The following is a 576,716-nucleotide window of genomic DNA, read 5'->3' on the forward strand; positions in this document are numbered from 1 at the left end:
CTGCTGTGTTTCTGTCTGAAGTGAGTTTCTTTCTCTATTGCTCTATTTTGGTGGCCTCCTGACAGTGGGTTCTTTAGAAGGTTCTAGTTCTGTGATTGGTTTTTTTTATCTTCCCCTTGAAAGCAGCCCTTCTTTCTTTGGTTGACATCACATAATTGGACAAGTCTGGAATTACAGTCTTGCTGATCTGTCAGCCTGGAAGTTAATTCCTTGCAAACTGAGCAGTTTTGTCAACCACCGTGGTGAGATGACACACACTTTGCCTTAAAAATAAGTTATTTAGGCTTGAAAACAATTTTGTCTCCCTTTTGTCTTTGGAGGAAATGAAGTTGCAACCTGCCCTCTTCCCTTCACATAATGCATGTGTTTAGAAAAGTAGGCATCAATCTAGTTGCATTTTAAAATCCTCTGCACAACCTAGCAAGGAACCCTAAAATTTTTTCATTGATAAGGGAATGGATCTTTTCTAAGTAAATTATAGTGACAAGTAAAGTATTTGATCATGTATATATTAGAGAAATATGCTAATTAAACAGGTCGACGGGACAGGAGGAGGTTGCGCGTGCAGCGTCAGGGGCGGCGGCAGGGGCCTCCTCGTGCCTGCGCTGGGGAAGGGCCTGATCAGCAGCAGCTGCAGCTGCTTCAAGGGCCGAGGGGGAGGCAGGGCCACACTGGGGACTCGAGGGTGGACGGCACCATGCGATTTCGAATCGCACGCTGGGCTCCTAGTATACTGTAATTGACAGTGTTAGAGAGAGGGCATTCTCGACCACAGTAGGAGTATACTGGTATATTATTGGAGAGAATGTAAAATGGTGAAGCTACAATGGAAAACAATGGGGGCATTTCTCAAATAATTAAAAATAGAAGTACCATATGATCCAGCAATCCCATTTCTGGGTATGTATTCAAAAGAACTGAAAGCAGGATATCAAAGAGATATTTGCATACCCAATGTTCATAGCAGCATTATTCATGATAGCCAAGAGATGGAAGCAACTCTAGGGTCCGTTGACAGATGAATAGGTAAACAAAACTTGTTATATACAGAAAGTGGGATAGTATTCAGCCTTAAAAAGAAAGTAAATTCTGACACATGTTACACATCGATGAACCTTGAGGACATTATGCTAAGTGAAATAAGCCAGACACAAGAAGACAACTACTGTATGATCAATTTATATGAGGTACATAGAATAGGCAAATTAATAGAATGAGAAAGTAGAATGGATGTTGTTGGGGGGGTGGCAAATGGGGCAAATGAGTTGTTTAATGGTACAGAGTTTCGGTTTTGCAAGATGAAGTTCTGGAGATTGGTTGCATAACAATGTGAAGGTATTTAACAGTAATGGACTGCACATTTAATTAAAATAGTTAAGATTGTTAAGCTTTATGTCATGTCTTATTTACCACAAAATTTTAAGATTTGAAAACAGAGTAGAATTGTAAACTGATACAACTTCTGTGGTACATCTACACGGTGGAATACTATGCTGCTCTAAAAAGGAAGGAACTCTTACCATTTGCAACGGCATGGATGGAACTGGAGAGCATTATGCTAAGTGAAATAAGCCAGTCAATAAAGGGAAAATACCACATGATCTCACTCATTCATGGACAATAGAGACCATTATAAACTTTTGAACAATAATAGATACAGAGGCAGAGCTGCCTCAAACAGATTGTCAAACTGCAGCGGGAAGGCCGGGGAGGGTTGGGGGGCAGGAGGTAGGGGGGTAAGAGATCAACTAAAGGACTTGTATGCATGCATATAAGCATAACCAATGGACATAAGACACTGGGGGATAGGGAAGGCTAGGGGACTGTCTAGGGCGGGGGGATAAAATGGACACATATGTAATACCCTTTGTAATACTTTAAGCAATAAATAAAAAAAATCGATGCTTACATAAAAAAAAAAAGAAAAAGTGACTAAATATCCATTTATGGATATAAAATATAAATTTTTATTTATAAATATAATAAAACAGATATATAAATTTATTTTTATATAATCATATTTTAAATATATAATATATTATTTTTATATTTATTTATAATCTATATATATAAAAGCCTAAGCAATCGTTCGACCATTCAACCATTCGACTGTTTGACTGGTAGCTATGACACAGACTGACCACCAGGGGGCAGGCACTCAATGCACAGGCATGGAAACATGGAACAGACTGATGAATCTCAGAGGGAAGGGTGGAGGGGGGAAGGGCGGGAAGAGATTAACCAAAGATCTTATATGCATACTAGAGGCCTGGTGCATAGATTTGTGCACCAGTGGGGTCCCTCAGCTTGGCCTGCAAGGATCAGGCCGAAACCAGCAGTCCGGCATCCGCTGAGAGGTCTCTGATTGTGAGAGGGCGCAGGCCAGGCCAAAGGACCCCACCGGTGCACGAATCCATGCACCAGGCCTCTAGTTTATTAATATTTATAAATATATAACACCTGCAAAAGTTTAAATTTACATATCCTCTGACTCAGCAAGTCCACTTATAGAAATTAAAACTACAATTATATTCACATATGCAAATTTAGGTACCTAAAAGGTACCTAGTTGCAGCATTGTTTAACACAGCAAAAGACTAGAAACCACTTAAGAAGTCACCCATGCATCCTTTAAATAATAAATTCAATGAATTTCTTTACATAACATATCTTTGAAATTATTCTCCACTAATTTATATAAACTGTGGTAGATCCATAGAATGTTGAAAGAAAAAAGAGGCAGCTCTATATGAAGTTTTATGGAATAATACAATTTACATTGTTTAAAAAATAAAAAGCAAGGGCTGGTGTTTTCAGAATACTACAGTATTTGGGAGAAAATGAAGACATAGTTATATCTTCCTCTATGCACATATCTATCAAGATACACAAGAAACTGATAACAGAGTGCCAGTCCAGGCATTAGAGGAAGATACACTTTTCATTGTGTCTTTTTATGTACCTCTTTAATTGTTGTTTTTTTTTCAATCCTCACCTCAAGTCATTTTTCCATTGATTTTTAGAGAGAGAGGAAGGAAGGAGGAGACACACAGAGAGAGAAATATCAATGTGAGAGAGACACATCCCATGGGGCCTGGGATGAGCCTGCAATCAAGGTGCGTGCCCTTGACCCAAATTGAACCCGGGACCCTTCAGTTCATGGACTGACACTCCATTCACTGAGCCAAACCAACCAGGGCTGTACATCTTTAATTTTTTATCATGTATTTTGAATTTGTACCATAATAAGTCATTGGGCCCCAAATATCCTAATCCTAAGAAAAGTTTGCTGTCCTAGGTGGTTACTTTTGTCTTCCTTCCTTCCCTGCTAACTCCCTACCTGTCTTTCAGCCTCATCCCTCCCAGACATAGTCTTGTCTCCCCAAGTCTCAGCAGTTTGCCCATCCATTTTGTTCCTCTCCAGAAAAAGGTGTGTCCTGTTCAGTGGTAACTGGCTTAAATTAAGCACCCAATAATAAGGGGTCAGGTAAAGGCTAGACTCTCAGATTAACACTAACATGCTCTAATACCTTAACCCCTTGTAACAGGGATAAAAGAATATACACTAAGTTATAAGTGTTCATAATAAAAAATATGTTTTTAAAATATTCTGTTTTAACATTTTCACAAGAATCTGTAGTGAGGATTTTAATTGCTTTAAAATTATTTTGGGTGAAGAATGAATATTTCTTGAATGCAGCACAGTGAGGTAGGACAGGAGGGCATTAGGCTTTATATGGGTTACATGCATAAATATTACATTCTCTGATACACCTGTAATCTCATGAGAGGGGATGGTTAACAGCCAGCCAACTTGTCATCAACGCAATCTCCTTTCCATCAAAAACTTAGTTAATATACCAATTTACATTTAAAAGTTAACAATAAATAGATAATTAAGTATAATTTTCAAAATTATAATGATTGCTAAAAGAAGAAAAATGATAATGTAACTATCAAATACTGGGAAGAAGAAATTAGTAAAACTTAGGTAAGTTCTAAATTTTCACAAAAGAAAGTCAATAATATTGTCTAATATTATAAATCAAGAAATAACTTTGTAAGCAGATAATGTAGACTATGGATGTGGAGAGAACTAAATGGAACTATTGGTGGGAACTGGTGATGAGAAGTGAAGCAAGAGTGCTGCTTTCTATCCTGAGTTCTTCTTTACTATTTGATATATTATCAGGTGCACACTTTCCTTTGATAAATACTTTGAAGCAGTCAATAACTTCTTATTGACAAAAAAAAAAGAGTCTATATAAGCCTACAACTAAATCAAGTGTAAGGATAGCCCCACACTTGATAAATAAGTAAAATTAATTTAAATTTTAAAAATCTGAGACATGGGCTCTATCCTCAGAAAGACAACAGTATTTGAATACAGGTGAACACACACACACACACACACACACACACACATATGTATAATGTATACAGGTACACAGCTGAATGTGTGTGTGACCATACAGAAGAATAAAAATGGAATGTTGCTTAGGGGAAGAGGAGACCCAGAGAGTGGAAGTCCAGGGGACTTCACTGAACAGCTTGGCCCTGCAGACTCTTAACAGGAAGAGGAGTGGAGGACAGTTATTCTGGGCAGGGAGTCGTGGTGCAAAGGAAGGAATGGGCCTTACATGTTTGTGGGACACGGAGAAGACCAATCTGACTAGAACTAGAAAGTAGGATTGGTGGAGTGGCCTGGAAGCGGGGAGGGGTGGAGGACAGGATTATAGCGGCCTGTGAGGTCCAGACAGAGGCCTTGAGGTTTTGTGGAGTAGGATTTGATGGTGAGCTGTTGAAGTGCCTGGGTAGGGAGTGCCACTGGTCTCACAGTGCGGAGGGGATGTGCCCACTGAGAGAGGAGCGTCCAGGGTGTCATGGAGAAGTAGATGTGAGGTGATGATGCTCCCATATAAGAGAGGAGGAGGAGAAGTGAAAATACTCCCCTTTACTCCATGACCCTGGTGGTCAATAGACCCCAGATGACAGCTCAGACTTCCCTACTTTTTTCTAACTAAATTTCAGGGGTTCTGATACCAGCAAGGTCCTATTCCCACCCTTCCTACAGACAGATGCCTCCGTGTCATCCTGGACAGAACTACATTTCTTTAAAAAAAAATAATAAAGTGGGGAAATGGCAAATAGCCGAGGAGGGTTTGGTTAGATGGGCTGGGCTTTACATGTTGGTTAGATGCATAAAGAGTGTTAGCAGGGTCTATAGGCACAGGTTCAAACCCCAGCCCATCTGGCATTTATCACCACAAGTCACTTCATCTCTCTAAGTCACAGTGCCCTCATTTACAAAATGGTGGGAATAACAACTTCCTCACAGGAAGGATGGAAGGTTTGCTTGAGAAAACGTGAACGAAGATCCTAGCATGTGGGGGTTCCCTTCTCTGGTGCCCATTGCTGCCCAGCATCCATTCAGGCTGTCTGCTCCCAGTCCTTATGCTTCACTGGATGTGCTCCACCCCAACTCCAGGCAGCCTCGTGGCCCAGGCCTAAGCCAATCAGTGCATGACCCGGATGAGCACATGATCCAATTCAGGCCAAGGAAAATTAGAACGAAAGTTGTTTTTGTCAACTGTTGGAGCAAAATAAGCTATTTAACCAGCAGACAGTAGTCTGAAAGGATCCTGGCCTGGAGGTGCAAGCAGCTATTGTACAAGCATGCAGAGCTCAAGAGCGAAGTGACAGGGAAGAGAGTCGAATGGAGAGAGAGAAGATCTGCACCTATTCCTGAGGCCCTGGATCCAGCTGTCCCTATGGCCAGGCTGCCCTGGACCTTTCTAGAAGGGAACCTAAAGTTCCTTTTATAAAGCCTGTTGGGTTGGTTTTCTCTGGCACTTGCAACTCATTGAGCCCTGATACATCTCTGTCCCATCTCCTGCCCCTTGGTGACTGCAGGTTACCAAATTGAAGTTCTTCTGCGGGAAAAGAAAAGGAGTTTTTCCTTTGCTTCCCTCTTCCCACCAATAGAGCAACACGTAAACAGCTTGCCAGTGGCTCCGATTTTCCTTCCCAAATGAGCACCCCTAGGTCACTGGAAGCAGGTCCTTCTAGAGTCAAAAAGAACCACCTGCTTTTCTCTTCATCATCTTGGAAGGAGTAGGCACATTTCTCATTCTTTTCTCATCACGTCTTTTCTTTGCAGCCCTCCCCCTCCGGTTTCCCAGTCAATGAATGTCCCATATGGACACACTGATTTTAACACCGTCCTTGGTCTGCAGTCTTTTCGTACCGCAGTCTACGGCCTCAGTTGCTACTGCCATACGTTTCCTCTCCTCCTCCATATTTCAGGGCAGGAAAACGCTTGTTAAACATTTGCTCCGAACACCTACCAGTAGACTTCTTTTATGAAAGAGGGAGCTCTGTGTGGTGGTGAGATGGTTTCAGTCAACCTTGAGTTTATAAATAGCTAACACTCCAATTGGTTGCAAGTCTGGCAGAACGGGGAACATATGCATGCCCCCCATTTGAGTGGGCCCAGCTTATGTTATGTTGAGCAATTTTTTTCTAGAAATGAATAAAAATTAAATTACGACAAAATGCCTTAATTCCCTATTATTTATCTCAGATGCTAGCTTGTACTCGTGCATTCTATACCTTTCATCAATAGCCCCATCATCTGAAGGCAAATAGCTAGGCTCTTTCCATGGAAGGAAGCTTCGAAATATATGTGTGAGCCCTCTAATTGTTTACAACACATGAAAATTGCAGTTTGGGTTTGCTTTCCCCAAAAAAACACTGAAATAAAAACAAAATGACAAAACATAAAGCAAAATGAATCCTCGAGAACTGAGGATAGTTTTACAAATTTATTGTCTCTTTTATTTCCTTAAAAATATCTAAATCCTTGGAAAGTCCAGCCAACCTGGCTGGAATCTCTGGCCATTTGAAACAGAAAGAAACTGAACAAAGATTCACCAATCTATCTCATCTTACCTGTCAGTTTTAACCTCTCAGGTAAAAAACTCACAACTTCTAGCAGTAGCCAAACTGACTCACGTTGGTTATTTTTCTCTACTTTCAGCCCCTTTGCATCGTGGGGAAGTGGTAACATCAGAGAAGCACAGCACCGGCAAGAGCGAGTGAAGGAGTTATGACTACAGGCCCAGGAAACCTGCCACGTCTCCAAACCGAAACATTGGTACCCAGACAAGGGGCCTGGCTCCACTGAGGTGAATCAGCCCAAAGAAGGACACACCTGCAGACCAGTGAGAAGGCACCAGCAGAGGCAAAACTCACCACTGAGGAGAGAAATTTCTCTTAAAACAAAAACAGTTGCTCTCCCTGAGACCCACAGAGTATTTGTATAACGACCTGAAAGCTAGCTGTTCCTATAGTCATGGAATGCTCACCGCCTGGAGTCGCCCAGCTGGCCAGTGACCACACTGAGACAGGGTCTAGCCTCCTGACCTCGTGGGAGGGCGCCTCCCATGACCCTGCTGTTCCGATAACACATTTGCAATGAACCCAGAGATCCTGTCTTGGGTGGTGTGCCCTTGACAGTCAAAAGCCTCTCTTTCACAGGAGCCCTAGAATTTCGTTAGAATGAAAAAGGGAGGAAAATTGATCTCCTGGACAGAGCACTGGCTCAGGAGTCCTCAGTGGTGGTCCTGCAAGGCTGGCTGAGCATCACCTCCTCCTCGTGGATTTGCTTGGCTTCAACATCGGGATTCCACCCTCTCTTCTCTATCTGACAGGATGGCCTAAGGTGAAGGACACAACCTTTCAGAGCATTCCCCAAAGCATTCTTTTATTATTGTTGTTGTTGTAATTATTATTATTGAGATATACTAGACATATAACATTATAGTAGTGTTAGGTGTACAACATAATGATTTGATGTATGTGCACATTGCAAAATGATTACTATAATAAATTTTCATTAACATTCATCACCACCATAATTACAATATTTTTTTCATGTGATGAGAACTTTGAAGATCTATTCTCTTAACCACCTTTAAACATGCCAAACAGTGTTAACTACAGTCACCATGCTTAACTATAGCCGGTACATCCCCAGGACTTATCTTATAACTGGAAGTTTGCACCCAAAGCCATTCTTTGATTATTATTAAATTTATGGTTTTGCAGCTGGAGACTCAAACCAAAGGACCATCTTTACACGTAAGAGCATAAAAACAGTTCAAATATTAAAGTTCGTAGTAGAACTACTCCAAGAAGGTATAACCGTAGGTCCTCCAACTCTCAAGACAAAGCCATATTTTTGGTTCATAAGTTTCAATGCTAAAACCCATCAACGTCCAAGCAGGTGAGATATTTTCCAGTTATTCTTAACTGGACTTCTGTTTATCTCTGTTCTCATTACTACTCGTTTGCTTCGTTAAGGCTCCCATCTCAGAAGTTTGAGCATAAATGCAAAAATCTGTGACACTGAAATACAGTCAGGTGCTATAATCACTCAACTATGGCCAAATGAAAAAGATTCTCAATTAGCTTTCAAAATAGTCATGTTTTTTAAAAATATGTACTGAGATGCAATTTGTAAATGTGCCAGGTTGTAAAACTCAGTGACATTCAGCCCATAAATAAAATTTTAAGAAATTAAGACAGCAAATTTAAACTATTTCAACCCCATTTTAGAAATAAGCAGACTATGAATAAATGCATAGAATATACATAATGTATTAAAACTGATTCTGTTCTGGAGTTCCCCATTTCTGTCGGATTTTTATTTCCATCTGTTCCTGCCCCCCAGTTGGTGTGTCCTCCCTCACCGCCCCCGCCTCCGTCCTCTTCACCTTCACCTCCGAGGGGTGTGCCGCAGTGCCGCTCGGTGTGGATTCTGGAGTCAAACTGCACAAGTTCAGACTCCAGCTCTGCCTCGTACTATTGACTTGGTCGAGTTGCATAACCTTTCCAAGTCTCCCTTTCCTGACCTATGCAGTGGCGATAATGACAGTGTCTATCTCATAGGATCATTATAAACAAAACTGTGGATCACAGCCCCTGATACAGAAAAAAGATCCAAGCCATTCTAATTAGTGTGGTGGTGCTGGTTCCTGCCTAGACTCCTCCCTGGCATGTGTCTCTTCAGCCTCTGTCTGTTCCCATCCCTATGGGGCATTTTTGCCAGACTCTCTTTCTTACCAAAGCCGTGTGGCTTAGCCCACTGAGCAGGTGGCCGCAGGGACAAGAGGGGGCCCATCTGGGTCATCTTTGGGCCATCTCATCTCTCAGGAGACACAGGCAATGAATCACAGAGGACCTCAAGCGGCCAGAGAACACTGGGGTAAAAGCTGCCAGTGCAGAACTGAGCAGCAAGGGCAGCTGAGCCACTGCCTGCGCCCCCAGCGCCCCCTGCCGTGTGCTTCTCCTGCCCTATCGCGCAGGGGTCCTTGCACAGGCTGGCTTCCCAGCAGTCAGCCCAGCCTGTCACACCACTTTGCTAACTTGCTATTAGAAGAAAAGAGCTCCTCAATAGTCATTTTAGAACTGGATTGGAATATGAGCAACTCTAATCCCAGTGCATATCCCAGCCCCTCTGGAGTAAGGTTTCTTCTACCTGTTATCCTATGCTTCGAAAATAAGCCATTTCCCCCAAAAGACAGTGTCACAATTCACAGCCAAAACACACGTGCAGGAGCAACTTTCTCTTTTTAAACAGGATGGGACTCGGGAGCATAAGGCTGAGAGTCTCCAGGGGTCATGGTGGCCGGGCTCAGGGGAAGCCCATTTTGATCGTCCTTTGTGGGAAACTGATATAGGGTTGAGCCTCGGACTGACCTGCTGGCAAAGTCACAAACAAGTCCCAGCTTAGAGTGTTCAGGCCTCTTAGCATAATTAGGCTTGACCTTATAACTCCCCAGATCTTACCTGGGAAGCTAATGGGCTGAGGGAAGTGCAGGGAGTGTAAACATGATCAAAACACGTGAAACTCACAAGAACTGTAACTATGGTAACCACTGCATTGTTTACCTCAGACTATAAAAGGTTGGTGCGGCCTGAGCACGGGTGGAAGTCCTTCCTCTTGAGTTGGACTTACCCGCCTGGCCCCCCAATATTCCCAAATTATCTCTTGTCTCTTCTATTTCATTTGTGTGCGGCTCCTCTTCCAGATAGTGAACCCTGAACCACGCGGGACGTGGGAGGAAACATTTACGACAGTCCTTCACAGACATGTATCTTCCATGTTGGCTGATGCCCAGGGAGTGGGTGTCTCAAAAACTCTCATCACTTGTATAGCATAGTAATTACAGAATAATTAACTTTAGCCCTCTCTTCAGTTTTCTTGGGGTTTTTATTTTGTTTTGTTTTGTTTTGCAAATAAGCTTACAGGGTCTTGCAGATACTCCAAAGTTATACTTACTGGTCAGTGTAGCATTTTTCTATTATTGTTCCTTTTTCAAACATTTTTATTCAACTTATAATTATTTTGCCTTGTAACTACGTACATTAAAATACTTTTTAAATAAGCTTCATGTATTTTTGGCGCAGGAAGCTATTCATACTACATTGCTGAGTGAAAAGTTTACAAAATATCACTTGATCTCACAGTCACTCTCTTTTGCACATTATAAAACCTGGAAGCTGGCCGTTAGAATGCCAATAGTAGTTATTTCTAGGAAGGTAAAATTACAGGGGCTTTTCTTTTCTCTTTTTTTCCCCTAATAATTTTATGCATATTGTTCAATCACATATAATTGAATACATTTTTATTTTCAATTTTCAATGAACACAAAAAGCATATTCCTAAAGCATGTTTCACATCACTACTCCCTTGTTAATTTCTCCATAAAGTTTGGAAGTATGAGTTGTACCCACTCCACGAAAGCTCTCTGGAAACTTGCTGATGACAAGGAATCTGGGATAAAATCCTGCCACTGAGGACACCACCTTCCTTTCAAGTCCCTTAAAATGAAGCTGGTCCTGCATTTGTCTGACTTAGTCACTTCAGGCCTCCTGCTGGTAGGCTCTACCTGCACTGCCTTTCCTGAAGAAGCAACGATTTTCTGACTGTAATTGGCAGTGATTGCTTACTCACCCTGCAGGGTCCGCCCTCCGACCCTGCCGCTGCACTGGGCCCCAGCAGAATTCATCACTCTCCTCTGCACTCCTTCCCGCCTCTGATGACATATTGAGCACAACTTGCTTGTCCGTCCTCCCTCTGTTTAAACTGAAACTCCTTGAGGACAAGACCCGGCCCGGGCACTTGGGTTGAGTTGCTTTGTGCCCTCCCTCCCAGCACAGCGTGTGGCCGTGACACCAGCACAGTACCCGCTGGCTAACTGAACGCACTAGATTAATGAATCCCTCCAGCAGACCCTTCTCAGCTCCTCCAAGTGAAGCCAGTTTCAGCTGAGTGACATCTGGGAGGGGGAAAGGGTTAGAGTATAAGGCTAACATCACAAATAGTCACTTTAACATCACCTGTCAAAATCTTCCAATTGCCCATGACATTGAGTAACACGTTGGGAGGAAAACCCACTTTTATAATACAAGGGTATAAATTTATAATATATATATAAGAACATACAGTACATAATAGAATACATATGAGAGTATAGTTGTCCAATATATTTAAGAGAGAGAAAGCAGACCACGCATGGTTTGACTTATGAAAGTTAAATATGACTCCAATGTCTGGGTCCCCGTGTACTTGTAGCATTTTGAGCCTTCAATTATGACATGCATCACACTGTCTTATAACTGTCTACATGTGTGTCACCCCATGTGATTTGGTGAAAGGACCATGCTTTCCTTTTTTTGTCCTTCAAGAGCTTAGCACAGAGACCCAGTAAATTTACCTAAAGCTTATTAAGCACTTAATGTGTGTCAGGCACTATACTAGGTGTTTACACATTATCTCATGTTATACTCAACAACACCAACAGAACTATTCTCCTAATTTTATAAGGTGACCCAGCTAATCTGAGAAAAGCCAGGTTTCAAACACAGGTCTTATCTGCCTCCAAACCCCATTCTCATTACATGGCACTACTCTGTCTCTCCATTATAAAGAATGTGATTTGATGAACATTTAATGAACATATATTAATTTGTAATTACTTAACAGAGAGACTTGGAGTGGGGACATGGCTAGAAAAATTATTAACAAAGGTGATTGACTTGACTACAATAAGAAGACATTAAAGTCCAATCAGAATTAAGAATATCAGAAAATAGCTCTGGCCAGTGTGGCTCAGTTGGTTGGGTGTCATCCTGTGCACCGAGAGATTGACACTTCGATTCCTGGTCAGGGCACATGTCTGGGCTGTGGGCTCAATCCCCTGTAGGGGGTGTGTCGGAAGTAGCCATTGATGTTTCACTCTCACATCAATGTTTTTCTCTTTCTCTCCCTCTCCCTTTCTCTCTCTCTAAAAATTAAGTAAAATATTTTTTTAAAAAAGAATATCAGAAAATATAATTCAGGAAGAATAGCCTATTTGGAGAATCTGATTGCCCACAATCCTTTCAAAATGCATCCACTAGTTACAACAGCTACTGTATGAAAAAAACATAAATCCAAGTGGATATAAGATACTAGAGTATAATGGGAATTGCTGACTGTTGTAGGTATACTTTATTGTCCCACCATGATAGGGAAATGGTAGGGAGCATCAATCACGATACATTATTAATGTATTTTATTTTCAGACAGGGAAGGACCCAGCTAGGAATTAGAAGTCAGAACCCCAGAGCCCTTTCTGTCTCTAACGCAGTTAACTCCATGACCTTGGGCACATCCCAGAAGTTTGGGTTACCCATCTGTGAACTTGGGATAAATTAAAAGGTGCAGGGGGGTTTGTCGACAGCCATATGCTTCTTTTCTCATGGGCATCTCCAATGGCCCTGTCACAGGAGCCACGGTCCATGGCAGAGCGCGGTGGAAGGCAGCCCAGCTGCCCGGGACGCAGCTCACCTGCACGAAATGGATGAAGACATAACTGAGTTTCCCCACAATGGGACGTTAGCGAAGTGCTCGCTAATGTGACTCAGACGCAAAGCATGGTGCGTGTGTGAGCAAGCAAAAGTGAGGATTCACTAAAACAAGTATTCATATACGACCTGTGCCTTTGCCTCACTTATTCAATACGTATGAAAGATATAATATAGCTCACACCCCTCAGTGCTCTGGTGCAGGGAAAATCCACAGCTTCTTGTATTTCATACTCTATGCTCGGGTGAATTGGCTAAACACAGAAAATGTTCAAAAATAGCTTCTGGATCCAGTTGAAAGGCACCAGAACTTTCTACTTGCCCGGGGCAGTGACTAGAATGCAGAAGCCTGCTAAGGGAAGAGCAGGTTGGGGAGTAGCCTGGAGGGGGAAGGCCCCCTGGGCTCCAGGGCCTCACACCAGCACTGAGAACCCAACACTGAGAACCCAGCTGTCCCTTTGCCTCTGTCCCTTTCCCATCTGCAGCCTCTGCTGTACCCACTGGACCCCTCAGCACGGCAGGAAGAGGGAAAGGAAAGAAATTGAAAACCACATCGATCCGTGCTGCTTCTTGTTAGCAGTTGTGAGAAAATATTTAAGAGGGGGGAAAAGAAGTTGAAAGTTCTAAATATAAAAGTACTTACAGATGGTTGGAGAGCTGGGTACCTAGGCTGCCCTTGGCACAGTCGGCCCGGACTCTGCATTGCAAAATGGTACCTGAACCGATCAGGACCGCGGCCTCCTGCGTCAGCGGGGTTCAGAGGTGTGTGTTGGTTTAATGCCACCTCTTTGAGGCAGCCTGTACATCAGTTCCCCAGCATGGCAGGTATTTGAAAACACCTGACAGTCAACAATGTTTGTGAATGGGAAGTGCAGCTGAATGAATAGATCTAAACTAGCAATTCTGCAGATGTGCTCCTGCCTGGGAACTGGACTCAACTCTATCTCTGTGGATGCATCCATCATTCATTCATTCATTCATTCAGCTCATCATCATTTACCGAGCACGCACACTGCACCAGTGTGTCTCCACCACACAGCAGCTTCCACACCCCTCTCGTCAGAGAGGTGCTTCCGAGGAGCCTAGAAACCCAGGGACTGTCAAAGGTGGGCAGGAAACTCGCTCCACCAAAGCTCCAAAAAGAGATAATAAAGTGGAAGCCAGCAGCTTGGATGCAGAGGGTGTGGGATTTGTGGACTGAGCCGTCCCCCGGCACCACCAGTTCACGGGAGCCTTGAGCAAGTTAAGCTGCCTTTCCTCCTTCCCTTCTTTATCTGTAAAATCAGAGGGTTCATTTTACATACTTTACTTTTACTAGTTATTCACCCTACACTTAGTAAGAACAATGTTCTGTGTTCGTGGGAAGCAGACATAATATAAAACGTATGCGGAAGCACCCAGGAAAGTATAGGAAGGCACTGTTGTTATTGTTAAATGTATGTTGACCTTTCATGTTTGTAGAACATTCTAATAAATCGGAACACAAAAAAAAACAGACTCCATGTGGCAGTGGAGAATGTGGTGTCAGAGCAGAGAATCAGTGAAAACCCTGGGGAGTTTTCCTGGGGGTGATGACAGAGGGGACACCGAGGTGTCTCAGCTGGGAACACAGATCGGGTGGGAAAGGAGAAAAGGGTGATGTGTAGAGGCTGGTAAAGGAAACTAGAAATTTCAACAGAAGAGTCTGAAGCAGTTTCAACACTTTCCTGAAATTTCACAGAAGCTTTTAAGGGCTGGAAGAAAGTTTGAGTTTTCCAATAGTCCATCTCTCTCACTTACTAGATGAGGAAACGGTGACTCACCCTGGGACAGTCTGGTTTCCTGCCTCCCGGGCATCTTCTCCCCAACCTGCAATAAAAGCTTCACACTTCTACAGAAATGGTTATCATATAATTATACATTGCTGAGCTATGATTATTGCCTCACCCAAGAAGACGGTTATTTTTAAGTTTAAAAAACAGAGAGAACAAATTCTCAAAACTATGGGTAAAGCCCTACAAATTGTACAGTAGATGACTAAAGAAAAGTTTTAAACCATGGAGGCCTCTAAAAAAATCACTTCGATGAAAAACAGGAGCTTTCTAGAAAGCTTTTTGGCAGTAGGGAAACACTGGTATTCTTTCTGTTATAAAAGCTACCGTTCCAATTAAAAAAAAATCAGACAACAAATCTGGAGGTTGGAAGACTATGCTTCAAGTTTTCTAATCTGCCACTCGTCGCTTACCACGCACCTGGGGTAAACCTCAGTCACTACAACCAAACTACAGACAGGGGGAAGCTAGTCAAATGCTCAAGGGAACCTAGAAGGTAAACCCAGGGCCCTTGGGGAAGGTGAGGGAGAAAGGAGCAGACTGACAGCATGCGGGCCTTGTTAATGGCCCCTCCGCCTGCCGGCCCAGCCACCAGGAAGAGCAGACCCCTCCGGAGCATCCCAGGAGTCACTGTAGGGTCCTCCTCTGAGAAGTAGATCAAACACAGGCTGCCATGTTCCAGTCCCAGCTCTGCCACTTAAGCTGTGTGACGAAGCAAATTATCTCCATTTCTCAAATGGAATGAAGATAATACTGCCTACATCATACAATTGATATTAGGAATTTTTTCAGTTAATGTGCATAAAGCACATAGAACAGGACTTGGCTTATGGAAAACAATCAACGGTAACTACAATTATTAGCTATTTGCCAGTTTTGAGCATTTCTGCTCCAACAATAACCGGTTACAGTTCTGAAGTTGGACTTTAATTGAATTCCGCAAAGAGGATACAACCACGGCTAAACTGTATGTAGTAGTGAAACTGAACAATGAATTGCAGGGTTCTCTACACAAAATTACAGACTTACGAGCTGTAACTGTGAGTCCTGATTCCAAAGAGGAGTCGCTCACCTCACACCATTGGCCCAGTGCACATGCTTGGGCCTCCTCGTGGGCTCCGTGGGCAGGCTGCTGAGGAGGATATCCTAGTCCCTGTGCTCCTGGACAAAACTCTCCATCCCCAACCACTGGCACCTACTGCCCTTCATGTAAATGTTTATAACCTCGCGCCTGCTGCTTTCTACTGGTCCTCACCCTCCCTCATGCTGCTGCTGCGGCCACCCCAACAGCCATGCCCAAAAAAAATTGTTTCTAAGCATCAACCTGGCCCAGCCTAAGACAGAGAACCCTAGGAAGAGAGGGAAGGCCTTTTCCTGCTTGTGTCTGCTGCACATTAGCCTCCTTGGATTCCCAAATGCCTGGGGTCCCCCATGCACATTAGAATTCAGTGGTTCTCAACCTGTGGGTCGCGACCCCTTTGGCAGTCGAACGGCCCTTTCACAGGGGTCGCCTAAGACCATCCTGCATATCAGATATTTCCATTACAATTCATAACAGTAGCAACATTACAGTTATGAAGTAGCACCGAAAATAAAATTATGGTTGGGGTCACAACATGAGGAACTGTATTTAAAGGGCCAGAAGGTTGAGAACCACTGCTTTAGATACAGGGTCCTGGGGTCCACAACACAGGCCCACTCCTTGCCCTCCAGGAGCTTACAGTCTAGTTGGGTGTATAGACAAGTATGCAGGCAATTACAGTGGCGTCCTGAGTCTCACAGTGGTCTCGGGGAGAACAGGACTCAGGAAGGCTTCCGGGAGGAGGTGATCGCTAAGCTGAGATTGAATTAGCCAGCCCATCATTTTCTGTCCATCTCTTTCTGGCTTTTTGCATACCCCAGACTCAGTGCATGATATCTGGGCAGAAAAGAGGTGGCAGGGAGAGTGCCACTAAAAGGCACTTCACTGGGGAAGGAGGGTTCAGGGGACACCCTTGGCTGTTTATCATTTCTCTCTGTCCCTTGCTAAAACAAAGCAGCGGAATCTCACAGCTGAGACCAGAGAGTGGGCTCGGTGCTTCTTTCTCACCCAAGACTGTCCTTTCCATGTGCACTAGAGAGGCAGGGTCACTTGGCAAAAGCCTATTTGACCTCGTTTGGAAAGCAGTCGGATAAGGCTCAGTTCCTCTTATGGTCACCATGTGGTTACCTGTGCCTCGTGCAGCCAACCAGCCCTCTGTGGGCGCTCACCAGACAGTCCCACCTCTCCCACTGGGGCTGCAGATGTGGCCGTTCTGTTTCAGACCGCACACGAGGAAGTGGGTTGGCACAAATGGCCCTCCCATTTCACGGGACAGCTCTGGGGCCTCAGCTGCCTCTGCCCCTTGCCTCAGGCTTTCGGTTGGAGTCCTCACAACTCATTTTTTGCTTGTATGTTTGCTTGTTTTCACTTGTTTTTCCCTTTTTTAATTCTTTTAAAAGTATATTTATTTGGGTGACATTGGTTAATAAGATCATGTGAGTTTCAAGTGTGCAATTCTATAATACATCATCTGCATATTAAATTGTGTGCTCATCACCCAAAGTCAAATCACCCTCTGTCACCATATGTTTCACCTCTTTACCCTTTACTACCCCTTCCATCCTCCTTCCCTCTGATAACCACCATACTGTTGCCTGTGTCTATGAGTTTTGTTTATTTTTGTTTGTTCATTTGTTGTTTTCAGTTTTATATCTCACATATGAGTGAAATCATATGGTTCTTGACTTTTTCTGTCTGACTTATTTCTCTTAGCATGGTGTTCTCAAGATCCATCCGTATTGTCGCAAATGGCAATATTTCATCTATGGCTGAGTAGTCTTCCATTGTACATAAGTACCACGCCTCTTTAAGCACTTTACAGTGTATGAGGCACAGATGGCTCTTGCTCTCTTGCAGACTGAAAATTTATTGGGGTGACATTGGTTAGTAAGGTTATATAGGTTTCAAGTGTACCTTCCTATGATACATTATCTGTATGTTGCATGATGTGCCCATTACCCAAAATCATGGCTTTGAGACCCTGGTGTGAACTGTCAAAGGTAGCACAGCATGTCAGAGACAATCTGGAGTGAACCCAGCTCTCTCCCACTTTGGTCCAAGCAGAATGCACAGCTCCTGGCAGAACCAAAGAGTATGTGCTTTAGTGATCCCTTTAAAGGAAGAAACTTTAGCCCAGCCAGTGTTGCTCAAGGTTGAGTGTTGACCTATGAACCAGGAGGTCATGGTTTAACTCACTGTCAGGGCACATGCCCAGGTTACAGGCTTGATCCCCAGTGGGGTGGTGTGCAGGAGGCAGCCAATCAATGACTCTCACATCATTGATGCTTCTATCTCTCTCTCCCTCTCCCTTCCTCTCTGAAATCAGTAAAACTATCTTTTAAAAAATAATAAATAAATAAAGGAAGAAACTTTTAAAGGCCATGGTTTCTAAAATCAAAGATGGTATGTATACACACTCAATTATGAGAGCAACTATAATTTTTTCAAATCCTTAGGAGTTGGGGGGATAGAGAAGATAACAGATAAATAGAGAATGGTAAGAAAGAGAACATTTAACACTTGTTTGATTCTCAAGGAGAGCAATATCACCACCCCCATGCTTGACACATCATTGACACTCAATAAATATTTGTTGAATGAATACATCCATTACACATATGCCACATATAGTAGTAGAATTAGTGTATGGATATTTTGGCTGAGGCTTGACTATTAGGTAATGTTGACAACAAGAAAAACTGAACAAACTCATGAAGTAACTCGCTACTTCCATTTTCCTAGTTCAGTTTCAAAAATAGTATATATATATATACACTTTCTTCTAATGCAGTTCAAATTTGAAAGTACCAGCTGGGCTAGGCTTCCCAGTTGTATATGACCCAAGAAATCAAATATTCTTCCCGATTACTCATGTGTTTTTACACTTAGAGGTCACTTTTGGTCTGTAATCAATATAGAACTTGTTAGCTAAACAAAAAGTTATCTCCTGCGCTTTAAGCATAAGCTAATAAATCAATTTATTATTTGTTCTCCCTGCTGTCAGCATTTGGTCTCTAGCTCTGATCTATATTAAAATCTATTGTGTGAACCGTATGTGAGTGTGTGAATATAGACAGCTCTTATATTGATTATAGAGACATATGCAAATGCATGTGGCATATTTCTGATTCCTGGGACCAGTATAGTAACATATTCTTATGCAGCTATTGAGATGAAACACACACACACACACCCTCAAATTTGTACAGCTTCTCAGTGGGGGGAAGCTCCAGGCACAGCACGAAGAGTCACACCAGCTGCTGAAGAGGAAGCTGTCTGGGCTTTGAAATACTGCCGCAACTGGGCTAATGTCTCTGATACTGTGTCATTAATAAAAATCTATCATCCCATCCTGGTGTATCTGACTCTCATTTTTAAAATGTGCTTTTAATTTTTGTCCCCGAACTCATCTGCATCTCCCAGGTCTTGCTGAATTCTGTGCGGAAAGGGGAGAAGAGGCAGGCCACGGGCCCACGGGCCTGGAACACTTAGCCATTTTGTCTGGGTAAGAACGCAGGCCTCAGAGCTACCTAAAGAAAAGCTACCTAAGGAAAAGATCATCACAAATGAGAGCACATTAAAAAAGAAGAAGAAACCGAAAAACCAAAAGATGTAATCAGACCAGCCTGTGATGTGTGCAGTTTATTTCCATTGGCAGCTAGAACTCATCTTGTATTTAAGAACATTTTGAAATTTGTCCCCGTAATGTTTTCAATTAGAAGCTTTCTTGCATGGGATGCATCAAGGGAGAAACAACACTTCGAGTTAGAACAAAGGTACTCCCAGAGACAAGTATGATTAATGGGATAATCTTGTAGATTACAATAGTTAGAGGCAGTTCCTGCCATTCCCCGCTCTCCAAGGACTGGGACAACTCACTCCCTTACAAACAGCTGCACATTCCTCAATACCATTATTATCCAACACAAGGCGCGTGCGCATGTTCAAATTCCGACAGTCTCCACATTTGGCAATTTCCTATTGTGCAACTTCAGTTTCAGAAGTTAAAGCCTCGAGTTCCGTGTGATTACTTGATAGAGTTTACACACAGAATTGCTTTTCTAGAGCGTCATTAAAGGTTGCTCTGTGAGAAACCAGACAAATGAGTGTCCTGACCAGCAAGGCAGCTTTTGTGTGGCCCGTTGGAAACAGAAAGGGCAGCCCTGTCATCTGCCAGTCGGTCCCCCAGAGTCCCCCAGAGAGGCAGGTGAATGTTTTTATTCCTGGTTTACAGGGAAGAAACAGGCCAAGAGAAGTGAAGAGACTCACGCCGGGCTTGGCAGAACTGCTGGTGGAGTTAGAATTAAGAATGCCAGTTTCCCTGTCTCCGTTGTCCAGGCTCTGCCCACCAAGCCAGCCATCTCCTCCTAAGACAATTGCTCAGCTCTCAATGAGACCCAGTGGGAAAAAGATAAACTCCCCTATGTAATAGCCAATGCAAGTGACCGGGATATTGGTGGAAATGTGATTACATACCTGGGAGATACTTTGGGTTTGGCTCCACACCAATGCAATAAAGAGAATATCACAATAAAGTGAGTCCCGCACATTTTTCTGGGTTTCCCAGTGCATCTAAAAGTTATGCTTACGCTATATTGTAGTCTATTAAGTGTGCGGCAGCATGTAATAACAATGTACACACCTTAATTTGAAAAAGACGTCATTGCTAAAGGATGCTATCCATCGTTTGACTCTTCAGTGAGTCGTAATGTTTTTGCTGGTGGAGGGTGTTGCCTCAATGTTGATGAAAACACAACACTTGCGAGGTATGCCTGCAGAGGCTTTTTCTTTCTATGGTGGAAGTGAAGCTTTCAGAGACTCCTTAGTAAGCTTCTGGACCGACAATATTTCCCCCTTCCATTTGTCCCACTCCATTTCCATGTTCGGTTCTCTTCCTCATTATAAAATTTGAGGGACACACTGACTAATCTTCACTTTTCCAACTCTAAGCAAATCTCTTCCTGGTTTAGTATGTTGGATCCTTCAATATTTTTTCTATTTGCCCAGGAGTTTTTAGCCTCTTGACATTCCTCTGAAAATCTTCTCAGATGAACAAGACATAAAGTTCACGCTGAATAAAATTATAACTCAAAGGAAGTTTTTACTCAGTGCCCTGCTCCCTCCTGGCTGCACTATTTTCCTCTCAAAGGCTGGGGCATCCCTCCCCACCTGAAGGTCAGCATCTTGAGTCCGTTTCTCTAGTAAAAACAGAAAAATATGAAACTGTTCAGAGAAGATGTAAATAACTGATGACAGCTTAAAGTGCTCGTAGGCATTTGCATCTTGCAGGATCCAAAGCTTTAAACTAAGAGAAGATGTTAGTCTGATGAAGATTCAGGTGTGCCACAGGTGGAGGGAGGTTGACATGGTGTGGCGTGAAGGGGGCCATGGGGGAGTTCTCACAGTTCCTGAAATCATCATGTGTACCAGTGGTTCCTAAACTGGAGTGTTTATTGGGATCACCTGGACAGCTTATTAAACTACAGAGTGCTGGCCCTATCCCCAGAGCTGCTGACTTAGTGGGTATGGGATGGAGGCCAAGAATTTGCATATTTAACAAACTCCCAGATGTGGCTGCTGGTTGGTGGTCCATGCTCTGAGTAGCACTGACGTCACTGATGCCAATACTGTGTGCTCCAAGGACTCTGGGAAACAGCCCCAGCAAGAACTATTCTTGATGCCCAGAATCAAATAAATTAAGCTCTAAAGAATGGGTTAGTAGCCAACCTGAGGAGGTAAAATGACCTAAGAGAAGCCAGGTGGTTGGAATGGAGATTTTGGCTGTGGCCTTGATTTGCAATTCTTTCTGACCCGGGCCATCCAGGAAGGGAGCCTCTAGAGCTGAGGGTACGTTATCAAGGACAGCTTTTCAGGGTGTTTACAGGTGGTGATTGTTAGCCAGGACTGTAATTGACCTCAGCTGTCACAATCGTATACAAAGAGATGTAGCTTGGTACCCAGGGAGCAACCATCAGGGGTTTATAGATCAATATCCACACCTTGAACTGCTCTTGAAAGCAAATTAAAAGCCAGCGCTGACTGCACAGAGTACAGGCCAAGGTGTAAGCAGTGATTTGCAAAAGTTCTTTCATTAGAGTCAATAAGAAATGTCTCTTGCTTTTTTTCTTCCATTCCACCTAGCTTGCTAGTGATCTCATTTTTCTTCAGATGTCACAGATGTTGTTTAGGGGGATGGTGCAACACTGACAAGCTAACATCCTGAACTTTTATAAATGTATACTAATTGAAACCTATTACCATATCGTATATGTGAGTCAACTTATGTACTACAGAAAACAGTTACTAAAATCCTACCTGGTGTTAGTGATGTCACTCAACTTTCATATTAAGAAGGTCTTAATAAAAGGAGAGAGGAAATACATATGCAGGCTACCTCATTCCTCCTCCACCTGTGGAAAAATAAAGAATGCGTTGCTCCCATAGTGTACAATGAGAAAATAAAGAAGAAATGTGAGATGAATTATCAATGTCTATAGCATGCCCTTTGGCAAGTACATCTAAATTACAGTTTTGTCTCCATGGAGTTGGAGAACACGCCATACATCCTTTAGATGGAGAGGAACATAGCTTCTCCCTGTTCCTCTCCCTTCAACAGAAAACTTCCTAAGGAACCTGAAAGGCAGGCTCGGCTGCAAGCTCTGTTTAAATACACACGGCAGACTTTTGAATGAATATAAACATCTTCATTACATTCTGCTTCCCTCTTTTATTCTCGTTTACGTCTTCTGTGGTTTCAAACTTCTCAATGCCAAGTTGTGGGCAATCATTTTCTAAGTCAGTTAAAAGGCCTTTAGGTTAAGCAGTAATTTAGACTATAATAATCTGTGGTGGTTTCCCAATACAATCCTGTAGAAGGAAGAAAACATGTCAGTTCTCTAAAAGTTGGCTTCTCTTTTTCCAGAGCTCAAGTGTATTTGAGGTGCCTTAAAACATGACTATCTCAGAATTATACAATTAGATGGAAAATTAGATCTGTTCCTTTTTTATATATTGTTCACATTTTGGAAAATAAATAACTTCTCTTTTCTAAGCTGGAAAGTATATAAAAATGAATTGATACATCAATGTGTTTGGGGCTAGAGTGTTTGTTTCCTGAGTCTATTCAGATGTGCAAATAAGAGTCAAGATCATCACCATCAATTCACTCTTGTAAAATATCTTTACATGGAACCTTCTCTTCCTCACTGGCTTCCCTAGTCTAATGTTTGTTTCCTTTTGGGAGGGGTGGGGAAGGAAATTGAGAAGACTTAAAATTCTAGTCTCCCAGAAAAGGTCATGTAGTAGTTTAATAGCATTCAGGAAACCCAATCCACTTCACCAAACAATTCATTGAAGACCCATTGCATGCCCCAAACTGGGTTAGGTAGTGTGGGAAATTCAAAGCATTTAAAGAGACAAGATGAACACAAATGCAAATACTGGAGAATAATGAAAGGTGGCATTTGACTATGCACTGCATTATGACATGTTGGTTATAAGGAAGAACATGAGTGTTGAACCTTAGAAAATTCTGGATTCTGTATCTAGTATCCTGGGGTGGGATTCTTCTGTGACTTGGCTGAGAATAAATGGAGAGAAGAGCTGCAGGTGAGAAGGAGGCAGGTTTGACACCACAGGCACTAGGTGTGTGACCTCTGTGGAATTCCCTCTCTTCTCTAAGCCTCAGTATTTTGTCCCATAAAGCAGAGGTCATAATACCGACCTCAGAGTGGAATGAGGATTAAAGCCCATAGTGTGGCGCTCATAACAGAAAGTAAAGTGGTAGCTGTTGTCATTACTAGAATGTGATCCAATCCTTCTCATCGTTTGGCCTATTTGCTTTGGGCAAAGAATAACTTACCTCCCCAGGCACAGCTGTGGAGTCAGAAAACAAACCTTCAACACCCTCTTCTCCTACCTGACCCCTGTGTGGGACTTCACAGACCCAGCATGCCATGTCCCTATTCCCTCCTCCTTTGCATCTGTCTCTCTCGGCACTAGACTCAGAAGTTCTCATTAGTCTCTTTAGAATGAACACTAAATCTTGGGAAGGAGAATAGCCTCCTACATTTGAATGGGATGTAAAATTCCTTGAAGTGTTCATACGTCTTGTATCATTTTACTCTTACAAAACCTTGTGAAAGAATTAAGCCCAGCATCAGTGTTCTCATTTATAAAGTGGGGACAGCAAGGCACAGAGAAGTTATGTCCAAAGTCACAAGATGAGCCTGGCTGAATAACCCAGTGCTTCTCAGCCAGTTCTGCCTGCTTTCCAATAAAATGTGGCACCTAGAGCTTACTGCAGTATCTCACTACTTTGCCTGGAAACCCTGGAGATCATAGCCTAATGTGGAACGGGATATAGTGAGATGGCTTGTGTTCGTTCATGTAGTCCCTCAATAAATATGTATTGAGTGCTAACTATGGGCCAAGCATTCTTCTAGGCACTAAACACCACAGTAAACAATTATTCCTAGCCTCTTGAAGTTTACATTCTCTTGGGGGAGAGAGGCAATAAACAAGTAAAATATTTGGCTTCTTAGATATTGATAAGGAGAAAAACAAAGCAGGGAAAGGGGGTGGAAAGTGGGAGAATTGGTGTCGATGAGTTCCCAATGGGAAGAGGGGTGTTACATTTTAGACAGGGTGGCCAGGGAGAGGTCAGTCAGCAGGTGGCATGTGGACCTGGGCTTGGAGCTTCCTGGGAGAAGGGAGTTCTAGAGTCCGAGGGACAGCTAGCATAGAGGCCCAGAGTTGGAACTGTTGCTGCCATGATGGAGAAACAGCAGGTCCACCAGTGTGACTGACTCAACCCAGTGAGTTGAGCTGAAGAAAGGAGTGGGAGACAAAGTCAGAGGAATAAGGGGGTAGGCAGGGCAGGAGTAAGAGCCAGAGTGGAGAGGGGTGAGGAGCTGTGAGTCATTGTTAGGACTTTGGTTTAGCTCACGTAAAATGAGAAGGCACTTCAGGGTTTGGAGCATTGGACTGTTAAATGGCATTAACAGCTGCTCCATTGAACATAGACTCAAGGGCAATGGGGCAGGGTGGAAGCAGGGGGACAGTGAGGAGCCATTGCAATAATCCAGGTGCAAGATGACAGTGGCTTAGTTTGTGCTCTCACCTCACAGTTATTATCCCATGAGGACCCCTGGGTGACTCAGAGAACAGTGTTGATGGAGTCAAGGCCAAGGAATCTTGTGAGTACCCTGAGCCTCCAGGCCTTTAGGTCCTCAGCTGGTTTCTACATTTCAATGCCCCTAAAGGAGATCATTCGGAAGGTTGCTCAGGCTGAAACACCGAGTTTATTCACAGTGGGCTGGGTGTACATTATTGTGGCCTTTTATGCTGGTCAGAAGGTCAATGCCTGTCTTTAAGCTTTTTTAATAGGAAAATAAATGCATACTTAACAAATGGGGTTTGTTTTGTAGGCCTAAGTTTTCAAAGCTTGGGGCCAACTATGGAGGGCAGTAAATATATTCATTCCTTGGTGATAAAATACAAAGGACCAGTAAAGTAGATGATGGCAATCCACCCTATTTCCACTCCCACCCAGGCAGCTTTGTTCTGGATTCCCTAAGGGACAGATGGAAGGGGGAGGGGGCGGCGATGTCAACGCCAATGTCTCTCTGTGCTTCCAGCACTCACCCTCTGGGAAGGAGACTGTGGAGGGACAGTGAGCTTCTGGTCCGAACAAGTCCCCCTGGGCCTCACTTCTCTCATCTGCGGAATTAAGAGGTTGGGCTGCATTACTCCTGTGGCCCACCCCAGCTCTAACTACCTGTGATACTGTGGATGGTTTTTGTCCATGGAGAATAGAAGAGAAAGGATTTCATTTAATATCTGGCCAAGAATCCAGGTAAACAGTCCAGCACTTAACTTCTGCACGCCTAGACAATGTGAGCATGCGTAAATCTTTTTCACTTTCTGTATAAGAAGGAAATTATAAATCCATGAGATATTTTACCAAGCTCTGGGTTTAGAAAGATGTTATAAGACCTGGCATTTATTGGGTGTATTTGGGTTTTTTTTTAATATATTTTATTGATTTTTTACAGAGAGGAAGGGAGAGAGAGATAGAGAGTTAGAAACATCGATCAGCTGCCTCCTGCACATCTCCCACTGGAGATGTGCCCGCAACCCAGGTACATGCCCTTGACCAGAATCGAACCTGGGACCTTTCAGTCCACAGGCCGACGCTCTATCCACTGAGCCAAACCGGTTTCGGCATATTGGGTGTATTTGGATAGACTATCAAGTCATGCTCTGATACATGCTGGGGTAATGCACTATACCTCAAGATCTCTATGACTATTCCTTAAGTCATAGCTCGACTGTAGTTTGTTTGTTTGTTTGTTTGTGAACAAAGAATATGTGGAAATATTTTGTTTTGTTTTTATCAATCCCTGGAGTTCATGTGACATTCACTTCAGAGACCATCCATACTCTGGGGCTTATTGTCTTGGCAGGAAATGCAAATATTAAGAGGTCAAGCAAGGGCCCATTTCGTCCCCTAAAGGCCAGCCAAGACCTACCATTCCCAGGTCTTTCCTTTAGCCTGAGGCATTGTCCCCTAACAGAATGCAACACATGGACAAGATTGTCACTTAAGTTACTCACAGATTTACTTTGTAAAGGTTGAGTCAAGATCGAGTTTGGGTTAGCAGAAGTTTTAGTGCCCTGGGGAGAGAAGACCTGAGTCCCTGGGATGGAGGCAATTCAGAAACCAGAGTCTGGAAGTGCCAACGTCCCATGCGCCTTCTTAGCAGTTTTTCCCAGGCAGAGTCCCACCAACCAGCACGCCTCCCTCCCCCCTCCCCCCGCCCCCCTGAAGCTTCAGGAACTTGATTGTCCTTGGTTAAGTAAACCAAATAGTTACTTGTATTTACCTAAGCCCACTTCCTCAACTCTTTTCTTGCCGCCTTCCTGGCTGTTGAGTAATCGTCATCACTAAGTGTAGACTCATGGATCTGAGGATCTTACAGGTCACTTAGCCCCACTTCCCACCTCACATAGAGTTTCTCTCTGGCCCCCCGAGGGCCATTCTGTTGGTTCTTAACTATTTCCAGTGGTAATTGCTGCTTCATAAGGTGCAGAATTTAAATGATGGGCTATTTCATTTTCAGGATGTTCTTCTTTACATTGAATCAAATTCTCACTCTCTAAATAAACGTCAGTCTATTACTTCCAGTCCTGCAGAATGACTTTGATTAGTGGATCTCAAATTCGAATGCAAACTCTCACCTGATCATCAAGCTCCTTTCACTGGCCTAATTTTATGAGCAATCCTAGGAAGTCTTGCTGACTGCACAGCTGGCAAACCCAGGTCTGTTTCAGAAAGAAAGGAAGGCGTGGGGGTCCTGAGCTAACCGGGTGCAGCTTAGCATCCACATGCACATGCTGTTCTCCCTGGAGATGTTCCCCAGGCTTTAATAAGTTCATTTCCCTGCATTGGATAAACGGTCACATTTTCTAATAGTTTCTAATATCTTACTTAAAATTAATCCACGGTGACTATTTTGACACAGAACCCAAAGGAAATTGCTTCCTATCCAAATTAGCTACAAAATCAGGAAAAACTTTAAAAGGTTCTGCAACAGACTATTCAGGAAGACTGCCTACTGCATTTCACCGGGCTCCTCCTGACATCTAGTGGTGAAGTCTGGAAGAGTTTCCAGTACTCTGAAAGCAACTCAGAAAGGGGGGGCGCTGGGAGGGGGGGGGGAAATGGATGTAATCTTATTTAATATTTGCTCTTTGAATATTTCATTCTGTGAAGTTGTAAACTGGATTCATTTCGCAATCCATGATAATGATATACTCCTCTTTATTTCCGGCATCTTTGCTGCTGTATACCTTTTATATCTGAGCTTGCTTTGAAATCAATCAAATCTATTTTTTTTTTTTCACAGATGCCAGAAAAACACACCATCCTCCTTTAGGGGTTAAAAAAAAAAAAGACATTTTGGATAAGCACAAATAACTATATTTTGATTTATAAGCATACTACAAAAATGTTTTTGCATAAATATATTCATCTTCAAATGTAGTTTCAGGGCGTTGGATTCCTGTGAAATGGGAGTCATTTATAGCTAACCTTGAATGCATTGTTATTCGCAATTAGAAGTAGATACATTTCACAGGCAGAGAAGCTGACAAGTCTTTAAGACTTCACACTTAGTTTTGCAGTAAGAGCTGAAGTTAATTAGAAGCGATTATACATATATCGTGTGTGTGTGTGTGTGTGTGTGTGTGTGCGTGTGTGTGTGTGTGTGTGTGTGTGTGTGTGTTGTTGCACACACACACCACAAAGGCCTTGGGAAGGTTGCTTTTTTTAATTTTTTTTTTTACGTTTTAAAAATAAACATAATCTCCTTCCCATGTGTTGCCATAAGCCCAGTAAATCTAGGAAGCTCAGCAGGATTGAACAAGGTCATTGCTTGTCAGGACTCCAAGGGGGAGCAGGAAGCAACCCTGGGCATCAGAAGCTGGCATTCTAATCCCCGCTCAGCACGGGCTTCCCAGGCGCGGGGGCGCATCGTGCCAGCGACGACACGCAGGCAGACTGAGGCTTTGCCGCCAGCAGGATGGGTATCAGGAATGTGGCTCTCTACCTACGGTGCCCCTTGTGAAATGGAAATATATCCTCACCCTGGTAATAGAGGCAAGATTCCAACCGCGTTTGCTCACTTCTTGGTTCTGGTAAACAGGAAAGTAATCATGAAAAGGCATATCTCATCACTACCTCAAAATCAAAGAGGCTTTATTGATTTTTCCAGGGTTTGTTGAATTTAAATATACAGATTACATATATTTTTTAATTATATATTATATATTTAACGCAGGAGCTAGCCTTTCACCAGCCAGCTCATCCAGAGACTCTGGGTGGGTCAGCAGGTGTGGTCCCCGCAGGCTCATCGCTAGAGTCCTCGAGCGCAGGTCTGGTGCCTGAGTCAGCGGATGAGAGGCTGATGCCTGAGGAGACAAGGGCCAGCCTGGTGCCTGATCCACGGGGCAGGCCTAGAGCCTGGGTCCACTAGGTTGGACCTGATGGACCTGAGACCTGGGTCTGTGTGGGTGGGCCTAGAACCTGGGCCCACAGGAGCCAACCAGGCCCTGGGACCACTGGGATAGACCCAGTGGTTCAGTGGCTGGGGGCCAGACCAGTACTGAGGGGGCCTGGATCCTGGTTTCATGGGAGCCTTCCTGAGGCGTGGGACACAGAGGCCAGCCTGCCACCAGGATAAGCCTAGATCCTGGGGCCCAGGGAGCTGGCCTGTAACCCGGGGCCTCAGGGGCCAGCCTAGATTTGAGACTTCGAGGGCAGCTCTGGCAGTGGGACTGCCCAGGAGCCTGGGTTCCTGGGAGTTGGCCTCGAGGCTGGGGCAGGCCTGGTGCAGGGCCAGCCAGGAGCCTGGGTCTATAGGATCCTGTCTGTAGTCCCTGGTGGCTGAACTGGCCCTGGGTGGGCTGGGAATCTGAGCTCATGGGGAGCCAGCCTAGTGCTGTGGGGGGTGAGGGGGACAAAGCCTGGGTCCCTGGTAGTCAGCCTGGTGCTTGGCCTGGCCAAGACCTGGGTTCACAGATGTCCACCTGAAACCTGGGTTTGCAGGAGCCCACTGGGAGCCCGGGGCCATATGAATTACCAGGGCAGCTGGAGCTGGAAGGTACCATGGTGAGTGAGCCAGGGGCCTGGGTTCACTAAAGCCAGGAGTCAGCCTGGTGGTGGGGCACAGTGCTTACATCATTCTCCTTCCATTGAAAAACTGTCCCTCTCCATGCTGGGCTACCCAGGCTTGGGGGTGGGGGGCGTGAGGGAGTAGCATGAGTCTATCTCTCCTACCCTCCTCAGTGCATCTTTTCTTCTGTCTGTGCTTCACTCAGGTGCTATAATCCCTCACCTGGAATCCTTAGCTCTTGTAAAGGTATTTTTGAGTGTGGAGAGTTATTCATATTGATGTTTGAGGGTGGGGGATGAACATGAGAAATTCCTATGCCACCACTTTGTTAACATCACTCTAGCTCCTGTTAAGAACTCTTACAACTCAGTAATAAAAATACGAACAACTTAATTTTTTTACTGGGCAAAAAAATCTTATACTAAAGACATTTTTGTCAATGAACTGGCTAATAATCACATTAGTAGATGCTAGACATCATGAGTCATAAGAGAAATGCAAATCAAAACCATGACGACATATCATTTCACAGCTACTAGGATAACTAGAATCAACAAGTGATATAATAAAAGTTTTGGTGAGGATATGGAGAAACAAGAGCCCTCATACACTGCTGGCAAGGATGTAAAATGATGCAGCCACTTAGGAAAAGAGTCTGGAATGTCTCAAATGGTTAAACAGAGAATTACCATATGAACCAGCAATTCCACTTCTAGGTGTATGCCCAAGAGAAATGAAAATATGTCCACACAAAAACTTGTATATGAATGTTTACTTATAGCAGCATATTTATAATGGCCAAAGATAGAAACAACCCAAATAACCATCAGCTAATTAATGCATAAATGAAGGTGGAATCATCCGTACAATAGAGTATTATTCAGCCATAAAAGAGAGTACTGATACATTTGGATGCACCCTGAAGAGCTGCTAAGTGAAAGAAGCCAGTCACAAAGACCACACATCATATGAACTGTCCACACTAGGGAAATAGAAACAGAAAGTAAATTAGTAGTTATGTAGGGGTGGATAGGAGGTTCATAGGTACTGTAAAGGGGATGGGGTTTCTTTTTGAGATGATGAAAATGTTCTAATATTGACCATGATGATGCTGCACAGCTTTGTGACTATACTAAAGACCTTCAAAGTATACACTTTAAATGAATTAATTGTATGGTATATGAATTATATCTCAATAAAGCTTTTTTTAAGTATCTTTAAAAGTTTCTCCTATCCTAATTCATTTTGTCTCTAAATAACATGTATCGTTCTTATTTGAATATTTACGTTTTAATGTAATACTTTAAAGCCTTATTTTTCATGAACACACACACTTTTATCAATCCAAATGATGGTTAAGGTGTAGCTGGTATAGAGGGACTTGGCTTTAGACTCAAAATTATTTCTTACCATAGACTAAACAATTTTAGGAAGTCTATCAATAAAAGTGACTCGATTCAAAACTTCTACTTTCTGTTAAGACACCCTAGATAAATCAGACTAGCCAACAACTAAAAATTCTAGACACATTTTTAAATTTTTTCTTGAAAGTATCCAAGAGATTAGCCCTAAAAAAACAAACAAGACAATTTTGCCTTGAGGGCATATGCCAACCCTGGGGGAAGAAGCTATAAAGTTTGGAGCACATCAAGGGGATGAATAAAGAAAAACTATCCCTGAACCTGAGCAGGAATCACCAAAGATGAGGCTCTTGGGAAAGAAGAAGGAAAAGGGCATGAAATAGAAATAAACCTACCCCAGCCAAAGGAAAGCAAATACACTATAGTTAAAATAGACACACTAGACTTTGAGGCAAAAAGCATGACGAGAAATTAAATTCACTTCTTAAATATAAAAGTTGAACTTACTAGGAAGAGAAGGCAGTTTTAAACCTATGTGTCTAATAACATGATATCAAAACTAGAAATTAAAAACTGACAGAACTTCAAAAAAAAGCCCATAAACTTAATCTAATAGACATGTAACATACAAATTTAATCTAATACACATGTAAACTGTATCCACCAATTAACAAATACACATTCATTTTAAGCTTATTTCCAAAAAACAAATTTAGAAAACATTTATATTAACATATAATAATATTATACTGATACTATTAATTAATTTAAATACATTAATTATATTAAAACTAGAGGCCCATTGCATGAAGAGATTCATGCAATAAGGCCTTCCCTTCCCCTGGCTGGCAGCACCGGTTTTCCTCCGGCACCCGGGACCCAGGCCTTCACTCCGGATGGAGCCTTCAGTCTTCGCTACGCCGCTTCGCCCCTACGTATGCAAATTAACCGCCGTCTTTGTTGGGTTAATTTGCATACTTTCCTGATTGGCTGGTGAGCGTAGCGGAGGGACGGTTACTTTACATGTTTGTCTATTATTAAGTAAGATGTACATATTACAACACATTCCTCAGATCATATCTACAGTTTTAACAGATTTCAATAGTTAAATCATATACAATGGGTTTTCTAACCTCAATGTAATTAAGCTAGAAATTGAAAAAATTCCCATTTATTTGAAAATTAATGTATATACTTCTAAATAGCTCATGGGTCAAAGAAAAAACATAGAAAACATTTTGATCTAGGCAACTATGAATCTGTGGAATGTAGTTAAACTAGTTCTTAAACATATATAGTTTTAAAGTATATATTATAAAAATATCACTGAGGATTAATCAGGTAAATCTCTACTAAAAGTAGGGAAAAAGGTAAAATAATTGTAAATAACTCTATAAGAAAGGAAATAAAGATAAACCTAAATTAATGAATCAGGAAAAACACACAACATACAGAGATTCAATAAAACCCAAGTTGTTCCACTAAGGCATCTAATAAAATTGATAAATTTTTAGTGAGACTGATTAATCTCACCCAAATTTTTATCAACAGATGAGTGAAACAATAAATTTTGGTATATATAATAGAATACTACTCAGCAATTCAAACGAATAAACTATAAATATACATAACAACATGGATGAATCTGAAAATAATTAGGTTGAATAAAAGAAGTAAAATTATGGGTTATACTGCATAATATTATTTACATAAAATTTTGAAAAATGCAAATTAATCTGTAGTGGTAGAAAGTTGATTGGGGTATGGCTGAGGAGAAAAGCAGCATGGGTTATGAAAGGCAAAAACAAACTATTAGGCCCGTCCAGCATGGCTCAGTGGTTGAGGGGTCAACCTATGAACCAGGAGGTCATGGTTCAATCTCTGGTCAGGGCACATGCCCGGGTTGTGGGCTTGATCCCCCCAGTATGGGGCATACAGGAGGCAGCTGATCAATCTCTCTCTCTCATCAATGTTTCTAACTCTCCTTCTCCCTTCTTCACTTTCTAAAAAACACTAAAAACATATTTTTTAAAAATACTAAACTTGACAACTGCACAATATTATTTCTTTTGAATGCCCATGAACACTCATCAAGACAGACTATTATGCTGTTCTCAAAAAAGTCCACAAGATTAAAATCTTAGAGCATGCGCTCTTACAGAAATGGAATTAAGTTAAAAATCAACAAAAATAAGATACCTAAAAAGATATCCAATTCATGAACATAGGTTGTTTTATCATTTATTTATATCTTTCAATGTTTTGTAATTTTCAAAGTATACATTTTATGCTTCTATTGTTAAATTTATTCCTATATATTTTGTTCTTTTGATGCTACTGTGAATGGAATTGTTTCCTTAATTTTATTTTTGGATTATTTATTGCAAGTGGATGTATAGAAATACAATGGTCTTTTAATATTGATCTTGTATCCTCCAATTTTGCTGAATTCTTTTATTAGTTCAAATAGTTTTCTAGTGGAGTCCTTTAAAATTTTCTACATACAAGGTCATGTCATCTGCATATATAGATCTACTCTCCCCCTACCCCAAATCTGGGTGATTTTTATTTCTTTTTCTTGCTTTATTAACCTCACTAGAATCTTGTCTTGTTTCTGATCTTAAGGCTTTGACCCGTATGTTAATTGTGGGGTTTTCATAAATGCCCTTCATCAGATTGATGAAGTTCTTTTCTATTCCTCATTTATTTAATGTTTTGTCATGAAAGAGTTTTGGTTTCCTATTGTTTTGTGTTGTGTGTGTGTGTGCATGTATACAATTTAAATAATTTTTGACTTGTACTATACAGAGGTAATTAATAATCTGTGGTTTTTATCTAACAACTAGAGGCCCAGTGCACAGATTCGTGCACCGGTGAGGTCCCTTGGCCTGGCCTGCAGGGATCGAGCTAAAACTGGCTCTCTGACATCTCCCAAGGGGTCCCAGATTGCAAGAGGGCAGTTCTTGGGTGACACACCCCAGAATCAGGCTCCTCACCTGAGAAACACAGCTGCCAAGTCACTGCAGCTTGGCAGCTCCTACGCTGAGCATCTGCCCCCTGGTGGTCAGTACACCTCATAGCTCCCAGTTGGATGGTTGGACGGTCACTTAGGTTTTATATATATATAGACTAGAGGCCCGGTGCACAAAAATCGTGCACTTGGTGGGGGGGATCGCTCAGCCCAGTCTGCACCCTCTCATAGTCTGGGACCCCTCAGGGATGCCTGCCTGCCAGCTGATATCCTAAGCAGGCAGTCAGACATTCCTCTCACAGTCCAGGGCTCTCGAAGTCCAGGACCCCTCGATCCTTACCACCTGCCAGCAGCCAAGGTGGGAGAGCCTCCCGCCACCACTGCTGCTCTCACTGTGCTCACCAGCCATGAGCCTGGCTTCTGGCTAAGTGGCACTCTCTCCATGGGAGCATACTGACCACCAGGGGGCAGCTCCTGCAAGGGGCCGAGGAGAGATGTGGGAGGTTGACCAGCCAGGGAGGTACCATCGGAGGGCTCCAGGGTGTGTCCGGCCCATCTCGCTCAGTCTCGATCAGCCAGACCCCAGCAACAAGCTCACCTATCAGTCGGAGCATCTGCCCCCTGGTGGTCATAGCAAGGGGTTGAGCGGCCTTAGCATATCATTAGCATATTATGTTTTGATTGGTTGAATGGCTAACTGGACAACCAGACACTTAGCATATTAGGCTTTTACTATATAGGACTAGAGGCCTGGTGTGCGAAATTTGTGCACTGGGGGGGTGGGATTGTCCCTCAGCCCAGCCTGCACCCTCTCCAATCTGGGACCCCTCAAGGGGTGTCCGACTGCTCGTTTAGGCCCAAAACCGGGCAGTCGGACATCCCTCTCACAATCCAGGACTGCTGGCTCCTAACCGCTTGCCTACCTGCCTGCCTGATTGCCCCTAACCGCTTCTGCCTGCCAGCCTGGTCACCCCCTAACTGCTCCCCTGCCAGCCTGATCGACGCCTAACTGCTCCCCTGCCAGCCCAATCGCCCCCAACTGCCCTTCCCTGCCATCCTGGTCTCCCCCAACTACCCTCCCCTACAGGTCTGGTGCCCCCCAACTGCCTTCCCCTGCCGGCCATCTTATGATGACATGAGGGTGGCCATCTTGTGATGTGAGGGTGTGAGGGTCAATTTGCATATTGCTTCTTTATTATATAGGATGGGTAGAACAAAAGTAGGTTTATAGTTCTGAGAATGGGAAACACAGAGTTTATTCTTGTATTATTTTTGGTTAATTATTATTGTATTATTTTTATACAGACAACTATAAACCTATTTTTGCGCCACCCTGTATATCTGTATGAGAACTACTATAAATAGAGAAAGGTCAGTAAACCATCTAAAAAAGGCCTATCCCATTCCATCAAGGAGGTCACCAGCTTTATAATAAAGTTATAGATCTGTAAAACAGTTAATTCCAGAAATGGCACACATATATTAGAGAGAGTCCTGATAACAACTGCATTAGGGCACTCAAAAAGTGAGTATGGTGGATCAATTCCCCAAATTCAATGGATTCGATATTTTCATGAGTTGTGGCTTAAGCATTTTCCAATTCCAAGAAACATTTTAAAAATTAAAAGTTAACCCAAAATGTAAACACCCAAAGAGCATCCCCTTACAGTTGCTAGATTCAAATAAAAAAGCAGATGAAGGGGCAACCTATTCACCGCACCTCTTAATAGGCTCCCATTCACTTCGGTACAAGCCCATCCTGTGGTTTGTGTTGCCTATGTGCCCAAGCTCAGATCCCTGCCATTGTCCTTTTTGAGTTAAATGCCCATTTTTAAAATTAAAAGTCACCTCAAGGCTAAATCCGTGCAGAGCATTCCTGATGCTGTCAATGTGTTGACTCCTTTGAGAGAATCCTGCAGCCAGGAAGTGAAAGGGCACCACTATTTTACAGGGACCCAGGAAAGGAGGGTCCAGTTACAGTGGCCCCTTGTCCACGGGGGAAACGTTCCAAGGCCAGTGGAGGTTTAAAACCATGGATAGTACTAAAGCCTCTTTACACTATGCTTTTTCCAATACCTACATACCTATGATAAAGTTTAATTTATAAATTGGCACAGTAAGAGATTAACAACAATAATAAGAACAGTTATAACAATATACTGTAATAAAAGTTATGTGAATGTGGTCTCTTTCTCTCTCTCAAAATAATCTCATGGTACTATACTCACCCTTCTTGTGATGAGATGAGATGATAAAGTTCCTAGATGATGCAATGAAGTGAGTGACCTAGGCATTGTGATGTAACATCAGGCTACTACTGACCTGACATACGAACAAGTACTTTCAGCTTCTCTGTGGCATACCCGAACTGCCAGCATTGATGAGGAAAATAAGACATTTGGGAGGGTGGGGTGTATGTTAGCAGCCTGACTCTGTATCCCTAATGCACATTCCTGTTAGCCTATAATCTGATTCTAGTCACTGCCCCTTCCTTAATTATCTGGTCTTGCAAGACCTGTTTACTTAAATACTCCCATTTTACAGAGGGCATAAACCACGAACCATACACAACTCCTAGAGGGGGTTATCAGCGCTGGCACCAGGCCAGGCCTTTAGGTGTGGTCTCATGGCCCCCATCCCAACACACGGGGCTTTTTGCAAAGCCCGCGAAAGGTCCGGGAGTCCCATCCATATCTGGGGGACAAAGAAACCAAAGGGTATAAAGGGAGAGCTTCCTCCATATTGGTTTGCTCAGGATTTGCAGAGAAACAGTCTCCCCTGAGTCACTACTAGTATATGTGAAACATCTAAAAATAAATGGGTTTTCCTGTATCTCCAAGTACTCCTGTGTATTTTTCGGTCGCCTGGCAAATTCTGTAACAGCATCACGATTCTTGCACTTTGGGTCATTTATTAAGTAAAATAAGGGTTATTGAACACCAGCACTGCAATACCACTACTAAGTAACCAAAGAGAAGCATCTACACTGGTTCTCAACCTTCTGGCCCTTTAAATACAGTTCCTCATGTTATGACCCAACCATAAAATTATTTTCATTGCTACTTCATAACTGTAATGTTGCTACTGTTATGAATCGTCATGTAAATATCTGATATGCAGGATGGTCTTAGGCGACCCCTGTGAAAGGGTCGTTCGACCGCCAAAGGGGTCGCGACCCACAGGTTGAGAACCGCTGATCTATAGTGTGGAGATGGACAAAGGGATGAGTCACCTCCGGGCCTCAGGAGATTTCATCAGGGCTTCTGAGAGCAGCGCACAATTTAAGATGCATGAAGTGTTTATTTCTGTCTTTTTCCACTTGATATTTTTGAACCACAGTTAACTGTGGGCAACTGAAACTGTGGAATGTGAAACTGTGGTTGAGGGGTGGGAGGCAACTCCTGTACTCGAAAACCCAGAAAAGCAAGTTTTAACAACTTACATATTCAGTCCTCCCCTACAAAACTAGAAATCGTACTACCAAGGAACCTAACGCCCCATCAAGAACTCGGACAGAGGAATCATCTTTGTGAAATTAAAAACTTTTAAGAGAATAAAAGCAGTCAACTAGAGAATTTCTTAGAATGACAGATGAAACAAAATTTATAATTACCAACAAAATACAGGAGAAAAAGCACTGATTATAAGGAAAGACTATAGCCTCTAAGGACAACTTCAAAGCAGTGTTTCATATTCTCTTATGGAATACTGCCTCCAGTTTCCATGCCTTGTTGATAGTATGTAAAACTGTGTTCAATGGTAGACTACAGAAAGCCTCTACATTTCTTTGCCAGAGTGGTTTCAGAATCATTGTCTGCGGAGTCCCCCTTCAACCAAAAGAATTAATGTAATCAATGATTATCATTGAAGACTACAGATTGTTTCCACAGCTTGAAGGACTGACAATTGGATAGCCCTACTAAGTTCAACATTTCTACGTTTGGTAATTATTCCCTCTGGAATGCCTTTCCCACTTTACCAACTCCTCCTGTTTTTTCTTCTCTATTTGTGCTCAATTAAACTCTGCTTTCCAGGCCTTTCTTCTTCTAATTCCTTAATATTTATTAGTATTCCCTATTATGTGTGTCTTCGTTTCCTCCCCCCCTTTATATTCTCACCTATTTCGACTTACATCTCCTAAATGACTCCTAGTTTCCCACTTGTAGCCCTAAACTCTAAAATTACATTCCTGTGTACCTACATTTCCATCTGAAAGCCAAGCATTTCAGATACATTGTTCAAAGAAATGTATCTAAAACCATAGTCAACTTCTCCTAATGTACTGATTTTCCTACGACTTAACATATTTACATCCAATGGTGAAACCCTTGAGCAATTAGATTCTCCTCCCATAAACTAAGGAAAGGCTGATTGTTTTTCTCATGGCAAGAGGATCTTCATGATATGGTTTCTATTTGCCTTGCCAGCTTTGTCTCCTCCCCCGATCTGAGAAATCTCTTCAATTCTCATTCTATGTACATACCATGCACTTTTCCTTTACTACTGCTAAATTCTCTTCCTTACCTTGCTCAATTGCAAAATTCTACACTCCCAGACTTAAGCATCTCCGCTTAGAACCTGAAAATGTGTTCAATATTGTGTTTAGTGATGATAAAAATCCAAGTAACTTTGTTTTGGTACTATGGACAAATCATTACTGTTCATAAACTGGTAGAGCAAATAAGATTACAAATAGCCCCAGCAGTTTTGGCTCAGTGGATAGAGCGTCCGCCTGCGGACTGAAGGGTCCCGGGTTCAATTCCAATCAAGGCCACATGCCTGGGTTGCAAGCTCGATCCCCAGTAGGGGGTGTGCAGGAGGGAGCCAATCAATGATTCTCTCTCATCATTGATGTTTCTCTCTCTCTGCCTTTCCCTTACTTTCTGAAACCAATTTTTAAAAAACTACAAATAATTACAATGTAGTTTTCTAAGTACCAGAATGAAATAACCACAGTGCGCTATGGCAACAGAGAAGGCAGACACAATCATTATGCCTTCTCTCTACCAGTTTTGCTTGGATTGAGCCTTGTATATGTGTATTTGTCAGGGGGACAAGGTAGATGGGAGGAAGGTATCAAGTTACCAGGATACGTTCTGGCAACAGCTAGTACAGTGCAGCACACAAGGGAATAGAGAGGGAGGGATCAGATTATGAAGACCCAGAAAAGGAAAAAGAACTAGGAGCCATGGGAGGCCACATTAGAGACCAGGTGAGAGGAAATGAGACAATTAGGAGGGTAGTACATTATAATAAACAACAAATGATAGACTAAAAAACAATGGCAGCGAGATGGGACCGCAGGGTACAGAGGGAAAGTACTTATCCTTGTTTTTAAACACGAAGTTATGAACACTTAATCTTCACAAGCCTAAGAGGCATGTTCCTATTTTGACCAAGTCAAGTTTCTAAGAATGTCACTTGCTCAAAGTGACACAGCTTACAAGCAGAAACAGAGATTCAAACTTCAAAGATCCTACTACTAAGTAGCATAATTTAAATAAAACTTCTCATAGAGCATAGCAAGTGTAGAGGAAGGAGAAATATTCTCTAGCAGGTTTAGGGTTACATATAAGATTTTAATATTATTGCAAGCTGTGTAGTTTTAGTTGCATATCCAAATTTTAAGTTATTGTATGGGCATAATTTACACATTCTCCAATTAATAATTTTGCATGGGCCATAAAGTTTAAATGTAGTATTACTAGCCTGGAATATCTGCACTCTGCCCACTTATTCTTATATTGCTGGGCATATATTTTTTTTAAGTATTGATCTAAAAATAAAACCCAATGTGAAAATATGCTTAATATGACATCAATATATCTCCTTATGCAAGTGGCTTAATTGGGAAATGAAATATTCAATATCTTAAAATTCATTTACCTAAGAAACATGCTATATGTATATTCTAAAACATACATAAACTGTTTGGAAATCTTGGTAAAATGCAGAATAACACCTCTAATAATGAAGTATTAAAGCTGTGTGAACACACATTTTTCCAAGTTTTCCTTTAAAAGGCATTCAATGAATTTTCTTATTGGTAGTTTTCCTTAAAAGAAAAAATGGTTTAAGGTTAGAAATGCCCAATTCCAGAAGAAATGTATACCTTCACAAAGCTTGGTCCATCAAACTGAACTATATAAATACAAGCAATGTGGGTAAGCCCTAACTTTATTTCATTCTTTAAAACTTAACAGATAGGGTGTAAGTTGACTAATTTTCTAAATTCCAATGTTTTATTCTTATTCCTGTATTAAGACTTATTTGACATTAAGAATAACATGGGGAGAGCTAATCTTTTTTAGGTAAAAAAGCCCGTCAAGTGTATTAAAGGCAGCCATACATAAAATGCTGAGGTGTACAATTAACAGCAGACCTATAAATGCTGCAAAGTATTAGTATACATCCTCAAGCCTTGAGACAAAGATGACAGATAGGTTTCAAGTCACATGTCAACTCCAACAAATTAAGTGGCTACCTCCATGACCCTGGGGGACAATTTGGGCAAAATAAATCATAAATGCCTGCCATAGGAATGAGTGTGGCAGGCTGTGGGCTAGTCTTGCCGTCAGCCTTTTGCTGGCAAAGACTCTGTACTGAAATAGTTCTATTATGGACAGGATATTTCATTATTGCTTTATCAGATATGCATCCTGATGTGAAATAACAAAATACGCAAAATCAAGGGAAAAGTTTTGAGAATTTTTTGGCCCAAGTCTAACAGAACAAACAATAACCCTACTAGTTTTCTATAAAACATCTAATGGATAGCTTCAGTTAAAATAACTAGGATTACACCTTTCAAATGCTCTTCTTAATCAGGAAAATTCAGTGTAAAATACGTTATATCTATGTGTATGTGTATATATATATACACACATACTATTTTAGGAGAAAACATCAGCATTTCAGCTTGATAATTTAAATAATGTCAACTAAGCATGTTTATTTGTAAAACTTCCCATAGTGAAACATGTTACAGTTGCCTATAAACATTCATTTTTCCCTATTTACAACTTGAATTATGGAATGGTTGTATAAGGCAACCAATTGAGTTATAGAAAAGTCACATAAACAATATAAATCTGATGCCCAATCCTTTACAAATATGAAATTACTTTCATTGAGTTTTCAAATTGGCAAGTATAAATAGAGGTCAGCAATACTTCAGATAGGCACTTTAACAATTCAAAAAGGTGAAGTGTACAAAGGGTAGAACAAATTTCAATATTAATCTAATCCTTAACTTCAAATGTGATTAATCTGAGATAGTCTATATTAAAGAGTGTTATAAACTTTTATTTCTTGCCCTACGGCCTCCACTTGACCCAAGGCAACATAAAAATGAAATACATAGATATAGACATTACCACAGACCAGTTAATGTGCTGACATTAGAAGGAACTAAACAGTATCTAATGGCCCTGGGGTTTCAAAAAGTGACTATTTTAACACAAAAACTGATACATACTTCTTTTCAGAAACATGTATAAACACATTGGTCTCACAAAGACAAAATGGTACCTCTACCATATTCCTAGACAAAAATGTCTTTAAATGTACTATTTAATTAATTGAATTAAAACTATTAGTGTGGCTCAGTGGTTGAGCATCAGCCCATGCACTGAGAGGTGGCTGGTTCGGTTCTCAGTCAAGGCACATGCCTTGCAGGCTCAATCCCCAATATGGGGTGCGGGGGACAACTGATCAATATCTCTCTCATCATCGATGTTTTTCTTTCTCCCTCTCCCTTCCTCTCTCTGAAATCACTAAAAACATAAAAAAATTTAAAAAAACTATTAGTCTTAGGTACTCTTTTCAAACACTGAATTTTTTAAGTATTTAGAGAAATTAAAATATTACATTTTAATTTTAAAAATAGAGAAATTGAAAAATTATATTTACCAATACTTTATAGTTTTAAGGTTTAAATAATAAGGAACAGATGTTTTGTTTTGCCAGCTTTTTGTGAAAGACCTTTTAAACATATACCTTTGGCCAACTCATTTTCAACCTTAAACCAAGTCTTCTGAATATTTACACTGTGTCTTTTGGTAGTTAAAATAATACTTCACTAAAAGATAATAATTCACGTTGCTTCATGAATTCTGAGTTCTGTATTTTCTCTACTGCCAAATTACAATATACCTCTATTAGCAAAGGAAATGGCTAAGTCAAATTTTTAAAGTTTACCCAGGAAGGGTTAAAATATGAGGTTTCATTAACTAAAAATTTTAGGTGAGAACAGTTAAATTCATTAAATTTGTTGTATTTCTGGTATTTTATAATTTGAGTAATTTCTATAGCCCAGGTACCCAAATGTAGTTTAATAAACATGAGTTTTTACTCATTAGAACATGGTTAGCTGTTTCAAGTGCATTTATCAAAATCACCTGCTGTGTATGTCTGTATATGAGGGCACATGTATTTCTTAATTCCCCCAAACAGTTGTGCTCCTTTAAAAGGAGAAACTGGCTTTAGTTTAATATGCTACCTGACACCTAAGTCTCTTCTAAAATCCAAAGTCAGCCAATTTTCAAATAAGTGGAAAGTGAAAATACTTATTTAGAATGACAAAAATTAAGCTTGGCAAAAGTAGTGACTTTTATTTACAATTGCATGTATCAAGATTACAATAGAAACACTAGTGATATCATCGGAACAAAAGCAATGATTTATTGGTAATGGCAATGAATGGAATAGTGACAGTCTGGCGAGAATCAAGCAGTCATCCAGGAGCTGTAGGTCTGATTGCAATGTAGTCTTCCCGTGTCTTTTGTATCTTAGTGACTTTCTCCTTTTTTGCCAACTACCTAGAAAAATAAAAATAACTTCATATGTACATTTTATTTAGAAATGTGGGTTATTTTCAAAATAATATTTAAAAACAATATTAATTGATAATCATATCTAAAACCTGGTATTAATTTTTATCCCTGAATTTTGTTTGGCATGCAGTATATTTCCATTGTTGAAACACACTGTGACCCTCCTTCCCTTCCAGCCTCAAGGAATTAAAAATAAACCACATGCAGGCTATTTTTGGTTTCCAACACCGTTTTAAGAAAAAGTAATGCAATTTTTCAAAACAAGGTTGACAGTTTAGAGAAGTTAATAAATAAAAAATGCTATATGAGTGAAACATATTTGGCATACTATTTTTAGACAATTAGAAGTCAAACACAAATAATCTAAAATTTAAAGAGTATGCTAAACTGGTCTTCATGTCCAAAATGACAGATTTCTACACATTTCTCTCAATATGTAGACATATAACAAAACACTAAAAATGACTAATTTTGTCTAGTTCTATTTTTCAGAAACCCTGGTGGCTATAAATGTACTATTAAAAAATGTAAAGAATATCTTGGTTGGTCTGGCTCAGTGGTTGATCGTCAACGTATGACTCAGGAGGTCGAGTTTTGATTCCCAATCAGGGCATATGCCCGAGTTGCAGGCTTGATCCCAGTAGGGGATGTGCAGGAGACAACTGATCAATGATTCTCTCTCATCACTGATGTCTCTGTCTCCCCCCCCACCCCTCCCCCGAAATCAATAAAATATATATTTTTAAATGTACAGAATAAGTCTTGTTTCTATCAATGATTAGAAAAATTGTCCATTAGAGAGGTGTTTAAATGTCCTAGTTGCTATAAATGTGGCAGCATAAAAATACAAAGAATAAACTTGCTTCCTATCAACGGTTCTTTTTCTTTGTGTGTTTCTTTTTCTTCTTATACTACCAACAGTTCTACAAAACAAATTCTCTGTGGGAAAGTTCTAAAACTATGTTCTAATTGAATAATATACTTCAAACCTAAAGTTTATCATTAAATAATGTAGTGTCATAGTAGAAATACCTCTAAAGAAATCTACTTGCAAGCTATTAAATATGTATTTTTATACAAAAATATTTCTATATACATTTGTAAAAGTAAATTTCATATTTAAATTGACTCTCTTCCAAATGGTAGCATCTGAATCAAGGAAAACTCAAAAAGTTCTTCAGTACCTGTCTGGTCTAAAAATAAAACATGGCTGGGTCAATGTCTTTCATGAGAGAAGACTATAAAACCCCTTCCACTGAATATCCAATCACTTAATGCTAAACTGCTGTTTTCCCCACTTCAAATAAAATCACTTTTATCACTTGAAAGGAATTCCTCTCTGATCCAAGGAAACAATGTGACAGCAAGTCCAAAAAGCCAGACAGATGCTAAAGAGATAGTTTCAGAAAAGAATATGTGGATGGGAATAAGGAATTCAGGTTTAAGACCCAAGAGGAAACTTCTTAAAAAAGGAGAATGGAACTATTTGTATCACAAATGAATACAAGCAGATAGACACTGAAAGCATTATTGATCACTGTTATCACTTGGGAACAAACAAAACACAGAGCTATTAGATTAAGCAAAAAAAAAAAAAAAAAAAAAAAAAGGATATTAAAAATTAACATTTTAGCAGATGTGATACAGAAGACACAAATCTGCATACTGTTTCACAGGTTGATAGCTCTCAACTTGCCAATGTGTATTCTCTGCAAAAAAAGAGAAACGCAACATTCCAATATGGATTTTCTTACCCAAACGTAAAGTTCTTTTATTTCTTTTTAAGTCTTTATGTTAACACCTCACAGAAACAAAAGTCTAGGTACATTAAAATTAGGTATCCATAGTATTTATTCAGTAAAGAGTCCACTTTTCTTCCATATTAATATTTTAAACCAGCCTAATATTCAGTTCATAAGTCTTTCGACTGGCCTTGAGTTTGCTTGGGCAGGCAAAGCATAGGATACACCCACAATTAATAAGCAAAATGACTTCTGTGCCACAGTTTCAATGAGATAAAAAAGAAGAAAACCACATCTCTTAACTACAGCCTGATCAATATATTACACTAGTACTTGTATAAAAGAACTTGATGAAACTGTTTATATTTGGTTTCCAAAATGATTTTATAGTTCCTAAAAAATCAAATTTAAACTTCAGATTGGATTAAAAACATTATCCAACAACTAGTTAAATTTGAAACTACAACAATGTATATTTTATTGCAATATTATTTCGCAAAGATAGTACAAAATTAAATATGAGACAGGAGAATGTAAAACAACAACAAAAATTCGGGGGAACAAGATAATATGGTAATAAAATAAAAGCACCTAGTTGCAAGCCCAAAACAAAAACCAAAACAAAATGAAAAGCCAGTGGGGAAACATGACTAGAATGAGATTGAGGAACGAGATAGCTGAGGAAATTTAGGTAACAGTAAGGCTGATCCAGATGACAGAAGCTGTAGACATCCTGCACCAACAATGATGAGAACATGGGAAGGGTGAGAGCAGACAGGTGCAAGATGAGCAGAGAAGCAAGAAGGGGAGTGGAGTGAGATAAGGTCAATCTTTGTATTACTTCATTTTTAAAAAATCTTCTGGTTTTAGTTCATTTGAGTTGGATTAAAAAAGCTGAAAAATAAACAGACAGAAAAGTTACAAAAATAGCTGATATGGTGAATGGCCAGTTTAGAAAAGTCTTTTTTTATAACAGAGATAGAAAACCTGCTCTGCTTTGTGCATGCACCTCATTCCCTAAGAAGCACAAGCCCCTTCAATTGTGCTCATTTCTGTAATTATGTCTTATTACTTTTGTATTAAAATAAAGCAATTGGTGTAAAGAGCATTGTTTTAGCAAAGAAAACATCTACTTCCAATTAGGATGGCAAGCTTTTCATGCTGCAACACACAGAATCCATTTACAACAGCAAACAGCATAAGTGTATATTAAAATCTGATGCACAATGCCTATAAGAGCCAAAAACAGATAAATGGAAGGTGTGTTCAAGTCTACTAAATCTTAAAGGTACAACCTCATGAAGCTGTAATAGCATGCAAGGTGGTGTAAGATTTCTACTCACATCTAAGGTTCATTAGCGTTACCTTAGCTTCTGTCATCTAAGTGACTGACCATAGGGAGAAGTTCAATGACATTCTGAAAACTAAAATTACCTAGGAACAACTCATACAACATAAAAATTAAACCGAAAATGCTAAATAATTTCATTTTATCATGCATATCATATTTCATGATTCTTTCCTACACAGAGGTATCAAAATTTTCTTCTCTGTGCTTAAAAATGTGTACCACATCAATTTTGAAATTTTAAATTCTAATTATTATGCATAATCCCTTTAAAATCCAGACTGACTAAAAAAGGGAATGAAGGGCCATACCTGACTGGTCCTAGAATGAATCTGCTCCTTCCCACTTTGATGCCAAATTCCTATTTTTCATTCTACCTAGAGTGCCACTGCTGTTTTCTCCTCCATCCATTTCTACTACTAAAGTTTAATTCAAGGCCCTCTTCCTTCACAAAATACTCTCATCCTCTCCCAGCAATCATTGTAAAGTATAAGGATACTCCGTGGAGGAAGAGAGCCTTGAGCTAAGCTTTGAGACACCTGATTGACTTTCCAGATGTTATGTATTATCTAGGTACAGGGATGACTGTACCTAGCACAGTACTCAAAAACAACAAATACCATACCACATGTCAATTAGCTCCCTCACTAGGAACCAAAATCATTTTTAATAGGCAACTCTATACAAGGACCAAACTGGCCGATTTCAGTTAGTATACAGACATTAATTCTATTATAATTTTCCTACACTGAAGTTGTTGACTTACCATAATATATTTTTAAAAAAATAAAATTAGCTTACTTTTGAGAAATAACCCTATACAATAACTATACAAACACATCTCACTCAGAAATTATTAAAAGAAAACATAATGTAATATTAATATACAAAAGAAAACCATTCAACCAATTAAAATGTATTAAACATTAAAGGCCAGGGAGAAAGAAGTCCAGAACACCAAGAAGGAAGTCCATTCGTTATACTAATAAATTATTCTCACAGCAGTTCTCAGAGTGGTCCAGGCTGGAGGTTCCTGAGACCCTCTCAGGGAGTCTTCAAATTAAAAACTATTCTCATTGCTACATTGTTATCTGCATTTTTAACTCTCATTGTTTCACAAGTGTACACAAATGGAGTTCCCGAGAGGATATATAACCTGTGATAGCAAAAGTGAGTGAATGCAGAAACAGATGAGAGAATTCTACCAAGCTTAACAGTAAAAAATTTTATAAAAGTGAAAACAATACACTTCCTCTCACTAAGCTGGTTTTTGTTTTGGAAAATATACTTTGATTTTAAAATATTATTTTTGCTAATGTACAATGTATTTGTAAATAAATATTTTTAAAATTTCTCAGTTTTAATTTCTTAAATGGTAACTATTAGATAAGTATAGCACACAGAAGTAAAAAGTCTTATTGGTCCTCAAGAATATTTAATAGAGTAAAAGCATCCTTGAGTCCAAAAAGTTTGAGAACTACTTCTCAATAATAATTTTAAAAAAGGTAAAAAGGTATTTAGTTAAATGAACACATAGCCAAATTATAAAACAAACACAAATACTCTCAAGAATAGTCTACCCCCTTTGTTACCACAAAAGGTAGTCTGGTAGTCAAAAACAGAAAAAGTAGTCTAAAAGAGATGGGATGGGGGATGTTAAAAACAAAGAGGTAGAGACAGATTCTTAGGTGGACAACTGATAATGCACATTAGAAAAACTAATGAATGGCAGGCTAATAAGAAGATAGACAATATTAAAGTAGTGGTTACTGAGAGTAAAAACGAACTCCAATAGCATAAGCTAAGGTGAGAAGCAGGAAATATATAGCTGAATTAATAGTAAGGGAAAATAAGAAAACAGAGTAATAGATCTTATGAAAATATTAAGCTAAAAACAAACTACGTAGGAAACAGTTAAAGCTAAATCCATTGGCATTTAATTCAAACAGGCAAAGTTACAAAGCAGGCAGCCAAAATGTCTTTGATGCTCACACATTTTCCCAGTACAGTACATTTCATATCATAAATATGTAGATGTTTAATCTCTGCTTCTTCTGACCTGCCATTATACATGTCAAACATTTAACATGACCGATCTAAGTACATGACTGTTCATACAGCTCCCAAAAATTAATTATACTGTGAGACAGGAAGATTATACTTGTAAAATGACCAGTTAAACTATCTATTGTCAAAGTTATAAATTTTGTAAAAACAGCTAAAATTTTATAACTTTATAAGGGGATCCAATGTTATACAATTTTTTGAAATTTTCTGTAACTGAATTAAAATTAGATTTGTGGCCGAAACCGGTTTGGCTCAGTGGATAGAGCGTCGGCGTGCGGACTGGGGGGTCCCGGGTTCGATTCTGGTTGGGGGCATGTACCTGGGTTGCAGGCATATCCCCAGTGGGAGATGTGCAGGGGGCAGCTGATTGGTGTCTCTCTCTCATCGATGTTTCTAACTCTCTGTCTCTCCCCCTTCCTCTCTGTAAAAAAATCAATAAAATGTATTTAAAAATAAATAAATAAAATAAAATTAGATTTGTGGATACCATTAAATAAATAAATAAATAAATAAATAGCTTTCAGGATGTTCTACAGCTCCAATGCCACCCAAACAGTGGTCAAACTGTTAGGCTGGGTGCCTCTTCCTCGAAGCATTGGCAACCCTAGAAAAACTCTTCCTCTTTCATAATCATCTCAAGTTCTAGACTGCCTGCCAGATGCAGCCACCAGGAATACGACGATAACTACATCTCCTATGCTGCTGCACATTTAATCTGTGCACAGCACCTGTTTTCTGTACTGATAAAACTCTTGGTGGCAATTCTTTAACACTGTATTTTTACTTCCCCTAAATATAATTTCAACAAACTTACTCGTTTGAAGTCATTCATATTTGTTGCCTGGACTGGAGTACCAATGAAAGTAAAATATGAAATTCTTGTTGTTTCTTCTTCACCTTGATTGGACTGAACAAATATCTACCAAAAAATAATAATAATAATAATTTTTACAGTAATGATTGCAATCCTTTCATAAAAATGCCTCAGTTTCATCAATTTCCTTAGGTTACTAACAAATTTACCTTCCACTCTTTGTAAGGATTAATCCAAATTGCATTTAGACTAGTACTTCTACAGGACCATTAATTCCACTGTTTGCCCTGCTATTCTCATATATTCCAGGAATGTCATGGCAAGACACCCACATATACAAGTTCTTGATAATTTAGTGTGATGGCATGGAGGGGTCAAAATTAAAGCCTTTCATAATGAATGTTGAAAGACTATAAAATTCACAATTACAACAGGCAGAGTGCTGTTGAAATTTTATAAAAAATTATAGTAGTTCACTGAGGAGTACTTCTGCCGTTATAGTCTTTCTGATATTCATTCATTCAATTTTCTAGACTACTAAAAGAAAAAAACTGTACTGGAAATCATCAGTCAGTTTTTGTTGTTTGAATAGGCAACCACATTTTCATCTCAAACTGAGTTGATCAATGGAAAACCCCAAGTCTATAATTAGTAGACTACTAAATCAGCTCTCCATTTATTTGTAATGCTCTATGAATCTAGCACAAATGTTTTTATATTTACTGCTTTTAAAATTCATCCACTGACTTTGATTAGACTTTCTGATCAAAAATGTCATTTCAATTTCAATTTTATCAAAAAAAGTGACAGACATGCTTTCTGTGTCTTAACTGAAATTCTGACTGAGATAGGACACAGTACATAAAGACTTGAGCCCATCACGAAATAACTGTGTTCATGATTCTAATGACAGAGGAGAAAGCATCGGGATCTCTGCATTGAAAGGGCTTTCCCAATAAACAGCTGTCTTCCTCTCATCACTAATAAAGCAAAAGGTGATATCATGAACATGTGCTACAGCATTCTTCTAACTTACCCAAACCAGAATCGTTCCACTAAAACAAAGAAATCACATTAGTTTGGCATAACCTGTTCTCAGTAACTGTGCTGATTCCCAACTCTCTTTCTAAGTGTTCTATTCTACTCTAACCCTCTGTCCCCTCCTCTGAAGGACAGAGCTAGGGTGGAGAGCATATGGTGGGTTTTAATACCCAAATTCACAAAGGAGTTAATAACTGCTAACAAACAGCATACTTTTTCAATACAAATTAAGATAAAATTATATTTTTAGGTCATTTTTGCTGAGATCATGATCACTACGTTATTAAAAACTCAGTATTCTAGAAAAGTACACTGAATTTTACAAATGCATCATTCATTACCAGGTATGAATAATAAAGCACAAATATACTCAGTTAAATATAAATGTTATATAATAAACTTTTAATAACAGTTGCCAAATACGTATCAGATAAGTAAACTGACAATCCACAAAATTTAAAAATATCAACCTGTCCTTCCCTTAGGACAGTGGTCGGCAAACTGCGGCTTGCGAGCCACATGCGGCTCTTTGGCCCCTTGAGTGTGGCTCTTCCACAAAATACCACGTGTGGGCGCGCACGTACAGTGCGATTGAAACTTTGTGGCCCATGCGCAGAAGTTGGTATTTTGTGGAAGAGCCACACTCAAGTGGCCAAAGAGCAGCATGTGGCTCACGAGCCACAGTTTGCCGACCACTGCCTTAGGACACACAGATAAATTAAGAAGAAAATTTAAGCCTTGGCCGGTTTGGCTCAGTGGATAGAGCGTCGGCCTGCAGACTGAAGGGTCCCAGGTTCAATTCCAGTCAAGGGCACAGGCCCAGGTTGCGGGCTCAATCCCCAGTGGGGGGCGTGCAGGAGGCAGCCAGTCAACGATTCTCTCACATCATTGATATTTCTCTCTCTCTTTCTCTCTCCCTCTCCCTTCCTCTCTGAAATCAATAAAAATATATTTTTTTAAAAAGAAGAAAATTTAATTAGCTCATCATATATTTTTACTCATTTCAAACCAAGTAGACGAATTACTTTAAAGGATAATATCTTAATGAAATACTACTTACAGTTACACTGTTAACATTCTGAAACTTAACATAGCGAAGTGGAACAATGCCATCTTCTTTAATATCATCCTCTGTTAGTTCCAGAGCTTGAGTTGGTTCACTTCTTTCTGCTTCTTCAAAATCCATAGATCGGGGCAGATTGATAAAAATTTTTACGTATTTAGGACCTTGACCTATAAAATGGTAGAACAAAATGCTACAAATCAAACATATATTTTCTTCCCTTTATTATTTCATTCATACTATAAAGACACAAACAAACATATGCACATATCTACATACATCTTTCGGAATTCTAGGAAAGTCAGAGTATTTTCACAGCCACTTCTTGGCCTGCTAGCACTATACTCCAGGAATCCTAGATCAAACCACATACATATATATGTACCCACATAAACACAGTTCTTGCCCTCAACTAAAAGATGTACTATGTAAATGTAATACTACTAGTGAGGAGGTAAAGGGAAAATAGCAATGGAGTCTGACAGTATATGCTGGTTAACAAGTTTCATAAAAGAAACATTTGATCAGGGTCTTAGTTGCCAATAACTGGTACATTTTGTTAAGAGGGAAGCTTTAGTGATATGATTAGTCAAAAGGAGGTTAATTATATAAATTGCCAAATTTCATCTTGGGAATTAGGATGTGCTCAGTGGTAAAATCACATTCATAGAGTGTCTTAGTTCCTTTAACTCCAAGGTACAATTTAAACCCATATTTTCTAGCTGATTAAAGAATCTTAAAATATTCACATTGCTTAAATACTCATTTCTACAGCATTTGTTTTTACAAATACTTTGGATTTTCAGAATAAAGACACAGTTGAATTAATAAAAATTAAATACATAAAATTTTAGAATAATCAATGAGAAGGAAATGCTATGTGGTACACAGGGTACTGGCTGTTTCTTCTAAGTAATTAAAAAACAAAACAAAACCAAGAAATCTACTCTCTCCTCCGTCCCGGCACTCCAGCCCACCCCAACAACAACAAAACTTCCACAGACACAGAAAAAGGAGGAAAGGAGGGCAGGAAGAGTGAATAAGGAAAGTTCTTTATTTAATACAAATAGAAATGCCTAGTCTGTGCAATCATGTTTACAGCATCATATCTATAAATATGAATCTATTAATACGGCACAAATAAGACAATCTTGAACCTTAGTTTTATCATCTGTAATAGGAGTTTGAAAGAAATCAATTATACCCAGTTTTGATCCTTAACAATAACTATTTCAAACCTAGAGTTTTAGAGTCATAGTTGGAAGAAAGGGTTCACTTGCTTTCAGATTAAGAGGAAACTAAAATTGTAAAATTAAAAATTTTAGAAATAAATCTCACATTGTTTGCCCATTCATTTATATCCTTGCTTTGTTCCAAAAACAATTTCACTCTTTCTTCAAACAAGGAATATCTACCTTTATTGAAAAAATAGAGGCAGACCTTCTGACAGGTCTACAGATCAGAAAGTTAGTTTAGAGAAAAATTGTCCATTACTTACCATTATCTGGCCCTTGAAATTTCATTGAATAAAGCTTCACAGGTTGATTAAATGCCACAGTAATAAGCAGCTGTGAAGGAAATAATTGTTTAACTTTAAAAGGGCTCTTGAACACCTTGAGCACACACAACAGCTAAGTAGAATTAATTCAGAGACAAAATTTTTTTATCTAATAAAACTAATGTAATATGTAAAATCAGTAAGTTGAAAGTAACTTGATTAGACTGACATCTGAAAAATACAATTATCTATTATTCATATAAGAGAATGACAACAAAAAGTTTAATGGAATAATTAACTATAATTATGCATAAGAACATAAGGTCTTGTGACCTATAAACTGGCAAACCATCTGCTTTCTAAAAACTCAAAACAAAATTCCCCAATTAAATTAAAATTTATACTATTTATGCTAACATATAAGCTTACTGTTTTCCAGGATGGTTTGTCAAGCACCTACCTATGTTACTTGATAACTTGGAGATAATGCACAGGTTATGTGGAAAGACTAACCCTCAAATGGGCCCTACTTGATCTAAAACTCCAGAGAAGAGGATTCCTACAGCTCTACAGTCGTCTCCAAACCTCCATCCTTAACGTATTTGACTAACTTAATCTGGAAGGCCACATAAGAAAACCGATACAAAATACTGTCACAATGCCTGTCTCTCAGAAACTTGGATTCAATCGCTTTATCTTCTTCTCAGCCAAAATTGTGTCTAATGTAGGTGCCCATGCTTCTATCCTGACAGGAAGATTTTAGGAAAGTTGTAGCCAGGCTGCTGATATGTACCATCAAATTATATTCAGAGCACCATTTACGAGGAACACAGTATGAACAATTTTCTCAAAGTTGTATGTTAAGGTAGATCTGGTTGGAGCATAGAAAATGGGGTTTAGATTTATGGTTTTAGAATCATTATGGTATGTCTGCCTAAGATTATACCTAGATTATATCCTTTAATTATATAAGTACTTTTTATACTTGATCTCTAATAGTGTCAAAAAATAATAAGCACATGTTTAGGGACCTGAACCACAGGTGAAAGGAGATGAGAGTAAAAGCTAAAACAGATCAAGTCAGCAAGAATGTGACACTCCAAGCCAATGAAGAATCATTTAACTCTTAAGAAAGAAGCATGACTAGATTTATATTTAGAAAAAACAATAGCTTTAGTGAACATGTAGAAGATGAACTGGAATGGGGACAAAGCAGAGTCAGTGGAATACAAAGTAAATTAAGGAAAATAACAGTCAAGATGAAAGATGGCTGATCAAGGCAGTACGACACTACTTCCTCTGTGACAACAATGCAGGGAAGTACAACACAGGTTTACTTCTGGGAGTGAGGATTAGATATATAGGGAGTGCTCATTTTTGGTGAATAAAATGTATGAAAGTCAGGTCAAGAATGAACAAAAGGACTAAAGAGTTCCACGATTCTCCCTAGTGCACTTGGCAGCTCACACAGAAAGAGAAAAAAAGAGATGGGTCTGCATTGGTCAAGGGACAGGGGTCAAAGAAAATCAAAGTTTTAAAAAGAAAAGGAATAGTGGTCAACTGGGAAAGAGAGACATAAAACCATGAGATGGAAACATGATAAAGAAACAAGAGCAGGCATAAATACTGATAATCCCTGTGCCTTAACTCAGATATCCAATTACCTGTTCATCACAATCAGACTCCAAGAAGGTCATGTCTTTTCGTAAACAGTTGTCAAATCCATGCTCATCACTTTCATTAAGACATTCACAGCCAGCTTTGTTAATAAAAGGCATTAAATCCATCTGAAAAAATTAAATTAAGATTTTAGGCAAAGCATTTGGATTTGGTTTAAAAATCTTAGTAAAAAATTTATATAACTTTCTCTACATTAGGCAATTTTAGAGAAAATATCTATCGCTTTAAAAATAGTGATTAGCTATAGCTGGCTTGGCTCAGTGGAGAGTGGGCCTGCAGACTGAAGGGTTCCAGGTTCGATTCTGGTCAAGGGCACATGCCCGGGTTGCAGGCTTGATCCCCAGTTAGGGATGTGCAGGAGGCAGCCGATCAATGATTCTCTCTCATCATTGATGTTTCTCTCTCTCTCTCCCTTCCTCTCTGAAATCAATGAAAATATATTTTAAAAATAATAATAGTGATTAAACGTTAATAATACTTTCATTTGATTTCTGACTGAGATCTATCTCTAATTATTAAAGCCAAATCTAAGCTTAGCCCATTTAATAAGGTATCAGAAACCAAGTCCTTAACACTAAGATTATAAAATATTGACTGATATTTTAATATTGGTATTTAACAGTGGAAAGTATGCAAATTAAAATATCTATAAAATTTGAAGCCTTCCTCCCTCTTCATATGGCCATGAACTCTTTAAACCTGTGTCCTTGAAGACCTTACATTAAAGATGACTAGTACTCCAGGTATCCACCTCCCAGCTACAATAAACATCAATTCATGACCACTCCTATTTCATCTTTACCCTGCAACCAGTCCTCAACCTTTCCCGATTATTTTCATGTAAATCTTAGATTTTTTTAAATTTCACTCAAACATTTCAGTGTGCATTTCTAAGTGATAAGAACTCATTTTTTAAAATCATCAATATCATTATCACAACTAAAACAAAAAAATACTATTTAAAAAATCATCAAATATCAGTGTTTAAATTTCCTCAATTGTCTGAAAAAGGTGAAGGGATAAAAAAAAAAAAAAAGTCCTTAATTGTCTCACAAATGTTTTATAGTTGTACTAGTGGTCCGATGCACGAAATTCATGCATGGGTGCGGTCCCTAGGCCTAGCCGGCAATCGAAGCATGAGCATCTGGAGTAGAAGGGCAGGTCCCAGCTGATCTCTGACCTCTGGACAGCGCCTGGGCCTCTGAGGCCTCCCCACATATTCCCTTCCGCTTAAATCACTGCGCCCGAGTCCCCACGGGAAGATGCAGTGAGCACGGCAGGATGCTGCGGGCCAGGGCGCAGCGTGGGCCTCTGGGTCGCCCAGCGGAGCTGCATGGAAGCAGGGTGAGCAGCATGCTCTCTCCCGGCCAGCCTCGCAGACCGGCTCCTGCGTGAACCCATGGGGAGCCTGACCAGCCCCTGCTGTCCCAGCGGCTGCGGCCCGGCTCACCGGAGGATGCTGTGCTGGTGCAGGGCGGGCTCCTCGCAGGCCTGGTACCTAAGACCAGGGAAGGGTAGCAGGGGGAGTGAGAGTGAGCGTGGTGGACACCCTGCATTCTCACCGCACCTCTGTCCCCGTCACCCACGCCCCCAGGTAGCTGGCAAGAGGTTGCAGCCCGTTGCCTACGCCCGCCATGTTCCGGGCCCTCCCTGGTGGTCAGCGCATGTCATAGCAAGCAGCTGAACTCCCGGTGGAGGGATATTTCTTCTATTTCCTCTACAGTGACCGGTCCATTTAAGCATTCTGATTTTGAAAGAGTTCATTTTGATAAACTGTATTTTTCTATAAAATTATCAATTTCATCCACTAAACAAGGCCAATTTTTAAAGCTTACCAAATATTACAGATTATCAGTTACATGTTCACCTTTCTATCAAAGAGTATTACATATTTTTTTTATCCAGAGAAATTAAGGCAGGCATAAATAGTTCTGAAAGACTAAAGGAAACTTTTTATATGTCAAATAATTATCAATATGGCAAGAATCCATTAGAATAGACCCTAATTATTCTTGTGGTAGCCTAAATGTTTTTAAAGCCAACATGTTATTTTCTATTACATTAAATATGACATTACATTAAATGTTAAATATATTACTCAGTATAACATATAGTAGTCAACTCAAAAAGAGGGGGGGAGGTTAAAAAAAAAAAAAAGAAGCACTATAGAGCAAAGTGTTAGAGAAGTATGCTGAACTTCATGAGTATTTGCCTTGAAAGGGTGTTTTAACAAAATCTTTTAAATGCTTAGTTCTTCCATCCTACTGAGGTGCAGCTTCAATACTACATCTCAGATTAAGATCCCAGGCATGAAGACAACATTGTAGTCATACTTCCAATACCTTAATGATGAAAATAAACCAAATAGATTAATTATCTTAAATAGATTTTAGATTTATATATCGTGGGGCACACAAAACGAGAATTACATTCAAACAGTTGCATTAAAGTGCTTTGTATATCTCAAATAAATAGGCGTTATATTATACATTTTACATAACTGCCAACTGACATATTCTGACAATATGCAGGGGGAAATAAATATCACCTGTCTATGTAACAACTTGCCAATAATAAGGAAAGAGTCACAAGAAATAAACAGACAAGTCCAGATTGTGGGACAGTCTATAAGACAGATGGTCTAGACCTGAGCTGTATAATAAGATAGCCATTAGCCACATGTGGCAATTTAAAATTAAATTAATTAAAAGTAGATAAAATTAAATTTTCATTTCCTCAGTTGCCCTAGTCATATAACAAATGCTTAATAGCCACTTGCACCTAGTGGCTATTGTTTTAGACTGGTGCTGGTTAAACTTTCAAAAAAGGCAGTCATGAAAGGAAAAAAAGGCAGAGAAGTTTCTAGACTAAATAACACGAGAGAACTGACAACTTAAATACAATGCACGGTCCTTGATTTGATCCTGCATGGAAAAGAAAACAACTATAAAGTAAACAACTATAAAGTACATTTTGAAGATAATTAAGGAAATTTGAATGTAGGCTGTACATTAGAGATAGTGTAGCAATATTAAATTTCTTAGGAGTGATAATGGTATCATGGTTATGCAGAAGAACATCCTTATTCTTCAGAGCTACATGCTAAAACACTGAGAGATGATCCATTATGTCTATAACTCACTTTTAAATGCTTTTGCAAAAATTAAACATAGAAAGATACCAAAATGGAGAAAAATCCTTAAAATATCTACAACTGATGAATATAGGTGAAGGGTATAGGTGTTTGTAGTATTACTGTTAACTGCTTTGTTTTTTAATAAGTTTCACTTTGTTTTTCCTTTTTTGTTGTTTTTTTTGAGGGGGTAATCCAACATGAGAGACACAGAAAATTACAAAAACCTTTCCATTCTTCAAGTTTTTGATTAAAGAAATATCTACTAACTATACAAATTAGGGTCATTTAATGTCTGGTTTTTGATAAATGATCACAAATTTGTAGACCAAAACTTAAAGTTCTGAGGTCGAAATACTTGAATATACTAACAAGCCTCAAGATTTAGAACATGTGCAAGTTCAATTCCAGAATGCCTCACATTCAAACTTTGGGAAAGAGTTGATTTAGAAGGCATGAGGGGAGCTATTTGAATCTATACTATGTACTCTTAGCAAATTATGGGACAGAAAAGATATGTTTTAAATTTTCCCAACTTCAATAAACATTTACAAAAATTAAATACGTATGCTCACAACAACGCCCTCTTACTTCTGAATAAGAATCTGTTATGAACCCTAACCTTTTGAGTAACTTTAGCAGTATCTCAAACTCCCCTAAAAGATACATGTATGTATTACTCTAGCTCCAGTCAAATTAGGAGTTTCAAAACTATGGCATGTGTAAGATAAATAATTGTATAGCCTCTTAGTATTAAAACATAATGACTAAAAGTCTTTATTCCAAGAAACCAAAAATTGTTTTTTAAAATTGTTGATACATTTTTATGCTTATATTTAAATCTACTTAAGACACTGGTTTTCATTCAATGTTTCTTACTCCATTTAGTTTCTATTTGTGTTGTGGGACAAATGTTTTATGGAAACACATTACCAATATTAAATATTTAACAACCCTTTTAAGATGTACATAGTTCAAAACTTTTCATGTCTTGATTGACATCAGATGGGAAAAATGAAAATATTTTAATAGCTCTTCACAGTATATTAATAACATTTGCATGAAAATTAATTGTTTTATTTCTTAAAACTTTATTTTTCCTGCTTATTTTCCTACCCGAGGCCAAAACGCTGATATCACACTAAGCTGATATGTAAAAAAGCATCCCTGTAGCTAAGGAGCAGGACTATTGTGCTCTTAAGATATTTTCTTGCCAACACCCTTAGTAATAAAAGGTAAAAAATACAAAGATGTGAACATAACTTACAAGTTAAATGATTTTCAAAATTTTCCAAAAGGTGTCACAACCCTAACTTACACATGTTCAAACTTTCTAACCAGATATTACTATTTCAAATAACTATATAACAGTTCTATTTAAAATAAATATTAATTGCACATCCCTAACTAAAAATAATTAATGTCAGTACAACATGTTAAAGATACAACCCCACCACACCTCCACACAGAGAGAGAATCTCTCATATTTCCCTGACTATAGATTCTCCTTATTAGCAAGAATTTAAGGATTTACATAAAGGACTTGTAGCCCCATAATACAGATCTGCTTTAATGTATTCACTATACATGCTTTCATATATTAATTTTAATTTGAGGTAACACTTTTAAAAAAATCATTTTTTGATCCGCCAAAACAATAACTTTACCGATTTGCATACGCAAATCAGCTACCATAAAGTGCTACTTCTGAATTTTATTTACTTCCTAAATAGCTCTCAAAATATAAAGATACTGCATTATTAACTATTTGTATTAATTTTCAATATATTCTTAAGCTCTTAAGTCTTCAAGTTATTATTTAGAATAACAATTTACCCTTAAAACTAGAAAAACAATACTCAAGTCATATTTGGTTCTACAGCAAAATCAATTAACTAGCACATTACTTTTTGAGGGAAAAATGTATTTTTAAGTCTTAAAATGGCTATTAAAATAGTTCAGAAAGCAGATTTTAAGTCACTAAGAAATTAAGTCAGGAGAAATTCAGGAAAAGTTTATGATGGGAAATAGGTTATAACACACATATAGACAAATCCCAATAGTCAGCCAGTAAGTTTACTTTTAAAGTTCTTATTTGGAGCATCCAAGAAGCAACAAGTTTCTAAATGCAGCTCAAAGATCACTCTGGGAGGATATAAAGGGAAATGCTCTTCAGATATTTATAAACTGTATTAAAAGTTAATATAAAAAATAAAATAAAGTTCTTATTTGAAAGTACTTCAAGCAAGTAAAAGATAAACATGAAAACAAAGTCAATTTTACTTTTACCAAATAATGGCAAATGGAAGGTATATCAATGATTTCACTAGTAAGTCTACATACATAGCCTTTTGGAATATCTGTGTCCTCATTACTTCCAGGGTCATTTTCTAAGTGCTGCTTGATTTTTTCTTCTAGTCCCACAGCATCTGCTCCTTGATATTGATCAATCCTCACTTTGTTTCGAAAAAACAAAAACGTAGGTGTTGCTGATATGTTGTTGGTGGCAGCTGTTCCCTAGAAGTGGCAAGTTAAATAGCATTATGAATTAAATCACTTTGAATATTTACTCTGTATCCCTATGGAAGTTAAATATCATGGACTAAAGACATGTAAAATAATTTATTCCTAATAGCTACTTAAGAAAAAGCAGGCCTATTCCCTAAACTACATTACCAACTGGGGCACAACTACATTACATTATTAGTTTTATATACACAATGAAGAACAGCCCTATATTTTTATCAGTTTTAGCATTAAACACTTCACATAGTAAAACAAGTTAGCTGCTTTATAGAAACTGCTTTACAATGCCAGATAGCTCTCTCATAACTACATACTGTTTCCCAAATGAGTATTGATGTCAGCACAAACCACTGGTGCTAGGAAAAAATACACATATGAAAAACAGTAGCCCATCTGACCATGAAACTTAGGTAACATCTTTTGCATTGTAATCCTCACCCAGTTCTACTCTTATAGAAATGCCTTCTGATCTTTTTAAATTCTGTTCCAACGCCACAATTTTTACAAGATAACTAGTGAATGGAAATTAGTTAATAAATACTGATTCATGAGAATTATAAAGGAAACAGTAAAGCAAGTGTGTCACCTTACATATTCAAATACTATGAACATGCATCATCATATCGTCTAAAGAAAAGGCATCAAGTTTACATAAAGATATCTTCTCTAAACCTCATAAAAGACAGATCTTTTAGAACAGTGCTGTCCAAAAGAAACATAACGTAAGACATGAATGTGAGCTGCATATGTAATTTAAAATTTTCTAATATCCACTATAAAAGAGTAGAGAAAGAAGTGAAATCTGTAACTACAAGAGAGCATAACTCCAGAAGTGCGAAGAAAGCACTTCCAGGTCAGAGATGGTGAATGCTTAAAATAAGAGCCAAGCTGGGCTGGTGTGGCTCAGTGTTGAGCATCAACCTATGAACCAGAAGGTCACGGTTCGCTTCCCAGTCAGGCAGGGCACATGCCCCGGCTGCAGGCTCGATCCCCAGTGTGGGGCGTGCAGGAGGCAACTGATCAATGATTCTTTCTCATCATTGATGTTTCTATCTCTCTCTCCCTCTCCCTTCCTCTCTGAAATCAATAAAAATTTATTTAAAATAAAAATAAAAAGTAATAGCTAATATTACAGTCTGGTAGTATGTGACATAGGCACTAAATAATGAATGTTAATATAGGGTTTACACTAACCAAATCCCCAAACTACTAACTACAAACTAAACAACATTCTAAAACATTTCCACACTCAGAAATGTAACAAAGCCTCACACACACACACACACACACACAGAGTAGCTACAGTGCTATCCCTTAGAGCTAAAGACTGTATTTTTAGTGCTGGAAGGAGCAACTCCTCCATATTTCTACATATGAAAATGCAGAACTATCACACAGCCATTCCAATTAAGTAATCAGGACAATCTATCTACAACAGTGGTTCAATCAAAAGTAACCAACATTTTAAAATTTCTGGCCCTAACCGGTTTGGCTCAGCGGATAGAGCGTCGGCCTGCGGACTCAAGGGTCCCAGGTTCGATTCTGGTCAAGGGCATGTACCTTGGTTGCGGGCACAACCCCAGTAGGGGGCGTGCAAGAGGCAGCTGATCAATGTTTCTCTCTCATCGATGTTTCTAACTCTCTATCCCTCTCCCCTCCTCTCTGTAAAAAAGTCAATAAAATATATTTTAAAAAAATAAAAATAAAAAATAAAATAAAATAAAATTTCTGCTTAGTATGCAGCTTTGGAGCTAAGATCACAAACTGATCAATGCAAATCAAACTACAGGGTAGAACAAAAATAGGTAGGTAGGTTTACAGTTGTTCGCATGGAAAATAATACAGTAAAATAATAATACAAGAATAAACTGTTTCGCATACTCACAAGTGTAAACCTACTTTTGCCACATCCTGTATAATCAAGAATTTTCTGCTACAGCTTTCTAATCAGCCAATGCCTCTGTAGAAGATATAATTCTAGATTTGCAAAAAATAAAGAAATGTAAAAAAATACAGAACTGGAAGGTGACCTATTAGTTTAACAACATAATATTAGTTTTTATATCAGAAAGCTACTAATACAAACAAACTTAGAAGCAATTAATATAACTGAACTACCCTTCTTAACTAATGCAGCCATAATGGGCATTTATAATAATCATTATCAACATAACATTTTCTTATCTTTAAAGGAGTAAGTACTATATACACAAAAGGATCAACGATGATATTAATGTTGAAATTTCAAACAGATTTGTAAACAATTTTTTTTAAAGGGCTCCTTTCCCTTACCTGACACTGGTGTACATCTACTTCCAAGAAAACTGCCTGTGGATACTTATTACTCATAGTACTGAATGCTGGGGCAATCCTTAAACATGGTCCACACCTGTGAGAAAGGTAAGGAGATACTGGTAAAATAACACCAAAGATTGTACTACTTTATACTCTGAAGAACTTGTGTCAATTAAAACATAAAATAAGATAAAACAAATTCTGATCATCCTGGGTTTAGACTTCTAGTCCTTTCCACTGGACTAGTTAGATATACTTGCATCAATACCACATTGCCTTTTATTTAGAAAGGGAGGGGAGAAGGAGGGAGAGAGGGCAACCCCATTAGCTTTCTGGAATTCATTAAGAACCAAACCCGGAGAACCAAGATGGCGGCATAGGTTAACGCCGGAGTTTGCTGCTTTGAACAACTACTTCAAAAGTGAAACCAAAAAACGGAAGGGACATCACCCAGAACCACAGGGGCGCTGGCTGAGTGGAAGTCCTACAACTAGGAGGAAAGAGAAACGCATACGGACACTCAGAGGAGGCGCAGTGCTGAAGTCAAATTCTGAGATGCAGAGTGCGCGGAGCGGGCTAGCGGCGGAGGGCGCGGTTGTTGTTTTCAATCGGGAGGGAGTCGCAGACTCTGAGCTCCAGATCCGGGCGAGTCTTTAGGGACCCAGACTCAGGCGGGAGAAGCGGGACTGTCTGGCTTCGGTCAGAGCCAGTGCAGCTTTCTCTCCGAGCTTTGCAGCGGGTGCTGGGACTCAGAGAGGCAGAGCCCCTGGGGACAGGACTGAGAGCCGCCATAACTGCTCTCTCCGGCCCACCCTGTTGATCCTGTGCGACCCGCCCTGCCCAAGCCCTGCACAGAGGCATTTGCCGGATAGCCTCAGGCAAAGGCTAGATTAGCACCTCCCTAGAGGACAGAAGTTCTCTCACCGCTGACACAGCTGAATCTCATAGCCACTTGGCCTGGAGGTCAAACCCTCCCTGGAATTAGCTACAACAAAGATTTATCTATAAGACTGCGAACAAAGACCACTAGGGGGTGCACCAAGGAAGCATAACAAAATGCGGAGACAAAGAAACAGGACAAAATTGTCAATGGAAGAAATAGAGTTCAGAACCACACTTTTAAGGTCTCTCAAGAACTGTTTAGAAGCTGCCGATAAACTTAATGAGATCTACGCGAAAACTAATAAGACCCTCGATCTTATATTGGGGAACCAACTAGAAATTAAGCACACACGGACTGAAATAACGAATATTATACAGACGCCCGACAGCAGACCAGAGGAGCGCAAGAATCAAGTCAATGATTTGAAATGCGAGGAAGCAAAAAACATCCAACCGGAAAAGCAAAATGAAAAAAGAATCCAAAAATGCGAGGATAGTGTAAGGAGCCTCTGGGACAGCTTCAAGCGTACCAACATCAGAATTATAGGGGTGCCAGAAGATGAGAGAGAGCAAGATATTGAAAACCTATTTGAAGAAATAATGACAGAAAACTTCCCCCACCTGGTGAAAGAAATGGACTTACAGGTCCAAGAAGCGCGGAGAACCCCAAACAAAAGGAATCCAAAGAGGACCACACCAAGACACATCATAATTAAAATGCCAAGAGCAAAAGATAAAGAGAGAATCTTAAAAACAGCAAGAGAAAGAAACTCAGTTACCTACAAGGGAATACCCATACGACTGTCAGCTGATTTCTCAACAGAAACTTTGCAGGCCAGAAGGGAGTGGCAAGAAATATTCAAAGTGATGAATACCAAGAACCTACAACCAAGATTACTTTACCCAGCAAAGCTATCATTCAGAATTGAAGGTCAGATAAAGAGCTTCACAGATAAGGAAAAGCTAAAGGAGTTCATCACCACCAAACCAGGATTATATGAAATGCTGAAAGGTATCCTTTAAGAAGAGGAAGAGGAAGAAAAAGGTAAAGATACAAATTATGAACAACAAATATGCATCTATCAACAAGTGAATCTAAGAATCAAGTGAATAAATAATCTGATGAACAGAATGAACTGTTGATTATAATAGAATCAGGGACATAGAAAGGGAATGGACTGACTATTCTTGGGGGGGAAAGGGGTGTGGGAGATGTGGGAAGAGACTGGACAAAAATCGTGCACCTATGGATGAGGACAGTGGGTGGGGAGTGAGGGCGGAGGGTAGGGCGGGAACTGGGAGGAGGGGAGTTATGGGGGGGAAAAAAAAGGAACAAATGTAATAATCTGAACAATAAAGATTTAATTAAAAAAAAAAAAAAAAAAAAGAACCAAACCCTCACAATTAAAACTTTTAAGTTGACCTAACCTAACACAATTATTTGGTGAGAACTAAAGACCAGAAAGTTTAATGATTTGTTCAAGATCAACCACTCTAGTTGATGTCAGGACCACAACTAGAATAGTCAACTCCTAAATCCAGTCCAAAGTGAGCTTTCCCTGAAGAGTAATTGTGCTAAGAGTAATAAGCTAGAAACAAAAGAACAAATATTATGATTCCACTTATATGAAGTACCAAGAAGAGGTAAATTCAAATACAGAAAGTAGAAGAGAAGCTACCAGAACTGGAGGTGTTTGTGTGCGAGGGGGGTGAGGGGAGATTGAGAGTTACTGTTTAAAGGGTAGAGTTTCCATCTGAGATGATGAAAACATTCTAGGGAATATATAGTGGTGATGGTAGTACACTGTGAATGTACTTAATGCCACTGAATTGTATACTTAAAAATGGTTAACGCCGAAACCGGTTTGGCTCAGTGGATAGAGCATCGGCCTGCGGACTGAAAGGTCCCAGGTTCGATTCTGGTCAAGGGCATGTACCTGGGTTGCGGGCATATCCCCAGTAGATGTGCAGGAGGCGGCTGATCGATGTTTCTCTCTCATCGATGTTTCTAACTCTCTCTCTCTCTCCCTTCCTCTCTGTAAAAAATCAATAAAATATATTTTAAAAAATGGTTAAAATAGTAAAATTTATGTTATATATATTTTACTACCTATAAAAAATGAGAAAAAAAACTAGAGAGCCATTGAAGATTCTTAAATGGAAGAGTGACAATCTGTGTAGTGTTTTAATAAAATTAGTAGACAGGATAGCTAAAGCATGGGAATGATAAATAAGGAATAAAGGTTTTAAAGTAGGGTTGGAAAGGAAATGAAGTAGGTGCTGCAGGAAACTATGTTCTTGACCTAAAATGGGACATTAACTTTGATCTAAGAGGTTTCTTACATGATTTAACTTGATATATTTCCATGTTTGAGGGTCTAATACTGATGCCAATATATGTAAATCTGGAGTCACAATGGCACAGAGTTGGTGTAGAAATGTATTAATGGCCAAAATGTTAAAAGAACTTTAAAGGCAAATACAATGTTATCAGATTTGTAAATATTAACTAATACTTTTGAATTTAAAAGTTATCCAAATTCAACTATTTTACCTGCTCTCAGTTTTTACAAAGAAAACAAAATTTTCATCCCATCAAAATACTCTTTTTAAAGTAAATAAGAGCCCTGGCCGTGTTTCTCAGTGGTCAGAACATCAACCCTTGGACCAAAGGGTTGTGGGTTTGACTCCCAGTCAAGGTCAGGGTGGGTGAAGGTGGAGTGCTGCAAGCAACCAATCTCTCTGGCATGATGTTTCTTTCTTTCTCTTTCTCTCTCCCTCCTTTCATCCCTTCCACTCTCTAAAAAAAAAAAAAAAAAAAAATCAAAGGAAACATTCTCAGGTGACGGTAAACAAATAAAATAAATTACTCTTTTAAAAAGTAAATAACTGCTTTTGATTGGTAACCAATCAATGTCTACAGTTATGTTTACTAGTATGGTTAAATGATAATATATTACTGAAGGAGGTGTTTCCTTAATAGCAACATTTCCCCACTTTTCTCACTTCAATTAATAACTTATTGCTCTGTCATCTCTCCCTTTGCTATGGTAAGGGGATGGAGGAAAAAAGACTCCATCATTGAGGGATAAAAGTATAAGTGCTGCCACTGACTAGAATTAGGAAAGTGAACTAAAAATGAGATTCACTGCTAAAATCAACTCTTCCCACCTGGCTGGCATGGCTCAGTGGTTGAGTGAGTGTAGACGTATGAACCCAGAAGTTACGGTTTGATTCCATCAGGGTACGGGCTTGAACCCCAGTGTGGGACATGCAGGAGGCAACCAATCAATGATTCGCTCTCATCACTGATGTTTCTGTCTCTCTCTCCAACTTCCTCTCTGAAATCAATAAAAATATATTAAAAATAAAAAGTAAATAAAATCATCTTTTCTCTTTTCCAACTCTGGCTTAAGTCCTTAACAAATGTATAAGTATTCCCCCATAGTAAGAGCATAGACATTACAAAATTGCTAAATCTGGGAAGGCACATTTGTAGAACTCTGACCTTCCTCTTAGATATGTCTTTATAAACAAAATCTTCATCTTCTTCAATATAATAAATATCGAAGTCCACATGTCAAACGCATATTCTATTCCACCATATAAAATTCAATGTACTGCCCTTTTTCAATTCTGTATAAGAGACACTGGTCCAAAAATAAGTCCTAACTGGTTTTCATCTCTATCTGCAATTTTCCATCCCCTAAAACTATCTAACCCTAACGTCATTTCTTCTATACTCAACATTTATTGAATCTTGTTCAGTAGATGTGAAACACTTTTTGCTCTGGGATTCAAAATATTGCCTTGTTTATATAGTTAGTTGGGCAATAAAATGCATCACATAAACAGCGACAGCCACAGTAGATTTCTCCAAGTTAGCACCTAAGTGTAAATAATGTCAGGGGGTGAAGATAAATCAAGTGGATACCTCTAAGCCTTATACCACCAGTGGTGGCGAACCTTTTGAGCTCGGCGTGTCAGCATTTTGAAAAACCCTAAGTTAACTCTGGTGCCGTGTCACATATAGAAATTCTTTTATATTTGCAACCATAGTAAAACAAAGATTTATATTTTTGATATTTATTTTATATATTTACATGCCATTTAACAAAGAAAAATCAACCAAAAAAATGAGTGTGCGTGTCACCTCTGACACGCGTGTCATAGGTTCGCCATCACTGATAGATACTGACATACACAAGGGGTGTTCAGCAAATAGACACACTCGCTCAAACCTTGGTTCTGAATGCCTAGTTCCAACATGTCCCTCTCACACAGGAACACCGCACACCCAACCAATATGGAAGATCCACCTGCTCCCAGACCCATAAATCATGTTAAGAGCTACCAAGGCCAGTGAGCAGCTTATCAAGATCCTTGCCCTAGCCGGTCTTGCTCAGTGGATAGAGTGTCAGCCTGTGGACTGAAGGGTCCTGGGTTCGATTCCGGCCAAGGGCACAGGCCTAGGTTAAGGGCTCGATCCCCAGTAGGGGGCTTGCAGGAGGCAGCCCAGGAGACAACCGATGATTCTCTCTCATCATTGCTGTTTCACTCTTTCCCTCTACCTTCCTCTCTGATATCAATAAATAAATATATATTTTTAAAAGATCCCTGTCCTCTTAAATCATTGGGTAAAAGAAAAAAGAATGCAATCTATATGATCAAACCCAAACGTCTGGACACCTATCTACCTGTATTATACACACCTACTATAATTTTTGTGTTCACACATGAAATCACATACACAGGGGCGCCTAAGTTACAAAGCTACTAACCAAACAAGTAACAAAAACGTTAAGTAATTAAAAAGCACCCTGACCCAACATTAACTTAATTTAAAATGCATTCGCTGAGCCTTTGGGTTAAGCACTACGCGGATCCGTTGGATAGCCCCACGGGAAGCTTCCAAAGGCGAAATGCAGGTGGTGCAGAGTATCAACGTGTGCGGTAAATTGAGATTTCAGGGTTTCTAAGATGCAAGTGACAGCTGGCTCCCTAGAAAGAGAGGAAGAGACGCGAGCAGGGGCGGATGTCGGAGGCTCCGGACCAGAGAGAACGGAGGCGGGCCACCTCGAGAGCAGGGCTCGTCTGAGTATTCAAACTGAGCTGGCGGGCATCTCCGGGGCTGGGGAAGCGGGCAGTCTGGCTTCCGTGCCCGCTAGAGACTCCCCGGTGCGCAAATGGGGACCAGACCCAAGAGCTGAGGCCTAACTGAGCAGCGGCCTGAGGCTGCGGTCAGAGCCAGACATTCCAGAGCAGGACCAGACCACCGGGGAGCCGGGACCCGGAACGGGTGAAAGGCAAGCACCGGCGGACAGAAGGGCCCACGCGGCTCGGGCCTGGCCTCACCCTCGCATGGTGAACTTGACCACGGCGAGTCTGGAGCCGGCGCCGCTCAGCTCCGGCTGGAAATCCGGGTCGCTCCCGACCGGCTTCACTCCCACCATTCTCGGGGCCCGGAAGGGAGGCCGCGACGCCACCCGCTGCGAAACTGAAGGAGAAGACGACCGGGAGCGGAAGCGGGGATGCTCGGAAGGCCGAGGCCTGGACAGAGGCGGCGGCGGTGGCGGAGCGGCTCCCGGGGCGCTCAGTGCCGAGTCACGCCAGGAGCCGAGCGGCGAGGGGGCGGGAACGCGAGAGAGAGGGAGGGAGGAGGCAAAGGGAGGTAAGGCGTGCAGCTCCCAGCAGCCACCGCGCGGCAAGGCCGCCGGCGCTTGCGCAGTTTGACGTCATCTCCGCGTCGTCTGTTTTGGCTCCCGCCGCCCAATCCAGATACGCGCTCCGTGGCCCCATTCCACTGAGGAGCCTCTCACTGGCCGGAGCTGCGCAGGCGCAGACGAGCAGCGGTCACACGCTCAGGTGCAGAGTACGACGCAAGAACTCCTGTGTTCCTCCGCGGTCAGTGAGACCGCGCCTTTTCTCCTGGAGTTTCTCGGGGCGGGAAGGTGAAAAAGGAGCCCCTTTCCCCGGGGTTCAAGGGTACAGTTATTTACGGATCTCATCATACGTGGGCGCTCTCTGTGCAATCATCCAGAAAAAATAGTATGCATTTGTCTTTAAGTTGTGTCAAAAAAAGAAAGACTAGAAAACACTGTCCGTCTTTTAGGGACTCCCACTTTAGTGACAGACGCAAACAGTAGTTACGGAACAGAGACGTTTGCAAAGGAAACGGGGGAAACGAATGAAATAGGAGGATGAGGCAGGGAAAACTTTCCAGATGTGACCCCTGAACTGAGTCTTTTATTTTTTAATTCTCATTCGAGGATTTTTTTTTCCATTGATTTTTTTTAGAGCGTGAAGGGGAGGGAGGAGGAGGGCAGAGAGAGAGAGAGAAACATCTATTGCTTGCCCCCTGCATGCGCCCCAACCGGGGCTGGGGGTGGAGCCTATGACAAAGGTACATGCTCTTGACCAGAAATCGAACCCACTACCCTTCAGCAGAGGGCCAACACTCTTAACTGCTGAGAAACCAGCCAGGGCTGAACTGAATCTTTTTTTATTATTATTTCTTTATTGATTAAGGTATTACATATGTGTCCTTATCCCCCTATTGTCCCCCCAACTCCCCCCTCCTCATGCCCTCACTCCCTTGTTGTCTGTGTGTTATAATGTACCCCACCAATCACAGAAGGACGCCTCAAGAAGTCGAATTAAAGAGTCACATTTATTGCAGTCCGAGACTATGAGGGGCCATTCCCCAAATCTCATAGCGATCAGATGGTCGTAACTTCAGGTTTATATAGGCAAAAATTACAAAGGTATTGATTAATCCCAGGGTTTGGAATGAGGAACCTGGTTCGCAAAAAAGCAGTTTACAGAAGCAGAATTAAGTATGTTAATTACAGTTTTGGGTCTCGGGGTCACTGAATTGACAGAAACACCTTATCTAGAGCCCTCAGGTCTTGAGACCACTGGGTTGCCAGGAACTCATTATCTAGAGCCATCAAGGTAATTTAGAGTAATTGTGCTGTCCTGGTCTTGGGACCACTGAGTCAATCAACTAGAATGCATTATCTGTGGCCACTAAAACAATTTAGGATAATTGTGCTGTCCTTCCCAGGTGAAGGAAAAATGTGCTTTCTAAGACCAGTATGACCACAATGGGATAGTCACGTTACAATCAATAAGGCATTCACTCGAATGGGATGACTTATACAATTTAGAAAATCAAAGTATCCTGTCCATTGTTAAACAAAGCAAATAGGTACCATACTTCATGTGTCCATTGGTTGGGCTTATATGCATGCATACAAGTCCTTTGGGTGATCTCTCCCCCTTACCCCCACCCTCCCCTACCTTCCCTCTGAGGTTTGACGGTCTGATGGATGCTTCTCTGTCTCTGGATCTGTTTTTGTTCATCAGTTTATGCTGTTTGTTATATTCCATAAATGAGTGAGATCTGAACTGAATCTTGATAAAAAAGAAAGAATAGCCAGACGGTGAGAGGTGAGGGGTATTCCAGGCAGAGGGACCAGCGGTGCAAATGCATGGGTTGAGAGGGCTGATGATAATAGTACCTAATATGTAACAACTTATGTGTCGGATACGATACAAACTCATTGTGTGTATTAGCTCATTTAAATCTTACAACCACCCTGTGAAGTGGGTTGTAGTATTCATCTTTAGACTAATTTTCCCAAGTTCACACACCTAGCAAGAAGTCAAGTTTGCATTCACGTTAAGGCTGTCTAACACTAGGGTGCTGAGTGACAAGTCGAATGATTTGCTTTTGGATTTAGCTGGGGAGATGAAATTGAAGAGGGAGGCAGTAGTCAGATCATAACTAGTTGAGAAATGTGTATCTTTACATGAATGTAATGAAGTAATCACTTCGTGGCAATTTTGTGATTACAAGTGTCTTTAGATAAAGCCTTGAGGCAGTTGTGAGGAGGATGGAAGGCAGTGAGACCAGTTTAGGAGGTTATTAAAGTAATCCAAGAACTTAGTTGAGAGCAGCTGCAGTGGAAATGTGGAGGTAATGATATATTTGAGAAACAATGAGAAGATAAGAGCCACCGGATTTGGTGACCAGTGTGGACCCAATTAGTGAGATGACAGAGGGAGGAATCTAGAATAATGCAAATATTTCAATCTGTGCTCTTTACTGAGTTAAGATGCCTGAGGATACCCAGATGAGGCATACAGTAGGTGGTAGGAAGGATGAGTCCGAAACTAAAGAAAAGGGAGTAGGTTACACTTACAGATTTGAGAGTCATTAGTTTGGGTGATAATTGAAGCCCAAGAAATATGAAAAGAGAAGGCTAAGCATGCTTCAGAAACAAAATAATTATCCCTAACTGAACCCAGCCAGAGCGGAGCCGTAGTAACTGCATTCCTTTCTCGAGATATCAGCACAGTTTAATGGCTTTAGAGCCAAATAGACAGAAGTTCCAATAACAAATCTCTGCTGCTTATTCTTTTGTGGTCATGAATAAGTCACTAACCTCTCAGAACCTCAGCTTTCTTGACTGTGAGAACAGGTTTTATAATATCTACTTTCTAGGATTGTGAGGATTAAGTATAATAGTATATGATAATATGTGAAATGAATGAGAAAATAAGGTACTCAGTAAAAGATGTTTAGAAGCAATGGCATATTAGCTAGCCTGCCTATCAGAATACTGATGCCTGAGTGGCTTACACAAAATAAATTTAATTCTCAGAATTCTTGAGACTAGAATTCCAAGAGCAAGGTACCTACCATGGTTGGTTTCTCCTGAGGCCGCTCTCCTTGTTTTGTAAATAGCCTCCTTCTTGCTGTGTCCTCACATGGACTTTTCTCTGTGCAAGCATGTGCACATACACACATGCAAGCACACATACTCTTGGGTCTCTTCCTCTTCTTGTAAGGACACCTGTCCTATTACATTAGGGCCCCACCCTACAACCTCATTTAATCTTAATTACCTCCTTAAAGAGGCCCCATCTCCAAATACAGTCACATTGGGAGTTAGGGCTTCAACCCATGAGTTTGTGTTTTTTTTTGGGGGGGGGGGGTGGCTCACAGCTCAGTACATAACAGGTGGATTATTATTATCCCCAATGGTCCTCCCAGTTTTGCCTTAAAAGCAAACAGAGCCAGGCAGTCATGGCTCAGTAGTTGAATGTTGACCTATGAACCAGGAGGTCACAATTCGATTCCCCGTCAGGGCATATAACCAGGTTGCGGGCTTGATTCCCAGTGTGGGGTGTGCAGGAGGCAGCTGACCAATGATTATCTCTCCCTTTCCCTTCCTCTCTGAAATCAATAAAAGTATATATTTAAAGCAAACAGAGTCTCTACTAAGACAGCTATAGTAAATATTAAGGGGTGATATGTGAAAGCAAGACCTTAGAAATCTATAGATTCCTGAGAGGCAAGATAGAGGCATTGTAAAAATTAGACCTGATAGGGGCATTTTGTTGTTTATTTTCCTTGTGTTCCTTCAACTTTCCTTTACCCTGCTCTTAGCTCTATAAAGCTGACCCATATAGACTACATCAATAGTATGCTTCGTTGGAGATTCTTTTTGGAGATTGAAGGGTAAACAAGAGTGAAATCCAGTTATTGATTCTGTCAGCACCCATCCTGCTGTGTTTCCACAGATTAATTGTGTCAAAGGCTCTTCATATCCTTTTGAATTCCTAGAACCACAATTTTCCCTTGTCCCTTCAACCCTGAAAATAGGAATCACTCCTGGCTGTTGGTAGTACATGTCACATAATCAACAAAAACACTGGCCACCGAAATCCCAAATCTAGGCCCTCTCATGGGAAGCAGAGATACCTGGAAGCCATAATTCGTAGATGGGCTTCCCATGCTTTATGGCAGGAACCACCTCCAGTCACCAACCAAGCTCTTACGGAGCTAGTAAGCTCAGGTATTATGAGCGCACCAGCAACACTCAGGGATTTCACTCTCCTAATGCAAATAGAGGTCTTCTGGTTTGAAAAGAATTATTATCTTTCTCCTCCCTAATGGTGTGGTGACCCAATACCCCTCCTTATAGTGAAACTTTCCTACTCACCACTCATTCTTGATGTTTTTGTCTTTAATTTCTCCTTAATGACACCATCCTGTTTTTTATTCTCCCAAAACCTGTCGATAGCTTTAATACTTTCCTTCCTAAATTCTCCTCAGTTACCCCCTTCTAATATGTCATCTTTTGTTGTGACCCCGACTGAAATAAAAAACAACTAAACACCAGGGAAATTGGAGCCTGGAAGATTAATAAAGCAAGCTGCAGGTAAATTTTTGAGAGTTGGCAGCATAAAAGTCATAGTTTTCTGCTGTGACTCCATGAGTTCATCAGGAATGACACAGAAAAGAAGGGGTTAGAACAGAAATTGAAGGACAAGCACAAGTGGGGAGTAAAATGAGAAAAGGGGGTTTGCAAGAGAGCAGAGAGGCAGGCGGAAGATCACAAAAGTCAGGGTCAAAGACCAAAAGGATGGAACCCGAGGGACATCTTTGATAGTAAGCGGTTCATTGGCTATCATCCAGAGAGCCAGTGCAGCTCAGTGAATTAAGATTGGAATCAGCTCACAAACCGTCCATGGCCTCTAGTGTGCCAGGCACTGTGCTAGATCCTCAGCAGTTAAACATGAGTCCTACACCGTCCTGGCCTTGATGAGTCACTCTTGTGAGAGATTCTCCCACAATTCAGAGATGCAGGCCAGGTGGCAGTTGTCCCGGTTCTACTGACGACAAGACTCCCTTTCAGAGAAGTGTGTAACTTAATTATGCAGCTGCTTAGCTCTGTCCAGGCTGCACTCAAAATTACATAGAAACAGACTTTACAAATGTGCCTGGATACTTTTAGCAGATTTTATTGCAGAGTGATGCTTTTTGGGTTATTTTTTTCCCTTCATCTACAGTTTCTAAATTTCTTCAGTAATTATAAATAGTATATATGATAATAATAATAAAGAAAGAAGGCACAGCTGGAAAATAAAGTCCTACTCAGGAATTCAACAAAGAAGATCCTTTCTTCTAATAGTAATAACTAAAAGTAATAATATTCATAGTTAATTGGTCTCCCTGTGTCATGTACCTAATGCTTAATTTTGTTAATTAAAATAAGCTTTTGGTAGATGGAATTTTTCCAAAAAGATGTTATTATTTTTCTCTAAATTTGTACAAGCCACCCTAAAAACTTCATTTCCTGGAATTTCCATGAAAATTTTAGGAAAAATATATAGACCCTAATACCTCTGCAAGGGTAACTTGTGATTGTTCTTAAGATGAATGGTACCCTCTCTCCCTCTCTGAGATTAACATTCGGAAATGCCAAATAGCTGTATATAAACTCTCCCCACTCTGTGCCACACTTGGCCATGGCAGGCATCACTATTAGAGGCCATGGTTTCCCAGAGTCTATCTAGATTCAGCCTGAGAATTCCATTCAGCAGCACCCACCACCAGTCAGCACTCAAGATGAGCCTATTTTCCACCCCACATTTTCCTCTATCACACCCTGAAATTCACAGTTCTCGGACTGTAGTGAGTTCATTAAAATGTGGGTTCTCAATTTCACACCCAGAGTTTTCAATTCAGTGAGCTGGAGGATGGCCCAGAAATCTGAAATTTTAACAAGCACCCAGTGTAGCTGATGCAAAGGGTCCATATTTTGAGAAACATCATTTGATGATACTTTGCCTACTATTATGTTACATTTACTATGCACTTAATATGTACAAGGTACTGTGATAATGCTTTGAAATGCCTCTATTAAGAGGGAGATAAGGCACTTCTACAAAGTTTACTATACAAGTTAAAATGTGGTAAGTGCCATAGCAGAATATAGATGGCATACCACAGTGGCTCAGAAAAAGGAGAGAAGTTTTCCAGCTGGAATGAGCAAAGAATGTTATTTGAAGGAACATGTTCCACTATTCAGGCCTAGATAAATATAGAAAGGAAATGGATAAACGTCTCCACTTCATAGCAATGACTCCTGACTTTCCTCTTAACTCATCAAGAATATAATTTGTTTCAGACTCATCCATTCTTACCAAGTTCAGCCAGTAACTAGAGGAAGGCTTTCTATCATGACTCGTAGCTGCCATGGGTTCACGTTGCTGATTTTACAAGTAGATATGTTAGAAATATGGGTTTATTCTCCCAGTTGTCATTTGCACATAGTAGGTACAAAATAAGTAATGGTTGAGTAAATGAATGGAAAGGAAGCATAATGGGTGTGAATCTCAGTACACAAAATCAGGTGTACAAGAAATACTATTTTGTGTTGTAAACAATTTCATTTTCAGTCTGAATCCCCACCCTCCTGCTACATCCACTTAAAACAAAATCTTAACCTTATCTCCTCTGTGTCTGCCTTAGAAACCGTATCAAATTTCTGGGTTTTGGGTAGGGTTGGGGCTTTGGAGTGCAAATCTCTGGGTGTCTCTGTCTACACACCCTCTTCAAGTGGAGCCCTCTCTGCCTCATATGACTACTTTAGGGAATGGGGCCCTTTGTTTAAGGTTGCCTGTGGACCATCTGCCTTGATGCACTAGTCTGCCATTTCTTCCTGGGTTTCTACTTCTCTCCACTTCAAGGGACCAAGACCTCAAGGCTCTACAAGGGAATCTATCTTTAGTGCAGGGAAACCCCTCTGACTGCATGTTCATAGGTATTTTGTCTACACTTATAATCCTCTTTCCTCAAGGAAGACACTAGAAACGGCAGCCAGAGCTGAGCCAGCCTACAGTTATGTTTCCTTTGGCTGCACCCTTGTGTGTATGTGTATGTGTGGTATATACACATACAAATAACTGCTGCTTACTAGGATGTTTTTACCTTATTTCTGAAGAAGTAGAGAACTTAGAATATTTTCTATTATACCAATTTAACTTTGCTTATCGACTGGGTAGTTTATTTCACATGATAATCTTTGCCTTACACTTAAAGTTTTCAGGGGAAAATGTGTAATATAAATATTAAATAGAAAATAAATCCTGCTTCATAATTTCCCAACCCTTTTTAGCAATATGCTGCTGGATTTGAAAACGGAATACCATTTCTCATAATTGTCTCTAGATGGCGCAATATCTTTTCAGTCAAAGGGGTGTGATTTTCCCTAAGATAACAAGTGCTTCTTTAAATAATGCCATTTAAAGTCACCAGATGGACCACTGTCCCACTGTAGTATATATTCTTTAGTTTTGGACAGTAGGCAGTATCTTGGAGTAGATGGTTTCCTAGGAAGTAGTATAGTGATCTGTAACTGTCCTGAATATTTTTTTTCTACTGGAAAAAACTGAAGAACCTTGCTGACAATTCTAAGCATCAGTTTTGGGAGTTCCCCAGAAATATTAAATAGCTTATTCTTTTGGAATAATATATCTAAGGTCAGAATTCATTAAGCTGCCTAGAGTCTCTATTAAGAAAACTAGATATTTAGACAAATATTTCCATCACCTCAGCCTCTGAAATTAAAATCCATATTTTAATTTTTTAAAGAGTCTATTGGGAGTTGGAATTAACCCTTTGGAAGGGAAAAACTACACATAAATATATATAACTATATTTTTGCTTGTAAAGAGAGTTCTCTCTTGCTTGTGGTACTGTAGTAGACATTGTCTGGCTTGAATGTACAGATAGGGAAGAAATGATAAGACTCTTAAGAGAGGCTTCCACTATATTCACAGCTTGCTCTCTCAGGCGTGTCCTCCAGCAGACACATACATATATCAGTCAATCCATTCTTTTTTAAATATTTTTAAAATTTATTTCAGAGAGGGAGAAGGAGATAGAAACAACAATTCATATGTAATACCCTTTGTAATACTTTAAGCAATACAAAAAATAAAAATAAAAATAATAAATTAAAAAAAAAAAAGAACAACAATGATTAGAATCATTGATCAGCTGCCTCCTGCACGCCCTCTATTGGGAGATCAAGCCCGCAACCTGGGTATGTGCCCTTAACCTGAATTGAACCAGAGACCCTTCAGTCCACAGGCCAACGCTCTTATCCACTGAGCCTAACAAGCTAGGGCAGTCAATCCATTCTTGAGTGCCAATATTTGCAGACTTTGAATACATCTGAGGACCAGGCACCGAAGACATTCAGAAAAATAAAATGTATGTTAGTGAATTCTTTACAAGGAAGTGGCTACGTATACAATGTTAAAAACAATGTTTTCCAAATGGTGATGGGGAAAAAAACAAGTTTAAAAACACACAGTGTTTTCCACCAAAACTCAGCATATTAAAATAAAACGAAAGGAGGAGGATCAGACCCACTGCAAGTGGCAGAAAGTGCCACCACACATCACTTCTCACACTGTGCTCACGGTAGATGTAACTGTCTTCTCGCCAGACTGTAAGCAACGTGCCCACAGAACCAGCTCTCTGCATTACCTGCATGCCCAGCTCAGTACAGTATCCAGCACTGGGTGCTGAATAAATGATGCTGTTCCACTTTGGACATCTGAAAGAAAGCACAGTGCTATTTCATGAAAAGGAAAGTAAAGTACTCATAGCCACTGTTTAATCTTTATTTTTTTTGAAATATTTTTTATTTGAAAAAATTTAAGTGGTTAGAAGAAGGAGGAGGAGAGGAGAAAGAAAAGGAGAAGATGGAGAAGAAGAGAAGGAAAAGGGAGAAGAAGGTGGTATAGTGAGAAGAAGGGTACGCCTTCTTGATAGTCATCGACTGGGGGTCTTTCCAAGAAGAGTGTGCTCTTAACTTTGTATTACTCAAGCATTTGCCAGAGGTTATGCCAAGAATAGGTAACCCCAGCTGGACAGCTGAGGCAACCTTGAAGAAGCTAATAGCAGGAGCAGTGCACAAACCACTCTCCATAGAGCTGGGAAGTGTTTTTTCCTGGAAGGGGAATCTGGGTAGTACACCTTTGTGTCTTCCACAGTCCACGATTTTTAGCACGTGGATCCTCTTCTTCACACAGGTGCAAAGAGTAACTCTTCCAGGGCGTTGGTGATCCTCTCATCCTGATAGGAAACAGAAGAGGGAGGTTAGTAGGACAAACTACAGCCCCTGGGGACAGGGCCACAAGTGACACTCATCACCTTCCTTACTGCCCTAACTTCCCCCTGCTGATCTTGGTAGCTTGGTGAGGGGCCCCTAAACACTCACTTAGGAGGAGCTTGAGCATCCCAATCTTATCACCTTCACTCCTCCCTAGAATATGGAGTAAATAGAGATACTTCTTTAAAAAGACGTTCTGTTACTTAGAAAGAAATGGTTTAATTCAGTGGAAGTCATGAGATAGGAAAAACAGAGAAGTCTCAAAACAGTAGACGTTCATGTCATGTGAAAGAGTGCAAAAGGAAGCCCTTAAGTAGTTTTAATCATTAAACCATTCTGCGTGAGTTTCTCAGTGCTATTGTGAAACCCTCAATCATGACATGACTTTTAGGGGAATGGGTCCACTAAGGAAAGAACAGAATTAGCCAAGTACTAGGCACTGTGGGGGAGCACCAAACAACACATTTACAAATGAGGAAAAAAATAACCACACAGGAAACAATCCAAAATGATGGTGATAATGTGGTCTCCGTGTAGAGCACTGGGCAGCGTGATAACCTCCCTTTTTTGAAATTTGTAAAATGGAGGAATAATTCTTGCCTTTTAGAGAACTAACTTGGAATTTAGGAAGTCCAGGAAGTGTTGGTGTGTCGTATAGGGTAATTGCTACTAAATTCTAAAGCCTTATCCCATGGGTTCCATTTTATGATTCTGTTCTGGTGACAACTACACATTTTATGGCTAAAACAACAGCAATGACAACTTATCACCTTGCCTCTCTGTCTTTCCCACCTAATTTTCATGATGCCTTTCTGCCAGATTAATATTTGTGACTGACACTCTCTCCTTGAGTGCAGGTGAAACCTGTGACTTGCTTTAAACCAATAACATATGGCAAAGGTGATGGGCTGTCACTCCCTTGACAAGTTTATTATCTATAGTTTTATCTCTAGCTATTTGTATTATTTATATTGATAGCTATGTGATTTCTGCTTTCCTGTGCTCAGCAGAGAAATTCCCTTTGCTAGCTCTGAAGAAGTGAGCTGCCATGTTGAGAGAGAACCTTTGGGAAGGCCCGTGTCGCACAGAACTGTGGGTAGCCTGCGGGACCTGAGGTCCAAGCTCTTCCTCACACAGCCACAGGAAATGAATGAGCCTCAGTGAGTTTGGAATCAGATTCTCCCCCAGTCAGCCTCCAGCTGAGAATGCAGTCTGGCTGACATCTCAGTGGTAGCCTATTGATCATGAGCAGAGAACTCAGTTAAGCTGTGCCTGAACTCCTTTCCCCTGGAAACTGTGAGGCAATAAGTGCATGCTGCTTTAAGATACCGAATTTGTGGTAATTTGTTATACAGCAGTATAAACAAATACAATACTGATAGGAAAAGCACCACTCTATGTATTGGTCAGAAGTCGTCAATGGCTTTTCATTGCCTTTGGAATAAAGTCTAAAAAAAGCTTACGAGGACATTCAAGACCTCTCATAATCTCACCTTATCCAGGGCAGTCTGATATGGACTGTATCGCCTGGCCAGCGTGGCTCAGTGGTTGAGCATTGACCTCCAAACCAGTAGGTCACTGTTTGATTCCCTGTCAGGGCACATACTCCGACTGTGGGCTCCATCCCCAGTGGGGGGGCATGCGGGAGGCAGCCAATCGATGATTCTCATCATTGATGTTTCTATCTCTCTTTCCTTCTCCCTTTTTTTCTGAAATCAATAAAAAGATTATTTTTTTAAAAAGACTGTATCAACCATTCATTCAACAAATATTTGGGAGGAAGGTAGACAACATAGTCAGTAATTAACATTTGTTTAATCTCCAGACACCCATGAGGTTATGATGCCTATTTTGTATATGGGGACATATGGGGGGGGGGGGGGGGGATGAAGAGAAGCCGCTTGTGCATCCCTTCTCTCTCCTCTGCGGGAATGTGGCGCAAGGTCAGACTTCCTCTAGTCAAGTAGTTGGGCTCTCCCCCTGGCCCTCTGTGTGAGCGACCGCTGAATTCGGGGGTAAAAGGAAAACAGTATCCAAGTGCCGGAGCAAACACTCGCCAGGCTCTTGGGCCGAGGCGCGGGGGCAGAAAAATAAACTTGCAACAGCCTGATCACGAGGAGCAAACACCGACACTTGGCATTTCACGCTTCCCTCCACCTTGGGCATTGGAGGCGAGAAGAGAGCCTAGACCAGACTTCCCATAACCAAAATGGCAGCCGTGCACTCCTTGCCCACACTCACCCCTTCCCCTCCGTTCCGCCTCCCGGCGTGTTTGCAGACGGCGTGCATTTCCCTCCCCCTCGTCTTCTTTTGCGACAGTTGCAGCAGAAGTCACAGCAGTGGAGGCCGGTGTCAGCTGATTCACCGCAGCGGCGGCGGCGGTAGCGACACCCTGCAGCCCCGGCGGGGAGGCGGCGGCTGGGCTGGGGGTTGCCGTCCCTTAGGTTTCCCCACCCACAGGCTTCTTAGAGACGCCCTGGCCTGGCGCTCCTTCGCCCAGGCATCTACGGGTGGTCAGACAGACAACACCAGGGCGTGAGATGAAGCTGTGACAGGTAGGGAGCCGGCTTTCGAGCCTCCCCATGGGGGATCTCCACGGCGGGCTGCACCCAAACGTGCAGATCGTGGGCTCCCGGGGTCGGGGGTGGCGGCGCCAGCTGTCAGCTCCGCTGCTGGGAGCTCGGTGCTGTGCTGCGCCCGAGGTGCAGGCCCACAACGGTGCGCCTTTGCCGGGTCGTGGGTCTAGCAGCTAGAGGGGGGCGGGGGTGTCTTTGGGGGCTCCCTGGACTGGTAAGTGACATTTGCTTCTGGTGACACTGGCTTTGGTCTTGAGATGGGACCCTCTGTTCTCAGTGGCAATCTAAACGGGGCGAGGTGCTTTGTGATGATGGGTGGGTGGCTATTGACAGTGTTTTCCGGCAACGTGTTTGTTTTGGGGGTGCCATGGTCTCCTTACCCGCAGGTACTCCTCCTTAGTTTGCCCTTGCCTAAGGTATCGAGGCGTCTGTTAGAGTCTCATCTGTGAGAGGCCACCTGCCCGCTCTCAACCCTTTCAGTGGTTCTCAACCTTCTGGCCCTTTAAATACAGTTCCTCATGTTGTGGTGACCCCCAACCATAAAATTATTTTCGTTGCTACTTCATAACTGTAATGTTGCTGCTGTTATGAATCGTCATGTAAATATCTGATATGCAGGATGGTCTTAGGCGACCCCTGTGAAAGGGTCGTTCGACCGCCAAAGGGGTCGCGACCCACAGGTTGAGAACCACTGCTAGGACTTGGTCTAAGAGGGTACCTGCTACTCCCTCTCACCAGTGGGACGCAGCGTTCTGAAGCGATGTGTTTGGAGTCAGCACTACCCTGCCTCTGATTCAAATATTGCGTTTTAAGTTTTGATTCACTTGCTATGTCAATTTCTCAAACGCTGGGCAGAATTTGCTGGTTACTTATAATTTGCAACAATAGTAGGAGTTACAGTTCCACCGCAGGCTGCGTTGGTATTGTTGATGCTGTTGATTTTAGGATTTAATGTGAGCTACAGCCTGCATTCACAGTACCATTTGCCAGGAATCAGGAAAGACAAGCTATGACTCTTTCTGATGTTAATTGCTTAGGATTTCATGGACAAGGTGGCAAGAATCACCAGCTGGATGAGAAATTGACTGAGTTTTTGTAATTTTGTTACATAGACAAACATTTTCTTACTTCACAACGTTTTATGTCTACTCTCCATTTGTGGATACCCACATTTACCTTCATTTTCCTACCACTATAGACAATACAATGATAAATATACTTTTAGACCTCTATGATGCTTTCTTTGAGGTTTATATCCAGGAATGTGATTTATGGATCCTGGGACATTTATGTACATATTTTATGGAAAGACTGCCAGACTGTGATCCAACAAGCTGCAATGGTCTGCACTCCTGCAGGCAGTTCAAGAGCTTCTATCTCTTTATAGCCCCATCAGACTAATAGATAACAAAGTAAAAACTCATTTAAAATTACATTTCACTATGCCTAATGAGATGGAACATTTCTTCATGTGCATTTTATCTTTTTGGGTTTTCCCTTGTATAAAATTGCCTGTCCATTCCTTTCCCCTTTTTTAATTTGAGGTTTCAGCTCTTGTTGATCTGAAGTTCCTTGTATTTCCTAGATACTGGTCCTTTAAATATTACAAGTACATCTGTTCCTATTCTGTCATTTGTCTATAACTTTTTTATGATGCCCTTTATTGAACAGAAATCTTTAATTATCATTAAAGAAAATTAACATATGGTTTTTGTTTTGGGGGGTTTGTTATCAGCCCTGGCCTGCAGACTGAAAAATCTTGGTCAAGGGCATGTACTTTGGTTGCAGGCTGGATCCTTAATCAATGTCTCTCTCTCACATCAATGTTTTTCTTTCTGTCTCTCCCACTCCCTTCCACTCTCTAAAAGTCAATGGAAAAATATCCTTGGATGAGGATTAACAACAACAAAAAAAGTCAGAAAATTACTCTTCTATTTTATGTATTAACTTCATAGTTTTCTTTTAAACTTACAGGTCTTCAAAACATCTAGAGTCTATATCTTTATAGTCATGCATGGTGAAGCAATGTTTCAGTTAGCGGACCATGCATATAATGATAGTCCCATAAGATTACAATGCAAGGGAGAAATTCCTATTGCCTAATGATGTCATCGGTAACACAATGTCCTAGGGCAAGGCATCACATAAATACTTCCCATGGTGTCATAGTTACTTTCAGGATTCAGTACAGTGACATGTTGTGTAGGTTTGTAGAGCTGTAAGGGAACAGAATTTCTCACCCCCAAATGTCTCTTTGACATAAGGATTATTTTAGGCCGGCTAGTTTTAAGAAACAACAGATAGGGGAGAAGTTCTGAAAACCAGGTAGAAGTTATTCTGAGACATTGACATCTGTAAGGGTTTCTCCCTTGCTGCAAGCTAGGCATGACCTTCCCTATAGAAACTCTTATCAATGCGGAAGACAGTGTTGTTAGACCTGGACCACAGCCTTAACCTTGTTTACTGTCATTTCCTTGTGACTTCTCATAACTGGCTCCCTGCCCTCGCTGTCTTTTCTGCTGAAGGTTTTGGGGAGTTACAGTTCATGAGTCTCTTTCATGTATACAGGAGGTATATTTATTACCAAACTTGTGTTTCTTTTTCTCCTGCTAATCTGTCTTTTAGTACAGGGATGTCTCAGCCAAGCGCTCTGAAGGATAGAGGGAAATTATTTTTCCTCCCCTGCAGAACAATAAACTGTACCATGCAGCCTCGGTGTGTAGTAGGCCATCCCATCTATCTATGCCTGTGTAAGTGCACTCTCTGATGTTCACACAGTGATGAAATCGCCTAAGGACTGTCAACCCATGGTCATTGCTGCCAAGGGGAGTCTCCAATGTGGGGTGTGGTGAAGAAGGAAACTTTATTCAGTGCGAACAGCTCAGGTTTGATACAGCACAGTTGTGGACCAGTTCAGTCCTGTTACAGCTCAAGTGAGAATCCTCAGGGCTGTGAGGCAGCCCCAGGGCAAGGCAGCTCTTTGGGAAGACTTTTTTGGTATCTCAGCTCCAGCTGGGAAACACAGCCTACAGCCTTCAGCTTCTGGAGCAGCGGTTCTCAACCTGTGGGTCTCGACCCTGTTGGGGGTCAAACGATCCTTTCACAGGGGTCGCCTAAGACCGTCGGAAAACACATATATAATTACATATTGTTTTTGTGATTAATCACTATGCTTTAATTATGTTCAATTTGTAACAATGAAATTGAGGGTTGCCACAACATGAGGAACTGTATTAAAGGGTTGCGGCATTAGGAAGGTTGAGAACCACTGCTCTGGAGGAAAGGAAAAGTGCCCTCCCCAAACCAGCGGGGAGCTGACTTACAGAGATAAGTCCCGCCCCTGGTCCCTGATGGTCTGTCCTCATGCAAAGATCAAAATTGGTAGTAGAAGTCTTGAAATCATCTTAGTGCTTGTAGAGTTAGGCCTGGAACTAGGTAGTGACTTTATTCCTGGGTTTATCTGTTACATTTATTTCTCTGTGACACTTGCTTTATTTGTTGGGACAGATAAACTTGATGATTAGAGTATGGGGTCAGTGAGGTTTGTAAGTTCGGTTCCCGTTTTGTGCATCTGATTGTAGCACTTTATAAAGAGTTAGTAATCTTACATACAGGGGTGGGCAAAAGTAGATTTACAGTTGCAATACAAATAATACAATAATTAATAAATACAAGAGTAAACTGTTTCACATACTCACAGCTGTAAACCTACTTTGCCCACCCTGTAATGCAGGGGTCCTCAAACTACGGCTCGCGGGCCACATGCAAATACAAATATTGTATTTGTTCCCGTTTTGTTTTTTTACTTCAAAATAAGATATGTGCAGTGTGCATAGGAATTTGTTCATAGTTTTTTTTTAAACTATAGTCCGGCCCTCCAACGGTCTGAGGGACAGTGAACTGGCCCCCTGTTTAAAAAATTTGAGGACCCCTGCTGTAATGCATGCTATTGATCATCAGCAGAACTCACTGAAGGTTTATGTGTGACTTAATGAAATCCTATCATCAATAAGCAGATACCTGTTTTTTAAAAATATATTTTTATTGACTTCAGAGAGGAAGAGAGAGGGAGAGAGAGCTAGGAACTTCAGTGATGAGAGAGAATCATTGATCGGCTGCCTCCTGCACACCCCACACTGGGGATAGAGCCCACAACCTGGGCATGTGCGCTGACCGGGAATTGAACTGTGACCTCCTGGTTTATAAGTTGATGTTCAACCACTGAGCCATGCAGTACATGTTGACATCTGTAGATGATATCTGAGACTTGGTGAGGTCATTAAGAAAGAGAGGGAGGGAGGAGGGTTGCCAGAGAAGAGAAGTCCAACATTTAAAGATAAAAAAACAAAACAACAACAAAAAGAACCAACAACCAACACAGAAAAGTGGTGACGAGACTAAAGCCAGAGAGATAGCAGGAAAGTGTGAAGACATGGAGGCCAAGCGGAGAAGTGTTTTGAGAAAGATGACGTATGAACTATGCCAAATGCTGCTGGTAGGTCTAGAAAGACGTGGATTAGGATTTGACATTGGCGTTACTAGTGGGGATGTTTTTGGTGACCTTGTCAGCAGCAGTTTCTAATGGGCAGAACATTTTCCTTTAGGTTATTTATGAGGGGGAGGGGAATGCTGCAAACGAAGATACTCTGACTTGGAAAGAGGTTATGCATTTCCTCAAGATTTACAGCTAATCATGGGAAGGCATTATTGTCTCTGCTTCTGGGCAGTGTAATTTGTGAACAAGGAGAAACTTCAGTGCTCACTTTAGAATTTTGATGGCCTTGTGAAGGGAAGAAGTAGGAATGATGGACATGCAGTGAGGATAGCGGTGGGTGGGGGCATAAAGTTGAAGCTGCTCTCCCTGAAATGTAGGGCCTTAGTGGGCATAGTTTGCTTTTAGCTTAGTAATTCTTATTTATTTATTTTTACATGTGTCTCCTTTCCACCCCCCCCCCCCCCTTGACCCCTTCCAGCCCGCCCATGCCCTCTGCCCAGGCCCTCACCGCCCCATTGTCTGTGTCCATAGGCTATGCATATATGCATACATATCAGTACAAGGTTAAAGGGTGATTCTTGAAATTGAGGCAGGTTGGTGATAAGAAGAGTTCAGACATCCTAATGGCAGATGCAGGAATTTTAAACATGATTCATTTTGCCTCAAAATCTATGAATCTTTTAAAAATCTCTGATTTATTTTTGACCAGATAGCTCTTCAGTGCTTCAAAACCTGACTTCCATGTGCTCAGGGCTGGCTTAGCAATAAGAAATAATCGTAGTCTTCTGTTGCCATCTGCTCATTCCACATGTCCTTTAGAAACAAGACTGGAATTTCCTTTTACAAAATTAGTCCTAACATGTCAGGTTCATTGGGAGTAGATTTCTTGCCACCTAAATAAGAAAGTATAATCTTGTCAAGTTAGTGACAAGTTTCATGTTCATAAGGTTGTGTCCCTCACAACTCTTTAATTCCAGAAACCCTTGTTTTTAGGAAGCACCTCAGTAATTTCTTTAGGACATTTTATGACCTAGTTGTGTCATTGCATTCTAATAAAGAGTTTTCATGATCTGATTCCATTTTCTCCAAGTCTTCAATAAAATGGTAGCAAGAGCACCAGCTAGCCCTGCTGGCATGGCTCAGTGGTTGAGTGTTGACCTATGAACCAGGATGTTGCAGGTCCAATTCCCAGTCAGGGCACATGCCTGGGATGTGGGCTCCATCCCCAGTAGGGAGCGTGCAGTACGCAGCCGATTGATGGTTATCTCTCATCATTGATGCTTTTCTCTCTCTCCCTTCCATAAAAATATGTTTTTTAAAAAAGCACAAGCTCAAAGAAAATTTGTTATCTTAATGATCATTTCCTTCATCACATCATACTGTGAATTTGACTTGAACACTCTTTTTTTTTAAATATAAGTACATTTGTATTGATTTCAGAGAGGAAGGGAGAGGGAGAGAGAGAGAGAAACATCAATGATGAGAGAGAATCATTGATCAGCTGCCTCCTGCAAGCCCCTACTGGGGATGGAGCCCGCAATGTGGGCATGTGCCCTTGACTGGAATCGAACCCGGGACCCTTCAGTTTGCAGGCCCACGCTCTCTCCACTGAGCCAAACCAGCTAGGGCTTGAACACACTCTTTTGACAAATGATGTTGCAATGTTCTCTGAGAGTTTGAATAAACGTTTAAAATAGTTTTTTTTTCTTCTTTCATTGCAGCTACAGCAAGTATATTTAGCTGTGTAGTGTGTAGTCCCTGCTTCTCATATTCCCTGTTGGTAGACGGGTAGTGTAGGTTCACTCTTCTTCTTCTTTTTTTTTTTTAAAATATATTTTATTGATTTTTTACAGAGAGGAAGGGAGAGAGATAGAGTTAGAAACATCGATCAGCTGTCTTCTGCACACCCCCTACTGGTGATGTGCTCGCAACCAAGGTACATGCCCTTGACCAGAATCGAACTTGTGGCCCTTTAGTCCGCAGGCCGATGCTCTATCCACCGAGCCAAATCGGCTAGCGCGGTCCACTCTTCTTCATGTGTGGCCATTATCATGAGGGAGAATTTGAATTTGTTTTTGTCTGTTAGTCTCAGGAGGCTTGCCTAGGACACAGAAAATACACAGACCAAGACGATATTGACTCTCCTTTGAAAATGCCTGTGTTCTGGGATAGAAATGCATCTTGCTTTTGCATTTGAGAGTTAGAAAAGCAATATAGAGAAATTAACATTGATCCGATGCTAGATTTTTCAAATGTCATCTTAACTGTTTTATAACTTTTAAAAATTGCATAGGATACTGTTATGCCCAGATTTCAAGATCCCCAAAGAACCACCAGGGAGCGCGGAGTCCTAGGCAAAAGCATAGAGCCTTTATTCAAGCCCGGGCTTGGTCCCTCTGCCTCCTTTACCGGCACAGCGGCAGGATGCGAGAGAGCCCTGAGTCCCAAGAGAACAAAGAATTTATAGGGCTTGGGGTGGGGGTGGGGGGATGGGGGGTGGAGGCACACTCAGACTACTGATTTGGCTGATTCCAGTTGTTTGAGTGAGGGCCGGAGGCTAGTGACGCAAGGGCAGGGTGCAGGTAGGGTCTGGTTACACAGAGACAGGGGGGTGGTCAGCATACTTTTGGCCTTGGGTTTGTTTTCCTTGCATTCCCATTGGCTGAGATAAGGGCAGGCTGAGTAACTGATACATTCTGTGGCTTTTTCTTGGAAGAGGAGTTAGGGACACAGCTATCAGTCCCGTTCTGTCCTTTCAATACCAGTATCACATGGGATAGTGCAGAACAGGGTAGGCTTATCAGAGTATCACTCCATAGGTTGGTGATAGTTTTACAGGGGAACAAACAGTGATGGTGGAATAGCTGGTAGTCATGACCTTAAGCAAGTGGTGTAGGACCATGTGACATTCGCATGCCTGCTGTGGTGGTGCAGTGTGATGTGTGCATCATCTATGAAATATTCTTGCCAAAAATGTTTCACCCAAACCTATTGATGCCTTTAGATCCTACTTCCACTATAGATATGTATAGATACATATATAGCCTCCCCCCTTTTAAAAATATATTTTTATTGGTTTTTAGAGAGAGAGTGGGGAAAGGAGAGGGAGGGAGGAAGGGAGAAATAGAGAGAGAGAAACATCGATGTGAGAGATCAGCTGCCTCCCTTATGCACCCCAACAGGTGATGGAACCCTAACCTGGGTATGTGCCCTGACTGGGAATCAAACCAGCAACCATTCAGTACACAGGATGACTCTCAACCAACTTAGTCCCACCATCCAGGTTCTTCCCCACCTTTTCCACCCAAAATGGGAATGTATTTTACACACTGTACTGCATCTTTCTCTCCCACTATGTATTTTGGAGATCATTTCGTATCTTACAGAGCAGTTTTCCGTTGTAAGGCTCTGTCATAATTTATTTTACCAATCCCTGATTGATGGACATGAAAGTTCTTTTCATGTACCTTTTAACAATTAGGGAAATTTTCAAACATGTAAAAATATGTAGTGAATATTCTTGTACTAAAAAAGCTTTATCATTTATTTTTACAGTTTGGATTCCCTGGTGAGCAGACTGTGAGATGGAGATTAGTACTCAGGTTTATTGGGTTGTGCTCTTAATATCAAGACCAGGGAAAGGAAGGAAAGGAGGCAGGTTTGGCTTGAAAGAGAAGGTGAGCTGTGATGTCTCAGTGTATTTCAGTGGGCTCTGGGGGCAGTTCCTAGATGGAATGAATGACCCTTCCGGAGCTATCCTGAAGTGATATGAGGGGGCCTAGCTTTTATACCCCCCGAATTGACCAGGTGTTGGGTATGGGCTTTCCCACTGGAAGGTAGCAAGGGCTTGGGTAAGGCACCTCCCTTTGCCTGGGGCAGTCCTTCGTGTCTATCACACTTATCCTGCTTCACCTTCATCCCTTCCAAAACCTCTTACCCCCATTTCCCTCTGCCCTCCTCCAAGTGCCACTGAGCCCAGGCAGCGTATCATTTTATCCAGAAATACTACACTTCTACTTTCCTTTGAGTAATGTGTGTTAGTAAAATCTTGATCAGCCAGATCGACTAGGGAATAAAGTTTTCTGGTAAAAGGAATTTGTGGCAAATGAAGATAATATAGAATAGTGACAAATATTTATTCATTGGGAATCAGGAGGTCTGCATATGCCTCTCAGCTCTGAGATCAGTTTACAGTGTGATCTTGAGAGAGTTGCTAATGGATCTGAATAGCCACCAAAATAAATATCTATAAGATGATAATGAGATATACGCTCTCCGTTACTAGGTTAGGAGGTGGTATTATTTTTTGTCAATTACAAAAGCCTTTCTTTTAACACAGCTGCTTAAATGTAAAAAGAGAAGCAAAACAGCAGGAGGTAGACCCATATTTCACCAACGTTTGCAATGACTTGGCTTACTGATATAGGCAAAGGATGATTGAATTTTTGCCGTTCATGGGGAGCACCTTTTGTTGAATTCTCTGGTGCCATTTTATGAAAATACTAGGGGCCCGGTGCACGAAATTCGTGCACTGGGTGTGTGTGTGGGCGGGGGCGGGGGAGTGTCCCTCAGCCCAGCCTGCCCCCTCTCACATACTGGGACCCCCATCACCCTCCAATCGTAGGATCGGCCCCTTGCCCAGGCCTGACGCCTCTGACAGAGGTGTCAGGCCTGGGCAGGAGACCCTCATTTCCCCCCATCACTGGTTCTGCCCCCAGCCCAGGCCTGATGCCTCAGCCAGAGGCATAGACCCCCATCACCCTCCGATCACCAATCACCGGATCGGCCCCTTGACCAGGCCTGAGGCCTCCGGCAGAGGTGTCAGGCCTGGGCAGGGGACCCCCAGCTCCCCGCGGTTGCAGGCTCCGCCCCTGCCCAGGCCTAACGCCTCTGGCCTAGGCGTCCGGCCTGGGCAGCGGGGACCCGCAGCTGCAGCGGCCCCGCGATCGTGGGCTCCGCTTTAGGCCCAGGCAAGGGACTTCTGGCTCCCGGGACTGCCAGCTTCGACCGTGCCCAGCTCCCATCGCTGGCTCCACCCCTACTTCCTGCTATCACTGGCCAGGGTGGAAAAGGCACCTGATTCTCCGATCATCGCTGGGGGGCAGGGCAAAGGCGGCCCCAGGGCCGCCTTTGCCCTGCCCCCCAGCTCTTAGCTCCCCCCTGGGTTTCTGATCACTGTCAGTGGCAGGGGGCTTCTTCCTGCTTTCCCTTTTGCCTCCCTGCATTGTGCCTACATATGCAAATTAACCGCCATCTTGTTGGCAGTTAACTGCCAATCTTATTTGGCAGTTAATTTGCATATAGCCCTGATTAGCCAATGAAAAGGGTATCGTCGTACGCCAATTACCATTTTTCTCTTTTATTAGATAGGATGTCCTGAGTTGTCACCCCTATGAGACTAGATCATGCCTCTGTTCTTCTTTTGACTCATTTATGTTCTCACTTTCCTTCCTCCTTCCCCTCATGCTTGCTTCCTCTCTCTCTTCTTATTACTCTGGGTAGTAATAGTCAGATTGGAAACACTTGACCAGTTTCTCACTGCTGTCAGGTTGAACTCCAAATTCTTTAGGATGGCTTACCAAGTTCTTTGCAGTTGGTGCATGCTGACCTGTGGGTTCCTGTCTTGTCATTCTGCCTTTTCCCCCAAATGCCCGCCCTACTAGTTTCATTGTGCAGAAAGAACTGATGTGTCTTACCTCTGGGACCTAGAACATGTGATTCCATGTGCCCCTTCCTTGGTTAGTTCCTACTCATTCTCACACACCATTTCTTCCAAGACTCCTTTCTGGACCCATTGGAGTCAGGTTAGGATGTTCATCTTTTCTGGCTTTACCTATAACTTGATCGTCTTGAGATTTCTCCTGTATCACACTCTGTGGTAATTGTTTGCATGTGTATAAGCCAGCCCTGGGCAAACTACGGCCCGCGGGCAGGATCCGGCCTGTTTGAAATGAATAAAACTAAAAAAAAAAAGACCGTACCCTTTTATGTAATGATGTTTACTTTGAATTTATATTAGTTCACACAAACACTCCATCCATGCTTTTGTTCCGGCCCTCTGGTCCAGTTTAAGAACCCATTGTGGCCCTTGAGTCAGAAAGTTTGCCCACCCCTGGTATAAGCTCTACTGGATGGTTGAATTGTGTTTGTTTTATCTATCATTGTAATACCATGGCATAGGCACAAAATGGACACTTGGAAAATCTCCAAAATGTATAGTGATGATTGTTATTATGAAATCAGAATTTAATTTGAAAGCTATCTTAGTATTGGGAAGAGAGTTTGTAGTGTAATTTTTGATAAAGTGATGCAGAACTGAATGGTCATATATGGAGATAATAGAATTGTCTTTGACAAACATACACAGTGGTGCTTTTCTATTGTGGCAGAAAGTCAATGAAAGATATTAACTAGTTGAAAAGTCCAACTTTATTAAATATTAAGTTGCAATGCTGAGAGAAACTAGTAGATATGGAAGCAGAATGTGAAGTAGCAAGATCTATGTGTTTTTAAAATTAATATTTACTGAGTGTCTGCCATGTGCTGGGTATTTTACTAGCTGCTTTACATGTTTGGTTTCTTTTCATCTTTATGACAGCTTTCTGAAAGGGTGTTATTGTCCATCTTTTACAGATGGGGACGCTGAGACCCAGAGGGATAACTTTTTCAAGATTGCACAGAAGGGCCAGGACTTGAGTGCAGTTCTTCTGATTGTGAGTTCAGTGTTCTTTCAATTGTTACTTTAAAAAAATACATTTTTATTGATTTCAGAAAGGAAGGGAGAGGGAGAGAGAGAAAGAAACATCAATGATGAGAGAGAATCATTGATTGGCTGCTTCCTGCATGCCCCACATGGAGGATTGAGCCCGCAACCTGGGCATGTGCCCTGACCAGGAATTGAACTGTGACCTTCTGGTTCATAGGTGGACGCTCAACCACTGAACCACGTCAGCCGAGCTCAATTGTTACTTTAATTGTTGTTGACTGAAGTGAAAAAGCCAAACATGCTACTTTGGCCTTAAATCCCTTTAAGACATGTCCTTGGATTTAGAATGCACTTTTGCCCTGGTGATATTTCATCAAATCTTGAGGAGCCAGGGCTCTCCAAACTGATCTATGAATTTGATGCAGCTCCAGTTGTAATCGCAGCAGGATTTTCTGCAGAAATTTACAGGCTGACTTCAAAATTTGTACAGAAATTAAGATGACCTAGGATATCGAAGGAATCTTGAAAATAAGAACTAGCATATTGCCACCTGGAAGAAAATGTCACTGTATTCCTTTGGGTGTAAATTTCTTTAATTCTCTTATAGGCTAGGCAAGGCTAGCTGTTATATACTGGACTTGTATAAAATTTAATTATACACACATTATATTGTGCATATCAACCATCTAAGTCAAATTCATCTTTCACATGTGGGCTGACCATGGATATACTTTATTAATTAATTAATTAATTTATTTAAAAAATATATTTATTGATTTTTTACAGTGAGGAAGGGAGAGGGATAGAGAATTAGAAACATCGATGAGAGAAACATCGATCAGCTGCCTCCTGCACACTCTCTACTGGGGATATACCCACAACCAAGGTACATGCCCTTGACCGGAATCGAACCTGAGACCCTTCAGTACGCAGGCCGACGCTCTACCCACTGAGCCAAACCGGTTAGGGCGTGGATACACTTTAATTACCTTCAGCCAGAGTGAAGGGGCCTGGGCACAGGAGGATGGTGGTATTTGTTTCCCTGTCCTCTCCTCACCCCCAGCCAAGCTCCCCTTCTTACTTGTAGGGGCCTTAGGCTTTTTCCTTTACTGTAATTTCTTATTATTCTTCTTACCACTTCATTTAGGCCACAGATATTTTTCTTGCAAACTTTGGGTGTGTAATGTGTTTGAACATGCAGTTAGGAATATTGTACATTTATATGTAACAAAACTCAAACACCATGACCTTAAACAAGTAGGAAGTTTATTTGTCCTGTTAACAAAACATCTAGGGTCAGAGGAGTTTTTATGAAGGCCAAGCTCTCCTATTTTTAAAAAATATATATTTTATTGATTTTTTACAGAGAGGGAGGGAGAGTGATAGAGAGCTAGAAACATCGATGAGAGAGAAACATTGATCAGCTGCCTCCTGCACATCCCCTATGGGGATGTGCCCGCAACCAAGGTACATGCCCCGACAGGAATCGAACCTGGGACCCTTCAGTCTGCAGGCCGATGCTCTATCCACTGAGCCAAACTGGTCAGGGCAAAGCTCTCCTATTTTTGAACTCATGCAGCATCTTAGCAAGGACACATCCTTTTCCGAGGAGAGATGGCAGAGCCAGTGCCCAAATGTTCTCGACAGTTTTCTCTGCCTTCAACAGCATTCTCCAAAACCCATTCCCCACAGCCTGCCCCCAACTTGGATTTAATATCCTGTTGTCTAGGAGGTTTTAATATCAAGTTCTGAGACCTAGGAGCACAAATCCATTTCTCCACGTGAGTCCCGAGAACAAGACTCTCTGTTCCCCTCACTGGCCAGGACCTGAAGCCTATTCTCCTCTGTCTTCCAATCCCATCTTCCAGGCCCTTTGGATTCATTATTATTTATTTAGAAGTTGTTAGTTTCTTCTGTATTTCACTGAAATTACCCTCATCCCAGCAGTCAGACATCAATATCAGCTACTGATTGTGATTTCTACTGCAGCTTCATTTCAGGTATCCTTTATGGTTATTTCTCTCTCAAATGTCTCACCTAACAGACACTTTCTATGTAGAGATCTTATTAAAGTATACCAGCCAAGAAACAGCCTTGTGCATAGGACAGGATTAGTTTTTGCAATCTAATTTCTTTGGAAATACAGCAGTGAATTTTGGATTCTGGTCCCCCTTCTTCCCTCTCCCTTCCCCCCACACACAACGTAAGGTGGTAACTCCTTACCTTGGTTGTACAGGACTTTTTACCTTAATCCTCAGATAAGCAGTTAACTGTGATTCCTTGGAAAAGATATAGTTAAGTTCTTTACATTAGTTCCTTAGGGGGATTGCTTTTTGATAATTAAGTAATTTTAGGTTATGTTCTTTTAAAAGGATATATTCCTGTTATGGGTTGAATTGTTTTCCCCTAAAATCCACATGTTCTTTTGTTTTGTTTGTTTTTTTAAATATATTTTTATTGATTTTGGAGAGGAAGAGAGCAATAGAAACATCAATGACGAAGAGAGAATCACTGATCGGCTGCCTCCTGCACGCCCCCTACTAGGGATCGGGCATATGCCCTTGACCAGAATTGAACTCAGGACCCTTCAGTCCCCAGGCCAGTGCTCTATCCAGTGAGCCAAACTGGCCAGGGCAGAATCTACATGTTGAAGTCCTATCCTCCAGTACCTCAGAATGTGACCTTTATAGTGATAATCAAGTTTAAATGAGGTCATCAGGTGGGTCCTAATTCAATATGATTGATATCCTTATTTAAAAAGGGGGGAATTTGGAGACATGAACACAGGGCGAATGCCAAATGAGCATGAAGGTGGCCTTTTATAAGTCAAGGAGAGAGACCTGGAACAGATCCTCCATTCACAGCCCTCAGATGAAACCAGCCCTACCTACACCTTGAGTTTGGACTTCTAGCCTCAAGATCTGAGAGACAATAAATTCTGTTGTTTAAGCCACTCAGTTTGTGGTCACATCAGTTCTAGGAAACTAATCCAATCCCATATGAAGTTTCTTAATTGCCCGAATGAGATCTTTTGGATTCTGGTTAACTCTTAGTTCTTGATTTTATGTTTTTCCCCCCTAAATCTTTGTAATTATTTTAGCTTCTGGAAAAGCTTAGTTAGAGATTGATGTGTATTTTAATGACGTAAGCTATACCTTTATCATGTTATGGATGATTATTTTCACTGTTTTAAGGACCATGCAATGCATTCTTCGCCCGGGTCTTCTTGAGTTGCTTTGTCACTTGAATACCAGAATGTCCTTTCCTGTTGCATCAGAGCAGGCACATCTCTCTTAGCACACACATTCCTTAGTTCTGAATCTGTGTATTTGCATTCTCCTTAAGCCAGGCAGTGTGCATTGAATATGAGTCCTCAAATAGATAGAGAAATTGTGTTCTTTCAGATCTCACCATACTGCATTTGATGCTGTGAGCTTGTTTAATTGAGAGAAATCTTTGGGTGCTGTAGTTTAAAATTGAGTGTTGTCACCATGGAAAAATGAACTCCTTCCAGATTCTCATTTTGAGAAAAATCATGGTTAGATATGTTATTCAGCCAGGAACATGCTGTACCAAGTTTATTAAATTGGTTCAGTGCTTTTTAAAAATTTTCTGATATCAAATAGGGATATGGAGATAATAGTGTCATGGTAGCTTATGAGATGGTGAATATGATACATATAGGGTTTTATTAATAGAAATAAACTTGGAATGTTTTTCTTTAAATGTATACCTGATATAGCAAAAAGATGAAGTTTTGGGAGGAAAAAAAAACTAATGAAAGCCATGTATTATAACAAAAAGTAAAGGACATAATATAGATTGTTTTTAGTAAACATTCCAATGTCAATCATAATTTTTTACTTCCCTGATTTTCTAGTGACTATTCATTTTATAAAGAGATTTTAGTTTTTTGTTTTTGTTTAAGGTGTGTAGGTGGTAGTTTAAAGAAGAGACTTTTGCTAAAAGCAATTAGCAATGAGACAATGGCTATCAAACCAGTTTCTTTTATAGAAAATACCTATAACTTTGAATATTCCTGAAAATTTCTTAGGACAGCCTTAGCATCCTAAAGAGTCTAGAGTTATATACGTATTTCTGTTGTCACTTAAATATCTGGGGTAGAAAAAAAATAACTACAGTGACATTTCTTTTCATTGACCATCTATCAGGCCTCTAGGTGACCTCCTATTGTCTTATGAGACCCGACAGTCTTCTGTTTTCTGTGGAGGCCTCTTTGATTATCCCAGTCTTTATTTCTCTCTAACTTCTCTGAACTAGTATTTAGGTTTTTAACCACACAGTTAATGACACTTAAATCTAGTACATTCCTTATATGTGTGTAAGAGGAGTATTCCAGTATACACTGGTTAGTTGGTCATTCATCTTAAAAATAAAAAAAACTTTTTATTATGCAGAAAGGAGTTTAAAGAGAAATTCTTTTTCCCTCAAGTTTCACAAAAGACAGTCATGGCCTTGAGACATAATAGGCTTGTGGTAAATATGGTTGAATGAGTTTCTCACTGAACTTACTTTTTTTAATGTGTAGAACTGTGAAACACTGAGTTTTTCTTGGGCATTGATGTTTATTACTGGTTCGTAGACTTAAAAAGATTTTTTTATTTTATTTTGTTTTTTTTATTTTTGTTTTATTGCTTAAAATATTACAAAGAGTAGTACATATGTCTCCCCCCCAACCCCCCTTGGCCTTCCCCCGGCCTCCCCTACCCCCCAGTGTCTTGTGTCCATTGGTTTTGCTTATATGCATGCATACAAGTCCTTTGGTTGATCTCCACGCCCCCACCCCCCCCAACCCTCCCCGGCCCGGAGACCTCACTGGTCATTGGCAACACAGCAGCAGAAGAACACAGCGTCTGAAGTAGCTGCCTGGGTTCTGATTGGAGCTTCTTTCCTTCACGTTCTCTTTGCAACTCTATGACTCACTGTCTTTATTTGTGAAAGAGGAGTGGCAGTAGGACTTACTGCATGATTTGTTGTGAAGATTAATTGAGATTTTACATCTAAAAGGAGATTTTATGTATTTGTATTTGTGTCTATTATGTGTAATGTTTAGAAGAATTCTGAGGCTTAGGAAATTCATGATGGCATCATAAGAAAAATGTATAATATGTTTTAGAAGGAAATATTGTAATATTTGACATTATTCTGATAACATTTCCAGGTTTGAAAACACAATGGCAGGAAACAGCCTTGTTCTACCCATCGTTCTTTGGGGTCGCAAAGCACCTACACATTGCATCTCAGCAGTACTTTTAACAGATGACGGGGCCACAATCGTAACCGGGTGCCATGATGGACAGATATGCCTCTGGGATCTTTCAGTAGAATTGGAAGTGAGTATTTGAAATGCCTATTGTGCTTTTTAAATATAGGAAACTACTTGGTAGAGAAAAACACAGATCAAGAATAGCACTTGACCTCATCATATATTTCTGTGAAATACATTTTGAATAGAATTGGTATTATGCAGACTGATTATTTATATTATTTATTCATCAGAGTTGATTTTTGCTGGCTTTTGGCTATTTTCAAATATAATATCTATCCTAAGTGCCATAACACATTACATTTATAATTTGTCAAAATTTTTTTACCCATTTTGAAGGAGGCTTCCAAAAGTTAACAATTTAAAGTGTACATTTTGTTGTATTTATTTTGAAAATTCACTCTGTATTTATTGCCATTCTTTACTACTGATATGCGTGTGCAGTGTGCTCTACAGCTGGAACCTCTCAGTGGACAGACTTGGAAAATAGGAGCTGGGGACACACACACATGCACATACATGACGTTCACTTGCTACCTGCAATTCAAGTATTACATTGCAGTGTTTATTCTGCTTTTCTCTTTTTCCATTTTTTAAATCTCCCTTCTCTGGCAGCTCTCTCCAGGAGAGTTTTTGTATAGGGAACCAGAGAAAATGAGGTGACTGCTAGCCTGGAATTCGTGGCAAGATAGGTGACTTTTTAAGTAATTGTTTTATGGTAATAGTCTTATTGAGATAAGATTTGCCTACCATAGACTTTACTCATTTAAAGTGTACAATTTAATGATTTAGAGAGTTGTACAACCATTATCATAGTCACTTTTAGAACATTTTCATTACTTCAAAACCAAACCTGTACTCTTTAGCTGTCATTTCCAATAAACCATTTCCCCCTAAGCAACCACTAATCTATTTTTTATCTTTATAGATTTGCCTATTTTGGACATTTCATATAAATGGAATTATGTAACATGTATGGGTTTTTTGTAACTGGCTTTTTTCACTAGCATAATATTTCAAGGTTTATCCATGTTATAGCACATGTCAGTACTTCATTTCTTTTCATTGCCAAATATATTGCACTAGAGCAGTGATGGCGAACCTTTTGAGCTTGGCGTGTCAGCATTTTGAAAAACCCTAACTTAACTCTGGTGCCGTGTCACATATAGAAATTTTTTGATATTTGCAACCATAGTAAAACAAAGACTTATATTTTTGATATTTATTTTATACTAGGGGCCCGGTGCACGAAATTCGTGCACTGGGTGTGGGGAGGGGGGGGAGTGTCCCTCAGCCCAGCCTGCCCCCTCTCACATACTGGGAGCCCTCAGGCGTTGACCCCCATCACCCTCCAATCACAGGATCGGCCCCTTGCCCAGGCCTGACGCCTCTGGCTGAGGCGTCCAGCCCGGGCAGCGGGGACCCACAGCTGCAGCGGCCCCGCGATCGTGGGCTCCGCTTTAGGCCCAGGCAAGGGACCCCTAGCTCCTGGGACTGCCAGCTTCGACCGTGCCCAGCTCCCATCGCTGGCTCCATCCCTACTTCCTGCTATCACTGGCCAGGGAGGAAAAGGCACCTGATTCTCCGATCATGGCTGCCCCCCAGGTCTTAGCTCCCCCCTGGGTTTCCGATCACTGTCAGTGGCAGGGGGCTTCTTCCTGCTTTCCCTTTCGCCTCCCTGCATTGTGCCTACATATGCAAATTAACCGCCATCTTGTTGGCAGTTAACTGCCAATCTTAGTTGGCAGTTAATTTGCATAAAGCCCTGATTAGCCAATGAAAAGGGTAGCTCGTACGCCAATTACCATTTTTCTCTTTTATTAGTGTAGATATTTAAATGCCATTTAACAAACAAAAACCAACCAAAGAAATGAGTTCGGGTGTCACCTCTGAGTTCTCATGTCATAGGTTTGCATGTCATAGGTTCGCCATCACTGCACTAGAGGCCCAGTGCACGAAATTCATGCACGGGTGGGGTCATTAGGCCTGGCCGGCCTGGGGGCCTACCGGCTGCCAGATGGGGCCTGTCGGACAGGGCCTGCTGGGCGGGGGGAGGGATCGCGGGAGGTTTGCTGGGCAGGTGGGTGGGAGGAGGTTGGCTGGCTGGCCATGGGAGGTTGGCTATGGGAGCACACTGACCACCAGGGGGCAGCTCCTGCATTTAGTGTCTGCCCCCTGGTGGTCAGTGCACATCATAGCGACTGGCTGATCTGTCGTTTCAGTCATTCAGTTGTAACGCTCGCTTAGGCTATGGTATACTACATTTTATTTGTCTTTTTATCAGTTGGTAGATATTTGGGTTGTTTCCACTTTGGCTGTACTGAATAATGCTGCTGTGAACATTTGTGTATGAGTTTTTGTGTGGACATCTTTCCATTGCTGTTAGGTATACACCTAGGGGTGAAATTGCTAAACCTGGAAAAATGATCCACACACGTAAAGGCTAGCTGGGTTAAGAGGTTGCAAAGTAACTGGAAATGAATGCTGTAGAATGTGATATGCCTTCAGGCCTGATCGAAAACTAAATATGAATCAGCAATGCAGTGATGAGAAAAAATATCACACCACGTTTTACTGGAATGATTATAAGCAGCTAAGATTTAACTTGTGAGATCTTAGAAACAATTCTTTTACTGCATGGATTTCACTAGAATGTTATATGTATTTAAATTCAAGGGATAAAAGTGACTGAGGAGGTGTGAGATGTGGGGAGGAGGCAGCTAGGAGAGAAATATTAAAGGAATTGGACTATTTATCCGGGGGAAAGAAGGTGAAGTAAGAGGTGGCTTGGTTGTTGTCTTTCGATATATATGGAGGGTCTTCTTAACTGTTATACTTTCTATCAACTATTTATGCCAACTGCTAAGGACCAGTAAGAAGAAATGCAACATTCAGAGGGAAGGCACAAAGTGCCTCCTTTAGAGGTCATGGTACCTTCTTTTGCTAGGAAAGGATTCAAAACTGTAGCTACAACTTTTGCCATCCATGTCTTCGTCTCCATTTACCTCTAAAAAGGGCATCCTGGCCTAACACAGTGGCAATAAAATGTCAGAGAAATTGCAGAAGCAATAGTTTAGTGAGTACCTATAGAGATGACATTAGTAAAAGGAGGATACTCTAAATGTACTTTTAGATCAGTAAAGCTATTATTTATTTTAAAAATTTTTTAAAAAATATATTTTTTATTGATTTTTTACAGAGAGGAAGGGAGAGGGATAGAGAGTTAGAAACACTGATGAGAGAGAAACATCGATCAGCTGCCTCCTGCACACTCCCCACCGGGGATGTGCCCGAAACCAAGGTACATGCCCTTGACCGGAATTGAACCTGGGACCCTTAAGTCCACAGGCCGATGCTCTATCCATTGAGCCAAACCAGTTAGGGCAAATCACAATCTTTATAATGGAGAGACAGAGTAGTGCCAAGTAATGAGAATGGGGTTTGGAGGCAGATAAGACCTGAGTAATGTCATCTTGTGGTGTTCCAATTTCAACCTCAGAAATGCTTGGTAGGATTATTGGGAACATTGAATAGGTAGGAGTCACTTTTATTATTTATTATTTTTAGTTTTTGGTATTCTAAGAAATCTTCTCAAATCTACATTTTTAAAATAAATATATTTTTAATGATTTCAGAAAGGAAGGGAGAGGGAGAGAGAGCTAGAAATATCAATGATAAGAGAGAATCATTGATCAGCTGCCTCCTGCATGCCCCACACTGGGGATCAAGCCTGCAACCTGGACATATGTCCTTGATCGGAATCGAACTCAGGACCTTTCAGTCTGTCTGACACTCTATCCACTGAGCCAAATTGTCTAGGGTTCAAATCTACATCTTTCTATTTATATGAATATTTAACAGGATTCCTAAAAAATATTAGTTTTAAAAAATTTGGTACTCATATCAACATATTTGTGTATTTCTAGGTTAATCCACGGGCACTGTTGTTTGGTCATACAGCTTCAATCACCTGTTTGTCTAAAGCTTGTGCTTCTAGTGACAAACAGTATATTGTGAGTGCATCTGAATGTGGGTAAGCATTTTCTTATTCACTATTTTCCTCATGAGACTTTATTGCAAACAGTACCAGTGTATTCGTAACTAGGGAACGTTTTTTTTTTTTCTTTTTTTGTAGTATCTTTTAAATAAATGTTCCAATTATCTAAATTTAAAGATATTTAAACATGTAGTTTTAAAATGTGCATTTTAATCTTTTTTTTTGTTTTAAGTATATTTTTATTGATTTCAGAGAGGAAGGGAGAAGGAGAGAGAGAGAGAGATAGAAACATCAGTGACGAGAGAGAATCATTGGTTGGCTGCTTCCTGCACACCCCACACTGGGGATCGAGCCGTGACCTCCTGGTTCATAGGTTGATGCTCAACCTTGAGCCACTCCGGCCGGGTGCATTTCATCTTTATTAATGACTTTTCTAATACTTCTATTATAATTTATTATTATGTTTTTGAAATATAGGAAAGGGCATTTCAAAGAAAACCCTAATAATATCAGGATCGTTGCATTTTATTAATGTTCTTTCCTGTTAAATAAATCGTAAGTTTATTTCTTTAAAAGATAAGGCATTGACATTTTTTATTTTGAATGTTGTATCTTTTAGTTTGACATATGCTTTTCTGTTTGTATTTATTCAATATAACTTCTGTAATAAATACAGAATCAAAACTGGAATATTACATTTAATTTGAAAAGGTTTGGAATTCAGTTAACGTTTTTATTTGTTTTTCTGCAGTGCTAAATTTTCTAGCTGTGTTTATAACCATCTCAGTGATGTAAACTAGAAGGTTATTTCTTGTTTTTTGTCACTTGCCCCTCATATATCCCTTGGGGCTCTGCTCTGCTTTGTTATTATCCTAACTCTGAGGTTGAGGTTGAGGGAGCAACCACTGTCTGAAGCAGCCAGAGGAGAAAAGAGTTCTGGAGGGCTTTGCATGGGTTCTGGCCAGAGCTACTCACAGTGCTCCACCAACCAAAGGGAGCCGGGCGGTGCAGTAGTTCTACCATCTGCCCAGAAAGAATGTGGATGAAGGTGAGGGTGGGCAAGCTGGAAAGGAGGTTGGGATGGTGAGTGGGAGGAACAGGGTTTTTGATGAAGAGCAATAATGACTGTACACTACTTTTTCTGAACTAGACCAGTTTTAATGGGAGGTGAGTTTTAAACCACGGTGACAAAGCCGAACGGAGCTTTTACAAATCCAATTAACGTTTGCTATGATTTTGTCTTATAGAGAGATGTGTCTCTGGGATGTGAGTGATGGCAGATGTATTGAATTTACAAAATTAGCCTGCACACATACTGGCATACAGGTGAGTATCTATTTCTGAAAACTGCCTAAGTCAGCACAGTTATTACAGGCATACAATTATAAATGTTCTTTAAACATTGACCTATATCTTTATATGAAAAATGGGTGGAGATGACAGGAAGACTGGGATTTGTAAAATTGTTCCTATGTGATGGTATAGTGGGGGAGAGAATTAAGTAGAGGAGACTAATGGGGAAAGGTGTAAACCAGCGGTTCGCAACCTGTGGGTCGCGAACAATGAAAATACATCCTGCATGTCAGATATTTACATGACGATTCATAACAGTAGCAAAATTACAGTTATGAAGTAGCAACGAAAATAATTTTATGGTTGGGGGTCACCACAACATGAGGAACTGTATTAAAGGGTAGCGGCATTAGGGAGGTTGAGAACCACTGGCACTGTAAACTAAGCCGATTGGCACTACTGCTCTGCTCCTTCTGGCTCTCCTGGCCACCCGAGTGGGAGCTGGACGGGTAGTATGTTCTCTAGATCCTAAATAAGGGAATTCGTTCTTGCTGAAGCCTTTATGTTTCCATTCATGATTGACACAAATTGACCCACTTTACGGGCCATATAATTTTCATTGTTTGTGTAGCTGGTCCTTAGTACGTTTTTTGACTTTCCAGTTCTGTAGAGGAAATGACCATTTCGTATCCCTGGCTTACACAGGAATGTACTGTTCCCAACCTACAATCCTAGTATTCTTTCTTACTGTTTCGTAATTGTCAGCTTCTTTGTGCTTCTACTTACTCATTATTTACTGTGTTGGGAAAATTACAAATATATAGAAAATATGATTTATATTCTCAAGGGGGAAGGAGAGGGAAGAGAACTCATATTTATTGAGCAAATGTTGTATAAGCATTTCTTTTTTTCCCTTTTAAATATATTTTTATTGATTAAGATATTACATATGTGCCCTTATCCCCACGTTACCCCCTACCCCCCCCCCCCCCCCGCTCATGCCCTCACCCCCCAGCCCCCCCGTTGTCCGTGTCCATTGGTTAGGCCTATATGCTTGCATATAAGTCCTTTGGTTAATCTTTCCCCCTTACCCCCACCCTCCCCTACTGTCCCTCCAAGGCCCGACAGTCCAATCAATGCCTCTCTGGCTCTGGATCAGTCCTTGTTCATCAGTTTATGTTGTTCATTATATTCCACAAATGAGTGAGATCACGTGGTATTTATCCGCTCTCCAGTTCCATCCATGCTGTGGCAAATGGTAAGAGTTCCTTTTTCTTCTTCCTCTTCTTAAAGAATACCTTTCAGCATTTCATATAATGAACTCCTTTAGCTTTTACTTATCTGTGAAGCTCTTTAGCTGACCTTCTATTCTGAATGATAGCTTTGCTGGATAAAGTAATCTTGGTTGTAGGTTCTTGCTATTCATCACTTTGAATATTTCTTGCGACTCTCTTCTGGCCTGCATGGTTTCTGTTGAGAAATCAGCTGACAATCGTATGGGTACTCTCTTGTAGGTAACTGAGTTTCTTTCTCTTGCTGCTTTTAAGATTCTCTCTTTGTCTTTTGCTCTTGGCATTTTAATTATGATGTGTCTTGGTGTGGTCCTCTTTGGGTTCCTTTTGTTTGGGGTTCTCTGCGCTTCCTGGACTTGTAAGTCTATTTCTTTCACCAGGTGGGGGAAGTTTTCTGTCATTATTTCTTCAAATAGGTTTTCAATATCTTGCCCTCTCTCTTCTTCTGGTATCCCTATAATTCTGATGTTGGTACGCTTGAAGTTGTCCCAGAGGCTCCTTACACTATCTTCATATTTTTGGAATCTTTTTTTTTTCTTTTTCGGTTGGGTATTTTTTGTTTCTTTGTATTTCAAATCTTTGACTTGATTCTTGGGATCCTCTTGTCTGCTGTTGGATCTCTGTATATTATTCTTTATTTCAGTCAGTGTATGCTTAATTTCTAGTTGGTCCTTTTTCATATCCTCGAGGGTCTCACTAGATTTCTTGAGGGTCTTACTAATTTTATCGGCGGTTTCCATAAAATTCTTGAAAAACCTTATAAACGTGGTTTTGAACTCTATATCCAGTTGTTTGCTTTCCTCCATTTCTGTCATTTGTGACCTGTTTCTTTGTCTCCGCATTTTTTATGCTTCCCTGTGTTGGTAGAGTGGTTTTGTGTGCTAGGTGTCCTATAGGGCCCAGTGGCTCAGCCTCCCCAATTACCTGAGGTGGACACTCTTGGTGCACCCCCTTGTGGGCTTTGTGCACAGTCTTGTTGTAGTTATGCCTTGATTGTTGTAGGATCACTGGGAGGAGTTGACCTCCAGGCCAATTGGCAGTGAGAATTGGCTGTGTCTGCAGTGGGAGAACTTCTGTGCTGAAGACAACCTTCTAGGGCAAGACTTGCTTCAGTGGGGCTTTGGTGCTCACTGAGTCTGCCCCCTGGGTGTGTCCCTTATGGATCTGAGGAGTTGTAATCCGGATGGTCCCCCTGTGACCACTGGGTACACTGGCTCTTGGAGGTTACCCAGCAGGAGCTATGAAGAGAACTGAAGATTCCCCTTCCTTTTTTGGAGTTTGGAGGTGCCCTGATGAGGCCCAGCTGTGAAGCAATGCAAGCTGCTGTGGGGCCTTGGGCCTTCTCTTGGAAGTTCTGGGTCTGTGGCCCAGCTGCAGTTTGTTAGGTAATTTTCAGGTTGCAAAGGGCCAGGGCATTCATATGCAAAAGCCTCTGCCACAGCCTGGGTGGGGCGGGGTCTCAGGGAATCAAAGGGTGGAGCAAGGAACTATGGCAGATTCTCACCCCTGCCCTAAGGGGCCGCGCGCATCTCAGTGTCCTGATAATTTAATTGCTGCAAGCACCTCTGAGGGAAAGCCGCCCTCGAGTTCCGAGTTTTGCCTGCTGCCAGACAGTCCAGTTTCTCCCCGTATGAGTCCTGGGTCCCCAGAGACTTCCCGGAACCGGAGTTCAGAGCAGTCGGGAGCTTGTGACTCCCTCCCGATTCAAAAAGACAGCTGCGTCCTCAGGTACCAGCCCCTTTCCGAGCACCCTCGAGCCTCCGTACCTTTGCACTTTACTTCCGCAGCTCCTGACCCTCAGTGTGCTTTTCTCTTTCCTTCTAGTTGTAGAATTTCCACTCTGCCAGCCTTCCTGTAAGTTCTGGATGATGTCCGTTTTGTCTTTTTATTGTGTTTTGAAGTTGCTGTAGGAGGCAGCAATTTCGGTGTTTCCCTATGCTGCCATCTTAGTTTCTCCTATAAGCATTTCTTGTATGGCGTTCTATTTAGTCCTTCCCACATCCTTATGAACTAAATAGGAGTGTATAATTTCACATGTAAGGAAACTGAGACCCATATTAATTAAATGACTTGCCTTAGTCTCACAGTGAGTCATTCCTGGTGCCAAATCAGGTTTATCTGACTCTAGGGACAAAAACAAACAAATAAAAAACACGATAATTTGTTGCAGGAATACAACTGAAATTTGAAAATGTTTGTGGGGAGGCTGGTGAATAGTGTGATAAAGGTCTGTTGTGTGATTTCTTGCCCTGGCAAAGGCCTTTGAAAAATATCTTTTTCAACACTGTTAGAGTATATGCTTTTTTATTTAAAGGCCATCTATTATGTATTTTTTGTCATGTGAAGAGCCATCAAGGTTTATAGAGAGAAAAGGGGTAATAAAATGATGTAGTCCTTGACTTTATAGATTAATTGAAAAATTACATATAAATGTCTTGAAGTCATTGGATATAAGTATTTTCACTATTGCATAATTTTATGATTTAAAAACTTTTGGTTTACATTTTAGGAAAAATTACCTTTATTTACTCAACATTTGTTCAGTGCCTACTTTCTCAGATCTCGTATTAGGCCTCCTGCATTTGAACTGGCAGCCATTTTATCAGTAGAAGGTGCTTTTTGGCAGGTTCACCAGTGTGTGACAATTGTTTCCTGTGTGATCGTCACCTCTCAGGTCCAGAAGCGAGTTGTTTTTTATATACATAGAAGTGGTAAACCTTGATGACACTGGCACTTAGAAACCACAAGGAAATGACAACTTAGGAAATTATCACGTGGGGGCATCCCTTTTTAATATGTGGAAAATTTGTTTCTCCATTAAGGACACTTTCTTTGCCAGTATCAAGTGTCTAAGGAGCCAAATTAGTGTTGAAAAGATTATTTGGGAGTATAACTTTAAAGCCAGAGGCGAGAGGCATTAGTTAGGCAGGTGATGCAATTCCCCTGCCCTCAGGAGAGAGCTCTTTCCAGTGACTGCCATGCGCATCGCTCTCCTGGCTGCTGTGGGGATGAACAATGACAGAGTTTGCTTCTCTGCACCCATCCTTTGCTCCTTGACATGCCCTCCCCTCATGTGGGTCAAGGTTACCTATGGTCACATTATATGTGAGTGCCTGGCAGGCCCTAGGACCTCCAGGTTGTGTCATGTTTTGAATCAACATTCTGAGGTCTAGAGGTATCCCTTTCAATAATCTGCATTTTATTACATCCTCTCTTATAGTTTTAGTGTTACTGCCTTGCATTAACTTAATGTGCTCCTTGATCTGATCAATGCTTATGTTTAAGCAGTTGTAGTCCTTCTTGTACTCCACATTCTTCACATGCAGTGTTGAGCTCTGAGAACAGGGCTTATGGGTATGGGAGCAGATTGGACCCAGGCTCCTTAATGATGTCCCAGGTGTGGAGTGCTTACAGCATTGCCCTTTGTGCTGTGTCTAGCTTGTCCTCATTTATTTGAATAAGGTCCAATCCTTGGGAAGTAGCACTTGAAATTAGATGTCTTTACCTCCTAAAAATCCTCTAAGGAAATCATTCTACGAAGAGAATCACGATTTTTTTGAGGCTAAGGGATGACAGGTCCTTGGATAAGTTGTTGGTCTTGTTTTGAAAGTTATTCTTCCTCTGCTCTTTGGTTGATGGAAACCAACCTTATCCTTTGGAGTTATTCTTGGCATGAGTGACATGTAGATCGTGATTGTATTGGTTCTTCTATTTTTCTCCCACAAAGTGTAAATGTGTACTATGCGACTGGTTAACAAAATTGTCTCATACTCTAGTCTGAAATAACACACTTATATTAATCAGAATTTACTTCTGATTATAATAGTTTGAATAGCAGTCATTTTTACTTCTAAATTTCATTTGGTCATATCTAGTTATTATAATCCTATATCCATATATTCCCCATTCATCTAAAATTTATATTATTTTTGTGACCCACCTAAGTTTTTCTTTTGCTTTGATTTGAGAAGCTGATTTTTTTAAAATATATATTTTTTATTGATTTCAGAGAGGAAGGGGGAGGGAGAGAGAGATAGAAACATCAATGATGAGAGAGAATCATTGATTGGCTGCCTCCTGCACACCTCACACTGGAGATCGAGCCTGCAACCCAGGCATGTGCCCTGACCGGGAATTGAACCATCACCTTCAGGTTCATAAGTCGATGCTCACCTACCGAGCCACGCTGGCTGGGCAATGTCAAGCTGATTTTACTCAGGTGTTTTATTACTTCATTCAACAGTCCTGTTTTCGATGTTGCAGGAAGATAAAAAAGAATCATTATGCCCTAACCCAGTGGTCGGCAAACTCATTAGTCAACAGAGCCAAATATCAACAGTACTTCTTCAAAATAGACTCGCCCAGGCCGTAAACCGACTTCTGTGCATGGGCCACGAAGTTTCAATTGCACTGTCTGTGCGCCCGCACGTGGTATTTTGTGGAAGAGCCACACTCAAGGGGCCAAAAAGCCGCATGTGGCTCGCGAGCCACAGTTTGTTGACCACGTCCTTAACCGGTTTGGCTCAGTGGATAGCACGTCGGCCTGCAGACTGAAGGGTCCCAGGTTCGATTCCGGTCAAGGGCATGTACCTTGGTTGTGGGCACATCCCCAGTGGGGGGTGTGCAGGAGGCAGCTGATCGATGTTTCTCTCTCATCGATGTTTCTGGCTCTCTATCCCTCTCCCTTCCTCTCTGTAAAAAATCAATAAAATATATTTTTTTTAAAAAAAGAATCATTATGAATTCTCCAAAGTAGTTCAAAGGGGAGAATAGGATGTTAGGAAAATAATAATATTTAGTAGATATTTTGAAAATATTAACATAACTTGATGTGTGTATGTGTATACATAGGAATGTAATATATATATGTTATATTACATGTAATATGCCATATATTATATATCTGGAAGTATTACTGAAGAAATTGAGCCTCATAATAAGCTTGATGAATGCACGTGAATCTTTTTCCTTATAGTTCTATCAGTTCTCTGTTGGAAATCAGAGAGAAGGAAGGCTTTTATGCCATGGCCATTATCCTGAAATCCTTGTTGTGGATGCCACCAGCCTTGAGGTGTTATACTCCTTAGTATCAAAGATATCTCCTGACTGGATTAGCTCCATGAGTATTATTCCATCCCACCGAACACAAGGTCAGTGTATGGTGCCCTGTAAGGACTTCAGCTCCGTGATGTAATGGCTAATTTACTATAGAGTTCATTATGTATCATATATTAATGTATTTGGTTATATTCTTCTATTTAAGAAATAGCTAATAATTTATGGTCTTTCTCTCCTTTCAGAAAGGAATCTTTGATTGGATCAAGGCTTAAAGTGTTAGATTATCTCCATTCCATGGAATAGATCACTAGCTTTTGGCAATCTTAATGTGTGGGGGTGATTTTCTGAAAGGGAGGACGAATAGCAGAACCCCTTGCAGGAATGGTGGGAGGAACCATAGTTTCACCTGTGTGTTTCTTGGGCCTGGTTTTGTCGCTTTCTTATGAGGCATAGAAAGTGTTTTTATTTTATGTGAAGATAATGAAAAGGAAGGGAATTATACATAGTTAAATTTAATGAAAGTTCCTGGTATGTTTGCTCCCTTACCCAAAGCTTATGAATTTAGGTTTTATATCATGTGTTTCTTTTGATCATGATCATTGGAGGGTGTAATGTGCAATAAAATGTCTGGAAAAAGAATGTCAAACTCACAGGCGGCGAGCCACCCACTGGCCACGAGTTTGATATGCTTGGTCTAGAACAGGGGTGGGCAAACTTTTTGACTCGAGGTCCACAATGGGTTCTTAAACTGGACCGGAGGGCCGGAACAAAAGCATGGACGGAGTGTTTGTGTGAACTAATATAAATTCAAAGTAAACATCATTACATAAAAGGGTACGGTCTTTTTTTTTTTTAGTTTTATTCATTTCAAACGGGCAGGATCTGGCCCGCGGGCCGTAGTTTGCCCACGGCTGGTCTAGAAGGTAGGCAAGGTAGGTGGGAAAGTGGGTAAACAAGTGTCTTGAAGATAAAGTGGGTCAGCTCATTCATGATAAATAAAAATTATGAATTTTGAAGATAAAAGCTCTTTGTTAACACAGTGATCAAGAACATTTGAAATTATTAAAATCTTGATTACAAATCTATATATATAAAAGCCTAAGTGACCGAATGACCAAATGACTGTCGACTGGTTGCTATGACATGCATTGACCACCAGGGAGAAAATGCTCAATGCAGGATTTGCCCCTTGGTGGTCAGTGCACTCCCACAGCCAACTTCCCATGGCCAGCCAACCTCCCACAGCCCCGCCCCCCTGCCAATTCCGATTGGCCCCTATCACTGACCAGGCGGAGGGACCCCACCCGTGCACGAATTCGTGCACTGGGCCTCTAGTAAAAAATTATTTCAAGTAGCTAGAAAAAAATTCTTCCCTGAATTCCAAATTTTTGGACATCTCTATTATGCTTCAAAATATGATTTCTGTTATTTTATGAAATATAGAATTATGTTTTTATGCCAATTGTAAACATATTGTTACTTAATTAAAGCAAACCCTGTTCCATATTACTATTGTGACCATGTTACTGTTTAGAAACAGTGTATTTTGTTAATCCTCACCCGAGGATATTTTTCCATTGATTTTAGGGAGAGTGGAAGGGAGGGAGAGAGGGAGAAAAGCATCGATGTGAGAGAGAGACAGTGTATTGTATTGTAACCTTGACTTTTTGTTCCTTCTTGGCTTAGAGGACACTGTGGTAGCACTCTCGGTGACGGGCATCTTGAAGGTGTGGATTGTTACCTCTGAAATAAGTGGCATGCAGGTGAGACAAATGAGACTGGATTAATTTCTCTGTTTTTCTTCTCATGGAGTCTTAAATTTTAGTAATGATATGTGCCTTCTTTTCTTAAAGGAGAAGGGAAAGCTAATCTTTTTTAATAGTCTTATTTACATGGTATAGAAGATCCCCTACAATGCGGTCTCTGCAAGGGAATTATGTTTTTCACTTTTCATGGTACACATTTGCCATATCAAGGATAGAATTAGAGAAACATATTGCACAGGATAGGATGCAGAGAAATGTGTAGAAGCGGTAGGACTTTCCTCAATTGCTTCTATTTAAGTTAAAAGTTAAAGGTAGTTTGCTCTAGGGAAAAAAAATAAAGCCAACCATTACAAAAATATATAAAGTCTCCCCCCCCCCCCCAATTTTAGTCCCCTCTCTGTTCTTTGGGCTTGATTTCCTTGTTATACTTCTTATCAGAAAGGAGATTAATTTTCTGACAATAATTGATGCTAGTCTCTTCAGCTAGGGAATTTTTAGACATTGAATCTGTAGGAAACTGGAGGAATTGATCAGTTTTGTTTGTTTGTTTTTTTACGTAAAAAGCACATATAGCTACAAAAATTAGGGTTCACTCAAAACTTTTATCATCTGTTATTGTGATAGTATTCTGATTCTCATCAGTATTTTAATCATGAGTACCTTTGTAGCAGAGATGTCATGCCCAGATGTTTTTATAATGCATTTGTGTTGCTTTTTACTGCTGTGGTTCTCACATAAGGGGTTAAAATCATGACCATCACGTGATGTCTTTAGTTCATTTGTTTTCTTTATCATTGTTTGATAATTTTAATTGACAACCAAGCCATTCCTAAAATTTTGGAAATCTTTCTGTTTTCAGGATACTGAGCCAGTATTTGAGGAGGAATCCAAACCAATTTATTGTCAGAATTGCCAGAGCATCTCCTTTTGTGCATTCACACAGAGGTCACTTTTGGTTGTGTGCTCCAAATACTGGCGGGTAAGATCATTGCATAAGTAAGAAGTTGCAGTTTTACCCTGTTGGTTTATCAGACTCCCAAAGAGAAATGTCAGGAAAAGTTTGGTGCAAGAATAGGTTAACCATTTGGTATTCATGTGTGATTTTGATATTATATTTTGAGGTGTTGGGATAGTTGTCTTTTTTGTATGTTTGTTTATAGAATGATTCAGTTAATGATTATTATTCTATTGATTTTAATTTCTACTTTTGCTGCTGTTTTAGTCGTGATCTTTGTCAGTATAACATAAGCAGTGGCAGCGAGTTTTCTGCGTTTGACATATCTGCATCTTGTTATTATTCTCAGTTGCCATTCTGTCCTAACTTCTTGGAGTCAGGAAGGTCTTTCTTTATCATTTCAGAGCTGCTGAAGGAGTATATTGCTTCCACATTGCTAAACTTGAACATTTCCCTCTTTTTTTTAAAAAAAAAAATGTATTTTTATTGATTTCAGAGGGGAAGGGAGAAGGAGAGAGAGATAGAAACATCAATGATGAGACAGAATCATTGATCAGGTGCATGTGCCCTAATGGAGATGGAGCCTGTAACCCAGGCATGTGTTCTGACTGGGAATTGAACTGTGACCTCCTGGTTCATAGGTCGATGTTCAACTACTGAACCACACTGGCCGGGCTGACTTTAATATTTTCATAATACAAAAGGTGTCAGCATGCTTTGATTGCTTGTACCAAAGATTTCCCTATATTACTTCTTATAATCCTTTCAACTCAGAGGGAATATGCATTAGTTATGTAATCCTGCATAACAAAAATCATTCCAAACTAGACCACAGACATGTATCATCACCCATCTAAAGCATGTATCACCACGCCACCTGTCGGTGAGGAATCCGGGCACCGCTTAGCTGGCTACCTGCTCAGGGTTTCTCACCCACTACAATCAAGTGTTAGCAAGGACTACTGTCTCATCATAAGGCTCACCTTGAGCGGGTTTGCTTCAAAGATTACTCACATGGTGGTGGGCAGGCCTCAGATCCTCCTGACAATTGGCTGGACACTTTTCTTCCTTGTCATGTGGGCCTCTCCAAGGAGAGGTTACAGCATGGGTGCTGTCTCCCCTCAGAGTGAGTGCACAAGAGAAAGCGTAGCGAAGACCCACCTAACCTTGGAACTGAGATCCCATCCCATCTGCCACATTCAACTGTCTAGAAGCAGTCACAAAATCCAGCCCACACTCGGGCGGGGTTTACACAAGGACCTCAATACCAGGAGTCGGGATCAGGGCAGCAGTCCCAGAGGCTGCCGACCGCAGTAGGAATTGTTACTTTCCACGTTTTGTAGATAAGGCATCTGAGGCATAGGGGGTGATAAATAGCTTGACTAAGGCTCTAAAGTGGCAGTGGAATTGTTGGATTACAGCTTAGGTAGTCTGCCTCCAACAGCTCTATTACCACCAGGCAATTTACAGCACAGACTAGATTGCAAATTTCTTCTTCCTTGTAGGTATTTGATGCTGGAGACTACTCCCTGTTGTGTTCAGGCCCCAGTGAAAATGGACAGGCATGGACTGGAGGTGACTTTGTATCAGCAGATAAAGTAATCGTTTGGACTGAAAATGGGCAAAGTTATATTTACAAACTACCTGCCAGGTATTCAATAAATGATAACATAGGACTTTAATCAAAAGCAAAAGATTCTGAATTTGGGGTATAACCTGGACGTATGAAAATGCATATAGTATAAATATTTAATATGGGGGAAAAAATTTTAAATGGGTTAAAGAAGTCACCTAGAACTTCTTAAGTTAAATAAGTAATTCCAGTTTAACTTCTAAGTACAACATAGGGGTATTTTATTTGAAATAGGATATTTTAATGGTGTTCATTATTTAATGCTAAGTTAATTTAACTATAATTTAAAAACTCATTTTTCATTCATGTCAAAACCATCATATGACCTGACAAAATGTTTAATGTCAATATTTTAATTGAATGATATATTTTTCTCATTTTCAGTTGCCTTCCAGCTAGTGATTCATTCCGCAGCGATGTGGGGAAAGCAGTTGAAAGTTTAATCCCTCCTGTACAACATCGCCTCTTGGATCGAACAGATAAAGAGGTAAACATTTTCAGATATCATTTATAATTGATAGTTATGTTGAAATATTTTCATAACGATATATTTTGGTGTATTTTGGTAGCAAATCATTTGAAAGGTTCAATATAATTCAAGACACTATGTTAGACATTGTGAAATACTTTACATGGTCAGTTGTAAGCACGATTTTAATATTTGCATATCTTATACATAGTATGACTATAATATAGCATTCACCGTTCTCTGAGAATACAAATGAGTTAATGCTGATTACATACTGGAAATGACTTTTTGATAAAGTTCATGTTGATGGTGCAAATTTATTTCATGCTATTATGCAGCTATGAACACAGTAACAGATGGAATGCCCTTTTATTTTTTTTTATTTTTTTATTTTTTAAATATATTTTATTGATTTTTTACAGAGAGGAAGGGAGAGAGATAGAGAGTTAGAAACATCGATGAGAGAGAAACATCGATCAGCTGCCTCCTGCACATCTCCTACTGGGGATGTGCCCGCAACCCAGGTACATGCCCTTGACCGGAATCGAACCCGGGACCTTTCAGTCCGCAGGCCGACGCTCTATCCACTGAGCCAAACCGGTTTCGGCTGGAATGCCCTTTTAGAAGGGCAAGATCATCATGTAATAATGCTCATTAATAACAGTTCCTTATTTGAACAAGGCATTGCGGTATCTCCCAAAAACCATGGAGTGATTTAAATCATTAGGCTTTAGAAATGAATAATAAAAGAAAATTTTCTCTATAAAAAAAGTTTATTATGATTTCTTAACATTTACAACAGCACTAAGTAATAGGTTTCCAATTCTTAGTACTGGGTTTTCACTAGTAAGAAAGAAGCTTTGCTTTTGGAAATATAGTTTCCTTTATTTCTAGGTTTCCACAGTTTTTTCGTTCTGAGAATTTCGTTCCATCTTTATGTGGAGAGATGATGAGGGAAAGGGAATCATTATTTACCATGAATATTTTGAATATATAGAATTTATATGTGCATGTATAACTAAGATCTTCTATAACCTATCCTTTTCTCTTGACTTACACTTCTACTTACTGCTCTTTTTTTTTTTTTTAATATATTTTATTGATTTTTTACAGAGAGGAAGGGAGAGGGATAGAGTTAGAAACATTGATGAGAGAGAAGCATCGATCAGCTGCCTCCTGCACACCACCCACTGGGGATGTGCCTGCAGCCAAGGTACATGCCCTTTGACCGGAATTGAACCTGGGACCCTTGAGTCCGCAGGCCGACGCTCTATCCACTGAGCCAAACCAGCTAGGGCTACTTACTGCTCTTTAACCTAGACCCGTGGTCGGCAAACTGTGGCTCGCGAGCCACATGCGGCTTTTTGGCCCCTTGAGTGTGGCTCTTCCTAAGCCTTAAGAGTACCCTAATTAAGTTAATAACAATGTACCTACCTATATAGTTTAAGTTTAAAAAATTTGGCTCTCAAAAGAAATTTCTATCATTGTACTGTTGATATTTGGCTCTGTTGACGAATGAGTTTGCCAACCACTGACATCAGTTCCAGTAAAATAAAAGGATAATGATTTTTAAAAAAGGTACACAAAACAAAACAAAATAAACACATTCCATTTTTTAAAAATATCAACGCCCCAGTACATTTTAAATCAAAATATATTATTATTTGGTGTTAGATACCCATGTGGTGAAATATAGAATATTGGTTATTACAGCTGCTGTAGCAACTTCTCCTTGTTCAGCATGTTATCGATGAAAACTTTTAGTAATTTTCAGAATTGATTATGCATAATATATATATTTCTGCAGGGTAGTGCTTTCTAGGAAAATAGTTAATACCAAATACAGTAATTAGATTATTTGACTATAATTGCCAAGACTGAAGTCTGTTTATTACTGTTTTTTATGATAATGTTCTATGTTTTAACATTCAAGTATCTGTGAATGAATACTCCAAACAGGATTCTACCGCTGTTTAAATTTTTCAAATAAGTGATCTCACTGAAGACACAGGATCTTAAGCATAAAAATAATTTGTTTTAAAATGAAAGTATATACAAGACCCTAATAAATATATTTTGTTCCTAGTAGTTTATAGCTAGCATATCAGGCTGTGTTCGAATTGATTATGTAAATGTGATCAAATGAAATGTTACACTGTTGGCTGAAGAATATACTCATTTTTAAAAAAATGGAGTCCTCCAGTTGCACAGCTTGGTAGTTTAATTTTGCTGCTCTTACTAGTGACTAATCAGGAATGGGCGAAAGGTTAGGATTAGCCAGTTCTCCCTTTCTGACCTTCGAGTGGAGACTTTGCATTCTGGTAAAGAATATCATGTTTTATATTAACTATGTAATAACAGACAGTTAAGTAAGTTGTATTGTTGTGGTGACTAATCAGTTTTTATAAAACACAAAAATATAAAAATATAATTCTATAGAGAGGCTATATAATTTTTATTTCTTTGTGTTAGGCTGGATTTGAATGTTAATTGACATGTACGTCAATGCTACAAAATTACATTAAAATATTGTTGGGTGTGATAAACACTTTTTCTTACTCTGGTACTGAGGCAAAGTACTTAACATTCTTATCTGAAAAAAATGTTAATGTGTGAAATATTTTGATTTAAAAAACTAAAGATATTTGAACAATTTTTTTCCAGTTGCTCATTTGTCCTCCTGTTACTCGGTTCTTCTATGGAGCCAGGGAATACTTCCATAAATTATTAATTCAGGGGGACTCTTCTGGAAGATTGAATATTTGGAAAATCTCAGACACACCTGAGAAGCAGGAAGGCGAAGAAGCAAATAGTAAATCAGGTACAGCAATTTCTTAATTTCACAGCCTAAATACTAACCACTGAACAACAAATTCATTATGTCATATTTCATTTTCTTCTTAGAATCATGTTTGATGACAGTTATTCTTTGGTATATTACTAAATCAACTATAAGCATGCTTATTTTAATATTTAAATTTTTTTTTCTAACATGCTCAATGTTTTTCTTTTATGCAAAACCAAACTTCCACAGGGTTGGAAATCACAACTTCTGTTAGTTTGCAAGAAGCATTTGATAAGCTCAATCCTTATCCAGCTGGGATTATAGATCAGCTGAGCGTGATCCCCAATAGTGATGAACCTCTTAAAGTAACCGCAAGTGTGTACATACCAGTACATGGACGACTTGTTTGTGGCCGCGAAGATGGGAGCATCATTATTGTACCTGCCACGCAGACAGCCATTGTACAGCTGCTGCAAGGGGAACACATGCTCCGAAGAGGTATACTGACGACCTTCCAGTGTCTAAAGCATCCGGAGCGCTCTGTACCGTGATAGCGACCATGTTGGCAGGCTTTGTTTTTAACATATACAATGAATCAGTGTAGTTGTTAGTGTGCTATGTGGCTGATAGAGTTTAATGTGCAGATAATAAAATACTCAGTGCCTGTTCTTGGGATTAATACCACCTAATGACTGTGAATAAAGAAGTATCCAATTTTATCTCTTGGAGGTATATTAAGAGTTCCATTTATTAATAGTTAACCTCTATGGTTTACTAAATAATGAAATTTATTGTTATTAATACTGATAATCTTTTAGAACAGTACTGTCCAGTGGAAATATATATATGTAACAATGTATGTAATTTTCTAATATCCACATTAAAAATTTGAAAATGGAGCAGGTAAAATTAATTTTAATAATATATTTTATTTAATTCAATATAGCAAAACTATGTTTACTTCAGTGAGATACTTAACATTATTATTTGTTGTCCTAAGTCTTTGCAATCTCATGTGTATTTTACATTTACAGCACACGTGAGTCTGGACTAGCCACATTTCACGCCCTCAATGGTCTCATGTGGCTAGTAACTACTGTATTGGACAGAGCAGTTTTAGGAGATAAAACCAGAAGCCTTTTCTTTGATAAAATTTATAGCTATTTTGACAATTCATGTTTACTTTTATTTGTTGGAACTTTGTACGACTTTTATTTTCCCATTTTAAATCCAAACCCTCATTCACAGGTTGGCCACCTCACAGAACACTCCGTGGTCATCGGAACAAAGTCACATGTTTGCTATATCCTCATCAGGTCTCAACTCGTTATGATCAAAGATATCTGGTATCTGGAGGTGTGGATTTTTCGGTGATAATTTGGGACATATTTTCTGGAGAAATGAAACATATCTTCTGTGTGCATGGTGGCGAGATTACTCAACTCCTGGTTCCACCTGAAAACTGTAGTGTAAGTTGGTCAAAAATGATTGCTTTACTGTGGTAGAGCTGTGTCCTGTGGTTATCAGGCTTAATATGAGTGGAGCCTAGAGTCATTTAAAGACCATATGACAAGAGAATTAAAACCTTTTTTATTTTAAAACTAAATGATGGTAACATGGAAGGTTTAGGCAAAGTTATGATTCTGTACTATTGGGTACATAGAAATAGAAGATGCACATAGTTTTCAGAAAGTAAAACAATAACCCTAGTGACCCGATGGTGTCGTTCTTCACTGTAGAGTTGTATTGATACCTTTACGCGGAGCTCTCCACAGTTCCTCAGTCAGTTTGCGCCACAGGTGGCTGCATGTAGAAGTATGGCCTGTGACACGGAACATTTGTGTGTGATGCAGTATGATACTGCTATTTACATTTTAAAAACAGACAAATCCATTCTTTTTATTCCTGGATACATGTTCAGGTAGTGAGAGCATTAAAATTGAACTGGAAAGATAAGGACCGAAATCAGATTCCACTTTGCTTTTGGGAGTGAGAAGAATGAGTTTCCAGAACAAAAAAATGCAACTTCTTTAAGTTCCATTTTTTATTTACTTAAAAAAAATTATTATTGATTTCAGAGAAGAAGGGAGAGGGAGAGAGAGATAGAAACATCAGTGGTGAGAGCCAGTCATCGATCAGCTGCCGCCTGCAGGCCCCCCACTGGGGATCGAGCCCGCAGCCCCGGCGTGTGCCCTGACCAGCAGTCAAATTGTGACCACCAGGTTCATAGGTTGATGATCAACCACTGAGTCATGTGGCCGGGCTCTTTTATTTACTTTTAATAACTATTTAATATTTATTTTCTTCTCTCATTGGCATGGATGATCGAACTATCAGAGCTTTTTGCTGCTGCTAGAACTTTATTCAGGACAATTTTTGGGAAATGTTTCAAAATGAGTTATTTAGTACAGATAACATATATGTTTCTCTTGTGTAAGCATATAGGTTAAGTCCTTTAATAGATTAGTTTGAAAAAGTGATTATTTTTCATTTACATCTTATTAAACTTTTAAGGTCACATAATTTCCCAAAGTATCCAGAAGAGGGCAGCATGGGCTTGTGAAACAGGAGTGCCAGGTATCCAACCTGAATATTGGAGTTTGTGCCTTCATTTGAAGTATTAGATCCTTAGCTCTTACAGACAGAGATATAATATGAATGGTATACGTGACTATATGTGTGCAATGCGGCTGACGTTCACAGCTGGTAAGAGCAATTAACAAATGAGGTTTTTCTTATAATATACTGTACTTTTCAGTCTGAAAATGTACCTAAAGCTTTTGCCTGAATTAGCTCTTATCTTACTTTTGAATTTGGACTTTTGTTATTATTTTAACTTGAATATTACATTTAAAAAGCAATGTCTATCATTATACCATAATCTCTAAAGCCAAGCAGGGCACATTTTGGAATGTAAATTAAGCAAATGCAAGAAATAGACCTATCATTAATTTTCTGCAATATAGCACAGTAGACACAATGTTCTGTAACATTCTCATTTCCCCGTAACACTTGCTTCTCTTAGATTTTGACATCAGATATTTTGATGCAGTCAGTACTTTTTGAAATGAATTTTTATTTGTTTTAAATTAAATAATACATTGTTTAATACATGTAAGATACAGATATTTTCTATGTCACTAAGTATATTCTAATATCATTTTAAATGTTATTCTGTAGTTTATTGAAATTTATCAGAAAATTTAGAATGTTGCTTTATTTTTTTTTTGTCAGTTTTTTTTTTTATTGCTTAAAGTATTACAAAGGGTATTACATATGTGTTCTTTACGCCCCCCCACCCGCCCTTGACAGTCCCCTAGCCTCCCCTACCCCAGAATGTTGCTTTATTAAACATTTTTTCTCTTATCAAGAGTGGGGGTGAAAATTAGTATAGCTAAGTATGTTTGTACATCTGGAATGATTTTTTAGGATAAATTGTTAAATGTGGAATTGCTGTATAAAAAGGCATATTAGTTTTTAAAAGCTTTTGAATAGGTATTGCCAAGTTGTCCTTCAATTGAACTTAGGAATAGGTTTATATAACCATCATTTTACCCCCTTCATTTTACATTATCCTGCCTATAATTGTTTAAGTCTTGCTAATTTTCTAGGCTTGTAAGTAGGTGTATGTAGCATATGTGCAAGTGTATAGTACTCGTTTTCATTTTGAAAGCACAGATGTGTTTATATACCAATACTATATGGATTGTCCATTCATACTGGTTTATATTTTATTCTTTTATATTTGTATTTTTTTATTTTTATTTATTTTTTAATTCTTTATTAGTTAAGGTATTACAAATGTGTCCTCATCCCCCCCATTAAACCCCCACCCTCCTACCCCACTCATGCTCTCATCCCTATATTTTATTCTTTATAATTTTAGGTTTCCTAGATTTTTACCACTATCATATTACTATTGTATTGAAGATAAAAAAATATAAAAATATTCTTGCTGTGGATACCACCTATGTATTCAAATATTGTAATAAGCCCTGTCTCTTACGTAGGAAGCTGAAAATATCAGTGATGCACTGAGAGTGTCAGTGAGGGGTCCTTTCAACAGTAATGAGAAGGACCACATCCTTATTATGGCTGTGCTGATATCGTGCCAAACATTTTAGAAATTTAGAAATTCCTCTATTTTGGAAAAGTTTCTTTAGATCTTAAGTAACACCCTTAGTAGTGGAGAAGATGGCATTGGAATACATTTATTCTTGGTAATAGTCAGAAATGATTAAATGCTGAACTTTGTGAATGAAGTGGTTATTTTGATTTTTTATTTGGGGCTGAAAAGATAGTAGGACACAGGGCAAAGACCACTTTTTGTTGAGTAACTTGATCATAAAACGGTTTCAAAATGAGTTAAAATTTCTCTTAAAATGGCAGAAATTATTAGAAAAAAACGAATGACCTTTAAGGTGGCTATGATTAGGTATAACATAAATTTGATAGTAGTTTATTTAGCAAATATCTGAGTGCCTGTCATATTCCATGTACTTTCAAGGACCAGATATATTATAGTGGACTAGAGGCCCAGTGCACAAAATTTGTGCACCGGAGGGGGGGTGGAGCGGGGAGGGGAGAGGGGGTTCCTTAGCCTGGCCTGCGCCCTCTCACAGTCCAGGACCCCTCGGGGGATGTCCATTTGCAGGGGATCGGGCCTAAGCCGGCAGTCAGACATCCCTCTCTCAGTCTGGGGTTCTTGCATTCTGGGACCCCTTGCTCCTTACCGCCACCACTGCTGCGCTCGCCAGCCATGAGCCCTGCTTCTGGTTGAGCGGCGCTCCCCCAGTGGGAGCACACTGACCACCAGGAGGCAGCTCCTGTGTTGAGCATCTGCCCCCTGGTGGTCAGTACATGTCATAGCGACCAGTCGACTTGCATATTAGGGTTTTATTATATAGGACTAGGGGCCCAGGGCATGAATTCGTGCACCTTGAAAGGAACTGTGGGCTGTGAGGCTGTGGTGGGCACAGGGGCGGGTCTCAACCCATCCTCCATGCCCCCTCCTGGCCCCTCCTGCCACAGCTCCGGTCCCTTGTCTGCCTGCAGCCCCACTCCTGCCACCACCCCTCCCATGTGCTGGTGGCGCCAGCCCTGCTCGCACCCACTGATGTCATGGAGCCCTCAGGAGCAGGGGTGGTGGAGAAGCCCTCAGGGGCGATTGGAGCCGGCACCACTGCTCGCACCCGCTGATGGTGCCAAGCGATTGGGACTGGCACTGGGTGCCGGCAGTGGGTTCGAGTGGCAATTCTGGCACCAGCTGCGGGTACAATCGGGGCTATCGCCGGCAGTGGGTGCAAGCGGTGGTTCTGGCGCCGGCAGCAGGTGCAAGCAGGGCTGTTGCCAGCAGCGGATGTGAGAAGCAGCTGCCCTGATCTCCCCTCAGGAGCAGGGGCGGTGGAGAAGCCCTGAGGGGCGATCGGGGCCAGCAGCTGCTGCTTGCACCTGCTGATGGCACTGAGTGATCAGGGCTGGTGCCGGGCGCTGGCAGTGGGTGCAAGTGCCCGGCGGGACCACAGCGCATGAGTGCAAAGAATTTTCAGTAACCACCAGAGCTTGCCCCGATGACAGCGACTGGTGCTCTGCTTTGGTCTGGTGCCCCTGCTCACCTGCTCCACCATCCTGCCATGGACGATGCCTGCCATGTTCTGCCGTTTGGTCTATTTGCATATTAGGGTTTTATATATATAGATAAGGCATAGTGCCTGTCTGATAGAATTTCATCTAACAAGGGAGCCAGAATAGAAAACAAGCAATTATTATGCAGCATGATAAATACTTTGAAGTACCTGTTCTGTGACCTCCCTGAGTGCAAGGCCCTCAGGAAGATGCTAGTCGGGGTACTTCATAAACTTCGGGGTTTTGGGAAGATTTCCAAGAAGGATGATATCTACTTGAATTTATTAGTTTTTTAAATGTATTTATTTGAGTGCAATCAGGTGTACTGAATGTGTTTTGAAAGTATATACATGTCTTAGTTTTGTGAGGGGTATGAAATCGTACATACATGAACAGCCTCTGTTTGCAGAGGTACTTAGTGCGTGATGGGGAGTAGTCTGGAGCATGTGAGAAGTTGTTGTGACTAGTGCCTGATGGATCTAATATCACAAACACTGACAGGAATTAACTTATTTGTACATTACTTTGAAAAGAATGACCAAGAAATCAGAGTAATGGTTTTGTATGTGCTGCGGGCTAGTTGTAGGTGAGACCATTAGGGCACATTGTTTCATTCTATGTAGGAAAAGTATTTGAAAGAAAAAAGTGAAGATGATAAAAATATGAAACCCTGCTCAAAAGTAAAATATGCAAGCTATTCTTCCAAACAAAGATTTGGCAGGAGAGTAAAGTGAAATATGTATTAAAAACAACAGAAATGCCAGTTATTCTATAGTGATTTTTTTGGAGTCATAATCAGTGGTTTTTCTTAGACGTTGGCGAAAACTCTCCAAAGGAGTTGTAGACAACTTTCTGCTTTAAGGAGTGGATCCTACACTAAAGAGCTGCCAGTTGGTCACGTCAGTGAGAACAGGGCTTTAGAACCAAACAGACCTAACTATTTCTTCATAGTTATCGTTTGTATGTAGTAAATGCATGATGTTTAAAATCGTCCCTAAAAGTCTTAATTTTCATACAGAACATAAATATCCAGTTAGATGGTTTGTCAGTATTTTTGTTGGATCACATGGTCTTATTTTCTAAAATAGCTGTTAAAAAAACATCAGCTCTCTCCTTTTTTAAATAGAAGGATGGGCTATGGATTTCTGAAGAAAAATCTATCTCGTTTTGTGAGAGTGTGGAAATGAAATTAACATTCATAGGCTCTTATTTTCCCTTTAGGTAGAATATTTAAAAGTGATAAATGATGCAATTTAAATACACATTTATGTTCCAGAGAAAGAGTTCTGGGAAGTATAAGAGATAATGATTAAGAGAATAGTGGGATTGATTTATGAGTGAAAGAAGCTGGTCATTTATAGCTTGTCTCAGGATGGACATATTTATAAAGGAGAGACAGGAGTTAGTGTTCAAATATTTAAAGAATATTCAGACAAAGAGGACAATTGTTTGGGGGCAGCCAGGAGATTGCTTCTGAAATGATAGGAAGAAAAAGAATAATTTAGTTTAGCAAACAAATTAGCAAAACCAGAAAAAAAAAGTGTAATTGACATGGGGAACTGTTGGAAAGCAAGTCACCTCCCCAGGGAGCTGGTGGATGGGATAAACTGGCTGTCTCTGACTTCTGTAACTCATGGCAGATGCTGAGGAACAGGTTACATAAGAGGTTTCTGGGAATGGTTTAAATGAAGTCTAGTAAAATGCTAAGGTCAGGCCGGATGACCTAGGTGGTGTGTTCTCACTCTCTCAGATTCTGTGATAGCTTGTGGCATTCTGCTGCTCAGCGCTAATGTACCGTGGAGATTATATACTGGAAGATTCGATGAGACTTTGTTTGGTTTAGAATCAAAATTCTTTGAACAATAATCATTAACCTTGGAATAAACTTGTTTTAACCGGTATCTTCCTCCCTGTCGTTGCCCCAGCAATCTTACTTTTTCCACCAAAAAATAGAGTTTTTACTTGGTTAAATGTTCTATTGCTTATTGTTAGCCTTGCTTTTAATTAGCTTTTGATGTGATTGGTGCATATTGCTTCCAGGGCAGAGTTAATAGTGTTTGGAACATGGATTTGGGTGATTTTCACCTATAAAATATGAGCCAACTTGATAGGATGCTTAGTCTGTGCTGTACAAGTTCTATTCCATAACAATAAAAATAATTAAGTGGTATTGAGGCGCCAGTTGGTACCAGTGGTTGCTAAAGTGGAATATTAGTGAGATAGTTAGTTGGGGTATGGGAATAAATCATTAGTTATGGGTGTTGTTGTTTTTTTGTGGTGTGTGTGTGTGTGTGTGTGTGTGTGTGTGTGTGTGTGTGTGTGTTGTTAATCCTTACCCAGGGATATTTTCCCACTGATTTTTAGGAAGAGTGGGAGAGAAAGGGAAAGACAGAGAGAAACATCGATGTGTGAGAGAAACACATAGATTGGTTGCCTCTTGCACCAGCCCAGACCAGGGCCCATGCTGGGGAGGAACCTCAACCAAGGTACGTGCCCTTGACTGGAATCAAACCTGGGACCCTTTGGTCCGCAGGCCGATGCTCTATCCACTGAGCAAACCGGCTATGGCTAGGGCTAGAGCTTTTATTTATGTCATTTTTTTTAACATTAAAGATTTAGCGTCTAAACATTTTCTAGATGGAAGGACATTGGTGCCTCTCTTGTTTCATATATCAGGTGGGCACGTGCCACTGCAGGAAGAGTGACAGTATTGCTCTGACTGGGTGTGCTTCCAGTTAAAATGTATTTATTTGCTCAAGGGAATTTCAGATTATATTGCATAGCTCTTAACCTAGCCATCTCAAAATGGGCAGAGAAAATAAAGGTGAAAGATATTTCCAATTAAAATTAAATCTTTTCAGCAGCCACATTATGATGTTCAAGCAATGATAATTTTTTAAAAATTTTTATTTATTATTTATTTATAATTCCTTATTGTTGAAAGCATTACATATGCCTCTTTTTCCCCACTGTTGACCCCCTCCTGTCCACTATCCCTTCCCCCCTCCCCCCGCCCCCGGGACCTCACTGTCCCATTGTCTGTATCCATGGGCCATGCATGTATGCATACAAGGTCCTTGGTTGATTACCCCCCACCAGCCCACCCTCCCCTGTCTCCCCTGTCTTCTGCACTCTCTTCCATCAAGCAATGATCATTTGATCAATCTGGCAGGAAGGTATAAAAAAATCATAATTATATAAAATATGTATTTGCATCTACTACAACAATAAAACCTTTCTATCCTGTATAATAAAAGGCTAATATGCAAATTGACTGAACAGTGGAACAACCGGTCACTGTGATGCGCACTGACCACCAGGGGCAGATGCTCAATGCAGGAGCTACCTCCTGGTGGTCAGTTTGCTCCCATGGGGGAGCACCGCTCAGCCAGAAGCCTGGCTGACGGCTGGCAAGTGCAGCAGTGGTGGCGGGAGCGTCTCCCACCTCCGCGGAAGTGCTAAGGATGTCTGACCAAAGCCATCAGTCCGATATCCCCTGAGGGCTCCTGGACTATGAGAGGGCACAGGAGGCCGGGCTGAGGGACGCCCCCTCCCTGAGTGCATGAATTTCGTGCACCAGGCCTCTAGTGCTAATATAAAGTTAAAGTTGTTAGCAAGACCTTTATGACAATTTTCACTTCATCTTAAATATGTTTATTTAAACTTTGAGTCATCCTTTTGAAATATATATTTTTGTTCATGGTTTACAGCATACATGATATATTGGCACAGTACATATGTAATTTATAAATATATGTATAATGGGAATACATTGCAAACTTTTTTAATGAATGGGTGTGTGATCAAAAAAAGTTCTGAGAATAAATGCTTTGCAATTAATTTAAAGATATAAGGTTCCCATTTTTTAGTAGTTGTGTTATTATTTTAATTACACAATTTAAATGTCTTAAGACACATTCTCATTTTAATGCCCTGATGTTAACTAATGTTTTAGGTGACTTTTCCAGTTGAAATGAAAAAAATATTAAATAGAATGAAATTAATCAAATTATAGAACAAATCACTGTTGGTGAAGAAAATATTCAATAACCAAGATCTCCGGAATTTAATAATAATAATAATTCAGCTCATTTGTGGGGAAGCCAGGTCTAAATCAAAGAGAGATAGGGGCTATAATATATTCTTTAAGAAGTGCTTCTTTAATACTTTTGAGGATAGATAAGAATAAACCAAGTTAATTGTGTTTTAGCAAATCTTTTAAGGGCCTTCATTTAGCAGATAGCTGAGAATTATTTATTGTTACGCTGTCCATTGTTGAATTAAAATTAATACCAAAGTGGTGCTTCAGAGTGGTCTTTTTCCATTTTCCATTTAAATAGGCTCAACGTTTGCTTTGTTTATACCATTAATTTGTTTTCACACAGCCTGCAAAGGTAACCACCTCAGAATTAATTAGTGGAATCAAAATTAATGAGGTTTTACTGTACTGGGCCATTTCCACTGTAGGCCAGTTTTCTTCACGAGTTGGACTAGCATTTTCTTGAAAGAAGAAAAATTAGATTTATTTTAATCCATATTTAAAAAGCAAAGAACCATCTTTTCTGGTGAGTTAAGTACCTCTAATAACTATGCTTTCTTGGACTTAGTAATATTGATTTTTTTGTTTTTTTTTGTTTTTAGTCTTGATTATTTTGGCTATTTCCAGACTGTTGCTTATTACAATAAAGCCAGAGTTAACTCTTTAGCTGCTTATTTGTCCTTATAGGAACAATGTGTCATTTTTATTTTGGATCATTTTTGTGTGTGGATGGAGCGTGTCATTTGCCAATTTTCATCATTTTTGCACTCTATGAAAGAACAGATCTATTCTTTAAAACATATTGATGTAAATGTATGTGTTAGAATCCATTATGTGGAAACAAAAAGCTAGAATTTTTGGAATTATAGTTCTTTGTTTCCCTTCAGAAAATTGTATCCTATAATCTTTTTATTTAAAGCAGATCCAGTGGTATTATTTAATATTTGGCCTGTATGTCCTTTATTTTTACTAATAGAGTGATAACATGAACTAGAGCTTTTAAATCTTTATATGAGGATGGATTGCATTTTCTTGAAGTTTTGAAATTGTCCACCTGCATATAAGTGGGGAGGGTGAGCGTTCTGACGGTGAATTTCTCATGAGGGGTTGATGCCGAAGGGGTGGCCTTTTTGTTTGTTTGCCTAATGTCTGCAATTATTAACTACAGTAAGAGGTATTTGGTGGAGAGAGGGAGAGGGAGAGAGGATGTGTAGTTAAGTGGTTGTCAGTTTTCTGTGATCTCAGATGTTGCCATCTACCAATAGACCATAATTTGAGGAACACCGAACACAGTAAACAATATTAGTAAAAATTCACCATTTTTTTTAAGGTAAAATAAATGTCACCCAGGCTCATGCCTCATTTTTTTCTACTCTTTGAAAAGAATGACAAGAGGTTTGTGAATATTATTGAAATGACAGTGAACTTGGGGCTAACAAGTAGGCTAGTTTAGGAGTATGCCTTTAATTAAGAATTAACTCATTCTAAAGATGATTTTGGAGAGTTTGTGAGTCGAAGTAGCAGAATCAAAAGTTGTGACAGGTGTTTTTCATACTGTGGCAGATCTGTGCTTGATTAAAAGACATGAATAGATGAAAAGTATGCTGTTTAGGAATTTTTATTTAAAAAATTTAAAAATTTTCCAATTATAGTTGACATACATTAATATATTAGTTGCAGGTGTACAGCATAGTGATTAGACATTTATATAACTTTTGCAGTGATCACCCCGGTAAGTCTAGAACCCATCTGACACCATACATAGTTATAATATTACTGACTATAGGAATTAAAAAAAAATCTGTTAGATGTATTTTCTCTAATGAGAGAAATACATAAATAACCACTTTTTTGCCAATTGATGTTGCAAAATAGGAAATAGAAGTTAACCATTTATGTAGCAAACATCTCTTTTTGTAAGTTGAATGATGGTTATATTTGATAAATACAAAGTCAGCACTAATGGTAATCTGTAGAAATGTAAAGCCTCCATTGTATTATCTTCAGTTACTGATACATGTCTGGTGAAACTCACAAGTATATCATGTAGTGTGAAATAACTGAAAATAAAGCCATATATGTTTATGTTTTTTACCCTGTTTTATTTTAACATTGCCTATATTTAAATGAATTTTTTTGTAGTTTGCCACTTTATTTTGATTTACTGCTTAATTATAAAGCTAATTTTTATGAGCCATAAGTCAACTTACCCCCCCATTACTCAATATGTTTTTGTAAAGAAAGAAATCATGATTTATGTCTCAATTGAATGCTTATCAAGAAACATGAAATAAGTAAGCTTGGCAAATGCTTGTTTGAGAAACTTCTATATGATGTTTTAATAAAGGTTTTTAACATGATTTTTCTGAACTTAGTTTTAAAATTAGTAAACTCAGGCTGCATTTATTATAGTATTTAAAACATTCATAAAACAAAAAGTACAAATAAAGCTAACACAGAATAAAAGAATGAAACACCCAAATCTAAGAAAAAAGTAGTTAAATCTTAGTACCTACGTTTTATTAATCTTCTGTTTCATTCAAAAATAGATTTTAGGTTCTTTAAAAAAAACCCCATTATTGACCTACCTGTTTGGCTCAGTGGATAGAGTATCAGCCTGCAGACAGTAGGGTCTCGGGTTTGATCCCGTTCAAGGGCATGCACCTTGGTTGCAGGCTCCTACCTGGCTCAGGCCCTGGTTGGGGCACGTGCAAAAGGCAACCAATCAATGTGTTTCTCTCACATCGATATTTCTTCCTGTCTTTCCCTCTCTCTTATACTCTCTTTCAATATCAATGGAAAAATTAATAATGATAATTTAAGGATTAAAATAATAATAATAAGATAAACATTCAGTAGGATTAAAAATAAATAAAGCTAATCATGGTGAAGGAAAAATGAGAGCAGAAAGTAGATGAGACCAGTGAGACTCCACATTCAGGAATGTGTGCCCAAGGTCTTGCACTGTTATGGCCAGAAAATTGAGACCCGAGTTTCTTAGTAGCCAAAACATAAAAGGAACCAGTTAAAGCAGTTCCCCCCAATCTGTGTTCCTCAAAAACTAGCTTACCATAGTCACATAAACTTATAGATGAGTGATATTGTGTTAAAGGTTGTTAAACGTTCTTGGAAGTTCTGTGGATAAAAGCAGTTGCAACTTGTGTTCCCCATGTACATTTGGTGTCCCACACCCTCCCTTTTTAAAGAAATTTGATACATGTCAGCATTTTTCACTCAATGAGATAGACCAATCAGTGAGCTATTGTTCTTTAGCTAAGCACAGGCTATTTTACTTAAGCGAAGGCCAGCAGGGTGAAGTGGGAGAGCTTTCCCCTTTGGGTGCATTGAAGGGATAGTGTATATGTAGTGCATTGGGCCTCATCTGGAATAAGTAGCCTCAGTATATACAATCATGAGTTTCAGACGGCTGTTTTTATATGGTTCCTTCTTAGCATGCGCTAAAAGCATAATCTACTGAGTCACTAAAAAAGTTAATTAAGTTTTAAAATTGCTTAGAAATTATCTCAAAAAGTATAAAGACTCATTTTTAATTTTCCAGGTCATGGATTGTGTTCTCTGTTGCTAGTGAAAAATCTTTACCATCTTTGTTCGATTATTTATATTGCATCTTGTGCTAAAAAGAAATTGAAGGGCAAAACCCGGAGACGAACAGAAAATGCGCAGCCGAATGTTTAATTGGCTATTGTGTGTGGGTGAGGTGGTGTGATCCCTGACATTATAGACAGAAGCTGTGAAGCACATCCACAGATAATACAGACTATCCATGGCTCCTCAGAAATGATTGTGGCAGAGGGACCAGGAGGGCATTGTTTTTGAGCAGAGGAGCAGGGAAGAGCATGGGTCTAAATGAGAGTCACAAGCAGAAAGCAGCACCACGGAGAGCAGCCCTGGCAGCTAACAAAGGGAAGTTCACACTGTGGAGAGAGAACACATAATAACAGATCAATGTTCCCCCAGCTCTGCCTGCTCATATAGAGCAATCATTTTAGTAAGGCCATCTTCACATGTGAACAGCAGATTTTTCCAACGCATCTTTTCCAGCCTTAATCAAGGCTTAAGTGTGTGTGAGTGTGTGTGTGTGGTGATGACTGAAGTGGGTGTTTTATGTATAATGTAAAGGACCATATTTTCAGCACAACCAAATATTATGGATGGTTTTTCAGGAGTCATGATGGCCTAATTCGGTGTGGTATACCTTATGGAGGATAGGATCCATTTTACTCTGAATTTAATCTAAATGTAATTAAGGTTTGTTCTTCTTTTCAGGCAAGAGTGCAGCACTGCGTCTGCTCTGTAGCCAGTGACCACTCAGTAGGACTCCTAAGTTTGCGAGAGAAAAAATGCATTATGCTGGCATCTCGTCATCTTTTCCCCATTCAAGTGATTAAGTGGAGGCCTTCTGATGATTACCTAGTAGTGGGGTGTTCAGATGGCTCTGTGTACGTCTGGCAGATGGATACTGGTAAGAACTAGTGTTAAGAGATATATTCGAGCCCTAGCCGGTTTGGCTCAGTGGATAGGCTGTGAGCCTGCGGACTGACAGGTCCTGGGTTCAATTCTGGTCAGGGGCACATGCCCAGGTTGTGGGCTCAATCCCCAGTAGGGGGCGTGCAGGAGGCAGCTGATCAATGATTCTCTCTCATCATTGATGTTTCAATCTCCCTCTCCCTTCCTCTCTGAAATCAATAAAAATAATATTTTTAAAAAAGAGAGACAGACACGAAAATTAAATGGGTACATTTGATTTCCTAGAAATTAAAAATCTTTTATAAGAGAAAAAAGCCTTGAAATGTAATAAGATTGCTACTTTTATTTTTGATCGCTGCTCTTTCTAAGTGTTGTACTATGCTAAATACTTGTAGTTGGCCAATTTTTAAAGGAATGTAATTGAAGACAATATACACATCAAGACAGACATATAGATTACAGACCCAAAATTCAGTGATCTGTATAATTCATGAGGCAAAATATGAGCAAGATGAAGAAATCACTTTTGTCTCAGATTCAGAAACAGTGGAAATAGAGAAAACCCTCTTTTATTTGAACAGCAGAAAAGCAATACAGGGCAGTTAATTGTAGGAGGTGATTGAAATGAAAGTTTCAAGTTCTAGAGAGAACATTTAAAGTTTCACTTCCAAAGATTTTATGTTTAAGGCATAATATAGAGCAAGTAATGCTTAGCTTAAAAGTAAAGGCAGTGATCTATCATGTTTAATATAGACTCCTTTAGTTTTCTCTGGGAAATCTCTAAGTATGTAATTGAATGTGTTCATTAGTTTAGGCTTTAAAAACACATTTTATTCTACTTTTACTCATTTAAGTAATCATGTACCAGTGATTAAAACTTCTTTTTACATCTCTAGTTGTATTGTACTATATTGTATTTCTACCAAATTTTTCCCCTTTACTTCATCTTTTTTGTTTGTTGGTTTTAAATAGTCCTTTTTTGAAATCAGAATATCTATCTATCTATTTATTTATTTATTTATTTATTTATTTATTTATTATATTTTTGCCTGCACTGTGGTGCAGTAGGAGTTCTCATATATATTTTTGGAACAGATAGCCATACTGTCAGCAATCCTTTTCTTTTTTTTTAGAGCTCTTATCTTAACAGATAATATAACAACAGTCTTGTCAAAAGGAAGCATTCTCAGAAACGGTTTTTGCATTTATCTTTTCCTTTTTTTTGTCTAATAGTATAAGAGGTTCATACCTTTTGTCAAATTTTAAAAGCACAAAAGTATTAGAAAAGGTAAACCCAGGTTGCTAAATGCTAACATTGTAACATGTTTTTTTATAGGCTTGTTTCTGTCCATGTTTTTGTTTTAATATATTTTTATTGATTTCAGAGCAGAAGGGAGGAGAGATAGAAACATCAGTGATGAGAGAGAATCATTGAATCATTGATCAGCTGCCTCCTGCACACCCCACACTGGGGATGGATCCCACAACCCCAGGCATGTGCCCTGACTGGGAATCGAACCCCAACCTCCTGGTTCATAGGTCGACGCTCAACCAGTGAGCCACACCAGCTGGGCATCTGTCCATTTTTAAAACCAGAATTGCTGTCATACTATATATGCAATTTTGTATGCATAAAAATCTTACTTTTGTGTCCTTTTGGTCACCATTGTATCTGTTGCGCAGCAGTTTTGTGTTTGCTGATTTGGTCCGCTCCGCCAACTAATTATACAGTTTGTCTTGGGTTCTGGAGTCAGAACGTTTGGTTTGAATTTAGAACCGACCACTTACTAGCACTGTGACCTACAGCATGTCACTGGGCTTTTGTCCTTCAATTTTCTCCATAATATGAAGATAATAATAGTTCCTATTTTATAAGGTTAATGGGAGAATAAAATGACATAGTTACTTGGTGAGTATCAGACATAATGTATGTCTATATGTGTGTTTGTGTACAAGTAAGTTTCTCTGTGTGTGTACATGCGTGTGTGTTATTATACATGGTGCTTAATCTGTTGCTTCGTTGAACTTGGGAATATGACCTTATATTTAGAAGTATGTTTTTTTGGGAATTGAAGGATGTTTTTATAGCAATAATGACATTCATAAAATGCTCTTTTAAATTAACAATTAATACATTTTAAATTCAAAACTATGATGAACTTGTATAGGACTTTAAAAAATGAAATAAATATGATAAAAGAAGGTAGTATAATTTTCCTGAATTTTTCAGATACATACTTAAATAATGATACTTGAATATTTCAGATACTTTAAATTTTATATTTTTGACAAATGCAACCTTATTGAAAGACAAAGTTACTTTTCCAGTAACTTCCATAGAAGGAAATGACAAATGGCCCCTAACTATAGATATGCTGGAGGATGTTATTCTTATAACCAGTTTAGTATTATTAAGCCCATTTTAGTGTAAACCATACATAACACAGAATTCACAATTCTGACCTTCAGGAGGATTTTTGGTAAACTATTAGTCAACATGGCAGTCTTTAATTGAGATAAATATGAAGAAGCAGAATTTATTTTGGATATCAACCACAACAGGGAGTATACATTATTTCCCCCTGCTGTTCAGGCTTTAACTAATGATGTAAAGGTCTCTGGGGAGTTAGTTAAGCACATCCTGAAGGTATTGACATTATTTATTTATTAAATTTATTTATTTATTAAATAAATAAATAATGAAGCTAAATAAGTCAGTTTCAGTCAAAGTTTGATGTACGAAATGTATTTAAACTCTGAGGAGATACTTCATCCCTCTTAGTGTTCTGGGAATGTATTTTTACAAATGAAGCCATATCACACTAAAAGTACACATGCGTATGGTATAATTTTCTGTTTGCTATTGAATTGCTTTACAGGAAGGAGTTTGCACCTTCACTTAGACAATAAATGTATAGATGGAGTTAAATGGACAGTATGGCCCAGTGAAGAAGCGTTGAAGTGGCTTCAAGCTGAAGTAGTACCGGAAGACATTCCACTGGGTGTTAAGAATAAGAGTCAAGAAATTTGCAGATAGACTGAGAAGTTATAATCCACCCCCCCCCCGCCCCCCGTTTAGTGGAGATTTCCTAGAGAAAGAAAAGCTTCAGGAATTGTTCAAGTAGAATAAACTGGAAAAATAGCAAACTTCGTGGGTTTTTTTTTTGTTGTTGTTGTTATTTAGAGGAAGGTGAAGTCATGGGCCTTGATGTTCGTAGTAGAGTAATGGTGTGGATTGATCCAGGAGACCATTTTGGAAGAGTAGAGAACGTGGAAAAGCCTGGGGGAGGTCGTTAAAATCTTGGCTCTGAACTTGCCTTTGTTGGGAAGTTGTGGTAGGGGCCTTACGGGAAGGGACACAATAAAGGTAATGCTACATGGGAGATCATTAGAGGAAGGAAATACAAGAAAATGTTTCCGGAGGCACTGTTAAAACATATTTCCACATAAAAAAGTCCCTGCTTTTTTTTTTTTTTTTTTTTTTTTTTTGGTCTTAAACTATTTAAAATTGTATGGTGTGTGTAATATGTGTAATATGTCTTGCAGGTGCGTTGGATCGTTGTGTGATGGGGATAACGGCCGTAGAGATACTGAATGCCTGTGATGAAGCGGTTCCTGCTGCAGTTGATTCGCTTAGTCATCCGGCAGTCAACCTGAAACAAGCCGTGACAAGACGCAGCCTTGCTGCTCTGAAGAATATGGCCCATCATAAGCTACAGACCCTTGCAACTAACCTCTTGGCTTCTGAGGCATCTGACAAGGTAAGTTTTGGATGTGGGCTCGTGTGTTTGCCCACTTTAGCTTCATTTAGTAACACAGCTTTGGCATATCTCAGGGAATAATTTTGTGAGAGGAGCTGGTGAAAAATAATTTTCTGATTGAAATTTAGGCTTAGCCAACATAGTTTTAGAGCATTATGAGCATTTGGCATTTTGAAAAGTAAATTATTCTTACCATTAAAAATATTTTAAAATGGTTGCTACTGAATTCAGTGATTTCAGTTCCTAAAGTTAGAGGATATTTTTATTTTTATTTTTTATTTATTTATTGTTTTTACAGAGAGGAAGAGAGAGGGATAGAGAGTTAGAAATATCGATGAGAGAGAAACATTGATCAGCTGCCTCCTGCACACTCCCTACTGGGTATGTGCCCACAACCAAGGTACATGCCCTTGACTGGAATCGAACCTGGGACCCTTGAGTCCACAGGCCGATGCTCTATCCATTGAGCCAAACCAGTTATGGCTAGAGTATATTTTTATTTAAAATATATTTTTATTGATTTTAGAGAGGAAGGAAGAGGGAGAGAGAGATAGAAACATCCATGATGAGAGAGAATCATGGATTGGCTGCCTCCTGCAAGTCCTCCACTGGGGATCAAGCCTACAACCTGGGCATGTGCCCCTGACCGGAATCGAACCCAGGACCCTTTAGTTCTCAGACTGATGCTCTATCCACTGAGCCAAACCGGCCAGGGCTAGAGGAAATGTTTTATATATCATATATTTTCTTGGCTTCTGACAGTTTTCCTTTTGAAGGATTGAGCACTAGCTAATATCTCTAGGAGAAAACATAATAATTTAGGTACAAAATTAAGATGTCTGTAATTGAAGCTTATCATCGTGTTTTAAAAGTAGGATTTGATTTTAGTGAAGTTGGGCCATTACTTCTAAGGGACACCAACAAGAAAAAGGGACTGAAGAAAATACTTGAGACTAGGTACAGCAGACTTGCACAAGTGATGGCATTTTAATGTCTGACCCTAGCTCAGTCACACGTTCTTGCTGACACTTAAGATCAAAGCATCTGTTTCTTTTTCAGTTAAAAGAAAATGATCCCACTAAAAGAAGAAACAATCCCAGTTCATTAATTGGTTACTTATCTTTAATTTTGTTGGGGCTAGCCACTATTTGGTGTGTGGTATTTGCGTTCTCTCATATTATTAGAACTAGTTTGTCTCTGGTAATGGGATAATGAAACTTAGAGACAATCCCAATATTTCATCTGAGTCGGAACTTAAAATTCCATCTTTTTTTTTTTTAAAAAAAATATATATCTTTAATGGGTTTCAGAGAGGAAGGGAGAGGGAGAGAGGGATAGGAACATCAATGATGAGAGAGAATCATTGATCGGCTGCCTCCCGCACGCCCCACACTGGGGAGCGAGCCTGTAACCCACGCATATGCCCTGACTGGGAATTGAACTGTGACCTCCTGGTTCATGGTTTGATGCTCAACCACTGAGCCACGACAGCCAGGGCACTGCATAAAATTTCTAATTCCATCTAAGTATTCATTAGAATTATTAATGGGTAACACAAATACTTCTATTTTTATTCTCTCTTATTCATGATTTTTCTTATTTTAAATGGATTGACATATGAATAAATAGTGAAGACATTGCCGAAACCGGTTTGGCTCAGTGGATAGAGCGTCGGCCTGCGGACTGAAAGGTCCCAGGTTCGATTCCGGTCAAGGGCATGTACCTGGGTTGCGGGCATATCCCCAGTGGCAGATGTGCAGGAGGCAGCCGGTCGATGTGTCTCTCTCATCGATGTTTCTAACTCTCTCTCTCTCTCCCTTTCTCTCTGTAAAAAAAAAAAATCAATAAAATATATATATAAAAAAAATAGTGAAGACATTGAAATGCTGACCTGGAAACTTGAAAATTTGCCCATGAATTAGTGCTAATGACATATGAAATACTATAGGCAGATCCAGTGACCCATGTCCTCCAGTAATTGGCAGTAATATTTGATCATTCTGGATTTTTACAGATATAAATGCTTTATTGGCTTTATTATATTGTATATTTCATAGATTAGAATTATGAAATCCTTCTGTGCTTATTTTCATGTCTTCAGTCCCATGCGTTAAGTTTGAATAGAAATCACAGCCTAAGTACATTTGCCAGGCCTATAATTTTTTTCAAGGGACCATGTAAATGTTCCTAGGAATTCAGTGTTCATAGCACATTAATGTTCTATATCATTTTAATTGTGAGCAAATTTACAAAACAGTATATTCAAGGGCAAGCATGTATATGTAATTTCCAAATATATTATTTTTCTTGCTGGTATCCCTTAGAAGTAAGAATTTGGAAACATAACTATATATCTGGAAAATTAAAGAAATAGAAATGGTATGGTAACATTTATGAATGGCTTTTGTAAGTGGTCATGGTCCATTATGTGATTTTTACAATCTTGTTTGTCCCTGTTTTAATAGCGCATTTTATAGTGCAATTAGTGATAAAAGCACCAGATATCAGAGACACTACACTTATGTATTGTAAAATATATTGCTTGTGAACCTCCTCAGTCTTGTAGCAGTGGTAATTGTTGCCTGGCCTACAAGGAAAACAATTATAGGAGGGGGGAAGGCTTAGGAAGCTGAGGCTGCAGGAAGATAATCACTTTATGAAAAATGTATGTTGGCTGGACCATTAGGGATTTCTCTAACTATTTTCTCATGTTGAATTTGAGGCCCCTCAGAGGTTATTTCTAATCTTAGGAGAAATAAATTCCACCCAAAGTTAAAAAAACAAACAACTAAGTTCTTAATGCAGGACTTTCTCTAGGATATGGGAACTAACTTTTTCATGGGTCCCTCAACAGAAAGTCAGATCTCTGCAGGGACACTCTATAGAAGGATCCTGCTTTATCCTTGGTAGGTTGTTGTTAGCAATTGGGCTATTTGGAAGTAAACATATTTTGTATTGCTAATTATGTTTATTATGGCTTTGCAAACAAAAACGGAGAATTCACTGTCCTATGACTTTTTTCTTTCACTGGAAGATCAAGAAGATACTAAGTAGAATTATCCTTTCTTCCTACATTGAATCTTAGCAAGATGTGTGTATTTGAATCCCAGTGCGTTTCTCTTAGGACATGTGTCTTATTTTCCCTTTTATTATAATAACTTATGTACTTATCTAATTCTTCCCACTGAAATACAGCCTCCTCGCAGGCGTGGATTGTGATTTATTTATCTCTGTGTTTCCCCCGGGACATCTGGTACCCGCTGTGTAGTGAACATGCCTTGAATCGGATGATGTGTAACAGGAAGTGTTGCCGGCTTCTGCGTTAGCCTCTTTGTCCCCATCTTCTCCATCTCCTCACAGTTGATGGTCTTGACTTGACAATCAAATCTGTCTCTGTTCGTGAGCAGGAGATGTGGATCATTTGTTAATAGCTTTGCTCTCTGTTCGGTTTTGCTTTCTCCTCTTTGGTTTTTTTGAGCAAGGTTGTCCAGGCATAACTCATTCTCCTTCCTTGCCATCACTGTATCGTCAGTGTTCCAACTGGAGTTATCTCAGCTATACCCCCTCTTTAATTCCTGTTCCTTGTGGCGCTGGACCAGGGTTGCTCAACCTCAGAACTGCATTGGCATTTTGCATTTTTGATGGGATCCTTCGTTGTTTTGTGTGTGTGTGTGTGGTTTTTTTTTGGAGGGGGGAGTTGTCCTGTGTAAGGTAGAATGTCTTCTATCCACTGCTTGACAGTAATATCCCTTCTCCCCAGTGTGACAGTCAGAAATTTTTTCTTATGTTGCCCTGGGGGTCCAAATTGTCTCTAGTTTAAAACCACTGCTTTGGGTGGGGGGAGGTTGATAAATGGTAGGGATTCTATATCTTTTACCTTTATTCCCCCCCCCCCTCTTGCTTCTTTAATCCCTTTCCTCTTGGACAATAGTGAAGCCATTCCAACTCTTATTCCCTCAGCCCCCTGTGGCAGCATCAGTTCTCTTGCATTCTCTTTGTGCTCACACCTTCCTGTTAGACCTTTTCTAAAACACCTCATTTTTATGGGGTATTTCTTCTTTTCTTGATGTCTGTCTTCCCTCTTAGATTCTGAGCTTCTTGAGGATAGGAGATGAATTCCTCACCTTTTTATTTCTAGTGCTCAATTTAGTATGTGAAGCATAGTAAGTACCCAAGAAATTTAGTGCAAAGTTAGTTTGGAGGTATACATTGGATTCATTGTCTGATCAGCTTGAATGCAAAGCTGAGGACTTAACTCAGTGAATAGTGATGCAATATTGAATAGTCTTTTTTTTTCTTCATCAAAGATGCCATTATATAAAAGTGAGCCACAGCCTGGTTAAAAAATAATAATACATATGTCTGATGAATATTAATCATAAATATATAAACCAGTAATTAAAAGATGAACAACCCAATACTTCAGGTTTTCAAAAACCATAAATTTCCACTTCAGAAAAGATGATCAAATGGCCAATAAGCACATGAAAAAAACATTCAATATCATTAGACATCAGGAAAATGCACATTAAAACCATAATGAGATGTCATTTCAAACCTAGTAGAATAACTATTGAATAGCATTTTTAAAAGGATATTTTTGTTTAAGAAGTATTTTGCCATATCTGACATTTGTATGCAGGACACGTAAATATTGATGTAGGAAATGAATTGTGAAACTACTGGGATGATATCGTGAGGGGTACTGGGGACTGGACTAGGATTAGGCAGTGGAAATGTAGAAGAGGGGATGGCTTGTAAGCTACTGTGCAGGTGGAATGAACAGGACTTCACAAATGAGCAAGAGACCCTAGCTGGTTTGGCTCAGTGGATACAGCATTGGCCTGCAGACTGAAGGGTCCCAGGCTCGATTCCGGTCGAAGGCACATGCGCAGGTTGCAGGCTCGGTCCCCAGTGGAGGTTGTGCAGGAGGCAGCCAATCAGTGATTCTCTCTCATCATTGATGTTTCTATCTCTCTCTTCCTTTTTTTTCCCTCTCTGAAATCAATAAAAATATATTTAAAAAACAAAACAAAACAGAAAACCAAATGAGCAAGAGAAGAGAGGAGACATACAAGATGATTTCAGACATCAAAGTCTGGTTGGAGGGAGAATGGTGGAGCTGTTAACAGAAATGAGCAACTCCTGGAATAGGCTTTGAGGCTGATTATAATAGGAGATGTTTGCCTCTTCTTTGCTGTATTGGGAGATGGGGGAGAAAAATCCTCCAAGAAAGAAGTGACATGATGGTGAGCGAGATTAGGGATGTGATTTTTCCCCTACGCAAATGCTGGGGTGTGGAGCCTTATTAGACTGCAGTTCACATTTTGTGATGCCTGCTATCATTAGATTATTCCAGATATGCTGTCTTCCTTAATTCTCCTTGCAGATACATGAGTTAGTTATTAGTGTCCTCCAATTTGCAAATGACGAACCTAAAAACCAGTTGGTTAGCATAGGGATTGGAAAACATATTGTAGAAAGTGCTTGATAGTAAAAATTCAGGCTTTGTCGACTGTACAGTCTCTTTCTTCCGGATTCAACTCTGCCATTAGAGTGTGACAGGATCCCCAGATGACATGTCAGTGAATGAGTGTGACTGGCTCCCGGTGAAACTTTATTTATGAAAATAGGCAACGGGCTGGATTTGGCCCCTGGTCATGGTTTACTGGCCCCTGCAACAGAAGATGGCATTATTGACAGGAAGGTTGTGGGTACAGTTCCTCCATGGAATAGCCTTTGCTTTATTCTTGAAAAGCAGTTCAAAGGAGTGGTTAAGAGCCTGGGTTCTGGTGACAAGTATATTTGTGTACATCTCTGTAAATGGCTTCCTGTGGGTGACCTTGGGCAAGGAACCTCCAATGGCCTAGGTCACATTTATAATTGAAAATAAATAGTAAAGGAAGCAAAAGTCCAGAGCTGATCAGAGAAATGAAATGACATTAAGACTTGGGGAAGTGAAAAGAGTGTTTGAAGTTAGTCATTGGGGAAGTCAGTGGCCATCATTAGTAAGAGCTTCTGTGGATGTTGGGTTGGAACTCAGCCTCTGATGAGCTAGAAATGAGTAGGAGATGAAGTGGAGGTAGAGAGGGTGGAGGAAGTTTCCCTGGGAGAAAAGAAGAGTGGTAGCTTCCATGGCTGTAGGGTGAAGAGCAGCTTTTACACTGCAGGTAGGAGCTCTCTGGTATTTTTGTTGGTGGAGGGGGTAACTGGTGGAGTCACGTGAGAGGACGTGGTATTGAGAATAGAGTTGGAGAACTCATCCTTACCAGCCATTGTCTCCTTATCATCCATAATTCTGAAAGAGAGGGAGGTGAATATAACCAATTTGTTTGCCATGGGGAGAGGGGAAAAGTAGGCTGTAATATCTCTTAAAAGGGAAGAAGTTGTTTTAATCCCTTGAAGGTAGAGTCATCTTTTTTTAATCCTTTTTAACACCCAGTGTAAGTAGTGTACTGATTAGGAGTTAGAAGATTTGTAATACATAAATAATTAGTGAATCATAGATAGTATGTGGTGGTGTTTGATGAAGGCATCAATGAACGTGTTAAGATGGTCTGAGCATATCAGGGGATCTTTGTGACCCGTTTTTTATAAAATACTTGCCATAAACACTGGTTCTTGGTGAGGAGATCTTTGGGGACGCCAATGGGATTATATTAGTGAAGCTGGGAAGACATTTCTTAGGCCTGGTGTGTGTACTTTTCTCTTCAGTACCTATATCTTAGGCATTGTTATAGCAATCAGAATCACCCTGTTATATATTGAAAAATCACCAGGTGGAAGAAATTGAAAAATGACCAGCATGATTTATCTTTCACCTTACCTCTCTGTTGTCTAATTAGTCAAAAGTCTAAAAACTTGAATGAGCAGTATTTGCAAAGGTCAGTAGCTTTGTATTCTGTGTAACTAGGTAAGAGAATGGAATTTAGAAGTCAAACATAAGCTACTCTGTGTTTTTTGCTTACAAAAGTCGCTCTGAAAAAAAATTGGATTGATTGGATTGACTTTATGATTCATTGCAAAAAGGGCACTGTGAAGAAGAGACAGGGACAAGCCAAATGATGTTATATACAGAATACTGGGCCTTGTCTGGTGAGCTCTTTTTGGCTGTAGAAAAATTCCTATGATATGTATGACCTTTGAAGAATCAATTAAACTCGCTTAACATTCTACCCCAAAACTGGAATGAATTTTAATACAAAATATGAATATGCTGATATATATTTATTATATTTATAAGTGTGTATATAAATTTACTTTTTGCTTCCTCTAAATGGTTATTAGGATAAAAACTTTATAGCATGCTACCTGTTGTCTAGTCTTGAATAAATAAAGTTAGGAAGCCTTAGTTAAGCTGGCAAATCTTAAGAAAAATTAAAAAAAGGAATAAATTGTGACTATAGGAGGAAAATGAACTTTTTTTTTTTTTTTGCTGTTGTTTTTTTTTTTGCTGTTGTTTTGTTTTGTTTGTTTATTTGTTTTTCACAGCCAAAAAAGTAAAGGCTGATTAGTTGAAGAATGTCTCCAAGGAGAATGAACTTTTATTGAGTGCCTATGTGATTCCCTGTAATGGCGGATAATAATTAGAAACCACAGCTGGATGCTTCGTGCGCTCATTGCTCCTAGATGTTACAGGAGCTCTTGGTTGCATCAATGTAAAGCTGGCCTACTTGCTGAACCTGTAGCCAAACCCAGTTTGTTCAGTTCTTGAAATTTCCAGAGAACTGTGTTTAAGGATGTCTGTTGCATACCCCAGAGCATAAGATGGGCTCAGGTGGAAATGGTCCCAGTCCCAGACACAACCAGGGCCCCTCTTGCATTCAATAGGCTCCTTTCCATGTCTGTTTAGACTAAGTATCCGCAGTGAGGTTTGGGTTTTCTTGGGGGTTGAGGGGGTTGTTATTGTTTACTGAGTCCTCTAAATGTTGACCATTTAAGTTGTTTTTAATTTTTTGCTACTCTAAGTCATTCAAGCTAGTCAAGATATATCTTTGAACAAAGCTGCGAATGTTTCCATGAGATGAATCCTTAGAAATGGAATTTCAGGGTATGATGTATTCAAGTCTTGGATCACTCTGTCCCTCTGGTCTAGACGCCAGCCCCCCTTGTCCTCCTGAGCCGTTCCAAAACATCACTTCCTGTGAGAAGCCTTCAGTCCCCTCCCCAGCACAGTCAGCTGCTTTCACCACTGGGTCCCTATGCTCTGCTGTCTCCTTTGCCCAAGGTGTGGCTTGTGCCTCCTCCTCTGCAAAGAAGTCATCAGCTGCTCAGCAACCAGGGGATCCTCGGCCCTCATCAGAATGTTATAGTCCTTGAAAACAAGCAATTAGGTCCTTTTCTTTTTTTCATTCTTTGGTCAATTTAAAGACTTATTTTTTAGAGTACAAGTTTTTATAGTATTTATTTTTTAGTGTATGTTTGTAGTAGAAAACTTGGAAGAGAATAATAATGAAAATCACTTAGCCCAGCTGGCGTGATGCAGTGGTTGAGCGTCAACCTATGAACCAAGAGGTCACAGTTCCATTCCTGGTCAAGGCACATGCCCAGGCCCCAGTGTGGGGTGTGCAGGAGGCAGCTGATCAGTGATTCTCATCATTGATGTTTCTATCTTTCTCTCCCTCTCCATTCCTCTCGGAAATCAATAAAAATATGTTTTTCTAAAACAAAACAAAAAAAATAATAAAATCACTTACAATCCTTGCCTAACATGATTATTCTGTGATGACTGGTTTAGAAACTGCTTTCTTTTCTCCTCTTTACTCTATATTGTAAGCTTTTCTCCTATGTGATTAGATAGTATGAGAAGGATAGGTTTTTATTGGCTACCTAGTATTCATGGGATGGATGTACCATCATTTATTTTATTAAGCTCCTATTGTTGCACACTAATGAACTTTTAACCAGTGTAGAGTTGCTTTGGTGGTGGAATTAACCACAAGAAAGGGATCCAAAGGACTTTATAATTTACATCAAAGGGAGAGGAAAAGCATACCTCTCCAAGTTGTGTTGCCACTGGAGGGACCTACAGTAACTTTTTTCAAAGCACCAATAAGGACAAAGGGTATTTTTGTTGTTTTTAACCCCAAGGAAATCCTTGAAAGCCTGACCTTCCGGTGGCTGATCTCCTGTCTTGCACTGGACTGCCACCTTTAACCCTTTCCTCTTCAGCAGAGGCTCCGTTCATAGCTTGGAGAAGCAGTCATTGTAGGGCCATCTTTCTTCTCCTCCCCAGTCATATGTGATGCTGGCTTAGGCTAACATTCATCATAGCCAGTTAGTCAGCTCCATTCAGCAAATATCTATTCTGTTGCAAGAGTGGACCTAGCTCTGTGCTGAATGTTAGAAAACATTAAAAAAGCAAAAACAAACTTCAGACCTTTCAGGAATTTTTCTGCCAGAAAATTAAAACTTGTAAGCAATTGGAGAGTTGGACCTTTCTACCTTTCTTATGTCACTTAGTAAGAAACAATCATGTGTATACCATAAATATGAGCATAGAAAATATATTACCACATGGGGGTTGGGGAGACTGGGAATAAATACAAAAACACATGAAAAATATTAACTTGGTTGCCTTTGAGTGTTAAAAATGAATATTGCCTTTTTATGTGGGATTTAGAGAAATAAAATAACTGTGCTGCCATGATCTTGCCAGAATTCCTTTAAGTTTCTATATTCTTTTTTAGAGGTTTTTTTTTAAAATTAAATCTTTATTGTTCAGATTATTACAGTTGTTCCTCTCCTCCCCGCCATAGCTCCCCTCCTCCCAGTTCCCACCCCACCCTCTGCCCTTACCCCCCACTGTCCTCATCCATAGGTGTACGATTTTTGTCCATTATCTTCCCGCACCCCCCACACCCCTCCCCCCCCCCGAGAATAGTCAGTTCACTCCCTTTCTATGCTCCTGATTCTATTATATTCACCAGTTTATTTTGTTCATCAGATTATTTATTCACTTGATTTTTAGATTCACTTGTTGATAGATGTGTATTTGTTGTTCATAATTTTTATCTTTACCTTTTTCTTCTTCTTCCTCTTCTTAAAGGATACCTTTCAGCATTTCATATAATACTGGTTTGGTGCTGATGAACTCCTTTAGCTTTTTCTTATCTGTGAAGCTCTTTATCTGACCTTCAATTCTGAATGATAGCTTTGCTGGGTAAAGTAATTTTGTTTGTAGGTCTTGCTGTTCATCACTTTGAATATTTCTTGCCACTCTCTTCTGGCCTGCATAGTATCTGTTGAGAAATCAGCTGACAGTTGTATGGGTACTCCCTTGTGGGTAACTGACTGTTTTTCTCTTGCTGCTTTTAAGCTTCTCTCTTTGTCTTTTGCTCTTGGCATTTTAATTATGATGTGTCTTGGTGTGGTCCTCTTTGGACTCCTTTTGTTTGGGGTTCTCTGCGCTTCCTGGACCTGTAAGTCTATTTCTTTCACCAGGTAGGGGAAGTTTTCTGTCATTATTTCTTCAAATAGGTTTTCACTATCTTGCTCTCTCTCTTCTTCTGGCACCCCCATAATTCGGATGTTGGTACGCTTGAAGTTGTCCCAGAGGCTCCTTACACTATCTTCATATTTTTGGATTCTCTTTTCTTTTTGTTTTTCCAGTTGGTGATTTTTGCTTCTTCGTATTTCAAATCTTTGACTTGATTCTTGCGATCCTCTAGTCTGCTGTTGGGAGTCTGTATAATATTCTTTATTTCAGTCCGTGTATGCTTAATTTCTAGTTGGTCCTTTTTCATATCCTCGAGGGTCTCACTAGATTTATTGAGGGTCTCACTAAATTTATCGGCGGTTTCTAGAAAATTCTTGAAAAACCTTATAAGTGTGGTTTTAAACTCTATATCCAGTAGTTTGCTTTCCTCCATTTTTGTCATTTGTGACCTGTTTCTTTGTCTCTGCATTTTTTATGCTTCCCTGTGTTGATAGAGTGGCTTTCTGTGCTAGGTGTCCTATAGGGCCCAGTGGCTCAGCCTCCCCAATTACCTGAGGTAGACACTCTTGGTGCACCCCTTTGTGGGCTTTGTGCACAGTCTTGTTGTAGTTAAGCCTTGATTGTTGTAGGTATCACTGGGAGGAATTGACCTCCAGGTCAATTGGCTGTGAGAATCAGCTGTGTCTACAGTGGGAGAACTTCTGTGCTGGAGACACCCTTCTGGGGCAAGACTTGCTTCAGTGGGGCTTTGGTGCTCACTGAGTCTGCCCCCTGAGTGCATCCCTTATGGATCTGAGGAGTTGTAATCTGGATGGTCCCACTCTGACCACTGGGTACACTGGCTCTTGGATCTCTAAGGAGGTGCTAATTTAGCCTCTTCCTGAGATTACCCAGCAGGAGCTATGGAGAGATCTGCAGATTCCTCTTCTTTGTTTGGGATTTGGAGGTGCCCAGATGAGGCCCAGCTGTGAGGCAATGCAAGCTGCTGAGGGGCCTTGGGCCTTCTTTTGGAAGTTCTGGGTCTCTCTGACCCAGCTGCAGTTTGTTAGGTAATTTTCAGATTGCAAAGGGCCAGGGCTTTCATATGCAAAAACCTCTGCACACAGCTTGGGTGGGGTGGGGTCTCAGAGAATCAACAGGGCAGAGCAAACAGCTATGGCTGATCCTCAGTCCTACCCTAAGGGGCCCCGCGTCTCAGTGTCCCTGTAATCGCTGCAAGCACCTCTGAGAGAAAGCCGCCCTCGAGTTCCGACTGATGCCAGACAGTCCAGTTTCTCCCCGTATGAGTCTGGGTCCCCAGAGACTCGCCCGGAACTGGAGTTCAGAGCAGTTGGGAGCTTGAGACTCCCTCCCGATTGAAAAAGACAACCATGTCCTCATATTGCCAGCCCTTTCCGCGTGCGCCTCCGTACCTCTGCACTTTACTTCCGCACCTCCTCTGAGTCTCAGTGTGCTTCTCTCTTTCCTTCTAGTTGTAGAATTTCCACTCAGCCAGCCTTCCTGTGGTTCTGGATGATGTCCGTTTTGTCTTTTAGTTGTATTTTTGAAGTGGTTGTGCCAGGCAGTAATTTCAGGTGCTTACTTATGCTGCCATCTTGGTTTCTCTCCAAGTTTCTATATTCTTGATGTTAAGTTTAAATTCAGTGAAATGAATTAGTTAAGGAGAAATAGTATTAAACATTCATTTTCTTTTTTTTTTTTTTAAATATATTTTATTGATTTTTTACAGAGAGGAAGGGAGGGGGATAGAGAGTCAGAAACATCGATGAGAGAGAAACATCGATCAGCTGCCTCCTGCACATCTCCCACTGGGGATGTGCCTGCAACCCAGGTACATGCCCTTGACCGGAATCGAACCTGGGACCTTTCAGTCCGCAGGCCGACGCTCTATCCGCTGAGCCAAACCGGTTTCGGCCATTTTCTTTTTGTTAATATATTTTTTTTGATTTCAGAGAGGAAGGGAGAGGGAGATAGAAACACCAATGATGAGAGAGAATCATTGATCAGCTGCCTCCTGCAACTAAACTCTCAAAACTAACTACATATTTAATCATATTTAATTGGCATTTATTAAATTTTTTGGTGATTACAGGGTTTTTGATTTTCTTCCATTTTTTAGGATCTTTGGATTAGACACCAAGGGTTTTTCATAGTCATTGCGTAACACTATCTATAATGATGTATGCAAGGGAAGTCCTCTTCCTAAAACTTAACTAACCTTATTGGACCTGTGTCTTGCACATAATAGGTGTTAAATGGATTTATGAGTGGAATTTATAGTTCACATTAAATAAATTTCTTTTTAAATTTATTTTTGTTGTGTCCATTTGCTATGCATATATGCATATAAATTCCCAAGTTAATCTCTCCCCTCCCACCTTCCCACCCCAGCCTTCCCTCCAAAATTCCAGTCTGTTCCATGCTTCCATATCTCTAGGTCTATTTTATTCATCATTTTATTTTGTTCATTAGATTCCACATATGAGTGAGATCATGTGATACTTATCTTTTCTGACTGGCTTATTTGGCTAGCATAATACTTTCCAGGTCCCTCTATGCCAGTGGTTCTCAACCTTCCTAATGCCACGACCCTTTAATACAGTTCCTCATGTTGTGGTGACACCCAACCATAAAATTATTTTCGTTGCTACTTCATAACTGTAATTTTGCTACTGTTATGAATCATAATGTAAATATCTGATATGCAGGATGTATTTTCATTGTTACAAATTGAACATAATTAAAGCATAGTGATTAATCACAAAAACAATATGTAATTATATATGTGTTTTCTGATGGTCTTAGGCGACCCCTGTGAAAGGGTCATTCGACCCCCTAAGGTAGCCGTGGGCAAACTACAACCCGCGGGCCAGATCCGGCCCGTTTGAAATGAATAAAACTAAAAAAAAAAAAAAAAAAAAAAGACCGTACCCTTTTATGTAATGATGTTTACTTTGAATTTATATTAGTTCACACAAACACTCCATCCATGCTTTTGTTCTGGCCCTCCGGTCCAGTTTAAGAACCCATTGTGGCCCTTGAGTCAAAAAGTTTGCCCACTCCTGCCCTAAGGGGTCGCGACCCACAGGTTGAGAGCCGCTGCTCTATGCTGTCTCAAATGGTAAGAGATCCTTCTTTTTTACAGCTACATAATATTCCATGGTGTAAATGTACCACAGCTTTTTTATCCACTCATCTACTGATGGGTACTTGGGCTGTTTCTAGAAACTTAGCTATTGTAAATTGCACCACTGTGAATACAGGGGTGTGCATATTCTTTCTGATTGGTGTTTCAGATTTCTTAGGCTATATCCTTTAAATATAATTCTCAACCAAGAAAAGGCGGTCTTATTCTAAGATGGTTTTAAATTCAGGATAGTTTTGTTTTTCCTTGGCAATAGATTAATGCACGATATTACCTGACGAGAAATTTAGATTGTTGTGCAACTTATGTGAGATACAGCAAAGGAGAAATTACTTTTACCATCTCACATAATAAATCAAATGGCAGATTGCTGAGAGAATAGGAACACTAGATAGATTAAGCCCTACGCCCTCCTCAGCAGTCAGATCTTTCCAGCCCTTGTGTATGACACTTTCTATTTAACTCTTAATTGGAAACTTGAAGGCATTGTGGAGTAAATTTGGTAGAAGTATAAAGATTTGTGGCTAAATATAAATATGTTGGTACTTTAGGTAAGAAGTAATTTCTTTTGTTTTAATGTGCTTGAAATTATTGGGGGTTTTTTTTGTTAGACTATATAAGAGATTTTCAAACTTCTCAACTTTTATAAGCTCTAAGCTCTGTTAGAGAATTGAATCAGTCTAGTTCAGTAAACATTTGTTGGCTACTAGGTACTGTGTTAGGCCCTGGAGAACCAAAATGAATAAGACATGATATTTACCCCTGAGAAATATAAACAGGTAAATACAATGCAGTGTAGTAAGTGAGATGGCTGAGGAATGCAGAAAGTATTGCAGAAATCTGCCCTAGCCTGAGGTGATCAGGGCTGGCTTCTTGGAGGAGGGGACATTAAAGAAAGGAGAATATACTCAAGTGATGGCTGGAGATGGGCTGTGATGAAAGTCAAAAAACTGTGGTCATATGCCAAGTTAAAATTATAAATAGCAAAATATAGAAATAGCAACCTGCAGCATAATTAGCACATGTGACCTTAATAGCTCGATAAATGACCCTGGGTTTAACATTGCCATTTGACTTCCAACTTTGAATGGTTTTATATCCATAAGGGAGCCCTGCGGCCACCCAGGGCTGCAGACCATACGTTGGAAATCACTGACCTAGATAGGTGGTGAAATCTCCCAGAATGATGGATGGCAAACCAGGCTGCGAGCCAGTGACAATGATTTTGAGGCTTTACAAATTTTCAGATGTGAAATTCATATCATAAGATGATTTATGTGACGTGGTATTGCAGGCCCTAAAATTAACTTCAGGCGGACACATATTCATTAGTCAGTCTTCTGAGGGAGGCAGTTTTACTGCAGTGTCCAAGAAGTATATGTGTTTTGTAGTGGTTGAAGTTGGAATTCTTTGCAGTGCTCTCAGTAAACTGGAAGAGGCAAAGTATATCCAAAGATCCTCTGGTAATGTCTTCGGCACATCTCCCTCTCCTGAGTTTGTATAAAGATACCGCTTTTCCTTCATCACAGTCACACCTCAATCACAATCACACCTGGCAGCAATCCGCCTTGGTGGAAGTGCTATTTTCTAGGGCAGCGGTTCTCAACCTGTGGGTCGCGACCCCTTTGGCGGTCGAACGACCCTTTCACAGGGGTCGCCTAAGACCATCCTGCATATCAGATATTTACATTACGATTCATAACAGTAGCAACATTACAGTTATGAGGTAGAAACGAAAATAATTTTATGGTTGGGTCACAACATGAGGAATTATATTTAAAGGGCCAGAAGGTGAGAACCACTGTTCTAGGGGAATAGATGGGTGTAAAGGAAGAGGGAGATGAAAGAAAGGCAGAGACGAAAGAAGGGGATCTGTCGGTATCAGTCAGGATTTTAGTTCTTCACAGGGCACTGTAACTTGGTGTCCCAGTCTCCTTCACCTGCGTTCAGTAAACAGAGCACTCGCTATCTGCTGTGCCTGCAGTGCCCCTGTCTCCCCACTTCCTCTGGCTAACTTCCACTCATCTCATGAGCCTCAGTTCTATGACCACCGTCTCTGCAAAGGCCCCTGAATGTTCTAGGTAATGCTGCCGAGTCTAGTAGAGTCAGTGATATCTTCTCTGATGCCCTGGCGTTTGTTTTATGTTTCCAGCCCAGTGCTTATTCTCTGTGTGGAAGCGAGGAGATATCTTTGTTTACATGTCTATTTCTCTGTATCAGGGTTTTTAAACTCCAGCACTACTGCCAATTTTGGGCTGGACAGTTCTCTGTTCTGGGGGCGTCCTGCGCATTGCAGCATGTGTAGTGGCTGCCCTGGTCTCTACCCACTAGATGTCATCAGCACCCTCTCCCAGTTGAGACTAACAGAGATGTCTCCAGACATCGCCAGGTGCCCCTTGGGGCTCGGGGGGGGGGGGGCGGGGGACGGGGCGCGGCGCGGCGCGGAGGAGGGAAGGGAACCTCACGCCCAGCTGAGAACTACGGCTGTATACCAGACTAGGGGCTCCTCAAAGGGCCTTTGGTATTCCTCCTTGTATGTCCAGTGCCCAGCACCAAGTGTCCCATGAATCTCTGTGAATGGCCCAGAATGTGAGGGTTGATTTATGTGAGGTGGACATACTCTCCCCTCACCTCATCTCTAGAATCTCTGCAGCACTACTTCTGAGAACCTCTTGAATTAAAATGTCAGGCAGATACAGGAGGACCCTGACTTCCTCTTATATCCTAACTGTTGACCCTAACTATTGATTAATGCTATGTAATATGTGCGACAGACTGACTGACCTCTTAGCTCCATTTGTTCTTAGCTTTAAAGTGGAGGTAATAAGGTTGTAAAATGGGTAGCATGTTTAAAAATATCAATCACGATGGGTAGTCAACACACATTAGTTTACTAGTATTGATCGGTTGATTCATTCATTCATTCATTCATTCACTCACTCAGCACATACTGAGTGCAGATATAGCTAGGCCCCGAGCTGGAGCGGTTGGAGAGGGTGCACCCTGGCACTGGGAGCTCCTGCTCTGCTGTGGGAAACTGTGCAGCTCATGGTGGCGAGTTTATACTATGGAAGGCATGAGCTAAGTGGGAGAGAGCCCACAGGAGATGAGCCGACCTGAAGAGTTGTTGGGAAGGCTTTTCTAAAGAGACTAATTTGTGTAGAGGTTTAACATCAGAAAAAACAGTGGGGAAGACTATTCCAACAAAGGGAACTGTGCAGACGTGGAGGGGATGGTGAACGGGCAAAGTGAGAACAGTGCGAAGTGGGCTGAGGCCAGCAGCGATGAGAGAGAGAGGGTTAAAAACAGGTTAGAACCGACTGGGTGTAAGTATTTCTGAAGTTAGAGATCACTCACCACAACGACCCAAGGTGGAGCGGATCAGTTTTCTTTTCTCCTTCTCGTTTTGCATTATTCTGACCCTTTCGTTACCAGGTTGGCTTCAGAGACTCTCCCCTCTGTCCATTTTTCATTCATAATATATCAAGGGAGCATAGGTTATAATAGGAGCACTTTTTTTAAACAGTTTTTTTTTTTACTTCAGTTGGTTTAAACTATATATTCATATGTGTTTTTAATGCATTAGTTTGAGGTAAAATAAGCTAGGTGTTATTAGCTCTGTTTTACCAGAGAAAGGAATCCTGCTTGTGTTAATCTGTTAGCTGTTCATAGCATCACTCTGGAGTAGGTAGTCTCTTTATTTGGAAGAGAGATGAGGTGATGCCAGGAAAGTGAACTGATCCACAGGCAGGCCTGTCTATGGAGGCGTGGGGATGCCCAGACCTCCAAGGCTCTTTGTCTTGTTACTTTGATAACTTGGCCCTTTGGGAGGAGGTGCAAGGCAATCTCTTTGGTGTTGCAGTGTGAAAGCCTGATATATGAATGTCCTGGTCTTTTAATATATTAATGCCATTTGGATATTATTATCGAGTAAGACATGGCCTGTAGAAATACCTTTGGAAGACATTTTCTTTATCAAAGGTGTGATCTAAGCATTTATACTTAATGCTTATAATTTACTTTTGAGTACTTCACATTTTATTTATATTATATGAAATAGATTATAGTTCAGTACCAAATATCAAAACTTAAAATCTTTTTTAATGCTTATTAGTATACTAGTTAATGAAAGCACAAAAGGAAGTGAAATAACATTGTAATTGATATCTAATCATAAAATCTTGTCCTATCCAAAACCAAATATTTAAGATAAGTAAATTGTCTAATTTCAGTTTAAATGGATTTTCTAAAAAAGAACTCATGTCATCCTAACCATTCATATTAAGTAACAGCAATACAACAGCAGAGGGCACCAAATAGCCATTCCAGGAACATTTTCTCATCTCGTTTTTGTTTCCCCTTGCACCTCCCACCTCTTTTTTTCCTCCTCCTTCCCTTTCTTCTTTTTTCCTAGTACTTAAAATCACTAACATTAAAACCATATTTTAAAAATAGTGGATGGTGGAATTTTCCCTTAGCTAATTTTTTAGAAAAATTTAAAAGTACATTAAGACATCAATGTGATTTATTTAGTGAACCTTTTGCATTTAACATTATGCATCAGAATTTCAGTTCTTTTAAAGCTCTTTATTCAGTAAAATATCCATGATCAAGAATAAATTTCTTTTTTATTTATTTTTCCTACCAAAATATTCTTAGGTAATAAGCCAGTTTTTCTACCATGTTTAGCAAATTAAAAATTATTTAAACCATGCATTATGAGTATACATATATAATTCATAAAATATTATATTAATATTTTAAATACATATATGTTCTTGGATTCTATTTTATTGTTTCAGGATTGATATTTATAGAAGTGTGTGTGTGTGTGTGTGTGTGTGTGTGTGTGTGTGTGCGCGCTAGATATATAACATTTCCTAGTTTTATTCTTAGTATCGTAGATCCCTGGTTCCAAAGCAGATTCAGATAAAAAAAAAATGATCCACTCTTCTGATTTGCACTTTAGAATAAAAATCGGCTTATGTTTAATGCTCACTGGCACGAACCAACTCTGTGTTTAGGTAGAAATCTGAACCATTTGATGTTATTCTTATAGATTTGACTTAGTGCTTTTTCAGGAAAAATAATAAATTATTTTACTAGTTAACTTTAAAAGAGCCTCAAAAAACTATGGTGTTAAAAAACGATTCAGAAATAAGTAAACTTTTAAATGAGGACCATTGATGTGAGGGGTGGTCAGCACCAGGGCAGAGGGTCTTAGTGTATGCAGCTGTTCCTGAGGCCAGGCAAGGTGTTGCTTGTAAATTACTGCCAATGTTTTAGATTTCTCTATGTCAGTGGATAAAATGAAATAAACTTAAAATATCATTATAACATTGGTCTTAGGGGACAGAGCTATTGGTGTTTCAGCAGATGCGATTTAACCTAGCATATTACAATTTTATAGTGACGATAAATGTTATAAAAAGGATGCATTAATATTTTCTTCTCTGTAGATTGTAAGTTTTTGTTGTTGTTAATGGGGGCTGCTGTTATAATATGTATGTCTGTGCTGAAAAACTACCCATGCTTGAGTAAGGAATTAATCTCATGATTGTCATTCTGTCATTTTCCTTGGGTTTTCACTTGAGACAATTTTACCTGCTACTCTTTTTTGTTGTTAATCCTCACCTGAGGATATTTTCCCATTGATTTTTAGAGAGAGTGAAAGGGAGGGGGAGAGACACACAGAGAGAGAAACATTGATGTGAAAGAGACACATCAGTTGGTTCCCTCCCGCACACATCCAAGATATGTGCCCTTGACCAGAATCGAACCCAGGACCCTTCGGTCTGTGAGCTGAAGCTCTATCCCACTGAGCCAAACCAGCTTGGGCATTACCTGCTACTCTGTGATTGTCACAAGTTCACTTTCAGCGGTGAGCAAGCAGTTCAATAATGTTTTCCTATTGTTGCATTTCAGTTATATTTTAAGTCAGGTTTCTTATGTAGTACTTGAAATGGCCAAATCTGTATTTTCCCCTATACAGGTAATATAAAGTTATAATAGGCTTAGTATTTATAATGAAAATGTCAAATACATGCCTTACTAGCTTTTAAAGTGAGTGTGTATATATATATGTGTGTGTGTTGGTGGTGAAGTGGCACCAGATGTTAGACCAGTAGAGTCAGACTGGACCTTGCTTCAGCAACCTTGGTACTTGAGTTCTGGCTAAGAAAGAATTCAGAGTCAAGACTACAAGAGAAAGTTAGTTTAGAAAGTAACAGAGGTAGAAGAAGTGAGCAGGAGAAGAAATGTACCCAGGAAACAAGCTACAGAGGAAACGAAGGGTCCTTAGAGCTTAGGAGAAAGAGGGAGGCAAGGAAAACGTGCCTGGGAGTTGGGGGTGAGAAAAGGGAAAGGTGAGGGCCTGCGAGAGAGAGAGAGAGAGAGAGAGAGAGAGAGAGAGAGAGAGAGAGCCCCGCTGGGTCCATGCCCAGAGGTTGTTTATCTGGAGGTCTCAGGGGAGGGTCTCAATAGAATATTCAGCAGCTTTCCAGGCCTGTCCTTTCAGGGTCCTGGTCTCTACCAATTGGTCAGCACCAGGGCAGAGGGTCTTAGTGTATGCAGCTGTTCCTGAGGCCAGGCAAGGTGTTGCTTGTCTGGTTTTGCTGCTTTTCTGGGCCTGGAGCTGAAACACAACTGAGGCTTAGATGTATTTGATGGGTCAGAATCTCATTGTCCTGGGGGCTTAATGCTTAAGGGCTGTTCTCCACTCCCGTTTGTCCTCCCGCTAAGAGGGTCTAACCAACATGACTAGCAGCATGTCGGGAGAGGAAAGGCCTGGGAGGATCTGAACCCCATGGCTCATGACATACAGGGGAGGGAGGGTTATCCTGAGGGCGAGGTCCTTGTATTCCTAGTTTTGCCCATTGCTAGGCACCCAGGGCGTTCTGTCCTGGTGACCTTCTCTACCTGGACCATCGTCCTGGCTCTGCTCATGCCTGTCTGACTCTCTACCACATTTGTATTTTGCATTTACCATTGGGTTTACCAATAAATTTGAGACCATTTCATTTATATATACCTTTCGATTTAGCTTTTCTTGTTGGTCTTTTTTTTCTAGTAAGTTTTTAAATTATTGCCGTAAGTACAGAGGTTTTATTTTCTCCCACGCATCTTGCACATAATAGGCACTCCACAAATATTTGTCAAGCTGAATTTAATCTTCCTCCATGGTAATGAAAAAGTGAGTTTGTGAGCACACATTTCAGCTGCTCTTAATAAAGGTGGCTGAGCAAGCGTACTAACCTTCCCGTGGAAGAATTCCCAGGTCAGAGGGCCTGCATTTGACATTGTTAAGAATATATGGTGATTTGAATGAGTTAGTTTGCTCTAGATATGTATATCTGATGATTAAGCCAATGGTCCCTTGGAGTTTGATAAATGTTTTTATTCATTTTTCCTTTAGTTAATCTTAGTGTGACATATTTGAATATCAAACATGTGGTGATTAATTCTGCCATCTCCATGCATTTAGCTGAAATCTTACCCTCTCATCTTTGCTGGTTATCTATGTTTTGTAGTAATAAGACTGTATATGTTAAGTCTATGAAATCCATTGTCAGGCATTACAAGTTATATGCAAGACTTGGTGATATCAGCAATTAGAGTTCATCTACAGGACTTGGGGATGAGTCATTTTCTCTCCTTTCCTGCAGTCTCCCTCCATTCTCTTCTCATTTGCTTTTATTGTTTTGTTTTTTCCTTTTGTTACCCTCTTTTTCTGACTGGATTGCTATTAGTGAAGCCTTTGCATTGGTGACACAATCAGTAGCAGGGTATGAGCCGTCGTGATAAGAGGAGTCACATACAATCACATCCAGATATCATGGTACTAGACAGGAGATAACCTTTCTGTGTCCAAGCACATGAGCAATCTGTTGGCATACCTTCCAACAGAGACAGAAAATCTGGGCAGATCTGAGGGTGCTGAAAGGGGCACATATGTGGCTGACATCAGAAGAAAGAGCTTGAAAGTAGACCTTGTGTCCTCACGCTTGCCTTCTTTTTTCTTCAAGCCACTCTTGCTGCTTCAGTAATTTATTTACCAAACATGTTTGATTTTATGTTCTTTGGTGGAAATGGCCTCTCTTTCTCTTAAGAAAACTTTGTAGATCTTTACTGGAAAGACAATAACTGCTAAAGTACTCAAGGCTCTATTTTTTATCTAATATTGCTATTACCTATTCCCTCATACCTAGTATCACATCTGTCTACCTAATATTGATATTAGATGATATTTTACCTTTTGCTGTGACATAACCAACCCTGATGCCTAGTTTAATGCCTGCACCATAGCAGCAGCTTAGTATGTGATGGCTATCATTATTAATAACACTTTTCACGTCAATAATGTTATATTAGTTATAATTATTATTAATATATAATTTTATGTATCATTCAGTAAAATTAGTGTCAGTAGGTACAAAGCATTAAGTATAATTGTGACATTACATATTCAGTGTTTGAAAAAGCAATTATAAAACACAATGCTGTTAGAAATAAAAGGATATTGTACAGAAATAAAAGGGTGATGTACAGAAATAAAGGGTAATGTACATATTCTTCATTCTATCCCGTCTTCTACATTTTCAGGACTATTGCATACTTTTATCTTCCCCACCTGGATGGCTTCTGTTTCTTCCCAATTTATATTCATGACTCTCATATAATTTCTTTTCAGCCAACATTGTTGGTGGATAAAGATGTATAAAATTAAATTTGATCATGTCAGTCACCTCATTCAAGTCTTTAGACAGAAGGTCTCAAACTTTACAGCACAAAGTTATCTGGGGTAAGCATTAGACAGATTTTCACCCATTCCCAGGGACAGATTCAGGCCAGCCGTCAGGCCCGGGAATCGGTGTTTAAGAAGCACCCTGGTCCTAGCTGGTTTGGCTCAATGGATAGAGTGTCGGCCTGTGAACCAAAGGGTCCTGGGTTCGATTCCGGTCAAGGGTGTGTACCTTAGTTGCAGGCTCCTCCCTGGCCTTGGCCCTGTTTGGGGCTCATGCAGGAGGCAGCCAATCAATGTGTTTCTCTCACATTGATGTTTCTCTCTGTCTTTCCTTTCTTCCACTCTCCCTAAAAATCAGTGGAAAAATATCCTCAAATGAGGATTAAAAAAAGAAAAGAAAAAAAAGAAGCACCTTTGATGATTCTGAGAAGCACCGTGTTAGTGGCCCGAGCCCGCAGGACACAGTCCTGACTGTGTGAACGGACCTTCATGCTCTCTAGGAGCACCCAAGCATCCGTTGCATTCTTCATCACGGCTGTGGTTTCATTACCATCCATACTGTGATGCTTCCTGCCTTTATCTTTTTTCACGTCTTGCTAACTTTCTGCCAGGAGTGCCTTTTCATTGCTCAAGTTCCTCTTGTGCGAGGATCTCCCTGGTCACCCAAGGTGGAGTTGGCACTTTCTGGTTGTGTCCTTAGCTTGCAGTCCCATTTATTTATACAACTATTCACACCACATTGTAATAACATCTTCGCGTGTCACTATTTAACTGTCACTTCTGAGTTCCGTGACTAGAAAAACCTTCTTATTTATCTTTGTATCTCCAGTGTCTTGCAGAAACATAAGTGAATGCGTTATGAGTGAATTCAATACAGGAATGAATTTCAAAGTCTTGACTTTTTTTACTTTGTGTTTTATGTAGTGTAAATTTATCTATTGCTTATGTACCTAAGGTTCTTTAGCTGTTGAATGGAAATAGTATTTATTTTCTACCTTCCTTTAAACATCATTCATTGATTTATACAAAGGAAGCAGAATTAGTGACAATTCTGGAAATAATTTTTGGAAGAGCAGCCATTTGAGATCCTTATTGAAGGATGGGTAGAAGCATGACTTGAGTGGCAGTAGGGAGATTGAGAAGGGAGCTTCATGCTGGCATAAATGCTGCAAAGGTACAAATGTCTGGCTCTTGTAAACTGTGGAATTTGGTTGCAGTAGAAGATGTAAGGGTTGTGGTTAGAGATGAATTTGGAGGAGTAGGCAGCAGTCTATTTTGGAGGATGTCTTGTGCTTTGCAAAGATTTTTTCATTGGTTTATAAAATGTAATTGAAATCTCTTAAACTAGAAAGAAACACTTCTAGATGGGAGGAGAATTTGAGAAAGAAAAGACAAGTTAAGGGGATTTTGAAATTTTATGATAGAAGAATTGATTAGCAATTAAAAATAATTTCATAACGATTTTTATAATGTTCTTTGTTCATTCTGCCAAGTACTCTGATAGGTTTAGATTTATATAAGATGAGTAAGGCATAGTACCCATACAGCACACAAAAATACAAATAACATAAATTAACTAATCATGTAAATATAGCTAAGACATACAAATCCATGTTGTATAGTAGATATAAAATGTTATGGAGGCTGGATTTATTGTGGACTAACTTTCCTGGGAGGACTAGGGTCTTGATGGAAGAGAAGGGACTGGAGTAGAGCAAAGAAAAATATTTTTGGCAAAGGAATACATAAAAGAGTTACTGGGCCTTGCTGGAGTGGTTCAATTGGTTGAGCATGGTCCCATGCTCCAGGAGGTTGCCAGTATGATTCCTCGTCAGGGCACATTCCCAGGTTGATCCCCAGTAAGAAGCGTGCAGGAGGCAGCCGATCTACGCTTCTCTCTCCTCGATGTTTCTATCTCTGTCTCTCTCCCTTTCTCACTCTCAAATCAATAAAAACATATTTTTTTAGAAAAGAGTTAATGAGAGAGGAACTGTGGTTTGGTGCTAGAATCTGTTTGTTAAAGCTGGAAAGTATTTGGGCCTTGAATGTTGTGCTGAAGGATTTTGCATTTTATCTTAGAGCTTTCCTTTCTAACTATGAAAATAGTATATATTGATTATGTGTAATAAATATGAAGAAAATCTTTTATAATTTCAATACAAAATGTAATTAATATTAACATTTTCATCTATTTTCAGTGTTTTTCACCATGTTCATATATGTACTTACATATGAAATAAATGAAGTCAGAACCACTGTGTGTGTGTGTATGCACACATATCTGTAATTTTTTTCTCACTTAAAATTAGAATGTTGCCATTTTGCCATGTAGTTAAATGTGCCCAGAAAGCATGATTTGTAGTGATTGCAATATTTACTCTATTATATGGCTATTCTTAAATTCTTAAATTATTTACCTCTTTTCTTATTTTTAGATTATATAAGTTGTTTTCAGTTTTAAAGTAATGAATACTGTTTCACTGAACATCTTTGTACATAAATCTTGTCTGCATTTCTGATTACTTAGGATGGGGTTCTAGAAATAAATATTCTGGATCAAATAATCTCACGGGTTCAGAATATATTTTGTCCAATTACTCTGCCAAAAGTTGCAATTTAAAGTCATACCTACTCGCTTTGACTTTCATTGTACTCCTGGCTCAGTATTTTTTAGTGTATACTGCTTGCTAATTTTGTAAATGATATCTTGTGGTTATTTTAATCGTTATTCCTTGACCACTACATTGAGCAAGTTTTTCCTTACATTTATAGACTATCTATGTTTCTTTTATTGTGAATTGTCCTTGATTTTTATGGTATTTTTTTCCCTTTTATTTTTTCTTTTGATTTAAATTGTTATATAGATTATAATTTATCAGTCCTATTTCTGTCACATTTTATTCCAGTTTCTTACTTGCCTTTCAGTGCTTTTATAGTGGTGAATTTTAAATTTAACTATGTTTGGAAAGTTTGTTCTCACAGATATAGCCACCTATATTTTGATTTAGTTTTTAATACTTTTGTACTTTCTTTTTCTTTCAATAACCCATGCTAAAGGCAGTTCTTTGGCAGAAGACTGACATAATTAGATTTGTGCTTCAGAAAGAAGTCTGTGGCTCTGTGGACAACGGGTTGGAGTAGGGAGAGACTAGGGTAGGGGTAGTGGAACCTGTTTAGGGGAAAGATGAGGGTCTGAATGTGGTGATAGTGACAGAGGGGATAAAATGGAATATGGGCAGGTTTTGTGGGAGTGGAGATCAGGACATACGGAACATGAGGTACTCTGGGACATCTAAGTCCAAGTGGAAATACAGAATTGAACCTTCTTCAGGAGGCTGGTCTGGCTGCTGATGGATTTAGGGAGCTGCCTACTCGTAGATGGTGGTTCTAATGTGGGAAGATTCAGTTTCAGGGTAGCTGACTGAGAAGGGTGGTCAGAATTAGAAGTCTCACCAGGAAGGTGTTCTTTGGGAAGCTGGTCTTACCAAAACAATGTCAGACACTACAAAGAGCCATATAGGAGAAGGGGCATGGTCAGAGGATAACACTGCTTTATAGAATCTAAGTAGACTTGAACATGTTCTCTGTTGAGGGAAAGGAATCTCTGAACAGGGAGAGATGGACGGTGAAGTAGAAAAAAGAGGGATTTGATGGTGCAGCAACTTAAAAGCATGAGAAGCCGAGATAAATGCATTATTCTCTTGGCTGGAACCATAGTTCATTCTCAGAGATAGAATTTACATAGGAGTTATTGCAACAAATTTTAATTTGTTCTATGAGTAAAAAGACTCCTGTCTTCAATAATAAGCTTTTATTTCCTTCTTAAAAATGAATGGACAATTTTATTATTATTTCAGCATAAAGTTCTGATCGTATAAGTTCATATTCTGTACATGCTGCTGATTGGCAAAGTTAGTGAGTTACTCTTAATGGTACAGATACTTAAAAAGACAGCTTAACAAGTGTTTAAATGCCTTTGACTATTTAGTGTTTCATTAATGAATATATGAAATTAAACACTTTTAATTATAACCATCTTTTAAAAATATTCATTGCAGGGAAATTTGCCTAAATATTCTCATAACTCCCTGATGGTTCAAGCAATAAAGACAAACCTAACAGACCCGGACATACATGTGCTTTTCTTTGATGTGGAAGCGCTGATTATTCAACTCCTGACTGAGGAAGCCTCTAGGCCGAACACGGCGCTTATTTCCCCTGAGAATCTGCAGAAAGCATCTGGCAGGGCAGACAAAGGGGGCTCTTTTCTAACTGGAAAACGAGCAGCGGTTCTCTTCCAACAAGTGAAAGAAACCATCAAAGAGAACATAAAGGAGCACCTCCTTGACGAGGAAGAGGAGGACGAGGAGACCATGAGGCAGAGAAGGGAGGAGAGCGATCCTGAATATCGGGCCAGCAAGTCGAAGCCACTGACCCTGTTAGAATATAATTTGACTATGGACACTGCCAAGTTGTTCATGTCCTGCCTTCATGCCTGGGGCTTGAACGAAGTTCTGGACGAAGTTTGTCTCGATCGCCTTGGAATGCTGAAGCCCCACTGCCCAGTGTCGTTCGGCCTCTTATCGAGAGGAGGTCATATGTCACTGATGCTTCCTGGTTATAATCGGGCCGCCTGTGCGCTGCCACACAGGAAAGCGGAAGAAGAAAGGAAGCTTCCAGCAACGGAGGGAGTAGGCAAGGGCACGTACGGGGTGTCTCGAGCCGTCACCACACAGCATCTCCTGTCCGTCATCTCTTTGGCAAATACCTTGATGAGTATGACCAATGCAACTTTCATTGGTGATCACATGAAGAAGGCCCCTACCAGGTGTGACCATGATAGTTTTGATTTCATTCTTTTGTTTCAAGAAAAAGAAACCTGTTTCATGTTTGTCACTGTTTATAACCCCCCCCCCCTTTTTTTGGTTCTACCCACTGTAGTATTTTTGGGGCATCTCAGTATTTCTCCCCTTTTAAATTATATGTATGGTTTAAAACCGGATAAAATTATATAGTTTCATTTATACTCAGACATACTGTCTAGCTATTTTTAAAAAATTTGCAGTGAGGGAGTAGGTTACAGTTCAGCTTTAATAAACGAATTATAGAGTAGCATTTCAGAAAATATAATCTTAGAATTATATCCAACTAACGTTTGCACCAACACTTCATTCAAAATGTACGTTTAGTTAAATGCTTCTCTACATTGTGACCCATATGTAAGGAATAATATGTGTTGAGCGATTGTTTTAAGAATATCTGACGAGTATAGTCAGAATACTTAACCTGAATTACTATTTCCTGTTTTCCAGAAGTCATGAAGGCTACTTTTTAAACTGTGGTTTTATTATACTTTAGGGCAAGTTGACAATGTTCAGATTTTTTTTTTTTAAATCTAACAAACACTTAAGTAGCACTTACCTTATGTCTGGCTCTATTGTAAACACTGTACAGATACTTTCTCAATAAGGCTCTTAACCCTATAAGGTAGGTATTTTTATTATATTTTATTACAGGTAAGAAAACTGAGACACAGAGAGGTTAAGTAACTTGTCCAAGGTCACACAGGCAGTAAGTGGTGGAGCCAGAATTCAAAATGAGATAGTTTGCCTCTAGTGTCCAAGCTTTTTTAATGCCTTATTACTTTTTTCAGATTTTAAGGCTGAAGTCCTTTAAACTCAATGTGTTGTTCCGTGAACTCATTTAGACCAATGATGTGGGATGGACTGTGATCTCAGCATGCTACTAGTGGACAGTGAAGAGCTAATCATGATATTTATGTCACTGACAGTATGTGGAAGTGTTCATAAATATTTCGTAAGCTAGAGTCACTGATAATATCTTGAATTGTTCATATTTTTAAGCTAGAATAAAGCATAAGTTGTAGATGTGAAATTCTTACTTGCTATATGCTAATTATTTAATTTACTATATTAAAATTTGAAATGGGAAATATTAATAGGTACAAAACAAGCAAAAATCCCCATCTTCTTGGGACAGTAAATTGAAAATGTATGTGTAATTCTTTTGTAATTAATTTGTAATTAGAAAGTGTAATATTTTAAATTGTTCTGGAAATATAAAAATATGAATACATATATACCAGTACATGTCTTTTCTTCTTTAAAGAAAAATTTTTTTTCTTTCTTTTTTTTTTTTTTTTTGAAAGGCCACCTAGACCAAGCACCCCAGACCTTTCTAAGGCCCGGGGTTCCCCTCCAACTTCCAGAAATATTGTGCAAGGACAAATTAAACAAGGTAAAATGAAATCTTATTTAGTAATTGACATGCATCTTAGCTGTAGAAACTGAGGAGGCACAGCTAATGTATAATCATAACATTTTGTTTGTCTCAGATTGTTAAGAGAGAGAAAAGTTGTTATATTCCAGATGTAAATATAGATAATTAAGATGTCAGTTAAAAATAAATCAGATTTATTTAGAAATTGATAAATGAGCATATTTCACATAATTTTATTGTACTGCCTTTGGCCTTATTTTTATGCATTAAGGGCACCTTAACTTGACACATTGGTGCCTTATTTATGTGCATCTTGACTTTAAAACTTATATCTGTTGTTTAACTACATTTTAAAATGTTAAGTTTATATTTCTATATTCTAGCTATTCTTCTTCCATTTGCCAGTAGTTCATGCATTGCAAACCACAAGTGAAAATTCTTTCTTTTTATTTAAATCATTAGATTTTTACTTTTATCTGTAGCTTTTTCATTAGGCGATAGAAGAAGAAAGGTTGAGTTTCTCTTTATTATCTTTTATACTCATTTTAAGGCTGACAAGTGAGCTCAGCAGAGAGTTGGAGGTGGGGCAGGGTCACTTCCACTTTGTGAGAGCGTTCCTTCCAGCTGAGAGTTGTGACTCACAAGATGTGGTAGAAGTAAGAGAGGATGATGAAGGCTCTGCTTGTAAATGATGACATTTTAGAGTGTTCTTTTTTTCCTTTTAGATTTAAAATTATGCAGTTTTAAACCTCTTTAGGTTTTAAAGAGTCAGTGATTTGCTAGGTAAACAGCAGGTCTCTAACTTCATGTCTACAATTTTCCCCTTCCCTGGGACAAGGACTTTTCTCTCTCTTAGCTGATTATTTGGCATGTATTTTAATGCCTTAAGTGGGATGCTTGATTTTAGTTTTGGGTACTGTCTGTTGGCTTCTCATTATGGAAGACCAGCTCTCACAGTCTCTGCACCACTCCCATCCTTCATTCCAACTCCACATGGTCGGTCACCCCTCTTGTTTATCAGTTTTCGCATTAAGCGTGTATGTTATTTTATGGTTTATATTAGATTATATAAAAGTTAATAGTTTGGGTTTTATAACTCTTTATACTTGTATCCTGTATATAAAATGTAATATACATCTAGAAAAGTGCACAGAACAGATCTGTATTTCAGTGACGTGTGCAAGCTAAACACTTTGTCACCACGGCCTTGGGCAGGAAACAACAGTGCAGTGTTCCCAGAGCGTCCTTCAGATTCCCTCCCAGCCAGACCTTCCCCTGCCAGAGGCAACCATCCTGACTTTCAAGAAATCACTTTCTTTCTTTCCTTTGTAGTTGCACCCCCTAAGTTTAAATTCCTAAACATAGTTTGCCCGTGTTTTGAATTTTATATGAATTCAATCAGTCATGGAGGATGTATTCTTTTGTATTTGGCTTCTTTTGTGAGATTTATCAATATTGTTGCATCAGACTGTGGCTTGTTCACTTTCATTGTTCATTTTTATTACTGTATAGTGTTCTGTTGAATGAATAGACCACAGTTTATTCATCCATTCATCCTGTCAATAGACATTTGCATTATTTCCAGTGTTTGGTTTTCATAAATAATTCTGCTATGGACATTCTTGTATTTGAATCTTAGTATACATTATAAGCATTTCTGTTGTGTGTGTAACTCAAAGTGGAATTTCTGCATATATTTATCTTCAGCTTTAGCAGCTAACGTTAATGTGTTTTTCTAAGTGAGAGATGAGTATACATCCGTCAAAATGGCTAAAGGGAAAAAGATGGAAAATATTGTTGTGCTTTTATGACGTGTTGAATGTGATTGGAGCAGTGCTATATGTCTAAAGCTAGCTGTTTCCCATCGCCAACACAAGCCTTTCCTGAGTACTTTATCTAGTGCTCCGTGAATTAGGGATTTTCCAGTCAGGCTGCTAGGAGCAGGCACTGTCTCTGGCCCTTTGGTAGGTTCTTTCCCAGCCTGGAGTTGTTTCCTAACACACATGTACTCATCAGTACGCTGCTGAGTATCTGAAGAACCGTGATCTTCGTAGCTTTCTTGTCTCTGTCCTGTGAGTTCTAGCTGCCCAGTTTCCTGAGACTCAGCTGTCTTCCCAACTCAGGGAAACTGCTGGGCTCTTCCTCAGTTCCCCTCCCTCCCTTCTTGCATCTTGTCCTAGAACCCCCCCCCCCCTCACACACACACACACACAAGGCAGTCACCTTAGGTGTTCATAGGGTCATTTTGTCTTCCTGACTCTCAGTCCCTCTTGATGTCCTGAGGCCTGGAACCATTGCTTTATGTATTTTGCTTTGCTTTTTTATGGTTGCATCCTGGCCAAAAATAGAATTTCTTCTTTTCACATGTAAAATGTTCTGACTATACTATTATCTTATAAAGTAAAAATTCTTTATTTTGTATAGTTTTCACATTTTTAGAGCATTATTTCAGAGAGAAATGGAAACAGACCCACACAGGTATGACATAAAGTATAGATATTGTGATTAGAACACAAGCAGCCCCTTTTAGCTCTAGATCTAAATTCATTGACAGCATCTTTCAGATTATACAGTACAAATCAGTGGCAGGGCTCCCCTACATTTAGTTTAAAGCTTCATTTAAAATCTGTTCTTGTTAGAGATATTACTTGTCATCATCATTATCTTCATTATCATTCTTTTCTGTTGATGTTTCTTCTTGGATTACATTTTTGTCCCTCTGTAATTATAGCGGATGCAAGCATTTGATTTCTTAAAACAGAAAAGCTGCCGTGCCAACTACCAACATGCTTCTCTTCCTAAGGATTAGTGAAACACCAGGCAAAATTGTTTCAGCACAGCCTCACATGGGGATAGACTGGCACAGGTCTATTGTTCAGTTCTAGACGTAACTTTTTCAGCTGTATTATTTTTCATTAAATCTTGAGCTTTTTATTTTGGAAGTGGTACTTTTTCTTATTTCTATTGCTGATTTTTTTCTGTATGTGAAAAATGTATTTAAGAGCTATAGGGTTAAAAGCTCTAGGAGCATTTAATTTCAATATTCTCAATTAATTATGAAAGTAGTTTCAGTTATGACATAGACTGATTAAAGTACTGTAAATAGCTTTTTCTTTATGAGATGTCTATTTAAACAGGACTCCAGAAATATAATACCCAGAATCTGTTTATTTTTATCATTAAAAATAAAGATACTTATATTGAACACTGTTTTGTTAAGACACATTATTCTATCAGCTTTGTCAGTAGCATTTCTAGTTTCCTTTAGACTTGTGACTTAGAGAAAACATTCTACTTTAATCCCACTATTTGACCCATGTAAGATAATGATTGTTTAGCCCTACACTTTTATTTACTTACTAGAGGCCCAGTGCACAGATTTGTGCACTGGTGGGGTCCCTTGACCTGGTTGTGGGCATGGGGCCAAAACTGGCTTTCTGACATCCCCCGAGGGGTTCTGGATTGTGAGAGGGCGGTTCTCGGGTGACACACCGTGGAATCAGGCTCCCTCCCCTCTGGTTCTGGGTGTGTCACCCTACAACTGCAGCAGCCAAGTCGCTGCAGTTCCTGCATTGAGCGTCTGCCCCCTGGTGGTCATTGTGCATCATAGCTACCGGCCAGTTAGCTGGTTATATATATATAATTTCATTATCCTCTCCTTCTAGTGTCCTTTCAGAATTAAGGGTAAAATTAGATAGCATTAATAATCTCTACTGGGATCATAACAATTTCTCACTTTTTAAAAAATGGGAAATTGCAGGAGTGTCCCTGCTGTTGGAAATCACCAGAGGAGATTTCTCAACAGTTTTGTTAACATGAAAGCTAAAACCTGAAACTTTACTCCTTGCCACTAAAGTTTACCAACTTTTTGCATGAGGCAATGAATACTTTATAGGCTCTAATAACTGAATTTGTAATTAAGCAGGATTTAAAATGGACAATAAAATTATTCAATGGAATATAGAAATTTTGGGGATTTCTTTGCAAGATTATTTTGCAATGTTATTATTAGATCTTATGAAATATACAATTAAGAACAGCCCTATTCCTTTTATAAGCATAGCATCATACACTAATTAAAATTTCATAAGGACCAAAAGCAGTCTGTTATACTAAAAAATAACTTCCCAGATGAAACTTTTTGTGTGTGCAAGATCTGCTCTTAGGGTTCATGGAGTTGGATTTTTGGTTTCTTACTCATGTTGATGTACTTCTTTTAGTTCTGTTGTTTCCCTCACACGTGCCTGATTGACATTATGATGCATTGGTGTGGGAATTATGAAAAGTTGTTTTCCTGCAGCTGGCCCATGGTTACAAAAGAACTTCACTGCATGAAAAGCAAACATATCACTCAGCAGACAATGCTTAAACTGTGCAGGAGCCCAAACCTATTGCTGTTCAGTGGCAGAAGAAAGGAGAGGGATTAATTTGAAGATGCTTGTGCATGACATATGGTAATTTCTCCATAGGAAGGAAGTGTCAAATGGTGACCTCTAAATCTTAACATTGAACCCCAGTTGTAGAATGTGTGTGCCATACGGTCCTTTTTGCCTTTTCATATGATAATTTAAGCTGAACCATTTTCCTGGCAGCATAACTTTTGAAAGAGGATTTTATAAAGACTATAATATTCACAACAATTACTCTTAGAATATAAAGCTTTTGTATAGTAAAAATAGTTTTTTTTGAACTCCAAAGAATGAACCTATGTCAGGATTCTCCTAATAAGAATATATAGTACATATCTTCTTTATAAGTTGGCATATTTTAAATGGAGTTTTGATCATACAAGGGTGGGAAATTGAAATTATTTCAGTGGATATTGGTTTGAAAGATTAGAAAATAATTTATACATAATGTTAGAAAATCATTAGAAAAAACGCAAGACCAATATGAACTTTACATTATGTTATACATTTTCAAAATTGAGTTACACTTTGCTAATTTTTAATGTGTTGACATTTTTTCATGGTTGCCTTACTTTGTTTTAGAACTGTTTCTATATTAGCTGATACATCATTCAATCTAATATTAAAGAGATCTTGGTTTTAAGAGGAATTTGAACTACACTGTGATTGCTATTCAATAAAATATATCATTTCCATGCTGTGATCTTTAATGACCATGCCCGTCTGATTAAAACATCATTTTTTAGTTCTACATTTACTATATTTTGCCAACTTTGTTTTCATTCTTCACTAATACTGAGCTTTTTTTCAGAAACTGCTGTACCTCAATTCTCTCTTTTTTTATTTCTCCTCTTTTCCTCTGCAAGTTCCTGCACCTGTCATTTCCGCTCGGTCTGATGCTGATCACTCTGGCTCTGACCCCACTTCTACTCCTGCTTTCCATTCCTGTTTCTTAGTAAATGAAGGTATTCTCTCTCAACTTCTACCAACTTTCTTTCAATCTGTGCTTTATTCTAATTTGACATGTTCTTTTTTTAATCTAATTTATACACTTATCTGCTTTGGTATGTATGAGATGGTAAAGTTTCCATGTTCTAACTTTATTTGCTAATGTCATTGATAAGGGCCAATTATAAACATGTAATGTTATGCCAGGCTGGAATAAGCCATGTTTCCTGTATCTAGAATGCTGTTAAAGAGTGGCCCAGATGCTAATCTTCGATGTGAAGTGGGTGTTGAGAGGTGCATGGTTTTCATGATAATGCTTGCCATGGGAACCCTGGTGTTGGAGCTGCCAGTTTATTTTTACCTGTAGCTTACCTGTGAGAGACACACCTTACTCTCTTTACACACCATGTGCCCTGCTTAGAGGGGGATGTCACAGCTCCCTTAATTTACGTTTTCATTTGAAAAGTCTTCACAATGATGATTAGCAGCAGTGATTATAAACTGATGGGAAGTCACCTATTTTATCTTACTTACTATTTCTCTTTCTGGCCGAGTCAAGAATGGGTCCTTTCAGTTTTTAAGATGTAGTTAAGCTATCATATTATCCCTGTGGAGTTACACTAGTGGGAAGTCTTTTTGAAATGGAACCTACAAATCTTTATACCCCACTGGGATTATTGATACTGCCTGGAAGCTTAATGGAACTTGTGAGCTCTTGGCTATATTCACTCTCTTCATTGTGGGTTCAGTCTTCACCAGTTTGGTGAAGATATAAATATCTGATTCACTTTCTAAGAAAAGGGATCAATCAGAACTTTAATATATATCCCTCTGTTGAAAATAATTTATTATCTAAAAAGTACATACTCATCACCTTAATTAATGTAATTGTATATTCTCAATTGAAGAAAATTTCCCTACTGATAGGATGGATCTTTAGATAGATGGCTTGTCCCTCTCTTGTCCCTCACTCACACGTTCTCTTTTAACAATCCCAATAATCATTTTGAAGTAGGGTTTTTGTCATTGTTAGTTTAGATTATTTTAAAATGTTGATTGGCTGAAATTCTGTGATCACAGATAACTCACCTTGTAATGATGGTAGTAAACAAGTGTTTTTGCACTTATTCTTGATTATTTGTCTTTAAATGCTACCCTAGGAGGTAATGGTAGTTACTATGCATTCATAGTAGCTTTATATTTAATTTGGAAAGAATGTAGCATTTATTGTATATATATTTTTCAGTCGCCTTTGAAATAGGGTTGACATGATTACTTGAGAATGTCTAGATACTGGTACTTCAAAATACTGTGGTGGTTTACGGTGTTTGTCTTCTTCATATAATCAGGTTCCATATTGTGGATTAGAATTTTGGAAAAAGTAACATTTATTCCAAATAATGATGCTTATTTGTTATTAATGCTTAAGATTATGTAAATTTCAGATGATAAATTTACTATATAGTGAAATGTCTGAATTCACCTACCTCTCAAAATTAGTGTATGTTACTTATTTCAGCTCTGATTGTGATTAAATATCTGATTCACTTTCTAAGAAGAGGGATCAATAAGGACCTTAATTAAAGGCCCTGTGACAGAGAAGGGGACATCTCTGTTGACTGACATGATGGTAATAGAGAGAGGGCCTGGCCTCATGATGGACATGGCCTGTCTTTGGATATCTGTGTGAATGTCCTCGTAACTGAAAGTGGCTTCAAGTCTGTGGCTCTGGAACCTGTTTATTTCTATGCTTTTCCATCCTTGAATATGTACTTGATTTTAGAGGGACTATTTAGAAATGTGTTTTTCATGTAGAATTTGCACATACTTCGCACGGAGTGTTTCTGTGTTTTCTGTTTCTGGTATACGTACATAAAGAAAAACCTTTGAATTAGGGAAGGCCAGAATGTTTACAGTATTTTTAATATGTTACATTTTAATAGGCTGGAGTCAGCTGGCTGCGATGCATTGTGTGATGCTGCCAGATCTGCTGGGACTGGACAAGTTTCGGCCTCCACTTCTAGAGATGCTTGCTCGGAGATGGCAGGATCGATGCTTGGAGGTAATGTCGAGGTGACATGGACAGAAAACAAAATCATTTACAAGGCATTGGACAAGTGTAAATGTTAAACAAGATGGCTAATGTTTGTCTAATTTCTTATCACCTATTTATTATGTGATAGGAAATATGGATTCATGATTTTTTTTCAGTTTATATACTAAACAGCAGTGTTTGCTTGCATATTTGTTTACTTTTTTAACTAGTAAGTATTTGATAAAAAGTTTCATATACTTTATGGAACTGGTTCTTAAATATTGCTTTCTATAGATTGTGCACATGTGTTCACACACACATGCAATACACCCATGACCCCCAAAACCGCATGCTCAGGTATAATCTCACCAGTCAAATTCTAACAGAATAGCTTTTGTCCAATAGAAGGGACTGCGCTATAATAAAAGGAGAAGGTCTTTGGACTAGAAGAGACCTGGATTTAAATATCAGTCCTGCCAATTATTAACTCTGTGACCCTGGGCAATTTACTTAACCTATTTGAAGCTCATTTGTAAAGTGGGGATAATAATATATTACTCATGGGATTGCTGTCAGGGTCAAATAAGGTAATGCAAGTAAAATAGTTAGTGCAGCATCTGACACGCTGTAGGAGCTCAATAAATGATAGCTATTATTTTGTGCTAATGGACTATGCTGTATTAGATATTGCTTAGCATATAATATCACCAGGGACTTGGAAACATTTTAAAGAGATTTTCCTTATTATGGTATTTGACCTATATAGCTGTAACAGTTTGTATCATTCAAAATTTTTAACTTACCAAATAGAATTAACATATTTGCTCCTTTTCTTGTCTTTCCTCCCTCTATTCCAAGTGGAATTGCAGCATACTAAAATTTTCATGGTTTTGCCTTGAATACTATTTTAATTCACTTTAAAGTCAATTATAAGTAAAAGCATTTTTTATTCAGACTCGTATCAGATGCTGCTGTTACCTTTTCCATTATAAATGTTAATTGATTGGTACATCACTGGACAATTGACTAGCTTCTTTAACTCATGCCTGTGGCACTTTTGCCAAAATAAAAAATAAACTAAAACTGCAAAATAAAAGTTGTTGAAATAAAAATAAAAATAATATAATTGTGAAAACTAGTGTTCTTCTGTAGAACTCATTACAAGGGAATATATCTGTTGAAAACACGTTGTTTAAGCATCTCGTAGGTATATATGAATGTGTGAATTAATACATGCATGGTGTGTAAACAATACCTATGTAGTATATATATATATGTATATTACAAAAATTCACTAGCTAAGATTAAATTTCTTCATGCTAAAAGAGAAGACAAATTTAATAGTTCTAACGACTTTTGACAATATTTATATAGAAATTTTGAAATTGAATGTGTAAAATTAACATACAAGACTCTTTTAAAAGCTTTTGGAAAAAAGAAAATTTAAACCCAGAGCTGATTAAATGTACAAACACAATTCAGTCTATTAGTGTTAAAATATTTTTCAATGAAAACAGTAATTAAAATGTCTTTGATTTACAGGCATCCAATTTATTCCACTTAAAAGTCCTTAATTTCCTGTTTGGTTAGTAGTTTTTGTCATGTGGATAAATGTGGTTTATATAGTCTCATTCTGACTTCCTAGTTTTAAACAGCTCACCCGCTGATCTGCTTTTCTCACATTGGGATCTGTGGTCTCAGGTCAGAGAAGCCGCGCAGGCCCTGCTTCTGGCCGAGCTGCGAAGGATTGAGCAGGCGGGCCGGAAGGAAGCCATCGATGCCTGGGCTCCGTATTTACCTCAGTACATGGACCACGTCATGTCACGTAAGAGATCTTATGCGTTTCCACAAAGCTTTCCATGCTCATTAGAAAAGTACCAAAACAAAAGTGAGTCATTTACCTTCCAGTGAAAACAAGGGCCTCAAATTCACTCATTCATTTTCTGAAATCCCTAGGGATTGGAGCTTGGTTGGGAAACAACAAAACAAAACAAAAAGCAAAAGTTATATAAATATCAAGATATTCACTAATGGATTGACCCCTTATAAAATTAATCCCCCCCCCCCAATCCTATCCTATTTAACACTAGTCTCTGTGTCTGCCCATTGCATTATGTTTAACAAGTGCCAACTTGTTAGATATTGATATATGATATGCAAGTACAAACACAGGCAGATGCTTTCTAAGTTGAAGTTAGGATTGTGAATCCTTCAAAAATAAAGATCTGGTAGACTAGTGTACTATTGAAAAAGGGAAAATTAGCAAGGGTTTGACTAATGAATTTTTCAAATGAGTACAATTTGAAGGGATTGGGAAAGACCTTGGGAAAAAATTATTGAAATTATATATATATATATATATATATATGTATATATATTATGAATCCTCCCCAGAGGATATTTTTCCAATGCTTTTCAGAGAAAGTGGAAGGAAGGATGGGAAGGAGGGAGGGAGGGAGAGGGAGAGAGACAGAGAGAGAGAGAGACAGAGAGAGAGAGAGAGACAGAGAGAGAGAGAGACAGAGAGAGAGAGAGAGAAACATCGATGTGAGAGTGACACATCGATTGGTTGCCTCCCGCACGTGTCCTGATCAGGGGGTAGGGGATGAATCCGCAGTCCAAGTAAGTGCTCTTGCCTGTGAATTGAACCATGACCTTTTGGTGCGAGTTTGGGGATGGGGCATGCTCTAACCACTGAGAAATACCGGCCAGGGCAAAATATTTTTTGCGTAATGAAACCTTTGTACTCATGCTGCTAGGTCAAATGTGTACTGAGGAAAAGTTGTATTTGGGCATTCATAATTTTTTTTTCATTTTGGAAAAGGTATGCTTCATCCCAGTTCAGCATTTGAGTCATTCTTTATTTTCCTAAAGAATAATTCAGAATTAAAATTTTAATCTGTTATGAGTATAAGATAAATAAATCCATTTTAGCTGTTTTGTTTTTTTAAAGATAAAGTCTCAATGAAACTTTATAACAACATTTTACTCTGAAAATTTGGCCTGGCTTTTAGGTGGATTCAATTTAAATGACCTTTTGCCAATACCAGTTATTCCCGTTAATGAGATACTCATTACATATGTCAAGAGAGACAATGCATGATTGTAGAAGAAGGAAATGAAAACCAGATTCAAACAGGATTACAATTGTTATAACTGGTATAACTCTACCAGATGTTTGCCAGTGGTGACTATAGTGGTTGTTTACTAGGTATGTGACCTTGGACACTTAACCTTTCTCAGTCCAGTTTTGTCACAGATGAAATGAAGATAGTGAGACATTATAGGATTATTCTGAGGATAGAACGAGTTAATCTTTATTAAGCACGTCAAACCATGCGTAGGCCATGGTAAGCACTATATATTTATTTATTTTTAAAAATATATTTTACTGATTTTTTACAGAGAGGAAGGGAGAGGGATAGAGAGTTAGAATCATCGAAGAGAAAGAAACATCGATCAGCTGCCTCCTGAACGCCCCCTTACTGGGGATGTGCCCGCAACCCAGGTACATGCTTTTGATAGGAATCGAACGGGGACCCTTCAGTCCGCAGGCCGACGCTCTATCCACTGAGCCAAACTGGCTAGGGCTATTTATTAAATAAGTGCATTAACGCCCTAACCGGTTTGGCTCAGTGGACAGAGCGCCGGCCTGCAGACTCAAGGGTCCCCGTTCGATTCCAGTCAAGGGCATGTACCTTGGTTGCGGGCATATCCCCAGTGGGGAGTGTGCAGGAGGCAGCTGATTGATGTTTCTCTCTCATCGATGTTTCTAACTCTCTATCCCTCTCCCTTCTTCTCTGTAAAAAATCAATAAAATATATTTTTTAAAAAAGTGCATTCATAATCAGTAAGTGCAAATATATTTTGCACATATAATTAAAACATCACAAATTAACTATTCCAATTAAAATTCTTTAATCTGTTTAGGGAAGACTATTTACTGAGAGAATATTATTTTTTATTTGCTTACTGGGAATTTTTTCATTTTAATTAAAGGAAGTTAAGTTAAAAAACAGAGTTTTTAGACATTAAAAAGACTATGTAAGTTATTAGGCTTAAAGCTCTTACATAAATATTTATAGGTTTATACTTTTTGTTGAATATAAAAAAGTTTAAAAAAATAAGATGGGATGAAAATGCTCTGTTTTTGCATATTTGCAACTTTGGAACAGTGCTCTTTGTTCAGTAGCATGTGGCATTAAGTTTACAGTCTTCCAGACAATAGAATGATCTCATCAGCTCATCATAAACCTTATTGAATAAAAGATCCCCCAACTTAAGGACCAACTATGAGTTTAGTACTATAGAGCAGATTGAAGGTGGAACTAAATAGCAAATCACTAGCGATTCTTTTAAACGGAGAACAACTTGGCCCACGTGGCTCAGTGGTTGAGCATCTACCTATGAATCTGGAGGTTACAGTTCGATTCCTGGTCAGGGCAAGTACCCAATCCCCGTGTGGAGCCTGCAGAAGACAGCTGATCAATGATTCTCTCTTATCATTGATATTTGTCTCTCTTTCCCCTCTCCCTTGCTCTCTGAAATCTATAAAAATGTATATTAAAAAAATAAAACAAAAGGAGAACACTATTATGAAAATAATGAGAATCATTTTAAAGACATTTTATTTAGAATGGACTAGTGTAGAGTGGGAAAATGGATTAAAGTAGAATAAATAGCTGGGAGGCTGTTACAGAAGGGAATGGGGACCCAGACCTAAATACAGAAGGGGTAGAATAGGAGATAATTCTGAATCTTGATTACAGATTGCATATAAAGGTCTAAGAAAAACACCAAAGATTAGCACAGCCTTGTATTCTTGACAGTTTGGGAAGAGAGATGCCATTAGCAATGGTGGTAGATTCCATTTTATATTTTTCTTGGAAAGAAGAGAATGAGTTAGGTACAACATAAAGGCATACATGATCACAGACTACTCCCTGAAGCAATGATAAACATGTGTATGTTGCTAGGTGAAATGTCTGTTAGAGTCCAGAGTGGGTACAATACAAATAAAATAATGGTAACATCTACCACTTTCTCTGTCAGGCTTTTGCTACCTACTTGGTCTGTATTATTTCACCAAACTATTGCAGTAACCCTGTTAAGTAGGCACTATTGTCACTGTCACCCCTATTTCCTCCCCCCCAAATGAGTTAATTGAGGCCATGAGAGATTAAAGCTCTTTCTGAAGGTCCCTCAGTGACTAAGTAGTTGTCAGACTACAAAGCTCATGATTTTAACCACTGTTTATTGTCTTCTTCCTCCAGCATCCTTAGATTTTAAATAGAATTGGAAGTGGAAGAATGAATGGATATTTGGCTTAAATAATCTTGCTTTTAGACAATGTCATCTTAGCTTTATTAAATTTAACAACCCCAAAATGGAGCACAAACATAACTGTAAAAAATTACTCATAATGGTTCGCATCATTATTTAAAGAAGCATAAACTAGATTGTTTTTGGTTAAATGTAAACCTTTCCATGAATGTAAATTAAAGTCCTTGGTATTTAGTTATTATATCCTGGAGTATTTTATAAATTAACTGAATGCTGGCTTATGTAAAATTTTAATCTTATCACTTACTGCAATTGTATTTTTTAGTAAAACAGGCATTGTACATATAACTAAAACATCTTACTCCAACAGCTCTTGCTATAATATATTAATCTATTCTGGAACTTTTATATCGACTTGGTGTAAAATTAGTTTTAATTTGCTTTGCCGGGAGCTTTCTAGTTTAATAAAAGGATGTCAAGCTAAGGAGCAGGGGTTCTGAATGTGTGAAAGGAGAAGAAAGCATACAGCAAATGAGGAAGGACCACGTAGGGCTGCTGAACAGATTTGCTGTCCGAAGGGTTCAAAGGGCATGGAGCCAGCTGGTGGGCAGCCCACACCTGCCATCAACATGCTTGCAGTGAAGCCGCTTCTGCCATTGTCATTCATGTTTGAGGAGATGGTGATTGTAGCGAGTTGCAGCATGAAGCAATCTTTTAGAAACTTAAAAGTTCTTCTAGCCTAGGAATCTTCTTAATCACTAAAGTAGGTAAAATATGAAGCAATATATCTGGTAAATACACTCATCTGATATTTTCTTATACTTTAATCATCCTAAGCACTTAAAAATATGCAATAGTTGCCTAAGCAATATTGGCAGCTCCTAACTTATCACGGAGCTTGATCTAAGAGTCCCTTGGTTAGTTATTTGAAACTCAGAAAATGTTTTTACCTGAAGAGCAGGGTGTCGTACTGGGCTGGTGGACTGTGGTGGCCATTTGTCTTAGAGATGCGGAGTGAAGTTGCAGGTGTCTAGCAACTTTCTCTGGCTTCACAATCAATAAGTGAGTGAGCTGGGATGACCAGTCAACTGGCCATATTGACTGGGGTCTTCTGGAATTCTAGGTGCATTATGCAATACGAGCCTTTTGTAGGTTTGTCTGAGAACGTAAGGAAAGCAGCGGGCCAGAAGCCAGTTGCTTTTCTTAGGTCTATTGAGAGCTCTGAACGAGAAGCTTTGGACAGCATCCAGCCCAGTATATACACAACACAGGCAGGGAATGCTGGCTGGCCATCCCCTTTCTTTCCTGTGCCGTTCTCCTAACTGTCACTGTCTCAGAATTGACCTTTCTTTATATTGCCCAGGGATTCTGGCAGTGGACCAGAAGTCACTGGGGAGGCAAAGCAGCAATAGTCCACCTTAACTGAATAGCCAGTTCACAAATTTTCACTAAAACCAAGTCTTAATTGAGTGATATAAGACTTCTATTTCAGGTAATGGAGCTCTGTCCCTGAACCTGTTAGGAAACATTCTCTCCCTTACATATATAGTCAGTATGTGTGCTTTTAATGCCTAATTTCTGGTAGAAAATTAGAGGTTAAGTGCATTGTGATTCTTCCTCTCATAGTAACAGGACTGGAGTGATAAATAGTAGATACATTTTAAAGTGACATAAGTGTTGTAAATATTTTCTGAGTTATCACTCTTTAGCATTTATATGCAATCACTTTTATACTACAAAACACTTAAAATTTTATTGATTATTCTTAATAAGGAAGGATTAATGCTGTTTTCTGCTGTCATATTATAATTCAGATGAAGATAAAATATTATAAGTTGTCTCAGATTTATTTTGAAGTGAAGATATTTTGCATAATCTGATTTTATGTATTTCTTATTTGTGACATTCTACATGTAGCATTTTGATAATTGACTTTTTTATGAGGTCAAGCACCTGCTAGTTTATGAAATATACCCACACTTGCCCTTCATTCCAGGCAGTGACTACTGTGAGGTAAATGTTGACGGTTCCTGATTTCCTTTGGCCTGAGATGCAGAGTGACCTGACAGGGCATGAGGTCACAAGTGTAATTATTTCTTGTACGTTGTATTCTGCTTGCTCACAGTGGCTCATCTCCTTTAATTTCAGAGACATTAAACACATAAAAGATACTACCATTATATAAATCAAAATCTCTTCTAAAGAGGGTGCTATGGTAATTTTATGCAGTTATGGCCGATGTAGTATTAATTTGCAAATTTATCATCTCAGATATTGATAGAAGGATGTGTACCACATCGTGTTTAATACGTATTGATGTCATCAGAAAGAACAATCCTTTGTTCCTATCGAGTCCCTGCCTTTTTAGCTTCCTTTTGTGTTAAGGTTACCAGGGTTAGGCTCGTCTTTTTATCCCCTTTGGAAACAGAATAGGATTTCTTTGTTCAATGAGAGACACTCCTAGTCAGTGTTTTGGGTTTGACTTTCAGCAAGCCACACTGTAGTACCTGGAATTGAAGTCACTTTTCTGATGATTATAAAGTAGTGATCATTCTGAGCACAAATGTGGATGGACCAACAATATATAAGAAGGTAAGATGGAACTATATATTTTAGTAGGACAGTATATTGTAGCTGGTGAAAATAATGTAAATGTTAGTGCATTCTTTGGTAGGCATCTGTTTTCCAGGTTTGCTGGGAGAGAGAGGATGGGGAAAGGATAGGAAGGGGTTTTGATAAATATCATTTAAGAGAGTCCTCCTGTACCCTCTTTTAAAAGGCCTTAAACTACATAGCATTCCTTCCTCCTTTCTTTGTATATATGCCTCAGTCACTTGGAAGTCTCTAACAGTCTTCTTAAGAATGATTTTCTAGATAACTGAGGGTTTAAACATCACTAGATGCTCAAAATTAAAAAAGATTAATTCTTTTTGTTGTAATATTTCAAAACATCTCAGTTGCAAGAGTTGTTTTGACCCTTGATGTAAAATTATCACCACTGCTTATTGAAGAGAGTGGACCTTTTTTATCTGAACTAAAAGTACCCGGATTGGAATATCTCTTGCATTTCATCTTCTGTTTTTAAAAAATAATTTTTCTTTCTCGAAACTCTTTGTATTGTCTAGTAATTGCTACCAATGTCTGCTCTTGGGCTGTTTTTTCTCACTCCTAGGAGCGTCTGCCCTGTTTCCAGGGTTCTGGGAGTGTGGAAGACAGGTAACCAAACATATGTGAGATAAATATAAAATACAAGTAAACTAGCTAAGACTAGGCCTCCCTGATGAAAAGAACCCCCAGCCTCAGTGTACGTGCTCTGTGGCCTCCCTGTTGGCTCCTCACATTCTGCTTACTTGGCTGTTTTTTACAGGTCTTTTGTTGCATTCTGGGTGTAGCTTTCTTTTGGTGAAAAATATTCTAAATTAAAATTGGGAAAGGAAGGGAAAATCATTTGGTTGCTCATGAAGAACCAATAATTCTAAAATACCCCTTGTGGAATGAATGCCTGTTTTGTGAATTAGCTGGAATTAAAAGACGAGGTTTCCTCAGAAATATCTAGTAGTTGTCTTACAGTGCTCACAAAGCCCCTGGAGAGGATTATGCATTGTGATTAGAAAGGGAAAGGAAATTATGACTAAGTGATCTATCTAAAAAGTACTTCATGTTCTGTGGAATTTTTATATTGGGAGGCAGCAAGGGTTTGTCTGGAGATAAACTGTATTATGCAAAGCACACTGTATCTGTATTGTATCTGTTTGCAGTGTTTCATCGGGACCTAAGGGATTTGTTCCTCTTTTTTCTTCCAGAATGTCAGAGCTGTTGAGCTTAATTTTAAGCACTCTAGACTGATCATGTATTTAACAGCATTAAACTGTTCTTCTTATCTACATTTGGCTACTAACCCAATGGAATAACAATGAAATTTCTCTTTCCTTGGTCACAGCTATCTAAAGGAAAATCTTTTACTTCCACATGGCTTGAGTTCTTGGAGGTGATATTTAATATTCTTGTAATTTTCTTTATACCCTTTTTACACATCTTAGGAATGAGAAGTGGTAAATTAAAAATGAAAGCATTAAAAAAAAAAATGAAAGCATTACCGCATCAATCGGTTAGACTTTCTAAGTAATAAACAGAGAAGTCTGTCATCACGTAATTCTGCAGGTTAGGGCCCCGCAGGATTAAGTAACTTCATGCTTCTAGGAAAGGCGCCCGTAGCAGAGGTGCTACAACAGAAGCCAGCAGCCTGTTGTCAGGTTGCCGGTAGGAGCCCCATGACAGTGCTCCCTTCTGTGGAGCAAGGCAAGGAGTGGAGCCCAAGGAAATTCAGTAACTTGTTCCTTGAATGACTGTGCGGGCTTGGGATTCCATCAAGTGTGGCTCCTTGCCGGCTTCTTCCCTCTCATCCCACTTAGGGAACACTGGCTGTCAGTTGTCACCGTGGAAAAACTTCTGGCACAGAAAGGATGTGGAATAATGTGTTACTTTCTCATCCCCCTTTCTTTTTCTCTTTCACACGTCTGTCTCCCTTCAGGGCAGAAATCGGTTCCCTCTTCTAGAGTTGTAGTTGGTGGCGAGGCCCGTAGGCGGCATGGCTGGCTTTCTTTGCGTGTTCGTGCCCTTATCGCCTGCTTTAAGACGTTGAAGGCACTGGAGCCACTGAGGACTATTTTATAAAAGAAAAACTCATTCCACCTGTGACACACTGTGTGTTTTTTGAAACTGGTGTTCCAATAGAAATGCCTGGTCTACCTTTAGCTGAGGTTCTAGTGGCCTTTGCTATAATAAATGTCCTAATAGTAGTTGGTCTGAAGAGTAGGATATTGATTTGTGCCATCAGTCTCTTGCTGATTTGCTGAAGAACAAAAATGTATAATGCTAATGGAAATAAAGCACTTTACAAAACACTGCACACAAATACCGGAACATGTCTGTAATAGAACCAGTGTCTTAGGAAGCTTTTAAATATAAATTTTCCTTCTTCTAGTACAATTATTCCAGTTCAGGAACTCAGAGTTCTGCTCAACTTGCTGTTATAGAATAGAAAGCTGATTGATCATCTTACGATGTTTTAAATCTTAGACACTGAATGTGCACGAATGAATCCAGTTTTCATTAAAAGTGAGACATTTATAATTTTATGCCGTATTTCTAATTTTATTATCTCTTTCTATTGACTAGATATTATATATAATTGCATTGTTTTAATATTTTAGTTTGAAGTCTCGTGATATGCATGTGACAGTAGATCTTAGAGTTTGGAAGGAAAACAGTAATTTAAAGCTATAGCGAGAAAATTGTATGAACCTATACATTATCTGTAGTATTTTGATTATAATAGTTATTGTTAGATTTTGTTGTAGTGTTATTTATACGTTCTGGGATTAAAGTGATGAAATTATACCAACATATCTTTGCTTAATTCATTCTCCCTTCCTCTTTATGATTTTTTTTGAGGAAGTATGATATGTTATATTTAATTTTTCCTTAGTAAAATTGTCATGATGATTTATTACATCTGCTATCTATTTTTATTAAGCAGATTTTGATACAAATAAGTATTTTAAATGTGTCTTAATATTTATAAATGGTTTCATTGTGCATGACATTTTCAGACTTGGTTAATATTTTAGCACTTCTGGTCCACAAACATGAAGAAAAAAAATTTGTTTTATTGGTTTGAGCACCCGAATTGACCCCAGCAAGATTGAGATTGATCTGGTTTCTTTCAGCCTGTTAAATGCCAATCCAGTCATCTGTAACGGTACTTAGTATTTTTGTAATTTTTCTGTACATACTTTCTGTGTTTGTTCTATAAATCTTACCCATCACTTGAAAAGACGTTCCTTGCTTGATTTAGAGATGAAAGAAAACAACCACAACCACCTATTTTAAGGCTGTCGCTTGAAAAAATTGTGTCTGCAGTTAATGTCAGTGCGATAATCACAGTTCTTTTTTGTAATTCTTACAAAAGGACCTTACATTTGACTAGGAAAAGACGATGAGCCTTACATTTGAAATGTGTACTTGGACTAAGGAGCATTCAGCTTTGGGAAAGGACCTGGAAAAGGGGGGAGTCTTTAATACATGGACATTCCCGCGGATTTTGAAGACATGTAATGACATTACATTCCTCTGATAATGAGACATTGTTAAACAAGTCTGGCATAACTTGTGAATACAAAGACATGAATTCCGTCTTTTGAGTTACTTTTGTATCTCAGGCATGACGTGAAGAAGGCTTCTTCTTTACTGTCTGCTGCGGGGTGGCTAGTAGATCTTGCACTCAGGTGTGGTTTGGTTTTGCCCTTTGCTTCCCCCCTACCCCCAAAACAAGGGTCAGACTTGAAAACATTCTTTGAAAGTCAGAGGAACTAAACCTGAAGTGAATTTCTGAGATCTGGATGAGGGTTGGGGATGGGACATTTGTAGTCTTTACAGTGTCATGATGCTTTACATAAAATATTCTCATGGGGTTTGAAGTGACCACATCATCCCGGACGTGACCTATTATTTTAAGATGTGATCCGGAATCTGAGACAGCCCAAGCTTGTCCTCTATAGAAGTTGGGTGGGTACTTGGGCCGGAAGCCTTTCCCGTTCCATTTCCGCACTGCTCACACTTACGGAGATGAGATTCGAGCATAATGATTCTCAAAGGGTGAGAGGCAGGAGGGATGAATTCAAAAGGTCGTTCTCCTAAACGTTACTCCCTCCTTGATCAAGGATCTCTATTCATTCATTTCATAATTTTCCAATTAAATCCGATAAGCAGCGAGAAAAATAGTTTTCCCCCCAAAGGATTTTCCTAAGCATGGATAAACAACTAGTTTACTGACCCAGATTACTGGTCGGAAGTCGAGTGGAAAGAGGGTATCATAAGATCTGGCAGCTTGCCCTGCTTCAGCACGTGGTAGCTGTAACCCCAGAGAACTCACAAGGGTGCATTTCCTTATCTGTTTCACGGTTTCTTTCTGGGTAAAAGGAGGGGAATAAACAAACGCATGTATTTCAGACATTTTTGGTAGTAAATTTCTATGTAAAATCTTAACCAGAATTCCAGTATATAAAACAGATTTTTAAAAATTGAAGACTTTCTGTAGGCAGTTTGAACCTTTTTTTTTTTTTTAGTGAAAAAAAACTTTAATTCTTGTACATGAAAAGCCTCAAGCTCTTCTTTTGTCTTCTGAAGTTCGATGTAGCACAGTTAAAAACTAGTTCAGTATCTGCTCCCTAAATGACTCTTGCTCTAACAAATGATCCACGATTCCCGCCCCACCCTCCCAAAACAAACAGTGGTACAGGGCAGAGTTACAAACTTTGCCTTATATACAGCCATTTCTAAAAATTTGTCCTGCTGGAGAACTTCCAGTGTCTGTGTAACCCTTATGGTTTTGGATAGCAGCTGACAGATACATTCTTGCCACTTCTCCAGCAGATGCTGTGTTTTTAATGGAGCTTCAGTAGCTTGCACCTAGTCAGGTGTGGCCCTGTGTGTGCTTTAGAATACCCTCTGAAATAGTTGTCTCCTGGAAGCACAGAGACACTTTTGAATACACTATATAATGTTTAAAACATTATTATTTTGATTTAAAATGTGCTAACCCTTTAAATATGATTGGCCAACTAGTTTTAGAACTTATTCTTAAGTAACTATAGTTGTATAATGTGAATATAGATCCATATATATTCAGTCATCTTTTAATAGCCATAATCCACTTGATAGGCCACTGTAATAATCACTTTTTGTCTTTGTATCTTAATAAATCATCATCGGATAAGGTTCAATCAGTTAGTTTATATATTCTTCCCCATCCTCCCTACACAAGGCATAGTAAGTGCAGTCATGTTTCTGTGATGTATTCTATGTGGATTCAGTACATTTATTTGTATACCTTCTCAAGAAGCTTGTTACTTGAGTTTTGATATATATATATATATATATATATATATATATATATATATATATAATTTTTTTTTTGCACTGGATATTTAAAGGCTCATTTGGCAAGAGATTTTGTTTTAGATTAAATTTTTGTTTTAGACAAATTTTTTTTTAGTAATTCTTATGTAATTCTGCACATAGTTGCTTCTTCTTGGCCTTGGACTCGTGGTATGCATGAGATGATCATGATGCACAACAGAGATATCTGTTCTTGAAGTGGACCAGGCTACATGACACATGAACAGGGTAACATAGATGAGGGGTTTTTTTTGTTTTGTTTTGCCTTTGACCAAAATATATTTAAATGCTTCTTATAAAAATATGCTTACCTCTTTCCTTTCTATTAATTATGTGCCGAACAGTCTCAGTAATGATTATTAGGTGGGTAGGGATTTGGGGGGGAAATACATCAAATAAGGACTATTTCAAAGGAATTGTATTAACCTTTACTACTAATCAGTAAATCTTGATTTCCTTATTCCTCTTGGAATTGCTGCATAGAGATATCGGGATGGTTTGTGAAATGATCTATCTGAATGTCAAATATAACTTTATAGACTAGTTTTGGATAAAAGATAAATGTGTCCTCCTATTCAGTTTTTAAAACTTTTCGTTTTGGAGTATTTTGAACATATGTAGAAGTAATATAATGAATCTCCATGTTCCTATTGCCTAACTATAACAGTTACTAACTCATAGGCAGTCTTACTTTATGTAACCCCCTCTAAACACCTCTCCCCACCTTATTTGGAAGCAATTCTTAGATACCACATCACCTTTTCTATAAATATCCCAGTTTTTATTTGAAAAGATAATACATTTTAATATAAAACTCTTAATACCATTAGAATGCCAAAACCTCTAATGTTTAAATATTATTTAACAACTCAGTGTTTATATTTCCCCAATAGTCTCATAATTTTTTAATTTGTTTATTCAATATGGTTTCAAAAATTCATGTATTGCAGTTGATTTATATGTCTCTTACATTTCTTTTAATATATTGTATTTCAATCAATCAGTCAATCATCTATCTACTTGTCTGTAGCCTCCTCTCCCCTCTTCTTTTCTTCATCCCTTTTGTTTGTTTGTTTGCGGAATAAATTAGGCAGCTTGTACTGTAGTGATTCATGCAATGTAGTAGGTACTTTTGCACTTCTTTATTTAATTGCATTTATTGGGATGACATTGGTTAATAAAACCATACAAGTTTCACGTGTACAATAAAACATCATCTGCATACTGCATCTTGTGCTCATTGCCCGAAGTAAAGTCTTTTTAGATTAGAAATGTTCTAATGAGTGATCTAGAAGGAAACACATGGAACAGAAAGAAATGAAAAGGAAAGGTAAAAAAAATTAAGATCATCTCCAAATTTCCTACTGTAGTTCTTAAAGAAGTTTGAAATGTGTTTTATGTTGTGTGTGTGCATGTGTGTGTGTATGTGTGTGTTTTAAATTATATAAAGAGGAAACAAATTAAACTGTAACTGTAGTCCTAAGGATTAAAGATATTTTCCTTTGTTTGATCCTTAGTAGTGGAATCTTAAGTGCAGAAGAAGAAATCTCCTTCTAATAGATTATTGAAAATAAATGGAAATTTTAAGGACTCATTCTCTGATTGGTGATTAATTAGTTCCACACAGTTTTTAAAATATAATTGCCAGGGAGCATTATCCCAATACATTGAGCTTTTGCTTCCTTGCAATTGTCAACAATTTGGTTCAAATAAACTCACACAAAAAAAATCCTATATAATAAAAGGGTAACATGCAAATTGACCCTAATGGCCGGGAACGACCGGTCGCTATGATGCTCACTGACCACCAGGGGGCAGATGCTCAACGCAGGAGCTGCCCTCTGGTGGTCAGTGGGCTCCCACAGGGGGAGCGCCGCTCAACCAGAAGCCGGGCTCATGGCTGGCGAGGGCAGTGGTGGTGGCTAGAGTCTCTCTTGCCTCCGTGGTAGCGCTAAGGACCCCTCAGGGGATGTCTGCCTGTGGGGAGCCGGCCTAAGCTGGCAGGTGGACATCCCCCGAGGGGTCCCAGATTGCGAGAGTGTGCAGGTCGGGCTGAGTGACCTCCCACCCCCAGTGCACGAATGTCATGCACCGGGCCTCTAGTATATATATAATTGCCATAAAACAGATATAAATAAGATACACAGCCCAGCCTGTGTGGCTCAGTGGTTGAGCATCAACCTGTGAACCAGGAGGTCGCAGTTTAATTCCAAATCAAGGACACATACCCAGGTTGTGGGCTTGATCCTCAGTGTGGGGCATGCAGGAGGCAGCTGATCAATAATTCTCTCTCATCATTGATGTTTCTATCTCTCCTTCTCCCTTCTTCTCTGAAGTCATTTAAAAAAAAAAAAGATACACAGGAAAAAGGGAAGAAGCAATTAATTCTTCTTTGAAGACTAAACTCATTAATGTATTCCAGCTTCACAGTTCTTTACCTGGTTGGTGATCATTCTCAGAGTACTATACTATATCTCTTTATTGTAGATTTCCCCCATTCCCAAGGCAACAATCCCATCTGGTGGATTCATCAGAATAAAAGTTTATGTCTGTCTAAAAATATGCCAGCTAAATCGTGAAGTGGCATTAAGTCATTTGACAAAATGGTGTGTGCACATACTCAGAGCATGATATTGTAGTAGATGCTGGGTAGTTTTTTAAAAAGGAGATCCCATTTAATTCAATTTCTCTATCTCCACTTGGATATTTATAGCCACTTGAAACCTATCTTTATAAATTTTTCCTTTTCTATCTTTTCTACCAGTTTTTGGCACTGTTGTCACTTTTTATTTGTATGTCCTAGAGAAATATACACTAATTTTGGAAATGTTTCTATAACCTATATGGTTGATGAGTTATTAATGGATCAAAGATGATAATATTTCCCTGCTTAAAAGTATTAAGATGTCACAATTTCACTTTAGTGTTATAGAAAATTTAATCATAATTAGATAACAGTCACTGGAGAAAAAAATCTCAATCAGCCTTGGTGGGACAATGCATTTCTGTTAATAATAGTGGTTATAGGGTGGGGGCAGGGAGAGTTGACATTGATAAGAGCCTTTTGAATAAAATATATACCACTTCACCTGACTTGGAGGTTTTGAGCTTAGAGAATCATTAGTCAGAGCAGTGCTTCTTAAGCCAGAGCAATTTTGCACACTCCCCATCCCTACATTTGGCAACACTTGGGGACGTCTTTATCACAACCAGGGGAGGGTGTGATACTGTCATCTAGTGGCTAGAGACCAGAAATGCTGCTAAACAGAAGCCCCTTCTAATCCCTCCACCCCCCAAGAATTATTTAATGCAAAGTATTAGTAGTGATGAGGTTAAGAAACCCTGGGCTAGAGTAATTAAGTTAATTTTCTAAGGGATAGCACACATATGCTTAAGTGGTAGAGGATGATATAGCACTTGAGTAGATGGTATTTTTCAATGGTATTTATATAAAACTAGGGGCCCGGTGCACGAAATTTGTGCACTGGGTGTTGGGGGGGGGGGTGTCCCTTAGCCCAGCCTGCCCCCTCTCACATACTGGGAGCCCTCAGGTGTTGACCCCCATCACCCTCCAATCGCAGGATCGGCCCCTTGCCCAGGCCTGACGCCTTTGACAGAGGCGTCAGGCCTGGGCAGGGGACCCTCATTTCCCCCCATCACTGGCTCTGGCCCCCACCCAGGCCTGAGGCCTCTGGCCCAGGAATCATGCCTGGGCAGGGGACCCCCATCTCCCTCTGATCGCTTGCTCCACCCCCCGCCCAAGCCTGACGCCTCTGACCCAGGCTTCAGGCCTGGGCAAGGGGACCATCATATCCCCCCAATCCCTGGCTCCGCCCCCCACCCAGGCCTGATGCCTCGGCCAGAGGAGTTGACCCTCATCACCCTCCGATCACCAATCACCGGATCGGCCCCTTGACCAGGCCTGAGGCCTCCGGCAGAGGTGTCAGGCCTGGGCAGGGGACCCCCAGCTCCCCACGGTTGCAGGCTCCGCCCCTGCCCAGGCCTAACGCCTCTGGCCTAGGCGTCCGGCCCGGGCAGCGGGGACCCGCAGCTGCAGCGGCCCCGCGATCGTGGGCTCCGCTTTAGGCCCAGGCAAGGGACCCCTAGCTCCCGGGACTGCCAGCTTCGACCATGTCCAGCTCCCATCGCTGGCTCCACCCCTACTTCCTGCTATCACTGGCCAGGGCGGAAAAGGCGCCTGATTCTCTGATCATGGCTGGGGGGCAGGGCAAAGGCGGTCCCAGGGCCGCCTTTGCCCTGCCCCCCAGCTCTTAGCTCCCCCCTGGGTTTCTGATCACTGTCAGTGGCAGGGGGCTTCTTCCTGCTTTCCCTTTCACCTCCCTGCATTGTGGCTACATATGCAAATTAACCGCCATCTTGTTGGCAGTTAACTGCCAATCTTAGTTGGCAGTTAATTTGCATATAGCCCTGATTAGCCAATGAAAAGGGTAGCTCGTACGCCAATTACCATTTTTCTCTTTTATTAGTGTTGATTAATACGTAGTTTATTTTCTTTTAGTTTAGTATTTTCTGTTTCTTTTAAGAAAAACAGTTTTCTTTTTTTTTTTTTATTGCTTAAAGTATTACAAAGGGTATTACATATGTGTCCTTTTTTTTCCCCTGCCCTTGACAATCCCCTGGCCTCCCCTACCCCCCAGTGTCTTATGTCCATTGCTTATGCTTATATGCATGCATACAAGTCCTTCGGTTGATCTCTTACCCCCCTCCCTCCTGCCCCCCATCCCTCCCTGGCCTTCCCGCTGCAGTTGGACAATCTGTTTGAGGCAGTTCTGCCTCTGTATCTATTATTGTTCAAAAGTTTATAATGGTCTCTATTATCCATGAATGAGTGAGATCATGTGGTATTTTTCCTTCATTGACTGGCTTATTTCACTTAGCATAATGCTCTCCAGTTCCATCCATGCCGTTGCAAATGGTAAGAGTTCCTTCTTTTTTATAGCAGTATAGTATTCCATTGTGTAGATGTTCCACTTCTAGGAATATATCCCAAGAAACCAGAAACACCAATCAGAAAGGATATATGCACCTATATGTTCATAGCAGCACAATTCACCATAGCTAAGATCTGGAAACAGCCTAAGTGCCCATCAGTAGATGAATGGATTAGAAAAACAGTTTTCTTAATACTGCATTTTATAACTTCTATCATAGACTTTTTGATTGCTAATAAGAATGTATGAAACAGATATACACTGGGGTATATGCTGAAACTTCATTTATGAATGATCTGCATTTTTTTATCTCATCTTTTTATTTATTTTTTTAATTTTTTTGAGGGTAGTTTATTTCATTTTTATTTATTTATTTATTTATTTAATTGTTTTATTGCTTAAAGTATTACAAAGAGTATTATATATATGATCTGCATATTTACTTGTAGAATTGCTTTCATAAATAATAAAAGACTAAAAACAACTTTAAGTAAATGTCCTCATCAATACATACATCAGAACATATTCTTGATCTTTCCCTCCCTATTCCAGCAGCTATCTATTAAGTACTGAACGTAGCTGTGGGCACCGGGGAACATAATGATGCACGGGCTTGTCATGTCCCTGTCTTCATGGAGCTTGTTTTCTATGAGGAAGGCAGGTGATCAGATGAGCAATGAGACAGTGTGGTGAGAGCTATATTGTAGAGACCTTACCAAACAGTGGGAGTGTCAGCGAGCTGAGGGCAAAGATGTAAACATGGAAATTAATCATGGTATTTGGAAGTGCCAGGGCTTAATGTAAAAAATGTATTTGGGAGAAATACTAATAAAACTTTTTTAAAGGTTAAAATAATTTTAACTATATAAATATATTTAACTTTATGTAAATTTAGACTATTTTTGCAATGTAATTAAGAGTAAATGGAGCAGGGTGATGTTACTTCAGTTAAATATTGCAGTCACATATTTGTGTCCTTTATGTAAAATTTTGGTTCTGCTTTTTTATTCATCAGAATTGTGATTACTGAATAGTTGTTACAAATATACAATTAAAAAAGCGGTGGGACATTTACAGTGGAATACTATGCAGCTATAAAAAGGGATCTCTTACCCTTTGGGACAGCATGGAAGGACTATTAATGCTAAGTGAAATAAGCCAGAAAAAGACAATTGTCGCATGATCTCACTTACTTGTGGAATCTAATGAACAAAATGAGTTGACCAACAAAATAAGACCTGAAGCATGGAGGGGTGGAACAGACTGACATATCTTGATGTGGGGGTGGGGGCACAAGGAGAGATCAACCAAAGAACTTATATACTATTATGCATAGACCAGGGACACAGGCAGTAGGCTGGTGAAGACCTAGGGTGGGTGGGGGCTGGGGTGAGAGAAATAAAGTGGGGGGGGGGCAAATGGGAGACATCTGTATACTATCATCAATAAAATGAAATAAATTATGATAGTATTGTTGGCAATATGTCAGGTCCTGTGGAGGTCATAAAAGAGTTGGGAACACTGAGATATCATGTAGCTGTACATGTGTTCCATAGAACATTTACCGAAGCATTAATAATAAGTAAAGCACTGCTTAGAACAGTGCTTCGGACATACCAACATTTCATACTTTTATATACTGGCCTCTATTATTTCATTTTCTTCATCATTATCATCATAAGTAAAGAGTATTTGAAAAGAATGTGTGAGCCAGCCTGATAAAACGTGGATACGTACTACTTATGCTCAAAGAACTAGTGAAGTTTTAAGATGTGCTGTGAGACACTCCAATAGACATTAATGGTGGGGGTGGAGTGTTTGCAATATCAGATACCATGGATTCCCATGACATCAGGTAGATCAGAGGCATTCGGTTAACCTCGTTAAAGTATAGTTCTTTATTGTTGGCTTCTCAGTAAGACTAAGTCTTTTCAAGTTTCTTTAATCATAGTTTACTTTTAGTGATCCTATATTTCCTTTGCTGGTACTTCCCACCCCCCACCTGCTCCCTGTCACCAGACTAGTGGAAAAATGAGTTCTAATCTAAGAATGGCCACCTAATTTAAAAACATATTTTCTGTTTTATTTTTATTTGTGGCTTTGGGTTCAAAAAAGAAATTTATATTCTCTGCACATTGTAGTACCCACTATCTTAGTACTCATCTGACTCATTTTTCATTCTTTTTATAACTTTGATTGCAAGTTAATTCTTTAAAAGCTCTGCCAGAAGCAGTGATTGGTGTTCCCTTAGTTAATTCGGCTTTCCACCCTCCTCTAAATCATTGGTTAGATATGAATAGCCTTTACAATGGATTGTGAGGTTTAATCAGTGTAATGTGGAATAATGATATGCTTCTATGGATGCTGTATGATCATTACAGTGTACAAATGTTTAGATGTTCAGCAGTTTGATGCCATTTTGTCGTGTTTCCAGGCTGAAGTAAACATATTTCATACACCTGCTTACTTCGTTTTATTTGAGGTTTACCATTTTACTTCTTCCTTCATGTTTATTGAGACATCATTTGTAGTTCCTTATGATAATGGAGCTATACACTCTTCATAAAAATTAATATATTTAGTGAGCACTGCATTGAGATCTTCTTGGGGCCAAGGTCCAGGACCTTATGTTTGGTCCTCAAATGACCCAGTACCAGGTCCTTAGCAGAATTGACTGAGGACTAGACCTTTTGTAATGCCAACTTGTTGCTCAAATTATTTCAGCATTGTCCATAGGGAACTCTTACATTGGTTCCAGTAGCATTTTGATATGATCCCATCTTTCTTTCTTTCTTTCTTTCTTTCTTTCTTTCTTTCTTTCTTTCTTTCTTTCTTTCTTTCTTTCTTTCTTTCTTTCTTTCTTTCTTTTTAAAGTATATATTATTGATTTTAGAGAGGAAGGGAGAGGGGGAGAGATAGAAACATCAATAATGAGAGGGAATCATTGATCGGCTGCCTCCTGCATGCCCCACACTGGGGATTGAGCCCGCCATCTGGGCATGTGCCCTGACTGGGGATCAAACTGTGAACTCCTGGTTCATAGGTTGATGCCCAACCACTGAACCATGCTGGATGATCTTTCTTAAAAGCACTTCCTTGTTTTCTGACACAGAAGATGCTTTCCATCACCTTGTATTCCCTCTGCCTACATCCTAGAATCATTCATTTCCCAAGGTCCCCTGGTTCCTTCTAATGGCGATATTAGGCATTAAGATTTGGGTGCTGGGTGGGCTTGTTTTTACTGGGAATTCACCACTTCTAGGCCCTCTCACTGGACAGACTGGGAAATATGTAGGTACATACTAACACATCTATCTCTACATATCTATAATTATTTCTACATCTAGCTCTCCATACATGTTAACATAGATACATATTCATATCACATCTCCCACTTTAGCCCACCAGCACAGATTCCTCTTTTGCTTATTTGTGATTTTTTTTCCTGAGTGTAGGAAACCCGACTCTCATTATCTGTAATAGATTTACTTGTTTTTTCAACCTTCCTAGACATAAACAGTAATTTAGAATTGCTAACCCGTATCTCCGTGAAAAATCAGTTTACCAACTAGAATACAGTATTTGTGTACAGTTCTTTCTGTCTTTAGCTTTGCAATAAGCAGCGTTGAGCCTTTTTTCCCCAGTTATGTAGGTCAGTTCCCTCTTTCTTTACAGTGGGGTTATGCCATCCATTTATAATATAGTTAAATTCATTTGTCACGGGCTGCAGTTCATCCTGGGTTCCCTGGCATCCTGGTGAGTTCTTTTTTTTAAAAGATCTGTGTGTAGTCAAGTTTATTCTTTGGGCATATAGGCCTTTGAGTTTTGACAAGTGACTGGAGTGAGATATCTACCATCATGGTACCATTCAGAACATTTCCAACCCCTTGGGAAGTTCCTGTGTAGCCTCTGTATATCAACCCCACCCCTAGCTCACCAGTCCTTAGCAACCACTGATCTGTTTTACATCCTTATAGTTTTGCCTTTTCCAACATTCAGTCATTTTAAGTTCATGCTTTAGTACAGTTGTGTGTCAAGCCAGATTTGCCTTTGTTTCTCAACACGTTGTAGGCTGAACAATAAATCTTTGTTGTATTGTGTCTTCTGAAACCAACATTGGTGTTGAGTTAGCTCGTAGCCAGCAAAGCAAAAAGAAATCTTTGAAAAAGTACATGCAGTGAATTAAACGTATTAGGTGCGATTTTTACCATGGAACATTTCAGGTCCTGTTGGGAAAGAGGAATAATAAGAAAGCCTTATACTTTTACATTAACATTCTGTTGATGCAGCACAGTTCCTGTCTTTTTTATTCTTTGTGAATTTTTCAGTAAATATATTTCTTTTGTTGTTTTCAGAATTGCTGATAATTACATTTTATGTGAGAGCAGTTTTCTTAAAAAAAAACACACTAAATGCTATTTAGGAAAAAACGTATTTTATTTCCTTAAAAATAAGTATCAAAGCATATTACTAAGGGATTATTATATTTTTGTTCAGGCTTGAAGACATTTTGCTTATTTTTAACTGTATTTTTTATTTTTCTACTTGGTTTGTAGCCTTTAGTAAAGTAACTTCTTTTTGATCAATTGAAATTATCTCTATTTAGAATAAGGGATAAATAAAACATTTTGTACAGAAAGATTTTTCTCTGAGACATCTGTGCTGTTATATTTTATATTTTTGATGGTGTTGCCGAAGGAAAAGTGGATACTGTGTCTTTAATGGAAAGCAAAAGGTTATCTTTCTCTGGCCTTTGTGTGCTGATGTGGTGTAGGCAGCCAGACAGGCAATGTGTGCAGAGAGACCGGGGAACCGGCTGCGGATCGATAGGAGTGGTGTGAAGTGAATTAATGCGAGGCAGGCCGTCTGTCTGTCATAAGGATTGCGGGGAATGTGGGGCAGTGTGGTCAGTGACTGCAGGGATCTGCTTCCAATAAATTCAAACCTCTGCCTGAGAAGAAACTCCCTTCTTTTTGTTAAATTTTACTTTATTCAAAGTAAATGTTCATATCAAATTATTGCCTCTTGTTTATTTTTATTGGACCACTAGAAAACTGTAGTTGTGAGAAACTGATGAAATAAAAATACCTGCTTTTATTTTAGATCCATTTTTTTAAACTCAGTAGAAATCTATATTATGGAATGAGAAATATAATTGTGGTTAATATTTATAAATATTTTGGTATATATTTTTCTTTCTGAGTTCTAACAATATGGTTTATCGCTTCCATCTAATCTTTAATGAAATAATAAAATTATAATGAACTCAGCTGATTTTATATTCCAATATTGGTTACAGTGCTATATTTTAAATGTTACTCTATTAAACTTTAGTATTTAATCTTTGATTATTAAGTTAATCACATGACACTGAAGTCTTTTGAGTTCAAATAATTTATCATTACTCAGTTATTATTAACCAGCAGGAGAAAAATGATTATAAAGGCAATTTACACACTTTGGAAAGATAAATTTTAGAATAATATTTTACTGGTGGGGAGAGACAAGTACAGTTTTATAACATTGAAAGTCTAGATGGCATGAAGATATCACCATGGAAGTTACTTTAGGCATTGAACTTTCCAGCAACTGCATATATAGTATCTTTCAAAATATTTAAAAAACCAAAAGCCACAAATATTCAAGGATTTCTCTTCTTCCAACATATATTAACTTAAACATGTCTGTGTGATATTCACCCTTGCTGCCTCGGGCTTATGACAGGCACCTACAGAAGGAATCTGAGTCATTAGCCACCAAGAACGGTCCAGGACTAGACATAGCAGTGGCAGCTCCAAGGTCTAACTACTTAAATTTGGGGAACAGAACATACCATGTTAGTGCCACTACTTTGTACAGAACTGCTGCAGTGGAAAAATTAACAGTGCTGTATCAATGGCCCCTGATGAATTCACAATGACAAAGCCATTCCTTTGTAAAATCACTTTGTGGTTGATTTTTCAGATAAAATTTTAAAATAAAGAAGGGGAATTACTAGAAAATTAGTAATAAGTTCATTAAAAATAGCTATTCTATATAATAAAAGCCTAATATGCTAAGTGTCTGGTCATTTGTTCAACCAATCAAAGGATAATATGCTAATGATATGCTAAGACTGCCCAACCGCTCGCCATGACATGCACTAACCACCAGGGGGCAGACGTGCCAACCTGTAGGTTAGCTTTCTGCTGGGGTTCGGCCAATCGGGACTAAGCGAGATGGGCTGGAGCCCTCCTCAGGTGGCCAACCTCCCGCTTCCCTCTCTGGCCCTGATTGTGCACCAGTGGGGTCCCTTGGCCTGGCCTGTGCCCTCTTGCAATACAGGACCCCTCAGGGGATGTTAGAGAGCGGGGATGTCAGAGAGCTGGTTTCAGCTGGATCCTGCAGGCCAGGCTGAAGGGCCCTCCTCTCCCCACCGAGTGCATGAATTTTGTGCACCAGGCCTCTAGTCTAAAATAATCACAAAGAGAAGCTAAGAAGGTAAATGGCACATTCCTATATAAAGGCTTATTGCTTAAATACAAAATCATAGATTGTTTCAGATTATTAAATTAAAATGTAATTTGAGACTAAGAGATTTCTTAGTCTCATTTCTTGCTTAATCCTTGATAATTTTTAAAATGATTAGAGAAATAAGGAAAAGATATTAAGGAGCAGTTTAGATAATAACAATCATTTCTTAGTAGTATTTTCCTTTTCTGTAAAAATTAAAAGTTTCTATGAAAATAAAGCTGGCATTTATATGTAAGAAGTTTACAAATCCATTTAAATTGATCTCATTTAATCAGAGAGGTTAAGTAATTGCTCAACAAAACACAGCTGCTAAATTCAGGAACAGTATTAAACATGTAGATCTTTTGATTTCAAACTCCAATATCCTTTACTACCAAGACCTTCCAGGGGCTGAGTTTCAGGACAGGAGGTATGACAGAACACATCACAACCATGAGAAATCATGGAATAAAATGATACTGAGTGTAAATACTGTCCAGCCCTTCATGGTGTTCTTAGGCTATACCAGGTAACTGTTCAAATGAGACCATTCAATGTTTTGGGAGAAGGCTTAAGGAGCAAAATTGTATATCTCAGAGTAGTCAAAGCTGAAAGACCAAGTAAGTGTGCTGAAACTGGTAAGGGATATAAAATCCCTTATCTCTTAGCAGATAAAAGAAAATGCAAAGAATAGGCTAAAACTACAAACCAATGTCTCTAATTAATATAGTCTCAAAAACCCTTAACAAAATATAAGCAAATAGAATTTAGCAACATATAAAAAGAATTATACAGCATTACCAAGTGAGGTTTATTCTAAGAATGTAAGTATAGTTATATTAAAAAAACAATCAAGCCCTAACCAGTTTGGCTCAGTGGATAGAGAGCTGGCCTGGGGACTGAAGGGTCCCTGGTTTGATTCTTGTCAAGGGCACATGTCTGGGTTGCAGGCTTGATCCCAGTAAAGGGTGTTCAGGAGTCAGCCAATCAATGATTCTCTGTCATCATTGATGCTTCTATGTCTCCCTCCCCTTCCTATCTGAAATCAATAAAAATAGATATTAAAAAAAAAAGAAAAAAACACCCTAACCGGTTGACTCAGTGGATAGAGCGTCGGCCTGTGAACCGAAATTCCCAGGTTCAATTCTGGTCAGGGGCAAGTACCTTGGTTGCAGGCACATGCCCAGTAGGGGGTGTGCAGGAGGCAGCTGATCGATGTTTCTCTCTCATCGATGTTTCTTACTCTCTCTTTCCCTCTCCCTTTCTCTCTGTAAAAGGTCAATAAAAAATAGCTTTTAAAATAAAGAAAGAAAAAAGCAATCAATATAATGTAAAATATTAACAAGCTAAAGAAAAAAATCATATGGTCATAGTAATCATTTAACACCATTCAACATCAAGTAATGATTTTTAAGACTCAGAAAACTAAGAAATAAAGAGGAACTTCCTCAACTTAATAAAAAAGAATATCTACTAAAAATGTATAGCTAACATTATAGTTAATAGTAAAAGACTGAATGCTTCTCTCCTATCACAGGAATGAAGCAAAGATATCTACACTGGCCACATACTTGTATTTAACACAGCATCAGAAGTTCTAGCCAGTATAATAAAGCAAGAAAAAACAGCAACAACCATACAACCGTACAATTTGGAAAGGTTGAGATCAATTGTCCTTATTAAAGGATCTAATAACTGCCCATTTGGAAAAACCAAAGGATTCTTAAAAAAAAAAAAAAATTAAAATAAACTAATAAATGAGTACAGCAAGGCTACAGAATACAAGAATTTTTTTTTTAAATCAATCACATTTCTGTATGCTAGCAATGAACATGTGGAAGCCTAAATTTAAAAAATACTATTAATAATGGTTAAAAAAACTGATATACTTAGAAGTAAGTCTAAAAAGCATATACAGGACTTGTGTGCTGACACCTATAAGACACAGATGAAAGAAATCAAAGAAGATCTAAATAATGAAACAGAGACATATAAGGGTGAGGTGAAGTAGATTTACAGTTGTGAGTACATAAGGGTTTATTCTTATCTTATTATTAATTGTATTACTTTCCATATGAACAACTGTACACATACTTTTGCCCTTCCCTGTACTGTTCATGGGTTTGTAGGTTCATGTAGAAGATTCAACATAGTAAAGATGTTGATTCTCTATAAATTGATATATAGGTTTAACATAATCCCAGCATAATTTTTTGTAGGTATACAAAAAATTATTCTAAAATTATGTAAAGACAAAGGAGTTAGCTAAAAGAGTTTTGGAGGAAAAAAAGTAATCTAGGAAAAATTCGTCTGCCTCATTTCAAGACATCATCTAATGTTATTAAAACTACTAGAGGCCCGGTGCACGAATTCATGCATGGGTGGGATCCCTCAGCCTGGCCAGTGATTGGGGCCAATCAGGAGGGCCGGCTGGCCAGGGGGAGGTTCCATTGGTGGGGGGAGGGACTGTGGAAGATTGGCTGGCTGGCTGAGGGGAGGGACCATGGGATGTTGTCTGGCTGCCCACCGATTGGGGCCAAAGGGATAACTGGCCGGCCAGGGGGAGGTACTGCAGGAGGTTGGCCAGCCTCCCGCAGGAGCATTTGTGGGCGGTTGGTTGTGCAAGCGCACTGACCACCAAGAGGCAGCTTCTGCATTGAGTGTCTGCCCCCTGGTGGTCAGTGCCTGTCATAGCGACCAGTTGTTCAGTTGACTGGTCGTTCAGTTGCTTAAGCTTTTATATATATAGACTAGAGGCCCGGTGCACAAAAATTTGTGCACTCGGGGTGTGTGTGTGTGTGTGTGTGTGTGTGTGTCCCTCAGCCCGGCCTGTGCCCTCTCGCAGTCTGGAACCCCTCAGGGGATGACCACTTCCTGGCTTAGGCCTGCTCCCCGGGGGGATTGGGCCTAAGATGGCAATCAGACATCCCTCTGGCAGCCCGGCAGCCCTCAGGGGATGTCCACTTGCCAGTGGGGAGCAGACTTAAGCTGCAGTCGGACATCCTTAGTGCTGCTGAGAAGGCAGGAGGCTCCCACCACCACCGCTGTACTGGCAGCCATTAGCCTGGCTTGTGGCTGAGCAGAGCTCCCCCATGTGGGAGCGCCCTGACCACCAGAGGGCAGCTCCTGCATTGAGTGTCTGTCCCCTGGTGGTCAGTGTGTGTCATAGTGACCAGTCATTCCCAGTCCTTCTGCTGTTAGGGTCAGTTTGTATATTACCCTTTTGCTATATATGATAGAGGCCTGGTGCACGGGTGGGGGCCAGCTGGTTTGCACAGAAGGGTGTCCCGGATCAGAGTGGGGATCCCGCTTGGGTGCCTGGCCAGCCTGGATGAGGGGATGATGGCTGTTTGCAGCTGGTCACACCCCCTTCAGGATGGGGGTCCCCACTAGGGTGCCTGGCCAGTCTGGGTGAGGGGCTGAGGGCCGTTTTCAGGCTGGTGGGAGACTGAAGCTCCCAACCTCTCCTTTTTTTTCTTTTTTTTTTTATTCTGGGATTTATTTACCTTCTATGGCTGTCACTGGAGCTGAGAGCCGGCTTTAGCTCTGAGGCCCTGCTCCAGCTTGAGGCCTCGGCTGCTGAAAGCAGGTATCTGGGGTTTGTTTGGCTTCTATAATTGCAACATTGTTTCTTAGAGTGCAGCTCAGAGTCCAGCCGCGGCAGGCGGGGAACCTTGGCTTCCTCCATCACTGGAGCAAGCAAGCCTCCTGTTCGTTTCAGCTGCCTGGCTGCTGGTCGCCATCTTGGTTGGCAGTTAATTTGCATATCACCCTAATTAGCCAATGGGAAGCGTGTTGGAGGTACGGTTAATTACCCTATTTGTCTTTTATTAGATTAGCTGTGGCTTTAGGCTAATAGAATAGAGAACCCATAAAAGATTCATACAAATACGCCCAATTGGTATCGGATAGTTGTAAAAACAATTCAATGGAGGAAAGACAGTCTCCTCAACAAATGGCCTACTGTAACTGGACATTTGTAGACAAAAATCCCAACCTTGTCCTAAGGTTCACACCTTATAAAAAAATTAATTCAAAATGAATCATGGACTTAAATGTAGATCAAAGAAGTATAAAACTTTTAGATAAAAAAAAAATCTTTTGAGATCTACGGTTAGACTTGACACCAAAACCACAATCTATAAGTGAAAACTTGCTAAAGTAGACTTCATCAAAATTAAAAACCCTATTAAGAGGCTTAAAAAGGCAAGCTACAGACTGGGAGAAAGATTCACAAATCACATATCCAACAAAGGACTAATACCTAGACTATTTAAGGCACTCTCAAAACTCAACAGTAAATAATCAGGCAGTTCCTCTCAAGGTTAAACATGGAGTTATCATATGACCTAGCAATTCCACTCCCAGGGAATGAAACATGTCCACATAAAGACCTGTATGTGAGTGTTCACAGCAGCATTATTCATAAAAGCCAAAGAGTTTTTAAAATATGAATGCTCACCAACTGATGAATGAATACATGAATCTATTACAATTTATTGATGAAAAAATAATGGTGATACATTCATACAATGGAATATTAATCAGTATTACAAGGGAATGAAGGTACTAAGTAAACGCAGCCAGTTACAAAACACCACCTGCTGAAATGTCCAGAACAGGCAAGTCTAGAGACAGAAGAACATTTGTGGTTGCTTAGGTCTGCATAGACTGGGGGAAGAGAGGAGTGACATGGGTGGGGTTTCTTTTTGGGTGATGAAAATGCTCTGAAATGGATTGTGGTGACAGCTGTACAACTCTGTGAATATGCTAAAAACCACTGAATTATACATTTTAAAGACAAATTTTATGGCATGCAAATTATATTGTAATGAAGCTGTTTTTAAAAGTTGTCTTTCTAACAATTCCAGATTAACCAAGGAATTCATACCACTTCTGTATATTCCCTTGGTACCTTTTCTGTAGCGGAAGGAAACAAAACATCTAGCCAGCAGTATAGTTAATGGTAAAAGACTGCATGCTTCTCTCCTATCATCAGGAATGAAGCAAACATGTCTACACTGGCCACTTGTATTTAACACAGCAGCTTGATCTAATTCACTGTCTGCTTTCAATTAGGTTCCTTTCAATGTGATAATTATCTGACCTCATATCTAATTCCTTCATAGACAGAGATGTTATACACTTTCGGGGCAATGCATTTCAAGTCCTTTACATTGATCCAGAGACAAATCCCTCTTTTGTCATCATTCTTCTGCCCACCGCCAAATTTTAAGCAAGCTAATATTAAAGATAAATAAATCTAATTTTTTAAATAGCCCTCACTTTCTAGGTACTTTTCCTCTTTTAGCATAATAATGTCTAAATCAGCTAAAGCAAGAACGTTGAAAGGGTACAGTAAAAATGTAATTTACTTCAGCTTTATTTTTTTGTTTTTCCCAGATCTTAGTGAAAAAGTCAATATATTTTGTATCCATGTATGTACACACACACATAAAGAAATAGAGCCCATATTAATGTTTGTTTTGGTACTTTGCGTCTCTTCCTAATTTTGGTGGATGTACAGGGGTGAGTAAACGTAGTTTTACAGTTGTGAGTATGCAAAACAGAATTTATTCTTGTATTATTATTTATTAATTGTATTATTTTCCATGAAAACAACTGTAAACTTATTCTTGCTCACCCCTGTATTGCATTTTTTTAAATGTATTTTGGTTGCATCCGTAAGTTAAAAAGATTTAAGAGTCTTGATCTACCTTTCTTTTAGTTCTTAAAAACGGAACCTTGTGATTCCCATTTGTTCTAGCCGGGGTCTCAGCGGAAGCCATGCAGACCATCACCACTGCTCCCGACACCGCCTCAGGGCCCGAAGCCAGAGTCCAGGAGGAAGAGCATGACCTTGCAGAAGATGACATCACAACTGGTAGGGAGACGTCTTTAACATAATCTGGACGAGCCTTGTCCAGTATTGGAAAGTGCTTGTCTTTCGTTTATAGTGGGACTAAGTATGTTGATGGAGAGGATGGAAACTGGTATTGATGGAGTGTTTGGCTTTACAAGACTCTTTAGTGTCCTTTTTGATCTTGAAGTGGAAAGAAGTGGAACCATTTATGTGGTCTGTGTTTGCTCATTGTTGCTCTAACAATGAACCTGCTAGCTGTGCATTTGATTTTCTGGGGACCTTCTAATTCAGAGGCGAGGCTCATTTCTAAAGCCTTGGAACATGGAGAGGAATACACCTATTATGTTATGAAAGGTTTTGCAATTATAGGGTAAACTGAAGCTATTGAAGTTGTAATAGCAATATATGCAATATGGACTGCATAAGGAAACTTACAGATACTCTTTTTTATGTATACTACAGAAATAAATGCTGCTTTTAAAAGTTATTTACATTCTTATCTGTATTATTTATCACCTTACCAGGCATAAAGTAAAATTTAGAAAAGCTATATAGCACATATTTTCAGCCTGTCTTTTTATAGATTTAAACGGTTCCAATTACTGGATCTTCAAATGCATTCAACTCAATTTTTTTTTTAATGCACAGAGGATAAAAAACAATCTAGTATAGATATTTTTATTGGTATTAAGAATGATAAACTTTTGTTTTTGGTGTGGATGGTTAAAATGTAAAATCTGACGACATATGTCTATAATTATCGTGAAGCAACAAATATTAACTCAATAGTAATCAATAATTTGAGAAGAAGCATGCCCAGAAAATATCAGTAAACTTTCCAACAGAAATTAAAGGGAGAAAGGAACAAAGGGGAGGTTTATTTTGTTTTTCTTTTAAAGCTCTGAGTGGCAGTTTCCTTACTGTTAGCACCTGAATGCCTTTAAAATTGCTTCACTGGGAAGAAGGTGAGGGAGCCTAATGATCTCCCTTGAAAATTTACAAAGCCTGTATTACCTTAAAAACCCATGTTTGTGTCACTGCTGCAAATAAGGAGTTGGCTAAGTTGGTGAGCATCTGGTTTTCAGTAAAAATGAGAGGATGGTGGTGGTTCTTTTTGCTTCTTACTTTTTAATGTTACTAATTCATTGATATTTTAAAAATCATCTACCTTAAATATAAATTATTTTAGAAACTTTCACCTCTTCTGAAAGTCATTTGCACTTCACAAGTATGAAATTTGTTTCAGTAGCTACTAAAGGAAATTGTTTCATTTGCAAGTTTTTAAAATCATTTTTTATTTTATTCCATTTTTATTGCTTTTAAAAATGCTGTTAGAAATGTTTTGTTATATATTAATTCCTATAAATTTTAAAGGCCTTCTTCTATAAAAAAAAGTAGTGGTTTAATTCACAGGAAAAAAGAAGAGGTTACCTTTGCAATAGTAGAATAATTCAGTTTGCACTCTGAATAAAAGGTCAAATTTTGAGCACTCAAACAATACTAAATCAATACATTGAAATTTTGAATTATGCACTACCAAAGTCATGATTGCATTATAACACGTGACTGTTTTTGTCTGATTGCTGAAACAAATCAAAAAGCTTAAAAATAAAAGTCTAGTGTTGGAGAGTAAATTAATGCTACACGAACTGTCTTTGAACCTGTCTGAAGTTCAGTTAAACATGTGTGATGAATGGCTTCTATCAGTTGATTTATTCATTTCATGCCATGGGTACTAGAACAAGAATGTTCAAAATCCAGAGAATTTAAATAACTGAAAAAGGGTTCCCTTACCATGTTGTCAAAGCAACTAGTATGCTGCAGTCTGCAGATCGTGCAGGTTAGATTGTGTGACTTGATTAAGATGTGGTATAGATTTTTATGAAGGTTTAGAAGAAAACCATATTTCTTTTTATTGACTAGAGTCCTATATAAATTGCATTATGAAAAATATGGTAGATGCATCAAGAGAAAACTGTTCTAAGCATAATAATCTTATTTGGGGATAACCAGCATTGTAGAGCACAAATATAAAAGGGAAAACTGGTCAGCTTAGTCATTCATGTTGAAAAATCTGATTGCTTTTTCAGTTATTTAAAAGAAATTGCTCTAATAATATCGTCTCATGAAATAAATAGAAATTATATCATGACAGAGATCTTTGCCTGTATTTTGAATGGATTCTTATTCGGAGACTACGGTTAAGCTAATATGTATTATTGTATTAATTATATATTTGTAGTAATCTGGAACTTAATTTTTCAGTTAACTTAATTAAACAACTGACCAATATATCAATTAAAATATGAAGTATAACTAGTGCTTTTGCTATAGGAAGAATAGTCATTTTTGAAATTTTTCTTTTGGATGAGGAATTGAAGGAAGTATGAATGTGGTCTTGTGACACTGGGATCTGGGTCTAGCAGTCTTTGTGTTGCTTATAAAAATAAAGATCCATGGATAAAACTGTGTAAGTGTTAGCTGTAGTCAATTGGAACTAATTAAATTTATTTGAAATGAAGAATCTTAACTGGAAGAGGACAGCTGGAAAAACTGGGAAGAAAAAATTGAGTCTTGATTGAGACAATTTAAACCTTCTCGCTGTCATTTAAAGAATATGCTGCAGCTCCTTTCTATATCTTTTTTTAAAGCTAATATCTATTGATCGGCTCTACAAAGTAATGCCACAGTGCACCTCGGTCAACACATACACTCGGCTTTTCTTAGCATTCTATCTGAGGATCATCAAGTTCCTTCTTTTAACCACATGTCTTAATAACACATCAAAGCTATACTAGTTATTTTTCCAGATTAATATTGTTTTTAATGTAGAAAGATATTAAAACTTCTTCCATTCTTTATATTGTATAGTATGCATGGTAATGTACTTTCTTTTTCAATGAAATTGCTTCAGGTTTTACACTACTTTATGTAAAATCAGTTTTAACAATAATAGTATTTTCTTTAAAATTAAATGAATGGCATTAAGATTGTTTCTAGATTATTTCAGAGTCACAAGACTATTACTCTAAACCTATGGTGTTTTTTTTCATATGAATACTTTTATTTTTAGAATTGTAATTGAAATGTTTCTATAGAATAACCTATCATCAATATTTGTAAATAATATGTTCTTATTTTCACTACAATATTAATAGGTTATAATTATATTAGTGGGATAAATCTCACTAAAAACTGACTTACATAGAAAAAAATTTAGATAAATCATAATCTATCTTTTTAAGGTAGACCTTTTAGGTAACTTTGTTAATTATCCTTACGTATTTTTCATCATTGTAAAGGATGGCATTCTGTGTAAGGATGAAGCTGTACATCACTAAATGTTGCGTTTTAAAACAACCTCCCCCTAAGTGCAGGTTAAAAGAAGGGTTTCATTCACAAACCTGTGTGGGTCCATTTAAGAAAGTCACTCTATTTTTCTGAGGGTCATACTGCAGTGTCTTGCCTCTTGTTCAATGTTGCAAGGACACAAACTGACCATATAACAGTGATAAAGGGTCAGGAGTCACTGACATTGTCAAATAGAGACAACTTGATAGCAAATGACCAGCACAGTTGATAGATTCAACTGTTTACAACAAAAGCAGATATGGATCTTGATATGGGTCTGTTGTATTTTTTGTAACATTTAAATTTATTATTTTAAAAGGTGAGAAGTGCTATGGATAAAAGAAAAAATAGGAAAGGTTAAGAGAAATGGAAAGTTACATCTATTGATAATTTACAAAATCCAAGCACTTTACACTCGACTTGACAGCATTTCTCTAAAGTGGATACCTGTATTTTCCCAGCTATGTAGGTGAGGAAACCAGCCTGGAGGGGTCACTTTTATAAGGTCCAATACTTAATAAGTGATAGATCTGGGACTTCAAATGAGTCCTGCCTGATTCCAAAGCTTATGTGTGGTCTTAAGCACCACCCCACCCTGCCTCACATTCTTAAACTCCTTTGACTTTGGCAGATTTTCATTTTCTTTTGAAATGTAAGGTGATGCCAGAGTCTACCTTTATTGTTATGACATCAGGCATAAGCCTGGAATTTGCTGGATATCTTATCTTAATATTTAAAATGCAAACTTGTTATTTAAATGTAGACCACAGATTATCTTCTTTAGAGACAAAAAAAATCTCACATATTTGTTCCTTAAATTTTTAGCCATTATTTCAGACTACTGTGATATAAAACTATAATATAAGTAGTGTTTATTACTAAACAGTTATTTTATTGCATACATATAAAGTGAAATATTTATTGTTCTGTCTAGGTTTTGAAGTCATCATTATAAAACAGACATCTTAACATATATTCATAACTAAAAGTCAACATCTTTAATATGTTAAGATTGAGCTGACAAGGACATCTAGTCTGAGACTGAGTATTGATTTGTACATTTTACCATTTACTAAAAGCTTTATTCATAAAATGTTTATACATTTGTTTTGGCTGAAAGATAGGAAACTCATTCTGTTAAAGTACATATAAGTTTCAAAGAGCAAAATTTATGACATTATGTATTCAGAAATCAGAAGTAATTTCTAAGCAGCCTTTCCCTTTCTCACTCTTTAATTTATAATTAACAGCCTAAAATTTAATCTAAATAACTCACAGTTAGATCTATGTGAGTTTTGAATTGTGATCACTCCCCTTACTTTTGCCTTCAGAATATTAGCTACTACAAGATATAAATTTACTATATTAAGGTTTTTGGATAATTACAAATCATGAACACTGGTTTATGTTCCATGTGGTTTTCATGAACAAAGATATTAAGAAAAATAAAAGTGTGGATTTTATAGTTTTCTGGGTGAAACATATCTGGCTGTGGGAGCACACTGACCACCAGGGGGCAGCTCCTGCATTGAGCATCTGCCCCCTGGTGGTCAGTGTGTGTTATAGCAACTGGTCGACCGGTTGTTCTGGTCATTCTGGTTGTTCGGTCCTAAGGGTCACTTAGGCTTTTATATATATACTAGGGGCCCGGTGCACGAAATTCGTGCACTGGGTGTGTGTGTGTGGGGGGGAGTGTCCCTCAGCCCAGCCTGCCCTCTCTCACATACTGGGAGCCCTCAGGCGTTGACCCCCATCACCCTCCAATCGCAGGATCGGCCCCTTGCCCAGGCCTGACGCCTCTGACAGAGGCGTCAGGCCTGGGCAGGGGACCCTCATTTCCCCTCATCACTGGTTCTGCCCCCAGCCCCCTCCGATTGCTGGCTCTGCCCCTTGCCCAGGCCTGATGCCTCGGTCAGAGGCGTAGACCCCCATCACCCTCCGATCGCCTGATCGGCCCCTTGCCCAGGCCTGACGCCTCCGCCAGAGGTGTCAGGCTTGGACAGGGGACTCCCATCTCCCCCCGATCACTGGCTCTGGCCCCCGCCCAGGCCTGAGGCCTCTGGCCCAGGAATGATGCTTGGGCAGGGGACCCCCATCTCCCTCTGATCGCTTGCTCCACCCCCCGCCCAAGCCTGACGCCTCTGACCCAGGCTTCAGGCCTGGGCAAGGGGACCATCATATCCCCCCAATCCCTGGCTCAGCCCCCCGCCCAGGCCTGATGCCTCGGCCAGAGGAGTTGACCCTCATCACCCTCCGATCACCAATCACCGGATCGGCCCCTTGACCAGGCCTGAGGCCTCCGGCAGAGGTGTCAGGCCTGGGCAGGGGACCCCCAGCTCCCCGCGGTTGCAGGCTCAGCCCCTGCCCAGGCCTAATGCCTCTGGCTGAGACGTCCGGCTCGGGCAGCGGGGACCCGCAGCTGCAGTGGCCCCGCGATCGTGGGCTCCGCTTTAGGCCCAGGCAAGGGACCCCTAGCTCCCGGGACTGCCAGCTTCGACCATGTCCAGCTCCCATCGCTGGCTCCACCCCTACTTCCTGCTATCACTGGCCAGGGCGGAAAAGGCACCTGATTCTCTGATCATGGCTGGGGGCCGCCTTTGCCCTGCCCCCCAGCTCTTAGCTCCCCCCTGGGTTTCTGATCACTGTCAGTGGCAGGGGGCTTCTTCCTGCTTTCCCTTTCGCCTCCCTGCATTGTGCCTACATATGCAAATTAACCGCCATCTTGTTGGCAGTTAACTGCCAATTTTAATTGGCAGTTAACTGCCAATCATAGTTGGCAGTTAATTTGCATATAGCCCTGATTAGCCAATGAAAAGGGTATCGTCGTACGCCAATTACCATTTTTCTCTTTTATTAGTGTTGATAGACCTCATTGAAAGCCATCACTAATTTACCTTTTTATACCTTTTTCAATCTGGGGTAAGACAATGTATATTAAAATAATTTTTTGTTTAGTGTTTGACTCTTGGTTCTAGTTGTATGTTGACAAGCTGTTAAGTAGAATATTTCTGCATATGATATTTGGGGTTTCCTGACAGGAATACAACCAAGTTATGAGTTTTAGTCACTTTTTTTTTTTCACATTGACCCTCTGGGTGACTGACCTTCTCTTTTCTTTGGTTTCGACTACCACTTGCATGCTAATGATGAACCATTATGTGTCTGTAACCTAGGCTTTTCTTCTGAGAATCAGGTTCATATGTACTCTTGCCTCAGTGTTCCACAGATGCCTGAATTCCAAGTCCAGAATAAGCTCATATTTCTTCCTAGAACTCATTTCCTTTTATATTTATACTAGAGGCCTGGTGCACAAATTTGTGCATGGGTGGGGTCTGTAGACCTGGCTGGTGATCAGGGCCGATTGGGGCCATCTTGCCCAGTCCCAATTGGGGCTGGGCCAATCGGTCCTGCTGGGCGGGGGGTGGGGTGGGGTGGGGGAACGAGAGGGGGAGGGGCCGCAGGAGGTTGGCTGGCTGCGAGAGGTTGGCTGTGGGAGCACACTGACCACCAGGGGGCAGCTCCTGCATTGAGCATCTGTCCCCTGGTGGTCAGTGTGTGTTATAGCAACTGGTCGACTGGTTGTTCTGGTCATTCTGGTTGTTCGGTCCTAAGGGTCACTTAGGCTTTTATATATATATATCTCATTGAAAGCCATCACTAAGGGTGGGTACCATTAGCCACCCAAAATCCCAACTGAGACACCAGAAATAAACTGGCTTCCCCTCTTCTCTGCCTTGTCCACACGGAGTTGGTGCCAGTTCTTGTAAAGGTGCATGTTAAATAGCTCCTGATGAGCTTTCTGTTTGCCATGTCCACAGAGAATACCTAGGTCCACATGTTCAGTTTTTTCTACTTTGGAGTATATATTATTATATTCTTCTGTTTCCAGCTCCCTTTCTTCATTCCCTTATCCTTCTCCAGCTCATATTTTCCGTCACTCTGAGAGTTTTAGAAGCCAGTTCATCTCCCTTCACCCTCTTTAATTGCTGCTTAATGGCTTCCCATTGATTATAGCACAAAATCCGAACACCTTAGCCAGATATAGAGAGCCCTTTGAAGACTGACCCCTAGCTTTACCAGCTGCTAAGCAATATGGAACTTTTCCCCAGAGTCTCCTATTTCATGACTCATACTTTGCATGCGCCTCTCCGTCTAGCTGGGATATTCTCATCTCTCTTAGCCTTGTGGTTAAGTTCTCTGGGTTCCCTTCAAACCCAGTTTGGGTGACACTGTCTTCCCGAATTCCTCGAACCCTCTTATGTAGGATCTCCCTGTTGGCTGTGTGCACTTCTGCTGTGATACTGTTGGTTGACTATTTCACTGCCCCTGTCCTTGTCATGTGTAGGCATGTGACTTTTGCCTCTTTATATTCCTAGCTTTAAAATAGTACCCAGTACATAGCATTTTCTCAATTAATGCTGGTTGAACAAATGATTGAGTTAGTGGAACCATAACATAACTCATATCTCAAATAGCATTTCTTATGTACTATAGACTACATGTTTACTTACATATATTTACTATTTAGTTATATATATATATATCCTATTCTTATATAACATATATCGGTGTGTGTGTGTGTGTGTGTGTACACATCTTTAACCTTCCCCCTTCTTAGTGGATATTTAATGGCTCAAAAAGCAACAGATTAGTGAAGGAATAGACTTATTTCCAGATAAACTGTGGTCTTGATATTGTGAAAATGAGACTTGGAACAGATCTAAGAGCAGGATTAGGTCTACTGATTAGTCACTGTTGATTCCCATTTAAAAGTCTTTTTCTTTTGAAAAATAAAAATTAGGGAAAGAGGTGACCCATAGCATTTGGGTGAGAAAAATAGGAAAAAATACCCGGGGCAAACGTGTTTGGTAACTGATATCTTTCTTTTTTTTTTTTTTTAATTGGTTTCAGGGAGGAAAGGAGAGGGAGAGGGCAAGAGAGATAGAAACATCAGTGATGAGAGAGAATCATTGATTGGCTGCCTCCTGCACGCCCTCTATTGGGGATCAAGCCTGCAACCCAGGCATGTGTCCTTGACCAGAATCGAACCCGGGATCCCCCAGTCCGCAGGCCATGCTCTGTTCAATGAGCCAAACTGGCTAGGGCTGCAATCTTAGTTAGAGGGTAGAAGGTGGGAGGTGCAACTGTGGGATGCGCAATCGGAGGAACGGCTCTCAGAACTCCTGTAGAGGCCCCGGTCTGTGGTCCATGCTGACCAGGCAGTGGAGATGTGCTGATGTAAGTCTGTGAACCCCTATTTTGGTTGCTCTCTTTTTATCCATGCTTTCCTTCCTTCTTTGCATGTCTTTCTCATTGCCCTGGGGATTGTGCCACCTCTTTTCTAGGCCCCCCACCTCTGTCAATGAAAACCCCAAATCGTGTGGTTTCCCAGGAGCTAGTGATACCAGGTTAGCTGTTCTCCACGAGACTGCTCTGGGGCTTGGTGGCCCACTGCAGGAGCAGCAAGGGGGCCAGTGTCGGGGGTGGAAAGAGGAGAAGGGGGAGATGCCCACAGGAAGGGGAGGAAGGCAGGGTTTTTCCAGGAGGCTTGACATTTAAACACACTCCACTGAAGAATGAGAGTGGAGTCCTGCAGTGTGGTGGTGTACGTGGTGTGTCTGTGGCATTCCTCTGGGTGCCTGCAATCAGTTATTTAGCACCAAGAAGACTTGCTTTTTACCGTCTGTTGAAAATTGCAAGTCACACACTCCAATTTAATGTGTTCAGGCTGATGGTTAAAGGCTTGGCCTGGGGTGACTTGCCTAAGAAAAAGCACAAAGGGAAAAGAGGCAAGAGAGCAAGGACAAAGCACGGCTAATAAACACCTTTTGAATGTTCAGTTTCTGTTTAAAAAGTTTTAGACTTTTACAAATGGAAAATATACTTCACATCAGTGTATTTTGACCAAGAAAGTGTTTGTGTATTTAAATGAAGTAAATATTGTCCATAACATACATTAATCAACTGTTGCCTTGGCACTGAGTCTTGCATAATGATATTTTCCAATAATAGCACTTGTATTTTTTAATGTGTGTATATGTAGTCTGTTTGCATATAACACTTCTGCAAGAGGTTGGCCAAATAATCATTGACATTATCTTAGCAAACTCATCTAAAAATCAGGGACTTAAACTATTAACTCTCACAATAACTCATCAGCATCTATTGAGTACTTAATGTGTGTCAGGTTGTGCTCTAGGCTCTTTTTACTCATAGCAACTCATTGTAATAGAGCCTCATTCTCACTTCCATTTTACAAGAGAGGAAAATGAGGCACAGAATGGTTAGGTCACCTTCCAAGTCAAGGCCACAGACAGTCTGGAATGGCAGAGTCAGGATTTGAATCCAGGTCATCTATCTTTAGATCTTGTGCTCTTAAATGGAAGTCATTTGTTCAAGTCCATGTGATTTAAAAAACCTTATAAGAAAACTGAGAAACAAATATATTCATTTTGACATATTGTTTTCTCTGTGTGTTACAGAAACTTCTATTTTAATTTTTAATATAGTTATAAATTGTTGTTGTTGTTAATCCTCACCCAAGGATATTTTTCCATTGATTTTTTTAGAGAGAGTGGAAAGGAGGGAGAGAGTCCAAGAGAGAATCATCCATGTGAGAGAGACACATTGATTGGTTGCTTCCCACGTGAGCCTGGATTGGGGCCGGGGATTAAGCCTGCAACCGAGGTACGAGGTATGTACCCTCGACCGGAATCGAATTGGGGACCCTTCAGTCCATGGGCTGATGCTCTATCTACTGAGCCAAATCAGCTAGGGCTAGTGATAGTTTTTTATGTAGTACCCGGAAATACTTACAATGTAGGGAAAAGACTTTCTGTTTCCTTTAAAAAGAAACATAGATAATTAGTACAGGAAGTAATTTTACATATTTCCTAGATAAAATTATTTTATGTTCATATAAAATTACACACATAAATATACCGGCACATATATAATACTCAATCGCAAAAGCTTAAAGTTTGGTTTTCAGATTTAAAAAAATATATATTTATTATTGAAAGTAAATAATCATTGACATTATCTTAGCAAATGCATCTAAAAATCAGGGACTTAAAATAATAACTCTTACAATAACTCATCAGCATCTATTGAGTACTTAATATGTGTCAGGTTGTGCTCTGGGCTCTTTTTACTCCTCACAGCAACTCATTGTAATAGAGCCTCAAAAGCACAAAATATATAAAGGTTATATATTCTTTTTTGATAAATTTAGACAAAATATGAAAAAGCAGGAATACTTAGATAGGAATGCAGGGGCTGTTAAAAAAAAAGCCTTTCTTATGAGTGGATAACCTTCAGGATGAACTTAAAGTTTGGCCTTTTGTGAGCTATATAATAACACCTAATGGATAAGAATGAGTTGCATTAGATTGTGGGACACTATTGTATATCTGTATATTACATGAATTGCCTTTATAATTGATAACAAACCCATATGACCAAAAGTTGTAATTCACAAAAGTAATGACAACAATGTCTCATAACTCACAGACTTGATGTCACACCTGTGAATGATTACTTTTACTGTGCAAGCCATGTTAAAAAGGAAGAACAGGTTTTAAAACGGATGTGGCATTTTGAAGAGTTCTTTCCGTTATTTTATGGTCACTTTTAATACACAAAAAGATAATCAAATTGACTAGCATGCTTGAATAATTTCCCCATGATTTCTTAGATTAAAATTAATTGTCAAACATAAAGGCTTTTTTATTTTTAATTTGAAATTTGTAATATGTTTTTATTGATTTTAGAGAGAGAGGAAAGGAGAGGGAGACAGAGATCAAGCCCACCAGCTGGGCATGTGCCCTGACCAGGAATCAAACCAGCGATCTTTTAGTGCATGGGATGACGCTCAACCAATGAGCCACACCGGCCAGTGCAATTTGAAATTTTTAAGCACAAATGAAAGTTAACCTTTACTTGAGGTGAAGACAGTCAGGAACCTGAATGTATTTTCTCCTCATGTGATATACCAGAAAGAGGGGTTCTCCCTCATAAAGAGGATAAAAATCAAGTACGAATACATACCCATCTCTTCATTTTTATAACTATATGCCCTAAATATAGAGGGGTGACTTAAATGAAGTAAACCTAATTTCAAAGGATTCAGGGAAACTGAATCAGCTACTCTCCCTTTGTCCTTTTTGTATACATTTTTCAATGTCTTTGGTACTGGTAAAAGAAGTGTAAGGATTGTTTCATTTAATTCAACAAGAACATTAACATGCGCCTTGTATTTTTTTTTATCAGCGCATGCCAGGGAGGATTTAATACATCTACCAGTTAGTTGAGAAGGTGAGGTCTGATTTTAGAGGCTGTGTGTTGTCACATAGCTGTGTGCACACACATACACAACATAAATGTATATATGATAGGCTTTTGATGAGAATTCCAAGAGCTATGGATGAGTTAAGGGTAGGAATTTTATGAATGAGGTAAGCCTGCATTTGGGACAGAGGTGGACAGACTGGGCAAAGCTTTTGAGCCGAACTGTTAGTTTAGAGACTTTGAAGTGAAGGCTGTGGAGAGTTGAGAAGAAGAATGGCTGCCTGTGGCTGAAGCACTGCAGTGCCATCCAGGCACGAGGCTCCGCTATCAGGTCAGACATGTTCCTTGGGAACATACCAGGTTTTGCATCGTGTGCTATATGTTACTTGAAAGCAGGGTTTATTATTAAACAGGTATGTAAAGGATTTAAAATGTTGATGAAAGTATTGACTTCATGCCCAATGTGCTTAATTCTACCTTCACGGCCTTTTTTTTTTTTTTATTCAACAGGTATTTGTGAGTACCTACTAGGTACTGTGCTCTTAACAGACACTGAGTAGAGGGTGGAGTTTTTGCTCCTAAGGGCAGACTGATGACTGATCCTGTTTATTATTTGTGGGAAATTTTTACCTTAATAACAGTTATTCCTGAAGGTTTAATAACTCATGCTACTGTGATGTAAAATTTAAATTTCATGTGTATGTCTAAAAGCGAATCCATAGATTTCATAGAAATGGAAAAACAAAATGAAGCAGTAAAATCAGCTAGATGAAAAGCTGGTCTGCAATAGGAAATATATAGTTTGAATATTTAAAATATATACTGTTGCAGCAGAGGCTCCAGTGTCTCTTGTGCTCAAATCTCAGCTTCCCTGCTTATGTGCAAGTTACTTGCCCACGCCAAGCCTCAGTTTTCTCACCTGCAATGTGAGGGTAGTAAGGTTGCATGGAGGATTGAATGAGATGGCACATGCCCTCTTAGTAGAGGAACTGGCACCTAAGTGCTCAAGTAATGTTACGTGCCTTTCTTTCTTCCCTCATTGCCATCGATAAGTGATTTGCTTTAATAAACAGAATAAATGGTTTGTAACTAACTTAAGTCAGTTCTTCTAGATGACTTGATGTTTATTTTAAGTAGTTTGATCATCACTCCTAGGAATATAAATTTATGAGACATATTTATATTTTATTGATAGAGAAATAAGCTACATTCAAAGTTCCATGCAAATCTTCAGAAATTTCTAAAAGCTGGCTCATGAAATGTAGATGAGTTATATCTTCTTAAATACTTTTATGTTGGCTTCTCTTTGCCACATCACTTGTCTGAGTTGAATCTGAACAAGAAGAGTGAATTGTTTGGTGAAGTGGAAATAAAGACAGCCTTAAGAGAAGATACTTCCTTACACTTACGGCAGCCAGAGGAGAGTTCATTTACATTTTGAGACCCGGGTTTGGCCAGTGGTGACCAGTGAGGAACGGGAGGGAGAGAATGATGCAGGTAAGATTTCTGCAGGTCCTGATAGGACCATGTAGTTGAGTCACTGCTAGACTTAGGAAAGCATTTTTTTTTTTTTATATTTTATTGATTTTTCACAGAGAGGAAGGGAGAGAGATAGAGAGTCAGAAACATCGATGAGAGAGAAACATCGATCAGCCGCCTCCTGCACATCTCCCACTGGAGATGTGCCCGCAACCCAGATACATGCCCTTGACCGGAATCGAACCTGGGACCTTTCAGTCCGCAAGCCGACGCTCTATCCACTGAGCCAAACCGGTTTTGGCTAGGAAAGCATTTTTAGAAGACGATAAAGTCTGAAGAATAAAAGCAAATCTTCAACACACTATTAGTAACAGCCTTCCCGAGGAAGAAAGGTGAGAAATCTTGAATGGAGCTCTCATCCTTGCAGATGGCTTACTTATTAGCTCAGTTCTTTTTTTTTTTCTTTAATATATTTTATTAATTTTTTACAGAGAGGAAGGGAGAGAGATAGAGAGTTAGAAACATCAATGAGAGAGAAACATCGATCAGCCGCCTCCTGCACACTCCCCGCTGGGGATGTGCCCGCAACCAAGGTACATGCCCTTGACCGGAATCGAACCTGGGACCTTTCAGTCCGCAGGCCGACGCTCTATCCACTGAGCCAAACCGGTTTCGGCTTATTAGCTCAGTTCTTAAAAGCATACGTTCAAAAGTAGAATAAGGTATACCATAGAGAGGAAGGGAGAGAGATAGAGAGTTAGAAACATCAATGAGAGAGAAACATCGATCAGCCGCCTCCTGCACACTCCCCGCTGGGGATGTGCCCGCAACCGAGGTACGTGCCCTTGACCGGAATTGAACCTGGGACCCTTCAGTCTGCAGGCTGACGCTCTATCCACTGAGCCATACCGGTTTGGCATGATTATGATACAGTTTTAATAGCTATGATATAGTGAATTGGGAGGCAGAGGAAGAAGACCGAAGACAGTGTGTGAATGTGGTATGTATGTGTGTGCATGAGACATGTAAGTTGTGCATATGTGATGGAGAACCCAGTTTCCATAGTGGGGAATTATAAGCCTAAAGATAAGGTAAGCCTAAAACCGAAAAATTAGAAAGTAGCAACACAGGATTATCTGAAAGAGCCAAAGGTGGTTTTTGCAGAGGGAATAGTGGGGTGGGTTTGAGGGACTGCTGCTTTTTTATACTTACTTATAGAACTGTTTCAGTCTTTAAACAGTGTACAATTTTATAAATTAAAACTAAATACAAGTGAGCACCTACTAAAGGTGATAGTGAAAGGCGACATAAAAAATGTCACCAAGTCCAAGCCAGAATGAACTAGAAGCAAGTGGTGAGTTCCTGCCCACCCTCTTCCCATCTTTTTTCCTGGCTGTGCTCCAAAGAAGACCAAGAAGAGAGAGCTCCCGTGCGGTTCGAGAAGCGTAGGATAGAAAGACGGGGAGAGGCGTTAAACGCGCTTAGTAGACATGGGTAGAAGAGTGAAGGGGACTCAGCTATATATTTTTTCTTTTTTTTATATATATTTTATTGATTTTTTACAGAGAGGAAGGGAGAGAGATAGAGTTAGAAACATGGATGAGAGAGAAACATCGATCAGCTGCCTCCTGCAATATTTTTTCTTTTAATCTTTATTGTTGAAAGTATTACAAAGGTCTTCTTTTTCCCCCCATTAACCTCTTCCAGCCTGCCCCTGTCCTCCCCCCACCCTCACGGACTCGGATATTTTAAAGTTATTTTTTTCATGATCTAGTGAACTGCATCGAAGGTTTATAAAAACTTGCTGCAGTGATAACAGAATCACTCTTAGTTAATTGTGAAAGAGAAAATGTGAAGGGTGAAAATAAAAATCTGCAGATGGATAAAAGTATTTTTAAAAAACAGAGATAAATGGATCTAAGACACTCTAAACTGGTTAGTGTACTGTTCAGCTTTACTGGAAATCTGCAGTAGATTTTAAAATACGATTTGGGAGCACCTAGAAGAAACAGTGAGAATCCGTACAGGTGCCCTGAGCCTTCCCACACCTGAATTTCATCACAGTGTTTCAGTTACCATCTATCACCTAAAATAATTTTGATGTTTTGGTGCAAGATGTGTAAGATTTATCATAAAATGACATTTATACTCTTCTGTGGTTTTCACTGTATACAGTACACTATGGACTGGGCCATTCTCCTGATCATGGAAAGCTATTTCTCATGATCAATTTGGATGTTTTATAATTTGGTTTGTCATCGCATTATAGCCATTACCTACCTGCACATGTATTGCTAACGCCTTACTCCTTATTTCCTCATGATGAATTTATCCACCAACTTAGAGATTAGGGAAGAGAATTGAAGAACAGGAAGCAGCATATTAAGAAAATTCTAGCATTACAGCTCAAGAATTATCAAGACAACAAACAAACCCGTCAGTAGTAGTAATCACTGCTACAGCGCCACCTCCAGGTTATCTCTGGGCACAGCACCTGCTGCCTTGGCTACTTGTGATGCTAAGGTGTGTGTCTGACTGAATTACATATTTTCACGTGGAAGTTTTGTTTTTGTGTTTTTTTAAAAAATAAATCTTTATTGTTCAGATTATTACAGTTGTTCCTCTTTTCCCCCCGTTAGCTCCCCTCCACCCGATTCCCACCCCACCTCCTGCCCTTACCCCCTTTCCCCCCCCCCCCCCACACACACACTGTCCTCATCCATAGGTGTACGATTTTTGTTCAGTCTCTTCCTGCACACCCCCACACCTCCTTCCCCCTGAGAATTGTCAGTCCACTCCCTTTCTATGCCCCTGATTCTATTCTATTCACCAGTTTATTCTGTTCATCAGATTTTTTATTCACTTGATTTCTAGATTCACTTGTTGATACATATGTATTTGCTGTCACTTTGTTGTTCATAATTTTTATCTTTATCTTTTTCTTCTTCCTCTTCTTAAATAATACCCTTTGGCATTTCATATAATACTGGTTTGGCAGTGATGAACTCCTTTAGCTTTTTCTTATCTGTGAAGCTCTTTATCTGACCTTCAATTCTGAATGATAGCTTTGCAGGGTAGAGTAATCTTGGTTGTAGGTTCTTGCTATTCATCACTTTGAATATTTCTCGCTACTCCCTTCTGGCCTGCCTGGTTTCTGTTGAGAAATCAGCTGACAGTCGTATGGGTACTCCCTTGTAGGTAACTAACTGTTTTTCTCTTGCTGCTTTTAATATTCTCTCTTTGTCTTTTGCCCTTGGCATTTTAATTATGATGTGTCTTGGTGTGGTCCTCTTTGGATTCCTTTTGTTTGGGGTTCTCTGTGCTTCCTGGACTTGTAAGTCTATTTCTTTCACTAGGTAGGGAAAGTTTTCTGTCCTGATTTCTTCAAATAGGTTTTCAATATCTTGCTCTCTTCTTCTGGCACCCCTATAATTCTGATGTTGGTACGCTTGAAGTTGTCCCAGAGGCTCCTTGCACTATCTTCATATTTTTGTATTCTTTTTTCCTTTTGCTTTTCTGGTTGGGTGTTTTTTGCTTCTTATTATTTCAAATCTTTGACTTGATTCTTGTGATCCTCTAGTCTGCTGTTGGATCTCTGTATATTATTCTTTATTTCAGTCAGTGTATTCTTAATTGCTAATTGGTCCTTTTTCATATCCTTGAGGGTCTCACTATATTTCCCAGAGGTTTCTAGAAGTTTCTTGAGTAACCTTATAACCATGGTTTTGGACTCTATATCCAGTAGTTTGCTTTCCACCATTTCTTTCATTTATGACATGTTTCTTTGTCTCTGCATTTTGGCTGCTTCCCAAAATGTTGATAGAGTGGCTTTGTGTGCTAGGGGTCCTATAGGGCCCAGTGGCTCAGCCTCCCTAATTACCTGAGGTGGACATTCTTGGTGCACCCCTTTGTGGGCTGTGTGCACAGTCTTTTTGTAGTTAAGCCTTGATTGCTGTTGGTATCACTGGGAGGAATTGACCTCCAGGCCAATTGGCTGTGAGGACCAGCTGTGTCTACAATGGAAGAGCTGTTGTGCAGGAGACACCCTTATGGGGCAGGACTTGCTTCAGTGGGGCTTTGGCACTCAATTGAGTTTGCCCCCTGAGTGTGTTTCTTATGGATGTGAAGAGTTGTAATCTGTATGGTCTCACTCTGACCACTGGGTAGACTGGCTCTTGGGTCTCCAAGGAGGTGCAAAGTCACACACTGCCTGAGGCCACCCAGCAGAAGCTACAGAGAGATCTGCAGATTCCTCCTCTCTGTTTGAGATGCTCAGATGAGGCACTGCTGTGAAGTAATGCAGGCTGCTGATGAGCCTGAGGCCTTCTTTTGGAAGCTCTGGGGTTCTCTGACCCAGCTACAGTTTGACAGGTTTTTAGGTGGAGAAAGGTCAGGCCATTCGTATGCAAAAGCCTCTGCACAGCTTGGGTGGGGTTGTAAATTGGGTGGGGCAGGTCTCATGGAATCACCAGGACAGAGCAAACCACAATGTCTGCCAGTCTGCTCTGCCTCTGTGAGGTCCCGGGGTCTGTGAACCGTGGCCCTGTGCAGGAACAATGAATGCTGCAAGCACCTCTGCGAGAAAGCCGCCCTCACGTTCCGGCCCAATGCCAGATAGTATAGTTTCTCTCTGTATGAGTCTGGGTCCCCAAATTCTCACCTGGAAGTGGAGTTCGGAGCAGTCGGGAGCTTGTATATCCCTCCCGATTGAGAAAGACAACAGCGTACCCAGCTGCCAGCCCCTTTCACATGTGCCTCCATACCTCTATACTTCCACACCTCTGCACCTCCTACCAGACTCTGTGCTTTTCTCTTTCCTTCTAGTTGTAGTATTTCCACTCAGCCAGCCTTCCCATGGTTTTGGATGATATTTGTTTTGTCTTTTAGTTGTAGTTTTAATGTGGTTGTGCGCAGCAGCAAGTTCAGGTGTTTACCTATGCCGCCATCTTGGTTGTCCCTCTTCACGTGGAAGTTTTTGCCCCTTCCAGTAAATAGATGATCTTCTAGAGGATCCTGCTGATGTCACAGCACACTTTTTACTGTTTAACGTGCAGTATTCACTCCTGCCAGCACTGCGGTGCATCTGGCAGATATCTGCCCCTGCAGAAGCATGTTCCTAGTGTAGCCAGACAGGCCTGGGAGGTCCTGTGGGGGCTCACAACACACTAGTTGAGCATCACTGAACTCGAGGGAATTAGCCAGGCAAAAACGACAGAGGGGAACGCTTTCCAAGCTGGTGTCAAGGTTTGGGAGGGACAGAGCAAGAAGTGATATGGTATTTGGGGGGAAGTGTAAGTGGTTCACTATGAATGTGTACAGAGCGGGGTGGGGGTGGGATGGATAAGAGATGATACTGAATGAGGCCCAATGATGAAAGGCTTTGTTGGGCAGGCTGAGCTGCTTTATCCTTATTCAGGGGATAGTCAGAAACCATTGAAGACTTTTAAGCCAGGTAAATGTGATTTTCCGTTAGTGAAAACACACTGGCTATACTGCTGAATATATTGGGGCTCATTGTGGTTGGGGGTCCACAGTTAAGGGAGGCAGGGGAAGCAGTTAGGAGGGTGCTGCAGTGCAGCTGAGGAGGGCCTGAACTAAGGCAGTGCCAGGAGAGCTCAATAGATGGATACACAGATAGCTAAGAGCTAAGTAATACTCTAAATTTTCTTAGAGTGGTATTTGCTTAATTGTATTTAAAGCATTCTAATTATTTGAAGTTCTCTAAGTTTACAATGAAAATAAGCTAATTATTACCTAATCTATAATAATAAAAACGTAATATGCTAATTAGACTGGTCATCCTTTCGGACAAAGCTATTCCTACGAGGGAAGCCCAGGTCCCAGATGCCAGAGGGAAGCCGGTGCTGGCTGCCTGGGGAAGGAAAGCCTACTCTTGTACGAATTTCGTGCATTGGGTCTGTAGTGTTTTATAAAACATTCCAATATAAATGCTTAAATTCACAAATATCAATTGAAGTAAAATGATGTATTTTGTTGTAGAAGTGCTTTATTATAGGACTGTTACTTTCCTTTATCTGAATTCCATAATTCTAAAATTAATTTGTTTTTTTACGAAGCATCCCACATTTTTGACTATTACTAAATATGAAATCACCTAAACCCCATTTTTATAAGTAGTGCAGGTTTGAATTTCAATCTCTCTACTCCCCCCTCTTTCTCTTTCTCCTCCTGTCCCCCACACACCCATTCCACTCTCTGAAAAATCAATGGAAAATATATCCTCAGTGAGGATTAACAAAAAAAATAACACAAAAAGAAACAGGGCTTGATATTTATGTTTTTTCATTTTTGTCTTGTTGGCTTCAGCCCATCATTGAGACTAGGGATCTTCTCTCTGCTCTCCAGTGAGTCCGTCATTCCTTCAGCCTTGGGTCCTCCCTGAAGGTGATAAACAGCCTTCTATGTGTTGTATGCTAACTAGCCCATTGTGGACCAGCCCCAACAGAGACTCCTGTAGCACATGGCTGGGAGCTGCTCCACCTCATCACCAGCACTGACATTACCATGTAGGTTTAGTTTTCCAACTCAGTGTGAACCAGCCCTCTGCAGTGTCCTCCGGCTCAGATTTCCCCATCCTGTTCATACAAATACTCCAAGAGATTTCTTCAGTTGCCTTGCTGAAATCAGAATACATTGCATGTGTGGACAGTATAGATTTAAGATAAGGAGTTTTAAATTTGTGATACTGAGCCTAACCTACAAGCATTGAAAAGAGTCTTAAGTCATTCTTGAAATGCATTGAGTTGCAGTGGTATTGGAAATACGTAACTTCTTAATTAGTAAACAACAGCAGTAATCATCTTCCGGGTTTTCAGGGGTCACCTCAAACATTATCAACTGGATGATTGTCATGTGATAGAGCAGATATAACAATTTGCCCATGGGCATCAGAAAGTTATATATGCACATATATATCTCAACAATATATAAAAATTTCTATTTATGACTGCCTATGTTGTGATTTTTGTGACAAATATTTATTGATGGAGTATTTATAAGAATGTACAAATGCTTGACTTAAAACTTAGGTATTGTGTTACTATGGTTTAGCAAAAGGATAGTAGATCAAGTATGTATAAGATTATTTATGCATCATATTATTGTAAAATACCACTTTAAGAAAATTTAGTTTGGGATAGAAAAATAAGAATCCAAGCCCTGCTGGTATTGATATTTTGATTATTTTTGATATTTGGATATTTGCAGTTGACCATATGATTTGTGAACTATGTAAAGGACCTTACCTATTTATAAATATGCTGTGTATTTTTTAGAATAATTTCTTTAACTATTGGGTGTATTTTTTAAAGCTTCATGAATTTAATTTTAAAGAAAAGAAGAAAATGTGAAGACTAATAGATGTGTATAATCATGTAAAAGTAGTCAAATAGCCAGCCTACTCGTAATGTTTTATTGACCAGCTAAAGCCAAATTTAACAGATTTTTCCTTATTCTTTTCCAACTGGAGTCGGTTCTTTTTGAAGTAAAAGCAACAGGTGCAGTAACAGTACGTTCCTCTCATCTCTGGCCAAGATTCACCTAAATTTTGGTGAAGGGTGAAAATGTAGAACAAATGAAACCATCTGCCACTCCTGACCAGCTAGCCCCTAAGCCGCTGATGGGCACAATGCTGGTGCCACAGGCGTCAGCCCCTGGACAGCGCTCCTGCTGGGCTTCATTTCAGAGGTTAGGGCCCATCCTGTCAGCACACATTTTGGGATGCAGTTCCCTCACCAGACAGCCTTACGGAGATCAAAGAAGCTTTTAATATGCGTTTAATTACTCCTTGAGAAGCCATCCACCAGCTTCAGCAATAGCTATTGAATAAAAAACAACCACATAAGTATGTCCTTTTTTTTGAAATCTGAAATAGACTTAATCTCTTCGAATGCTAAATATGAATATATTAATTCTTTCTTGCCTCTCTTTTAATTTTTCTCACAAACTATTAGTAAAAGAAGATAATATGAACAGAAAGAATTATTTTGTTTTAGTGATTTATGCTTTTTAATAATTTTCATTTCTTTGAAAGTAACCTTTCAAATAAAACTTCTAAAAGATAGTTTAACCCATTGGTCAATGGGAAATTTTATACCAACATATAACTTCAAATTAGAGTAAATTGACACTCCTTTCCTGAGATTATTTTATTAGACTTAATAGGATTATACTTTTTATTTGTATATTTATCCTCTTGTGAATATTTAGAGTTTAACCCCCCCCCCCAAAAAAAAAATCACTCGGTATCTTGTAGCAAAGGTGACTACTCAGAGCTGTGACCGATAAACATCTGTCACACAACAAATTTGCATAAACAACTTGTCCTTTGTCAGATTCATGAGTGGACATCTGTTGAGTGACCGATGTCATTGCAGCCAAGTGTAATTTAATTTGGGGATGTTACTTTAAAAGAGGCCCACTTTTTAGTCATTTGCATGAAGTGAACTTGGCCGTTGCTATTGAGATGATTGGCTCCTTCCCTGATGAAGAAGCATGAACACACCATGCCAGGAACTGTTTGGATTAAGCTTTTTAGGGGTATGACCTGCAAAGGGATCTCAGAGTCAGTCATTGTGACCACTTTGTGAGCCATTGTGACCAGTCAGGGAAGGCTATCGATTAGCGATGGCTGACATTTCAAAATGGCCGTGTGGAAAAATGTTATTGGATTTATTAATGTTTCTCATCAACTGTAATCACCAGCAAATTTAAGTAAAAATGTCACAAGCTGAATCCGTTTAACAATTTGCTATTGTGAAATTTTAAACAAGTTTTATAACCTCTCATTTTGATTAGTATATTAAAAAATGCCACTTTATCAAATCATTACTAGTGGACTTAAGAAAAAAATATATGGAAAAATAAGTGAAAAAATGGCTTTAGAATTAGGTTTATATATTGAAAGATTTTGATTTTTTATTGAGGTGAAATTCATGTGACATACATTTAACCACTTTAAGTGAGCACTTTGATTTGTTTTATAAAACAGACATTAAGAGCTGACATACTTCTATTGTATGACAGAGATGGCTATATAGTGATGTAAAATGAAGAAATTAGAACATTTCTATTCAGGCAAAATTCTAAGAGTTATTTAACAATTTGCCTCTTAACCAGCTTATTAATTTAATAATTTTTTTCTTAGGGCACACCCAGCATTGTGGACATCAGAATTGTCTCCATAGAAAAAGCTTTAAAAGAAAGTTTCACTGATTCAGTTATTTGGCACTAATTTTAATTTTGGTGCATGTATTTAAAACTGGAAAAAGATGACACAGGCTGTGTTTTAAAGTCAGACACACAGGTTCTCATGAATTAGAATTAGAACTGAGTGATGTTTACATAGTCTCCATTTTAAGGAATTTAAGCCAAATGTGATGGGAAATGTTTTGTATATTTAGTGTGTAGTACATGTTAACCATAAGCATCACTATAATGATTTGGTATTTTATTAGCTTGAATTTTTTGACATTTTATAGTGATATACTAGGTTAAGTGAAAAGGTTAGAAATATATAAAATATGAAATATTTTAAAGCAAGACTTTCATTACTTTTAAGCAAAGATTATGCATATGCTTATGTTAAAAGTTATAAAGTTTCTCTGTAATTGTTCACATGAAAACCTAGACTTATTGACCTTTCCCCATTTTGTTCAAACTCTATGCTTATTTAATAAATCTAAACACACCAAGAGACCCAGTTTAATTCAGCATCATTTTTTTATCCTTTCACCTTAGGGTATGTTTATTGATGAGAGAGAGAGAGAGAGAGAGAGAGAGAGAGAGAGAAACATTGGTCGGAGAGAAATATCGATCGATTGCCTCTGTTGGGTGGTTGGGTGCAGAAAGGCTGGAATCCAAATTTGGTGTGATAATGCCAAAGCTTGGACTCTTTCTAGTATGCCACACTGCCTCATATGTGCAAGATACCTAGTGTAATGCCTGAGATGTGATACCTATTCAAAAAGAGCTGTCTTCCTAACCAGCAATGGTGGGGAAACAGGGATAGATTCTCATACAAATGTATAGTCCTGTACCTGTAGGTAACTGTGGGATGGCCCAGAACTATTTTCTGGGTAGTTGAGCCTTCAGCTGGCAAAAGAGCCGGAACTAGAAGTTACTTATAATTCATCAATTCATTGATTGTGTCCCGTAAGAAAGCATCTAGGGTACATCCTTTCTAGTAAATAACAATTCTATCTGTTTTAATGGCCATCTTAGAAATTTACTGTATTTTCATATTTACCCAAGTATCAAGAGGTTAACATTAATTTTAATTTTGCAGAAGAACACATTGATGTAAAGGCTTACACAAGTATATTACAAATATACATGTTCATGTGTGAAAGACACACACATAATACTTACACATATACGGGTATATGGACTACAATATTTAGAATCCTGAGTACCTGTGGATATTTATATCTATTCATTCACAATTAAAAAATGCAGATATTTTTGCTGCTGAACTTAATGGCTTCAACTAAATAAGTACTGCAGCATAATTTTTAAAAACATTTCTTACATGTTGAATTATACTGAGAGTTGACATATTGGCAGGTTCTAACATTAAGTTAACATGTTTATCCTATGTAAATATACAAATAGGCATAAACTCATTGAATTATTGGTAAACTTGTAAACATTAGTTATTGGTTTATAGGGAAATGAAGAGCTTAGGCAAAATATGAAAATTTCCTAAAAGATTATTTTCCTTTGTATGTATGAAGTTCTAAATACTTTTTAACATTATAAGAGTAATGTAAATTCCCTTGCAGAAATGTTAGAATAAAGAAAAGGTAAATAAATATGGACTACTACCGCCCCACCACAGTAACTGTTAACATAGTGATGCTTTTTTTTTGGTCTTCATTTCTATGAATTTTTAAAGTTATTATAGGGAACACACAATTTTATATCCTAATGTTTTCTCCCTTGCTTAGCCTTATATCAGAAGCATTATTCTTAACCTCAGATTTAATAGTTTAAAAGTTTGCATAAGGTATATACAAATAATGTGCCTTTTCATTTCTGCTTTCGTTCAAGATGTATCCCCTCTTTAACATAGGCAGAAAACCAAACATACACAAAGCAATCCTCGTTGATCCATTAAATTAAATTATCTGTTTTATTTGATTTAATCAATTTAAAATATATTTTATATAATCAATTAACTGACTTTAGTTACTATATAACACTTGAACCCACCACACCATCTAAACCAAGAACTATAATATTGCTAATCATTTATATCTACATGTGTGTTCTTCCCTTTTCCATCCTCCTGCCTGCTCTTAGAGACAACCACTCTTTGGAATTTTATCTATTGTCTTTTTGCTTTGTGTTTATTTGTTTTGTCTCAAGAATATATTGCTTAGTTTCACTGTTTTAAACTTCATAAAAAGCTGTCACAGTATATACAATCATTTTGTACTTGAGTTTTTCACTAGTATTTTTATAATAGTTTGTATTATAAAGATCCATTTATGTTGCATGTAGCTATAGTTCAGTTATTTTTACTACTTACTAATAGTAAGTGGTGGTGGGGAAGTATACTTTGTCTATTCATTTTCTGTCAATGAACATTTGAGTTATTAGGGTTTTTTTGTTTTTGTGATTACAAACAATACTGCTTTGCACACTCTTATCCATGCCTTATACACACCTGCATATGAGTTTCCCTTGAATATATACCTATGACTGTCATTTACTGTGTTTTAGGATATGCAAATGATCAACTTGATTGTACAGAATAAGATTCTTATCCAGTTTCTATTGATCTACATCTTCTCCAACGGTTGACATGTACAATTTTGCCATTTAAAAGAATAGAAAATGGCACCTTATTGTGACCCTGATTGGCATTGACTTGCTTACTAATGAGTTGAGTGTGTATGTTTCCTCTTCTGTGAAATGTCTGTTCAAGTCTTTTGCCCATTTTTTTTTAACTGGATCATTTGTCTTTCTAGTTGCGTTTAGAATACTAATAGTTTGTCAGTTATATTCATATTAAACATCTCTTGGTTTGCACCTTATATTTACATTTCTATAAGGTAGCTCTGATAAAAAGTTGTCTTTTATTTTTATGTCACTTAATTTATTCTTCTTTCCTTTTGACTAGAGCTTTTAGGAACTTAACAGTTAATTCTTCTATCATCTGCTTTTGCCCAAAAGTTTTAAACTATTGTAACTGACATATAAGTTCTTCATCTACTTGTAGGTGCTTTTTTGTGTATGGTATAGAGTTGCAGTTTCATTTTGTTTTTTTTTTGTTTTTTTTTGCAGTTTCATTTTTATTCATATAAATAAACTTTTTTCATAATATATGTACATATATGTATCTTTTCTTTTAAAAATTTTTATTTTTCAATTACGGTTTACATTCAGTATTATTTTGTGTTTGTTTCAGGTGAAGAGCATAGTGGTTAGAGAATCATATTCTTCAGAAAGTGCCCCACCTCCAGTATTTTCAGTTCCTGACACCAATGTAGATGTGTCTTGACTCTGTGTTTTGGCTTCTTATTTATTGTATTAGTAAATTTATCTATTCCTTCACCAAAACGTGCTGTTTTAATTACTATAGCTTTATAATTAATCTTTATATCCAGGGCATAGCTTCGCTCTTCTTCAGAAGTCTCTTGGTTATTCTTGGCCCTTTGTTCTTCTATAATACATTTTACAGTCAGATTAATTATTCATCACAGGCTGTGCTGGAAAATTTCTGCCTTTCCCCTCTGTGCACCTGCTTCTGTAAAACTCATGACTGAGAGCAGAGCAGAATATCTGCCCTTTGCAAGTGAGCATATTCCAAAGAGAGGGAAAGCCGCTGAGCTACTACTCGTAACAAATTCTGTATCCTGGACTCATCCATCAGAAAAGTCATTCCAGTGCTCCTGGGAAATGCTGAATGAAGGATGGGCCAGGACGGGGAGCTTAGGGAAAAACTCTTCAAGCAAACTAGGAGCTGGTGAACAAGACCTCCCCTGACTTCCAACAATTTTTTAAAATTTCTAAGACCAACTCTGTGGAGATAATCAGCGTGCCCCAACACGCTCCAAGCATCGAGTCGTAGCAGATGGTCCTTTGTGTGTATTTACTCTATCAAACAAATCAAATTCCATTTCTGTGAAGATCCTGTAACTTCTAAAATCTTTTTTAAAATAAGAATAACCCACATTTTACTTAAGTAGAAGATTGATTGTTAGTTTATATTCCTAGGTTATTATCCTACAATTACCAAGACTTTCCTATATTGATGCCTATGACATATAAAAAGTATTGAATAGCTTTCTGTTCTTCCTAAAATTTCTTAAAGACAAAAACAGCAATACTTTGGAGGAAGCATTTTGAATGCCATTTTATTGTCTTCCCTTCCTCTTCCCCTGGTGATTTTTTTTTTCCACTTGGAAAGTACTTTTAATGAGAATCACAAAAATTGGAATTTTTTACTAAATAGGCATAAATTGGTGCATATGGGTTTTCGTTCACTTTCAGATAATTTAAATTTTGAACACTCTATATTGCTAAACTTTATCTGATATAAACATGGATCATGTCTGTCTTCACCATTGATGTTAAAAATGATATTGATACAGTTGAACTAATATCTACCATATTTGTTTCCTATTTATTGCCCTGTTCTTTGTTCATATTTTAGTCTTCAATTCATTTAGTCTTCAACTCATTTCATGTGATTTTTCAAATTAAGATATAATTGACATACAATAGTATGTTAGTTTTGTGTATATAACACAATGATTCAATATTTGTACATATTTCAAAATGATCCCCACAAGTCTACTTAGCATCCATCATCATATCCTATCTAATAATAGACAAAAATGGTAATTAACCATACCTCCGCTATGCTTCCCATTGGCTAATCAGGGCGATATGCAAATTAACTGCCAACGAAGATGGCGGCCGGCAGCCAGGAAGCTGAAGCGAACGTGAGGCTTGCTTGCTCCAGTGATGGAGGAAGCCAAGGTTCCCCGCCTGCCGCAGCCCGGCTCTGAGCTGTAGTCTAAGCAACAATGTTGCAATTATAGAAGCTAAACAAACCCAGAAACCTGCTTTCAGCCAGCTGGCCTCTGAGCTGGAGCCGCAACAAAGTTTCAATTACAGAAGGTAAATAAATCCCAGAATAAAAAAAGAAAAGAAAAAAAGGAGAGACTGGGAGCTTCAGTTGCAGGCTTGGCTTGATTGAAAACGGCCCTCAGCCCCTCATCCAGACTGGCCAGGCACCTAGCGGAGACCCCCACCTGAAGAGGGTGCGGGCAGCCTGAAAACAGCCATCAGCCCCTCATCCAGGCTGGCCAAGCACCCCAGTGGGGACCTCCACCATGAAGGGGGTGCAGGCATCCTGAAAACAGTCATCAGTGCCTCATCAAGGCTGGCCAGGCACCCCAGTGGGGCCCCCACCCTGAAGGGGGTGCGGGCAGCCTGAAAACAAATAGCCCCTCATCCAGGCTGGTCAGGCACCCCAGGGGGGACCCCCACCCTAAAGGGGGTGCGGGCAGCCTGAAAACAAATAGCCCCTCACCCAGGCTGGCCAGGCACCCAAGCGGGACCCCCACCCTGATTCAGGACACCCTTCAGGGCAAACCAGCCGGCCCCCACCCGTGCACCAGGCCTCTATCCTATATAGTAAATGGGTAATATGTAAACTGACCCTAGCAGAAAGACTTGGAATGACTGGTCACTATGACACACACTGACCACCAGGGGGCAGACGCTCAATGAAGGAGCTGCCCTCTGGTGGTCAGTGAGCTCCCATATGGAGGAGCTCTGCTCAGCCACAAGCCAGGCTGATGGCTTCCAGTACAGTGGTGGTGGTGGGAGCCTCTCCTGCCTCCTCAGCAGCGCTAAGGATGTCCGACTGCAGTTTAGGCCTGCTCCCCGCTGGCAAGTGGACATCCCCCGAGGGCTGCCGGGCTGCCAGAGGGATGTCTGATTGCCATCTTAGGGCCCAGTCCCCCAGGGAGCAGGCCTAAGCCAGCAGGTGGTCACCCCCTGAGGGGTCCCAGACTGCGAGAGGGCACAGGTCGGGCTGAGGGGACCCCCCCCCCCCGAGTGCACAAATTTTTGTGCACCAGGCCTCTAGTCTAATCTAATAATAGACAAACATGGTAATTAACCGTACCTCCGATACGCTTCCCATAGGCTAATCAGGGTGATATCCAAATTAACTGCCAACAAAGATGGTGGTTAACCGTCAACAAAGATGCTGGTTAATTTTCATATGTAGGCGCCAAGCAATGGAGCGAAGCTGGCTGGCCCAGGACAGGAGCAGCAAGTAAAGGCAGGCGAGGTGAGCAAAGAGCAAAGAGAGGGGCCCACGTGCCGTGGGGCGGGGGCTTCTTAGTTAAGCACCCCGGCCCGCAAGTCCTGCCCCCAGAAGCCTCAGCAGCCAGTCTTGCCTTGAGGTCCGGGAACTGCCCATCAGCGGGTCTGGGCTGCAAGGCAAGGCCCGACCCCAGAAGCTCCAGCAGGGGCTCTTGACTTGCGTCCCAGGAACCACCCATCAGCAGGTCCGGGGTTGCAAGGCAAGGCCCTCCCCCAGCAGCTGGTCTTGCCTTGCAGCCTAGGAACCACCCATCAGTGGTCAGGGGCTGCAAGGAAAGGCCCGTCCCCAGCAGCCGGTCTTGCCTTTCGGCCCGGGAACCGCCCATCAGTGGGTCCAGGTTGCAAGGCGAGGCCCTCCCCCAGAAGCCCCAGATACTGAACTAATCTGTTTAGATTCATGATTAGTAAAACAGTATGGAACTAATGAAATACAGTGATAGGAATTAGGAAGTGCGACACTGATGGTTCTCGGCATGTGAAGGGTGAGGGACAGAAGGGTACACATGGTCTTTTCTTCAGTTCTGGAGAGATGAGCTCTGAGGGCCAGAGCTGCTCCATGCCCAGAGGAGGTGAGTGTGGTCAGTGGCTCTGTTTCAGAACTTCTTGCCAAGCAGAGACCTTACCTGACCCACAGGAAACAGAAACAGCCAGTTCCCAATGGGCATGGGAAAACCAGTGTCCCCTCCTGTGCACTGTGTCCTGATGGGGTGACGGGGGTGGTGGGCGAGGGGAGCAGTGCAGAGTTGTTAGGCAGCTGGAGTGGGAGTGGAAAGGCCATGAAATGTCCACAGTCCTGGCTGTGCCCACGGCCTGGGCGGCTCCTCCAGGCCCTGGCTGAGGGATTAGGGCTGATTCTCTCAGGAAGGGAATATTCCATGGGTGGAAGATTTACAGGCTCAGGGTGGGCCATGTATTAGTTTGGGGCAAATCCCTCAGCATTTCTGCTGCCAAGCCCTCAAAGGAATGAGGCAGAGGCACCCCTCACCCCCAAGACCCCTTCGTGGACATTTTAGCATCTACGTGATTTTTAATCCCTTCAGGGAGATGTTCTATCCTGCAGTCCCATGCCACCCCACTGTTGCTGTTTGTCTGCCAGCAGGGTCGAGCATCAAGGGGAAAGGGGGTTAATACTCACTGAAAGACTACTGATCCTACCAGGAAACCAACCTGTTTACTGTACTGTTGTAAATATCATACCCTTTATATCCTGTATATTGGCTTCTTTTAAATAAATTGAAATGTCTTAGAAAAAAATAAAAAATAAAAAGGCAAGGCAGGGCAGGATGCAGAAGACCCAGAAGCCGCCTGATATGGTAGTAACTCTATCAGTAAGCACTCTGAAAGTCAGTGGCATAAATGCACTAATTAAAGGACAGATTATGAGGGTGAATCAAAAACAAAACCCACTTTAAATATAAAGACACATATAGATTAAAAGTGAATGAATTAAGCTGCAGCCTGTTTTGCTCAGTGCATAGAGCATTAGCCCATGGACTGAAGGGTCCCAGGTTCGATTCCAGTCAAGGGCATGTACCTCAGTTGCTGGCTTGATCCCCAGTCCCTATCAAAGCATGTGCAGGAGGCAACCAATCAATGTGTCTCGCCCTTTCCCTTCACTCTCTCTAAAATTTGATGGAAAAATATCCTTGGGTGAAGATTAACAAAAAAAAAAAGTAAATGGATTAAGTAACATTAAAGAGATTATAAGAAAAATATATTCCAAATTCTGTTAGTTGTATAATGGTTATGTTTAAATTATTAACACCTAAGAAATTGGGTGAAGGGTACATATAATATGCTATAGTATTTTATAGGTTTTTTTTTACATGTATGAGATTATTTCAAATTAAAATATTAAAAAATTAAAAATTAATAAAATATTAATTGAAATGTATCTGCATTACATGAAAAATCTCCTAATTGCTTCTAGCATAATTTATTAAATTGTGCTAAAATTTACAAGGGTTCAGTTAAAAAATATCTTAATTCTAAATGATATAATAGAAAATATATAATAGTGCAGTTATAAGCACTTATCTGAAAATAAAAATATAAAGAAGTGAATTTAAAGAAGGGATTAGCCAAAGAAAATATATGCACAACCCATGGACACAGACAACAGTATGGTGATGGCCAGAGAGAAGTGGGGGGCAAGAGCTGGGTAGAGGGAACAAAAGGGGGAAATAGGGACATCCTATATAATAATAATAAAAGGCTAATATGCACATTGACTGAATGGCAGAATGAACGGTTGCTATGATGCGCACTGGCCACCAGGGGGCAGACCCTCAATGCAGGAGCTGCCCCCTGGTGGTCAGTGCACTTCCCTATGGGGCGTGCCACTCAGCCAGAAGCTGGCTCATGGCTGGCCAGCGCAGTGGTGGTGGCAGGAGCCTCTCCCACCTCCTTGGCAGCACTAAGAATGTCCAACTAACGCTTTAGACCTGATCCCTTGGGGGCCTAAGCCTTTAGTTGGACATTCCCGAGGGCTCCCTGGCTGCTAGAAGGATGTCTGACTGCAAGCTTAGGCTTGATCCCCTGGGGAGTGGGCCTAAGTCGACAGGTGGATATCCTCCAAGGGGTCCTGGACTGTGAATGGGCGCAGGCTGGGCTGAGGGATCCTCCCTCCCCTGCCGAGTGCACGAATTTTTGTGTACCGGGCCTCTAGTATAGTTATAATTTTCTTTTGCCTGTTGTAGTTTTAAGTGAGTCTTCTGGTGCATTTTTGAGAACTAGAGATTATTAGCTGAGACCACAGCTATGCTATAATTTTTGCTTATGGCTGCCTTTCCCTCTTATGTAATCCTTTTTATAACCTAGGAGAAAGTTATATAATCTCAGGGATATGTCTGCTTTCATCCCTTTCTAATAGCTGGCGCTGAGGACCCTATCAGCATATGTCAACTACCTCCCCTAAGCATGAGGCTTAACTTCTGTAGGCAGTATTGGCCCTATGCTGCTAAATTCCTTTATTGGTTCATTACCAAACATTCCAGAGTAATTTTCTGTCTTTTATACGAGAGAGAAAGGAGAGCACTGCGTAATGATTTTCGATTTGGTATTTTCCCTCAGAGCATGAGCTCTTAGTGGACCAGGAGCATGTTGGCAGCAGGACACTTTATGCACACATCCTGACTCACATACATACATAAGTACATATTGGCAGCCCAAAATCTTATGTACACACTCAGGCACACACATATGCATATGTGTACTCATATGTACATACGTATACATGTGTGCGTGTGAGCGTGCACCCTGGGACACCCTAGAATATTGTCTGGGGACATAAGGGATTAGAAGACGTACAAAGTGGCAAATCACAAGAGTCTCTCATGCTACTGTGAAGTTTTACTCTAAGCAGTGTGTGCATAGAGGACAAGCCCGTTGAGAGACTTGACATTTCAATGGCGACTTGAGAGGCTGTGTTGAGATTTGTCGGAAGGAGCAGTAGGAAAGGGGACTCTCCCTCCTAAATTCTCCATGGCTCCTTTTCTGTCACCTAAAGTTTCATAGTGATTTGGCTTTTCCCAGAGTTCTCTGCTCAGACCTCTCTCTCCTCTTCCTTGGTCAGCTCAGCCAACATTACTTCTCACCGGACCAGGAATAATTTCCAGCTTTCTCTATCCAAGCTTCCTCTCTCTGTTCAGCTCCAGGCTTTTATTTTCAGCTGCTCCCTAGAATTTACCAGGGTAGCATTAAGATACTTTAAACCCAGTTATGTATAAACTGAACTTATTTTTATTAATGGCATCATTTGCCCAGATTTGAAGCCTTAGTATTCTGTTCGACTCTATACTTCTTAGCGCTGTTAAACAGAGACATGACACAGAGTTTTTAGTGCTGCTAATATATTTCTTACTTTCCATTTCATGGCCACCACCCTAGTTTATAGCTTTCAGCATCTCAGGTTATGTGTACAGTTGCCAGAGTGGCCTTCCTAATAATCACCATGTAATTCAAAAAATTTCACTCGGTTTTCAGTTGCTTTAGAATATAATGTAATCACCGTAGCCTAGTTTTAAAGACCTTAGTATTCTAGAACAACTTCACATTCTGGGCTCAGCTTCTGTTATTGCTGTATGATCTCTATTTTGGGCCAGAGCAAACTGGTCCTGTTTCCTATGTATGACTGGAGCTGTTCTGCTTGTGTGCTGTATTCATTATTACAGCAAATATTTAAGTATCTATGTGCCAGGCCCTTGAATAATATCCGTAAACTAAATGACAGAAATCTCAATTCCTATCCTCATGCAACTTACTTTCTAGCAGGGAGAAGAGGAGGGGGAGATTAATGTATTTCATAGTACGTTAGGAGGTGGTAGGCACCAGGGGAGAAAACAGAAGGTAAAGCGGGAATGAGAGGGAACAGGGGCATGGGGGAGTGGGTGATGATTGAAACAGGCCTCTACTTCTGCTGTAATTCTCATTTTTAGATGCAGCCCCATTTCTTCTTGTCAAATCCAAATGGAATGGGGGACCTGTCTAGAATGGCACCTCCTCTGTGAGGCCTGCCTTCTCCCAGCTGAGGTCAACTTCCTCTGAATATTGTTGTTGGCCTTGCTAAATAACAGGAATTGCTTTCTTCCTTGGGTTTCAATGATTTGTTAATTTACCTTTGCTCTCCTAGTAAGAGCTGGGACCCATGAAGAAAGGGTTTATTGTACCCGAGTCTGACTGGGTTCCCATCCTGGCCTCATTAATTTACGTGTCGTTAAACTCGTGCAACCCATCCCTGCTCTGTGCCTCAGCTTCCTTATCTGCCATCCCTCTGTCTAAAATTGTTGGGTTTGCCCTAGCTGGTTTGGCTCAGTGGATAGAGTGTGGGCCTGCAGACTGAAGGTTCCCAGGTTCGATTCTGGTCAAGGGCACATGCCCAGGTTGTGGGCTTGATCCCCAGTAGGGGGCGTTCAGGAGGCAGCCGATCAATGATTCTCTCTCATCATTGATGTTTCTATCTCTCTCTCCCTCTCCCTTCCCCTCTGAAATCAGTAAAAATTAATTAATTAATTAATTAAATTGTTAGGTTACTGCCTTATTTTCCATGCCAGTCTCCTGTATTTTATAACTTGTAATTGTGTTTGCCCCGCTTCCCTGAATGATAACTGCAGGAAGGTGGACAGGTCGTCTGTCTTGCTCCTTGGTGTCCCCCTCCCACTCTAGTGAGTGGGTGTGCGTATGAGTAACGTGGACGTGTTTGGACACTGTGTCCTATATACATACGGAACTGCATAAGATGGTAGGAGATGCACAGCGAACATCTGGGACTATTGAACACCGAGAAGTCTTTTGCTGCTATTTCTTAATAATGGTGAAGAAAAAGAACATCCTATCTTTGCGTGGTTTCTACTTTGCTTTATTTGGGAAATCTGGCTCTTGCATCCAATCTGTTTCCCTTCCCGGTTTCCCTTAGAGCTCATATAGGCATTTTCTACTTTAATGTCTTTATATTTATGGATTCATTAGCATCCATTTTTGTAAAGAGTAACCAGTAAATGATTATTGAAGATATTTATGAGTATAAATGCAAAAAACAAAAAGGATTTTATAATAATGGATGGGAAAGAGAGAGGAGAAAGGGCTTCCACACTCCTGCATTGAATCTCAGCCCCCGTATGTGCGATAGTTCCTGGAACATGGTGGTCAGTACTGCTTCCCCAGCCCACCCCTCTGCTGACTGGAAATGCAGTGACGGGTCCAGGCTTCCAAGAATATGTGACTGGCCTGGAGGGAATACTCAAATTAACTCATGTTCTATCCGAATTCTGATAAACTGTTCTACTTTATAACCATTCATCTCCATGTGATTTCCCTATGTAAATTAACTGTGAGTGCATGGTTTAATACATTTCCTATGGAGGGACTAACATGTAAAAAGAGCCATAGCTCATTCCAGCCAGAGCAAAATGGTTCAGTTTTACCATCCCTACATTTGACCTATGTTTACATCTGTTTATAAAATCTGAGCATCCCCCCACCCCGCCTCAATCCAGTGCTTCAATGCTTTCTTCTAATAAAAAAATCAATATACGCATCCAGCACTCATGAGTAACCCTATAATAATGCACAGTACATGCAATTGAAAAAATAATTTCAGGAAAAAACTGATTAGGATTGTGGTCAGCCACAGAATGTTTAAAAAAATTAGTGTTATGCAGTATTAGGAATATAATAACCCTCCTAATTTGCTTATGCCACTTTCTTGACAAATCTTAATCTTACTTAAAATAATCTTTATTAGAATACATTTGATGTTCTTTCTCTTCACACAATTAAGGATACAGTTAACTTAATGAATTCTAAATTAATTTTTTAAAATCTCTAACTTAATTCAACTTTATAGTTCTTTTTCTGGCTCTATTTGATGAACAATTATAATGTGAACATTTATAAAGGAGTATTTGCATTTATAAATTGTCAATTTTGCATCATATTTTTATTGTCCTAGAAAAAATTTGCGTTATTTTTGCACTGACCACTTTGTACTGCTAAATTTCCATTTCACAAAATGTTTACATTAAAAAGTAAAATATGTTCAAAATATGAATTCTTTATCCCTTTTTGCAAACACATCTTCTTATGCAATATAGGGAATGTACAGTTCCTATTATTCACTCTTTTACTAATCTTTGATGCTTGCACTTTGATAAATAAATAGATCATCTAAGATTCAATAGGCCAATTGCAGCATATAATAGCTATTCAGAGGCAATTAAACTGCCTTTTTTCATGCCGGCATGTGAGCCGCCCTTTCACAACCTTCAACTTGATTCGTGGTGATTCAAAATTAACTTAAAAGTCTTGTTTGCTGACAGCTTAAAGCTTAATTGACTGAAAGCCAAATAGAGTGTGTTCTGTATTCAGCACTAAGGCTATTGATAAAGCCATGTGTAAATCGCGCATGGTGAAAGACAGCGATTGGGCCTCCTGTTCTTGTATTAGCCCACAACTTAGCATTGCCGTGCAGTCAGAATTGCTTTGTCAAGTCTTTTATCACAGGAGCTTAACTCTGGAGCTCCTCCAGCAGCAGGGAGGACAGTATTGAGCCCCTGCAGTACAGTGGGGCCTGCTGTAATTCTCTTACTTATTTGTGGTTTCTTTTTTTTTCTTTTCTTTAATATAGTATTGGCCTTTCATTTCTGAAAAGGACTGTTGTTGGTAGCATATTTCAAGAACCTACTGATTTTTTGTATTTGTCTCTTTAGGACAAAGCAGGGTGTTTAGGTTTGAAAGTTTTGAAAAATATTTTAAGAAAAATAAGCCTCATGATAGTAATTTGTCTCCCTTATGAAAAGGAAATCTAGCCATTTTGAATATTTAATCAGGTTAAGGAACTCATGTTTAATAGCTTAGAGCGTAACATAACTATCACATTACTCTAACAGTTACCCTCTGTTGCATTATTTCAGTACTTTTACGCAAAAATATATTTTGGTGATTATTATATCATATAGATGTGTGTATTTCTTTTAAAAAATTGATACTTGAGGAATAACTGATGTAGATTATTAATGTATGTTAGTATATTTTACAAAATGTCATAGTTATGCCTTTCCCCTAGCAAGCCTAAGTAAATCCAGTTTTATAGAAAGTAGAAGATAATGTACACATAAGTATTTATTAAAAATGAATGAAGCTTTCAGAATAAAGCTAAAACAATTTTCAGAAACCCTCTTTATTGTTGCCAGTGATTATGTTTATATATTTCTGATGTCTGTGTTCTTTATTTTTTGATCTGATATTGATTTAATAACATGAAAATGCAAATTCTCTATGTAATGTATTTTGAAGATATTTCATAAGTAATGGCTATGTTCTAAGTTTGGCTTTTTGGATTAATTCTATCTGTAATGACATTTAAATATGTATGAACACTCTCTTCTATTTTTATTTCTTATCTTAATTTTATACAGTCAACTCTTAGATTTAGTATAGCAGATTTACTACTTTTTTTTTGGAAAATTTTTTAATTTCCTTAATGTCTCTTCTTACTTACATATTTAAAATGTAACAAACTTCAAATTGCCTATATAATGTTCTTATATTTTAATGTAATTGTTTTAGTGTTGGGGACATTCAAAATGTAAAGTAAAATTCAGTTTTGATAATCTTAATGAATTCTTTTTCATTGTATATTTCAGAATACATAATGGCATTGAAAGTATATTCTTCATTTTAAATATTTGTTGCAAAAATGCCTTTTATTTTAGTATCTTTTTTATTTTAGCATAAGACTTGGTATTGGATAATGCTCTCTCTTATTGGTATTCTGGTAACCATGGCTATCTAATTTTCCTGCCTTCCAATTGATTTCCAATAAGAACCTCGTCTATTCATACGGAGTCAGGATAAGTTGCAACTTAGTTTCAAAATGACCATGATTTAAAATAGTGTGTTACTCCTATATACTTTTCAATAAAATAGTAATCATGCTTCAAAATGTAAAATCCAGAAGAGTACCGCTTTTATTGAAGGTTCACCTACACCCAGTGAGATTGGAGAGGCAAGAAGGAATTGCTTGTATTGATCATGTTTGTGTATTAACAGTTAACCTAACATATATTTAAAGGCATGAATTATTTGAAAACAAAATTTTGTTTCTTTTTCATAATGTAGTTGTTTAGTGTGTACAAAACAACTGTATTGCTAGGGAGGGCAAAGAAAATCCCTTTTATTTTCTTTATCTTTTAAAAAGGCTAAAATTAATTATAGCGATAATAAGTCAATTTTGTTTTAAAGTAATTAAATAATTATGATAAAAATGCAAAACTTATGACCTAATATTTAGGAAGATGCTATAAATATTGATTTCACAGTCAGTAAGAGATGAGCAGTTAGAGATTCTTGGTACAGGTTCTTAAAGGGATGGAAGCACTTTGTCGGGCTCTGCTGACTTTGCCAGCACTGTTTTATAGATTTAGGAAATGAGAATTTACTTGAGGTTCTGAAAGACTTTACATGTTTCAAGGAGAATGAGGTCAAAGTCAAGTTCAGTGGTATACATTTTGTTATTTATACATTTTTGAGAAATATTTCATTTTTCTGGCAAATTATTATAATTGTGAAACTTTATATTTTATTTATTTATTGGAGAAAAGGCTTTTCTAGGAAAGTGTGACATTCGTATTCACAATATTCATGCTACCTTGGGATATTTCCTCTTCCTCTTATCTGCCGATTGTACTTTTACAGAAGTAGATGTTTTCAGTTTACTATCTTGCATTTTTCTGAAGTGATTTCTCCTTTTTATACTGACTAGACTTATTTTGGGGTTTTTTGTGCACTACTTGATTGTTCAGTGTAACTATTGATGTACCTTAACAAGTGAAAAGAATGGCCATTTTTTATTCCATCGTATATGGAAAGTGTATCTCAAGGCAGCATCTATTGGAAAATTTGACCATTAAAAATCAACTGTGATGAGATTTAGTTTTATATTACCTCCTATAATTTCTGAATGACATTTACCAAACTATCCATGTAATATTGCACTAGTTCATATCTTAGCAATTGAAACTTTATGTTAGAGTATTAATAGAAAAGTGTAAAGTTCAATGGAATTGGCTGGTAATTAGAATACTTGAAAGTTTCTAACTATTATAGTTTATATTTACACAATATGTATTTGGCATTTTAAAGTACCTAATAGCTAAAGTAATACTTTTATTTTGCATTTAATTATCTAAATACTCCTGGGAAAATGTCATGCGCCATCCAGTTAAATAAAATGTTCATATAATATCATGACTTTCATTTAGGTTGAACTCTATATTAAAATCTAAAGTAATAAGTTATAAAACTATATATGAGGTCATAAGTATCTGGCCATATATTTTTATTTGAGCTTTTAAAAATGAAGAACAAATTAATATGTTTCAGAAATGACATTTTCATTAATATTAGCTTGAAATTGAGAGGATTCATATAATAACATAAGAATTAACTTCTGATAAGTACAGAGAAAATTACCTTTTACCATCAAATTCATGCATATGGTCCAGTAACATTATTAAATGCAGATCATTCTATATTATTTACTTAATCTTTCAGATAATAGAAAGAAGATATATATGTCTTAATTTTCTGTCTATCTCAGGACATCTAAAATAAAACAGGGCCCATTGTAGCTGATACTCAGCACTGAGATAATCATATGTTGATAGTGAGATATGAATAGCACTGATAAAATAAGCATTATTTTAAAATACATACAGGATCAAAGCCAAGATTGCTTACTGACGAATTATCAATTGTGAGTAACTTAATTTTATTTGGCTTATATGTGATGCTGAATTATATATGATGCTGAGTGATAGGAAAGACATCAGGTTTTGTTTGGAGAGATCAGACAGGCAAGAGTTGTTTGTAATTCTGTGAGTTATACCATGTTGTCCAAAAGACGCTGATCATTATGTTGATGTCCTTTTTACTCATCATTTGTATAAACTGCCCCCTAATTTAGTGGTAAATATGTGTTACTATTTTGGGGAATTTTTGATAAGACAATTCGTGGTTAAACAGAGTGGTTGAAACATCCCTAAATGTTAATGAGTACTTACTTGGTAGTCTATACTAATGCTTTAGTGGATGCTGAACAAGTTTAGATGTTAAGCTTTTTAGGAAGAGTGAATGATGGCTAATGATTATTTAATGACAGATCTCTGGACTGAAAGGCATTTAGCACTCAAAGTATACTGCAAAGCCTATTTCTCAAAGCTTCAGACAGGTTTATTTGGTCTCACCTTGAATAGAACAGTGCTGTATTGATTTCATTGGTGTGGATTTAAACACACTATCGGCTTAGAATAGCACTAGTATGCAGCAGAAAATGATTCTCTTAACCCTTATGGTGACTCTAAGCTACTCTCTGATATTATGATGTGAACTTCGGAAATGATCATGAATTTATTGGCAATATCTGGAGTTTAGTATGTGAGTTCAGAAAATATTTATGCTCATGAGCTTATAGTAGCCGTTTACTTACGTAGGGGGGCTTATATAGAGGTAACTAAAATTTAAAGTTATACTTTTAATTCATGTTTTCCTTCATATATTCTATTTGAAGAAATTTTTCATCTGTGAGGATTGTTGATGTTTCTGTAAATGATGTGCTGATTTTTATTATCCTATTGAATAATACATTATTTAAATATTGGGTCTCTGAATGGTATTCATGTTTATGCTCAGTACTCTGTATTGTTTAAGTATGTTTCAATATTCTGTGACATTACATATAAATTACAGTTTAACCTAGTTACTTCATATACTTGATAGGATATCTCCCTTCCATTTTTAAAATTCGTTATAGATAGCCCAAGTATAAAATATATATAGCATTATTATATACTATAGACCAAAACTTATTTTAAGACTTTTTCTCATTATAAATTCCATTTATGTGTAATTTTTTAAGAAACATTTTTCATTATGCAGAACTTGAGGATATCTAATATAGCTTTATCTTGCAGCAGGTGTCAGATAGATATTAACTAGTTTCTGTGTGATAAACACTGATTTATAGGCCAATGAAGATTCCAGAAATCAGTTTGGAATGATGTTGCCATGGGTGTCCACTCTCTTTGTGCTCTTCACCTTGTCACATGAGCACTTAACCCAATTAACCTTCCTTATCTATAAAATAAGGGTATTGGTTTGGTGAGTAGAGCTCTGATTTCTTTTCCCTCTAAAATTCTAAAAGGCCCCCACCAACAGTCATCTGAACTTGGATTAAGAGATGTTTTACAGCCCTAACCAGTGGCTCAGTGGATAGATCGTTGGCCTGCAGACTGAACGGTCCCAGGTTCGATTCTGGTCAAGGGCATGTACCTTGGTTGCGGGCACATCCCCAGTAGGTGGTGTGCAGGAGGCAGCTGATTGATGTTTCTAACTCTCTATCCCTCTCCCTTCCTCTCTGTAAAAAAATCAATAAAATAATATTATTATTTTAAAAAGATTTTTTACATACTCCTAATTTGTTTTCTTTTCCTTTTAAATTCTTAATGGTATATCTGTTTCTGTAAAAGAATTGGAAAAGTGGTTGTAGTAAGCCTGTAATTGCCATTATAACAAATACAGTATTAGTAGGTGTGGGAAGCACCCTAAGTTAGCAGATGGAATTTGTATAGGTCTGATATTTTTGATTATTTGAAAGATGGACTTCAGGCTTTTCTGTGTGTGTGTGGTGTTTTTTGTTTTGTTTTTTAAATTGGTAACCTTTTACCTTTGGCATATTTTAAGGTTTCTTTGAACCATAAGTAAATACTGCGGTTTATTTGAGTATAATGTAGAAATCAAAAACATTGGATAAAATATTATAGAAATTCAATTTTTTTTTCCATTTGCTAATAAGAGGAAAAATTGTAAGCCCTGTTTGCTTCTTGCTCTGGATAGTCTTCATCTGCCTGTATTGAAGCTTGTATAGTGCTTTATGCTGCTGACACTGGTGATCTGCCCCAGTGGTGGTGGTGGGAGTTCTAGCCAATTTTATCTTCTCTTGATTCTGTGTTTCTTCTTTTCCCTGCCAGAGTCTTGGAGCAGTTAATAAGAGCCATTCTGAATGTATGTGTTTACCCAACATCAGTACATATATTTACATAGGAAGTATCTGTCTTGGTAAAAGATGAATTAAGAGATTATAAAACTACATTTTCACAACTCCTGAGTAACCTAATGACTTAAGCTAGTCAGGCAGAATTTTGAAAAATGATGTTATCATGTAGCAGAAATAGATTTTTTTTTAAAAAATAGTCTTATAGCATGACATCTTACAAACCTGAGTCTCTGACTACATACACATATAGGTTAAAACATTAAATTTGTCTCGTTCTATTCACTTCAGGCGTTGTAGCTTTTCCAAATCCATATTCCTCACAAACAAATGACCTAGATACCCCAGATCTCAGGGCATGTGTACTCATTAGCCTTTTGGTTAAACATTGGGAGGACTGTGCAACAATTCAAGGACCAAAGGCCGTTTTAGTTTAACATGTGCAAAATAGGCTACTCAGATCCAGATTATAAATGGAATTAACTAATTAACAGGAAATTATATAACCTATTTACATGAAAGAGAAGATTAATAAATGCCAATATCTGTATATGCTTATTTGAGAAAGCATATAGTGAAAGAAATCACATAAACAGAAAAAAAGTATGCGAAAAATATTTACCAAATAATAAGTAGAATCAATTTGATAGACGAGTTATGTCCTTCATAAAATGAGAAAATGTAAATTAATCCCAAGATCTGTAATATTTTTAAAGGCACAGAATTATTCTCTCTATGTTAGCTTAAAATAATGAAAGTGTGCATGTAGTAAACATGTAAAGAGCTCAGCTGTCTAATAGCAATTCAAGCATTCTTTTTCTTTAAGCTCTCTGAAGCTGCTTAGAAATCTCTGGAAAGCAGGCTAGTATGTCATTTACACACATGCATATTCCTTAGGCTATAGATAGATTACTTTTTCTATAGGTGTGCATTAATAATGAGTATTTCCTTAAGAGTTTGAAGTTATGGTTTGTCTTATCAATGGCCTTCAGCAGAAATGTTTAGTCTACTTTTGCTTATAGGCTCTTTTCTTTTTCAAAGTTTTGCTTTCTTGATCATCTATTAATGTGATTAGTAATTAAAAGTCAAAGTTGTCTTTGACCTTTTTAGTTCTCCTTTAAATTTCTTTGCTTATTTTTTATTTTTCTAATTTTATTCCTTAAATTTAAAAATATTTTCCTTTTAAATTTCTTCACTTACTCAGTTCTTAGGAACTGTACCATATGTTAACCTACATCAAGTTTTAATAACAAGGTGTTTTTAAGAAAGATAAAATCATATGTATTTCTGCTAATTGTGTACTGGGTTATTACAATCCTTATATAAAACTTTGCGTAGGGCTTACCCACCAAGCTTTTCCTAGATGTGTTATCACTTCAAAAGCCTTGCCATTAATTTCCAACATATTTCTTGCCCTGACTATGCTCCATTATTTCTACTTAACACGCCACTTATAGTGAAGAAAGCAGAAGTGCAGCAAGGTGATCATTTTTCTTTTTTCTACTATACACATGCATTTTATTTTATATTTCACTAAAATTACATGCTGCTTTGTTGTTGTTGTTTCTACACCACAGTGGCTAGACAACTATATACTTTATAGTGTTCATTCTCCACCTATACTTCTAGTACCCTGCTGGCACCACACACAGTTATTACAGTATCATTGACTGTATCCTCTATGCTGTACTTTACATTCCTCTGTGACTATTTTGTAACTCCCAATCCGTACTTCCTAAAGCCTTCAAGGTGATCATTTTTTCAAAATGAGAGAAAAATTGAAGCAAGAAATCCCTTAAAGGTTCTAATTTATTGCAAACAAACCTTTAAAAGATAAGTTTTAGTTGCATGTCATTTTTTATTATTGTAACCAAATGTAATTCAGAAAAATGAATAGTACAAAGACTCGTCTGAATGAACAGATGTACTTGTTAACTTCTCATAGGTAGAACAAGGCAGTAATCACTTTTCATCTTGTTTTATGCCACTGGGGTGACAGAGATAATTACGTAGGTGAAAACATTTTTTAGGCGACTACAAGAAATGATTTGTCATTTTGTGAATAAAAATGACTTCAGATGGCACTGTGCTGTAATGCACAGGTATAAAATACTCATAGAAGGTGTTCTAACAGTCTACCAAATGTTAAGTCTCATGTGTTCCATTTGATCTTTTAACAAAACATGTCCTCATGTCTTTAGTATTTTTATTTTAAGTAAATCTCAATGTACAAGTTATCTTTTCCTGAACATTAACTCTATGAAAAAAGATTATAAGAATGATTTGCTATGCTTTCAAATTTATATAATGTTACAAGCCACTAAGCACTATTTTTGAAATATTTCTTTTCTCCTGAAAAAGCTTATAATGGTCTTCCTAATGTTACAGTTTGTGGTTTTTAAAACTTGACATGTATCTCAGATTTGAACATTAGTCTTGACAATTATGAACTACAAGATTTCCAATTAAGAGATGTCTTAGATATCTGGAATTTTTAAATCTCAAATTGCTCCCAAATTGACAATGTTTGCATTGAAAGTAAAGTAAAAGGGAAAAAAATGAACTTGTTGATGTTCAGGTAGAGAATAAGGGGAAGAATAAGATAATATAGATTGTAGAAAAATAGGCATAGAACTTGTCTGTGTGAAGAATAAGAAATTGTTACAAGAATTACTTGATAAATCTACAAGTTGCTCTCAAAAGTTTAAGATTTCTTATTATCAAATAATTGACATAACGAAGATAGTGATATTAAGTTTCCTTTTAAAAAGAAAATCATTTTGTAATGTTCATTTGTTTTCCTCTTATTCAATTGTGTGGAAAAGGGATTTAATATGTTTTGTCAAATGCATACACACATAAGACATACATGTTCAAGAAGCATTCTTTTTTAAATGGCTTAATCAGCAACAGTAGAAAGATATATGCATTTGCAGAACCTATTGTGTTCCAGCAGGGGGCTATAGAGCATACATACAAATTAATGGCATGTTTGTTTACTTCCGTTCCTCGTGGGGGTAATGGTGCAGCAACAACAAAAATAGCAAAACCTCAGAGATTTGGGGAGCAACTTCCATATATGCTCAGTCAGTAGGTGTGAGGAAAACACCGCAGATGTGTCACAAGGCAACTGTTCAATGGAGGAAGTGTCTACGCTGGTGACAGTGAATACTGAAAGTACTCACACACACACTAGCTTTGGTAATGATGTGAAAATTTGGAAAGAAATCTTGAAGTGCCCAATTATTGTCATATTTAGGCAATTCATCTTTTTTTTTTCTTCTAAGGAGGGCAGAAGGACATTCAGAAAACTTGCATGTTTTATTTCTTTGGGGTGGACAGGTAGAAATTTACACAGCGGCCATATAACCATCTGTAATTTTAAATTGTTTCCATATCAAAATTTGCCATATTTTGTAGAAATTGCAGGATATGCAGTGCTCTAAATTGTGACAGTGGTGAAAATAATATGTAATATTCCTATAAAAACACTTGGCTGAAGAGGAGGAACTTAATTATATGCATTTACAATGGCAGAGACCCAGGGAGTCCTCTGATGGACTTAGGAAACCCAGATTTACCTCCAAGAAAAGTGAGGTCCTTGAGCCTTTTTTTACACACCAAGCTATGCTTTTTTGTGTCCCATTTAACAAATTTATCTTTGAAGTATTTGACTGAGAACTGGGATAAATTGGATAACTGAAATTTAATTAGTAGACTACTATACTCTTTTAAAACCAAATTGTTTTGAAAATTAATATTTGAAGATTTTTGCTTATTTTTAAGTATAACAAAGCTTATTTAGAAAAGTACCACTACATATCTGGTAAAATTTGACATTTTTATAACATTGTACTTTATCACTTCTAAGCAACCCTAATAATAAATAGCAAGTGGGTATGGAAAATGTTCCAGCCAAACATATGTGGAAACAATTTATGTCGTGAAAATTCCACAGAAGGCCAACATTGTTTTCATTGTGATTTTAAAACATAGATAACACATTTTACAATCTCAAAAACATAGTTCTAGCTCAGTTATTCTGATTAAAGTAAACATCTAAGAACAATTAGAGCTGCAACTCATTTTGAAGACCTAGTTTCTTTTAGATACTTCTGTTTATGTTGAGAAATATATTTTTAATTGACATATTTCACTGCCATGTACTACTTTAAACTTTACTTAATATACAATCATAAATGTTTTTATAGTTAGTATTTGCCTATAATGCCACATCCCATTTAAAATGTCTTTGGGGTTGAGAAAGTGAAATAGATAAAAATGAAAATTTGGAAGAATATTTTACTAGTTTGAAAATAGAAATCTTTTGTAGTTTTATTGACTAACATTTGTAGAACTTTGAATGATATATATGCTTAAGACTATTCTAATTGTATGCAGGCATTGTAAATAGGAAATCATATTTAATCCCAAAACGTCTCTTGTTCTAAAATTGCCAATGTTAACAAACTTCACTTTGCTAAATTTACTTTTGTTCTTTAATAATTAATCAAACCTAATATTACCAAATATACTTTATCGCAAATAAAGCAGTTGTAAAGAACCATGGTAGAAACTATTTTATAGCCTAATCCAAATTATTATTTTAAATGGTCTCTACCTGCTGCCCTTTAGTTTTCTGCTGTGAGATCTTGCAACTTACTTTTTCCGATCATTCAGAGTCTCACAGTTACTTATTCATATATAAAACATATGCCTTATTAAATACAAATTGTAATTTTTGCTCTGCATAGTAAAAGCAATTTATTTTTCTATACATATAATTCCAAAAACACATTGTTAAATAATGAAAGAATAAAGAAAAACATTTACATTTTATTTACTGTGAATAAATAAAATTCAGAAAAACATTTCTGAATGTCCAAAGTGATGTTTTAGTGAATATCAAAGTTTATCAAATTCAGAAAATATTTATATCTTTGAGAATGTTACTTGGAGTATCACATGCCAGAAATTTCTGGCATAAAATTGGTATGCTAAAACCAATCTGAATGTAATATTTTTGTTTAAGAAAACCCTAGTGATATGTTTATTATTTAGTTTTAAATACTTTAAATGTAGTTATAATCTTTATGTGAATGTGATTAAATTACCACATCATTTTATTAATTTTTACTAATACTTTAAATATTATAACATATGTCAACTATAAAAAGCATTATGATACTCAATCCTAAACAAAGAATTAAATTTTTAAGAACAATTTTTACGGGTCAAATCACACAGTTCTTAAAGTATATTCTCAGAATAGAAAATTGGGTGGTTTCTTCTTATCTGAGGTTTTAATACCTAATACGATAACAGAGCTTCATCAATATATGGCTAATAGCAGATGTAAAGTATGTGCTGGTAGTCCATCTCTCATAAAACTGCCTTTAGCTTTAATTCAAATCCATTGATTTCTACTCCAGTTAAAACTGAAGAACTTAATATGTCTTTTAATCCCTTTATTGTAAGCTAGGATAAAATTAATTTTACCCTGGAACTGCACAAAGCCAATTAACATGATCTTTAGAGTTATTTAGTAAAGTGCTTCAAATTGTTAAATTTATCTTGACCTCTTGGTTGCACTCTCTGACTGCTTTTTAAATGAAGTAATCAATATCTCACAGCCCTTTAAATAGCTTAAACTTCTCAAATATTTTACCTGTGTTCTAGTTAAGCTGTAAGTGAAGTGTTTACTCCTGGTCATGTAAATCTAGAGTCAATTATGCTAAATCTAAAGACAATTATGTACTTTTGAGGAACACAGCATGAATTAAATGGTTGTTTTAATAAAATCAAAGGCTCAAATTTTATGCAAAGTAACTCAGTAATGAGTAAAACTATTTCCTACACAGAACGAGTATTCTCTTGGCAACTTAAAATGTAGAGCATTTATGTCCTTTTCGTTGCGCGGAGCTTCTGTTTTCCACACAGGGCTAGTTGAAGGCATTAATTTTCCTACTGTGATGGGGTGATCAACCGTCCTGTCAAGAAAATGGATCTCCATGTCACCCTTTAGCATGATTAAATGGAGGCATGTCTCTGTGAAAAAATACCAAAATTTCATGAGACAAATGGAACTGTAGAAAGCTCTGCTTTTCCAGAATGGTTTTGTTTTTAATATCTCAAAATGTCCCATTTGGTTGTCAGTTTATTTATAGGAAAACATTGCAGCTAGTTGCATATGTCTTATATTATTTCAGAGAAAACACAGACACCACCCAATGATTTAAAATATTTCCAAATCTGAAAACTCAAAGAATCAGAAACTGCTGTGTATTGTCAGAAAAAAAAACGTAGGGATGGGCATCTGTACATTATACACACTTATCAGTCTGTGTCTCTTTTAGGGGGACCTCTCCTTGCTCTTACTCCCTCTACTTGTTAACAAAGAACTATCATCTTTTCAGATCTGAGTTCTGATAGAAATTACATCCCGTAGAGTTGCAGCCTCAGTAGTGCTCACAGCTAGTTGGACAGTGTTCTCAGGAGCCCGTGCACATGCCAAACTTTAAATTACACTAAGTGATGGACTTGACAGCTAATTAAGATTTCATATTTTGGCCACTTAGCAGAGGGCACCTGTTATGGCTCTTTCTATGAGCTTAAGGATACAATTTACAAATGGCTGTCTTAAAGCACGGTATTAAAACTTCCCTACAGTCTTCATTCTTTCCTGAGGAGGGGGAGTGAAGACAAGATTGAGGTAATTAAACAAAAGGAACCTAGAGAAGGTGGAGGGCCAGGGTGGAGGCGGAGCTCTCCAAATGCCCCTGTTGTTTAATTTCCTCCTGGAAGCAGCCCCCGTGCGCTCTGTGCCCCTCCCCCTTCCCGCCGTGGCCGTTGCGGAGGCTGACCGGCTGGGGTCAATGCCTTGCCTATTGATCAGTATCCCTGCAGTCCCTGCTCTGGCAGCTGCTTCATTGGCTGCTTTCAGGGCCTGCTTCAGTACATTAGAATAGAAATCCATAACCAGAGCTGTGCTCATCCAAGCAGGGGAAGAAACTAAATTAAATGGTATAAAACAATCTTGGATCAGGAGTTTGTGCCAATTCATCTTGATCTAAGATGTCACACCGGGCTCTCTGTCTGAGCACCTGGGCTAGAGGCAGCCATAGTGAAAATAGATGGAGCTGCGATCATTCATTTGTCAGCTAAGGAGCAAGGCAGCGGTTAGCAATTCCCTTCTGCAGAGGTCAGCTGACAGAACAATCAGTGCAACTGCAGAATAGAGCTTTCCTTTGAACTATTGTTATGGAGCATGCTCTTGCTGAGGCCTGGGGGAGGGGAGCCTCGCTTGCTTCCTGTTTCAAAAATACTATGTAAAGAGTAAAATATATACTAGATGCAGCTGCACAGAGCTCTTACCCCCTGTGTCTGTTCTCGTACATAAATAAAGTTGGTTTGAAATGCATGTACTGAGGTATAGATTATCAAACTGTTAAGTATCACTGTGCCTAGAATTAGGGGCCATTTTCATCCTTCTAAACACACAGGCAGTGATTATTGATTTTTTTCTTCTTCTTGGTATCATTAAGCTTTTAGGATATTCCCCCTCTTTAGTAACTATCACAAATCAGTGTTATACTTTGAATCTATAATCACACATACATACTTGTACTTTCGCTAACATTTCTTGTCTTTAAAAAACTAGAAAAAAAATCCACGAAGAAACAGAAATGCATACTATGATACCAGATTAGAAGCTATTTCTTATGTTACTTAAATATTTCATTTTATCTCATTTTATTTTGTTGAATTTATTGGTGTGACATTGGTTAATAAAATTTTGGTTACACTAAAATGCTTAATTGAAGCTTTTTATAAGAAATGTTGTTACAAAATATGACTTAAACCTTGGAAGTCGTAAAGTAATTTTATAAAATTGGAGAAATCATTATGAAGCAGCGTGCATGTGATTTGAAATATACTATACAAACTTAAATTAGAAAAATGAGTAATAACTAACATTTTAAAGGAAATATTTTAAAAGATGAATCTATTCTCTGTGGGCTCATTTTAGATTTTTGTCTTTCTATATACTGCTTAAAAACAAATGCCAAATGTCCAGGACTAACATTTTTTAAACAATAAAGTGTGACATGCAGAATTAAGAAACTATAGCCGCAACAACAACAAATCCTTTCTGTACTCAATTGCACCAAACTTTTCTTGGAATCCAAATAAACAGTAACTATTCTTTGATGTTATCATCTTAATTTTAAAGATAATCCACCCCCCATTTTTCCCCTTAAATACTTTAATACTGCTTTCTTATTCAATTTTTCCTTTCCACCTACTAAATTCTTTAAAAAAAATATTTTTATTGATTTCAGAGAGGATGGGAGAGGAAAAGAGAGATAGAAACATCAAACATGAGAGAGAATCGTCGGCTGCCTACTGCACACCCCCTACTGGGGATCGAGCCCACAACCTGGGCATGTGCCCTTGACAGGAATCGAACCCGGGACCCATCAGTTTGCAGGCTGACACTCCATCCACTGAGCTAAACCAGCTAGGGCCCACCGCCTAAATTCTTTATAATATCCTATCATTTCCACTTCTTAGGTTCGTGTAGCTCATCTTGCCCACATTTTACTCAGCCTTTCAGCACAGGTAAATTCATGAAATTTCAAGTGTATTCTTAAAAGCTTTGTGCTCGAGGTGTGTTTTTTGTTTTGTTTTTTTAATTTAGCTTTTGGAGAACCCATATCTAACTTTCTGGCAAGGATTTTGTTTTGTGTTACTTTTGTTTTAGTAAATTGGGATTTTTTAAAGGATTCAGGCCAGGATATCCGAAATCCTTTGGCAGTGTTACCATTAACTCCCCAGACCTCACCGTGAATTTTGAAGTTGTTCACTTCTCTGCATCGCCTGTTTTACATCCCAACACCAAACAATCTTAATCTCTCCCTTTGATTTGTACAGTACCTTCCTAATTGACCACCTCAGTTCCAGCATTCTTCATACGCTCTCAGAATGGTTTTCTAAAACCCAAAATCTAATTAGGTTACTGTGGGGCTTAAACCCTATCTTGATTATCGCCCCATTGCTGCTGGTGGAAATCATGCTCTTCCTCAGAGTCAGACCCACGTGTTGGGGGCGTGGGGGTGAGGCTGTGGCGTGGTAAGGTTAGAAGGCTGCCCCTGGGTGCCCAATGGCTCATTTCCATCCATCCCATCATGGAAGGAGTCCAGCTTCACCTTCATCAAGGCCAGTGTCCAAAGGGTCTGTGCCATTGGTCTGGCATCAGCAGTCTCGGTTCCTGTCTGGGTAGCGCTGTTCTTGGCTGAAATGCTTTGCTGTGCTGCTGTACCCAGGTTCCCGCTTGGAGCCCGTGTTTAGAGACCAGGCAGCTTGCCTGCAGCTCTTAGGGCTACATGGTTACTATCGAGAGAGACCATGGGAATAAACTGGGCTAGTGGGTGTTACTGTGCAAGAGAGAGAAGGGCTTTGTCTTGATTAGGCTCAGGTTATATTATCTCGGGCTTGGGAAAGATCTAGAGCCCTTTTTCAAACTAACCAATCAACTTCCCAAGCTTTCATGGACTTCTGTTGGGCTTACCCCTAACCATTCATTTCCCAGGCTAGACTGACAGGCCTCTATGGTTGGCATGTTGGCTCCTATTGCACGTGTGCTTGTCTTCCCTGTCAGTGTCCCATCCTTTCCCCCAGTGATCTGCAGGGAACAGTCCAGTGATTCCCCTGGGAGTGTGTGAAGTTGTAACTTACTGGTGAAGCAAACAGGCATATGCTCCCTAGTTGATTATGCTTAATAATGTCTGATTTCCTTTGCGCTCTTCCTTTATTAATATCTGGCTACCTATGCTAACACATATCCCCCCAAGACTCTTGGGCCTTGTAATCTTACAAGGGTAAATGGATGAAGGCCTCATCTTTTGTACTTTCTTCTTGCTGTCAAGGGATGTAGTCCTGCCTTATCCTCAGGCCCAGGGATTCTTCCTACCTGCCAGAGAAAGAGAGGAGCAAAAGGAAGGGGAATCTTCACATGAGGGTGGGGGGCTTTGCAAAATCCAGGTCAGTCTGATGCTGTCCTAGGGAGGAGTCATATGCTATGTCTGGAGGATGGCACTCCTGGACAAGTTGGCATCCTTCTTCTATTCTAAAGGTGACAAATTTGAGAAAAACTAGCTACCTACGCTAACACCATTGTTCAAAGGATAAAAATGTAAATGTGAATATGACCAATAGAGCCATCTATGACCTGGCCCTTTCCTGACTCTCACCTCATTTTCTACCATTCTCCTCTTCACTCATAGAGTTTCAGCCCAATTGCCTATCCTTGAAATAGAAATGTTCAGATTTCTTCTTGCTTTAGGTTCTTAAACATACTGTTCTCTCAGTCCGTAAAGTTCTCATTGATTTTGTAACCTTTACATTTCTAATTTCTGCTTAATAGCCTTTAAGGTTATTAAGGACAAAGACCTTGCTTTTCTCACCTTAATTCATATTAACTCATTAATTCATATTAGCATAATGCAATGTACTCTAGATCAGGGGTCCTCAAACTACGGCCCGCAGGCCACATGCAAATACAACTATTGTATTTGTTCCCGTTTTGTTTTTTTACTTCAAAATAAGATATGTGCAGTGTGCATAGGAATTTGTTCATAGGTTTTTTTTTAAAAAACTATAGTCTGGCCCTCCAACGGCCTGAGGGACAGTGAACTGGCCCCCTGTTTAAAAAGTTTGAGGACCCCTGCTCTAGATGTTCAATTTTATATGCTGAATGAATGACTGACTACCTGATGGAATGAATGACCTTCTACCACCACTGGCACATACTATTTTCTACTTGATCATTGCAAGAGTTGTTTTCTGGTTCCACTTGTCTTGTTTTCCCTTGCAATCTACCTTCCATACTGCTACTATCATGACCTCTCCAACAATAAATGAACCTGATGTCACCACCCGCTACAGAATTGTTCAGTGGCCTTCCATTAATCAAAGGTTAAAAGTCTTTAGCTTGCTGTACAAAGGCCTCTCATGGTTTGCTGCCTCTGTAGCCTCCTTCCCCCCATTGTTATTCAGCTGCCTTACCTTCAGTAGTATAGAATGACAAAGGAAAAGAACATGAGAAAAAATAAAATAAAACAAAACATCTAAAAGTATTCAGAGGCCTGTGCAGCTAATTTCTTGGTTGGCATACGGAACACTGAAGGCCCCCCTCCCCCTTTTTTGTCTTGATTTAATTAATGTATAGAGCAAGGTACTGAAAGAGGCCAGAAAAACTGGATGGATTAATATTAGAAGGAGCAGAAAGGTGAACTCCAATCACGCTGGTTCCGGAAGTTCACTTTTTAAATCCCTCTGTACCAAATATATAGCTATGATGGATAAAATACACAAATAGAAAACCAAAGAGGCATAACCAGACCCAGGAAAGATAGATATTTCTGTGGACAGGTAATGGAATAGAAATGCAATCATTTGGGCTGAAACCATTAGCTGCTTTCCAGAAGCAGGCTTTGGCTCCTATGAGCAGAGAGGACTTAAAATATATCATGAATAAAACGTAAAGCCAGGATCTGGCTATGGCTTCCTTAGTTCCTGGAAGGACATTGAAAGGACATGAGTACATTGTTACTTGGTTAAAATGGAGGTTGTATTATTAAAGGGGAAAAGGAAAATGGATATTAACTATGTGACTGGCAATGTTTATCGTAACAGAAAATAATGAAAATAAATGAGTTGTGGCCCTTGCCCGATGGCTTGGTTGTTTGGAGCATTTTCCTGTATACCAAAAAGGTTGTGGGTTCTAATCCCGGTCAGGGCACATACCTAGATTCTGGCTTTGATCCCATACAGGAGACTTGGGGTGCATACAGGAGACAACTGGTCAATGTTTCTCTCTCTCACAATGATCTCTCTCTCTCTCTCTCCCTCTCTCTCATACAGGAGACAACTGGTCAATGTTTCTCTCCCTCACAATGATCTCTCTCTCTCTTTCTCTCTCTCTCCTTCCCTCTCTCAAATCAATAAGAAAACAAAACAACAGAAATACACAAAACACACAAAAAAGCATATCCTTGAGTGAAAATAAAACATAAATAAATGAGTTGTCTTTAACTTAATTAAAACAAAGAAAAAGAGAGATTAGGGATGAAACCTAAAGAAAGTGGAAAAAATACCAGCAAAAATTAGTGAAATAGAAAGCAATGAAATAATAAGGTCAAAACCAACATGTGTTTTTTAAAAAATCTGGTAAAGTATATATTTCTAGCAAAACTGATTAAGAAAGGCATGAAAAATAATATTAGATAAGGCACAAATAAACAATATTTAAAGTGATTATAGGAACTGATACAGTTGAGTTTTTAAAATCATAGGGTAAATAATTTCACATCAATAAATATAAAAACTTGGATGAAATAGATATTTTAAAATTATAAGTTGTCAGAAGTGACTCAAGAAGAAAGAAAATTAAATAGTAAGTAACTATTATAAATAATGAATTTATAATAAAAATATACCTTCACCCAACTCCTCCTCACACCTCAACTTCATCCCCTGCCTTCCGACTCCAGAAGGGGAATGTAGGAATGTCCTGAGACAAGCTGCAAGAATCATTTAACTGTTTTCAAAGAACTGGGGAGAAAAAGTTAACCTGGTTTTTGAGGCTTGTATTATATTGCCACTGAGACCCAACAAGAATAGTATATGAAAAGAAAGTTACAGTCCAATCTCACCTGTGGACACAAATGTAAAAAAACACACACAACTTGATTAGCAAATTTAGTTCAGGGTCTGTGTATTGATTGGCCTATTTACCTACCTATTGATCAACTCACATCTATCCATCCTTCCATCCTTCCATTCATTCTTCAGTCTATCCAGAGTTTACCCTGAGAATGCAAGTGTTTGAGGCCAGAGAATATACATTTCAGGTGACACTGATATGGTTATACAATAGATTAAAAAACCTTTGATAAGGTCAGGATTATGGTGATATTTGGGATGTGAAGAAGGGGTAGTGAAGACACAATTCACAGTAGACTTTAGTTATATTCACATTAGTTCATTACATTTTAGTAAAATAAGATTGTGTGCAGATTATACTACTTTGTTTGTATACAGGTATATCATGATATTCTTTATTCTCTATGTAATTTAATGGATGCTGGTAATATCACATAATAAATACCAAACAAAAAAATAAAAGGTCGAGGCTAGGGTCGGACTGAGCAAAGGACTAAGCAAAGGCCCTCTACTGGGGATTGAGCCTGCAACCCAGGCATGTACCCTGACCAGGAATCTAACTGTGACTTGGTTCATGGGTGGAATTGGTTCAACCACTAAGCCACACTGGCCGGGCTATCGTTTGAGTCTTAAATTCATCATTTCTTCCTTTGTGAACAGGCTCGTCTTGTTTATATGCACTAGTGAGCTCTTGAGAACCTGGACTATTTATTTTTATGTCTCCAATTTCCTGGCCCAAAGTAGATGCTCAATAAATATTTGTTAAATTAGTGGGAAAATTTATAAATGAATTAATGAGCAATCTTTTGTAAAAGAGAGTCATTGAGATAAAATTTATATTTCATAAAATCTATCCTTTTAAAACATAAAATTCAGTGATTCTTAGTATATTTGGAGTTGTGCAGATATAAGCATAATATAATTTTATAACTTTTTATCACCTCAAAAACCTAGCACTCATTAGCTATCCTTAACCATTTCACTCCTGTCCCACCTCTAGGCAATCACTCATGTACTTACTGTCTTTATAGATGTGCCTATTCTGGACATTTTATGCAAATGGAATCATACAATTTGTGATTCTTTGTAAGGACCTTTTCCTTAGCATAATGTTTTCAAGGTCATCCACATTGCAGTGTGTATCAGTACTTGATTATTTTTTATTACTGAATAATATTTTATTGGATGGATATACCACATTTTGTTTATCTATTTATTAATTGATGGACTTTGAGTTTTTTCCACTTCTTGGCTATTATGAATAATACTGCTGTGAATATTCATGTCCAGGTTTTTGTGTGCACATTTATTTTCATTTCTTTTGGGTAGATAGATACCCTGGAGTGGAATTGTTGGGCCATATGGAAACTATTTTTATCTTTTTGATAAACTGCCAGACTATTTTCCAAAGTAGTGGTACCATTTACATTCCCAACAGCATTGCATGAGGGTTTCGATTTCTGTACATCCTCAACAACATATGTTGTTTACTGCCTGTTTTTTTAATTACAGCCATCTCAGTTGATATGAAGTAGTATCTCACTGAGTTTTTTATTTACATTTTTCTAATGACCAGCAATATTTAGCATCTTTTAATATGTGTATTGGCCATTCATATGTCTTTGAAGAATTAGCTATTCAAATTTTTGCCGATTTTAAGAGTAGAATTTTCTTATTATTGAGTTGTAACATCTATTCTGGATAAAATCCCTTATTAGATTATGATTGACAGTATTTTCTCTCAGTCTATGTGTTGTCTTTACTTTTTTGATACTGTATTTAAAGTGCAAACATGTTTAATATTGATGAAATCCAATTAAAAATATTTCAAAATTACTTTTCCTTTTGGTATAATATCTAAGAAATCATTGACTAACTGAAGATCATGAAGATATGCATCTATATTTTCTTCTGCAAGTTCTTTAGTTTTAGCTCTAATATATAGGGCTATGATCCATTCTGAGTTAACTTTTTGCAAGGTGAGAGGTAGAAGTCCAAATTCATTCCTTTGTATGTGGATAACCAGTTGTCCCAGTACCATTTTTAAAAAAAGACTGTTCTTTCCTGAATGAGCAATCTTGAATGTTTCTATAATCATGTCTTTTTTGTATTGATATTCATTTAATTTATATTTTTATGTTTTGATTTTCAGGTTGCTTACCAAGTGTCCCACAAGTGAAAAAAATTTCCACATCTTATGAGGAAAGACGGAAACAAGCTACTGCTATTGTTTTACTAGGAGTCATAGGAGCTGAATTTGGTGCTGAAATTGAACCTCCTAAACTGTTGACCAGACCTCGAAGCTCTAGTCAGATTCCTGAGGGATTTGGTTTGACTACTGGTGGATCCAACTACTCACTGGCCAGACATACTTGTAAGTTTTGAAATTCCTAATGCTGATGTATCGCTTCTCAATACATATTATTTGTTAACAAAATCTAAGAATATTGACTATATCCCCAGTTTCAACTCACATAGGAGGCTCAGATGAAGTTAGGAAGCAGGACAATCTGTTTAGCACATTACCCTGTGTCATAGTTGCCCAGACTTCTTTTCAAAAGTTCAAATGTGGTTTTTAAATGCTTTTCTTAACACATTTCTGAGATTTGAGTTTTCACAATTTGGTCAAAATTTTAGCCAAAATTGATGAAAGCTAGCTTTAAGTTAAAACTTTTAATTTATAAAATCATTTCTCAAAAACTACCTGACATGTCCTGAACGTGATTTGAAAAGTTAGGGGTGGAGGTGGAACACCAATTATTTTCATTTAAAAATAACATTTTAAAGGGCATGAATGAGGAATTGTGAATTACCTCTAATTTAAAAAATATTCCAATACCAGTTTTAAAATGGTGAAATAATTACAATCAGTGCTCAAAGGGCTTGTGTCATATTGCTCTAGTTCTGTAGTTGATATGTTAATAACAGGTAAGGGTATTTTATAATGATGTCTGTTGTTACCTTAATGTTGGAGCTTCTTTACATAGGTCAAAATGTTCCTGCCATATTGCAAAATCATTTCTAATGTCATGTTAAGGAGCAAATATCCTACTGAATACATGACAACCTTTTTTTGTAGAACAAATTGTAACATGTTCTTTAGGTGTTTTTTTTGTTTTGTTTTTGTTTGTTTTTTTAACTTTTAAGCAAAGGAAAAAGATATATGTTAATTCGGGAGTTACGATGGCCAAGAACATCATTGGATCATTATCCTGTACTTTTGCTGTGAAGTCAAGGGACTGTATTGGAGGTTTTTATTACTGAAGCCCTGTTATAACTTAGCTGTTGTGCCCCTTCTCTGCCTTTGGTTCAGAATGCAGCAAATATTTATTAGTGTTTGTAATCTTTTTATCTCTACTTGATATTGAGAATCAGAGAGTAATAATAACAAGACCACCACCAACAACAATAATAAAGCTACTAATTGTTTTGAGCATAATTTTAAGCTTTTTCTATGCATTAACTCAGTGCTCATAGTCACCTTTTCTTTTCTTTTTTTCTAAAAATATTTTTATTGATTTCAGAGAGGAAGAGAGAGATATATAGAAACATAGAAACATCAATGATGAGAGATAATCATTGATTGACTGCCTCCTACCCTCCCCCTAATGGGGATCGAGCCCACAACCTGGGCATGTGCCATGACAGGGAATCCAACTGTGACCTCCTAGTTCATCGGTTGACACCAAGCCACACCGATTGGGCCATAGTCACCTTTTAAAGTGGTATCTGCATTTAACACATTAGGCTAGGGGGCACAGAAAGGCTTAGGCAGCTTGGCGAGTTCATACCTCTAGGAAATGGCCTTTTGAGGCTCAGCACCATCTGTTGGTTCCAAAGCTCATGCTTTTGACCAGTATGCAAACTGCTGCTGTTCAGTGGTTGCTAGTTGAAAGGGCTTAATGACTAACCTATGCTATCATTTTATAACTTGAAAAGTACTTTTTTTTGGGGGGGGGGGTTGCCTTTAAATTTCATCCATTACCCTACTTTTTCATCAAAGATCTTAGGTTCCTTGGCATTAAATTTGCCTACCACAGTTTATAGTTATCAGCTTAAATCTTGCTCTCCTTGTTAGAAACAGTTAACTATCTAAATATGTTGTGTCTTATTTAGGCTCTTTTCAATCAGTTATGTGTTAAATTAACCAGTTATAATGTTAACCTGCTTGAAGTTGCTGTATGTATTGCCATGTTATTTGTTTACATGGCATTTAGGATGTATTGGTACCATTAAAAATTTAGCCTTTATGGCATCCCATTGAATGAGATAATAATTATTATCCTCATTTTGAGATAAGGCCATTAAGATACAATATTTGATGAACTTTAATTGCTAATGTAGTTAGAGGTATAGAGGTGAAGTCTAAACTTCCTCATAAAGCCGTTCTGAGAAAACTCTTTATGTCCCAATTATCGCATTGATGGGAGGAAAGAGTGATATTGATACTTAATTCAAAAGTCATGTTTAGCCCTGGCCGGTGTGGCTCAGTTGGTTGAGTGTTGTCCTATGCACCAGAAGGTGGCCAGTTGGATTCCTGGTCAGGGCACATACCCAGGTTGTGGGCTTGGTCCCCAGTAGGGGGCATGCAAGAGGCAGCCGATTAATGTTTCTCTCTCTCCCTTTCTCTCTAAAGTTAATACAAACATTTTAAAAATTAAAAAAAACCTTTAAAAAAGGCATATTTAATTTAGTTTTATAATACATTTTATACTTAGATTTGAATACATATGAATCTTTTGTGAGTATTACACTTTACATGAAACATCAAAATCACATATTGAAGACCAAGCTGAAGGACTCAGTGATTGAGAGGCCTAGACTTGCCCACTCTATTACCTGTACCCTTGGTAAGTGAAGTGTCCCTCTGGGTCATAGTTTCCTCTTACATAAAATAAAAGACCGGAACTATTCTCTTTTTATAGCCCTTTTTGTCCAATTAGTCTCTGCTTCGGAAGAGAAATAGAAAGCATCTCAGGAAATCCACCTTCTTCGTAACTTTCCCATTTTCTTCTCAATGTACCGGTGGATGCTTCACATCAGCCCAACTTTAGTCGAGATTCTTCATTTGTATTTGGACCCACAGAATAAAGCATGTTAGACTATTTTACAGTATTATTTATAATATTACCTTGTAGGACTTTTGGTTCTTTCATTTGGTCTCTTCTGCTCAGTTTATAATTGTGGAATTATGCTGGCACGTCTGTAGTAAATTCCATTTTGATCTCTCATTAGCTTTCTTACTTTGGGCAAGTGTCATAAGTCATTTCCCTCGGCAGCAGACTCTGAGGCAGATTTGTATGCAGACCTGTTCTGGGATCAATACCTTTAGGAGAGTGAAAGAAGCAGGATTGGGCAGGGGAGAAGTTGAATTGCATTTCAATTGCCTAGAAAGCCTCAGCCCATCTCAGGGAACTCTGGAGCTGGGATGGCCCTTCGACTTGTCCTGAACTAGGACTGAGGGCTTGGCCTTTAATCCTTGTGTCAGTCAGTTACTGGAATCAAGTCATTGGTGCCCTGAGTGGAGAGGGGAGAGGAGGGGGAAACTTGAGTGAGGCAGCTCTCTTCCATTTAAGGCAAACCCCCACAGAGGGACTGGGCTGAAGTGTATTAGCCACTAACCATGAGCTTGGGAAGTGAGTGCTTTGGTCATGGAGAGGTGGAGATGGGCAACCTCTCCAGGTCCTACCCAGCATGTAACTCAGGGGTGTGGAACCTTCTTTCTGTCAAGGGCTGTTGGGATATCGATCACATCATTTGTGGGCCGTACAGAATTATCAACTTAAATATTAGCCGGCTGTATTTGCTCAAACATTTAACTCACCCCTAATGCCTTGGCAGAGCTTAGACCAAATGATTCGAGGGCCTTATACGGGGTATTCCCCAACCCTGATGTAATTAATTTTTCTGTGACCCAGTTCCCTTTCTATCAACAGAAATGGAGAGCAGGGCTGCTGTTTATTTAACACACTTTTTATTCCAGCTTTATACAGAGCTCCTATTTCCCTGCAAGACAGATATTTCATCCAGCACCTAGCACAACACAAGACACGCTAATAATAGTTACTGAGCATTTACGCTGTGGCAGGCATTTTGCCCGTATTATCTTATGTGATCTTCTAATCCTATCAAATAAGTCCTAATATTATCCCCATTTTTCAGACGAAGAAACTGAGGCTTTGGATTAAACTTTCTTCCTGCAGACAATAAATCGAGGGCACAAGTTAAATGTTTTAAGGTCATACTGCTAAAAAGTATCAAGCCTGGACTTGAACACCTATCTCCCAACTCCAAATCAGTGTATGTTCACCATTTCAAATAGTTTTCTTGTGTTACAAACAAGAAAGATTCAGAAATGGCGCTGAAAAAAGGAGGATCAAGGCAGCAGGTACCAGGCCACCTTTAAATCTGAACATTTATTGAATCGTTTTTTAGGGATGTGCTGGTGCCATGGAGATATAAATGTGTGCAAAATCCACGCTGCTGTAATTGTGAACTGGCTTGTATCTGTGGTGTGAAATATTTCGATTAGGAAAAAAAATCACTTTTTCCCTACAGTGGGGCTTTATAAATATCATAATATTAGAGTTCATCTGCTAGCCAAGGTGTATAACCTCACTGATGTTACATGGAAAATACTGTCTTTATGTGCATTTGTGTTTTTGTTCTGGGAAAAGGATTCACAAATTTCATTTAATTCTCAAAACATAGTCAGTAAAATAAAAATGGATAAGAACGCCAAGAGTTTGTTAGAATAAATTGTTATTATTATGATTTTAAAAACAATAAGTTATGTTCCTCTTAATTAGTTCAGTTATAATACCACCAAATAGAAGCTTCAGTTTGATGTCACTTAAGGAATATTTCAATTATGTGAGAAACTATATTTAGTTTCCTATGGTGCTATGTTTGACTTCATTCTGTTATAGTCTGCTATTGTGCAAATGATTCTCCAAATACTTCCTGTGCTTCCTAACAATGCATGTTTTGTTTAATGAATTTGTTAATATTGGTTGAGGATGATTTTATAATGAATTTATTTCCTAAGTTTTAAGGTAAGAAAGTTAAACCAAATCTCAAATGTTTTAGCAGCAAGATTAGGACAACTAGTGGTAGCAAAACCAGTGGTAGGCACAAGATACAGAAAAGGTACCAACAATGATGAGGAAAGCAGCATGCTGCTTGCAAGGATAAGCAATGACAAAGGAGTGTATATTTTCAAAGTTTACAAACAGGTCATCAGATTGTGTTGCTGAGTTGCTGCTGTGGCCACAGCGATTGCCTTTCTCATTACTTAGCCTCATTTTACTAACCTGGCCTTTCCGGCCCGAGGATGGAATCCTGCCTTCTTATCTGGCTTCTTAATCCACCGTCAACTTCATTCATTCATTCTCATTGCACCAACTCAGCTTTCCATGTTCTTTCCCACCCTTCTCATTTGTAATTTTACCTTTGAAAATCATCTGGTCCAGGTGCCACTTTATTTGCATCGCCATTACACCATCTGTGTTTAGAGCTGTAATTCTTCACTCCGGCTATGCACTAAACTCAAATGTAGAGTGCTTTAAGAATACATAAGCATTACCCTAGAGTTCGTATTCAGGAAGTAGGGGGTGGAATTTGGGCATCTATGTTATTTTTAAAGGTTCATATGTAATTTTCTTTTGTAGCCAGAGTAGAGAAACCTAGTATAATATAGAATTCTTTAGTTGTTTTAATTGTTATATGGTTGTTCTGGTCATTAAACTACTTTAATGTACAAATTATAATTTTCTTTGTATTTTAAGAGGGAAGAGAAAATGGGAGCTAATCAGAGTACACTAATAAAAGAGAAAAATGGTAATTGGCGTACGACGATACCCTTTTCATTGGCTAATCAGGGCTATATGCAAATTAACTGCCAACTATGATTGGCAGTTAACTGCCAACTAAGATTGGCAGTTAACTGCCAACTAAGATTGGCAGTTAACTGCCAACAAGATGGGGGTTAATTTGCATATGTAGGCACAATGCAGGGAGGCGAAAGGGAAAGCAGGAAGAAGCCCCCTGCCACTGACAGTGATCAGAAACCCAGGGGGGAGCTAAGAGCTGGGGGGCAGGGCAAAGGCGGCCCTGGGGCCGCCTTTGCCCTGCCCCCCAGCCATGATCAGAGAATCAGGCGCCTTTGCCGCCCTGGCCAGTGATAGCAGGAAGTAGGGGTGGAGCCAGCGATGGGAGCTGGACACAGTCGAAGCTGGCAGTCCTGGGAGCTAGGGGTCCCTTGCCTGGGCCTAAAGCGGAGCCCACGATCGCGGGGCCACTGCAGCTGCGGGTCCCCGCTGCCCGAGCCGGACGCCTCAGCCAGAGGCGTTAGGCCTGGGCAGGGGCTGAGCCTGCAACCGCGGGGAGCTGGGGGTCCCCTGCCCAGGCCTGACACCTCTGCCGGAGGCCTCAGGCCTGGTCAAGGGGCCGATCCGGTGATTGGTGATCGGAGGGTGATGAGGGTCAACTCCTCTGGCCGAGGCATCAGGCCTGGGCGGGGGGCTGAGCTGGGGATTGGGGGGATATGATGGTCCCCTTGCCCAGGCCTGAAGCGTGGGTCAGAGGCGTCAGGCTTGGGCGGGGGGTGGAGCAAGCAATCAGAGGGAGATGGGGGTCCCCTGCCCAGGCATGATTCCTGGGCCAGAGGCCTCAGGCCTGGGCGGGGGCCAGAGCCAGTGATCGGGGGGAGATGGGGGTCCCCTGTCCAAGCCTGACACCTCTGGCGGAGGCGTCAGGCCTGGGCAAGGGGCCGATCAGGTGATCAGAGGGTGATGGGTGTCTACGCCTCTGGCTGAGGCATCAGGCCTGGGCAAGGGGCAGAGCCAGCAATCGGAGGGGTCTGGGGGTCCCCTGCTCAGGCCTGATGCCTGGGCCAGAGGCATCAGGCCTGGGCTGGGGGCAGAACCAGTGATGGGGGGAAATGAGGGTCCCCTGCCCAGGCCTGACGCCTCTGTCAAAGGCGTCAGGCCTGGGCAAGGGGCCGATCCTGCGATTGGAGGGTGATGGGGGTCAACGCCTGAGGGCTCCCAGTATGTGAGAGGGGGCAGGCTGGGCTGAGGGACACTCCCCCCCCCCCACACACACACCCAGTGCACGAATTTTGTGCACCGGGCCCCTAGTGTATAGTGTATATATATATATGTATGTTTATTTATTTATTTATTTATTTATTTATTTATTTATTTATTTATTTATTTATTTCAGAGGGTAAGGCAGAGGGAGAGAGAGATGGAGACATCAATGATGAGAGAGAATCATCAATCAGCTGCCTTCTGCATGTCCCCTATTGGGGATCAAGCCTGCAAACCAGGCAAGTGCCCTGACAGGCAATCAAACCATGACCTCCTGGTTTATAGGTGGACACTCAACCACTGAGCCACATCGGCCAGGCTCTCAGAGCTAATTCTTGAGGTAGTTCAGCTTTTTTATTGGAATTTTATTGTTCTGGATTAGTTGGGTTTCAGTTTTAATATCAACACAAAGTAACTGGCAGCTCAGTTTCTTTAACTAAACATGGGAATAATGATAGCACTTACCTCACAGAATTATTGTGAGGATTAAGTAAATTAGTGTATGGAAAGCATTTAGAAAGTGCCTGACATTCAAGGGTTAGTCAAATGTTAGTAGTTATTATTTTTACTAGAAATGTTCATAGGAGGATAAGGAAAAGAAACAGCTCTTTTTAAAGCATTGTTATCTAATAGGAGATTTATATGTATATATGCTACGTTTTAAAATCTTTTTAAGAACCTTAGGAGGTAGGTATTGCTGTCAATATTTTATATATGAGTTAACTGATACTCACAAAAATTTAATAATTTCCTTCAGGTTGCCTGTCTTGTAAGGGATTTGAATCCCGTTACATTCCCCCCCGCCCCCCAAGCCCAGAATACTTTTCCTACAATACATACATATTCCCACTGTTTGTGGCAAAGCACGTTGTTCCTAGAGGATTTATGTAAAAATATACTAAAACACAAAGTTTTTCGGTAAAACCATGTGTTTTACGTTGTTTCTTATTTTAACCACATCAACAATATGAAGCTCAGATCCAATGGAAATTTTCACTGTTCTTATGTTTTTCCTTGTAAATAATTTATGTTGTGTAACAGCTTTATCATTTTTAACAGAGATCTGACACTTGCATTACAGGCCCTGTTTGGTGATGTAATCCCATCCTTGTTCTCCAAAAATAACTTTAATTTGCAATCATTTTTTGTTAATTCACTGCACTGATGGGCTTTAGGTTCCTCTTCTATAAGACAAGCAAGCTGGACAAGGTTATTTCTAAAGCCACTTTATCTAAAATTGTAGGGATCTGTGAAATTATTAATGTGATTATTCTTTCTCTAACTATATGGTAGATTGCTTGTGTTTATTGCTGCGACTTGAACTTGGTTATCTTAATTTCTTTGCTCTGTACCAATTGTCCTATCTATTTTTATAGGATCCACAGCTATGCCATATGTTTGACACTGAGCATCTGGAATGTATTTTCTGTCATCCCTCCTTATGGGATTCTTATATCAGCTTACCAGGCTACAGTTCTTTCTACATCACATATTCTCTACACATATCCAGCTTCATGGACTTGCGTAATGTTCAACTTAGTTCAGTAACTAAATATAATATCTGTGGTAGTTTGAGATTTGTGCCTTATAGGAATATAGTATGAAGTCATAACAATTTTTTGGTCTAGATTGTGATGAAGCATTGGTATAAGACTCTGAAAACCATCTAATGTATGTATTAGTTACCTTGATTCAGTTTTCAATTTTAGTTCAATTTTAAATGTCCTTGATTTCTTGTTCCCCGGACTGTCTGAGTGTAGTTGAGTCAGTGACAGGTGTTAGCATTGTATTGCAAATGGCAACTCCCGGCCCCCCTTTTTTCCCCATAGGACATTCCTAGTTCTGGTTTTTAAATAATCTTGGCCTGAGGTTTTCTGACAGCTCTGCAGAATGGTCCTTCCAATTTATATGTCTTTTTTCCATTTATATGTCAGTTTGGATTCAATATTATTTTATAATAGTTTCAGATGTAAGCCATAGTGGTTAGACATTTATATAATTTCCAAGGTGATCCTCCTGGTAAGTCTAGAGAACTCATCTGGCACAGTATATAGTTATTACAATATTGACTAATTCCCTATGCTGTACTGTATGTCAATGGGGGGGAAAGAGGGACATAAGTAATACTTTTAACAATAAAGATTTTAAAAAAAAAACTAAGGTAGATCATATCACTCAGGGGTAACTAGATAATTCATCAGCAAGACAAATAACAAAAAATCAGTAGCTTTTGCATAAACTAGTGAACAAAATAGGGACATAAATGTGTACATTTTATTCAATATTATAGTAAATAGTATCTATTCAAGGGTCTTAAATAACAGTGACCAAAGTACTAAAAGTGGTTCTCCCAGTTACAAATAAGAAAAGGGACTACATTAGAAGGAATCTTGAGATAGGAGGTTTTGAGAATGCATATAGATAGAAAAAGAAACATAGATTTGTGCGGCTGATGACCAAAAGAGGTAAAAGAATCTCCTAGGGGTTCAGAAGTAACACAAGATCAGCTACTTGTCTAGGATGAAGTAAAATGGATAATAAGGGAATTAGGGACTGGGAGAGACCCTCTTTCCAAGGAGGTGGAGCTACTGAGGAAACCCCCAGCCTGTGGGGCGTGAGCAAGCCTGCCCAAGGACGAGGCCTCTTGTTGCCTGTGAGCAGCGAGGAGAGATGGGGCTGAAGGTGCTCAGATGCAGCACCTGTTACTGGGGCAAGTGATGGTCCACCTGAGTCAGAGCTGCCTGCCTTTTCCCAGGGTTGGCAGGCCAGAGCTGCTTGCGGGAAAGTGTCTTTCCTCTTGCAGGATCACTCTGCTGACCTCTGTTGACCAAGCTTAACATTCTGCCAGCTGGCAAAGAGGTGCTTACAGAATCCACCACTACTCTTACAAAGCCAGGGGGAGGTGGTAGATTTGGAGCTGAGAGACTATAAATTGGTAACTGTCCTAGAAGAAATAATTGATCATTAAAATTCTAAAATCTAATCTAATAAGTCAGAACTTGCAAATCACTAAAATTTTATTCTCTGCTTGGTCCTTTATAATGAACCAATTATTTTCACCATAAATATTTTTTTGAATCAAGTTATTATAGTATTTTTTTGAATCGAGTTATTATTTTATGTTTTGAAAGACTGACCAAGAAATTGTTCTCTATGTTTCTTTTTGAGAAGTACCTTTATCATAGCTGAATAGATCCCTAGGCAATGTAGTCATGTACCTACTGAAAGGGGTAGTCTTACAACAGAACTGCACCAGGCCTCACAAAGCTGCCCTCTGCCCGTGTGTGGTCAGCAGAACTAACTCTGTTCTGCATTTACAGATAAATAAATGATGGTTGGCAACTGTTGTTCCAAATTTGCATTTCAATGGCCTAGTAATGTCCCATCACTTACCTACTACTTCTCAGGGATGTTAGTGATAAGGGATAATTAATGATTTGTTAACAAGATCAGATCTTTGATTATAATGTACAATAGATGTACAAATTCTATATTTAACTTTTATTTGCCGTTTAATTGCTATGGATTTCTGGGTCTGCTACTCGCTACTTTATCAGACTGAAGAAATGGTTCCTATAATCCACAGTCCCAGTAGACATTCCCATGTACTTTCTCCAGAATAGAAAAGGCAGTCCACTTCCATTAGATGTTGTAGAATGTTGCAGTGGCGTCCATTTCAGCTGCAGTTGTCAGTCACCGGGCAGCATCTGGCGTTAGGAAAGGATGAGAATGGCAGGCAGAGGGCTTACTCGTGTTTTCCTGTTGAATGGTTTATAGGGGATCACTATTGGTAGGTGGAGGATTCTTTGGATTTTTAAGCACTAGAGAAGTTTAGGCCAAGAAAAGGTAATGTGTTAAGCCTGAACTCCTTTAAAATTCTACTTTGTATGACCGACCATTGCATTACAGAGCAGTCTGCTCAGAATGTCTCCAGAGCCGATCCTCTGCCCTCCCAGAGCTTCCTATGGCATTGGCTTGAGTGGAGCAGGTCATTCTGCTTCTGGGAAGAAGAGAGTTCTGGGCAGTAGCACAAGTCCTAAAAAATTGATGTGGCCACTCCGAAAGTATAGTAATATTATATAGTTATAGGCAGTATGTCATTCAAGCTGTTTTCATTGCCCAGAAATCGTTATTCTGAACCTATAGGTTGTCAATCAAGTTAATTTTGGTAACTGCACAGTAGATTGTGCCTTTGTGGATGTGTGTGGATGTGTGTGTGTGTGTGTGTGTGTGTGTGTGTGTGTGTGTGTGTGTGTGTATATATATATATATATATATATATATATATATATATATTTGCATAATGTGCTTATTCAATGGATGTAAAATATTAAAAAGTTAGTCTTTATATTAGTGCCTCCCTTATATCACATATATGTAGTCACTTGAGTGCACAAAGGTAGAAGCCCCATGTGACTCTTGTCCGTAAGTGCATATGCTGCAGGTGTGGTGTAGTAAGGACTACGATGTATCAAGTGTTAGCTTGTACCCCATGACAATGCCATTCTTTAAAGTCAAAGTGGTCAAATATAGGCAGCCCTCAGAGATATTGTGGGTTCAGCGCCAGACCACTGCAATAGGGCAAGGCATAATATTTTTGTTGGTGGAGGGGCTTGCCTTCAATTTGTAAAAACCCAACATCTGTGAAGCACAATAAAGCCAAGCGCAATGAAATGAGGTATGCCTTATTGGCTATTTCACATGGTTCAACTTAATATTAAAGCATAGTCTGTGCCATGATTTGGAAGAGCACCAAGTCATTAAAGCAAATTATATAAGCCAGAACCCAAATTAACCACAACTGGACGAGAGACAGAAATGATGTTAAGGAAAGTAGAGCTAATGGGTGACTTATGACTCGATCCTCTTCTGAGGCGGCAAATGTGAGGTGAGCCCCTCATCACTGCACTGGCAGAAAAGATTTTGGTCAACAGATTTTTCGCTCTCTGAATCATGTGTTTTATGGCTAGGATTATATAAATCCTTGAAGATTACTTCTTAGACATTTGCTTATCTGGTTGCCTTCCTGACATACCTAACACAGCAGATTTTTCTTTCTAAACTCTTTGCTGCCTTTCTAACTTTTGAGCATCAAGGTGATCGCCCCTTGGTGGTATTGTATATTTGCGAGTAGGGTGGCACTTTTGTTTTGTATTTAATGAATAGCCTTGACTGCAAAGATGATATTAGAAAGCACCTCATCTACCTTTGAGATTGTGCATTTTTTATTGGTCTAATTTTATATCCTGATATTTCCTAAAGATGAGGGCTACCAAGGTATCTGAATTCTATGAATGAGATTATAATTCGTTTGATATTATTTTTATAATCTTCATTCTTATGGTAAGATGTATTTGTTCTTTTGAGAACTGAGCTATGGATAGTGAGTTCCCAATAATAAAACAGCAACCTGTTGACATTTGTTTTTCCATTTTTAATACAAGTTGGATTCTGAGTTGTTCTGTCAACCTCAAGAAGAGGGCTACAGATAAGTTGGTAGACCCCGGTGCCGTCTCACTAGTGATAAGCAGTCAGTTTTTCCCATGTTATCCAGACATGAATTTATTTAAATATTTTGATTGGGACCTAGACTGATTTCACCTTGCCATGATTCACAATATATTTCAATTACAATGAACTATCCTTAGTAATAATTCATGGCTTTCCATTTAAAGTACAGTAATGTAATGTTTATAAAGTTAATGGGTTGATAAATTTGTAGGACTATTACATCTCAAATATGAAAATGCAAGGATTAAATTTTAATACAGTGTATGTTTTAAAATCTCAGCTGTTGATGAAGCTATTAATTAGAAGTGTTTTTGCTCTTAAATTTAATCACTTCCAATCTTAGTGACAACATTAGCCTAACTCTGGGGGCAATGATGTGTTTTGTGGCCTTTTGACTCCAAGATACTCAGATGATTGAACAAGGAACATTATCATATTTAAACTGCATGACTGTGTGGAAAGTAGAGATTGGCAGTACTCCTGCCTTCTACATGTGGAAACCAAGAAAAGTAATGTAGTTCATTGCTGACAGGAATAATCCAGTGAGCAGAGTCCTTGCTCTCAATTATGATTAGGAAGTCACTATGTGAAAATTCATGTTTGAATGTATTACTGAGGAAATGTCACTTTCAGATACCCTTTTATTTAGCTTTTTCCCTCAAAATGCCAGAATCTTTGTGATATAGTCATCTTCAGATGAACTGCAAAACTTAAATATTTTCTAAAAAATATTTTTTTTTATGGAACAGTGAGAGGATTGGAAGGGATGAAGCAGGTTGAAGTAAAAAATATTAGAGCAAATATTCTAATGCAAGAAATTGGCATGAAGTTATGACAAGTAGAACAAGAAAGCATATAGATAGTCTCACAGATATTAAAGGATACATACAACTTAGAGTATACAGGAAACAGAAGTTTGATAAAATAAGAAAAGACTAAAAAATTAAATTAAACTTGAAATCTAAGAAATATGTTATCCAAAACCATTTAAAAAACTCCTACATGGTATTGATTCTCTTTTTGTTACAAATCATTTTTTAAAGATATTGTTAAGAATTTCAATTTAGTTTTTGACTAGTTTTATTCTAATGGGTTTAGAGATACAAGTGATTTTGCTCTAAAAACTTACAGTTTAAGACAGGCAATCTGTTTAATATTTGATACCTACTTGAAATGTTATTTATATATTATATGAAATCATATGAGTGCTAAAAGTAAACTAATTTGTTGTGGAAATGGTTCTCCACATGACTCACAATTCAGAAGCAAGTTAAATTATTTATATTTAAAGACAGGTAAAAAGGCAATAAAAATAAGCACAGTGGATCGAAACAGAAACACATCAACTTATTTTGATTCAAGTGTTTGATCTGATACTGAGGGGAAAATCACACAAACCTCAGCATCGCTTCTGAATGATGCCAGAAATAAACTTGTTATTGTGAAAACTCATAAATAAAGAGAAATAAACATTTACTCTGTGTATTTTATACAAATCATCTCATTGTAACAAAATGGATGATGAGAGAAAATTCTTCTTGATAACAGTATTCTAGCCAATAAATGAAGAAGAGATGAGAGGACATCACCATTTTGCCATTCTAATCAATTAATGGCTCTTTAAGATGACCAAAAAAGGGACAGCTGGGCATTATATACTTCTTGATGGAAATTCGTTTAAGAAATATTTTTAAAAAATTCAAACCTGAATCTGTTCAGCCAATTTATAGAAATAGCGTAACAGAGGTCAGAACACTCTTTAAATACCATGGAAAGGCTATAACAGCAGAATTGGATTTTAGGAATCTCAGTGGGACAAAAGAAATAATATCCTCCCAGAAGGGGGAGAGGCAAATTGTAGATTAAGAGGTTTAATAAAGAGACATATTTGGATTAGGGTTGGAAAAGACAAATGTAAAAAAGTGAAGAAAAGAAAGAAAAAGAGGGAGAACAGAAAGAGAATCATTAAAATGTGAACAGCAATTGGCTATTTGATGAGATTAGGAATTATTGATAATTTTGTTTACTGTGGGAATAGTATTGTGGTTATTTTATTTAAGTCCCAATCTTTTAGACACCTATACTGAAGTAGTCACAGATGAGATTTGCTACAAAATAATTCAGGGTGTTGGGGAGAGTGAGTGGGGGGCTAGATGACACAAGATTGGCCAGGAGGTCATGCTCTTGAAGCTGGTTATACTTTTCTGTCTACTTTTTTGAAGTTTTATGTAATAAAAAAAAAGATGTCTAACAATGGAACTGGCTGTTCCGCAGGATAGTGAACTCCATGCCACTGGACTCAGTGTTCTGAATTTATAGGTCTGCAGTGAGTCCACAGATTTGTGGACTAAGAATTAGAGATCTCTGGGCCAGATCATCTCTCAAGTCCATTCTAAATCTGAGCTTTCTAAGTCTGTATTTCTTTGAGTGGCATGAACAAGATGCACTCCAGAAATTCAGGGACTCATGTTTGAGAGACCAACAAAACTTGGTAAATAAAGTGAAATTTAACCAAGACCTTGCTTGAATGATAACTTAACTCTTTGCTGTCATATTAAATTTGAACACGGGTGTCGTACTGGTCGGAATTAATTTCCATTGAAAGAGCAGTGATATATAACATGCAAGATTATGAAGGATAAACAAGATTTATTAATTCTTTTTTGGAACTACGTCACTACTAGTAGAATCACTACAAACGTTATCACTTTCTACGTCAGAGTCAGTATTCAAGGTGCCAAAATAAAACTCTTCATCGTTACTTTCAGATTCGCAGTACACTTCTTTCGGTAACTTTCTTTTTGCCATTTTGGAGTATTATTTTGAAATATCTTAACAAGCAAGAATGCCTAATTACAGTTAAATGTAATTTGTAAAGCTTTATTTGAAATTCTGTGAAGTATCTCCGAAGCTTGTCGATTTCTTCACTCTCAAAAGGCGACTGACTCGCCACGTGTTTTGCATGGCGAGTGTGGAACGACCGCGTTTGTTTATATTGAGTTTCGATATCTCCGATCTGTCGGGGCAATGTTTTGGTTCGTGACAAGGTCGCTTAGACACTTAAGAGCTTTCAGAGACATTATGAACTGATACATGAATGAATAGAGTTAAGATTCGTACGGTTCCTTGCTGTGGTGGCTGAGAGCAGACATAGGACCGGAACGGTAAAAAAGCTTTGGTGGCTGAGAGTAGACAAACGACCGCAAAGGGTTAAAATATGGACAGTGGAGTATGAATCAAATCCCTTCATTCATTCCGCAAATATTTTTAATGCTTCCTCAGTGCCAGACAGTGTGCCATGCACTGGGGTATGTGGTCATATTCACAGTTATAATATGATAATTTTGAATCCATTTATTATGGAAGCTTTATGTTACCATGGAGGGAATGCTGGTTTTTGAGATTGGAGCTTTGGCTTTTAGACCTCTGATTTAGAGCAATGGTTCTCAATCTTCCTAATGCCGCGACCCTTTAATACAGTTCCTCATGTTGTGGTGACCCCCAGTCATAAAATTATTTTCGTTGCTACTTCATAACTGTAATTTTGCTACTGTTATGAATTTTAATGTAAATATCTGATATGCAGGATGTATTTTCATTGTTCACGACCCATAGGTTGAGATCCACTGATTTAGAGGAAGGTGCATAACCTGATTCGGCCTGTTTTCTGATCTATCATAATGAGAAGGTTGGACCATTCCAGCTCTTGTCTTTTTTTATAAAATATGATGCATGAAGATATTTTGCTCTACAGCTTTTTCTATAAATATGGATGGTATGGTATGTGGAACTAAATTTTTTTTTTTTTTTTACTTTATCAATAGCCGTGAAATTGGCCCATTGGGGGAGTGGGTGGAGGTATTTTCTCTTTTTTCTGCCTCTGTAATATAGTTGTATAAACAAATATTTATGCGAGCATAATTAGATTCTCTCCATAAACCAAAACGGGTCTGATCTTAAGCTCATTGACTGTCTTGGAACAGAATTGATCTTGCTTTCACATTTGATTCACCCGCTGCAGCTTTTGAGAGGAAGAAAAATCACATTGTGAGCTGAGTGTAACTAGGCCAGAGATAACAGGAGGAGGTTGGGAAACCAGTGTTATGTTTGTTTGCTTTTCTTTGTCTTCATTTTATGTGTTAATGTATGTAGATCATTCTGATAACAGTTTCAGCCATCCTTGAAGAGTGATGCCTGTTAGACTTTTCATTCTTCACACAGGTTAAAATGATTCAGCGATTATTTGATTGTCATGAAACCAGTTTACAGTTTCTGGGGTTACCAGGAGAAAAGCGACTTGATATATTTAAATTGCAATATTAAATATAAAATTTCTTTGCAGAACTCATCTTAAGTCTGGAATATGACATAACCTATTACTTTTAAATAAATACTATACATAACATAATGGACAGAACAGAGGATTTCAAATCAGGCAAACCTTATTCTGGCATTACTAGCAGTATAATCTAGAATAAGTTATTTAAGTTTCTGAGAAGCAGTTTTTCTCATCTTCCAATTTGAAACTAATATTATATTCCCACAAAACTAGTTTCAGAATTAAATAAGATACCGCATATAAAGGCCCCAGTGCACTCACTACCTGCCACCTCTCAGCCAGTCAACAAATATAATTTTCCTTTCTTCCCTCTTTCCATCCCTTTCCTTCATTTATTCATTTTACTTTTTCATACTCTTTGGTGAATTGCTTTATATTTTATATATGCTAGAGGCCCGGTGCACAAAAATTTGTGCACTCGGCAGCGGGGGGGGAATCCCTCAGCCCGACCTGCGCCCTCTCGCAGTCTGGGACCCCTCGAGAGATGTCCACCTGCTGGCTTAGGCCCGATCCCTGGGGGGATCGGGCCTAAGCTGGCAGTCAGACATCCCTCTGGCAGCCCGGGAGCCCTCGGGGGATGTTCACTTGCCAGCAGGGAGCAGGCCTAAGCTGCAGTCGGACATCCTTAGCACTGCTGAGGAAGTGGGAGAGGCTCCTGCCACCACTGCTGTGCTGGCAGCCGTCAGCCTGGCTTGTGGCTGAGCAGAGCTCCCCCTGTGGGAGTGCACTGACCACCAGGGGTCATCTTCTGCATTGAGCATCTGCCCCCCGATGGTCAGTGTGTGTCATAGTGACCAGTCATTCCCAGTCGTTCTGCTGTTAGGGTTAATTTGCACATTACCCATTTATTATATAGGATAGAGGCCTGGTGCACGGGTGGGGGCCGGCTGGTTTGCCCTGAAGGGTGTCCCGGATCAGGGTGGGGGTCCCGCTGGGGTGCCTGGCCAGCCTGGGTGAGGGGCAGATGGCTGTTTGCAGGCTGGTCAAGCCCCCCAGTGGGGACCCTCACCCCATAGGCGTGTGGCCAGCCTGGGTGAGGGGTTGAGGGCTCTTTTCAGGCTGGCCAAGCCCCCCAGCGGGGACCCTCATCCCATGGGGGTGTGACTAGCCTGGGTGAAGGGCTGATGGCTGTTGGCAGGCTGGCCAAGCCCCCCAGCTGGGACCCTCTCCCCATGGGGGTGTGACCAGCCCAGGTGAGGGGCCGATGGCTGTTTGCAGGCTGGCCACAGCCCCTTCAGGGTGGGAGGGTCCCGCTGGGGTGCCTGGCCAGCCTGGGTGAGGGGCTGAGGGTCGTTTTCAGGCTGGCCACAGCCCCTTCAGGGTGGGAGTCCCCACTGGGGTTCCTGGCCAGCCTGGGTGAGGGGCTAATTGCTGTTTTCAGGCTGGCCAAGCCCCCCAGTGGGGACCCTCACCCCATGGGGGTGTGGTCAGCCTGGGTGAGGGGCTGAGGGCTGTTTGCAGGCTGGCCACGGCCGCGGGCTAGAAGCAGGTATTTGGAATTTATTTAACTTCTATAATTGAAACTTTGTAGCCTTGGTCCGAACCCCTCCTTTAGTGGAGGCCATACCTGCTGGAAGCAGGTATCTGGGATTTATTTATCTTCTATAATTGAAACTTTGTAGCCTTGAGCGGAGCCCAGGTCCGGCCAGGGCAGGCAGGAAACTTGGCTTCCTCCATTACTGGGGGCAACCCAAGCCTCCTGCTCGCTCCAGCTCCGTGGCCGCCGCCATCTTTGTGACGGAGTGAGGGAGTGATGGTCAATTTGTATATTACTCTTTTTTTAAAAAAAATATATTTTATTGATTTTTTACAGAGAGGAAGGGAGAGGGATAGAGAGTTAGAAACATCAATGAGAGAGAAACATCGATCAGCTGCCTCCTGCACATCTACTGGGGATGTGCCCACAACCCAGGTACATGCTCTTGACCGGAATCGAACCTGGGACCCTTCAGTCCGCAGGCCGACGCTCTGTCCACTGAGCCAAACCGGTTTCGGCATATTACTCTTTTATTAGATAGGATATATATTTAAAAGGACTAGAGTCCTAGTAGTTTTCCACTTTTACAAAAGTCCATTTGTGAAGTCTTAGTATAATATACAAATTAATACCTGTGATTGAAGAAAATAAAGAACAATTTCTGTGTAATTATATACTGGGAGATGGAGGGGGAGAAATATGTCAAGAGCCTATCCTGTGTTAAGCAAAGAGGGTGTTAGGTCATTTAATCCTGTTATCAACTTGAGAAATAGGTCTCTCTCCCATCTTATTGTATGTCATTAGATGAGGAAATGAATGCCTAAGATCAAATTGTAGGTTTGGGCCCAGCCGGTGTGGCTCACTGGTTGAGTGTCCACTTATGAACCAGGAAGTCATGGTTTGATTCCCGATCAGGGAACATGCTCAGGTTGTGGGCTCCATTCCCAGTAGGGGGTGTGCGGGAAGCAGCCAATCGATGATTCTTGTCATTGATATTTCTCTCCCTCTCCCTTCTTCTCTCTGAAATAAATTTTAAAAATTTATATATAGAGAGATATGTATATATTTCTCTCTATATATACACACATCCTCTCTATATATACACACACACACATCTATATATACACACACACAATTAAAAAATATATAGATATAGATATGTGTATATATATATATATATATATATATATATATATAGGTGTGTGTGTGTGTATATATACACATATCTATATCTATATCTATCTATCTCTCTCTATATATATTTTTTAATTGTGGGCTTGAGGTTAGAATACAGATCTTACTTCAGAGCTCTCTACTATCCATGATTTTCAGTCACTGGAGATAGGAGGGTAGCTTTTGTTTCCTAACTAAAAGGGACAGGGCCAAGGTGTGGAGTGGGGAACATATGTGAATCCCGCAGAGGAGTTTCTCAAATTATACTCATGATATTCTGCTCCTGACCTGCCATAATAAGACAGGGTTTGGTAATATATCATTTTCTTCAAGTATGTTGGAATAGAAAAAAAAGTTTGAATACATTGTTCTATAATATACTGCTTAGATATGAAGTTATTATATAAATAATTATATCAAATTAAATCAATACCATGGATGTGAAGTCTTAAAAATATTTTGATAGTATTATTTATTTTTCTTTATTGCTCCTAGACAGTTTAAAAATATTTAGACATTGTTATGTATCCTGTCTTATAATATAAGAAGTAAATAATACTATGGTATGTATATTTTTCAGGTTATACTTAGCTGTCAATGACAGTAGGATAACAGAAAGAAATTATTTCTTATTTTGGTTTGCAGCATTACTTCTTTTATTGAAAATGAAGACTGGTCTGTAGTGCTTTTTTCAATCTAAATTTGATTTCGTAAAAGAATTAATGAAAATTAAACCAATATAACTGGTTTGCAAATTTAGTAAAAAGAGACTATATTGAGGGAAAATTAAAAACAACAACAACAACAAAAATATATATATTTTAGAACCATACACTAGCCAATAAGGTGTGAGGCAGCTAATTGCTTCCTGTCCCTTTTGAAATTACTCAGACTGGAAAAAGATAGCACGTATTGATTTACTGTATAGTAAATGTTCCACATCTCTCCTCCTCTAACACCCAGGCACACACACTGCACATACACAGCAGTGGTGGCTAGGAACTGTGTATCTAACTATTTCTTTCATCAAACTTGCATAAGAACAAAAGTGGATGGAACCTTTTCTTCCTCTGCAAAAGAAAATAACATAAAATTATTAAAATGTGCAAAATGAATGTCAGCCTAGTGTTATCTTGAATTCATGATGTGTTTGTTTTTAAGCTCTAAAGTAAAACAAGTTTTTCAAAGGAAAAGTAAATATTTCCTGATAGTGTAGTGTCAATCAATCTGTATGCATAGATTAGTGTCAATTAACATTTATATGCATATATAATATTAGAAGCAATGTCAAAACTTAGCTTATATTTGATAGTTTTGGAGGAAGTTATTATACACATTATGCAAATTCAAATTGTGCTCTTCAGTGTGGTCTTTTCTGCTATTTCAGGAATGATCCACTAATCTAGAGGATGGGTGTTTTATTCATACATGTTTTATTGTTGTTGTTAATCCTCAGCCCAGGATATTTTTCCATTGATTTTTAGAGAAAGTAGAAGGGAGGGGGAGAGAAACATCAATATGAGAGAGTCATTGATTGGTTGCCTCCTGCAGGAGTGGTTGCCTCCTGCACGTAGCCCTGTGCCCTGACCAGGGCTGGGGTGAAGCCTGCAACCGAGGTGCATGCTCTTGACTGGCATTGAACCCAGAGTCCTTCAGTCTGCAGGCTGATGCTCTATCCACTGAACCAAACAGCGAGGGCCATGCATGTTGTATTTTAATTCATAGATTCTGTCCTGCTATTTGTGATTTTTCTATAAAGCATCTGATGCTTTTTTCAACATAGACTTTGCAGTGCTAGTTTTGGTTGTCCTAGAGCAGTGATGGCGAACCTATGACATGCGTGTCAGAGGTGACACGCGAACTCATTTTTTTGGTTGATTTTTCTTTGTTAAATGGCACTTAAATATATAAAATAAATATCAAAAATATAAATCTTTGTTTTACTATGGTTGCAAATATCAAAAAATTTCTATATGTGACACGGCACCAGAGTTAAGTTAGGGTTTTTCAAAATGCTGAGCTCAAAAGGTTCCCCATCACTGTCCTATAGTCAAATCAGTAAACTTAGCGAGTTTTAAAAAAAACAGCACTAAAACAGATCTAGAGCAAGCTGCTCTGAAGGATAATTTGTAAGTATTTGTGTCAACATTACATTTCAGAAGTGTAATACCATGTATATTTCTTTTTTGTCTTAAATGAATAGGAATTATTATCCGTGATTTTAATTGTGATCTTGGTTGCTTCTATAACTCATAGTCAGGAATGCACTGTATTGTGGCCGTTTATCTTGAAGGGGTCAGAGCATCCTTATTTGTAGAAGAGAGGGACTTTAATAGTTGGAGTGACGTTTCCTTTGTCACATTGTATGTTACTTACCATATTGCTATGTATGCATTTGTTAAAAAATACATATACCCCCTAAATAATTCTTTGGAAATATGTTTGCCCTCTCTCTTTGTTTGACGTTAACATTTATTCCCAAAAGATCTCTCTTTCAGCTTTTCAGGGAGTTTTGCTGATAGCTCTCTTGTAAACCCACCACCACCCTTTGGTCCCAGAATTCTCAGGGCAGGCTTAGCTGCTCCAGCAAGGCTGCTGTTTCCTGGCGAGTCCCCATTAACATAGCCACCACTCCTGGGTTAGATAATGGACTCAAAGGTTAAGAGCAGAGGATCTCAACAGCTCCAATCAGCGGGGCTTTTGCAGGGCTAATTACCTCTTTACTGCGCTGACTCTAATGTGACATGTTTATTGCCTTAACTAACAACTCATTAGCTTAGTTGATGTTTTTGTCAATATTAATTCGTTCATTTAAGCCAAGTCAAAGCTTAAACAAAGATGTCCGGACTGAGAAACGGGCAGCAGAGTGACTCTTGTTTGTTCATCGTTTTTCCCCCCCTCCTTACTCAACTTCAATAAAATAAATGTGTAGAAAGGCAACATTTAGAGTGCTTGTATTGGGAATGTTGGTATTTGTCCATCTGCCTGCATGTAACACAATTCTGAGTTTATTTTTCCTGTGGTTACTCCAGTCTCCATATCACAACTTACTATTCAGTGTCTACGAGGGGCATGTACTTCTAGTTTGGACTACACATCTGTAAGGGCTTAACATTCATCAGGTCCTTGTTCCAGTGGGATATTTTAGTGTGGTCCTTAGAAAAGAGACCAAGTAATTTTTCATGTAATTTTAATCTCCACTAGACTATCTAGAAGATTACCTTGTGATTTATCTTGTAATGATTATTAACGTAGTCTCTGTGGATTATTTAAAAACAAGGGGCAATAATGAAGATATCATGAAACATTTGTTTTTTGCCATAACAGTAATGATATTTCTTAGAGAATGTCACTGTTTTGATTTCATGCATTTTTAAATAATAATTAAATTCTAAAAGCGCTAGAGTAGTGCAAATGCATGAAATAACTGATTGTGAGCCTTCTGATTGCGTGGTGAGTCGGTTACTTTGGAGAGCTCCATTTGCATCCTCAGAACCCTGGAATCTGTTTGGCAGGTCCTCTCGCAGCGTGCCGCCTGGTGTACAGAAAGGGTGCAGATGCATTCCTGGTCAGACACAGTGAAGCTGCAGGCTTAGGGGAGTTCATCCCTGGAGCCAGTCTCTGCTTTGAAGGCCAGGGACTCCCTCTGATTGGTTGGTTCCTGGAGGTGATCAGCCCAGAGAAGGCTGATGGAGGCCATGTGCAGGTCATGGAATACTACTGTTCAGTGAGCAATACCTACTGTGTCAGATACTCATTTATCTCATTTCTCATCATATAGCTACAGGTAACAGGGATGCTAACTTGTCAGTAGTCATAAGAAATCAAAGTATAATTGTGTCCATTCTATAACCAATATTCTGACTACCTTTACCTTCCCTCCTTCCCTTGGCGACCATTCTTCCCTGAATCTGTTCCACAGGCTCTCCTGGCTTTCGTTCCACTGAAACCTTTCAGTTAGGTGACAGTGCCTTAGGCATGACCAGACCCAGTAAGCGAGTCTCAGCCCTGGTCGCTGTCTCCTGCCAGCGCATGATTCCAGCTGTGTGGGAACTTGACACTTCCCTTCCCTTGCTTTCCGTGACATTGTCCTCTCCTGGTTCTCTCGCCTCATTAGCCACTTGTTCTCCCTGTTGGCGTTCCTCTTCTTTCCAGCCAGGAGGTTCTGCTGCACCTGCACTCATTCCCGAGGCATCGCTCAGTCCCATGGCATCACAACCATCTGCACTCGGGCGGCTGCACACGCCCCTTTCATTTCGCTCAGGTCTCTGTTCAAATGTCACCTTCCACAGAGCCCTTCCCTCCTTACCGCTTGTGACACTCTTACTCTGCTTTATTTTTCTTCCCAGGACTTAGAACTACCTGCTGTATATGTGTGTTCATTTGGTTTTTATGTCCCAACTAGAATATAAGCTTCATGAGAGCAGACTTTGTCATCCTGCGCTTAAAGCAGTGCCTGTCACGGAGCCGATACTAGTAAATATCGAATGAATTAAAGGGTCACTCAGCTAATAGGTGCTAGAGCTGGAATTTAAACCCTTGTTCTCTTATCTCCTTCCCTCCCCCCTCCTGCTTATATCATTCAATAACCCCACACCTTTTGGGAACAGGAAATAGAAGTGTTTGGACCACTCACTAAAGATTTGGTGATTTTAAGGTGTTTTTTTCTTTTTTACTTCTTTGATATCATGAACTTCCTGTTATTTTACTTCTTTATTGCCCCCCCCTCAGATTGTCTAATAATCAGCCCTTGTTATCAACCACAGCCTATTTTAGACTGCCACCCGAAATACATTAATTACTAAAAGCAAGATGATTAAGTGTCACCCTATATCAAAACCCAGTTAATTTATAACTCAAAATAGAGCAGAAAAAATACTTTGAATCAGGGAGCTTTTGAATTCTATACGCTTCTGATTGTAGGACAAGAAACAGCTAATTACTTTGAATTAGGACTGTTTTGATTAACCTAATATTAGATTAATGAGTTTTAAAATATCTTTATCAAATGAATTTTCTAATTTGACAAAGTTATATTATGCTTTTTATTAAAAGAAATGATGACTTGCTTTTTATGCCATGCAGGATGTTAAAAGTTTAAAATTGGTTTTTAATAACTGCATTAGTGCAAAGCATCTAGTTGTAGAAATGTTTGTTAATTATTCCATATCCATGAACAATGCACTCTACATTGGAATTATTTTTAATCCAATCAGGTACCTGTATAAAGCAAAGGAGTGGAATTCTAGACAGCACTCTGCCAGGCTTGCTCTTTGATGGACATTAGCAAATGGAAAAAGGCTTCATTCTCTTGGTTACACTTTGAAATAAGTGGCCAATCATTATTAATTCATTTGCACTCATTGTAATGGCATAAATCATCATAAATTCATTTGGTCTAAAGTGCATATGATATATTCTCCCACAGGAATTTCCTTGTAATTGAGCTATTAATTAATGTATTTTTTAATATGACCTTTTCCCTTCTCTACTATTCAGAGCCAAGGATGGTTAGTGGCCATTTCTTCATTCAGAATTTTTTTTTTAAGTTTGAGAAACAAGTTTGTCTTAACTACACCTGTAGACTGGCCTAGGCTGCACCAAAGCCCAAGAAAATGCCCTCCATAGCCCAGGTCCCCGTCCCCATTGAATGCACTGTTTGTTCTATAGTTTCCTCCTTTAGCCTCTTCAGTGACCAGTGCTGCTTTCTTCCTCATAGCTGGTTAGAGAAATTGCCTGTGAGGTAACCAAGGGTTCCTGTGAGGTCTTCATGCTTCTAGCAAAGCATCATGGGAGGGAAAACTCACCCCCCTTCCACCCCCCAAAAAGAAAAGGAAATGAAAATTACAAATGGAGAGCTCAAGAAAAATGTTACAATGTCATTGATTTTTTTAATGACTTTTTAAAGTGAACTTTTCTTAATTAGTGCTATTTCTACACAGTTGGGTAAAAAAAATACCCGATTCATGTTCATATCATGAACATATCATGTTAGTAGTACCTGTGATTCTATGGAAAATAAAAATTTGAATTTGTTTAAAAGGTGTTCTGTTTAGTGGACATAATTGCAGTTGACTCTGAGTGTGTGTTTTCAGTGAGTAAAAGAAGTCTAAAAGTGGTATTTTTTTAATCAAATGAATGACGCTGAAAATAACACCTGATACTCAGACTAGAAATATTTAACTGTAGTTCTTTATAGTTGACAGTGTTTTCATATCATAGGCATTTAATAAATGTAGCTGTGTTAATAAAGTAGCTTGTGATAAGTAAGGATAAATAAATACTCCAGAAAACAAATTATGACCTAAGTAATAGCCGTTGTGTATGTATGTGAGTGGGTGGGGTGCGGGGAGGGAGGGATGTTAGTGTAAAGGCTTGGATATTAATCTTTTAAAAGAGCTGGTCATTATAACCGGCCAGATACTACAAAAATTTTTAAAAAATAATGTTTTTTATTGGTCAGTTTATGATTAGACAACATTTCATCTTAACAGAGCAAAGCAACAAGTGAGTCACAGTGTAATACTCTCAGCTTTTTGACCACTATTTATATAGGCTTTATTTTGTTGTCTCTGTCTCAACCCTCTTCTCATCTTTTGCATTTTGCTGTCACAGCAAAGAGTAAATATTTCCTTGCAGCTTTGCTCTTTTGTAGCACTTTTTTAAAAACAGCAAGACTGAAGTCGGAGCACACACACACAAAGCTGGAGGTAAAATAGCACTAAGATATGAGCTATTGTTATCACTCTTGACTGCATGACAACAGAATTAGTCTCTCAGCTGCCAGAGGGTCGCAGTTAATTGTGATTTATCCAAGGCTGGATGTTTGTGCTTTCTGCTTTTTAAAAGGTTTGGTTGTGATTTGTTTTCCAGTGTTCGGAGGCTGTCTGCATTTTGGTAGTTCATTTGGACACTTGACTAGATTACGGGGGAGGTGGTGATGGAGTGCCTGCTGCTCGCTGAGTTCCTACTACAAAGCTGCCGCAGTATTTGTGCCACTCAGCTACCTTACAGTTAAGAAAGACCAGTTTGGGAACTTGACCTTGAATATGGTCCCAGGTTGACTTGAATAATGCTGAACTTCACCCTGCAGCAAGCTGAGTTAGGAGCCTCTTGGCAGTCTCAGTTAAGAGCCAGTGACCAGGAGGAGGACTTATTAGTTGTAATAATTATAGTGGGAGAAGGTACCTTTATAGTTTCTTGGGACAGTAAGTGTATTATAAATAGCACTGTTTCCAAGGTTTTCAATATCATGGGCCAGTAAAATTTCCAAATGTAAAATGTGAGGGATCACTTCTCGGCCTTTTGGCTAAGATCAAGTGTAGTATCTGTTCTTATCAGTTTAAAATGTGAGGGTATTTAGCAATGTTTTAAATGTTTTTATTCTGCTGAGTACAAACATTAAAAAATACTACTCTCTTTGTCATTTTATTTAAAAAATCTTTTATTCACCACAATGTAGTAAGAACATAACCATAGAAAAAGCACTTCTTTAAGTTGAAAAAGTTTAGCTTTATGAAAAGGATTTATTAACACATTGTTTATATTTTACCATTTCACCATAGAGCCACGGGCAAAGTATATGGCAGACTCTTGGAAATTTCTGATCTGTGTATAATTTTGTTGACTGTGCTGGGTACAGTATAAAGTAATTTTTAGTATTTGCCAAAGCAATAGTATGTACTAAGTACTTACTGAAAAATAAGGCACTGTGCTAAGCCTATGACAAACATTAAAGTTTTTGTTTTGTTTTTTAATTTTCATATGTCGCAGCAAACTTTCTCAGTTAGCAGACAGGAAAAGGTAATAAAATAAAATGAAAATAAGTGAATAAAATTCGCTTTAGACAGTAGAACAAAGTACAAGAGATGCTTTATTGTTTTTTGTTAAATGTATGGATACTAATTGCTATATTAATAAGAATTTCATTCTAAGGTAAGCGGGAAAATGTGGCAGAAATTTCTAACTACCTGTGTAGTACCATTCTCCCCTTCCCTGTGAACAAAACCTCAGTTTTGGCCCAGCTAGTGTGGCTCACTGATTGAGCATCCACCTATGAGCCAGGAGGTCACGGTTCAATTTGCTGTCAGGGCACATGCCTTGGTTGTAGGCTAGATCCCTAGTTGTGGGGCATGTAGGAGGCAGCCAACCAATGATTTTCTCTCATCATTGATGTTTCTGTCTCTCTTTCCCTCTCCCTTCCTCTCTGAAATCAACAATAATATATTTGAAAAAAAGAAAGAAAATGAGCAATGATTCTTAAAAACAAAAACAAAAACCCCCCACTCAGTTTTGTTACAGATAGCTGTGTGCCCAGCTCACAAACTACATTTCCCATCCTTCCTTGAAACGAGGTAATTATTGTGTGATATAATTCTGGCCCGTGAAATGTAATCAGCCTTTAAAGGGGGCTTGACTTACCCGGCACATGTTTTTTTGTTCTTCATCCTTTTACTTCTTCCTGCCCGTAGGGAAGATGCAGTGCTGGGTGGACAGTAAACAATTTTGTGACCATGATTCAACTAAGTTACAACCAAGGTAATCAGAGGAACTTAGGATGGCTCTATTTAGCTGTTGAACAAGGTACAGCAACCTTCTCATTGTATGAGAAAAGATAAAACCTGTAATTTATTTAATCTGTTTTGTAGAGACACTGATAACAGCAGCTTCATGTATTTTGTAATTCAGAGGGAGGAAGAGATTAATCATAAAGTATATAAGTTTTGAATCCATAGCTGGGTAGAGTGTCATGAATAAAATATTGCCTCTTACCTTCTATGGTTCTCAGTTATTTCATCCAAAGCATAGGAATAGATCAGGTTTTTCCAAAGCCCTTTTAACTGGAAAATTCTGTGATTCTAATTAATCCATTTGGCTGGGGATGCGTAGATCACAATTAAAAGGCAATAGGGCCGAAACCGGTTTGGCTCAGTGGATAGAGCGTCGGCCTGCGGACTGAAGGGTCCCAGGTTCGATTCCGGTCAAGGGCATGTACCTGGGTTGCGGGCGCATCCCCAGTGAGAGATGTGCAGGAGGCAGCTGATCGATGTTTCTCCCTCATCGATGTTTCTAACTCTCTATCTCTCTCCCTTCCTCTCTGTAAAAAATCAATAAAATATATTTTAAAAAAAAAAAGGCAATAGGGCTTGCCCTCTTCTAGTCACAAGATAGTCTAAACGCTGATTTCTAAAATGAAAATCTGATCATACTCCTTTTCGGATTAAAACTTTCCAGTGGTTCCCATTGTCACCAGAATAAACAGACTCTTCGCATGGCACATATGGCCTTTGTGATCAGGCTCTAAGAACCTGTCCTGTCTCATGTCTCACTGCTACACTCCATCCACCTTGCGCTCCTTCCCCCTTGCCATTGCCACAATCCCTTCCCTCCCCCAACAACATTTGCAGCCATGTTGAACTTTGAGTAATCCCATGACCCTGCTATATTCTTGCTCATCGCCTGGTCTTTAGGCGTGCTGTTCTCTCTGCCCGGAGTGGTTTCTTTCCCTGCTCCTCCTCTCTGAGTGGCTAATTCCTACCTATGCATTAGGTTTTGGTATAGAGGTCACCTTTCCCGGAAGCCTTTTCAAACCCCTGAGATGGAGTTCAGTGCCTCGGTTAAGTTCTGTCATAATAAGATGTGCTTATAAATATAACACTGTTCATAATTTATTCAAATTACCTGGTTGCTCACCTATCTCCTGAGCTAGAATGTATTTCCTTGAGGGGAAGAGCTGAGTGTTATTCCTGTTTGTTTCCCCAGTACTTAGTACAACATAGCAATGCTCTGTGAAGAGGTATTACATGAATCTTTGGATGGACAGATTGGGACCAAATTGTGGAAAGCCTTGAAGGAATGTCAGGCCGGTTTGTTGAACTTTTTAATACTGCTCCTGGAGAGTTTTTATGAAGGAGTTAGTTATGATGGTGGATCGTTGCCCACGTGCTTACTCAGTGAGGCACTATGGAATACTGAAGGGGGGCATTTATGTAAAATAAGTCAATTTGTATTTCTGTGCAAAATTAGAGTCTATCCTATACAGGTTAAAATACAACCTTTATTGGGTACCAAACACTTAAGAAAATTCTGACAGGTAAAGTTCAAATTCACAAAATTCTAGTCATGAGACTTTTTCTATCAATAGGAAAGGTACTGTCATCTTAATTTTAGCTTTTTCATCACCATGGCCCATTTTGCAGAACACCTACATTATTTGGAATTGTAAGTTAAATCAACCCTAAATTTGAGAATATAACTTGAGGAAAGCATACATTTATCTATCCCTTTTTATTATCATACCATTTTTTAAAGGTTGGTTCCTTGGTGTCAGCAAGAAGAATATGTGATTAGGAAGTTTGAAGTCTTAGGCGTCCTAGATTGTTTTTTCAGAACGTAAGTGTCATTAATGCTGGTAGCATTCAAGTCGTAAGGATCCTATTCATCAACAAGGCTGGAAACCAAAGGTTTAACTTGTAAATCCTCTTCATCTTTTATTATTTACATGTCTTGTTTGGAATAAGTTGTCAGAGGCAGATGTGGAATTTTATTTTATTTTTAAAAATATTTTTATTGATTTCAGAGAGGAAGAAAGAGGGAGAGAGATAGAAACATCAATGATGGGAGAGAATAATTGATTGGCTGCCTCCTGCACCCCCCCTCCCCCCCACTGGGGATAGAGCCCGCAACCCGGGCATGTGCCCTTGACTGGAATCGAACCTGGGACCCTTCAGTCCTCAGGCCGACACTCTATCCACTGAGCTAAACCAGGTAGGGCCAGATGTGGAATTTTAACATTTATATGTCTTTATAATTCCAAAACAGATCATTGGAGAAAAACATACATGGACTAGAAGATTTAAAATGTGTGTTAAACAGGCCATTTTTCTCTCTGCTTCTCTCGATGGCCCACCCTGGCCTGCTAGAGCTGAGGGGATCTGTGCCCTGTGTTACCAGAGACTTGGAGGAGAGCTAAACAGGGAGAGATGTTGGAGGAGACGTTTGTTTGCTGTTTGTGAGAAGTGATTTAGGGGGAGGGGTGACGGGCCACAGGGAACCTGCGTATCCTGCTGGGCTGGGCATCCTCCTCGCTCTGAGTAGGGGAGGGTCACACTTTGCTGTGGCCATACAGGGCCAGGGGTCTTTCAGAGAACCCTTACTGTTTTCCCTTCTCTGTCATTTCATCAGAGGGCAAGTGATCACATCCCCTAGGCTGGGCTTCCAACTTTGTCAGGAAAATGATGGAAAATAGCAAGAAATCGGCCACTTATTGTTTATTATTGCTCACCAGAAAAGAAATTGTCAGAGTGGTGAGGAAGCTGCCTCTAGAGTTCCCACCTCAGAAAAACCAGCCGGGTCCCTCTATTGCCAGAGTGCTCTCTCCTGTCACGAATACAGAACGGGGAGAGGGCAGTTAAGGAAAATGATGATTGAAATGCTATAAAACATGGTACTCAGGGAACTTCACTTCCCCTTTGCAATATCACTTACCCAGGATACACCTCCAGGGAGCCCTAGCCCTTAGATTGGAAGCCATCGCCGCGGTGTTTTGGGGCGTCCACAGGGAACAGCGGGGGAGGTTTCTCTGCAGCCCCTAGTAGTAAAGAAGACACAGAAAGTGGTAGACTTGTGGACATTTTGAAGTATTATTCTGACAAGCTGGGGCAGGGAGCTGCATTAGAAATGTGCATGCCGTAAAGGCAGACCTATCTTCCCGTTTAGGTCCATAATGTGTGCGAAGCTCTGTGCTTGGTGTTTGGGGAGACACAAAGTTATATGAAACACAGTCCTACCCTCAAGGCACCTGCTGAGGAAAAGGGAAACGCGCAGAAATGCTTGCATTTAAAAACATCCTGTGGTACAGGGCACACAAGTGCTGGCAGACAATGGAGAGCAACGGATTCACCCTTTTAAAGGAGTGCATATTCTTGTGATCCACAAAACTTGAAGCTTTCCATACATTTACATGGCTAAGTGTGAGAGTAAAATTTACAAATGCATGCATGAATGAAGTATGAGTCGGGGATGGTTTCTCAAGGAGGCTTTCCCTATATAGGTTCCTTTTTTGTCTGCTGCACGCAGTGTTAGCCCAAGGGCCATGGCCTCCTGAGATATTTTCTGCAGAATTTGGTAGATTATATGTATGTAGTTGCCTGAGGAAAGGACCAATGGCTTTCCACAGATTCTTGAAGGGTCTGTACAGGGAAGAAGCTCAGATCCGCTATCTTACAGACTGCAGCCACGGACGCTCGTCCTGGCCCTGTGATGCCCTTTCCCTCTCTTCGCTTCCTTTTCAACCGTTCTCACTCAGCAGTCGGCCATAACATAGTGTTTGTCGTTGTTGAATGCACTGAAGTTTATATGCCACGTTCCTACTTTTAAGACAAACCAGCTCAACATGTTTTTCATACTCAGCCCTGACTGCCACGTATGGCAACATTCATTTCACACTCAGATGCTTCATGAGAGTTAACTATTATCCCCATTTTACAGGCAGGGAAACTGAGGCTTACTGAGTCCCTTCCTAAGCCTGCCCCCAATAAGTTATGAAACTGTGGTTAATCCTCTGTCTTAAATCTGAAGCTTGTGCTCCCCTACCCAGTCTACTATTGGATGATTTATAAACTGTTTGTCTCTTTTTCTCAAAGAACAAACAAACACACCAAAAAAAACCCCCTCTTTTAAATTGCAGTTTGCTCTTCACAGTCTCTGGTGCTTTTCTTTTTTAAATGTCAGAATGCGTTTTGAAGGAGAAGGGCTTCTGCAGCTTAAGTGCCACTGGGCGCATGTGTACAAACTGTCAGCATTGTCTTCACCAGAAAGTAGGACATGTTAATTAAAATCTAGATCATTTCAACAGATTTAAACATCATATGAGCAGTATTTGTTTTATTATTATTATTGTTATTCATTTCAGAGAGGAATGGAGAGGGAGAGAGCTAGAAACATCAATGATGAGAGAGAATCATTGATCAGCTGCCTCCTGCACACCTTCTACTGGGGATCGAGCCCGAAACCCGGTCATGTGCCCTGACCGGGAATTGAACCGTGACCTCCTGGTTTATAGGTCAATGCTCATCCACTGAGCCACACTGGCTGGGCGAGCTGCATTTAATTTAACCAACTGCGTGAAGAATTTCCTGCACACCTGACCTGATACCCTCATACTCAATAACACCAGGAAGTGGAGGAGGTACACACTTAGGAGGGAACACTTTTTCATGCTACACGCTCTGCCTTCTCCATCCCTCACCCTGTGGGTGAACATTGTAAAGAGAGGTGTCACGGTGGGAAGTGTTTGACACGTGAATTCTGTTAGATGCAGAAGAGAGGTGAAGAAACCCCATATTCTATCATTTGAAGCCATCTGCATCTTGCAAAATGCTTAGTAGGGAGAAACATTGGAAATTTAGGATCACTGATTGTTTTTGAAGTTGTGTATACTTATTTATATGTACTTTTTATGGAATTAAAACACTTCAGAATATGGTATGAGATATTGTCACCTACATAATGCTCAGCCACATACTGTAAACTCAAGATCTCTCATAATCTAGCTCTCTGTTCAAAACCCTTTTTCAGTTAAAGGAAAGAAAGAAATCCAAAGTGGTTTACATTTTGAAAATATGCTTGAAAGAACACATCACAGAATTAATATTACTTTATTGCTCTGCCTTTTATTTTGTAATTTTAGGCAAGGCACTGACGTTTCTTCTGCTGCAGCCGCCGAGCCCCAAGCTTCCTCCGCACAGTACCATCCGGAGAACAGCCATCGACCTGATCGGGCGCGGGTTCACGGTGTGGGAGCCTTACATGGACGTGTCCGCCGTCCTCATGGGGCTGCTGGAACTCTGCGCTGACGCCGAGAAGCAGCTGGCCAAGTACGTGCTCCCTTCCAGTTAATGCGATTGGTCTTCGTTGTGTTTTGTCGCCAGCGATTACCCTTTATAAATTGTGTGTTTTTAGTAGAAAAATAAACAAATGTCTCAATATGTGAAATTTTGGATGTGGACAATGAAAGGGAAGTTTGTTCCTGTAATTTTAACACCATTGGGATTTAGCATTGAGCCCATGAATGATCAGTCAGTAACAATTTTAAAATTGTTTATTGTGATTGTTAGCTAATAATAGTATAAACATCATTTATAAGGAAAACTGTATTTCCCAAATCGCTTTACTAATAGAATGTGTGACCAGATAGTTTGGGGCATTATTTCTTTGTACTCAGTTTGATTTTTAAGTCGCCTTTATTGAGGTTTTACTTGCACACAGTAAAAGACCAGTCATAGGAGGTTGCAATGATCTAGGGAGCAATGATGACAGTAATGGAGTAGGAAGATGAGCTGAGGGACTTGCTAAAATGAACTAAATGGAAACACTTGGTCAGGAATGGCTAGGAGTGTGGGGGGTGGAGGGTGGGTGGGAGAGGGTAGTGTTGACTTAAGTATTCAGCCTCCTGATTCCTGGAGGAAGCCCCCCCCCCCCCCTTTTTGGTGATATAATGCTCATAACATTAAACTTGCCACTATAGTCATCTTAAAGCAATGATTCTGTGACATTAAGTGCATTCACAAGGTTATGCAGCCATCACTGCTATAAGTTCCCGTAGTAGTTGCTCCAAATGGAAACTCCGTATCCATTAAGCAACCACTCCCTATTCTCCCCACTCCCACCAGTCCCTGGCAGTCACTAATGTTTTCTATCTATGAATGTGCCTATTCTGAAAATTTCATTTGAGTGGAATTATGCAATATGTGGCCTTTTGTGTCTGGCTTCTTTCACTTAGCATCTTTCCAAGGTTCACTCATGTTGTAGCATGTATTAATAACTAACTTCCTTTCTATAGTTGGATAATATTCCATTTAATGGATGTACCACATTTTGTTTTTATCCACTTATCTGTAGATGGACATTTGGGTTGTTTCTACCTTTTGGCTATTGTGAACAATGATGCTATGAACATTCATGCACAGGTATTGGTTTGAATACCTATGTTCAATGGAATTGTTGAGTCATATGGTAATTCTATGTTTAAATTATTATTGAGGAACCACTATTTCCCACCGTGGCTGCACCGTTTTGCATTCCTACCAGCTATGCACAAGCGTTCCATTTTCTCTGCATCCTCACCACCACTTCTCTCTGTTTGTGAGTGTGAATGCCTAGTGGTAGGAATTCTGGAACTGTCCCACGATGTCCCTCTTAGTGTAAATGTGATCACCTCTTTGATCTTCTCAATGATTGGAGTTTCATTCTTATCATGGTTAATCCTTAACAAAAACCTCGGGTTCTCTGCCCTTTTATTCTTGGTTGCCTTTCTCAGACCCCAAGTTCTCTTCTGTTCCAGCATGCTTGGGACTGTAGTCTTTCTGATGCTGCTCTGGGCTCAGAAAGTGGGGACCAGACAGACAAGTGAAGCCTAGACTTGAAGGCTTGACTTTGTCTACAGACCGGACATGCCCAGCCCCAAATCCCAGGATTGATTGGTAGGAGGCAGGTATTTATTTCAAACACAGGCAGCTGTCCTCCCTATCACCTCATAGCTCCATGCTCCCCAGCTTCACTTGGGTGCCTCCCTGGCTGTATGCCCTTCAGCAAATTACTTCATCTCTTCTCTCAGTTCCAACTATACTTGGGGCTAATTAAAGTACCTACTTCAGAAGGTTGCTATGAAACAAGTTTATATATGCAAAGTGCTTAGAAGAGTATTAGCTAAAAGATGAAATGCTACCTACCTGGTGGTAGTGCAGCGTCATTGTCCTGGTGCTCAGCAAATCAGGTCCTGCCCATCTCTAGAATGAACATTTTGACATAGTGGGAGCCAGCATAGTTTATGGATACTGATGGTCAGAAGGTTCTCGACTGACTTTAAGGATTAGGAGGAAATATGAGCCCTTGAGTTTGTGGCCATAGTAAGAGGCAGCTGGCCTTTGAGCAAAGCCCCAGAATGTGTTTCCAGCCTTTGCCCTCCCCTGGCTGTGGGTGCCATGTACACCCTCCAAAGAGCCCTGTGCTGGCTGCTGTGACCACAGCTCCCTGGGTGTCCTAGGAAGCCTTTCACACCTTTTGATTGTCTAAAATTTTACTTTTGATTATTTTCAAATCGGAACTAAACACAATTTCAAGAGTATTCACTCTTGTTTTGTTGCCTAGGAAGAGAAGTGGTAGGCCTTTCTTTATTTTAGGCTTTGTATTTAATATTTTATTTTTGGATACATTTACATGAAACTTTTATCAGCAAACATAAAGATGCACTTATGTTTTATCTACATGTAGTATGTCTGCAGACACAAATACTATAGTTTTCCGGTAAGTAATTTACACCTTGCTATTATATCCTTTTCTGTCATGAAGATTAGTATGACTCTATACACCGCTCCGAATAAATGAATGCATCAGCATTTAGCCTTGAGGAGTTCAATGTAATTTTCATCGTGATAAATTGCATAATAAGCAAGAAAATGTTTGCTTATTAATCTGAAACAAGATTTAGATTGAAAATGGCCTTTTCCACCCATGACGCACTTGGCACAGGCTGCAGGAGGACTGAGGGGAGAAAGGGGGCTATGTGAGCACCTCATGCTCACAGTCTCCTCTGCCGCCCTATGTACCTGCTTCACTGTCGACATGATTCCCGTGCTCAGCTGCCTGCTCGCGGCGGCAGTGTCGAGTTTGCTTCATTAAGAAGCGTTTGCTTTGTAAAATTTCAGTTGGTGTTTATTGACAAAGAAAGCACAGGCAGTGGTTTCCTCTTTCTTCCCATTCTTGTGAGTCGATGAGGGATGGGGTTTGGGGAGGGGCCTGCTACCTAGTCTGGGGATGCATCTTATAGCAGTTTCCTTCTCCCTTCCTCTCCTGCATATGGACTCCTCTATCAGAGATGACTCCCGGGAGGCCTGCACAAACTGTATATGGCTCAAGATGAATAGGGGGTTTTCCAGAATGAACAATGCCTTTATTTTAGAAATGTGACTTCGAATTTTCCATCTTTGAAATCAAAATCTCACCAGTTATTTTCTAATGTTTTCGAATATTTTGCACAATTTTAAACTATGTTTATTAACTAGCAGCTAATGTGTGGGAGGAACAGTGTTAGATAGTACACGTACATTGTTGTAAAGTTTCAGACAACAAAGACCCTGTCTCCAAGGCACTTGCAGTCTTGCAGGAAAGGTAAGACCCGCCTGGACACAGCACAACATGAAGGGAGGACGAGAGGAAGGGGTCTGACGGTCAGAGCAGGAGGAGACGGACAGCGGGGTGATCAGATAGTGCGCACAGAGAGCTTCATGTGGGTGCTTATGAGGAGAGGAGGGGGAGGACAAGGACGTGCCAGTGGACAGAGATGGGACAGCACAGGTGTGCCTGGAAGATGCCGAGTAGTGAAAGTAAATGTTGCTTTTAACGAATTTTATCCATTTCTGGCAGAACTTAAACTGTGGCATGCTTCTGTCTAAACTCTAGCATGATTTCCTTCCTAGTTACCTCTGGGGAATAGAATTAGGGTGGAAGGGAACATTGGTTTTGCCTTTTACTTTATAAAAAGAGTGTTAGTGAGTTTCTTCCTTGCTTTAGCACCTGCCACAAGTTCTGTGCTACACAGTCCACACGCGTTCCCATCTGAATAGAGGGAAGCTCAAGAAATAGGCATTATCATCCCCATTTCGCAGATGAGCAAAATACGAATCTTCTCTCTTCTTGTCCACAGGAAAATGCTGGGGTTCAAACTCAGGTCTCACTGACTCTAAAAACCATGCTTTTACCAGGGTGCCACCTAGCATTCAAAATCTAATACCCACACCTTGGCCGGTGTGGCTCAGTCAGTTGGGCATTGTCCTGTGCACCAAAAGGTTATTGGTTCGATTCCCAGCAGGGCACATGCTCAAGTTGTAGGTTCGATCCCCTGGTGGGGACATACAGGAGGCAGCCGATCAATGTTGTGCTCTCACAATGGTTTCTCTGTTCTCCCTTCCTCTCTCTCTAAAAATCGATGAACTGTTCTTAAACAACAAAAAAATCTAACACCCACAGAATTACAGACCAACCGAGTAGTTAATTAAAAGCAACCTAATAAAAGGATGCAGAGTGGTCAGTTCAGTGTACTTTTCAGATTTTTAAGATATTGTTAATGAAATTATTTTCATTGAGAATTTTGTGCCTTCTAGAAGTTAAAAGCCTATTTAAATATGAGATAAGCTTCTTGACTGCTTTGGCTATGTGTTATGCTAAATATTGCATAGCTAATGTATAAGAATAAATATTCTCATTTATTCATAACTATCAAGTGATTTACATGCAATAAACATTTTAATAATGCCATAGAATTTTAGAGATGAAAATCTTCTTACCTAGTACCCTCAATATGCCGTTAATTAAAAATAAGGTTTAGAGAGATTAAGCAACTTGTCTGAGGCCACAATGGTACTGAGGCCACTATGGTACTCTAAGAGCTATGGCGATGACCTGGGTCTCCCGACTCCCACTTTGCTGTGCCCATACCATATAATTATGCCACCCTTTCTATGGCAACTGACCCATTGGCAGAAGCAGATGGGAGGGATGTTTTTAAGTGAATGATTATGGGGCAGCTCATTCATGATGCACTGTTTAATTCAAAATGGAGGCTGCACTTCATCGAAAGCATAGGTTGAGTCACCCTCGCTAGCTGTGGGGAAAATAGAAAAATGTACTATTATATTTCTTACAAATATAATACTATCGTTGTATATATATTAGTAGCTCGCTGCCGCTTGCCTCAGTTGGCCACCCTGCCCACCGCTGCTTGTAGCTCTCTGCCCCACCCTCTTGTAGCTCTCAGCAGCTTGTAGCTCACTGCCCTGCCCTCCTCATGATCAGTCGTTACTGTCATAGTGTAACGACCATTTGCATATTACCTCTTTATTATATAGGAGGATATATTGGTAAAGTGTTAGAAACAGTATAAAATTCTACTTTATAAAGGGACGGAAAAGTCCTTGTGCTGTTGGCTAGACTTACATTGCTATGTGGTGTGGTGTGTGATTTTGATTTCATTTTCCTAGTTCATGTTGCAGGGCCTTTCCCTGAAAGAGAGCAGCAGAGTAAGGCTGGCCTGGCTGCTGAAGGGGGCCAATCTCTCCCCTCACACGCCCATGCCTGCGGGGCCTGAGTAAGTGCACAAGACCATTGCTTTTCTGGAATACTCAGTTTGCCAAACATTAAGATAGAAATGTGTACTCTCTGGAAGCTACTCATGCTTCACTGACACAGAGACAAGCACCATATGTTAGAAAGATTCTCTTTAAACAAAATGGAGTTGGAGAAAAAGAGGTAGCATTTGAATTCTTTATCAAATGCCAACTGGGAGTAGAGAACGGAACACATCATATAAACACTAAGGTGCTTTAAAATTCTGTGTTCAAACTATTTTTCCTATTCAGGTTACATTTATTTTTAATAGAAAATTTATAATCTGAGGAAACCATTAAACCAAATCATGTCAGCATAGTTTTATTTACGGTGAAGGTATACAGCATATAGTACATAGGTCTGAAAAATAAGCATGTGTTGGAGGAATTGCCATCTTTGAGTTTAGGAAATTAATGTCACCTATGAATTATCAAATTAAGGTCCAATATGACAGAGAGAAGTTGAAGATTCCTTATTGCATTAAAGACAATTGTTAACACAGCTTCTTTACCAGGAAGGGTAAGCTGAATCCCCAGATGTTATGTAATTAAGTATGCATTTTCTAGATAACGTTAGTGTTTGTTTTTGATGGCGATTGTTTTCAATGCCCTGTTATTGTTTGTCCTAGTCAGCGCAGGCTGCCATAACAAAATACCATAGACTTGGTGACTTGAACAAAAGAAATTTATTTCTCACAGTTCTGGAGGCTTAGAAGTCTAAGATCAAGATGCTGGCAAAGCAGATTTCATGCTGAGGCCTCTACTCAGCTTCTGGGTGACTGCTCTGTGCTGTGTCCTCACGTGACTTCTTTGTGCTCGTGACCGGGGAGAGAGACCTAGCAAGCTATCCAGTGTCTTATAAGGGCACGAATCCCATCATGGGGGCCCCACCCTCATGGCCTCATTTGCCCCCAATTACCTCCCAAAGGCCCATCTCTAAATACCATCACAGTAGAGTTTGGGGTTTCACAATATGAAATTTAAGGGGGACACAAGTATTTAGTCCACTGCACTGTTGAATGTGACTTGTGGGCTATTCAATGAAAGTTTAAGTATTTTTCCCCTGAATATTCCCCTACAGCATTCCTTTATTTGACAGATGGGCAAGTCTGACAATTGTAGGCAGTGACATTTAACTGAAGTGGTCTTATATGTAACTTTTAAAATGCTTTTACCACAATGAAATAAGGATTAGGGCAGGATTAACAAGCAATCATGTAAGGAATGAGTGTAGACAGAGTGGGCCGTTTTTCTATTCATGTTTTTATTTATAATATCTATCATCTCTGGTATTTCATTTTGGATGTGTATACTGAAATGCTGAGTAAAATAGAGAGTGTGTCATACCATATTTTTTTAGAATAAAGACTGAAACCAAAGCCCCTACCTATAAGCCTGTATAACAAATAATATGCATCACAGCCAGATAAGCAGAATCTGATGAAAAGAGTGAGTTCTCTGTGTACGTGCAGCTTCCAGAATGAGGCAGACACCCCTTTAATTTCAAGCCCCTAATAATATGATCCTTCTTCAGTTAGTTAGAATCTATCACACGCCATGCACTCCTGACTTTAAAGAGAACTACATGCAGAATTAGACTGTGCCCATTGGGACTACCAGATCAATTACTTTGACTTCATTGCCTGGTCAATTCAGTCAAATAACTGGCTTAAGTGATTTTTTTTCTGCTGAATCTGCCAGGTAACTTCATTTAGTGCAGAACTATTGAGCTGCCACGTCATCCAGGGCCTGTACTAGGCACGTTGGGGGGAGACACAGGATTAGAGGGTATGGTCCCAATGGGTACAGAGTTCACAGTACAAAATTTATAATGCCTGGCAGGATGGGAGTCAGGGCTAAGGGCCCAGAATAAACAGGTGTTGTTGGTGGTGGTTGATATTTCAACAGAAGGTAATTGAGTACTGCAGCAATTGCAGAATACTGTGTGCGCCTCCAGGAGAACTGAACAAAGGGGAGGGAAGGGAGAATGGGAAAAGCACCGGCAAAACACTACAATAGAAACGGGAACAGAATTTTAGGGACCGACCTTGAAATTAGCCTGCCTCAGGAGCACTGGTGTTGAAAAGACTGAGTTATGAATTAGTGAAACTAGATTATGGAGGGCCTGGGGTCTCAGGCCAAGGAGTTTAAGATTTATCTTAGAGGCAGTAGGAGCCACTGGAAGCTTTTAAGCAGGTTAACTGTGGAATAAGGTTGGTGCTTTTGGAAGGTTGCCCTGGTAGTGGCACATTGATGGGGACCCAGAGGACAGAGACGAGGGTTGTCTTCTTCCCCGATGCCCGGGCAACTCCTCTCTGTCATCACACTCACTACCCTCCTGCTTTTACACTGTGGATGCTCTAAAGGTCACTGCAGAGCTCTGACCTAGAACACAGATCTGTCCACATTGTGCGAGCCTGTGCCCCAGCTGCCAGATGCTGATGGTGGGAATCGCTCAGGTGCACACATTGATGCCTCTACATTCAACTGTTCCAGCTTCCACTGAACTCAGTGGGCAGTGCTTACAATTTTAGGTCTCTGGTTGGCCTCCTTCCCATTTTTCTTTTCTTTTTTTAAAAAAAAAATGTACTGGAGGCCTGTTGAATGAGATTCGTGCACTGGGGAGGGGGGAGGGGGAGGGTGGTCCCTCAACCTGGCCTGTACCCTCTCGCAGTCCAGGAGCCCTTGGGGAATGGCTGACTGCCCTCTTAGGCCTGCTCCTCAGGCTTAAGTCAGACATCCTTAGCACTGCTGCGGAGGTGGGAGAGGCTCCCACCACCGCCACTGCCTTAGCCAGCTGTGAGCCCGGCTTCTGGCTGAGCAGTGCTCCCACTGCGGGCGCGCTCTGACCACCAGGGGGCAGCTCCTGCATTGAGCGTCTGCCCCCTGGTGGTCAATGCGCATCATAGCGACAGGTCATCTGCTGTTCAGTTGATTTGCATATTCGTCTTTTATTATCTAAGATTTTTATTGATTTCAGAAAGGAAGGGAGAGGAGAGAGAGAGAGAAACAATAATGAGAGAGAATCATTGATCGGCTGCTTCCTGCACCCTTTTACTGGGGATCGAGCCCACAACCTGGGCATGTACCCTTGACTGGAATCAAACCCAGGACCCTTCAGTCTGTAGGCTGACACTCTATCCACATAGCCAAATCAGCTAGGTCCCCCATTTTTGTATAGCTTCTCTTCTGGACCCCACCACTCATCACCAAACTTGACCACTTCTCCTCCTAGATCTGCAGATTCGGGGGATCATTTGCTGAGATGGAGGAAGTTTGGTTGTGTGACTAGGCCTTTGACTTGAAGCCCATGGTCTGCTGTTCACTGATCTCATTTTCTTTTTGCTTTGTTTCTGATTGTGGAGGCGCCTTGGTCAGAAGAAACATCTGCTGTATGTGCAATACAGGTCAGATGAGGGCTCGGTGTTTTTGCATCTTGGAGCTCATGAAATCTTCGCATCAACCTTGTGTCCCCGTTTTACAGACACTGTGCTTATTCAGACTAAGGTGGCCACAGGGCACAGCACTACGGCGGGGGAAATATCCACTTGCCACTGTATCCTGAGCCTTGAAAGTCTGTCAGCTGATCGCCCCCACCCTTAGGTGCACACACACATATGCATATTCATTCATTCTTATTCTTTCTCCCCCCCAGACCCTTCTGTGCTTCCCCCAAATGTTCCTTCTCCATACAAGGAGGAGAAGGTGTGGAAGAGAGGACTTAGATGTGGGTGGTGAGTTTGCTGGGATCCTGTTTATGTGACTAGAACTCTGGCTTCCACCTCCAAGAGGTCACCTGCTATGACGCTTGTCCTGCAGAACCAAACCCCATCTCTTAGCACCTAAGGGAGCAGTACAGCCATGAGGAGGGCAGACAGGCACCCACAGCCATGAAGTTCAGCAGGAGTGCCACCTTCTCTATCACTGTATTTTCCTTGATACGACCTGGTTCTGTAGGCAGCCCCCTCACTAACATAGATGCACAGGTTCAAATTCAGCCCGAGGGCTGTTGCCTAAGCTCGCTGGAGCAGTGGCACCTCTCCCCCACCTGTAAAGCCGGCCATGTGCACCCACATTTAGCACTTCATGAAGTTGAACTTGATCTTCCTGAGGACGTTTTGAATCCCAGTCCTGGTATTTAATACAGTTGCTCTCACTGACAACTTAATATGCACACCAGTTGATAACCTTGCACCCCGTATCTTTATTCAAACCACCGTTGATACTGAATAAACAGCTGCAGTGCAAGTGTTGCCGCACACCACCAGAAACCTCTCTCAGGGGTGCAGTTGCCATTCACCCAAAGCCACTGAGTGAGTCATGTTACCAATCATCAATTCAGGGAACTCTAATATAATAAGCCCCCCCCCCCCTTAACTTCTCCAAAGGTCAGCTCTCCTGAAAGACATTCACTACCACCTTGGCTCTTCACAGAACTTCTCTGGACCTGATTTCTCCATGACATACTGACATCCCTCACTTTGTAGGGCTGTTTGGGGGCAGATACAAGACGAGGTGTAATAATAGCATCAGAAGCCTGACTTCAAACCTAGACCTTGGGCTCCGGGCCCAGATTCTTTCCTCTGTATCCATCTTCCAGATGTGGGATAGGCTGCCTGGGAGACAGACTCTCCTTTTCTGTGGCTCACTGCTCAGCAGGGATGCTGCTAAGGGATCGTTTCCAACTCCAATATTCTATGATTTTTATTGATCTTATGAAACGTGATTTAGGTTTGTTCAGATTATTCAATTAACATACCATTTTTGTTTGTCTCAGCCTGTCAATATTATCAACACCTATTCATTCGCATTGATGAAAAGAGGAAATATAGAGAATTTGAACAGTTTAATGAGCATTTAAATGTCTTAAAACATTACTTAAAATATGATCTAAACTTTATAATTATTAAACAATCTAGTCCCAGCACTACTCATAAAGTAAACATTTCTTTTGCTGAATTCTCAATATTAAAGTTTAATTCAGAGAAGAAACTCGCTAAGCTACCCCACCTTGCTCTCCTGCTGAGCATCTCTCCAGCCCCTACAGAAAATGCTGGCATCAAGATTTTCCATGGGGGGACGTGCCCCCCAGTGCATTCCTTCTGTTGACTGTTCAATATGTGTGTTTTCCTTTCAGCTCACATCTTTCTTTTTAGTGGTAAACATCAAAGGAAGGTTCTCCATCCTCTCTCCTGTGAGTTCCTGCTTTGACAGTTATACTCTCAAAGATTTAAGCAGCATAACAGTCACAAAGAAATTATAAGCAAAATTTTCTATAATCAATTTACTTTCTTTTAACAAAGGCGGGAATGCCTACATAATGCATCTTTATTTTCAACTAAAACTCAAAATGATTCTCAGAGCAATTACAGAAATACCGATAGACTTTTTGAGAATTTTTAGTCAACGTATCCTGTTTACACATGCAGCACACAGACTTCTTTAATTAGAGCAGGTCATATCTTCTTATAATTTCATGTGGATATCTATAATAATAAAAGCGTAATATGCTAATTAGACCAGACAGCCAAACGACCTTCTGGATGTCCTTCCAGATGTCCTTGTTGACGAAGCCCCCATAGCGGGGGCCGAGGCAGAGGAGGTTAGGGGCTCTTAGGCAGGCAGGCAGAGTGGTTAGGGTTGATCAGGCAGGCAGGCAGAGTGGTTAGGGTTGATCAGGCAGGCAGGCAGAGTGGTTAGGGTTGATCAGGCAGGCAGGCAGAGTGGTTAGGGTTGATCAGGCAGGCAGGCAGAGTGGTTAGGGTTGATCAGGCAGGCAGGCAGAGTGGTTAGGGTTGATCAGGCAGGCAGGCAGAGTGGTTAGGGTTGATCAGGCAGGCAGGCAGAGTGGTTAGGGTTGATCAGGCAGGCAAGCGAGTGTTTAGTAGTGATCAGGCAGGCAGGCGAGTGGTTAGGGTGATCAGGCAGGCAGGCGAATTCGGGATCGGGCCTAAACTAGCAGTTGGACATTCCCTGAGGGGTCCTGGATTGCGAGAGGTTGCAGGCCAGGCTGAGGGACTACCCCCTGCCCCTCTGCCCTGCGCATGAATTTCGTGCACCAGGCCTCTAGTTTAATATAAAAAGTATTTAACTAGAGAGACAGACTATTATTGGGTCTCTTATTGAATAACAAAATACACCTTGTATACAGTTAATGTGTGGATCACATGCTACATTTTAATTAAAAGTTTATACTTTCCATAGTACTCTGTATAAAAGAAGCTTTGAAACAGTGATATCATTTATATGTTTTAGGGATGGCAAAAGAATAGAAATAACATCACTCTTCTATCAGGACATTCTCACAGTTCCAAAAGGTTTATTTTATCATGTGCATATTCTTGTGTATAGCCTAGACAATGCCAGACTAAGTATCAGTTACTATAATATTTTTATTAATATGAATTAACTATTGGCAAAGCATGCTGATTAGTGGTAGATTGGTTCTAAAGGTATTAAGTGTGGGATTAAACCAGCAGTACTAAGGATATTTTAAACTACAAATAATATACAAGCTAAAAATAATCTTGTCATTCTCAGTCCAATATCATGGACAGGAGTGAATTTTGCTACCTTTCAGATCTGTGACCTTAAATATAGCCTTTTAATGTGGCCTCATAAACAAAATTACCTTTAACTTTTTTAAGGCAAGAAATGGAAAATTTCCACAAAATGTTTGTTCTTGCCTTATTCTGAGCTTTGTGATATGTATTCAGAACTAGTTCTTGATAATTTGTTAACAAGGGGTTTGTAACACTTTGGACAGATGCACATACTGTTTTCAATCTTCACGGTTAATTATTCGATTTTGTATTTGATGCCAGAACACCCTGACTCCTAATCACTGCTCATTGTTGCAAGTCCATTATGTTCTAACTGTCTGAGTGCTCCCATTGACCTTGAACTGACATTATAAGCTGTGTCTAATCTTTTCAGTCTATATTTCTAATGCTTCTTTTCTTTTTTCCTTTTTTTCTGCTCCCTGTTTAGCATCACAATGGGGCTGCCTCTGAGCCCAGCAGCTGACTCCGCCCGCTCGGCCAGGCATGCCCTCTCCCTCATTGCCACTGCCAGACCACCCGCCTTCCTCACCACCATAGCCAAAGAGGTGAGTGGAACTTCAGGGCCCTGTCCTCGCATTTAGAGGGATTACTGGGCATTGTGAGCTGAGGGTCCGTATCCACAAATCATCCTGCCAGTTTGTTCTAGAACACTGCAAAGTTAATAATTTTGTCCTGCAATGAATGCATTATACCTGTGAGCACACCAAATTCCACAGTGGCCCAGTCATTACTCTCTGCTTTTCTATTCATTTCTGTTCTAGAAGTTCATTCACTTGGAAATATTTAACAATAATTCTTCAATCTGATAGAGCAGGCTTATTCAAAATAAAATACAGGGCGGGACAAAAGTGTTACAGTTGGGAGTACATGGAACACATGGTTTATTCTTAAATTACTATTTATTAATGATTCCATTATTTTCCATATGAACAACTGTAAACTTACTTTTGCCCACCCTGTATATTAAAGGCCTTTACATTTTTCAAGTGTATCTACCTGTAATCAAAACCAGACTTCTAATTTCACATTGGCTCTCCAACTGTAAGCAAAAATGTAAGCCATAAACTTGCTAATTGTTTTTCCTATTACATGTCACAAATAAAGACTTGAATACCAATTGATTCCCACATTCTTAGTTCCAACTAATTGCCCACATCTAACTGGGGAACTAGTGAGGAACAATGGACCAATTATAGGATCTTCCCATAGGCCTCAGCAGTGGGAGGGCAGGAAAGGATGATGGCTCCTAAGTGTCTTAGAGGTCTACTCCGTTTCAGCCTGAGGAACGTGCAGACTCCGTGTTTGTGGGGTATGGGCCCTGTCTGAGTTGTTTTTCCTGTAGCTGAGATGAGTTTTTAAAATGCTAAATAAACACTTCTGAGTCTGCTCTGATAACCTGGAACCTATTGGGCCTGTGTCTGCCCCAGGGCCATCCAGAATGGGCACGCAGCAAATAACTGTGACATGAAGGCAGCTAGAAGGGAGGAAGGGAGGTCCTAACAGTGGGCTGTATGGGTTTTTAAGAAGCAGTGGGACTTTGAATTCATAGCTAAGATAAATTTGAAGACCTAAAGGTGTGTGTTTTTCTAATAGTACACAGTGTTAAAGTGACAGATGTCTTTAAAATATACATATATGTATGTATGCGTTTATATCTCTTATAGATGTGATATATTTGTATAAAGTGTATGTATGTAAAAATGAACAGACTTAGGGAATTTTTTTTACGAGTTTTTCTCAACAGTGGAATATGCACAGATAGTAATATTGAATATGCTGCATAAGCCTTATTTACCTCAGTCTGACCACATGTGCAGGTGCTATAAACACCAGGCATTAAACGGTCTCTTTAAAGGGAGTAAAAAAGTATTTATATTAATTGTGTTTTTTACTTAATTTGCACCGTATACATATATGAGTATTTTTAAATGAATTGTTAGAAGAGCCATGCTTTGAATTTATTCTATTTCAGCACTTGGTTAGAAGGTAATTTTTAAATATTTTAATGTAATAGTCCACATTTATTACCTTTTAAAAACAAGTTTTCCACTTCACTTCGAGTTTTTGAGTAAAATACTGAAGTATTTCTCTCTGTGATTGAGTCCCCTACGCCATCCCCATCCCCACTCTCCGCTGGCCAGTCCAGGGCCGACGGATGCTCTCTCTCCTCTGAACCATGTAAGACTTACAATTTGTATGGGGGAAATCACACTACACTTACATTACTTACAGTGCTCTTTATTTTTTAAGGCATGCTTATTTTAATTTACCAACTTGATTGTAAAGCACCCAGCATGGTGCCTGAGACCTAGTGAGTGCCATATAAACATCACTTACTGTGATTACTTGAGAGCAAGTCTCATGTCTTATATTTGCTGAAGCCCTTAACTGCTCTCCACCTCAGTGCCATATATACCAACCTCACAAACCTTCAGTCTGCCTTTCCTTGAGAAATGTCATGGTGATATTGTGTTAAAGTCTTATGTATCCAGGAACTTAGAGAACTTAATTAGAGAAGACTTAACTGGGTTTTTATTCTACTAAATACCTGCTTTTGCGATCAGAAGTATTTCCTGACTCACCCCAGGAGGTTTGTTCTTGTTGATTTTTTACGCATCTACTGTACTAATAATTTCCAGTGGCTAGAAGTGGGAAACTCTATCAAGGGTCCACCACATCTGTATAGCACGGAATGTCTCCCCAGGTACACAGACACACTGCTCTGGCCGCGAACACCCAGTCGCAGCAGAATATACACACGACCGCTCTCGCACGAGCTAAAGGGGAAATTTTGAGAGTCATTGAAATTCTCATTGAAAAGATGCCCACAGATGTTGTGGATCTTCTTGTGGAGGTAAGAATACCCTGGTTTAAATGACACATCAACAGCCTGAATGAAATATTCCAGTGGAGTAATATACATCTCTAAAAGACACCTTATTTAAATTTCCTCAAAAATCAAAGCGATTGCTGTGTTCATATATCGTTCACCTGGAATTAATTGGTCTACATTAGAGTAATTTGTAAAGTCATGTTCTCTTTGGCATCTTCCATTATAAATAAAACAAAACACATACAGTATGCTTGAATAAAAGTCACTATACTGCATATAAATATGAACAGCCTTTAAAGGAAATAAGTGGGTTCTTTATTTTATTGCATTGTCTTATAAATGTTTTTCACAGGTAAAAGGTAGCCTGCAGTATAAAGTAAATATACTTTATTTTTTAAGTAAATATTAAAATTAAACTGCCTAGAATTTCCATGGGCAAGTGAGGCCTAAGTTAATAATTTGAATTTGGAAAATTAAGAATTTGAAATTAATTTTTGATTTGTATCCTTCCTATAAAGGTGATGGACATCATTATGTACTGCCTCGAAGGATCTCTAGTTAAAAAGAAAGGTCTTCAGGAGTGTTTCCCAGCCATCTGCAGGTAAAGAAGCCTTCGATAGCACGCAAAGTAATGTCAGTACCAAATAATTGTTAAGAAATCTTGAACGTGGTTAGTAGTCTTGCTCAGTTAGAAATCCAATCATTAATTAATATCTGCTTGCTTTCTAAAACAGTTTAGGCGGTCTATAATAAAAACACAACATGAAAAAGTTTTCTCAAAACTTAAGAAATGAGTAAGATAACATCTATTGACTATGCCTGTATTCTTACATCGGTACTCAAATTAACATTTACATGAAAAAAAGGAGAGTGAGGAAGCTTCGGACATGAGAGGGAAAATATACTTGGCAGTCCATGGAACCCTTTATGCCACATTTTAAAAAAATATATATTTTATTGATTTTTTACAGAGAGGAAGGGAGAGGGATAGAGAGTTAGAAACATCGATGAGAGAGAAACATCGATCAGCTGCCTCCTGCACACTCCCTACTGGGGATGTGCCCACAACCAACGTACATGGCCTTGACCGGAATCAAACCTGGGACCTTTCAGTCCACAGGCCGACGACGCTCTATCCACTGAGCCAAACCGGTTAGGGCCCTTTATGCCACATTTTTGTTGGTAAATTTTATTTTTAATTTAAAGGCCAGCATCTACATATTGTATGTGTTTTGCCTATGAGAAAGCAAGAAAAGAAGCTAAGAGCAGTTAAAACTTTTATAAACAGGACTGAATATAGTAACTATAACCTTAAGAATTTTATGTGTATAGCATATAATTGTTATGAAATGAAGATTTTTTAAATTTCAAAATGTAGTAACATTATATTTATTTTCCTTTTAAAAGAGCAACCAGTTGGTTATAGTTACATACATTTTTCTTTTTAAGACAAGGTCAGTAATTTTAGTTATTTTTGCTCAGTTCTTGCCGGAAGCCGGTCCATCCTTGCTGCTTGACACAGTCGCTGCAGGAAAGAAACATCTGCACAGCATATGTTTCAAGGGACCTGGCGTATATAGCATACTGTTCTTAATATGTTTGCTCCCCTTAGCGCTGTGTGTTTTAACCAAGGTCACCTCTCCGAGAAAGGTTGTTTCCCCAGGTAGGAATTTTTCCCTGAAGTCAGGGAGGGGATGCCTCTCCTAGAAAGGTTGTTTCCCCAGGTAGGAATTTTTCCCTGAAGTCAGGGAGGGGATGAAACTCCTTAACTAAGTGCCAGGCGGGTAGTTAATCACTACAAACAATCATGCTTAAGCTACATAATCTTTACTCCCTGGAATGGAGATAAGAAACGCCCTAACCTTTGTAATAGAAATTGACAGGATTAAAATCAACTGGTATAAATACGGATGTAACAAGACAATAAACAGCAGAACCTCTCTGGAGATCCAGACCAGAACTTGGCTGGAGATCCTGGCTAGAGATCCTGGCTAGGCTGCTGATCAACTGAACACTGTCTCCGTGTCATTCCTTCTTCGCCGACTCCGTCCACACCTTTGGGGAACCCCTGGACCTGCTGGGGTTGGACCCCGGCAAGTTCTATGAGTACCTTGTGGTGGAATGCTTTGTTTTAGGCTATACGTTTCCTGAGAGCAGTGACATTACACTATGCATCTTTACGTTTTCTGTATTCCGGAGTATTATGGCAAGCATTTGATGAATTAATTACTGCACTCTATAAGCATGCTCATGTATTTTACATTTTTACAATAGGTTTTATATTTGAGTCTCTTTCTGATTTACACCATCCAGAAGTTAAAATATGAAGACACATAAGAAAAGACTATGTTGTATTATACACGTGTACAGATGCATATTTTCTTGTGATATACATTAGGCATAATAGAATACTGTAATTTTTTAACATCATGCCACATTAATTCTGGTTTATGTTCTCTTTGTTAAAAAGTGTACACACTGGATTTTTTCATGCAGATAGTTGATATTAAGAATTAATGTAGCTGTTATAGTCCCAGTCTATTGTTCTTTAAGGAAATGTCTAGGTGAAAATGGTCATTTGTCTGTCACCTAGTGGAGGTGAGGAAGCGTTTTTCCTAGGACTGATCTTACTGAATGGTAGCAAAACGTTCCTTACAGCACCAGTCACTGCTGTGTGAACAAGCCTCCGGGAGTTCAGGCGAGGAATCCGTGGTGCTTACAGGGCCCGAGTCTTCCCTTTGCCGGAGGGCAGCCTCCTTCCCAAGCAGTGTCCTCAGTTCCTTGGGTCACCTTCGTTTGCTGCACATCCACGTTTGATTCCTATTGTTTAATCACCAGAGAGTAAGGATCCTGCTCCAATGCTAAGGAAGCAGGTGTCTAAACTGAATGCTTAGTACGAGTTTTTTTCTGATTGACAGAAAGCAATTTTTTTTTGTTTATTCATTTAATAACATTTATTGAACACCTACTGTGTATCAAGTACTAGCTAGGCCCTGGGGATACAGTGATGAATGAGATGATATCCTGAAGAAGCACAGGGTCTCATGTAATTATAAAGATAAATAATGCCATGGGGCTGTGTCATGTGCTGGAGGAGAATTGCATACCAGGGATAGGGTTGGACAATAAATGGAGTGCTGAACTCTGGATATGGGAATCTTAGGAAGATTCACAAAGGAGAAGGCAGACCCATAATAGTATTTGTGACAATGATTTGCTAAAAGGGGCTGCCAGGTAAAGAGAAGCGTTTGTTCTCAGGGGGTTGGGTGGTGGTGATAGACGAGGTGGTGAGTTTGGGGAACACTTCACTGAGGGGCTGTTGAGGTGGTGGGCTTTGCAGAATGAATGGGCACATGCATCTCGAGTGGCACAGAGAACCAGACCAGCAGATGTTGAGGGCACAAAAGTATACAGTGGGTTTGGTAAGTGCTGTGTCGTCTTGGCTAGAATGTAGGCTGAGGATGGGAGTTTAGTATAGTACTTTGAATTTCAAATGAAGGAATTAGGCCATTATTCTATAAGCAAAGGGAAGTCATCAAAGTTTAAGCAAAAATCTGTAGTTCTTTTCCCAGAACGGTTTATAAGACATAACTTTATGAAACACCAGATTTATAAAAAAACAGTTGTTGACTATCTCTTATGAATTATGTCAAATATTATCTGTGCTGTGAGTGTAAAAGCCACATAAGCCTACTTATTTAAGAGTCAACCCGTAAACATAGAAAGATTATTAACAATGTAAGGTTGTAGCTTATGCCAAATGTGAGTAGGAAGAGACAATATATTATGGATTGTTAGATGGGACCTCAAAAGTTTTATGATGCCACCCTTAGTTTTTAAAGACTTGCCCTTAGCATCATGGAAGGCTGGCCAAGGATTATACCTTCAAGCTGTTCATCAATTGGCTCTTACCTAAAACTCAGTAAAAAAAAAAGAGAGAGAGAGAGAGAGAGAGAGAGAGAGAACACTTAGAGCAGTAGTTCTCAACCGTCCTAATGCCGCGACCCTTTAATATAGTTCCTCATGTTGTGGTGACTCCCAACCATAAAATTATTTTTGTTGCTACTTCATAACTGTAATTTTGCTACTGTTATGAATCATAATGTAAATATCTGATATGCAGGATGTATTTTCATTGATACAAATTGAACATAATTAAAGCACAGTGATTAAACACAAAAACAATACATATGTGTTTTCCGATGGTCTTAGGCGACCCCTGTGAAAGGGTCGTTCGACCCCCAAAGTGGTCGGGACCCACAGGTTGAGAACTGCTGACTTAGAGCTAGTTAAGTGGGTACACGATCCATTTATTCCTCTCCATGTTCTAGTGTGTATCCCGAGATTAAACACAAGCATCAGAGAGCTGCGTGTTTGGGCCCCATTTCTGGTCTCCTTCAGAGTGGGGTTCCCACGCCCCTCTTGAGCATCATGCCAGCAGTTTGCGGAGCCTTCCAAGGGTGTCAGAAGGAGATGGCGAGTGCGTTTATTGTGGGTCATGTTTCTGTCGTACATTGTTCAAGGTCCCTTCTATGAAGACTCAGTCAAGACATTTCTTTTAAATCACAATGTTGGGCATTTTTTGTTTGTTTTGTCCAAGGAACTAGTATGTGAGTCTGGTTCTGTTTTCCACATTTACCAGTATTGTTAAATTAAAGAATTTTGCTTTGGCCATAGGCAGCTCAAGCCCAAATTCCTGCCTAATTTTTGTAAATTATGACTTACACCCCCCATTCTCTTCACCTCATCTTCATACCTTAGGCCTGTCTTTTCTTTTTGCTATTTTATGTCTATAAGTGCCCCTAATTCCTTTACGTAGTATGAGTATGTATATGTTTGTGTGTACATATATTATTTATGTGAAATATATACACATTTTAAATTTTATTTCGTAAGCCATGGAAACAAAAATAATACTTATACACATAATATGAATTATTATTTTTTCCTAAAAATAAAACACAAAGGTTCTTTTTATTAACTGAAATATCCTCGATCTTCCTGGAGTAGTTTATGTACCTGTAGAATTTTTCTATAATATAGTTAGAAAAAGATATAAAAATCAGATAATTTTAACTGCTATGTAAGTTTTATAGTCATAGATTTATTTATGTATTTATTTTTTAATCCTACCAGACCTGAGGCCCTGAACCCCTGAACCTTACTGTCCCCTATACCTGGGCTCCTGAGCATTAAAGAGAAAAAACCAACATGATATAGAAAAATGTTAGTTACATGCAAACAACTGGTTAGAATAAGATGGAACTTGGAGACACTGTAGAAAATAGGTCTACCTTTCATCTTCCTTTCATCTAGCGCCAATATTCCACCTTTGTGTGGAAATGACCGAAAAATCCATACAGCGGTCTGGTAGGGTTAATCTTCACCCAAGGATATTTTTCCATTGATTTCTAGAGAGAGTGGGAAAAACAGAGAGAAATATCTGTGTAAGAGAAACACATTGATTGGTTGCCTCCTGCATGTGCCCTTGACGGGAACCGAACACAGGACCCTTCAGTCCGTAGGCCATGCTCTATCCAGTGAGCCAAACCAGCCAGGGCAATAGGCATAGATTTAAATATTTTCTAATAATTCACATTTTAGGTCTTATGGCTATTATGAATAATATAGTGGCATCCATTAATAATACAAGAAAATTACTTAGATTTTAATGCCCTTGAGAAAACGCAGCACCCACATCCTTCAAAACACAGTTACACAAAAACAGTTCTGCCAGATTTTTCATCACTATACCAAATAAGGCTATATAATTATATAAGAATTAAATAGCATTTTTTTTAGAACACAATCTATTAGCAACAAGATCGTTGCAACATTGAATTAATTTTATGTTTATCAATAAGTAGAGTAAGAAGTACAATAAAGTAACATTTAAGAAATGAATGTCTTAGATTTTCTCCCATCTCATTGGACTTTGCTTTGCCTTTGTCAGTCTCTCAGATGATCTTCAAAAAGGCACCATCCAGCACTGGACATCTATTATTCTTAGGATCTGAGTAATTTACATTTAATTGCCTGGGGAATAAATAATGCATCAACCTCAGTTAAAAATACCCTGGGCACTAAGAACATAGAATTAACCCTCTTTCAAGTCTCGGGAAGGTCAACATCACTGATGTTTCCTCAGAATTCAGTGTTAAGATTTCGTTCTTAGTTGCTCTGTTACTGAACCTGAATATTCTTGTGAAGTCCCTCATAGTAGCCCAGCCAATACTGAGCCTGTCATGCTTGACACAGTTCGATGAATTATTTCTCTTTCAGTCACCATGTAAACTCTGATTCACGTTACACTGTGGTATTTGATGCATAAGACATGGAAATGCAGAAATGCACAGATGTTGCTGAACTAAGAGAAAAGCAGTATAGAACACATACATGTGATAGACCTTGTTCGAAGATGAATGCCTTAAGGGTTTATTATATACTAAAGGCCTGTTGCACGAAGATTCGCGCAATAGGCCTTCCTTCCCCTGGCTGCTGGCACCGGTTTTCCTCCAGCACCCGGGACCCAGGCCTTTGGTCTGGCCACAGCAGAGAAGCCAAGTCTCTTCAGTCTTCAGTCTTCAGTCTTCGTTCCGCGCCTGTGTATGCAAATTAACCGTCATCTTTCTTGGGTTAATTTGCATATTCACCCTGATTGGCTGGTGGCCGTAGCAGAGGGACAGTCAATTTGCATTTCCCCCTTTTATTAGTGTAGGTTTTTACAAAACTACTCTTTACTAATCTCAGAAGAGAAAAAGTTAAGCTCTTATAAGCTACTAACTGTCAAAGCTCCTCAATTAGAAAGGAAGATAAAGTACCTCTAGAAATATAATGTGATCATAATGTAATTTTAAACTTTAAGGCTATTTTATTATGTTCTGAGGGACTAGAAGTAAAATAATGCATAACAAATAAAGGATTAGGGATTCTTTAATGAAATTATAAGTTGATGGGAAAATTTGTATTTGGAGATAAAGACATTTCAGGATTTTTTCATAGCACAAGTTAGATATACCTCTAAATGTAATTTTTAGTCACTTAAAACTCCTCCATTATGCAGATTATAAGTGGCTTGAAGAAGGGGGTTTTTGCATTCATTTTTCTTGCAGTGCCTGTAGCAACTAGTAGAGAGCTTCATCTGGCCAAAAGCTCTATCCTGAGAATTCCCAGATAGATCCTTATTTCATGCATTTTATTCTTTTAGGTTAAGGCAATTTATTTGATATATAACCAAGAGTAATTTAACTTTTATGCCTTCTAAAGACTTGTCAAATAAATCCACAGATTCCAAAGAAATCCTTTGTTGGGCTCTGTCCCAATTTTTAGTTTAGAAAATATGAACACTCAATAGAGGCACTCAATAACTGTGGTGAGTAATGAGACCAGCCATGCCGCTTCACGTGTTTAGTCCTTAATTTCTTCGTAATAAATGGCACCAGTTATTTCACTTAAGCTGTGACCTTGCTGCATGGTTTTTATAGAATTATAAGTTATAGAATTTCAAATCTGAAAAGGACCTTATGTTATGAATTACCTACTCCTGTCCTTCATTTTGCAAACAGATAAATTTAGAACATTTTTGTGCTGACAGTCAAAAGTGAAGGCCAGCTTTGCTGAACAGATCTCACCCAGGTCTGGGTTCCACAGGGTGGGTGTGCACCCGCTGCACTGGCAGGCACATGTCAGGGGGACACACGAGGTGTGCCATCTCATCAGAGGACAGGGTGTGGCCCAGGCCCAGGCCTGTTCCTGGCTGCATCCTAAACTCCATCTCTCCCACCTCCTCTTGGACTTTGCTCTTCAGAAAATCCTACTCTCCCTTTTATGCTGAACTGCTGTCAATGGCGTCTCTTCCTCAGCCTGAAAGCATGCTGTTATCTCTTGTTTAAAACCCTTACTTTCCTTGCATCTCCTGTCCCTGCTGTCCAGTCTCTCATATCCCTTCCTTCGGGAAAAGGAGTATGCACTCAGGCCATTTTGTCACCTCTGTGCCCTCTTAATCTGCTGTAATCTGATGTTGGTCCCTGCTATTTTGCTAGTATCTCTCTCTACCTCCTGTTACAATTTTTTGATTGCCAAGTGCTTTTCAGTCTTCAGTGTTGTGGGTCTCAGAACCCATTAAAAATTTAAAATCCTAAAGAGTTTTAGTTTATAAAGGTTATATCTAGAGACTTTTAATGTATTAGAAATTAAACCTGAGAAGTTTAAAAAATATTTATTGATTCATTTCAAATAACAATAAACTTAGTTCATATTGACACAAAAACATATTTTTATGAAAAATAACTACTTGCCAAAACAAAAGAAAATACTAAGAAAAATAGCATTGTTTAACATTTTTGCAGATTTCTTTAATGTCTGGCTTAATAGAAGACAGGTGGATTTTCATATCTGCATCTGTCTTTAATCTGTTTCCATGTGTTGTTTGATATTTAATTGTAGGGTGAAAATCTGGTCTCACATAGATATATAATTGAAAAAGGAGGAATCTTTCAATTGCCTTTTAGATAATTTTTTATCTTACTTGGTAATTCACCAAAACTCAACGCATGGTTGTTTCTTAATGGTTGGTTTCAGTGTGGAATCTTCAGTTGTAATGAGCTTTTCATACTGTTGTGCTCAGTCCACTGGGGTATCCAGCACTTCAAGTGGGTCTTTCACCCATGTGTGATTTTGTAGCATTTTCTGCCCCTAAAGGGCATAAAGTAGGCTTGGCAGAGATAGGGGGGTAAATCAGAGAAATGCCAAGATGCTATGATAAAAGGGTGTCCTAGACATAGGAGAATCCTAGGTGATGTGACCAAACAGACACAGAGGTGGGGCTTGGCAGTTGTGCCCAAAAAGGAAAACGAGACTGAAAAGTGAGTAGATATTTATCAGGCAGACAAATCCTTCTGACCCCAAAATCTGAGCTATTTCCATATGCACAATTGACTGTTATTGAATGAAATACTATATTAAATGCAATTGTGAATCTGACAGTTGAATCAAGGATGGCTTTGCAAAAATTATAATGTGTTACACTGCATATTTCACTGCCAAGAATGAAGAAATTCTCAAATAATCTATGCATAGACCTAAGCCATATATTTAATGGCTCAAGTACTTGGGCTTCTTAGTAGAAAAAATAAAACAGTACAGTAGTAGTAGTAATAGTAGTAGTAGTAGTAAGGAGGAACTTAAAGGACTTAGGATATAAATTTCTCTAATGTACTATAAATGGATAAATCAGTGAATTTTCGGTGGGAAAATGGGAAATCTACTGAATTTCAGTGGTAGTGACCTTGAACTATAAAGTGTTTTATATGGCTTGCTGGACTTAATGGATTATTTCTCCATTGACCTTTGTTGGGAACTTCTTAATATAATTTTACAAAGAAAATGTACTTCACATTAAAGCCCTTTTATTTACTTGTGTGAGTAAAAATAATTATTGCTTACCCATAGTTGGTTACATTAAGAGATACTAGAACTGTAAAAAGATTGATGTTAATCTATTTCTACTGACTGTAGAGAGAAATTTAAAGAGAAACTAGCAAAGTTTTAGAAGAGAAAGTTAAATCATTTATGCATGTACATGTATACATACAAAGAGGAAAAAAATCTGGTAAGAAATATCTCAAAGTGTTTCTCATGGTTATCAGGGGTAGTGGAGGGGATTAGTAGTAAAGAGTTACTTTCTTAAGTGTTCATCTTTCTATATTGTCTGGGTTTCTCTTTAACAATGAGTGTATATATTCCTTTGATAATAAATATACAGTAGAATAATTCAAATGAAAAAATAATAAAAAGTAATCATTCTGGAAACAGTAAAGCTTCAAATAAAATACAAAAAATTCAAGATAAAATAAATATTTAAACTTTTGAACTGAATGGAAAAAAATTAGTCTAAACAGGAGAGTTAAAAGTCTGTATTTTCAGAGATAATTTTTAAAAAATATATTTTATTCACTTTAGAAAGAGAGAGGAAGGAAGACAGAGAAAGAGAAACATTGATTCATTGCTTCCCTTACGCACCGCAACCAGAGATCGAACCCACAATCTGGGCATGTGCTCTGACTGGGAATGGAACCGGCAACCTTTGGTGCATGGGAGGATGCTCAAACAACTGAGCCACAGCGGGCAGGGCCAGAGATAGTTTATCTTTTCTTAAACTTTGTTATTCTGTAGACAGACTGATTGATTCTGCTTTTTAAGTGAAAAGCTGAATCAGCTCGGTTCACCCTAAATGGGCACTTAGAATCCAGTAAGGAAATGAACACTGTCTACATTAGAACAGTGCATGAGCTCACTTCTTAAAAAAATTTTCCTAACCTGCGGTTTGTTCTTATCCCAGGTGGTGATAACAGTAATGGGATGTGAAACAGCTTCTGTCCTAACTTCCAGTAAAATTCTTAAGTTAGTTACCATTTTGTAGAATACTTTTTTTATAATAAATAATTTTAGTTGTTATTCTTGTACTCATGTGAGTAGAAACCCGACTAAAACCATTTTCCTACTCCTAAAAATTCCCCAAAGATAGCTGTCTTTCAATATTAAACTTTTTCATATTAAAAAAAAAAATGAAACTCCAAAGCTTCCAGGAGTATTTCATTTCACTGTATAACAGAAAGAATATTTATTTTTTAGACTCTTTGAAATGATATAGAGTTCCAAACCAAAATCCATTTTGTTTGCATTAGCAACATTAAGCTAAAACTAAAATAATTTGCAATTGTTACCAGGTTATATATGCAAATCACAAATATTTAAGAAATAAGCAAGTTTAAAATATTTTGGGGCATTCATTTTCTTCATTTATTAGCATGTTATCAGCTAGCACTTATTTGCCCTAGGGAAATAGCCAATTAACTACATTCTACTTATTCCTTCTATAGTACGTATATATCCAGAGGTACAAAAGACAATGATGGTGATGAGGATACTATGATAGTTACTAAAGTTTACATGTACTTACCATAGTAAGTGCTTAGTATGTGCCAGGCACTATTCTAAGTACTCTACATGTATTAGCTCATTTAATCCTCCCAGCAACATAAATAGCTACTATTGTTCTCATTTTCAGATGAGGAAACTGAGGCATATGCAAGTTAAGGAACTTGTCCAAGGTCACACAGTGAGTGGCAGAGCCAGGCAACAGGAGACCTGTTTTTTCAGCTCTCATACAATGCACTCGCAACATGCGCGGTGTTTTTCCTTGCAGAAACGCTGCTCCCTGTCTAGCCTAAGAAGTGTTTCCAATCTCCTACAAACACACAGGGGCCTCTCGCAAGTTTTTTGTTTGTTTGTTTGTTTGTTTGTTTGTTTGTTTGTTTTTTTAAGAAGGAAAGTAATTACCCTGTTAGGTAGTCAAGTGTTATTCAGGAAATATCCATTGACTATTTAAAGTGTGCAAAACACTGGGTGGAAAGTCCTGACTCACAAATGCCCTTCGCCAGTGTCCCTCACTGTCCAGAACGAGAGATCTTTCCATTTTGTCCTCTTGAACTGGTGCCTTCCACTGGAATGGAGCACTTTTGGAAATAATTCCACACCCTCTACTGCTCACACCCCAAAACTAGCACAGCTCTCCTTGAGCTCATGCCTTCGCCAGAGCCACCTGCATTTCTCCAGATCTGTCAAACGCGTTCGCAGCAGAGAGGCCTGAGTTCTGGTGCGGATGTACGAACGTGTTCAATAAAGAGCCTCCTCCTTTTCAGAGTTCCTCCTTGATTGCGGCTGTGGCATCTCTGAGCGGTGCACGCAGGCAACAATGAAAAGGTGGGGATCAAGGACTTTAAAATTTCTGGATGAAGACCACCCGGTCCCCAACAAGAAATATATATTTGCAGCATTACTCAATTCCACTTTATTGTTCTTTCATATGCATGAGTGGTAATGCTCTCTCTGACTTAGTTTCCTTGTGGTAGACTGAGTCCAGAAGAACCTTTGTTCTAACTTGAATATAACAAAAGACTGTTGTTGCCAGGCTGTTGCCTAAGAAATGCTGCCCAAGTGACATGTTACCAGTGCAGCAACCTGGAGACAGATACCTTTTCCAGAGGACTCAGCACACATGAATCTTACTCTGGACACCCCTCCCCAATTTTGGAGGAATTCAGGACTCTCCTGTAGGATCAGGTCAAGACTAGAATAGTCTTAAAAACTGTAATGGATCCCCTTCTTCAATCCATTGAGAACTTGGGGGGTTAGACAAGTGATGCATATCTCACCATCCTTGGTCCTGACAGCCCCCTAATGGGAAGAGTAGTCGAGGGGTGTGGTGGGCTCTGGAACCCTCGGCAGAGACAGGCTCACTGCAGCCAGACCACAGAGTGGGTACTTGTGAAGTGACTGCATAAGTAAAACGGACTTACTCTGTTTTGTTAAGAGACACTGTTAAAGAAATAAACAGTTTAACAAATCCAATCATAGAAACTTGCCAGAAGACCTTCCCTGTTCAGAATTCTTTAAGGTACTGCTGAGAAGTATTACTCTAGTGGTAAATTGCAAAGAATAAAAAATGCAGACCTGTAACATATGGTCCTTTCAGGCAGACTCAAGATTTGATACCAAGAATAGATTTGATTTCTTTTCTCCCATAAATAACGGTGTTTACAGATGACATAGAAGGGTGAGCGGTAGATATCAGAGCACAGAAAATGGTCAATGTAACAAAAACTTTTTTAGATTCTAGTTTAACTAAGTAAAGTTTTGTCAACATAAATGTATTTTACCAGTGGTTGTTTTAAAGAGGATTATTTGGAGGGGTAATTGTATTCATGTTTTGTGAAAGGATTTTGGCAATATAGCTATTAGATCTGCGCAAGGCTTAATAACAGATTTTCGAAAAGTACCTCTGGAAGTTTTATTTTCTTGTGGCTATTAAGTTGTACAGAATAAATATTTGTTAAAACAATTGTTCCATGTTACTCTAAGGACATAAATTGTGTGTGCTTACGTGTGTATAGATGCAGATCTAGATATAGGATATAGGTATAGATATAGGCATATAGTGAAGTCCAATACCTAGACCAACTGTTTTTAAACTAAATCACTTTTTATTTTTGAGTATAAGAACATTAGATTTAGAATGCTGATTCCTATCTTCTCCATTGAGGTAGAAGTGATGCTTTGAGAAACTAACGTTTTAATAACCACTTAATGGGGGGGGGGGGCTTTATGTGTCAGGAGCCTCAGTACCCTTGCTTCCCTCAAACCATACACAAGAGGACGTGCCAGGCCTGCGCCCAGCGAGACCCCGCAGGGCATGCTAGCGCGGTGCCTCTGCGTGACTGAAAATGCAGCATTCGTCCTCCACTGAAGAGGAAGGAGGCGCATCAGCCGGGGAGGGTTAGGGTTCAGACAAAATTATTGTTGAACCCACTTCTTAGTAATAAGTAACAAACAAAAAAGTTTAAAAACTTAATAGTTTTCCAGGCTTATGAAATATGTATGAATGTCATAATGTCTAATAAAGCTGAAATGGCTTTGTCAAAATGTCCCTGGTTTCAAAATGCTCCCCTGCAAACATCTTATCTCGGTCTCTCAGCCTCCCCCATTGCATTTCAGAAACGCAGTCCATGCCCCAGCACTTTTCTACTCTACATCAGTCTCTAGAAACATTAGAGGATGGTATTTCTTTTCCATCATCCATTTTACCTCCGCATCCCATGTTTTTAAAAATAATAACGGAAAAGTTACCGATGTTTTCTTGTAATATGAAACCAAAGATAAAAAAGGCAAGGAGAGTGTAATAGACTTGATGCAGTAGTCTCATAAATATCTAGGGTGGGCCACTTGTTCACCCACCCGGCAACTCTCACACTGAGACAGCAGGGCTAGATAATGGGAAGGTATATTCAAAACTCCTTAGGGGTATAAAATCATTCCTTATTTACTCCTCTAATAGTTTTTATTCTTACCTTCCCAGGCTCTTGCCATATGGCCATGGAATCATTAGGACAAAGCATAGATCTGGAATTGAAATACTTAATCCAGTCATGAAATTTAATCTAGAAAAAAATAAATAATAAATCAACCTCTTATAACCTTCCAACCATCCTCCCGACATCCCATTTTTACACAATGCCAAATCACACCCAGTGTGGTTATTCATACTACCTGTAGCCACAACTGTCATTTAGATAAACTGATAAATGTGGGGGGAAAATAGGGAATTTGCCAGGTAGCTTTTTTTCTGGTGGATAACTTCCTAATTTCATTCTAAATTATTGATGTGAACATAAGCATAACATCTATGGAGCTTTTATGTGATTGTTCTGCTGCTAGAAAGTATATTTCACTCCTTAATACTATAATAAGCCATGAGAATATAATTCGATTGAATACATAATCCTTTTCTTTTTTTCCATTTCTGTTCAAATAGACATATTTGCATAATAGTCACAGTAGTAAAACTGAGTTTTCATATTTGTTGTTTTTTTTTTTTTGTATCGTCAAATAAGGGTCACTTATTTCTTATTTTAAAATTTAAGGGTGTTTCTTATTATGAAGTTGTTTTCCATTGAAAGTAATTATTAGCAGACCTTACTGTCATTCCCCATCATTTTTCTTTCAATTGCTTTAAGAATTACTAAAATGAACTATTTTTGAAAAGTCTCAATACACTAACTATAGATGTACACATTTTAAAATATGTATCAGAGCTGGCTTTAACCTTTGAAAGGTGTTGCTCTCTACTTCCACATGCAGGTCATCTAACCTGGTTTTGTTGTTGTTTTGAAAATGTTCAATTCAGGTTCTACATGGTCAGCTACTATGAGCGGAGTCACAGGATAGCAGTGGGAGCTCGCAATGGTTCAGTGGCCCTGTATGACATCCGGACTGGAAAATGTCAGGTAAATAAATCACCGTGGCTTCCTCTCCATAAAGTGAGGAAGCTATTGAAGGGAGTGAGAGACTAGCACTTCACCATTATGGATAATACTAAAGGAATCAATAGTTTAATGAAGGACTCAAAGAGTATAGAGCCCTACTGTCTCCACTCGGTGGGATGAAGGGCTGCCTTTGTTATGCCACAGGTGAGTTTGTAACAGAGCCCAGAGGAGGTGGCACTGCTCACACACCACTGGGCGATACATCTTTTCTTCTTTAAACAAAGCTTTCTGATTTTATTGCCTGTTTTTGCCATGTGTTTTCTGAAAAACGTTTGATGATACATCATGATAGTTAATAGCTAAATAAAAATTTTCTGACTAGGTAAAATGAGATATTTAGCGAAGTTCGGAAAAAGAAGTCACAGTAGCATTTAGTGTAGCTCTATAAAAAGAAAACTGATGTTCTATTGAAATAAGATATAGCTTTGTATACTTTTATAACTCTTTTAATGGTTTTATAATACTTGATGGAAAAGTCTTGGTTTTGATTTTGATCTTGATCACTTGATTCGCAAAATGGACCAGTTGGGTAGACAAGGCAAGTCTAGCCCAAATTTAGCTATAAGCGAATCAAAGCTCTGAGATTAAACCTCTATCCCAGTGTCACACTCTTAGTTAATGGCAAAACCAGGGCTAGGCTCTGCTGTGATCGTGGTGAATTTACAGTGCTCATTGATAAATAGTTCCAAGTCATAACTTGTTATGTTTCACTGTAGCATTTATCAATGTGGATGTATTCACCATATTGGGAATTATATTGAACTGTATCAGATTGATATAGTCAACTGTACTAGGAATTTCCAGAAGAAATATGAAGTTCATAAAGACGTGGCTAAAATTTTAAACTGTCTCTTACATTTAATATGCTATTAATTAATTCTCCAAAAGCTCCTCTGGCGGCTTTCCGTGAAATAGTTCTCACAGATGGTAACAGGTGTTGGGGGTAGAAGTTTTGGGGGTCAGGCACATTTGGAGGAAACCATTTGAATGTTCCTCTTTGCAGGCCTCCTCAGGGTCTCTACCGTGTGGGTGTGCATTGTGCATTCCTGGGAGCGCACAGACTGTGTACCATTGGCTGTACTTAACGTAATAATTCAAGTCTGTTTGTGTGTTTTAAGGCATTAAGTTCTCATTGGTGACCATATTTCTTTACTTTGAGCTCTCACTTTGAGCAGTGAAACCTCTCTGAATATATGCTTAAAAATTAAGTTACATGTTTATATTATTTGCTCCTAAAAGAGATCGTTCTTTAAAATTGGAGTTTATCGTTACTAGGAGGCTTGAGAGAAATAAACCAGAAACATCTACAAGGAGCAGGAAAAAAAAAATAGAACAAGTTTCTTTAAAATCAAAGTGTGGAAATCATAGAGGACTCTTTGCTATCAGATAAGACATGGTTGCCACTGGCAGAGGGAGAAGTGAGGCCCTGTGAGCCCAGAGGAATGAAAGGAGCAACTGTTGATGTATCTAAAGTTTTACTGGAATACATCCCCGCTGATTCCCGTAAGGATTGTCTGAGCTGCTGGCACGCTCCAGTGGCGGAACTGAGTTGCCGTGACCAACAGAGACCTCATATGGTCCCCACAGCCTAACATAGTTACTATGGCCCTTTACAGAAAAAGTTTGCTGGTCCTGGACATAGATAATTGAGGAGGTAGATGAACTAATTTAACTGAAAAGTGATTTACAACAGTATAGCATAATATATTGGAGAATAATAATTAGAAACTTGTGTGGTTCACATTCCATCTTCACCATTTGTTAATTTTATAAACTTGGGGAAGTTCCTTAGCTTCTGAGCTGCAGCTCCCTCCCTTAAAACAGGGATAGAAACAGTGTATGTTATTGTGAGAAATACATAAGATAATTGATGTAAAATTCTTAGCACAGGGCCTGCCCAGGAGCTAATATTCAGTAAATTATGGCTATTATCATCTATATAATGAAAGCCTAAGTGACTGTTATGGCGGAATGACCAGTATGACTGGTCGCTATGATGTGCACTGACCACCAGGGGCAGACACTCAACGCAGGAGCTGCTCCTGGTGGTCAGTGTGCTCCCACAGTGGGAGCGCCGCTCAGCCAGAAGCTGGGCTCACGGCTGGCGAGCACAGTGGCGGTGGCAGGAGCCTCTCCACCTCTGTGGCAGCGCTAAGGAGCAGTGAGCAGGTGGGTGGAGCAAGGGGTCCTGGACTGCGAGAGGGTGCAGGCCGGGCTGAGGGACTGCCCCCTTCTCCCCCCCCCCCACAGTGCACGAAATTTGTGCACTGGGCCTCTAGTATTTAAATGATCTTGGAAATACATTACATTGCAATTAAATAACAGTGACTTTAGAGAATTTTAAAGCTAAAACTTGAGGCCTCAGGTGTTTATGGACTCTCAAGGCTTTGAGTTCTCACTCCTAGTTAGGGGCACTGTGGGGAAGGGAGGCCGCACTGCCTCGGGCCATGCGTAGATTTCCTGCTTAAAGGCAGCTCTTGCCTGTGGTGCTAAGTTGAATCTCTACTGATTATGGAAATCAGAAACTTTGATGCAGTTCAATAGTTAAAATTCTGCTGTGCTGCTGACTGAATTTCCACTTGGCAACTGCTAGCAATTTCAGACTATACCTGACTTGAATTTTGCTTCATTAAAAAAAAAAAAATAACTCCTTATGTAGTGCTTAAGTTTTGTTGGTAGGCAATGTTCTTGATAAGCAGACTAATTAAGCTCTAGGAACCCTTGGAGCTACAGGTGTGACTTTGGTTAAACCAGCAATGGAGGTTCTCCCTCCAGCAACATTTGCCTCTGGTTTGGCAGACTTGATTTCTGTCTCACTGATTTTCCAGTCCTTTCTGAATGCATTCTGTGTAGTAAACAACTGCTGGCTCTGTGTAAGTTTCTCTCAAGTTCATGTGAACTCATTTTCCTTATGAAGTTTGCACTGTGTCACTCAGAGGCATCTGATTCACTTCAGTAAATCTAGGCACAAGAAGAGTGTGGCTGATGTCTTACCTACATGTTAAATTATTAAAGGAACTTTATTATTAAAAATTTTAAGTAAGTCCCTTAAAGATTAAACTCATTTTTTAAAGCCTCATATTGTCTAGTTTCTGGTGCATAGTAAATGCACAGTAAAATACATGTTGATCAAATAAAACACCCCGAGTCTTTGGAGTAAAACCTGTACAAAAAAACAAAATGTGCCATCATTATATCAAAACTAGTGGCCCAGTGCACGAAATTTGATTTGTGCCCTGGGGGTGGAGGGGGTGTCTCTCAGCCTGGTCTGTGCCCTCTTGCAGTCTGGGACTGCTCGCTCCTTACTGCCTGCCTGCTCGCTGCCCCTTACTGCTCGGCTTGCTGCTCCTTAGTGCTGCTGCTGGCACGGAGGCAGGAGAGGCTCCCCCCACCATTGCTGTGCTCATCAGCTGTGAGCCCGGTTTCTGGCTGACCGGCGCTCCCCCTGTGGGAGCACACTGACCACCAGGAGCAGCTCCTGCGTTGAGTGTCTGCCCCCGGTGGTCAGTGCACATCATAGCGACCAGTTGTTCCACCAGTCTGCCGTTCGGTTGATTTGCATATTAGGCTTTTATTATATAGGATATATTTGTAATTTGGATATAGTTATATTTTCGTAGGTCAGAAACACCTCATCAAAATATTGTTTCTCTGTAAGGGATGATGGGATATATTTTCAGAAACAGCATAGAGGGCCTATTTCTTATGAGTCATGAAAGATATACCTACATTTCTGTAGCGGACTGTGGCCAGGCCTGCCCTAGGCCAGATTATGAGGAAAAAATAGAAGCCAAGATTGATTGATTGTATGTATAGAACTGTGGCCACTAAGGTCTAGCTATAATCCCTTAAAGAGCAGGGGTGTATTCTGGAATGCTAGAGAAAGCGATGGGCCTGAAGTTGGTGCTTCTGTAGCCTCAGGGATTCCTTGCTCCCTGCCGGATGGATGCGTTGAACTTCAGCTCACCTTCATGGGGAAAGAAGGAGGCCATTGGACACTGCATCCACTTGCTTTCCCCTCGCCTCCTGAGTGGCCTCTACTCTGCTTCTTCCTTGATCAGGGGTATTAAAGTGAGAGCAAGCCCAAACTCTGTCCAAATCCATTTTACCACTGTGTAAACCTCGATTTATCATCGCTGTCCAGCCTGGCTCACTTCACTTTTCAGCCAACAAGACTTCCCTGACTGGCTCAGTCATATTGTTATATTCAGGCCCTGCCAATCATCTAACTAGACTAATGAGAAGCAATACCACAACCCCCTTAAAGTGAATATGGACCATGAGGAGGATGGCCTCATTGTTTTCCTGTTAAGCTCCTCTTCCCTCGATCCCATTTGTCCTCAACTGCAAATTTTGTGAGACTTACTAGCATTTCACATAAGAATTGCACAAATCTTATGTGAAAAACAGTGATTCCAATAGATAAGTAGAAACACCTCTTGTCTGTGACTTAGGAAATACCAAGCCAGTAACATAGATTTTATGAATATAGTTACATAGTGTTGGCAAAGCATTGAAGAAATTACTGAATGCTGGCATTTTCCATAAATAATATTTTTTAGGAAAAGGAGGGCTTAGCAAGATATGGAAATGTTTTCAGCATGGGATTTAAAGCATTCTGATGACAATAATCCAGTGTGATTTTCTGTAATACATTTGATTCTGGCAAGCACTCTAAGGCTACTACATATCAGAAGAGCTAATTTTCAAGACCCAACAGAAATGTCAGCAAACACACCTATATTCATAGAAGTTTGGACAGCAATGTGTTCTTCTCTCTAAAAATACCAAAGCTTTTACTTCTAGTTAGGAGGAGCGCTGGACCTTCGGGAGCTGGTGGACAGTAAGATTGATGTTATTTTAAGGCAGAGTTTTGAAGCTCCAGGCGCAGTTTTCAACGCGCAGAATTCTATAACGGGCAGGCATCAAGGGCACTTAGGCGGTGATTGCAAAAATTGCAGTGAGAATTGACTAGAGTACTTAGTCAGACAGTGACATTTTAGGCATTTTCTTCCTGCTCTTTTCAGCAGCTGGTTTTCTGGCAGGTGCTGCCTGTGACATTCTGAAGCAGCAACCAGAAATACGGCGTCGGGGGTGGGGGTGGGGGGTTAATAAGATGAATGGTTGGAGAAGACAATGGCTTCCTGACATCACGTTGAAGAATTACCTAACAAGCATCCCGTTTTAAGAGTGAAATGCTATTTAGAGAAGAATCTCTAGGAAGAGAAACCTATCTAGAACAATGCTTGAAATTAGACCATCATTTATTCTGAAAGTTTAAAAAATTTTAAAGAATATTTTTAACTGACAGTGTAGAGGAGGATTTTTCTGTTTGTTTACCCCATCATTCAGTGAGTATTTCTTATATCAATGTTATACTTTGAATGGTAGTATTTACACCAAGAAAGAAAATTAGATTCTTTTTATAATTGGAACTACATGAGGCAGAGAATTTTACTGTTTACCAACACAGTAGTTATTCCAAGCATTTCAACATTCCTGCAAAAGCATTGGGTGGACTAAAAGTTATTATGATTCCCAAATTCACATTTTATCTACATTTCTTAATGTCATTCAGTTTCCTTCCTAGCATTCTCTTTTTTCCCCAACACATAAAAAATGAAAGTATAAATGTCTAAGTACATATATTTCATATATATTTAGTCCATACATTTAGAAAATATTACATGGGAGAGTCATGGTGCATCGAATTTATTCTGGATTCACTGCCTTGTATTCTTTATATCCACTCTTGATATATAAGGTACTTAGAACAAGGCCTGGCATACAGTAATCATTCGATAAAAATGAATCATAAGTACTCTAACCCATATATTGAGGACAGGAGTCTGTAGTTCATGAAAGGAACTAAAGAGATGTTGATGGTGATTAAAAGAGAATATTGTCAAAATTTGGTAGTTCCTATCTCAAATAAAACTTGGGATGGAACTCATGGTTAGTGGGGGAGGTATCATAAAAGCCCTCAGATCTGGCACAATCAGCCCCAAAAGTTGCTCAGTTAATAAAAAATGTTGCTCAAGTGTGGAATCATAGAAAATGATATATATCTTAAATATTGTATTTTAAAATTACCTTATTTTCCATCTCCTGATGTGAGACCAAGGCCTTTTCTTTCTATAATTAGTCCACATTTTTCTTTCTAAACCACACCTTCTAAACCACAGCTTCTGCTTTTCTAAGTAGATTGGGAAATTAAAGATACTTATAAAGCAATATAAGAGTATAATCCTAGATATTTATGCTTTTTCCCAGTTTTTTGCAGTTATCTAACACCTGATATCAGGAATGTGTGTATGTATGTGTCTTTGTAAAGCTGTCTTCCCATTCTTAATTTAAAATTTTATATCACCATAAAATTGTGGCTAACTGCAGATCACAATGCTCAGCTGGTGGGAGCAGCAGCGGGTGGGCCTCGAAAGCACTGGCGTTCCTTGTTTGGTGGGCATCAGTCAGGATGTTTTACAGAGTGAATCTATATATATCAAAGTCAAGCGGCTGGAATGACGGAACGACCGGTTGCTGTGACACGCACTGCGTCGGCCAGCTGGCCCAATTGGGGCCCTGATCCGTCTCCCCCAACCTCCCACGGCCCCTCCCCGGCTGGTCTGGCCCCTAGCCACCCCCCTACCCCAATCGTGGGCAGAGCTAGCTGGCCAGCTGCCTACGGCCCCTCCCCCTGGCTGCCCTGCCCCCGATCGGCCTGCCCCTCAATTGGGGGCAGGGCCGGCTGGCCACAGGAGGTCATCCCCTCCTCCCTCCCCCGCCGGCCTCACCTGTGCACAAATTTGTGCACCGGGCCTCTAGTAGAGAATATTGGTTCACCCTAGAGTCAGTAAAGTAGAAGTCAGTTACGAGAGATTCTGTAGTGCAATACATACAATGGGTAGTGCTTAGACGTATTCGCGTGACACCATGAAATGCAGAAGGGAATGACTGCTTGTGTGGGCAAGGTATTCACAGTCTAGTAGGAATAACAAAGTGGAAAGACAGACACAAGTAGTAAAGTGTATACTGTTACAACAGAATGTGGGAGACAAGAACAGGAAAAGGTTCATGTACTGGGAGCAAAAGTTGCAAAGGAGCGTGGGAGTGTGGTGGATGAGAAGTGAGACAAAGCTGGTAGAGAGGGTTCTCTGAGGCATGGGGAGCCCTTCTTGGCTAGATTGCTTCATAGTTTGTCAGCAGTGAGCAACAGACTCAGATGTCTAAGAGACCAAGCAGATAAATGCAGTGGTTCTCAACCTTCCTAATGCCGCGCGACCCTTTAATACAGTTCCTCATGTTGTGGTGACCCCCAGCCATAAAATTTTTTTCGTTGCTACTTCATAACTGTAATTTTGCTACTGTTATGAATCATAATGTAAATATCTGACATGCAGGATGTCGTTTCAGGGGTCGCAACCCACAGGTTGAGAACCTCTGGCTTAAATTAATAAAACAAGGTAAGATTTATCTTTCACTTTTCCATTTTTGATAGCACCATCCAAGAAATATTCACCTTTCTTTTTAACACCACTCTCTATAAAACAACAGCATAAGCCTTTAATAAAATGCCAGTTTCTATTGCACTTGAGAGTTAGGGACAGAACTGGGAGGGCTAGGGACCATGGCGGACTGGAGGGCACCTGCTCTGGTGAAGGCATCAGCCAGGTCTCAGACCCTGAAGGCGGGTGCCGCGTGGAATCGTGGACCTAGTGTTGCCTGATCTTCTGGTTTTTCAAGATAACCTGAAAATCTGAGTTTTTAAGAACCTCCAAATTTGTAATTGCTAGTAACTGATTTTAAAAGTTTTTAAAGTGCATAAATCAATACTATGCTGAATGCATTCAGTACATTTAGAGAAAACATTTAAGAGTTTCAAGCAAGGGAGCAACAGGATTAGATATTCCATTTGGATAGTCAGGACTGCAGACAATGAATTGGTGATGGTTTGCTCCTTGAGGCTTTGGTAACAACCCAGGTAGCAGGTCTCGGGGCTTGGTTGGCATCTGGGGGGACTGGGTGAAGACAAGGAGTAAGAAGCATATAGAGCAAGTGGATGATGATTAGTCTTAAAATAGAGTATTTTAGATATATACACTAAAATATAGATTGATACCATAACGTATAAGTAGAAGCAACATTTTCAGGGAAGAAAGAAACAGATGGGCTGTGTATGAACTGGTAGGGAAGACAGGTGTATAAAAGGAAAGATTTAGGCATAGAGAGGAATTTTAAAAATAATTTTGGAATTGTTGGGAAGATTTCAAAGTTAGGGTATTTTATGTGCAAAGTGGTGAGAGTTACAAAAGAGGCTTTAAATGAAAGAATTTATTATTTCCTATAACATGAAGGGGTACGTGGTCCCCTCAGGGCCGCCAGTCTCTCCGTCTCTCTGCTCCACTGCAGACTGTGTTGGTTTCTTAGGCAGAACCACCTCCGGGCACAGGATGGCTGCCACAGAGCCAGCAGCCTCTGCAGGGGGTGCCATCCAGAGCGAGAAAGAAGTTCTGAAAGCAAATGCAGCCTCTGAGAAAGCCTGTTCTGTGTCTCAGTTGTCCAAAGTTGCATCACATACCCATGTGCATTAGACCTGTTGCTGGCAGAGAATGGAATTATCATGACCAATTGAGATTTACTCCTGAGATAGCAGAAGGCTGTCACCCTCCTGGGGGCCAGGGGATTGGCCTGAGGAAGGCAGCCACCCTTTGCCTCCCCAAGGGAATCTGGTAACGTCTCCCCTGGAGGGTTCTTAGCTGTAATGACCAGGAAAAGAGGGTTGACAGCAGACTTCTTCCACTCACTGTCTTTGGGAACTTGAACAAGTTTCTAGCCCTCTTTGAACCAGTTTCCTCGCCTGCAGCATGGGGATGCGTTTGGGTCTTCCCGATCAATTGAGCTAACGTTTGTGAGATACTTAGTTGTGTGCTTTTGCAGTTGAAGTGCTCAGTAAATGGTGCTGGTGGGTTAAGAGTCATCTTCAAAGGTCAGTCCAGTTTAGTTTCTGAGTTTGAAAGAGAACTTTTTGTCTTGGTCTATGAATGAATCTCTTACCAATAGGAAACATTTCAACACCCAGTAGGCTGATAATAAGCTTAGTTTAAAGGTGCGAACTTTCCCCTTTACTCCCACAGAAACAGTGAGCTGGGTTGGCGGAGAGCAGGGGCTGCCTCCAGAGACCTGGCTCCGATCCCTCCCCGGCACCGCCCAGGAGACCCTCCCCTTTGCTCTGAAGGGAGAAGTTGCCCTTGATTACCAGACACTGTCCCTCCTCTTCCCAGTTCAGCTGATGGCTCTCCTGCTTCAGAGCTGTGGCAGCTACGCTTAAAGACAGAGTAGGTGCTAGAAATAACTATTCCTTTGAATGTTTAACTGCTAAGCAAGTCTGCTCTTCCCCCAAGTTACATCTTAATCTAGAATATTCATTCATGCAGGAAGTTATTTAAAAACATAGTTGACTTTCAAAGGAATGACAAGAGCAGTTAAGCACCTATAGAATGGCCACGACACCAGGTTAAATGCTTCTTTTTCATGTTTTCTGAGAGTGGCCCTTTGCAGTACTGAGAAAGCCAGTTCCCAACGCCCCTCGAATTTCTCTGGACGCACATCCCAGCGGCTGGCATTGTTATTGTGTGGCTGTAATTTATGTAAATGCGTTGTCAGAGATGAATGAAAACTTATAGTTGTAAATCTACAAGGACACAGCTATAACTCACATAGATTTATTACTTGTAGACATGTACATCAAGCCTCTGGAATTACTGCTTCTACTGTAGACAGAGGTTAAAGAAAAAGGTAACAACTTACATGCCATTATACATACACAGCAGTTTGTCATTTATTGGTGGTGGTATGAATACAGAATACAGCAGGTGACTGTCCTTCACCCAGCACAGTCTAATCAGCAAGTTTCAGCAAGGATGCTGAAGGAAAGACCGCCAAGTAAGTAGTCAGAATATTTAGTCTTAGAGCCAGTCACTCACTTTGTTACTTAACTTCTCTGAGCCAAAATTTACTAAGTATAAAACTATGTATCACAAACCTGTTGACACCACCCCAATACACCACCTTGGTTTTTGTGAGAAAGCCATGCGTTCATTTATTCATTCAACATTATTGAGTGCCTACTGTATATCACACATTCTTTTTAGGCTGAAAGAAATAATATAGGCCAACATCCTTATTTTTACACACACACAAAAAAACACAGTGAGGCCAGAAAGATGAAATGCTCTACAAAAGGATATGGAAGGGCTTTTGAAAACGCAAAGTGCATACAAGGGGAAATCATTATTAATTGTAATACAAAGCCAATAGTTCTTGTCTGTCTGTGTGTTTAGTTCTGCATAGATGTTTCTGCCTAGGAGTTCCTTTTCCATAAATTCACGGGGCATTGTCATTTAGCATTGTTCTTTTCAAACGAGCTGACATCAGAATCACGTTGAATATTTCAAAATAGATCTCCTACCTCAGACCTTCTGAATCAGAATCTCTGAGGCAGGGACCCAGATGTCTACTCCCAGGTAATGCTAATGAAAACTAGAGCTGGGAAACACTGGGTTTACCGAATAAAATCACAGATTATATAAGGAACAGATAATGTGTGAATTAACATTTTAAGTCCTCTGTGGTCTATAAAGTCAAATTAATAATAAGGAGAAATAGCCTGCATTAGATTTATAATCATAAAGACTGAAATAGAGCCTTAAGATGAGTGGAATTTGCTTTGGGTAGGGGGTGTTACCATTGGAAAGGCAATGTAGCAACATTAAAGAAAGGTTTAGAGGGGGAAAATCACCACAACGTGCCCCCCCCAAGATTTTATTTATATATACTTACATGTATAACTATAGTTATTTGCAGTCATAGTCTACATATTTCTATGTTTGTTTCAAAACATAAAATTATAAAAATCTAGTTTATGAGGTTTTAGTTATGTTTTTCTATGCAGAAATTTTACTCACTGCCCTGAGCTGAGCTGAGGCCAGAATCCCTAGATTTTCATAATGCATCTGGGAGTTTTCCTGTTATGTTATACCAACCCCCCGACAGAGCTTTAAGCAACTACTGTTGGGAACACATATAGCCTCCCTTTCTCTCCACAGTCCACTTTCTGATGACTTTTCTCATCTTCAAATTACAACAGGAGGGAGCCTTGACCAGATAAAATCACTAACAGCAACTGTGCTTACAGAAGTCACCAATATCTTGTTAACCCCTTACAGCTTTGTCCTTTATCAGAAGTTTTCTCCAGCTGCTCAAGTACAACACAAAATTCAAGATTTCTCTGTTTCTGGATATCTCACAGTATGGTAGGATCTTTTCTCCCTGCCGCATCCATTCAAATTTATCAGTTGAACAAATATTAAATATTTACTCTATGCCAGCTACTACGTTATTGCAACACACTAGTGAAATAATGTATTTCTTCTTAATGACCATGAGGAAACGAATGCTTCCTCCAGAGACTTAACTGCAAGAACATTTTTAGATGCTTTGCTTTTCCAAGTTGTGAATCTAGTGAAATTTCCAGGATATGAGCCACTTCCCTATTTGGGGAAGCTAAGCATTTAGTTTTTCAATACATCCTTAATAATATACTTTAAAATGTTACACACCAAGGAGATTTTATAGGAGAGCAACCGGAGACAAGACTGGGAGATGGGCTAGAGCTAGGTCAGAGACTCTGGAGTCATGCTGAGGAATTTTGATATTATCCTAAATGCAGTGGGGACTATGAAGGTTTCTAGCAAGTGACTTAATCTGATCTAATTGCTGTGTGGGGAATGGACTGAAGGAAGACAGAAGTGGAAATGGGAAGATCAGTGACAAGGCTGTTCTAGAAATATTCCGCACTAGAGATGACAGCATTCTAGACTGGTATGGGGACGGTGAAGACAGAGAGAAATGAGATGAATTTGAAGATGAAATTGACATTTGGTGTGGTAATTGAGGGTGAGATGTTGAGGATTACTCCAGGGTTTTTGGTGTGAGCAACAGAATAGATGGGACATACTGGAAGAGAAGCAGATTTGTGGATTCAGGAGATGGCAAAAAATTAATCACTCAGTTTTTGATATTAACTTTGAGATGCCTAGAGAATAATCATGTGGAACTGTCATATATGTAGCTATACACATGGCTCTAGAGGTAAACATGTAGACATGATTGACATGTTGGTGTATTCAGAGCAGATGAGTATAGAGTGAGAGGGAAGGGGCTGGGACAAAGCCTACAAAATTCAACACTTAGAGATGAGATGGAGGAGACGCATCTGACAAAACCATAGAATGGATGGTTTGAGGGCAGGAAGAAAATCAGAAGACTGCGCTGCCTTAGCCACCAAAGAGCAGCATGTCTCATGGAGGAAATGCTGCTGAAAGATCAAGTGAGATAAAAAGGAAAAGCAGTCCATCAGATTTAGCAACAGAAGGTCATTGGTGACTCTAAAAAGCAGTCTCAGTGCAGTGGTGGGTGGAAGTGTGGCAACGGGAAGGCTGAGGACCGTTCTTCCAAGGAGCATGACTGAAAACAGAAAGAGAAAAGAGAGACAGCAAGCAGTAAATGCGGCACCAAGAGAGTTTTGCTTTGCAAGCTAGGTATACTAGGTATTTCACCACCGAAGGAGAGCACTTGACCCATGGTTTAGCAAATTAACACAGTTAGCAGTAGGAAAAGATTTAAAACAGTTATGAAAGATACCGTTTGGGATTGGCCATGAAGAAAATACTTCTGCATGTTGTCTGTCTACTGTCATTCTGAACCATTTTAATATTAATTTAATGCAAACCCCAAACATTCAAGCGGCGTTAATGCTAATGAGAGTAATGACAAGGCCTTTGAGACAGACCTTTGAAATGACAGCTATACTATCACACCCGACTTTATACAGGGTGGTTTGCAAAATTACTCAATTTCTGAGTGTTCTTAAAGGAAATTACTCAGCAGTCCTGTACTTCTAGAATTTAAGGAGATATTTCCAAAGATGCAGCATTATATATATGTATGATTTATCAAATATATTTACATTTGATATAAATATATGATGGCCACAGCATTCTTTTCATGTTAGCAAGAAAGAGTTATCCATTTCAATGAGCACAGTTTTTAGATCCTTTCTCTTTATTTTCTCCAGACAAGAAAGTGGTTTGTTCAGTTTGCGTTTCTGAATTTCCACCAGGGAAATGCAAGTGGCCTCATAGGCTTGAGCTATTTTCTTACCGGTTAGCCATCTCACTGAAGAAAGAGCTATACTCTGATTTTTCACCTTTTCCATAAAGCAAATAGAGAGCTGTTTACAACAGCCTTTGTCTGGCTTTGGCATTGATTTTAAATCACCTGGATTGATCATGTGGTTATGGGACTTTAAAAATCCCACCAAACACCAGAGCTTCTAAACACAATTAGAATTGAGGGGTTTTTAATCAGCTGGCATTATGTCTGTAGGAGTACATTTTAAATTACCCTTAACTTCTGCTCATGTTTGGTGGGGAAAAGCGCTGTCCTAATGAATGTATAGAGTCTGGGGTTTTGTAGATGCACTCTCTAACCAGGCAGAAATGTTCCCACTTTTCAAAGCAAGGAAGCATCTGAAATCTGAATCTTCTTTAAGTATTTCACTGCCTGGGCAGTTTCTTCAGCCAATGAGGGGAAAGTATGCAAATGAGCCAGCTGTCCTGTCACACAGTCCTCAGTCACAGGACAGCAGCAGGATTTAGGTAAGCTGATCTCAACCAGATTTGACAAAGAGGTGGAAGGTCTAAAATTAAATAGGTCAACACAAATCCTTCAATGATAGGCAGAAGTGAAGGGACAATGAGGGACCCCCTAGGAAAACTGTTTTGTAAAGACTGCTGATATTATTGCTTTTTTTTTCAGATTTCCCATCATCATTGGCATCTAAGTCTGAGTAATCTTCTTTAATATGAAGCACCACATATTTTTCACTAATTATGCTTTAGATGGTTTCTATAAAATCGGTGTTTTAACGAAGTTCATGTTTATAATGATTCAAACTACGTTAAGGAGCCGACTTTTCTTTCTTAAAGGCAGGTATTTTTCTAAGGCTGGCTCTACTGCTTCGATTTTGTTACGGTGACTAGATAAGCTAATATAACTTTGCAAAAATGGAAACCTGCTTTTAACCATATTGTACGAACGTGCTAGTTATAAACATAGAGTGCAGAATAGACAGTTTGCACTTTTTCCTCTCCTAGCTGGCAACTAAGTTTACTTATATCAGATTTCAATAATTACACACACACACACACACACACACACACCAGTAAACTCCCTGTCAGTCTCCTAATAGTAAAACATAGTAAGCATCAACAAAGGGATTGTCTTTTGAATTCATATTCTTTCTAGTTAAAAAAACATATGTCCCCAGAATAACCATGATTTGGGAGGGTTCTTATGGTAGTGTGTTCCTAAACAATGTAGTACTGTTTCCCTCAAACCCTGTAAATAATTGTCAGGGAATAAAAGAAAAAAGAAACAGGAAAGTCCTTGCCAATAGGCTGACCAAATAAAAAATATTCTTTTAAAGTGCAACTGAAACCCTATAAGAGATGAGTGCTTTGTTTCCTAAATTCACTCACAGAGCATTTCACACAATGGTAATTTTTTCTCTCTCTCTCTTTTTTTTTTTAAATATTCTTGTGATATTGTAACAATAGGAATATATTACAGCCCTTCCTCTAACATTATGTTGGAAGAACATTTATGATCTTTCCCACTTGAGCTAGCGCACATTTTGATGCTTTTAGATGTTATTTTATCTGTTTGGAAAAATAAGAAATAAACCTTAAAATGTTTCTTCACTATTCCGTTTTTCTGGCAGCACATTTTCTCCATGTTGCAAGAAAGATGGCTTTACATAGTAACTTCGAAATAACGCCTAATGATTAACAGAATGATGGATGTGATGAATCACCTTTTTCTTGAGAAATAATAAATCAACATATTCCTACCCATAAATTTTTACTGAAAAATGTGAAATATGAGCATCATATATTTAACAAGGTGTCAGAGACAAACACTGTTGACAAAATGTTGCCCTTCTAACCAGTAGAATCCATTAAAATGTTGTGTTTCTTTTTTGAAAACAATTCAAGTATAATTTACAGTTTCCTAAATGTAGTAAGGTTTTACTTCTTGCTTACTCCTCTAATGATAACTAAACATGGGCATAAGTAAGATCTGCTTGTCCATTATCAATACCAGACCCCAAATTTAAGAAAATAAAATCTAATTCCTAATACAGGAATATTTTACTCACAAAAATTGTGGTTCTGTTTAAGTAATTCTGTCCTGGCTCTGATTCAGGTAGCCTATTTTCCCTTGCTCTGCTTTCATGTTTAGCTGGACTTTGTAATGACGTCTGTTTGGATTTTTTTGGAGGCCTTGAAGGGTGAGTTTGTGATTACATTAAAGGTCCGTTGATTGTTAGCTGCAACAGCAAGTTTGCTTTTTTCCCATTTGGGGTGTTTCTCCTGCGTGGCCATGTTGTGGGAAGTGGAGCAGGGCAGGGTCCTTCCCCGGCTGTATTGATTTGCCCTTCAGCAATGTGCAGTGCGGAGAGGACCTCAGGCCTTGTTGTTGATTATCTACACAGTGTCTCTGGGAACATTATTGACCCATTGCCGCTGACTGCCTGTGGCTCTTGATTTTTCGCACCGTCTCCATGACACTCATAATAAAACACACTATCTTATTGCTCCTCAGCTCTGAGAGCCAACTGATTCAGCCTTAGAACACCGCAATGTTTCTGGAGAACATTTATTGTATGTGGGGGTAGTGTTGTAGCAATTTCAGTAGTCTGTCTTGTGTAGTTTTAATAGCTTCCTCTACAGGAGGGTTCCACACAGGCTATTACGTTTTTATTCTCTTTAAAAAGCCAATCAATCCTACCTCTGCCTATGTTGTTAACATGAAATTTTACATTATGAGTATAAAACAAATTTTAAAACATTGGACTAATAAAAAGAATATTCTGTATTATCATTAAGCTTGACATGTTGCTATAAGACTCATTTTCAAAACTGAATTTTGAAATGTCACAAGAATTGTGCTATGATTTGTTAATACAGTGAATGATGGATTTTTGAAGTTTCTGATCATATTTGATTAACATGTTTCTACTTTACTATTGTCAAAATGTCCTCTGTTATACATTTTAACTTCTGATAGGGTATCAAATTTTAAGAAATTACGTAAAACCTTTCTTCTTAATTATTTTGGAAGATTTTTTCTATGTAAGCTAATAATTAGTGGAAAATGGATTTCTTTGAGCCTCTGTCTTTATGTTTAGTTTTGGAGGTTTTATAAGTTTTAATATCATATTATTTTAATGTTTATTTTTCATGTAGTTCCTAGTCCAAAAGTGGCATTAATAATTTATTTGTGCCCTAAGTGTTGATTTATAGTATAGTGTTTCAGAAATAGGCTTTGACTTTTGTTGGTATAGAGAGTATAAAATGCACATTTCTTAGAGATACTATAAATATTTTAACCCACTGTCTGTATCATTACTAGTGTAAATGGTAATAGGTCAAAAGAGAGCAACCACTCCATTCTTGCCAGAAATATCTGGACATTTTTATAGAAAAGATAAGCCAAGCAAGACTTGCAGGTTAGGTTAGTATTATTAGTTACTTTTCCTTGAAGTTGTCTAAAAGTGTTTTCATTAGTCAGAACAAACAAAAGTTTCTTTAACAAACCTATTTTCAATAAATTCAGATTTGGGGAAATACAAATAAAGCTAATTTCTTTTTATTAGTATGTGTCCAATTTCATGAATTCCCTGAACTAGGGTCTGTTTCAAAAATGTTTGCTATGACGGTATTTCAAATTATCAGTAGCTCACTGCTGGAAGATGTTAAGTTTGACAGTTTATGTCAGTGAGCTTTGCCATTTAATTTTTTTAACACTTTGAAATCACAATTTACTTGTGTTGGTTGGTGGATTTAGTTTTTGCATCTTCTTTTTTTATATTTAAGTAGGTAGGTTTTATGTTTTAAGGACACATGGTTTTCTAATTGTACATTTTTAAAAATATTAAACTGTAAAAAATAAAAAGAAAGAACTCATGGGCATGGACAACAGTGTGGTAATTGTGGAATGGACAAGGGTGGGTGGAGGTGGAAGAGGGTATAGGGACGATAAATGGTGATGGAAAAAAGTAAAATAAAGAAAAAATATTAAACCATCATGAAATAAGAGTTTTTAATTAAAGTTTTAGCAAGTACTGCTTGTGGCTGGTGTGGGGCAGGGGGAAGAAAGGGGGAGACACAACATAGTCTCATAGATCTGCACAAAACCTCATGCAACAAAATGGTCTCTTTAATTTGTGTCTAGTTGTTTCTCAACTAATTTGCTTTGGGTCATTGTCCACTTGAAGTTATTAGAACCCAATGACAGAAAAATCAGGAAAGATCCACTTCTCATCCCTCCAAATTAGTGTTGTTCTTTCAAATTAAAAAATTGATTCTCCTCCATGCTTCTATGTGCCACACCTCATGAGGTTTTAAGACAGGTGTGATGAGAGTAGATGCAAAACCTCTGTCACTCTCAAGCGGAGGCCTTTCTCAAGCCCCGATGCACAGGCTAAGGCTGCCTCCATCCACCTCTGGGAAGATGCCAGGGTACACTTGACCTGTTGTTATGCAAGCAGTGTTTTTTCACAGCCAACGTTTACTTGTATGAATTTAACACCCACAGTGGGTCAGGTTTGAATTCTCTATATAGGAGTCAAGTGCCAAGTTTACCATAAACCTGGTTCTCAGTGGTGTTGAGCCCTCCCACCTGATGGTTTTAGATAGCATGCGGTTTGTCTTCCACTTAAGCCTAAGTATTTCAGTGTCTTTGCACATTCAGAACCACTTTCAAGTGTATATATATATATATATATATATATATATATATATATATATATGGCTTCCTCTAACCGAGTCCTACTTATCAGGTATTGCAAAGGTTAAGCCTTATCATCTGCACCAAAAAAAAAAAAGGTGAGGTTTCATCAAAAACTTCCATCCTCACAACCTTTCGACCACAATTTGATGATGATTATTGATTATTTCCCAGCCTTTCACTCACGCTCTGCCACTGCGGCCAGCCCTGATATACAGATAGGGCTGTAGTCCAGCTGAAATAAGACTCCATCTTGATAATGGACTGAGATGAGATACTGTTATTTGATAAAGATAATTGATGTTTCACAGTGAATTGGAAAGCAGCTTCAAGAGCAGCGTACCTGGAGCTGTATTCCACCCACAAATACGGCAGTTGTTTATAAAAATAGAACAAAAGAACTAAAGGTAAATATTCGGACATGGCTTTTAAGAGCGTTTGGTGCTATGATTTTTTTTCTCATGTTTGATTATGTTAAGGTCTAGTGGAAAAACATAGGAAAGGGCCTATCACATTATTTTTCCCTTTTTGGTTTCACGTTAGTTAAAAGCGAAGGTGTTATTGATCAGCTCCCTTGCAGACATATTCCCTAAATTCTGTGTTTGGATTATGATGAATCACTGTCATGCATAAAATGGCTATCTTAGGTCAGAGTTAAATTTCATGTTATCATTAATCTCTGGAACATTTTACATACCGTATGAAAACACAATTTAAATTATTGATCATAAGCATCATATCTCATGGCAAATGCAATTCAAATAATCTGTGAATGCAGGTTGGGTTTCTCCTCATTTATTATTAACAGATTTCTCTAAAAACAATACGTAACTCACTGTATATGTTTGTTCACAATTCCTTCAACCACCGGGTTTAAGTTGATTAAGGTATCATTCATCTTAGGTACGGTTCATCCGATTTCTTTTAGTCTTATCACCTTCGTAACCCCTAATTAAGCAATAAGGCTTGACAGGAAGTATGGTTATCATGAGATAATGACACCCCAAGTGTGTTGTGAGGCACAAGGTTCGGCTGAGTGCTTCTAAACCTCCAGGGGTGTGATTATCTCATGATAAACATGCCACATTGCCGCTCACTGATATTGTTGTTGCATACACACACTCCTGGAGTTAGGGGGAAATTGACATGTCCTCGCCCACCTTCTCACCCAAACAAATTGCTGGTTTCATAAAACTATTGATTCAGATTTCATATTTATAAGCCAAAATTTGAACCCCAAAGCTTTTATTTTATTGTTTAAATAGTATCAGTTGACTTGCCAAATACAAAATACAGATTTACTTTTTTTTAAGGTAAGTTTCTTCAGAAGAAAGGCCTCATGGAAAGCAAGTAATGTTTTTTGTTGTCATAGTTTTGCAGCAGTGTGTGGACCGCACTTCAGTGAGCAGTAAAAGATGAGGCATTCTCGTAAACCCAGAAGAAGCATGCTTGTGCATTCATCCAAATGAAATTATTAAGTAATTGAAAGTTCTTTAGGAAGTATTAGAATATTTTGATTTGGAAAATCCTTTTTTAGTTTATCACTTGTTACTATCACAGTTAAAAATAGACCAATGGAGGAAGAGAAGAAAATATTAGTTTTGTATCTATATTTTAAGTTCAGATTTCTTGTGATTAATAATAATTCAGGGAAGAATATATTGAATTTTCTTGTACAAGCTGTAATTTGGTATGTATGTGTTGTTGTTGTCGGAATAACTTTTGAATATTTTCAGTATGAATTTAACTTATTTGTGTCTTCTAAAACAAAAATATTCAATGGAATTTTCTGTGATGAAGAAAATGTCCTATATCTATGTTTTCCAATATGACAACCACTAGCCACATATGGCTAATGAGACTGTATTTTAAATTTTATTTCATCTTAATTAATTTCAATTTAAATGGCTGCATTTGGCTAATGGCTAACAGATTGGTGATGGTATAGTTCTAAAGGGGGGAAAAAGGAAATCCCTAAAAGTTCATCTTTCTTGAGCTCCTCTTGTACAATTACTGAGAAATGAATGGCTTTATAGCTTAATAGAATATTTTCCAAGAAATTAGTTTATGCTTTGGTCATTTATATTTTAATGTTTAAGTAACAACCGAAAATGTCTGTTAGTTTTATAAAGATCTAAAATTCTCCTTAGTGGAACTTCTGTTCTGTTTAATTTGTATGCAGTTTTTCGTGAGTTTCTGTCCACTAGTTAGGTATTTGATGCATGTTAGAACTGTTAATCTAGTTATGAATTAAAGTATAACTTTTCTGGCAAAGTGAGACAGTTTTTCTTTTTCTTTTTTTTATAATATTTTTATTGATTTCAGAGAGGAAGGGAGAGGGAGAGAGATCTAGAAACATCAGTGATGAGAGAGAATCATTGATCAGCTTCCTCCCACTAGGGACTGAGCCTGCAACCCAGGCATTTGCCCTTGACCGGAATCAAACTCAGGACCCTTCAGTCCACAGGCAGACGCTCTATCCATGGAGCCAAACCACCAAGGGCAACACTTTTTCTTTTTAAGGGAGTATTTCTGTCAACCAAAAATGCTGAGACTTTTTGTGCCTAATTATTAAATGACTTATAATCCTTGATCATAGCATGTACATTCATTTATCTCATAGAGAAAAAATATTTTCTTCTTGAATAAGAATTATAGGGTCCAACCTTGCCTTTATTCTTGTAGATAAGGTTTTTAATTCAAAAAAGGTCCAGAATCCTTACTCAAATTTTGAGTGCTCTGTGGGTGAGCCCAGCCTTCATCGCTTTCATGACCTCATCCATTCTTAAAAGGAACTTTGAATTTTAAGCTGAGAGATTTATCAAACCCAGTCTGTCCTCTAAATGAGAAAGAGGAACATGGGAAATTAATGTCTTTCTTTAAGTGGAAAATAAACATTTCTTAAGGGATAGACTGATAATTACCATTTCTGTTGCTTTTTTGTATTTATATTAATTTTGTTTTTTAGTTAATTAAGATGACAACATCCCAGGCAGAAAACTGTAAATCAAATTGCCAGTACATAAAAGCATAGAATTTTGTATTCAGTTCATAAAACTAAACAACGCATACGCTGAAGACACAGGGAATCCCTTTTATTACATGAACTGCATTGCCCTTCATGACAAGTGAAACTACTGGAAACAAAAGTTCTCACCGAGTTCCTGGGGGAGCAGCAATAGAAGCTGCTACCATTATAGTCTAGCGCAGCGATATTCAGCTGGGGTGCCGCTGAATTTTTAAAACACTCAGTATCTGACTATGTAGTCAGGGTCACTGACCTCTTTTTCCTTAGATTGTCAATTAAAAAAAAAATGACAACAGCCAACACAACAATAGCCATCCGGTGTGAATGAATCAAAATTATACCTTTTTTGTTTGGTCATATCTGCAAAAATGTATTTTTGTGTGTGCCACAGAATCTTAGTAATTAGTTTTATTTGTGTCATGAGATGAAAAAGGTTGAAAATCTCTGTTCTGGCGAGAAAGGAGCCTTCCCTTGTTTTTCACATGTGTCAGTCAGAGGATCCGAGGGGCTGATCTGTGGACCAAAGAGCCTTGGGAAAGCTTTTGCTCTTCTAGCTCCCAGTGAGATCCACCACACTCATGCCAACACCTCTGCATTTAATCTTAAACAGATTATTAGAAAACACACACAGTGCTAGGGTGTTATTTTAAAATAAAAGTTCCTACAGATGAGATCATTTGATCTCTAAGATTTTCTTCAAAATTATATAAGAAGTGGAAAAGCAAATGGGCTCAGACGAAGGCAGATTAACCATGAATTGGTATTTGAAGCTGGGTGAAGGGTACATTGAAGTTTATTGTACTGCTGTCTGCTTTTGTACATGTTGCGATTTTCTGTGTAATAATTTTTAAATGAAAGTAAATGTAAACATTGAGCTAGTATAAATATTAATATCACTACCAATAATGCTTATGAGGTAGTATTTGCTTATATTATAGTTATTTTACTTGAACTCCTACCTATTGCTCCAGCCTTATCACTCACCAGGCTCCCCTGCAGTCTCTGTGCATAGACCATGCTAACTCTTCATCATCATCGCCACCATTATCACCATCATCTCTTGCTGCTGCATCATCATCATCATCATCATCATCATCATCATCAAACTCCACTATTTCCTTTTCTCCCTCACATACCACAGAACCTTTGCACATGCCATTTCCTCATTTAGGACCTCTCTTTTTCCATCCCACATATTCTATCTCCCTCCTTCACTTAAATTAATTACTATACTTACTTGTTTCTAAGCCCAACTATCATTTACTGCCTCACTAGTACACCATCTGTATTGTTGGGGACTGGACTGATTCTCATTCAGTTCAGTATCCATCCAGAGGCCTGGTTGTTCATCTCCTGTTCTCTCGAGATTAAAATCAAGGCACATGCCTTTCTTAGCTTTGGTTACAACACAGGAAGATCATACCACCTCTCACTTGCTACCCTAGTCCTCCTCCTTTGTTTTATAAATAGCGGGGGAGAAACTGATCCAATGAGATTTGGATTAATCTTGAAGGAAGTGAGGGACGATTGTATAGTAGGTAGTGCCTGCTCCCCTGGCAGAGGGGAGGGTAAGAACTCTAAAAATTTTAGACATCATATGCACCAAACAAAACAAGTTTGTGGGCCACAGTGGCCTTGTGGGATAGAAACATGAGTGATTTTAGGGTGAGGAAGAAAAAGAAATCTATTTATTTCTGTTGAATTCTTAGTATCTTATACTTTTATTTAAAATGTGGTTTATTAGCAACAGCCCAAAATATATAAAATGGGAATCCCAATACCTTACCTTAAAATGTGATCCCAGGATAAGAGGAACAGAATATTAGTGGAGAGAGAGGACCCACCTCTTCCCATTCAGTTTCTCATTGTGAGCTCATGTGTAATTTATAACATGTTCAGACTAGTCATGCCTTTCAAATGTACTATTATTTATATTATAAATATATTTTGCCAGAACTTTAACATCCTCCATTTCTTCAAATCAATCAGTCACATTAACCAATTAAAATTGAGGACATGAGGTCTGCTCAGTGTAAAGTAACCTTAGCCCATGCTGTTTAATTTTATAAAGCACTCATAATGAAAGAGAATGATTCAGCTAATCAAATAGCAACTTCCTTTGTCCTTACCTGTCTTGATTAAGGCAGCTGGTCTTCTGAAATCACCCCTTCTGCGTAAGAATCCATTCCAAGGCTAGGCATATGTCCCTGGGAAAATGCATTAGCGTGAATGCTTTAGAGCTGGGAAGATGGGGTGCCTGCCTTCTCCGAGGAACTAGCAGCACTACACAGCAATTGAGCAGTCTGTAAATTAAAGTCTGGTGGGGGGGGACTAGTTTTCCATGTGGAATGTCTCTTAAACTATGGTTACCCAGAAATGACAGAGCCAGTATCAAGACAAATATGGGATTGTGTGGGGCCTTTACATACAGATTATGCCCCAAAGAGTGAATTTTCTTATGCTAATTTTAAAGTTAAAGCTTTAGTTTGTCCAAAAGTAGAAAATAGCACATATCTAAAAATAGAGCATACTAATTAACAGTTAGCTCTGAAAAGATCTTACTTAATTAGGGGTACAAACAAGACTTTCTATGGTTAGCCAGGTGGAACGTGTGATGATAATGGAGAACTATTCCACGTGATAGGCAGTAATTATGAAAAGCAATGTCATTAATGTAAACGTAGTTGCATGAAGCGTGTGGATCATACTTTTCCTGGCTGCCCTGTCTCCCCAATCCTGCTCTGTGACTTCTCAGGGCCAATCTAACCCACCCCCAAACATTTCACTGAACTGGGAGTTTGGGGATAGGATGGTAAAAAGAACTGGTAGCATGCACTTGTGTAAATTTTTTATTAAGAGGCATATCCCAACTCTGAGTAGTTATTTGCCCTTCATTTGAAGCTCGAATGAGAGCAAGAATAATGACCTAGTGTTTCCTAAACATATATATACCTCCCCAACTCAAATCTATGTTGTAGTGATAGTGCGGGTAGTTGACTACATGTTACGTCTATTTTTGCATATGTGACAAATAGGCTAAATGCAATAGAGTACTTTGGGGAGAACAAAGGAGGTACTTAGTAGGTTCATCAACTGATCGCCTAAGAAGGAACTTAGAAAAGCCTCTTGAGTGGTTTTGGAAATACTCAAATTCTTTAAATATGTGTCTGTGAGCTTAAGGAATTATATCCGATAGCAAGAATTTGGGCTTCAGAAAAGAAAACTTTTTTCTCAAGTTTCTAAGTAACTTAGCTCCTCTCAAAGAACAATTTGGCATCTGGATGCCAAGGTTGACATAGTAATCAATTTAATTTTTTTCTGTTATTTTCTTTTGGAATGATTCCATCTGCTATAATGAGATGGGGCTGCCTGGAAAAATAGAAAACTTGCTGACCACTCTGTGAAGCCACATGTTGTGATTTTAAATTTTTATTATGGTAAAAAGTGTGACGTCGTGTCTAGGGGAAAGGCTCTTAAAACATTGAATTTGTATCAAAAGAAATGCAGAAATGTATCTAATTCGCCTCCGTCTCCCAGGATAGGCTTTTGCAGCTTTTAACTCTGGAATGCTGCATGGTCAGTGTGTTAGCAAAGCACTTTGTTCAGCCTGTCAAACCGAGCTCCTGTCTCGGGAAGACGGTGGGATGTGGGGCCGCGTGTTTCTTCTCTCCACCCTAATTTATAGGAAACCCTTTCACAGGACTGGTGTGTTCCTGGAAAGTGATCAGTCATCTCCCGGGATAATCTCGAGATGACTGGATACATACTTGGCAATGATGAGGCAGATGAATTGCTGCCAGCCACTTGATGGCAGTCGCCTCGGGAAACAGGCTCTTCCTTGCTCCATGTCATCGATGTCACACTTCTGTTTATTGAAATGCATCCCGTGTGGTGGCCCGGTTCCTTTTCTAGGAAAGGGGCACTTTCTCTGCGCTCCACACAGGTTCCGTAGGCTCCGCTGAAGTAAGTGGAAGTCCCTGGAAACTCATGGCTTTGGCTATGCTCACAGCATTTCTGAGTTCCTTCTTTCTCAACTACCGATTAATTTTTGACCACCAACAGTGGTTTCTCTTCATCTTCTTAAGAATAGGAATTTATTCTGTATGTCCTGGGAATATTTTCCTATCTTGTGTCTTCTTTCCTCAAGTTTTCCCTGAATAATTTAGTTGTAAGTGCTCATGACACTGGCTGAGTATGTTCACATTTGCAAGAACATTATTTGATGGACTCTGTGATTTTAAACGAAGGACTAGTAGGTTTCTCAGCATCCTGCGTTAGCAGACGATCCATGAAGCCATACCTTGTAGTGACCTCTATACAAAAATTCAGTTGCATGCTATTCCAGCACACGGAAATGCCCAGCATGGCGTGGCCTTGCTTCATCCTGCATCCATCCACAGAGTTTAGGCTTCCAAGTTGTAAGGGGGCTTTTACCAGGCTGACCCCATGCTAGACAGTACTCAGTTTCTAGGAGGTCGCTAGCGGGTTATTAATTTATTCGCCGACTATCTCAGGAAGCAATGGTACATTACTCTGATGAATTAAATTCTCAAAGTACTAGAATTTAAGTTGCTAAGACAATTTAGTTTGTTTTAGCTGCATGTCCAATATTTGGTCTGTTGAAATAATATAAGCTTGAGTATGAGAACAAAAGAAACTTCCTTTTGCAATTCAGACTTCCAGATTTTCTGCGCGTGGACTAATGCTAAGGAGACTAAATTCCAAAGGCGATGACTGGTGTGCTTAGTACCTGCCTACAGTTACAGGATAAATGAAGGCAACGAAGGACCTCCAGAAAGCTGCCTTTGATAAAAATCCCGCCAATCTCCTCAGCAACGCACATTTCACTTGAACTCAGAGGATGTTTCCTCTTCAAAATGGTTATTCTCTGGCAAAAACAAGTTTAAGGGCATAAAATTTGTGAAATTTCTTCTTAAAGGATGGTGTAAATGATTACAGAATGTCTAGCATTTATTTCTTTGGGGGAGGGGGAGTCTGACTGATGGCCAGCATTGGGACTAGATCTGCTGTACACGAAAGGTGTGTTCCAAGCCTAACTCATTCTGCCTACAGTGAACACTGCTGGGATTGTGTGAAATTCCCTCTTTCTTCGAAGCCATGTCCATGCTGTCTGTTTCTGAACCACGCCGTTCTTCCTGAACTCATAGATTTTTCTCTTCTTTCTACCCCCACCTCCAGTTGTCCACCCCAAACTCTTCAAATGTGGTCTTTTATGCCAGAAACTGTTACAGAGTTGTTTTACTCCAGAGCATGAGACCTACTAGAACCCACTTGGAGGCTTCCAGGTTCTGACGGCCCCCACCCCCACCTCCTGTCTGCACTCAATCCCCAGGCTGGTCACAGCGCCCTCTGTGTGAGCTGTGTGATGTGCGCACATCTGTGGGTTCCTTTCCCAGGTCATTGCCATGGAGATAGAACCTGGTCTGCAGGAAGGTGATATTCTGCCCACTAAGCCCACGGGAGAAACTTGGGTCTGCAGGGCTGGAGGCTGGGCCACTTGCTGCTTTGAAGGTTACTGATTTCCAATCAAAGGCTAGAGCAATAAACTGAGAGGGCTGTGAAGAGGGGTTGGCGCGTCAGCATGTCCTGCTGCTTAAAGTGGGTCCAGAGTGTTTAATAACTTGCATTCATTGATCCATGTCCAAAAGTAGAGTATCCCGCCAGAATGGTGTGAAGGGATGGAGCAGTTACCATTAATTTATATGGAAAAAGTTTTGAGAGTTCCCAGAGTCAGAAATTCAACATAGTTTTGCACTAAGCATAACACCCTTACGAACTGTCTTAGGCTTTTCTGATACCTTAGGACACATCTTGCTAACGGATGCACAGAACCAATGGAGATAAAGCACAGATGCTCCCAGACACAGTTCAAAGCTATCGGCTTGAAGCTGAGATGCGAGTGTGGTTCCTGGGAAGGAGCTTGGCGGGGCCCCTCTCGCTGCTTGGTGGGTGCTGCCTCGATCAGGGCCCCCTGCAAAATCCTCTTTTGATTTCTCTCAGTTTGCAAAATTCAGTACTGAAATAGGTCTTTCTTAAAAGCAGAGTGGTGGAAATTTCACAAACTTTGGAAACCTGTATTTTTTTGTAACACAAATTGATAGAGAATCTGTTTCTGCTCTTAGGAACCAGTAGACAAGCATCTACCCTGCATGAGGCTAACCACTACTCTAGATATCTTCTGTGCATATACTTAGAGAAGAAATAGGGCTTCTTTCTCTTAGATTCTGGGGCTTTTAAACAGACTTTAAAAAAATAATTTATAAGTTACTGAAAGAATTTAAAAATTAAAATTTTAGAAAGAAAGTTAAAATACTGTTATTACCAAATTTGCCAGAGAGATTAAATTATTTAGTTTGGAAATTTATAGCAGTTTTGACAAACAGAAGCAACCAAGCAAACATAAGCTAGGATCTAAATGAAACGAGGCCACTTGGTAGGTTGGGAAAGCAGGTAGGACCCGATGATGCCTGGGAGGGTCACCCCCACGGGAGTTAAAAATGCCCAGAACTATTCAGAAGGGAACAGGGTAACCTGCCCCATTTCTTCCCTCTGCTTTGTCAGCCAGTTCAGAACGGGGCTTCGAATCCCGGGCTTCGGCCAGCAGCAGGCTGCTCTGCAGAGGCGGTATTCTTTATTCTTTTTAGCCTGCATTGGTCACGTAAGCATTTAAATATTTTTTAAAGCTTTTATTTTTTATTTTTTATTTTTTTTTATTGCTTAAAGTATTACAAAGAGTATTACATACGTCTCCTTTTTTTCCCCCCTGCCCGTGACAATCCCCTGGCCTCCCCTACCCCCCAGTGTCTTATGTACATTGGTTATGCTTATATGCATGCATATACGTCCTTCGGTTGATCTCTTACCCCCCTCCCTCCTGCCCCCCTACCCTCCCCGGCCTTCCCACTGCAGTTTGACAATCTGTTTGAGGCAGCTCTGCCTCTGTATCTATTTTTGTTCATAAGTTTATAATGATCTTTATTATCCATGAATGAGTGAGATCATGTGGTATTTTGCCTTCATTGACTGGCTTATTTCACTTAGCATAATGCTTTCCAGTTCCATCCATGCCGTTGCAAATGGTTAAGAGTTCCTTCTTTTTTACAGCAGCATAGTATTCCATCGTGTAGATGTACCACAGTTTTCTAATCCATTCATCTGCTGATGGGCACTTAGGCTGTTTCCAGATCTTAGCTATGGTGAATTGTGCTGCTATGAAAATATGGGTGCATATATCCTTTTTTTTAAAAAAATATTTTTATTCATTTCAGAGAGGAAGGGAGAGGGAGAAAGAAATAGAAACATCAATGATGAGAGAGAATCATTGGTCAGTTCCCTCCTGCATGCCCCACACTGGGGCTTGAGCCTACAACCTGGCGTATGCCCTGACTGGGAATCAAACCGTGACCTCCTGGTTCATAGGTCAACGCTCAACTACTGAGCCATGCCGATTAGGGCTAAAGCTTTTTTAATATTTTACTGGAAACATAGAAAAGAACATGTGAAAAAATTACTTGCAAATAGCCTAAAAAAAGAATCACATTTCTTAACCAGAAACAGTTTCATATGAGTGTAATACTAATGAAAGTTATGGTATGTAAATTTTTAATTGCCTGAGCATTGTATAAGGAATGTGACTTTCATGAGATGTTAAAAAAATCAGATTAAAAACAGATCTGGATTAAACAATGAACTGTTCAGAGGGGTGGAAGCAATTACTTTTCAGAAACAACATATATCCTTCTCCATGGTCTCTGGCTGAGTGTTTTCAAGTATGATTTGATCAATAACCTCACAGTAGTGGCAGATATAGAAAAGAATAAATGTTTATCACACGTGTAAACATCTAAGGCAAAGCTGAGTATTTGCTGGAAAGACAACATCCATTCTTGAATTTCCCCAAGGGTCAGATCCAGGGGTGAGAAAAGGGCATTTCAGTTAGAGCTGTAAGGAGGGTATTCATGACAGAAGTTAAAGTAACAATGCATTTTTATTATAAATACTAATGACCTGATGCACGAAATTTGTGCAGGGGGGCAGGGGATCCCTCATCCCGGCCTGCACCCTCTCCAATCTGGGACCCCTCAGGGGACATCCCTCTCACAATCCGGGACTGCTGGCTCCTAACTGCTCACCTGCCTGCCTACCTGATCGCCCCTAACCACTCTGCCTGCCAGCCTGATCACCTCCAACTGCCCCCCACTGCCGGCCTGCTCACCTCCACCTGCCCCCCCTGCTGGTCTGCTCACCCCCAACTGTACCCCCCTGCTGGCCTGCTCACCCCCAATTGCCCCCCCTGCCAGCCTGATTGCCCCCAACTGCCTTCCCCTTCCAGCCTTCTTACCCCCCCTGCCCCTCCTGCCAGCCTGCTGACCCCCAACAGCCTCCACCCCCCACCGGCCTGATTGCTCCCAACTGCCCCCCTGCTGGCCTGATTGCCCCCAACTGCCCCCCTGCTGGCCTGATAGACCCCAACTTCCCTCCCTCCCACCGGCCTGCTCGCCCCCCAACTGCCTCCCCACCGGCCTGCTTGCCCCTAACCTGCCTCGGCCCCGCCACCAAGGACATCCGGAAGGTCTCCAGGAAGGTTTCCTGGTCTAATTAGCATATTATCCTTTTATGAATATAGATCTGTGTCTCCCCTACAGAGTGAAATAAGGAGTTGTGCTGAATTGTCCAAAGGGTATTTCATTTCTATGTAAATAGATAACCCAAATCTTACCACCAAAGGGAGCTAGGAAAAACTTGCTTATTTGTGGTTTCGTAAAAAGAAGCATAATCAACTCCTTATAAAAATAATATTTCTTACTTAACTTATTTTGGGATATTTTTGGCACATGGACTGATCTCCAGATTCCAGCTTTTTTGGAAGAAAGAGGAATAAATTTCTTAGATTATATGCAGATGAACCATGAGCTGCTGGCAACAGGTGATGTGCAGTGTTTACACCAAGAGCCAAGTTGGGGAAGGTGATCAACCTTCTTCGTGTTCATTTTGTTTTTTCATTTGGCCCTGGGCCCTCTAATAAAATGACAGATGTGTTGTGTCTGTGTTTTCCTCCTGGCTCTTGCTTCGAGAAGCCATTCTGTTTTTCTGATCATCTTTATAAGGAGGATGAAGAGCAGGGGAGAGAGTCGCCTCCCTGTCATGTGTTGTTTTCTGTACATCCTCTGGGAAACAGGAACAGGAGCGCATGGTGAGGCTTCTGGAAACGGGGCAGGAGGGCGCCAAGGTCACAGGTGGTTCTGAAAATAATAGGTCAGTGCCCAAAGCCCAGTGTTGAAGCGGGAGAGACCCATGTTTCCCAGGCTTTTGTGCGCCTCCCTGCCCATGGACCCACGAGGGGTGGGGTGAAACCAGATCTGGGGAGCTGTGTGAGTTCCTGGAACCCCTCACTGGGCTTCAGGGAGGCAGAGGTCAGGTGCTGCCATTGCTGGATGTGGGCAGAATGCGGGTGTTGTTTTATGAGTTCTGTGTAATGAAATCGAGTCTCTTAAACACGTGGAGGTAAGAGCATACTTTTTGTGGAACCAAGAGGTTGGTCTACAGGGAAAGACTTTAATTCTGTCAGCATACTGGAAGCCCACGTGACCTTTAGTGGCTTTGAATTAATCTTTTAATTTCTACACTTCGTTCCTATGCTGTTTGCTTTTCTAACCCCACCTGCATAGAATTCTATTAAGGAATGATTATTTGAAGCTGGGAGGTCCATTTCAATGAGTTAATCATCAAATAATACAACTGTGAAAGATGTTTGTAAAATGTTATTCAAAGCAAGTCACTGAACGATAAAATTTACTAAGTTGTGCACATGGAAAATTATCTTTTTATCCAAAGAATGGTATTTTTGGGGATTTGAATGTGATTTAAATGTCTGCTTACACAAAATAAGAAAATAGCTTTTAAAAATTTAGAAACGAATAGTATTTGAAAAATTGCAGGTCTTATTTTTTATTGTTCCAAGTTCTTGACAGTACATTATAGCACTTACTCACCGAGGAAAATAGGCTTTTAGCACCAGTATCCCAGCCTAGTACCAGTATGAATAATGAGTCATCAAGAAGAAAATAATTTATACCCTGGTTTCAAGTATCTGGGAATGGCCTCTGCACGAAGAGGTCAGAGTTATGAGAATATCAGAGAGTCTTATAAAATACAGCATGAACATGTTTACAGAGCACGCCAGTGAGATGAAATCCTGGTGGTACAGCCCTTCAGTTTAGTAATGTGAGACTTCTTGCCAGACGATAGTGGAGTTCTGAGTCTCTCCATAGTCTTCAGCACCCATCTTTATATTGTCTGTGTTAGAAGAAATCAGTAAAGGATGTGGGGTTGGCAGGATGTTTTTGAATACAGAAATATAGAAAAGTTAAATTCATTGGATAGGTGGAGATAATAAATATTATAGCAATAAGTGAATATTAGGAAATAATATATATGAAATGGTGATAATGGATTATATATTAAACTTCAGTTGGGCAGTAAACCACCTGTTTGGAAATAACTAACATAATGGGAAAGGAAAGTAAGAATTCTTTTCAAACTTTTTTCCATGAGGTCTCCATGGGCCCTGCAAGTCCTTGAAAAATATCTAGGCAGGGGGGAAAATGATTCGGTAAAAGAAAGCGTGGTCAGAAAAATGTAGGCCAGGAAAAAACAAACAAAAACTTGATAGAAGATTTTCTTTGTGTTGACAGCCAAGAAAAGATAGAGATACATTATGGTAGAGAAAACAATCAAGGAAAAATAGCCAAGACTAATGAAGAGAGAATTTAATGCTTTTGCACTATGGTCTTACACAATAGACTCAACAATACAGAGGGATAGAAGTTAAGATGGCAAGAAAAATAGAACACTGCAGATGACTACCCAGCGAGGGCAGAAGTAGAACTCCAGAAACCCTTCTGGCTCACCAGACAGTTCCAGGCCCAGCAGGGACCACTGCCCTCTGGCGCTGTGAGCTCTCTCTTCCCTTGGCACCATCTTCTCTCCTGCAGTGGCACTGGGGCAGGTTCCCGGTGCAGGTTCCCTGGAGTAGCACTGCCATTGACTAGCAGACAGAGCGGCCTGTGTTGGGAACGTTTCAGACAGGGAGAAGTGAGAGCATCAAAGTATTTACAGCCTCGTATATTAGCAGGTACGTATGGAAACCCCTAGGGAGAGTGTCAGTCAGTTAAAATCCTCACGGCATAGTCCTTTAGTTTATAAAATCCTTTTAGAGAGATTTATTAGTGTTTGTATTTAATCAACTAGAATTACATTCATATTTTTAAGAGCCTATCATAACCCAGAATTTACTCAGTGGCCACGAAGAAAGGCTTCAGGAAGTACTCTAGCTCCTTTCCATATCTGCTTTCACTGACCCTGTTATTTAACTTCTCATTTTTCTTAATAAATATAGTGTGAATTAAGGATGAGACAAAATATTGATTTTTTTCTTTATTTATTGAATATTGTTTTTGTTTTTTATGCCCTTTTTTGGTGTTGTTTTAATTATATGTATCATATTCTATAGACAGATTTATTTTTTCTAATAGGCCCTGATCACTCTGTTTTTTTAGTGGTTTCATAAACTTCCTTGTTGAAAACCAGTAACGTGGAACCGCAGCTCCTTAGATGTGCCTCACACATGCCTACAGCGAAGGAGAAGTCCTTTCGGAACTATATGCAGTGGCACAAATAAATGCGTGGATTGCTATTTTCTTATAGCTTGGTAGTGCCGGAAAATGTTTAAAATTTTTCCTAGACTGTTCATTTCGGTACTGTGCCATTTATTAAACATAAATCTTAATAAATTTCTGGGATAGAATCTTTAATGTGTGGAAGTGTGTATTCACAGACTCTAGAATTTCTAAAATACTTTTCTAAATCTTTACCTTTTGAATTGAATATAAATATTTGTAGGTTATAACAAATATAAATTTAGGTTTAGGACTTTAAAACAAAGAAGTTAAGACTGGTTTGGACCAGCAATCCCAAATCAATAGCCAGTATTATAAATTGAACAAAAATGTAGAGCTTATATTAAAAAGGAGCAGATGTCGCTTGTGGCACACTCTACTACAGAATGATGAACAGGAATTCAAGGAAAAGAACACTTCTAGCAGATTTACAGGAAAGGTATCCTTACTGAGAAATGGTTAGGTTGTGGTTAAGGTTCCCCAGGGGAAAGTGGGGGAGCACTCTCCGTTGAGACCTGATGGAAACTGGAAAGTGCATTCTGGGGAACAGCTTTCGCCTCCCGCTCTAAGTGATTAGCCCTTTGCGTGGCCATTTCTCAATGCTTCCGGGCAGTAGCAACAAAAACATCAGTTATTACATAACTCAGTCTTCCCTCACGGATCTATTTTCTATATTTGCATATTTATAACTTTTAATGAGGCATCATTTACATATAATAAATGCACTCATTGGAAGTGCACAGTCTGATGAGTGATAGCAAATGTATGCAGTCTTGTTACCACCACTATAGTCAAAATAAGAGCATATCCATCATCTCCAGAAGTTCCCTTCCTCCTCCCCCTTCCTCTCTCTCTGGCAATACGGATCTTTCTGTCACAGTGGCTTCCTAAAAACTTCATATAAGTGGACTCATACAGTATGTGTTTTTTTGTATCTGGCTTATTTTATTTAGCATCATGTTTATGTTTATCCACGTAAACATATTTTCAGTCTGTTTCTTTGCTGATCAATGATACTGAACTTCTGGGAACAGAATCCCAAATTCAAACCCTAACTAGAAAACTGGGCCCATTTACACTGGACCACAAATTGTTTAGCCACATTAAATAAAGAAAAACCAAAAATCACTTACTGGAGCAGTCATTATTTTTGGAGTTTATTTTCTGCACCTTATTTTTTTCATTGGGATTTCTATTTTCTTTGCCATTTCTAAGGTGCACTTTCTAAGGTGCTTCCTAGTATCTGTAATTGTGTTTAATTAAAAGGGAAAGTTGTTTTTGTTTTTAACATTTTGTAATAATTTCACATCTCATAATAATGTACTGTGCCCTGAGGTCTTAAATGATGAGTAGGAATTAATGGGTCAGAAAATTCTTGTATGAAAAAACAAATGTCACTTAAATCTCTATGATTCACTATGATTTGCTTTACAGATATGAATACATCTCTAGTACAAGGACATTATCCAAGTGAATGTGCCTTTTCTTGCTTCCCAGAAAAATGTAAACAGCCAGGAGACTGATTATCATAAAAACATAGAACAAGAGTTATCTGTACTCGGACTTGTTGGATCCTTCTTTTCAAAGTAGCCAAGAATGTTCTCTAAGTTGTGTATCTGAGTGTTTACCTGCATGCCACACCTCAACTTATTTACTTATAAAAAATTGGTTGAATAGGATAGAAGAAGTTTTTTTTTTTTTTTTTTTATAAGCAAACAGTATCCTGTGTTTCTGAGACATTTCCTCCCACAAATGAAGTGGACTAAGAAAGTGAGCTAACTTGTTGGCTGTCGCATTTGATGATGCAACATTTAGAACATGTAATCGTGCTTTTTACAGACATGTAAAATGTCTGTAACACTCGAGTGGCTGCAGCTGTCATCGCATTTTTTTCTGGATTAAGTTTGGTCAAGAAAGAAGCTGCCTCATTTTCTAGTTGTCATTTGCCCAGGAAGTAAAAGCAAATTGTAATGAGGGAATCACAGCAGGAGAAACTCCTAACCAATGAGAGGAGTATATTGACTGGCAGCCAGAATGCCGTTCCTGTGATAGATGTATTTTTATACACTGCTGTTCAAGGTCATTCACTGTTGTCCTTGAGTGTGTAGCCATCAGAAATCATGCAATTCACATTCAAAACAGTTCTGATAACCGGTGCTAAGATGCCTCACTAAAAAAAAAAAAAGAAGAAGAAGAAGAAGAAGCAGAAGAAGAAAAGAAAGAAAAAGAATCAGTCATTAATTTATAAGATAAATGAAACATCTTCAAATTTTTATTGTGGTTTTATCTGGCTGTTGTTGAAAATTGACCAGAAATAAAAAAGAATGTAACTTTCAGAGACAGTTGTGAGGTATATTCATGCAGATTTATTATAGTGTGAGAATTCTTATTTTCATTTTAAGACTTCTACCGTATCTTTGAAATATAATTTTTATTAAAAATACTCAGAAGAAATTTTGCTTTAAGATCTGCCCAAACCCAAAGAAAATGTTCTCACTAACTTTTTGAACTTATCAGTTACACTTTAGTAAGTACTCTATAATTATTTGGAGAGAAAAATGATCAAATTATTCACCATTTTTAATTGAAAACTAAACCACACTTGCCTAAATATAAAATGATCAAACCATCTTGTTATCCAATTTTTTATCCTCTATTTGTAGTGAAAGGTTTATATATGAATCTAATATTTTAAAGTTAAATTGTATAAAAAATGTGGTAGTTTGGGTCACACTGTTTTCAGTAAATACTTTTTAACGTATTGCTGGGTTTCAAAGTCCTTCTCTCAGTGTGTGTTCACAGTTCGTGTATGTTCACTGAAAACCACAAGGTCCTTCAAGGTCTGTCTTCAGCCTAATTCTCCATCTACCTTTATCTCTCCCCTTCCTCCCTTGCACCATAAATCCTAATCATTTGGAAGGTCTTCTGATTTTCCTGATGAGATCTACTCTCTCTCCTCTAGGCCTTTGATTCTATGACACCTTCTGCATGGAATACACTCTTTCAGTCTTGCTGTTGCTCTGACTTTAGCTTAGAGCTTTGGGTGAATCCAGTGTCTAGGGGTTCAAGACAGGTAATCTCATACTTTTCTCTGACATCCCACAAATACTTCTGCTGGCCTAGTAACATACCCACAACCCCCATCGATCTAAAGACGTTAGAACTTGTAGCTTTCTTGTGTCTACAGTGGGTAATTGGGTTCCGAGGGTCTGACGTGGGCCTTGAAATGCTTTCCCCATAGAAACTGTTGTAAATAGTGCTTAGGCGATTGAACTGGCACTACATTTGGAAACATTAGGAATTCTGTAGGCTTTGAAAGCTGGTCTGGAAATCTGGCTGCTATTTGTGGCGTTGTTTCTGTGCGTAACTGTGTTCAGAGTTACAAACAGCTGAACTCCAAACCAGCTTGCGGACGTGCTGGATGAGTGCCTGTGTGGAGACATCCTGCGTGGAAGGATCGCGGCTTGTGATCCTGAGAAATGTGGCCAGACTGCAGGTGGCATGTGTGATACAGGATCACAAATGGAATGACTTCCTACTTCTTAAGTTAATAGAAAAGTAATCATCAAGATTTAAAAAAAAAAATCCTTACAAGATGGATCTTTTCTAACCTCATGCATCACTGTGTCTGATTGGGGGCTCTGACTTTTTCACAGGTAGAATGGGAAGCACCAACCAGAATTCCCATTCAATTTTAACTTTCCAAAGATCCAGAGAGGGTATTCTCTGTTCTGTCTTAACTCTCAGGCACCCAGGACCCGGGCTGGCTTCCCTCTGGCCTTGGCTTTGTCAGGAAGGACATCTGGAATGACGTCTGGAAGACGTCTGGTCTAATTAGCATATTACCTTTTTATTATAGATTATGTTTCTTCAGCTATCATATTTCCTTTTGAAAGACCTCGCCCTTTAAAAAGAGCAAGCCTGCCTTTTATTGTTTTACGAAAATGGTTAGTGAATCTCGTTGTTTCCAAGATATCCAAGCAACTAATAAGTGTTAAATTATGTTTTATTTCCTTATTTTAATTTTTTTCATCACCCCTTATCCTCCCTATACCCTCCTTCACCTCCACTCATGAGCTCTTCCCCACAATCACCCGCAGTTGTCCCTATCCATGAATTATCTCTTTTTTTCTCAATCCCTTCACCCCCCTAACTGATGTTATTGTTTTTTAAAGCAGAAACAGATTTTTGGAGACCATGCTACTTACCATATTATGCACATTTTAATTTTAACATTTAAAATGATCTGACAATTACGAGTCTCATCTCTGAACAGTTAAAATATCTGGTTTTAATCCTCACACGAGAATATGTTTATTGATTTGAGAGAGAGAAAGAAACATTGATATGAGAAAGAAACATGATTGGTTGCCACCTGTACGAGCCCTGACCAGGAATCGAACCTATAACCTTTTTGTTGTACAAGACGATGCTCCAACAAACTGAGCCACCTGGCCGGAGCCAAATAAAATATTTTTATAAGAAATAAAATCATGTAGAGGATACCAAATTGTTCCTACTAGAAAAAACTGGTAGACTCTATGATTTCAAAGACACGCTAATAGAAAGTCTGGAAAGATGTATGCCAAATGATTTATGAGGCTTCTTCTAAATCATGGAATTTGATGGGTTAAGAATAGTGGGGTAGGATTTCCACTTTTACTAAAGGTATTTCAAAAAGTGGTGGGACTACAGGTAAATTTTTAGCTTTCCTCCCCCCCCCCCCCAAAAAAAAACCCCTCCAAAATAAAAATCATGCTTCTGTTAAAAATCATTGTTGCTAACGCAAAGCAAATATATTCTCTATGAGGCCTTCAGAAATGTGTGCAAACTGCCTTCTTTAGACACTCACTTCTACAAGGAAGATAATATTTTAAATGGAAGGTTTTTCTTGAGTTTAACATGCTTTGCCCAAAAGTGAATAAAATTAGTATACATAGTATTAAATATGCTTTTAATATTTTCTATAATAGGGCATAGAATGTTATTTTAAGACACACATCTGTGAGCTACATACATGATAACAATTATAACCACATTACTAACAAAGTGCGTTCTGAGTTAGAAACAAACAAAAGCTTCAAAGGATTCCAGTTTTCTTGGGAAGAACATAAATTAAAACATCAAAGCTGTGTGTTTCTCTTGAGGATCATAGATATTTGGGTAGCTTGTCAGTGCTGGAGTGTGAATGGGCCAGTGTTATTGACTTCCACGTGTTACCCAAACATTTTCCATTGACAAATATTAATTGCTTATTAAGTGCTAAAGAGTCTGGTGGTCCAAATATTGAATTGTATAGTGAACGGGCCTTTTAGTTTTGCTTATCATTAGGCAGTATGATTGTATTAAAGATACAGAGGTTTAAGCCAGCATATCTCCCACTCTGAGATTGTCACATAGATGTTTCTGCAGAGTTTGATCTCAGTGGTAGGCAAAGTAATTCATGTTCCTTCAGATTTAAGTGAATTCTCTTTGACCAAACTATAGGGAATGCTTGTTTAAATATGCATTGTGACTTAGTAGTAAAATATTTAGTATATGCTGCATTGATTAAAGTTTATGAATCTAGTGAATCATTGAAATTGCTATCAGAACAAAATTGGTAATTATGATCATTAATATGAGTTTTTATAAATTATTAGTTTGGTTAAAATATTTCTCCTCTTATTTTTGAAAAGAATCTGTATATCAAAATGAGCTACCAAATACATATATGTGTGTATATATGGCAACACATACACAAATACACACAAGTTTCATTTTAATTTCTATTTGTTGTCTGTCCCAGTGTTTTTTTTTATTTTGTTTTGAGTTTATTTGAGTGACATTGGTAATAAAATTATATAGGTTTCGGGTGTATACATCATCTTTTCTAACTTTTAATGGCATGTCTTTATTCTCTTGTTATAATTACATCCAGAGAAATCTTACGTATACTTTGTAATGACCTTCATGAAAAATTTGTGCATAACTTATGAAATTTAAGCAAAGTTAAAATTACAGACATTTGACTATCAGTTTTGGCTGTTGAGCAGTATCGATAGTTTGGAATTATAAATTTATTCTAATTCAGATATATGTTTATGAAACTAGAAATTTGACTTTTTCATCATTTATCTCCTGTTCCTTAATTAAATAATTACTACTTGATAAAGGGTTATATACAAGATAAAATGTTATCAAACTTCAAAGCAATTTTGTTAGGTATTAATTACAGTGATCCATTAAAAAATTCCCAAAAAAAGTGATTTGTACATTGGGGACATTAAAATCTTTCACTTAATAAAAAGTATTAGCTAAAACTCAGGATTTCAAATCTATAATTTGTAGAATAGGCCCACCTTTTTCCTTTCTGTCCACCCCTTCCACGGGTGGTCTCCTCTGCTGTTTCATCCTCTCCCCTTTTGTCTTTCTCTCGCGCGCTCTGCTTGGGTTACCTCAACCACCCAATCATTCCCAGATATTCCTGGAGAGACTGCTGTGCGCCAGGAACAGTGCTGAGAGCAGGACTTATGCCCCAATATCTGCCCATTTCCTTATACCTCCCAAATCTGTCTCTCCTTCCATAAACCTTCTCCGGAGCTCCAAATTCTTCTTTCTCACTTTCTGACTTACAGGGCAGGGCAAATAATATCTGTCTTCTTTTATAGATAAGCAAATGTTTCAGAAAGTTGCCCATATAAAAGCCTCAGTGCAATAAAAATCATAAATTATTACCAGTGCCTAAATTACATTAGTGTAACAAATCTTGCACATTTATGTTGATTTTTATTATTCCAGGACGAGGGTGTTACACGTGTTTCGTGTATAATCCTCCGCCAAAAAATTTCAAAGACGATTGCTTGTTCCAGAGATTGCCAATATGTAGATATCGAAAAGCTCCTTTAATTTGTCACTGTCAGTTTATCCCCAAGTGACATTTCAGTAACTTTCAATAACTGAAAATGGGAAATGCTGCAACTCTTTGTAAGGAAGAAATTCTGTTTACTTGAGGCCTTTGTGTTATAGTATGATTTAAAATAGCTCACTTTATTATACTTATCCTTAAATCTATTTTCCATTAAGATGTTAAAGTGATAGCAAATCTACTTGTCTTTCACCCAGAATGTATATTCTGTTCAATTAGATAGTGATAGAAAATAATTCATCCAATGGTGCCAATGCCCCCTGAATGGAAAAAAGCCACAACAGGCTATCACATAGAGTTGGCATAACGTGAATACGAAACATACCTTGGCCCTCCAGCAAGGAAAGAAATTATAGAGAGAAACAACCCACCTTCAACTGTCAAATCTCTGCTCGAAATCATTGAAGACTCACCCCAGGGCGGCGCGCGGCTCATGCGCGGACACTGGGACGGGACACCCGGTAGGAAAGCCAGCTCTTCGGTCTAGAGTTTTAGGAGGACGTTTGCCATCTGCTTCCATCTCAGTCGATGCTTTCAGTTTCTGTATGTTGTGTCCCAAGTCAGAAAGATCCAGGTCCCTGATTTTATAATGATTCTTTCCTCCAGGAGTGTTACTTGTGGCACTGCACTGGGTGTTGTCTGTTACCCTGAAGAGGGGCCTCCACAAGGAAGTTAGAGTTATTTGAAGGTCTTTGGTGTTTCTGCGGCTCTTCTTTTCAGGGCTCGTCCTCACTTCCCAGGTACTCACTTCTCTGAATGTCTGGCCCATCTCCAACCTACTTCCTGCCTCCGCACACAGATGGACACTTCATGAGGCTCACCCTAACCTCCAGGCTTCTGCCATGCTTGCCCCTCACATATCCTCCTCCGCCAGAGCCCAGCCTAGGGGAAATGCCTGCACAATTATATTTTTAGAAATTTCAGGCACCATGTACAGCCAACTGGGGACACATGTTCAGCTCAGCAGGCATTTCAAATATCCTCCCGCCCTCCCCCTGCCTCGCCCACCCCCAATTGCAACTGCCTGTCTTGATCCCAGACTGCTCCCGAGCAGGCCTGCGACCAAGGCAGCCTCTTCCCTCAGCCCCTGGGCCTTGGGGCTCTGAAGCTTCGGTCTAAATTCTCTCATTGTTCACCTTATTTTAGCAGATGCTGTACAAAATAGCTGGCTCCGTTGTGCTGGTACTTATGATGGCAAGATTTTGCCTACTTGTGGAAATTTTTACAATTTATGTTGAAAGTAGGAAGGTGTCTTGCCTGGTTGGGTTTTCCCCTCCCCTTTAAAAAAGTGATGAGACCTGCAATTAAATATACAGTGTCCTCCTTGATCTTGTTCAGTTTTTAAAGTGGGCGGAGTAGAGTCCTACTTTTTTGGGTTTTATTGTCAAATTTGCCATTGGGAAACAATGTCAAGAACTCCAGGAAGAGACAAAGCATATAAAGAGCAATTTTAAAGAGAATATTCTAGGTGGTTAGAGCCCGTATTGACGCTGACCAAATCACTGTAGAAAGTCGTGACTCTCCTCTGTACAGCAGGGTTAATTATATTCGCAGAGCACATTGGAAGTGCCTGTTGAAAACTGTTGGGTAAGTGCAAGTATTGCTCATGATTAACCCTGCCTTGCACTTCCTTTCTTTCATGAGAGAAAGGGGGAGTGGGTGTTTAGCAGTTCAACACTTCGTCTCCCGCTAGGGATAATTGCTTGATTTTCTTTTATTGTTCAGGCACTTCTCGAATTAGATTAATTTCTCTATAGTCCATCTCTGTCTATTCAAGACAGCGATTTCTTTGGCTAAAAATATAACAAGACATGATACTCATTCGCATATAAAAAGTGGACCAAACCTCCTTTTATTTCGAAACCTGTTATTTTGGAAAATGTTCTTTCCAGCTGAGCATTTAAGATCCCACCATTGGGCTTGCTCCATCACAGAGCACTTACAGGTTCGCTGTGCCCACAGCTGCATCTCTGCCGCCAGAGCAGGGGTGCCAGTCCGTCCAGGCAGTGCCTGCACAGAGCTGCCAGTTCAGGGATTCCGCACCAAACAATGCCAGCATTTCCATTACACCCAGGGCTGGAGCACCTCTCAGGCTGAGATTGGAATGAACTCGCCAGATGCACCAAACTATCCAAAACAGCGAGCTTCTCTGAGCCACCAGGAGTGGTACTTGCTTTCTTACAGACAACAAGCCTGTCTTTCAGCCACCACTGCAGTCAGTGCTCAGTGGTGTCTGTGTTGCTTCAAAAGGGCCCTGTGGGGCACCTTGCCTGTGGAATGGTGTGTGCATCTGTGTGCGCATGCGCGTATGTTAATGAGTTTGATCTGGAGTGTTCTAAAATAGGCTTTAAATGAACTAACAGATTAATAAATTCAGTATCTAACAGTACCTCAACCACAACAAAGGAAAACAGGACAATGATTAGTGAAATGAGTAGGAGTACTAGTATTTACCAATAGATACACAGAATGAGCATAAATTTAGTTCTGAGTTTCTTGGCAGTACAGTGAGCATGTTTTGGATTGTGTAATTATTGCTTCATAATAAAAAGAAAGCAACAAAATTGATCTGGGAAGATAAACATTTTCTTGGCAGAAAATTCTAAGATGAACTTATTTCACGGGATCGTCTATTAGACACGTAATGAAGAGCGTCTTCAACCGATACAGAAATATTCACATAGATGTTGTAAATACCAGCCCTCTGTAAAAGATGGCGACGTATATGAAATGGTTCATGAAGACTTTGCTGAGGAGCCTGTATGTCTGGTGTTCTGACTTTCCAAGAGGTCTAACCTAGCTAGTCTCACAGAGGGTCCCTAACTGTGACCAGTGGGTCGGCACACCCTCTGGACCTGCTGCTTCTTAGCCAACTCACTGGTGCATTCTCTTGTCTGAAGTACATTCCAATTGCTGATCGCGGGATCTGAAGGAGGCAGGCTTAACATTCTGTTTTGAGATTTTGGGGTCCAAACTCTAAAATGAAGATCAGTCCGCCTCTGCACAGAGTTGGGCTTTGGGGAGCTTGCAAGAAGGGCCAACTTTTCCTAGAGTAGCTTTCAACCTGCTCTCACTTTTAGATGCACACTGGGCCCCCAGAGCATGGAGGAACTATTTCACTCAAATGTGTTTAATGGAATGGTTGCATTAAATGCCACGAGGGGCCAGGCAAGAAGTAAGGGAGCCAGGCAGCCGGTGTTGGGGTACACAGGCCCTGTTTTGTGTCAGGGCTGGGACTGGCGAAGTGGCTGAGGGGCCACCTTCACTTAGCTCTGACTGACGGATGTCCCCACGTGTGAACTGTAGCCCAGGATTGCCTGAGCTTCCAGTTTCAGGAGAGGCTAGAAATCTTGATTTTGCAAGGTACCTGATTAATCAACTATCTTAACCATAAAATAGCCTCAGATTGGCCCAACAGAATTTCAGATTTTTAACAATTTCAGATTTTGAATCTTGATTTAAAAAACAATCGAAGTTGCTTTCCCTGTGAGCTCATTTAACTGACTTGGTAAGTGGGAATGGTCATTTCCCCCCTTTTAATTGTTTGCATTCCCCCCCCCCCAACAATGATTTTCATTCTAATGCAGATGGTGTTGAGCTGGTTTCTTGGAATAGTTGTTCAGCATGCTCACCCTGTTGCTTAATGTAGCACCACATTTGTAGGGTAGTACCATGGACAGTTACCAGTTATTTTAAGCTCCACAGTCTGAAATCTGTTTCTGGACCACCTAGTATGTTAGCGGGTGCCAATTCTGGGATGTATTATTAGGGATTTTTTTGATGTGTGGTTTTCATTAAATGGTGTACTCAAGTAATTAAGTTATGTGATTGTTCACATTTGTCTAATCATTTTTTTCAGTTTTATTGAGATATAATTGACATATAACATTGTGTAGTTTTAAGGTGATGACTTGATGCACTTACGTGTTGCAAAAACAATTACCACCCTGGCATTTAGCTAACACCCCCATCCCCTCACATAATCACCATTTGTTTTTTGCAGTGAGAACATTTAAGATCTACTATCTTAACACCTTTCAAGTATATATGTCTGGTCACCTTTCAATAAGGAGTGTGGGGGGGGGGAGTAACAAAAATTAATAGTATTTATTGAGTCTTATTCTGTGTCATGCATTGTGCGGAGTGCTGTAGCTATAGTAACTCGTGTAGTTTTCACAAAGCTCTTTAAAGCAGGTATTATCAATACCATGATGATCATCATTTCTACGTTATAAGTAGATTTGGGTACTCGGGTTGGGTAACTTAAATAAGTTGCCTGAGGTCCCACAGCCAGTACGTTTTGGAGCCCTAATGCAGCCAGGCAGTCTGACTTAGCCCCAAGCCCAGAGCTAGACCAGTAAACTAGTTTTCCTCTATTGAAAAACAGGCATTATTTTGGATCACACAGTGCCCCGAAAGCCCAGTGACAGTAAAGAACACAATCCGAAGAGCACCAAGGAACATCCTTGTATTCCCTCCCACCTTCCTTCCACCTTGTGATCACTCAGAAATGAATTATGAGAAGAGTCTTACAGAAATTTACAATGTGTTTGGGGCTTAAGCATATGTTGAACTTGCTGCTTCCACCAGCGAGTCAAGGTTCACAATTCTTCAGCCAATGGACACAAACCTTCCTGGTATTGTCTTGGTTTAAGGGAACACATTTCCCCATTTCTTTCCAGACACAGGGAGGAGACCAACCTAGAGCTTTTGAGCAGACTGAATATTGCTTAATTTGGGAGATGTAAGCTCTTTAATAGTTGAGTGTAATGATACTAATATAATAATATAATATACTAATTTTCTTAGTATCCCAGTGTTTTCGATAATGATAAATATCATTAAATGTTAGTATAATTTTTATGAGTAAAGACTTTATCAAGGACCTAGTCTAAAATACAACTTCCTTTTTTTACTTCATGGTTAAATCAATGAGAGCTATTTGGCAAAAGCTCAGAATTATCCCTGCTAACTTGTTTTTAATAGTATTTGATTTATATCTGTGGTCAGAGCTACAACACATGCATATATGTGTGTTTACTAATTGCAGCCATATGCATTTGAACACAGTGTTATTAGTAGGAAATGAAGCATAAAACATGAAAAATGTATAATTATTAAGGGTTGAAATGATAGTTTTTAACTCCTTCTGGGACAGGTATGTTATGATATAACTTTGATTGTCTTTCATTACAGATGAGTGAGGTTCCTGGGTAGATCTGGTGATCAGTTTCTTACCTTTCTAATTAACTGTAAAATTCTTCCCCCTAATGGACATAAGTGAATTAACATACTAGTTTTCCCATCAATATGTGCTTTTCCTTGGACTCATGCTGTCCACCAATTCGGAGAGAGGTGGACTCTTCAAAACAAGACTGAACTTTAGAGAGATCAGGGAGAGGACTTTGGCTGCTTTCTGATTTCTCTAATCTGGTTTTATAAATACAATAAAGCACATAGCAGCATTTCATATTCACCACATACTGTTCAAAACTGAATGCCTCTGCATGCGTGTGTGTCATAGTTCTGTGGAACAGTCCAGTTAATGACTCTGACTTTTATTTTAGACAATCCACGGACACAAGGGCCCGATCACTGCAGTGGCCTTCGCTCCTGATGGGCGCTATCTTGCCACCTACTCGAACACTGACAGCCACATATCTTTCTGGCAGGTAAGCGAGGATGCTGCAGGCCCTAAAGTGTACGGCGTGATCTGCTGGGAAAGGCTGCCTGCGGCTGCCAGCCCTCTCTCCCTTCTTCAGCCAATGTCAAGCATTTATGGCTTGCTGATTATGTGCCCGATGCTAGCATGCAGGGTACGCCGAGGATGCATGTAGCAACCTGGAAAAGGGGCGGTCTGCTCTCCCAAAACTTAGTCTCAGGGAGGCACAGCTAAATAGGAAAGCAACGCCAGCATGGAGAGGAACCTGAGGCCAGGTTGTGGGATGGCTTCATGAGGAAGCCACGTCTGAGCCAAGACATGCTGATGCTGAGGCAGGGTAGGGCGGAGTGGGTGCTGAGGGGGAGGTGCGCAGGGCGTGTTGAGAGGGCCTGGCCTGGAAGAACTGACGAATATGAGGCATCCAGGCAACTCTGACAGGGCCTAGGGCAGGGGTGGGCAAACTTTTTGACTCGAGGGCCACAATGGGTTCTTAAACTGGACCAGAGGGCCAGAACAAAAGCATGGATGGAGTGTTTGTGTGAACTAATATAAATTCAAAGTAAACATCATTACATAAAAGGGTACGGTCTTTTTTTTTTTTTAGTTTTATTCATTTCAAACGGGCCGGATCCGGCCCACGGGCCGTAGTTTGCCCACGGCTGGCCTAGGGCGTAGGGAGAGAGGACATTTTAACGTCATGTCCGTTTATAGTATCTCATTCTGGGTGCATCCAGGGTTTCCCACATTGGGCTCTTCATCCCCAAATTATCAAAACATTTTTTAAAACCCGAGCAGCATTGACTGGCATGAGAATGCCTGTTTTATTCTGATTAAAATGAGTATTAATTTTAAACAACTAATTTTTACAGTAGAACCTTTTTTACTACCAGTGATTAATCTCTATCCAATCTTCTGTTTAATTATGTTACTGCTGATAATTACAAAAAATTACATATTACCAAGTCCCTCCCTCACCCCCCCCCAAAAAAAAATAGGTTAATTTAAAATTTTGTTGTTGCCTTTACTTTCCTAGGATGCAAGTATGTTTAATGAGCACCAGAGCGAGTCAGGCAACACCCAAGTCTCTAAACCCAACATTAGAATTTAAAATGCAGCCCATGTCTCACGTGCTTACATTATACCCAGATTGGAAGTCACAGAAACATTATGTCAGCCGATCAAGAAAACAGTAAAGCCTCTTCCAGACGTGTAGAGAGTTTTTATTTGAATTGAAGAGAGTCCAGAAAGTAGTGTTGGATCTGCTGCTGCTGTCCCCACATGGACTTGCTGATTTATTTAGATGCATATTGTTTAGTTCGAATGATGCATGATATCACACTCTTATATCATTCCAGTAAATGTACTGTAATATATTTTGAAAACTTAACGAGGTCTTATTAATAGAGAACCTTACAAAAGCCATCAGCTATTAAAATCTTTGCTGAGAAATGAGTGTTAATGAGAAGTATTGGGTGGATAATTACTCAAGTGAGACTTAGTAAAAGGCTGTGTGCAGCATCAGTTACTCTGAGAGTAGCAATAAAACACTTCCTGTTTTGATGAATTACATCTGTATGTGTTTCTATGTGTCCAGAAAATCAGCTTCCTAGGACTGGTTTGTGAAGCATTGTTTTTAAAGGGAAGGGAAAAGCCACAGTTACATTTTCGTTGGTTTACAAAGCCAGCCATTGAACGATGTGATTTGCTAATCTTTCGATTCCTTTGACTCTCCAACAAGGTATTTCTATGATTTGAATATTTCAGTTTATCTTACTCATTGATATTTGATCAGGGGGAGTTTAATAATGAAATACAACCACAATTCTCTCACATAAATTTTGCCACCACCCTCTAACAAATAAGTATCTTCTTTCATAAATGCTAATAATAAATTAGATGGATATTGGTTTCATTTGTTTTAATTGATTCCATCATACAGTAGAATGCTATTCAGCCATTTAAAAAGTAGGATGTAAATCTATAGTCATTAACATGAAAAGATTGCCCTCAACATTTTGTTGGATGAAAAAAGCAGATTGTGAGACTGCCTTTTAATGTGAGCCTGTTTATGTAAAGTCCTTTACATTTTAACTTCTCCTTATGTATATGGAAGGTCTGGAAGGTGTTTACTGAACTGTGCTTATCTCTGGGCAGTGGGATTTCAGGGGATTTTGGCTTTCTTGTTTATACTTCTCTTTCGTATTTCAATTTTCCACAATGAATATTTATCTTTATGATCAAGAAAACATTTAATGTTACCAAATATTACAACTCCAGGTCATTTTCCTTCATTTAAGGCTCAAATCGCCCTCACTTTAGCAGAGTTTATAGCCAGTCAATGGCAAAATATATATATACACTGAATAACAAAATAGGTAGTTGTTTTGGTGAGAATTCATTGACTGAGTTTATTGGAAAAATTAATACTCACCCTTACAACTTGAGATTCACCTCTGATTTGAAGAGGTCATAGGAAAGGATGGTCTAACATGAGGATCTTCACCATTCCAACTTGTGCAACTGTAATAGTCCTGTCCAGAGGCAGGAAGGCTGTTGACCCTACCGAAGGCAATTGTCAATCGTCTGAGGGATGGCTCAGCTTGTAAAGGGAACCCAGATATATATTAAAAAATCTTTCCATCCTAAAATTCCAGTAAGGTATTCTTTCCCTGCCCCCTATTAGCCCTCAAGCCATTTCTCGTACTTGGCTAAATTTGAAGAGAATTAAAAATAAGGAAGTGTGAGCATATTTAATACCCTGAGCATTTTAAGCCACCAGCAGAAATCAGGCTTCATACATATTTTCATAGAAAATCCATAAAGAATGAAAAGTACTTTGTGGTTATTTATCAACTGAGAAATTAGATTTTTTAAAAGCACGGTATGCCTGTTGATGCCAGTTCATTTTAACCAGCAATTTTCTGGATCGTTTAGATATGATCTGTAAGAGGACTAAATTACCGTGGGCTGTTACTTTTTGTACAAGTGAGAACTATAAAATCAAGCTCACCATCATTATTTATGTTGAAACTCTTTGGGAACCTCCAGGAAGCAATAAGGCACTCGTTTTTGTCCTTTTTTGGAATTTCGGGGAAGAAGGAAGCAAGGGGCCCGCTTTGGAGGATGACAGGTAGGGACTGCCCGGCTCTAAATGGTGACCGAACTTTAGCTGAAAGAGTTAATGATAACCATACATTTGGTTTTAAAATGTGACCTCGGACACTAGTGATTTTTTTTCACCTCTGTGCAGTGTTCGGCACTATTATTAATGCAGTAAAATCAGTAACATTAGTCATCTTAAAAGGGTTATTACTCAAGATGATTTAAATTGTGAAAATGTCAGTAGAGCCTGCACGCATCCTGCTAGAGACGCCGTGATTTACACCCTCTGACACCGTCCTGCTCTGAGCCGGCCCGGGTCGGAGCGGCTGCGTGCTGCTCTGGTCCACATGCAGAGTGTCCGAGGGCTGGCCAGGGCTCCGGGTGCCAGCCGTCTGCGTTCATTGGGTCACAAGCTGCATGCCTCACGCAGACCCCCAGAATCTCACACGTCTAGATGGAGAAGAATTGGTGGGGAAAGTAGTGCAAAGAAAAACATTATTTCCGAGACCTCGTTCCTGATTTTCGGTATGGATCCCAGGTGATTTGTAAACCCACGAAAGGCATGCATTGGGAAAATGTTGACTGATATTTGGAGTCTAAAGGGCTCATCAGATGCAGTCACTCGGACAGCAGTTTACTAAGATAACTGCTGCCTGATATTTAGCACTTGGACCCGAATGCATAGTTGTTTGGGAGCCATAATTTCCATGTTAGTTTTCACTTATGTGAATGGATTAAAGAACTTAAAATTCAAGTCAAATTCAGAAAAGCTGCCAGAAAGTAGAAATCAATGACTAGTAAAGAGAGATCGCTAATAAGGCGTGGAAGTATACTTCCTTTAGCACGGCAGCAAAGGAGTGAGCCACAGACACGCTGTTCAGATGTAGCTGATTCTTATTTTCCCTTCAAACCGAAGGAGAGCTTCCCAGAGACTGAATTTTCTAAACAGCAGGTGAGGAGGGCGGGTGTTGGTAGATAGGGGTGGGGCGGTCTGCTGCTTAACTTCGCTTCGTTTTCTTGAACTAATGATAAGTCCCCACACTTGCCTTTGTGGACTCATCCATCAGCACTGTTGAGAACAAAGAGGTCTGCAATAGAAAATATCCATAATTTCCAAATACTGTGTGATTGAAACTTTTTTTTTCAAATCCTTATCTGAGGATATTTTTTCCATTGAGTTCTAGAGAGAATAGAAGGGAGGGAGAGAGAGAGCGAGAGAGAAACATCAGTGTACCTGCAACCGAGGTACGAGCCCTTGACTGGCGATCAAACCCATGACCCCTCGGTCCACAGGCCAACACTCTAGCCACCGAGCAAAACCGGCCAGGGCTTGAACCGTTTTGTTAACATGCACAGTGTAGCGTCCTTTTTAAAGATTGCGCTTTCCTGCTGCCAGGTTCTACCCACAAAGAAAAATTTCTCTGGATTTATGCTTTTACTGTAACAATATCAGAACAACTTCAGATACACGGAAAGGTCCCTTCAGTGGTTCAGAATAAGCTCTCAGATGAGCATGCGCAAGGCTGTGGGGGAGAAAGTGACCGGGGGTGGGTGTCACCTGACCTGTGCGGCAGGGAAGGGAAGGAGTCTCTGTGTGACACGTGTGCTCTCATGTCCCTGTGTCCCCAGATGAACACCTCGCTGCTGGGAAGCATCGGCATGCTCAACTCGGCACCCCAGCTGCGCTGTATGAAAACCTACCAGGTGCCCCCTGTGCAGCCGGCCTCCCCCGGCCCCCACAACGCCCTCCGGCTAGCCCGGCTCATCTGGACGTCCAACCGCAACATCATCCTGATGGCCCACGACGGGAAGGAGCACCGCTTCATGGTCTGAGCTGGCGCCGCCTGTGCCTGCTCTCGCGCGCGCAGTTCTCTAAGCCCAGATCCCTCTGTCCTTATGCTGGGCCCCTCCTCAGTGCTGCCCACCCAGGGGCATCGGGGGCGCGGCCTGGTCTGTGTCACCTCTGCATGGTCTGGGACATTCGCCTGCTCGGGCACCTATTGATTCAGAGGCATGCACACACCGCTCTGCAGGATGCGGCCTTCCGTCACAGGTCAAGTCTCCCTGCTGGAGAGGGAGGGAGGCGGGTCCCTGGGCACACTCCTTGGCTGGCTGCACCGGAAGCCCGAAAGTCAGGGAACACTGATCGCCACCCAGCCCACATCAGCAGCCCCTCGAGCTGCACCCCCTTTCTGAAATGCTGCTGGGGCCGGTCATTCTGGCACTGGGTTTTGAGGTAACGTGGCCGTCCTAATTGTCAAAATTATTTTCCTTTGGATTTCCTAAAACACATTATTGTTTACCACAAAGATTCTGTGTTTACATGGTGTTTTTTTTTCCCTTCAGCTGATTGTTAGGAAATTGCTATTCCGACTACCTAGGGTTTAACCACTATCTTCGTTATTAATACCTAACCGATTTGGGATTAATGAGAAAATATACCAAACAAAGAATTTTTCCCCCGGTGGAGAATACAGTTTCCCAGACACAGCCTTCTAAAATGCTCACATCCTGCTTAATTGATAGCGTATTTAGTAGTTTAAAACAAAACCATCTCTTGTTAATCTAGTTAATATAATTATCCAATCACTATAACAAATCTCTTAAATGGACTTTTACAAAAAAGAATAAGTTCAGATGCATAGCATATACCTAAAAAGAAGACGCTGTGTCAGTGGCTGTAGGATGTTCAAGTCAGAGCTTGCCCTTCCTTCCAGAAACTTCACAGACCTGCAGTTCCCAGGCGTACGGCTTAGGTCAGTTATCACGTAATCGTTCAGCCTTCCAACTGCTACTGATCAACTGCAGACAAGTAAAGACAGCGTTTATTTAAACAAGTACCTAGAAAACTAGGAACAGTGGGGCAAGCACCCGGGCGTCTGTATGGGGACAGGGCTCGGCCAGCCTGAGCGACATTGCGGTGAGAGCTCACCACCCTCTGACAGCGGCTTTCCTCTCTCACCTCGCACGTCACATTCTGCGGCTCTGGCTCACAGTGATGGGAATCCATCAAATAATATTCTGTATGAATCACTCCTGACAAACCTCAATCTGTATATAGTTGGGGATTTGGTTGGTTGGTTGGTTAGTTGAGTAAAATGGGGGTGTTAATGCAGAAATAGAAAATGATTTATGAAATTCAGAGAAAATAGGTGAAGTTTACAGAGGAACCGAAATCATAATGGTAGCATTAATCTAATGTAGATGTCCGGGTTCATGTAATATCCAAAGAGTAAGACCATAGTCCGGGAACAAATATATCTGTAATTTTCTTGAAACAGATTTTTAAAGACCCTGTTAAGAAACTAAGACCACTAGCCCTCTCTCCCCTATTGATGTGAAGTCTGTTATTTCCACTGAAGGCAAACCTGTACTCTTCCTTGGTTGTAGACTCTGGGTGTTCTTTCACAGGTGAATTTATGACACATGCATGTACATTGTACTTATAAAGATAAGAAGTGTCGTTTCCAGGAAGAAACCACGAACTATGCGGTGCAGACTTTGTTTGCTGGACATGCCGCTGTGTTCGATGTAGGTAGAGAAGCCGAGGTAAATGGTTGTCCCCGAGGGCTCGAGTCCTCTCGGGCCCCAGCAGCTGCCTCCTGTGTGAACTGCACTGGGGGTACATTCATTCTGGACTGCACAGCTGTTTTGGAATGCTGATGTGGAAGGATACCTTGGAGATTTCTTGAAACAAAATGCTCAGTGCATCCCGAGAAAGGTGTGAGGCTGCTAGGCAGGCCCCGGCGTGCACGGATGGACGGCGCAAGCCACGGACATTTAGATCAACGCCGTGAGGCCCGCAGGAGCCAGACACCTGGGCAGGGGCTCGGCCGGCCGGTCTCGCATTGTCTGCAGATAGCCGAAGTTATTGGCCAGTAGAATATTTCGATTACAAAACTCTGGGGTGGATGATGGGTGATGGTTAGACAGATATCTCTCACTGCTGAACTAATATTTGCATTCCTGTTAACACACATCTTTCCTTGGCTATTTTGACAACCACAGTCCACACTTCACCACAGCTTAGGTTTCTCAGCGCCGAGGTAAACTTCGTATTGTCATGCCAGTGTATGCTTTCGGTGTTTTATTGCTTTCCTAGGCACTGTATTTGGACCTTTCCTTGTTAATGTAGAGGCCCATGTGGCCTCTCTGATCATTTACAAGCGGAAGATGACATGATGCGATGCCTGTGTGGGAAAGTACTGCCTGGACTCACCACGTCCAGCGAGTGGATTAAATGTCTGCCTCCCTAGACAGCTCTTGATGACTCCACTTAGTAGATTCTATATGTGCCGGGTGTTCCTCTGTACATATGTGTGTTAAATAAAGCTGGATTGTACTGAAGATTGTTTTTCCCATTAAAACCATTATTCACTCTTAAACATTCTCAGTTGAAATCCATATGCTTCCCCCCTCCACCCTCCCCACTCCCTTTGGTGCCAAATCAAGCCTTCCATTTCCATCTAATTTTTCATTTCCCCAGAGAGCCAGCTTCAGGACAGGTGAACTTGTTCACCAAGGACAATAGCGCAGCAGCGAGGGAGTCCCCCTCCTGCAGTGCCCAAATGTGAGCGCCGAGAAACACCCTACCAGAAACTCAACAGCACCCTCTGTGGTTTGGGCAAGGGAATTGCATGCACATGCTCTCATCTCCACCCCAAGTTGCTCCTAAGTGGATTGTTAATTGTACCAAGTTATGGCTTGTCAGATGTGATGATGTGGGTTGGCGGCCCCAAGATAGGGGGCTGGATTGAGATCATGCAATTCACTTAACTTAATACTCGTTTGGAGTTGGATTTGAATCTCTGAAGTAAAGGGTGGAATTGGTTTTCAAAAAAGCAAGAGTAACAAAAGAGATCATTATGGCTCACAGAGGGTAACATGTGTAAGTAGTGAGTGTACTTCTTTAATTTTCAGACAGGAACATAGAACATCTTGAAATGAGTCATTCGTCATGTAGCCGAATAATTTTCTTTAAGAAATAAACATTAAAGGAGTGGATGGCTGCGTCTTGGCCCTACCTAGTCAATTGCCCAGTGTCCATCCCAGGAATTGTGTTAGCATCTCCTGATGACTTAAATGTGTCCTTCTAGGGAAAACGGGGCAGCACCAGTTCTATATGATTGGTGATCACATAAACCGATCAAATGCAGAAAGGGCATGACATTAATAGGAAGGTAAAGCCAACCCGTGCAGGGTGAACTTTCACCTTTCACCCCTCGGCTGACTGACAGAGCTGAGTGTTGGAGAAAATCAATACTTTGGAGCCAGGAGGGAGATATTTCCAGCCTCTAACTAGAGAATGTATTTTGACAAGGCCAAGATAGTCCACGCTGCACAGGAGAAAGAGAAAGAAGACTCATTTTTAAAGCTTGACACTTCAAGGTGTTTTTGTCCAGTGGTTTCGAGAGCGTCAATACATACAAATACCAAAGGTCAAAAAGAAAAGCCGGAGGAATTTCAAAAATTAGATGTTCGGTTCTTTCTGCTGTTTACAAAGTAAAAAAAAGGCCACAGGGAGGCTTGTGCTTGTAATTGTCGTTTAAAGGAACCGAGCTCACAACCTAAGGTTTTATAGAGGCAGCACGATGAAGAGAGAAGGCAGCTCGACTTCTGGTTTCTGTACATCCCCGTGTACCCCCCGCCCGCTCGGTTACATCGCTTTTGTGCTGACATCTGAGAATCTTCTTGCTTTTTGATTCTTGTTGGCAAATCTTAGACCCTCCTTCACATCTGATTCAATGATTTGCATGAGAAAGGAGCTCATGTGTCTTTAAAACTTAAATTGTTTCTAGTTTCCCAAGCCCCGTTAAGCAAATTAGTTATGAAAGCATCCTCATTAGTGCTTTTAAAGTGAGAGAGGAATGCATCTCTAGGAAACAGGTAAGCAATTCACCGCACTCTCCCTGGCAAGGCTAGATCCATTCATTCTGTCCACAGTGCCTCCACCAGAGACAGATTCTTTCCTTTCCTACAGAGAAGAAAACAGTCGAGCTGCCCACACCATCCCGCCAGAAGGACAAAGGAGTCCTGAGGAGGCAAAATATATAAAGCAGTGGTTCTCAACCTTCCTAATGCCGCGACCCTTTGATACAGTTCCTCATGTTGTGGTGACCCCCAACCATAAAATTATTTTCGTTGCTACTTCATAACTGTAATTTTGCTACTGTTATGAATCATAATGTAAATATCTGATACGCAGGATGTATTTTCATTGTTACAAATTGAACATAATTAAAGCATAGTGATTAATCACAAAAACAATATGTAATTATATATGTGTTTTCCGATGGTCTTAGGCGATCCCTGTGAAAGGGTCGTTCGACCCCCAAAGGGTCGCGACCCACAGGTTGAGAACCGCTGATCTAAAGGAACCTCTGTTTTCTCCTGTGAACCTATGCTAATTATACGATGATTAAAATAACAATGAACATCTCGGCTTCATTTACATACCCTCTTTCTCATTAAAACAAGGTTGTAAATACCTGTGTTCTTTGGGAAACGTTGGATTTTTGCATTGTGCTTTTATGTAGACTCTAATAACAGGTCTGGACATTTTACCCAAAGGGGTGTCGCTGGTTCTACTTGAATTCTCCAGGCTCTTCACTACATTGTAGGTGTTGCTATCTTCTCACCAAAATGTGTAGACACTGAGGCAATCCCAAGAGATATGCCAGTGCATGGGAATGGTTGGCTGTGGCTGTGGAAGTTGTGAGTGGTTGCGCAAAAAGAAAGGAGTTCGCCACATTAAATTCAGGACATGTATCAGCATCAGGGACGTCTTTGACTTATTACATGATTATCTTGCAAATATACATCTACGGAGACTGAACAAGACTCCGGTAACGTATTACAGAGTGGTTTTACACCTGCACTTTCACACCTCCCAGGTGGGCGCCTGCAGGAACTGGGAGACGAAGCAAAGGGGACTGTGTGCACTGCTGTTGCCAATAGCTTCTTGTTTTGACTAGTGTCAAAATGACTTAGCACTTGGGTTTGCCCACAGATGAAATGTATTGTCTAAAACTTGCCCCACCCAGTGGCACTTTAAGTTTTAGTTAAAATTTATGACTGAAGATGCTACAATGAAACATCATTTTTCTTCCGTCTTCAAGCATTTACTGAATCTCAGCCTGTGCCAAGCATATGTTCTGTATCCTGTTTTTCTTTTGCTGATGAGGCCACAGTCTGGCCAAGGATGTAACACTACCAAGCAAGTGCTCAAATAGAGATGCGTGAAGAGAACACCCGCAGTGACTCATACTGAGCGGGTCATGTCAAGTTAAGCTTCCCAGAGAGGAAGCATTTTGGCTGGGCCTTGAAGCCTAACTTAATAAATTAATTAGGAGCATGAAGATGTTATATGGTAGGAATTTGGGGTAGTCTAACTTATTGTGAAATCTGAAGGGAGAGAAACTTCTTCAAACCTCCCATCTGAGGGGCATTGGCAGGCACTGCTGACAGTCCAGGCAGCTCTAACTTAAAGCTCCGCCTATGACCACATGAAACAAGACTCCTGGGGTGAAGGACACTTGAGATCGGGAAGGCAAAAACCCTAAAAAAAGATTACAGCAAAAGCCATAATAAAAGATTCATGACTTTTGTTTTCCAGATTTCATTTCTTTTTTTTTTTAAGTTATTTTTACTTTAAAAATAAGATACATGCCTTCCCTATCCTATATTCTGTGTGTGGACAACATGACGTGTTGGGTGCCTGTCGTGAGCACGCCCAGATTTCCACCCCAACTCCCAGCCCAGGGCCGTAGCACTCCCTCCCCAACCCCCCCACAACCCTGGCTGCTGGGAGGGTTGGCATCCATGGCTCTGCTGAGTCCTTCCCAGGAGATTGCTTCACAGCCAGAGAGCTGTCTGCCTCAAGGTCACTTGCTCTCCCTCACCTGGGGTGACCACATTAAATGATGGGTCAGAAAGACTTTGACGGCCCCTCCCAGCTCTAGCACCCCCTCCACTGAAGTGCCTGTGTCACAGTCAGCCCAGCCCCACTCTTCACTCCCCTAGAGTGTTGATCCTGAGAACCCTTTCCTATAAACTTCCTGTATGCAGATCTCTCTCTAGCTCATAGTCTGCATCCCCCAGAACCCAGCCTATGAAGTTGGTACTAGGCGTGGTGCAAGGAAAAGGATCTAAAATAGGATTTGGGGTCTGAGCACCCACTGAGCCAAGACAGTGAGGATCCTCTCGCTGGTGGGGGTGACCGTGGGTACCTTCTGGCGTGCTGGGGCCGTGCATGGTGAGCTTTCAGGGGTGTAGGTCTTGATGGTGGATTTAGGATGGCGTCCCAAGGGAAGGGGTCTGCAGCGGGAAAGGTGTTTGGGAAGTAAGGGAAAACAGGAATTACAAGGACAGTGGATTCCAATAGCTGTTGTTGGACACGCTGGAGAAAAGACAATGAAAAGCTGAGGGTGATTAATCACCAACTAAAGGCTGAATGTGCAGGCCAGAGAGTCCTTGGCAGCATAAGGAGCGCCCATCCCTGCAGTGAGCACAAGCTGTGGTCGGGCCCAGGGCTCACGTGGTGAGGGGAGCTCTGGAAGAGGCTGAGGTCCTGGCCTCCAAAGGGCCAGCACCGTGCTCAGAGCCCTGACTGAGGTGGATGGGGTGGTGGAAGCTGATGCACTGGAGCAATCTTGAATCCCTGGGTTCTCGGGAACTCTCCCCGTCCTGCCCAAGTGCCCACTCCTTTGTTTGAGGACCTGCAGAGGCCTCTCCCTTGCATGACCACACTCTCCCCCACCTCCTTTCCTGGCCATTAGACCACTTAGCTAGGGGTTAGTCACAATCAAACCTGGCTGTGGGGGTGCTGGGCCTGTAAGAACTAGATCCCAGGGGAGGTGCAAGGCCCAGCTAGCATGCACCTGCAGGAACTGGGAGAATTATGGGGCTGGATTCTGAGGGTATTGGGTCAAGGGGAGACAGACTATCAATAAGACAAAGGGGAGTTTATTGATATGGGGTTTAACACCCTGGCAAGGACCCAGGGACAGGGTACCGCTCAGCTTGGAGGAAACAATGGCTGATGTGAAGTCAAGGAGAAATACGCCAGAGCCACCCCTGCAGATGGTGGAAGAAAGAAGGAAAAGCTCAGCGTGGTGGGACTGCTGGAGTAGACAAGCTGTGTGCGGCCAGAAACCCACCCGGGGCCACTCCGTGGGAAAGGCCGGAGGACATTCTGGTTCCAGGGGACCAGGACTGTGCTGGTGAGAGGGCCCCAGCAGCACCATAGGCCAGGGCTGAGGGGAGCAGTGCCATAACCGCACTGGGCCCTGATAACAACAAGACGATAGGGTCCTGAAACAATAGAGACCAGTGGGTGCCATTTTCATTATGGGCAGCAAAGATGGAGTGGTAGTCAGAGGGGCGTGAGCTGCAGAGATTTTTTGAAATGATCAATAAAACATGGCATCCATCCAACCCAAAGAAGGCAAGAATGAAAAATAGGAAGCTGAAGGCAGCTGCCCCAAAAAAGTCAAAACGCCTTGCATCAGTTGTAGACCTGAAGGTATGGCTATCAGGGTCATACCCCTCATGGCTGAGGATCTGGGTCAGCCAAGTAGATTAGCAGAGGTTCTCGCCAGTGAGGAGGGGAACTTAGAGTGAACCACGTGTATCAGCGGCGGCTTGGAGAGCTACTGCAACATCAGGATGTGGTTTACCCCACGAATATTTCCCTCCCAAACCCCGGAAGAGCTACTCCCAGAATTTATTTAAAGGAAGTGGATCTGAGTAGGGCAAAGGCTGACTGTAATGGCTGCCAAGGGACCAGGTACAGGTGGCTGGCAGTTGGCATCTCTCAGTTAAGTCCTTCTCCAGGAATTTCCTGGACTGGAAAGAGCCCCTTCCCCAAGGCAGCTGCACCCACGGCTGGTCCTGGCGGTACAAAGTCTCCATCCTCCCGACCTCAGTTTGGGACATCACCCCACGGCCATCCCAGCTTCACTGCTTACACCTCTATTGCAACCGGGTCACAGCCCAACTTCTCCCTCTGCCCATTTCTCTTCCCCGCGTAGATCCCAGAACACTTCTCAGCCCACCTCCTTCCAGCAAATCTGTCTCCGCGGCACTTTCCCAGAAAATGAACCCGCCCAGGTTCAGATCGCCCTCTGCCACGTATTGCCTAGACAACTCTCCTGGAGCCCCAGCTCCTTCCGTCTCCTCGCCCCGGTTTCCTCATCCGTCAAATGGGAACAATGTACCCGCCTCATGGTGTTGCCATAAGGGTTAAAAGAGAAAAGAGTTAACAAATGTGGAGCACTTAGAACGGAACTGGCATCGAGTACATTTTAAATAAATGGTATTATTATCATCCTAAGGCATAAAGATGAGATTTTTCAGGCCTTCTTTATTTCCTGCTTCTGTGTCACAGGGAAATATGCTCTCTAATTCATTTCCCCCCCGACTGCATTTTATTCTTTTCTTCAGCCCAGAACAAAGGGCTCACTTTTACAGAATTGAGGAGGCAGGTGGAAGGGACTGACATTTCTGAGTGTACTTATTTTGTGCCAGATGCTATACTAGCTGCAGTCATTATTCTGCTCAATCCTTAACCCAAAAAGCCATGAATTATTATCTCCCCTTAACAGATGAAAAAATTGCAGATCACTTAAGATAAATGGCCAGGATCACAGAGCTAACACAGCGCACACCTACTAGTCACAGCCTAGAGTCGCGTGCAGACCCTGCCTCCTCGCTTTCTCGCTTCCTCCAGGGCCCCTCACAGAACAGGAGGTAGAGGGGCCAGCCGTCCTCTTTTAGAAGTTGAATAAACATGCCAGCACAGAAAAGGGTTGGGATTCATTTAAAGTCTTTACGGGCATTATTTTTTCTTGGGATTTATGACCATTGCACCAAATTTTTATGTTGATTCTCAGTTGTGAATAATACAATTATTTTACCATAAAATGGTTGTGTTAAAAGGCGTGAGCTTTAACATGTACAACATTCCGTGGAGTGATTTCATTGTAACTCAGGGACCAGTGTTTGCTCTTATGAAATGGATGCCTCTGGGAAAATGGGATGTGATCCACAGAAAAGGGCCCTCATTTTCGTTGATTACTCGGTAGCACTAGGTGCTGCTGGGCCTCCTGGGGCCACATCTCTGTGACCTCTTCCCCCATTACTTTTGCTGGGATTGCTTCTTCCTTAGGATACTCTCCTCCAAAGAAGCATTTTCTTCCTTTTCTTTTTTAGATATAATTTTTTTTTTATTGATTTCAGAGAGGAAGGGAAAGGGAGAGATAGAAACATCAATGATGAGAGAGACTCATTGATTGGCTGCCTCCTGAACGCCCCCTATTGGGGATCAACCCCTCAACCTGGACGTGTGTCCTGACTTGGAATTGAACCATGACCTTCTGATTCATAGGTGGACACTCAACCACTGAGTGACACTGGCCGGGCCAGAGAGGCATTTTCTAACAAGTTGAGAGTCACCTACATAAATAAACATACTCTATAAACTTAAGATTTTTAAAATGCAATATAAAATAAAACTTTTGGGACACACCTCCCAGGTGACCTGCACTCCCATCTAGACAGGAGAAGCACAAAGCTTATTTACTCCGCTCGGCCAGCACTGACCAAAGAGGACCCCTACCCAGACAGAGGCAACTCCAGTCTCTACCCTCACATACTGGATTTTCATTGCTTAGGCCCCCATGTCCATGATGACCTCATTCCAGAAAACACTGGAATATAGCAGAATTTTCTAGAGCAAACCAGAACACACCACCATACCCATGGTGCACAAGTCTTAGGTCTCTTTCCTAATGAGCCAAGGGGTCCTCTCAGAGGGTCCAGATGCGCTTGCCTGTCCCTTTATTGCCAAAACAGCTGCTCCTGTATCTCACTTCCTCCCCGCCCCTCACACTCCACTTTCTGCTTGTTGTTCCCAAAACTTTTAGGGGAATGGGGTGGATGAAGCTTTCAGAGCACCAAGAACTTCAATTTACCATCCAGCACGGCTTCACATGTCATAACAGCTGGAGCAGAAGTGAATTAAATAGGCCTAAGTATCTATACAGGGAGGCCCAACACCCTATCCTTATGCTCTGGTGGAGTATATTGCCTAGATCCTTAAATAAAAGAATTCGAAGGGAGGAGTAACATTTATCAAGACCCTGTCAGGGATTCGATAGACATGATTTCATTTGAGCCTCTCAAAAATCCTCTGAGTTAGTCCACATCTGTAGGTTAGAAAATGGACACACTGACAGGTACAGTGCCTGGCCTAGGTCACACAGCTAGTTAGAGGGGGAGCGGGATTCCAGTCCAAAGAACTCTTTCCTCCATCGATAGATGGTACCTTCAAGGCCAGTTTTGCAGTAGCTGAGAATGCTTCATTCTCATATTGACCTCAATAAAAACCAAGGACCTCGAAATTCAATCTTCATTTATTTATTCCACAATGAATCATTGAATGCCTATTATTTTTCAGGCATTTCTAGGGAATGCTAAATTAATACAGCCAAGGCACTCAGATCACTTATGCATCCCAGAAGCTATCCAGCTAATTTAGTGTATTTTGTAAACCTCATTGTACATATTGTGAGTGCACACACCACACACCACACACACACACATTTATCAAGACCCTGTCAGGGATTCGATAGACATGATTTCATTTGAGCCTCTCAAAAATCCTCTGAGTTAGTCCACATCTGTAGGTTAGAAAATGGACACACTGACAGGTACAGTGCCTGGCCTAGGTCACACAGCTAGTTAGAGGGGGAGCGGGATTCCAGTCCAAAGAGCTCTTTCCTGCCCAAGTCCCACTGATTCCTGCCTTCATTTATTTTCTTCTTGCAGGCTTTATCTCCAAAGCCTTCATTTCCAGTGACATACAGAGGAGGACAAGCCTTCGTTTGATTATATACCACACATTCTGGTACATTCAACTGAAAATTAAACGCATTTATTCACTTGAGCAATAGTTATTGAATGTCTACCATGGCCCAGACAGAGAAGTAGGTGTTGAGGTTGCAGTGGTGCATGAAACAATGGTGATCTCTGTCCTTCCAGGGCCCCCGTTGCAGTGAGGAGGGACGGGGCTCGCAGGGGTGGGAGGATAAGCCAACTGCAAACCATAATACAGGCCGTGAAGAAGAGAAGGAGAGGGCTAACCTGCTAACCCAGGAACGGGGTGGCAAAGTCAGCCACAAAGCTCCCAAGCAGAAGGAGCCGGTACCTGAAGAGCAGTTGTCATGGGGAAGACCTTCTGGCAAAGGAAAGAGCACATGTGAAGTCCCCGAGGTGGGAAGGTGTGGGCAGTCGGTGAGCAGCTGGTGAGCCAGGCACATTGTCACTGGAGCAAGGAGTCCTGACTGCAGAATCATGTGGCCACCGTCAGGAGTGTTTAAGAGGACTCATTTGAAAGTTGTAAGTTGGGAACTGAGATGTGATTTAGAGGGGAAAATGCTCAGCCGCCCTGTGGAGAATGGGCTGGGGTGGGTTAGGAGGAGTGGCAAGATGAAACAGGGTATTAACTTCAAGGTGTTGGCTAGGGCGGTGGTCTCATGAGCCTTGTATGGGCAGGATTCAGTGCCTTCTGGGGGTAGGCCTCAGGGCCTCACGTTCTTGCTGGCTGTCCCTGGAGCCTGCCCTCAGCTCCCACAGGTTTCCCACGTTTCCCACAGTTCTTCGCCATGTGGGATTTCCCAACACAGCCACATCGCACAGCGGGTGGCACTATGGAAGGCTCTTGAGGGATGAGTAGGAGTTGCCTGGGGTGGAAGAACATTCAGGTAAAGGCATGGCGGTATGAAAGTGGTGCTTTCAAGGATCAGCAAATCTAGTCAATTGCTTACCCAAGAACCACTGCCCCTTTCTTTCCCGATGATTAGCCTGGATCTGGCCCTCTTCTTCACACCACATGACCATGAGCTCAGGTATTGGGGATTGAAGCTTGATTCATTTACATCAATACTGCAAATTCAGTTCTAGTCGTGGCTAGGAAAAGGTCTGAATGCCATTCTGGTTAATGAGATCTGAGGGGATGCTTTGGGGAACGGTTTTCATCTCCAATAAAAAGGGACATTCAAGTAGAAATTCCTATCTGTGGACATAGCTGGGGAAGCACCAGTATGTGATGCCTGGGGCCATGCGAGCCACATGGAACCCACCTAAAGCCCAAGCCAACCCACGGTGTTGCAGCACAGAAAGATGCAAACTGGAGACTTTGGTGACACCACTGGGTTTCTAGAGCAGCAACCGTGCAGCTGTCCACCTCCCACTCCTTGTCTGATGGAATCACCTTCCACACTGGTTAAGCCATTTGTAGCCAAAGCTTGAAAACAGACTGCACGTTGGCAGGGAATGATGCTGAGCCTGTGAACGGAAGCTGATGATCTTCACAGCCAGTGCCACAGAGTTTGGCTTTTTCCTGTGAGGTCTAGGGAGATCTCAATGTATTTAAGGGCAGGGACAGTCCTGTTTCTTGGCTGAGGAAGAGATTAGAAAATGGAGAGAATTATGACAGGAAGAGCAGGTGGGAGATGGTGGTGAGTCTAATCAAGAGACTCTGAGAACCAGAACTATGGTGGGTGTGGAGGACACCAAGGGGAAAGGTTGGGTCATTGTGGAGGCAGAAGCTGGGGGTTAACTAGCTGAAATGTCAGGAATGACAGAGAGCCACGAGTTTCCCCAGTGGGAGAGGTGGGTAGCCCAGGCCACTCACCATTCTTAGAAAATACCGTTCACATTCACACCTCAATGCTTTTTTTTCCTTTTGCTTTCTTGCATTTTATTATTATTTCTAGAAGGTGTCGATGCTTTCATTCCTACCATTCTCTCCCCCGTGGGAGCCTTCCACAGTTACTCTCATCACATAATCCCACATAATGGCCTTGCTGCAATAGGGATTATCACGTTTAATTTGCATCGTTTGGGTTTGCAGTACCTCGATCAGGAACATAAGCCCCGGGAGCGAGAACCACCTACACAAACTGCATTCAGGTGACCCTCCAAACCCCGCCATCCCACCCTGCAACCCACTGGGGGAGTGGGAGGCTGAATGGCTTCCAATATATTGATTAAAATCTTGGCCATACAATATACAGCTACAGTCTCACATTTGATCTATTTCGTGAAGACAAAGGCTAAGCTTCCTTGTTGGCTCAGAAATGCACTTACAACAATGCCAGTGCTTATATGTCCTGCTTTTTATAAAACACGGTGTTAGAAAACAAAGGAAGCTGTGTGTAATAGTAGCATCTACAGCCCGCATGCTGAATGCCTGCTTAGAATGATTTTGCTGCTCCAGTAGCAGCTTGCAGAAATGTCATCTCATTTGTGGCAACATCTTTGAACTAAGCTGGATTGTCCCAGCTTGATAACAAGGAAAAGGAGTCCGGCTGGTCCATCACTCACCCCAGTACCTGGTGTCCTGCTAGCTTCTCCATGAGCCCTGCTGAGTGATGAAAAGCATGAATGAAGGCAAGAGTGGGTGGGTAGTTAATGGCAGAGCAGGGAGTCCACCTGGCCCAGGTGCTCTGGTTTGGTTAGTGGTGGGGCAGGAGGCTGGGATTGCCCCTAACTCACAGTTTACAGCAGAAGCTGGACCAGAGCAGGTGGCCTCTACCAAGCCTTAAGCACATGAGGAAAAGGAGCAGGGACAAAGGGACTCTCGGGGTCTTTGGTCAGCTGGACATGACCAGGAGAGTGCCACTGACAAGGCACAGAAAGGGAGATGCCTCCGAAGAAACTGAGCTTGACCCACAGCCACCCCTCCTCCCTGTCCAGGCTTCCAGGCTGACCCTTGACCGCTCAGCTCGGGAAGTTCACAGTTGATTAAGTACAAAACGGAGAAAGGCAGCCCGTGTTTCCAGCTCTGTGAGTGTGCACCGTTCAAGGGCAACGTGTGGGCGGGATGTGTGTTCACATGGACCAACTTGGCAAACTTCAAAGCAAAAATTTATTCAGAAGCCAAAGGGAGGGTGTTTGTTTCAGGTGTTTACCCACAGCCTCCTCGGGTAAACTGAGGCATGAGGAGTGGGGGCTGTTGACATGGCAATAAACCTCCCCATCCAGCCAGGCCCCTGGATCTCTGTCTCCCGTCCAGGGTGAGAATAAGGGGGGAAATTTCCTAGATGGTTTTGACAAATCTCGGGTTGACCAATGAGCTAGAGCAGGGGTAGGGAACTACGCCTGCTGACCGAATCCTGCCTGCCCCCTGCATTGTCATGGCGCTCAGCGGGGAATGGTTTCTTAGATCAACGTTTGCAATCAATCTGATGACAGGGCATGCTAACGTTGAACCCCAGTTCAGTGAAATACATGTATCCCCCCACCAAAGGATTCCAGCTTTTACAAAGAAAAGTATATTCAATCATTATTATATTTTTTAATTTCGTCACTAAAAATTTTGTGGAAATTCAAGACAGGCCAGTGAGGATAATAAAACTGACCTTGTGACTGCTGTAAGGAATCGATGAAATGTTTATAAATGTCCTGGCTCAAGGCCTGGCACACAGTAGGGGCTCAAACAAAGTAGCTTGTTGTAATGTCCACACACTCGTCAATCACTGTGGACAGCGATGTCTCAGATCTTACTGCGAGGGCCCTCAGAGGAGCAGGCCTCTGAGAAATGCAGGCCTCTGAGCATGATTCGCCTCTCTGTTACCTGCTATAATTTTTGTGTTTGGAAATTCGTTAAGAATTCATTTTGATGAATCCCAAATGCATGCACCATGAAAAACAATTAGCATTCACGGTGTAAAAGAAGGAGATCAATAAATAGATTCATCTTTAAACTGTAATAATTTATTTGCTTCCTGGCTTTTGGGAAATACTGCATCTTCGGGTGACTCGCCGACCATTAAACAGCCGAACGGCGATGATTTGTGAAAGGAGGTTCATGTGCAGCTCAGATCCTGCCTCGAGTTCAGAGCCTCGACAGCCAACCAGCAACAATGGGAGGACGGTGGTGGCCCTTTCAGGAGACCCCGTTCCTCAGGCATTTCCCATCCCTGTGCTTCCGCAAGGCAGCAGCGCGGATGGTAATGATTAAGGAAAGCAAAGACGGGAGGAAAGTCTGGCATCCATCAGACAGTGAGCAGGGAGGAGGAGGAAGAAGTATTTGAAGATGAGCTGGTGAGGCTGAGGTGCACCACGTGCTGCTCCGGTGCCTGCCTGGGAGCAGGAGGCTGGGGAAGGAATGTCTGGGGAAGAAACGGGAGGCACTTCTGGGCTGAGGAAGGAGGGAGGGGACCCAGGAAAGAAAGTCTTTAGTCCTCCCTCGTCACTCCAGGTGGAGCGGGGCCGCTGACATCATCCTTTCCCACAGTTGCAATGCAAGACAGTGACCTTTACTCTGCACTTAAGAGGCTGGAGCTGCATTCTGAGCCAAGGAAGCTGGAAGCAAGACTTCAGTCCTGTCCTTTTGCAGACCCCAAGGGATGTCATGAGGGGCAGCACTGGGGGGACAAATGTGTGGGTTCTCTGCCTAGGAGGACAGCTGCACAGGCTAGGGCTTGGGAGTATGCACAGCCAGACGCACTGCCTGTGATGCCCAAAGGCCATCTGCCCGGCTGCTGGGCTGAGCTGGCAGCGTGGCTGAGTGTGGCCTGGTTTGGCAGGGACTGCTGATGGCCTGCAGGGCCCACACCACCCCCTAGGCCCCTGGGCTGGGGGCCTGCACAGATTACATTTTAAGGTGATAGTCATCTTTGACCTTTGGGACCTCTGGGGCCACTGGTCATCCATCTTATAGCCGCTGACCAGCAACCTCTGGGCTGTTTTTATGGCCAGTAAACATTGCCCATTGATTGAATTGATTGAAATCTGCATCTGGTTGTAGGGAAGGACACAGCCTCCTGCCTGAATGTGCAGCTTCATTTTCTGTTATTGTCTTCTGCCCTCTTCTCTCCTCTTCCCACTCCCAGCACTGCAGTGTGTGTGGAAGCAGGGCACACACACACAGGCATACACACAGAGGCACACACACACAGGCACACACAGAGGCACACACAGGCACACACAGGCACACACACGGTCACACACAGGCACTCACACAGAGGCACACACAAAGAGGCACTCACACACAGGCACACATACAGACACACACACACAGACACACACACACAGACACACACACATAGATACACACTCATCACGTTCTTTGCCAGCAGATTCCTGGCACGTGCTCATTTCCTGTCAGAATGAAGGGATCATCAAAGGAATTCAGTTGAGAAAAGCAGAGATATGTTCGTTTCAAGAGGAGTCCAGGTGTGTGCGCGCACGCACACGTCTATAAAAATCTACATCAGGAGCTTGAAAGGTAAAAACAAACGTAACTGGAATAAAACCATGTCTGGTGATTTTGCAACATGTCAGCTTAGCTAAGCTGGACAATGTTTCCCATGATCCCCTTTCCTGCGTGTTTAGGGTGGATTCTGTCTGAGACACGTGGGTGGAAGGGAAGCAGTAGTGTGTTAATTCTGAAAGGTGGGTGCAGGCACCCAGAGCAGGTCCCTCCTCCTGCAGGCAGGCCTCCAGGATGGCAGTCAGGACGAGGCCTGGAGAGGAGAGGCCGGTACAGTTCCAGCCAGTTTTTCATGGGTTCTTTGCCCCCTTACTTCACGTGGACTGACTCCATCCTGCTCCCTGGTCCTGGGGCTTCAGGCAGAAGAGACTGACGGGCTCCCAGTGGCCTGCGGTCCAGTCCCTGCAGCGGATTCTTTTCTCCACATCATTCCTGTGCTTCCTCTTCTTTGCTGGACCCCAAGCAGACAACGCATCGTGCAGGGAAGAGGTTTAAATACACAGGCCTCTGTCACAGCGAGGCGAGCATCCGCTGACAGTTTACATTTCAGACACGGCCTTGTCTGACCTTGTTGGCATTTGGGCTGGGGCCCAGGAAAGTCCCACCTATGCCAGGTGTGAGCAAGCCCAGCCCTCACCTGGAGAGGTGGGTGGGCCATACTCGGATCATTCACCCCCCCCACCCCCTGTCCACAGGCCCATTTCAATGTCCCCTGCCCCCTCTCCCCTCCCACGTGCGGGAACAATTCAGTTCTGAAATGTCCCTCCTTCTAAGGCTCTCTGCGGGGAGCGAATCTATGAGTCTGGGGAGCCTCACCTCTTCTCTGACTCAGAGCCCACATGGGGCAAAAGGGTGAGAAAGGGAAGGGACCCAAGTGGGGTGAGGGGAGGGATCCCCAAGCCTTTGAGGAGAAGCCGGACCATCTGCAGCTTGCTGTGAAGCGCCCCTCTTCCCTCCTCTGTCTCGGACTTTCTCACCAGGTGGGGTGGGTTGGCGGTTACAGCTTTGCCCACTTATGCACCCTGGGTGTCAGGCTCGCCTCGCAGCCCATAGCAGGCCCAACGGATGTCTGCGCAGAAATAGACCCTCAGCACGATGCCCACAAGCAGACGCTGCCATGTGGCCGTGGAAGTGGCTTTCTGCAGGAACACGTTATTTCTGAACTGGGAGGAAGATATCCCTGGTTCCCCGTCCCTCGTCCTGTCCCAGCCCACCCCCCTCCGGAAACAGGGTCCTCCCCCTGCAGGAGGAGGAGTGCACCCCACCTGCCAGGGCAGGGGTGGGCCTGGGGAGCCAATACCTGGACCAGTGGGTTGAGTGGTTGGGAGACTCCTATGTCCTGGGGGCAGGGGCCAAGGGAGCCTCCGGGTGAGCCCCTGTGGTGACCACATGGGAGACAGCGGGAGCTTTAGCCCAGGTTGGGGAGGGAGCGTTGGGTTTAAGCCTTTGCTCTAACTCCAGGTTAAAGACAGGCTCCTCGGATCAGCTCTGCCAACCAAACAAAAACCAAGTTCCAGGGACATTTCATTAGTGGGAAATGAGGCAACTTGGCAGCCGGGAGCCTGGGCCTCCTGGCTCTGGGCAGGGACCCGAGGACAGCATCTGCTGGGGGCTTGGGGGTGCAGCGCTTCTCTGAGCTGCTCCACCGCAGGGCGTGGCCCTGTGACTGCACAGATCACCTCCTTACTCCCCTCAGATCCTAGTCTGCTGGCTCCGGGGGAGGCCGTGCCTCAGGAACAAAACCATAGATGCTTGGAGTTGGGCTGATTCAGAGGTGAACACTGGTTCAAATCCCAGCTCTACCCTTCCTACTGATCATGATCTTAGGCATTAGTTACCCCTGCTACCTGCAATTTCCCTTCTGTACAATGTACAGTATAATGCATGTACCTGTCAGAAATATCCAAGCTGATGTGTTAAATGCCTGCCCCGCCCCACCCATTGCAGGGTTTCTCCACCGCTGCACAATTGACAATTTGGGTGGATAACTCTTTGCTCTGGGACTGTCCTATGTGGTGTGAAATGTGTGGCAGCATCCTCGGCCTCTACCCACGGGACTCCAGGAGCCCTTCCTAGTTGTGACAACCAAACAAGTCTTCAGACCTTGCCAAGTGTCCCAGGGGGACAAAATGGCCCAGTTGAGAAGCAGCTCTCTGCAGGTATACGCCCACCCAGACTCCACCGGACCGGGGAAGTGAGGGCAGGGGCGCTGCCTTACGATCACTTCCCCTACAAGCTGGGACGGGGGACCTCAGACAAGCCTTCTGGCTTCTCTATGGCTGTCCTCTCGCCGGTGAAAAGGGGAGAATAATATGCCCACCGAAAGGTTTGTGGAGTTATGGAGTGGTCGCGATGTGACAGTATCTGTAAGTCACATTATTTGAATGCAAGGCCTTGTCACCACTGGAATGATGGCCTGAGGACAGGGATTTTTGTCTGACTTTCTGTCCAGCCCTGAATCAGAGCCAGGTGCAGGGGCTGCTCAGTAAAAGACCCTGAACGAGGGAGTGAATATTCCATGCCCTGCCTGGCGCGGGGTCTGCTGAGCTGGCTGGGCCCTGCAACCTCAGCAATGCAAGTCAATAAGATTGATTCATCCATGACCCTTTGACCCCTGCAGCAGGGCTGTCACTGGGAGGTTGGCCTCAAACTGAAGCATGCACGAATTTGCTGGGGGCTGGTCGGACATCCAGATTCCCAGCCACGCTACCAGATGGTAGCGTGTCTGGAGGCCTGAAAGAGAGGCCTTGGAGTGTGAGACCCTCAGATACAAGCCGGGTTCTGGTGGCCCCACAGGGTCTGCTGTCTTGACCATCTTTGCAAAGCGGGCTTTCTGGGGCTGCAGTAGGTCCTCACTGAGCTCTGGTTTTAAATGAAGCACAATCCTGGACATCTGTAGGCAGCATTGAGCTCCCCGGAGCCCCTGGTGCGTGGAATATCCTCGCTGCAGCTTTAAGCCTGTTGAAAGGCGCCTGAGACAGATCTTGAATCCTGAGACTCAGGAAGAACCCAGCGCCCCTCCCGAGCCTCCTTAGTGCCACTTCCAAAGCAGGAACCCCAGCTCCAGGAAACAGCACTGACGACCTCAGTTTAAGACCCAACTAGCATTTTTCTTTTGCTACCAAAAGGCCCAGTTAAACTAAGGAGGTTCTTAACAGCTTCATGTGCAAGTGTTTATCCCCAAGACTTACCTAGGACACAAAACAATGGGCTGAGACCCCCAGTGGTGGCTTAGCGGCTGGGGCGAGCCCCCACCCAGGACACCACGCTGCATCGGAGCCTGTGGGGGATGAGTGTGTGGGTGGAAATGTCCCCCAAAGTCAGAGAAGCCCCTCCCTGAGGGATGTGAGCCCTCGAATGGGCGCAGGCGTGGAAGTACAGTGGGGCCTTGACTTAGGAGTTTAATTCGTTCCATGACGGAGCTCGTAACTCAAATTACTCGGATGTCAAATCAAGAAGTGAACGAGTGAGTCACATGATGCTGGGCTGATGTTGTGGTGTTCACTGTGATGTTCGCTGCGCCAACGAGCAGTGGGGTATCTGAAGCTGGCTCATAACTCAAATTTTAGTTTGCAACTCAAAGCAAAAAATCGGAAGAGAGACGGCTCGTATCTCGAAAAACTCGTTAGTCGGGACACTCGTAAGTCAAGGCCCCACTGTACACACTTCAGACTCGCCCGTCTAGGTACCCTGTCTGTCCCTACCTGGGCCTTTCGTCCTTGGTAAATACCCTTTTCTGCATCAAACTGCTCCATTTACAGAGACAAACTTCTTTTAAAAATATATTTTTATTGTTTCAGAGAGGAAGGGAGAGGGAGAGAGAGATAGAAACATCATTGACGAAAGAGAATCATTGGTCGGCTGCCTCCTGCACGCCCCACTGGGGATTGAGACTGCATTCTCGGCATGTGCCCTGACCGGAATCAAACCATGACCTCCTGGTTCATAGGCTGACACTCAAACACTGAGCCTCAGCGACAGGGCCAAACTTCTTTTCGTCCTAACTTTCTACTTTATCATGGTCTTTACTAAAACAACATGTCTAGGCATTCCTGAAGCTTTACAAAATACATTGAGTAGAAAAGAGGGCTCTGGGATGGGGGGGAGGGGGGCGCGCAATTGCCCTGGTCCCAGTCTGACTCTTGTCATCGACATGGCGAGATGGAAGGGGTTACCAGTGTGGCTATGGTCCCCACACCTGGGGGAGTGGGTTCCAGGGAGAAAGTTTTTCCTGCTTCTGAACCTCACACAATCTCTCTGTGGTTCACCCAGAACCATGGTCGGCAAACTGCGGCTCGCGAGCCACATGTGGCTTTTTGGGCCCTTGAGTGTGGCTCTTCCTAAGCCTTAGGACTACCCTAATTAAGTTAATAACAATGTACCTACCTATATAGTTTAAGTTTAAAAAATTTGGCTCTCAAAAGAAATTTCAATCGTTGTACTGTTGATAGTTGGCTCTGTTGACTAATGAGTTTGCCGACCACTGACCCAGAACAACGCGAAGGGCGCAGCCTGGCTCTTGGACCTCCCACCCTCCAGGACATCTAGCTCCGGGCCATGGACTTGGCACCTACACCAGGAGTAAGACCAGGAGGTGGTACCTGGAGGTGGGATGCAGCAAGCAGGCCAGCGTCCGGAAGCAGGCGGAGATCCGGGGTGGGACTGGCTGATGTGTATGGGTGGGCTGACAGTCGGGGTAGGACGCCCATGTGGGCTAGGATGGCAGCCGGGGGACCTATGGTGTGGGCACTAACTTAGGTGGGCATCCACTCCTCCCTGCCAGTCTCAGGCGGGAATGGCCCCTGCTCCTGCCTGTGAGAGGCGGGCGGATTTAAGCTCCGACAACAGAGAAAGCACCCTAGTGGAAGCCCAGAAAAACGAAAGCAGGTGACATCTAAATTAAACCTCAGGGAGGCAGGGCTGTGCAGGTCTCTGGGGCCCATCTCAGCCAATCTCAAAACCAAGGCTGCAGAGACCAGGATCTTAACCACCAGGACACAGCTGATGGGTGGCCTAGTGCTCTCTCCCCTGGGCTCTCAGGTCTACAAACCCAGATGCCCACTTTACATGACAAATATCTTTTGATGACCTCCTAACACTTGTGATATTAAGATTATAGATACTATGACTTCTCTATATCCATAATAACAAAATCAATATAATGCCCTACAAGCAATATAAGGGAGAAAGAAAACGGAGGTGATTCCTAATGAAGTAGTTCAATAAGTAAATACTCAGGCCCAACTACACTCAAAGACAATCACCGTGAATGCCCCAGCTACACGCGAGACGGATAGGAGTATGCTGTATTAGTGGCTCACACACCTTACGTGTTGCTGCTATTGATTATGTGATTCTCTGGAACAGTCGGCATTTCTTGGTAAAGGTGCACCTAAGACAAAGCACAATCTCCCCTCTTTAGGAAGGCTTCAGCCCGAGCTCTCTGGGGAACAGGATGAGGCAGGGATGAGGCCATGGTGCTTTCTCTGGGAGATACGGTCTCAGGGCAGCCAGAGCGGAGGCAAAGGTAAGGACGGCGGGGAAGGGTGGAAAGCCGCCCAGGTGCGGTCTCCCTGGGCGACCCGCTCTTCAGGTACACCGCCAGGGGAGTGAGCACCTCAGCTATGAAGGGAGGTTCGCACAGGCCAGATGGAGCAATCACAGAGCAGGACATTCCAGCCGGAGAAGGACGGGAGCAGGAATCCTCATGCCCTCTGGCTGAAGTGGCTGGCTAAAGGTTAACTCTCCTGCCCTTTTGGGTTATGTCACCTGGTCCCTGAGGCAGCTGCACCCTCATGAGTGTGGCCTTTGATCTGGCTCTAAAGCACAGGCCTATGAGAGACTGGGGCCATCAGGGCTGGTGGGCCTGGGGTGGTGGCCCCAGGATGCCTCAGAGGGTCCTATGAACAGGACACCACCTGAGGGCCTGGGGGGCAGGCGCAGCCCTGAGAACGTGGGAGGTGAAGAGGCTACATCTGATACAACATAGTACTGCATTCCTGAAAGAGTCCGTGGGTATTAAAACCTTTAAAATATTTTTGTGTGTTTATGTATTTTTAAAAAGCGTTCTATTTCAGGCTCAGGTCGTTATGGAATCAATCCCTTCCAACCTGCTGACACGTTCAGTGGAACATTCAAAGTCTCGTAGCGCACAGGATAACTGTGTGTGGGGGACCCTCACTTGGCTCATGGGAAAATGATAACGGTTGTTTGCGAACTCCAGGCATTGTTGTAGGGCTTGGCACAGATCAATGCACTGAATGTGCACAACCACGTCAGAGGGAGGTGCAGTTGTCCCCATGTTACAGATGAGAGAACTGGGGCCAGAGAAGTGCCCACAGCCAGCGAGGGGCGGAGCTGGGATATGAGCCCAGGGTCTGGGTGTGGGGGTTGCAGTCTTGCAGTCGGCTCCAGCCGCCCCAGCACTCAGCTAACTGCTAACTGCGGTGATGTCGCCCACCAATCCCGTGACAATCAGAGCCCTCTCCCACATGTCGCCCCGCCCCACGTCCTTGCTCTGAGCTGGATCCAGGGGTGGGAGGGGCCCTGGAGCAAAGGGATGAGTGAAGGAGGAGGCATTGGGAACACCCTTGTGGAATCATTTTGTTAGACTCCTAGATGCAGGGCAGGCTGGGCTTTTGGTCAAAGCTCTGGCTAACGCATTCCAAGAGTTTTAACTGTCGTCACCCAGATTCTGGTGGACCACCAGAAAAGATAAACAGGAGCCGCAAACCCAGAGCAAACCAACCTTCTGTGTTTGTGCTCTTACAGCTCAGTGGTTGCTCTTTGTGCCAAAGCCGCTGGGTGTGTCACCAGGCCCGGAGCCCCTGGCGTTCCAATTGGATTCCATCTGAACCTCAGTTCTCAGGGTGGCTTTGAAACATCGCTGCTGCCAGAAATGTCTGGTGACTGTAGCGTGCAGAGCCCGAGGGCTGGATTCTCCCTGTGAGCTTCTGACAGGCGTCTGCACTGGGAAATCCAGCTCCCACCCTCCTGGCGGGTGGCCTCAGATCTGCCCAGGCACCAGGCATGGGTGCCCAGGCCCGTGGGGATGGGTTGGGGGTGGGGAATCTCCCAGTGAGCTCTAGAATAACACCAGCTTCTCTGGCCTCTGATGGAGAGGAGCCCCACTTTGTTCTGGGGCCAATCTGCCTTTCACTTTCTCCACCAGCTGAGATGACCTCAGAGACGGTCGCCTTCTCACTCCTGTGATAAATAAAACAATAATGGTAATGGCTAGCCCTCATCTGGCACCTTGCTACATCCTGGATACTGTTGTAAGCACTTTATATATCTTAACCCTGCAAACAATGCAGGGAGCTATGTGCTATCATCATCAGCTACCCCCATTTCACAGATGGGAAAACAAAGTCACGGTGAATTTCAGTGGCTGCTGGGCACATTTCTGACCATGGTACCTCCTGCCCTTCAATGGCAGTCCAGGGCAGCCCACAGCCCAGGGATCTGCTCCCGCCTGGCACGGAGCAGGGGACCCCCAGTTGGGCAGTGGTGGCCCACAACCTATGATCTCAGTCATTTTTGGGTTGAGCTGCCTGTTGGGGGTGTGGTCTCCGTGTTGCCTCTTCCACAGCCTGCCTGGCGGACACTGCCGCAGGGTGCCCGGCTTTCTCTCCTGCTCAGGCCAGACTGGCTCCCTGGACTCTGGAGAGTTCGAGGAGGAGGTGCATGTCTGATTCCTGCCATCACCTCATTCCCAGGCTGCCCCTCCTGCGCCTGGCTCTGGACTATTGGGCTTCCTGATCTCCCTTATCCCTGACGTCATCCCTGCCTCTCACCCTCTACTAGGAGGGCCCAATTGGTTCTCTTATTAAAGTGAGCTGCTATTTAATTTCGTGCCACCCCATGAAATACATTCAACTAGGAAGGAAAAAAAAAAAAGAAGAGAAACAAAACCCAATATAAGGTGGGTTTCCATGTGGCATCAGATAGGTCCCGTTCATTTGCCTCTGACACTCTAGGATCAAAGGATTCAGGCCTGGGTGGCGGACCCTGAGCCCCCATTTCCTGCTCACAGTCGTGGGGGCCCCAGGTGTGCGAGGTCCCTGAGAGCTGGCTCAGGCCCAGGTGAGCTGGTTGTCGGTGCGGATGTGGCCACCCTGCACTGCCCCAGAGCCCACAGCCCAGGAGCCGGGCACACGCAGGCCTTTGTCCCAGATCCGAAGAGCATTCTCCGTGGGCACAGCGGGGGCCCTGCCCCGGGTCTGCCCTCGAGGGATTACAGGACCGGCCTCCGTGGCAGATGGTAGCGCTTAGAGCTAAACTGCACTCGGGTGCTTTGAACATCTTGAAAAGATTTCCTTAGAAGTAAAACTTGGCTTGGGAGCGACAATATGGTTCAGTCTGTGGCTTTGAAAAGGCCTCAGGGTGGGGTGAGGGGTGGCTGTTTCAAGTTCCGAGGCCTCAGTTTGGCTCTTGTTCATGGAGCCTGTGCTTCCCTGGTGGGTCCCCGGCCACAGCGGCTCCTGCGTTTCCGCTCCATTGTCTGGGAGTCGCCGGCGCTGCTGGAAAAGCCACACCGCACAGCCGTCCTCGGAGGGCACATGGAGATGCTCCGAGGGCAGATGGACAGACCCACCGCCGCAGGGCACCCAGCGAGGCCGGGCATCGTGCCTGCGGCCAGAGCTGTGCTTTGCTGTGGTTCCCACTCCGACCCATTGTCAGCTTGCCGAGCCTCTAAACAGGGCTGTGGGTCCCCAACCTTTGGGCACCAGCCAGGACCAATTTACAGCTCCTTGAATCCTGGAGCTCATGGCTAATTGCACCGGAATAATACCCTCTAAATCCCCACCCTCAGCTTGTCCTGGTTAATGAATCCTTTGAGGGACGAGGAGTTTGATCATCTCTGTGCTCAGATAACGCCCCTCCACCCCACAACATTCCTGTCTCCAGTTCAGTCTCTCTAAACTCTTTCTGGAAAGACCCAACCTTCTCCCCAAGGAAGTCACACGGGACATCTTCTGGAGGGAGAGAGAGCGGGAGAGAAATGCGACCCTGCCGGGTGGCCGGCCACCGCGGCTCCGGCCCTTCGGAGCCAGGAGCGGCTCCACTGACCATGCGAGAGGTGTCAGGTGGGCCACAGATGGGAGCGGGCGCTATTGATTTTGACCGGCCGGCTACCATTGAAAGGAGAAAACCCTCCTGGAAAGCTCGCGGTGAAAGCTTTGTTTCCTAAGTGATCATTGTAGAGCTCCGGGTTTGTCAAAGGCAAATTTAAAATATCAGGCCTGTTGGAGATATAACAAAAGGAAATCTTCTTACGGCCATTAACGTCAGGGAGGAGGGGACCCCTGCTCAGGTCTGGGGGTCCTGGGAGAGAGGAGAGACGCGCAGGAGAGGGACGGGAGGCCCCGGTGAACAAAACCCGCAGCTCCTCCCTCCTCGGCAGCCCCTTTGCAATACCAGCGCGGAGATGAAGGAATGAATTCCAGCGGCTCCCAGTGGACACCGGTTCCCTGGGAAGCCACGACAGGGGATGGAATCAGGGAGCCCGATGGGAATCAAGGGCCCCGACTTGGAAAACAGGGGACGTTTGGGGTCCGGAGGATATGCTCTTTGGGGAAGAAGCTGCAGCAAGGAGGCCAGACACCCCCCCCTCCGCCACTGCTCATCTTTCTGAGATGGCTCATCCTTCCCACAAGGGGGGCTGCCTGCTCGCTGGCACGCTGAGGGCACAGTCCGAACCTCCGTTCTGCCTGCCCGCGCCGGCGAGTGCTTGGTGCCATCTTGCTGACCTTTTCCTCCAGGTCTTTGGACCCAGCACCGCCTCTTGGGATGACTTCCCGTGGGTCCACCAAAGGGTGTGTGCTGGTAAGGTGGCCTCCTGGAAATGACAGTCCTGCTGGTGACTGCCTCCCTGTATCTTCCTGCGAGTGGTATATGTGCACATGTGTATGGGCACATATATGTATGTGTGCACGCAAGTGTTTGTGTGTGCATGTGTGTATATGTGCATATAAGTATGTATGTGCGCATGTGCGTGCATGCACATGTGCTTGGTGTATGTCTGTGTGCACACCCGTGAAAGTCTTTATCTGTCTGTCGGATTGAGGCTGGGACACTGGCTGCTGTTGACTTTCTTCGAACTGCACAGTGGTACTGCAGCATTGCAGAAAGTATATTGATTGATTGATTGACCTTTTTGAAATTAAAAGAGCAAGGAGCTGGGAGCATGAGACTGGGGATCTAACCAATGGGTCGATTGGCAGATATCCACTGAGCACTGGCCAGCACTGTGCAGGGCACTGTGGGACTCACAGAAGCAAGCCACACCCTCTCTGCCTCAGGCGGTCAGACTACGGGTGCTGAAATCACAGAACTTCAGCAGAGGCTCCGGGAGTTGAAATCACGTCAGTGCCTTGGAGCCCTGAATCCCAGAGTGTGACCTGCGACCAGCTGGGCAGCCCTGACACGTGGGCTCTGCTCTCAAGTTGCTAGCAGGCCCAGCGGAAGTCACCTACCACCGTCAGGATTTCTTTTCCATCACATGGGCCAGGTGGGATTATTCACAGATACTGGAAGCTCAGCCAAGGTGGGCAGCCTCCTTAACTCCATGGCAGCAGGAGGGGTGGGGGGACAACTGCATTGCAATAATGACACAACAGTTAACTGTTATTCAGCAAGAAATAACTTCCACGTGCCTTACACTCACCTATTTTAATTCTCAGAACAGCATCATGAAGTGCGTTCTATTATTCCTCATCATTTACATGTGAGAACACTAAAGCTCAGAGTGTGGTGCGACTTGCCCAGGGACACATAGGTAGTGGGTGGTGCCAGGACACACTGTACATACCAACTCCCATGGTCAAAGGGTGAGATTTCACAGCCTTAGTCGTTTGTTTCCATGGTTCCCCCTGACGGTATGGCATATTTATCGCTAGAAGCACTGGCTGTTACGATGTGAATGGAGACAAAGTCTGTGCCAGCACCCCTTTCTGAAGCCGAGACTGGATGATTGGACCGATACATTTCGAGGGACGAACTCTGTTTCATTAGGGCTGGCAGCCTCTTGTCAGACCTCATAGGCATGTGGCGAGGGGAGCTGCAATTAGGACTGCACCTGACAGACTAGAACAGATGCTCATTATTAGAGGCTGTGGTTTGGAGTAAATTCTCCCTCTCCAACCCCAAGGAAGAAATATGGCTTTTGGAATAATTATTTGTTCCCATTTTGAAAATAATAAGAAAAATGAATTGAGATTCTAATTGCCTATCATATGCCATGCACACAATTTCAAGGTAATGATCAAATTCCTTTCTTCTCCGGTGATGAAATCTGCTCTCGGTCAGGGGTGGCCACCTCTCAGATCTCATGATGCTCAGTGGGAAAGACACGCACAGTACCAAGCCTTGTACTCGAGTAGTTAGTGTTCCTCCGACGGTAGCATTTGAAGAGGCGTAACAGGGAGATTTGGTTTGATGTTGGGAGGGCTGTTTGTGGCAACGTCTTCAGAAATAATGTCATTGGCTGCATGAAAAGAAAGACCCATTGAGAGAGCAAAAGGGAGAATTTAGGTGGTCCCCTCGCAAGCTGGGAGTTTGACTCAGACTCCACTTGAGGAAAGAGCCACGGAGGTGCCAGAAGTTTCCAGGGAAATATCTCCTACACCTCCTGTACCTACCCCCACCCCTGCCTTCCGGTTTGCCCCTGACTGTAGCCAAGGAGACCAGGGCCTGGCAGAAAGAACACTTCTTGGTTCTTGTCTCCACTAAGAGGAAGGGCTCCCGGCACGGGTGTACCTGGGAGGGACCCGGTGACAGGGGTGCAGAGGCTCCCCTCTCCGAGCTGCTGTGTCTGAGTGACAGCTGGAGCCTGGAAGTGTCACCAGGAGACAGAGGAGCTCCCGGCACTGTGGATAGATTTTTGTCACTTTGGTGAGTACCTCAAATTACAGGCATTAGTTCTGAGGCTTTGTTTAGCAATTGGTGCCACAGCAATTGGTTTTTTGTTCATTGATTTACATGAATGCATAGTGTGGCTGGCTTCTCAGGATGCATGATTTGCCTGGTGGGGTTGCTTTTGTTCCTCAGAACTCTTTAGGGAATGTGGGAGAACTCAACTATCACAGGGGGGCAGTCTCCCCTCGCCGTATGAGCCTGGGGCAGGGCAACACCCCGACTCTCAGGGCCAAGGGACAGGCAGGAAGCAGGAGTGCTTACTTCCTTGTCCCAGCCTCACTCTCGCCGGGGCCCATGCACAGCACAGGATTTCTCGGCCTACACAGCATTGACACTTGGGGCCGGCTAGTTCTTTGTCATGGGGCTGTCCTGAGCCTTGGAAGATGTTTAGCAGCATCCTGGTGTCTACCCACCAGATGACAGTAGCAATGCTTCGCCCAACTAAGACCCCCCAAAGTGTCTCCAGATACTGCAGAATGTCCCCCGAGGGCACAGTCACCCTGAGGGTAACCAGAGACTCTAACAGACCCTGACTTGCTATAAGCCTTGGTGTAGTGCCTAGAATTTAGGGTTCGCAGGGGCACGAAGGTGCGTGGGGGCTGGAGAAGAGGGTGAGACTGGGCAGTCACCTGCTAGGCAGAAAAGATTCTCACCAGAAAAATATAAAATTAGCCAACCATTCTATAAACCTCACAGTGGCCCAGCAATTTACTTATCTTATCTACTTGAATTTCTACAAATTAGGGGCTCTCATTTTTCTTATTCAGCAGATGAAGAAACTGTATCCAAGGCCAAAAAACGAATAAGACGCAAAACTGAGATTTGAACCCACGCCGACCGGGCCCCTCCTATCTTGACACTGGGTTGGTTAAGAGCCTGGAGAAATCAGGCCCGCAGACCTCTCCATTCCCACAGTGGGCCCTGTTGGCTCCCTCGGGGCCCTTCTATTGCATCTGCTGCAGCTGTGCTCAGAGCCAGGGGAGCTGCTGACCACCCTCTGTGCATAACAACGATCAGAAAAAGGACAAAGAATGGCCAGGAGCAACGAAGGTGGAGGGCGCTGCTTGGCAAGGACCCCTCTCAGGCCCTGGCTCCTTCCTCTTGGGCTGGTCAGGACCCTCAGTGACAAGCCTGTGGCTTCATCAGAAGATGCTGGGCCAGAGGCCAGTCTGTAGCTTCCCCCACTCGGGAGCCGTGCCGACCAAATGAGCTGCTGCACAGCCAGGGCCTCCTGGGAGCGAGGCTAGCTGCAAGGGCAGGGGTCAAGAAGCAGGGTCACTGGGTCAGGACCCAGGGGAAAAGGGGAGATTAAACATCCTCCTTTTCAAATCCGGAGGTCTGGATAATTAATTGGTGCCTGAACACGAAAGCCTTGGATGATGGTTCTGGGCAAGCGCCTTTCAGATCCTGCCTCATTCTCCGTGTCCTCATCCTTTTCGGCAGCACCCACGCCAGAGACACACCAGCCCAATGGCCAAGTGGTTGGGTAGTTCGGCCTGAGATTGGCTTTTGCCAGTGGCAGTCCTCACACAGCCCTCTCTTCACTGTTCCAGTGGAGGTTCCCCTCCTACTGCGGGGCTGTCTCTGGAAGGATCGCACAGCCCAGGGCAGGCCAAGTGGGGACAAGGCTGCCTCCTTGGGGGACCTCTGGAGTCATGGCCCCTGGCTGACATCCGTCTATTTGGAGCCAGGTGTGGAGGGAGCAGGCAAGGGGACACTCCCTTCATGTGCTCCGGGTTAATCTGAGGGTCACTGGTTCCCACTTCAGAATCAGAAACATCCCCAAGAGGCTTGTGGCCGCAGGGTGATTGGTGAGGGCCAGGAGACCGAGAGTTTGTACCTTGAAGTCTTGAAAAGTTCCTCTCCCCGTTCCCCACCTCCACTTTGATAAGCACGGTGAGCATGGGCAAACCAGGACCCTCCACACAGACACCCACTCGCTGCCCGGTGTTACGATCCCATCTTACAGATGAGAAGACAGAGGCTCCTTATGTACACATTCACGGAGCTGGGATTCAAGCCCAGGCTCGCAGCTGCAGCGTCTCTCTCTACCGGGAACAGGAGCAGGGAGAGGCATCTGAACAGGCATCGTCTCCACCCTGCAGGATGGAGCCTGGGGCAGTGTGGTGACTGTGGGACAAGGCCCCCTGTCCCAGTGGCTGGCCCTGCCTGGTCCCTGCAGAGTTCTGGCTGGGCTTGGGCCCTGAGGAGCTAGGCCCAGAGCCGCCCTTCTTGGCAGGACTCCTCAGGTGAAGGCCAGCTGTGGCAGCTCAGGGTGCTGTTGGAAAGTCCTGAGAGGCTGGGCAACACCGAGCTGTGGGGACCCGGGGGCAATGCTGCACCTCCCTGGAGGGAGCAGCCCTTGGTCAGGGGAGGGACAGAGGCCAAGGGGGCCAGGATGCAGGGGCCTGGCCAGGGTGTCCTGAGCGTCTGCTGGGTGCCCTGGAGATGAAGGTCAAGGGCTCTTGGCTCCCGGCCTCCTCCTCCTCCACAGAGCACTCCCTGAGCTTGGCTTTGCTGTGATGGTCCCCCGGGGAGTGCACTCCCAGAATCACGTTTGCTAAAATTCTAAACCATTATTCCGGCCTCCTCCCTGCCCTCTCCAATCCTTCCTGCTTTGGAATACTTAGTGGTGTGCATGTGTGTCTGTGCGAGGAGGAAGAGGAAAAGGGGGCAGGGGTGTTCGTCACTGGTCTCTGCTGCTGTCCCTAGCACCTTCACAGCCCCAGGCAAGGGTCTGGGGAGGGCAGTGCTGTGCTGGGGGTCAGCCCAGCCTGCGGACTGAGGTGGGCAGGGGAGGGTGGAAATACTGGCCCTTGGGCAGACTCGGTTCTGTCACAGTAACAGTTTGGGCCTGGTTCCTCTGCCCTAGCCAGGCACTTTCCAGAATTTTCCACCTGCTTCCCTCAGGCCCTAGTGCACACATACCCTGCCACGTGACAGGGCAGAGAGCCAGTCCCCAGGCCAGGCTTGATTGATTTGTAGTTGTTGGTCTGTTTAATGTCTCTCGTCCCCAAGCGCCCATCTCAGCGGCCGAGGTGCTACATTACCTCGCAGGCCTGGCTGCTTGACACCGCGCCCCTGAGGATGCTTGGGGAGGTTACAGGTGCAACGAGCAAAATGAAAATCCATAGTTTTTAAACCTTTATGAATTGAGAATGTAAACCTGGAAAATGGAACTGGAGTTACTAATGGACGATTGGTTTGACCAGCCCATCCATCCTCCAGGCTCCTGGCTGAGGGCTCTCCTCCCCCACCATCCCGCCTCCCCTCTCAGAGACAGGAACACAGAGCAGGCACAGGCGCAGGCGCACACAGGCGCAGGAGAGGGAAAGGGACTCACCACCAACCCTGCCAGGGGCCTGGTGCCCAGCTGAGGCCCAGGGAGGTGCTGGCAGGAGGGAGCCCCAGTGGGTTTGGAGGAGGGCTCAGGCCTCGTGGACTGGGCTGTGACTTTGACCACAGAGGGTCCTTGGGAGCAGCAGAGAGCCCCTTCCCACCTCCAGCCCTGGCCAGACCCTGACCCAGGCAGGAAAAAGCCTCCTCTGATGGGAAGGGAAGTGACATCCTATCAACACCTGCACTGGGTTCAATAGCTGAGCTACTGGGGAGAGGGGGTCCACTCCGGGATCACGACTAGCCCCAGCCATCACCCACAAGAGGGCATACTGCCCTGAGGGTCTGCAGACTCGCCCTCCCCTGTGCTACCCCAGGAGTCACTCGCCTTTTCCAAACCCTCCATTTCCTCTGGCCCCTGCCCCACCCGCGCTCCCACGCCCTGCCTGCTCTCTACTCTCCACAATTGGACATACTGTGTATTTTACTTATTTGTAGGTTTAATATCTGTCTCTCTTCTAGGACACAAGCTCCAGAGGGCAGGGGCTAGTGTCTGATTTGTTCAGTATTCTTTTCAGATGTAGATGAGTCATACATATTTGTTGAATGAATGGACATCCCGGAGGTGTGAGGCTCTTCCTCAGTTTACCCCAACACTTCTCTCTCCCTCCTGTTGCTCCCCGTGACAGCTGACCTGAGCCTGCCAGGACCCTCCTGATGAGCTGCCCGCTTCCTGTTCCTCCTGCCCAGACCTGCCTTCATCCTCCTGCTCCAGCTGCTGACAGTTCACTATCTGCTCTCACCTTTGTCTTCCCTCGGCTCCTCTGGGCCCAAGGCCACTGAGTAAAGAGACTTGGCGCCCTGTCCCTGCATAGCCCTAAGCACCCCACTCGGAACACTGGCGAAGCTGGCAGTTCCCCAAGTCAGTATGGACTTTTCCTCCAGGCCACATGAGAGCCACCCCTCACCCCAAGAACATGGGAGCAAGAGGAACAGGTCAGCCTTTTGAGGCTTAAACTATGAAACCCACCCCTGATTGATTAGGGGAGACAAATAGCCCTGAGAAGTAGGAGGGGCACTGAAGAGGTGATCAGTAAATGTTAGTTTCCATCCTCAGCAGTCTGGCCATTTGTTAATCAGAGGATGTATCAGTCAGGATGAGCTAGGCCACGCCGCAGTAACAAGCAAGGGTTATTTCTAGATGGTGCTGCTGTAGGAAGTTTGTCTTCTTTGTGCTCCACATGGCTCATGGCTGGGGGCTTTGCTGTACTTCTCTCTACTCTCTGATGCAGGCTGAAGAAAGAAGAGTCACCATCTTTAAAACATCATGGATTGACATTCTCTTAAATCTCCTACCTGGGAGTGACACTAATACTCCCCCTGGCTATTCATTGTCCTGAGCAAGTAACATGGACACCCTTCAGTGGAGAAAGAAGTGCAGTCCAGCCATGTACATGTGGGGAGTGGGGGACAGAAATACTTGATGGATGACACTAACGACTCCCAGATGAGGCCTTCTTCCGAAGGAGCGTGTGCACCCGACCATTGCCAACACTTTTCCTGCTTGAAGACCTTAGGAGTCCCAGTCTCTGTTCTAAGGCCAGGCCAGCTGGGGAGAACCAGCTAATCCTCTCAGGCTCTGCTTGGGTGCCTCCATACCCGCCTGCTCTGGATGCAGCCCTGTTCCTCGCCTCCCGCTGCTGCCCTGATGGCTCCGGAGGCAGCCACGCCGCGATGTGGCCGTGAATCATTGATGTGGATGAAGTCCGCTCAGCAGACCCCTCACCCCTTGCCCACAGGCACCCCCACCCCTCTCCTTCAACCAGGAGCCCAGCTGTCAGTGCTGCTGCACCTGTAGAGCAAAGGGGAGGTCAGGGCTGCAGACCTGGTGCCCACTTCCTCCAGCACCCGGCCACAAAGAACGGGTTCTGACTGCACCATCCCGGAGCCCGCTTCCAAGAATCAGAGAAGGCAGTGGGTGCCTGCTAGTATCGACTTGCCTTTAGGGCTTTGCCTCTTTTTCTTTTGTTAAAAAAGAAATGGCTGCCACAGTATGTCATTTCACTAACACCCTTTCCAATAGTTCAAACTCTCTGGCTCCATCTCTCCCTCTTTCCCCTCTCCCCCCCTTCCCCCATGGTTTTATTGAAGTATAATTGGCATAAACATTGTGTTCATTTAAGGCATATGGCATAATGATTTGATATATGTATATATGTAAAACGATTGCCACAAGTTTAGTTAATATACATCACCTCACACAGGCACAACTTTTTTCTCAGGATGAGAACTTTTAAGCTCTACTCTTAGCAACTCTCAAATATACAATACAGTTCATTAACTATAGTGTCCATTCTGTGCATTACATCCCAGAATTTATTCATCTTATAATTGGAAGTTTGTACCTTTTGACCACCTTAGCCACCCTCTGCCTCTGGCAAGCACCAATCTGATCTCTGTTTCTATTGAGTTTGGGTTTTTAAAAATTCCACATATGAGATCATATATTTGTTTGTCCCTGTCTTATTTCATTTAGCATATGCCCTCGAGGCCCATCCATGTTGTAAATTGCAGAGTTTCCTTCTTTTTTATGGCTGAATAATACTCTATTGAATAAAGTATAGAGCAAAAGTAGGTTTACAGTTGTTCATATGGGAAATAATATAATAATAAAAAATAATACAAGAATAAACTGTTTTGCATAATCACCACTGTAAATCTACTATTGCCCCATTCAATATATCATTTTCTTTATCCATTTACTCATCAGTGGACTCTGGGTTGTTTTATGTCTGGGCTCCTCTACCTTTTTAATGTATGCCAGCCTTGGATGAACCCCATTATCTTCTGGCGGTTGTGTAACTGAGAACAACTGGGGGAAGTCTCACAAGAGGACTGATTGGCACCGCTTATAAATTTACAAACACCAATCCCAAATGAGCCCTCAAAGCCACCAGCATTCCTGTGACCTTACTCCAGCCAACTTTCACTTTTTCATTCTCTAAAATTACTTGTTGGGAACTCTGCCATTCATTCCCTTCCACCTGTCAGCCTCTTCCCCCACCCTCACTTTTGCAAGTGTTTCTCAAGGAAGCAGAAATAATTTCCAGGCTCAAGAAACTCCTGCATGAAAATGTATTTAACCTGAAGCTCATTGTACATTGGCATGATCAGTAAGTTGTAGGTATTATGACCCTAATAGAGGCCCAGTGCACAAAAATTTTGTGCACAGGTAAGGTCCCTAGGCCTGGCCGGCGATCAGGGCTAATCAGGGCCGATCAGGGCCTTCCAGCTGCCCACTGGGGCCTGACTTCATTCCGCACCACCCCCTAGTGGTCAGTGCACGTCATAGCGAGAGGTCGAACTCCTGGTCAGTCAAACTTCTGAAGGGACAATTTGCATATTGGCCTTTTATTATATAGGATAAAACTGTCAATGCTTTTTCTAATTAAAAAAAAATGTGTAGGGGGAGGGATTTGAATATAAAAGAGAAAAAATAATCAGAGAGAGACAAAAAAGAAAAAGAAATGGCTGTGGGCCAGAGAAGGCTGTGAGTATGCCTGGTTTCTCTCATGCCAACATTGCAATGAATGAGAATAGAGAAGGTGAATGAGGGATGTGTGATGTAATCAAGGCAAAGGCATCTCCTTGGCAGGAGTTTTTTCTAAGTCATTACTGATACAAAGCCTCCTGTGGCATCTGCTTCCTCATAGGACTACTCGTGGCCTTGAGCTACTTAGCATTTCAAAACCCAGCCTGAAGGATGCTCCATAGATGCCATCTGATTTCTGGACTTTTGTGTGAGAGTCAGCATGTCAGCAAGCCCAAGTGGATTAAAAATTAAACAGTACTCCGTCCCAACAAAAAATATTCATGGGGGATTTTGCTTTCTTGTTGTATAAATGTTGTATGTGGCTCTTGTTCTCCCTTTTTCCTTCAGCTTCATGGCAGACAAGGTACAAAGAGGTCACACAGAAGGGGCATAGATGTCTGGATCTGGAATTGTTGCAGGTGGCACGGCACCAGGTATCTGACTGGTGGGCTCCGACCAAATCTGGGTTCAGCAACCTCAGTACTTGGGTTCCGGCTAGGAAAGAATTCAAAGTCCAGACTCAAATCATAAGAGAACATTTATTTGGTAAATTACAGAGGCAGAGGAAGTAATTCCTAGAAGAAATGAGCTTAGGACAAAGTTATGGAGGTAAAGGAAGGGCCCTTGGAGCTAGGGAGTGAGGAAGCGAATGGTAATGCACCTGGGGAGAGGGAAAGAGAAGGGAAAGGCCTACAATCCTGGAGGGAGAGTGTACTGGGTCCTCTATCCTAAGGGTTTTAAGGGAAGGTCCGAGGGAAAGATCTTAATAGAATGTTCAGTATTTTTCCAGGTGTGTCTATTCAGGGTTGTGGTCTCCACTGATTGATTGGCTGGCACAGAAATCATTATTCCATGCAGCTGTTCCTGATGTCAGCCATGGCTGGTTTTGTTGCTTATCTGGGCCTGGAGCTGAAATACAACTGAGGCATAAATGTTATTTCTGGGGAGGAAAGGTCAGGGGGTCCAAACCTTGATATGCTAGGGAGAAAGAGTCACCCTGGGGGTGAGGTCCCACCCTACAATTAGCTGTAGGCACCTGGGGCTTTTCATCCTGGTGACCTTCTGTACCTGGCCCATCGTCCTTGCTCTGCTCATGCCTAACTGCCTACAGCAGAATGTTAGAAAAAAATTCAAACAGTTGCATTGAGAAATAATTCATATAGGGAACAATGTATTCATTTGAAGTGTACAATTCAATTATTTTTAGTATATTTACAGAGTTGAGCATCCATCACAAATGTCAATCTTAGAATATTTTCATTATCCCTCCAAAAAAAAAAAAAAAAACAGCCCATATTTCTTTGCCATCACTCTCCAATCTCCCCATTTCCCCCAGCCCTAGGAAGCCACTCATCTACTTTCTGTCACTATAGCTGGATACTCCATATAAGCAGAATTGTATAGTATGTGGCGCTTTGTGACTGGTTTCTTTCATTTAGCATGATATTTTCAAGGATCATCCATGCTGTAGAATGGGTCAGCACTATAATTATTTTTATTAATGAATAATATTCCATTGTATGAATTTGGGCATTTTTAAAAATTAGTTCAAAAACCTAAGTATGCAACTTAGGAGGAAAGGGATCATAACCAGTGAATAAAAGAAATAAAAGAATAAAGACATGTTAATGCTAACCTAAAGTCCTCCAGTTGTTGGCTTCTCTGAAAGGATTATGGCCTTAAGAAGGGAATTATGGTAAATAAAATTTTTTTAAAGATTTTAAAATTGATTTTTAGAGAGAGAGGAAAGGAGAGGGAAAGAGAGAAACATTGACGTGAAAATGGAACATGGATTGGCTGCCTCCTGCATGACCACAACTGGGGATCAAGCCCACAACCCAGGCATGTGTCCTGACCAGAAAATGAACCAGCAACCTTCAGGTGCACAGGATGACGCCCAACCAACTGACCACACCAGCCAGGGCCTGGTAATTTTTTATAAAGCACTTAGATCAGTATTATTCATGATATTATGTAAAGTTATATAAGAAAGAACCACAAAGCTTTTTCAATACCATGTTTTATACATATGTTTAGTCTTATTTATTTACTAGAGGCCCGGTGCATGAATTTTGTGCACTCAGAGGGTGTTTCCTCAGCCCGGCCTAAGCCCTCTCGCAGTCTAGGAGCCCTTGGGAGATGTCCAATGGATGGCGAAGCCAGCAGTCGGACATTTTTAGTGTTGCTGCAGAGGCGGGAGAGTCTCCTGCCACTGCTGCTGCGCTCACCGGCCTTGAGCCTGGCTTCTGGCTGAGAGGCACTCCCCCTGTGGAATCAGGTCAAAACCAGTTCTCTGACATCTCCCGAGGGGTTCTGGATTGCGAGAGGGTGCAGGCCAGGCCAGGATCCCCACCAGTGCATGATTGGGGCTGGGGGAGAGACACGGGAGGTTGGCCAGCCGGAGGGACCACGGGAGGGCTACAGGGTGTGTCTGGCCCATCTTGCTCAGTCTTGATCTGCCGGACCCCAGCAGCAAGTTAACCTACAGTCGGAGCATCTGCCCCCTGGTGGTCAGTGCGCATCATAGCGAGTGGTTGAACAGCCTTAGCATATCATTAGAATATTATGCTTTGATTGGCTGAATGGCCGACTGGTCGACCAGACACAGCATATTAGGCTTTTATTATATAGGATTTGGAGAGGAAAATCAGTAAAATACATCTGTTTCAATGCTGGTCATTCATTTTCTTAGGGCCTTGTGATTGGGCACAATATAATTCCACCAGCCAAGGAGAAGCAGACCCCAGTGTAAAAAAAGAACGGTCTCTGGGGCTCTGAGACCAGGAACCTGAAGCTATAGAGAGGGCAAACCCACAGTCCACACAGAGGCAGCTGCTCCTGCTGTCTGCACATTGCTGGTATATTGCTCAGTGATGTCTGGATCCTCCAGCCACACAGTATGTCTGTGCTCCATACCCATTGCCATGCTGATTTGAGCTCCCTTCCCTTCCCTACCTCACCCTCTAACACTGGCCTCAGCCATGTAACTTGCCTTGGCCCATGAGATGTCAGCAGATACCTGAACAAGCCAACCTAGATGAGCCCAGCCAAGATCAGCCGACAACCAGCCAACCCTGACATGTAGGAAATGAGCAGTTCAGCAGAGCCCCAGAGGGGGCCCTTAGCTGTCTCTAGACATCTGGATGTAAGCAAGTGTTCTTGTATGCTTTGTGGTTGTTTGTCACTGGCATATGGTGGCAACCGATAACGGATATAGGACCTTCACAAAATCATTTTTAAATTCACTGGTTACTGTCTTTCCTAGTAAACGTAACTTCCACACTCACCTTTCCTCATGCACCTCATCCCTAGGTTTCTGATTTTCTCAGACCTCATCTAATATTCTAGTTCCTCACATGTTCCTTCCACGTATCCTTTTTCTGCTCGTCCCTTCTGTTTCATGCATCAGGGGGTCACTGTGCTCATTATCTCTCCCAGTCTCTCATTCCTTCATTATACAATGTGAACAAGTGAGCAAGAAAATGAAAAACAACAACAACAAAAAAACCCAAAAATCAGAACTTTGGTGAATGGACTGTTCAGCTGGAAGACTGAGAGAGAGAATAAATGTGTGAACTAAGAAATGGAAAACATTGATTGCCTGACATTTCCATCGGCTGCATGCTCCTCACAGACTGCCCTCACATTGTGGCAGGACAGTTGTCTTTATACCAGGAGAACTCTCAGTGACTGCTTCATTCCAGGCCGGAGCAGGACTGAGGGGAGCAGAGCAGGTGGGAGAGGAAAAGCTGGCTTCCTGCCACAACCAGCTGGCCAGGCAGCTTCTTTTGCAAATGAAACGTAAGTATCCGGGATCTGCACAAAATGTCCTGATGGCTGCCTCAAACGAGATCAGCTGTTTCTCAGTAAACTTCAGCTCCGTGTTCTGAGAAGGAGGACAGAAATAAGAGATGACGCAAGAAACAGAAAATGAAAGACGGGAAGGAGGGGGTGGTGGTAGCGAAGTGAGGAAAGGGGAGACTGAGAGCACATGAGAGCCATGGATTCTGAAGAAGAGGTGCATTGACCTTCTGTGATCTGTCAGCCTCACTCAGCTTCTTGAGGCGTCTTGCCTGGTGTGGCTGGTAGGAGCCAGGACAAGGGAGAAATTTGGGCTCTGTTAGTCTCAGTACTGTGCACACATGTGATGCTAAGAGCTATTGAGCTTCTTGTCCACCCAATCCTCAGAGTAGAGGAGAGAGAGAGAGAGAGAGAGAGAGAGAGAGAGAGAGAGAGAGAGAGGAATGGGGTAAGTGCAGGGCAAGAGGGCCAGAGGAGAGGGCGCATGTGGATGGATTCGGCCCTGGCTCAGCGTTCTGATTCCAGCCCCTCAGGGAAGGTGGCAGAGGTCCTCTCCACTGGTGGGTTTCTATTCTTTTAATTGCCACCCCCCATACTTACGCCAGTTTTGAGTTGGTTTTTTTGTAACAACTAAAAGAGCCTTAACTAAGACAAATCATGGTCCAAAAATGGGAAGAGGGAAATGATCCATAGCCTCATTATCTATTTCACCCTCTTCCCTATGTTCTCTTTCAGCTGTGTTGAGCTCCAATTTCAGTGCCCGATCCACTGAGATCCCTCTCTCCCCAAGGCTAATTCTTTCGGCATTTCTATTATTCCTGGGGCCTGTTTTGTCCTTTTCTGACTTGCTACCTATCCTACGTGTCCGATGGCAACAGCGTAGCAGTCTCTGGTGGAGCTTTCTTGGCTGGAGATTGGGCAGTATTACTCAGAAGTGGGTTCTCTTTTATTGGAGGAATTAAAATATGGTGAATTATTAAAAATAAAATGAGGTAAGGCAGTCTGTTTAGGAAGAAATATGGGGTTGATGGGAGCTGACACATGTAAATGCAGTAAAGGTTAATTAGAAGCAAAGCAACGAGTGGTCCCGCTAGTCCTGCCTTGGAGGAGATGCTGGAGAGCGGGGATGGGATCATGTGGAGCAGAGACAAGGAAGAGAAGACTGAGATATGCAAAAGCATTAAAACCTGTGTGCTAGAGAGACATACAGCACACACACACACACACACACACACACACACACACACACACACACACGAGAAATAGCTGTTAGTTAAGCTCCTAGCACAAATTCCATAGGACAATGAAACTATGCCAGGTTGGCTATTTGAGATTAGGTGGGTAAGGTATCTGAATTAGTTCAATAAAAAATACTTAATGAAATTAGTTTTTACATTAAAACTGCACTCCGCAGGTTTCACTGCATCACTAGGAGCTCTGCCTTGTGACCAAGTTTGAAAGCCACTGCGGTGGTGACTGAAGAAATGCAAGACCAAGCCCAGGCACCTCTCAGGGCTCTGACCATGGGAGGAGGGGATTGGAAAGCTTGTAGAAAGCGCTCACTGAACATAGGACAGTGTAAATGCAATAGATTTCTCTGAAGACCCCTTCTGTAAGTGATCAAGTGGGCAAAGCTTAGATGCCAAGTCCATCTCGTTCCCGAATCCAAGCTCATCCTACTTCACAACCATATTGCTTCTGACTGGGTAGTAGAGCCATTTGAGCTTAGCAGGAACTGAGCTACAAACATTTACCCACAACAAGAAGCGAAGTGCTAAGTGGCATTACCAGCAAGGGAAGTAAAGATTCATTTGAAGGGGCATGGACATAGATGCAGTAATGGCCATGTCCTAGGAGACATGAGTGGTGTCCAGGGGCCCTAGGCTGGGGGATAAGGTATGCAAAAAGCTTCTTACTATTTTCTCTCCAGCCCCTCCTTGCACACCCAGGTTCTCCCAGGACCTCGTAGGACCACCCTGTCCTCTGCCAGCTCCAAGGCCTCGCTGTGTCCCGAGGTGTATTTCTCTCTTTTGAAGCCCAAGTGCCATTTCTTCAGACTTTGTTAGGGGCTGAAGTTCACACTGTCATTCAGGTAAGTGCTAAAGGGTGTGAATGACATTCCTGATCATGCGTTTGCATTTTGCAAAGGCGGTTCCAGGAGAGCGGAATGGTTGACTACACAGATGTGGAGAGAGACACGGGGACAAAACCAGTGAAAGTGCTCGCCTCCCACCATGAGGCTTTCCTTCATGCTTCACAGGCCCTGGGTGCTCTGGAGGGGCGGAGTGGAGAGTCAGGGTGTCGTGGGAAAGGAATACTCCTGTCTACAGCGGGGCTGGGGAGAAGGGGAAGGAAAACTTAGGTTTCCCTGGAGCAAGCCAGCAATATTGAAACCAACACACACACACACACACACACACACACACACACACACACAGCAAATTGTTACCAGGCAGAAGCTGACATAGCCTTTTGCACAAAGTGCCACAGAGATTGTCCCCAGGAAGGAGGGGCTTCTTGTGCCTCTTTTACACCTGTGTCAGGGAGTACAGCAACTTGCACGGCAAGGAGAGGGCAAAAGAAAATACAGCTGCTCCAGTGTGTGGGGGCAGAAGAGGGAGGGGGTGGAGGAGAGGAGGGAGGATGGAGAGATGAGGAGGGAGGGGTGAATGGGAGGGGCAGTGGGGAAGAGGAGGGAGGGCAAAGAGACTGGGAGATACAGTGGGAGGGAGAGGGGGTGAGGAAGAGGGAATGCAGAAGTTCAGTGGGAGGGGGTGGGCTGGGGAGAGGGCTCTGTCTTGCTCTCAGACGCCCTAGGAAAGGGCTAGGGGAGAGATGGGAGTCTGGCATCTGTTTTCAGAGCTCTTGCTGCTCCGAGCTACGGCCTCCCATTTGGCCCTTTCTTCTCCACACAGTGCTGAGCTCTATCGATCGCTCCGGCCTTTGCAAAGCCTCCGGCTCTTCTCAGCCTCCCGCCCCAGGGAGCCCTGGGCTTTGCTCCCCTTTGCTCCAGCAGGAGTGTGTCCCGGCTGCTCCACCCAGCGGAGGAGGGACCGCTGAGCCTCCCCACAGAGCCCGCGAGGCAGGGGGCTCTCCTACTTCCCTGTCCTAAGCAGAGGCTCCAAGGCCTCTGGGGAGGAGATGGGGTGAGAGGGGAAGGGGGGCTTCTGTGGACCCCATGCCCTCCTCAGCCACAATCCTGCGGAAGGTCCAACACGCCCTGCCCCTCACCCTGACCCAGCGCATCTCCCACCTCCTGCTCCAGCCACCCTCCTCCACCCCTCCACGCACCACCCAGGTATCCTAGCGGCTAGAGCTAGAGTCTAGCTGGATGCCCCACACCTGGCAACACCTTCCTGGCTTCCCCCAGCTCTGAGGCTCAGCCCTCCAGAGCTCGGGCTACCTGCTCTCGATCTCATCCCCGTCCCCACCCCCTCAGGGCCTCGCCTCAGGTGGTCTCCTTGGTCCTGGGTTTTCACCCCTTCCAGTCTCACAGGAAGTCCTCCTCCAGGGTGGGTCCGCTGCTCTCTGCTCTCTATGGGTCTGGTTAACGACTTCCAGGAAGGGGGTCCCTTTCTTCCTGATATTCAAAATGAGAAAATTATGTGGTTGGAAGGTATAGGCCCCAAGTGGGAGCCAGAGGTTCTAACCCAGGCTCTGCCACCAACTGGCTGGGCAGCGTTGGGCAGCCTTCTTATGCGATGAGGGACCAGATTCCATGTTCCTTCCAGCTCCATGCCTGTAACTCAGGAGAGACCAGAGCCGCCCCCACACAGCCGGCTGAGTGAGATCCAAGATTGGTATTTGTTCACCTGCTGTATTTCCTGGGGAAACCATCAGCCCTTCTCTGTATTTCTTCTCCTATCTTTGGCACTAGGGAGCATTAAACGTTGAGACACTCAACGGTGAACATCTCTTTCTAAAATTGCAATGTGACATTTTGCCGATAGACAAGGCACGTTGGGTCAAAGTGGCAAAGCTGAGCGGTGACTCCCACTTACCTGGACAGAGGCAAAGCTTTTGGGTGGGTATAACCCCTGCACTGTACCCAGGCAAATCTGCTCCTGGCACAATGTGGCCTGTGTAAGGGACTCTCTTGCTGCCTGCCCCATGCTCTCTCCGGCCCTCTCTGAATACTTTCTGAGGGTTGCTTGGATCTGGGTACCTGCAGGGTGGCTGCTGACAAGCAGATGTACTGAAGGGAACTCGAGTCTGAATAATTCCTGGTGCTCTGGAAAGATGTCAGGCTTCAGTGAGAGGGGAAATCTGAGACGTTGGTTTCCTGCAGAGAGCAAAGGGAGAAGGCAGAAATAGCGACGCTAAGAAGTCAGACAGTGGGAGCAAGAGAGAATGATTCATGAGGGGGGAAGACAGCCTGGGAGCAGTGATAAGAGAAAGAACAAAACCAGGCACACAGACTTGTAAAGTCAAAGAAAAATGATAGTGTGAGATAGTGAGTCAAGGTGGACACACGCCTGGGCCCACTGGGCAAATCCTTCTGGGTGGATCTGAGGCCTGGTTTGTTCTGAAGGAAAGCCCTTGTTTCAATGGAGAAAGCACACCAAGTGGATGAACTGCCTGGAACATAATAAAAATTCGTAAAGTATGCTCTGGGGGAGTTGGCTCTTTCCCCACCTTGTTTTATACTTAGCAAGGGCTTCTAGCTTTGTGCCTGATATGTTCAGTGGCCAGAGAAATTCTCTGCAGGAACTGGCAAGATCTGTGTGTGGTCCAGAAGCTAAACTGTAAAATGGCGAAGCTGGTCTTTGTCCTCTGGCTCTTTTTTATTGTCTTCCCGACTTTTCAAGTTTTCAGTGCTACCTCCCCTATCTTTACTTTCACTGTTCTCTCTCTCACAAAAGCCCGTGTGGCTACCTCCCTTTTATAACATTAAGTTTTAGGGACTTCCTCTGTTATTTTCACCAAGGGATTAAATCACTAATAGCAACATTTTTGACACCAGTTGGAAAATATTTGGTCAGCGGACCTTCCCAAAAGCCCTATGCAATATAGAGCAAACCTACAACCCTTCTCCTACCTCGCTGTGTTTTAACTTTCATTTCCCCTGAGATCCCAATGCGCATGCACGCGCGCGCGCGCGCGCACACACACACACACACACACACACACACAGCTGAGTGCAGATTTCCAAGTTTAGTTCATTGGACAAGTGTCCAACTGGCTGATCCAGAACCACTAAGGAGCTTGCAAAACACATTTTGGGACCCACATTTAAAGATTTTAAATTAAGTAGGAATGGGGTGGGCTTGAGAATTGGAACATTTTTAAAGTCCCTTGTGAGACAGCATGAATCAAGGATGGACACACGCCTCAACCTTGTGGCCAAATTGTTCTGGGTGGATTTGGGACCTATCTGATGCTCAAACAGGTTTGGAAAGAACTGAGCTACTACCCAGTAGCAGTACTTAAAAATCAGTGAGTTGCTACAAGTATTTGGTTTATGAGAGCCTTTATTCATCATTGAAAATAATTTGTTAGGAGTTGTATCAGGAGTGCCCTAGTGCTATGGGTCATTCCTCTGACATGGTTTCCATGTTATCCTACCATCTTGACTACAGTTGGTTGGCCCCAAGAGAGAGAGATGTTATTTCATCTGTGACAATGAATCTTTTTTTTTACATTCTTGAATTTAGGTATAAAAGGTTCAGTAATTTCCCCCCCTGTGCCTATAAGGTTCAAAGTTTGAAATATGCCTTGTTCTCTGTTATGTGGAGAAGCGATATTGTAGGGAAAGGGAAGAGCTGATAGACACCAAAGACAGCAGTCTTGATATCATCATATTCCTGATACCCACTGTTCCTAAATCTCAGGTGAATCCTTGCCATTTTAGGGTCTTTGTAGGTCTGTGAAGTGACCCAAATTTTTTCCCAATTAATGCCTCATTTTTTGGTGGACTTGATCTCTGTCATTTATAACCAAAATGTAGTTTTGACCATTATCATTGCCACAATATTAGAATAGCTTTTTAATAAAAAAAAACAAAAAACCTCTGAGACTAAAGTTGGTATTTATAAAAATAGAATTTTATCTGTGCTTGCAAATGTATCTCAACAGACCTCCTGGAACTTGGACATCACTCTTCAGATCCAGAGCTGAGAAAATTTTGTCACAGGACACATTGTGGGTGCTTGCCTTGGCCACACACCTTTAAGTCAATGTGATGCATCCATACTCCACCCATCCACAGGCCACAAGGACAGAACTACAACTTTTTTTACAGTACCAGGTTAATCCTAATCTACTCCTGCTTTTTAAATAAAATACTTCTCATAACATCTACCATATGTCTTTTTGAGGAGTTGTGGCTGCCTTGTGCTCTAGATGTATGATATCCTCTTGGCTTTAAACTCAGGTCTCAAAAAAGGGCTTTACCTCAGAAACACTCTCTTGCTCTTAACCACTTTGAGTATGTCACACCTTGGGTGAGACCTGGCTTGAGTAATCTGAGATGCACTGGCCAATGGTGTCATGGAGTCAGCAGGCACAAGCTCACCAGAGTTGGTGATTCATAGCTCCTCCCACCTTCATTTTCAGTGACATCTTGTGGGTAATTTGAACCCAGCCATATGACAACACTGTTTACATCAAAGAAATTATAAAACACTATAAATCATGTTTTCCCCTAAGGAAAATGTTTAAAATTTGTTAAATATTTACCAGCATATCACTAACTACCACCCACTTGACCTGACAGCCCTTTCCTGAGGAGTCATTAAAAGGGGGAACCATTTTTTACATGTCTGGTTGAGTATATATAAAGATTTATACTTTATAATTATTATTTTACTGATTTTTTTTTTTGGCTAAATAGTCCACCAAAATAATCAGATGTGTTATGGAGAATCCATGACTGCATTTCCCTCTCAGGCTGTTCAGTCGCTCCTGTTGCAAATATCAGCACCACGGACAGCGACAGTGAATCTATAAAATGGCCAAGATTAGGAGAACCGAAAATATCTCTAAGTTAAGGGGCTGGACTTGGCAGTGGGCTGGAAATTCGAAGACAGTGAGGAATCTAGGGTGAAGGAAGAAGCAAATGAATATCTACCCACACTGAGGGCCTTTGCTAAGTGATATGCACAGGATTCAATTGTCAGGGTCAAAGCAGAGACCAGAAACCATGGATATAAGCAAAAGTGAAATAATCAACCTTATACAACAATTCATTAAGGCAATTAGTAAGAAAACAGGAGAAAATTGAAGGTTTCATGGTGGGATAGATGGCAAAAATATAAAATAGGTAGTCAGGAAATAGCTGAATCATGGGAAGTGGGAGGATCAATATGAGAAAGTATAATAAATAGGAGATGGTAGCAGCCAGGTGGTTTATATATAGGGACTGTGGTGTGATGGACAGAGCATGAGATGTGTCTTTCCCTGGCTCTGCTACTAACGTGCTGAGTGACCTTGGTCAGATCAACTGACCTCTATAAACTCTAGTTTTTCTATCCGTGAAGTGAGGACATTGAAATATTTGATTGCTGAAGTTCCCACTAGATCTATGACTTTGTGGAGAATTTTGTTCAAGCCAGGAAGTTTTTTACATGCCCTGTTAGGAATTTGAATAGAATATGATTAGTGGAATCCTTTGCTGGAATAGAAATTAAAGCGGTCAATTGAAATTTTGGCTTTTACATTTCATAGAGACAATAAATTGGGATAAACTTTTGGGGAGAAAAAGAAAAAAACACCGTCATCCCAAAGAGACTCAGAATTCCAACTCATGGCTGTTCATCTAATTAATTAAAGCTGAAATGCACTATGATTTTACTTTCTACTCCTTAATGCGTTGTCATCATCCATAAATCAGCTCTCTCTTTACAACTATTTGGGATGAGCACCACTGAAGTGCCAACCTTAAACTCTCAAGCTAATCCAGATACATGGAGGAGTAAAGGGGATTCTTAAATACCACACGCACCCCACAACACACACACACACACACACACACACACACACACACACACACACACCCTAGTGAGAAATTCAGAAAATATCTAAAGAGAAATATAATCAGAGCTGACAATAGAGATTAATGAACCATGAGTCAAGAAATTGGTCAATTATTTATCAGAATTAATGAAAAAATGAAGCTGAATTGTAGACATCTCCACCTGAGTTTACATTATTGATGTTCATAAAAGCGTTTAGGTAAGATGGGAACCTATACAGAGAGTTCATCTCATTCTTTTAAGAGTTGTCACACTGCCTGTGAGTGGTAGGTCAGAATCCAGCACCACATTTTGTCACGTTTGGGATACAGGGACAGGTGGTCTGTCTTGAGAAGATCAGGCAGTGGTTTATGGTTTCACTGCTGCTCTGAAACACAGCAGACATTCAAGGAATTCCTGTGCCCTAGTCAGTTTGGCTCAGTGGATAGAGCGTCGGCCTGCAGACTGAAGGGTCCCAGGTTCGATTCCGGCCAAGGGTACATGCCCGGGTTGCGGGCTCAAGCCTCTATAGGGGGCACGCAGGAGGCAGCCAATCAATGACTCCCTCTCATCATTGATGTTTTTTCTCTATCTCTCCCTTCTTCTCTGAAATAAGAAAATACATTTAAAAAAGGAATTCATGTGAGGGCTTCATCTACAGCACAGAGATCTACAGAAAGGATGATTTCAGTCCAAATGTTACAAAGGAAAGGGACACATGTCTGGAGAATATTACCCCAGGTCACTGATGGTGACTATCTGCTTATAGAAACACAATCTCATACAAAACATACAGGATTTTCCTGAAATGATTGTATAATCTAAAGTTGACTACCTTGGGCATACACAAGTCCAAGTGTAACATAAAAATCAATGTCATTGCCTATAGCTGAAACCATTGTTCTCCATTCCCCCTCTGCCCCTTATCAAAGACTGGAATAGCTCAGCATCATAAGGTTATATTGGACCCAACTCTTATTACAAAACCACCAATAAGAAATGTTACTGTTTCAGCCTGGTCAGCGTGGCTCAGTGGCTGAGCATCGACCTATGAACCAGGAGGTCACGGTTCGATTCCCAGGCAGGGCACATGCTTTGGTTGCGAGCTTGTTCCCCAGTGAGGGACATGCAGAAGGCAGGAGGCAACCAATCAATGATTCTCTCTCATCATTGATATTTCTATCTCTTTCTCCCTCTCCCTTCCCTTCTGACATCAATAAAAATATTTTTTTAAAGAAAAGTTACTGTTTCAAAGATTTCTTTTTTCTCAACATAATCTGATCTTTAAATCACTATAAAACTTCACCTTCTTAGAACTTAAAGAAACCTAGAAAGAGTATTTACTCCAGTTGATGGTAAGATGGTGACATAAGTAGATAAATGTCTTTTGGGAGGAATGAGTTTATCTGAGATAGATGTAAGGATTTGCATGGTAAAAATAATGAACAAATTGGTGATCCCAGTGATTGCAGAGTATGGCCATTCATCCAGACCCTCAGCAAGGGCTGAGGCGGTTCTGTGCCCTCGCTGTGCTAGGCACCGAGAGTGTAGTATTCACAGAGCCTGGCATGGTGCCCACCCTTGGAGACCTCACAGGCTGGTGGAGACACTGGAAAGTAAACAACTCACTGTCACTTCACAGGTTATACCTATTCTAATTCTTCCATATAGGTCTCAGACACATGCAAACTTTGAGGAAACTTGGGGTTCTCAATATTGTCATTGAGAAACATATTTCAAAGTTGTCAGATGGTACTCTGGAATAACCAGAGTTGAAATGAAGAAAAACATGCTAAGGTCTTTCCTCGTTTCCAGGATTTCATAATTTTTTGGTTCATTTTCAGACCAGGAAGCTATCACTCCCCATAGCTGCTAGTGGCACTCATTTAAGGGCCCTGCTCAACACCATCTTCCTGAGACAATCCTGATTGATCCAGTCCAGCCACAGCACGGATCCAGCCTCCCTCTGTCACTACAGTAAGTCAAGGATTGCCATTTTTGTTTGTCTCCTTTCTCCCTTTTACTAGCACCTCATTATTTCCTCAGCCTCCATCCTGTCTCTTCCACTAGTTTATAAAGGCAAAGAACACACGTCCTAATTTTTCTGAATTATCCTGCGTCACTTAGCAGAGTACTTTGTACCCAGGAGATGTTTGATCGATGCAGGCATAGGGCGCCTTTCATCCTCAGAGCCCGCGCAGCCCAGCACGGCTATTGTGAAATCAGGGCTGGTGATTGTCCCTCCCACTCTTTTTTCTTCAGGCTCTTGGGCTCCCTGATCAGTCCCGAATTTCCTTCACCTGCAATTCCTCCATTAACCCTTTTGGATTTAGTTGACTTACTAACCAAGGTCCAGGTGCCAGTAAGTTACTTTAAAAACTTCTTAAAACTTTGGAAAAGTTCATCTGTTTGGCCAGGTTACAAAAAGGAGCTGATAATAAATAGCGTGTGACAGGAAGTAATGAATTGTCCGTGACCATGAAATGTGACTTTCTCAAAGGGCTATACTCAGAAGCTGCAGGAGGAGGGGGGTGTGGGGAGGGAAAAATTAACAAGACATTGTTGATGCCAAAGAATAAGCCACTGCGTGTGCTGACACTGTGTTACCATGTCAATGGGGCAGGGGTTTTCAGAGACTTGTCTGACGAAGACAGAGTCATGAGTCAAAAGCTGCCATGGAGAGAAGACTCAATACTGGGCCAGTAGCACACTCGTCACTGCCTTAATAAGCTGCAAGCAACCTGGCCAGGTAGTGGATGCGTTGGTGTGAGTCCAGCTGAAATATTCCAGGACAAGTGAATTGACTTGTGTTTGTGTTCTCATTTGGTTTCTAATGTGGGTGGAAAATAAAAAGGGCTGCTTGCCCATTTCTTCCTTCTGCAAGGCTGGGCCACTACATTCCAGTTTTCTGGTTACTCTCCAGCGCCTTGTGTGAAACGCAGCTGCGCACTGTGGCTGGGGCTAAGATAAAACCTGTGAGGTCAGATAGCCCCAGGAGTCGGTTTCCATGCTGGCTTAAGCAATCTGAGGCATGCTGCTAAATATTTTACAGCCGGCTCCCTGGGAAAAGAGAAAAGCCCAGGTAGTAGCGTGTCCTGATTTCCATGGAGTAAGACTCCCATCAGTGCAGATTTCAAGCTACTAACCTGATGCCACTGAACGTGGAGTTGGGATGGTGCCAGCTTCATCTCATGGGCTGGTGCCAGCGGCTCCAGCTCGGCACAGCCAGGACTCCCAATGCGCACCTGTGGCTGGGTGTCCTGGTAAAGGGAGGACAGAGCGCCGGCTGATTCCCGGGTCACGGTGTAGAGAAATAGCGTAGCTGTATACAAGTGTTTTGGGTGTTTTCAGAGACAGGTCCTACATTGCTAGGCAACATGTTGGGGCCAGTGTGGCCCCTTTAAGTAGGCTGACCTTATACTTTATTGTCTTGACAGGGACACTTTTGATGTTAAAAGGGATGTTATTTTAAAAATGTTTATTTATTTACTTTTTGTTGTTGTTAATCCTCACCTGAGGATATTTCCTCCACTGCTTTTCAGAGAGGGCCGAAGGGAGGGAAGGGAGGGAGAGAGACACATCTACTGGTTGTCTCCCACCTGAGCCCTGACAGGGGGCAGGGAGCAAACCCACAACCCACCTCTACCTGGTACGTGACCTCTACCAGGAATCAAACCTGAGACCCTTTGGTGCAGAGCCAACATTCTAACCACTGACCCACACTGACCAGGGCAAAAGGGATGTTATTAATATCTGCAATTATCTATCTATCTATCTATGGCTAATATGCAAAGTGTCCCCTTGGGAGTTCGATCAGGAGACCAGGAGTTCAATCAATCGCTATGACTAGTGTTGACCACCAGGGGAATGAAGGAAGGCCCCAGCCACCAGCTGGAAGGCCCGAATCAGCCTTGATCACCAGCCAGGCCTAGGGACCCTAACTGTGCACGAATTTACTGCACTGGGCCTCTAGTTATTAATAATTACCAGGACAATGGGCACAATGGAGGCACACAGGGTAATGTGATCACCCTCCTTTAAAGCAAGGTGTGAACTTAGTAAAGAGCATCCACTGAAGCCTCCTCTCTACTCTCCGTTGCCGGACATGGTGCTCTGTCCGTCTGGAAGAACGGTGTTCGAGTTCCCTCTCAGCCCGGGCTGTAGACTGCCTGGCAGGGCAGGGCTGCTTAGCTCACAGCCTGTGTGTTCCAGACTCACAGCTCCCTTTGAGGCATATTTTCAACCACTGCAAATGTTGCTTCCTGTCCAAGACATTGTACCAGCAGCTAAGTGTTTCTCTTGTTGGTCTAAGTCCAAACTTCCTGTTCTTTTCATTTTTTTTAAAAAAAAGAGGAAAGTATGTAAGATTCTATGGGAGTAAAGAAGAATAAGTAGTCCTCTGCTTTCACCACACTAACTTTATTTCTGGTCCTTGCTTACGAGTGTGCAGATGTGAATATTGATGGCATTGTAATCAGTGTGCGCAAACTACTGAGTGTTCTGCTTGTTTCCATTTAACATTATTTCACATACTCATTTCCATATATTGACACATTCCACATGCTTATCATTTTTTATGGCAACATAGTACTCCATCATGTTGACATGCTCTAGTTTTACATCCTGTTCTCCAAAGACAAATGTCCCAGCTTCATGTCCCTCCCCCCTCCCCCCCCCCCCCCCGCCGGCCGGCAGGGAGAGCACTGGCTCCCACTGTGGGAGGACCAGGGAGCACGTGGCAGGAATCAGAGTTTATCAGCAACAGGTGATTTCAGTTTGGTAATCGAGTTTCTCACTGGTCACTGTGACATGCAGACTCGGGCACTCAAGACAATGCTACAGTTTTTTTCAGGGTGAAGTTAATTCATATGTGTTTTCCACTTTTGTACCCCCAGCTCCTCTAAGGCTCAGACATTTAACCAAGAGGCAGCTCATGTTAATGTAGGCATCGGGCAAGTTCTAAGTCAGGCCTAAGAATATAGGCCAGGTGTCCTCAAACTTTTTAAACAGGGCGCCAGTTCACTGTCCCTCAGGCCGTTGGAGGGCCGGACTATAGTTTTAAAAAAAACTATGAATAAATTCCTATGCACACTGCACACATCTTATTTTGAAGGAAAAAACCCAAAACGGGAACAAATACAATATTTGTATTTGCATGTGGCCCGCGGGCCGTAGTTTGAGGACCCCTGATATAGGCATTTTAATTATGCAGTAGCAGGATAAAGGCTGGCAACGCCTTGGGGCTTTCTGAGGGACATCTAGCCGACCAGTGGTTCCTCCAAGGCCACAGCAGCTGAAGGTAGGGAATTCTGCCTGGGAGGTACAAGCCCTTGGGATGAGGACTCACCCAGGGCCCTGGGCCAAAGGACCCACTTTCTCTGCACTCAGAGCCCAGCCCAGACTGGGCTATGGCTTTGAACAAGTGTTGCTTTGGATCCCCGGGAGGATCCAAAAACAGTATAAGGGAAGACAGTGATTTTTAAGTGCAACCTGTGGCCTTGACCCTTAAAAGTGAGTTAAGTTTGATGATCTCGTTGGGGTTAAAATCTCATCTTCCTGTAATGAACTTGCTTATTGAGGGGGTCTAGAGGGGAAATCTGACTTACCTCCCATAGTCCGGACAATGTGCCAGCCAGCCTCTGTTTTAAGCACCTTAGGCACATTAACTCACAAAATCCTCACAGCTGTACGAGGTATGTACCATTATTATCCCCATTTTGTCAGTGGGGAAACTGAGGCACAGAGAGGTTAAGCAACTTGCTGAAGTCACAACGTTAGCACATGGCAGATCTGGGATTTGAACCCAAGTGGTTTGGCTCCCAGGTCTCTGCCTGAAACAGCCACGCCCTTCTGATGAAATTCCAGGCCTTTCATCCAGGGGTGGGCCTGGCCTCCCTCTGCGCCTGGCCCCTTCTGCACCAGCCAGGCCAGGCCACCTTCAGCCTCAGAGGAAGAACCCCAGACAGGATGGGCAGATTGCATCCATCTAAGTCCTGTGGGCTGAACAATAGAAAACACAGCTAAAATGATTAACCCCAATTTTGCCTCTAATTTCCTTCCTAAATAGATTTTTCCCCCTGCTGATGAGATCTGTCTCAATTTGGGGCTAAGTGGGTAGGTAGGGGATTCTGGGCTTATTTAGTATCAGAAGGTCTCACATGTCTGCAGGGGAAAATATGCAGAGGGATTATACTCTTCAAATACGGCAGGGAAACCACAGCTTCAGTTATGGTTTATCCATCCATCCACTTTTCTATCTATCTATCTACCTATCTATCATTTTTCTATCTACCATAATTTTTTGCAAAAGTTGGTAGCAGCCGTGTGTAGGCCACCGATCAGGATGCAGGTGTGTCACCCGCCACAACCCTTTATGACCGTCATAAAATGCCTGTGGACAGCCCAACAGCTGATTTTCCAGGGTCTTTTTCTACTGTCTGAAGGATCAGAAGAAAATCTATCAGCTGGAGAAATTAAGCCATTTTTCTTCAGGGGAGAGAAATGGACTAGCAGGCTTTCCACATTAAAATGCTACAGTGGATTCCCGATGAATGAAAAATGGGTCTGCATAGTAATGAGACTCGAGAGAGGTTTGAGAGGTTTGTAAGTGGCTCCTGGCAGAGGTGGGGGGACAGCACATCAGCCCGGTGTCAGTCCAACCGAGCTCCGGGGCTTCCACTCGGGGGCTGGTGCCAGGACCTCACCCTCTTTGTTTCCCTGCCAGTTATTTTCCCAAAAGGTTAGTCGTCCAGGCAGTTTTATTCGCGAGATGCAATTGCTCGGCTCCTCTCTGGATTACTGTCCTTTGTTGCCTCTGGTGCCCTGAAACAGGTGTCTGACAACATCCCATTGACCTCACAACTCCCACAGCCAAGCCTGTCAGAAAGAGGGGTTCTGCCTTCAGAGGGTGTGGGGCCTGTCACAGAGGAGGGACGTTAACCCGGCTACAGGCAATTAACCCAAATCTGATCCAGGTATAATGTTATGACTGGCCGGAAACCTAATCATGATGCATCTAGGGACCTTAACAAATAGGAGTGGCCATTGCGATGACAGTAAGCAGGTTAATGAGAATTCACTCCAGGATGCCAGTCTGGACCCCGCCCCAGCTGGGGACCGGCTTCTGGGCAGCTTCCGATGCCACCTCCTGATTTGCCCCGGAGTTCCTGGCTCAGAAGGGCCATTTCTCACCTGAGGGTTCTTGGGGACAAAGGCCACTTTGTCTTGTCACTGCCTTTTCAGGATGAGTCTTCTGCCTCCAGCCAGGTCTCACTTCCTAGTGGGGCCCCATCTTGGTTGTTGGAGAACAGACCTGGCCCCCTGGATGCAAATCCTAGCTGCTGGGGGGGTGGCTCATGGCATCATGGCTCTGAGGGTCAGTTTCATCATTGATAAGGTGGGGTGGCCATTCCCACCTGCAGAGGTGCCGTACCACCTGGCAGGTGCCCAGCAGATGGTAGCTGCTGTTTCATTATGTGTCTGCCTGGCATGAGTGGAGGGGCCCGGATCCCTGCTATTTCCAAGCATTGCCTGATCTGTAATATCCACAGTCCCATCATTTCATTTACTTATGTCTGATTTCTTTTCGGAGAGGTGTACCTGCTCTGCGCCCTGAGGTCCTCTTAAAAGGCAAGTATTCCTGGGAAAGGAAACACATCAGACCTGCCGTTTTCACATCTCCCCACAAGGCACCTGATGCTGGGGGACCCAGCAAGTGTATGGTGCTGGGTGTGTGGATCCAGCCATACAGCATTGCAAGTGTGGGATTTCTTGGAATCTTTTTTAATAGAAGTTCATGCAGAATTTTTTAAAAATATATTTTTATTGATTTCAGAGAGGAAGGGAGAGTGAAAGAGATAGAAACATCAATAATGAGAGAGAATCATTGATTGGCTGCCTCCTGCACACCCCTTACCAGGGATCAAGCCTGCAACCCGGGCATGTGCCCTTGACCAGAATCGAACCTGGGACCCTTCAGTCCGCAGGCCAATACTCTACCCACTGAGCCAAACCGGCTAGGGCCATGCAGACTTTGAAGTCTGCTCTGTAACATACCCCAAATAATTCACTTAGAAAAAATACAAATTGGATGCAGCAGGAAGAGGAGCAATGATCGCCCTCCAGTGTGCTTCCTGACACTGCTCCCTAGACCTGCGGCATCAGAACCACGCGAGACCTTAGAACCTACAGCTGCCAGGCCCGAGCTGGACCTGCCGGTGCCACCCAGCCCCGTCCCCGGAGACCAGGCCCAGTGTGGGGCGATCACAAAAGCTGCCGCTGGTCATAAGGCGCTGCAGAGGCTGGGCCTTGCTTCTCTGTTGGGGAGGAGGGGGAGGGCACAGACTCCACTGCCTCTCAGAAGACAGGCTCAGGAAGGTTCTCTAGATCCGAGTCCAGGACAGAGCTTCCTGGTGATCTTAGCCAGGTCTCTCCCGAGGTGCTCCCTCACATCCGAGGCCCCGCAACCCTGTGTGCTTGCTGCCCCTCCCAGGGTCAGACCCAGGGGAGACGGCTGTGCAGGCCGGCTAGGAGCTTCCCACTTCAGGTTTTCCAGTTCACCGCCCAGGCAGCCCCAGGCCGGATTTCTGCTGAGGAAGGTGAACCCCTGGGACTTGCCCTCTGCCCTCTGTCCCTCGGCAGGGCCAGTTGTCAAGGAGATGACAGGATTGAATTCCGAGTTGAGGGAACCAATCTTATCTGTCTAATTTTATCTTCACTCTCTCTTCCTCCTGCTTTCCCTTCCTCCCTCTCATCCTGCTTTTTCTCCCCTTTTTTAAAATCCCATGTAGCCATTAAAAGAAAGGAGGTCATTTGCTAAATGGTGACCAAATCATTATTTCACTAATGCAAAACCTCCTGCTGGCTTTTAGGAGGTCTCTTCTGTAGGGTTTATTTTGCATCTAACACACACGGTGCAGCCTTACACTGTTGAGAGTTTCCAAGCGCCTTGACAAACCCACCTGTCATCATCCACTCCCTGAGAAGATGTTAGTACCTCCAATTACTTGATGTGAAAAATAGAAATGAAAAGGCAAGATCCATAGCTAACCAGTGACTGAACTGGGCCTGGACCCAGGTCTCTGGCAGTTCAGAGCTGGCCAGGCCTCAGGATGGGATTCTAACCATCCAGAGCCCCACCGAGGCCGGCACCTCTGGGAACAGGGTAATTGCACTGGGTCAGCTGCAAGCGCTGGGCTGCAAGCTCATTTCCATGCCTGCTCAGATGATGCCGAAGCTGAGGCAGATGACTCACAGCTTGTGGGATGCGACGTTGCTGTACACTTTGTCAAAAGCTGGCCCCTCTTAAGGACAAGTCTGTAACTGGTTCTTGCTTCTCCTTCCCACAGCCAGGTGCTCCTGCTCACTTCAGGACAATAGAACATGTGACACATCTACACCTCCATTCATCCGGGGATCTTAGAAGTTAACTCAGGCGGTTGCAAAGTAATGAAGAAGATGACATGGGCTGGGCCTACTCTGCCTCTTGGAGGGTGATAGGGGTCGAGTCCACATGAACAGGGTCCTGGTACCTACAAAAAGTCTTCTAGCATCAACCCGCTTTACCCATCATCCTTCCACAACCCAAGGGGTTTTTGCTTGTTCTCATTTTAATTTTTAGTAAAAGACAATTAGGTGGCTGGAGCCCTGTGACACCAGGACTTAGGTCAGCCCTTTCCTGGATGACAGGCCCAGCTGAGGGGATGCTGACTCCCTTCTGCTGGGAACTCCCTCTCTGGGCTGCATCCCAGCTGTCTATCCCTGGGGACCCTCTCCCACGGAGACTTTCCAACTGTCCCTCCAGTTATTTTCAAGGGCACAAATTCTTTATAGTGTGACCATCTGTCCTGGCTTGCCCGTGACTATCACAGTCTGATTTTTTCCCCACTGATTTTTAGAGAGAGTGGAAGGGGGAGAGAGAGAGAGAGATTGGTTGCCTCCTATACTCACCCAACCGGGGCTGGGAAGGAACCCACAACCTAGGTACATGCCCTTGATCAGGAATAGAACTTGCAACCCTTTGGTGTGCAGGCTGAGGCGCTAACCACTGAGATACCAGTCATGACTTCACAATGATTTTGACAGCATGTTGAATTGCATGTTCATTCAATAAATTATCCCATCTGGACACTAAATGACTTGATCTCCTAATTATTGGGCTCTTAAGACAGGGCACCCTCATTCATGTTACCCCCACCCCCTGGTACAAAGTCACCGCAAGCCATGCAGGGGAGAGAGCTGTTGCGGGGTGGCCCTCTCAGATGGCTGCCTCACTCAGGTACAGCTTCCTTTGTCTTTGTTTCCTAGAGCTCATCACAGAGCCTGGCACACATCAGAGCAGCGATTCTCAAACTTTTGGTCTCAGAACCCTTCTACAGTCTTAAAGATGTTTGAGGTCTCCAAAGAGCTTTTGTTTATGTTGGGTATATCTAACATATTTAACACATTAGAAGTTAAAACTAAGAAAAAATAAAATGCATATTAATTTATTTAAAACAACAATAAGAAACAGATTAAATGCCCTGGGTATGGGAGTATATAGAGAGGGCATTTGCTTTGCCACTTGTGACTGTCTTCCCAAGAATTCCGTAGCTCAGACTCTGGCACGTGGGGAATTTACACTCAGAATTGCCCTCAGTCTTGGAACCCCAGTTTCTCAGGGGAGACAATGCTTCTGCTGGTGCCCCAGGCTGGGGATGCCAACCTTTGCCGCGTCCCTGAGCCATCAGGAGAGATTTCTCCAGTCTTCCCTTCTCGAGGATGCTTCTCTTCCCAAGCCCTGCTTAGAGGCAGGGTCTCGGGTCTGGGCCCCACACCGTGGGTGTCACCGGCACCGCTGTGCAGGACCCCTATCCGCCTGGCTCTCCAGGGCTTGTTGCCTCCATTTTACAGCCTTTTTATGTCTCTGGCTTCTGGTGAGTTTCCCTTCTTTTCAACTTGGCTATCAATTTAAAACCATTTTCCATTCTATTTTATTCAGGACTCCTGTGTATTTGGAGCAGGAGGGGGTCCACGTCAGCCCCATTGCTATGCTGTCAGGAGTTTAAACCTTCTCTTCATGACTGGCTGTCTTGGCACCTTAATCCTCCCTCTGACCTCCGGGAGCACCATGGTAGAGCCAGGCTCTCTGGGTTCAAATTCTGGGCCCACCGCTTATTAACTGTGGACCTGGGGAAGGTAACTAACCTGTTTCTCAGCTGTACAGTGAGGACAATCTTAATACTGAACTCCTTGGCTGTTAGAAAGGTTGAACAGTCTGTCCTGGTAAAATCTTAGAATGGTGTCTGAAACTGTTACCTGCCCTGTGAGTACTAATTATGATGATGTTGGCTTGAAGTCTTTATTGTGAGCTTTCTCCTAATAAAAGATTCAACGCTTAGGAAATATGTCCCACTGAGTCACGGCTTTGGACCCACCCCTGGTGTGTTTAGTTTACTCAGTTCTTACCTCGCTGTCATTTTGGAGAAGAGATGCCAGACCTGGAGTCCAAGCAGACCAGCTTTGCCAGCGGTTGTCCTGGGAAGATGGTCAGCCCAGGTGTGGCCCGAAGGGAGCAATCTTGCCAGCATGAGGGACCATATTTCTTTGATAAAAATTTAAACATTAACAAAGAAAAGGAGGCATTTTTTATTTGACTTTCTTCTGTGATTTTCACGAGAGTTTTTGCCTAGGTCACTTTTGCATTTATTTTTCACTGAAGAGAATATTACTTCCTGGCAGACTTGCCTAGAAAACATTTTTAAGTATTTCTGAGGGACGCTAAGTAGCTGGTGAGTTTCTCCTCCTGACAGAGTGAAGTAAGTGCTCTGCCACCCAGCCCAGACTTCCTGGGCTCCCTGGGACCCGCCACCTGTGCCAGGATGTGGAGACGTTTGCCACAGATGGGCATCCGCTCTATAGAGCCAGGAAGCTTTGGCATGGGCCCTGGATCAACTTCAGGGAATACGGATAATTGGATACATGAACTTCTATTTCATGCTTGGTGGGAAGCGATCAGGGGCCAGGGAGGATGTTATCCCTCCAATATCATATACTTGTTGAGCACCTACTATGTGCCAGACATCAGCACCCAGAAGGCAACCACTGTTTCCAATTTCCTAGACATCATCTCAAAGTATTTATACAAGCAAGCACACACACACACACACACACACACACACACACACACACACACACTCTGTTATATACCTTGATTTTTCATTTAACATCATATCTTGTAGTTCATTTCACATTAGTATATCTGCCTCATTCTTTTAATAACTGCATAATATTCCACCACATGGACATACCATAATTTATGTGAAAAGTCCCCTAATGGTTTGGAGTTAGGTTGTTTCCAATTATTAAAAATGCTGCAGTGTATAACCTTGTCCACAAGTCTCACAGAGGTGGGAATATGCCAGGTCCTGTGAAAACTAGAATCACTGGGGAGCCATTAAAAAAAAACAATTCATCTTTCCTAAAGGTGGCAACATGCCATTAAGTGAACTGACGGGAAGTGGGGCAACTGTGTCAGACAGCATCGGCCCGGGCGTGCTTTATTTCAGTCAGATAATTTGCCGGCCGACCTTGGGCAAGTCTTTTAACTTCTTTGAAACTTAGTTTCTTCATTTGCAAAATGGATCCTTGGGTCATTCAAGGGGGCCGTGCACCTATGCACCTCTAAAGCAGGCGCTGTCCTGAGATGCAGTGCGGCTCTTCCCCTCCACTCCTGAGCTGCTCCCTGCTGAGCCGTGTGAGGTGCTGGTTTTAGTTCTGAGACCTACCAAGGGGTCAGCACACTCCGTTGCCAGCTTCCATCCTGCAGGTAAAGGTGTTGCCATGAAAATGGCCCTGAAGAGCCGAGCAGCCCACCTGGCCCCTGGCCCCAGCTATGTGACAGCGGGACGTCCTCTTCTCTTGTAGGACCTCACTCCATCGTTGCCTGGATGAACCCAGAGTGAGGTTTCAAGATCGCAGAGGGCACCCTTTGCAGGATACACGTACCTTTGCTATGTTCAATTTCCAAACAAGTTTCCTGCCTTCCTGTGGTCAATGTTTGCTCAGGAGAGTGAGCCAGGGAGAGAGGAGAGAGAGGAGAGAGAACTGCCCGTGGGAAAGATTAGGCTAATCCCCATGAGCCAGCACGGCCACTGCTGAATCGCTTCTTAGGGTCGGTCTGCCGTGCTCTTGTGACAGGTAATTATTTATTGCCCTGAGCTTCCCCAAGGGTCAGGTTATTCAGGAAACACTGACTGAGTGTGGGCGCCAGTGTAAGATCCAAGCAACCTGGAGCAAGTCCACGGACGGAGGCCCTCACTCCTTCCATGATCAGCAGCAGGGACTAGTGACCAAATAAGGACTTGGTTAATGAAGAACTAGTGCTGGTTGCTTATGTACACATCACCTGACTGGTAAATAATAAGCTTTGCTTATAGTTTCTCTTTATAAATATTTTAGCTCAAGTTCAGGCTTGAGCCGTAGGGATTATTAGGGGAGGGATAGGGACAGCGGACACAGAGAAAGAGACAGGGTCTTAGCAAGGAGATTTGACTGGCAGATATTGTGCAAAGTTCAGAAACATGAATGAGTAGAATTAGCTTCTTACCTCACTGAGAAAAAGTCCCACCTTTCACCTGAACCGGTTTTTATCATGGCCATGCCTCAGTTTTCATTCATGTTCAGATGAAGGGAACTCTTCACGCTCACACAATTCTAGCATGGGGAAGGAGACACCCCCACCCCCACTGCTCCCGCTCCCCAAACAGGCCTCCTGCCCACAGCTGTCAGCGGCAGAGGCTCCCTGGTGTTCTGTCCTGGAGCTGGGAAGGATGGCAGCCCTTTGGTCAGATCCTGCCCTGGACACCCTCCCTGGGTGCCAGTCTGCCTCTTAGCACATACGTGAAATCCCTTGGAAGTTCCTTTACAGAAAGGTGGTCTTCACGTCAGACATTTCCCTACAGCCACTGAGTGGAGCTCAACTCTTCTCTCTTCCAGAGCTTTCTTCCTTGGCCTGCCCGTTCTTTGCACAGTCTGTGACCCCAGCACATTTTTTCACCTCCTTCTTTGTGGCCTGGGTTTTCTGTGCTCCCGGACACTGCAGCCACTAGCCCTTGTCCAGATGCCCAACCTGCATGCAGACTGAACCTTTGGAAGAACCACCAAGGCTCTCCCAAGGGGTCAAGGTGTGGCCTCTCAAAGGAAGCCTCTGCTGGGCTAAGGCTCCTTGGCACCACAGCCGCCCCTCTGCTCTCCTCGGTGGCTTCCTCCCCTTGGTTCTTTTCTAGCTCCTGAGACCCTAACCCCACGGCTCCCTTTACTTGGCAGTGTCACCTTCTTAGTTGACTTCACTGGTCAGTCGGCAGCATGAATGAGTGGTCTGTGGACCTCACTCTGTTTAGCTGGTGTTTAACTTTACAGCTCAGTTCATCTTACATTGGCTCTGACCTCCTAGAGGGCCCAGCCTGCTCCGTAGTCTGTGTGGAACGGTGGGGAACCTTTACTCCCCTGTCCCCCAGTTTCCCTGTGGTGGAGCAGTTTCATCTCTACCTCCTCAGGGCTGTGTGATGGATCAGTGGGGCCTGAATCCGTCAGGCACAGTTTCCACTGCAATGCAGGCAACATGGGCCCTTGGCCTCCCTAAACCTGCCTCCTCTCCACCCACTGCAGCATGCTCCCTCTTCCATGTCTCCAAGCCAACCTTCTCAAAGCCCTGTGTTTGGGCTAATACTTGGATCCTTTTAAGGCAAACTGGGTTTCTTTGCCAACAGGTCAGACCTGGAAGGGAGGATGAGCTAAAGGATGGGGTCTCCTCCCTCCTAGCGAGCAGCAAAGTTAAGGTGCCATGGCCCTCTTGTCTGCTCCGCTGATGACCTCGGAGTTTTCTTTGTTTAACTCCTCATTCTGACATCTTCCTGGCTGCAGCCACCAGGAAAATGGTCTCCTTCTGATTTATAAATCCTGTCTCCTTCCCAAGGAAGCCTCCTGCCCCACTTCAGGCCAGGACCTCTCCAGGCCCAGGTAGTGGACATCAATACTGCTCATCTTTCGCAATAACACAAGGGTGACCTTTCCCCCTTCCATGTGCCTGTCGTTGCAGACCACAAAGCACCAGCAAGCCTGGGCCCTCCGGTCATGAGAGCCATGCAATGTCATCTCGGTCCTGCTGAGCATGGCGTCCGGTGCTTTCTGGGTACACGGTGCACTTACAGAAGCAGGTAAATCGACCCAAGAAGTCTTTGACTGCCAGGGTCACCGGGCCACCGCCTGCCCTGCCTTTTCCACTGCTTTTCTGCAGACACAAAGCGGGGTCCCCAGAGGCGGCTGTCAACCACAGTAGCCTCAACACAAACCCAGGCTCTGGTTTTCCAGAAGAGATTCGCCCTGCTCGGCCCTGCAGCGGGGGGGAGGGGGGGGGAAGGCTTTTGGGGACCGGACTACGCCTTCCTCTTTGTTTCTCTTTCCAGCCCCATCTGCCTGCCTCTTCCTGACTTTGCTCTTTGTTAGAAAGGTCCCGAGTGGAGGAGTGGGGGCTGCCGTGTGCAAGGGATGTCATTTTGACCCTCTCTGCTCCTAAAAAATCAATACTCCTTTTGAGTCTCTGTGAAGAGTGTTTATAGGCTCCCTTCTGAACAGCCCCATCTATAAAAGCTGATGTTATCTGATGACCCTTCTCATACTTACACATTCTTTTTTTCAAAATATTTCCAGAGCCTCACCTTTCTCTATCACTGAGACTTTGCCACATGTATTTGTGAAGTCCATGTCATCTGTCCAGTTTGGAAGGAAAAGCTCCTCATTTGCATACCTGAAGGCACTGGGGATGACAAAGGTCATCAGCTGACAGGATGGCCTTCAGTGGAATGGGAGTGTGAGGCAGGGTGGTCACCCTAACACAAAAGGAAGAGCTGGGCCACGTCACATGGAGAACGCCTGCCACCTGTCACCTGTGACCAGGCCCTGTCCTCACCATGGTGCCTCACAGACAAAGGCACCTAGGTTTTATTTTTCCTACTCCTCACTTCACAAGGGAGACACAAGCAACCTCCACTTATTTTCCCATTTCCAACCTATAAGGAGCTTCAATATCACATTGCAAACTGGTAGCCAGACATGCCCCGTTGGTGGACACATCTTTTCTCTGACTGGCTCTGTGATTTTGTTTCTTTAAGCTGTGTTTGTTGTCAATATTGACAAATCAGGAGATCTCAAATAAAAATAAAATGGAGAGATTTTCTTGAAAACTTGAAAGCACTGGCAACTCAAGGTCCCATTCCCAAATGGGAACAAGTGAGACGGGCTGCCCCTTGTACTTCTGGAGGCCGCAGTCCCCACCCGCCTGCCTCGCGCACTCCTGGTGGATGCAGATGCTGACAGTGAGGCTGCTGTCACTTAAAGCTGGTCCAGAATTCGGCGCTGGGCCTTACTTTGGGGCATCCTGGAACCACCCAAGAAAACCTGTCTCTTTCCTTTGTTATGTCAACATTTCTACCCAAACAACACTTCTCACCTTCCTGAGTTATAAATCTTCATTCTGAATCTATCAACATCAAGGACGTCATAGTTCTCTGAATCTGTAAAGTGCTCTGTGCATTGCATTGTTATTAACATCTGGCCAAATAGCCATGGTCAAACTCACCCTCAGGGTTGAAAAGTTGCCACCCTTGAGAATGATCCAGAAGAATATTCAGCAGCAGTGAAAGAAATGCCGGAAGAGATATCAATACATTTTGAACAATGGGGATGTCATTGGAATAAGAAAGTACTTTCAGGGAAAGTCTTTTCATTTAAATGAATGGGAAAAAAAATCAATTTCCTTGCTGTATAGTTACCCTGTGCCTGAAGGATTGTGGGAAGGATGGAGAGGGCCAAGGAACTATTTCCAACAACAGTGTCTGGAAATAGTAAGCCCCAAGGCGACTACTCTTCCATCATTCTCCCACATCACTGAATCCAGATTTCCTTTACTTGGGGAGGTCTTGCTTTCACTCCAAAATAATTGATGCAAATGCCTCCTCCTACTCGACTCTTCTCAGGGGCTATAGGAAAGGTCATACAGGCAAAGCTGGGGTAACAAATACTGCAAAGAGGACCCAAGAATGAGCTGGCAGTCCAGTTGAGATGAGGCAGGAGAGAAAAGCATGAGCAGCATTAGGGAGGTGCTCAGGGCAGGGGGAGAGGTTAACTTCCATTGATGTGTCTCGGGAAGGTGCCATGAAAGGCACAGTGTTTCTACTGGGCTGTGGGAAAGAAGCAGAGGAGGAGGGCAAGGAGGTCACCAGGATGAGGGAGCAGGCCAATTACTTATTAATTAAATTATTCAACTAAAATGTGCACAATAAAGATGTGACTGTGGATTGGTCACTTACCTTGTCTCTCATATTTCCTTCCATGGTGGAAAGATCATGGGGACTTCTAATCAGTGTTACTCATTTTCCTTGTAACCTTAGTGTGCCATTAGGTGCCTTTGCACCTCAGTTTCCACACCTGTTAAAGAGGGGAGGAATACATGGCTTCTATATCTCACTAGGTTGTCCTGAAGATGAAATGATATATTGCATGTGAAAAAGTTTTTTTTTATTCATTCATTCAACCATCCATCCATCCATCCATCCATCCATCCATCCATCCATCCATCCAAAGAACCACATATTGAGCCCTTATGGCTTCCATCGAAAGCAGAGAAGCACTGGTGTGGATATGGATTCCAATCAAGTCAATGGCTCCAGTTCTATCAGGAGAGAGAACTAGACAATAATGACTAGAGACATTCACACATTGGCTTTGGAAATGCTCTCTTGGCCCCTAAACTGTTGGAGGTCATATCTTTTCTTTCTTTCATTAACTGCTAAAAAGATAAAATCTTGATACCGACAGAAGCATCTCTTGTGGGAAAGTCTGTCATGATCAAGGACACCCACGCCAAAGCTGGCCTCTGCATTTGAATGTCCAGGCAGGGCAGCCCTCCCCTTCCCCTGTAAGAGGTGCTGTCTGCACTGCCCCTTCCTTATGCAAACCCAGCCCTCTGCTTGAAGCAAGGAGGTACTTGGCTTTTCCCTTCTCTGGTTTAAATGGAAGAACAAAAGGCACAAGTGTGTGGGGTGGGGGTACACTTTTTCTTGACGTTATGTCATCCCTGGTAGGGTATGTCCGGTGCCATAAAAGTCAGCTTAACTTCTTTGACAAAAATTCCAGAATGAAGCCTCCCAGCTTCCCTCTTCTTGGTTGATATTGGTCAAAAGACCAATTGCTTTGTCTGCGTTCACACCCCTCTGCTTATTACCTGGTTCTTGGGGCAGGACAGTTGCTAGGAGCCCCTGAAGGAAGATTAGGAAGAGGTGAAAGGTAAGGTCTGGGCAGTATTTACTCTCCCACGGCAGCCTGTGTGACCAGGAAAATGAATGAGGAGACTACAGATAAGGTTAATCAACACGACATGCCTGTTGCTTCATAGGGACATGGTTCCATTTCATTAAACCCTGAGAATGTGTTTTGATAAGGGGAAATCATGTGGTGTTTTCACTGCTGAATTCCCTCAGAAAATCGGGCTCTTCCAGAAGATGGCTTGATGTTCTCTGTAAACATAATCAGTCTGCAGTCCCTGCCCCAAGGTAGTCAAGATGCCTTCACAAAAGCAGGAACAAGATGAAACGATTGCATTAGTAACGCAAATGTATGTATTATAAAGTTTTATGAGCTCTTCTTCCAAGAAAGGGGCTCTGCAAAGACAGTATTTCATTATCCTTGTTCCAAGGCACAGGGAGATGGAGCCTCCCTTATTCAACTTGGTCTTTTGTGTTCATTTTCATTGATAACTGGATTATCCTTTTTTTCATTATTCAAGAAAATTCAGTCCAAACATCATCATGTTATTAGTCTTCAATCTTCAAATGTTTTGTTTTAGATCATATATTCTTCTCCTCTAGGTGGTATGCTCAAAAGTTCTCTCATGATATAGCAAACCTTTTTGTAGCCAAGCGAACATTGAAATATTAATACATTGTGACTTCTTGCTGAGATTATGGGATTTCCATCTTTGTAGGTTTTTCAGTCATTTCACTGACTCTCAGGAAACTGGGTGAAGGCTGATGGGTGGTCTAAATAATGCTCTGGGCATTAGCTACCTTCTCCATAAGCACAGCCCATCAGTAAAACAAGACCTTCTGTCCAGGACAGAGAGACAGACTGACAGACAGATACACAGAAAGTAGTGTCAGGTAACATCATGTTGTTCTCATTACATAACTAACTTAATGTAATGCAAGCTAACTTTTTACACCACGTAAAAGGATAAGTGTACCTACATCCAGAGGGTGAAAATGAAATTATGGAACTCAGACCAATCCCCACTGGTCTACCAGGTAGTTGAGGAAAACATCTAGAAGGAAACGTTCTTGTTGTTTGTTTTATGTTGCTGGATGACAAAACAAAGTTTGAAGGGCTGAGAAAGGGATGATTCTAGGTCTTCCAGACTTTTGCACCAATAATTGGGAGGGAAGCATAACCATGAGAATGCCATTGCTCTTGACTTCTAAAGGGTATAAACTATTTCCTAAAGGCTCATTGCATTGAAATATCATGGAAATCCTGCTTAATTGTATTAGTTATTGCTGCATAAGAAATAATCCTCAGTGGCTTAAAACAACAATTAACATTTATTTTCTCACACGGTTACTATAGGTCAGAAATTCTGGGATAGCTTTGCTGGGTGGTTCTGGCTTGTAGTCTCTCATGAAGTCATTGCAGTCATCTGAAGGCTTGACTGGGGCTGGAGGTTCTGCCTTCAAGATGGCACATCCCCATAACTGGAGAGCCAGAGCCAGCGGTTGGTGAGGAACCTCAGTTCTTCACCACTTGGACTTCCTCCATAGGGCTGTTCCCAGGGCGCGGCAGCTAGCGTTGCCCAGAGTCAATAGTCCAAGAGGAAGCAAGGCAGAAGCTACAATGTCTTTTATGACCTAACCTCAGAAGTCACACTCCATCATTTTTGCAAAATCCTCTTGACTACACAGGTGTAGTCAAGTGTGAATATCAAGAGGTGAGAATATCTGGGGCTCATCTTGGAGGTATTCAGATATTAATTTATCTGAATCTCCACCCTGTCTTCTACCCACCGCAGCAGTATTTTTCCAATGTTGTTCTGTGGTTTTCCTCAAGATGGTTACTAAGCATTTGGCAAAAACCACTACCTACCCCAGCTTCACCCCCCACCACACATATATACCACCACTACTACCAACAACAACTTTCCACAATGAAAATAAACATGTCAAGCTACTTTTAAAGATTCATAGCCGAAACCGGTTTGGCTCAGTGGATAGAGCATCGGCCTGTGGACTGAAAGGTCCCAGGTTCGATTCTGGTCAAGGGCATGTACATGGGTTGCGGGCACATCCCCAGTAGGAGGTGTGCAGGAGGCAGCTGGTCGATGTTTCTCTCTCATCGATGTTTCTGACTCTCTATCCCTCTCTCTTCCTCTATGTAAAAAATCAATAAAATATATTTTAAAAAAATAAAGATTCATAATTCAGTTGGCATCATAAAAGCTCTGAAGAGCATTCTAGTAAGGAGAGTGTTCAACGTTGACCCAGCATTTCTTAGACTCACAAGAATGGAGCAGCCTGAGTGTTGGCTTGCAGAGTTAAAAGAAATGCCCCAGATGAGCCAGTCTGCAGCCTCGCATTACAGTTAAAGGAACTGAGAACTGGAGAGGGTAAGTATGCTGCCAAGATTCCATGGGTTGTCAGACCTGAAACCAGGCTCCTGGTGCTAGCCTTGGGCTGGTTTCCCATATGTGAATTTTAATAATCTGTTAAGACAAAATTTCCCCAATAACACAGGGCCCAGAGCATGCTCTTGAATTGATGCAACTGCACTATATCTTCAGATCCATATTTTAATAAATATCATGGGTCAACTATGTCATAATAATGGATTATTGGGACAGATATCTACAGAGGATAGGGTTAGAGCCTCAAAGTTGCCAAAATATGAGGGAAACCTGGTTCTATGTGTTGTTATGACATTTGTTTTTTTCTGAAATCAACCATATGGAGGTATAATTTAGATACAATAAAATACAGATTTTAATTAGACAGCTTGAGGAGTATAGAAGGTATACATCCAGGTAACTACCACCTCAGTCAATAATTGGAACATTTCCATCACCCCAGAAAGTTGCCTCATGTGCCTTTGCAGTCAATCACCACCCTCTACCCCCATTCCAGCAAATACACATTTGGTTTGATATTAAGGCTTAAGTCAGCTGACATGGGGATAATTCTGACTCACTGCTCCTGGGCCCTGGGGGAGCAGTGAGTCAGAATTATAGAAAGTGGAGCTTCTGTGGTCTGCTCAGGAGACAGACCTGGAAGACAGCTGAGTTGCAGTGGCCCCTCATATGTCAATTAGGGCCCGAATGTCAACAGGGTGAAGTGATTTTATAAGTCTGGAGATGACTATTGCCAATATGGTCTGGAGGCTTGCGGGTCTGTGGAAGTTGGCAGGGGAGGGGAAGACGACAGCAGCCTAGCAGGTGACAGGGTGGCAGGGGGCTGACTCCGAAGTCTGCAGCCCTTTCATGGACAAGGAGGGGACGCAGGATTTCTGCTGAGCAGCTGTGGAAGACTGAAGTCTGGCGTAGCAGGATCAGGCTGTTTCCATAATTATTGCACAATAGAGCATATGTTGCATTAACATACATTATTTACTAAATAAATGCAGGTTTAAAAAAATGTCGGACTGTGATCCTGCTGCCCCTTTGCTTTTGAAAATGGCCTTGGTGCCTCTCAGCCCTTGGCCAGCTCTCTTGGGCTTTGGGGAGCCCGGAGTGTGAGCATTTGCCAAGCTTCTAATGACAGGGGCCCATTAGAGCACATGGCTGCATTCCTGGAACCACCGGTGAGATTAAGAAATGGAGCTGGAGAATTAGCTTGATGCACATTCTGCCAATGAGGGACTTAGGTCCCCAGTGGCGGGTGGCTCCCTGGGGGCCAAAGCAGATGGGGAGGATGTGTCTGGGTCATGACGACAGTGCCGCCATCAGGGGCAGTCTCTGAGCGCCCCTCCACAGTTCAGGAATCCCTGTTGCTATCAGGGCTTGTGCAGTCAGAGCAAGGGCATTACAAAATAAAAATAAGGAGGAGTGAAGACAGGCACATGAAGTCAGGGACAAAACCGAGTGCCTACTGATGGCAGGCAGTGGGACTAGAGGAGAGAATCAGTCCCTGTCCCTGCCCTAGGTGAGGTGAAGGAAGGGGGTGGGCCAGCTAATACCTTACAAAAGGTATGAAGTGATAAGGGCCCGAAGGTCCTATGTTGAAGACCTAACCCCTGTACCTCAATGGGACCTTATTTGGAGAGAGTCTTTACATAAGTAGTCAACTTCAATTAAGGTCCTTAGGGCAGGTGTGAATGCAATAGGACTGTGTCCTTATAAGAAGGGGAAATTTGGACACTCAGACACAAAGGGAAGACAATGTGAAGACACAGGGAGGAGACGGCCATTTATAGGGCCTTTAGAAGGACTTGACCCTGCCAAGCCCTATATTTCAGACTTCTGGCCTCCAGAATGGTGAGACAGTAAATTTGTTTAAGCCACCCAGTCATGCAGCCCTAGGAAATTTAATGGAGGGTCCCCTTGAGCAGAATGAGGGGCCAAAGAAAGTGCCTGCACCAAGGAAGGTCTAGGCCGAGACCTCAGTGGCAAAGAGGAGCCATCCATTGGGAACGGGAGGGGTGTGAGGAGAGAGGAAGAGACCCTGGGCAGAGACATCGCATCAATGGGCAGCCAGAGGGAGCCTCTGGGAATTGAAGTCTGTGGGACTGGGTGCCCTGAGGGGGCGCTGAGAAAGAACCAGAAGACATTAAATGCTGAGCTAAGGAAGCAAGTGTGAGGAAGAGAATGGCCAATGGAAGGCAGATCAATCCCATGGGTCTCTGGATATTATATTCTCGTCAATGTCTCTGATTCTACTGGCAATTTCCTCCCCACATTCACACCTCAGCTACAAGGTTGTAAACCCAGACCACTGGCCTTGTCTATACAGTTTCCACGGTAGATCAGGGACTCCCCCCACATACACCCTGGCTGTGGTGATTGATTTATGTGGGTTTCTTGTATCAGGTTAATTGTCAACAATAACGTGAGCTTCCACCGCAAGACCCGGCAAGGAGTTATCAGCACATTGTGTCACCCAGTTCTCTGGACCGATAGCTGCGGATGATGCAATCCTGTGTGGACTTGTGTCTGGCCCTGGGCTCACCCGCCTACAGACAAGGCGTGATGACTGATTGCCTGTCATCGGTAATCAGCTTGACATGGAGCCAGCAAACTTCCAAAGTCAGGTTAGGGGTGAAGAAATGGGCTGCAGACTTTGGATTTTAGTTCATTAATGTCCAAACAACAGGGAGCCTCTCTGAATGGAAATAAGCCAAAACATTTGGCCTTGAAACTCCTTTCCGGGAGCATATTAGCATGGGGGTCCATTGGGGCATTGATTGGTTAAACAAAGCGAGCATCTTGGCTGCTGGAAAGATGATACTTGCTTTGCCAGTGGGTAGAAGAAGACTGAAAACTAAGAGTTTGGCCTGCAGTTTTGTTTCTTAGGAAGGTCTCACGAGGATGAGCAATGAACTTTCTCAGGGCCAATTCCTGCACGGTGGACCCTGTTTTATCATCCAGAGAAAGGCAAAGTCCATTCTCCAACATTTTGTAGGCTGTCGAGAGGGGGGATAAATCTGAGACTGCCTTTAAATACTGGGTTTCAATTGCTTTCTTTCTTCCCTGGACAGATATACAGGCTTGTGGTATGATTTAGTGCCCGAGCCCAAAGGACTGGTATGCTTCTGCAGGATGGAGACAGGGCTTTCCAATTATTCTTGTGTTTTCTGCCGAGGACAAGGCTCAGCTCCCAGGAGAGGGACATTCAGGGCTGATGATTCTTCTGGGGAGGGAAAGTGAGAGACCAAGGCTACCACTGCCCAGGCTCTCTTACTGCTCTCGGGTTGGGGAGAGGGCCGGTGTAATAATAATGGTAACGATGACAATAATAATAGTTATGTTAATAATAAGAAGAATTGCTATTGTGAGGGGGGTTTGCTAATCATTTATACTTCCTCCCCTCTTGGTTATAATAATTACGGATATAATTGGGATCAAAGAGTCAGTGATACCACCAGAAGCATCGGGCTCCCGGGATAGCAGGCTCTTCCACTTGGCCCTCAGTCTGAACTTCCACACGCAGCCACAGGCCCCCTGAAGAGGGGCAGGTTTCCCTTGAGGAGGGTGGTGAGCAGGGGAGGAGGGCAGCAAGCTCCAGGTGAAGTTAGGCAGGTCTAAGTGAGAACTAGTAAGACATGGCCATTTTCCACTCGGAGACCTGGCTCCTGGCAGATGCGGCCCAGTGGGTTTGATCTCACAGAGCAGAGAATCACTTTTTCTGGCTGGAGCAGCACATGACATGGTTAGGAAAGGGACTCAAAATGTTTGCTTCAATATTTCTCTCTCCTGGGCCTGGGGTAAGGGCTAGAAATATAAAGAGTAGGGTCATAAGCATGCCCCTTTAATATATATTATAATTGAGAGCTCCTCCTAGGTGCCAGGTATTCTGATCAGGATGTTATCTGCCTGATTAAGTTAAGATGGTTTTGCTTTCTGACAAGAAGCCATGGGCTGGATAGTTTTCCTAAACAGTCACCAGCTTCCCCAAGCCAAGCTTCGGGCTAGCACAGTGCTGTCACCCTGGGACAGGACTGGACACAGGCTGGGTCTGCTCTGGGTATTAGGGAGCTTGGGATGGAGATGAATTACCTAGAGCAGTGGTTCTCAACCTTCCTAATGCCACGACCCTTTAATACAGTTCCTCATGTTGTGGTGACCCCCAATTTCATTGTTACAAATTGAACATAATTAAGGCATAGTGATTAATCACAAAAACAGTGTGTAATTATATATGTGTTTTCCGATGGTCTTAGGCGACCCCCCTCCCCCAGAAGGGTTGCGGCCCACAGGTTGAGAACCGCTGCTCTGGAGTTTCATGTTCCAAGGCCCCAACCAATGGGGTTGGTTCAAGGATGGAGACTGACTCAGGTTAGACCAGAAGACAGAATCCTGGGATCTGGGCTGGACCTTTACTTTCTTAGAAGCAGCTGGTCCTTGGTCAGAGGAAGCTGCTCACTATATGGGTGGTCTAAGCCTGGGGGTGGGCGCCTTGTGGAGACATCCAGCCTGGAAGACAGTCAGTCCAGAGACCAAGTCCCGCTAACTTTGTTCAAGCACGTGGCTGCCTTGCTAGAGCCTGAGCTCAATATACTCCTGGCTCCCGGTCAAGTGAGGCTGTATGTCTACGTCCTTTTTAAAAATATATATTTTGTTATTCATTTCCGAGAGAAAGGGAGAAGGAGAGAGAGAAAGAAACATCAATGATGAGAGAGTATCATTGATCAGCTGCTTCCTGCACACCCCACACTGGGGATCAAGCCCACAACCCAGGCATATGCCCTGACCGGGAATTGAACCAGAACCTTCTGGGTCACAGGTCAATGTTCAACCACTGAGCAACACCAGCTGGGCTGTCTACATCCTTTTTTGAGCCAGAGCCCCTGAGCTGCCACATATTTACTCTTTTGAATTTACAGTTAAATGCCCTATTAACTACAGGAGTGGTATCTGAAGCAAACAGGGTGGGTTGCTGAGAGTTGATCAGTCCGGCTTTGCTGGGGGTGAGAGGGTGGGGCTCTGAAAGGAGAAGATGTGCTGAAGGCTTTTTGTTATATGGGGGCTAGGAAAAGGGTAGGTTCTATGGCTGGGTGATTGGGGAGAGTGCAGAACGCAGGGCATTAGGACTGGGCAGAAGGGGCACTGAAGATGTAGGAAGAGCTAAAAGTGGAAAATATCAAAGGTTTTGTCTGGGGAGATGTCACAGGAAGTAGAGTGAAGACAGAAGACAAAGTCTTCCTCTGGGCTTTGCAATGGGACGCCCCGGCCCGTAGGCATATTGGACTAGGTGCCATGGAATACATCAGGAAAATCAATGTTGATAAACAACATGGGCGTGATCTGTGATTGTGGGTGAGGGTGCAGGGGTGGGTGGGAGATGAGCGTGGTCAGTGAGGGTCACTCCTGTGTGATTGTGGGTGTCAGTGGGTGCACCTGGGGAAGTGGGTGTGGTCTGAGATAAGCCCTGTGTGTTGGCCTGTGCATGTGTGTGTGTAACAGTGTGTGTGTGTGCGCGCGCGCGCGCGCGTGTGTGTGTGTGTGTGTGTGTGTGTGTGTGTGTGTGTGGAGATCAGAATCAGGAGGGGGCTTGGCTTGGCCGACAGGCAGCTGTCAGCCAAGGGGCACTTCCAGTTGTAATTGAGAAATGGCAGTGCGCTATCTCTCCCGGAGTGGGATGATGGTAATTAATTGTTCATTGATCCCCGCAGGTCAGCTAGAGGTCAGGGAAGTTACTCCAGTGGCCTTCCAGTTGGCCGGGCAGCCGGGAGCAGTGGTTTGAGACCTCAGTGGGAACTGTCCTGTGCCCTAAACCCTGATGAAAGGTGACGGGATAATTATGGTAACCTAGTGTCTATTATTACAAATAATACACCAGTGATCCATTCAGGAGAGCCATGCCAGCACACTAACAGAGACTTGGCGGGAGGAGGAGGAACTGTGTCTGACTGCACATTTTCCAACTCAGAGCGGCCGCCGCATCTGATTGTTGTTATTGTCTCTACCAAAGCGTAAGGAAGTGTCTGAGTGTGAGGCTGTGCCTGGACAACCACACAGATCTCATCTCTGATCCACACAGACAACTCCCGTCTAACAAGGGAACTCTCACACCATCTGAAGGGCACACACAGCGGGTGGATAAACTAAATCGGGTTGGGTCCCAGCTCTCCTGAAAAGCCTTCTGCCATCTGCCACACTCACCTAGCCTCCAACATTCTCCAACACCTTTCATTCAGCAGAGATGAACGGAACCCCTCCTTTGTGCCATGCACTGTGTTCAGGCTCAGGTTCCATCCATGTTCCTATGGAGCTTGTAGCTTCCAATTCATCTTCCGTGTCCATGTCTCCCCTTTCCAACTAGACTGTCAACTTTCTGAAGGCTGGAACAGTGTTGGGTTTCTTAAACAACAGCCATAGCAAATGTTCATTGAATGTTCCATTGTACCAGGCAGATGGTAAGCTCTATAACACTTATACACAGCCATACAGGTACTAGTTGCTTAATAAATATTGATTGATTAAAAAACACGGAATCCAGTTGCCTTGATCATAGGGGTAGTGAGGGGTGGAGGTGGGGTGGGCGCTCCTGTGCTGAAATTTTGGTAGGTTCACTATTTCCTCTGAGATGAGATGCAAGGTATTGTCCTTTCTAGTTATCTGTGTCTTAGAAACAATGGGGTGAGATTGTGGATGGAGCCTGTAATTGTTTGACGTTTCTTAGTGAAAGATAGTAACTCTGAGTTATGCTAGAGCTCATAGACTGCTTCAGAGGCAGAGCCATTTTTACTCGGGGAGAGAGAATATTGTAATGAAACTGTGCGTCTGCTCTTCCTTGGAAATGCTAAGTTTTCTTTCTGGGCACCTGCACTTCTCTATCAGGCAACTCTTCCGCAGCTTAGAGGCAACACAATTCTCTTGCTGAAGCAGCCCTCCAGCTGAGTGATGCCTGCACCCCAGGACCATCCACCACCACCAGGCCCAAAGGACCTTTTGGAACACAGTGTGGCACCTAAAGGATGCCTTTTGGAACACCTTCTTGAAACTTGGTCTCCTGCAGGCTATGGCCCAGGCTCTGTGGTTTCCTCCCACCTCTTCGGCTGTTTGTCTCAGTGCCCTTTCTGGGTTCCCCAGGTGGTCCTCCATCTCATCTAAGTTCACCACTGCAATATCACTTCTCTTCCCTAACTTCAGAGACAGACGTCTCCCCAGGCTCCAGGTCCCTATTTCTTTGGACTTCCTAGGCAGAGGTCTCCACTGAATGTCCCATATGTGCCTCAAACTCAATAAATAAAAATGGAATGCATAACCCACATCTCTCTATCCCCCTAAACCTGTTCTCCATTTGCTAAAGTGCTCCTTCAGCCATGTTACCCAAATCAAATACCTGAGATTCATCCTGAGCCTCTCCTTTCCCTCACCCCTTACCTGCAGGTGGTCCCCAAGCCTGTGATGAGCCTATCTCCAGAGTATCTTTTGCATCACTATTATCTTCTTCACCTGACAGGCCACCTACATAATTCAGTCCTCACCATCTCCTTAGTCACTCATCTCCCTTCCTTCACTCTTGCCTACTTCCCATTCATTTTCCACCCCACTACTAAGGAGCTTTTAAGAAATACAGATTATGTCTCTGCCCTCTTTAAACTGCACCGGAGTTTTCTGAGACCTCTAGAACACTTGTCATAGTTTGTGACGCCCATGATAATCAAGCCCCTACTGCTCCAAAGACTGTCCTTGCCATGTGACAGGCAAGGCACATAACTATCACTGTCCTGCACACACCACACTTCCTCCATCCCAAGGAAGGGAATGTCCTCAATTACTTGAGAAAGTCCTACTCTCCTTTAAGACCCAGCCTCTGGGGAGCCACCCACCATGCTCCCCAGAGTGACCATCTCCTTTCCCTGTGCTCCTCCTAAAGGTCCCAAAAGATATGTCAACACTTATAAGAAGAGCTACTACTTATGAAGCACTTGGGACATGGCAGGCACAGCACTAAGTAGTTTACTTCATATATGGAGCTAGTCCTCAGAGTCTAATGAAGTAATCCCACCTTTATTCCTATTGTACAAATGCAGAAACCAGTACTCAGAGACCCCCAAGTGGCAGGTGTGGGGTCTGAGCCCTCGTCTAAGCACAGAGCCCACACGGAATGCCACCTCCCCAGGCGCTGCCTTTGCTTAGAGTCTGTCCTTCCCAATTAAGTTGAGCTTCCTCTAGGATAGAGATTTGCTTTGTTCAATTTTATTTTTTTTTCTTAACCCCAGTACCTGTCTCCACATCACAATGCCGCAACAATTTATAAAAAACAAAAACAAAAACAAAAACACACAAAAACTAGTTCTGGGTCTGTCTTTTCCAGATGTATTCAGTTTCTCAGATTGTGCCTTTTATAGTCTAAAATGTGAAAAAGAATATTTATTTTGCATTGAGTATTTTCACATCCAAGCCAGACAGCGCTTTCTCACCCAGCTACTTATCTATTTACCTATCTACAGTGATTTTTCAGAATGCAGAGTCGTGATGGCAGTTGGAGAGAAATCACGTCGTCCCGAAAAACGTCCCAGTCTCCCAGGTATCAGGCTCTTTTTAAAATTAGCTTCTCAGTACGAACAGCCCAGCTCTTTAAAGTTTAATGTCCCAGCCATTTTAATTGTTTCTTTCAGAGTACAAAAGAGCAGCTGGGCCACATCGGCACTAATCACTTGCCAACTTTCCTTTTTACAAAAACAGCTAAGCTCTTTCTGAGATTTAAAACCACTCCATCTGAGACCCCCGCTTGGCACCTACCTCTGCACGCACATGAAAGGAGCCGGATTTCTGCTTTTAAGACATGTGTTGGGAAGCAGTTTTCAGTTTTGTTCTACTTTTTAGAATAACATAATAAAGTATAACATATTTTTAAAGTTTTTCTACCTTTTCCCTGTACCAGTGTCCCTTCATGCCTCTCTGTTGGCATGGTCCTTGGTATTGGCAGGTGAAATAAAGATCCTCCATAATTGAATTTCAGACAAACGACAAATAGTCTCTTAGTATATGTCCCATGCAATATTTGGGGTATCACTATATTAAAGAATTATTTGTTGTTTACTTGAAAGTCCAAATTTACTGGTGCCCTGTTTTATTTGTTTTTTTGGTGCCCTGTACTTTCATTCGCTAAATCTGGTAACCCTAGCCTAAAAGCTTCCTGTTTCCATCACATGGAAAACATTAACTTAAATGATGAACAATAGTCTGAAAATAAATAAGCAAAGAAATAAATAAAACTACCATTGTGTCTTAAGCTATCTCATTGTGTGCGGGCACGCACAGCATACCCCTTCCTTGCAACCCAGGAGGATGCATGAATACAATTTCTAGAGCCCTAAATGGTCTTTATCAATGAACTACAAGCGTTTATTGAAAACATGTATTTTTTAGGGGACTTGGAATCTCAAGGGCAAGGTGGCACAGTCCCTGTCCTGGGGTCACATTCTAGCTTCCATGAAGCAAGAAAGAAAATAATTTATCTTCGTGTGGCCCTGATGAGAAGTGAAGAGGGTTTTAGAAAAGGACTAGGGCCATCGTAGCCAGTGAGGGAGGAGGAGGGGGAGAGAGAAAAATAGAAAATGTTCATTTCCTTTGTAAACTGAAGGGTGCCCCTCCACCCGCCTCCTCCTTCCTTCACTCCCAGACCGGCTGGGGTGGGCCTGGGTCTGGGCGGAGTCAGAGCCTGCCACAGGCACGCCCCCTGGGGCACTATTTGGCCCTGGGTCTGAAATTGATTCTTTCTGGGTTTCAGGGCAGCAGCAGCAGGCAAGGGCTCCTGCTGTCACTCCCCAGACTTTTATAGACTCTGACAGCCAGGAAAGCTCCCTGTCTTTTGTCTTTTGTATTCTGTTTGTGTTCAGCCTCTAATCCACGTGGGGGATAGCGTGGAGGGCTGAAGGGGAGGCCTGCTCCCTGGCTGTGCGCAGCAGGGCAATCGTATGGGGGAAACTGTGCCGTCTCCCTGCCCCCCGGCTATCCCCTGAGTTACACGCAGCTGCTGGGATCTCCTTTGGAGGACAAGCTCTCTGGGCCCACCACCTGGGATCACCCAGGGTGCACATGGGATCCTGGGGTGGGGCACAGAGGGAATTCCAGGGCAAGGGTGCTGCCCCAGCCCCAGGCACTTCAAGCTTGCTTGGGGAACTGCCCCTAAAACAGACAGGCGACTACAGAAGGAAGGCACAGATGTTAGCACATGTGGCTTCAGAGGAGGCCTTTCCCAGGGCTGATGGCCCTAGGGTCTTTGGAGAAAGACAGACTGGAGTAGGATTTTGAAAGAAAGCTGGGAACGGGTAAGATAAGCCACTCTCATTTGAATGCCTCCCACCCTCTGCAGGAACCGGGTGCGGCTAGAGTTGAGGGCTTCTCAGACTTGAGTGAATATCACATCACCGGGAAGGCTGGGCCACCCCAGAGTGTCTGGTGCAGGGGCCTGGGGTCTGGCTGAGCACCTGCATTTCTAACTAGTTCCCAGGGCTGTGGGTCTGGGAACCACACTCTGAGAACCACCGTGTGGCTGGCACTGTCTGGGAGAACAGAACAGCTTCCCTTCCTAATCCGTTCTATCCCTACTTCCTGAGAACGGCTGTTTTCTGACTCCTATTAAGCACAAAGGGTGACATTGGTGGATGCCTATTTCTGTTTTGTTTTGTCTGGCAGGAGGGGTGGAGGAGGAAGAGAGCTTTCCTGGTTTATTTTTCCATCTGCTCAGTCCTTGGAACTTCAGCTATCATTTCTTGGGTGCCATGCCCACTGTCACCCCAATTTGCCCCCCACAATTCACAGATAATGACCAGTATCCAGCAAATCTAATTCCTTCGTGCTAGCCTTTCCTCTTCTTTGCCCTGCAGGGAAGGTGCCGCTGGCAGGTGAGGCGCCAGCTTTGGGCAATATTCCTAAAGAAGCCTGTCCCGGCAACTCCTGGGAGACAATCCACGTGGGGAACAGCCTGTAGGTTAGAAGAGACCCCGAAGAGGAAAGCAGGTGGAAAGGAAGCTCTCTGAGGGTGTCAGCAGTGCCGTCGGTCATGGTGGCCAGGCTACTTGGAAGAGTTGCAACCTGTGGAGTCTAGCTTGGGGGTCAGTAAACCCAACTCTCAGGCCACATTCACAATCTTCCCAAGGCAAGATAGGACAGTTGGTGCCCACGCCCTGACCCCATCCAACTGGGAGGAAAAACTTTCTAACACTATGAGGTCCAGTTGCCGCTTATATCTGCCCACCTCCAGCTTCCACCAAGAGCTTCTCTTGCTTGTCCTCTCTTCTTCTTTGTTCCTCCCACCCACCTCCATCCTGCCCCCCACTCCCCTGCCTGGAAAGCCAGGCAGCTTCCTGTGGTCTGTGAGGTTAGCAGCAGGGCAAAGTGGGTTCACATGACCACTACTGCTTTGGGACTAATGCTGACTATTTCTGGGTGTCCGAGTCTTGCTGTTATTGCTGACTCTCTTGGCATTGTCTTCACGGATTGTGGCTGGAACATGGATTGAATGCAAATGGCAGGAGCCACTGCCATTCTCCAAGTGGGAGGAACCCTGGCAGGAGTGGAGACCTGAGCTCTGGTCATGGCATCTACCCAACTCTTGCGCGACCTTAGACAGCTCACCTGCCGCCTGGGCCTCAGTTCCTCATCTTCCTGAGACGTCCACCCATCACCACACCAGTGATGGAAACCATCTCAGGAGCCACCACTGAAGTCTTCCTGGAAGTGGCCTGGATGGTTAGGTGAGCCCCAGACTCTCTGAGGAGCACACGCTGATTTCTTAAGTTGTTTCACCATTCTGAAACAGAAGAAATGAGAGTGTTGAAACCCATGGTTGGGTTTGAAAGGCTGAGTTTTAAACCTGAGATTTCAATGGTTGGGTTTTAAACTCACTGTCTAGGTTTGAATGGTGGGACATCCTTCTGGGACACCTGCGGACGAGGACTATGGTAGGGCCAGGAAGCACTGAGGCTGAGGTGGGAAGTCAGGGCTGACTAGCCAGTGACTCGGCACCTGTCTCTCCTCCCCGTGGTTCCCACAGAGCTCTCCATGTGAGAGATGCTGCCTACCCCCACGAAATGCATTGATTCAGGAGTATTTTGTTTCTAGTTTTTCTTAGTCAGCACACAAAATTGATAACTGAGCGTCTAGACAACCACACTGAGTGGATACATAATTCCAGGCAATATATATATATATATATATATAGTGTGTGTGTGTGTGTGTGTGTGTGTGTGATGTATTTGGTTAGTCTGTATAGCTTTTTGTAGATAAATACATGACTTCCTTTTTCAAAGATTGAAAAAGGTCATGAACTCTGGCCTCTGAGCACATCCAGGGAAGCTCGTGTGGGGAGGGTGAATTTCTAGATCAGAAGCAGGCAGAGGCTCGGGAGCGGTGTGCAGACTCCCATTTGGGCTGCACAGGGCCATTTCCTTAGCCTCCGCTCACCGCAGAGCTTCATGCCCCACTGCCGGCGGCCTGTGCACCACCGCCAGGGACCCCCGGGCAGCCAGCTTGCAGGCAGCCCTTCTCACTTAGGCGCTTCCTACCTCGGCCTGTGTCTTGGCAAGCAGCTCATCTCCCCAGATCCCTGACACAGGCTAATTGCTTGTAACAAAACTTGGCCTTAGAAATGTCAGGCATAATGGGAAGGAGGAGGAGGAGGAAGGGAATCAAAAATAACAAGAGGAATTTGGCAGAAGCCACCACGGACGGTGCAGCCTCCGGGGTTCCCGGCCGGCCAGGTTCATTAACTGCTCAGGATTTAGAAGGTCACCACCTTGCGCAGCAGTTGCTCCAGCCCGAGGCCCCCAAGTAGCAGCTGTCATGAGAACACCTTGGAAAGGGCAGGGACGCATCAGCGGGCCCCACCGCACTGCGGAGGGCTCTGAGGCCTGGCCGGGTTTGCCCTCCTCCAAATGCCAAAGTAAAAACATTTATTAAGCCAGTTCCCTCCAGTCCGCTGGGCCTGTCGCTGACAGGACGTGGGCTGCTTTGGAGGCCTGGCCTTGACTCCAGGAGGTCACAGGGCACCCTCTGGGTTGGGTGGAGCTGGAAACTAAGAAATGGGAAGCATGACCTTGGATTTGCCCCCCACCCCCAGAAATCCTATTTTCTGTACTTTACAGATTTATGTTTCAAAAGCTAGTAACAGTGGGGCTGGGCGAGGGGAATATTTGCAGTTCTCAGCAGAAAGGTCTGGCTAAAGTGATGCTGCGCTTCCTGCCCACTGGGGGGCCCCTGGCTTTTCTGCTCCTCCTGCAGTGGCCCCACTCCCCCACCCCTCAGCCCAGCCCAGTTCAGCCCCATGGGTTGTATGGGTCCCCAAGCTGCATCACTGTGTAGGGTCTCTGGTCCTCCCCGTCCAAATGTCAAGATCAATCATTTATGAGGTCAGTTCCTTGCCTCTCTGCTGGGGTTACCTTGTGTGTTCAGGACTTGTATTCTGGGGTCCCACCAGACAGTGTGTGGGTTAAAGGTCAGACAGCCTAGGGTCCCTTTCTACCTCTGCACCTTCTAGCTGTGTGGCCTTGGGCAAGTCACCTCACCACTCTATACCTCAATTTCCTCACCTATAGGGTAGAGAGTATGGTACCTACCTCCATGGGTTATTGTAAAGAATAAGGGAATACATATAAAGTGCTTAGAACCATGCCTAGTACATGGTGAATTTGAGATGAGTTTATTAGCATTATACTTGGTTCATTTGCCGTGCTGTTTGAAATCTTTGCACTCTTGCTGTTGAGGGCAGATCTCCTCTCCCTAAAAGCCCACCATTAAGAGGAGATCTGATTGGACAGCATCATCCAGTGGGGATTACTGATCACCTACTGCATGGTGTTAGGTGCCATGTGCACAAAAATGAACAAGTCAGGTGCCAGTCGGAAGCTCCACATTTGCACCTCCTGATGGAAGCTGTTTTTCACACTTAGGATATCACAAGCTTGGGCCTAGATTTCCCTGTTTGTGAAATGGGTATAATAATACCCCCTACCTCAGCAAGTTTTTGGGTGAGAATTAAATGAGTCAAGTTCTCAGAAAAGCACCTGGGACAAATGAGGACTCAATAACACTCAGTTACAGTCACAATTATTCCACTCGCTGCTGCCCATCACCCTGCAGTTTCCCACTGACCACTAACTGACTCTGGCAGGTGGCGGGGTGCGGAGTTGTTGCGTTGAGGAAGGAAGGGCCAGAAGTATCAGTTATCAGCTCACCACCCAGTGACACTGTGTTACCCAATTTGTCTATAGGCCTGCCACTCCTTACCATTCTGGCAGCTCCTTGAGGACAGGGCACTGTTTCTAGTTTGTCTCTAAACCCCTCAGACCTAGAACAATGCCTGACACAGCGGGTGCTCCGTGGATGCTTTCCAGTGCATGAACAGAAGAAGGAATGAATAAGTGAATGAATTTGAGGGACCAACCCTACCTAATACTTTGGCTATTGTGTTTATTATTATTTACACTTCACAAAGCATCCAGAGCCACTACTCGACTCAAGGAAAATGGACTATAAAGATGCAAGGACAGGGTGTCTCGTTACTGTCAAACTCAAAGTCAGTCTTAGCAATAAAAATACGTATAACTAGATCACATCAGGGTATGATAGGTATTTGTTTCAGTTGCTCAAATCAATTCAAACCCCATTAATACTTAATTTAATTCACTGAGTTTTTTTTCCCTAGAACATTAACAGATATGTTATTAAGCTGTGGGGTCGTCCATAATTGGTCATCTCTTCATGAATTAAATTTTAAAAAGGAAAAGTAAGATCAAAGAATAATCAGATTTCCTATTTATGCAGGGCAACTGAGTTAAATCATATTTTCTTTCTAAAAATAGATTATTTTCCAAAGAATCAAACATTTATTTTTATCTCAAGCAATCTCAATACATCTTCTGTAGAGTTAACAAATAAATTCCAGGTAATAGTATTACATATTTAATAAATGTAGCATGTATTGAATGATGCTTGAGTACAAAGCATCCAGCAAGTTCTGGAGGCAAACAGAGATGGATTGAACACGGCCTCTTCCCTCAGAAGGAGCTTGTGAACAATGCAAGACTCTGAACGAAGGTGACTGAGGAACTGACACTTCAAATGCCAAAGTAAAGCCTGAGGCATTGTAAGTCTTGGCCTAGGGACATGGTTAATATCGGAGAGGCCTGTTGGGTCTGAAGATTAGGAGTTTGTAGGGCAAAGTCCACTTTAAACCACACTTTCCTTACTAATTCCCCGCAGCGATGGGCACCTAGAATGTGTCCCTAGTACCAGTTGCCTTTAACAGCACTATGTTGAGCATTCTTGCACATGTTGCCCTATGCGGCTTCTCTGGAATATGTACCCAGGATTGCTGGGTCACCAGAATGGCTGTCTGTCCTGAGAACACCTAAGATTTTAGTTTAAGCCAATGGTTCTCAACTGGGGGTGATTTTGCTCCGTAGACATTTGACAATGTCTAAAGACATTCTGATTATCATGACTGGGGAAGGCATGTGATTGGCATTTTATGGGCAGAGGCCAAGGATACTGTGCATCCTACAATGCACAAGACAGCTCCCAAACAAAGAATGATTTGGCCCCAAATGTCAATATGCTGAAGTTGAGAAACCCTAATCTAGGCATCTTAATCTGTGGTCCATATTCCTTTTCATTATCCATTGATGGGACTGAATGATTTCATGAACCTCCTGAAAATGTATGCCAAATTTTATGTGTGTGGGGTATGCTGTATTCAATAGTATTCCTCCCCCCACCCAATTCATGTCCACCCAGAATGTGGTCTTAATTGGAAATAAGGTCTTTGCAGATATAAGATTAGTTAAGGATCTTAAGGAAAAAAATCATCCTAAATTCAATGACTGGTATTCTTATTAGAAGAGGAGAGGACACACACAGAGAGAAGGGAAGAGGCCATGTGAAGATGGAGGGAGGCAGAGATTTGAGTCATGTTGCCACAAGCCAGTGATTGCCAGGGGCCAAAAGAGCTAGAAGAGGCAAGATAGCCTGCTCCCAAAGAGCCTTCGGAGGAGTGCAGCCCTGCACCTTAATTTCAGACTTTTGGCCTCCAGAACTATGAGAGAATGAATTTCGGCTGTTTCTAGCCACCAAGTTTGTGGAAATTGGTTATGGCAGCCCTAGGAAACAAACAAAAAATATGTGTATTTTTATTGAGCAAAGATGTAGTTTTTTACCTGCCTGACATTTTTTTTTCTTTTCTTTTGGTAACGGCACCCCAATTTCCTTCCTGCTTGCTCAGTCCCAGTGGTTCAGAATGGGGTTGACCCCATCCCCAGTCATGTGACCTAGGTCCAACCAATCAACCAAGTGATTGCTCAGGATTGGGCACATTGTTAGTCAAATCCCACAAATTTCCATGGAATCCTTTCAGCTCAAGTTGCCGTGCTAGTATATAAGGCTGCCTCTGCCAGTGGCTGCCTTTGCCACTATTTAGAGAAAGCTTGCTGAGAATAAAGTCAACAAAGAGGACAACACAGCCTCTTTGCACAACACAGAGGCACTGCCCTGATGACTTCATTGGAGACCCTGGATCAGTTGGCTCTTGAAGATTCATCTCTTGAACTTTTTGTCACGTAACTACTGAGTTTCCCTCACAGCCTCACACTATTTTTTTTTTTTTTTGGTGTAAACCAGGATGTGTTAGGTATCTGCCAACTCAAACTAACTGAAGGAGTCTGACAAATAGAATCATAAGTTTTCATTGAAAATGCAATAGAATGTGACCCTCCTAAATGTTGAGGAAACTCTAACCTCATTATTTTTAGAAAGATTTACAGTTCGGTGCTCAAAAGGACCATAGTTAGGGCCATAGTTACACTCTGAAGCCTAGGAATACTGTCTCTGGCTTATTGAATTTGGGGTTTTAAAAAGTTTGTAGACTCATGGACTATTAGAACTGAAAATGATATCAGAGATTATCCTAATTTTTTTTAACAGATAAAAGCATGGAAGAAAATATGCATTGAGAATCCAGATCATTAGAAATATAATTTATCTCAATGGTCCTCTAAATAAGCACTTCTATTGTACATCTAAAATAAAGTCTATTCAGAAAAATATTTCCACTTAAAACTTTTTTGCAATGCATCTAGTACTTAAAGAAAGTTGAGCTTGCAAATGATACAATCATATGTACAAATGAGAAGTGAAGAGGAATATTAAAAACCAAGTTGATTGGGTCAATGTCTCCTTTCTGAGGTGTCTGTCTGACTTCTCCTTGGTCTGTAATTCCTCCAAGGCTCTCAGAAATACCTCAGTAAACAAGGTCAACACTTCTCCATTGCTTTCCCTTCATGTCGCCCTGTTCACCACCCTCTGAAGAAGTGCACTGCAAACATCCATTAAAAATTGAAAATGATGATGTTTTTACCATACTTATGCATAGAACTAGTCATGTGGATTTGGGGGTCCCATTTCCAAGTTGATCCACTTGTTCTTGGTGCTACAGGAGGTGTTTCATTCTCACCCATCACTTCACACACCTACATGAGGTTGTGTGGCAAGAGTCCCTCATCTTGTGTGTCAGGCACTGGCATGATGGAGTATCCTCTCTGGTCTCCCTGACCCCTTTAGTCCTGTGAGGCAGAAGTAGCAGCATCTTTCTCATCTGCTGGAATGAGGAAACAAGGTGCATTGGCCAAGTCCCTCCAATCCTTCTTCCTCACCCTTCCTTAACATGGGGATTTTTTATGCACTCTTGATCAAATTGTGGAGAAGAAACGACAGTAACACCAAAGCAGCTATTCTCCCCCCCGCCCCTCAAATTATTCTGGGGGGAAAAAGATCTTTCGATTCTGAGCAAGTTATTATGTGATTGTGTCCTCATGCTGGGCAGGCCTGAGGGGGCGGGAGAGGAATGGGGGATGGCAGTGTAACTAGGCCTGTATCCCAATAGTTGTGTTAACCTCCTTAGCCCCCTTAGGAGCTCAGGGGGATTTCTGAAATTGACCTAAAACTGAAGCCAAGTTAAATAAGCCCCACAAGGACATGGATTTCAGATAGTGTGACAGAATCTTAGTATAGTACTAACCACTAAAGAACAAAGGCGAGTCTTACAGAGGAGTTTCCTTGCACCCACATGCTCTACCTCTCCTAATGCTAATGTGGAGACATAAAATCAGAGGTCCTTAGCGATATCACTCAACCTCTTCATCTTTTATGCAATGAACCTAAGACTGGGAAGGTAAAAGGAATCCTCCAGTATGACAAAATAAATTGCAAAGGAGGGTTCAAGGCAGGCATCTTGACTAGTGATTTAAGCCAGTCAGGGAAAGACAAGTACCATATGATTTAACTTATATGTGGAATCTAATGAACAAAATAAACTAACAAAGAAAATAGAAACAGACAGATACAAAGAAGAGACAACTGTCAGGGGGAGGGGGTTGGGGCTGGGTGAAAAAGGTGAAGGGATTAGGCAAAAAAAAAAAAATAACTTCATAGACACAAGATTACAAGAGGGAAAGGGAGTTGGGGGAGGTAGAAGGGGGTAAAGGGGAGCTAAATGGTGATGGAAGGAGACTTGACTTGAGGTGGTGCACACACAATACAATATGTAGATAACATATTATAGAATTATACCCCTGAAACCTATGTAATTTTATTAACCAAAGTCACCCCAATAAATTCAATAAAAAACATGGCCTCCAAATTCTTTAATACCCCTCCCATTAAGAGGGAGTCTACATTCCTTCTCCTTGAATCTGGGCCCTATGATTGACTGACCAGTAGATTATGGCAGAACTGAGGCTATAGCAGTTTTCCAACCCAGGGCTTTAAGAAACTGGCAGCTTCTCCTTCTGTCACTTGGAACTCACATTCTTGGAATCCAGCCACCATGCTGTGAGGAAGCCCAAGCAGCCTGTGGCGAGGCCCACGTGGAGAGGAACCATGGTCCCTGGCTCAGCCCCAGTTGAGGTCCCAACTGACACATAGTTCCAGTTCATCAGCCTTGTGAGTTGGCCATCCCAAAAGTGGATCCTTCAGCCCCACTCCACTGCAGCCCCAATTGGTGCTACATGGAGCAGAAATGGGCCTTTCCTGCTAAGCTCTGCTCAAATTGCAGGTTGGTGGGCTAAATACATGTTTGTTTTTAGACAATTAGTGGTTTTAAGCCACTAAGTTTTGGGGTGATTGTTACATAGCAATAAGTGACTAGAATACTCCCTGTTTAATAATTCCTATTATTCCATCAACCAACGTCTCTTTGGGAATGGGATATGGGGCTAATGGGGAAAGTGCTACATCAGTGGTTCTCACACTTAGCCAGATAGCAGAACAACATGGGTACCTTGTTAAAAATGCAAATTGCCTGGCTATTTCAGTAGATCTAGTGTGGCTCTGAGTTCCTGCATTTTAACACATGCCCCAGTTGTCTAAGAATCTTTATGTACAATCATCAATTAATTACATTATAGTTACTCTAATGAAAGCAAGCTCATTGGCCGAAAATGCTTTGGGAAAATTACAGCTGTCCTCTGATCTTACTTCTCTCCCACCTTCATTATATTTTAGCTGGAATAAGACTGGTAGTTGGTATTCCAAAAAGAGGGACAAAATATTACTGTAATCCATTTAATCCATGAGGTACAGCTTCATGGATCTGAATTCTTTCATTCAAATTTTGCATATTCAGAGCTGCCAGCCCTGTGTCTACCCAGCTGCCCAACACTTACTTGGAGCAGTGCATCCTGGTGGTGAGAACACATGCCCTTGAATCAGAAAAGCTTAACTTCAAAACCTGGAGGCCTCTGATAAGGTGTGTGAATTTTAGTCACTTACGTCCCCTTTCTAGGTCTGTTTACTCATCTGTAAAATGATAATCATGTTGCCTCTCTCATAGGATTAATTGACTAAATGAACTTTTGGTGCTCAGTACAATGCCTAGCACATAATAAGTGCTCAATAAATATTTTGTAATATGGCTTGTCCAACAAAAGATAAAGGGAGGGGACACTACCTACTGGTCAGTGACTGGATTTATACCTGGAGACAGAGAAATGGACAAAACCAGTGGTAACATCAGCCTAATGTGAACCAGGGTCAAATCCCTGTGGCACATTTTAAAACACAGATTCCCAGGCTCCAAACTCACAGGTTCGGATTTAGAAGATGTGCACGGGTCCTAGAATCTGTGCAAGTAATTCTAAGAAGCCGTCCAGTTTAGGATCCAGTAACACAGTCAGGGTTCTTGCTCCGGAACACGATGAATACCTTTGCAATGTGCTGTCCCATTCTGGCATATTTTTGTTCATTTTATGCACCACACCTGTGACAGTGAGGCTACCATGCTCTGTAAACATGGCTGACACAGGTCGTCACAGGCCACTCCTGTGCTCCTCCTCCCGCATGGCCAGGACACAGCAGGATGTGCCTGGGCACCTCAGCTTCCCTAACCTCCCGAAGCTCCACATTAGCCACCTCCACACCTGACCCAGCTCTCTGCCCACAGGATGGAAGCAGATATCACTCCTGGAGATTTTAATTAATCGTCTTCCTATTTTTTTTTTTCCTTTTGGGTCAGACTCTTAAGTGTCTATCACGTTGATAGCACTCTAGGGAGTCTTTTGTTCTGAATAGGTGAAAAATTGTACCCACAAAAAGAGCTCCCCCTCCGATCAATTCTCTCTAACAACTTTATTGATTAGCTGCAGGAACATTTTTCATTTATTAATTATGAAGACCATGTTTCAGAGATTTCTTAAACTTAACCATTGTGATTTTTTAATACTGATTTAGCCTTGACCGACTTGCCTCAAACTGCTTGCCAGGGCACAGAGTCCTAAGCAGGTACTTGGGGTCTGGCGAAGGAAGCTACTGAGGTGCCTGTGAGCCTAGGGGCAGTGCTCTGAGTCTTCATGGGGCGGATTAATTGATTACTTGAGGCGGGTGGGGGGGGGCAGACATGGCTTGCCTTGTCCTTTTCAATAATGTGTTAGCATCAAAATACCATCCCATTGTGATGTCCAGGCTAGTGATGGTTAATTAATTAATTGCCGCCAGTTAAAAACAATGTTCGACCCAGGTAAATCTTTCACTTATTAAAATCAATTTTGATAATGACTTTGCAAAGGGATTGAGGGTAGAGTCAGGAGTCTTGACTGGCTCCTCCTCCCTCCCTGCTCCTTCCCTCTCTCTCCCCTCCTCCTCCCAGTTCCTCTTTCCCCAGCCCTCTGCCTTCCCCCTTCTTCCTCCACAGTCCAGTTCCCGCTGAGCTGTCTGCAGCATGAGTCTGTTAGAGCCCCATGCAGCAGAGGGGCGGCTGTGGAGCAGTGGCTTCCTGGGCTGTGGATGCTCTGAAGGCTGAAGGCAGGCTTTCTCTCCTCCTGAGCTCCTCAGCAGAAAGCCATCTGTTGCAGACATCCGTGCCAGCTTGATTCCCGAGGCTTCCTGAGGAGGAAGGCTGGGCTGCTTGGAAATGAGGGAACTTGTGCCAGGAAATCAGATTCTTGCTCCCCAGCACCCAGTGGCATCCCCAGCCCTTTCCCTGAACACACAGGTCCTAGGCTCACAGCAATAACTTAATCCTAGAGCAAGAAGGAAGGCATCCAGTTATCCAATGTCATTCCACGAACATGGGGAGATTGGGCTAGAAGAACCAGGCACTGTGCTGGGTACACACTGGATGGGCCAGCCCTGCCCTTGGGATGACTACAGTCTATAGAAGCAGCCCAAAACCTTCTTCCAGGTCTGGCAGAACTAAGGAGCATTCCCAAGGAAAGCTGGTGGTGGGTGCCTGAGAGCAAAGACAAGAGGAGACGCCCACCTCTCCCAAGTACTTCAGAGGAAAAATGGGCTTGATCCCAAGGTAAAAGGCTGTAAAAGGAATAGGAGAGAGTACAGATGAGTTGGATTATTGACTGTGAATGATCCTGTGAAAATGAAAAGGGAATGAGAGGCTAAATGAAAAAGCAAAACCCTGCGGGACTGCTCAGGTGTTGGGAAGTCCTGGGGCGCAGTGGGGTGGGGTGCAGGCTGAATCCAAGGAGCCAAGGGCTGCACAGAATATCAGAATCTCTAAACCATGTGTTTGGTGTAAGAACTTTAAAGAGGAAAGGAGGGTCTGGATTTGAGAAGGTTGATGAGGGATTACAGGGCCATGGGGCCCATCCAGATTCTCCAGCAAGAACAGTCTTGCTAGTGGGGGGAGGGGGTGTAGCAGCCGGAGGTGGTCAAGGACCTGAGAGCAGAAACCAGCTGAAATGGGTTGATGTCTCCAGAGAAATGCTTTCCAGGCTCCAGAAAGAACTCGCCAATATGACCTTGGTACTACTTTCTGTTAAGGAATTAGGGAATGAGGATATGATAGTAGGCATTGGTAAAAGTCCTCATTTTCAGATAAAAAGAAAGGGTAGATTCTAGAAACCTTTCAAGTGAATCCCCCTCCCCCCGACGTGATAAAATAGCTCCCTGGTAAAATTCCAGAAAGGATTATTAAAAGGAAGACTGGGGGCTGTTAGAAGTGAATCCAGATGTTGTCAGTGGTTCACACGATTTGTGAATAGCAAGCCAAACGAACCACCTTTCCTTTCTTTTAAAAGAAAATATATTTCTATTGATTTCAGAGAGGAAGGAAGAGGGAGAGATAGAAACATCAATGATGTGAGAGAATCATTGATTGGCTGCCTCCTGCATGCCCCCCACTGGGGATTGAGCCAGCAACCCGGGCATATGCCCTTGACCGGAATCGAACCCAGGACTCCTCAGTCCACAGGACTACGCTTTATCCACTGAGCCAAACCAGCTAGGGCACACCTTTCCTTTCTGACAGGCATATTTGCTTGTGTATCATAAGGTTGACGTCCTCGAAGGTCATCTTGATTCAACGAAGCAACTGATCTGATCTTGCCTGACATTCTTATGGGCAAATTTGTAAATTCCGGGTTCAAATGGTACACTTAGTTTGAGCTACTATGAATAAGGATTCTTACAAAAAATATCTTGGTTATCTTGATTATTGATTCAAAGGAGGCATTTCATTTAGAATTCTGTTCCTAACCCTACCTTGTTCAACATTTTTCTAAAGGAAGTGAATGAAGGCACAAAAGACATGTTTATCAGATTTACAAATATGACTCATGTCTGGGAGGGATAGTTAACATAGCAAAAGAACAAATCAATATTCAAAGTTATTCTGTTAGGTAGGAATATGGAAATAAACCATGAGGCTAACAGGAATGAATATAAAGTCTGACTTTAGATTAAAAATGTCAATAGCAAAGGCACAGCATTAGGTAACTATGGCTTGGCAGCAGCTGACATGAAAGAAAAAAGGTTGGAGGTTCATCTGACCGGAAAATCAGGATAAAGCAACTGCACAATGTGACTGCTAAGGAAGCTGATGCAGCATTAGGCTCTGTCTTAGTTTGGGGACGCCCAGAAGCATAACCCAAGATAAGGATTCCAGTGCAATTATTAATTTGGGACATGACCCCACAACACCTCTTCCTTCAGGGGGTGGGGGAGCCAATGAAGGAGAGTACCAAGCCTGTGGCCGTGTGGATGGCAGGAGCTTGATGCTGCTGGGGACTGAGAAGGGCGGAAAACATGCATCTCAGGGGCACCCCCGGTGAGAGCTGTGGCATTGTCACCCCAACTCCCCTGAGGCATGTTCATTCATTGGCACTCGTGACTGAGCACAATTCAACTGGGCTCTGGGGGCCAGAGAGAGCCCTTCGGAAAGATGTCCAGGCACTGGTGGTAAGAGGTCAGGTTGGCATGCACTAAAATGGCAAGGCTCGGGGGGCTAAGAGCTGGGCATCAGTAATCTCTGCAGTCTCTAAGAATTACACAACAAGCAAAAGTCCTTCTTGTGGGTCAACCATCATCTGGAATACTTTGTTTAATCATGGGTGCCACATTGAAGAGGAATTCTGACCAAAGGTGTATTTCTCAGAGTAGGGGCCCGACATAATAATAAGATAAAACTAGGAGGCCCAGTTTGGACTTCGAGGTGGAAGATGTATGCTGGACATCTCACCTTGGCTCTCTAATGGACATCTTCAACTTAGCATGTCCAAATGGGATTCAACCCCTCCCCGCAAAAAACTAGAACACTGTTTGAAATAATTGTGCACAAATACAGAAAATACAATATGACCACTACCTCCCACTAAAAAAACTGCTGATATTCTTGTTCTATAGGGATAGTGGGAGAGAGGAACTGGATAAACATGGAAGACCAAAGACCAAATGCCAAGCTCAGTGTGCATGTGCGTGTGTGTGCATATGTGTGTCTGTGTTTGTGCATGTATGCATGTATTTCTGTGTGTACATGTGTGGGGATCTGTGTCTGTATTTGTATCTATCTGTCTGTCTGTATGTCAGTGTTTGTGTGTGCCTATGTCTGTCTGTCTATGCCTCTGTGTGTCTGTGTGTGCATATGTGTGTCCATGTGTGTCTGTGTCCATGTGTGTATGGATGCGTGTGTCTGTGTATGTGTCTGCAGGGGGGTGTCTATGTGTGAATGTGTGTCTGTATCTGTGTATGTGTCTATATATGTGGAAGTAACTTTAGAGATGCACTGACATTTTATATTAAAGCAATTGATTGAAAGAATATTTGAAATGTGGACAAATTTTTAATCTGAGACTATATAAAGAATAAGGGATTCATTTTTAAAAACTAAAAGAAACACCATTGAACAAATAAGAGTATTTACTACTTATGTGAGCTTAATTATATGAATTAATTATATGAATACATATCCTCACACAAATACATACATGTACCTCCACAGAGATAAAGATTATTTAACTGTTGACTATTCACGCACACATGTATACACACACAGCAAATTATAGCTGGTGTAACACTATGGTGGTTTTGATGTTAATTGTTGAAAATAAATTGTGATGCACCCAGAAATGGAATATTCAGCTGAAGAACTCTGCATGTATTGATATGGAATAATCTTCAATATACTGTTTCTTAAGCAGGTCTCCCTCTTGCCATGCACACTGGCCCTGTGTTTTGCTTGGTTTCAATGCTAAATGGACCCTGCTCTTCCTTTCATTGCTCCTGGGTCCCGGTTAGGCTACTTACTAACCATGTGGCCATGAAAAAATATTTTCAATGTCCCAGGATTCTAGTTTCCCCCAAAAGTCTTTGTCTGAGGCTCGCTGGGGCAAACAAGTGGGAATAGAGATGAACGGTTGGGATTTAGAATTTGAATTTCCTTTGAGTTGGCCCAGAGAAAAGAAGCCAAAATGTCCCTATCGCTGGTGTAGAAAGCATGTATCCTCTTCATTTACTATTACTCTGGGTGTGGGACAAAACACTTATTTCATATCCCTGCTTCTCTGAGGACGTCATCAAGGACGCAGTGACCTGGACCAGTCGTAATGGACATGGACAAACAGAACAAAAGCAGGAGAGCATCTCAGAGGAACAAAGAAAGCACCGCATCCAAGGCCCCTGGGTCTGCACCGTTCAGTTCAGGAGCTGCGGCAGGAGCTCCCTGGGAATCCCAAGGCAGCATCCAGCAGGGAAGCTGTCAGCTCTCATCAGCCTGTCCAGAGACCTCCGGTGACAGGCAGGGTTCCACAGCAAACTGAATGGCAGAGAGACACATGTGACTAGCAGACTCAGTGGATGTCTTCCAAAATTAGGGAGAGCAAGTAGGATACAAAAAGGACACTGAAAAGTCTAGCATTCCTAAAGATGAATTCAAGTAAACCATCTACCTACAACATAGTAGAATTTGTTACTCTACAAATTTAAGAAATTGAAGTTAATATTTGAGGCCAGATTTTCAAACCATTAGAGTTGATCCTGATGATGTAAAGATTTTAACAAGGGTTTGCTATCAGTACATTTTAGGTGCAAACAGGACAGAGGCATTTTGCCCTCCTTTCTGGCCAGGTGGCTACCATGCAAGGGGCTGGCATTCTGGCAGCTCAGCACGCTGGAGTAAGGGGAGAGTAACACTATCTCGTACCTGGACTAGTCTTCACTGATTACAACGTATTTTCATGCCAATTATCCTAGTTGACCTCAACAGCATTATCAGGAATGTACAATGAGGAAACTTGGGTTCTGCAAACCGAGGACCAGTTAGAAATGGTGATCCAGAACCAGTTTTTCAGGCATGTTCTTTCTGCCAGGCCATGGGCCATGAGCCATGCTACTTCTAGGAGCCAGCCCTCCTTTCCTCTCGCCCTTGACCTGCCTTGATGCAGCAACTTCCATCCCTGGAGTGCCATTCTTTCAGCAAAGATGTCTCAGGAAGTCCCATGCTGTTCTATTGTTGTTGCCGTGACCTCGCAGGAAGGTAAGGACCTTGCCAAGGAGGACTTGGAGGACTATCATGACAGGAAGTGTCAGAATGAACTGACTGCCTTCTCCAGGGTCACTGACGTCCAGTGTCAACCCATCAGAGGGGCTATAGCAAGAAGTGGGCCCGACATAGCAGTTTTCTGCAAGGCTCCTAATCCTATGATGGCTAGAGCCACTTAGATCTCTGTCCTGGTGAACATTTAGTGCTCAATCACCCTCGACATATACCATTTAGGCTTGTAGTGGATTGTCCAGGTGTATGCATGGAGGCGCACTAAAGGGGAACAGCCTGGTTCTGGACTCTAGAGGACTCTGCGCTTTCTGTCATATGTAACTGGGCTCCTAATCAGACCACTTTTCTAGGATTACAGATGGAAGCTTGAGGCATTCATCTGATCTTTTCCCTCAGCATGCACAACGCCATTAGTGCCTACCGAAGCACTTTTAATGGGTCTGAGTTCAGGGAGTCCTTCCAACTTCTCATTACCCCTGCCTGGCGGAGGTCCTACAGGGAACTTGAAGTCTAGATGGTTTGACAAGCTTGTCTTGGCCCCCCTTTTTTAGGCAGGGCTAAACTTTACCCAGAAATTAGGCTACAAGCACAGGTTTGGAACTTTCAGGAGAGACTTTGTGCAGAGTGTGGTAGTTTGGTTGAAAATGTGCTTTCCCCTAGTTTTATTGAGAAATAATTTACACACACACACACACACACACACACACAGTGTCCCCAAAAATGTATGTACACACTTTGAATAATTATAAAGGCAGTGTTTATTAAAATAAATTTCATTTTCAATATTGAGCTATCAGCCATTAAAGTGTCTATACATTTTTAGAACACCCTGTATATACATATCACTGTATAAGTTTAAGGTGTACAGCATGATGACATGATTTACATACATAGTAAAATGATTACTATAATAGGTTCTGTTAACATCCATCTTCTCATATAGATACAATTAAAAAAAGAAAAAAGGAAAAAATTTCTTCTTATGATGAGAACTCACAGAACTCTTAACAATTTTCCTATAGCAGTGTTAGCTGTAGTCATCATGTTGTATGTTACATCCCTAGTACTTACTTATCTTATAATTGCAAGTTTGTGCCTTTTGACCATCTTCCTCCAATTTCTGCCCCCCCTCCTTTCCACCTCTGGTAACCACAAGACTGATCTCTCTTTCTATGATGTTGGGGTTTTTTTTTGTTTGTTCATTTGCATAAGATTCCACATATAAGTGAGATTATACAGTATCTGTCTTTCTCTGACCAATTTCACTTAGCATAGTGCCTTTAAGGTCCAGCCATGTTGTAAATGGTAGGATTTCCTTATTTTTTATGGCTGAATAGCATTCTATCATAAATATACTACAACTTCTTTTTTGATTCAGAAAAAAACTCAGTTGAGAGGTAGAAAAAGAGTAAGAAAGGGAGAGAGACACCAAGATGGCTGGCTTTGCTGAGAATGTCTCCGTAGAGAACCCAGAGCCACCAACATAACTGGGCTTCATAAGCTTTCCCAGTTCACATGAGAAGTGTCTACTGGAAATATGGGCATTGACCTCATGGCACACCTTGGAAAGTACCTGCTGAAGGCAGTGGACCAGAAGTCAGCAATTTCTGTTCAGTTCCTGCTTCTGCTAACTAGTTTTGTGACTTCAGGCAGGCCCTCTCATTTCTCTGGAAGTGAAATTGTTGGAGCAGGTCAGAGTGAGTGAATACACAGCACATAATTCCATTTGTGCACCTACGGCGGATATTGATCACTGATTACTACACTCTCTATGACCAGTCCAGACCGCAGCCTGGGGACCTGTACCTGGCTCTCCAGGCAGAGTCCACCAGCTGGTTGGAGCTGGTCCTCCAGAGCACCATCTTGGAACAAGATGATCCAGAGGATCCTCTCCAGTGCCCACACTCTGTGAGGTTTGGGTTGGCCTCATTCACTCTTTCCACATGAACCTGAGAGTATTTAGCCTGAGGGAGAAGTGGAAGGTAAGATGGAAAGGGCTATTATGCAGGACACAGCTACTGTTCTTACCTCCTCAAAGTCAAGCTGTTTTGGCCCACATACAAGCTGTTTTGGACGGGGCACTGAGCCCTGCAAAAGGAGGAACCAAGCGTCCTTTCAGGGGCTGGCTTCCCCATGGGTTCCTCTCACATCCCAAGGGAACGTGTTTGTTCTCTTTGCTTTTGGGGGGCTGAAGAAGCCACAGAGGTTAATAAATGGTTGCCTCTTGGTCAATGATATGGACCCCTGACCAGGTACTGGTCTTGGGAGATAGCTGAATTCCCCCTGTCTTGGGGTCTCCAAGTGGGTGACCTCATAAATGGCTTTGGGATGAAAGGACACAGCCTCTCCTGGTGCCTGAGCTCCTCACTCTCTTGGTTGGTCCCTTCATCTTTCTGTCTCAGGTGTCTCTGAGGAGGAAGCAGGAGACAGAGGACAGAGGGCAGAGGGTCTCTCTCAACACTGCCACTGGGATCAGAGACCCCATCACATACTGGGCCAAATGGAACCGAGAAGCCCAACAATTGGTAACAAAGAGGAAGCAAGGCCAGAAGAAGGGTACCATCAGAGGAAAAGGTAGAGCATAGATTCTAGGTCACAGGGACCAGCATGACTAGCTCACTCGACAGATGGTAGAACAAAGCAGAGTTCTGACATTGACCATGGGCTGAGGACAGCTCTTTCTCTTGGTGGGTCTAAAGGTGGTGGCAAGAGTCAGACCAGACAGCCAGGCCAGGAGAGTCATGGTGAGGTGTAAGGGGAGCAGAGTGGATGCAGGCCCAGGGAGGAGAGGTCTGAGAGATAGGGCTGGTGGTCAGGGTGGGAGATGAGCAGGAAGAGAAATCAGGATAGCGGGAGTTGAAATGAGGCCAGGAGTCAGAAAGCAGCAGAGGGGAAGGGGTGACATAAGTGACAAGGACAGCTCTGCAGAGGTGCAGCTTCCACTCAGACAGAAAACTCACTGCCTGCTTCCTCTTAGGATGGGACCAGCTCCTGACAGAGGGAGCCCAGAGCCTGCAGGAGGCAGGGGCTGAGGAGGTAAGTGCCTACCTTGTCTACATGGGGAACTGGGCCAGAGATAAGGGAAGATTCTGGCTGCAGTGATTAAGGTGAGGGATCTCAACTGCTCTGTTGTAGCTCATTTTTCAAACCTCTTCATAGGAGTACCCTACATTGCAGTCAAAGTGTATGGCGTTTTTTGTGACAATACTGCTACTTTGGTGCCTTTCATGTGGAACTTGAGTAGCTCTAGCACCGCAGGGTACAATTGGGTAAAACTTATTGAGAGAAATAGGCAAGAAGCATAGCGTGATGTCAGGTGGTGCCAAAGAAAGGAGTGCTCACTGGAGCAAGTAAGAACTTGGCCTTGAGAGTGTACGAGAGCTCAGTCGGGGCCCAGGCATTCCAACCAGTGGGAGATGGCAGCTCACTCAATCGCGTGTGCAGTCACTTTTACAGACACACAGATGACCGGGGCCAGCTGCGCTGCACTAATTGCCAGCCGGTCGGTGTTATTTTGAGTCTTGAATCACTTCAAGTGTGCTGCCAAAAATCGCAGGGTTCAAGAGTGTAACACGAACACAGAGAGATTGACAACCACTGCAATGAGGCCACAGAGCCAACGCACTGGGGTGAGGGGAAGACAGAGACTCAACAGGGTCTCGGCCCCACCTGAGTTGGGCTGCCTGAAAATACAGGCCAACCATCTCAGTGGCTCTCAACCTTGGCTGCACATTTCAGTCACCTGAGCAGTTTTATACCTTTTGTTGTGTGGGTGCCTGCCCTCTGAGGTTCTGATTTAATTGGTCTGGGCAGAAGTTTTAAAAGCTCCCCGGGTGATTTTAATGTACAGCCAAAGTTGAGAGCCACTGAGCCAGCTAGAGGCACTGACTCACACGGGGGTGGGAGGAGGTGAACAGAATTCAGTCTTACCTTCATTCCCTTTGCAAGCGACTCAGATTGAGGAGCCCCACAGAGAACCCTGCTGCGTAGGGAGGAGCTGTTATTGGCATAGTGGTTGATGAAGCTCAGCTGAGTGAGGAATAGATTCCCACATAGCTGCCTTCTGCAAGGGCTCCCCCCTCCCAGGAGAGGAGCAGGAAGACACTGAAGGAGAAATGCAGAGAAGTTGTGTGTGAGAGGGTTAGGGTGGAGGGAGAACAGTGAAAAGAAATAAAGCTGGAAAGAGTTTTAGGCTTTGGGTGGAGTTTCTTGGTTCCTTCATGGGATAATAACTAAACCATTTACTTTAGTGAGTGTGAAGCATACAGTTAACTGCACATCCAGGGACTCATGGGAGAACTGAGATCTGCAAAGAAATGCAAGGTTGGCATCTTGGGGTGATGGTATGTGTGTGTGGGGGGGGGCGGTGCGCACGTGTGTGAATGGGGGGGGAGAGAGAGAGAGAGAGAGAGAGAGAGAACAGAAAATATCTTCTCTACTAAAATATCTGCAGACTAAATCAGGACAAGAATTGACAAATTCTAATGGTACATTAGGAGGTATTTACTTTTTCTTGATTTGTTTCCTTAGAGGACAAGAATTAGAGATTTGGAGGGTGCAAAACTCTATGACCCTAAGTAGAAGTTGGTCATGAAGAAAAAAGGAGAAAAGATTCAGAGAGAACCTTTAAAAAGCAGATTTCTACAAAAGGAAGGAATTCATAAGAAGTTTCTTACTACCTAAAGGAGGGAAAAAATAAAATAGATAAGGAAATATGTGGGGGGAGCAAGTGCCCTTTAAACGATAAACTCAGGGGGCTCAGGACAAACACTGGATCAGAGAAAGCTGGAGAGAGCAGCAAGATGGAGCTGCGTGCAGGGACCTCTCAGTGGGAGAGGTGGAGCCTATGAGGCGGGAGAGGAGAGGAGAGCAGGGAGGGAAGAACAAAGAAGTGGCCCGACCAAGAAGGCACGAGGGCAGAAAGGGCAGACAGGCTTTTATGAAATTTTACCAGAAATACTCTTCATTTACATTACACAAAAGAAAAGCCCAGAAAAATACCATTCCCCGCGGACAAAGAGGGAAAGCAGTAATGGGAGGATTCAAAATAGCAGAGGTTTTAATGTGTATTTTTACATCTGTCTTTACCAAAAGATGTTACATTTTGTTGTCGGGTCTGTGGGTTACTCTCAGAAAGCAACCACAAGCAGACGTCTTGTCTGATCTCCTTTCAGCCCCACTGTGGCTGGTGAATACAGGTTTCCTCTGCGTCTTTCTTTATCTTTAACTCTTGATTTGTTTTTAGACATGGAGTCCCTACTCGTGTGACATTGCTGGGGCCAGTAGACCTGAAATCAAGCAGATCGTCCTTTGCAAAAAGCTGCCTGAAACTAAACCCACAGGGACTCACGACACTCGATTGAATGGACGTGGGCAATTGGCAGTGACCACTGGGGAGGGACCAGCAATTATTCTGAGCATTTCCCAGAGAAGGGGCGTTACCTCAGGACTGTCACAAAGAACAAACACGATACCCATCTTTAAAGAAGCAGAAAAAGACGACCATATTCCTTATAGCCCGATAAGCTTAACCTGACTTCTAGGGAAGATGCTAGAACAAATCATCAAGCAATCAATGTGCAGTCAGGCAGAAGGGGGCAAGGCCTGGGGAGCTTATGGACACAGCCGTGTAAAGAGTAAATCAAGTCGGACCAATTTAATTTCCTTCTATGATAGAGTGACAGGCCATGTAGATAAGGTGGAAGCAATAGATGTAATCGACCTGAGACCTCAGCAAGGCGTTTGCTTCTGCCCCACGTGACAGGCTCAGTGACAAGCCGGCTTGCTACGGTTCAGGCCAGGGGTCAACAACCAGAGCTCTGACACAAGATGGCAGGGATCCAGTTTCCACCAGGCTCCTCTCCTTTTTGCCCCATCGCCTCAGTGAGTTGATGTTCATTGTCACACAATTTTATTTGACAAGCATCTGTTTTGCGCCTCCTACATTTGTGCACCATGGCACTTAATAAATGTTTGTTGAATGAATGAATGCTACCCATTTGTGCTGCAATGTTTGGAGACTGGCACAAAGAGGCTGGCTTAGCCCAAATCCACTTACTGCACTGCAAACCAGCAACCAGGAAATACTAAACTATTAGCTCTCCGATTCATTCAAAATGCCAGAATCCAGTTTTGTTTTCACACAATACTGAGATTGGGTCTGTAGAATTGAAACCAGAATCTGCCTCCCAATGTTTGCCATTTTGCAGAATCCGGGCATGTACCCTGACCACAAATTGAAAGAGAGACATACCCAGAAGGGAATAGATGGTCTTTGGATTACCCATCTTTATCTGTAGTCCAGATGACAGAATTTTAATAATACAAACTATCCATGGGTCATATAATACATTGGGCTAAGTTGAATAAGCCACAGAAAACAGGGCACATGAAACAAAACTCAGGAATGAACTTGAACTACTCAGACACAAGATTGGTCTTTGTTATGACTGTAGGTGAGGCTAGAGCTCAAAGGGACCTAAACGTAAGTTTCAACAGACCCTAGGATGGCAGGAGAAGCCAAATGGATTCAATGAATGGCATCAAGTGAATGCCATCTAGCCAGGAAGCAAACTTTCTTTAGTGCTCCATGGAGCAGGCCTTCTGTGATTACCATGTTTTTGGAAGGATGAAGAGAAAGTAGAGTGAGAACTGAGAAAAGTGACTGACATGATTAAAGGGACAGGGAAATAATTGAGATGTGAGAGAAATGACTAAAACAGATAAACTAAACAAAAGGCTATCGGGTATGACAACTGTCAGCAAGGACCTGAGACTGATCCGTGAGGCACAGAAAATTATTCTCCATCTCTACTCTGGGTAAGAAAAAAGAAAATGGAAGATTTTATTTTTAATAACAGACCCCCAACCCTAATCCTTCTCATCTCCAGTCCTGCTTCCTGGACAGCCATTTAAAAAAAAACACACACTAAAACTCTGTTAGCTATTTTCAGCTGCTTACCTTCAAATAATATGCTTCTGCTGCATTTCTTGCTTTTATTTATTTTTAATATTGTCTGTTGATTTTTATTATAGGATAAGAGAATTTAACTCTCACTTGCTGCCCCCTTTTCTTTGTTCTTTTTTAAAGATTTCTTATTGATTTTTACAGAGAGAGGAAGGGAGGAGGAGAGGGAGAGACAGAAACATTGATGAGAGGGGAAACATCGATCGGCTACATCCTGCGCTTCCCCACCAGGGATCAAGCCCGCGTCCCAGCATGCGCCCTGACTCTAAATCGAACCAGCAACTTCTAGGTTCATGGGATGATCCTCAACCACTCAACAACACTGGCTAGGCTGCTGCCCCCCTTTCCACTCTCCCTCCTCCCAGTTTAGTTAAATGACAATTATTGGGTAAGTCAAATATCAGGGTGTACATTGTTTTGATTAGGTACTGCTTGCTGCTAAGCCAAGTAGTTTTCTATAACTGCGCTTCCTTTTTATGTGGGTCTTGGATTCAATACTTCCCAAGCTCACCAACAGAGCTGTAAATCTCCCTGTATTACTTTGAACTTGGGAAAATAGGACGTGATACAGTAATGTGGTTTTCCTCCTGAAGACACCATTCCTGGAGCCTCTGTCTTCTTACTCCAGGTGGACGGGCTGTTCACTGGGCCTGCTGTCCCACTTTCATTCTGGGGCCACCTTTTCCATTATCTGGTGATGTCCCTTCATGCCTGAAATTCCCCTATATTGGGCACATGTTATTGATAATTTGGCCGGATAGAAAATTCTAAACTGAAAATCACTCTCTCTTAGAATTTTGATGGTGTTCCAGTGCCTCCCAGCTTCTTGTGCTACTGTTGAGAATCTGGTGTCATTCTGATGGCTAGCGCTTTATGTATGAGCGCTGATACTTCAAGGATCTTCTCCTTATTCCAGGTGTTCTGAGATCGATGTGTTTCGTTGCATTAATCACATTCTGTTCTTTTTTCCATGAATATCTTTTCTTCTACCCCTGAGAATGTTAACTATGGGTTCTTTTTAAAATAGTTGTCTCCTGTTCTATATATAGTCTATTTTCTGAGTTCCTTTTTTTTCTATTAATTTGTCTTTCCTATTGGATACTTTCCCAAAAGTATAGATTTTATATGTTAGATTTCTGTCTAAGCTGCTATAACAGTTCCCAAAACCCTAGCTTCAATATAGAATTTTATTTTTTGTCACATGCTTGTCCAGGCATAGGTTGTTCTGGTCATGTGACTCCGCAAGCTTCAACATATGACTTTCATCTCTGGGTTCAAGTTGGCTGCCTCAGGTCCCACCATCATAGCTGCATCCCACCCAGAGGGAAAGAGGAAAGAGGAAGGGAGCACATGCCTATTCCTTTTGAGGGCATGACCTGGAAGTAGCACACACATCACTTATGATCACACTGTATTACCAGAACTTAGTCACATGGTCATACACTGCAAGGGAGAATGGGAAATAGTACTATGCAAGATAGCCATATTTTCAGCTAAAACTCCAGCAGAGTTTTAGAATTAAAGAGACTAAAACTTAGTAAAAAGTTAGCAATTTTTGCCATAGACTACCTAATAGTGTATTGGTCAAGGTTTAGAAGTTGTCCATAAAATCACTCTATATATTAAAGTATAAATGGATTAAGTACAAGAAATTGAATGCTTTCAAAATTAGTGGAAGAGCTGGAGGTCTGGGCTCTAGGATTTATGCTGAGCTCCTAACAACTTCAGAGAACTACCTTTCACGGGAGCTATTACTTTGTCCCATCCAGAGACAGGAAGCCAGGAGGTTGCCAGAGGAAGAATTCAATTCAATTCAAGAACACTTTGCCAGAGATGCAATACAAGGATCAGGAAGCAGCCACAACTCATGAGGCCTCAAGTCACTTACATCCCACAAAGCCTGAGACAGGCCCTGGGAGGGCTGCTGTAGGACACCTTCTTGCCTGCAGAAAAACAGCCCAAAGCTAAAGGAAGATGGTCTCTACCTCCTTTCAAAATTGTTCAAGTGCTTTTCATTGGTGGAATCAAATAGCCTCTCTTATCCTACCTGCAAGGGAGTCTGGGACATGTAGGTTTAGCTTGCTGGGTGCTAGTGTATAGGAAGACAGCCTGAAAGGAGGCAGAGATGAAACCGAGTGCTAACCCACCATTTCCAAAACTTGAGTGGTCCTGGGATGTTCACTTATCTTTAAAAGTGTGGCAGAAATAACAGATTGGGTGGGAACCTTGCCTTTTTATTTGGAGTGGGTTCCTCAAATGTTATTAAAAATGGTCTTTCCTCTGGGCCTTGCAGATGCTCTACAGAAGAAGCCTGCAACCTCTAGCCTGAGGTCACAGGCTGGTTAACAGCATTGTGAGAGCTGGAGGTATCAAAGCTTGGTGTGCAGGACTCACTCTTATCTTCCTTCTACCTAAAAGTCTGTTTTTGACCTAAAAGTTCATGTGGGTTTTGTAATCAACTCCATAATAAATCTTTGTTGTTTTAATATGAAAATATTCTCTGCTGAATCTTTGGGTAAAATAATGCTCCAGAAAGCTGTTCCATGCTTCATTTGTATTTTAAAATCTACCCTCTGATACATGGCCACAGATTCCCCCAGAGGTATGTATCCTCTAGTTTGATAAATCCAGGCCTGGATCATTTCTCTATTTTTCTCTTCTTAGTAGGTAGGTAAAAATGAAAAACAACAAAAGAAAGGAAGAGAAGCTTGAGGAAGAATGACCTGCCTTCTATTTTAAAAATAAATCATAGCAGGACAAAGCTGGAATGGAAAATTCAGAACAGTGATCAATACGTGGAGAAAAGAAACCAAAAGGCCATGTTTTATCGCATGATCCATGCACTGTGTACAAAAAAAGCATCTCACTGTGAACACAGGTTTTCAGGGCTAGGAGGAGGTAGAAACAAACCCTTTGTTCAATGAAAGGCACCAGGAAGAGCCTGCTGGAAGTAAATTCAGTGCTTCTGGAAAATGCTTCCTGCCCCGGGAAGCTCCTGGCCTGCATTTTTACGGCCAGGGCACCAGCCACAGAACAGCATGCACCGTTTCCTTCCAACCCTGGGACTGGCTGATGGCGACATATCCAAGGCACCACCCACCGCCATGTTTGGGTGTCAAGCTGGGTAAAATCCGTTGGTATAAACCGGGTGAGAGAAAATGAAACTAAGAGCAGCGCGCAATGCAGTGAAAAGGGAAAGATGTAGCAACTCCTTTGGGGAGAAGAGGACAGTAAGGTGAGTGAGCAGGAGCTTGGATTTGTGTTCCTCTGTGGGTGGAGCGCCTGGATCTCCTTTGACCCTCTCGGCTCCGTCTGGTAACCTCCTCTTGTAGACGAGCGAACAAAATCTGAGCACGGTTCATAGATTTGCTCAGCATTACCACGATAGCAAATAATAGACCCAGATTCAAACGCAGAGCTGTGGGATTACCAGATGGACAGTCTTTTAACCTGACTCCTATGTCTGAAAAGAGGGAGCCAGGCGGCTGGGAGTACTGTGCATTTTGATTGTTTATTTGCTTATCATCTCTCTGCCCACCCAAGAGTATAAGCTACATGAAGGCAGGCAGTCTTGTCTCTTTGCTCACTGCTCTGTTTCCAGTGCATATGCATAGCAGTGCCTGACTCCCAGGAGGCATTCGATGAATGGAGAGAGATTTATCATTGCCTTTTCCCCAAAGAATATATTTACATGCATCCTCCATCAGCTCTTAGCAGAGATGCTAATAGTCCAGGGCGTGGCTCTTCTTCCAGAGTCCCTCCTCTCCCCACAGCAGCCCAGAGTGGTGGAAAACTTAGAAACAGCCCCAAATCCACATTGTGGGGGGCGGGGGAGGGCAGGGAAGGGGTTGAGAGAAGGGCGAGGAAGAAAAGTGGTTTCTGTGGCAGCAAACATGTAAGTCTGAGACTGAAAGTGGAGGGGACTGCATGACTCACATGCCTACAGATGACAGGTGGCACCCCTTGCCCTCTTTTCCACCAGTTAATCAGTGCTAAAGGCTGTCTGACAGCAGATACCCCTCCTGCTCTTCCCCGTCCCCCACACCATTTGAGCTCTGCTCCCTTTCCACTCCTCCCATCATCTCTCGGGCACTGTCCCTTCTCCAGAGTTAATGAAGAGATGTGGAGAGAGGAACTGAAGCCAGCCCCCATTCCAGGCCCCTTGCTTCCCATATTCTACAGGGCATTGTCTCTCGTGAACCTCCGAGCCTGGTGGCTCAATAGTGACAGTCCCAGCAGGCACTGGGACCCCAGCATTCCCCCACTTCTATCTGAATGGAGTCATCTTTTCCCTCCTCTAGCCCAGCACACCTCTGGCTTCCCCACACCAGTGATCAATGGCTCCAGCCCAAAGCAGTGAACTCCTCAATGAGACATTTTCACTCTCCAAGGTCTAGACCAGTGGTTAGCAAACTGTGGCTTGCAAGCCACATACAGCTCTTTGGCCCCTTGAGTGTGGCTCTTCCCAAGCCTTAGGAGTACCCTAATTAAGTTAATAACAACGTACCTACCTATATAGTTTAAGTTTAAAAAATTTGGCTCTCAAAAGAAATTTCAATCATTGTGCTGTTGATATTTGGCTCTGTTGACTAATGAGGTTGCCGACCACTGGTCTAGACCAAGTCCACTTCTCACTAACTCCAGATCTCATAGCTGGACCCCTTCTTGGAAAGGGCAAAAGCCATGTGACCATGGCTCTGTTGTCTTCTTGTGGGCTTCCTCCTCTCTCCATCCAGAATCTAACGCCCTTTGCACACTCCCCACTTCCTCCCACCCATCACCTGGCCCAGATGTGGGACACAGTGTGTGATCAACACACAAAGTTCCATTGCTTCATGGACCTCACCTGGGGAAAGCCATTCCTCCCAGTTCCCACACAGTAAGATGACAGAATAAAAGGCACAATAATACCAGTAGTTTAGCCAAGCCTCCCGGCCATCCGTACTCCTTTTAATCATGTTTGTTTTTAAGAATTTGGAACATACAGAAAATAATTTTTAAGAGTCACATGTATTCTGGTGTATTTCCTGCCAGTGCAAATATGCACACATTTTTCAAGGAAATTGGAATCACAACATAGCTTTTTAAATTGGAATATGAGTATATTTCTTTATTAAGATGCTTACAAAAGTAACAGTATTTTTATTCTTCTTTTCCCTATGTTATGTTATGGGAAAAATGGTCACATTAAATAGTTTTCAAGTTATTAAATACCTTTCAAAAACATAATTTTTCACAGCTGCAGAATAGGCCACCATAGGCCTGTGCCTTGCTGTGCTGCCCTGTTACTGGGCATTCCAGGCATTTCCTGCTCCCCATCACCTCCAGGCCGGTGCTCCACCGTTCAGCCCCATGCTGTTTCTACACTAACATTCTCAGGCCCTGCCTTACTGACTGGCCCCTCCACCAAGCTCTCAAGCTCTCTGTTCCTCCTTTTAGTCTCAGTCTTCCAAAAGAAGCAGCTAATCCTAAGGACTTTCTCTGCCACCACTCAGCCCTGCCACAGGCTCCCACCATGGTCAGACTCACCCACGATGCTCAAAGCCAGGGGTGGGGAACCTTTTTTCTGCCAAGGGCCATTGGATATTTATAACATCATTCATGGGCTATAGAAAATTACCAACTTAAAAATTAGCCTGCTATATTTGGTCAAACATTTAACTCACCCCTAATGCCTTGGCAGGGCCACACCAAATTATTTCAGGGCCTTATATGGACCGAGGGCCAGACATTCCCCACCTCTGCTAAGCAGTCAGCCTTCCTGAAGGTTCCAAGTGCCCTAACACTCAGGGCTGTTGCCTGTTTCTCAGTATTAATTCTCTTCCTTGCCTGCTTTGCCTCCATGAGACCTATGATGACACGCTTCTTCCTGAACCTTCTCCTCCCCGGGTCTCCAGGACAGGGGCCAGGCTTCCATCTTTCTTCCTCCCTTTTGCTGCCACCCCTACCCCCACCCTCAGGTGAGGAGGTACCGCAGGTCTGGTCCTCATCCCTCTTTGTTCTTCTTGACCAGCCTGGACCCCACCATCTGCGTGTGGTAACGAGAGCTGAGTAACTGGCACTGTGGGAATGGGAGTCGCCTGCATGTCTACAGGTGGCTCAGATGCGGCTCCTTGTCACCTGTCCTCTCCGAAGCCTGAGCTGAGGTCTTCGGAGCCTCCTCTTCCGTTTTGAGAGGGCTCACTCTGGGTCTCTGGCAAGGCTGCCTTTATTTATAAAGGTGAGTTCTCTCTTTCTAGGGCTTTTTAGGGGGCTGAGTAGAAACAGATGGTGCTAGAGCAAATAGCGCCCTGATTTCTAAGAAAAAACAATGTCTGGGCTTGCTTTCTAGCTGTGTGACCTTGGGGCTTGGGCAAGTTACTCAATCTCTTTGTGCTTTAGTTTCATCACCTGGAAAAACAGAGACAAAGTGAGGATTATCTCTGAGATGACCTGCACTGACTTTGCCATCCTGGCCTTGCCCTAGTAGGGCGCTCTCCCCCTTGGCGTTGCCCTATCCCTCCAGACCCAGGACTCTTGTGCTGAGCAAACTCCCTATATGAGGCTTCAGTTGGATAGTCAACTGTGCCCCAGATCTCTCCTCAACCTCCCTCACCTCTTTCTGGCCCCAAAATATATTGCCAGTATAGTCATTTGAATAGTGTTCCTCCAAAATTCACATTCACCTGGAACCTCAGAATGTGACCTTTTTTGGATATAGTGTCTTTGGAACTAATATAGCCAGTGAGATGCTAGTAACAGAAAGTGGATAAATCAGTTACTCTCAGGAACATTTCTACTTTAAATATAATAAACTCGAGATCTGATGTCTTAACAAAAAGGAACAAGATCTCAGCTGATGGAGTTTCCAGCAGGTAGGGATTCTTCCCAATTCATCATAAGTACCCAGAATGGTAACCAATGCTCTCATCTATGTGGCTGGAGCAAGTGGATGTGAATCCCTTAGAAGGTGGTAAGAAGTTAATGGACACTAACATTCTAGTTTCCCAAGTCACTGACTCATGCTTGCTTTAGATGAAAATTTAATTTCAAAGTGGAACAAGTAAGGACGTATATAGAAATTGTGCTCAAAATAGTTAGAAAAATACGAATGATATTAGTGAAGAAATTTGCTCTTTGATATGCAAATATTGACTAATCTATTTTCAAAGCACTACATTAAGAGGTAAGACATACAAATGTGATCTAAAGCAGAGGGTTAACAGCTCTACCTATGAAATAGTCTGAAAAAAAATAGCCCTAACTCTGACCAAACCTTTAGACCTAACTATGAATTCATAAACTACAGAGAAGAGAGGCCCATGTTAAGGAACACCATGGGGATGCAAACAGCAATACTTCTTAAACTAGCAGCATGGAAATCACCCAGAGGGATTTGGGGGACTGGACAGTTCTGATTCAGTAGGTTTGGGTGGGACCCGAGATTTTGCATTTCTAACAAGCTCCTATTGCAATGGGAACACACTTTGAGAACAACTGCTATAGAAGGTAGTTTTTTCTCTAACAACAACAACAACCAAAATTACAAGGATAAAAAGAGATTAAGGAGGAGGACATTTATATTTAAAAGATATGTGATATATCAACAATACAAACTCACGCACGTGTGTGTGTGTGTGTGTGTGTGTGTGTGTGTGTGTGTGTGTGAGAGAGAGAGAGAGAGAGAGAGAGAGAGAGAGAGAATATCAAGGAAATTTGAACACTGAATGGTTATTTGATGACATTAAAGAAAGAGTCAATGTTCTAAGTTTTTTTAAAGAATAAATATTGCAATATTTATGGGTGAAATAATAAGATGTTTGTGACTTACTTAAAAACAACTCAGGGAGAGGATAGGCAGGGATTATAGATGACACATGATTGGCTATGAGTTGATTATTGCTGAAACTGGGTAATGGGGATTCCTTATGTTATACTCTCTCCAACTGTATAGAACTGGAACTTGGCAATAATAAAAGGTTAACAATAAACAAATCAAGCAGAGTTTCATCTGTGGATTCATCTCTGTATATGCAGGGCCCCTGTGTGCAGGATTTTCACATATATTTTGTTTAACTGTCACAACACAACGAGTCCATTTTATGGAGGTTCAGATGTCATGCTTCCAGTAAGTGGTGGGGTTGGGAACTCACATTCAGGCTTTGTAAGTACAGTGTTCATTCCATTGTTTCAGTGGTTATCATACCCAAAAGGCAAAAGGATCACCTTGGGAGCTCATTTAAAATGAAGATTCCAGGCCTCCCACCCAAGTGTTACTGATGCATAGGATTTGGGGTGAGGCACAAAATTTATATATATATATATATACTTAAAATATATGTTTATTGATTTCAGAGAGGAAGGGAGAGGGATAAAGAAGTAGAAACATCACTGATGACAGAGAATCATTGATCAGCTGCCTCCTGCACACCCCACACTGGGGATCAAGCCCACAATGTGGGCATGTGCCTTGGCCGGGAATGGAACCAAGGCCTCCTGGCTCATAGGTTGATGCTCAACCACTGAGCCACACCAGCCAGGCAAATTTTGTATTTTTAATAAGTCTACCAGGTGACTTGGAGGCTGTACCTTGAGAAACAGCCTTAGATTGTTGAGCCAACTGGAATAAAGAATGATAGAATATCTGGCCTCCAAAGAAAGACATCCAAGTTCATAAACCCAAAGAGAGTATTCAACCAACCCTTGGTTCCTTCCATATTGAGGTGATGAATCAGACATTGGCTGGGTTTCTAGGCCCTTCGGTGAGGGTTAAATGATGAATGCTGCACTCAGGTGGAAGGGACAGGGTTTGATCACCTAGGACAATCTCCTCCAGGGCGTAGAGCAGAAAGGCACATTTAACTCATGAACAAGCACTGGGTACCATATTTCTCTTAAAGGAGCAGCTTCCCAAGGCTGTAAATATCAGCTGTTTTCCTCCTTGGCCACACAAAGGAATGAGTTCTTGTCTAATTCTCACCTTGTGCTTTGTTGCCCGCCAAAGCCTTTAGGGAACAGTGTGGAGCGCTCTGTCTTTTCTGAAATGCTGATAGAGCAGCTGGCAGGGTGAATGTGGGGGAGGGTCTCATTAAGTTCCTTTTGAGATTTGGGGAGACAAAGTAGACTCCCCTTCCGACACCCCATCTCCCTGTCAGAGAAGACTCCTGGAACCCAGTCTCATTTTTGCCAATGAGCAGGATGAAGAAAGCTGATTGTGCCTTCTAACTCAGTGGTCCTGCACCTTGGTTATGTCTGTACCATCTGGGGGAATGTAAGAAACGCCCAATGCCCAGGCCTTCTCTGGACCATCATACCAGAATAGCCACACTAGGACCCAGGTGTTCATATTTTTAGAAATTCCCAGGTGATTCCTATGTGCCCAGAGGTAGGGAATATAAAGTCATTTATAATACACAGTTCTGGCTGTGCAGAAACTGGCTGTGAGATCAGGGAGACAAGTTATGCCAACATAATAGTGAACATATTAATGGAAGGATTAAGTAGCAACTCAAGACATTTTACTGCAGCCACTTGTCACGCATGTACCTACTGAGGGGTTCAGAAGAGACAGCTGTTGTGGGGTATCCTAGGACGTTCCACTTATGAGGCAAACCTTAAGGATGTGAAAAATTGGGGTGATGCAGGGAGAAAAGAGCCGGGAGAATGGAGATATGATTTCTCCAGGTAGGTGGAGAGGCCCACACTTGAGCCAAGCTTCACGGTGCTAAATCCTAAACTTCTAGAACACATTGGTTATCTCATTTTTACTTCCTAACTAAGAATCCAAAGGATTTATTGGAAAGAAGACTATACTGTGAGCTAGGAAATTGCATGAGGATGGGCAAACCTCAAACTCTCTGGCCCTGGGTCTCTGTTAAATAAGAAGCTGGGAATAAGAAAACTTTAATGCGCTCTTTCCATCTGAGATTCTGTAATTCAGGTCCCATGACCACAAGACATGGGACTATATTTTAAAATATATCTTATTAAGGTGTAATTTATATACAGTAACTGCACCTATTGTGAGTATATATTTTGATGAGTTTTCACACATTTGTACACACATACAAACCACATTGTAAACAAGATAGAGGATATTTTCATCACCTCCCAAAGGTCCTCTTTGCCCCTTCCTAGTCAACTGCCACGCCCCCACTCCAGCTCCAGGTAACCAATGATCCACTTTCTGTCACTGTATATTAGATTTGTTTTTTCCAAAGTTTAATAAATGTAGTCACATAGTCTTTTGCATCTGGCTTTCTTCATTCAGCATAATCTTTTGAAATTCATCCATCAGTATATATTAGTAGTTTGTTCCTTTATAATGCTGAAGAGCATTCTATTGAGTGGACATACAACAATTTCATCTGCTAATTTGAGTTGCTCCTAGTTTTTAGCTGCTATAAATAAAATTGCTATAAACTTTTATGGATAAGTTTATGTATGAACATATATTTTCATTTCTCTTGGACAAATACCTAAGAGCAGTATTGTTTGCAACTTTATAAAAAGATGCCAGATCTTTCAAAGTGACGTCCCATTTTGCATTCCCACCATTAATATGTAGGTGTTACTAGTACATTGTTGCCAACATTTGGTATTGTCAGCCTTTTTAATTTAGCCATACAGGGTCTGCTTTGATCTCAGATTTTAGATGATGACTACATACCAAGGGACAGAAGAGCCCTGCGGGCATCTCAGTGGGGGCCCTGTGTTACGCTGCTTGGCCCCAGGATGGCTTCAGCCTTGTAAAACATGTCTTAGTGTTCTTGTAGGTCCAGATATTGGGCAGTTTCACCAGAGGCTGGGTTCAGGATGAGCCTGGTGACTAACTCCATCTTCACCATCCACAGTGGATACAGCTTTAAGTTCCTTTGCAGGATTTCACGGGCCCAGCACCCCACTGCCTCCCTAGGCTCTCCAAGAGGGCTCCTGACACATTTTTAATGAAGAGAGGCTGCCTTTGGGTAGCAAGATTCTTTTCTTCCCACTTGTGCCAGCCCCTTCCTTTTATGACATGCTTTAATGAGGGAGGATGAAGAGAGAAAATGAGTGCCAGATGTATCTGAAGTGGGTCTGAACAATAATTACTTTCTGCAGTGAAATTACAGAAATTCTCTATTCAATATGCACTGGAAAGAGCTGGCAGGAGAGAAATATGCGTTCCTGAAAGCACAACTAAATGAGCAGATTTCGAAGTTCTAGCGTAAAAATGAGGTCTAAAACTCAAAGTCTAACATGCCCCCTCCACTTTTTAAAAGGAAAAAAATGGAATTGAACCTCCATAAAGGGGAACAATCAGCCCTATTAGCAATGGATTCCTTCCACCCTGGACTCTAAAACAGCAAGGAGGATGCTGTGGTCCACCTATCTCCTCAATTTAGGGGAGAATCTAACTGGGGGCACGCTGGTCAGACACTTTTCCAGAATCCAGAGACTGGAGCACTCTAGCTGGGTAGCTCGCTCCTCACCTGCCAGTCCACAGCTTGTCTCTGACTAAAGGCAAAGAGCTGGAGTGAATATGGAGAGTGACTACCAGGAGGGACAGCGCTGCTGACTCTCCCAGGGAGACCTCCTGCACCCATCAAAGGGTCCAAAGGCTCCCCTGAGAAGGCAAGGCCTCTGCCTTAAAAGCCTGGTATTTTCTCTTAAAAGTCCAGTATTTGAGTCCCCATCTCCAAAGGGATGGGGCCACATGCAAGAGCAGCAGAGGCCAACTCGATGGGCCATCCACACAGCCCATCCTGAACGTAACCTCTGGTTAGCAATTTGAGTCTCAAATTTTTCTTTCATTTACTTATTTATTAAACCATCACTACCCCTCCAATGAAATGCGGTAGTCTATGGAAAACACACATTTCAGAATATAAAATTACACATCAGATATAGAGACACCATTTTATAATGGGAGGTCAACTGCGAATGGGAGGTCAATTCGCAATTACAGGTTAGAACTTTCATATCCTGAACTGAGGTTCACTTCATATTTTTTTCTCCTGAAAAAAATTGAAGGGTTATCAGTGTCAACATCTTGTTGTTATATTGTAATACAGTTTTGCAAGATGCAAAAACTACTCAGAAAACTAGGTAAAAAGTACATGGGATCTCTCTATATTATTTCTTTTGACTGCTTTTGGATCTGTAATTATCTTAAAATCCAAAGTTTAATTCTTTTTTTAAAAAAATGAAAAGGCATAGATACTAAAGAGATACAATAATGTATGGATTTGATCTGAGTTTTCAGGGAGGCCACAGTGAAGAGGGAAGAGATCATGTGATTGTAGAGGCTGAGAAGTTGAGAACCAAGGGAATCATGGTGTAAATACAATCTGAGTCCTAAGGCAGGAGCCCCAGCGTGAAGATAGGCTAAGAGAAAATTTTCTCTTGCTCAGCGTTTGTTCTATTCAGGCCTCCCAACACACTGGATGAGGCCCACCCACACAGGGAGGGCAATCTGGTTCGCTCAGTCTGCCAATTCAAATGCTAACCTCTTCCAGGCACACCCAGGATAATGTCCAGCCAAGTATCTGGGCACCCCATGGCCCACTCAAGGTGACATCTGAAATTAACCATCACAATCTGGAACAAAGTTACTTCACCGCTCTGCGCCTCAGTTTCCTTATCTGTAAAATGGGCATTATGATAGTGCCTTCCTCACCTGGCTGGGGAGATGTTCAAGATAGACAGAATGTACAAAATACTTAGGAGAATGCTTGGAATACAGCAAGTGCCCAGCTCCTGGGAGGGAGAAGTGGGAAAGGAACAGAAGAAACTACAGACAAGGGCTTCCTGGGCTAACTGGACTCCGGGGCCCCTTCTCTACTTCCTCTCCTTTTCCTGCATTTCTGAGACCGACATTTGAAAAGGGTCTGACTCCCCAGAGTAACGCCTCCTTCGCATCCCCTTTCGGCAGCCTCTCTTCACTGAGTCTAATTGTTCCACCCAGGATTTCTCATCATCGGGACGCAGGCAGAAACGAGGCTAGTCTTCTCAGGGGTTTGGCTGTCGGCTGCCCTGGCATTTGATATCGTGGGAACGGAATGGCTACCTCCCACACCTTAATTGCTGTTGACAAAACATGAGAAGCCCAAAGGCATTCACCCCACGCTGCCCCAGCTCCTTGTGCTGCTGCACTTATTCAAAAGACCATGCAGAAAATATCTCCGTGCAGACAGTTAGGCAGTAACGTCACAAGCTGGGGATCATGCCTTACAGTACAAGCTCAAGGAGGCAAGGGGAGGTGGCGGTGGAAATGGTTTATGGAAAAGAAGTCTCCCCTTTACACACAAATATCTAAAAACTATTAATTTTGGGGCAGCAGCAAGGAAGAAATACATGAAAGGAAAATTGATTTCTATTTAAATGGTATGTTTTCATCACCTTTCTTCAGAGCCTGAGCATTCATCTTTGAGTACCTGTGCTAATTGATTTCAAATGCAATTCAACGCAATCGCTGTAGAATAATAAATCTCAGGGCGCAGAGACTAAGGGGAACTTGAACAGAACAGGAAGGGTATCTAACCTGTGGCCTTTAAAAGGTGTGTCTGTGCCATCCTGGGGTGAATTTGGCCCCAGTCCCCTGATGGGAGGTGAGCTGGTGCCAGTAAAAGGCTGCTCTGTTGTTTGTGTAAAATGGGCGATCCCTGAACTTGAAATCCTCCAGTGATGCAGGGAGTGTCCATTTCCGTCCACTGTTAGGGCTCCGGGGGCTGGCCCCAGTCCCCAGAGGTGCTCAGGGTCTCTTCTGAAGGCAGACACTCTTGTGGCTGCTCTTCCATTCCTCCTTAAAGTGCCTGTTGCCTTCTTTCCCAAGGGCCCCCCAGGGCCTGGTCTTCCTGGCATGCCTCTTTTGTAAGATCCTATTCTTCTTAGACTTGTGCCCATTCCTCCCCAGGGGGCTGTCACTTTGGGAGGTCAGTGGCTAAGCTGGTCCCTAAAAGGTATGACGAGCCTTGCTAGAGACCCAGCAGTCTACTACAGCTGGAGACATGAACCTCAAAATGATGTGGGTCCGGGCTCCATGCCTGGCCACAGTGGGCAAGCGGACCCACTGGGCTCCATCCAGGTGATCCCGTGTGGATGCCTGCCCTCCTGTGCTAGAGATTTGCCCTGCTCACCCTGGGAGAGGGGAGGGCTGAGGGCCTGAGGGCTAGGATGCGAGACTGCATAGGGAGAAGAGGGGTCAAGAAGGGCTCTTGCTTACTCAATGGACACATGGCAGCTTTCGTGTGGCTTTCCTGAGCAAGAATCTAGCCGGTAAGAAGGAGAACCACTAATCTGTCAGAACTCCCTGTGCAAAGAAGCTGAACAATCACAAAAAAGGGATGCGCCCACTGCTGAAAATAATTCATGGGAGACAGGCCCAGTCTCTGAGCACTGGGTCCGCAGTGGCCCACTCGGGAGGAAAGAGCAGGTGGTGTGGCAAATCTGCAGGAGCCAGCGCGGAGCTGGGACTGGAGGCCTGTACCCACCAGAGAGCAGCTGGGTCTGGTGGGCTGGTACAGTGGGCAGCTGTTAGGTTTGTGCAGGCGTGACCCATCCTGCATCAGTGGTGAATGTTTGTAACTCCCCACTTTGCATTCCCAGAACTCTGCAGCGGCAGAACTGAACTCGCTCCAAGGGGTTTTCTCCAAGTGACTGGGGTCAGGAGTTCATTTCTGAGAATGGACAGCCCTGCCCACAATGTACCTGCGTAAGCTGAAAGCAACATCTACGAGTATATGAGATCAAAACACAGAGCCATTTCAGTCAGTCTGGGCACAAAGGTAATGAATCCAAATTTCCAACACAGACAAATTATCCCGAGACAGACTAGATCATAAATGGACCTAATGGTCTCATTCTTTATGGCAAGTGTTTCAGTACTTACATAAGTACATTTAAATTTGAAAAAGTTGCTTCCGTTTTATATCATGAAATGAGCTGCGTCCACATCTCTGTCCTTTACTTTTCTCATTCATTCATTCATTCACTCACAGTCTCTACCCTCGTGCAGTGTGCTGTTCAGTGGGAAAAGAGAGACACTAAACAGCTGAGCATATCTTCCTGTGTGGCGGGGATATGATAAGAGGGATTTAAAGCAAAAAGCCCTGGCAACTGGCTCAGCGGAGCCAAGCTTTCATTTCCTCAGTTTGCCCATCTCCCACCTGCCCACCCCCATGGGGCTATTGATTTCTGACACGTCGTGATGTAAACTCACATGTTGTGATATCGTTCAGGATAACGCTGACAAAGGCAAGGAAGTCCCTCTGGCTCATGCTGTGCGTCCCTTCTCTCCCACCCACTGCCCACTGGAGCCAGTTCCTGAATTACATTTACTGCTGGGGGGAGGCAGCAGCAGCAAAGACACCCCATGGAGAGAGGGAGATAAATAAAATTTCTACTGGGCCCATTGATCTCCCCTCTGAGCAATTTAACAGTCAGGGAGGTGGGGAAGCAGCAGGGAGAAGCGCTTCCTCACTGCTGTTTAACTCACTTCTGAGGGGCAAGGAGGTCCCTAAGTCAATCCACTGCGAACAGTCCCTGGGTGACAAACCCCTGACTCTGTAACCCCAAAACAGAGAAAGGGAAGCAGGGAGTAATTGGAAATAGGAAGAAACGGGCATTAACAAGCTGGACTTAAAATACCCATTAGGTGATTAAGGGGATTAGGCTGGTATTTCTGCAGCTCTCCCTCCCAAAGCCCTGCGGGAGGCTGAGATTCCTCAGTCAGACTCCCCCCAGACGGGGAGGAAATGCACAGTGACTCATCTTTCACCTCCAAGAGCCAACAGGCTGAGGCGATGCTTGATGGCCTTTCCTCTGCTCTGGGCAGAGGTACAGCTTCTCCTCATGAACAAAACCAACCTTTCTCTGCTCAAGGCGAGTTCTAGCACCACAGTCTTGTGCTCTGGGTTCTGTGCCTGTCTCCGTGTCGTGGGTGTTCCCAGTTCAAAATTCTAACATGCTCTTCCCCTGGCGGGAAAATCTGCCCCCTTGGCGTGGCACCCCACAATACAATAAGCCTGTGAACAAGTTTGGAGGAGTTCTTCATGATGATCTGGGGGCAGGGAGGAACCAAGACCAAATGTCACTGAGTTCAACAGAAGTCACCACCCAGGGCCACTCAGAGGAACGGCCGACCAGTGTCTCCTGGTTTGAGCAGCATCTGTGAGTGGCCAGGGCTACACCTCACAGAGTAAAGGGGAGGACTTTGGCCTTGCTTCTGAGGGGCCCAGCTCCCCTGGTCTGGGCAATTTCCCTCCCACATCTCCCCATGGTTTCCCGCTACACCCTGCTGGAGCCTGATCTTGGGTCTCTCACTCATCCTCCACCAGGTGAACATCCAAGGAGAAATCAGCATTTTAACTGCAATCCATGCCCTGAACTGAAGAAAGGGAGCTCTAACCACGGTGGGGCTTTCCAACACTAGGGGACATCTTTGGAGACTTAGGCCTTGGTGTTGCTGGAACCACACCACGTAGGGACCACCTGTGAGCAGCTGGCCTGGAGGATCCTGATGTGTTAGATGCGGCTGTGGTTGAAGTCTGCTGAGCTCCCTATCCCTTGCCTCCAGTGAGGCAAGATGAGAGTGACAGTGCCGGCAGCAAGGATATAAACCTTCAGAATGGTGCCAGCTCTCGGTAGGAGCTCTCAACCCACAACTTGCTGTGGGTTTAGGAGGCCCTACACTGAACTCTCTTCAGCAGGTAAAACTAAATATTTGCACACAGCTCTTCTGCCCTTCCAAGCCCGCCCTTTCCTGAGTCTTCCACTCATCTTCATGGGCTCCAGATCCTTTTAATGTTGGAAATGGGTCTAGTATGAGGAACCGGAAAAAGTTTAGCCAGAGCTTGGATGATAGATGATGGGGAAGTGGGGAGAGATGAGGCTGAAGAAATCACAAGGGAACAAGTCACAAAGGGCTTCCCAAGCCCAGCTAAGTGTTTGAGCTTTGTCTCTGAGAACTCAGTGGAAAGTTTTAAGATAAGAAAGTGATGGATCAAATCTGTGTTGAGAAAGATCTTTCTGGCTGCAATAAGGAGAGGAGGTGAGCAGAAGGTGGAGCTGGCAGCAGGGAGAGCAGGTCGAAGGTAACTGCAGACCCCAGAGCGGAGATGCCCCAGGGATGGAGCTAAGGAAGGGAAAGTGCCTGAGAAGGAGGTGTCCTCCAGGAATGTTCTGGTTTATAAATCTCACTAATAGTGCAGCTCTCACTAAATACAATCCATTTCCTGGAATACGGGACTCAAAAGGAGGAAATCCATCTGGAGTGAGGTAGTCTCTCACCTGTCAGCCTGGATGCCAGTGTGCCCACACGCCTGGGCAATTACACAGCCCTTGTCATCGGTTGATGGGTCACACTCTCCTTTGAGTCCCCAACCTCTGGCACGTAGTTGGTAGGAAAAAAAGCATGCATGAATGAATGCATGAATAAATGAATATAAGACAGAGTCTCTAACTTCAAAGTTCTTAAAGTCTTATTGCAAGACAAGATTATCCTACATCAAACAATTAAAGAACAGCACAAGATAGAACATAATTAAGTTCTAAATCATCTGGTTCAGGCTGTAAGTGCTGGCGTTTCAGAGAAGGGAAAGATCAATGTGGGCTGCAGGAGTTAAGGATGGCTTAAATATAATTCCCTGACATTACAGTACCCTGGAAACAGCAGTGCCGGTCTTAAAACTGAAGAGAGATGAAAGCCAACACAGAGAGCCCTATTTACCCAGCATTGTACAGCAGACCACCGCGATACTGAGGAACTGAATTAATAACATTGGCCTTGGGGGTTAATGCTGTTCAAGTGGATTTATTCCTGTACAATTAATAATGGGCTCTGACATAATCCTCACTGCATTCTCTTATTGAAGATTTTTTTTCATTAAGGTGAAATCCACATAACATAAAATTAACCATTTTAAAATATACAATTGAGTGGCATTTAGGACATTCGCATTGTTGGGTAACTAGTCCTCTATCTAGCATTTTCATCACCCAAAAGAAAACCCTGTTTATTGTATTTTTGAAAGAGCAAAGCAATAATGGTAGCCTGAAAAGAGCCCTGAATACAGAACCTTGAGTTCTCATCTGAAGGCTTTGACCACACCGTTCAAATTTGACCCAGCGCAAGTCACCAGTGACTTCTGGGCCTCAGTTCCATCATTTGTAAAATGGGGAATTTGATTAAGATGATAATCAAGGTCTCTTCTAGCTGGACAGCACTGTAATTCTAAGTACAGCTGTCTTCCACATTTGAAGAGGATTGGCATAAAAATACTGGTTGACTATAATATGCAAAAAATATCATTGAGAGTGAGTTTGTGTGTGTGAGTGTGTGAGTGTGTGTGTGTGTGTGTGTGTGTGCGCGTGTGCATTTAAGGGGCAGAGTTAGAAGGAGGGGAAGAAGCTAAGGCTAAGTTAGAACCAGAATGAGGTGTCTGTAAAAAGAGGAGTTGGGCAAGATTAGCTAGCTGCTTTCCTGTTTCTTGTTAGATTGTATATTTTTGTGTTTAACCCCTCGGTGGACTCTGGTTGAATGTAGCAACTGGAAGGGCTTGTTCCAGAGTTGCATTATGTGCTAGCAATGAGCTGTGTTTGTATCCTGAATACTTTGTCTAATCCCAATACTAATAATGTCTTTCTCTCTCTTCGTGCCTCAAATCTTGACCACTTTCCTTTACCGATTTCTCCTTGCACATCTCATGGAAAGGACCTATTTCCTGTTCTCCAAACAATTTCAAATTTGTACAGGGGCCCGATAGTCCAGGAAAATGCACAGAATCTCAAAAGTCATGGAACAAGAAAGGGGTGATCATACATTAGGTGTCCTAGATTCATGGGGAGTCTTCTAGAATGCAGTTGCTATTTGGAAGTAGCCTGTTGTCAACATTTGATCTTTGGTGAAATATCTGTTCAAGTATCTTGTCCATTTTATCTTTGGATTTTCTGCCCTTTTCTATTATTTTGTGAGAATATACATATTCTAGGTATGAGCCTTTGTCATTTATGTGTTGCAAATGATTCAACCATGGCTTGCCTAGTCACTCTTAATAGCTGTCTTTGATGAGCAGAAGTTTTAAATTTTAATATAGTCCAATTTATTACTCTTTTGTTTTATGACTATTCTTCTTTGTACCCTGTTTAAGAAAATGTTTCCTACCTTAAAATAATGAAGATATTTTTCTGTGTTATCTTCTGAACACTTTTTGGTTTCACATTTAGGTTATGATCCATTTGGAATTAATTTTTTTGCTTATTGTCAAGGTTCATGTTTTCCTCATACGGATATCCTGCACCAGATATTTAAACAACAACAACAACAACAAAACCACAACTATCCTTTCCCCTGGTCCACAGAGCTTTCTTTGTCAAAATTGCAGTTCCTGCATATGGTGAGTTTGTTTCTGAACTTCCTGTTCGGTTGCGTTGGCCTGTTTGTCTATCCTTTGCCACGCCACACTGTCTTAATGACTGTAGCTTTCTAAGTGGATATCTAGCAATGGAAGTTTCTCTATCTCATTTTCCTTCTTTAGGTGTCCAGTCCCTACAAGGGATGGTTTATATTTGGCTCACAGTTACTTCTGGGAGTTAGCGCTTTGGGGCCCACTCTAACACGGGGTGGGGTTTAACAATCCCCCTTCCATGCTGTGCCCAGGCTTTATCTTCCAGCCTTATAAGCTCTGTTCAGCTTCCTGGCCTCTGTCTCCTAAAATAAGCAGGTCCTTCTAGGGTCAAACTTGCCCCCCAGTGCCAGGCTCCTCAATCTAAGCTTCCTTTTCAGCTGAATCTGGGCATATGATTCTTCAGTGTCATGGAAGCCCGCCAATACCTTCAAACTGGTATCTTTTAGGTTATGTGCAGCTTCTCTTGTTCTAAGGGAGAAATTTCATCTGAATTATCCAGTCTGCCATCACCAAAGACAAAGCTTCTTATCCTCTTTAATATTTAAGTATATTTGAAAATGTTAATAATAAAATAATTTATTAATGTGAAAAAGCAAGTGATGTCAAATCCACATGACTTTGGGTTGCTGCATAACTTCCGAATCATTAGAGACTAATGACTGCTCGCTAATGAAGAGCTAACCAAATGTTCTGAGGCCAGCAGAGGTTCCAGATCTGAAATGCCTGAGCTCACAGGTGCTACTGAAACAGAGGCAGGGCTGGAGCCACTGAAGACCTGAAGACTGGGCGGGGTGGGGTGGGGGGGCACGGAACGGGGGGGGAGACACACATCTGGACCAACCTTTCTGATATTTGACCCACCCAGACAAGTTAAGCAACTTAATGCCAAGTACTTACTAAGTGGTTCTCAACCTTCTTAATGCCGCGACCCTTTAATACAGTTACTCATGTTGTAGTGACCCCCAACCATAAAATTATTTTCGTTGCTACTTCATAACTGTAATTTTGCTACTGTTATGAATGGTAATGTAAATATCTGATATGCAGGGTGTATTTAGGCAACCCCTGTGAAAGGGTTGTTCGACCCCCAAAGGGGTCGCGACCCACAGGTTGAGAACCGCTGAAAAATATATAGACAGTTGAGCATTTTCCTCTGAAGAGAGAGGGAAACGCTCAACTGTCTATATTTTTTTCTCTTTTCAAAGCACTTCTTTGGGCTGTGTCAGAAGCACCTTATCTAAACATGCCTGTCCCTGTGAGGCCTTTGATGTTCTCATGGGTGGGGTTTTGTAGGCAGAAAAGACTATTTCAGATTTAGTTTGGGGAATAGACTTTCATGCCAACATTGAATGAGGTCTCATTTTATGGCAGAGACCATCTAAGAGCTTAAATCCATCATCTTATTTAATGCTCTCTTAATATTGTGCTATTAACGTCAGCACTCCCATTTCACAGGTGAGGAGACTGAGGCACAGCGAGGTTAGTTACCTGCCCAGGATCACACAACTAAATGGCAGTGCTGGGTTTAAGCCCTGGCAGGCTGGCTTCAGCAACCGAGCTCTTAATCATTGTGTTCCACTGTTTCTCCTTAAAGAGCCCAATTTAAAAACCTGCTTCTAACTTAGGCTTTTGCATTTAGCTTATAATTCTCATTATTCCATGTACAAGTCTAACAAATTTTAACAACCTCTTTAAGGGAGACTTTGATTCACGGTGATTCCATTTATAGACTTGGTTAATTAAATCCCTTTAAACATTTAAAACTGCAGTTATAAATTTACTGTGTTCTATTTCCTTTTAAAGTACCTCATTTGACGGATTTAACAAACAAGAACCTCCCAGCTGTTTACATTCTTATGAATCTAATAAGTTAAACTATGAGTATGGTGAACTCTAAGTTCTCCTAGATGCTTCAACCCTGTGTGTTAATTTCATAAGGTTTCCATTTAACAGCCCAAGTCAAATGAGCCACTCAATTCATATTTTAAACTAAGATCACAAGGCTGAACTGTTCCTACAGAAGACAAATTCTCTTAAACGTCACACTTATGGTGCCAAATATGCATAGAATTCCCTAATACACAAACACCAATTTGGTTTTTTAAAACATTTACCTTTTTAATTTCGAAAACTCCTGGGTTAAACTATGCTTGCACTTGGAAACAACTGTGTCATCCAAATGAACTTGGGGCTACCTTCCTAGGCTTTATTCTCCACTAGCTGAGGTTTCTTAAATGCCCAGGACTGTTAACCATGATTTGACCAGATTCTTATCTGCAAGCACAGTGTCCAGGCTGAGGCTATATTTCCGGTCACCATTCATGGTTTTCAAAGCTCAAGGAAAGGAGTGGTCATGAAGTTCTCCTTCTTCCTGGGTCATGATTTTAGCTAATTTTAAAGCCATACAGTGTCTATAACCTCTCCTCAGAAAACTGCATACTTGACTGGGTTCAATAATCTATTTGCCACTCCATTCCATTCTGATTTATTTCTTATTCTTCCTCTCTGTGGATATTCATATAATAACTGATTGAATTATGCATGGCTCCAATGCCTGACTCAGATTACAACTTCTACCAGCAATATTCACACACATGTACCCAACACTCACCCACATACCCCAAGATATGTTTAAGCCCACCTAGTGTCCAATATAAACTGTTGGCCAATTTTTAATATCCAAGAGAAGCGTAAATCTAAGCATTTGCTGAGGTGAGTTGTAAGAGGGATAAATAAGAACATTTGCACAATTTAAATGTGAAGGTGCTTTCTAAATAAACACGAGTTTGATCGAAAGATTTGAAATGAAATGACAGATAAGCTAGGGAATTAGAGCTTAGTTGATAACACAATCCCCTCCCTACCCCACTCTACCAGGAAAAATTTCTTTTTTACTTTAAGACTTTTAAAGACAATACGAGGGATTCAGAAGTTCATTTTCTGTCCTCCAGACCCAACACGTAAGCCCCTTGTACTTGCATTATCATAAAGCCCTCGTAATTGGTTGAGCATGTTAATTTATCCTGCAACCTGCTGGTTTTATCTGCCTGCATTTAAAGGATCACAGGGGTGGCAGGGAACAGCTGGAGAGAGGGTTTGGGCTGTGAACGCAGAGTCCGAGCTCCAAGATGGATGTGTCAGGACTCAAGTTTGCTTGGAGCGGTGAGCAGCTTACTGCATTGTTGGTGTTGGATCTACTCTGCCTTCCCCTCCTTTCTCTCCTCCCTCCTCCTGGAGCTCACCCTACTGCCTGCTCTCTCAGACACTCTCCTTCCTCCCTCCCCACTTTCTGCTCCCTCACTTACCCTCCCTCAATCCAGAGATTGTAACCTTGGTAGATTGACAACCCCCCCCCCACCCCAAATCTTATTACTGTTGCTACAATCAGACCCAGGAGCGGTGGATACACGTATTGATAATCACAGCTGGGACTGCATAAGCAAAACAAAGCCAGCAAAATAAGAGCTAGTGGACAGCCAGAGACCATGGAAAACCATCGATTGTTGCTGTAGCTTTTTTCCATACAGCAGAATGAGAGCGAAAGAGCTGAATTCTGGGTAATTTCTAGCAAACAATGTGCTGTAGAGCGTTATTTGTAGGTCCTGAAAATCGAAGTGGAACCCCCAGCTCCCCATAGAACATGCTTCGTTAGTGTGGAACAAAGAGCTGGCTGCTGGCTGGGGACAGCTTTCCCATTCTGCATCACAGTGGGGGAGCGGGTGGCAGGTACAATGGAAGCTGTGCTGACCGGTCCCTGCACCAGACAGGGCTCCAACGCAGAGGAGAGCCATCCTCCCTCCTTGGTGTAGGGTCTGCCATTCCTGAGGTCAAAGATGCCACCCCTGACGCTAACTGGCTGCGTGAGCTTCCCCAGCTGTTCAACCCAGAGTCCTCAGTTTCCCTCCTGCTTCCATTACAGGGTTCTTGCAAGGACCAGGTATGGCAGAGTGAAGTAAAAGCATCTATTTCACATGCATCTGTCTGATTTGAGAGACATGTCTGGCGTCACAAGTGACAGAGGTATGCATCAGGGACCAGCATGGTCAGGACCCGGAGGGCACCCACACGCACTCAGCTGGGGTAACAGTGGCGTTTAATGAAGGGGCACCTGCAATGTATGGGCAGAGTTAAGGGAAACCAGCAAAGGATGCAAACACTGGCGTTAGCGCAGCAGAGGTCCCACCCCTGGGTCCGAAAGGGCTAGAGGAGCGGTGGGTCCCAGAACATGGAGCGCCCTGCAGCTACAGCTGAGGAAGAGGGCTGCCCACAACACTGCTGCCTTCGTTAGAACTCAGCCCCAGGGTGGCCCACGCAAGGAGAAAGTGGGGGTGGGGCAGCAAACACCCCACCATCGCTCTCCTTTGGCCTGATCTCCTGGCAGAGAACTGCACCGGCCCAGCCCAGCTGGAAGCCAGAGGATGAGGAAGCCCCTGGACGCAGACTCTCCCAGAGCCAGAGCAGGAGAAGGCGAAGGGTGGTTCTGGAAGTGACCACGAGGGTGCCCTGCTCTGTGTCCCCAGACCCTCCGTGACTCATCCACTCTGGGAAGTGGGGGCTCTACTCACTCCAGTGGATTCAACAAATACAAAGTAGGGGGAAGGTTCAGGGCTACTGGAGCTGGCTCGACAGCAAGATGTCAGAGCAGGAGTCTCTAATTCTCTTGGCCTTTCTTTTATGCGGGTCACCTCATGGTGACGTGACCCAAGCATCTCCTTGTTCTAACCTCACTGCCTAGTGTGGTCCCTAGAACACAGAGGACACTCAGTAAATTAGGACTGAACGAAGGCATGATGGCCCGACCACCGATGGGAGATTGCTGAGATAGGGATGCTTCTCAACACATATTGTTTTAAAAAGCAAAGAGCTCATGCTTACCCTATGTGCACAGCGCATCATGGTGAAGCTTCGGGCACTGAGATGTTGTGGTGAGTGGGGTATTTGGTGGCAGGAAGCCTCCCAGTACCCTCAGATCACAACCAGAAAGTCAGGACCCTCTGCCTCCACAGGAAGCTACACCCTCTCTGAAGCCTCTTATTCCTTCACCCTCACGGAGGTCAGCCTCGGAGGGAGGGCAAACCGACCCATGTAGCGCTTTTCCATAGCATTTGGGCGTCTACATGCTAACATGGGTCAGAAACTGTTGAAAATGGAAAAGCACCCCTGACAGACTCTGAGGTGCCTCCCCTGCCCTCCCCTCCCCCCGCCCATGCTGGTGGGCGCAGGTGGGAGAGGGAGGAAGAGATTTGTCCCAAAGGCCTCCTCTCTGCCAGGTGAACTGAAAAACATGAATCATGAACATGTGCCTTGTACAGCAAGGAAAGAAAACTGAACCCGCTTTTTCCTGAGGCCCTACTGGCAAAGGATTTACAGGAAAACCAGGCCTATATGGCCGGCTTCCCTGAAAAAGAAGGGAGCCCAGAGCGGTGGGCAGAGCTGTCCTGGCCCTCGGTCACTCGGCAGTCATCAAGGTCAGTCCCAAGCAGAGGGTGTCTGGTGGGCCTAGCTGTATTTATGACAGTCCAAGCGCAGGAAGAGCCATAGCAATCGGCACCTGGCAGGCAGGAAAGAGTGTCCAGAAAGTTAAATGACCAACAAGCTGACCTAAGAAAGGGCCACAGCGTCGGACCACTGCATTTCCCCTAGAGCCGTGGGGCTACTTTTAAGACCTCTTGCATTTTTGCTTGGTTTGCGCTTAAATGTTTTCTTTAATATATTAGTTTATGAGGGTTTCATTGATTATCATAAGATAAATAATGTCACTCTGAAAAACATTTTTCTCTCTTTCATCATTTTAAATAAAGGGGACGATACATCAAATGGCAAAAACTCTCCTTAGGTTTGGGTTCTTTCTGGGCCCATATATTTTGCAAAATAGATTTTTTTCAACTCACTGGAAAGAGACGCAGAATCGGAAAGAAAAATGTAAGGGTTCCCTCTGCTCTTCATGCCAATTTGCTTGAAGTTGAAAATCCATCTTGCCTGGCCTGATGCGGGCTAATTGCCAAATTGGGTTGCTGTCTCCTCACTTTCCTACTTATTTATCTTCTTGGATGGTCTCCAGACCTGGCTCACAAAGGGCTACAAAGGGGTTGAGATGGGTTTTTCCCCTGGGCCAATTCAGGGGGATAGGGAATAAGCAGGGCTATGTTAGTCATATCCATGGCAACCATTAGCTTCCATAAATCCCCCTCTCTGCCACCAAGCCCGCTGGGCAGGGGTGTCCCTATTGGTCACTCGTCTGCTTGGCTTCTGCATACCCTTCACCATTCCCACACTGAAGTTCATGGCCAAATCTCAGCCTATTGGGGTGAGGAAGGGGTTAAAGGGAACCTTTTCTTAGGTGCCTGGAAGTATCATTTCTTATTTGAGTCATTTCCTAAATCCCTGTCAGTTATTTTAAAGATAAATTTGGGGGAAATAGCTTTGATTCTGATTATGTAAAATGCCCTTAAAGGCAAAGACTTCAGCTTATATCAGCCTCTGTTCCCGGCACTCAGGAGCAGCATGGCTTCCTGAGGCAGAGGTGCCGTGGGGGTTAGTGCCTTGAACCTGGGCTCAGGAAACGTGGACGTGAGCCCAGCGCTGCCCGAGACCTGCCACTAACGAAATGTGCAGACTGAGCAAGTTGCTCATGCTCCTCACCCTGTAGGGAGCTGTGGGGAGGACCAAACGAAACCACGGCTTTTTAGCCACAAAAGATTTTAGAAAACACCTCCTGAGAAAGCAAGACTTGGGGTTGAGTGAGCAGCAACCAGCCCCCTAATGATCTTGGGGTACAGGCAAAGCTCCCAGGTAGGGAAACCCAGCTTTTCCAATGTGGGTCTGAACTCTCAGGAAAGTCTTAAATGGAAGCTCTGGAAACATGATGCTCATAGTGTCACTTCCCTGCTCAAAAGCCACCCATGGTTCTGAACAGACTCCAAACTCTCAGGTTCAACATTCCAGGCCCATTCAGGCTTCTCTCCTACCTTTCCACTGACTGGTCCACTGGTGTCATCAGAAGATAGCTTCCAGCTCCCACCCCTCTCCCCAGTTCACCTTCTTCCTGGGTCCAGATGCACTTCCCGCCTCTTTGTCTGGGGCCCCCTCTCTCCCCAGCCCATTCCACCTGGATCGCTCCTTCCCCAGGAGACGAGATCACCCCTCACTAGGCAAAAATTATGCACAGCCCCCATGCTGGGCTGTTTTGTGCTGTTATTCAACACTTGGTTTAAAACCTCACCTTTTCTGAGTTTCTACCTTGTTTCTGAAAGTAGGTTGGGAACTCCTCAGGGGGCAGGAACTGTGTCTAATTCATCTATGTCTCCCCTGGCAGACAGTAGGTGTTCAATCAATGTGCACTGAGTGATCAATGTGAAAATCATTCCACCTCTAGAAATCTGCTCCAATCTAAAAATCTTAGAGCAGAAGCCATCTTATTCAGTGACCTAGTTGAGAGCCCTCATGGCCTGGAAAAGAACCTTGTACCTCAATTTGCCCCACCTCCCCAATGCCTGAAATGACTCTAAGTAATGCCTTACTGGTAACTCCATGTGCTCACAGAATCAAAAAAGTAAAACCTACTAGTCTTCTCTCTCTCTCTCTCTCTCTCTCTCTCTCTCTCTCTCTCTCTCTCTCTCTCTCTTCCTCACCCCTGCCCCACCCCCAACTTTCATCTACTCCAACATAGCTATTCACTCACAACTTGATGTAGATTAGTAATAATTGCTAAAATTTGTCAAGTGCCTATGGATGCTTAGAATGGTGCTCACTTGCCATTCCCCATGTGCTATTTCACCTAATCCTGATGCCAACCCTTTTTAATATTATATATATATATTGATTTCAGAGAGGAAGGGAGAGGGAGAGAAAGAAACATCAATGATGAGAGAGAATCATTGATTGGCTGCCTCCTGCACACCTCCAGGGATGAAGCCTGAAACCCGAGCATGTGCTCTGACTGGGGATGAAACCGTGACCTCCTGGATCATAGGTTGATGCTCAACCACTGGGCCATGCTGGCTGGGCCTGATGCCAACCCTTTGAGATGGGGTCTATTTCCCACTTTAAAGTTACTGGAAATAGCAGTGAAGTCCTTGCCCAGAGTCAAGCAGACGATACATGACTTGACACTCCCCCAAATTTGATCTTATTCTAAAAGTCCCTATTTAAAAACTACTGTAAATTACAAGGCAGATTCTTCATCTCAGTGGGGCATGAGGCAGCACAGAGTACATGGACCTGCACTGTCTTCATTTCCATTTTCATTGCATCCGGGAACCAGGATGCAATGCTGCACTGTGGTTATCCAGAGAAGACAGGGAAATCAAAGCCACCCCACTGAGACTCGGGTACCAGTCAATTGATTCATTTAGGTGGTACCCTCATCAGTGGCACACCAGAAGGGGTGAGTGACATTATCATGCAATATTGTAGAAAGCTTGCTGCTGCCCAACAGAACATACATAACACTCATTCACTCTCTCCTCCATACAACAAGTGTTTACCGAGTGTCTACTATATTCCAGGCACTGCATTAGGATCATCATTTAAAAAATTTCCCACACCGCCTGGGCCTTCCCTACAAGCGCTCCCTTCGGAATCTCATGGCCGACTACCTCAGACAGATCATTCAGGACAATGTGGATGGGCACAGCTCCAGCGAGGATGCCAGCGCCTGCATGCACCTGGTGATCTAGAAGATTCGAGAAGATGCCAAGACCAAGCGGTGACTGCCGCCCGCCCCCCAAAATTAAATAAATAAATAAATAAATAAATAAATAAATAAATAAATGCTTGGCCTTGAGGAGCTCACTACCTAATGAGAAAACAGATACGCAGACACACAATCACAGAGCCAAATCCAGGAGTGAGTAACATCGGCAGAAGCCTGCAGGAGGGAGAAACAGCTGTGCCCGGGAAGGTCAGGGAAGCTTTCCTGAGGCCCCTGGGGTCCAGTTCTCCATCCTCACAGATGTTCATACACGTTCACATTTGACACCCAAGCTCCTTCCCGTGTCTCCACCTTCCTCCCAGACACTGACAGATTTCACCCCGCTCTCTGGAGGAGAAGGAAGTTTGACTGACAGTTGCTCAGCTGACAAGCTCTGGGAGCTGCCACAGAGACATGACAGCAGCTCTGAGTGTTCTGGAAAGAGCACAGGTGTGGGAGGGAGGAAACGAAAGGTAGGAGGAAAGAGAGGGGAGGGGAGAGCACACATGGAGTCAGAGCTCACCTGGGAGCATCTAAACCCTCTCTTTCTCTCTGGAACATGTATTCCCTGCCACTGCTGAAAACAAATAAAAAGAAAAACAAATGCATTAATATAGCTACACACACACATGCACACATACATAGATATGTACAGGGGTGGGCAAAAGGAGGTTTGCAGTTGTAATACAAATAACTAAAATATTCTTGTATTAATGAATAATACAAGAATAAACTCTGATTCATCTACTCACAACTATAAAACTACTTTTGCCCCACCTCTGTATATCCCACATATACATAAATATACATATATGTGTGCACATACACATACCAGAGCCTCCCACTTCTCCACTGAGCTCAGCGCCCTTTCTTGCCCTTCTGTCTATGCTCACCCCAAATTGGTCAAAACCCCAACTGGAGGTGGTTTGGGGTCTGATCTGGCTCTAAGCCACCTGGAACCCATCAGCAGGCCCGCTGAGTCCCTGGTCAGAGAAGCCGTTATGGGAGAAGTTAATTCAGCACAGCCAAGCTTGTGATGATGGAGAGCAGAATGAATCAATCAAAACACTCATATATATTTGATGAACGAGAACTTTGAATGAATGAATAAATGAACCTTTATTGAGGTCCTCCTATGTACCAGGGATGTGCCAGAAATGTTTAAGAGTATTACTTATTTTAATCCTCATACTTTGTGAGGTAAGGATTTTATATTTATTTCAAAGGCAAATATTCTGGGGGTCAGAGTGGAAAAGTTTCTTTCCAAGATAACACAAAAATGCTAATAAGCGGTCCAACTGGAATTTAGTGGATTCTCCATTGTTCCATGGTGAAATGAAACCACATGCTATGCTGGATGGTAGTAGGGCATGGGAGAAGTGTAGAAAGCAGAAGACATAGCCTTATACTTAAAGAGCTCACTGATGGTGAGAGGGATAATATGCCCTGCAGATACAGTGGGAGTGGAGGGTGAGTACACTCATCCCCAGTACAGCAGATGATGAGGCATGTGGCAGGGATTCAGGGAGGAGGGCTCAGGTCCTGCCCAGGGTCTAGAGTCCCAGCTGTGGGCAAACTACAGCCCACGGGCTGAATCCGGCCCATTTGAAATGAATAAAACTAAAAAAAAAAAAAAAAAGACCGTACCCTTTTATGTAATGATGTTTACTTTGAATTTATATTAGTTCACACAAACACTCCATCCATGCTTTTGTTCCAGCTCTCCTGTCCAGTTTAAGAACCCATTGTGGCCCTCAAGTCAAAAAGTTTGCCCACCCTGGTCTAGACAAACGCTATGTGTAAGCACAGAGCTCTAAGCTTGGAAGAACAATGTGATGGTCTATTACCGAGGACCAGGTTGGTCTGGTGCAGGTCTAGGCAGGTAGATCAATGGAGATGTAAAGAGAAAGCCCAGAAACAGGTCCATCGGTAAAAACAACTTACTCTATGATAAAGGCAGCATTTCAAGTCAGTGGGCACAGGATGACTTAGCCAATAACTAGTCTGGGGACAACTGGCTAGCCTTTTGCTAAAAAGAAAAGCTATATGTTGGCTTTATACAGTACACAAAAATAAATTCCAAAAGCATTAATGATTTAGATGAAAATAATTCTAAAAGAACTAGAAGAAAATATAGGTGAATAGCTTATCTCAGAGGTGGAAACTTTTCTAATAACATTTGCCAAGGAGGATTTACAAATAAAAGAACAGATAGATTAAACTCGATAAAAATTTTAAACTCCAATATGTCAAATTAAAGACCATTAAAATCTAAATGATATAAAGGGTGTCCCAAAATTCACTCAACAAGTAATTTTGATAAAAACACAGGTTTATAATTAAAAATTGTAAATTTTTTATTGACTCATAAAGTATACAGTATAAGGTTATGTATGGAATAGCATACATAAAAACTGGATTATCATGTCGCGATAGCGAGCACCATTAACTGTTATTGCCTGAGCAGCCGCATTTTCAAAGAATGGTCCGATGATGCCTCCAGACCAAAATCTGCACCAAACAGTGACACGTTGTGAATGCATTTGTTTCTCAACAATCACTCATGGATTTTCTGAACCCCAAATGTGACAATTTTGTCGATTAACCAAGCCATCAAGATGAAAATGAGCCTCATCGAAATTCAGCCACATTTATGCAAAACAGTCATGGAAAATTTCAACAAAAGAGTGCATATGTGCCAGCAAAGTCGTGGAGGCCATTTACCCGATATGCTATTCCATACATAACCCTATACTGTATACTTTATGAATCAATAAAAAAATTACAATTTTTAATTATAAACCTGTGTTTTCTATCAAAATTACTTCTTGCGTGAATTTTGGAACACCCTTTACAATAAACTCAGAAAAACATTTGAAATATATATGAGAGACAGATCCTAGTATTCTTAATATAGAGATATACTTATAATCAATATAACAGAAGCTTCAATTTTAAAAAATGGCAAAGAATATGAATGGCATAATTCCCAAATGAGAAATGCAAATAGTCAACAGGAGTAAGAACAAAATGTTGAAATCTATTAAACATTTTAAAGGCAAATTAAAATTTTAAGCTGATTCTTTAATCCATCCAGTCCTAGGTTTTCTTATTAAGAAGGTTTTGAAAATTGGTTTAAATAATCTAAAAGAAATTTCTAGATATGAGACTAAGGCTTTGTGCCTATACAGCTGTTACTCATTTATAGTGAAACATAAATAGCAGTATAAAAACAAAGAAGTACCTTCCTATGATAGTCTACTTCCACATTAATAAAAATCCATATGGCTTTCCATTGCTGTGTGATATTAAGTGAGGAATATTATGTACATATCTGGGCCTGCCAAGTTAAATTTATTTTGTAATAAATTAAAAAATTTAAATCTTAACTTGCTTGTATATTTAGAGAATGTTCTTATACTATGTTGTATTTTATAAATAAAGAATAAAAACAGCAAAAAAAATTTTTAACTGGAAAAATGATTTTTTTGTGTGTTGTTTTTTTTTTTGCTTTATTTTATTTTATTTGAGGGGGGATGAATGTGTGTTGTTCTTGTTGTGGTTATTGTTGTTTTCTGCTTTCTTTTCTTTTTATTTTTTGTGGAAAAAAAGTATATTTACATGCTCCCCAAATCAAAAACCAAAGAATACAGTGAAGTCTTCCTCCCACTCTTATCCCCCGTGTGGCTAGGGCTCACCACACCCCAAACAGGCAACCACTACGATGCATATCTTCTGTATCCTTCTAGAATATGAATATATGTTATATTCATATTTGCTTGATATCAAATACCAGTATGCACTATTACTTATCTTCCTTCCTTTGAAATAAAATATAGCATTTATATACATAGTTTCACAGTAGCTTTTCCTAACAATATATATTAGACAATTTTATTATACTAGACAATATAATTTTATTATATTAGATAATATAATCTATATATTAGACAATAAGAACTTCTCTATTTATCATTGGTTATTTATTGTAAAGATGTATAATAATTTATTTAGATTGTTTTCAGTATTGGACTCTTAAACAATGCTACAAGGAATAACCTTGAATGTACATCATTTTTCAAATATGCCAGGGTATCTGTCAAGCGAATTCCAAGACCAAGGATGTATACACTTTTAATTTGGAAAGATGTTTCCAAATTGCCTTCTACAAGGTTTTTATTCATTTACACACCCACCCAAAACATGCATGTGCTTGTTTCTCCCAGCTTTGCCATCAAGTATGCTATCACGTTTCTGGAACTTACCAAATAATGAGGAAAAAGTGAAATCTCAGGACATTTCAATTTGCATGTATCCTATTATAAGTGAGTGTGCGCATCTTTCCATATATTAAACAACCATTTTTACTTCTTCTCCTATGAAATGTATGCTTATGTTATTCAAATTATTCCCAATTTTTTCCTTATAGGATAATATGTAGGGAATATAAGAGCATAAAGACCTAGACACAGACTACAAACAGGGGTAACAATTGATTTAAAATAAAAACTTTTTTCAGGGGTCCTTTAGGAACACATATCAAAATCCTCTGGATGTGAATATTCTTTGACTTAGAAACTCCATTTACAGAAAGTCATCATAAAGGAATATTCACAGCTAGGAAAAGATGTGCATGTGTGTGAAAGTTCATCAAAGCATAATTTATGTCAAAAGACTAGACTCTGCCTCTCCATGAATTCTCTTGGTTGCTCAGTTATATTTCTCTCTGCACCTTTCTTCTGCTTTTTCTTCAACCTGTTTTTTCTGATGCCCATCAATGCCATCACCAATCATTGCTTCAAATGGCTGCTCCTCAACTACCAAGACAGTCTGCATTGGCTAACTGTGTGACATCAGGGCCAGCTTTGGCAGCTAAGTGAGCCAGCCTCTGTGAGTCCCGATCTCACATTCCTGGGGGAGAGAATATCATTGCATCAGGAGACTTTGGGGTTAAATTTTGGTCCAGAAAATTGCAGTCTTGGGGGGGGGGAGCGGAGTGCAATGCTTCAGTGGTGATATTTGGGACAAAACACTTGTTTAACAGCTCCGAAAACAGAGCAGTGTCTTGGCAGTTAGCGCTTTGGAGCATCAGAAGTATGCATCCACCTACCTTTCCACCTAAACACCTGCCTGGCTCCCAGAGCTGTAAAGAGGGTCCAGACCTTAGAAGTTCAAGGAAGCAAGGTTTGTCCAATGGGCTATAGTCATTATTTATCCTCTGACAATAATATTTTTTCAATTGGTTGGAACTTCAAAAACAAAGTTTATCAGACTGAGTCACAATTCCTGTGATGTAGCGGTTATAGCAGCAGCCACCTCTTATGAAGAGGGAATAAAACATCTCAGCTACCATGTACACACTTGTAGAGAAAACATACTCTTACTGATATCCAGAGAGCATTTTGCACCTGCAAAACCTCCACGCCACTTTTGTTTTGTGAATGCTGGGGGAGGCTTGCACAGTTTCTTTGCTGGAGGAGAAAGAACCTCTGATGATTAAGAATTTGCCACCAATTTCTCCTAAGCCCGGGGACAAATGTGAGAGTCATTTCAAAGTTAGAAGAGTTAGTAAGTTGATGTGGTAGATGAAGTAAAAGAGAGTAGAAGCTGCTCTGTATTTTCTAGCTTGGGAACCAGAGTAGAACAGGGCAGAGGCAGAAACTAATACCGTGGGCTCAGTTAGGTATTGAGATAAGATACATGTATACTAGTAGGTGCTAAAGTCTGAAGTGAGGCATACACTGAAATTTCAGCTGTGGAATATTCTAATTTGGGTCTCCTCCCCCCAAAAAAACATAAGACACAGACTTGGGTACAGGTAGTTTAGTTGGAAGGTGATGCTAGGGAGCAGAATAAAGGAGAGGGGAGAGTGAGGGAGGGAATAAGAAAAGCCACTAAAGGGTGTGCTATGGAGTTGATTATTTCAGTGGGAAATTGGAGTTCAACCTCGCTGGAGAATCTCTAAGGAACCACGTAGAACTACATGGTAGTGACCACTTCAAAACTATTCCTCCAAAGATGGGAAGTGTTAACTCCTTTGAGCTTCCTGTATGCAAGCTGGGCCTTCCATAGCTTCAGACAAGGCCCCGAGGCAGGAGAGTGGAGACACCCAAAGCATTCTTTTGTATGCCTGGAGCTGTTCATTCAGCACAACTGCACTGAAATCCAGTGGGCTGAGGGGGTTTGGGGCATTTCACATAAAGCAGCTGCTACAAAAACCAAGAGGATCTGGGTCATATTTGAAGTCACAGAGTGGATAAGATTGGTGAGTCTACAGAGAAGAGAAGGGATACACAGACAGAACCTCAGGACCCGAGCGAAGGACAAACAGTGATCAGAGAGGCCAGGGAACCAGAATAGTGTTCCATCTGTCAAAGGAGATATGATTATCAAGAAGAAGAGGTAAAAAAAAAAAAAAGAGGTCAACAGCAAGAGTATGGTTAAAATTCTTGGAGCCAAATCCTAAGAAAGTTGAAGGGGATGGGATGAAAGCACACTGGCTAATTGGCTTGGAATGGAGTGGAGATGTAATTGAAGGCCATGGAGAATTTGGGGGTAGAAGAAATAGAGAGGCATTGAGGAAGTAAAGTGAATGTCTTGGGAGGACACCTTCCATTTTTAATAGATTTATCACCTGCTGAGAGTCCAAGCAGGAGATAAGACTTGGGAGCACTTAGGACCTCAGTGGAGAGAAGATACAATTGGGAAGCTACAGACCTGGGTGTGAGTTCCACCCCCACAGCTTACCCAGGGGAGAATTGGGGCAAGTTACTTAACCTCTCGAGCCTTAATTTCCTCATCAATAAAAACTGGATAAAATATCTACTTCAAAGGATTATCATAAGGGTCAAAGAGGTAAGTATTCAGAGTGAGTAGCTGAAAATAACAGCAGCTAGAGATTGTTGAGCACTTAACCTTGTGCCAGGCACAGGCTTGATGATAATCTCATTAAGTCCTCACAGTACCCCTGGGAGGTAAATTCTGTTAGAGCCCAATTTAACAGGTGAGGAGGTAAAATAACTTTTCTGAGTGCAGAGTGCTAGTACTTAGTAGAGTCAGAATTTGAACTTGAGCAGTTTGGCACCTTTATTAATTACTATATAAAATTGACTCCCATGATACCTGGCACATGGAAGCCCATAGATGACAATTTGGTCCCTTCCCTGAGGAGGGAAAGCAGGGTTTGGAAGAGCTAACAAGTGGGCCAGGAATGGTGTCCAGTTAGAGATGAATGGAAGAATTGATTCACAATTTTCACAAGTGAGGTAAGAAATAATAAACTAGTTATAGTGCCAATCAGCATAGTCCATTAAGGGTTGTCTACTTGAATGAGAAACCAGCTTCTTTCCTGTGAGTCAGTTTTGACTGAGGTGCTGGAAGGATTAGGAGGGCCCCAAGCATCGGAGGTGGAAGAGCAAGGGCAACACAGAGAGGGAGGGGCCAGACCTTCCACTTGCCTCCACTAGGTCAGGCCTACGTGGTTGGCCAGAGGACAAGCAGAGGTTTATGTGGAAATCCAGGAGGCATAGCCCAGCAGAGATTTCCACAATAGTCATGGTCAGACCTAGCCCCACACCCAAGTCAATGTAGCCAAGATGTATTTCTAGTGGCCATGGTCTCGGCACGTTGCCCCCAAAGCTTGGAATGTGGGGAAAGGGCAATACCTGAGTGCTCTGAAACTTGAAACCAGGACACTGACCCTAAATGGCTGTCATTTGGCACCAGAGAGATGGTGGCTGAGTTCTGGACATTTGGCCCTGCTTATGTCCTAAGTCAACACAAATCTTGGTAACCTGACCAGAGTGTCTGGCCACTCTGGGCAGCTTCTTATAAGACTTGAAAGCAAGAGGGATCCATAGCACAGAACATATGGCCTTGACCTTGTGCTTCCTTGAGAAGCCCTCAACTTTACACATGAGAAGGCAGGAAGGGACCCAGAAAGCCACCTGATTTTCTGTGCGGCTGTAGATGGTGTGAAGCGTGCAGTTTTATTTACTGCTCAGCATCTGGTAAACCAAGGCCAGTGTTTCAACGAAGAGCAGCTGTCAGGGAAAAAATGTCAACAGGCCACAGCTTTGCCTCCTGAGGGCAAAACCTTTCCCTGGCCCATTTTCCTTTCAGGGTGGCTCAGTTGAGCTTCCAGGCCATGGGATGTTGAATGGTGGGAGTCAACTCTCATCTCCTGTAACAAAGAGATTGCAGGCAGGCCCGGTAGTTGTGAGTATGACAAACTGTCTCATATTTTTTAATGAAAAAATGATACTTCATCTTTCTAATGACAGGGAACTTGGAGGTGGCTTACAGTAATATATGCCTTTTTTAATACACAGCTCGTCATCTCTGAGCAATGGCAGTATGAAGGATGGAGCAGCAGACAAGAGGTTAATAGAGCATTGGGCCTTTTTTAATTGAAAAAATGACTGAGGGACCCCACAGCAGACCGAGTGGTAATAGTATTACAGACTGCAAGTGCCGTTCTGGAGACTTACTATTCATCTGGGGGCAGAGCAACAGACGAAACCGTGTCACCAAGCCTCAACACGACGGAAGTCCATTCCCAAGGAGGTTAATAAGCAACACCAGGCATTTTTCAAAAAGATATATAGATTTTTAAAATCTCTCTCTCTCTTTTTTATTGTTCTTAATTTACTGTTACCTCTAAGAAATAAACATACCATGTGTTGGCCCAATTTGAATCAATTCGTCTTTGTCAATGTGTCTGACCAAACCTTAATCAGTATTCCAAGACTAGTCCTCATTCTCAGCAAAATTTGTTGTTTTTTTCACTCAGGAAATAGAAAAAAAAGTCTAACTTCTCTGAAAGGATCCAGTGTGCAACAGAAATGGTAATTTTTTTATGGCTAAAGGATAAAGAAATGAGATCATGGATGAGGACATGCTTTGAGGGTATAAATATGTAAATTTGTAAGTAGAACTGTATCTGCTCATATTAGGATTTTCAATCTCCCAGGAAACTTGAAATCTGCAGCCTTTTAAGTTATGTGGTATTCAGGGTTGAGCCCAGGAATAGGTGAATATGTGATGGATCAGCTGAAAGTAAATTAGGGGCTACTATTTAACCTTGAGCTTCTGTGCACTTCACAACCAAATACAATGGGCCTATTCAGAGAAAGACTTGTGGAGCTGAACAGGCAATGGAAGGGTTAGCCATAGAACTGATAAAGGGGACTCAGGAAGGGCCCATCCCTTTGGGCCCACCATACCCCCGTATCCTTCCTGGCTGACACCCTGTTGCCCTGGACCAAGGTGAAAATAAACGGAGTGATTAAGATCAACAAACATTAGGCAGCTCTCCCTACTCAAAGGTCCAGGTTAAGACACTGTTGCAGACAATGTAAGTGTAAGGAGACAGCAAGAAGCTTCTTTCAATGCAGTAACCATGTTACAATCACTGACTCTCCTGGGTCTTTCTGAGCCCCAAAGAAGCCTTTTTCTGGTCTCAGTTACCAGAACATGTGTTCTTAGCAATTCTCTTGCCCACAAACAGAAACACTTCTATGGGGCACTCCTGCTTCGTAGAAGCAGAGGGAATGTATTTATACTCATGATAACTCAAAATTTGTCTGCCAAGTACCAGTCTAGAAAGGTGACTTTGTCGAAAGTTCTGCTGGTTCTGAAAATGACCTGGGGCATCTAGTAATGATCATAGCCACGAGGCGTAACCTTGCAACGAGCTCCTTTGCAACGTGCCAGGGGTCTCATAGGACACGCAGCTGCTCTGCTGCTGTTCCAACTTGTTTTAATGGAATTACCACAATTTTCAAAGACAAAGTAAAATCAGGCTGCCTTTCTACTCCAAGACAATGATGGGGTTTTCAAACTCTAGTCTTTTCGGACCTTGAGTATCTCCAAAGATAAAAGAGTGTGGGAGAAAGGCATTTCAGCTGTCTGAGAAGTTAAAACATCACATTTTGTCCCCCAAACCCTCCACTGTCTGGAACAGACAGGAATGGGGAGAAGAAGGTCTGACATGCGCATGGACATTTGGGGCTGGCTGACGAAAGGTTAACTGGGTTAATTTGAAATGTACAGGCTAGATTCATTTTCCCTGGAGAACCCATAACATCATCTTCGTTTCCCTTGCTGAGGGATGACGGCTCCCACCCAGCTTGTTGTCAGTTGCTCCGGGGATCTCAGAGAAATGGTATGTATGTGGGCCCAATAGAAAACATAAAAATAATAAATGAAACTAATAATGCAAAAAGGGTTTGGGAAATAAGTAGTCCCTTCTGACATGAGCAGTGCTGGGAGCCTTGGGGAAAGAAGGCTGGAATATTAAATGAAAGATGTAAATTGTAAAAATTGGAACCGTAAATTTTCCTTTGGACAAAGAAGGAGCCAACAGCTCTGTTTGGAGGGAACCGAGCTCATAGGAGCTGGTTCCAGTTCAGGTTCAATTCCAGGGGTAGCGCCGCCCTCCCCCCCCACCCCATTCCCCCATCCCATTCCCCAAAGAGGCTGGAGCTCAGAGGTAGGAAGGTATAGGGAGGGAAAGGACTTGCAACCAACCTGTTAACTAGAATGTGCTGTTTCAGTGGTGGCCACAGGGGCCGATAGCAATGCAGGGCAGCAATTCCTTGTTAAACCTTCCTTTCTCAGCAAGGCTTCCTCACCACTGCCCCTCTCCCCTGAGATGGCCAACCGAGGAAATAATGCTGCAGTGGTCAAGTGGGAAATCTTGACAAGGTGAACAGAAAAAAAATGAGGCAAACCAGCTTGAATTTGAGCTAAATGTATTTCCAAATAAGTATGGGGTCACAGGATGGAAACATGAAAATGTTCTGTTTTGCTCTAAAAAGAAGGAAAGAAGAGGGTGGAAGGACCATCTCCTTACTCCTTCAATACTGTTCCCCCTCTGTCGATAGAGATGCAAAAGATAAAAGCAATCTAGGATTGACAACACTCTTATGGCATATCATGCCTGATAGACCCCATCCCAAGATGAACATCGGTAGCATGTGAGTGACAGACCTGAGAACTCAGTACAGAGTCTTCACTTATTAATTTACTAGAGGCCTGGTGCATGGATTCATGCACTGGTGGGATCCCTCAGCCTCGCCTGCAGGGATCGGGCTGAAACTGGCTCTCCAACATCCCCCGAGGGGTCCCAGATTGTGAGAGGGCACAGGCCAGGCTGAGGGACCCCACTGGTGCATGATCGGGGCTGGGGAGGGACTGCGGGAGGGCTCCAGGGTGTGCCCGGTCAGTCTCGCCCAGTCCTGATTGACCAGACCCCTGCAGCAAGCTAACCTACTGGTCAAAGCATCTTTCCCCCTAATGGTCAGTGTGTGTCATAGCAACTGGTCAAATGGTCAAATGGTCAGACACTTACATATTAGGCTTTTATTATATAGGATTATTCATTCAGTAAATCTCTACGGGGCACCAAGAATGTGCTGGGCATTGGGCCTATAGTAAGTAGAACAGATGTGACCTACATCCTCATGGGGCTTTGTACAATAAACACCAAATACACCCAAGCACATGGAGTGGTGGGAGGAGATGTGATTCCTGCCCTCCAGAGGTCTCCATCCAGTTGGGGAGATTAAGCCTGGGCTACACAAGGGAAGAAAATTCCAAAGCAATGCACCCCCATTTTGCCCAGGAGAGAAGCATGGCTTGACCAAGGTAAGCAGTAGAGTTGGGGCCAGAGCTTCATCTTCCCTCTCCAAGTCCGCTGCTCTGAGTAGCTGCAGAATGTGAGGAAGCACCTGCCAAATGCTTTCTTCTGGGGCACTGGCCACTGCAGTAAGTCTACTTTGGTCTGCACCTCCTCAGTGCCCTCCAGCCAAAGTGCAGTCCAATGGTTCCTCATCTACCAGCTGTAGAGTCTCTGTATCATTGTTACCACACCACTTCAGCATAAAACAGATGTCTTCATGTCCTAGGGTTCCTGTAATGAAGTGCCAAAACTGGGTGGCTTAACATAACAAAATTGTATTCTGCCTTTTGCTCTGAAGGCTGGAAATTCAAAATGAAGGTGTTAGCAGGGCCATGCTCCCTCTGAGACTAGGTAGCATCCTTCCTTGCCTCTTCCAGCTTCTGGTGGTGGCCGTCAATCCTTGGTTTGCAGACACTCCAATCACTACCTCTGTGATCAATGGTGTCCTACCTGTGTGTCCAAATTTCCCTCTTCTTATGAGGATGATGTCCTACTGGATTAAGGGTCCACCCTACTGCAGTATGGCCTCATCTTACCTCAACTAGTTACAACTGCAATGACTCTATTCTTAGAAGTGCACATTCTGAGGTACTGAGGGTGACTTCAACACAGTTCAAGTCAAAACATCAAACCACACCAAGAAGTTCACCAAAAGTCCCTCAAGGAAACTTCCAGAGCTGTTTTCCTTAGGGGAGAAAAGAAGCAGCCTTTGTGTCCCCTCCTCCACCATGACAACCGTGTACAAGAAGGTGCCTTCAATCAATATTTATTGAATGATTCTTTTCAATCTCCTGATATCCTCGCCCCAAACATCACTGTATCTGATTTTTAAAGCAGAGAATCACAGTGGCTGCTAGTGTTTCAAAAGCACAGCTAAGTTTCATAAAATCTTCAACCATTTTCTCCTCCAATATTGATTGTACACTCACTTTTTGAAAGACTTTTTGGGAGGGACTGTGGTTGTCTCCAGAAGCATTTTAATATGCTTACAAAGTAACAGTGATGAAGGTAAAATAAGAAAATGGTTGGCCTTTGGCATGCCAACATTTTTAACACCTGCCACCTCTTCTCTGGGAGGTAGGCTGAAGTTTAGCTGAGGTATTTGAATCGTGCACCCTTCAAGGCCATGAGTGGGCAAGCAGGTTCCTTAGCCAGTGAGTGAGCCTAGCCCCTACCTAAGTGAGTCTCTTCTTGTCAGTGTCTATGCCTGCACTGTCCAAAGTGGTAGACACTAGCCACGTGTGGCTATTTGAGTCTTAAATTAATTCAAATGAAATAAAAGTATAAATTCAGCTCTTCAGTCACACTAGCCACATTTCAAGCCTCAATAACATTTGTAGCCCTGTTGGCGGTGCTGATTGTAGCTTTCCATCATTGCAGTACCTTCTATGGCAGGGGTGGGCAAACTTTTTGACTTGAGGGCCACAATGGGTTCTTAAACTGGACCAGAGGGCCGGAACAAAAGCATGGATGGAGTGTTTGTGTGAACTAATATAAATTCAAAGTAAACATCATTACATAAAAGGGTACGGTCTTTTTTTTTTTTTTTTAGTTTTATTCATTTCAAACGGGCCGTAGTTTGCCCACGGCTGTTCTATGGGATGGCAGCAGTTGATGAAGTAACTCCGGAGAAAGGGTAAAATGGTGTTGCTTTGTGAAAACAAAAGGGTTCTCCTAAGAAAGTAGGTGCTTGAATAGATGCAGAGAGTGAGAAGGAAGTGAAGACGGCTCTTGAATAGAAAATCCAAGTTGTGTAGAAGCAATTGTCCATAGTGATTAATGACAGTTGTGATCTGGGCATCTGCAAAGGTCCTGGGCACATCCCTTGTGAATGTCACAAGTCTGCTGTGTAGCCATTGTGACCTGCAGAAACTGGCAAGTACCACAAGAGAGGGCACCTCCAGCTGCAGTGGGCATGTCAAGTTGGGAGGCACCCTCTGGCTCTGGGATCAGGGAAATATTTATGAGGTGGACCTGGAAGGTTTGGTGGGATGCAGAGCTGCAGCGATGAGAGGGAAGGATTGCAGGCAGGGGCACCTTGCTAAGCTGCCTCATGCAAAGCAACAAGGGACTGGGTGTTTCCCTCCTCAGTGTTCCAGAAACTAAAGCAGCTGCGTTTGAATTTGTACTCACAGTACAAATGATCTATACTGATGCATATCTAAGGCACAAAAGCCTACAAAAGGTTAATAAGATGGGATAAGATAACAAGAAAATTTGGAGTGGGATGGCTGTCTCAGTGGTCCACCTTTTTAGGTACTTTTCCCAGCCCTGAGTTGGTCTAGTTCTTTCTCAAAGGATGCAGGAGTTAGCAGGTGGGAGACCCCACTTCTCCAGTCCTTGTCCTCCTCGGGAGCCAGCCTCACACCCTCGCTCATCCAGCTAACAGGATGACACTAACATTTACCAAAGCAACTGTTCTCTGTGTATGCTACCGGAAGCCACACTGTGTTAAACGCACCTTCCGGGGGACCCTGGCACCCACACTGAAAGCGAAATTTCCTTGGCCACCCCTCTTTGAAGCGCAAGTCCTTCCTAAAGATTTCTATGGCCTCCTGTGAGAGCTACAGGCTCCTCTCCCTGAGCCCTCGCTGTCCCTGCTGTCTCCCACCCCTCACTGTCCCTGCTGTGCTGCCTCTGGGCCCCGTGCCATCTGAACCCAAGGTTCCCACCCTTTACCAGCATCCATTAGGATCCAGCCTTACCAAGCATGTTCCCCAGAAGAATGGAAGGGTGCTGTGCACATCATTTCCATTTTATTTGCCCCTCCTACTCCCACCCCGATCAGTTCCCACTTCCTCTCCTTCCATGCAGAGCAGCTTCTGCCTTCCTCTGAAGCCGTGGCCAGTCAAAACCCAGGCCCTGGGGGCTCAACCCCAAGTGAGCTAATCAAGGGATTCTTTCCACATCAGAGGCTCTCCCTGCGCCAGCTCCATCTCAATTCATATTCAGCATCTCACATAATCCTCCCCATAGCCCTGAGGGTCGGCAGAATTATTGCTCTCATTTTGTAAATAGGGAAACTGAGGCTCAGAGAGGTTAAGTGACACATGAAGATTATGTAGCAGGAAAGTGGCAGGACCAGTTCATAAGCACTGGCCTGTCTGGTTCCAAAGCCCAAGCCACTCTCTCACCCTCTGCCAGAGCTGACCCAGTCAGAACCTTGTCCCTGGCTGCCTCAGGGAAATGGGGACAAACCAATCACAAAATAGTGGGCTGTACAAAAGCAAGCTCTTTCCAAGCCATTTAAAATGACTGGGAGATAGAACCCTCTGGAAGACATGCAAGATGCTTGGCGAGAATTCTAATGAGCCAATAGGCTCTGTGGTGCACGTCTGGACTGTATCTATTTCGGGTCAAAATGAGGGATTTATTCCGTCAATGAATCAGAGAATAACTATTGTTATTATTTAGCATTGATTAATTGTTCCTCCGGCCCTCTAGGCCTCTCCACACAGTTCTCAGAAAATCATTAAGCTTCCAGGGCTGCCTGGGCCTTCATGTTCTGGGCAAAGAGCTGTACTGTGAGCCCTGAGAGGGTGAGCCAGGTCTCAGAGTGGCCTGGCAAGGGGACCACACGGGCGGATGGCCCAGCCCACAGCAGGATGCTCCATGTCCCTGGCCCACCCAGGCTCCCAGGTAGCTATGGGCAGTGGCTCAAGCAGAGGGGCGGGAATCACAGACCTCACTTCCCTGTGGAGAAAAACAAGCAGGCTCCAAGTATTTTCCACGTGAGGACTTTGGGAAATGCACAATGTTGGGTAATTACTACTAAGGAAGGGGTCGCTCTGCAGGGGTAATTACAGCAGCCAACGCCCCAGCAGCATCTGCACTGGGCCTGGTGAAATGCAGCATTGTAAAAGGAGCCAAGCAGTGAATTTTCATCCTGACATCCAATAACACTCCCTGACCCTTTGGATATTGTCCTCCCCAGAGGTCAAAAATATGAATAAATTATGGTTCTGACAACCTTGACACTGCGTAGAGGTGGGATGAAAAGCTCTCTGGGAGAAAAAAAAATCTGACATTACATTATGATCACAGAGAATAAAGGAAAATCCATATCCTAATTTTGCTAAAGTTAAGCTTGATGGGAAGAACAGAGAATAACCTTTGACGTGATGTTTATTCAGGAGGCAAGGGCTCTTGGAGCTCAAAGCCAAGATACATCCTCCATCACTCAACATGAGGTGGGAGTTCCTGGTTCCTGGTTCCCACCGACAACTGCTATTGATTAGAAACGATCAACCCTGAACAATGCCATCCCAAGAAGTTGGCTCCGAAACAATATTGCTAAATGGTTAAACAGTGGTCCTGCCAGTTCGGTCAAATGTGTGTCCAGAGTGTGGGGCCATCAGTCACGTGTGAGGAGCCTCGTTTACAAACAGACACAAGCCAGGCAATCAGCTGGAGCTCTGGCTAAGCGGGGATTTATAACAGTTGGCAAAGGAAGGTTGTCTCTTGTTTTAGGCTCTGTCGATGGGCGGGGGAGGACGGAAATCAAGGCCTGGGAGGAGAGGAGTGAATTACTCAGGTGGCCTTGGGGGGTCGTCTTTGGGAGGAAGGGTAGGGGTCAATGTACACAGACCATCCATCCATCCCTCCGAGCCTGAGGCCTGTCTGCCTCGAGTTCAAAGACCCAGCTCGCGGGACATAAAACCTCCCAGATTTGTCATTTCAGCAGCAGTGAACTTGTCCAGGCAGAGCCCTACATCACTGGAAAGGGTGGGCTGAGGGCAGGAGAGGGAAGAGCAAACCCGCCTTTGTCCTTGCACAGGGTGACCTTGATTTGATTTTGTCACTGGCCGCACAGGGACCTCTCCCACAGCACAGACCCCAGAACACTGACGCTGCTCCCGGCTGTGAGGCTCTGTGGCACTTCCTTTCACGGAGCAATGAATAGATTTGACTTTGGAACACAACAGACTTTACAGCGTCTCCTGTGCATCCATCACTCCTTCCTCTGAAACACTTCCTCTCCATGCTTCCCAGCAGTAGAGGGCAGTGGTTAAGCATCCAGACTCGAGCCTGACTGCCTAAGTCCTAAAGCGGCTTTCCTTCTCCCCTGGTGTGGGGGATCCAGATGTGCCCCTCAGGACAAGGCACCCCTTTCCCAGCGCAGGGAGCAGAGCGCCATGCAGGCCACACTGCACCCAGGCAAGAGGGGAAACCGGAACTACCGATCCTGCTTTATGTAAACTTTTGAGAGGTGTCTGTTCATCACAGATGCTTGCATTCATTGTAATTATGTGTGATTTTACAGTAAAATGGCTGCGGTTTGGCACCCTCTTAAATTGGGCACCTAAGGTGAGTGCGTCACTTTCCTCACCCTCCTGGCTCTGGCATGGATGTCGGGCTGCTGATGGCTCAGGGTGGCCAGAGGAAGCTGCTTGACCCGCTTTATGTCCCTCAGATGTGGGGGGAGAGGAGGAGGGCCCACACCCAGTGACTGGTCAATGAGGAAGTTCAAAGACCTGGCCCAGACTCAACTGGGACAATTCCTAAGGGCCACCCAACTCCAGAGCACCCAGGGGGGCAACTGCATAGTTTCTAGGGCTGTGTGACAAAGTGCCACAAACAGCGCAGCCCAGAAGAGCAGACATGTACTGTCTCACAGCTCCGGAGGCCAAAGGTCTGAAGTCAAGGTGTGAGAGGACCGTGCTCCCTCGCAAGGTGACAGAAAGGATCAGTCCCAAGCCCCCCTCCTAGCTTCCATGGTTCCTTGACATATGGCAGCATAACTCCAATTTCTCCCTGGTTTTCTCTTTATAAGGACACCCCTCATGTTGGATTGGGGGCGCACCCTACTCCAGTGTGACCTCATCTTTCATCGGCAGCCGTATTTCCAAACAAGGTCACATTCTGAGATACTGGGGGTTAGAACTTCAATATATGAATTCTGGGAGAGACAATTCAATCCACAATTTGGGCTGAACTGCACCATAGCCCATCGGCTCCCTGCCCAGTCCTGTCCCCTCCATCACTCTCTCACAGGCATAAACCCCAGGGTCGCTCACATCCATTTACTTCCAGTTGCTGCACTCCACGTTTATCCAGGTCAAAACTTTAATTTCATCCTCCACCTCCTATATTTTGGACTTGGACGGGGAGGTGTCCTATGACTTACTCCTTCCTCCCTCTCTTAAGTCCCCTGACCTGCCCTTTCCCTTCTCTCGCCCTTGACCTTCTAGGGCTAGGCCCTTTCTTCAATGCATAAGAGCAGAAGGAAGCAGCTGAGGTGTTGTGGTCTTCTCTTCACTAACACTGATTTGCCCTCATAGCCCCTGGCCATGGGCCTGTTTCAGGGCACATGTGGGAATTGTTGAGGGAGTTCTGGGGCAAGGGAAGCAGGTCGCTGACCTGAGAACCCACCCCAGCCAGCTCCTGCCTCTTGGCTGCATATCAAGAACTCAAGTGTAGCTGCATCCTGTTGTGTCTGGTTGGCCCCCAGGCAACCGTAAACCTTGCCTCACCAAACCCTGGGGGTTCAGGGAGCTGCACTGCTGCCTCCGCTGTCTGCCCACCTGCCGTCTTTCCCGTCTCTTCTCCCCCCTCAGAGAGAACCAGCAACCCTGGTTCATGATCACAAGCATTCAGGAAATGAGATGCCAGGCTCCCCTGCCTGCAGACATGCCCATTCTCCATAGGCGAAGAAGTCAACCTCCCCTCCCCACAGGGTGACTCCCCAACCCACCACAAATGGGATACCCCAAAGATTTGCAACATCTGCACTGGATCGTGCTCAAGTCTGGACTGGGAGCGATGAGCAGCCCCTGCTGAATCATCTGTCAAGTGCACTGGGCAACTGCCAGCCCAGGGTAGGAATGGCCACCATCAACCACAGATGCTGAAGGGCACAGACCTAATCCTACCCTCCCTGTGTCCATGCTCAGGCCCCACCTGAGGGCAGCAGCACACAGGCATCCCCCCTCCTACCATTAACAGCCAGGCAGGAGGTGGGGGAGGATGGGCAGGGCCTGGGGTGCCAGGGCACTGGGAACAGACACCAAGAGCTTTTCTGGAGATAGCAGGGAGGCCTGGGAGGTACTTAACTGAGCTCCCCGGCACACATGACATTGTCCCATCAGACTTCACTTACAAAACACAATTTCAAAGACGAAATGAGTAAGAATTTCAAGACTCGGCAACCACAGATCCTCAGATCCGAGCACTGGGCCTTTCTAAATGCAGGGCCTGTGTGACTGTACAGCCGTGTGCCCAGGAATCCAGCCCTGGGCCTGCCGTGTCCACAGTTCAAAACAAAGGCCATTCTAACTCATCGCTGGTGAGCTTTGGAACAGAGGCAGAGAAGGAAGGCGTGGGTTTTAAAGGTGGGCCAGGCCTCAGTTCTCCCACTGGTTCTCTTGTGCCATAGGCAACCTGCAGGTGGAGATCAAGTGCATTTCCTGAAGGCTGGCCCCTTAGCGAGGGCTCAGTAGTGGTAGCTGTCCCTAATAGAGTGGCAGGTTTCCAACAATAAAGCTTCAAAGCCAGACCCAGTTCTATGAGGAGCTCCTGTGACTCTAACAGGAACCCAGGAAAAGGAGAGGGAGGAATCTTGGCAGATACCGAAGAAAGAATGCCCGAGGCCATCCTCTAAGGGGCTGGTAGAGCAAGAGAACCTCATGTTTCTATTTGGTGAGCAGTGAAGTCATAAAGCTGGGCTTACCACCAGTCTAAAGAACACTGCATTTTGGTCAAAAGTGAATAAATATCCCAGTGGGGGTGGGATGTGCTTGTATGTGTCTCAAAGGAGACAAATTTGCATCAGAAATAATTAAAATGAGCCAAACAGATTAGGTGATGGGGGTGGGGCTGAGACAATGACAAGAAACAATCAGTCATTTGGGGAAAATTAAGCCTGTTGTCTGGGAGTTTAAATATTCACTTGAATATAACCAAATGCTCAGGAATCCAGTGCTTGGAGGTAATTATAGAAATGGACTTTGCGTTTTGTCACACAGTGCAGTTAAGGGGTAGGATTTCGCCAACACCGTAAGCCTGTTAAGCGATCCCTATGAAGCTGGCCTTGTTTTCAATGGCTCCGGTGAGATGGCATCTCGCTGAGGCTCACCTGCACACAATGCCCCTTAACCACTGAGTCCCAGGCACACCAGCTCTGTCACATGCGCAGGAAGCAGGTAACAATGGAGGGGCATGAGCAACTGCCGGCCTGCTCGCCGGGACTCTGCGGCACTTCAATACATCACCACTGTGGCCCCTGTCACCTCTGACAGTAAATATGATTTTAGCTGTCAGGCAGCTGACAGAAAGCAAAACGTAATTTACTGCTAAATTCAGCCTGCAGAGGCGCACACCTGGCTCCTAGAGGCTCCAGCCGCAGAAACACACCCACACCAGGGCTGAGTGGGTGAAACCTCCCCCACTCCCAGGCCATGTGCTTGCTGTCAGAGGAAAGGGACATGGGGGTGTGGCTCCTATTTCTTACCACTATAAGTTCTGAAATACACTTTGATAATTTTATTACTAATAACCCATTCTGCCATAATTATACTGTTAGCAATAAATTGCCAACTGAAGCAAGACCTTTCTTTTGCTAATTCCGAAGGAAACATGATATTTTATTTCTTTCACTGCCTGCTTTTCAGATTGAATCTTCGAAAGTGTCACAGGGGAATGTCCCGTGCCCTTGGAGAAGGACACAATTTGAAAGTCCCAAATTCTCACGCTGGCTGCTGGGAGTAAAGGGGATGGGAATGGGGTTGGGAAACATGGTCAGGGAAAGAATTGAAACTCAGACATGTCAGATCTGTTTTCAAGCTTGGCCATGGGCTCTCAGAACTGAACAAATGAGTATGTTTATGGATGTGCTTATATGTGTCTCAAAGGAGACAAATTTGCATCAGAAATAACTAAAATGAGCCAAACAGATTAGGTGATGGGGAATTCAAGCTGTTTGTGAAACTGGAAAATGTTGCACTGTGAATTCTTTTAAAGGATGCTCATCAGATGCACCAGTGCTCTGGGTACTGGTGCTGGGAGCGAGGAGACCTGGCTTCTAGTCTGGTTGGTTCTTAACTCCCAGTGAGACCGCCATTCAGTACAGGGTAGTGATGAAGTATAGTCAGCAGCTGGACCAGTCAGGCTTACCCAAAGCCTGGTTTCATCACTTACTAGCTCTATGACTTTGGTCAAATCCTTAGCCTAAGCCTTAGCTTTCCTGGCTGTTAAATGGGGATAAAAAGTATACCTTCTGCAGAATTGAATGAGATGACAAATATAAAGGTGCAAAGCACAGTGGCCAGCACATAGTAGCTGCTCAATAAATGGTACTATAAGTGCTACATATTGGTTCATTCAACAAGCAAAGATTGAGCACCTATGAAGTGCAGGCACACAGGATCATACAGGGGTTAAAGGCATGAGCCCTGCTTTTAAGGAGGTCAACAGTGGAGCAGACAATACAAGGTGAGAAGAGGCAAGACCCTTGAGAGTGACATCTGAACAACATGCTCTGGAGTTGAAAAGATGGGGAAGGAAAACTTCAAAGCAGGACACTTGGGCATATCACTTAATTGATCTATTTATTCATCTCCCAATCTAGAGAAGGAAAGAAGGAAGGAGGCAGGGAGGGCAGGAGAGGGGGGGGGGGGAGAGAGAGAGGGAAAGAGGAAGAGAGGAAGAAAGAGACTTTGTCCAAATTTCACACAGCTTTAGAAATAGAGGTTGTACTCACAGCCACATCATGAGGGTAAAGTCCATCGGTAGACTGTTTGGTCTATAAGAAGCCCAAGAAAACATTGAGAGGGTTGCCCAAGGTTTCTGCATGCCTCCTGGACAGATAGCCTTACCCAGGCTCACCCACAGGAGAAGGTGATGTGTCTCAGGAAAGTGAAAACAGATGCAACCAGACCTTTGAGTCCCATCCCTCCCTCACCATACACCAAAGGACTGCCCCTCTCTGCTGAAACTAACTGCCCATCGAGCTACCTGCTGTCAGCTGCAACCAACGTATGTACACTTGTCTTATCCACCCATACCTGTCCCTGCCAGCAGCATGGACTGTGAGAGTGTAAGGAGCCACAGGTCTCACCTAGCCAGTGGCCCTCAGATTGGCAGGTGCATGAAGCACCTGTGGATGAGCTAAATATGCAGATTCTCAAGCTCCACCCCAGTCCTTTGAGGGTATGGAGTGGGGGCCAGAGGCCATGTTTTTTTACAAGCAGTAAATGAGGTCAATGGGCCACAGTTGGAGAAATATTCATCCAGCAGGATCCTCTGAGATACAGGTGAGAAAATTAAGGCTTCAAAAGGTGTGATGACGTACCCAAAACCACAGAGCTGGCCAGTGGTAAAACCCAGCAGAACTCTACCATTCTGACCCAAAGTAACAATAATAGCAACTCAAATCAGTGAATTCAGTGGTCTACAGGCCTCTGCCTATTCCCCCAGGCCCCCTCCTCCACTCCCCAAAGTCCTTTGTACAAAGATGGAACAAAATCTGAGGGAGATTAGATTTTGCAGCAAGAATTCTCTGAATGAACATTAGGAGTACCTTAAACCCTTAAAATATCCATGTTCATTTGTTTTCCCTGTCTGCCTCATTTTCCATCTCCTGTCTATTCCACAAAGGGTTGAGACACTACAATATGTTGTTTTTATGGTTGTTAGAATGAGCAAAAAGCTAGTATAAAACAAATTGCAAAATAAATTTCAAAATTCAAATGCAAAGTGGAATTTTAGCCCAAATTAACATGCTGTGCAATTAATATTTGTGCTCCTATCAATCTCTCTTTATGACCGGGTAGTGCCATAAGCGTTACCTCACAAAAGACCATTTTACACACATCCGTTTAGGGTTGAGAAATAATCTTTCAAGATTATCAGAGGAATCTAAGGCAGAGGTGATTTCCCCCGTCATGTGCATGAACTTGGGGAGACTTTCAACATAATGGTTGACATATAAAAGACATTTGTCATAATTACTTAGGCACTAATGACAGTTTGGACAATAAGAAGCCTGGTTCCAAAGTTCCTTGACCAGCAGTGTTTGCTGTGACTCAGGGCCATGCAGACAGCAGCCATCGACTTTGCCTAACCTTTGCACTTGTAATAAAAATGCAATAAAGTAATTGGTTAAAATAGAGACATGTCTGATAAAGAGTATTTGCTTTTTTAAAGTAACTGGCTAAAATAGGAGCATATCTGATAAATGAGTTTATGGGGTCGGGGGCGGAAGACCGGGCCTTACTAATTAGTCAAGGTTTTGTTTCCTACATGGATTCCTCCTTTACCTCTTTGAAGAGAAAAGCAGTGGAACAGAACAGTGAAATGCTCTGTAGTGCTGACCAGTAGCATGTGCACTCCTCGAGTAACAGCGTTGTTTACATGCTGTAACGCTTGTTCGGATATTCCCTTGCTCCACAGCCTTCAATGGCATATCTAATCACAACACAGTGGTTCCCATCAGGCCGCCAATATACTTGGAGCTTCTTTGCCATAAAACAGAAGACACTGAAATGCAGGAAAGCGACTCTCTGTGCCTCTGGCCCCTTAATTCATTGCCACCTACAGCAGAGTGGAAAATCTGTAAATGTCTTGATCGATCTTATTTCCCTTGAGAATTTGCTCTACGTTAGGACCCTTTTAAAAGTACCAATTTTTAAGTTAAATTTTTATTTCTTAACAATTAAATATATAAAGGATGACGTTGCTTATAATTATGAGCAGACCAGAACACAGTACATATCTTGGTGGTAATAAGAACGACAAGGACAGGGTATCATAAGTAAGCATGCTCTGATTGCTCACCTTTCTGTGTCCCCCTAATAGCAAGTGATGAACTTGGATGGCAGCCCTGCTGGCTCCGGGCCTGGATAAGGTGGAGGCCCTGGCTCCCTGGAACTGATGTTCCCTGAGAGGTTCCTGGCTTGGGCCTATTGAGACTTTAATGGAGGTACTTGAGGTTACCATCTGCTCCTGCTGGAATGAACTATCTTTCCCCGAGAGGCTCCCAACCTTTGGCCAATTTGGGCGGGGGCGTGGAAAATTCCCAAGTCCTGGTGCCACCTGCCCTGGCACCCAAGCCTGGGAACATCAAAAAAGGGCCTCACCTTTGTAATCAAGTGGTACTTATGTGTTGTCTGCATAATCCAACACTGTACTTGGAGGAAGCTTGTCACCCAGACAGAACCTTCTAAATGCCTGATACTTCTCAATCCAATTGCATCATGCTCTATCTTGCCCTCACAATTAGAATAAAAAACTTATTTTTTAAGAATTGACTATATTATGGAGAAACCTCAAATAACCAGAACCCACCTAATTAGAATCTTTCATTAAGTGAATATTCCCCCAGAACAAAAAAATTTAATAATTATAATAGCAAACATTTGCATACTATTTACCATGAGCCAGGCTCGCTAACTACTTGAGGCAGGCTCTGTTATAATGCCAATTTTACAGACAATGGTCTGGGACTCAGAGAAGTCACACGGCATCGGGTCTGCAAAACCGCAGAGCAAACACTGACAGAGCAGAGCTTCTTAAGTCCACCATGAGCCTCAATAAGATTTAATTCTGGCCACAAGACTGACTTTTCAAAGCCCAAAGAAGATCTAGAGCAGTGGTTCTCAACCTTGGCTGCACATTAGAATCACCTGGGAATCTTTTTAAAATCCTGATTTCTGGAGGATGAGGCCCAGAAATCAGGATTTTAAAAAGATTCCCAGGTGATTCTAATGTGCAGCCAAGGTTGAGAACCACTGATCTAGAGGCTTGGGAAATTTTTGAAAACCTCAAGTGTTGAAATAAAATGAACTGAATGATGAAACTTCAGTTGTCCCAGAAATTAAATTAATTTGTGTACTCCATTAGTTCCCCAGTTCCCTTTATCCACTCCACGTCCCCCTTCTGGGCCCCTGTGATTCATCCCTCAAGGGACAAATGTGCCCCCACCATCCTGAGTGACCTGCAGCAGAAACCCTCCCATTCTCAGGCACTGGACGATTCAGAATGCGGGGGTCAAATAGAACACCCAGACTTACACTCCAGCCCCAGGAGTCAGCCTCAGAGAGGCTGACTGATGCCACTCGGGCCTGAAAGGATGTCTCAAAAATTACTTCAATTGACTCCAAATGATAGAGACTGCGTTCTATTGTCTACACTGCTAGGCTCTGAGAGAAGTGGTCTGACCAGCTTGGGGCCTTTCCAGGCTTCACCAGCCCCTGGAAGAGGGAACATGGCTATTTCCTAACCAAGGGGAATAACTGGGGCCATGAGAAGGATTGGGGGTGTCATGTTAACAGTGGAAAAGTCATTCTCTCTTCCTGCCCCAGTAAGCACAGAAACATACTAATGGTGTGCATCAACATTGGGTACTGGTGCTATGTAATATCAAGGCACATTTACTGAGCATTTACCATGGTCCAGGTTCTATTCCAATTCCTCTATTACCTCATAACAACCCCATGAGGTAATTTCTATTATTGGCCAATAGTACAGACAGGGACACTGAGGCACACAGAGGTTAAGTAATTCACCTACACATAGTAGCTGATAAAGAATTCTGGAGCCATCCTGACCCCAGAGCCTAGGATGAAATTTGGGGTTTAATAAAGGAAAACTGGCTTGGTCAACTGAGAGGCTGTTGTGCTGTGTGTGACTAGTAACTCCTGCACAATAAGTAAACGTTAAGTCCATAAAAGACAAACATTTGACCAGTTCTCTGACGGCCGGAATGTCCAGTTCCAAAAACACGAGGTCAACCTATTCTGGGGGAAATGAAGGAAAACAAGAGGAGGGCATCGCTGGAGGCTGGAGGGTTGGGGCAGGTGCTGTGGACACAGCTCAAAGTCTTCATGGCTGTCCCGGGGACCCAGCTGGCATCACACTTCTGATCAGACAAGTTCCTGGACTGTCCGATCTGGAGAAAGTCCCCATGTTCTCTGTAAATGTCCTCTGAGGACTGAGGCTAACTCTACTCCTGCCCTCCTGGTCACATCTGAAGCCAGAAATTTGGGGGACCAGAAAAGCCCTAATTCTCCTTCTGTTTTTTTCTGACCAGTCACAGGATTCAAATGTGGAAAAGATATCCCATAAAGAGTTTGCTTTCCTAAAGTTCTCCGTTGACAGGCAAATTAAATGATAACAGTGTCTGGCTCATCTCCCATTGGACACTGGAAACCCACTCCTCACAATACCACCCGCCCTCTCCCCCCACCCTCGGAGATGTCCCCAGGCTGCCCAACGCCTCCTGAAATGCCTCTTCCTCCTATAGCACCTTGTGTGCCAACTCCTGACGGTTCAGGCTCTGCAATCCATCAAGGCTGCTCTGCTAACGTGCAGTGTTAACCAGTGTTAATCCTGTCTACAATCTGACAGCAGAGGGAAGGGCTGCCCAGGGGGCGCTGCCCCAGGCTCGGGCCCCTTTTGTGGGGTCTCCAAACTCTCCCTCCGGATTCCGGTGCTCGGTGGAAGCCTGCTTGTGCTGCCGTCCCCCTTGACTTTCCTCCACTGGAATTGTGATCAATCAAGCTAAGCTTTTGGAGTCAAGATTTTAACTAAATGTAAATTTCCCAAACTCTTAAATTTGCACAAATGGTTAAAACCAAAAGGCAACATATACATTAAAGATCGGTATACTCTATCTACCCAAAGGGTTCATTCCAAGAATGTCCCCTAAGGAAAACCTTACATCCAACAGCTGAAGGAGCAATGATTATAGGGAATGTATACCCTGGGTGACACAACCAATTCAAATATTTTTCAACAGAGATTTCTAGGTCTCTGCACACTTCTGCTGTCATTTTCTCAGTAGTGTTTTCCCTGTTATGGCAATTCTCTGACTTCTTCTTCCTGAGTACACAGTTAATAACTGAGGATGAAAGTACAAAAGCTACAAGTGACCTCTACATGATCCCAACTCAACTTGGGAAAAACAAAGAACTGAATCAGTCAGGCTCCTGCCTCGCCCCTGCACCACACAATTACCAATTCTGTTGATACTACTGACTAAATTAAATTGTCTGCACACTGCACTGACCAGCTCCAGCACCAAGCCGGGCATGACGGGTGAGTGTGCTGGGAATCGTGCTTGTTGCACCTGGGTTAGGTACACGTATACATTTTCAGGCCTTAGAATGAAACAGTCTTGGCTATAACATGTTTAACTCAGCCGCTCAAAACCATGTCCCTCTGTGACTGCTTTGAGTTTGTGAGCCTTTCAACAGTCTGACTGTTCCACTAACCTATTTATTTCCAGGTTTCGGCTCCGTTTGCAGGCATTTTCATGACAGTAGCCTCATAATCCTAAATCCTCTTTTAGGAAGCAGTACTCATCAAAATGCAGTTTCAGTCTTGTTCATCTGTTCACAGACACGGGAGTCAGCTCCTTCGGGAGTTCATGGCAACCACAGAGAAAGGCAGCAGACGCTTCTCCCCTAGGCCCCCGCAGGTCTGGCTGGACTCTGGGATCCTCCGGGCTCTACAGGAGCCGCAGGGGGGGACCCAGAGATTTCCTGGAATGCAGACGCAGGTGGAGAATCGAAATGAAGGCGCAACCCCAGGCACAGACACAAAGACAGTTTAAGTTCAAGTGCTTCCCGGCCCTGGCAGGTTCATGGTGGCAGTAACTGAGGACAGAGAGGAAAGTGGCAGGTGCTGTGAACAGCAGCCTACCAAGAACAAGCTCAGGCTTCAGGGATCTTTAGGGCAGGTGAGCATTGCTCACCCTCTTTTCAGCAAAGTGCAAGGAGCTGCTGCCTGCTCACAACGTAAAGTAAGCCGGTGACAAACCAGGATGTGGGGCTTCAGAGTTGAAAACTGGGTCTAGACCCAGAATCCCTTCCTCTGACCCTTCTGGGATCCCCCACAAGACTCTACAGGTTGGTTTGGATGAACAATTTCCCTTACCCTGTGTCCAACATCCTTAGCCATCAAAGGTTGCTGCCACGCCTGGGCATTTGGACAAGGCACCAACCCCATGCCTTTTACATCTATAACCCACCTGACCTGGGAACTGCCTCTTGGGAATTATGCCCCTCGTTTACTATGAGCCACGGAGAAGCCATGAAACTAACCTTTGCTCATCAGGGCTGATCAAGACCAAGAGCAAAGTTGCTCTTTACCTTTTTTTTTTTTTTGAAGGAGGAAAAGAATGGCACTGCTCACATGGCCCCTCCTCATCTAGAGCTGACAGAAGACCTTGCAGAGGAAGAACCACCGAGCTAGAAAGACATGATCCCTAACTTCTGCTCCTCCCCCTCTACCTCCTTCACATCTCTTTCCAACAAAGGAAATGGCACTATTGGCCTATTAGCAGTCCTTGACTGATTGATTCAGGTCTATTGAAATAGACTGGGCCTCTAGAGTCCAAACTATTAGCAGACTTTTGTGACTCTTGGAAGCCAGCAACAGCTCTGTCCTAGGGACTCTCCATTGACACACTGCATCGCGGCTGTCAGATATTTCCCTTCTATGCTGGGCGGACAAATCGAATTGGATCATTATCTGTACCCTCTCTTGCTCTTCACAGCTTTCCAGCTCCCTGAGGGGGGAGAAGAATCTGGAGTTTTCAAGGTTGGTAGCTGGGCCTGTGGACACTGGTGAGTTGCCTTGTAAAAATATGAATGGAAAGTGCCCGTAAGGAAAGAAGGGACCATTTCTAAAACCCTTTCCAGCTCAGCATTCCCTACTTTCATAACGTTTTTGAAAGGAATGGACAAAGTCTCCCAAGGATTTAGGACTTGGGAATTCCCACACTTCTTCTTAGGAACTGGATTTGGAACCATGAACCAGGGTTCCAAACTGGCCCATCAGAGGAAGAACCAACGTTAATTGACAGGCAGCAGCTTTTAGAGCAGTGGTTCTCAACCTGTGGGTCGCGACCCCTTTGGCGGTCGAATGACCCTTTCACAGGGGTCGCCTAAGCATCCTGCATATCAGATATTTACATTATGATTCATAACAGTAGCAACATTACAGTTATGAAGTAGCAACGAAAATAATTTTATGGTTGGGTCACAACATGAGAAACTGTATTTAAAGGGCCAGAAGGTTGAGAACCACTGTTTTAGAGTAATTGGAAGCAATTATCATGTAACTTCTGATTCAGCAGGGACCCAGCCCACCAGTACTAAGACTTTTGAAAGAAATACTAGCCTGTTTTGCTGTTTAATATGAAACTGGAAGCAGAAATTGGTGTCATGGTCCACATCCTTCCACTACAAATTAGCAGGTACCCTTCACTCAAAATATCCAAGGCTTTTGTTGTGGAGCCAAAATTGATCAAAGGTTACTGCAATCTAAAAACAAAAGAAAGAAAGGCAGAGAGAATTCTCCAGTTGCCTGGTTGCTAAGCAACCATAGTCAGCTCTGGTAGCTGGGTCTGGGGGTTTTGCTTTCATTTGCTGCTGACTTTCACTCCATATATAATATATACCAGCATGTTTATTCTCCTGTAAATGCCCAGCAAATAAAAAGCTATGAAGCCCTTTCACTGAAATTATTCATGTGCTAAAAGCTTTTATCTACATCACTGGTGTGATTGACAATATCATACCAGCAAGCTTCCCGAATTAGTTCTTGTACTGCTATTGTACTCCTGGGCTTTCTTTCTTTAATAAAAGAGAGAGAGCTACAGTTTTATTTAAGCTGTCTATAGTCTGGCATTACAGCTCCTCAGTACCAATGATTAAGATGTCATGTCTATTCCAGGCACGTTTTCCCTTCTGGTTGCTATCAACTTGCTAGAGAAACTACCTTTCAAGTGATTTTTCCCCCCTTAAAAACTTTAGTTTGTCTTTAGAACTAATCTGCAGGAGAGATTTGAATAAGTTATTTGTCCATCCTGGATGCCTTTAAGGAAATCCAAGTGGTACATATAGGTTATCCTTAGGACTGTTTCTCAAAGTGTGTACCAAGGATCACTTACATCAAAATTGACCTTCAGGGGCTGAGCCTGGGGATCTGCATGTTATCCGGCACCATTTCCCTCTCCCCACCAGGTAGTTCTGATGCACGCTAAAGTTTGAGCACCACTGCCTGAAAGGAATTGAATGTTTTCATTTACACAAATTAATCTCTCAATCCTGAGCCAACCTGCATTTTGAATTCAGAGACGGGAGGTTTCTGTTTGGGCTGAGGCTCAGGTCCCTCAAAAATAACGATTCCTATAGTTAATGGCCGTGAGCCCTGGCAAGCAGGCTGGTTGTTCCCTCGCCAAAGACGGCTGCAAACACAAAGCCAACCGGCTCCCCAAGCACTGACTGGTCAAACCCCTCTCCCCAAACGGAAGATTCTACCTTGGTGATAAAGATTAGTACCCAAAAGTATACAGGTTTCATAAGTCACAAACTCAAGGGTTTCTCTTGTAACAGGATTTCATGTATTTATCAATATCTCATTTCTACTTGATGGCCAGAAACGCAATCTTATTAATTTCAGGAAAACTGTCAAATTCAGAGATGACAACTATTTCAGGTTTAAATCTCGGCTACATTCAGAATTGCCTGCCCTCCCTGCACCTTCCTGCAGCTGCTCCAAGCTCCAGGGGAGGATGGGACAGGGCTTGTGCAATGTTGCTGCAGCCCAGGTGCCGATGGGAACGACTCCTTCTCGGCCTTAATGTGGCTCTACCCTCTGCTTCTATGCAGCTAAGACAGGCTGGTCTGCTCATCCTCCCTCGTTCTGGACACAAGAAGGCCCAGGAGGCTGGCTAGCTCGCACCCTTCCCCAGGAAACCAGACATTGCTCTGCCCTCTCCTGCCATTAGTTCCATTCCACCACTCCCATCCTGAAGGTTCAGAGAACTTGCCTATGAGCCTTAGGCTTCATCCTAAACATGAATCATACAAGTCCTCTCCACCCTCACATTTCCAAATTTAAAAGGGGGTTCCAAGAAGAGGGAAGTGTCATTTCCCTACTCTGAACCTAACACCCTGTCTTCTTTCTCATCAATAAATAATCTCTGTCAGACTAATGGTTGCCAGGGGAAAGGGAGGTTGTGGGGCTGGGTGGAAAAGGTGAAGGAATTAGGAAATACAAATTGGGAGTCACAAAATAGTCCCAGGGATGTGAAGTACAGCATAAGGAATATAGTCAGTTTTATTGTAACTAGAGGCCCAGTGCACGGATTCATGCACTGGTGGGGGCATGGCCTGTGGGGATCTACTATGGGATCGCCACTCATCCTGGTCAGCCGAGCGGCTATGGACCCGCCTCTGAGCGGCTGCTCCTGCTGTGGGAGCAGCTGCTCATCCCAGTCAGTGGAGCGGCACTTCCACTGTGGGAGTGCACTGACCACCAGGGGGCAGCTCCTGCATTGAGCATCTGCCCCCTGGTGGTCAGTGCGCATCATAGCGACTGATCAACTGGTAGTTCTGGTCGTTCCACCATTTGGTTGCTGGGCAGTTATTATACAGGATAACTGTGTATGGTGCTAGGTGGGTATTAGAAATATCAGGGGGATCATTTTGTAAAGTGTATGCCTGTCTACCTACTATGCTGTACAGCTGACACTAATACAAACATTGAATGTGAACCATATTAGAAAAAATTTAAAACCCACAAAAACAAAATACTAGAAGAGGCAGAAGTTGGTGGGAGCACAGATTAGACTAGACAGTCGGAATGAATGGGTAATTGGTATGTGGGAGATTTTTTTTGAACCAATAAACATTTGTTTTTTTAAAATAATAAGTTTTATAAATATGTTTTAAAAAACAATCTCTGCAAACCCTCTTGAAAATAGGTCCCTATGTCTCCCAGACGATCGATGCAGTCTCCCCTCTTCTCTGTGTCCCAGGCTGGTCATGAGTATGCTTTGGCCTCCCTCAAAACTCTGTGAGACCAAACTGGAAATGATACTGTTCATAGCCAACACTTACACAGCATTAACAGCTTCTAAAGGCTTCCACATACAGTTGCTCATTTAGTGCTCACAGGAAATGTCACGTACTCTAGATTAAATAGCCAGCTAGAGACAGACCAACCAGAACTCAGTCGTCCTGTGCTCCTTCCGTAGGAACTTGGAGCTGGGCTCTCTGCTCAGGCAGCCGGCACGGACAGGCAGCAGTGCGCAGGCTTGTTCATGACTGGCTGGTGCAGAACTATCACTTTCCCATCACTACTCCTCCTTCAACCAAATTTGGAGAATTTTAATTAAAAAATAGTATTTTCATAGGCAGGATCAGTGGCCCATGCAATTACAACAACCTACACCTAAGAAACGCCTACTTTGTTACAGGCTCTGGGCTGAGCCCATCACATGCATTGCCACGAAGCTTTTCCAACCCTGAGAAATAGGCATCATGAGCTGCACTTTATAAACAATGGAACCGAGGCTCAGAGGTTCAGCAGCTGCCTAAGCACTCCTGGCTAGGAAGATGTAGAGCTCCCTCCTGGAACCAACATGCTGTATTTCACAGTCATACTCCTCGCCCAACACTGAATGTGCTACGATTGTAGGAAGATATACTTGTTCAGAGGTCAAAAACTATTTCGAGAACTTGGCCCAGTTGAAATGCCGTCCCATGCACTGAAGGGTTGCAGATTCAATTCCTAATCAGGGCACTTACCCAGGTTGTGGGTTCCATCCCCAGTCGGGGCCCATGCGGGAAGCAACCAATCGATGTTTCTCTTTCACATCAATGTTTCTCTCTCTCTCCCTCTCACTTGCTCTCTCTGTTTAAAAAATAAATAAATAAAAACATGTCCTTGGGTGATGATTAAAAAATAATAAATAAAAATTATTTGGAGGGGTTTCATTGTTGCCTGCAGGAGGCCACTGTTCAAATAAAAACCAGTTTACCTAAAGGTAACATGACAGACAGTAGGGGTGAGAAAGGCCTTGAGGGGACAGGGTGATGGACAGAGAGATGTATTGTGAAGGTGGTAAAAAGGTCAGTAGAAGGTGTGGGGGTTTGGGCAGGTCTGAATAAGACTCCACAATGAACACGGGTCCCAGAGTTAGCACGAAATTGTTTGAAACCAGGACATACTTGGGGATAGCCTGGGAAGGAACAGATGCAAGAAACTTCCACTGGCTCAGGTTTGCCCTCGGCCAGCCTTCTTTCCCACATTATCCTTTGAACGAATTCATGGCAGCAGCTTTCCTCCTCTACTAGTGGCTCTAAGTGCCACTAGTTCAGAAGTAAAAGGAGTCCCCTTCCTGACTGAGTCACCATGACCAGCATCCCTGAAGAAAGCCTCGACCCTTTGCAAGCACCGAGTGGCTAAAAAAGTCATTTCATCCACACAGAGCCCTCTTACATCGTCATCTTTTATGCACCATTAATTATTTTTCCTTTTCTTCCATTGAAAAAGCTTTCAACCAGAGAATCCTAATTAATTTGATACGAGAATAATTTTTCCTACATCTTGCTGCTTCCAGTCTGTGATTAAAACAAGTCATTTCAAAGTAAGACATCTTCAAACCTCGCATGTAATATTGAGTGGTTCTGCTAAATAGCTTTTAGATGTGCTGGTCGTGTTATTTTGATGAGATTGGTGATGGTGTTATTTTCTGATAAAATATTACAGAATGCTGGGTTCACTTTCTGGTTATTAGATATCTTTGTGCAAAGGGAAAGATGCCAGCACCTTGTTTAGTCAAATTTCATTATGCTGTCCACGGTATTGCTCATGGCCTCTCCTCTTCTGTGTACTCCCTCCTCACAGCTTGCCCTGGGATGTATTGCTTCACATACATGTATTTTATCTTCCCAACTGAATGTGTCTTCTTCAGAGAGGAGCCAAACTGTTCCCTAACAACATCAGGTACATTATCTTGATGTAAAGTACCAACTCAATTCTGCCAGCTTGAGTAGAAAAGAGAGATCATTTAAAAATCATGTATGGCCTTGGCTGGATGGCTCAGTTGATTGGAGAGTTGTCCCATACACCAAAAGTTTGAGGGTTTGATTCCTGATCTGGACACATACCTAGGTTGTAGGTTCTATCCCCAGTTGGGTCATGTAGGGGAAACAGCCGATTGATGATTCGCTCTTATATCAATGTTTCTCTTCCTTTCTCTCTCTAAAAATCAATTTTAAAAAAACATATCCTTGGGTGAGGATTTAAAAAATCATGTATGTTTCATGGCCTTGAGGGGAGACTGACATTAGAAATGGAAAGCCATTCCGACCCTCATGGGATATGCAGGATCTGTCTATGATACAAATCTGGGTATCGCTGGCAGTTAGAGGGTTATGAAAACAAAGAGTGTGAATGACATTGACTAGAGAAGGAGCATAATGAGAGACAGGAATGAGAAGCTGGGCGGTTCTTGAACAGTAGCATTTAGTAGCTGGATAGAGGAGAATCAGCCCCCAAAGGGACCGGAGAACGCCTGCGACAAAGAGAAAGAATACAACAGCCTATGGCATCAGGGAAAGTGTGGTTCAGGCAGAGGGACTCTGTGCAGTGTTGCTGAGGAGTTGAGAGAAGGAAAGATATCTATTAGACTTCGCTACAGGGAGACCTTAGTGAGACACACTTCTGTGAAGTGATGAAGGTAAACCCAGGTAAAGAACTGGAGACAGAAAATTCCAATTCTCCAAAGATGAGAGTTGAACAACTTTTACCGACCAACCAACATGCAGAGCCTATGCCCTCCGCATGGGCCCTGGCTTGGTCCCTTCATCACCTTTCATACTTCCCCTGAGACCCATTTTTCACTAATCTGGAAGATTTTAGTAGATTAATTTTTACTCTAAACAGAACTTCCCAAAGGCCCAAAGCCTCTGTTCTCTGTTGTGGTCCCAGTGACCTCCATCTCAAAGTCTTGAAATTCATTCTTGCGGTTTGACAAAGTAAAGTTACTTGTGCTCTTTAGGACCCTTGCCCTCCTTCCTGCCCTCTCCTCACCCCCAGCTTTGCTGCTTATTATCTCTTAAATCTTTGCAACTTGATTGTCACCATCACATTAACTGAAACTGTATTCTTTCGTGGCCAAATCTCAAGTACTTTGTCTAACCCTACTCTCTTAACTATTCTCTCCTTTCTAACCCATCTTGCCCATCACTGATGGATCCTTAAAACACCCACCAAGCCTTACTGGGAGTGACTCCCACCTCCCATATGAAACTGAAGTCCTTGTTCTAAATTTAAAATCCCTAAACATGATGGCCCTATCCTGCTTAATCACCCTGCGTTCCCATTACTCTACAGCATGAATTCTTTGCTGCAGTCTACTTGTTAGACTTCCTTCATGCAAATGAACATGATTTGCTTGCTCCCACTGCTATTCTTTCCATTCCATTCCACTTTGCCTCGCTTCCTCCCTCATGCATCTAGTGACACCTGGTCACCCTGACCTCTAATTCTTCTTGCTCTCAATGCTGATATGTCTGATATTAGTACCTGGTGCTAATTATTTTATGATGGGTGTAACTATTCAACTCAACATATGTTAAAGATTTATTCTGCCCAGGCCCTAAGATAAAAAATACAAAAAGTAAGTAGGGGATACAGAGGTGGTTTTTAATGATGTATACCACTGGCAGGCTTGGGGGTAGGTAGAAGGGTTTTAGTCTTCCCATAATCTCCTTCAGCCACTCCCTCCATATTTTAACATGGATAATTGACGTTTTCTCAATTTTAGGTAAAAGTCTATGGAGTCTATAGAGATATCACTATAGGAAATTCTATATGTGTGTATATTATATACATAGAAAATTCAATGTGTATTACATATATAGAAAATTCTGTATGTATGTATATTTCATATATGTGATTTTTTAAAAAGAGCTATATTATTTTTCATGGCTTAAAGAAAAATGTGCTTATATCAATTAAGTATTCCTAAAATCTGAGAAATATAGAAACTAATCCAAATGCTTTTCAATTTACATGGGGTAATCTTTGATAAATAAAATCTAATTTAAGTTTTTTGGTTTAATGAAAGCAGGCATGTCTTCAGAATTTTCAACATTAAATGTGATGTTAACATGCAACTTTTTCTGCCTGAGTGTACTAGTCAAATAAGCTCACACTACCTCTATATTACAAAATTTTTCAACAAGAAAATAGCATAGTTGTTTAGTGTTCAATCCAAGCATAATTGTAAAAACAAGTAATTTAAATAGATGTAAATAAGATAAAAATGTATACTAAGTTAAACTAATAATGGATATTAATTTTCAAAAATATACTGAAACAGTAATTATTAAACATGTTTATCTACTTTTGGCTGTCTTTATTTTTACACAGAGACAAAAGCTATTTGGGTTTATTAATAGGTATGTCTTCTGCCACATTAAAATTGTACTATGAAAAGCATATGTCTCTAATAAAAATAAAACTTTTCATAATTATGTATTATAAATTTGCTAATCTACTTACTATGGGATACTAATATATATGATAGATAGTTCTCAATTGCCTGACTCTTGGGTTTCACTGGAAAGTCAAAGTTATTAAGTTACATTTTATAATCAATATGTAAAATTAAAACTACTAGAAACAATAAGAGTGAAGGGAAGCAATTTTGTATACAAAGTATAAGAAAATGAGCTGTGTTTTTATATGAAGAGTATTCAAGGAATATAGAATGTTTTTGATAAGAAAAAAAGAGTAATTTTTTCCTAAATAAAATGACTGATTGTTTCAAAATAAGAAAGAGAAAAAGTATAAGACAAAACCTATATGATTATAGTAAATTACAGGTTTGGGGGGGAGGGGGAGGTAAGTTATGAGTCAATTCTGCCTAAAATGGAATAGAAGTATTTAAAAGGTGGGGGAGGGTGAATGGGTGGGAGGTAATCAACCAAAGAACTTGTATGCATATATGCATAACCCATGGACACAGACCTGGGGGTGGGGGAGGAGGAATGGGGGCAGGCTGGAGGGAGTCAATGTGGGGGAAAAAAAGGGATATATGTAATACTTTCAACAATAAAGATTTTTTAAAGGGTTTTTAAAATAAGGTTAATAATGTACTGATATAAAACTAGATTTAATTTTCTTTCTATTAAAATCACAACATTTCTTAGATTATTGGTCTGCTCCTAATAAAAGATTCTATGAAATTTTCTTTTCCTTTAATGTAATCTTCCCAGGAAACAAAAATTCTGCATCTCATCAAAATATCTCCTGTGCTTCATGTTGTCTCTAATCACTTAGAAAAACTAAGTCTTTTCAATGTTAAAAGAGTTAAGATTTTTTTAAAACTACTTAACTTTTTGTTTTTGCCCTTGAAATCTTTGAATTGACACTTTGGCTGAATAAATAACTAAGTAACATGTCTTTCTATTTGATCAAGTGTTTTAAAATTTTAGACATTTTTTACAAACATCCCAAAAACAAATTCTTAATAAAATATTTTTGACCTTGAGTTAATTTTGGGATTTTATAAAGAATCCCTAGCAGATCTCAAAAGATTTTGCTCTCTTTCTCCTTATAAAAAGGAAAATGTTAATTTACTTAGGCTTATTTAATATGTTAAACATAGCATGGGAAACATGATCAAATAAAAATATTTAACCTTCTTAGGTTATATTTATGTGGCTATTATTAATATAAGTAATTCATAAATTATATGAAATTCCTAAAAATCTGATATGTCCTAATATAATGTTTTCAGTCATAATTTCAGTTATTATTTTATAAAATTGTATAAAATTATCACAAAAGTAACCAAATTTACTTATCATTTGCATCATTTGTAGTGAACTCTCACCAAATCCTTAACCACGGCTATTTTTAAGTCTTTTCTCATTCACAGATAGTTATTACTTTACTGACTCTGACAATCAACTACAAGCAAAAATACGTAATATTCAAAGAGATTCATGCAAAGTACTCTAGAACATAGGTTTCTTATAACTTTAGAATCATAACACTGAACAGGGTAAGATTTTCTAGAACTCTAATGGAAAAATTGATTGATTCATAAAAGTGCAAACTTCAGATAAAACAAAGCAAGAATTTATTACGAGACTGAATAAGTCTAGAAAATGAATATGATTTTTATGGCTTCATTTAAAACATTTCTGGTTCTTTATTAATGCTTTATTTTCCAGATTTAAAGGACCTTTTTTTCTCCTTTCTTTTAAGCTATCTATAACTTGCAGCAATTTGGTAATGTATACCTTGCAAAAGAAAAAAGGTTGAAATATTTATCTTTTCCTCCTATCTGATCTCTCCAGAATTCATAAACTCATTAAATAGTAGAGGCCCGGTGCACGGGTTTGTGCACCGGTGGGGTCCCTTGGCCTGGCCTGCACCCTCTCGTAATTCAGGACCCCTCAGGGGATGTTAGAGGCCCCATGCACGGATTCGGCCAGATCCTCACAGGTCAGGCCGAGGGACCCCACCGGTGCACGAATCCATGTACCGGGCCTCTAGTATGCATATAAAATCTTTGGTTAATCTCTTCCCACCTTTCCCACCCTTCCCTCTCCCCCATTCCCTCTAAGATTCATCAGTCTGTTCCATGTTTCCTTGCCTGTGCATTGAGCATCTTCCCCCTGGTGGTCAGTGCATGTCATAACTACCGGTTGAGCGGTCGAACAGTCGAACAGTCACTTAGGCTTTTATATAGGCTTTTACCTATATAGATTCTTATTTTTTCAGGACAATATATGTATTTACATAAGTTCAATAGCAATTTATTCTTGTAATAGGAAACAAACAAGTCCTTAGCTTTGCTTCTTCACTTAAAGAGAGGTGAAGGTCTAATCTGAGACTTATTACCAGGAAATTTTAGAGAACTAAGGTTTTCTTCTAAAGTCCTTTAGATTTAGCAAAGCTTTGACTGGAATGTCGTATTTGAGAATATATATAGAATCATTATTCTTGCCATATTTATATAAATAATCAAGCCAAGCTTAATAAAACTCGAATTATTTTACATACAAATTAATTTCACCATAATTATTTTTTATAAAAATGGAATGACTATAGAAAAAAATGTTTTAATAGAAAAACTATAGTGTACCCTTCATCACATTCTAGTCCTGTTCAGTGTCTTCAAGGTTTTGTCATCTACCTGTAAACCTCAGAGAAACCACTACAATGGATCTTGTATGGACAACCTTTTTGCCTATTGCTATATGAGCCATTCAAGGGAGTTCAACAGAATACCTAATGACATCATCAAAAGCAGTCAAACTGCAAACCAGGAAAATCTATCAAATTGAAACTGTTATCCTCTTTCCACCATCTAAAGTTGTTTCAAACTCAAATCTAGACATTTTTTCAACTAACTCCTCTCCAAACTCAGAAATGAGTTTATAATTTTCTCTATTAACCTTTCTTGTTTTGTTTGTGTGTGTGTGTTTGTTTCTATAGAAATGCTTCTTATTAAATTACCTGATTGCTCACACCACATACAGACTTAATTTAAGTGGAAGTTCACCTGCAAGACTGTTTCCTGAAATAAAATATTTTCATTTTCATTCTGTCCTAACCAACCAGGAGGATATGTGATTGCGATTACATCATGCTGTACCAATGTAAATAACTCAGAAAAAAAGCCTGAAACACAATTACAGATTATTCAGAAAAATGCAGGTTGACTTAAACCTGAATTTAAATATAATCCATTTGATTTATTTAGTTAAATCTTGGCTCCTGGGAATCTCTGCTCTGAGGAATTCTTCAATCCTTGGCTATTATTTTCCTTACAGTCATCATATTAAGCTCTCAAGGGTTTTAAATGCCTTTCAGCCAATACTCACAGGTCAAACAGTATCTGTTAGGATTAGACAGCTGGAAGAATTCAGTGATGGCTATACAAATGATGATAATAGTGACAACATGACCCTCCATCCTAACTAGTCAATTTTTGGTAACAGCAACTATGTGACTCTCCATCCTAACTATGTCAACAACTGAGAGTAATGCTAAACTAGTTGGTCACATGCTTAGTTTGACAAAAGAATGACCAATAAAGGGGAACTGTTAGTAAAATCAAATAGGGACCAGACTTGAAAATCTCTGAAACAAGACAAAACCATTTAAGCCATGTAAGCAAAACTAAATCTAGCTTATTTCATAAGCATAGGCAAAACTCAACTTAGGTTATTTCTTGTAAATGGCTCTGATGATCATAAGAGAAACTAATCATCTTCTTAAAATAATGTGAGAAAATCACTTTTAATCAATCTCCTGTCATCTGGAAAGCTCCACTGTAATAACCAATTATTGTAAAGGTTAAACAACTTCCTCGTTTTCATTTTATAAACCATTGGAAATCCCATGCCCCTGAGTTTCACATCAGTATTAAATATGAAAGCTCCCAGTTCATTAACTGTTCTTACATGCATGATAAATTCCTACTAAATACCATTTTACTAATTTGGTGGTTTTAATTTTGCTATTTCTGCTTTTTCATACTTGAAAAGTTTAAAATATATTTTTAAATAACTCCCAAGCTATAAAAGAACTATAAGCAAATTACAAACTATTTATAACTCAACAATGAGAACACTAAGTGGCAAAATTTATGGGATGCAGCCAAAGTGGTACTCAAAAGCCAATGAATAGCAATAAACAAGTGCTTTAATACAAAAGGTAGATTGAAATTAAACAAACTCAACTTTCAAATCAGGAAGTGTAGAAACAAAAAAATCAAGAAAAATAGAAGAAAGGAAGTAAAACAGATTAATTTTAAGTATAAATTAATCAATAAAATAAAACTGATCCTTTGACAAGATCAGTCTTGGGCAAATTTGACTAAGAGAAAGCACATCAACACATGGTTCCTGATGAAGGCATGTGGCTAAATTCCAACCTGAATTTTGTGCAGTCTCAGGCAAGTTTCTTAACTTCATTCAGTACAGGCCCACTGTTTGTAAAATGCAGATAACAAAAATCCTGCCCCACAAGTTGCTGTTAAGTTAGATGAGCTAGCATATGCAAAGGACTTAGCTATTGCCTGGCTCACAGAAACAGACAGTAAACTCCAGCTGTATGATGTCATTTTAATGTCATGGATTATATGTATAGAGCAGTGACTCTCAGTACTGACTGTACATCGGGATTGCCTGTGGTAATTAAAAAATTCTGGTTGGTTGACTATTTCTACTATTAGAGGCAATCTGATTTTCTCCTTAGAAAAATCATACTTATAATTCTCCAAACTATATTGCTAATACAACTGTGCCTCACAGGCATCACCAAACTTGGGGATGTCTGATTTTGTAACCTATTTCCCCTAGATTTTTTGTTTGTTTGTTTCATCCAATGCAAGCTTCAAGACTAGGAAAGCCTAAAACTGGTAAAAATTTTCCAACTTTTTCTTCTCCACCCTCAAAAGTCCACATTTAATGGTTAGTTTTGCAACAAAATAAACTTTAAAAGGACAAGCTGCCTTAGTCTGGGCCCCCAGAAGCAGACCCTGAGACAGGGATTTGAGTGCAAATAGTTTATTTTGGAAGTGATCTCAGTAAGCTTTAGCAGGAGAGTGAGAAATCGAGCGAAGGAAGGGAAAGAAGCCAAGAAAGTACATTAATGCCCAGGTTGCCACTGTGGCATGTACTTAGATGACAAACTCCCTTCCATTATTTGCCATTCAGGTGTCTATAATGCTGCCACCCATTCTTAAAAAAGAAAAAAAAAATAGCTTTCTTTTCTTTTTCTGTTTGTGATAATGAACTAACCAAGGAGGAGAGAGACAGGCAATCAATTACAAAACTAGCAGGATATAAACTTATAATGAGCATCTTGGGGGTAACAGGTTATTCCTGGGATTCAGGAACAGCTCTATTTCCTGAAACATAATAAGTGAGAAATGAAAGCAATAGTAATACTGTGATTTGTAGGATCCTTTTAACTTTCCAAAGGATTGCCGTATTCAGTTATGCATTCATTCAACATGCTTTTACAGTAGAGTCACATTTTATAAGCCCCAGTAAGCTCTGGAGAAAGTGTGTAAGATAAACGTTGCCCTTAAAATTTCTTAAATAGCCGAAGAAGTACTGTTGGGTTGCATTTAGACACCATGTTGTATTAAAAACATGTATCTTTAAACACTAGGCTGATAATCACCTTGACACAATGATATGCTCACTCTAATAGGGCTGGAGGGAACGGAAAGTGACAAAAGAACAAACTCAAGTCTCCCATCTCATGCTTTGTCTGTAGTGCAGGAATCAGCAAGCTTTTTCTGAAGAAGGCCAGGTAGTAAATATTTTAGGCTCTGCAGCCTCTGTCACAGTACCCAACTCTGACACTGTAGCATGAAAGCAACCCTAGACAATATGTAAATGAATGTACATGGTTGTGTTCCCATAAAACTTCATTCACAAAGACAGGCAGCGGGCAGTTTTATTCATTTGCCCTGCAGTCTGTAGTTTGCAGATCCTGTTCTAGTTGTCTGTCCATTGCCTGGGATTGGTAAACAGAACCACAGGCACTTCTTTGATGGTTTTCTTCCTCTCTTTCTCTGTGCAGCTAAATTTACTAAAATTAAATGCACAGATGATGGAAGCCTACTGGACTGAATGAACATCTGTGTCGGGGACAGTGTAAGGTGCTGAGACATAGAGAAGACAGCATCGTGTCCTCACGGAGAACTTAGATGTAGAAGAGACAGTTAACTGTCCACCAAAGAGTCAGAATGCCCTTTCTTTAAAGAGAATTGCCTCTGGTCCAACTTCCCAGCCATGTAGGTTCCCACCCTCCTTTGCACCTGGCTGGAGCAATGCGACTGTGCTCACTAAGGAAATGTGAACAGAAGTAACATAACTCATTCAAATGTCAAGATGAAGAAGCATTCCCTAGACATCATCCCATGTTTTCTGGCTGAATGTATATAACTCCAAGGATCTAGGGGATGACAAAACCACAAGACAGAAGGAACCTGGGTCCCTGAATACCTACATGGAGATGTTCATCAGTCAAGTAATTAAAAAGTATACTTCTATTGGGCAAACCTCTAAAATGTGGAAGTTTTATTCATCAGGGCCACCAGCCCTGATACAATAGTCCAGCCAAGGACACAAGCTATGTAAATTGTCATTACTTGGTATAATTAGCTACATAAACAATGTGTTATGAGAGAACCAAAGAGCGAATGATGGGAGAGACAACTCCTACCAGGAAATTCAGGTAATATATATCACAGAGTCAGTGAGCCTAGAAGAATAAGCCCATCTGATCATCACAAACAACCCCTCCATCACCATTTGACATATTAAGACTTTGAGATTCAGAACAGTCAAATGACTTGGGCAAAGTCACCCTACCTATAGGTCACTGGCAGGGCCAGGACTCCTAACTCAAGTAGGTTCTCTTCCCCTGGCATGACACTGTCTCAAACCTTTTTTAGGAGAAGCACAAATCCATAATCTGGGCAACTGACTGGACCTTCCAGGACAGGGTTTAATAGAAGCTACTTGCCCTGTTCTTCTCCCCAAGAAGGCTAGTGCCCACTTCCAGAAGTGATCCTGCTCAGGCTTCTCCTTTCTTGCCTCAGGAGCCAAGCTAATCAGGATGTGTGACCTCAGGCAATATGAAGGTCTTGTCCATGGGCAAAGGTGCTGCCTGCAGCAAAGCATCTCTGCCCACGACAGATGCCGCCCAAACCTCTCACCAGCAGACAGAAAGCAGGCAGCGTGGGCATCAAAAGGCAGACAAGAGAATTGAGCGTGGCAGGGAGGAGACAGGGGAGATATTAACGGTTTCTATTTTTTACTTGGAAAGAGATTTGCTTGACACATGAAGGAGAATTTTAACACCTGCACACACCAAAAAGCCAGTTTCCCCAAGTGCAGATCTTCTCTGCCCCAGCGTTCTTCCTGGGAGATAAAATGGTCCACACTTCGCCTTGTATTTGCTTTTCCCTGCACATCTCAAAAGCAGATTTCTTCTGTTTCCTATTGAAATAACCTGCCCTTGAGTTGGGGCTATGAACTACAGGACGAAAATGTACACCTCCCCCCACTCACACACCGCAGCCACAGCTCTCCGGAACACAGCCTTTGCTCATGTGAATTATGCTGAAACAAACCCATGTCCTTTAGACTCACGCAGATGTTTTGCAACCTTGCATCAGACAGAAAAACTGGTCTGTTTTAAAGAGCAGCACAATGCAACCAGAGCCGACTGGACTAAGATAAAGAGCTTTGAAATACATTAACTGTTTGATTTCTTTCTCCCCATCCAGCCTCTCTTCGGTTTATATCCACATACATAACCTAATTTGACTGAATAAACTGAAAACTGGCTGGAATGCTGGTGGGAGGGTAAATTGGTGTGGCCTTTCTAGCCATAGGTATCAAACATCTGTAAAATCTACACTCCCTTTGACCTCATAATTCCACTTCTATGAATTTATCCTAAGGAAATAACCACATAAGCATGCAAAGGTTTATATACAAGAATGTCCACTAAGGAATTTATAACAGCAAGACAAAACAAACAGAAAAACATTTAAATACCCAACAATAACAATAATTTTCTGAACAATGATACATTTCCATAAAATGGGATAATATGAACCATTTAAAATTGTACTTTTTATATTTAAGATAGAAATTGGCAAATAAAAAATCAACTTATAGAACAGTATAAGTACATATATACCAGAAATGTATATTTTGGCATTGGAAAGTCTGAAAAAGATGTACAGCAAATATTCACAGTGAATTATCCTTGATTCACGGAAATTCATGTGATGCTAAATTTTTGTTTGCATTTCCATAATTTCCTCACTGTTGTTCATTAAACAGATATTACTTGTACTACAAAAAGTAATGAGAAAAATTTTAAAAATGAAACTAAGTGCAGTAGTGACTCTAAGATATTTTTTATCACTTTGAAGCCAACTACCTGGTCTGCCTGAACATGTCACTAGCTGTCAGTGGCTGCAGCATTAGCACAGAGCTACCCAGCTCAAAGTAGGCTGCTAACTAATGCTCACGGCCCCGGTCCTAGGCTGGGCTTCCCAGGTCCCGTGTCATGACACATCTATGAGACCTTATCACATACATACATATTAAAACACCAGTACAGTAATTGGAAGATACCCTATGCTACTTTTCCCCAGATAGGTAGAGAAACAGGAGCCTGAGAAAGAGGGGTTTACCGTGGATTTTTTTTTAAGCAGGAGGAGCAGAGAACAAAGAATAACCTCAGCCGACAGATCACTTGATGGATGCCCTGGCCATTTAAGAGAGGCCTGGAGGCCTTGGGTGCTGGGAAGTCAGCCAGGAACCAGCCAGCAAGGAGGGCTCTGCAGCCTGGAGGCTCAGGCACGGGGCCCCTCGGCTGGCTAAGGCTGGGTTGGTGGTGTTAAAGAAAGGCTGCAAGATTCATCTGTTTAATCAGCGAGCTCCCAGATGATGCCTGGAGTTTGATATGGATCATTCCAGCCTTTCTCGAATCGATCAACAAGTATTGATTGAGTGCCTACTGTTTGCCGGGCTTGGCGCTAGGCATTTTGGGAGATGCAGAATGAGTAGAGAACAAGGTCCCTGTCCTCTTCAATTAGTGCTACGAGCCCATATGTAGCAAAGTGGGAACCGCCTGAGTGTGACAATGCAAGGCAGAATGCAGAGGAGAGGGCACCCTAAGACCAGTGAGGCCAGGAGGACTTCAGATGGAGGTGGACTTGAGCTGGAGGTGGGGGCAGGGAATATCACTGGTGGAAGAAATGGGAATATGTATCCAGGGAGTAGTAGCTACAGTAACAAAACACTCTGAAATATCAGTACTTAATAAAAGTTTTTTTCTTGCTCACATAAAGGCCGCTGGGCAGTGAGGGTGGAGGTAGAAGGTGAGACTCTCCTCCAGACAGTCATTCAGGGCCCCAGGCTGTCAGGGATTCTATTATCTCCAACACTCTACTCAGGGATTCAACATCCACCCAGCAAACGGGGAAAAGGTTAGTAAGGATCACATGAGAGGTTTATATAGTTTAAGCCTGCAAGTGGCTTATATCCCTTCTCCCATATCCTATTGACCTAAAGTCAGGTCACTGCCCCACCTAGATGAAAAGGGGTGAAGCTATGGTCTCTGACAGGTCAGCCACTTTCTAGCAACAACTTTCTGAAAGGGGAACACAAAACTTTGGAACGTTCGCCACAGAGGACACGGGCAGAGGTGAGACCCGGCATACCAGGGTGTGAAACTGCAGGAGCCCGTCCACAGGAGGGGCCAGAGTCTGACATGAACTACTGAGGCTCAGGTAGGCAGGAGAGGAAGGCTCCACAGCGAGGTACTTTAAGACTATTCCGGCAGCAATGACAAAACGTAAGCCCAGAAAGCACAATCAAGGCAGACGCTGGCCTTGGTAATCAGCACCGTGGGGTTTGGGGAGGGGCTGTGCTCCCCTGAGGCTACAGTGATGACCACTGACGGTGTCTCAAACAGGCCCAACACCCATCTCCAGGAAGACCAAGGAGTTTGCAACCCCTTCCTTAAACATTACTTGGATCTCAGAGAATGCTCCCATTCCTAAAACAGATCAAAGACAGACCAGGAGCTGAGCGGGAGCAGGGTGTCCTAAGGGGACCTTAGCTGAAAAAGATCCTCATGAGTAGGTTTTCAAGACAGCCCAGTGCTCTACCCCTCAGGCTGCAGGGGCCTGCTCTGAAGGCGCATAGGGAGTGAAGTCCCGCCCATCCCAGGGCACCATGGACAGTGGCTTTAGCCAAGTCACTAGACCTCCCCACGCCTTAGCTCTTGGTGAGATGAGTGTGTCACCATGATCTCTGAGGCACTCCAGCTGTCACATCTGTGCAGATAGGGAGCCCACAAATGCATCAATAAGATCTTAGGAAGTTTAGAACTAAAAATTAGAAATCAAAATAGGGGGGAAGGAAAAGAGGACTTAGAGATTGTTAGATTAGCACTACCCAAAATATGTTTCAGGAATATTAGTTCTGTAGACTCAGTAAAACATATATATATAGTTCTAATATATGTCTACTATCTCTATCTATAGTAAAAATTGGCATCCATACAATATGCCAAGCACTATGCAAAGAGTTTTTTGTGCATTGGTTCATTTAATCCCCTCAGCAACTCTTTATCATCATCATCATCATCATAACTCCAATTTTAGAGGTGAGGAGACTGATGTTCAGAGAGGCTGAGCACTGCTCAAGATCACAGCAGTTGAAGTTGAAGATTTACCTCAGCCATGTCTGACTCAGACTGTGCTGTCAGTCATCACACTCTGATGCTGCCTGAGGATTCTTTGGTCAAATCAGTTCTGGTTTGATACTGAAGAACTTCCCAGAGCCCTGCCTGACTGTCTCAATAGGCATAGAGTGCTATAGTAGTTAACAACACAGTATCAGAGGCAAGACTTGAGCCCCAGCTCTGCCCCTTGCTGGCTGTGTGACCTTGGGCACATCACTTAACTTCTCTGTTCCTCATCTGCAAAATGAGATTAACAACAGCACCTGCTTCACAGGATTGTCTACAAGGACTGAATAAGTTAATACGTTTTGAGATCAAAACCAAGCGCTATTGAAGTGTCGGCTGCACTGTAGCTACTTTAATCCCGGAGCCCAGTTCTCACAGAGCATTTCTCAGGGGGAGTGGCACCATCTGGATCACTCTTCTCACCTAGTGATGAGGAAGCTGAGGTGATAGACCTGGCTCAAGGCCACTTAGGCTGCTAGTGTGAGAGTCCTGTCCCCAGAATCAAAGCCCAATTCTAGCCCCGCAAATCCACCCTGCCTCTCGCTGGCAGATTCAGGCATTTTCTATACATCTCCTTAAAGAACTGTAACTAAACAGAAAGTCACACAGCTCCAGCCTCTAAGTTTCCATCCAATGTGCTGTTTTTACTAAGAACAAGAGACAGGAATTAAGTTTTCCTGGGCAGCAGCCACTGCCTCCTCAGGCGGTCTCTTGCTCTGGCCTCCAGCTGCTTGAGGCGGTGACACTGACACTGTTCTCCGGAGCACAGGGCACTGGCGGCACAGTGGCCCCGCCCCAGCAGGAGCACCTCCTAGAGCAGCCCTGGGAGCTGGGAGGGGTGGGAGGAGGGAAGCAGTCCCTCTTAAGCCGAGGGAAGCATTGTAGGAAATAGAGAGAATCAAATGTGACAAAGACCTATAAATTGAAAGTAAAATCAGTCAGGGGTTAGGATGAAAACCAGCCTGTTGGGATGATGTCCCTCCCATTGGTGTGCTTTCTTTGTATCTGCGCATCTCATTGCTCTGGTCTGTGCTCACCTTCAGAGTGATTGGAACCGTGTGCCTGTTTGCAGAGGGGGTGGGGCTGGCAGGAATGGGGGGGAGAGGGGGGAGGAGGACAGATTGCTTGAGAAGAACAGGAAAGGAAGAAGGACAGAGGGACAGAGAACCCTAGAGAAACCTATGGGGGGGGGGGGGCAATCCTTGGTTCTTCCTCAGGCCGAGGCCTCATTTCATCTGCTCCCAGGGCCGTTATGCCTGTCTGTTTACAAAGTCTCAGATCAGCACCAGGCCTGCTCTCCGTTTCCCATCCTGACTGTACACAAGAGAGAGAGCTCATGATTCCAGGCACAGCGTCCTCTTTTTTGTGCTTTGGATGCGATGTATCTTCAATGCTAAATTATTAACGACTACTTACTGCTCAGCGGTGTGAGTACACTGAGTCCTTCCCTGAACCACATGCTCTGACGAGCACACTTTCCTCTTAGAGAAGAGGATTCCACCGGCTCACTGCTACCCAGCGGCCTCGGGAATGGTCCACCGGAATTGGCGTGGTTAAGGGATTAGAGTAAATGGACTTCACAGATAAATTCTGTGGGTCCCCTCAGCTACTCCTGCCCCCTCCTGAGACAAACAAGTTGAGAGGATTCTGCAAGCTGCTAAGAAGGAAATCTCTCTCAGGTCTGCCAACCAAATAACCACAGCCCACAACAATTCAGCTTCAGCGTTAGAGATTCCATATATACAAACTGATGCAATGCATTCAGCATGTGCTAGGTTCTTTCCCTTCAACCTAGACATGTACATTTTTTAAACTAAACATAAACATAAAGCTAATATGTACATGGTATCCATCATTTTTAATATACCCAGGAGTTTTTGATGAGCTAAACAGTTTTACTATTATCCCTCTTTTTATTATTTTATGTGATATGTGGATTCAGCTAGAGTATGTAGGGATGTAGAGTATGTAGAGATGAGAAGGACGAAAAATTATAAAAAAAACCTTCAGCTTGCCCAAAGCAACTCATGTAGCTAGTAAGCCCCCTTATCACTCAGCTCTCCCAAATGTTTTAGAATCAGTGATGGCTGTTGAGCAGATGGTTGTAGCTGAAACTACCCTGGGCCCATCGTTTATTCAACAAGCATTTATTGAGTACTTACTATGTGCTAGACACCACGCAAAGCAGGAGGGGCTGAGCTACAAACAAGTCCCTGCCTCTGTAGTTCCCATCGGGGGTCTCAAGAGCTGAGACCATCGGACCCAACCCCCTGGTTACACACAAAAGGACACCAAGACCCAGCCAAGAAAAGGGACCTGCCCAAAGCCACGGCACACATGAGAGCTTGAGCTGGGACTGAAATCCAGGTGTTCGAGCTGGGCTGGGCTCCACCCAGTGTGTGCCCTCCACCTCTAATGGAAGACAGTGTCCTCAGTTGGCGTCCTGACCTTGACACATGGCTGGCCATAGAACCATGACAAAGACAGTCAGAGGAGGATCACAACTGAACTATGCTGCTGACATGGAAGCTTCTCTCGACTTGCTACCTGCACCTGCACCTGCACCGGCACCTGCACCTGCACCTGCACCGGCACCGGCAAAGCAGATCACCGGCCTGCAAAGGGCAGCTGCCCAGGCTCGCTAATTACACATAGATATTTCCCCAAAAAAGACTCAAATATTTATAGAAAGACAATTCTTAAGAAAAATCTTTTCCTGCACCAAAAGAAACTGGCTCTTTTCAGATTCCAAGGAGTTTGCAGGTGAAGTAGAAAGTGCATTGGCCTGAGATGGGGGTCGGGAGTGGAACTCAGCATGGAAGCCAATCGCACCTAATCACTAGTTCCACTCCTCCAGCACCTGAGACCAGGAAATAGCGAGGCAGCAGAGGTGAAGACACAGCACAAGAAAAGGACAAATGACATTAGCTAATATTACGATACCTGGAGTTGCCCTACATTCAGCATGTCATTAAGTCCCCATGACAGCCATGTGGTAGGTGGCAGTTCCCCCCATCTTATGAGGAATTGAGCCTCACCTTCCTCCCATACCCAGCCAGTAAGTAGCAGGACTTGGCTCCAAGTTTGAGTCCACCTGACCCTAACAACCATCATTTGTCCACCATATAATGCAGGAATTTTCCTGGGCAGTGGTGATGGGGACAAGAAAGGAGCATGATTAAAGTGAGGGGAAAGGAGAAGGCTCAACTGGTAAGTCAACAAATGTTTAATGAGCACATGCTGCACATCAGACATCCTGCCAGGCACCTGCTGGGAGGACACCAAGGAAACCAGTCTCCCCCAGGGCATGGGCCCAGCATTCACCTACTTGTCATGCCAGGAACTAGGGCAACACCTGTGACTTCTCCCTATCCCTTGTCTCCTGTAACTTGCACCATCTTGATCCTTCTGTGTACCATCTGTCTACTCTGCTTATTTGTAAAATGGGGATAGTTGGGTGCCTACTTCATTAATACAAATGTAGATCAAGTAATTAGTACAGCCCAAGGCACAGAGCAAGTTCTCAGTAATAGAAGATAGCCAGAATCATAGTAGGGAGTTCTCCGCTCAATAATGTTGTCATTATTGGCTTTCTTTACCAGCACTTTGAAATAATGGTGAAACTGACATCTGAGTCTTCAGAGAATAAGATCAAATGCAGGGAAACCTAGAGATAAGTTTGTGGCCAATTGGCCCACCCTCCTTTGCTAAGTACACCTTGTGGTGTTAGCTATCTGCATTTTGCCCTTACAGGATCCCACTGTCCTCTCAGTCTGTTCAGATCTTACAACTTCTTAAAGACCTAAATGAAATACAAGCATTCCAGGAATGGCCCCCTCACGGGGTAAGATCTTTTAGAGCAGCACTGTCTAACAGAAATACAATGCTAGCCACATGTGCAATTTTAAACTTTATGCAGCCTTATTTATTTATTTATCTTTATTTCAGAGAGGAAGGGAGAGTGAGAGAGAGATAGAAACATCTATGATGAGAGAGAATCATTGATCAGCTGCCTCCTGCACGTTCCATACTAGGGATCGAGCCCGCTACCCAGGCACATGCCCTGACCGGGAATCAAACTGTGATACTCAACTACTGAGCCATGCGGGCAGGGCTGCAGCCATATTTTTAAAAATAAGTAATGATAATTGTAATTTAAATTTTTTTATTTAACCCCATATATCCATAATATTTCCATTGAATTGTATAATCAATACAAAAATTACTAATGAGGGATTTTACATTCTTTTCTTCGTACCAAGTCTTAAATTGCTGGTAGTTATTTTATACTCACCACACATCTCAATTTGGGTTAGCCACGTGTCTAGGGTTAATCGCTATATGTGACTAGAGGCTACCATTGTGGACATTGCACATTTAGAGCAAGCTGAGACTGTATCTTTAAAGACAGATTCATCTCCTGCATTAATTGGGGGGAGGGTGTGTGGGTCATTAGTGTAGCAGGTGGTCCTGTTGGTCTCGCTGCCCCCAGGGAATGTGTGAAGAAGGAGCCCATTTCTGGCCACAGAAAATCACACAACCCCATCTAAAGCCCTGCTGATAATATATTCATAGTTTCACACCTCAGCACACAAACAGGCTCCAGATAAATAGGTTTTTAAAAATACCTTTAGACTTGTAACCACCCCTCCCCAAAACCAGCTTCATGGAGACAATACCTCTGCATGCCAACACTCCTTTTTTATTTTAATTTAAATTTTATTTTTCAATTACAGTTTACATTCAATATTATTTTATATTAGTTTCAGGTGTACAGCATAATGGTTAGACCATCATATAATTTACGAAGTGGTCCCCCAATATTCCAACACTCCCTTTTATTTTTTTTTTATTTTTTTATTTTTTAAATATATTTTATTGATTTTTTACAGAGAGGAAGGGAGAGAGATAGAGAGTTAGAAACATCGATGAGAGAGAAACATCCATCAGCTGCCTCCTGCACATCTCCTACTGGAGATGTGCCCGCAACCCAGGTACATGCCCTTGACCGGAATCGAACCTGGGACCTTTCAGTCCGCAGGCCGACGCTCTATCCACTGAGCCAAACTGGTTTCGGCGCAACACTCCCTTTTAAATGAGCACCCAAAGTCTCCATGTTCTCTAGCTCCCTGACAATGACACAGTATTGAATAATTTATTCATTTTTACAGGTTTTCTGAGCATCAACTGTACACTGGGCACCATTTAAGATACAGCTCCTGGCCTCAAAGCTGTCAATGGGTGAACACAAGTAATATTAGGACAAGCCTTTTCCTGATCCTTTTTGGAATTATCATGACTATGTCCCAAAATGAGAACTTGTGTGGCTGTCTAGCCTGCAGGCAGGCTTCTGCTATTGGTTTTGAATTCATTTGTTCATTTGCAATACAACCTCTCCCAGCCGGGGGTCCCTAAATCAGCTGCTCTGCACTACCTCCATTGCATGGTTCAAGGTCACATAATGTGTAGGTTTCCAATGGCCACCCAGGTAACCTGGAGAAAGAATGCTTGTATTTGTGTCTCTGACACAAGCCCTTTTCTTTCATGAGGGCCAGTCTCAGACAACCATGGACTGGCATCTGTAGGGCACCGAGGATATTCAAGAGCTCAGCTTGCCTCAAATTGCTGCTTTTATCTAGTAGGACCACCCAGAAAACTCATGCAAATTTCCACGAAAGAAACAGCCAAGTGAATGCCGGTAGTAACTGACTCATGAAGATAGGCATTAACACATTAAGTGCACAGTCAGTCACCGATGACTGATACTATACCTTCCATCTGGAAGACAAAACAGGCTGGACGTTTAATGTGTTAAATGTAAGCACATCAGAGTACACTGAGTCTAAACAGGCAAGAGGTTGATTGTCTCATCAACCAGTTCTCATGACCACATGTGGACATGACCATAGTGTGAGTACTAGAAATACCCATTTAGTTATTGCATACCATGGTCACCTTTCATGCTATTAGACTACGTGACTATTATATGTCTCAAAGTTTCTTTCAGGACCAACAACATTGGCCTTGCTGAGCAACCTCTGGCAGGCAGATGTGAATAAGGCCCCTGACTTTTGAGGTCGATGGCAATAGTGGGCAGTAGCCCTGGGAAGTGCAAGAAATGGAGGTTGGCCATTGGAACTGAGGTCCAGTGCCCTCATAGGAACTCATCTGGATCCAGAGACAAGAAGGCACTTGCCTGAGGCCACACACAGCTGCTTGCTGGTAGAACAAGGCTGGAACCCAGTTGTCTGATACTCAGGCCTGAGCTCTTTCCACAGCCCCACACTCAGGGACAGAATTGGGAACCAAGAGCCAGACAAGGGTTGCAGATGTCGTTACCCACATTTAAAAACCTTTTCTTTTTAAAAATGAAAAGTTGCGGAGACAAACCTTCCCCCTCACTTTGCTACACAGAGAGCTTTGTCATTGCACCATATGCTGCAAGGACCAAGTATAGATTTTTGTGACAAAATTAGCATGGCTATTAAAGACTATAAAGGAAATAATCAAAAAGCCAGAGCTAGAGGCAGAGGGGCTAAATTGCCCTCCTCCACTCTGTAGCACATCCAGATCACCCATCCAAGCTGGAAGGGGCTGTGACAACAGCCTCCAATGCCATGCTCTCAGGAGGCTGCAGCCTGGGAAAGAGAGGGGGGTAGATACCTAGTGCAGAGAGAAGAATGTTGTGAGGGAGGGAGAGGAGGAGGGGGGAGAAAAAGGAGGGGTGGAAAGGCAAAGAGGGAGAGATGAGGATAGCAAGAACCTGTCATGTCGTGCTCGCTATGTGCCAGGCACTCTCTGCTCTCCATGGTCCTTTGAAGCAGCTGTTCTTATCATTATTCCCCATACTTCCCCCCATATTTTACAGATATGGAAACTGAAGCACAAAGAAGTGGCAAGATTGAAAGTAAATCAGATCCCAGCCTGGAAAGAACATGGAAGTTTTGTTGATCACTTTCACCTCTCTCTCCCTCCTTGCTGGTACTCGACCTCACCACACAAACATGTTCAGGTTCCCCACTTTAATAAAGAGTTGTTCCTTCACCTTGTCCACAACATGCTACTGCTTCTAGAATTCTTTGCTTTAGCCACCAACTGCCTTGAAAGAGAAACATATTCTCCCTATTCCTGCTTTCTCAACTCTGATCCCTCCTCACTTTAGGCAGGCTTCTATCCCCGCCCTCCCCCCACACCCTTAAAATGACTCCAACTGAACCACCACGTTGAACCAATGGATTTTCTCTTCCCCGGTCTCTCTCACTCACTTCCTCTCTCCTTGAGATGTCACCACCAACCTCCCCACACACCAGCTTGGTATGGACTTCTGTCTCCATCATCAGTATTACCAATGTCCCTTCTGTCTCTCTGAATCTGCCTTGGTCACCTTCAGTAGCCACTCTTCCTATGCCTACCTCCTATATCAGCCGTTCCCCAAAATCCCAGGGAGGCTTTGGGGCATAAACGCCATGGCCTTGGCAGTGGTTTTCAGTCCTGGTGAGATGTTAGCATCACCCAGTCCCAGTGCTAAATGTTCTGAATAAATTGGTCTGGGATGCTATAATTTTTAAAGCCCCCACAGACAATTCTGATGTGTGGCTGAGGTGGCAATCCACTGAGGTAAGGCACTGAGCATGTCTAGGGGGAGGGATATTTGGGGGACACAGGGATACGTTCAGATAAGAGGAAAGGACAAAGGAAGTCATAAGAGTAAGGTAAATAAACTAGGAAAACTTTCCCCCACTCAAAGGAGGTGTCCAAAATCTGTTCTGCTTTTGGTTCCTTAAGCTCCTTCTAAATCTTTTCCACTTACAAATCTTCCCTAGTAAATTATATCTTCCTCCCAAGTTAAAAGCAGACTGCCAGAAAGAAAAAAAATGAGTAGAATAGACCAATTTCTCCTGTTATGACAGCTCCATAAGAATTGTTTTATTGCTTTATTGGGAGCTTGATTTTTTATAAGATCAGGCAAAAATGGGCATTAGTATTCCACACATCCACAAAGGTGACCTTTGGTATTCAAGGCAAAATAACATAAAGCAACCAACCCCTCACATTAGGATCATGTTTGGTGCTATTTTTCCCCCTAATAGTATTTTCATGATTTGGACCATTAATTAGGTCATTTCAAGGTCATTTGGTTCAGCCCCTCATTCCATGAGGACCCAATGAGGCTTCATTCAAGAAGCACAGACTTATCATTAGACCACCCTGAGTTCCAATCTCAGCTTAGCCACTTTCTGGCAGAGCCACCTTGGGCAAGAAACTTATATTAAGGTCCCTCAGTTTACTTGTCTATAGAACGGGGATCATGATACCACAGAGCTGTGTCAACAATAAATATTAGTCCTCTCGGTTGAATTTTGAATCTTGAAAGTGCTATTTGACCCCTGGAACCATGACCGCATGCAAAAGCATTTTGTGATAGCACTTTGACATGATCAGTGTCTGTCACTAGCACTTAGGATGTTCTGTGGTATCAACCTCATTTGTAGGCAGACTCTGGGGCCACGTAGGCAGAAGCCCCATTTACCAAAATATTCTCTAGCAATTTGTCACAGTGCCAAGAAGTCCGTAATTATTGACATGCCTTAACTAGGAAGCAGTGTGGTGCAGGGGGCCCACACTAGGAGTCAAAAGAATTAAATTGACCCCAAGTATACAACTTCCAGCTGTGTGACCCTTAGGCAAGCACCTTAACCACTCTGAGCTTCAGGTTTCTCATCTAAAGGTGTGAATGATAATACTTGCTCTACCTACCTATGTCTTATGGGAGCTGAATGAAACTGTATGGCAGTACCTCTCACTCAGTAGCAAGGAGCATGAAGAACATGCAGAAGTTAACCTGACATCTCCATTTAGATTTTTCAAGACACTTAAAACTAAACGTGATTAATACCAAATTCATGCCCATCCCAAACCTGCTCCTTCTCCATGGTTCTCCCCATTTCCAAATGATACCACCATCCAGCCATATGGTTGCTCAGTCCAAAAACTCAGAAGCCATTAACTCTTTCCTCTCACTCACCATTCTCATCAACTCATCACCAAATACCGCTTATTTTCTCTTAAAAATGTCTGTGGACTCTATCCTCTTCTGTCTACCTCCACCCTAATCCCAGCCCATCCAATACCATCTATTGGCTGGACTACTGCAAGAGCCTTGTAACTTACCTACCCTTCCCACTCTTGGCCCTCCATTGATTTTTCCTGATATATATTATCTCTCTCTCTCCTTCTCTCTCTCTCTCTCTCTCTCTCTCTCTCTCTCTCTCTCTCTCTCTCTCTCTCTTCACACACACACACACATTAAAACTGCTAAAAAACAAACAAACAAAAAAACCTCCAAATGTTTTGAGATAAAGACCAAAGTCCTTAACACAGCCTGTACCCTACTCTACAACTTTAACCATTCTCCCTACCCTCAGCTCTGTTCAACCAGTTGGGCTTTTTTACTTCCTTGAAGCCACCATGCCACAGGACCTTTGGACATGCCTCCTCCGTTTTCTTGGACACTCTCCCATTCCCTCCCCATTACTCACTCTTACTCTTCCTGCAGATTTCAGCTCCCAGCACAGAGTCACCACCTGCTCAGAGATAGCAATATGTCAGCAGCCTTTCTGACCTCCCTCTGTATCCCTCCTTTTCCCACTGGCAACCCACCTCCTCTCCTCCACAGAACCTACCACACTGATAGTTTCGTATTTTCTTGTAAAAGAGGCCATTCCATCTGATTTGTTGCTGACCATTTAATTCACAACATAAAACACAGTATCTGGCACATGGCAGGAACTTTATAAATATTTGTTGAGTAAATGAGTATGGTTCACAAAGGCACATTTGAAGCCAACTCTTAAAAACAAGTTCGTTTTAGTTTGTTAAGTATGTTTGGAAACTCTTCTGTGCCAAGACTAGCTTTTGGTCTGATGTCACATCTTTACGCTAGACTGTCTCAATGCTCTCCCACCCCTCTGAGCACACTAGAGTAAGCATGTCTGATACAAAGAGAGATTATCAGGTGCTCTGCCTTCCCCAGCACCAAATCCTGTTTTCCTCAGGGATGTCCCAGCGCCACTGATAAATCTGTGGATGGCTCTTCCCTTTGGCTTAGGAGCGCCCTTTTTCTCGCAGGCCTTGTCAAGCCGCTCAAAAACAGCGCATCCCATCAGCTACCAGGCTTGCCCTGCAAAGGGACTCATTTCAGGAGGCTCTCCTGAAAATTATCTGGCTAACCTCTGCTTTTCCCAGCTGTGCAACCCATAACCAGCAACACAGCTGGGGACCAGGCTCTGCCCTGAGGCGGGGGTTTCCCAGTCAGGTGAGGAGGTGATCCTTCCACCTCCTCTGAGGTGGACCCCTGGGAGCCCCTGAAGGGAGCCCAGGTCTTCTCCCTGAATCCATCCCGAAGACAGTTCTTAGATATGGCAACTGTGAGGGGTGTATTCTCTATAAAAAAAAATATTGAGCTTCGGACTGAATGAGATTTAAGCCAACATGAAAGATGGAACCCACTATATTTTTTCTTTCTTAAGGGCCTTCATGTCACATCCAGCAAAAACAGGTTACCCATATTGTGGTATGTACTGTCTAAGCTTTTATTTGCACAAAAGGAGGTGGCGGGGGGTGAGACACTGAACACTGGAGGGATGGGAAGGCGAGGAAGGAAGAAATGAGAGAAACAGAAAGGAGGGAGAGAGCAGAGAGAAAACACAAAGGGAGAGAGGAATGGAGGGAAAGAAGCTCATTCAGGACCATTTTTTTTTATTAAATTCTAACCCAAGGAAGCTGTGTACAGGGACTCCCCGTTTTCTCCTTCTGAAGCCCGAAGGCAAACCAAGATGCTGTGTCAATTACAGAAAAAAATCAATGAAGATGCTGTTCAGGAGTCCTTTTCACCATTCAGTGCGGATGGTATCCTTCACTTCCCAGCACTGATTCATTTACTTTCGGCCTCTCTGGAGGCTGCTGACATATTGCTATCTCTGAAGAATCAGAAGCAAAATCACCTTTGTTTCTCACTGCAACTTGTTCCTCTGTACAGTTTGTTACAGGAGCTGCCACATGACCTTGCTAAGCCTGTAGGACTGAAGGGCAAGACGTCGCTGGACCACACCAGGGATTTGGGTGCCTTTTTCCACCAATTAGCATCTCCTCCAACGTGTCTGGGGCCTCATAAGGCCTCCAGCCTGTAGGCTGAAAATCTTGCATGTTTTTACACCCTGTTCCCTTCATAGTATCTGTCCTGACTCTAATAAGTTAAATCCTACTCCTAGCACCCTCCCAGCTCAATAGCATGATGGGAAAAGCCTTCCTAGAGAAGACTTCCTCCAAGGCAATGCATGGATAAAGGAAGCGCAGGCATTACAACACAGGAAGAACACCCCAGGAGCGGGCCTCATAGGTGAGGTATGCAGCACCTGCATGGCTGAAACCCCGCCCTAACAGAGTGATTCATTTGTGCTAAGTAATGCCCTTCTCCTCTGGGCCCATTTTATATTTCAAACATTTCTAGGGAGGTCAAGCCTTCAGGCCCTATACTAGTTGCCTATTGCTGCCATAACACACTACCAAAAACATGACTTGAAACAGCACAAACTCCTTCTCTCACAGTCGTAGAGATCAGAAATCTCAAATCGTCAGCAGGACTGCATGCTTTCTGGAGGCTCCAGGAAAGGATTGGTTTCCTGGCATTCTCCTGGACTCCTGGCTATCTTCCTCCAATTTGAAAGTCACCTCATAGCATCTGCCAATCTCTCTCTCTCTCTCTCTCCCTCCCTTCCTCCCTCCCTCCCTCCCTCCATCATCGCATCACCTTTTCTAACCCTGCTTCCTCTGTCACCTGTTCTTCTCTCTTTTACGCTCCTGCCTCCCTTTCATGAGGATGCTTGTAATTCCAGTGAACCAACCCCGACAATCCATTTCAAAATCCTTAAACTAATCATTTCTGCAAAGTTCTTTTTTTGTAGAGGGCCCCTCAGGGAAGACACATGCGCATGCTTCTTAAAATATTGTCAGCTGAACCCAAGGTGACTGGCAGAGCCAAGCCTTGGATACACATCTAACCAAGATGGCGATATGTTCTCAGCATTGACTCTTATCTTGCTGCCCAGGTGTCAGGGAGTGGGTTTTTGAGATGTAGATCCAGCCAAGCACTAGGAATGAGCAGGACTCTCCTCCCTCTGACTGGCCCCGCCCTGTGGGAGGGGCCCTGAGGTGGAGCCATGCCCTGGGTTCCTGACTGCTCCTCATGCCCACCAACCAGGCCAGTCCAGAACTGATGTAACTTCCTGGTATTTGGGTATAAATTAAACACGTGGTTCTGGTGCTGGGCCCCCTGTCTGTCCCTCCTTCAGAGGGCAGAAGCCCACCCAGACCCTATTTTTGTGTCTTGTGTCTTTCATTTCTTTCTCAATCCCAAGCGCCTCTACTCAAAGAATCGGTTCATTTCTTTCCGTACTGGCCTCAGGAAGAGAGAATGTACCCCCTTAGTCTTGCTTTTCATTCTTCCTTAGCCCTTGTCGTGTTCTACTCAAGATTCTTGAACCCCTGCGTTCTCTCTTTCGGCGTTGGTAGCGGGAAGAGAAACCTACCCCCATACTTTTTGCCTTATAAAATGACAATCTCACGGGTTCTAGGGATTAGGACATGGACAATGGGGGGGGGGGGCGGGGAAGGCAGGCAACATTATTCTATCTACCACATCCCCCCACGTTTAATGACAGGGAATTATGCAATCCTATTTCTTCCCAGCTAGGTGACAGGGAAGAAAGCGGAGAAACTTCTCTTCTGGGTAAGAGAAGGCTGGGTACTAACAGGGGATAAAGAGTGCGGAAGAGGTAATGGTGGCATAGTAAGGATTTCAATGACCTTTTTCCTGATTTTATGTGACTAATATTAAAAAAAAACACACACACACAGTCAATAGAACAGACCCCATTTACTGCAGATAATTCAGGAAAATAGATTAAACAAATTCTAGTATTTTTCTATAATGGAATATTATTCTGCCAAAAAAGGAATGAGCTACTGGTACATAGAACAACATGGTTGAATCTCAAAAATATTTTGAGTGAAAGATAACAGACACAAAAACTGTATTCTGCATGATTCCCTTTATAATAAGTTCAAGAACAGAAAAACTGATATATACTGGGGAAAATCAGAACAGTTGTCCATGAGAGGTAGGAATTGACTGGAAGGAGACACAAGGGAATGTTCTTGGTGACAGAAATGTTCTAAATCGTGATTGAGGTCAATGGTTGCACAGGAGCATACATTTATAAAATTGTATACTTAAGGTCTATGCATGTCTCTGTACATAAACTTTGACTCACTTAAAATTTTTTAAAAATAGTTAAACATAGAGGATAGATTGAAAGACTTAAACATACAAGTACCAGTAATCAGACTTCTAGAAGAAGAAAACTGAGGCCAAGGCAATATTCAAAGAGGAAATGGCTAAGAATTGATGAGAGAGGGTGAATCCTTAGGCTGAAAGCGTACACCAAGTGCCAAGTAGAACAAACCAAGACAAATCCCCCTTAGACACAACATAGCAAAACTGCAGGATATAAAAGTAGCAGTATAAATGCTCTCAGAGATGGAGTATAGGGTGGGGGCAGGCTAGAAGAGGACATGGCAGGGAAGAGGGGGACATGTATAATACTTTCAACAGTAAAGATGAAAGAAAGAAAGAAAGAAAGAAAGAAAGAAAGAAAGAAAGAAAGAAAGAAAGAAAGAAAGAGAGAGAGAGAGAGAGAGAGAAAGGAAGGAAGGAAGGAAGGAAGGAAGGAAGGAAGGAAGGAAGGAAGGAAGAAAGATTTCATATTATAAGTCTCTTTAAAAATAAAATAAATGTTCTCAGAGAGAGATAGGGATAGATATACAGAGAGAGATTTTCTACAAAAATATGCTCATTGAACTGACCTTAATCTTTTCAGTAACAACAATGGATGTCAGAAGACAACAACAACATCCCCAAAATGCTGAAGGAAAATGTAATAAAAACCACATACTTTGCTAAACGGTCATTAAAGAACAAGGACAAAATGAGGACATTTTAAAGATATAAAAATTAATAGTTTTTTTTAACCACCCAACACTCCCTTTCTGTATAAACTACTACAAAGGAGTTTCTTCAGCAAAAAGAAAATTTAAATTAGAAGTAAGGTGTGGGCTATTCAATGAAGCCTGAAATGGTAAAACACATTGACATTAACTTTCATTAACTACTAATTGTATCCAGTCAGAAAGACCTTTCATTTTTATTTTAAAAGGTAAATAATACAATACTATATTGAATGTTCATTGTAGAAACACTGAAAAATACAGAAAAGTATAAAGAAAATATAAAAACCACCCACAGTCAGTCTAGCACCCAGACATCACACTGCTGTTTCCACTGATTTGTACCCATCACTGAGGCCCTATGCCAGTGCAAGATTTTCTCAAGAAGATTTTTTAAATAACAAACATTATTACTTTGAATGGATACAAATAAAATCTTTTTATTTATCTCTGTATTTTACTATTTTCTATAAAAATCCTTATGCATTTTTTTTTTATGATTCACTATTTTGTTAGGATAAAACTCTGGCAAAGACAGTGCTAGGAAATTCTGACCATTGTGGCAAGGCCTGGCCTTGCGGAAGTAGAGGGATCTTTTAGTTCCCCTCAAATGAAAGGCATTGGAGGAATGAAAGGCCAAGATGTTATTTCAACAACAGTGGCAAGAATACATGACAGGAAAGGATAGTCTCTCCAACAAATGGTACTGAGAAATCTGGGCATCCACATGCAAAAGAATTAAATTGGACTCCATTTACACCAAACAAAAAAAATGAAATGATTAAAGACTTAAATGTAATAAGTGAAACTATAAAACTCCTAAAAGAAAGCACAGGGGGAAATCTTCATGGCATTGGTCTTGATAAATAAGGCCTGGATAGGACACCAAAAGCACAGGCAACAAAAGCAAAAATAGACAAGTGGGGCTACATCAAACTGAAAAGCTCTGTGCAGCAGAGGAAACAACAGAGTGAAAAGGCAACCTGTGGAATGGGAGAAAATATTTGCAACCATATACCTGATAAGGGTTTAATGTCTAAAATATATAAAGAACTCCTACAACTCAATGGCAAAGAAAACATACTAATAACCTGATTTTTAAAATGGGCTTAGGACCTGCATAGGCATTTCTCCAAAGAAGACATACAAATGGCCATCAGCTCTTTGAAAAGATGTTTAATGCCACTAATCATCAGGGAAATGTAAATCAAAACCACAATGAGATATCTCACATTTGTTAAGATGATTATTTGGAAGGAAGGAAGGAAGGAAGAAGGGAAGAGAAGAGAAGAGAAGAGAAGAGAAGAGAAGAGAAGAGAAGAGAAGAGAAGAGAAGAGAAGAGAAGAGAAGAGAAGAGAAGAGAAGAGAAGAGAAGAGAAGAGAAGAAAGACAAGTGCTATCCAGGATGTGGAAAAATTAGAACCCTTGTACACTGATGGTGGGGAATGCAAATAATGTAGCCACTATGGAAAACAGCATGGAGGTTTCTCAAAAACTAAAAATAGAACTACAATATGATCCAGTAATCCCACTTCTGGGTATATATCCAAAGGAATCAAAATCAGTATCTCAAAAAGACATTAGCCCTTTCATGTTCATTGTAGCACTATTCACAATAGCCAAGATGTGGAAACAACCGAAATGTCTACCAATGAATGCATAAATAAAATGTGGTATATTATATAATATATACACAATGGAATAGTATTCATCTTTTAAAATAAGGAAATTCTGCAATATGTGATAACATGGATGAACCTTGAGGACATTATGCTAAGTGAAACAAGCCAGTTGCGGAAGAACAAATACTGCATGATTCCACTTAAATGAGGTATCTCTAAAATAGTCAAACTCATAAAAACAAAGAATAAAATGGTGGTTGTTGGGAGCTGGAGGGAAGGAAAAATGGGGACTTACTAACCAATGAGTATAAAATTTCAGTTATGCAAGATGAATAAATTCCAGAGATCCACTGTACAAGACTGTGCCTATAGTTGGCAATACTATATTTGTACACTTAAAAATTCTGTTATGATCTCAGATTAAGTGTTCTTATCATAATAAAAACTTTTAAATTTTTAATTTTTTTAAAAAGATGTTCTTTTGCATCTGTGTCTTCCATGGACCAGCCAGCTGTATGGGCTCCAGGGTTTTCACATGAAACAATGGAATTAGCAGAGTTCATCAGTTCCTCACTGCTCTAACCTCAGTGACCTGGCACCACAGGCAGAGGCCCTTCTGTTCAGACCCCCAATAGCAGCCCAGGACCAGCCCCAAAGGGTTCGACCCTCCCCCAGAAAGGTTCTGTCTCTGACACAGTGGAAAATTCTCCCTAGTTCCAGCTTCCTGGGCAAGTGACACCCAGAAGCAAGAACTGCTTGTAGAGAGAAGTGAGACTGAAACTTCACACCTGGGTGGGATCAGATTGCCCAGTGAAGACTGACTGCGACATGCAGGCTCTGCTCCTGGCCCAGGTGCTGTGTGGGACCCAGGTTGGCTTGTGTCATGCTCACTCACTGGCCGACCCAGAGGCCTGTCTCCTCTGCCTCTGACCCGTCACACTAAACAGACCCACAGGTGGATGTTCCAGCCCTTCCCACAACCAGACAGGAAAGGCGAATCCTCTGGGGTCTGCGAAGAGCCATAAAAGGATCTGTAGCAAAAAATCTGTTTTCACCTAAAAGATGCATGTTCTGTTTGTATCTTATTCCATGTTCTTACGCATTTGAGCATAAAAATCTTTGCCCCATCTCTTGGCTTTATGTACCCTACCCCCAGCATATATGACACCCTCCCACAGAGGGTACCTGTAGCCTGGTTAGAGAAAGCCAGGGTCCCTCGGGACTCCTCCTCCCCTATCCTCTATGCTTGCTTCTGGTCCCCAGTTTGGGGGCTCCTCCAGTTGTCCCTCCTGAATTCATACTTAGCTGTCTCAGGGTAAGCAACATTGGCAGCTTCTTCAACCCAGACACCCGCCTTTGCTTCAGGGGAGTTCTTCCTGTTGCAACCCGATTGCCCAGCACCAGTGAGGAGAGGGGGCTATCTGACACCACATCCCAAAGTTCAGTGCCCTCGGGGACAGTGTCAGATCAAACCACCCTGGCTAGACTCCTTCCCACAGGTGGGAAAGGGAGAAATAAGACTCCCAGCAGAAGGACTCAATGTCTCCAAACTTAAGGTAATAAAGCATATTAGCAAAGTTGAGAGTTCAGGGAGATGAGGAGAATCCAGCAAAGAATTGAGAAGGAACAAATCAGTGAGGGAGGAAGAACACTCAGAGGAGTATGAAATCCCTGAATCTAGAGACAAAATGTTCCAAGAAGGGAGCTATCACCTGTTGAATGATAGTCTAGTAAGCTTGGGAGTGAGATGGACTATAGATTTAGAAATAGGGAAGTCATCAGTGACCCTGGAAGGAGTGGGTTCTGTGGAAGGTAGAGACAAAAGCCTGACTAGAATGGACTCTGGGGAGAGTTGGAGACATCGAGAATAAACAACTCTTTCAAGTATACCATATCTCTTTGTTAGCTCTACTGTATATTAACTACATGGTATGGTATATGTAAAAGTTGCTAAGAGTAATCTGAAGCATTCTCACCGAACACAAAAAAAGATTCAACTATGTTAACTCTGTGAGGTTATGGATGTGTTAATTATCTTGATCTTGGTAATCACTCTATAATAAATATGTATATCAAAGCATCACGTTATACACTTCATTATAATTGTCAATTATTACTCACTAAAGTTAAAAAAAAGAATAGACAATTCTTTTGAGGAGTTTTGCTATAAAAAGAAACAGGAAGCTAGGGTAATAGATGAAGGAGAAAGTGGGAGTCAAAAGAAGAATTTTTTTAAGATGGAAGAAATAAAAATATGTGGGTAAGCTGTTGGGAGTGAAGTCACAGAGAGCAACAATTTGATGATGCAGGAGAGAAGTGCTGAACCAATGCTCTTGAGAAGACAGGAGCAGGCAGGGTCTAGTGCACAAGCACAAGGGCTAAGGACCTTGTCCGTATCATTCATCCCTGGATCACCAGAGCATGGAACACTGCTTGGGCACACAGTATGCTCTCATTAAATATTTAGTGGATGAAGGCATAGTATCCAGGTGAGCTCCAAGATGCGAGGGGGATGCTAGAAAGTTATTACCTGGTTCAGGCATGAGGTGGGTAGAACCTTGGTTAAATGGCACAAAAAGAAAGAAAGAAACTTATTCAGAAAATATAGTATTTTTAAAGGAGAAATATTAGTACTAACACTGATATAATTGATTATGGATAGGTGTTGCCAAAATAGTCTCATGCTGGTGACGTTAAGAAAAACTGAACTTCTGTAAAGGAATTCACAGGACCTGGAACTGAATCTAGGAACGCATTCAGTGTCCAAGCAAGTTGGCTCCCAAAGTTACTCTGGTAGTTTCTCCATTTCTGCCAGTCAGTGCTCTCCACGTTCTCCCTCTGTGTTCCAAGGGAACTATGAGACTTTCTCTGTGATCACCATATGGGCAAACAGCCAATGGGTGGGTGGACCCATTTCTGGTCCAGTCACTGCCCAGAGCACAGCCTACCATGGTTTCCTCACCAGAGGCCATCGGCTGGGCAGTGTCAGCCATATGGGGAGACCATGATGCAAGCTTGGATAAAAGAGAAAGAAGATTCAAAGCTGATTTACAGGAAGGGAAAGATGAGGCTATTGGAAGCAGGAAAACATTTAAAAGAACTATGCTGTAGGATGAAAGAAGATGATATGCTCAGTTTTGAACAGGTTCAGTTTGAGAAGATGGTGGCACACCCAAGAGGTGGCATTAGAGGGCCAAGACTGGAGTGTGGATCAGGACTGTATACACAGACATGAGATTCAGTCAAGTAGCTGTGATCATTCATGTAATTATTGAGCAAGTGACTATTGTAGGTTCTAGACCAGTGATGGCAAACCTATGACACGCGTGTCAGAGGTGACACGCGAACTCATTTTTTTGGTTGATTTTTCTTTGTTAAATGGCATTTAAATATCTATACTAATAAAAGAGAAAAATGGTAATTGGCGTACGGCGATACCCTTTTCATTGGCTAATCAGGGCTATATGCAAATTAACTGCCAACTAAGATTGGCAGTTAACTGCCAACAAGATGGCGGTTAATTTGCATATGTAGGCACAATGCAGGGAGGCGAAAGGGAAAGCAGGAAGAAGCCCCCTGCCACTGACAGTGATCGGAAACCCAGGGCCGCCTTTGCCCTGCCCCCCAGCCATGATCGGAGAATCAGGTGCCTTTTCCGCCCTGGCCAGTGATAGCAGGAAGTAGGGGTGGAGCCAGCGATGAGAGCTGGGCACGGTCGAAGCTGGCAGTCCCAGGAGCTAGGGGTCCCTTGCCTGGGCCTAAAGTGAAGCCCACGATTGCGGGGCCACTGCAGCTGCGGGTCCCCGCTGCCCGGGCCGGACGCCTAGGCCAGAGGCATTAGGCCTGGGCAGGGGCGGAGCCTGCAACCGCGGGGAGCTGGGGGTCCCCTGCCCAGGCCTGACACCTCTGCCGGAGGCCTCAGGCCTGGTCAAGGGGCCGATCCGGTAATTGGTGATCGGAGGGTGATGAGGGTCAACGCCTCTGGCCGAGGCATCAGGCCTGGGCGGGGGGCTGAGCCGGGGATTGGGGGGATATGATGGTCCCCTTGCCCAGGCCTGAAGCCTGGGTCAGAGGCGTCAGGCTTGGGCGGGGGGTGGAGCAAGCGATCAGAGGGAGATGGGGGTCTACGCCTCTGGCTGAGGCATCAGGCTTGGGCAAGGGGCAGAGCCAACAATCGGAGGGGTCTGTGGGTCCCCTGCCCAGGCCTGATGCCTGGGCCAGAGGCATCAGGCCTGGGCTGGGGCAGAACCAGTGATGGGGGGAAATGAGGGTCCCCTGCCCAGGCCTGACGCCTCTGTCAGAGGCGTTAGGCCTGGGCAAGGGGCCGATCCTGCGATTGGAGGGTGATGGGGGTCAACGCCTGAGGGCTCCCAGTATGTGAGAGGGGGCAGGCTGGGCTGAGGGACACTCCCCCCCACCCACACCCAGTGCACGAATTTCGTGCACCGGGCCCCTAGTATAAAATAAATATCAAAATATAAATCTTTGTTTTACTATGGTTGCAAATGTCAAAAAATTTCTATATGTGACACGGCACCAGAGTTAAGTTAGGGTTTTTCTAAATGTTGACACACCGAGCTCAAAAGGTTCGCCATCACTGTTCTAGACTATCCTAGGTCCTCCAGCTGTAGCAGTGAGCAGAATAAAGCCTCTGCTCTTGCATGGATTACATTCTAATGTCCAAGCCCTTCAAAATAAATGGCCCTTTACCCAACCTCCCACATATCCCTGTACTTTGTGACCATATAAAGAAAAGAACAAGGCTGAAGTCATGTAAGTTGGGAAGACAAAACAAAGGCAGTGATGAAGAAAATAAGACAGGGAAGGCACTGTCATAGAAGAATAGGGAACTAAGAGAGTGTCATCTCATAGAAACCGAAGAGGAATGAGTTTAAAGATGGAATTAATGTCCAATGGATCCAGGCGAGTAGTTTAGAAAAATTTGACATGAGGGTGGCCATTGGTCTGCTTCTAGCAATGGTTTTGATCCTCACTGTGTATGAGACTCGCCTGAGGAGCTTTAAGACAGGCAGATGCCTAAGAATATTTGGATTACATCTCTCAGAAAAAGGGAGAAAAAGAGAAAGATCAATAAATCTTAAAAGTTAATTATTTATACAGAAATAAAAAAAAAAGACACAGAGATGCGTGATGCAATTGGCCTGGGGTGGGGCCTGAGCACTGGCATTATATTTCAATCACCCAGGTGACTTAAATGTGCAGGTAGAGTTGAGAAACATTCCTTTAAATAAAGCAATTTTAGCAATAGAAGCTAGATTGCAGAGAATAAAAAAGGGTCACTTTTTTTAAGGAGGCAGACTAGCAGTCTTAACATCAGACATAGATGTTTAGCCTCAGTCTCCTGCCCTGCTGTGTGATTTAACCTCTTTGTGTCTTATCTGTGAAATCAGGATAGAAATACTTGCTGTGCCCAACTCTCAGTTTCCTTGGGAGGTCAAGATAGGATAATAGATGTGAGAGTACTTTGAAAAAAACTGAAGTGCTATAAAAATGTAAGACTTATATGGTTGTCGGTTTTTCCCCCAAAGATGGCCCTAAAGATAGTGATTATCAACTGTAAAGTCCTACATGGGACCAGTGTCCCTTTCCACATGGAGCTTACACAGAGAGAGCCCTTTGATAAGTGTTCACAGCCACTACCTAATGGTCTAATGCTGTATGCAGCTCTCACTTTTTCACAGCTGGCCTTGCACAGGATCTATGGTAGAAGCATTTCCATAGTCTTGCAAAGCCTACCTAAAATTGCTAAATACACACCCATCCAACATAAAATTAAAGAGTTGAAGGATACTCCTATAAATACTAAAAAATCAGTTCAATGTTATAAGGTCCCTATTTACTTGTCAATCCTAATTGTTACAGAGAATGGGGAAAGCAGGTGAGAGGTTAAGAGATGCCTGTGAGTGCAGGTGATACTGCAGGATCACAAAAGCCGAATTCCCTGACAAATGGGAAAGGACTGTCTAAGATATCCACCAAAACCAGCAGTAGAACTCAGTGACCACCGTGGGGACTACTCTAGGTACCTGGACATGCCTACCTATCCTATATAATAAAAGGCTAATATGCAAATTGTCCCCTTGACCAGGAGTTCGACCGGGAGTTTGACCAGGGGTGGGGCCGGCCAGCCAACTGCCCACGGCCCCTCTCCCCAGCTGGCCAGGCCTGATCAGCCCTGATTGGGGCAGGCCAGCCGGACCCCACCCATGCACAAATTCATGCACTGGGCCTCTAGTGTATAATATATCATGCCAGTCTCCAAGAAAAACAGCAACACTTTCAATCTTCTACATTCTGATTGCCCTTGAGGCAGCACCTGCCCCCAGGTGAGCAGTGCTACCGGTTTGTGGTGACTAAGTTCCAATAGGGAGGCTTTCTTTAATCATAGATGATCATAGGCATGAAGAGTAGTATTACAACATGCTCTCTACTCACTTTTGTTTAATGCTTCCCATCAGTAAAAATACAAGAAATACAATTCTTTGTTAAGGAAATCACATACATAATAGTTGAGTTTCTTTTTTCTAATAAGCAGCTTGAACTCAGAACAAGAATAAAAAGATGGGAAAACTTCTACATAGAAATTAAGCCAGGTGTCAGATAACTGGTGTTAGCATCAGAGCTATCGTGGGGAGGATCAGTTACCCTTCTCTCACCTCTGAGCCTGCCTGGCTCCTATTCCAGTTGCTATCAGGGAGAAAAGTGCTAATTATATTCTTGATCTGCCTGTAACTCCTAAGATACTCTCCACCCAACCTCATCCACCAATGGAAAGGCTTGCTTCAAAACTGCCCTCCTCAAAACAGAAGTACAGACACCCAAAGTCAGACATCCTCATCTTACACCACCTCCAACAGGACATAGGCACTTTTGCATGTAAACAGAACAACATAGGATTCTGAAACTCAGACAAAAAGAATTCTTCACAAGTTTACATCAATCCTCTCATCCATTGAAAAGTCTCTTTCTTGTATTCAAACATCCTTGTAAAAAGCTAACCATGAGGAGAAAGGAGTGCAAGCCAAGGTGAGTACCTCATCCTTGGCTTTTGAAATGAGAAACATCCACTTCAAAGAAGCATCTTTCATGCCCCCATTTTCAGACCCTAAGCTTCTGGCATGGGAGGCACCAAGATTTGGTGAAAAAAGAAATAATTGTGCAGACATTTGGTTCTATATTAATTGTTTTAATGTTGTAAACCTGTCCAAGTTACTTACCCTCCCAGAGTCTTTCTCCCATATCTATGGAATCAATGAAAACACTATCATATAGCATTATTATGAACACTAGAGGCCCAGTGCACAAAATTCGTGCACAGGGGGTGGTCACAATCCAGGATCACTGGCTCCTAACCGCTCGCCTGCCTGCCTGCCTGATCGCCCCTAACCGCTCACCTGCCTGCTTGATCACCCTAATCACTTTGGCTGTCTGCCTGATCGCCCCTTACTGTTCGCCTGCCTGCCTGATCACTCCTAACCACCTCCGCCTCAGCCCCCGCCACTGCAGCTTCATCCAGAAGGACGTCCAGAATGACATCTGAAAGGTTGTTCGGTTGTCTGGTCTAATTAGTATATTATGTTTTTATTATTATAGATGACTTGATATAGAACATGGAGGTCTATGATCTAAGACATGATGTCACTCAATCTCTCACCACACACATTGAGAGTGAGTTTTTCAGTACAGGGAAGTCCAGTGAATGCTTATTCCTGTGAATTCCCCATGAACAGAACAGAAGAAATTCCAGGTAGGGATCTGTGCTTATAATTGGGAGGGGGTTGGGGGTTAAGAGCCTGGGAAGGGAATTCTTGTTAGTCTTTCCTTCAACAGTTCCTACCATTTCTTCTCTGGAAGGAACACTCTCCAATAAATCAGCAGGCGGTAGTGCAACCCTTAAAATTAGATGGAAATTTTACCATTTTCTGTTGTAATATACAAAAAGTGGTTTTTTCCCTGCTCTCAAAGATATGTTGTTGACAAGTACAGTTTCAGAAGCACAAGGGACAAATAACTCCCCCAAAACTCAAGATGAAGGCTAAAATTAGATTTCTTGTTAAAACACCTCCCCTGACAGTACCTAGGCAATGTTACTGCACCTGCTCTAACCGTGGGTGATTTCCTATACCTACAGTCAGTGCAATAAAGGGGCACAATAGACATAAGAATAGCTTAAAACTTAACTGTAAGATTATTTTTCAAGTAGCTCCTCCAAGTATAATACCTTAGCTTCTAGAAAAAGTAATTGCTGCAAACATTTGAAAAGTCAAAATTCCATGCAAGAACCCAGGAGATTAACACAATTGAACATAATAGCTCCTTCCAAACCATTTCCTAGGGACTGGGCCTCAAAAAAAGCCTTAAGATAGTGTTCCAGATATATTGTATTTATTCAATGAAGAAAAGGCTATTTAAAGTTCCTGTGTTCCTTTCAAACAGAAATACTTCCCTGAGCTTTAAGGGAAGCATTCATCTGTGGGTGCAAAATTTCTCAGCTTCGAAGAAAACCTAATCGTTGCAAACATCTGAAATGTTAAAATATTATGCAAATGTCTTTTGTGAAGATACCGACAAAAACCTTGAAATAAACATGATTTCACACTGGCCCCAGAATTTGTGTTTAACATATATGCTGTGGATGCACAGAGCATCTCTGAGCGGCAACAGTGGTTATCTCTACAGAGATAAAGATGGGAGGGAGTTTTATTGCTCATAGTGCATCCCTCCTGTGCTTTATGTTTTGTCCTAGCTTAGCTAACCAATTAATTTAATTAAATGTGGTCTCTTCGATAGGCAAGCCAACTCATGCATCTCAGCCCAGGTGGATGACCTTTCTCTCCAATCAGTTCTAGAGACCAACCTTCGCCCAAGCCTGGACCTCAGGTACAATGTAGAGCAAAGAAGTTCCCTGCCTTCTTTCCACCCTGAGCATTAGCAGTTCTGGCACTAAATAGTACAGTGAAGGTAGGATGCTGTCTCCTGACTGTCCCCAGCAGATGGCTGGCCCTCCATCCTGAGGCTCCAACCCTACCAAGCATTCTCCCAGCCCCAGAGAAGTCCACTGCTTTTCAGATATATCACTCTGGTCTTTGTCTTGTTGTCCCCACCTCTCCACCCTTATGACTAAATGGCTTTTTCAAAGAGCCTAGTATGCACTCTCTCTTCAGTAACACCACAATGATGAAGGGAGAAGATTTAAGCCCCTCTTCCTCTGGACCCTGGAATACCAATGGAAAACAAGGCAGTCACTACCTGTGTGACCTTGGCAAATTACTTACCCTCTCTGAGCCTCAGTTTTTCATTCTTGAAACGGTGGCAGTCCTTATATCCTCAAAGGGATATAAGAGAGATTGAGCTCAGTTATATGAGTTGCCTAATATAATACCCAACACATAGTAGGTATGCAATAAATATGAAATGACATCATCATTATCAGTAGTATTAAGTGGTTCTCACTGCCAAAGGATGATGCTTTCAAACTTCCCAGGCGCACACACATTTCCACCTCTCTGTCCTAGGACCTGCATGCAAGCAGTATGCAAAAGCAGAAACCTTGAGCCAACACTTAACATCAGTTCCTTCAACTATAAAGTGAGGATAAGTATATCTTCCTCACCAGATCAGGGCAAAGATTACCAATAATGTTTAAAAAGCAGCTGGCCCAAAAGAGCTCGCCATATCTTGGCCACTTTTACTTTACTCCAAGGGGACTTATCTGGCCGCTGGCTCCAACATGCCTTTCCCTCTTCCGCCTTCACATCTTTGTTCACCCACTTTCCCTGCCTGCCCTGCCCGTTGCCATCTCCGTCTCTGGAAACTTCCATGCATCTTTCTAGTCTCAGTTCCATCTGAGAGCTTTTGACCATGATGGCTTTTCCAACCTCTGAACTCATAAAGTATTTATCTCCTGTCAGGAAACAGGAGGTAGAAACCCAGAGGATTCCAAGATCTTTCCTCTGTGGCTGTTGTTAGGTCTACCAGAAATTAAGAAGTCAGGGAATTGTGTACAAAAGAACCCCAGTCACATGGGGCCAAAAAGCAGGTCCCCAGTGGACTCCCCTCAAGCTCACTTGCCCTTCCAAAATCAACCCCCTGAGGCCTTATCCAGGAGTATCTCATAACAGAAAATGATCAATTGGTTCATTGATAGATTACAACATACTGGGGCTTCTAGCATGTGGACAGGCAGGTGAGCCACTGGACACATCAGCTGGTGTCCAAGAGAACAGCTGCTGTTTCCACCTCCCCATGGGCCTGATTCCAGCTGCTCCTACATCCATTCACTGCAAATCAGATTGAGCCACTCCTCTCTGTAAACACTGGATGGTCTCAACAGTGCCGCTAGAAGACATGGCCATCTCCTTAGCATGTCCTCCAAGAATCTTTACAGTCTGACCCCAACTCCCTTTTTAGGCTCTTCTTTTGTGACAGTCACCTCATGCCTCATGCTGTGCCCCAAATCTACCATCCTCTTCCCTGCCTCCTAGTCCCCTTAACTCTTTACCTAACTAATCCTACTCATGCTTTAAAACTCAGATGTTGTCCTCTGTGAAGAACCTGCCAGCCTTCCACAGGTCGAGTTCAATCCGTAGTTCTCTCACCAGCCTCCTGCTGCTGAGCTCCTCACACAGGACTGCTTACTCCTCACTCCCCATAAGATCATAAGCATTATGAGATTAAGGGTGATTTTATAGACTCTGTATCTATCCAGCATGGTGCCTGATAACCATATATTTTATTTAATACATTGATGAAAGAAAACAGAACTAAATGAATGAATTGGGCTGCTTCTAACAAAAAACACCACCTTTCCCAGCCTTCCCCATCCATGTGCGGAAATTACTCTTGGTTGGTAAGAGACTGTACATGTCAACAGAGCCATATTTGCAAAAGATGGGCACTCACGGGGGTTGGAGAGGGAAGTGCTGTCTAAAATAACAACCCCCCCCCCAAAAAAAAAACATTATGTCAGAGGGGGTCTTTCCTTTCTGTATTTCTTGTGTTCACCCTCCTATACTCTTGTACAAGTCTGATTTCATTTTTTTAATATCATAATGAGTTTTTAATGCACTAGGTAGCTGTCATCCCAGTGTGAGAAGTCCTGTGTCCAGCTCCTGCAGTTGTTCTTCGAAGCACCATCCCCTGGATTTTCCTCTCTGGTAATTACTGAGCAACCCATTTTCACCTCTAGGCCTGGCATCTGTGGCAAGGGTTCCTGTCTGCCTGTTTATTTTCTGGCTAATTTAGTTCCTTTACGTCACATGACTTTCAATAACCTACATGCAATATAGGAATCACCCTAGTAGGACTTTCCTTAGGTTCACAGAGACGTACTAAGTATAAGTAATAGATCAGTTTTTAAATCCAGGCAGAATGAGTCCATATCACAGGCCCCAAGGAAAGCTTATAACACCGTTTTACAAAGAGAACCCAAGAGCTTCTTGATCATTGCTATTTTCCATAGGAAAATGCCTCACCAAGTACATGCTTCCCTATGCATTTTGTAGTGGGACATGTATGGGGTCAGAGAAAGACACTAAAAACTTGCCCTAGCCATTTTAGCTCACATGTATTAACTGCTTAATGCAGGCCAGGAGCTGGGCCAAGGCTTTGACATGCCTTGCTTAATCTTCCCCCAATTCCTGCGAGGTTTTTATTCTGGTTCTGCAGATGCGGAGCCTGACACACAGAGAGGTTGATAATTTACCCAAGGTCATATGGCTCGAGGGTGCCAGCGTAAGCTTTTGAAGTCAAGTCTGCTGGCTCTGGAGCCTGAAGGTGTAACCATTGCCCTAGGCTTGTTCACTGACTTCTTGTTCAAGAGGAGTTTTCCCAGCATGTGTACTTCCTAGACAGTTCTCATAAGATCTTACTCCTTTTGGCATTTTATACTATATTCATATGATCCTTTCTCTTTTAAAAGCTAAAATAATTATTCAAGAAATATGATTCAATATTCATCATGTACAGAAGAACAGAACTTTTCTAAAAAAAAATTTTTAGATAATAAAATGCCCCATGAGGGAAAGATTATGTCCTCTTGACCCACATTTTAAAATTTTTGTATAAAATGTCTACAGTGGGTACAAAATGACTGATTCTCTTTGTCATTGGAAACATACAATTGTATAATGTGTGTCCATAACCAGACAGATGTGTTTCACAAGGAAGCTCATTTGGTCCTCAAGCATTTATTAAGCATGCCCTCTAATGAGGCTGTTGCTGGCAGCACGTGGAAACAGGGAGGAAGACCACATGGCCTCGGCTCACAGACAGACCAGAACATTAGTTCCTCCAAAGCCAGTACGGCAAGAAGTTCAGGAGAGAAAGAAATCATGACCAACTTGGAAAAGATCAACTTGCTTTGTTGGAAAAGGCTCTTGAAGGCCAATTTCTCATCTCCAGCTTCTTTCATTAGTGTTTATTGACCAGTATTGAGAAGGCCAAGCTAAGGGTAAAGCTAGGGTAGAAGAAGCCACAAGCTAACTGCAAAGAACAGAGTTAAAGAAACATATGTGCCTGGCTGGCATGGCTCAGTGGTTGAGCATCAACTTATGAACCAGGAGGTCACATGCCAGGGTTGTGGGCTCAATCCCTAGTGGGGGGCATGCAGGAGGCAGCTGATCAATAATTCTCTCTCTCAACAATGTTTCTATCTCTCTTTCTCTTTCTCCCTTCCTCTCTGAAATCAATAAAAATGTATATATTTTTTAAAAAGACACATGTGGCCTGCCTCTGAGCATACAACAGCCTGACTGAAAATGGATTATTTTTTGTTTCCAATGGTTATTAAAACAGGCAACATATGAATATGCTAAAACAAACTGAAGGTCAAGCAACACAAAGTATTAAGCTTCCTTTCCACCTTCAGAGGCAGCCTGGTTCGTGGGCTCCTTCAAAAGAGGGGTCCATGCATTTATAACGGACAAGGTGTATAATGCCTTCAGCTTCTTGGCTTCTCGGGACTGTGAGGTGGCCCATTCCCAAGGTCTGGCCACAGGGATGAGTCAGAAATGTGGGGAATGCAGAGTTAAATCAGGGAGAATGCTCCAGGCTGGTGAACACAGAGCCCCACCCTGTTGGCCACCTTCTGTGTGCTGGGACTGCAGGCTGTGGACAGGGGAGGGGGAGCCAGAACTTCACTAGGCACTGCACATCTTTTGCAGAGGAGCAAAGTATGTAGTGAGCATGGAAGGCAGATGAGAGATTCTGGAAAATTCCAAGGAGGTAAATATATTTTTATTGATTTCAGAGAGGAAGGGGGAGGGAGAGAGAGAGATAGAAACATCAAGGATGAGAGAGAATAATTGATTGGCTTCCTTCTGCATACTCCCCACTGGGGATCGAGCCCACAACTCAGACATGTGCCCTTGACCAGAATTGAACCCAGGACCCTTCAGTCCCCAGGCCGATGCTCTACCCACTGAGCCAAACGAGCTAGGGCCCAAGGAGGTTTTACTCACAAGGCAGGTTGGGCCGGCTGGTTAGGATTTCCTTGCTGGGGAGCTGGGGAGAGTGCTACCCGGTGGGGTCTAGGGCAGTGCCTCCGTGGTGAAGAGAGAAGTTTTTAAATGTCTGCCTTTCTAAAACTACTCTCCCTGCATCTCAGAAGCACCCAGCTGGTGTGTATCCTCCAGAATAGCAAATCCAGTTATTTGTATCCCTATTCTCTGATATATTTATAAAGTAATGAATGGTCCATTAACTAAGTTAGGGCCTCTTTCTACAGCCACCTCTTCACGTGCACCCCTCAGCAGGAGGTTGTTGACATGGGCTGCAGCCTTCCAGCCTCAATTCCCTCCCTTCACCACCTCCCCTACTCTTCTCCCTCTCCCGCCCCTCCCCGGGTTATTTGGGAGATTAGAGTTCATTAATTAAATCCTGTGCTTAGATCGAACTGTAACATTATTCCAATCACATTTATCTTGCAGGCGGCGGAGGAGATGGCAGCCTCGCTGGAAACGCGCGGGGGAGCTTGAGCCTGCAGCCCCAGATGCACAGCGCTGCGCACTCCCTATCCTCCCTATCGGCGCCGCAGCGCAGACCCTCCATCTTCCTGCTCAGCTTCCCCGCCCGCTCACCCAGCCTTGAGGGTCCCATTTCTCTCTGGGGCCCTGGCCCACCCCCACACCTCCTCCTGCCTCTGTGGCTCCCCGACCCGGTCCCCTCCCCCTAGCCCCGCCACACACGCTGACACGCGCGAGAACACACACGCCTGACACGCCAGCGAGCTGCTGGCTGCTCAATGGACCGATTTCCCCGCTGTTCCTGATCCCAGCCCAGCCCAGCCCGGGATGAGAAATTGCAAAATGGCCCGGGTCGCCAGTGTGCTGGGGCTGGTCATGCTCAGTGTTGCCCTGCTGATTTTATCGCTCATCAGCTACGTATCCCTGAAAAAGGAGAACATCTTCACCACTTCCAAGTACGCCAGCCCGGGGGCGCCCCGAATGTACATGCTCCACGCGGGATTCCGGTGAGTGAGGGCCTCCGAGCGCCCTCGGGCATCTGGTATATGGGGGAGGGGGAGGGGGAGGGCAATGAGGTGGGTGTTTGGGGTTCTCTGAGCTACTTTGGGCAAGATAAGCTGCGTGGTCCTTCCACTCCTCTCTTCGATTCTGCCTCCTCCCTTTTGTTTTTTAACCCAAAGCCTCTAAACTATCGATGTGATTGCATGTCTCATATTCTTCTTTGGCACCCCTTCCCCATTTTCAAAAAGGGGGTAGGGTTTAAGGAGAATGATGGTCGAGAGAGAAGCACTGTGTGTTTGGGGGCAGGGGGAGGTGAACCGGGAGATGGACGTGGGTGAGGTGAGTGCCTTCCCTGGGCCCTGTCCACAGACTCCGAGGCCGGCTCTGGGCAGTCCAGAGGCGATTTAATGGCGCAGGCGCCGCACTCCCCTTGTAACCTCCTCCACTCCCATCCCTCGCCCCCCATATACCATCAAATGTTGTGAGAGTCTGCTTTTACCAAGCCCCCTGGGGAATTTTACCTTGATCCTTTAACCCAGGCTGCCACCCTTCCCCCTGGCGCCCCACCCCCACCCCCGCCTTTCCCGGGATTTCTGCAATTTCCCCCGCCCTCCTAAGGGCCTCCTACCCTCGCCCCAGGTCTAAGCCACAGCCTGGAGCTAGGCTGGACTGGGCAGGGGCAGGCTCCAGGCGCCGCTTGACACAACTCATGGGGACCCCCGTCCCTACCTTTGACCCCCTAGGAGTTCTCACAGCAAGGCCTCCTGTTGGGTGGGTGGCAAATACAAGCTGCCACTCTGTGGTCCAAGCAGGGCCAGAAGTGCAAACCCTAGAGAAGCCCAGCCGGGCCGGTAGCTTCTGGGGTCCCCAGTCAGAGACTGGGAGTGAAGTCAGACCTACACTCGGGAAGGAAGAGGTTAAGGCAGCAGCCGCCCCCAGCCTTCCCCAGGTCTCCTGAGTCCTCAGCCCTTTCCCTAAAAATCAATTCGCCAGGGCAGCCACCAGCGTGGCGCGGCGCTGTCCGCGGTGCTGACTCCTGGTCCTCGCCGCACATCAGGCTCCAGCCTTGCGCCCGCGCCCGCCCCTGCTCTCCTCTCCGCAAGACGGCCATTTTATGGTCTCTCCCGGACCCAGAGGGATGGACAATGGAAACGGATTTCCCTGGTTCTTTTTCTTCCTCCCGGGTGTGTGTGGGGAGCAGAGAGTGAACCAAAGGGGGAGGGGGCCCTGTGGTGGATGGAGCCCGTGTGCGCGCCAGCCCCCTCCCCCCCCCCCCCCCCCAGCCGGCGGGGCGTTAATGGCTCCCTTGGCTTCCCCAGCTGAGGCCA

General features: G+C 41.9%; 3 protein-coding genes and 1 pseudogene across 13 annotated transcripts in view; 3 read left to right on the top strand and 1 right to left on the bottom strand.

The window, feature by feature from the left end:
* Positions 1-40,738: 40,738 nt before the first annotated feature.
* On the bottom strand, positions 40,739-68,404 carry TXNL1 (thioredoxin like 1). 6 transcript variants are annotated; one of them, XR_009454096.1, is made up of 9 exons: positions 68,094-68,402; positions 61,854-61,950; positions 59,379-59,552; positions 53,887-54,009; positions 52,223-52,292; positions 50,722-50,894; positions 48,621-48,725; positions 44,404-45,285; positions 40,739-42,634 (listed from the first exon to the last, which is right to left on the bottom strand). XR_009454096.1 is itself a non-coding variant. In XM_059706182.1 (9 exons), exons 1-8 carry the CDS (start codon positions 68,189-68,191, stop codon positions 44,320-44,322), a joined length of 879 nt encoding a protein of 292 aa, XP_059562165.1. In that variant the 5' UTR covers positions 68,192-68,403; the 3' UTR covers positions 40,739-42,634; positions 44,316-44,319. The 6 variants fall into 6 exon arrangements, 5 of the variants coding, with proteins under 5 accessions (XP_059562165.1, XP_059562167.1, XP_059562164.1 ...); XM_059706182.1 differs by lacking the exon at positions 44,404-45,285 and adding an exon at positions 44,316-44,358 and having other exon boundaries at positions 68,094-68,403; XM_059706184.1 differs by having other exon boundaries at positions 45,233-45,285; positions 68,094-68,403.
* Positions 68,405-80,087: 11,683 nt separating this feature from the next.
* WDR7 (WD repeat domain 7) lies at positions 80,088-371,941 on the top strand. 6 transcript variants are annotated; one of them, XM_059706176.1, is made up of 30 exons: positions 80,088-80,274; positions 91,424-91,503; positions 93,365-93,496; positions 96,679-96,850; positions 100,710-100,816; positions 102,028-102,106; positions 108,341-108,515; positions 110,110-110,186; positions 111,049-111,168; positions 112,650-112,795; positions 113,162-113,264; positions 115,911-116,067; positions 116,281-116,529; positions 117,280-117,500; positions 129,983-130,178; positions 133,730-133,944; positions 160,329-161,098; positions 162,440-162,528; positions 167,786-167,884; positions 169,811-169,929; positions 171,604-171,727; positions 200,356-200,472; positions 256,365-256,586; positions 289,495-289,681; positions 301,958-302,075; positions 304,235-304,384; positions 304,882-304,964; positions 319,107-319,206; positions 364,360-364,464; positions 369,186-371,941. In XM_059706176.1, the coding sequence occupies exons 4-30, from the start codon at positions 96,692-96,694 to the stop codon at positions 369,387-369,389; spliced, it is 4,491 nt and encodes a 1,496-aa protein (XP_059562159.1). In that variant the 5' UTR covers positions 80,088-80,274; positions 91,424-91,503; positions 93,365-93,496; positions 96,679-96,691; the 3' UTR covers positions 369,390-371,941. The 6 variants fall into 6 exon arrangements, with proteins under 6 accessions (XP_059562159.1, XP_059562161.1, XP_059562162.1 ...); XM_059706178.1 differs by having other exon boundaries at positions 93,441-93,496; XM_059706174.1 differs by lacking the exon at positions 93,365-93,496 and having other exon boundaries at positions 80,089-80,274.
* On the top strand, positions 283,094-283,208 carry LOC132240405 (U2 spliceosomal RNA; annotated as a pseudogene).
* A 203,082-nt stretch (positions 371,942-575,023) lies between the features above and the next one.
* ST8SIA3 (ST8 alpha-N-acetyl-neuraminide alpha-2,8-sialyltransferase 3) overlaps positions 575,024-576,716 on the top strand; it is a 7,833-nt gene continuing 6,140 nt past the window's right edge. The window contains exon 1 of the mRNA XM_059706187.1: positions 575,024-575,393. Within this exon, the coding sequence (XP_059562170.1) occupies positions 575,215-575,393 (179 nt within the window). The 5' untranslated portion in view covers positions 575,024-575,214. The remainder of the gene's footprint in view (positions 575,394-576,716) is intronic.

Source organism: Myotis daubentonii, chromosome 8 (assembly GCF_963259705.1).
Source record: "Myotis daubentonii chromosome 8, mMyoDau2.1, whole genome shotgun sequence".
In the NCBI taxonomy this organism is placed as follows: Eukaryota; Metazoa; Chordata; class Mammalia; order Chiroptera; family Vespertilionidae; genus Myotis; species Myotis daubentonii.

Excerpts from the sequence above, each read along its gene's own strand:
- TXNL1 (XM_059706181.1), bottom strand. The coding sequence starts at position 68,191 with ATGGTGGGAGTGAAGCCGGTCGGGAGCGACCCGGATTTCCAGCCGGAG. Across the intron at positions 61,951-68,093 it reads GTCAAGTTCACCATGCGAGG|GTGTGGACCATGTTTAAGGA; the intron begins GTGAGGCCAGGC and ends CCTTTCTCACAG. Across the intron at positions 54,010-59,378 it reads CAGATATTCCAAAAGGCTAT|ATGGATTTAATGCCTTTTAT; the intron begins GTATGTAGACTT and ends TAATTTTTTCAG.
- WDR7 (XM_059706176.1), top strand. The coding sequence starts at position 96,692 with ATGGCAGGAAACAGCCTTGTTCTACCCATCGTTCTTTGGGGTCGCAAA. Across the intron at positions 200,473-256,364 it reads AGAAGATGACATCACAACTG|GTTGCTTACCAAGTGTCCCA; the intron begins GTAGGGAGACGT and ends TTTGATTTTCAG. Across the intron at positions 256,587-289,494 it reads CTCACTGGCCAGACATACTT|GCAAGGCACTGACGTTTCTT; the intron begins GTAAGTTTTGAA and ends TTGTAATTTTAG.